Source organism: Bufo bufo, chromosome 6 (genome assembly GCF_905171765.1).
Source record: "Bufo bufo chromosome 6, aBufBuf1.1, whole genome shotgun sequence".
NCBI lineage: Eukaryota > Metazoa > Chordata > Amphibia > Anura > Bufonidae > Bufo > Bufo bufo.
The window spans coordinates 72,562,515-73,139,230 of record NC_053394.1 but is presented as its reverse complement, the minus strand read 5'-3'; the positions used below and the strand labels follow the sequence as shown (position 1 = coordinate 73,139,230).

The following is a 576,716-nucleotide window of genomic DNA, read 5'->3' as shown; positions in this document are numbered from 1 at the left end:
TTTAAACCTGGTGTGAGCGGGGAGAGGTCGCAGTTTGCGGCGCTGCAATCTGTGCCAGAAATATGCCTAATTTAGGCATATTTCTGTTTGAAAAATGACCCCCTCAGTCTCTTCTATATTCGTGTCCTCCTTTTAGGATCTGTTCCTGATTTTGGCTACAAGCGGTCTAAAATGGATCAGTTTTGCCCTAATGCATCCTGAATGGAAAAGGATCCGCTCAGAATGCATCAGTTTGCCTCCGATCAGTCACCCTTTCGCTCTGTAGGTGGACACCAAAACGCTGCCTGAAGACACAATCTGACCCAATAGAAAACGGATCCGTCCCCCATTGACTTTCAATAGTGTTCAAGACTGATCCTTCATGGCTATAGAAGACATAATACAACCGGATCCGTTCATGACGGATGCACACGGTTGCATTATGGTAACGGAAGCGTTTTTGCAGATCCATGACGGATCCGCAAAAACCGCTAGTGTGAAAGTAGCCTAAGGCGACCATCTCTGTAATTGGAAGACTAGAATGAGGGGCGGATTTGCCATAGACCCTACAGGGAAATTTCCCAGGGGGCCCTCCTCACAGCCAGCCAGTGGAAGTTTTTGGGGATGTATTTTGTGCTGCTGTGGCATTTGGCACTGTTGGGGTGGTCTAATGTGCCACAATATGGTATTTCCGGCTCTGTCTTCCATCAATTTGGACCTGACTATTTTTTCCATCGAAACCTTAAGTTCCCAGTCTGCCCCTGACTAGAATATTATCACCAAGTGTTATTAGTGGCACAGTCGCTTGTTTAAAAGCCCATTTGCATGGGACAATTTTCGGGGAAACAGGCTGCTTATTCCCAATAATTGACCAGTGTAAATGTGCTGTCGATCACCCAGTGAACCTGCAAACGCTTGTTCATCGGGTGAAAGCTTCATTGATGTGGCCCCCAAATTTATTGTTTGTGAGCATCAGATCATGCTGTGTCAACAGGGCTCTACTGCCTATAAATCTGTATTGACGAGCGATCACAGTAGAAATCACTCATCCCCATACAGCAGAGGTGATTGCTGCATGTAAATGCAGCTCTCTGCTCCTCTAATGAGCAGGCAATTATCGGCAACGAATGGTTCATTCATTGCCAAGGCATCAGCAGGTATAAAGGGGCCTTTAGGGTCCTTTTACATAGGCATGTGCCAGTTGATGATAACAGCATGTCAACTGGCGCTCGTTACCTGCCTTTATATGCAGCAATTATAATTAGAATGGGGATAAACGATCGGTAAAACGATTGTTCCTCCCCACACCGTTTTGATTTGTTGGCAGCCTCTTTACATGGGGAGATGTGCTGCCGACCAGCGGTATAAAAGATGTGATCAAGCAACAAATATCAGCCAAAATAACAGGCCCCTAAGAACAGGAGAACATGGGTTTTCTGTTCTTATGCGAATAAAGTTTAATAACTTTGTAATGCAAACTTCTGCAACATTCTAATATAATTTGTGCTTCAGTTCCTCATTTTCAAGATCACTTCTTGCTGCATTTATACTTTTTTCTTAACAGTTTTTTATTTTAAAGGGAATCTATCACCAGCGACCTCCTGATACAGCTGTTTGCATAGACACATAGCTATGGTCCACCTGATTAAAACACTGTTTTTCTTTTTTTGATCTAAGTCCCTGTTCTCGAATTATGATACTTTTTTTGAATATGCTGATTAGGCCTTTGGCGCAATGAGGGTCAGTTTCCAGATGGGTATCCCTTGTTGTGGTAACTACAGGGACGTAGTTATAGGGGAAACAGGGGAAGCTGCTGCTTTGGGGCCCGAACACAGAAGGGGCCCACCAGAAGGAAGACTAAAAGATTTTGTCAGGGTCCCCTCAACAGTGTTAAACAATGACATTATATACAGTAACACTGTAGGATGTGCCTGCTGGGCCTCATCTGACTAGCCATAGAAGTGGGATTTGAAAATTTGTTGGGGGAGGGGGCATTCAAAAATTTGCTGTGGGACCCAGTCATTTCTAGTTACGCCACTGGGTGGCTACTCTGTGCCTAGGCCCATTAGGTCTTACATAGTCCCCCTGACAGGGTATCCTAGGGATAGAGACTATGTCTCACGCGTATACTGTGACCCCTGATAGGCTGCAGATCCGGATACTTAGGGCACTCCACCACAACCACGGGAGGCGGAAGGACAAGATTGATTTACATTGTGCTCTCCGCATCCGCATTTCTGGAGCGTGTTCCCGATCTTCCAGTCCGCAATTGCGGACAAGAATAGGCATTTCTATGGGGGTGCCGGCCGGGTGTATTGCGCAACGCACTACGGACGTGTGAATGGGCCCTTTAGTTATGGCCAATTTTAGAGCTCCCAAAGAGCTTTTCCAGAATCATTCAGCCTCCACATCTTTTCTATCACTGCAAGACTAGTTAGATTTACATTTTGGGTGAGCTGGATGGCAACCCCTGTAACGGGGCCGGATTGGCCATAGACCTTACAGGGAAATTTACCGGTGGGCCAATGCCCAGGGGGCCGCCTGGGTCTTCCTCATGGCTGGTACAGTAGTTATTTCTACTGTAAAAAAACACTTGGAACTGAACCAGTGTTCGGTAAAAGTTTTTTTTACAGTAGAAATTAATTTTTTAAGTTATTACACGAAGTCTCGTGAGAATTCGCGAAGTAAGAACTTCGGCTCATTGGAGCCAATACATTCTGATACATCCGAATTTAATTCGCTCATCCCTAGTTGCAATATATAGACCTAGGAATGGTTCAATAGATGTGTTACCACTCTGCTTCTATAGCAGAGAATAAATCTGAGACAGGGCGTTATAGTACATAGTACAGATGCACACGGACTCTCTCGGCATGTATGCAGTAGGCAGTCTTCTGGGCAGAGGACTGTTAATAATCCGTCTCATCTGTTACTGGTTTCTGTTAGGACGTTATAGAGTCAGGTTGTAGGTTTGTATATACAAAGGTTTCTTCACGCTGGCACTGCAGATCCTGACTCATCACGACGAGTATCCCTCCCTCTATTGCTCTGCCAGTTGCACACTCATTTAGTAACCGCAAAGCTCAATTCCGACTTCCAGCTTTGGACATAATTCCAGCAAATCTGTATGAAAACTGAATGGGCCCCGAGCTGGAGAGTCCTGATCAGCATGCTCCATACAAGGGCAGGAAAGTGATCTGAATCCTCCTCAAGTATGAGTCACCGGGACAGCACCATTTAGTGTCCTATCATCCTTTCAATTAACTCAATAGATACATGACTAGTTGGAAATGCGGCAGTGCTGAATTTATCATTTAACTCTTTGGAGACATATTTTTAGCGGTTTAACTACAGTCCTATGTAAAAAAAAAAAAAAAATCACTAGGCATCATTATTGCATAATGAGGGGTTTTCTGGGATTTTTTAGCTGATAATCTATCCTCTGCATAGGTCATCAGTATTTGATTGGTGGGGGTCTGACACCAGGGACCCCTGCCGATCATCTGTTTGAGAAGACAACGGCGCTCGCAGTAGCGTCGCAAAGTTTTTGCAGTTTAGCCTTGCCCAAGTGATGTCACATTTATCAGTCACAGCTGGCACAGCTCAGCCCTGTTGATGTGAATGCGGCTGAACTGTGATACCTAGCACGGCCACTGCACAATGTACAGCGCCGGGCATAGTGAGCTGAGAGAAAGCCACGGCAAAAAGCTGATCGTCAGGGGTCCAGGGTGTTGGCCCCCTACCGATCAGAGGATAGTCAGTTAAAACAAAAATCCCCTTTATCTGCAGTCCTATGTAAAAACGCACTTTGCACATCATTCTACATAATGATTTATGCCAAATGACAAGCTCAGCCCTGCAACATCTGGTAAACCTGCCTTCTCCATATCTGACAAACTCAGTTCTGCAACATCTCATGAACCTGGCTTCTCCAAATTCAGCTCTGCTGCTTCTGGAAATCCTTTACAAGCACAGCTTTACGTGGGGATTGCCACACTCTTATCTTGCATAGCTCCCCTCTCGTAATGGGATATTGTATAAGTTGACCGTACAGTTGTGTGCGTACAGAAGTGCCCACCATGCTTATGGCAGCTGCCCATGATAAGTAATCTTTTGTCTGTTTGGTTCTACCAACTTGAACGGCACCTGCTATGATCAGTCTCATTGGCAGAAGACCTGACAGTGGTTTCTTTATGGTGTCAGTCGCTCTTGCTAGCCTTCAGCTGTTCACCAGCATAGCGGCACTACCAGCCTCTGCTTTCTTAGTTGGATCTTCCTTTATACAATGTTATAAATCAGCAAAGACAACTCAAAGCAGAGTACCCAAATGGCGCTGCAGCGTCTTGTTCAGCTGATTTCTGGAACCCTGCGTGTGCAGTTTGGCAGTAGTAGTCACAAACAGGGTGATAACATAGACATAGATCAAGAGGATTAGAGGAATGGTCCCCCTAATTACACTGAACATTAAAGAGAACCTGTCATCAACTTTATGCTGACCTCACTGAGAGAAATGCTGATTTCAGCCATGTGTCCCACATCCGCTAAAAGTTAGTGGTTGCCGAGAACCAGCATCATAATCATTGCAGCACAGGCCTTGAAAAGAGTCACGGCCACCAGAGAAGAGTCCTGGTCATTCATGAATTCCTGCTCTCCTGCCCACCTGCTGATGGCTGACAATCTTCTACCTAGTTTTCTCTCTTTCTCTCTAGGAGAGAGCTGCCAATCATCAGCAGATGGTCGGGAAGACCAGGAGATTATGAATAACCATGACTCTTCTCAGGTAGATTTGACTCTTTTCAAGGCCTGTGCTGTAATGATTATGATACTGGTTCTCGGCAACTACTTACTTTTAGCTCATGAGTGACACACGGCTGAAATCGGTATTTCTGTCACTACTTTATGCTGATCGTACTGAGGGCAGTATAAAGTTGATGACAGGTTCCCTTTAACATTAATTTCTCAATTGTATCATTTTTCAAAAATGCTTTTGTGCCTCCTTTTGAATAAAAAAAAAATTCTATCCACCTAGTGTGTCAAGTGCTGGTGGACACACGTGCCCAGTGGCTCAGTCCCGCTGCCTGTTTTGCAGACCAGATCATTAAAAATAGTACTGCTGATATGGAATCTTCTCACCAGTTCTGGACACATTAGGTGAATGTTCTGAGAAGGTAATTAAAAGAACACGAGGGGGTGCCATAATAAGCATGTGACATCAATGTGGACACAGATTGCAATGCACAGAAGACAATAAAGGAGACACTCCTCTGGCATCTATCCGGCTGATAATTGTAGTGAGGACCGGGTTTGAAGGATCTGGACTGTATATAGCCTTAAATGGGTTTTCAGATTTTACAATGAAATTTATTTGATCTGCCCAGAGTACCCCAAACACTGCATATTTTTGCCCCATATTCCTGTTTTTCATGTCAGCGCTTTCCTCCCCCTGTTCTCAGCATCACTGCATCCTGGCAGGATATTTACATGCAGAACTTCCTGTTTTCAGCAGCTTCCTGTAGGGTTTTCTAACCAAACCCAGCATGTTGGCTCTGTAATGTTTCACAGTGCTTGCTCCACCTTCCATACTGTTCTCTATGCAGTAATTGCTCCCGCTTCACCTCTTCTTTCCATGTTAGGTAGGTAGAACAAGCCATAAAATGTTAGCAAGACTGGTTGCCACCACATGCAGAGCTGCCTAGGGGGATGAGGGAGCAGGGCCTACGATATACCATCATGGCTGAGCAGCCTGGCAGCAAAACTCACCAATATGTAGTATATGCAAGTGACAAAGTGTAGTGTGTAGTCAGGCTCTGCCTCCTCAACCTTCAGGCAGGTCTGTAAGTGGTGGCAACCAGTTCTGCTCATATATCAGGACAGAATGATGGTGGCCATTTTAAATAATTCCCAAGAACCCCTTTAAGTTTCTTCTGAAACGACTTTTTAATGGTGAAAATTATGGCAGCAAAATAAGGAAAATAGGAATTACCAAATTCATATTTACCTCAATTGCGCAAAGATTTCCAGTGAAAAATATCTGAACTTTATGTTCTTGCCCAAGCCAGACTCCTGTAAACATCTTCTTTGCCAAATTTTTTTGTAATTAACACATCTCGCATTGTGTATTGTTTTGTTTGCAAGGGGCTAGCATCTTTTTCTGGAATCTATATGTCACACGTGTCAATGATGAATCTTTTTTTCATCCCCTTTTAACACTGGGAACAATTTATGTAGAAGTTTTTAAAAGGAAATCCAAATGCAAACCAGATGTGGCAGCATGGCAAGAACACTTGCGAAATTGTTTTTTTCCCTATTTTTTTTCTTTTTACCTTGGTTTGGGCCCACCAAAGAGATTTTCTAGAGATGGTTTTCATTTACTAGGTCACCATTTCAATGGGTGTACTGCTCACACACCTATTTTTTACTTTAGCTTAATGCACACCATATGTTAAGAAATGCATATTCCATGGACAGTCCTCTTTATGTACAGATGACCTATGAAGCCTGAGACCTAGCAAATTAACAGTGTCAAGAAGCTTAATTATATGTGTCACTCTAAGACTTTAAGTTCTACAACAACTGACTTGATCTTACTCTTTGCTACAGCCAGTAAACGTGTTTAAAAGATTATCTCAGTTGGCCAAAATTGGCCAAGGGGGAGAAATGATATAAAATACAGAAATTTACATAAACATATAAAAGAGACCACTGAGGCCGGGAATAGGCATCAGCAGTCACGTGCGTATAGAAGCATGTCACCACTGTACCCAAGTAAACGGAGAACAGCAGGGAGGACCGGAGTGGCGGTGGAGGAATAAATATCTAAATAATGTTTATTTTTTTGTTTCATAATATAAACCCATGTTCAGTTTTTGCTAAACTTGGACAAATCCTTGATGACTTACCCATTGGGATGGACCGTTAATGTTTGGTCATTGGAGTCAGGCCTCCTGCTGCTTCCCTTATACTGTGAAGCCACCAATGGGGGGAGCTCAGTGCATAGGGATTTATACAGTTATCATTGACTGCAATGGAAGCTGTAAAAATCTCCAGTTGTTAACTGCATGGCCCAATAGCAATCACATAATCTGCATCCATGAAAGGTATGCCACTGGTCCACTATACTCCAGTGAGTTCCATGGCTCAATTTATTACGCAGGCGTAACAGCTTATCCATATGCGTGTCCGTTTCTTGTACTGCAGCTTAATGGTGCTTTAAAACAAATAATAATAAGACTAATAATAACGGGAATACCAATGGTCCCGTAAAAGGAACTCTGTAGCCTCTCACAAATTGTATTTTGGGCTTAGGTTTGCCCAAGGGATATTTTAGGTGGTGTGCTTGTGGCAACCTGGGCCTATGGCCTCATGCTTTAGTTGTTCCCAGAAGTCAAGACCTCCGCCACAGTCTGACAGTGAGGGAGGTCAATTATTTATACTGACACTTTTATGGTTTAAGCGAATGCTTTTTTTAAAAAAAAATTATATATTTTTTTATTTTGGGGGAAGTGTGGTCATTTAATTAATACTAGCCTTGGATGGCCGCAAAGAAATACTAATTACTGTACTGAGCCAAAAAGTTACTTTTGTGGCTGATTATTTTGTACAAAAGATATTTGATCTATTTCATTGTGTAGATGAGTTTTCCCAACTGGACAACCCCTTTACAGACTGTAGGAGGCCTTGAAATCTGCTCAGGGAAGATGCTAGCAGCCACACATTTCTCCTGCTCAAGTATGCTCAAGCTCTCCTTTAGCATATGACCCCATGGTGCCAATGGCCACGTGATTTTACTGCATAATTGTGGGCCCATTATTTCCCAGGAGTTGGCATGGCCTGGCTGTAGATTCTTAACTTTATAGTGGATCTCCGCTATAAGAGGGGGGTTCCAAGTGGGTCACTTTGCTCCCTTTTATCCTTAAAGGGGTTATCCAAGAATTTGTTATTGATGGCCTACCCTCAGGATAGGTCATCAATATCAGATTAGCGAGGGTCTGACTTCCATCACCCCTCCAATCAGCTGTTTGAAGAAGCAGCGGCGCTGTGTGAGCGCTTAGGCCTCTTCCTAGGCCAGTGAAGTTACCATACATCAGTTTCAAGCGAATGGGGATTAGCTGCAATACCAAGCACAGTAGGTATCCAATGGACGTCGCTGTGATAGGTAAGCAGTGGGGAGACAGCAGACTTCACTGGAGATTTCAAACAGCTGATCGGAAGGAGGTGCCAGGAGTCAGACCCCCACCAATCTGATTTTGATGATCTATCATGATTAAATTCCCAGATAACCCTTTTAAATCTACTTACCCTAGTAGGACATCTGGACAGGGGCGTACCCCAATGGGAAAACATCTAAAAGACAATGACAGGGCATCCAGGTCTCAATTTTACAATCTCTTGTAAGCAGGTTCCCTTATTAATAAATTAGATTTTAATTTATGCCGTTGCCTTTATATCAGACCAGTGTGATGGGTTTGAAGATCATCGGGGAGAATGTTATTTGCCAGATGTTATTCTTTACTGTACAGATTGTTTAACGCTCTTTTATTCATTTGTAATTCTTTTCTTGCTGCCTCTGGATACCTGAAGTCTGGATGTCCAGTTTGTGTGAGATTCCAAAGGCTGAACCCAAAGGTAGTACACGTCTGTGTGCTGTGTATACTGCTGTGTTACACATCTGTGTGCTGTGTATACTGCTGTGTTACACGTCTGTGCTTTGTAAAATTACTTTACAGATAGTGCTCAGTGCATGTGGACAACTACATAGGAGATGCATGATGTCACCACAGATGGAATTCTCCATGGCCTTCCACAGTAAAGGGAACCTGTCATCCAGATATTCAACATTTAACTGTGTATTACCTTATTATTTCAAGCATGTTGTCCCTGATGGTGCCGTTATTCTTCTTTTGTGTTTTATGGTTCCAGAGAAAATGAACTTTATTCCATGCTCCCGCAACCATGAAGCACAAAAGCAGAATAACGACAGCATTGGAGACAACATGCTTGAAATAATAAGGTTGTATTGTGTGCATAGTTACATGTTGAATATCTGGATGACAGATTCCCTTGAACAACTCTATTAAATTATATTGGTTTAGACATAAGGCACGACACAGTGGTACGACACAGGGAGCCATTCAGATGTTATACATGGACTTGTTAAGTCCTCCATATTCAGCTGCTCCTCACTCTGGCTCCTAGAAAGGGGTACCAAGCAGAAAGCACCTCTCAATATAGGGCATATAGACGAGAGTGGTCCTGGGTATCCTATAGCTTGTCTTTTCATACAATATAATAACTGTATGATACTGTAACAAAGCATGCATGCTCTTCTAGATGTCCACTATATGTGTGTGGAATATCCATTTTACACCTTTGGACTAATTGCATTGTGATTTTGCAGTCCTAGTCGTATGCTGGAATTTCTGCCGTACCATTTTACAAAAATAAAATGATGCTCCTTTTTGTGACATCATTTCCATTTTGTATCACAAAATCCGTGAAACGTGTTTGGCTTCAATGCATGGTGTGAGAAAGTTACCATTGAGCAGAACATTGTGACATAACATAGCATTGTGTCACAAATTTTCACACTTTTATCCAAAACTTATGATACAAATAATGGAGGAGATTTACTTAGGCTACTTTCACATTAGCAGCAGCCTTCTCTGGCGGCCGGAATAAAACTACGACATGTCGTAGTTTTATTACGGCCGCCTCTCGGCATGTGAATGGGGCTGGAGCGGACTCCCGGCGGCATGCGTGCACTAGCGGCAGCACGGGTCTGGCAGGCTGTTCACCCTCCGGACCTGCCTGCCGGAGAAGGCTGCCGCTAATGTGAAAGTAGCCTTATCGAAATGTGAAAGAGTTCTGCTGCAATTTCCAACCACTAATCTGACACACATCCCCTGCACCACATTTTTTTTTTTAGACCTTTTTATTCGCTCCTCTAACAAGGAGACCTTATTTAGCCAGAAAGGTGCGTTGCTTGCTGGAAAGAGGCAAACCTTAGCATGTGACTGCACATTTTGGCTAAAAATTCTGGCACAAAGTAACTGCCAACTAATAGGTGGCATAAACTTCTATCATCAGCCATTGCCATAAAAATAGTGTATCTTTAGACTTACAGGGGCAGATTTATTAAGACCGATGTTTTAGATGCTGGTCTTAATAAAGGTCCATAGCTGGTCATGGTTCCGCCGAAGTTTTGAAGAGGTGCCGGCCTCTCCAAAACTTCAGCGCATCCAGCACCAATTCTTCCATGCTGTCCTACATTTAGACCATTTTCTACGCCTAAAACAGGCGTAGAAAATGGTGAATGAGACGGGCCTGACGGGCCTGTCCCCTTCCCCGACCACGCCCACAATATTAGACCTGGCGTGAGCGGGGCAAAGTCGCAGATAGCGGCGCCTGAAATACGCCTAGAATTTAAAATAGTAAATGACTAAATATTAGACCGGATTAGTAAATAGGCCTTCTTGTGGGGAATTTATCATGAGTCAAATATTTCAAGTAAGTATTTCTTGAGTCTGTGTTGCTGTTATTTGCACAAAATTTGCCTCTTTAAATCCGAAGAGGTATCTCCCAAGAAAGAGAATCATCTCGCCAGCACCACCTATTGAAGGTGGCTCCCTATGTGGCTCTGACTTTCCAAAAGCCTTGGGCTTTGACAAAGAAATGTAGCTAAGCCAGATATCCATCTGTACACAGCTGTTTCAGGGTGAAGTCTCCATACCATGGAGTACTTCCAGTAAGACTCCATACAGTACTGGTCTCTTTAAGGAAACTTAGCACCGGGAGCCTAGGGAGCATCTTTAAGCAACAATTTTGTCTAGAGATGTTACTCTAGTTTTTTTATATGCTATCCCCTACTGGAGTAAGATTGCGACTTTTCTGGTGCCATTTTAGTTCCAGCTAATAAATCTGGCATGCACCTAATCCTCAAATCTATCCACGTTCCACTTTTTCAAAGTGCCAAGGGCGGCATAAAATTGCAAAAAGTCACAAGATTATGCTTCATGATGGCATGGGCCAAAATTGGCAACCTTTTTCTGCCAGAATTCTGCCACAAAGGAAATGATAAATGTCCACCATTATGTGTAAAACAGCAACACATTAAGGCAAATACTAATAGCACTTGTCCTCTCCTGTCTCCTAATCAAAATGGATATCATGCCTGCTACTCCAAGTGCTTTCTGAGTTTCCCAGACTCCCGAATGGCAAAGCTTCTTAGGTCTCAGGTATTTAACACTCTCATTATATATTTTGATACCCGATTATTTGGGGTTCATATGAATATTCCTAACATTGATTTTTGTACCAGATGGAAATTAGGAGAAATGTGATGGTCCCTTCGCGTTGGGGATTTTTCTAAATGTAACCCCAGAAGATGTATAATCACGCAAAAAAATAACAGCCTGATAGGTATGAAAATTACTGATCCTTTCAATTGTTATCCTAAGCTTTCAGTGGAAATGACTTGGTCCAGTTTTCAGCTCAATACTGAATATTGCATTTGCATCAGAAATTAAAATGACTTGTTTGTGGAAGGATGATTCCTGCATTAGGGACCAATTACAGTTGCAAGAAAAAGTATGTGAACCCTTTGGAATGATATGGATTTCTGCACAAATTGGTCATAAAATGTGATCTGATCTTCATCTAAGTCACAACAATAGACAATCCCAGTCTGTTTAAACTAATAACACACAAAGAATTAAATGTTACCATGTTTTTATTGAACACACCATGTAAACATTCACAGTGCAGGTGGAAAAAGTATGTGAACCCCTAGACTAATGACATCTCCAAGAGCTAATTGGAGTGAGGTGTCAGCCAACTGGAGTCCAATCAATGAGATGAGATTGGAGGTGTTGGTTACAGCTGCCCTGCCCTATAAAAAACACACACCAGTTCTGGGTTTGCTTTTCACAAGAAGCATTGCCTGATGTGAATGATGCCTCGCACAAAAGAGCTCTCAGAAGACCTACGATTAAGAATTGTTGACTTGCATAAAGCTGGAAAGGGTTATAAAAGTATCTCCAAAAGCCTTGCTGTTCATCAGTCCATGGTAAGACAAATTGTCTATAGATGGAGAAAGTTCAGCACTGCTGCTACTCTCCCTAGGAGTGGCCGTCCTGTAAAGATGACTGCAAGAGCACAGCGCAGACTGCTCAATGAGGTGAAGAAGAATCCTAGAGTGTCAGCTAAAGACTTACAAAAGTCTCTGGCATTTAAAAACATGGTAACATTTAATTCTTTGTGTGTTATTAGTTTAAGCAGACTGTGATTGTCTATTGTTGTGTCTTAGATGAAAATCAGATCACATTTTATGACCAATTTGTGCAGAAATCCATATCATTCCAAAGGGTTCACATACTTTTTCTTGCAACTGTATGCCCATTACCTGATATAGGACTGTGTAATGGATAATCCAACTCTGGCTACCATCCATCATTGGTGGTGAATGAACATAGCAAGGGTCCACTGGTTGTAATCTGCAGTTGGAGGACTAGCGGCGTTAGAATCCGGCAGGCAGTTCTGGCAATCCGTATACAAGCCTTTTTTTCCGGATCAGTTTCATCCAGTATCATCCAGAATAACTGATCCGGTATTTAAATTTTTTTCAAAGATCAAAAGAGAAACCCGCCCCTCCTCTATCTTGGTGCATGCGCAGACCGGAAATTTCTGGAACACTTGGTACCGGATCCGGCAAGTGCTGTATTGTTCTGAGATTTTAGCTGGAAAATATTTTGTCTGGTCAAGTACCATACAAGGGACGGAACGTAAGACATCCTGATGCATACTGAACGGATTGCTTTCCATTCAGACTGCATTAGGACAAAACTGATGCGTTTTTTCCGGTATTGAGACCCTTTACCGGATTTCAATACTGGAAAAGAATAACGCTAGTGTGAAGGTACTCTAAGTGTATTGCCTATAGCACCATAAAGCTCTGAAATCTGTTCATAATTTACTTGGGATGGTGAGAACACATAAAACCATCTTCTTCCACATAAACATACATATTAGTTCAGGCATTGCAGATGCCTGTTGTAAGAACGCTGAGTTTCTACACCCAGCAGCAAGAATACCTTATAAACAGGCCCCGTAAATGTAAACCACAGAGAAAATTACATTTTCTAAAACAAACAAAAAAACACATAAATGATTTTCCAGTATCCTCAGTTGCTATGTGGCCCATCACAATGTTCTGCTTTTCGATTGTCTCTGCTTTCTAATGGGTGGCCGTAGAGCTTGCAATAAAAATCATGGGATCATGCACTCTGGGAATACGGATATAAAAAAGTTTTTATAATGTGTTTTTAAAAGAGTTTTGTGGGAGTTCAATATTGATGGCCTATCCTCAGGACAGGTCATCAATATCTGCTTTGGAGAAAGTCCAATTCCAGGCAGCTTATCCCCTTTAAAACAATTGTGCAGGGGTTTTATATTGATGACCTCTCCTCAGGATAGGTAATCAATATCTGATCAGCGGGGATCCAACACCCGGCACCCCTGGCAATTAGCTGTTTGAATAGGAGGCAGATCTCCATGCGAGTGCTGCTTCCTCTTCATTTCACTGCGCGTGGTCTCCCCTGCAGCGGAGGCGTAGTGTCATTACAAGTACTCGCTCTATTCAAGTGAATGGAGCGAGAACTTGTGAATACACTCGCTTCTGAGACGACGGACTGTGTAAGGAAGAGGGAGTAGCGCTCACACGGAGGGGGGATTTTTCAAGATGTGATTTTTTTTATTTATTTTTTGCATAAGCAAAATTCCAAAAATCAAATATGTACCCATATATCCCCATTCTTTTTCCAGTGGCATTCGTATGACCTCAAGTACCTACAGTCACATGCTTGCATCGTCTCTGGCTCCGGGCAGATGTCAGGAGCTGAATTGTGACTGTAGATGTCATTTTATTTTTTTTCTACAAGATAATTTCTCAGAAAAGCCACAGCAAATTATGATAATTGTTGATGACATCATGATTGACAGGAACTCCCAGCCACCCAGCCTGCTGATGCTCTTTAAAAAGCCTTGCAGAAAGTCTTATTTTTCCATAGATTTAAGATTTATTTTCTTCTCTTACTGCTCCTGCTATTACTACTATGAAAGATTCCCATCCTTATCGGCAGGGGCGTAACTACCATAGCGGCAGACCATGCGACTGCTATGGGGCCCAGGGCAAGAGGGGGCCCAGTCTTAGTTGAGATGATCGCCTCTTCCAAAGGAGGTGAAAACTTGGTCAGGACTCTACCCTCTAAAGCAGGCATCCTCAAACTGCGGCCCTCCAGCTGTTGCAAAACTACAACTCCCAGCATGCCCGAACAGCCTACAGGTATCAGCCTACAGCAGGGCATTGTGGGAGTTGTAGTTTTACAACAGCTGGAGGGCCGCAGTTTGAGGATGCCTGCTCTAAAGAAACAACTTTTAGCAAACGAGGCAGTGGAAAAAATGGCACACGGTTCATTGAAAAGGGTTTAGGCAGAAACCCTTCTGTCCTGTGTGGGGGGGGGGTCTGGTTTGATCCTTGCTATGGGGCCCTTACTTCTCTATGTACGCCACTGCTTATCGGAATGCAATTTTAGTACAGAGTGGGATCACTTCTCATCTGAAGATCTTGCTGTTCATTACCAGCTTATATGGCTAGGTTTAGAGACGCCCAAATGTCCCATCTATTTGTCTTTTCTGAAGATCTATACAATCTCATGGGCATTAACATGAAGTTAGTGCTGTTATTCAGCCACAAGAGCAATATAAGGATGGGTCAATATGTCTTGCCTCACTATGGGTGTCTGAGTTGATCCCAAAGTTGTCAGACTCAGGAATATTCAGGCTAGTTAAGGCTTTTACAAGAGAATCTCATCATTCATTTTCATGGTGGAATCCAACATGCTTGATCCTTCCCCCCCCCCCCCCCCCGATGCATTCGTCCTACAAATGTCATAGTTGCCAACAGTCCTAAATGTGCATGGGCTGTCCCTAATTTTCAGAGATCATTGTGGCAAATTCCAGGAGCGAAGCTTTACAGTACATGTCCCGAATTTATCAACTACAATGCTGCTAACTATGCAGTCTACACATAATATAGTTGGCCAGTCCTACTGGCATTTGGCATATCCTGTCACTATACCACATACATATCATGGTAAAACTCATCTGCTGCCGTCCTCTTATTCCGAAAATAAATGGCACATAAGGCTACTTTCACACTGGCGTTTTGTTTTCCTTTTGTGAGATCCGTTCAGGGCTCTCAGGAGTGGTCCAAAACGGATCAGTTTTGCCCTAATGCATTCTGAATGGATAAGGATCCGCTCAGAATGCACCAGTTTGGCTCCGTTTGCCTCCGATCAGTCTCCATTGCAGCGTTTTGGTGTCCATCTGACGAAACTGAGCCAAACGGATCCATCCTGGCACACAATGTAAGTCAATGGGGACGGATCAGTTTTCTATGACACAATATGACACAATAGAAAACGGATCCGTCCCCCATTGACTTTCAATAGTGTTCAAGACGGATCAGTTTTGTTTATGTTAAAGATAATACAAACTGATCCGTTCTGAGCGGATGCATGCGGTTGTATTATCTGAACAGATCCGTCTGTGCAGATCCATGACGGATCCGCACCAAACGCCAGTGTGAAAGTAGCCTTACAGCTCTGGGCCACATAAGATTGAAAACTGACCTCTATTTTGTATGGGCATCAGAGCCTCAAAAAGATGATCCTAAAAAGATTATCCCACCACAAACATTATCGGTTAACAGAACTTCTAGGACCTCCGCCAATCACTAAAATGGGTGTTCTGAGGTCCCTACTCTAGAGGCCAGTGTCGGACTGAGGTGCCTAGGGCCCACCATTAAAATTCATTCTGGGGGTCCACTATACAGCTACATGCAAATGCTACCTGCTCACATAGTGGTCGGCAGCAATAAGATTCTCGGGATAATTTATTATTGTGGTCCCTTCAACAACTTTGAGAAGGTAAATTGCTGGGGTAAGAAGATACAAGTTGGCCTGGTTCTGTATCTAGAAGTCTCCGCCACCTGATGCAATATAATAATAAACTCTGTCGTTTTTAATTATTCTACCCAATTTGTTATATGGATATAGGCTGGTTAAGATACCTAAAGGACTTTGGGTCCATCTTTGTCAGGGGCCCATCGGGGGATTCACCTATAAGTCTGAGCCTGCTAGAGGCACTGAAAAGGAGCTGCCGTTTTGCGTTCCATTCAAAGTCTATGGGACTGACAGAGATAGCAAAGTACTGCACCAGTCCAGTCAGCCCCATAGACATTGAATGGAGCAGCAGGGCGTACGGGTGACAACCACTCCATTCAAATGCTCTAGAATTTAGGGACTTAGGAGCCCCTTTATAGTGATCGGTGGGGGTCCCAGTGGTTGGACCAGTCATACATTTTATTGGCTGTGTAGGTGATAAATGTTGGATAATACCTTTAATAGGTGAAATAAACTTCTAGGTAATTAATATTTCAGTTATTAATTCTGTTGCTGGAAGCACTATTAAATATGCAGATGGCTTATTATTTGGCTAAGGGATTAAAATAAGAAAGGATGAAGTACTGCTGCAGAATATATATATATATATAAATGGAAAATCCTCTGGCACTGTGATTTTTTTACGTCTGCTGCTTGAAGTAAACAGTGTGCAGGCCTTCTCCTCCTTCCTTTCTCTTGGTTCCCCTCCTCCTAGCTACTCCCTCCTCTCCCTCCCTCCCTACTCAGTTTTACTCATGTGTTTCTGTTTAAGAACTCCAGTGCAAATGAATATGATTGGCGTCTACAGTCCCCTCTTGACTTCCAGCTGGAGTCATAAGAGAAAGCACTTTTCCTTGCAGAGTAGAGCCGTTTACTTTCTCTATTAGCTGACATGGGGTCTTAGCTGCAATTCCACTCGTCATTTTCCTTTTTTTTTTTTCTTTTTTCTTCTTAATTTCTTAGTCATTTCTTCTCATACAATGAAGATTTGAACCAGATCTGACATGAAGCCCTGTGATTGATTAGCCCAGCTCTCTCCACCAACGTTTCTTTTTTCATCTTCTCCTTTTCCATCCAATGTTCCTCCTTGCTCCTTTTTCAAGGGCCAGAAAGGGAGACATCTATATGGCCAGCCCTTTGGACCTATGCTGCAAGCCACGATTGTGTTCTGATTGGCTAAAATCTCTCGACAAGTTGGCCTATCATGAATCGGATGGACGTGGGTCGCTCTCGAGGAGCGATGTCTGGAAGATGGCTGACAGCTTGCTTTCTCCCATCCCCAGGTGCTGATGCCAACTCTGAATCCATGATCCTGGAACAATACGTTGTGGTGTCCAACTACGAGAAGCAAGAAAACTCCGAGATCAGTCTGAAAACTGGGGAGCTCGTGGACGTCATAGAGAAAAATGAAAGCGGTAAGAGGTCTTTATATATGTATGTATTTTTGTAATTTTTTTGGTCTCCATTCTTACAAGTTTGGTGCTCCCCTCCCATCCGCAGGGCTGTGCATTAACTACATCTAGTACTGAACTTGGCTCAGGAGGTAAAATGTTTCCCCAGTTGATTTGGGCTCCGAGCCAGAAATATTGCCTTGCTCTGTAGGAATGTCTCCTATGCCTTATGTATGGATTAGTAATATTGCATCACTGTTTTAACTATAGGGGCACCACCTACTTGTTTGTATGGGTGTTGCTTGCCAATGGAGACCGCTGTAATAGTTTTATCCATTGTCGATTAGTTAATAGTTAACAATGTAGCAGTTTTTTTTTTTTTTTCCCTTATGCAAGCAACCTAAAAGCCAGACGTTGTGTGACAGTTTCTGAACTGTGCAGCCATACGTTGTAGGATCCTCCAGCTCCGTGTATTGGATGGGAGGCTGTGTAAAGCCAAAGGGGATAGCTGTCATATTTGGCAGGCACCATGCAAGTTTATATTGCGTTCAAGGCCTGCAAAACGAATTTATACATTAGGCTGTGTTTTATTACTCGTCTATTGTTATGACACAGCTCCTGGTAAATGAAAGACTAAGGTTCGCAACGATTGGAGGATACTGTGTAGTTCCAACCATAGTGACATAAGCAAACAGAGCAGTTGTTCCGGCTGAGGGTTTAGTTAATACCATGTGTGTTTACCTTCTGCTTGGTTTTATAGCTCTGCAAGTATCCCGTAACACTTTATGCCGTGGATCATACGCTTGCATTGGGCTTTGTTGCTGCATGCTGCTGAGCTGCCTCATTGTGCACGGGCTGCTTCCCAGAACTCCTGTAAATGTGGCAGTCTGTCTGGGAGATCATTTCAACCATCAGTTTTTCTTTTTGCGGTTGGGATAGAAGCTGTGGGTGGAGACCTGAAATCAAAGTGTCAGCAAACGTTTTTGCTGTCTGGGTTAGAAAAAAATATATTTTAGGAAGAAGGGATTGGCAGTTTGTTCCATACAGCGTGAGCCAGTAATGTTTCAAATTTTGCTACCGCAATGGAGAATTCCAGAAATCATGCTAGCGTGGAAGCTGTGCCGCTGAGCCTATGAGAGCCCATCGTGCCCATCGTGCTTCTGTCACGTTGTTACCGCTTATAGTTGTGCTTCGCGGACGGCCATGCAATTGTTGGGCGACAGTATGAAGATTTTCTGTTAGCAAATGGGTTTATAAAAAAAATAATGCTATACTTATAGAGCTCATGTAATATATGTATTACTCCATGGATGTGGTGTCATGTTGGCCTAGTGGGTCTAAGTAAACAAGGCTCCCCATGCAACCTTAGGCACTAGGGAACCAAATTGGAGCATAGTCTGTATTAGAGCGCCCTGCTATTACTTCATCTGAAAACCAAAGTCAACTCTTTTTTTTATATTTTGGCACCATCATTTTTGTGGACTTTTTGGACAATTTTGTTTTAATTTTCCATGTCACTATTTATATTCTAACAAACAAAGGATCCACCATTCACAATAGGTGATATCACAGCTTATCAGCTCCCCCCTTACCTCAGGACAGGTCACAGAGCATGCCTAGAAAACTCCACCCTCCTGTCCATTGTGTCTATAGATCTTGTGGCTGCTCTCAAAAAACAGGAAGTCTTGACATAGTCCCATAGGCCTAGTGGACACTGTGAAAACTGCAGATGTTTAGGATTAAAAAATAAAAAAATTATATATATATATATGTATGTGTGTGTGTGTATATTTATATATATATATATATATATATATATATATATATATATATATATATATAGTGGTATGAAAAATAAATAAAAAATCGCCATAAAAAAAAATGGACATAAAAAATTGATTTAAACAATACTTTTTTTTTCTGATTACAAATTCCTTTTAAACACTCCTTTATCATACTTGATCTTACCACTTATACAGGACTACATGAGCATACCAAAGGCCAGTTTCTGGAGTAAATATTTATGAATGAGCCTGGGCCAATGACCCCACCAACACCCAGTCCTCACCATGCCCCCTTTTTGGAAGCCTAGCTAGGGCGGCGTAAAATTCTAGTTGACACTTAAAAAGTTGCAAAAGTGGGGTTTTGAATTTTTTTTAAGCCAAAAACATGCATACAGGGAATGATTAATTTTTACCAAAATCTTTAGGGTGATTGCTTGTTACAATATGCCAATGCCATACAAAGCTCTTTCAAAACTCAGTTTCCTGAAAGCCATGTATTCCTGAGGCCTATGTGTCGGGCAGATGTGTACCTCTTTGATGCAGAGGTAGCAGTTACTAACAGACCCTGGTGTCTGAAGGGCTCAATTCTTCATATGACACAGACACCACTACAATAAATAGCACATGATTTTGTGGGATCCAAAAACTTTAGGTGATGCCTGTGGAGCATGAATTGATGGGATCATCCTACTTGTGGGCCTTGGTTAAAGTTGATTGCCTACAGTAACTGATCAATCCAAATGTTCTCCAGGGTTCCCAAGAGTGTGTCATGTGTGAGATTTCAACATTTTTAGTTAAAGGGAACCTGTCACCAGGATTTTGTGCATAGAGCTGGGGACATGGGCTGCTAGATGGCCGCTAGCACATCTGCAATACCCAGTCCCCACAGCTCTCTGCGCTTTTATTGTGTTAAAAAAACGTTTTGATCAATATGCAAATGAACCTGATATGTGTCCTGTGTCCGGAGATGAGTCCAGCGGAAAGGAGCCCAGCACCGCCCCGCGTCCTCCGAATCTCCTCCTTGCTGGCTGACGTCACAGAGCTGGAGCGCCGAAATCTCGCGATGCGCGAGCTAGCGCATGCGCAGTGTCGGCATCAAGTTCATTCCCTGTGCTGGCATCAGCACAGGGAACGAACTACGCAGGGGACTGGGTATTGCAGATGAGCTAGTGGCCATCTAGCAGCCCATGTCCCCAGCTCTATGCACAAAATCCTGGTGACAGGTTTCCTTTAATGATGTTAGAGGGATCTCTTCTGATACAAGAAGAATATGTAACTTCCTGTTCCTGTGCTAATCTATGTAGGAAAATGTCTTCTAAAAGTGAAACAGTCTGTGATGCATAATACAGACAATTGCACTAAGCATCAACAAGACGAGTTACAGACTGTTACAGAAGGAGAGAGGGCCCAAGATCTACATGGTATGGGAGAAGGACACAGTAGGAGAGGGTAAAGTTGGTCATGGCGGTATAGAGGCAGCAGGGTCACTGGTTGTAGGCTTGTCTGAAGAGGTGGGTTTTTAGGTTTCTTTTGAAGGAATAGATAGATAGATCATAGATCATATGATAGATCACTTCTTGAAGGACAATTGGGAGACATCCCAAACCTGGTCTGGAACCGGGTGGCACTTCACCAATGAGGCCCACGAAGCAATGATTATTTGTGAAACAATTCATAGACTCTAGGGGTGAGTGATATGCCTCAAAGTCCGCTTCAAAGGAGGTTGTCTTCTACTGGCATTCATAGATGCTGCCAGGTTAAGGCTGCATAGTTTACAGGTTCCATACTAATGGTGGTCATAGCTGAGTTAAGTCTCAAGTTTTTGTATAGGGCCAATGGTTACCTGTTAATACTATCAAAAGTCAACGTTCTAAAGTCATAGAAGTGACAACATTCACAAGTGGCTCCTTTGTAAGGTTTTTGTAGAAATAAGATTTTGCATTATAATAGCATTAAGCTTATACAGAATCAGTCGCACTTAGAGTTCATTTGGAGGGCATATGCAGATAGTGCTCCAATTAGCAGTAGTAGCTAATGATCTTGTGCCCCTACGCAACTTCACTAGAGTCTGCTTTTGTTCACCTGTGACACCTAGTGCTAGGTCAACTCAAAGGGCTGTGACTTAAGGACACGCTCCTTGTTGTAGCTAGGCAACTACATTGTAGTGGGATAATGCCTGTTGCGCCACCTTCCTGACAATACACAGAAGGTAAACCAGCACACAATGGATTGACATGTTTTTACTGGCTCCTCCATTATATCTACAGACGGGGCACATTCCTCACGGTTTAGTGGCCCGTTGGCTGAATCTTTATGTTTCCCAGCTCCGGCGTTGATTGCTACACTTGGTGTGCTAGTAGATGTTCAGGACTTGGTAGTCTAAACAAGACTGAAGCCAGAAATGATATCACTTTTCTGCACAGACTCCCCAGTCTGAAGACATGCATTTTTGTGGTGGTCTTCATAACTTACGAATGGCACTGTCACCGTATCTGTTTTGAAAGGCCTCATCCAGATTTATTGTGTCAGATTTTCGCTCTGGAAGACCCGTGCTCCATGTTTATGCTATGCATTTAACCAGGAGGCCAATGACCGTACAGCAGAAACTCTGTTTTAAACAAAGGCCATCGCGTGGAAAGTTGAAAATGACAAGGATTTGCTCAGCGGCGGATTCTTCCGAATAACTCTAGAAATCAAACTCTTCTTTGTTAAGTAAACTCCTGGCAGATGTGCAGCATTCTGAAAGATAAAGTCAAAGAAAGTAGGCCAAGTGAAAAACCACAGGGTCCACCCAAAGAAAATACAAATGCATGTTACAGTCCTAAAACTAGTGGTCTCTCAGAGCTGGAATGCTGCACTAGGAAAACCTTACCCACTATATAATTAAATCCTTTTTACTTAACCTCTTCCACCCTGATAACTAGTAGTTACATGTTCAGCATTATTGTCCTCGACGGTTAATACTTGTATTTGATGGGAAATCTTGGGAGGAAAGTTCCAGCCGTAGAGCATCTGCAGTAATGTCATATTCTCACTTTCTGACATGTAGAGGGAGCTGTAAAGTCCTTTTGATCTCTGTACAGGAGTACAGCTGTGGAGGGTGCAGGGGTTAGGGTTATACCTGGGCCTTGGCCAAAAGGTTCCTCTGCACCATCTTCAGCCATGGTTCCAGATGGTTATAATAAGGCCACATTTGGTCTCCTCAATCTAGTGATCCAAATTCAGTTCAGTAGAACTATGGTAGGTTCAGGTATTGTGGCCATAAACATCCTAAGATGCCTCAGTGATAAAGTCTGAGGCTAGCAAAACACTTTAGATAGATGACAGTAGAACATAATTTGGTTGAGAGCTATCTCTTTTGATCCCCCCCCCCCCCTTCACACATATGTTCTGAATAGGAAGAGGGGAGAAACCCGCTAATAGATACATCTCCCTTAAGGGCTAAATGATTGGGCATATTGAAATTCAACAGCCTGATCCTTTTCTCGACTGACACATGCCGTCAGGCAAGAGTTGGGAGACATCCATACACAGTAGATGGTGACTGATCTCTATGAAATTGGATGGATTTGTCCAAGTTAATCTTGTATTCATGGCCAACTTAAAGGGGTTCTCCAGGAATTAAGAAAATGAGAAACATCATTTTATAATTAATATATTCCCCAATACCTTTCATTAGTTATAATGGCTTGTTATGTCTGGGGAGCAATCATCAGGAAAAATAAAATGGCCGCTGTCCTTTTAGTACACACAAAACCTGTCCTAATCACTCAGCAGGACAAGTCCTTCAGAACACTGAGTTAAAGAGCTGCCTCATCCTCCTCTCTGCTCTGCTTGTCAGGGATTATGATCCGGAATACAGCTGATAAGATCTTCAGCTGAATCTCTGTAAAAATGGAGTTCATAAGGAGACATGAAGTACTGAGAGGATGGACAGAAGAGCCTGTGGTAATGGAAACTGCATACAAGTGGTGCTGCTCATTATCCACATCCCGACCTCCTCTCTGTACTTCATGTCTCCTCATGAACTCCATTCCTACAGAGATTTAGCTGAAGATCTTATCTGTATTTATGTGTCACGGATGGTGTACAGGGAAACAAGACAATACAATATAATCTATGAGTCACTGGATCCACAACTAAGGAGCAAAAGGGAGACCCCTGCATGAGACCTGCCACTCTCCCTGACTTCTCAGCCTATGCGAACACCCCAAAGGTGGATGGGCGCATATCCACGTACCTCGACTATCTTACAGCTGAAGACCCTACAATAGTGAGGGGACAAGACCACCGGCCCCCTACACAGACACGGAGGGAGCCAGGGTCACCTGGATCCAGCTAACAGAAAATCACAAATATATAAACAGTACTTATCTTGCAGACGACTGGGAACTAGGAAAGGCATGCACACACACTCCAGGAAGTTGTATAAGCCGCAACCTAATGCATCATGGGGAGGAACTTAAAGGGAAGCAATCAGTCCAACTGCATGACAGCTGAGATAGGCTAACGAGATGAGGAACTGAAATCAAAACAAAGAAACTCAAGGAGGAGGTTCTGGACAGCTCCTGTCAGAGCTTCTCAGCTGTCTGGTTGTGACAGTACCCCTCCCTCTACGAGTGGACTCCGGACACTCAGAGCCCACCTTCTCAGGATGGGACCTATGGAAAGCCCTGATGAGACGAGTGGCCTTAATGTCCGTCACTGGGACCCACATCCTCTCCTCAGGACCATAACCCTCCCAATGAACGAGGTACTGGAGGGAACCGTGGACAAGACGAGAATCCACAATCCTAGAGACCTGAAATTCAAGATTTCCATCAACCATAATCGGAGGAGGAGGCAAAGGCGAGGGTACAATAGGTTGAACATAAGGTTTCAATAAGGACTTATGAAAAACATTATGGATCTTCCAAGTCTGAGGAAGATCAAGACGGTAGGCAACAGGATTGATGACAGACAGGATCTTGTAAGGCCCAATAAAACTAGGACCCAACTTCCAGGAGGGAACCTTCAATTTGATATTCTTGGTAGACAACCACACCAGATCACCAACATTCAGGTCCGGACCAGGCACACGTCTCTTATCCGCCACACGCTTATATCTCTCACTCATGCTCTTTAGATTATCCTGAATCTTTTGCCAAATAGATGACAAAGACGAGGAGAATCTGTCCTCATCAGGTAAACCAGAAGACCCCTCTCCCGAGAAAGTCCCAAACTGCGGATGAATCCCATATGCACCAAAAAATGGTGACTTATCAGAGAACTCCTGACGACGGTTATTTAAAGCAAACTCAGCAAGGGACAAAAACAAACACCAATCCTCCTGATTCTCCTCCACAAAACAGCGCAGATATGTCTCCAGATTCTGATTGACGCGCTCCGTCTGGCCATTCGACTGCGGGTGGAAAGCAGAAGAGAATGACAACCGAACCCCCAAGCGAGAACAGAAAGCCTTCCAGAATCTGGAAACAAACTGCGTGCCCCTATCAGAGACTATGTCTGAAGGGATACCATGCAATTTGACAATGTGGTCAATAAATGCCTGCGCCAGCGTCTTAGCATTGGGCAAACCAGGAAAAGGGATAAAATGCACCATTTTGCTAAAACGGGAAGGAATGGGTAAGGGAAGGAGAGGACCTGATGGCCGTGAATGAGGGACTTTGGCACGAGCGCAAGTCTCGCAGGCTGCCACAAAACCTTCAACCGACTTACGAAGCGCAGGCCACCAGAATCTCCGAGCGATGAGATCCAGTGTGGCTCTTGCCCCCGGGTGCCCAGCAAGGAGCGTATCGTGGTGTTCCTTAAAAATCTTGTGTCTTAAAGTGAGAGGCACAAACAACCTCCCAGGAGGACAAAGATCAGGAGCCTCCGACTGGGCTGCTTGCACCTCTGCCTCCAATTCAGGAAAAAGAGCAGAGACCACCACACCTTCAGCCAAAATGGGACCCGGGTCTTCAAAATTCCCACCTCCCGGAAAACAACGTGACAGGGCATCTGCCTTCACATTCTTAACCCCAGGGCGGAACGTGACAACAAAATTAAACCTTGAAAAGAACAAAGACCATCTGGCCTGTCTCGGGTTTAGACGCTTGGCTGACTCCAAGTAGGCCAGATTCTTATGGTCAGTAAACACGGTAATAGGGTGTCTGGCTCCCTCTAGCCAATGGCGCCATTCCTCAAAAGCTAACTTGATGGCCAACAGCTCCCTATCTCCCACATCGTAATTTCTCTCTGCGGAGGAGAGTTTCTTCGAGAAAAAGGCACACGGTCGCCATTTGGCAGGAGAGGAACCCTGAGACAAGACTGCACCCACACCCACCTCAGAAGCATCAACCTCAACTATGAAGGGTAAAGAAATATCAGGTTGTACCAGGATGGGAGCGGAAGCGAAACTCTCCTTGATATTAGAAAAGGCCTTACCCGCCTCTACCGACCAGGAAGAAAAATCTACCCCCTTTCTGGTCATATCAGTGAGTGGTTTAACAACAGAGGAATAATTCAAAATAAATTTCCTGTAATATTTGGCAAAGCCCAAAAAACGCATCAGCGCCTTCTGATTCTCAGGAAGCTCCCACTCAAGCACAGCGCGGACCTTCTCGGGGTCCATGCGAAAACCAGAAGCGGAGAGAAGAAACCCCAGAAATTGAATTTCTGGAACCGCAAACACACATTTTTCCAGTTTCGCGTATAATTTATTCTCCCGCAGGATGAGCAAGACCTGACGTAAGTGTTCCTTATGAGTCTTGAAATCAGGAGAAAAAATCAAAATGTCATCCAAATACACTAATACAAATTTTCCCATTAAATTATAAAAAATGCTGTTCACGAAATGCTGAAAAACGGCTGGGGCATTCATCAAACCAAAAGGCATAACCAAATTCTCAAAATGGCCCTCAGGGGTATTGAAAGCCGTCTTCCATTCGTCTCCTTCTCTGACCCTGACCAGGTTGTATGCCCCTCTTAGGTCTAATTTGGAAAAGACTTTAGCCCCAACAACCTGGTTAAACAGGTCCGGAATCAGAGGAAGCGGATAAGGGTCACGAATAGTGATACTGTTCAGCTCCCTGAAATCCAGACAAGGTCTTAAAGAACCATCTTTTTTCTTAACAAAGAAAAAACCAGCGGCAACAGGTGACTTCGAGGGTCGTATGTGTCCTTTTCTCAGACTCTCAGAGATATAAGCACGCATAGCGACCCTCTCAGGTTGGGAAAGATTGTATAAACGAGATTTAGGCAGCTTGGCGCCTGGGATGAGATTAATAGGGCAATCGTACTCCCTGTGCGGAGGCAAATCCTGAACTCCACTCTCAGAGAAGACATCCGAAAATTCAGAGAGGAAAGGTGGAACAGTCTTAGTAGAAACCTCAGAAACAGATGTCATGAGGCAATTCTCTCTGCAAAAGTCACTCCAACCATTTATTTGCCTCGCTTGCCAATCAATGGTGGGGTTATGTTTAGTGAGCCAGGGTAGCCCCAACACTAGAGGAGTAGGCAAACCGCTAAGGACAAAACATGACACATCCTCAACATGAGCATCGCTCACAATTAAATGGATATTGTGAACTATGCCCTTTAATGATTTCTGAGAAAGTGGAGCGGAATCAATAGCAAAAACAGGAATATCCTTTCCAAAAGTGCATACCTGGAAACCATAAGTTATTGCAAATTGATGATCAATGAGATTGACAGCTGCTCCACTATCCACAAAAATCTCACAAAAAATGCTCTTGCTCTCTAGCGCCACCCTAGCAGGCAGGACAAAACGGGAACTACAAGCAAACGGAAAACCTTTAATTTCCGCCTCAACCCTGCCAATAGTAACAGACGGAACATTTTTAAAAGATTTTTTCCTTTTTGTTTCTTTATTACTCTCAGAAAACTGCCTGAATCTCCTAGAGGGACACACATTTGCCAAATGATTTATACCTCCACAACAAAAACAAACCCTCCCATGCGGGCTGAATCTTCTATTGTCAGAGGCAATCAACCCCAGCTGCATGGGCTCCTGCTCAGAAGGGGCTGACAGCGACTGATACCCCTGCGCACAGAATGGGACCGCTGCACTGTCCCGGGACTGAGCATGACAGGAAGGAGAGATCTCTCCTTTCTCTCTAAGACGCCTGTCAATACGAATGGCCTGAGACATAGCAGAATCCAAGGAGGTAGGTCTCTCATGAAAGGCAAATGCATCTTTCAATCCTTCTGAAAGACCATGGCAAAATTGACTTCTTAGTGCAGCATCATTCCAACCAGTATCAGCTGCCCATCTCCGAAATTCTGAGCAGTATATCTCTGCGGATTGTTTACCCTGGCATAACAGACGTAGTCTAGACTCAGCCAGAGCAATACGATCCGGATCATCATATATCTGACCCAGGGCTAAAAAGAATTCATCCACTGAACGGAGGGGCTGTGCCCCCTCCGGCAGCGAAAAGACCCAGGACTGAGCGTTACCCCTGAGCAGCGATATAATGATCCCCACCCTCCGTTCCTCATCACCAGAGGAATGGGGAAGAAGGCGAAAATGGAGTTTGCAAGCCTCTCTAAAACGCACAAAATTCTCACTACCCCCGGAGAACGTATCCGGGAGCGAGATCTTAGGCTCAGAACAAACTCCATGAACGCAAGCTGAACCGGTCACTTGAAACTGAGAAAAAGTCTTACGGAGATCAGCTACCTCCAATGAAAGACCCTGGAAGCGTTCAGCCAAAAGTGAAACCGGATCCATGCTTGAGACGGTTTTGGGCGGCTTATAATGTCACGGATGGTGTACAGGGAAACAAGACAATACAATATAATCTATGAGTCACTGGATCCACAACTAAGGAACAAAAGGGAGACCCCTGCATGAGACCTGCCACTCTCCCTGACTGCTCAGCCTATGCGAACACCCCAAAGGTGGATGGGCGCATATCCATGTACCTCGACTATCTTACAGCTGAAGACCCTACAATAGTGAGGAGACAAGACCACCGGCCCCCTACACAGACACGGAGGGAGCCAGGGTCACCTGGATCCAGCAAACAGAAAATCACAAATACATAAACAGTACTTATCTTGCAGACGACTGGGAACTAGGAAAGGCATGCACACACACTCCAGGAAGTTGTATAAGCCGCAACCTAATGCATCATGGGGAGGAACTTAAAGGGAAGCAATCAGTCCAACTGCATGACAGCTGAGATAGGCTAACGAGATGAGGAACTGAAATCAAAACAAAGAAACTCAAGGAGGAGGTTCTGGACAGCTCCTGTCAGAGCTTCTCAGCTGTCTGGTTGTGACATTATGATCATAATCCCTGACAAGTAGAGCATAGTGGAGGATGAGGCCGCTCTGTAGGTCAGTGTTCTGAAGTAACTTGTTATCCTGAGTGATTAGGACAAGTTTTGTGTGTACTAATAGGATTGCGGCCATTTATTTCTCCTGATGATGTCTCCCCAGACAAAACGAGCCATTATAAGTAATGAAAGGTGTTGGGGAATATATTTATAATAAAGTAATATTTAAGAATTTTTAGTAATTATATTTTCTTATTTCCCGGAGAACCCCTTTAAGATTAAGGGATTTTTGCACTAAAATTTATACTTATAGCGGGTCATTTACAAAAGACTGGCATTTCACAAGCCAGTCTTGGTAAACAGCCCAATGGTAAAAGATTTGGCCAATTTATTAAGAGGTGCATACCTCTTTATTAATTAGTTGCGTCTGTGATATTGGTGTGCCGGAAACTCAAACCTATCCCAGCTCCTGCCAAGAGCAGCATAAAATATTCACATTTGCCCAAAATTTGATTTTGTGACTTTTTTATTCCAAAAACTTTGCATAAAGCCTTTGTAAATGGTCCTCTTTAGGTGTCGTGATGAAAAAACATTCATTTCAGATCTGGGAACATTCCTTAGAAAACTGACCTGAGTGCCCGAAGTTTATTGCTGTTTCGACAGTCGTATAAGTTGTTTTGCATTTCTGGATTTATTTGCAGGCCTCTCACTCAGAAAAGTTCATTGCACTCTATGTCTTCGCCATTAACCAGTTGGCCAATCCATGTTACACAGTCCAAGCAGAAAATACTTTTGGTAGTAGTACTTAGATTTGTGTTACTTGTACAGATATGAGCCACACTGTGTTTAATCCAATAGGTTTGAGTGTGACAGTTTTTTATATTTTGTTTTTTACATCTTGGAGGATTTTGTTGACATACTGAAGCTGAATAATGCCCTGCATTCCAGTGTTTTGCAATAGTCATGTGCTGGATTGCATATTTTCTGTCTGACCAAAGCAGGAGAAAATAAATTAGGAACATGTTTCTTTTATTCTTTGCCCTTTTTATTTATTAAAGAATAACTGTTACATTTAGACCCTAATTTCAATTTTCATATATGAAGTTACTAATAACATGATATTCCAGAATCAGTTACTATTAGACTGACTTACCCCATATTTAATAAGATTCAGCCCTTAGCAACCAGTCTGCATAAAACTGCAATTTCACTATTCAGTTAAGATGGCCGCCACTGCCCTCACCCTGAGGCTAATCCCGCCTGCCCTCACTAGCCAGTAACAATAGCTCCCCAAAAGTGTCAGTGACCAGAGCCCTCCCCCTAAAGGGTTAATCTCCTGCAGCACAAAGGGGTCCTCTTACCACATGTTGCTTTCATTTATACACTGAGCAGATGGCAGATCTCCCTTCCCTGTTGTGCGCTGCTCCAACTCTGCATTCTCCAGCTCTGCTGAGTGAGGGAGCGTCTGCCAAGTGCAGGGACAGGGAGAAGTGCACACAGCCCAGGCACTGTTATCAGCTGCTGGGGAGGACCTGGCTTTAATCATTTACCTACAGTCCCTGGCTGTCAACAGATAGACGGACCATGCCTAGCAACCCTATTTTAAGCACAGGTAAAAGTAGGCAGTACAGGGAACAAAAATGTGGAATTAAGGGGTAATTGAATACACAGTGAAAACTTGAAATAGGGCCACCAAGGTGATATTAATCACCACAATCCAATACTCAAAAAAATAATATTACGACAGTTATCCTTTAAAACGTTACAGTGCCTTGCAAAAGTATTCACCCCCCTTGACTTTTTTCGTATTTTGGTGCCTCACAACCTGGAATTAACAATGGATTGTTTGAGGATTTGCATCATTTAATTTACAGAACATGCCCACAACTTTGAAGATTTTTTATTTTTTATTGTGAAGCAAACAACAAATAGGACATAATAACAGAAAACGTCAATGTGCATAACTATTCACCCCCTAAAGTCAATACTTTGTAGAGCCACCTTTTGCGGTAATCACAGCTCCAAGTCGCTTTGGATAAGTCTCTATGAGTTTGCCACATCTTACCACTGGGATTTTTGCCGTTTCCTCCTTGCAAAACTGCTCCAGCTCCTTCAGGTTGGATGGTTTGCGCTTGTGAACAGCAATCTTTAAGTCTGACCACAGATTTTCTATTGGATTGAGATCTGGGCTTTGACTAGGCCATTCCAACACATTTACATGTTTCCCCTTAACTTAAGTGTTGCTTTATCAGTGTGTTTGGGGTCATTGTCCTGCTGGAAGGTAAACCTCCGTCCTAGCCTCAAATCATGCACAGAGTGGGACAGGTTTTTCTCAAGAATATCCCTGTATTTAGCACCATCCATCTTTGCCTCAACTCTGACCAGTTTCCCAGTCCCGGCTGCTGAAAAACATCCCCACAGCATGATGCTGCCATTACCATGTCTCCCTGTGGGGATGGTGTTCTTTGGGTGATGTGTTGGGTTTGCGCCAGACATAGCGTTTTCTTTGATGGCTGAAAAGTAAAATTTTAGAAGTGAAGCCCGTGCCCGTGCTTCAGACAGCAAATTGCGGTCCGCAATGCACGGGCACCGACCGTGGCCCAGCCGCATGGGGATCGTGGATCCATTCACTTTAATGGGTCCGCGATCCCTCCTTTCCGCAAAAAGATAGAGCATGTTCTATCTTTTTACCATGCGGAGGCACGGAACGGAACCCCAGAAAACACTCCGTAGTGCTTTTGTAGTGTTCCATTCCATGCTTCCATTCCACACCTTTCCACATCTCCGGATTTGCGGACCCATTGAAGTGAACGGTGTCCATGTATTGCGGATCTGCAAATGTGGTCCGCAATACGGCAACGGGCAGCACACGTTCATGTGAACGAGCCCTTAGTCTCATCAGCCCAGAGCACCTTCCTCCATACATTTTGGGAGTCTCCCACAGGCCTTTTCGCAAACTCTCAACGTCCCTTTTTGTTTTTAGCGGAAAGTAATGGCTTTCTTCTGGCCACTCTGCCATAAAGCCTAACTCTATGGAGCGTACGGCTTATTGTCGTCCTATGTACAGATACTCTAGTCTCTGCTGTGGAACTCACTCTGGAACCTTAGGTCTCTGTGCTGCCTCTCTGATTATGCCCTCCTTGCCCGGTCCATGAGTTTTGGTGGCTAGCCATCTCTTGGCAGGTTTGCTGTTGTGCCATTTTCTTTCCATTTGGTTATGATAGATTTGATGGTGCTCCTGGGGATCATCAAAGATTTGGGTATTTTTTATTTTAACCTAACCCTGACTTGTACTTCTCAACAACTGTCCTTACTTGTTTGGAGAGTTCCTTGGTCTTCATGGCAGTGTTTGGTTAGTGATGCCTCTTGCTTAGGTGTTGCAGTCTCTGGGGCCTTTAAAAAAAGGTGTGTATATGTAATGACAGATCATGTGACACTTAGATTGCACACAGGTGGATATCATTTCACTAATTATGTGACTTCTGAAGGTAATTGGTTGCGCCAGAGCTTTTTATGGGCTTCCTAACAAAGGGGGTGAATGCATACACACATGCCAATTTTCTGTTTTCTATTTCTATAGTTTTATTTATATATTTTTTTCATTTCATTCACTAACTTAGACTATTGTGTTCTGATCCATCACATAACAAAACATTGAACTTAATGCTGTAATGTAACAAAATACGAAACAAGTCAAGGGGGTGAATACTTTTACAAGGCACTGTAGTTGTTTGAACAGACTGTTCATAACTACAGCCTCCCTGCTCCAGCGTTACCTGTCAAGAATGGAAAAAGCTACCATCACTTACAAAAAGCAGCTGCAGAGCCCATCGCTTGAAACTTCTAGTTATTATCCATAGGTTTCCGAAGAACATAGTAACTACAGATGCATCATTCACTAATTTTCACCAATTGAATGAGATGACAAATGCAATAAATGTTTCCGGTAGTTTGTTCTGATTATAGCATAATGATTATGATAAATACAATAATTACAGTATTTAATGCTGCATGGGACCCGGAATATAATTGTCCAATCCTATACATATGAGGAGGCAATTTTTATTCAAAATGAGGAAAACTGGCAATGCAGATTGTCCGGATTGCCCATTTATTGCCCCAGGACCATCTCTAACCCCCTTATGAACCCTGTAAATGATACCAGAGGAACAGAATTCCATAAATTGGAAGACTAGCATGATAAATTAGGAAGGCAGAAGCTTTATGGTCTCATTTGTGAGTCCAAGGCACCACCAAATGCCATTTAGAGCACAAAAGCCAGTGACGACAATGTTTTGGCACGTATGCCTTTCCGAACTAGTCCCTTCCCTTCCTTCTTGTTCTAGGTTTACTCACAGCTGGACCAAGAGGTTGCTGCACCCTTCAAGCCATTATTAGCACGGTGTTGCTGTCTGTACTTAAAGGGGTATTGCCATCTCTCTTCTTACTGGAAGACTGGTCGCGGCCCACCTTTTGAGACCCTAACTGGTCCTGAGAATGAAAGAGCCATTTCACTTTTTTCCCTGAGCAGTGGAGTTCCCGGCTGCCCATTCTGTAAGGGAGCTGCAGCACATCTCTATTTTCATGAATGGGGGTAAAGCAGTTCCCAACACAGCCAAGTGGGAAAACTTAGAGGACAGCTTAGAAAAAAAAACTGTGAAGGGGTCACAGCCTCCCCTTTAATTTCAGGATTGGGAGACAGGGAGGAGGCATGTCTTAGATATCCCATCACTTTATGAAATGGAAATAACCCTTTAATACAACCTGTACTGTTGAGCATATTCGGTACTTTTTAGTTCACCATAGTTGTTTTATGTAGCGTAGGTTTTATAAGCTCAGACTTGAATTACTGGTTGTGAAAACCTCACTGTCCATTAACATCACATATTGTGGTACTTGCCAATAGTTACTTAACACCAACTACCAGTCCTCCCTTCCTGTGCCCTGGAAAATTGGCTCAGACCGATTCTACCATAGTGAATGCACAACGTGCCCATTACTATGGCATCAATAAGCAGATTGAGGGCTGCCAGTTATAACACTACTCTGGAAGTTGGGAACATGATGATGTCTTGCCTGGAGTTATTGAAGAACCCATTGTACTTGGGCATCCTCCCATTCCCCTGTTAATTCATGTTGTAAAACACAATGCATTTTCTTAATGGAAATACTGCTGAATAAGAAACGGCAGAGAACAATCCAGGCTTTATGAAATATTTGGCAATTACTGTTAAAGAAACTGTTTACCCTGGAGTCGGGCTTCTTTGCCGCCTTTTATGTTGACAACTTAAAAGTGATGTTTTTGCAAGACCTTGAATAGGCTCAATGACATTCGAGGCTTGATCTGCACAAGTGACTTTTCAGTTTCACTGTTTTGTTTCTTTATTGCTTTTTGCCTTTTTTTTCTTCCTGGTTCATAGATTTTCAAAAAAAAACGTTGCTGTGAATTTTTTTAATTTGGTTTATAAAATTAATTGTGGAGTATGGAGACTGGAGTATGATTAGAATGGAGCTGGGAGAGTTGCTGCAGTAGGTGGTGAAGCCTTCTACACATATGTGGAAGCCAGGGTGGCATTGAGGTGTGTAGATGTGGAGGAGATGGAGTGAAGGGGTCTGAGGAGCATATCATACATACAAATACTAATGATGGGAGAATAAGGGGCAGTTAAAGGGTTATCTCATGATTACTGTAGACAAATGAAAATCAGACATCATACAGTACATGACAATCTCTTTCTGACAAATCTAGAACCAGCCCTGTACCTCACATGGATCCAGAGATCTCCCCATTCATTGCAGTAATTGCCTTGCTAGATTTTTTTCAGGGGGTGTGTCCTTTTTCAGGGGCGTGTATTTTGTGATGCAGCTTTCTTGCATATTTATTTAAGTGGGCATGTTCCTTTTGCTACAGATTTCTCAGGGGGATGCGTCTTTTGTGATGCAGCTTTCTCCCTGTCACAGTTTGGCGACGTGTCCTTTCTGTTGCAGATCTCTCCCTCTTACAGCTCAGTGGGTGTCTGCTCAGCTCTCTCGCCGTCACTGTCACAGCTTCTATCAGTAGATATGGCTGCTGGCAGTTGAAGGACGGAACTGAGCATGTGCGTCCAACTTGGCAATGTTAGTGAGGTGGACAGAGAAATAAGGAAAAGAACAAACAGTAGATTGCGCTATGGAGATACCTATTATTGAACATCTCAGTGACTGTACTAATGTCTTAATTATATGCAATTACAAAAGTATTCAGATCCAGGTGCTGCTTTGAAAAAACATAAAATGTCATGATAAAGCCTCTTTAGTCATTGTGCATACGATAGCTATCATGCTGAACGTCAGGGCCTTAGAGTGAAGAGGAAGTATTCTGCATCCCCTGCCTTTGACACCAGGAGAACTTGCCCCATGCTTGCTTGCAAGGTGGGCACATTTATGTAAGCTCAATAAATAGTGTTGCAGAGAATGCTAGTTTGTCTGCTCATCAGAAGGCAAACCTGGCAATTACACATAATCCACCTAATTGCCCTGACCATTGTTCCCGACTTGCGTTGAAACATGAACATCTGCTGAGAAATTGCAATAAATCCTGTGTTGTCTGGAAATGTCTGTGTGACGCACGAGTCTTCCTAGTACTATACCTTTACATGATGGATTTTTCCCTTTTGTGGCTTGTTTTGTTATATTTTAGCTGTGTACAGTTTTCTTCTGCCATTTTTCAAAATCTGACGGAGAAAATGACTTTGCTGTTAGCCATCATGGGAGTATAAATACCAGACATTTGTCAAGAGTTGTCCATAAGGAGAACAGACACTCCACGATGTACAGTTAGACCGTGTCTGAACTTTTGCTCTCCAGAGAACTGCTCTTTTGATAAGTAAATGAAAGATTGAGGCAAAAAGAATTGAAAAAATGTACTATGGTTTCGTGACCTTGGAGCTGTTTAAGGACTGAGGGCTCCAAGCTGCAGAGATCTCCAACAGAGTTCATATCAGGCCAATACGTGTCTTGAGCAGATTGTTCTAAGCTCTTCTTAATAGATGGTGGGAGCTGGTATTTTTGAGAAGACAAGATAGAAATGCATGTCTGTAGTTTAGCATGGCTATTTAGTATGCTTTATGCAATTTTGAGTACCTCATGTCTGATTCACTTGCTTTCCTTTTTTTTCTTGGATAATGTGATAAAATATGTGGTTTCTGTTCTCTTTCTATTGACACTAATTGTCAGCCCCAGATTTTATCTTTTTCAAGGGGTAGAGCCGATACACATACCTAGATTTCGGCCACATGGGCATTTAATCAATGCCTATCTCTCTCCACTCCCCCATAATTATGTACATGACCAGTAGGGAGATTAGCTGGTGGCAGGCACCTCACATCACTTATGGTTGAAACCACACTGAGAGAATATTTGGATAGCTCATTACACTGTGTAGACCATCAGCTGATTCCAACTGGTTAAAGAGGTTCTCCAGGCTTTCACATATCCTCATGATAGGTCATCAATATCAGATTGGTCCAACGCCCGGCACCCTCGCCGATCAGCTGTTTGAGGAGACAACGTGGACAGTGTGCACGTGCCGTTTCCTTTCTCTCTTCCTGTCCGCTGCTGCTGTCCCGTAGACATACAGCAGCAGTGGACAGGAAGAGAGAAGGGAGATGGCACATGCGCACTGTCTCCTCAAACAGCTGATCGGCGGGGGTGCAGGGTGACGGACCCCTGCCAATCTGATATTAATGACCTATCCTGAGGATAGGTCATTAATATGAAAAAGCCCGGAGAACCCCTTTAAGCTAACATCTGTTTAATATGATGAAAAATTATGGAGCCCTATATTATTTTCTTTTACTTGAATTAATATATGGCTCTATCTTTTCTCTAGTTTAAGCCCAGCTCATTTTCATCTCACTATCTGTAAGTGGTATCATAGGGGAGTAAAATAGAAATAGATCTATAAGAATAGTAATATGGCTGAATGTTGGTCTATTGTGTATTTTCTTCAGAAAGGTCACGCATGTTGGATTTCAACATGCTTAATCTTTTTGTTCTCAAGGGAGATAAGCCACTGCCAGAAGTGTTTGGCTGTGCCTTATTCTCCTTTACCCATTGAAACACATGTAGACTCCGCCAACCATCCTAAGGAGATAATGGCCCAGATTTACTAAGCTTGTAGATGGCATAAACCGTCTAGACCGGCACCATTTATTACAGGGGCTCAGGCTGGAGGATACATCTGGTGCAGGAATAGACACTTTTCTCTTAATCTATACCAACCATTGGTTGGCTTACTTTGAGACCAGAATTGCCATAAACTTTTGGGTGAAAAATGGTGCATCTGAGAGTCTGCCCCCTTTCCAGTGAAGCTACACCAACTTCTCGCCAAGCGCTACCCTCTTATCTAGCATGTTGGAAAAAAGTGTAGAAACCCTAGATGCACTAATTTGCTCCATTTCTTCGGACAGATTTTTGGCGCAGACACGTTAATAAATCTGGGCCAACGGCGCCAGGTGATACATGTAAGATTCTTCAATAGACTCCTAAATACTTTTGTAAAGTTCACTGAGACAGTAGTAAAGAGTTATGCGGTAATAGACAACGAGAGAAGGGATGTTACTGTAATGGTGCACAAGTTCTTTTTTTAACTATTTACTTCTGAAAAAAAATAATTGTCCTTTAAGTCTAAATGGGGAAAATGATGAGAAATTGTGTATGAAAATATTATAGCAAAGGCTCCAGCATGATTATTTGTTTATACACATTAGATTAAAAGGGTTCTCTGGGATTTACATATCGATGCCCTAAATATGAGATAGGCAGGGGGCCAACACCTGGCACCCTCGGCGATCAGCTTTATGAAGGAAAGGGAGAGCAACCTTCCATTGTTTGTTTACCTGCTTGCCGTCGACATCGCAGCCGCAAGCAGGTGTAATTACAAGCTGTCCCATTCACTTCAATGGGGCGGCTTCTTCCTATCCAAGTGCCGATCATCTGTTGGAGAAAGCCTAGTGATGACTGCAGCCTCCTCGCAGCTTCCCACCCACAACTCTGTCCATTTGATAGCAGCTAGGCTTGGTATGGCATGTCAGCCCCATTCACATGAATGGGGCTGAGCTGTGCTTAGGCTGTATGACCGATGAACGTGACGTCGCATGGCCTAGGAAGAAGCCTAAATCTGCACACAGCGCCGGGGCCTCTTCATGCAGCTGATCAACAGGGGTCCTCGGTGTGAGATAGGCCATCAATATGTAAATCCCTTTCATTTCGGGAATGCCCCAAGTTTCCCCCTGTAGTAGATGGAAAAAAAAAACAACGATATGACCTTGGATCTCAACATGATCCTTGTCTTCTCAGGGAAGACCAGCTTTTGGCCAGACACCTCTTATTTCCCTTTCCCCTTTAAGAACAAATGCAAGATGAACGTGCATGTCTATGGGAAGGGGGGGATAGCTGTCAACCAAACCAGCGTTCAGCTATAGTATATAAAGTGTATGGTCAGCCTAAGGATTAAGATGGTTTTCACTGAGCAGTTTCTAGATAATAGAGAAATTATTAGAAGGAAAGCTGTCGGATTTGTACAGTAAATCTTGATGCTTTTCTGACGTTATTACACAACGTTCAGCAAGACAATTTTATAAAGCCCTTTTATTATTTAGCTCTTTTTACTGATGTCAGTAAAGTTTGGCTAATCCTAAAACCAGATGTCCCCTGCTGACTGCTGGATGCATTAAGTCTAGCGCTAATAATGCTGGAGCCGGCTTGTTTCCCACTGGTACTCAGAAGAAAGCAACGGCTCTAGAGGGTAAATTACTGCAACACAGACTTTATGCTCCACGTGACCATCTCATCTGGAGCTTCAGATAGCTGGGAGGTATTTTTTTTTTGCAGCCTGTAAGCAAATACGACCTCACATCTGTTGAACAGGCTTTCTCAGGTTAGGAAACAGAGTAAAAATAGGTCTTGGTCCCAACTTAATATGGGAATGTATTGGGCAGGATTGGAGACGTGCTGGGAGCTGTTGTTTAGGAAGCACTAATCCAACATGGTTAGACCCATCAACAAACCACTGCAAGATACCAAGTTATTTTGGATGACTTGGACATGATGAGAGGAGTAGTTCAGCTCTGTATATGTTAGATGTTAAAACCTAAAAGCCTGTTGGTAAACCCCGGGGGAGTAGATGTGTAGGAAAGAATGAATGCATCTGGTATTAAACATACAGTTTGGATTTTATTACCTAAAATATCCAGATCAAACGGTCTACCTTAAAGTTGAATATAAATTGCGGAGCCCAGCTGAATACACAGACCTGGGTTTAGCTGTACATCCGTCTGACATACTATATTACCTTGCTTCAAGGCAAAAACCTGTAGATTGTAATCATATTGCATTTCAAAAGCTCTTCTTATGCTTGAAGTAGTCATCATTTAAGGAGGATAAGCTGCTTTTGAAGAAGTCCAGGTCAAGGCCATTGTGAACCCGGACAAAGATTTTGTGAATGGTTTTGAAAATGTGAAAGAAAACAGTCTGGACAGTATGTGGTTATGTTATATTTAATTTTTCATCACTATATTTACATAAATATCCTAAAAATTGTCAGTTTTCGCTCTGGCCACTAAAACTAATAATGGTGTCCACTTCTTGGTTTGTTCAGATCACTTTCAGCAGTCATCTCATTATCACCGACAGGATTAGGCCAGTTTCACACTCCGTACTACCATTTTGCACACATCTGCTGCCGGAAGTCCGCCCAGCTCCATTCACTATAATGAGGACCGGCCAGAAATCTGGCAAATATGCTGAGAGGCAGCCGGACAAAAACATGCAGCGTGCAGCGGTTTTTGTCTTGCCGCCTCTCGGCATATATGCCATGCTGTAGCTGGATCTCTAGCTGGTTCCTATTATAGAGAATGGGGCCAGGGCGGACTTCCGGCAGCACATGTGTGCAAACGGTAGTACGGATCCGGCAGGCCGGAAAAGCATAACGTCAGTGTGAAAACTGACCTTAGAATGACAGATATCACCTATACATAGATAGCACAGGATCTACCATTCACGATAGGTGATATCACAGCTTATCTACTCCCTCCTGACCTCTTCACCGGTCACATAGCATGTCTACAAAACTCTACACTATAAGCCATTTAGTCCCCTCCAGTCTATTGTGTCTGTGGCCCATGGTGGCTGCTGTAAAGTATATCTATAAATGCTATTAAGAACAGCTCAGGCAAGATGGCTGATTCATAAAAAAAAAAACTCTAATCCAAAAATAACAGATTAGAATGAAATGATATGTGTCACTATCTGGTTTTAACTGGCAGAAAAAAAAATTCTAGGACACCCACTCCATTTAAGGGTACTTTCACACTTGCGGCAGGACAGATCCGACAGGCTGTTCACCATGTCGGATCCGTCCTGGGGCTATTTCGCCGTGCCGCCGGACCGCCGCTCCGTCCCCATTGACTATAATAGGGACGGGGGCGGAGCTCCGGCGCAGCACGGCGGTGCACGGCGAAAGGCCGCCGGACTAAAATTACTGCATGTCAGGCTTTTTAGTCCGGCGGCTTTCGCCGTGCTGCGCCGGAGCGAAAAAAAAGGAAGACTTGGCTGAATGCCGGATCTGCCATTTTTTTTCCATAGGAATGTATTAGTGCCGGATCCGGCATTCAAAATACCGGTCTGTGCATGTGCAGACCTTTAAAAACGAGAAGAAAATAAATACCGGATCCGTTTTGCCTGATGACACCGAAAAAACGGATCCGGTATTGCAATGCATTTTTCTGACTGATCAGGCATTTTTCAGACTGATCAGTCAGAAAAATGACATGCGTTTGCATACAGTTTGCCTGATCAGGCAGGCAGTTCAGGCAACGGAACTGCCTGCCGGAATCAAACAACGCAAGTGTGAAAGTACCCTTAGGAATTTTTATCGTGAATATCGGCACTTCGAGAATTCGCAAATATTTAGAATATAGTGCTATATATTCGTAATGGCGAATATTCATTTTTTTTTATTTTTTTTTTAACACCGTACACATCAGGTGATCATCCCTCCCTTCTTCTAGCTTGTGGGCCAATGAGAAGGCTTTGTCACAGCTTGGCAACATCCCTAGCAACCAATAGAAAAGTTGCTTACCCCTTCACTATATAAATGAAGACATTTTGTGGAGTTTCATGTGAGAGAGAGAGGAGCCTGAATACTGTGCTGTGCTTTTTCAAATTACATTCCAAATCGCATCTAAATATTCCAGATAGTTAGTGTTAGATAGTCATAGGGAATTGTGTAGCTGAATAGCAGTGTAGGTTATAGAGATAGTTAGCTGAAATATATAATCCATATAGTTAGTGCTAGATAGTATAGGTTATAGTGTGTGGCAGGAAAATAAATGTGCAATGTGCATGTGAGATTTCTCTGCTGTCCATACATACATGCTACAGACATAGTGCTGTGATGTCACAACAATACTAAGTTCAACAATCAGTATTATGTTGTCAGACTTCATTAAAGGTGAAGTTGTATGTATTGCGCTAAAACATTCGAATCAATAGTGGCGATTTGCGCGATCTGCATATAAAGCTATTGTTATGACATGCATGGGATTTTTATCTAAAACAGTGCTGTAATGTACAATTACTTACCGTGATCAGGAGTTCTTCCTCACTATCTCGAAAGTTGCTGCCAACCATTTTCATCACTTATGTAGCTAATAGTGCGTGCGTGCGTATAATAGCGCAAGCCTAAATATTGGTGATATATCGCGAATTCGAATATTGCCCCTGCCGTTCTTCACTATTTCTAACATGGGTCACCATTTACCACTTTTATCTTTCTCACATGCTAATTAACGGGGTTGTCTCACTTCAGCAAGTGGCATTTATCACGAAGAGAAAGTTAATACAATCCACTTAATAATGTATTGTTATTATCCATATTGCCTCCTTTGCTGGCTTTATTCATTTTCCTACCACATTATACACTGTTCGTTTCCATGGTTACGTCCACCCTGCAGTCCATCAGTGGTGGTCATGCTTGCACACTATAGGAAAAAAGCGTCGGCCTCTCTGATGACCAGGACTATAGGAGTGAATATAGCCTAGTGCTTTTTCCTTTAGTGCAAGCACGACCACCGCTGCTGGATTGAAGGGTGGTCGTAACCATGGAAACGAGCAGCGTCTAATATGATGGAAAGATGAATCCAGCTAGGAAAGGAAGCAATACGGGCAATCGCAATACATTAGTGAGTGGTTTGTATTAATTTTCTCTACATAATAAATGCTATTTACTGAAGTAAAACAACCCCTTTCACCTCTTAAGATACCCTGCCAAGGGGCATGTTGGCTCCACACTGGGAACCCAGGACATGCTCCACACGTCATCCTTACAAATGGAGATACTCCTTAATCATGTGACTTTAAAGAAGAGAATGTCCAACACAGGAATAAAATCTTGAGCTTTATTGTAGGATTAAGATCGTTCTGATTGAAACGCGTTGGGTGTAAATTATCCTTTTACTGTGGAGATGGAATTTTAATAAATCCTACAATAAAGCTCAAGATTGTATTCCTGGGCTGGACATTCTCTTCTTCAAAGTTGTATTCACAAGCTAGAATGGGTCCGCACACGAAGAACAATTCAGATAGTGCTGGCGTAAGTTTCACTTTCCCCAAACATGTGGCCTTCATGGAAGACTAGTTGTTTGTAAGCATTTTGTTGTCAGTGAACTGTCAGATCGTTAGACATTTTCACTTTCTCCTGTGACTTTAGTTGGTGATGCACATTAGATGTGGCAATTTTGGTGGGATGAGCTGACCATCTAATGTGCATGGGGACCTCCCAACTTTCCCTCAAAGGCTGTGCATTTCGGGTTACAACCTTTTGTTTGCCGCTATTAGAGGTGTCTGGCACCAGCTTACTACCCTCTCCACATAACCAACACATGCATGCTCAGCCAATCTTCAACATGCATGTGCATGAGTGCATCTGGAGAGAGAGCTGTCAGTGTAACGAGCGTTCACTGACAGTTCTCTAATATATATATGTGTACACACACAGTATTTTTGCTCCATAAGACACACCTAGGATATAGAGGAAGAAAATAAAAAATAATATATTTTTTCCCTCAGATCTGACCCTCAAGCTCCATCAGACCTCAGATCAGACTCCCAATCTCCATCAGACGCCTGTATCAGACCCATATTTCTCCTCAGACCTCAAATCAGACCCCCATGAGACCCTCCCATTTCTCCTCAGGCGTCAGATCAGACCCCCATTCCTCCTCAGATCAAACTCCCAAAGCTCCATCAGACAAAAGAAAAAGAACTTACTTCTCCTTCTCTGGACCGTGCTAACACTCAACTGTTCTTCTGTCAGCCTAGCGATGAGTACAGCCAGTGCAGCTCTACACTCTCCACTCCCCGCACCTCCTGCACACTGATGACCGTTTCCATAATGGTAGTGTCATTAGTATTTGCTCTATAAGACGCACTGCCATTTTCCTCTCGCTTTTAGGGGGGAAAGTGTGTCCTATGGTGCGAAAAATCGTGTATCGATCTACTCTGTATGCCTCATTGTTCTAGAAAATAGTTTTCCACTCTGTCTCTCTTTTTCTTTCCCCCTTTAGCCCACTCTCTTTTTCTATTTACAGGGGCACATTAAGCTGCCACTTTTTGGAATGGGGAGCTGCATTTAATTTCGTAATACACATGTACTGTCTGAGATAAATTATTTTCGATAGGGGAAAAACATTAAGGGAGCACAATAATATACAGTGCGTGTTGTGTCAAATGAGGACAGTATTATTAGCATGCTGAGGCAGTAGTTTTCCCTCAGCCATACAGAAAATAAGCAGTTCCAGTCATTTTTGGCAGCCAGTTAGCGGCCATAATCACTATCAGGCAAGGTACTGCAAATAAAGTGGTGATATTTGAGAATTCGGGGATTTTTTTTTCTTCTAGCTGGCCTCTTATTGAGAATCTTCTGCATAGCGCACGGCTTTGGCACCAGCTCTAAGTATTAATTCTTTGTTCCATAAAATAATTGTGTAAACTTAACAGACATTTCAAATGGGCATCTACTCACCAGCCCCACTCCAGGAAAATGCTGGAAGATGCCACAGCTGGCTATAGGTTGGAGTACACTGTAGTATCAGAATTCTAGGAAAGCCTGGCGCACAAAGCGTTTTATGGGCTCAATGGATAGAAATACTTTTCCTGACCCAACGATGAGGTCTGTTGTAGGGTTGGGCTTGCATTTCAGTTTCTGCTCCAAGACCTGGAGCTAGATTCATTTTTTTCCCTCCCTGCTGTTCTAACAGCTCAGCACAGCTGGACTTGGGCTCTCCTAAGTAACCTGAAGCCGCGTTAGGCAACGTTCATTCTTGCGAAGTTTACTGTACTATCACTCTCATGCATCCCACTCTGGAGCTGATTCTTGAATTCAGTTTTTAATTGCAACCACCAGAAGGTTCCTAACCATAACCTATGAGAGTTTACCTCTGAGACATACTTGCATCCAAAATTGTATACTTGGATGCAGTCCACGCTGCTGTAATACACCACTTTTTTTTCGGGGTTTGTGGGTCTAGACAATTGAACTTAGATTGTCCTAGGGTCCTAAAGTGATGTAGGTCTGGTCAGTCTGCCAATGGTCCTGTTGTTATAATACAGATGCTGAAATGGGTCCGTGTTACACCCTTCTGAAACTGGAAATATTCACAGCAACGTGGGAGACATAACAGTTATTGTTTTCTAAAATTGCTATCCATAATGGTGGTCAGTTTTTCCCCCCCAAGGCCTGGTTCTCTGGAAAGACTCAAGGTGGTGTTTCTTAAACCACTTTATAAGCATTTGTAGATATTCTTGTCCCATCTTCAGGATAGATCACCAATATAAGATACTGTAGGTGGCTGTCTGACATTCTGCCCCCCGCCAATCGTCTGTTTTCGTGAGCCGCCGTTGTTGGGTCCTAGCCTGAGGATGGGTCATCAGTATATCGAAACTAGAAAATTCCTTTAAGAATCATGCACTTGGCAATATTACTTCACCATTTTTTAATTGGTCTGCCATTGAGGTGTGCGACCCTCTACTATACTGTATGCCTCACAGGTCATGTGTAGACATTCGTGTTTTCTGTCTGCTTCTGTAGAAATCCAACAGCACCAAAAACCGTGGCATGCTCTGCATCTTTGGCGGTATTCTTTGAAGATGTAATGCTTCTACGGAACATGTCTGTACACACACAGGGTCTAACAGAGCCCGCGTGACCGTACATGGAGGCTGTCTGGCTATATACTAATGATCTGAGGGATATTATTTCTCCTTGTGGAGAGCACCTAGTAGGCATAAGGTGTCTTATAGGCCATGCAGTGCTCCTCTAGGAAAAATGTATGCCGATTTAGCTTTCTGTCCAATAAGAAAAGAAAGCTGAGTCACTGAGGCCCTTGTGTAAGGCTACTTTCACACTAGCGTTTTTGCCTGATACGGCAGGGATCAGCAAAAACACTTCCGTTACTGATAATACAACCATCTGCATCCGTTCTGAACGGATCCGGTTGTATTATCTTTAACGTAGCCAAGACGGATCAGTCATAAACTCCATTGAAAGTCAATGGGGGACGGATCCGTTTTCTATTATGTCAGATAGTGTCAGAGTAAAACGGATCTGTCCCCATTGACTTGCATTGTGGGTCAGGCTGCGGTTTGCTCTCCGTTATGAGAACGGAACGGAATGCATTTTGGAGCATTCCGTTCTGTTCAGTTATGTTTTCTCCCCATTGACAATGAATGGGGATAAAATGGAAGAGTTTTTTTTTTGGGGTATTGAGATCCTATGACGGATCTCAATACGCTAGTGTGAAAGTAGCCTTAGGTAGCTATGCTAGTAGGTCAATGCTCAACCTTTTAAACAGGCCTTAAAACAGGGTGATTGATTGCCTCTCATCAGTGCAGAGCAGAGAACTGGCTTAACTGTGAGGTGAGGGGCCATTGTTAGGATTCAGGGGGGGGGCTTTCTCTTTGAGGAGACACCTGCAGCACATCAGAACAGGTAAATATTGTAATGTTGTATTGTTAAGTAAAATGTTCTGATTTACTGTATCTGGAAACCTAATAGCATTGCATGGACAGCTAAGGGTTAAGACCTTGGCTCATCCCCTCAGGATGCCAGGAGATGAACCTGGGTCCACCTCTGGTTAGTTAGTCAGTTCTGTGCTTAGCTGAGAAAGAGAGAGGACCTGCATGTGTGAGCTCCTCAGAACTAGGCCTGAGCTCAGAGAACCTTTTGTTTCTGAGACAATCTACAGCCAAGGAAGCATCTGCTACATAAAAATGCTTTAGAGAAATAGCAATCAGAAGGTCCAGAATCTACAAGGCCATCCATTGGGGTCAGTTAGCAAGGCTTTGTGCACGTTAATGGCACAAATATTTTGCTGCTGTGAGAGGGAACATTACTATCATGCCCTTCCACACTTGGAGAAATGTTTACCAAGAACCTCATTGCCAGCCTAAGGTTCTGCAGAGAGACATTGCTGTTGTTCATATGTTACTATTGAGAAAGGATTTGCGCTGTGTTCTAACTGTGCCTTGTTACTGTTGGATGTACTACAGTACTACTCCTGTTGTGCACTTTAGTAAAGAGAGGCTTGTTTATTTAAACCAACTGGCCTGGTCACTGATTCCAGTACCATTCACCAGCCATTGCACCTGCACTTAGCCTTGCACCCAGAACATCACTTAACACCAAGGGCACCCCAACTACCACCATGCAGGAACCCCAACATCAGGGTGTGCCCTGAAGGAAAAGAGGGTGCACCATTCAGTCACTGAATGGCCCCAGGGAGAGCCATAGGGAAAATTGCCACTTTGATCTGTGAGCAACCACCCACCTGGCCACAACCACCGCTCCCATCCTCCACTTCCCTCTCCTGGGCTGTCTGCGACACATCTAGTGTTATAGGCTAGTCAATATTTCCCTACTGTGCTCCATACTATAGAAATACTAAATAAGCTGTACATCCTCCGTGTGGTACAAGCCCAGCTCAGAGCTCTGCCATGTGCAAGAGCTGTTACAGAAGAGTTGTCAGCTCTCCTGCCCTGTTTTAACAGTTCTGGGGCTTTATTTTTTCTAAGTATTTGTCATGCTGTTCCTCTGTTATTCTTCCCAGAAACTTCTGAATACATTTCCAACTATGCCCAATGTGTTCTTACACAGTCTGACACGATTGGACAGTGTGAGACCAACTGCAATGAGACACCCCCTACTAGTAACGCCCGATTGTCAATTTATTAATACATTTCTAGGAAAAATAACAGAGGAATGGTACAACGGAAATTCATAAGAAAAAAAATCATCCAAAATTGTCATTTTATAGACAAGTAGGTAGAGGGAGATGACAGGGCCTAGTGCAAGTAGGTAGAGATGAGATTACATAAAGGTGCTGCTGATGTTAGGCTGCCTGCCGATCTCGACAGACATTTCTTAAAGGGGTTGTCCGGGATCAAAGTAATTTTTAAAAACGTTAATAATCACCTTGATATTACGCAGTAAAGTCATTCTGATGCTCTGTGTATTTTTTTTTTCATCCTCTTTGCTCCTATGAGTCTCTAATACTGCTGTCAGTATTGTTTACATAGCAGCTCCTGTGCTATGTCATTTCCGGCCACACTGGCTTATGGGTCCCACAAGGCTGCTTGACTCTGCAGCTGGATCTTACAAGCCTTTCCACTCCCCCTAATCAGTATTCCGCCTCCTGCCACTCATACTCCTCATCAGTATTCCTCCCCTAAAACCACCTTTTTCTAAGCCTACAAACTGAATCCCTCCCTGCTTCCATGTATCTGCTCTCTGCTAGCATCGCATAAAAGACAATAGTGGCAGGGAGCTGTAGCACATCCCATTCATTGCAACTGACCATGGGAGGCGTGCACTATGCTAAATAGCATAGCTTGCTGCCTCCAATAGAGCCTCCTTCTACTCCTAATAACACTCCTCTATGGCCGGTGACATCATCGGCAGAGGGGGGCGTTCCTTAGTGAGGCGAGTTCCCTCCTCCAATACTGCCTCCTTCCTCCCAGACTAACGCCCTCTGTGCCCGGTGATGTCACAGAGGGGCGTGGTTTAGCTCCGACATTTCCCTCCTACTGACAGCCTCCTTGCTGGCTGCAGAATGATCCTGTGTGCTGGTGACGTCACCGGGCTCCTTGCTAAGCGGAAGGAAGAGGCTTAGCACACCAGTAAGGAGTCGGTACGTCACTGAATCTTTGAAAATCTGAACTTCCGGCTGAGAATTTATGAAAGAAATACAGGGCATCAGAAAACTCTGGCAAAGGTAGGACAGGAATGTATGTAATATTTATGTGCTTGTTGTACCCTTACAACAATGTCCCCAATCCCGGACAACCCCTTTAAGTTAATAATCTGTGAGTCCATTTTTCTATAACAGTAGGCTGTTCTTGGACACTGACAAATGAATGCAAGTTCACAGTTTAGTTTCCCACAACTAATGGAAGCCATTTTCTCTGTGTGATGTCATTGTTTTGATCTGTCATCTTGAAGCACGCACGGTACAAATGACTTCAGACAAACTCAAGATAACTATGGGAGAATAAGCGTATAGGTCTGCAAATATTTTTTCTTGTGAAATGAACATGATATTTTTGTACATAATCCAGGGATGCTGGTTTGCGGCAAGAGAAATTCATGTCAGATGACCTTTAACACCTTCACAAATGACAGTCAGTTTCCTTTCCATTTTCTTGCATTACATCATTCTAGACCCAATCAGTTCCACTCTTTGCACTTCTCCTATAGGGAGTTCATTATTATTTTTTTTGTACATATTCTTAACCAATTCTGTTTAACGAAAGTTTTATGTCTTAAAGAAAAAAATTTGATTGAGTAGAGCTTTTATTCCCACTTGGTCATCATGTATGACCGTGTACCCCAACTGCAGGAGCTCATCAAGGGAAATTTACTGAAGCATTCAGTTATTGCTCAATTTTTGACTAATGTTCGCATTATCATCTGACTATTCCTGATTAAACACAAAGTGAAAAAAGCTATTCTATTTCATGTCTTTTCACTCATCAGTGGTAAAGTAAATAGTCATAAATTATAATGAAGCAAGTCAACAATTACTACTCTCCTGGAAGCATTTAAGTATCATGAATAGTAGCTTCAAAGCAAGTCTTTATCTCTGGAGGACTCAACACATCTATGCATTACCCCATTGTGGGTACAGGGTAACACTATTTTTTCCCTGTGGTGGTGCTGTAGGAGAATCAAAGACCTTCAATAAAAGGCATCTCAGGACCTTTTGATCATCTTTTTTATTGGTAAAGAATGATTGTCTACACCAGGCAACCCCATCGATCAACTGTTTGGAAGACAAATGGATGCACAACAACGCACATGAACTATAACTATGGTATTGTGAACTGTACAGCTACTGATAGTTGACCATGTTGAAATACTAATGAGATCATCCATGGATTACAGTACAGTATTCCCTCAAGATACAATATTAATTGGTTCCAGGACGTCCATTGTATGTTGAAACCATTGTAAGTTGAGTAATCGGTTCCAAGGCCTCAAAATGTCATCCAAGATAAGAGAAAATTAAGATTTTAGAAAAATAAGCAGATAACTAAGAGAGAAAAAGCAAGTCCTTACATATAACAGTCAGGAATAGCTGATAACTAGCAACTAATCCATCTATTATACCGGAGAAGTGACCTTGATTGGTTGGCTATGAATCTGAGAAATTGTATGTTGAGTCTGGTTTCAACTTACGATGGGTCAGAAAAGACCATTGTATGTTGAAAATATTGTATACTGAGGCCGTTGTATCTTGAGGGATCACTGTATTGACATTAGACTATTGATTTCAGCCTTCACTGTGTCATACTACTTTTCCCCTGTGGTGGTGCTGTAGGAGATAAACCACCTACAATAAAGGCTGATCTCCAGGGATCTGAGCACCTTTTGATCATCTTTTTTATTGGGACTCTTTAATAAAGAATGATTGTCTACATAAGGCAACCCTATGTATCAAATGTTGGGAATGCAAATGGGTGCACAATAGCGCAAATGGGCATAAACTATAAAAGTGTAAACAGTATGGCTACAGATAGTAGAACAGATTGGAATACTGGTGAGATTTGGGCAAATTATCCCAACTTTTTCTTTAGAAACTCTATTCTGCCCTGTTTGACCTACAGATGAATACATTGAGGACTCCTAACAGATGATTGGACCTTGTGAAACTCTTCTTTTCCATACACATTCCAATAGGAAAAGTGGCACTGGAGCTTCATATATATGGCCATAGTGGTTAATCATTGATAAATCTGCCCCACTGAGTATTAGAGTGTTGAAGAACAAAATAGTTCTCTTTTTGGGCAAATTTGATCAGGGACTTTACATTGATGTCCTTAGGTTGTTCACCTGACATTGGAGCACAACGGATTCTGCTTTGCTCATTATGATGATTACCTCATGCAGTCTGTTCACATCCATGCCAAGAAATGGGAAGGGAGTGAAATTGACATTACTGAACCGGCAACTGACTTGCCAGCAACAGAGAGCCAAACTTAGTACATGGGCATTTGCCAAACCCATTTAAGTGGATATATATTTTATTTGTTAGAGGGGTTGTCTCACCTCAGACATTGATGGCAAAGCACTAGGATATGCCATCAACGTCAGATAGGTATGGGTCTCACCTCTGGGACGCACTCCTGCCTCCAGAACAGGACCCCCGAACGGAGAACAGCTGCACATGCGTGGTCACCCTCCATTTCTATGGAAGTTCCAAATATAGATGAGCACTGGCTCAGCTATTTCCTTTGGGCTTCGGGGTTCCGTGCCTCCTCTCCGCACCGTAGTTTCGGATTGCGGACCCTTTTAAGTGAATGGGTCCGCATCCGTGATGCGGTGAGCACACGACCGGTGCCCCCATATTGCAGACCCGCTGTTTGCAGGCTGCAATAAGGGCCACGGCCGACAACGGCCGTGTGCATGAGGCCCAAGGCTTATTTTCTGAAGGCATACAGTTTACTAGTCTTCTGTTCTCAAATAAAGATGACCCAGTCATTTCCTCTGATTTATCAATAACAAGTATCGCCCTAAGGTTCAGGATGTCCCAGATATTCAGTAGAAATATAGATTAATTCAACCAAGATTATCGAATGATCTGTTTGATTAAACCCTTTGTTAACAGTTATTAAAGGGGTTCAAAGCTGAACCCGGACTTATCCCCATTTTCACCCAGGCAGCCCCCCTGACTTGAGTATCAGAGCAGTTAATGCTAAATCGCGCAGGGCAAAGGCATTTTCTAGAGTTCCGGGGACGAACTGGGCTCTGCATAGGGTTGGCAGGCGGAGGCTCCCGCCCAGCAGTGAACACAGTCACGTCACCGGCACTGATGGGCGGGCTTTAGCTCTAAAGCCCGCCCATCAGAGCCAGTGACGTCACCGAACACACTGCTGGGCGGAAGCCTCTGCCCGGCAGTGTGTTATTGTAAATAAAAGAGCCCGTGCCCTGCGCGATCCAGCGCAGGGAAAGGGAGAGCATTGGAGCATGAAATGCTCCGATGCTAACATCAGGGGGGCTGCCTGGGTGAAATTATAGGTATGTCCGGGTTCAGCTCTGAGCCTGGACAACCCCTTTAACTGGTCAGTAAAACTGGCTACACAGAACCTCTATGCCTCTAAAGTCCTTTTCCTTCGTATTCACGTTCAGGCAGATTTCTTCTAGTTACTACTACGGTACATGGGGCATCAGAGCTCTGTACAAGGTGAACAGAGCTTCAGCCCTTGGTAGTATATATTAAGAAAAGCTGCATTTGGCTACTTTCACATCTGCATTTTTCCTTTCTGGTATTGAGATTGGTCAGAGGATCTCAATACTGAAGGAAAACTCTTCAGTTTTGTCCTCATTTATTGTCAGTGCGAACAAAACTGAACAGAATGGAGTACACCAGAATGCTTTCCGTTACATTTGGTTGCATTCCAATGCCGGACAGAAAAGTTGCATTTTTAAGTGCGTCATGGGATGCGGAGACAGATGTCATGAAAGACAATGTAAGTCAATGGTGCCGTATCTGTTTTCTCGGACACAAAAAAACCCGTCTTGGTCATTTTAGAGATAATACTACCGGATCTGTTTGTAACGGATGCAGCCGGTTGTATTATCATGACTGAAGCAGATGTGAAAGTTGCCTTATCTGCCTCGTCTGCCACATGTATATTTTATGACATTTCAAACTAGTTTTATTTTGTATCGCTATGACTAAGAATGCATGTAGCGTTTTGAGACGTGTAAGCGTTTTTTATGGGGTTGGTGTAATTTGTGTCATTATGTTTTTTAATATTTTTGGATGGCAATAAAAACAAGCATCGTTTCAACATTTGCTGGATCTCCTTTCAAACATTGAAACTTGTTTCTTGTCTGAGAATCACCGGAGCCGATTGTGAGGTTGAGGGACCTTTGGTGGTTGGGGTGCCTGGACCATTGTCCCTTTTTTGTCTTTTTTCTTTTCAAAATCAGTTTACGGTTTTCAAAGTAAGGTAGAATAAACCGTACAACAGAGGAAATAAACTCATGGTGTCCGTGCATAAGGTCATCACGGTAGAATAAAACTGAAAATGGTACAAATTGGTACATTAATTGTTACAATGCTCAATTAAAGTAAGCGGAGTTCCGGAAATTTCATTGTAACATCTTCTGACCCTGGACGTTAAGCCTAACCATGTTTTCACTAAAGCCTCAGCCCCTCTTGTCCCATCGTTTCTGTATTTATAGAGAGTATAATGAAGTGCAGGATAATCTTGGGACTTTATCAGTCAGAAGCAGTGGCGACTCTAGGAACAATATATAGGGGGGCACATAAGAAACCACAGTCAAAAATGGGGGGGCGCTAATAAGACCTCAGAAGACCTCAACAGACTTATTACTGTACAATCTATTTTAAAGGGGTTTTCCAGGATTTCGATATTGATGACCTATCTTCCTCTAAGACTATCAATCCATAACTTTCTATATATTTCATTTAGTAAATCAGCGTTTTATAAGATTCCCATTAAATAAAAAAAAAAACTAAGCTGCCAATTTGTAGGTAATGACACACGAGTATCAGGCCAGCGATCTAATAGTCCCAGCTAATAGTAATCTCCCAGGATTGGAAAACGGTAAACCTCTGGCATTTGCAGCGCTGTTACTAGACACTGGCAAGGATGAAACCCTTCGCTCCAAGTTTCAAGTGAGAGTTTCATATTAACTGAAGTCATATGTTATGAAACCGTAAATCCTATTCTAACGATTCAAGGGGAATACATTTTACGGTCCCCGGCAGGCTGGAGAGCAGGGTAGTCAGACTAAGTTGGATTGTAAAAACGATGATTGCTGAGTAAGATCATTGGGGTAGACCGTATAAAGCTAATCGTTTCTAGTATTTGCAAAGGAAAGGGTGTAATCTTATGCCGAAATAACAAAGGATGCCTGGGGCTGCTGAAAGGGTTCAGCGTGCTTTTTGCTACTGTTGAAAAAGCGACTCCGGTCACAACTGATACTAACATCACCGTGTTAAAGGGGCGGTCTCACTTCAGCAAATGGCATTTATCATGTAGAGAAAGTTAATACAAGGCACTTACTAATGTATTGTGATTGTCCATATTACCTCCTTTGCTGGCTGGATACGTTTTTCCATCACGTTATACTCTGCTCCTATTCAGGAGTTACGACCATCCTGAAATCAAGCAGCGGTGGTCATGCTTGCACACTACGGGGAAAAAACACCATCCTCTCTGGTGGCTGGGAACATGGGAGTGCGCATAGGTCGGTGCCTTTTCCTGTTGTGTTCAAGCACGGCCACCACTGCTGGATTACAGGGTGGATGGAAAAATGAATGAAGCCGGCATAGAAGGCAATATGGATAATCACAATATGTTAGTAAGTGTGTCTACATGATAAATGTCATTTGCTAAAGTGAGACAACCCCTTTAAATAAAATTCATTAAAAAATGCTTTACCATTTGAAATTCAAGTTGTCTTAAAAAATGAAGTGCTTTGGTTAAAAATTCAGTTTTTTTCCCCTGAAACAGCGCCACTCTGGTTCATTGGCTATGTCTGGTATTGCAGCTTACATCTGTTTCAAGTGAATAGTGCTAAACTGCAATACCAGACACCTCTCATTATTTTCCTGTAATCCCAGATAATGCATAAAGTTTTTTTTTCCCAGGATTACTTTTTTTTATTTTTATAATAACAGATATGATCATGTAGTGTCCATCTTTCCCATGCTTTTTTTTTTTTATCCTCTTGACCCATTTTCACCATGTAAACTGATCCATCTGGTTTGCGTCCATCCTGTATGTAGCACTTCCTGTATCCAACCAAACCCATGATGCACTTCTCTGCCACAGCTCCAGCACCGCCCCTAACAACTCCCATCTAGTTTATAGCTCCTCCCACCCAGCTATTTACATAGACACTCCCCTATCACTGCCCCGCCCATGGACATAACATCACAGGAAATAAGAAAGCATGGACATGGTCATGTGACCACAGCCCAGAACGGGAGATAGGAGCAATAAAAGTAAAATAAATACATTACAAAATTACAGCTACCTTCATAAATGATTATTTTGGATGATGTTGATGCAATCCAGAAAACCCCATTAATTGTTACTTTATTGACTCTTTAGTGATGGCTGCCTTTCTGCTTTTTAAGCTCTGTCTTATCAGGATAGAGCCATGATCCATGCTCCAGCAATGTTTAAAGGCAGTGTAAGGTAGTCAAAAATCAATTTACTGCCTAATCAGAGGTTCAGGCTGCTGTGTCTCCTCCATGCTTTACACTACAGTTATGCTTGTCATTAGCTGCTGTAACACAAGTTCTTTTTAGCCTAGTCAGTGCTATCCTACTGACTGATGTACTCAGGATGACCTGCAATAAGGAGCGAGAGGGGAAGTGGCCACTGTTTTGAGAACATTTCTATGTCAGCAAACTGGTCGTCACTTTTTTGGATCTGAACTGTCAAAACCTTGCTGAAGTTGTTCTCTATCATTTTGTGTTCAGACAACTAGACTTTGTGATCATTTAACTGATTTTAATGTTATATTTCCAATCATTTTTCCTCTTTACTACCGGCCATTGGTAAAACTCGTTAAAGCTGGTCATACACTTAGGGCTCATTCACACAACCATTGTTCTGGTCCGCATCCGAGCCGCATTTTTTTGCGGCTCGGGTGCAGACCCATTCACTTCAATGGGGCCGCAAAAGATGCGGACAGTACTCTGTGTGCTGTCCGCATCTGTTGCTGGGTCCGGGGCCCCGCAAAAATTATGAGGCATGTCCTACTCTTGTCCATTTTGTGGACAAGAATAGGCATTTCTGTTCCGTTCTGCAAATTGCGGAAGGCACACGGGCTGCATCCGTGTTTTGCAATTTGCGGACCGCAAAACACGGAACGGTTGTGGGAACAAGCCCTTAGGCAAGCATTCACCTGGCCATATCAGTTTTGTTTTCCACCTGCAAAACATGGATACTGGCCATGTGCATCCTGCACTTTCTGTGCACCTTAGGCCTCGTGCACACGACCGTTGTTGTGTTCCGTTCTGCAAAATAAGGTTCCGTTGTTCCGTGATCCGTTTCCGTGCGTCTTCCTTTATTTTTGGGGGACCACCAGACATAAAGGAAAGTAAAAAAAAGTCTAAGACAGGTTTGCCATGCAAATGATAGGAAAAAAACGGACGCGGATGACAATCTTGTGTGCGTTTTTTTGTGGTCCCATTGATTTGAATGGGTCTGTGAACCGTTTTCCGCGAAAATAATAGGACAGGTTATATTTTTTTGACGGACTGGAACCACGGATCACGGACGTGGATGGCAAACGGTGCATTAGCCGAGTTTTCAACGGACCCATTGAAAATCACTGGGTCCGCAGAAAATCACGATAAACGGCGCAACGGACACGGAATAAAACAACGGTCGTGTGCATGAGGCCATATTGTCACAAAACGGACAAGAATAGGACGTGTTCTCTAATCTGCAGCACAGCCTTACCTATGTGGACAGCACATGGATGAAATCAGCGTTTTTTTTGCAGCCCTGTAGAAATGAATGGGTCTGCGTGTGATCGGCACAAAATGCAGATCGGATGCAGACTGAAAATAAAGTTATGTGAATGCTCCCTAAGATAGCTGAGCTTTACACCCATTCCTCCTGACTCCCCCATCCACGTACATGCTCAGCATGCATGTGTTCCCATTGGGAATCTTCTCAATAGCTGGGTGCAGGCATCAACAAAGGTAGTAGTAATCCTCCCTGTCTCTCTCTAAGTTCACTTTTTAATCTTCCCAAATAAGCACAGGAGTGCAATTCTGTTCTCATTAACACTTTCTGCAGTTCCCAGGCTGTGCAGATCTTAGATCCTGATGATGGCCAGTCCATCTCAAAATGTGGTGGGTGCCGAAGCAATATACCCAAACCACAAGCAGTAAAGTCTTATTGCCATAAATGAGCGATACCTTCTTGTCTTTCCAGGCATGGCCTCTGAAGAGATTCTAAACCTTCAATATGAAACGTTCTTTGTCTCAAAGGGTAGTCTTTTTGTTAAGTTGCTTTTCTCAGCTCTTCCAATTTCAGGAATGATGTTTTCCTGGATGCTGCTTCTCTCCAGGCCTACGTCTCGGGAGCTCACACAGACAGGTGTTCCTCTGCCTCCTGTCATCCTAACTAGGACTTCCAGTGTTACCTATGTTTTGCCCATACATAACCATTTGGGATACATAGTGCATATAAAAGAGGACTTTAACAACAAATCACAACATTTAACTCTTGGCATTTAATTAACCCTTTGCAATGATCCACTCCGTCACTGAACTTAGTGCATTGAAATCTATGTCTACAAGACTGGTCTCTCAAGCTGTGGTAAAGCCAAAATTCCCAGCATGCCCTGCTACCCTGTGCCTTTCAGAGCATGCTTGTAGGGTTGCCACCGGTTGTAAACTACGAGTCTACCCCTCATGACAGCAACCAATGGAAGGCTGAACTGTTCTGATATTGCGTTGTATATTGCCTCAGTAGAGTAACCTTTTTCTCCCCATATACTGCTTAGTATATATAGACTACTGTCTTTCAAAGGGGCTGTGTAATATTTTTTAAATAATATTTAAATAAGTCTATTTTCCCCTTTCGGAAATGTTGCCACTTGTCTGGAATTGCAGTTCAGTTCTATTAAAGTAAATGGGGCTAAGTTCATACAGGTGAAACTCGAACAATTAGAATATTGTGCAAAAGTTCATTTATTTCAGTAATGCAAATTAAAAGGAATTGCATTAATGCAGCTTAAAATTAGAATATTGTGAAAAGGTTCAATATTCTAGGATCAAAGTGTCACCCTCTAGTCAGCTAATTAATCCATACCCCCTGAGCAAACGGGACCTGAGATTGTGACTTTGGGGTCTCATAAGCTGTAAGCCATAATCATCCAAATTATACCAAATAAAGGCTTGAAATATCTCACTTTGCATGTAATGAGTCTATTTCATATGTTAGTTTCACCTTTTAAGTTGCATTACTGAAATAAATGAACTTTGCACAATATTCTAATTTTTCGAGTTTCACCTGTAAATATTTCTTATCTCAGACAAGCTTCTTAAAGCTCTGAACCCGGACATATCTTCTTTTTCACCCAGGCAGCCCCTCTGATATGAGCGATGCTCTCCCTTTCCCTGCGCATGGGAAGGGCTTTTTTTTTTATTAGGTCCAGTGATGTACTGGGTCTCTGAATGGGAATGCTAGGCAGAGTTCTCCACCTAGCAGTGAGCCCGATGACGTCACCGGGACTAGTAGGCAGGCTTTAGCGCTGCCCCAGCCTGTAAAACAGTGTAGGGTAGTGCTAAAGCGCGCCCATTAGCGCCAGTGACATCAGCAGCAAAACTGCTAGGTGGAAGCCTCAGTCTAGCAGTGTAAAATATGTAAACAAACAGCCCTTGCCCTGCGCGATACAGCACAAGGCAAGGGAGAGCATCGGAGCACGAGATGCTCATATCAGAGGGGCTGAGTGGGAGAAGAAGGGGATTTGTCCAGGTTCAGCTCTGAACCCAGAGAACCCCTTTAACCATGAAATCCTCCATACACTGCATATGACAAATATTCTCAATGCACAGGAAATAGTCAGTTGGAGACTTTTTGGGGGGAGGTTTTGCTGGTTTGCGTCTTTCACATACTGTATGTTATAGACATTTAGATTAGTCCATGACTGCTCTTTGTTCTTGAGCTATTGCATGACTTGTCCTGCTTTTTATCAAACTCTCTGGCTGCCCACCTGACGTGAAGCTTATTTTCCTGGTTGGAATATGTGACCTTTTCATTGTCATATTTGCAGATGGAAAATATTTTTAACGTCTTATGAACAAAAAATGCTTTTTATAGTCTAAAGATATCATCTGTCAAAGGCTATGCACACCTGAAGAACTGAACATACCTGTGTAATGTGCACGTTGTACAAAGGAACACGTATGATACGATTAGTAATATCTGTATAGCTGTGCAGAAGAAGGAACAAACTGGGAAAGTCATGCAGTGAGGTCGTGAGTTCTACCCGTACCCAGCTGGGACGTTTGGGATGCTTGGTTGTAGGTCACTACATGCAGATGCTTGGGATGTAATAATCTCACTGTGTCTTTTATGGATTAATACAATTGCTCTATTCTACCATGTTAGACAATACAAATATTCAAGAGATAACTATATGCAGTGAACTGGTTTGACTCGTGTGTCACGGCAATTTGTAGCTGCCAAGAGGCTTTCCAGCCAACGGAGATGTGTCCAAGCTAAATACATGAAATGAGACAATCTCCAGAAGATTAGATTACCCTCCTTGCAGATGGTTTATATATTTTCCATGTATGCATGCAGAAAAAAAAAGCCCTTTTTAAATTTAACAGTAATAGGTTGCCTAGGAATTAGGTTCCTGCTGGATTAGAAATTCCATCAGGATCAACATGGTGGTGTCTCATGGTAGGCTTGATGTGGAGACAGGGGTTTTGGTGGAGATTTTAATGTCCCCATGGCACCTAATACTTACCCGTGTTATTAGTTTGACATTACTATGTAGTTGGAGAACAGTTTCTAAATGATATATGTAATATTTGACCCAATTCATTGTTTAAGAAACTTATCTTCATCTCGTCTATCTGTTTGTCTACAGTATTTGTCTATTTATCATCTGTCTTGCATGTATCTGTCTATCCTATCCTTTCGTCTTCCTGCATATCTAGCTTTATATAGGTCATATTATTCGGGGTAGATTATTGTTATCAATCTTGGACCAGCACCAGGCAAAAGAGTAACTTGGCCTCTTCTCTGCATGTCTTACTAGGGTTGGGCTCTAGCGGTCACCTTTTCTACTCAGAAGAATGAGAGTATTACATCAACAGATATGGGGATACTGGGGAATAGGTGTAGCACTACAAACCACTCCCTATTACTAATGACCGTATACTAAAATGTGTTGTACATCTGGAAAAATAGTTATTACTATAGCTGCCATTGAAATCTTAAAGATTTTTATTTATTTGACATATTCTTCAGCGCTTTACAGACATTATCATCACTTGCTGTCCCCAGTGGAGCTCACAATCTTAAAGGGAACCTGTCATGTGGATATTTGATTATAATCTAACTAATTATATACAATCATTAACTACTAAAAAGTGCCTTAGATGTATTCACTTACTGGTGTGACAGATGGTTACCTCATAATATACACACAAAGATGCCGCATGCTAATGAGCTGATTTGAGTCCAGCGTGATGTCATTGAGTCCAGCGTATATTTAATTCATAGCCACTCCCCTGCCCACCTGCTGCTGATTCATATGGAAAATAACTGTCAATCAGCAGCAGGTGGGCGGGGATAGTCAGGAGCTCATGAATATTCAGGACTCATCATTATCAGCTGGAGCTTTTCAATACAAGATGTTGGCAGATTGACTGGGTCAATTAAAGAAAGTGACCCAGCATTGTGCTCAGAGAATCAGTCACTTATTTATGTTGCCCTTAGTTAGGACACCATAAAACTGGTGACAGGTTCCCTTTAAAGGGATTATCCAATTTCACCCAACAGACCCCCCCCATGTGCCGGGCCCCTTCACAGGTAATATACTTACCTTACTCCCCGCTTCCTGCGGCGCTGCTGCTTCTCCCTGTACACGGATGAAAACACCCGGTGTCAGGGGGAGGGCGGGGTTGAAACAGCCAATGACAGGCAGGGATGAGGACTAGCCTCCCTAACGTCCCCGTCCCCGCCTGTCATTGGCTGCTCCCCTCCAACACCGGATGTTTTCATCCGTGTACAGGAAGAAGCAGCGGCGGTGCAGGGACCGGGAGCAGGGTAAGTATATTACTTGTGAGGGGCCCGGCACATTGGGGGGGGGGGGGGGGGGGGCTGTTTGAGAAATTGGATAACCCTTTTAAGTTCCCTACCAGTATGTCTTTGGCATGTGGGGGGAAACCGGAGCACCTGGAGGAAACCCACACAAATACAGGGAAAAATAACTCCATACAGTTGCATATGTCAAGCTATAATCCTGGCGGGTTCGCCAAATGTGCACAGCAAGCAGTGTGAATAGAACCATAGAACCAACACACGGGTTTCAAGGAATGAGTGATATAGCTGATAAAACAAGTTGTTTGCCCCTCCAGCAGCAATCCTTTAGCGTTGCCATTCTGCTTTTAGCAATGTAGTGCAGTGAAGGTCATATAATTGTTTTTAGAACCCAACCATATAGATTCTAATGGAATAGCTGTTACAATGGGTCTGCAAGTGATTTGTGCAATATCATTTCATACATGTGATAAGATAGACATACTGCATAATGTCCTCTACATCCTGTGACCATTCGGACAGTCAATGATGAGAGTTGTAGTTTTTAAACACACACACAAAGCCACAGGTTGAAGAACGCCATATACAATACGTCTTTTATTGTTCTGTTCTGTACTGTTGATTGTTGTGGTTACTGTTATCATTATTAATTGTTGTGTTTGTTAAGATTCTTCAGTTTGAAATTATACCCGACCTGGTGGTTAGGGGAAGGGCAAAGGGGATATCTTACCGCCGTTAACCCAATGCATAGTGATTTTGAGATTGACCTTTACAGATATTAGATATAACCCATCTTAGGCTACATGCACGTGAACGTTGTTTGTTTCTGTGTACGTTCCGTTTTTTTTTGCGGATAGGATGCGGACCCATTCATTTCAATGGGTCCGCAAAAAATACGGACAGCACACCGTTGGCTGTCCGCATCAGTATGTCCTTTCCGTAGCCCCGCAAAAAAAATAGAACATGTCCTATTCTTGTCCGTTTTAGGCATTGTTCTAATGGATCCGCAAAAAAAAACGGATGGCCTACGGATCACAAAACAATAACAAACACAGGTGCACTCTGCAGTATTACTAAATCCTCAAACTGATTTTAAAATTGAGAGATTAGTCAACATGTCCTACGGTGTAGAACATGTCTAAGCCCGGACACCGCGACAAGGTTTCTCAAGTAGCCCGGGACCCTACACTCTCCAACCTGAGCCGTTGGGCGATACCAGGAGCCAGTGGGCAAATTACAGGAGCATAAGGCCGACTCACAAACAACTCACCAGTTACCTCCAGCATGTGGCCATGCCTGCAATGGGAGGAGGGAGGAGTCTGTGAGTCCCACTCAAGACTTGCTGATATGTCCCAGGCCTCACAGGTGCACCTTAATGTGACCTGTAGATGGAAAACAGGCACATTTAAATTGGAGTTTATACACCTCCAGAAATCTATATATACAAACTAAGAAGACAGGTTGGCATTAGCAGGAGGTGCTTCAAACCCACATGCAGTTGTGCATATATATAGGGGAGCAAATCCTGCACTTGTGGCCCGTTGCTATTGGCAATCCCCAGCAAAATGCATACAATGGAGGATGCCCGCGGCGAACCACAAGTACCACAATAGACATCCTACACAAGGTAACAAGTGCGGATGTAATAATTAATATAACAATATAACAAAACAATAACAAACACAGGTGCACTCTGCGGTAATACTAAATCCTCAAACTGATTTTAAAATTGAGAGATTAGTCAACATGTCCTACGGTGTAGAACATGTCTAAGCCCGGACACCGCGACAAGGTTTCTCAAGTAGCCCGGGACCCTACACTCTCCAACCTGAGCCGGATCACACCTACGGTCGAGTGCATGTAGCCTTAGGGCTCATTCACACGACCGTATATTTATTCCGTTTCCGTTCCGGTACTCCGTGAGCATTCCGTGTCCGTATGCCCCTATTTCCGTTCCGAAAAAAGATAGAACATGTCCTATTATTGTCCGCATTACGGACAAGGATAGCACTGTTCTATGAACGGCCAGCTGTTCCGTTCCACAAAATACGAAATGCACACAGATGTCATCCGTATTTTTTGCTGATCCGTTTTTGCGGACCACAAAATACATACGGTCGTGTGAACAAGCCCTTTGATGTTTTGGTGTAAACCTTAATATAATGTAGTGTCGTTTTCCAGTGAAACATAAGAGAAATTAATGGATGTAACAGAATTAAACATTTAGCTCTCAGTTATCAAGTGCTAAATATATAAGCCGTTTTGGATTTCAGTGGGTGTCGGGGGGGATATCTAGTTTTCCTCTTTCTTCCAGATTTTAAGATTAATGATGCAGAATATATCCAGGTATGTAGTCTTTCCATTCTGCAGTCCCACTGATAGAGGAAATACTGACATAATACAGTGACGCCTTACAGACATCTCGATGTAGCGGTCTAACATGCTAATTTCCTTACTGGCAAATGCCTGGGGGGGGGTCATCTGTGAATAAAATACTATGCGCCAACCAAACTACATCAAGCAGCCCAGAAAATGTCAGTAGAGTCGTATGGTATTTGAGGGACCCATGTTGGTCCAAAGTATAAGGCGTACAGTAGGGTACTTATGCATTGCTGACCCCCATTTGAGAACACTCTTCATTGCTTTAATGGGACATTGTATACAGGTAGATACGTATGTCCCTTCTATTGTGTCTTCTATCCTTAAAGAGCCTCATGCTGATGCCTTATTTATCTTTGTACGTTGCAGTGTTGTGGGGATATGAGGATTTTTATTTTAATGCAAATCAGGCAGTTGTAGCACCAAGGGGCAGGCTATAGAGCTTTGAGCACCGCTACAGCTATTTCCCTAGTGCTCATTACATTCCCCCCCCCCCCTGTGATTGACAGGACTAGCACCTCTATCTAATGGTGGCTGCGCTGTGACTCATTAATAATTATCTTTGCTATTCCAGCGTTAATTCCTAGGAAAGCTTGATTTTGATAATGTGCTACGGATTATATCTATGCAGTCATGGGTGGCAGTGGAGCCTCTGCGGAGGGGAGGGAGCACTGTGCGAGGAGGAGAGAATACAACTAGTGATGATCAGTTCGCAGTGTTCGCCAGCTAACACATGCGGGCTGCCATCTTTAGTAAGGTAGACTCACCCGTCCGGTGATGCACAGGAAAGCCCTTACCTGTGTCTGTGCCGGGAGCCGGTCTGAAATCAAATGCAGTCACCGGGAGCACATCGGGCTGTTCTTGGAACTTCCTGCTCCCGGTGACTGCATTTGATTTCAGACCGGCTCCCGGCACAGGTAAGCTGTTACCTGTGCATTGCCGGACGGGTAAGTCTACCTTACTAAAGATGGCAGCCCGCATGTGTTCGCTGGCGAACACTGGGAACTGACCATCACTGAATACAACCCTCCCAAGATGACGGTGTGTAATGAAGAGGAAACAGCGCTCGCACGTAGCACCGCCTCCTCTTCAAACAGCTGATTGACAGGGGTGCAGGGTGTCGGACCCCCGCCGATCTGATATTGGTGACCTATCCTGACAATAGGTCATCAATATAAACGGGCTGCACAACCCCTTTAATAAAGCAAAGCGTCTGGATTGCATTTGCGTCACGTCAGAAAGCCTCCTTGTGTGATCCCATGATCCTCATTAAGGAGGCTCTAGATATGCTAGTTATGTACTGTACTGTGTGTCCACAATTAGGTCAGTGTAAATCGATATGATTTCATTCTTTGGCTCACTTAATTCCATCATTCAAGCAGCACATTGAGCTGTATACGCCTTAGGTCATTGGAATCCTCTGAAACCTCAGCTGACCATGAGAGCCAGATCATGGAGCCGCCTTGTATTAGACTTCATTAGAACCTTTTCCTCTGCTCCAAAACTGCTTGGGGAGAGATACAGCCCGGCAGTTCAGCTACGTTCAGTAATATATACCATTATGTATGCCTGTAAATTATTACATTCTTAGAATTTGTTCGTCAGCAAGGCTGGCAAGTCTTCGAAGTGGTTTTCAATGTGCAGCCTGTTGATAAGTGCGTCTATTGATTTCTTATTTGTTGGTTTTCTGTACAGGGTAGAAAAGTTCAAGATGTTGCTCTTTGTGTAACTCCCAAAAGCCGTAGATCTTGACTAATAGTAGAGATGTGTCAAAATGTGTCTTTCGCTCTGGAGGACTTGACGAGTCTGGGCTTTATCTAGACAATCCATTGATTTCTGTGTAATGCTTCATGTCTCCTGTGTTGGCGCTGTAGGGAGACTGAACACTTGATAACAAGTTTCAAAGTAGATTGCAGCTGATCGCTAAGGATGCAAACAGGACACCCTGTAGTCAGTATATTCTTAGGGCATCTTTAAAAGGGATTCTCCAAATTGGACAATCTCTTTAAGGGCTCATTCAGACGGCCATATGCTGTCCACAAAAATACTGAATGCTATCCGTTTTTTCGCGGATCCGCAAAAAAAATGAAACATGTCCTATACTTGTCCGTGAAAATCAGGACATGGCCTCATTGAAGTCTATGGGTCCGCAAAAATACTGAATGCTATCCGTTTTTTTGCAGATCCGTTTTTTGCGGATCCGCAAAAAAACGGATAGCATTCAGTATTTTTGCGGACAGCATACGGCCGTCTGAATGAGCCCTAAATCTAATATTAAAGAGGTTGTCCAGCCATATATATATATATATATATATATATATATATATATATATATATATATATATAAATACCGGAAAAACGAGCGGCACTCCGTTGGATAAAGAAAAGTGAACCTTTAATCACCCAGAGGTGCCATATATATAAGGAGTCAGGACCAATCTTCAGGATAGGTCCTCAATATCTGATCGGCGGGGGTGAGGAGCCGGCGCTCCATGCGAGCACGGCTTCTTGTTCATTCCCCTGCACTTAGTTTTGGAAGGGCAATGTAAACAAGGACTCGCTCCACTCAAGTGAACAGCGCGAGTTCTTGTAATCGCACTACGCCGCCGCTCCACTGGAGATGACGCGTAGTGTAAAGACCTGGAATCGTAAAGCACCACCTCCTCATCAAACAGCAGATCGGTGGGGGTGCCAGGTGTCGGACCCATCACCGATCTGATACCGATGACCTATCCTGACAATAGGTCATCAATATATATGGCCGGACAAGCCCTTTAAGGAGCATTGTTCTGTTGCATCTGTCTCATTATTTGGACACTTCAGTGTATATATTAGGGCCCATTCAGACGGCGGAATCAAAATTCCGGAGTTTTAGCACTGCAGTTCATGGGCTGGTAGTTTAAAGCCATGAAGGGACATGAGGTCACCTGAAGCTGATGTCCTAATCTCGCTTGTGGCCGCGGCCGGTGTCCTCTTGTGGTTTAGCTCCATTCAATGGTGCTAAGCCATGAGTGTGCCCGCAACATTCAAAGTGAACAACCATGCCGGATTTTGACGCTGTTAAAATCCGCAGTGTCAACGAGCCCTTATATGTTAGTTAATGTTTATACTCTTTATTATATATTGCAGTTGTGCGCAAGGCATTTACTATGACTATAATATCGGGTATATATCGACTATCCAGTGTGCAAAAGAAAGAAAGAAATCAGACTGAGCTGTTCATCGTGTGTATTTATGTAACCGGAAGGATAACGGCCCTGTGATTCCAGTCAGCTGAGTGTCATCCTGTGTCCCAGTTTTCAATTCGCAATTATAAATCCATGTCTAAGGGTACTTTCACACTAGCATTTTTGTTTTCCGGTATTGAGTTCCGTCACAGGAGCTCAATGCCGAAAAAAAACTGATCAGTTTTATCCTAATGCATTCTGTTCAGGATGCATCAGTTCAGTCCCTTTTACTTTTCTTTGGACAAAGAAAATACCGCGGCATGCTGCAGTTTTATCTCCGGCCAAAAATACTGAACACTTGCCGGAATGCCGGATCCGGCATTAATTTACATTGAAGTGTATTAGGTCTCGATCCGGCATTAAGTGTTCTGGCAAAACGGATCCGGCTTTAAAAATGTGCAGACCTTTAAAAAATGCCCCAAAAAATTAATACCGGATCCGTTTTTCCGGATGACACCGGAGAGACGGATCCGGTATTTCAATGCATTTGTCAGGCGGATCCGCATCCGGATCCGTCTGAAAAATGCCATCAGTTTGCTTCCGGATTGCCGGATCTGGCAGGCAGTTCCAGCGACGGAACTGCCTGTCGGAATCCTCTGCCGCAAGTGTGAAAGTACCCTAACAATATGCGAATCGTTTGCTGCAGATCTGTTTTCAATAACTGGAATCTGGCATTCCTTCCACGCCAGCTTTTTCCCAAATGGTTTGCAGACAAGTGAAACAAATCCTTTCTATGTAACAGATAAACATGAAACAGCACATTCTGGCAATTCTGTTGCCTAGTTAAGAACCGGCTTATTTGGTGATGGTGACCACCTGTGGAAGTGGCTTTTTAGGATTGCACTGCATGAGAAGGATGGTTTGCAGGGGTTGTCTGCTTTGGACAACTGATTTTGTAAGAAGGCTTCCCTGGCAATAAGCTGATCCCAAAGTGCTCTGCCGCTACGTTCCCCAGCGATCATCTGTAATCTCTGGGAGATCTGGTACCAACCTTTGAGTTCCGATACAGTGTCAACGCAGGGGACATGAAACATGGCACCAGTGGCGTACCTTCAATAGAGGAAAACCACACGACTGCTATGGGGCCCGGCCAGCCTCCTTCCTTCCCAACGTGAAATGACCGCATTTTAAAGCAGCTACCACTAGAGGGAGCTCAGGTCAAAGAGATTATTACAGTCACAATATACATTCATATGCACTGAGCTCCCCCTAGTGGTGGCTGCAGACAGACAGTTTTGTGAATGGAAGCAGTGATTTAGAGCGTATGGGGAAGATGAAGCAATGTATGCCAGTTGTCTGGTGTGATGTGATTATTACATTTAAAGATATGATGTTCAGAATGAGTGCCATATTTTTAAAACACCTTTTCCACTTTTTCCAACATAGAAGTCTGATAGAAGTGGATAAGGCCGAGGACAACCTCTGTTTATTACAAATGTGTTAATTAAAATTTCTTCGGCTAAAAAAAAATAAAAAAGTGAAACAAAACAAATTACTCCTAAATCTGGGGAATTTCGCCTTGTGTTCAGTGTTGCCTGGGAGTGTTTGACTCCTGCCTGCTGGGAACCTTGGTGGTGCAGGGGAGCCCATACTAAATTTTGGAGCCCTATGAGGTTGGTGTACACCTCTGCATGGCAAAGATCCAAATGAAATCAATGGGCTGTCATGGTAATGCATTGATAAGCTGGGACCTTTAAGAGACCTTCCATTTAGCTGCTGTCTTGCAATTAGGTGATGGTCCTAAAATGGGAAATGTATGAATCTGGTGTAAAGTAGAACTGGCTTGTTGTCCATATCAACCAATCAGATTCCACCTTTCATTTTTCAGAGCTTCTTTGGAAAATGAGATGTGGAATCTGATTGGTCGCTATGGGGAACTAAGTCAGTTCTACTTTGCACCAGTTTGATAAATCTCCCCCTAAGTTCTCAAACTGCATTAATTTGGTAGCTTGACTTAAAATATTTATATTATTCCACCCTTTTGCCAGTGTACAGAATAGTTGCTGCTGCACGTGTGTGTGTTTCTGCATCATGTTCCTCTAGAGCTGTCGAGGTAGAAATGTCTCACACCTGAGGTGAAGAGTTGTAGAAATACCATAAGATACAGATAACCCAAGAGGAGTGGCACAAGGAGACCAGCTGTGGAAATAAAAGCCGGCCACTCGTCTCAGAATCTCTTCAGGACACATCTGTAGGTTTAGTAGACCTCCATATGGTAGACACTGACCTATGTTATGTTTCTTTTAGGCTGGTGGTTTGTAAGCACGGCAGAGGAGCAAGGTTGGGTTCCTGCCACTTACTTGGATTGTCAGAGTGGTACCAAAGATGATTCTGAAATCAACAACTCGAAATCTGGAGATGGTAAGTTTGATGCATATGTGATCAGAAGTGAGTTCTCTCCTTTTTGGTTTTGCAAGTTTGTTTGTTTGTTTTTATGCAAAATGCTATATTTCTCGCAGCAAAGGGACTGAATGACTAAAGGTCCCTTTGCGTGGGACAATATTACAGCAGATAGCCGGGAAGGGTTCTTTCAAAGGAGCAATGTTCATGTCTGGATACTGTCCATGTGTAAATAAGCCCCAAGGGTTAACGGGAAATAGAGCATCACTCAACCACCTATTTTGAATTACAGGCATGCCGTGCTGTTGATTTCATTAATCTGAGGCTGACCTATTGGAATACACTATGTTCCTTCAAATTCGTCATGGATCACAATCTATCCACCTCATTATTTCAGCTTTGATGCTTTCTTGGCTATTTGTATTTCTACCAACTGGTCCATGACCAAGTGTAAGGGTCCATTCACACGTCCGTTGTTTCTTTCCTGATCTGTTCCGTTTTTTGCGGAACAGATCTGTACCAGATCTGGACCCATTCATTTTCAATGGGTCCTGAAAAAAAACGGACAGCTCAATGTCTGATTTTTTTTCAGGACCCATTGAAAATGAATGGGTCCAGATCTGTTCCGCAAAAAACGGAACAGATCAGGAAAGAAACAACGGACGTGTGAATGGACCCTAATAAGTTTCGAAGGATAGTTCTCATTTGCCAGTAGCCTTAGGCATCATGCACACGACCGTTGCGTTTTTTGCGGTCCGCAAACCGCAGATCCGCAAAAAAAAGGAAGCCGTCTGTGTGCCTTCTGCAATTTGCGGAACGGAACGGGCGGCCCATTGTAGAATTGCCTATTCTTGTCTGCAAAACGGACAAGAATAGGACATGTTATATTTTTTGGGCGGGGCCACGGAACGGAGCAACGGATGCGAACAGCACACAGAGTGCTGTCCGCATCTTTTGCGGCCCCATTAAAGTGAATGGGTCCGCATCCGATCGCAAAAACTGCGGCTCGGATGCGGACCAGAACAACGGTCGTGTGCATGAGGCCTTACTCTGACGTTGTCATTCTTGTAGAGCTGCACGCTTGTTGCTTTTACTGCCCTTCCCAGCTGAAAGTCCAGAGGTTTGCATCTTCTTTGAAGGTCTTCAGCATCCAGCTTTTCATTAATGGAGTCCGAGTTAGAGCCACACTCTCATTTTCCAGTCTGCCTTCCTCATCAGTTAGGCCTGGTTCACGCTTGCGTTGTTGTTTTCTGGTACTGAGATCCGACAGAGGATCTAAATATCTGGAAAAAAAAAAAAGTTTCCATTTAGTCCTCATGCGTTCTGAGTGGAAAGGGATCCGTTCAGGAGGCATCAGGACGTCTTCCGTTCCAGCAGCATTCCGTTTTGTGACCGGACACAAAACCGCTGCACGCTGCGGTTTTGTGTCCAGTCATAGAAACGGAAAAAAACGGTTCAGGCACAATGTAAGTCAATGGTGACTGATCAGTTTTTAGGAGCCTTAAAAAAAACTGATCTGTCACTCATGGACTTTCAATGTATTTAGTGACGGATCCGTTTTTTTTTTTTTCGTTTTGATTTCACAGAACCACATCCTAATGGAACGGATGCGTCCTGATGTGTAACATCAAAACGGATCTGTTTGATTCCGGTATTCAGATCCTCTGCCGGATCTAAATACCAGAATTAACAAGGCAAGTGTGAAAGTAGCCCCAAAACTTGTATGCTGCTGCTTCCTGCTGCACGTTATGATCATTTCTGAATCTGTGTGGTTGAGATTATACAATAATGTACAGATTCAGATAGATCTGGTTGGCTGGCAGTTGTTACGAGAGCACAGTATTGTATATGCACAGACAATCAGCAAAATATATTTAAAATGACTGGCTGTGCAAGTTGCAATGTCAGATTTTTTTTTTTAATGATAATACGAATCTAATGTATCCTCAAGTATTATTTAATAATAGGGGTATTATCAATATCACAATGGAGATCGTAGTAAACATCATATAATTACAATACAGTAAAACCTAAGACGAATGTGATCCTGGTCCAATCAGCTGCCAGTGCGGGGCCCATGTACTCTATGATGCTAAGGGCTTTGTCTAATTCCGGGATGCCCAACCTGCGGTCCTCCAGCTGTTGTAAAACTACAACTCCCACCGTGCCCAGCTGTAGTCTGTCTGGACATGCTGGGAGTTGTAGTTTTGCAACAGCTGGAGGGTCACAGCTTGGGCATCCCTGGTCTAACTGATAACTGGCATAGTACAATATATCCAATACAATGAACATTTCATCCAGTATTGAATAGTCGATCGCATTTCGTTTTTTTTCTCTTAGGCCTCCTGCACACGAACGTGGTTGTGCTGCGGGCCGCAATGCATGAACACCGTCCATGGGGCAGCCGCAGCGGATCGCAGACCCATTCACTTTAATGGGTCCGCAATCCGGCCGTTCTGCAAAAAGATAGGGCATGTTCTATCTTTTTGCGGGACGGAAGTACGGGACGAAACCCCACGGAAGCACTCCATAGTACTCCCATAGGGTTCCATTCCGCACCATTCCGCATCTCCGGATTTTTGCGGACCCATTGAAGGAAATGGGTCTGCATCCGTGATGCGGAATGGCTATGGAACGGCGCCCGTGTATTGCAAATGCGGTCCGCAATATGGCAACGGGAAGCACACGTTCGTGTGCAGGAGGCCTTACTGTGTAGTAACATCTCCACGTATTAGCAGTCCATTTAGTATTAAGGCCCCTTTGCACTGCCTGAACATCAGGCAGATTATCACTAATAAGCGTTCGTACGAATGCTCGTTAGCGATTATCTGCCAGTATAAAGGTGCCGCCGATTACCCGATGAACAAGTGAAACGCTTGTTCATTGGGTAATGGGATCATTGGTGCGGACACCGAAATCATGATTTGCCGGCAGCAGATCATGGTGTCTACACAGCCTCTACATCCAAGTTAGGCTACTTTCACACTGGCGTTTTGGCTTTCCGTTTGTGAGATCCGTTCAGGGCTCTCAGAAGCGGTCCAAAACGGATCAGTTGTTGCCCTAATGCATTCTGAATGGAAAAGGATCCGCTCAGAATGCATCAGTTTGCCTCCGTTCCGTCTCCATTCCGCTTTGGAGGCGAACACCAATGGTGTCCGTCCGACGAAACTGAGCCAAACAATGTTTTCTATGACACAATCTGGCACAATAGAATACGGACCCGTCCTCCATTGACTTTCATTGGTGTTCATGATGTATCCGTCTTGGCTTAAAGATAATACAAGCGGATCCGTTCTGAACGGATGCAGACGGTTGTAGTATCTGAATGGATCCGTCCATGACAGATCCGCGCAAAACGCGAGTGTGAAAGTAGCCTTAGGAAGAAACAGCAGAGCACTTGCCTTGGGACACATCCACATTCTTTTATTTGCTCCACAGCGGGTACATATCATGGGTATAACGTGATATACACAAAGCACCCTCCGGCCGCTTATATCATCCCTGTTATTGTCCAAATGGACTACAGGTGTGCATCATGCAATACCATATACATACATAAACTGGATATTATTATATAAAAACCACATTAAAAAATTCATTTTTTATTTTTTTTAATAAAAAAAGTGGATAGGTAATTTCTATCATTTAAACCTAATGGCTCCCGTTTTCAGAATGCACAAAGCTTCTTGCTGGAGTAGCCCAGTGTGACTACCCATTCCATAGTTTGGGGAAAACACCCTTTGTATGCCTGCAAATCCTGACCAGAGACGTCTCCCCCATGTACGTCTCTCATGTGTTGGATAAATCTACGGGGGGGAACCTTTTCCGCTTTTCACCGAATAAAAATGTTCCCTTATACATTTACACAAAAGACGCATTGTTTTGCCTACGTAAAAACAATTGCACGTACATAAAATAGCGTAGACCACCAAGTCCGAACGGCAGGTCATGAGTTGACGTGCCGTGAATGGAATATTACCCATTTAGATTACCTTGTCCATGCATACATGTTTACAATAGGAGCAATGACCGCATTTGTAGTTCCCCTTGGAATCTCCCCCGCTCCAACACATTGCGCAAATTCTTGCCTCTTCTAAATGATATAAGGGGGGCCTCCATAGTAAGATTATTTCCAGATGCCACTACTCCCTGATAGTGCTCTTCTTCACATCAGCCATGGGACTAAAGGAGAATGCAAACCTTTTATTTTTCCTTTTTGCAGCCTCTGCTGCCGTCAATGATTCTGTATGTGGATGAGCGATGGCATTAGTGATCACTTCTCCCCATATTGTGGAAGAGATCGCTGCCTGTAAATGCGGAGGTCTCCTTCACTGACAAGCAGGCGCTTCCTTTCCAGCAGTTGTCTGCTCAGTTGAGCAGTGTAAAGGAGCATTTAATCCTAAATTATAAATCTGTTCACAAGCCGCACATACAGATGGGCCAATATCAATCCAGCGCTGATGACAGAATCTGTCCACAATAGAGATTAGTGGCTGTTAGTTTCTAATCATAGCCACCCTCCGTATCGTCATTCCACAACCCTTATATGCAAATAGATTTCCAGTCCACAGGAACTAAAAGCTTCCAAATAAAGTTATCTCTATAATAAATACTTATAATTCTGGTCTAATCATAGCCACGGTATCATCCAGCAATTCTTTCAAAGGGTTAATATCTGATGGTTAGACGCATTGTTGTGATTACTCGTGCTCTAGGGCGCCCCAGCCTAGTGTCAGCGGTCGACTATTCACTACTGCAGGGATGGCCAACCTGCGGCCCTCCAGCTGTTGCAAAACTACAACTCCCAGTATGCCCAGACTGCCTACAGCTATCAACCTACAGCAGGGCATGGTCGGAGTTGTAGTTTTACAACAGCTGGAGGGCCGCAGGTTGGCCATGCCTGCACTACAGGATGAAGTGTTCATTGTATTGGATTTATTGTATCAGTTATCAATTAGACAAGGCCCTGATTTTAATTCATCTTAGGAGTATATCAGCAGCCAGAACACACATGGGCCCCACAGTAGCAGCTGATTGGACCAGGATCACATTAGTCTTACTGTAGGTTTTATATTATTGTATTATTATTTCATGATTTTTTATTATGATTTTTATTGTGAAATGTTGATACATTTGTTTATTATTTAATATTTTTATTTATTTATTGTATATTAGTTATTTGTCATATACTAAACAATACTTGGAGATGTATTAAAGAGGACCTATCACCGCTCCTGACATGTCTGTTTTAATAGCTTCATGCATTCCCCATGTAATAACAATTCTGGAGCATCTATTCTGATGGCTCTATGTTGTGCCAATCCTGTATTATTTCTACTAGAAGTTATGAATGAATTGCTAGCAGTCTGCAGTAAGGGCACAGAGGGGCGGTAACCAGTTGGGGGTGTGTCCCTGCACAGTCTGACAGTGGCAGCACTGATTGGATAACATGAGACTGTGCAGGGACACACCCCCAACTTGTTAACGCCCCTCTATTCCCTTACTGCAGACTGCTAGCTGTTCATTCCTAACATAATAAAGGAATGGCACAACATAGAGCCATCAGAATAGATGCTCCAGAACAGTTATTACCTGGGGAATGCACGAAGCTATTAAAACAGACATGTCAGGAGTGGTGAAAGGTCCTCTTTTAAGATAGCCTATTATATAAAAAAAATAATTCAGTCACTGTTACTTGTAGGACCAATTATTTTAAATGTGCATAACTGCACAGAATTATCCATTCGATGTAGGCATTGAATACCCCGAATATATTATATGGGTCATGTCAAAAGTGGTGGCGTTGTGTATATAATGTGTATAATAGGTTATTTATGTTCTTTGTGATATTGACATGTTCACACGTACACAGCAATGTTTCATCTGAACATGTATGGGGATATCATGCTAACACGTTTTTGGTGAGACAAGATTCTGTGCATCCATCCTCATTGAGAACACTTTTAGCTCATGTTTCTTGCATCTCGAGGCTAATAGGGACATTAACCCTCAAGGCAAGCAATGCAATCCCTAATTTTCTTCTCATGTCTGTGCCTCTTTCCCCATTTTATTTTAATGCACCCTCTTAATCAGTTGGGTGGCCCTCATGTGTGCGATCCTTTGGGAGATGGCTTCATAGGGTGCAGGATATGGTCAGGGATGAGCTCTCCTCTATACTGATGGCGTGCCCACCCCTAGTCTTTCCTGTATTATGCGGCTGTACACATGGTCTGTGTTCTCCCCAGATGTTGTTTTTTTTTTTTTTTTTGGCCAAAAACATTTGACGAAAACCTGTTCTTAGTATAATATTTTGAAAAACACAAGTATGACTGTGTGCATACCCACTATTCCAGGCTGGATAAATAGGATGTGTGGGTCCATTTTGGGTCTCCATCATGTATTAGGTAGACCACCCCCGCTTTACAGTCAACATGAATCTGATGACAACCAAAATGCGTTGTGAAACTGCCACTTCAGATTTGATGGAAAACGTAACTTTTAGGCCTTGGAGCATTAAATGCTGTACAATTTGGAAAGTGAGATGTCATCAATATTTTACTGTGCCTGAAACACATTTCCTGCACTGCTGAGTCCACTACCGTAGATACGTGCTAATGCCAAAATATAGATGTGTGGATGGCACATGTATTATTGACGTGTTTCCATTTCTGCCTGGATATCTTACATATATTTTATATTTCAGAAACGGCTAACTATATCCAAAATGTTCAATAACCAGCCCTATTAGCAAGAAATGACATGTCAACATTTCATAGTTGAGGATCGAGGTCCCGGGCCCTTAAAGGGATTTTCTGAGATTTTCGAACTGATCCTCCAGATAGGTCATCAGTATCTGATCTGCGGAGGTCCAACACCCGGGACCCTCCGCTGATCAGCTGTAAGAGAAGGCAGCTTCTGTTCAGCAAGCACATCACCGTCCATTTCATAATGGCTGACCTTGGTATCACAGCTCATCCCCATTCACTTTAATGACCCATGAGCGTGATGTCACAGGGCCTTGGGAAATCTGCGCGAAGACCACCGCGCTACTGCCTTCTCAGACAGCTGATCGGCAAGAGTCCAAGGTGTGGGACCCTCTCCGATCAGATACTGAAGACCTATTTAGAGGATAGGTTATCAGTAAAAATATCTTTGGAAAACCCTTTTAATGATAGCTTGGTGTTGACCCTGGTCGTTTTTTTTTTTGAGTCCCCTTGGAGAGCTGTGGAAAGCAGTGTACTGGTTCATGGAAAGTCCCTAGTCTGTACATGGCTAACCTGACTGCGCAGTTCTACTTCTTAAAGGGGTATTCCTGAATTTTAATATTAAAGGCCTATCCTCAATATCCCGTACCTTATCAATATCTGATGAGATGGGGATCCAACACTCTGCAACCACTATCGATCACCTGATGTGAATGAATGGAAACACTACACAATGGATGGAGCTCAGTAGTTCTGGGGCTGGAGCCTCTCGGGAACAGATGATCGGTGGGGGCGCTGATCTGTCCTGAGTATAGACCATCAGAGTAAAAGATCTGAAAAATCTTTTTAATTTTCCCAGTTAGTGGAGTCACAGTATCTGGGGAGCAGGATGAAAAGTTTTATTTAATGGTTTTGTGTAGGGGGAGGGGGAACTGCAAGCGAGAGCAAGAAGAAATCACAGCCGGTCAGTGACATCTCTCCCGTGTGGCCCTCCGGTGACCTCGGAGGTGTGATACTTATGAGCTCAATACATCTGAATTTTTATTTTTTAGAGTTGTTGTGCATCTAAGATTCTGGCACGAATGTGTGCTGCCCGTGCTGCGGACCGCAAATTACGGTACTCAATGCACGGACATTGACCGTGGGCCAGCCGCATGCGGATCGCGACCCCATTCATTTGAATGGGGTCCGCGATCCGTCCTTTCCGCAAAAAGTTCAGTCTTTTTGCGGAACGGAAGGGCACAATGGAACCCGTAGTGCTTCCGTTCTGTTCCGCACCGGATTTGCGGACCCATTCAAGTGAATGGCTCCGCCTCTGTGATGCGTAATGCACACGGCCGGTACCCCGTGTATTGCGGACCCGTGTGCAAGAGGCCTCAGGCTTTTAGCCACAAATGTTGCATGTCTTTAAGGCAAAATTGTATGAAGGTGTCCTTCAGTGTAAAGTTTTCGGTGGGAATTTCACAATGTGCCAGGTGTTTACTGTCAGAAGCCGTATGGGTATGGGGGTATATTATGATTTTTTGTATATTTTTTTAAGTTGAGGTTATGTGTCAAAAATGTGACAGGTCACTCGGTGACTATGGGTCAAAATGTTGCCAAATGTTAATGTTTTTGCAAGTCTATGATTATGCTGTTCACTGGGTTGTCCCGGATCATAAAAACATTGCTGCTTCCTTCCAAAAACAGCACCACACCTGTCCGCAGGTTGTGTGTTTACTGCAGCTCAGCTACATTTACTGCGGTACCAGATACAACCCAGGAGCCAAGGTTTTTAATTCTGTTCATCCGATTCAAATATTCAAGATGATTATAAGTGCAGTAACATTTCTGTGGTTCCCCCTAATTTTAATGGACTTTACAGGGGTTTTCTGAGACTTTTTCTCTGAGACCTATTCTCTGGACAGGTCATCAGTATCATATGCTCGGCTTGGGTCCAACACCCGGGACCCCTGAAGTTTGAGAAGGCACTGGCGCTCGCAGTAGCTTCGCGGTCTTCTCTCTGCTCACCGATCAGAGGATCGACCGCCAGTATAAAAGTCTCAGAAAACCACTTTAACTCGATAAACTAGATGTCAGTAATTTTGTTTAATAAATCCTATTGAAGCGATTGCAAGTCACGGATGATCAAAATATGGACAGAAATATGAGACCATACTGGGACGTTGATGGCGAGCTTTAACACTGGTGCCTTATGTGGCGGAGGGGCCTGCGTATACCCCTCCATCCCCATTGCTGCATTTTTGCATTCATTCAAAACTACAAGCCATGTATTTGTGGTACAAAACACATGTGCCTTCACCGAAACGTTGACTCCTCTCTCTCTATAGTGTCCAGTAACTCCATTAAGTGTCAGCCATCTTCTCATCTCCAGTGTTATAATGTCTCCTTCACCATTTTAACCAGTTTCTATATTTTACGTTTAACATTTTTTTAATAGTTCATGTAATTTTTGGTTTCTTTTATGTTTTATTCACCTCCTTCTGTCATGTTTTTTTTTTTTTTTTTTTCTCTTTATTTGTCTCCTGATGTTTACATCCATCTGCATTAGTAACTAAGAGGCGCAAGGCTCATCTACGGCGCTTGGACCGGCGTTGGACGCTGGGCGGCATAGTCAACAGGCAACAAAGCCGAGGTGAATAGAAACTGTTAAAGAGTGCTGCTTGTGCTTTCATATACTTACACCATCAGCTGTTTCCAAAGGGTTGGTCTTTTTTACATGCATGTTGATGCTGTTGCTGTTCTTTTTATCACTCATGGCTAGAACTAACCATTTCATGCATCCTACCACGTGAAGCTCTTCCCTATACCTTATTGCTATGCTCTTCTGTATATGATTTTCTTCTAACATTTATTGGTTTTCCAATGGCATATCGCTGGAATATTTTCCCTATTTTTTCCTACCCGGTTTCTTCCACAGAGGCACCCCAGGAATCCGCCGCAGGGCCCTGTTCAAATAAATGGGGAGTGCAGGAAAAATAGTAGGAAACAAGACTGTAGCCCGTTCATTCTGAGAATCAGAGGTCAGACCCTCACTGATCTTAAAGTGGCAAATATACCATCCCCTATAACAGTGATGGCTAACCTCCGGTAGTCCAGCTGTGATGAAACTACGACTCCCAGCATGCTCCATTCATTTCTATGGAGTTCTGAGAACAGCCAAGCAAGTGTACATCTTGGGAGTCGTAGTTTTACCGCAGCTGGAGTGCCGGAGGTTAGCCATCACAGGCCTATAAGATGGGAATAACTCTTTAATTCCGCTCTAACGTAAGCGCTTAAAGCATAGATGTCTTTGCTCACCATAGTGTAATGTGGAGCTGCCTTCACACTTTAGGCTTCCACGCTAACATCTCTCAGCATTCCTTGCTGCCTTCAAATCTGTACAGAGATGGTTATGCTGATGTAACTTTTGTGAAGCATAGTCTTGATGCCAGGCACTGTATGCGTATATATGTGTCCTATCAAAAGGAGCCACATTTTTTGTTATTGTAAATGACAGGAATAGGAAGATGTTAAAAGAAACCAGCAAATTTCCAATATTTACTTGTATCAGAATTGTTCTCTTTACAAACAGGAGCATTCTAATCTAAAGCTTGCAAATAAAGCAAGAAATTAAAAGGACAAACACAAGCTTTCATAAAACAGAAGCTGTATGAAGTGTAAAATCCTGAAAAGATTTCTGTATCATTTTTGGAGGTAGGATAGCAGATGAATGTATGATCATTAGGACCTTAACACTGGGACCTGTGCGATCACAAGAATTGGGGGTCCCAAGTTCCCCATTCTAAAGTGCTTTGAATGGGTTGGTGGTAACGCATGCGCCATGCCTCCCCATTGTGGGTCTAGGTAATCAGCAGGGACCCTGATGATCAGCTGTTCGGGTATAGCGCCGTCCCTGGATGTCAGTGACAGAACTACACAGCGCCATCAGCTTGTTACCACAGCACTGCTCCCATTGAAGTCAAGTTTTGTCCACAGTTGACCAAGCTCTGACTTCTAGCGATGAAGCTTCACCCGAACAGCTGATAGATGGGGGTGTGGGATGTCAGACCCCCGCTGATCAGCTTACCAGTGAATACTGAACTTAAAGTTTTCCATAAAAGGGTCACTGAATTATCGTAACACTTTTGATATGTCATCTCATAAGTTGTGATCGGTGGGGGTCTGAGTGCTGAGACCCCCCACGATCCCTATAATAAGGAGAGAGCCAGCATATAGCGCTCTCTTTCTCCTCCCTGCAGAGGACGGAATCAAGATGTCAAGATGGCCCATAGACTTTCTTTTGCGTCCATCTCGCTTCCTCCCCTGTAGCGATCTGCGCTAGCGCTTGTCTCTCCTCGTTGTAGCAATGGGTGGGGGTCTCAGCACTCAGACCCCCCACTGTTCAAAACTTTTCATATGTCTCTTTACAACATATCAAAGGTTTTATGAAGACTCAGTGACCCTTTAATCCTGTAAATGTATTTAATATATGTGTTATAGCGTATACTAATTGCCGTATATGTTAATAGACAATTATATACTGCACGTGTTGAATATTCCAGCAAGTATCGTGCAATCCTGAATATACATGAAGCTGTCACCAAGAGATGTGGAGCACATACGGTTCCTATATTGAACATGAGCTCCAGTCTTTCCACAGCTCCTCCGCTCCACCCACGTCCCAGTCATAGCAAACACACCGTTTCCTGATTAACTATTCCGCGCTCCTCTTTGTTTTTCAAAAGGGAGAAATAAAAATATGCAAAAAACCCGCAGCCTCCATCAGCTGTGTATAGATTCAGCTCCCTCCGGAGCAGGGGCCTAAAGACTAGAGGAGATTACTGCCTGGTGGAAGGTATTTCAGAATAAAGTCTCGCTGCCGTCTTGAGGACAACGCACAGTTTTTTGTTAAAACATTTATAATATTCATCTTCTTAAAGTCAGATCAAAGTCTAGTTGGGTTTCTGCTCCGTTTGTGTAACTTGTGGCCGTGCATCTTCTTTTGAGAAGGTTCAGAAATTTGTCACCATGTTCTCTGGACATTGAAAACAGATTTACCCTTTCCTGATCTCTAATAGTTCAGGGCCTTAAAGGAAATGTGTCCCCGATATTTTTGTAACAATTTGCAATTGATACATTTTTCTAATCTGATTTTATGTTCCGATTTTTTTTTTTATAGTAAGATCTGTACATGACTATGGGGGGTGGCCATCTTGCTTGAGCTGCATTCGGGATGTGCTTTATAGCGGCCACAAAAACCATAGGAGACGATAGACAGCAGACCTGCTCTATGACCTGTGCAAAGGTCATGTATCTATCTATCTATCTATCTTTAATCTATCTATTCATACATACATACATACAATGATGTACATAGAGAAGTAAGCGCCCAATAGTAAGGATCAAACCAGGCCCCCCAACACAGGACAGAAGGGTTTCTGCCTAAACCCCTTTCAATGACCCTTGGGCCATTTTTCCTCATTTGCTAAAAGTTGTTCCTTTAGAGGTTAGAGTCCTGACCAACTTTTCACCCCCAGTAGAAGAGGGGATGATGCCAGTCTGTCACTATGGTAGTTACGCCCCTACATACATACATACATACATACATACATACATACATACATACGCTGTTGTAATCCTGCCTGTGATTGGTAATGAAATGAGCACAAAGTGAACTTCACAGAAAAAGCATCAGCATATCAATAGGATTGGGTGACCTTTACCGTATCCGGCATAGCTGGTTGGGGATGTACACCGCTGGATGGAGCCTTGACAACAGTGGGATTCAGCTGAAATTCGACATTCATGCCAGAAAGCGGCCAAAGTCCTGTTGGATCCCTTTGTAGTTAATGGGGATCTGGCGGTGCGCAGCTGTGTCTGGGTGTGCCAGATATGGTAAATTCTGGCAGTCTGCTCCTCTGCCAGATCCGGCTGCCTTGTATAGTTAGCCTTAGTGACCAGTGTATGAACTTTAGGCTTTTAGCATTTTTTTTTTTTTTATACATTTGGAAAATTAATAACCCCACCAAAAACTCTTTAAAAAATATGCTTAACATAAAAAATTATTTAAACAATAGTTCATTTTCTGAGGACACCTTCCCTTTAAGTGTCAACACTACCTTGCAGCCACTACAGGGGAGATATAGCGCTATCCAATAATCCACCATGTTGGCTGGCTTTAAGAGCTCATGCACACAAACGTATTTTCTTTCTGTGTCCGTTCCGTTTTTTTTTTTGGCGGAACCATTTATTTCAATAACGGAAGTTACTCCGTGTGCATTCCATTTATGTATGTCCGTTCCGCACAGGATTAGAACGTGTCCTATTATTGTTCGCATTACGGACAAGGATAGGACTGTTCTATTAGGGGCCAGCTGTTGCATTTTACAAAAAATGGAATGCACACGGACGTCATCCGTATTTTTTGCGGACTGTGTGTATGAGCCCTAACCGTGGCTTTTTGGTAAGCGCTCCTGAGTGCCCTCTTCCTTTGCAACTTATTAGGCATATGAACAGGGATTTTAATATTCATCACTGGTTTACATGCTGGGACCAGTCCAACTGCACCACCTGGGACTGGAAAACTCCCTCATAAGAAGTAGGGTTGTATCGGAGGTGGAATCTGAGCCCACAAATCTGCTTACATATAGCGGGTGACATGATCCCCCTGCTCCATTTGGTGAAACTAGTTGGTATTTGTTAAAACCCACCACTGTGGGGAACATTAAAGTGTTTCTCGATAGAAACTGTGTGCTGTGTTCTCTGTCTGAGAATCCAAAGCCAATTTCATAAGAGCCTAAGTGTTTCCAAATGACCGGGACCACATTGAGTCTGTTTATAGATGGGTTCTGTGTTTACCTCCTTGGCTTTTATTATTTTTTTGTAATGAATTTTAATGTGGATCTAAGCAAAAGACACATTCTTAATAAATAGTGTGCTTCCCAACAATGGATAACAACCATGGAATATGTTTGCCACATGCTGAACCTTCCAAGTATGTCCTTGATGCTGTTCCACACCAATAATTACTGCAGATTCTGTGGTTGTTCTATCACGAGTAGCCCGTCCTGTCTTGCCATCCATGTTTTGCTAAATATCTATTGCTCTTCAGAGCGCATTCAGCCAATGTACAGAGGACTGCACTTATGGAAATAATATTATGTAGTGTCCTCTCAAGATAATTTCTATAAATTATAACCATGTGCATGCAGCACATTGCAGAATACACACACGTCTGATGTAAGCAAAGAACTTAAAGGGGTTGTCTCAATTAAGCAAATGGCATTTATCAAGTTAATGCGAGGCACTTACTAATGTATTGCCTAATTTGCTGGCTGGATTCATTTTTTCATCACATTATAGACTTCTCGTTTCCAGGGATTATGACCACCCTGTAATCCAGCAGTGGTGGCCGTGCTTGTGCACTAAAGGAGATTCCCACACTCCAGCTACAAGAGAGGCCGGAGCTTTTTCCTATAGTGTGCAAGCACGGTCACCACCGCTGGATTACATGGTGGTCATAACCCCTGGATACGAGCAGTTTATAATGTGATGGAAAAATGAATCCAGCCAGCAAAGAAGACAATATGGACAATCACAATACATTAGTAAGTGCCTTGTGTTGTCTACATCATAAACACCATTTTGTTGCAGTGTTTAAACACCATTTTGTTGCAGGAAACTGAGAAATTGGAGTTGGAAAGTTATATCCAGCCAATGCTGTAAATGTGTACCTGCCTTATTAGTCCCTATGGCACGTACTCTGGGATGACAATTGGTCTTTCTTTGGTAATTAGTCTAGGCTTCACACCTTGGGACCAAAAATGGTGTTGCTTCTTAAAGGGGTTGTGTCATGAAAAATATTCTACATTTTTCAAACCAGCACCTGGATCGGAATACTTTCGTAATTGCATGTAATTAAAAATATAGTATAACTTGTGAGCCATTCACTAAAATGTATCTGTATAGCGCCACCTAATGTTATTTTCCTAATTCCTCCACCCACCTCACTGAGGTTCACGCTCAGTTTCAGTCTTCAGCTGTCATCAGCCGTATCTTCTGTTAGAAGCTGTGGCAGTTACAGGGACAGAGCTACAGCAGAAAGGACACGTCCCCTGAGAAAGGACAATGGGAGCAATGAATGGGGAGCTCTCTAGTTCCCTGTGAGGTACAGGGCCGGTTGTAGAATTGTTAGAAAGAGATTGTCATGTACTATATGATGTGCAATATGTCATATGATTTCCATTTTTTACATCGTGGCATAGCCCCTTTAAGTAACTCCTTCCACGCTTAAAACACTAGAATTTACCCAACTAGTATGTAGTTCATTGTGTGAGTGCATTGGGTCAGAGCCAGTCATTGGCAAAAATTTCCAAGTAAAATTTAACCACAAGGAGTTTTCTAGCTATTGCAAAGTTCCTTCCAACAAGTAACCTAGGCGGGAGGAATATACAATATTTGAATAGTTATCTGTGTTCACAGATAAAAAGGCCAGTCCAATATGAGAATGTTCTTCTACCTACGTAAACAAAATAAAACTATTTTTAAAAGGGCCACAGAGGTTTTCAAACCAGTGGAATCAGGGTCCATTGGTAATAGACGGCACGCATATAAACTATTAATCTATCTGCAATCACATAATTTACCAGAGCAGAAATTGCAGATTTTTCCTTTGCTCTTAACTACCGGTACTTTGCCCCATTTTGTCCAAGTTGCTTTTGTGCTCCCTTGCCTTTTGCACTAGATTTCTGACCAGCACGTGCTCCGCACTCTTGCTGTATCATTGCTTACATTACGTTGGGTAAATACAAACTGCTTACATTTATTCTATGTAAACACTTTTAGTTTGTGCTTATTATACATTAAAAAAAACTGTCAACATGCTAAAAATAATTAAAGCACGAAGAAGCAGCAGTAAAAGACAGCCGGTGTAAATGCTGCTGCTGTATATGCAATCATATTTAAAGGGGTTGTCTAAGATTATTACAAATCTCAGACAAGCTCTACAATAGGTTAAAGTAAAAAAAAAAATGATTATCCCTTTCATCAGCGCCATTCACGGCAGCACTGGTCTGGTCGTCCTGCCGGCGCTTGTTTGCAGACTGCACTTTGAAAAAAGCTTTTGAGATGGCATATTGACATATTAAAGGTTTTGATGAGTGGGTGTCTGATCTCTTAGACCCCCGTGATCACGAGACTGAGGAGAATGAAGCACTCGTATAGCTTTCTCTCTGCAGAATACAGAATTGAGATGGGCCTATAGATTTTCTATTGAGTCGATCCCCTGCAGCGAGTAGAGACAACGCGCTCCTGTTCTAGCGATTGGTGGATGTCTCAGCACTAAGACCTCCACTATTGAAAACCTTTGATACGTCACTATGACATAACATAAAGTTTTTTCCAAGTATAGTGACACTTTTAGGTAAGTAGAGCTTGTCTGAGATTTTAATTATTTCAGATAAGTAAAAAAAATAAAAGTTAAAAGGTAGAGAAAGAGGTACAAGAAATGTGCCCTCTTTTTATTGATGGTAGGTGCTGGCAAATCTGGCATACTATGATGAGGTATATACATGGAGGAATTGAACCCACACAGTGCTCATGATATACTGGAGGAAATAATGGCCCACTGACAATAGAATATGAGAAGTAGAAAATGTTTCAGTTGGTTTCTGTCATATGCGTTCACTTAGTCGCCTTTCGACCCCTATGTGCTTATAGCCAGATGCTTGTATTATATGATGCACTAAAATTTCATACATGGATTTTCTGCTTTGGATGATCCCATTTGTTCTTAGAAGGGCGCTCTAATGATAACCTGAACGTGGAGTGTCCCATTGATTGGACCACAAGTGATCACCTCTAATCCGTGGACAAACTTGGCAGCAAGTGGTCAGATTTCCTGCAGTGCCACCACTGGAGAAGTTGAGCATTACACAGTTCCTATTGAAATCAGTGGGCTGTCCAAGTAATGTATGGTGGAGGAAGAGACAAAAATACCCTTTAAAGCTTCTGTATGCTCAGTGCTAGGTTTATCGTATGCGAAGTACGTGAAGGTTTCAGCACATCGTGTAATCGTTAATCCCGCTGTTCTTTTACCTTTAACATGTCACTAATGAGGTTCTTTTCTTGTCATTAGAAGAAAAATATGTTACCACACAATCCTACACTAGCCAATCAAAAGATGAAATTGGATTTGAGAAAGGCGTCACCGTGGAGGTCATCCAAAAGAACCTGGAGGGCTGGTGGTACATAAGGTAAGAGAAGTGATAGTGCTATAACATTAAAGAACAATGTCTCCTGCAGGAGTTGCATATACTATGTTGAAACTCAATTTCGGCCATTTATTATTGTCACCTACCGGGGACTAGACCAGCCCACTGCATCACGTGACAAGTGTTGCCCAAGCCCTTCAGGCCGATTCACCTCACGCCCTCATACGCTGTTATGCCCTGCACCAGGCCGTAATTCGAGCATAAATCGCTAACTGAAGCCTGCAAGCACACCCACGCAATAACACAAAACATTTGCAGGGATCTCAAGTCTCCCGGACGTTCAGGGAGTCTCCCGCTATTAGATAGCGGCTCTCTGACACGTGAGATATATCCCGGAAAGGTTCACTGATAGCAGAGCAGAGAGATAAGAGAAGTGACAGGACAGAGTTTAGATTACAGGTTGAATTAACCCTTTAGGGTCAAATTGGCTTCTCAAGGAGATATATATGTTAAAGGCATCCCTTCTTCTGTCTCATTCAGTAGCTATAGAACTATTGAGAGAGATGTATTTTTTTTAAATACATTTACACATTTAACCCTCCATTTTAATTATATTATTTACCCCAGTGTTAAATTCACCCCCCCCCCCCCTGGATGCTTGATTATTTCCTACAGTGGGGTAGATAATTACACACAGGGTTTTAAAGAATAAACTTCCTGAGTCAGCAAGTGACCAAGAGCCGACTCAGCGAGTCAGCAAGTGAATCGAAGCATCCGCGCATGCGCATTGCGCAACCTAAGCTTCGGTTCACTTGCTTCTTGTCAGCTCAGCGAATGAACCGAAGATTCCGGCAACCTGTAGCTGTGTCCCCTTCTCGGCGCGTGCGCACAGTGCAAGAAGAGGCCGATGCCAGCAGTCCGCAACGGCGCATCAGGCTGAGCCTGTGCGCACGCGCGGGATCTCAAAGCGGGAGGAGGGGGAGGGAGAGGCGGCACTGAGGAGTAGAAGGCGGCGCTGGGCACGAACGGCGATGCGTGCGGCCGGGCACCATGCACCCACAGACCTCCTGCTTGGGCACCTTAATTCAATGATTGACAGGTTAGTAAAACGTGTTTTTCCACAGAATAAAGCCACAAATAGCTTTTATAAGGCCACCTTAGAAATCAGAATGCTACCCTGGACAGGAGCATATGTTTAGCTCACAGGGCTTATAGGTGGTGACCGAATCCCATTAATCATATATATAAATATGATAATTTGGGGCAGGGTAATGAGCCCAGTCCTCCACACCATAGAGCAAAGTGTGCAGATACTGCATATGTTTGGAAAATGTAATAAAAAGTTTGTGAAAGAAAAAAAAAAGAAAACCTCCCTGAAATGAGAAGTGCACCTCCCTGAAATTAGTTTTTGAAGGTTGGGATGTCTGCTTTTGCCGCCACCACCTGCCCGTTATAAGGTCGACAGGACACCCCCGAGTGTTCCACTCGCAAGCAGACATACTCACGATAGTAAGCCTCACGGAACAACAACATACAGCCTCAGACTGCACACACACTCTTCATGGAGCTAACAGGTTCTTAAGGTTACAAGACAAACCATCAAACTTTTAGGTTTAATGTATGAAAAATGGACAGCAGTTGGTTACAAAAAATGATTAACCAGAGACATACATAAATGGCAAACAATTGTAAAATGAAAAGGAGAAAACATAGAAAGTTCTGATACTTAGCAGTTGCGTGGTAAAAGTCCTTTCCTCCCAGGAGATTTGGGCAGAGTAATGGTGCACAAACCAATTCGATTGAATCTCCCACTTTGTGACACCCAAATATCCCAGGGATTAAATTTTTCTGTCATTCCTCCAGGGGCAGGCCGGAGGGGGATTCTCCCTCACACCTTTGACTCAGCCCCTCTGGGCTGAGCTTCATTACACATGCAGCTGCTCCCCCCCCCCCCCCGGCCATCTAGGGAACAGGTGTGAACATATCCAAAAGATAGTTTCCCAGTTGCCCTGGTGAAGATACAGGCCCCAGCCCTTCTTCATAATTCATATCTCACCGTTCCGAGTCCTAGCACATCGCCCCCTCTTGAACAAGTTATGAAGGATTACAAATTATTGTTCATTCTCTGGTTAGGAAGCTGCTGACAGACGATGCCAGAGAGTCTGCAGTCCCCTGTCCTGAGATGTTACCAGCAAACGGGCCCATCCTCGTTAGCAGCTCTGTGCTAACTACATCCCGGGGACAATTTGGCTGTTTCCCAGGTCCGAGGCAGACAGCTCGACTCTCTCTTTATGCAGCCTTAAACCAGTTCATAAATGGCTGCTGGCCTTGTAATACAAATACATAAATACACACTGTACATATATGTATATGTATATATATATATATATATAATGTGAATCACACCGGAATATGTTACACTACGACATATAACCATAAAACATATAATATCACAGCAAACATTATAATAACTAGGGATAAGGCGGTCCTTATTCTTGACAATTATCAACTCATACTTACTTTTTAAGAGACTCACGTCTTCTCTATAGGAGGCTTGGATCTATAGTGACAATTACTTAGTGTACAATGTCAAGTTGTGACTGTTGTAAATCTCTGCGTTTTCACAAGAGCAATGGGGGGAGAGGGGTGAATGAAGTTAATGAACCAAACACAACAGGAACAAAAAAAGCCTAAGTATATCAAGAGAGCAAAACATTTATAGAAGGCTGGCACGGACTGTAAAACCTTACTTGGTCAATCCAAGAAGATGTTTGTAACGTTCCTGCCCTGGCTTTGTCCAGCACATTCTGTCTTGCTCTACTCTAAAGGAACAGTAATTGCTAGAGTTGAGCGAACCCGAACTGTAAAGGCAGCTTCAAGAAGTTCCCTGGCATGGCACTTTTTCACACAATGTGCTGACGACAAGACCTGAGTGGTTTGCACGCTGTGCCATCAGAGCCTGAAGCGAGGCATTAACGTTCTGAACCTTAGCACAACCTGCATGACCATCTACATGTGAGACACGGGCTGCAGTGGAGTAAGCACCTTCAAAACCAAGAAAGGGCTCAGGCCCCTCCTGCTCCCTCTTCTGCTGCTGTCTCGGCCTCTTCCTCCGCCTCTGGAGGAACGTTGGCACCTGCCGCCCAGCAAACAGAGGATGTGCCACCAACAACACCACCTCCGTCACCAAGCATCTCCACCATGTCACACGGAAGTGTTCAGCTCTCCATCTCACAAACCTTTGAGAGAAAGCGTAAATTCCCACCTAGCCACCCTCTATCCCTGGCCCTGAATGCCAGCATTTCTAAACTGCTGGCCTTTGAAATGCTGTCATTCAGGCTGGTGGAGACGGACAGCTTCAAACAGCTCATGTCGCTTGCTGTCCCACAGTACGTCGTTCCCAGCCGCCACTACTTCTCCAAGAGAGCCGTGCCCGCCCTGCACAACCAAGTATCGGATAAAATCAAGTGTGCACTGCGCAACGCCATCTGTGGCAAGGTCCACCTAACCACAGATACGTGGACCAGTAAGCACGCCAGGGACGCTATATCTCCCTAACTGCACACTGGGTAAATGTAGTGGCCTACTCGGCTTCCTCCTCCTCTTCTACCACCTCCTCATCCGGTCAGCGACAGACCTTCACCACCAACTTCAGCACAGCCAGGGGTAAACGTCAGCAGGCCGTTCTGAAACTGATGTGTTTGGGGGACAGGCCCCACACTGCGCAGGAGTTGTGGCGGGGTATAGAACAACAGACCGGCGAGTGGTTGCTGCCAGTGGGCCTCAAGCCCGGCCTGGTGGTGTGCGATAATGGGCGAAATCTTGTTGCAGCTCTGGGACTAGCCGGTTTGACGCACATCCCTTGCCTGGCGCATGTGCTGAATTTGGTGGTGCAGAAATTCATTCACAACTACCCCGACATGTCTGAGCTGCTGCAAAAAGTGCGGGCCGTCTGTGCGCACTTTCGGCATTCTCACCCTGCTGCTGCTCGCCTGTCAGCGCTGCAGCGTAACTTCGGCCTTCCCGCCCACCGCCTCATATGCGACGTGCCCACCAGGTGGAACTCCACCTTGCACATGCTGGAGAGACTGTGCGAGCAGCAGCAGGCCATAGTGGAGTTTCAGCTGCAGCACGCACGGGTGAGTCGCACTGCGGAACAGCACCACTTCACCACCAATGACTGGGCCTCCATGCGAGACCTGTGTGCCCTGTTGCGCTGTTTCGAGTACTCCACCAACATGGCTAGTGGCGATGACGCCGTTATCAGCGTTACTATCTCACTTCTATGCCTCCTTGAAAAAACACTTAGGGCGATGATGGAAGAGGATGTGGCCCAGGACGAGGAGGAGGAAGAGGGGTCATCTCTAACACTTTCAGGCCAGTCTTTTAGAAGTGGCTCAGAAAGAGGATTTTTGCAACAGCAGAGGCCAGGTACAAATTTGTCCAGGCAGGGCCCACTACTGGAGGACGAGGAGGATGAGGAGGAGGATGGGGATGAAGCATGTTCACAGCGGGGTGGCATCCAACGCAGCTCGGGCCCATCACTGGTGCGTGGCTGGGGGGATATGGAGGACGCAGACGATACGCCTCCCACAGAGGACGGCTTGTCCTTACCTCTGGGAAGCCTGGCACACATGAGCGACTACATGCTGCAGTGCCTGTGCAACGACTGCAGAGTTGCCCACATTTTAACGTGTGCGGACTACTGGGTGGCCACCCTGCTGGATCCCCGTTACAAAGACAATGTGCCGTCCTTAATTCCCTCACTGGAGCGTGATCGAAAGATGCGGGACTACAGGCGCACGCTGGTAGACGCGCTTCTGAGAGCATTCCCGACTGATGCCGGGGGACAAGTGGAAGCACAAGGCGAAGGCAGGGGAGGAGGAAGAGGTCGCCAACGCAGCTGTGTCAGCTCCAGCACCTCAGAAGGCAGGGTTAGCATGGCAGAGATGTGGAAAAGCTTTGTCGTCACCTCGCCGCAACAACCGGTTCCAACTGCTGATATGGAGCGTGTTAGCAGGAGGCACACGACTACACGTACTGACTGATGGTTCTGCCCCATTCAACTTCTGGGTCTCCAAATTGTCCACATGGCCAGAGCTTGCCCTGTATGCCTTGGAGGTGCTGGCCTGCCCTGCCGCCAGTGTACTCTCTGAACGTGTATTTAGCACGGCAGGAGGCGTCATTACAGACAGACGCAGCCGCCTGTCCACAGCCAACGTGGACAAGCTCACGTTCATTAAAATGAACCAGGCTTGGATCCCTCAGGACTTGTCTGTACCTTGTGCAGAATAGACATTTATATCACCATCAAACATACATTCTTGTACTCAAGTCAAGTGCAATGATTCTTTGTTTTCTTTTTTTTTTTTATTTGTCCCAATATTTTGGGGGTTACCTACCCCAATTTTTTTTTTAAAAAAAACATTGTTGGCTACCTGTTCCTCCTCCATTGCTGCCTCCACCTACAACACCACATTCACCGCCTCCTCAACCTCCAACTCCATATCCACCTCCTTCTCTGAGTTGCAGGTTAATCATTTGTAATTTTTAGTTATTTTATTTCATTTTAAGTTATTTCCCTATCCACATTTGTTTGCAGAGCAGTTGCCATGCTCTTAAGCACATTTTACTGCCTTTTACATCCCTCTAGCCTTTTCAAGGACTATTTTAGAGCCATTTTAATTTAAAAAAGTGGCAATTTTAGTGCCCTAAATTGAAAAAATTCTTATTTTCAATTGTCGGGTGACATTTTACCATTTTTGGCGTATACAAACCCCTGCTGTGCCTGGGTGACAGGGGCCTAAATCTCAAAATCCTCTGTTGTATTGCTGGGTGACATGAACCCCCTTTTGCCGTGAATGAACCCCTGCTGTGCCTGGGTGACAGGGGCCTAAATCTCTCAAAATCCTCTGTTCTATTGCTGGGTGACATGTACCCCCTTTTGCCGTGAATGAACCCCTGCTCTGCATTGCTGACAGTGGCCTAAATCTCTCAAAATCCTCTGTTCTATTGCTGGGTGACATGAACCCCCTTTTGCCGTGAATGAACCCCTGCTCTGCATTGCTGACAGGGAACTAAATTTAGTGAAAACATCTGTTACTGATCGGAAGATGCGCGACTACAAGCGCACGCTGATGATAGCATTCCCACCTGACAGCGGGGGCACGGTGGAAGCACAAGGCGAAAGCAGAGGAGGAGGAAGAGGTCGCCAACGCAGCTGGGGCACCGCCAGCACCTGAGAAGGCAGGGTTAGCATGGCCCAAATGTGGAAAAGCTTTGTCAGCCTTGGAGGTGCTGACCTGCCCTGCAGCCAGTGTATAGTGTGAACGTGTGTTTAGCACAGCAGGGAGCATTATCACAGGCCGCAGCCAATGTGGACAAGCTTACATTTATTAAAATGAACCAGGCATGGATCCCACAGAACTTGTCCGTACCTTGTGCAGAATAGACATTTATACCAGCCTCAACCATCCATTCTTGTACTCAAGTGCACTTATTCTTAGTTTTATTTTGTTATATGTCCCAATATTTTGGGGGATACCCCAATTTAAAAATAAAAAATAACACAAATCAGTGTTGGCTACCTATTCCTCCTTCACCGCCGCTTCCACCTACACCGCCACGTCAACCTACACCGCCACATCCACCCATCCACCGCCTCCTCAACCTCCTACTCCTAGATCCAGATTGTTATTTTAAATTTTTCTGTATTTTATGTTATTTTAAGTAATTTCCCTATCCACATTTGTTTGCAGAACAGTTGCCATGCTCTTAAGCACATTTTGATGCCTTTTGCAGCCCTCTAGCCCTTTCCAGGACTATTTTAGAGCCATTTTAGTGCCCAAAAGTTCGGGTCTCCATTGACTTCAATGGGGTTCGGGTTCGGGGTCAAGTTCGGGTCCCGAACCCGAACTTTTTTTTCAAGTTCGGCCGAAGCTGCCGAACCCGAACATCCAGGTGTCCGCTCAACTCTAGTAATTGCCTTTATGTTATAAATACATATATCCCCTGGTACAGAGGTATTTTAGGAGATTTTCCGGTTTTCTTACATCAGTTTGCAGATTTCCTATAAGATGTAGTATAAAAAAAAGCTTTGGAAAGCAAGCTTTTGGTTATTAAGTGCAATTCAGTGAGTTGAGCATCCAGTGATCCAACAATTCTTTTGGTTTGACATATTCCCAGAATGATTCCAAACCTAATTGTAACCTATAATCACTGAATGTAATTCGAAAGCTACAAATGTAATGGTATCTTCAGCAACTGTGCAACACTGTTGAAAGCACTGGCGTCTACCGGGAAAGAACGACAGGGGGTGTGGATCTGAAAGTCACATTATTATGTACTTGGATTACATTGTACAGCTGTAAGCTAAGGTGGATCTGGTATAATTCTTGGAGTACTGTTGTAGTTTTCATTACAGTTTTCTAAGCTGATTGGCATCTTCCTTACATGTGTTAAAGGGGTTACAGAAGATTAGAAAAACATGGCTACTTTCCATTAGAAACAGTGCCGCAACTACCCACGGGCGGTGTGTTGTATTGCAGCTCCACCCCATTCACTTCAGTGGAGCTGAATTGCACTGGTTCTCGAAAGGTCCTTTTACATGGACTGATCATTGGGTCAATTATGGAGGATGAACATTTGTAGAAACTTGTGTTCCTGATAATTGTCCAATGTAAAGGTGCTGGTGATCACAGGATGCATGAGCAAAGATCCTTTATCGGGTGATCGGATATTTCATTCAGAATATTTAAGTGCTGTGTAAACGGGGATCTGCTGTCCAGCAATAACGAACCTGTATGGGGATGAGTGATTGCAGTAACGATTGCTCGTCCTCATACAGAAGGAGTGATTGCTGCAAGTAAATGCGGCTATCACCTCCACTCACAATCGGGCAATTGTTGGGAACATTTGGTTTGTTTCCTGGTCATGCTGTGTAAAGGTGCTTTTTGCATGTACTATGTTATTAGTGTTTAGGCTTCCTATACAGCTTTTATGCAGGGTGACATGGTATTCCATGGTATTAGGGTAATATTCCCTATTTAGCCAAGGAATTCAGTCCTTATCCTCTAAGAATGTAAGGCTCTTGTTGAGCCTTTCATAGATTTGAATAAAAAAATTAAATAAAAAAACTTCCGGCTGTTACAGAAGATGATGTAGGGGTCCGGGCAGCTGGTCACATGACATAGCAACAGCCAGGAACGGGCTTTTTTTTATCCACCCACCGTAGAGAGGAGGAGAAGAGAGAGATAGAAAGGAGAAAAAAAGAGATTATTAAAATAACTAATCCACAACTGATCATCAGTAGAGCAGAGACTATTAGAATTAGACTTGGCCTCAAATTTTAATTTTATTTTTTTACCAATTGAATTATTCTAGAATTGTCATTTTACCACAAAAAAAAATCTATGTTTAATTTAAAACATTTTTAAGAAATTTAAAGTACATTGTAGGGATGGGGATGTTGGGTTATAGATGTTGATGACCTAACCTTCAGAAAGGTCATCAATATCAGATTGGTTGAAGTCTGATACCCGGACTCTCTCCAATTAGCTGTTTTGGGTTGCTGCTACATTGGGGCTATACTATGTATGGAGATGGAGGCAGATGGCTCCATATGCTGTGTAGTGGTCATGTCTCAGTAATCTAGCTCAGCTCCCATCTAAAGCGGTTGTCCCATGAAAAATATTTTTAAACCAGCACCTGGATCTGAATACTTTTCTAATTGCATATAATTAAAAATTTAGCATAGCCACTGAGTTATTCATTCAATAAAATCTATCTGTATAGCACCACCTGCTGTTTGTTTTTTATTTCTTTGTCCTGCTCACTGAGATGGCCGCACATGCTCAGTTTCATCCTTCAACTGCCTCCTGAGCTGTGATAGGGAGAGCATGGACACGCCCCCTGAGCTGTGATAGGGAGAGCATGGACACGCCCCCTGAGCTGCAGCAGAAAAGACACTCCCCTGAGCTGTCAGCTTGATATAAATCTAGCAGAGCAATGAATGGAGAGATCTCTGGATCCATGTGAGGTACAGGGCTGGTCCTAGCTTTGTTAGAAAGAGATTTTTCATGGCTATAGGATGTCTGATTAAAATTTTTGACATTCGTCATGGGATAACCCCTTTAATTAAAGCCGGCGCCAGAAACTACACAATGGATGGAGCCTTCTGCACCGTACACTGTTAGCTTCCAGCATTGCGGCAGCCGAAAACAGCTGATTGGTGGGGTTGACCTATTGATGACCTATCCAGAGGACAGATTGTGAATATCTGTAGTCCAGATGATCCCTTTAATACATCTATCCATTAACCTCTCATGGACAAGACCATGTCACATGCAGAAAGTCCGTCTCACTCGGTTCTTTTTTTGTGCATGAATAGATGACACACACCCCAATAAAATTGATTTAAATTTACATTGTATTGTTTTGTACCCTAAAGACACCATGAAGCAATATTGTATTATCCATTTCTCTCATTGAGCTACTGTATACAGTAATTGTTACAGTAGTCATTGGGCAAACTTATTTTTTAATTATTTTATTTGTTAAGGACCAAGGTTCTAGCGATCTAGTTACAGCATAATGTCTATCTACAGCTATTTCTGCCCAGTTCTAATAACCTGTATAATGTGTTAATCCACCTAAAGTATTATAACAAAATCCTCCTTAAATATGTATCTTTCCTAGCATTCCTGCGCATGTGTTGATCCTCATTTCCTGCCTCTTGCGCCTTGTATCCCCCTGGAGTTATTTCCAAGCTGGAGAGCAGATGTTGGAAGCTGGTCTTCCCAGACACACTTACACTCTGTATTTTTGGACATTCTTTTGATTCTTGTTACTCGGAATAATATTGCAATTAGCAAATTACACACACATGTCAGTTTACAACTTAATTATTATTTCCGCTCCAAAAAAACACATGCGACAAATAGTTCATTCTGTTTTTAATTAAAAATGTATTTAATGTATTCTAGGTACCAAGGTATAGAAGGCTGGGCTCCTGCATCATACTTAAAGAAGGCTAAAGATGACCTACCATGTCGAAAGAAAAATATTGCCGGGCCTGTGGAGATTATAGGGAATATCATGGAAATTAGTAATCTCCTCAATAAGAAATCCAACGAAAAGGAGGCTCAGGCAGGGAATGAAGCTGAAGAGCCTCATATCAGCAAGAAAGAGATTAGTCTGCCAATCCTCTGCAATGACTCTAACGGCAACTCAATGGTGACATCTGAGAAACCAACACCCAGAGCCACCCCGGGGTCTCCGGCAGTAGCAAGAATAGCTCCCCAGAGATCTGAAATAAGTACGTATAAAAATGTCATCTATTTATGTCATAACACTCTTGACACTGAAACTTGGTCCTCACTGACAAAATTGTGTAAGTGGACAGGTCACTGCCTCCAACAAGTCCCACACTCAGATTACAGTTGGCACATTCTTAAAGGGATATTCCATTTTATTTTTATTTTTTATAAATTTCCAACCCACCCAGCAGTACCTGTGGAAAAATCCATACTCCCCTGTTCCCCACCACTTCTATTCAGTGGCTGTCTTCTGGCCCCCATCTGATCCACAGAAAGAAGTTCAGAGAACGAAAGACACTCTGGCCGTTCTACCGATAACGCCATAGGAAGTTCCATACATAATCACTGCACCCAGCTCCTCCGCTTCTGCTGTCACTTCCAATCTCACCCTAGATACCTCTCAGGAACACAGATGGGGAGTTCCAATAGTGAAATATTGCAACCAAGGGGAAAGACTTTTAAAGTGCTCTATTATACTCGCAAACGTTAGTTTAAAATGTGCACATCATTAAAAGGCCTGCTGTATAGGCATGCCTGACCCAAGTTTCGCACTTGCTTCCTCATGGGCATTAACTATTTCAACATCGCTCAGTCCTTTAAATACCTCCCTTTCCATGTATCCAGCAAATCAAAAACTGCCGTTTACATATCAAAGTATAACTTTGTGAGCAATGACAAAAAAAAACACCCTGGCACTGGTCAAAAATGTGCATATCAAAGTACAGTGCTGAAAACCACTTCAGGGCCATTTAACAAGTCACATAAACACTCCCAGTCCAATCGCTGACGGGATTCCCATTCTCAAACACTCCCTCAGTTAACATAAAGGCAATCTGGAGCCTGCCCCCTCAGTACAGTTATAGACAGAAAAAGAACATTTGCAGAAATTTTGCAAGGAAGTAGAAGACCAAAAATGTGCAGGTTTTATCATGCACATATGGGTCATAGTTCTCATTTTGTTCTACTTTTATTGATTTACATTTGTAATTTTTTGTATTCTGTGTTGTTTTTTTTTACTGTTTTTCTGTGTCTAAGTGACTGTAGTTTACTTTTCTTTGGGCAAAGTATAACAGTGTGTATTTTATAAGATTTTGTACATTCTTTCAATTTATAACTTTCTCTTGTACTTGGCAGGCTCTCCAAACCTTAGAATGAAGCCACCACCCCGGAGAGAATCTAGCCTGGTTTGTTGCCCTTTATTTTATTTTCCTTTCTTGGGAATATGATCATTTTCTTTTTTGGGTTTAATTGAATTAATATCAGTAATGTCATTTAAATAATGCAAAGACTCATTATAGGACGTATAGTCAGTGATATGCCTGTAAGCACTGCTAGTTGTGGAAAAAAAAACTGATGAAACACAATAGGCCATTCTTGGCTGGAAGTCTGAAAGTAATTTATTGAAATTAAGATGTGGTGTGAGAATCCTACTGAGCAGTACAATGAAATGTCCAGCATTTCCATACAAACTATACATCTAGTTTGTATCTAACAACTAACATATTGAAACATAGGTCCTTGTTAGGAATTGCCATTGGCCTAAGTGACGTACAGATGTGACGGGACCAATAGAGATTGTAATTTGCAGGTTAACAAATGGGAACATAAGACATTGAATGGTAGATGTTGCTTATAAAGTGATGGCATTACTTTGTGATCAATGAGGGTCAAACTTGTAGGATCCCCACAAGGCCTGAGAATGAAAAGACCATGGCACTGGTTTTCTCAGCAAATTTAGCTTCCAACGTCCACCCAGCTGTGCAGGGAACTGCGTCATGGTCCTAGTTCTCTTGAGTGAAGAGGACACTGTGCTACGTCACCACTATATGGCCTCTTTATTCCCAGGATCCGCATGTGTCCGGGTGGACCCCCACAATTATAAAGTGATGGTGTATCCTAGAGATATGCTATCACATTTAGAAATGAGAATAACCCTGTAAAAGGATATACCCATCTTAGGCGTTTATAGCATAAGAACACTGACAGCGATATCTACAGACCTCCAATAGGCGACGGTTCCACAATTAGCATCTCTACATTTAACACAAACAGTTGGGCTACCTAGATTCTCACAAAAGGTCAAGACTAGGAAGACACTAAGGGTACTTTCACACTAGCGTTATTCTTTTCCAGCACTGAGTTCCGTCCTAGGGGCTCAATACCGGAAAATAACTAATCAGTTTTATCCTAATGCATTCTGAATGGAGAGCATCCCGTTCAGGATGCATCCGTTCAGTCCCTCTTACGTTTTTTGGACGGAGAAAATACCGCAGCATGCTGCAGTTTTCTCTCCGGCCAAAAATACTGATCACTTGCCGGCATTAATTTACATTGAAGTGTATTAGTGCTGGATCCGGCATTAAGTGTTCCGGCAAAACGAATCTGGCTTTCCGGTCTGCGCATGCGCAGACCTTCAAAAATGCGCAAAAAAATTAATGCTGGATCCGTTTTTCCGGATGACACCGGAGAGACGGATCCGTTATTTCAATGCATTTGTCAGATGGATCCGAATCCGTCTGACAAATGCCATCAGTTTGCGTCCGGATTGCTGGAACTGCCTGCCGGAATCCTCTGCCACAAGTGTGAAAGTACCCTTAGAGAATGTACATTCCTAAGATATGTTTAAGACCAGCAGATCTATTGAATATTTATATGTCATATATATATGATAAATTTAAATTCAACCAATATTTGGTGTGACCACAATTTGCCTTCAAAACGGCATCAATTCTTCTTGGTACACTTGCACACAGTTTTTGAAAGAACCCAGCAAGGAGGTTGTTCCAAACATCTTGGAGAACTGACCACAGATCATCTGTGGATATAGGCTTGTTCAAATCCTTCTGTCTCTTTATGTAATCTCAGACAGGTTCCATGATATTGAGATCACGACTCTGTGGAGGCCATATCATCACTTCCTTGGCTCCTTGTTCTTATTGATGCTGAAGATAGTTTTTAATGACATTAGCTTTATGTTTGAGGTGCAGAATAGAGCCAGCCAGACGCTTCCTGACGGTATTGCATGATGTATCTACCTGTATTTCTCAGTATTGAGGACACCATTAATCCTGACCAAGTCCTCATCTCCATTTGCTGAAAAGACACATTTTCCTTGCAAATTTGGGTAAATGGAGTTGGAGATTTGGTCAGGATTAATGGTGTGCTCAATGCTAAGAAATCCAGGCAGATACTTATCCTTCATGCAATACCATGAGAGAACCGTCTGATTGGCTCCAAATGTATTCTGCAAACATACAGTCAATGTCATTAAGAATTATCTTCATTGTAAAGAAGAACAAGGAGTCCTGGAAGTGATTACCCCCACAGAGCCCTGATCTCAACATCATAGAGTCCGTCTGGGATTACATGAAGAGAAATAATTATTTGAGCAAGCCTACAAATACAGAAGATCTATGGTTATTCTCCAATATGTTTAGAACTACCTCCCTCCTGAGTTTCTTCAAAAACTCTGTACAAGTGTACCTAGAAGAACTGATGCTGTTTTTCAAGGCTGGTCATACGAAGTATTGATTAGATTTAGATTTTTCTTTTATTCACTCACTTTGCATTTTGTGAATTGATCAAAATAAACTATGAACACTATTTTTGAAATAATTTTTACTTTGAAGCATTTTTTCACACCCGGCTAACACTTTTGCACAGCACTGTATATATAATACGCATGTAGTAGAGTTAGGCTACTTTCACACTCGCGTTTGGTGCGGATCCGTCATGGATCTGCACAAACGCATCCGTTCAGATAATACAACCGTCTGCATCCGTTCTGATAATACAACCATCTGCATCCGTTCAGAACGGATCGGTTTGTATTATCTTTAACATAGTCAAAACAGATCCGTCTTGAACACCATTGAAAGTCAATGGGGGACGGATCCGTTTTCTATTGTGCTATATTGTGTCAGTGAAAACGGATCCGTCCCCATTGACTTACATTGTGTGTCAGGACGGATCCGTTTGGCTCAGTTTCGTCAGACGGACACCAAAACGCCGCAGGCAGCGTTTTGGTGTCTGCCTCCAAAGCGGAATGGAGGCGGAACGGATCCAAACCGAGCCAAATTGATGCATTTTGAGCGAATCCTTATCCATTCAGAATGCATTAAGGGCAATACTGATCCGTTTTGGACCGCTTGTGAGATCCCTGAACGGATCTCACAAACGGAAACCAAAACTCCAGTGTGAAAGTAGCCTAACACACATGCTTTATGAGACGTGTTCTCTAAACTAAATGCGCTAAGCAAACACCTTCAATGGCTTTTGTTTCAAGATAACACCATGAGTTAAGAAATTTGAGTAAACAGTTTGTGTGTTAACCCTTCTACATCTGTAAATATATAATGTCATGTCCAGTTTAACGCTTCATTGTTTTACATTTTTCTGCGTGTGAATACTTATAGTTGTGTCATTACTCATTATGTTTACAAGACCAGGTACTCACTTTCTAAAATGGAACCTAAAAACAAACCATTTGAAACCATATCCTTGTTGATTTATGTTCTCTAGGGATTTCAGTTGCCAAAACCTCCGGAGCCTCCATCAGTTGAAGTGGAGTATTACACAATTGCAGAGTTCCAGTCTTGCATATCTGACGGGATAAGTTTTCGAGGAGGTCAAAAGGCTGATGTAAGCAAAGATTTCTGTTCTTTGAAGCCTAGGATGTAATGAGTAACTCCATCTATTGAGAGGGCATGACCTCAAATATGTCTACAAACCATAGGTTGACATTTTTCAGGCCTGTGGTCATGCAGAATTGACATAGAAAAGAATAAATTAGCATACAGTCTATTATATATCTAATCAACTGATAACAGCCCCGTATAATTAGTGAAAATAATAAAAAAAATGCATAAGCATTATATTTAAAAAAATATATAATTAATCTATATAAATACGTTATTTTGGATATTTTTTTTAATAAACCATCTGTTTTAACGTGCTACAAAGATCATATGATCACTACATGGCAGCAACTTACAGTATCTTACTCATGTCTGTGAAGTGAAATATGAATGTCAAAGCCTTATTTCAGAAGATTAGTTTTTCAAGAACCAGGGCAATATTATGTGTAGAAATCAGGAAGCTGCCAAAGAATTATTAAATCTTAAAATTGGTTATTTTGATGTTTTTACAGGTCATTGAAAAGAATTCTGGTGGATGGTGGTATGTCCAGATTGGAGAAAAGGAAGGATGGGCCCCATGTTCATATATTGATAAAAGAAAGAAACCAAACCTAAACCGTAGGACAAGCACATTAACAAGACCAAAGGTCCCCCCACCTGCACCACCTACAAAACCTAAAGATGCAGAAGAAGTGTCAGCCACTCGTCATAGCTGCACTATGGACTCCAAAGATTCACCAGTAAATCAAATATATGAGGAGCCAGAATATGATGTCCCAGCTTTTGGCTGTGATCCAGAATCTGATGCAAATGACTCCTTTTCTCAGAGCAATTTTGCTGATGAAATTGTAGAAAGTATGTTCCAGCCTTCCAAACCTTCTCCTGTTTCTACTCTCCAAAGAGCAAAATTTCAAGTTGGAGAATCCTGTGAAAATGTCAGCAATGAAGAAGAGACTATCTATGAAAATGATGGTTTCAGACCATATGTGGATGACACAGCATCAAACAAAGAGTCAAGCGGAGATTCTGATTCTCTGAAGAGTTCATCATTGGTGCCAAGAAACTCTCCATCTGGAACCCTTTCTAAACCACCACTTTTAAAAAATAAATCAGAAAGAAATGTCCAGCAGGAAACCACTAAAAATGTTTCCTTCTCAACGAATGAACAGAAAAAACCCAGGTCTGTATCTGATGTTGGTTTGCGATCCGTGCCAAAGGTTGGAGCAAAGAAGGATTCTGAGCAAAAACCTGGAGTCATTCCTTCAACCAAAGCAAAGCCATCAGTTAGACCAAAACCCTTCATAAGTAAAACTGATGGTCAAAGCCAGGAAAAAATGGACATTAGCACTTTGCGAAGACAACTAAGGCCAACGGGACAGCTTCGAAGTGGACTTAAAGGTTCTAAAAGTGAAGAATCAGAAAATATTCCGAAGAGTGCATCAGAGGATATTGAAAGTCCACCAAGAAGAAGCTCCGTGGATAATCCTTCAAGTTCTTCACAATCATTTATATGTCCAAGTGATAAAGACAAATCTGAGGATAGTAATGAGAAAATATTTTGTACTGCCACAAGCACCTATCAAAAAGTTCTGGATACGGAAATTAGCTTTCCAGCAGGAGCAAAAGTAGAAGTCGTGGAGAAACTCGAAAGTGGTTGGTGGTATATAAGATACAAAGATTCAGAAGGTTGGGCACCATCACATTACTTAGACCAAGTAGATAATAAGCAATGGGAAACCTCAGCACCTGAGCCTGAATCTATGAAATGTAAAAAGAGTGAAAATAAATCAAACAGCCTGGAAAAGATAGAAAAAAGAGTGCAAGCATTAAATACTATTAACCAAAGCAAAAGAACAACACCTCCAGTTCCCTCAAGGCCGCCTGTAGGATTCTTGAAACCTACAGGGCAAAGTAGTAACGTTGTAAAGTTAAGAAATGGAATAAAACAAATTGCGGTAAGACCCCAGTCTGTATTCGTTTCCCCACCACCCAAGGAAAACAACATTGCTTGTCATCTGCGTAGAAATGAATCGCTGTCTGCTACAGATAATATGAGGTCTGTTCGAAGAAATTCTTCCTTTAACACTGTCCGCTCTCAGGTAAATGAGTCAAAATTCAAACCTACTGATAAAACAGAAGCGGATACAACTCAGATGGAAACATCTTTAAGATCTCCTCAAAGAAATGGGATCCCAGTGTCTACTGTTCGACCAAAACCCATTGAGAAGTCCCAGTTTATCCACAACAACCTTAAAGATATATACGTCTCTATTGCGGACTATGACGGAGATGATGAAACTGTTGGATTTCAAGAAGGGGTTTCTATGGAAGTGTTGGAGAAAAACCCTAATGGCTGGTGGTATTGCCATATTCTTGATAGCGCGAAACCATTTAAAGGATGGGTGCCTTCAAATTATTTAGAGAAAAAGAACTGAGATAAAAATATGACATAGACACCCTTGAGATATTTTCTTAATTTAAAGATTAGACTGAGCGTCCCTCTACTTGGAAAGCCAGCAATATGATCCTCCAAGTGGGGGGGACGCAATCTTCCTGTTTCTATAAAACAGGTATTAAAGAAGAAATTTTCCCTGTGAAAAAAATGTTTGGAAATAACACAGGGCATTATATTATGATCAAACAGTTAAAAATGAAAACCACATTTGTGTGCCTTCACTTCATTATCTGGAACACGAGAAATGTCCCCAAAAATCCAGGGAACTCCTATTGGCACGATCTGCAGAATGCTATGTCTGGGCTGCTTTTCCCTGAGGTCTTGTCTGTTTGCCAACAAGAATAGACACTTATTTTGTGTCTGAAAAAAAATGTGTAACTCAAACAAGGAATGCTAGACGTTGTAATTAATCGTTTCTATCTGGTTTTTGACTTTATATCCCATGTTCTAATTTGTGTCCAATTTTGCCTTTTGCATGTTTATCTGTGAATGTTCAAATTCGTAAAATTGTGTAGAAAACCGAACCCTAGTTTTTTTTTTTTTACTTTCTATTCATTGACTATTTATATAGCCGTTAGATTTTCTCCTCTTAAGTTTCAATACATTCAGTGAAATGGAATAGTATTTGGTGTGCAAGATTCACAGTGAATGCTTTATATGGACCCAAGTACGCAATCCACAAAAGCAAAAATAATCGGCAAGGTTAAAAGGGTCCTATACCTAGTTAACTGCACTGAGTGTTGTATCTACAACCTTGTGGGTGAGATGTATGTGAACACCCATAGCCGTAGTTAATGAGACCAGCACTCCAATGCCAATTTTAATACAATGTATATTATTTAAAGGGATTGTTCTAAAAAAATAAAAACAGCACCACATCTGCCCATCCGCTATATCTGGTACTGCAACTTATCCTTATTGAAGTGAGTGGGACTGTACTGCAATACCACATACAACCCAAGGACAGATGTGGCGTTGTTTCTGGGGGGGGGGGGGGGGAACGGATCTTTTTTTCTAATCCTAAAAAAACTGGACATGGTCTGTTCATTTAGGCCTATTTACAAGAAGGTATAGAGCCCTTTTAAATAACCACTAAACCTAAAATATAAATGATTTTTACACCTTTGAGGCATTTTTTTAAATATTGCATTGTACTTATTTTTTTACTTAAAAGCCTTTTTCCGCTTCTGACTCTGCAGCTCTGAGTCAGTGAAATTTGAGTGTTACAGAGAAGCGAAGTTTGAATTATATATTTTTTTTAAGACCAATTCAAAAATTTGTTTTAGCCCTAAATGAGCACAATGCAGTAATAAATAAATTCCCTGAAATTGCCCATGGCCTTTCAAGTAAGGCTTCTTTCACAGTAACTTTATTAGTTTCGACAGGCTGTTCTGGCAGAGAACAACCTACCAGAGCTCTCTGGATCCGGCATTGCCGTGTGTTACCGCAATGCCCGCTGACCCCATTGACTATAATGGGAACCAGCGGAGATATGGCTAATGTCCGGATTCAGCCAGACAAAAACCTCTGCATGAACTAATAACGCTAGTGTAAAACAAGCCTAATGGTTGATATTGTACATATGTTAAATGATGGGTATGGGATTGAATGTCAAGATTAGGCAAGATATGTTCTTCAATAATCCTATTGAAAGATATTGCAGCCAGCCACTTTTGCATTTCAAGTTCTTGGAAACTATTGGAACTTTGAATGTAATGAGTCCTTTTTGTGACATGATGTGTAGCTTGAGCTTAGTGGCCCTTTTAAGTGAGATATATATTTTTGTGCTTCTTTTGGCATGTAGATAATCTATACACTAATGTGCCATGTTGTGAACACTAGTTGAAAATGTATTGATCTGCAGTGATTCGCCCTTTGGCCTCAGACGCATTGTTTACATAACAACCGATTCAGACTCTGCAGTTTTACCGTTGTATATATTGTCTTTTTATAATAATTATTTTTAAAGTAGTATTTTTTTTATTATTATTATATTATAATCGGTTACACGTGACTGAAACGTGGTAAGAAAAAACAAAACAAAAGCAGAACAATGCAAGGAATATACATAGATGGGAGATTTGTGGAGGGCGGGCAACCTGTGTATTATTGTCAACATTCCATAAGTAATAGGACACTCCAATCTAGTACCTCCTATTGTGGCATTATAGGAATGCCCACCATGAGGAGGAGGAGCAATTGGCTGTGCCAGTGATGGAGAACATCCCCTCAAAACCTCTCTGACACCATACCCCAGAGACAACTAGCCAATTTTAGCATGCACTTGAAAGTAAATACGTCATTGCAGAGATATTATGGGTTCTAATATTGTATTTGTGTTTACTGTACCCCTTAGTGGGTTTCTGGCCTTTGTAAACCCGTTTTTTTTGTGACCAGATCAGCAGCCTACCCTGCCATATACTGTATGCCATGCATAGTGATGCAGTGTCTGTACTACCTGTACTACTCTTGTGTTTTACTACAAGTGCTACTTCAATAGAGGTCTCTAGTGTAGTAAACATATAAAATAATTGAACAACACAGAAACCTTGTAATCCATTTTTGTAAGATTTGTAGCCATATGAAACATTAGTTCATAAAGGAAAATATATTTAATTATATAGGTAACTCAGATAAATAGCAGCCCAGAAAAGGTATTGTACCTTTAATTTAAAGGGGAGTTCCATGTGAGTTATACATGGAAATTAAAGTGAGTTTCCACCTGCATTTTTCAGATTGAATATCATGTAACATGGAAACTGTCCACTACCATTTTATATACTTTTTTTTTGGCCAAATAAAAACCTTTCCTCAGAGACACTTTTGATATGTGAGGTCTACTGGGTTCTACCTAATGTTTTGGTTACAGTTACAAATTCCTGGAGGAGGTGTTCTCCCCTTAATATCCTGAATACTTTCAGGTAGGTAAAAAATAAATAAAAAAAAGGCCTCATTTACATGTCAGTGTTCGTGATGACATCAGTGACAAGATGGTCAGTGGTTCATCCTTGAAGATGTCCGTGAAGGATCCGTGTTTGGTCTGTGTGTCTTCCGTATTCCACGTCTGAAAATGAATTTCCAGAGTGGTTATTATTGACCTATAGACTATAATGTGCATGAGGGATCCGTACTCACGGACACATGGTGTCACCAGGTACCCCCGGTCCGTGGAAAACCACTGATGTGTGAATACACAATCAGTAGATACAGCACGTCTATGATTCACTGACGTGTAAAAGAGGCCTAAGGTGTCATCTGTCTTTGTACATAACCTGCCTAACTGGTGTTACGAATGTGAGGCTTTTATTTTACATTTTTTTTTGTAGAAGCTCTATATAGTTCTGCTGGACAGTATTACATAGAATATACATAGATTACCTGCTTGACTGCAGTACTAATAATAGCAATGATTTTAGTGATTATTAATATTATAACAATGATTATCTTTTATCAATAAGGATAAAGAAGTGGTTCATTATTGGAAACAGATGCACTTTAACAGTAACGTGTTTTACATTTCGGTGCATTATGGAAAAGTGCAGGCCATACAGAACATACGTCAACACATTAATTTATATATATATAAGAAGAGGTTATTTATAATTATTTATAGATATTCACAACTGTTAAGCCAATATTAATAAAGAACTATGTGGCTTTGCAAATTTAGTTTGATATTACAAGGAACCCAAAGGATTTGTATACAGCTTTAAAGTTTACCTGATACAGATGCAGCCGAGCTAAAATTGACTCTGATAACACGTCACAGTGTTATCTCGTTCCATATTTTGACAAAAGACATTGAAATACATTGAAAGAGTTACTTAACCTTTTTGTGCCGTTTTTTTTTCTTAATGCGTTAACCATCAAGTTTAGCTCAGCTGCATCTGTACCTTCTCAGAGGTGGCAGCCATTTGCGGGCTAACTTCGTCTTCATGTAGTTGGAATCCCAAAGACGGGATTAAAGCATCCCTCCAATCAGGAGCTCAAAACTTCTATTTACGTCAGTACCTAGCAAGGTGGATTACCTGCCATTTATTTTTCTCAGATCCTGCCCCTTGGCTGCTGTTTATCTCCGCTCCATTAGGACAGAGCAGTGATCTATGACTGCAGTCTAGCTACAATGCCTCCACAGAGAGAGGTGGTCTGAGACACACCCACTGCTCTTCTACAGCCTGAACCAATGATGATACAGGGTGTGTGTCTTAGACTACCTTAGACTCTCTGTAGGCACTATAGTCAAAGATCAGATCTTGGATCAGATAATGGAGCCAATCTAAACAGCAAAATCCTCTGTAGGAAACGACCTATATATCATATTTGAGCTCCTGACTGGAGGGTGGCTTTAATTGCCATATATCAAATTATTGTTTACTCAAACGACTGTTCTCACAGAATTTGCAGGCCCTTTCAACAATAATAGGTTACCCCTTTTTATTTTACAGTTGCTCTGTAGAGGAGATTAAAGCCCTAAAATCTGTCTTTTTTCCCACTGCAAATTATACTCGAAAGAGTCAGAGGTTGTACATAGAAATATTAAAATGGGCTTCCATTATGGTACTGGTCTTTGCTAACCAAGACAGATGGGTCTGGTGGTTGCTTCCTCCTCCATATATTCTCCATGACCCTTTGGCCAGTTCCCTACTTCTTTGCTACCAATGCAGATCCCCTAGAGCAGGGATGCTCAACCGGCGGCCCTCCAGCTGTTACAAAACTACAACTCCCAGGTTGAGCATCCCTGCCCTAGAGAGAGGCAACTTGCACATTACCACCTAACAGCAAAGGGAATGGGACCAAACAAAACTGGGCCTCTCTTTTTTCCGTAGCCCCATAGTAGACTCTATGGTATTTAAGATCTTGGCAACTTTGGTAGAAGGAAAGGTTTTAACTCTTTGATCTCCCCCATAGAGCAATTGATAATATTAGCACCTGTACATTCATGGGAGAAATAGTGGTGATTTGAAGCAGTATCAGTAGTTGAGATGTGCAAGTTTCTGTAAATTTGATTACTGTTTGATTCAACCAAATTGAGTGCCCAATTCAGACCCAAATTGATTTTACCCAAAGTGCTTACATTTTTGGGGGGAAAACTGTGGAAGACATTCTAGTCTCTCTGATTCTGTAGAATTGATTCGCACATGTCTGCTTTGTAGCCTGAAGATTAAATGACAGCATCCTCTTATGCCCCAGTTACAAAAGGTGGTGGTGCCATATGGTGAGAGAACCATCAGACTGCGGCTGATTGCGCAGCAGAAGTTGCACCAGGAGCGGTGTAGCAGAAGTTGCCCCAGACGTGATGTGCAGCAGAAGTTGCTCCAGAAGTTATCTTACAACAAGGGCCTTATCATAAATTTGTTGTTGGAAGTTCACAATGCTTTTCATAGAATGAACTATTGCAACTTCGACACCCACGTTCCCCAAAACTAGTTTAGCCACAGAAATGCTTGAAACGATAGAAACGAAATCTTATCCCACGTTATAAAACGCGTACAACACTCTGTTAATAATGCGCTATGTCTGCAGCATCATGGCCAGTCTGAGCTGTCTTTGAGTTATTGTCCTCACATTCATTGAGCCAAAAATATCAGATTGAGTAACATTGGGCAATAAGCTTCAGTCTGTTTATAGATGACTCTGTAAATTGAAATACGATTAGATTAGAGCGAATCTATTTGTAAAAATGTATTAATCTCGTCAAGCAGAGTTCTGCACGAAGCTGAGCACACTCGCCCTGCTGCTTGATTGACAGTGCCGAACATCTCGGCTGGCCCTGAAAATCTCACGCCTGCACCACTGCTTCGAGTACACTTCTGGCAGAATCGGAGCCTGTGCACTGAGATATCCAACTCTGTCATTCAAGCGGCAGGGGAAAGCGTCCTCGGCTTCGGGGATGCACTCTCATAGGTGCAGAACTATGCTTGATGAGACGAATAATTTACGAATGTATTTGCTCTTCTCACAATGTATTTTTTTTCTATTTTAGTAGAAATCCTGGTTGTAAAGTTTCTAAATCCCCGTGGTCTTATCATAAATGGGTACAGTTAGACCCAGTGCTTTGGAGGAAGCCCTCTAGTGGTTGCTCTCTGCAATTCAAAACAAAATAAGTCATATTTTTACTGTATACTGCAACTTTATTAATAATGAGCACTTCTGAGTTCGTTATTGACTGTTATAAAATGCCTGATTTAGCTTTTGGTTTCTATAGAAGATATATTGATTTTTTTTTTTTTTTTTTTTAATACTTCTGCATGAATTACACTTGTGGGCCGGATTACATTTTTTTCATGTTAGAGTTAGGTTACTGTTTTTTTCAAGTATTTGTATATGCATTTACTAGAGAAGGGATTTGGTGCTTATATTTTATCGTTGACACCTGTGTTCTATGTCTGAAATAAGGTAAATTAGGTTTATTGTGATGCAGGTAACTTTGGTTTCTTGGGTGAACGGAAGGTGTAGTATTTTCTGGACTTGGGAACATATGGTACAGTGGATTAGATGACATAGTTGTACATTCATTAGGATATTTGCTATCCATTGGGTGAAAGTTTCTTAGATTTAAAATATTTTGGGTACTACAGCCTATTTACCATGACAAAGACATCCTGAGGATGGTATTCTCATAGGCAGATTCTCATAGAATAAGGTTAAGGCTACACATGCAATTTGGTCATTGCAACCTATAGATCCCAGACATTAGTGCAGTGGTGCAATGTAACACCAGACTGCTAGATGATGATGGAAACGGATACATTAGTAAATATCAGTTAGCACAGTTCAGAGCCGTTTCAGGTCGGCTTCATCCACAGTCATTGCGCTCAGCATCGCTTCTTAGTAGATAGGAAACTTTTGCATTGAAGCCTAGGAGTTTCAAGTTAAGAACAAATGTCTTGCACTTCATTGGTATCATTCATGATATCTGTATCGGTGGCCACCCATGCACCATCATTTTAGATTTATAATCCACCATTGGTGTCATATATGGAATCTACCTATTGATGGCCACTCACACATGTCAACTTTCAGAACAACATTGATACCGTAATTACAAGTCCACCTAAGGCTGGGTTCACATCACCCATTGGAAAATCTGAAAGCTTGTTGCAGCAGAAGAGCAGACTACCGGAGTCACCGTATCCGGAATAGCCCCCATTCACTATAATGGGATCCTGCATGAATGCCATCTGCCAGAAAAATACCTCTACATTCAGTGGTATTTCTTTATCAGAAAGACTGTATTTATGGTTGAAACCCGCTGGATCCCAGTATAGTGAATGGGGTCCAGCAGTGCCTGGTGGTGTCCAGCTATGCCCGATGTAGCAGCTCCGGTAGTCTGCTCCTCTTCATCAGATTTACCAAATGGAGATGTGGACGAAGCCTAATGTACTACAGTGCATTCTTATTTCAGTTTTCTTTACAAATTTGAAAAAAAAACACAGCTACCTTAGTAGTCACATACTGCAGTTGTAGAAGGTGCCCACAGACCGAATAGTAACCTGGCTCTTACTATACTCTTACTATATTCACATCACCTTGTCTATTAGAAAGACGACGGCATTTTTATAACGTCCGAAATCACTTTTTGCAATTGTAGAGCTGCATATTTTTTTTAGTAAATTGTATATTTATATATATCTTATGCTTTAATAAAATAAAAAAAAACTATAAACTAGGCTATGGCTTTAATGATATATAACACACAAGGGAATTTGCAGGGCTTATATCAGCCATGTATGTATCTTTATGTAGTAACCAGTATTTCATTCTAGGTAGCCATTGTTAACATTTTATGTCCTGTGTTATTTGCTCTATGGTTTTTGTTAAGTCAGTGTTTAAAATTCGCTTCACTACAAACAAACAAAATCGATATAAAGGATATGTGCAATATATGGAATATGAGTACAGGCTTCTCATCCAGGACCTTTGTTGTTACTGAGGTTTTTGATGAAAGGAGGACTACCTGATGATCTATAACAAACCCCCATATCTGTGTTTTGAAAGATTATTCTTGTGTCTGGTTATATTTACTGGATCCCTGTGATAACAATTCCTGTCACTGGCCTTTGAAGGTCAGATGGATCCCAGTTGGAATCTAGCTTTATTTTTCCAAAAATAAAGGGAAAAAAGGCTGATTTGTCGCCGGTGTCCCTTGACTGTTGTTACTGAGATGTCACAGCTCAGGGCAGGAAGTGTTATTGGGATTCAAGCAGGGATGCCCAACCTGCGGCCCTCCAGCTGTTGTAAAACTACAACTCCCATAATGTCCTGCTGTAGACTGATAGCTGTATGCTGTCCAGGCATCCTGGGAGTTGTAGTTTTAAACATCTGGAGGGCCGCAGGTTGGTCATCCCTGAAGCAGAGGAATCACTTTCTTAAAGGGGCTGTCCGGTTTCAGAAGGAAAACTGACAATACAGAAGTGATCATTTCTTACCTGGCACATGGCACGCCACCGCTCCGGTTCTACCAGCCGTGATCTGTTTACTGGGCTGCAGCAGTGAAATCAGGTCTACAACGCATGACCACTGCAGCTAATTACTGCGCCAAAGAGGCCAATGGCTGGCTGCAGTGGTCACGTGATGTCACTGCTGAGGCCTTGTAAACAGATCCTGGCTGAGAGAACCGGCGTGGGATCTTCCAGGTAAGTAACAATCACTTTTTTATTACAGGTGGATCTCCTTTGTTTGGTTTCCTTCTGAAGTGGGACAACCCCTTTAACCTTAAACACCGGTATAAATCTATGGGGTATGTAGACATTCTGGTAATTCTTAGAGCAGAGAATATTCTTGTGGAGCATATCTTTCTAAAGTATGCTGCGAAGAGCATGCTCACTCCTTTTATCAACTTACCTCTTGGAGTGGTGTGCACAGTGTGAAATTACCATTGATACCATGCACTCAGGAAACGGTGAGCCAGACCAGTGTGTTTAACCCGGGTAGGTTTTCGGTGCTCAAAAACGTGGAAGAGACATTTGCATTGTATTTAGCCCCATCTTTTCAGAGGGGATCACAGTGCACAGTGCGACCTTCCAGTTGGTACTGTGTAAGTTATATTAGCTACTAAGTAAAAACTTATTTTGAGGTAGTAGCTTATTTTTTTCTTTTTTCTTATTTTTTTCTTTTTTAAAACATAGTTGCAGCGTTGCTACCTCAATTCAGGGAAAACGCTTTGCATGGAAATAAAATCTCAAGATAAAAAATTAGAGCATTATTATATTTATCAACTGGAGTTCTGCTGCTAGTCCTCTGATTTTTAAAAAAAAATCTTTTTAAATAAGGGATATTTCAATGCATTTAAAAAAAAAACTAAACTGATGAACTGTCAGGCAGCTGATGTTATTTTTATATATTGGTTGGTTATATTCAGAACATAGTTATGCATTTCTCCCTCATACAGACATTTTTTTTTTATATTGCTTTTTTTATGTGGCTGTTATATTAACGGCTATTCATGTTGTAAGTTTTTGTCATTTTTTTTTCAGCAGCACCTCCATATTTTTATTATAAAAATATGTTTTTTTTTTTTAAATATTTGTATTTTATACAGTGCATCACCTTTTCGGTTAATTTTTCGCCTAGAGGGAGACACAGAATTCAGCACCTCGTCTCTGTGTTTTAAGATTTTTCCCATTTAAATTTTTTTTTTTTTTTTTTAAGTCTTGCACTGGGCTGGTCCCAAATAATTTTTGTATTAATATCATAAGTGCAATCCAGTTAAGCAGGTTTTAATTTGAGTGCAGTTAATATTAGATTTTATGAATAGCTTCACACTGGCTTTAACAAATCTTATCTTAAACAGCTTCAGCCACCACTGTCCTGAGTTGAGCTTCCTGTTGCTTCCAAGCCGCGGTGATAACTATTCATACCTTTCCATGGTAAGATCAGATGTTATTGGACATCTGAATAAACTAATACTAGACAAATTGCTAAAGGAAGGGTATATCTAGTTATGACTGCGGCAGTGGAAATGCTAGTATTAACGGATATGAAAACCCTTTAACACTGCAAAAGTTTTTGAGAGCCTCAATATGACAAAAAAAATACCAAATTTCAACTAAAAAAACAAGGCTAAACTGGAATTATCTGAATAACTTTCCAAGAAATGACCATGTTTGGAGCATAGTAAAAGAGGACTCTGTTCAAAGGTATATTCAGTTTTGTGTGATAAGTTTATTGTTTGCAAAGTTTCTTAAACTTCTGGGAGGTCTCTAAAGCCCACCATACATCTTCAGATTTAGCCATCTTTGCAGTAATGTATGGTGGTCTCTCTAGAGGACTGAAGACTAAGAAAGTGGCAATGACTCCTCAATCCTGCTCCTTTTAAAACAAGCTTAGTAATGTCCTTTAAATGAATGCTTTGATTTAATTTGCCGTGAATTCTGCTTCATGTAATATGTAGTAATGCAATCTATAAGTGCACTGAAGAGGTGCAAGCATGTTGTGAATCAAAAGAGCAATCCTTTAAACTGGGAACGTAAAAGGTAGAATGAACTTGATCTTGAATGCTAATCTGTTTGTTTGCGTGGCCATATTTTAGAAAAGTGATATGCTTCATTAAATGGGGTGGTCAAGGGTTAGAGAAAAGGGTCTCCTTTTATTCCCCAGAAACAGCACCACTCTTGTCCATGGGCGGTGGATTTCCTTTCAGCCCTAGATAAGTGTGTGCAGCTGATTTGTAATACCAGGCAAAATCCAGGTACAAGAAGACCCTTATAGACTAATCCTGGGCAAGCCTTTCAACCAAACCCAACAGTTCTAGGCACTGGAGGACTAGCGCATCAACAACAATGCTTTAGCCTAAATGCAGACCAGATGTATTAAGCTGGATAAGTGCTAGGAGTAACTTCGTTCAAAGTGCAAGGGCAGTAAATACTTGGGGATTCACAATTACAATGGTCCAAAAGTACAATGCTGTAGTTTAGCTTTCCCTGGTCTAATAGACTCTTAAAAAATATATGCAAACTTTAAGTATTTTCATAAACCTTTTGATTTCTTTGTGTTGCACTTGCACTCTTGTTTGTGTTGCACAAGCGTTAATTATTCCATCCATAATGGGCATTCTCTGATGCAGTCATTTATGAGGAGAGTTTTTTTTTTTATAACTATATAAATTATTCCTTCAACAGACCAGTTACAGTTGGACTATCCTCTAATTGGTCTTCAATTGAACGCATTCATTTCATTGCTCTAGGGGGTGGTAAGAGCCATAACATGAAGAATTCCTTTACTTAAATGTAGTAATATGGCTTTACTGCTGAAAGAGAAGAGGGCTGGAGAGTTTATGGAAAGATGAAGAATGTTGAGTTGGTCAGTAAATTTTCTGTATGTGGTCGCGTGTTGCTGAGTGTTTCGTCCTATGGAGTGTTATATTGAGTGAATAACAGGACATTTGAGAAAAGGGGCTAGGAGAAGTTGATTGTGAAAGATTCAGAAGGAACATAGGAAAGTTGAAATGTAGGTTTAAAATTTTGGGAGAATTGTTTACCAGTTTAGCAAAAGAATTTAATGTTTTTCTCAAAAGAAGGAATGTCAGCTCTTGAGCATATATGACTGTGTACTGTGAAACACGTAAGATGTGGAGAAGGTTGGCCTTCTAGTGAAAGTGTTGAAGTGTTTAGATGTTTAGACTACTGTTTTTAGGTCGGTCTGGTCTGAATGTTCTTAACACAGGAACTAACAGATGGACCAACTGACCTTACAAACACTAGTAGACATGAGACTTTAGATCAGTGCTACCCAACCAAGATTCCTTGAAACCAAGGTGTTTTTAGAACCTGTTATGGGTTCCTCAGGAGAAGGAAACAGCTCTAACATTTCTTTAGGGGGAAAAAGGTTGAGAATTACTGTCTTAGATGTCAGTGTTACTCTTGTTGACAAGGATGATTAGAACATTGGAAATCTTCAACTAGGTAGAAATGTGACTAAATAGTTTAAAAAATTTTGGAATGTACCAACACAATATGTGACAACCATCTGTCAGCTTGATTATTGAAAGCATTACTAATAAGTGGTAATATGTGTTGCACTGGTATGTTACCTAAAGAGGACTCCTACTGCATTGCAGCAAAAATCTTTGCCCAATGGATGGTCTGATGATGAATATCGACTGAGATTGTTGCTTCTCCTCAGACTTTAGTATTCTTTTTGTTGCCTGAAAAATATCCCATTCATTTTGTAGGAATTACTTAAACATCAGGTATTTAAAATTGCCTGATTCCTCAAATACACACATGCAAGTTCTGAACACAAGGTGCCTTTATGAACTTAGGGAAGACAGTCAGGAATCCTCATTTGCGGGAATAGTTTAGAGCCTTCAAGAGGATGTCTGGGTTTGATAACGGTATTTGTTTTCATGGTCCCCAACAGTAACCTGATCGTAAGATGTCACACTGCTGAGACCACCAAATATTAGTAATTTATTGGCTTGAATGTGGAACTTCTGTTAAGTCAGAATTCTCTAATGGGTTATATGAAAATGGGGGTTCTAAACCAGACAGCCCATTTATCAGCTTAAATCTAAAAATGTTTTTTTTTTTAAAACCTGTTTTAATTATTCCTTCAACACTGGTCCATATTTTTTAAAAGTTCCCCACACTTTTAGTATAGCAGTTTAGCAGTTAGATCAGTATTTCATTTGATCTAAGGTCCTTTGTGTCCTATGCTGATATCCATCTGCAACGTTTAGTTGGTATAAAGGGAACAAATCAATTGAAATCTTTTATGGCTCATTTTACATGAGGAGATATATAGTTCTTGCATCGGGTAACTTTTTTTATCTGTATATTTATTGAAAAAAATCATCACGTGTGATCATCTCCCAGTTTAAGTATGCTTTAGACTAAGGAGGTGCTAATGATCTTATATATTGTACTATTTATATCTACATGTAAGCAGCTTAACATATATTCCATTTCCGGCAAAGAGAAAATAAGAAAATCCCAATTTTACTTAGGCATGTATGTATTTATTACTTTATGGTAATACATTGCCCTGCCAATTGTGGTCGTTATGAACCCTACGAATTAGAGAACTTGAAAACCGTAAGCTAGGATTTGTCTTTTATGTTTACATTGCATCTTTTATTTCTTTTTGAAAAATAAAAATTTAGATTTTTTTTTGAAACCCGTTTATGTTGTGAGTATATTCCTTAATCTTGTTCTAGAAAACTTTGAATAATTACTGTAAAGTGCATTCTTTTTTTTTTTTTTTAGCTGCTAAAACCTCTCCTGTCTGTTTTAGCAGCTACTTGTATTCCCCATTTAATAACAATTCTGGAGCATCTGTTCTTATGGCTCTATGATGTGCCATTTCTTTATTATTCCTGATAGAAGTTATAAATTAATTGCAGTTTGCAGTGGAGGTCCAGATGGGTTTTACCAGTTGGGGGAGTGTCCCTGCAGAGTCTGTCACTGGCAGCACTGATTGCATAATGTCCGACTATGCAAGGAGAAACCACTCAACTGGTAACACCCATCTGGATCTTCATTGCAAACTGCTAGTAATTCGTTCATAATGTCTAGCAGGTATAGCACGTCATAGAGTCACACAGTAAGAATAGATGCCCCAGAATTATTACATGGAAAATGCAAGTAGTTATTAAACCGGACATGTCAGGGGAGGTGACATGTCCTCTTTAATGACAGCACACAGTCTATTGATTTGGGGTTGTGCCACGCTCTAAAATTATCCCATATTCATAAGCAGGATAGAGCATAACAAGCTTATTATGGAAGTCCGATCATTGGGACCCCCACCAATCATGAGAACAGGGGTCCCTGTCCTCCAAAACGATGCATGACCACTGCAGCTTCTTTTATTCTCTATGGATCTGTCAGAAATAGCTGAGCAGCGATCATGTCCAAATTTCCACTCCATTTATACAGGGGAACAGGCCTACCATTTGCATGATAGTTGGGGGTCATAGCTGTGGAAAGGGAAAAACGTTAGAGCTTGCCACAATATTTGATGATAGTGGTTCTTCCCCAGTCAGCATCTACCTGGCCAGAAAAGGAACTCTAATCTTCTTTGCTCATTAGAAATACAGAGGATGTCGTAACTAACTGGTGCGTGAAAGGGAGTCTGATTCATCACTCTATTTCTATCATAAAGAAAAGCAAAGGAATTATATAGATGTTACTTATTGCTCATATATGGTTTGTTTCTTACACATTTTCTTAGCTGGGAACTAATGAAGATACCACCAACACTCGTATTTTTAATCCAGTATATAATTCTTTGGATATATTTTGTATATACAGATGCAGACAACTTGGCAGAGCAGTGTTTACGAGTCAGTATCTCAGGCAGTGTTGGACTGGGATGCTTAGGGCCCACTAGCAACATTTTTTGGGGGGCAACCTTAAGGATACATTCAAATTAGAGATTAGCAAATTTCATATTTTGAAATTCGTTTACTGGTAAAAGGTGAATTGCGTTATGGATTCTGTTTCCACGGACTATAACGCAATCCTATGACTGAATGCCTTTAGAGGCGGTCCATTATTCATTCCGTCATAACAGAAGTCTATGGGCTGCAAAATGGATCTGTTCTTTTTTCGTTATGCAGGGGGGTCCTCTCCTGCATAACGGAAACGGGCCAGATCCATTATGCAGCCCATAGACTTCTATTATGATTTAATGAATAAAGGAATGCCCCTAAAGGCATTGCGTTATGCATTCCGTCATAGAATTGGATTTTTGGTCCGAGGTAACGGAATCCAGAACGCAATTCACCTTTTACCAGTAAACGAATCATAAATTAATTTCATAACAGGAAATTCGCTCATCTCTAATTCAAATATTACCTGCTCACACAAGATGCTGCCAGATGATAGAATATGGGGGTCCCTGCAGCAGCTTTGAGAAGGTAGGTCCTGGGGAGAAGAGGACACTGGCAGCTTTCCTCTATACCTAGAAGTCTTCTCAGCTCTGATCGAGTCTATAATAATAAACTGGAGTTTCTTTAATAATCTATCAGTTTTTTTTATTTGAACACAGGCTGGTTGAGGTGCTGTACATTGAATATATGTATGTAGTGCAGTAAGTCTACTGCGTTATGTGCCACTTGTGCAGGGGCTGGGAGAGTAGGGGCCCACCTTGCTCAGGGGCCCACCGGGGATTCACCTGTACCAAGCCTGATCTCAGTAGTCACATGTGGCAACTCCTGAATCTCTTGCAGCCTAGGACTAGTAAGGGCATAGCATTACCTATTGGCTGTAAATTTGGATAAAAGTCATGTAATTTAGTCCAAACATAAATAGACTTTTTCCATTTGGATGCTCCGTGTAGCTCACCATCGATTGTTGCATTTGAAAGTTGCTATCCTCATTATAGGTCATTAATATCAGATTATCCGGGCTCCGACTCCCGGCAACCCCACCGATCAGCTGAAGATGCGCAGAAGCTCTGCATTCTCTTCACTGTTTACCTGCTCGCTGTCGACATTGCATCGGTGAGCAGTGTAATTACAGCTCCTCCGCCCCATTCACTTTAATGGGAAGGAGCAGTTGTAGTTACACTCGGTCAGGGGCGTAGCTAAAGGCTCATGGGCCCTGGTATAAGAGTTCAGCTTGGGCCCCCCTTCCCTCAGTGCTTTGTGGCCAGGGGCAGGGAAGGACATAGCCTTCGTCCTGCCTGAGGCAAAAATTAAGATGGCAGCCCCCCCATGCCAAATTCTTGACCTAACCCCTTCCCTCCAGCCAGAAGTGTAACTTGACCAGCATGCACTTTCTATAATACTGGTGTCTTCTTATGTGGCACAAGGGTCTTTGGGCCCCTCAGGCTCCTGGGCCTGGTAGCGACTGCTACTTCTGCACCCCCTATAGCTACGCCCCTGCACTTGGTCCTATTCAAGTGAATGGGACAGAAGAGCTGTAATCACACCTGCTCACTGATCCAGTGTCGACAACGAGCAGGGAAACAGTGAAAAGAATGCAGCTCTCGCACGCATCATGAAACAGCTGATTAGCAGGGGGTGCCGGGGGTCGGACCCTAATAAAATTAAAGCTCCCTCCCTTTCTGCCCCTTTATACTCGCCATCCTATGAAAAAGTTAGCTTCGTAGGCTTTGTCTTATTATAAAACATTTTTTCTTTAAAGCCATCTTGAAAGAAACTACCACACACTGCTCATGCACAAGATCTCTAGACTTATCTTGTGTTCACCATTTACTGGGATGGGAAGTAGTTGTCTACTGGCTACAGTTTTCAGCCATATTGGATTAATGTATTAAAATGCCCATACACATTAGAGTAATGTCAACGGAACCCAACAATACCATAATGTATATGGTGGGCCTCAGGGGCGTAGCTAGAAATGACTGGGCCCCATAGCAAAAAAAAATTATGGGCCCCCCTCCCGGATCTCCCACCCCCCACATACCTCTCGAACCTCGCCGCCACATCCGCAGCTCCTCATGCACTTGCGACGGTTACGCGTAGGACTGAGCACAGACAGTTGGTCACTGGCAACGCATTTGTGCCAGTGTAGGAAATGTATGAATCTAAATGTCTGTGTATTAAAGTAGGACTAGTCAGAACTGCCACCCAGACTGCGGGACCACTCCAGGGGTCAAGTCCTGGGACAAAAAGTGTGGGAACTCACCCAAGATCCACTGCCACCCCGACCACCCCCCCCCCACCCAAAAAAAAATAATAATATATATATTTCACAGAAAATTCAGTGCAACATAAAACATAAACAAAAACTGGAATTTGCGCTATATGTCTGTTCAGACATAGTTAGTCTCTTTCATATTATAAGCTCCCCTTATATATAATTTACTTACAGTTCTGAACACTCAGGGGTGCTGGCTTAGCCTCAGGGGTGCTGACAGGCTTGGCCTCAGGGGTGTTGGGTGGCTTGGCCTCAGGGGTGCTGGCAGGCTTGGCCAAGCCACCCAATCAGACCTCAGATAAGAGCCCCATGCCTCATAGCAGCCCCCAGTAGCCTCAAGGCAGCCCCCAGTAGCCTCTCCATCAGCCCCCAGTGTTTCTCACCAGCCCCCAGTGCCTCTCCATCAGCCCCCAGTGCCTCTCACCAGCCTCCAGTGCCTCTCCATCAGCCCCCAGTGCCTCTCCATCAGCCCCAGTGCCTCTCACCAGCCCATAGTGCCTCTCGACCAGCCCCCAGTGCCTCTCACCAGCCCATAGTGCCTCTCGACCAGCCCCCAGTGCCTCTCCACCAGCCCCCAGTGCCTCTCCATCAGCTCCCAGTGCCTCTCAATCAGCTCCCAGTGCCTCTCAATCAGCCCCCAGTGCCTCTCAATCAGCCCCCAGTGCGCCCTCCCCGGTATTAAAATCATTGGTGGGCAGTGCGCCCCCCCCCCCCCCCCCCCGGTATTAAAATAATTGGTTTAGTGCGCCCCCGGTTTTAAAATCATTAGTGTTCAGTGCACCCTCCCCTGTATTAAAATCATTGGCGTTCAGTGCACCCCCCCTTCCCCTGTATTAAAATCATTGGTGAGCAGTGCACCCCCCCAGTATTATAATCATTGGTGGGCAGTGCAAGCCCCCCCCCCCAGTTTCATAATCATTGGTGGGTAGTGCAAGCCCCACCCCAGTATTATAATCATTGGTGGGCAGTGCAAGCCCCCCCCCCCCAGTATTAAAATCATTAATGGGCAGTGCGCCCTCCCCCAACCCCCCACCCCCAACATTGATGGCAGCGGCAGTTCCAATCGGAGTCCCAGCAGTGTAATGCTGGGGCTCCGATCGGTTACCATGGCAGCCAGGATGCTACTGAAGTCCTGGCTGCCATGGTCAGTTAGTCAGCACAGCATACTTACATGCGCTGTGGCCGCCCGACGCTCCTTCTTCTTGTAACTCACAGGTCTGTGTGGCGCATTGCTTATGCTTATAGCAATGCGCTGCACAGACCTGTGACGAGTTACAAGAAGGAGGAGCGCCCGGCGGCCACAGCGCATGTAAGTATGCTGTGCTGACTAACTGACCATGGCAGCCAGGACTTCAGTAGCATCCTGGCTGCCATGGTAACCGATCGGAGCCCCAGCATTACACCGCTGCCACCAATGATTGGGGGGGGGGAGGCCGCCCCCTATCGTACACAGATGATTTATTTATTTATTTTAATTCTCAGCCGGCGGCCCGGGCCCCCAGTGGCGTAGGGCCCCATAGGCATTACTATGGCTGCTATAGCGATCCCTACGCCACTGGTGGGCCTCCTGGCTAGCTTCCGCAGCACATTTTGAGGAAATTGTGTATTAGAAGTGTTGGATTTCATCAACATCATCATTAATGTTTACAGGTAGGTTACTGGAGATAGGTGTCATGCAAATATTTTTATGTGTATAACCAGCTTAAGTAACCTTGGGAGTCATTCACCATAAAAAGACCTATCTATTTGTGTTATCACTGTATGCATATCAAGCTTTATAGGAATCCTATACACTCTGCACTCTACTGTATCAGTAACAAAATGTGTTCGTAAAGGATGTGTTGGGTTCCTTCTATTTGAAACCCCAATTGGCAGAGACGGAAATAACCATTTCCATGCCAACATATTCTACAGTGCTGTACAGAGATTGTCATCACTCACATTGTCATCTGTCCCCTTTGGAGCTCACAAATTCCAAATTAACCTATTAGTATGTTTTGGAGTGTGAGAAGAAACCGTAAAACCTGGAGGAAAACCATGCAAGGCTAGATAGATCATATAAACTCCATGCAGATGTTGCCATTGGTTGGATTTTAACCCTGGACCCCCGTGCTTTAACCCCTTAAGGACGCAGGGCGTATCGGTACGCCCTATTTCCCGAGTCCTTAAGGACTCAGGGCGTACCGGTACGTCCTAACTTGAAATCGGCATTCCGGCGCCCCAGGGGTTAATCGGAACGGGATTTCGGCTGAAATCATTCAGCCGGCATCCCGTAACAATGCAGGGGGGGGTCATTTGACCCCCCCGCATTGACGATCGCAGAAAACCGCAGGTCAATTCAGACCTGCGGTTTTCTGCGTTTCCGGTCCATTCGGGTGTCCTGTGACCCGATGAACCGGAAAAAGACTGCGATCGGTGGCGTAATTTTACACCACCTATCGCAGTCCGAGGATTTGGAGAGGCGGTGCTGGCCCTGGTGCTGAACGCCGCTGTCCAGGGTGCTGATTGGAGCAGGGGAGAGAGGCGCGAGATTCAAACTTCCTGCGCTCCTCTCTCCCCTCCTCTTCCTGTCCAGCACCCTGACCGTGCAGCACCGTCCAGAACGAGCTCCTGTGTCCCCACAATCGGCATCCATCACCCTCCTGCACCCATCGCCACCCAGGTAGGTTAGGGTCAGTGAGGGAGAGGCACCGTTAGGCAGGGAAAGAAGGGAAAAGTTAGTTAGAAAAAAAAACAAAAAACTTTTATTTCCAAACTTTCCAAACTTTCTTTGATCCATCCATCAGACCCCAGATCCCCCCCTGCCACTTGCCCCCCCCACCAGACCCCCCCACCACCAGACCCCCACCCCACCCCACCCCCCTTCCCCACCACCAGACCCCCACCACCAGCCCCCCCCCTCCCCTGACCACCAGCCCCCTTACCACCACTTTTTTTTTTTCTGCGTGCGCTGACTGGCCGGCACTTTTTAGCGTCCGTCCAGTGTTAGCGCATCGCCCGCCCCACCACCCCACCGACCGCTGATCAGCGTTGTACCGCTGATCAGCAAGTTTGAACTTTTTTTTTCCTAACACTTGCCCTTTCTTTTTTTGCCTTTTTTAGTACGCGAACACCCGTTGCCCCCACACACACGCACATATAATAAAGGTTTCCACACACGCACACATACACGCACACACACCCATGGCCCGCCGGATGTTCTCGGCCGAGGAGGCATACGCCCAGATTGCCTCCGACTCTGAGAGCCCCAGTGAGGATGAGGATGACCCCACGTTCCTTTTATCATCCGCATCCTCCTCATCATCATCTGATGACGATGAGCCACCAAGGCGGCGGAGACGCCGCCAGGCGGAGCCAGGGGCCCCACATGCTAGGGATCCTGTGGCCCACCCTAGTACGAGCCGCCCTGGGGTTCGTACTGGTTTCCCGGCCCACCAAATAAGTCCACCGGAGCCCCCTGCCGATGAACTTAGCTGGTGTCCCCCAGTGGACTTTGAGCCTGAGATTCCGGATTTTGCTGGCAATCCTGGAATCCAGATTCCCACAGTGGGGTTTACTGAAATAGACTATTTTAGTTTTTTTTTCAGTAACCCACTGGTGAATCTGATGGTGGAGCAGACGAATCTGTACGCCCAACAGTTCGTCGCTCAAAACCCAGGCTCATTTTTGGCTAGACCCGGTGGCTGGACGCCGGTCAGTGCAGCCGAGATGAGGACATTTTGGGGCCTCGTGCTGCATATGGGTCTAGTCCAAAAACCCAGTGTCAGGCAATACTGGAGTGGGGACGTCCTATACCAGACCCCACTGTACAGTATGGTCATGACACGTCCCCGGTTTGAGGCCATCCGGAAATGTCTGCATTATTCCGATAATGCAGCATGTCCCCCCCGAAGTGATCCTGCCTATGACCGGCTGTACAAGATACGGCCGGTCATCGATCACTTTGGGGCCACATTTCAGCAGGCCTACGTACCTGGAAGGGAGGTCGCGGTTGATGAGTCTCTCGTTGCGTTCAAGGGGAGACTCAGTTTCCGCCAATATATTTCCCACAAAGCGGGCGAGGTATGGCGTGAAGCTATACAAAATTTGTGAGAGTACCTCAGGGTACACTTACAAATTTCGTGTGTACGAGGGGCGAGATTCCCGGATTCAACCCCCAGAATGTCCCCCCACTCTGGGTGTTACCGGGAAACTCGTGTGGGACCTTATGTACCCACTGCTGGATAAGGGTTACCACTTGTACGTGGACAACTTTTATACCAGCATTCCCTTGTTCAGGTCCCTTGCCGCCAGATCCACGTTCGCTTGTGGGACCGTGCGGAAAAATCAACGCGGCCTCCCTGCCTACCCCCTCCAGGTACCTATCCCCAGGGGTGAGACCCGTGCACTTACCAGTGGAAACCTGTTGCTGGTCAGGTATAAGGACAAGAGGGATGTCCTTATGCTGTCCACAATCCACGGTAATGGCATCACCCCAGTCCCTGTGCGAGGTACCGCGGCAACGGTCCTCAAGCCCGATTGTATCGTCGCCTACAATCGGTATATGGGAGGAGTTGATCTCTCGGATCAAGTCCTCAAGCCATATAACGCCATGCGCAAAACCCGGGCATGGTACAAAAAAGTTGCGGTCTACTTGGTGCAGGTTGCCATGTACAACTCTTTTGTACTATCCCGAAGCGCTGGCAGCACAGGGACATTCCTCCAATTCTATGAGGCAGTCCTCAAGGACCTGATCTTTTCGGACCGGGAAAGAGCAGGCCGGAGTACCTCGGGAATTGGAGGCGCCCGGATCGTCCCTGGCCAACACTTTCCAGGTGTGGTCCCCCATACTGGAAAGAAGGGACGAACCCAAAAAAAGTGCAGAGTGTGTCGCAGGAGGGGGATACGGAAGGACACCACCACTCAGTGCGACACTTGCCCCGATCATCCGGGCCTCTGCGTTATCGATTGCTTCAGGGAGTATCACACTTCCATGGAGTACTAAATTTTTATAATCCCCAACAGTCCACTAGAGAACATAAAAAACTATGGCTCTCAGACTTTGGAGACACGGAAACATTTTTTTTTTCCCCAAAAAATATTAGTTTTAGTGCAGGCATCCTCAAACTGCGGCCCTCCAGATGTTGTAAAACTATAACTCCCAGCATGCCCAGACAACCTACAGCCATCAGCAGGGCATGGTGGGAATTGTAGTTTTACAACATCTGGAGGGCCGCAGTTTTTAGGATGCCTGCTTAGTGTCTCCAAAGTCTGAGAACCATACATATTGGGCATCGTCGCGTGCGTAAAAGTCGTCGCTATAAAAATAACTTTTGCCCAAACGCCTCGGATGAACGGTGTTAAAAATATAAAATAAAAACGGTGCCAAAACACTCATTTTTGGGCAAAATTTCCATTTGAATCCTTTTTGCCGGTAATAAAGCAAGGGTTAACCGCCAAACAAAACTCAATATTTATGGCCCTGATTCTGTAGTTTGCAGAAACACCCCATATGTGGTCGTAAATGGCTATATAGCCGCACGGCAGGGCATAGAACGAAGGGAACTCCATATGGTTTCTAGAAGGCAGATTTTGATGGACAGTTTTTTTTTTGACACCATGTCCCATTAGAAGCCCCCCCTGATGTAGCCTAGACTAGAAACTCCAAAAAAGTGACCCCATCTAAGAAACTACACCCCTCAAGGTATTCAAAAGTTACTTTACAAACTATGTTAACCCTTTAGGTGTTCCACAAAACTAAATAGCGAATGTAGAAACAATTTTAGAATTTTTTTTTGTTACATTGCCTCAAAAAAGAGTAATATAGAGCAACCAAAAATCATATTTACCCCTAAAATAGTCCCAAAACAACAACCACCTTATCCCGTAGTTTCCTAGATGGGGTCACTTTTGTGGAGTTTCTACTCTAGGGGTGCATCAGGGGGCTTGAAAGGGTACATGGTGTAAATAAACCAGTCCAGCAAAATCTGCCTTCCAAAAACCATATGACGTTCCCCTTCTTCTATGTCCTGCCGTTTAGCCAAATAGTAGTTTACGACCACATATGGGGTGTTTCTGCAAACTACAGAATCGGGGCAACCCATTTTGAGTTTTGTTTGGCAGTTAACCCTTGTTTTACTCCTGGAAAAAATTGATTATATTGGAAAATTTTCCAAAAAATAGAAATTTCAAAATTGTTTCTCCATCTGCCATCAACTCTTGTGGAACACCTAAAGGGTTAACAAAGTTTGTAAACCCAGTTTTGAATACCTTGAGGGGTGTACTTTCTTAGATGGAGTCACTTTTTTGAAATTTCTATTCTAGGGGTGCAACAGGGGGCTTCAAATGGGACATGGTATAAACAAAACCAGTCCTGCAAAATCTGCCTTCCAAAACCCATATGGTGTTCCCCTCCTTCTATGTGCTCCCGTTCGGCCAAACAGTAGTTTACGACCACATATGGGGTGTTTCTGCAAACTACAGAATCGGGGCAACCCATTTTGAGTTTTGTTTGGCAGTTAACCCTTGTTTTACTCCTGGAAAAAATTGATTATATTGGAAAATTTTCCAAAAAATAGAAATTTCAAAATTGTTTCTCCATCTGCCATCAACTCTTGTGGAACACCTAAAGGGTTAACAAAGTTTGTAAACCCAGTTTTGAATACCTTGAGGGGTGTACTTTCTTAGATGGAGTCACTTTTTTGAAATTTCTATTCTAGGGGTGCAACAGGGGGCTTCAAATGGGACATGGTATAAACAAAACCAGTCCTGCAAAATCTGCCTTCCAAAACCCATATGGTGTTCCCCTCCTTCTATGTGCTCCCGTTCGGCCAAACAGTAGTTTACGACCACATATGGGGTGTTTCTGCAAACTACAGAATCAGGGCAACCCATTTTGAGTTTTGTTTGGCAGTTAACCCTTGTTTTACTCCTGGAAAAAATTGATTATATTGGAAAATTTTCCAAAAAATAGAAATTTCAAAATTGTTTCTCCATCTGCCATCAACTCTTGTGGAACACCTAAAGGGTTAACAAAGTTTGTAAACCCAGTTTTGAATACCTTGAGGGGTGTACTTTCTTAGATGGAGTCACTTTTTTGAAATTTCTATTCTATGGGTGCAACAGGGGGCTTCAAATGGGACATGGTATAAACAAAACCAGTCCTGCAAAATCTGCCTTCCAAAACCCATATGGTGTTCCCCTCCTTCTATGTGCTCCCGTTCGGCCAAACAGTAGTTTACGACCACATATGGGGTGTTTCTGCAAACTACAGAATCGGGGCAACCCATTTTGAGTTTTGTTAGGCAGTTAACCCTTGTTTTACTACTGGAAAAAATTGATTATATTGGAAAATTTTCCAAAAAATATAAATTTCAAAATTGTTTCTCCATCTGCCATTAACTCTTGTGGAAGACCTAAAGGGTTAATAAAGTTTGAAAAAACAGTTTTGAATACCTTGAGGGGTGTAGTTTCTAGAATGGGGTCATTTTTGGGAGGTTTCTATTATCTAAGCCTCACAATATGACTTCAAACCTGAACTGGTCCATAAAAAGTGGGATTTTGAAGATTTCTGAAAATTTCAAAATTTGCTTCTAAACTTCTAAGCCTTGTAACATCCCCAAAAAATAAAATATCATTCCCAAAATGCTACAAACATGAAGTAGACATATGGGGAATGTAAAATCATCACAATTTTTGGGGGTATTACTATGTATTACAGAAGTAGAGAAACTGAAAGTTTGAAATTTGCTAATTTTTCAAAATTTTTGGTAAAAATTGTATTTTTTTATGCAAAAAAATTAACTTTTTTGACCCAATTTTAGCAGTGTCATGAAGTACAATATGTGACGAAAAAACAATCTCAGAACGGCCTGGGTAAGTCAAAGCGTTTTAAAGTTATCAGCACTTAAAGTGACAGTGGTCAGATTTGCAAAAAATGGCCAAGTCCTTAAGGTGAAATAGGGCCGAGTCCTTAAGGGGTTAATATATATCCATATACAGTAGCTGGCAGCTGGAAAATACTTTACCATGTGTAGAGTACTGACATTTCTTGTCTTACTGTGCAATATATCATTAACCTTCATCAACTCTTCCACATTTATAATAGTCTTTGATACAAAAATCATTGGCTGTGCTTTGGTTTATATGATGGTATTTACTACTAATAGCGCCATTTTGAAGCCAAGTAACCCACAATGAACACTTGGTTGACATAAACTCCCAGATGAGGACGTCCATTGTTAGGCTTAGGACGTTGATGTACCCTAGTGTAGATCCTTTCTATGAATGATCAGCCTGATAGGAGCGTTGTATACAGCCCGAAGCGGCACTAATCACCTCCCACTTATCTTTGATCAGCAGTGAATTGCTCCCAATGTTAAACAAGTCTTTTAAGAGTTGACCCTGTGCCCACTGTCTTTAAAGTTGATATGGTATAAAGTATGTTCTTTGATCTCCGGTTAAGATAGGTCTCCCACTCTTTTCTCTACAAAGTGCTAGCACTTCACATGGATTTCCTAAACTGACTTGAGACACAAGTATCCAATTCAGTTTGCTGCTGACTTGTATCTCACCCAAGACAAGAAGAAATTGCTCCTACATTATATACTATCCATAGTGTGACAGATATGGGTTATGGCGGCGATCCGTGGCCACTGCCATTCCACTCCTTTTGGTAAGCATGGCTGCCATCTTGCTCACCTGCTCCATCGCTCTAAGGCTCCAGTGGTCCGGTCCCACTGGCTTTCCTCTCTTCTTGCTGCCAGAGAAACTCTGCCCACCCGTACAGGCTGAGTGCCCATAGGGCACATGCTCTCTCTCTGGCTGTTAAAGAGTAAGCATGCACACCCTAATCTTCCTAAGCCAATGGCTACCTACACTGATTCCTCTAGGGCAGGGCTGACCAATCTGCGGCTCTCCAGCTGTTGTAAAACTACTACTCCCACCATGCCCTGCTGTAGGCTGATAGCTGTAGACAGACTGGGCATGCTGGGAGTTGTAGTTTTGCAACAGCTGGAGAGCCGCAGGTTGTCCATCCCTGCTCTAGGGGAAGAGGCCTGAGCAATAGGTTCTACCATGCAAGTTTCCTGCAAAGATGTGCCATTAGTTTGTTTGACCCTTCACTGCCTGTCTCGACCTCTGCTTGATCTCTATACTGACTTTGAACAGCCCCGATTTTGGACTGTTTATTGGATTGCACTATGCCTGCCCGGACCTTGGTCTGTCCCCGCTCTACCTTCTCTTTCCACAGTTCTCTATATGTCATTATCGTTCTGTCTCTATATGCCCTCTCATACATACTTACCATGTTCCATCATCTTCCTCAGTATTGATTGTCTTTGCTCTAGTAGTCACAGGTTCTTTTTTCATACAACATACTATGCAATATACTATATCATACTCATATTATTTAGACATATGTTCCCTTGTATTTCATTATTTCTGTACGTATTCACATATATCACACGTACATACACACATCACCCCATACGCACATAATACCTCACTACTTACACCTTCCTTCCCCTCTTTTCCCTATACGCCATTACTCTTGTACATATATCATACATGTATCCTACCGGGGCGGACACAGACAGCAGAGGGCCACTGTGCAAAGAATGTACCTGCCCCCCCAACCAAACATACAGATATAAACATATACGTGCAAATAAAAAAACATCTTGTTAATATGGGTCAATATGTTTACAATATGTATATATGTATAATTTTTATACTATCCCATGCCTCCAACTCTGCCCAAAGCATAACTATTCCCACCCAGTCCCATAAATACCCCCACATAGTAATTATTTCCCTTTTGTGCCAGCACACTGTAGTAATACCAACACTGTACCTTCTTCACAGCAGTTATGCTCAGAGATGCCCCCTTCACAGCACTTATGCCCAGATATGTGCCCCCTCCCAGTAGTTATGTCCAGATATGTGCCCCCTCACAGTAGTTATGCCCAGATATGTGCTCCCTCACAGTAGTTATGCCCAGATATGTGCCCCCTCACAGTAGTTATGTCCAGAAATGTGCCCCCTCACAGTAGTTATGTCCAGATGTGTGCCCCCTTACAGTAGTTATGCCCAGTTATGTGCCCCCTCACAGCACTTATGCCCAGATATGTGCCCCTCACAGTAGTTACGTCCAGATATGTGCCCCCTTCGCAGTGAAAGTTAAAAATAATAATACCTAGTTCCTCATGATCACAGTTCAGCCGCCGGTGCTCCACAGCAGTAGCACGATGTGTCACACATTGCTCTGCTGGTCGGTGTAGGAGGAGGAGCACAGCAAATTCCCAAACTGCACCGCTCCTCCTCCTACACAGACCAGCAGTGTCATATGAGACACTACATCCTGCTGCTGTTGTAGAGCCAGGGCTGTATTTAGATTTTATGCTGCCCTAGGCACTTTAGTGCCGGCTTCCTCCCCCCACTGAAGGCCATATTTTTTGGTTACCTGACAGTAAAATGCTCCCTAGGCCTTCAGCTATCACTCAGGACTCCCTCATATGCTTGCACAATTAAAGGGCTGACCTGTTACATGTGCGCTTGGCAGCTGAAGGCACCTGTGTTGATGAGAAAAGTTATGTTTTATTATATGCAAATGGAGGTATTGCCATTACACCTAGAGGCTCCGCTCTCTCTGGAATTGCCGCGCCCTCTGCACTTTGACATGGCCAGTAGTGATGACATTTTTACTACCAGGCCCCGTCAAAGTAGAGGGAGCCTCTAGGTGTAACGGCAACACCCCTATTGCTCCTAGAGGCTCATTTGCGTATAAAACAGCATTTGCAATGTGGGCACATATGAACATGGGACCAACACAGGTGCCTTTATCTGCCAAGTGCATATACAAGTCAGCCAGTGTCATAGGTACAAATCTGCCGATAGATGCCATTTAAAGCGGTTGTCTGGGTTCAGAGTTGAACCTGGACGTATCCCCTTCTCTTCCCACTCAGCCCCTCTGACATTTCATGCTCCGATTCTCTCCCAGCAAGGGTTGTTTTGTTTACATTTTTACACTGCTAGGCAGAGACTTCCGCCCAGCAGTGCTCCTGGTGACGTCACCAGAACTGATGGGCAGCTTTACAGGTTAGGGCAGCGCTAAAGCCTATCTATTAATGCCGGTGACATCTTCAGGCTCACTGCTAGAAGCCTCCCCCAATAGTACCCCCAGTGGCAGTGACGTACATAGAGAAGTAAGGGCCCCATAGCAAGAATCAAACCAGGCCCCACACACAGGACAGAAGGGTTTTCCCTTGGGCCATTTTTCCACTGCCTCATTTGCTAAAAGTTGTTCCTTTAGAAGGTAGAGTCCTGACCAAGCTTTCACTCCCAGTAGAAGGGATGATCCCAACTGGGCCCCCTCTTAACCCTAGGCCGCATAGCAGTGGCATGGTCTGCCCAGTGGTAATAAGGCTCCCTACATTGCCCTCAGTACTAATAAGGCCCTCCTATAGGGAACCCCTAATAGAAATAAGGCCAATCTATAAGGCACTCCTATGGAGCCGTCAGTAGTAGTAATGCCCCCGTCCCCCCACTGCCCACAGTATTTCTAATGTTCCCTGCAGGGCCCCCTGTAATTATAATACCTCCTGCCATACCCCTTGGAGTTATAATTTTCTCTGTAGTTCCCCCATAAATGATAATGCCTGTCCTCTCCCTACAGTCTTCTATACAATACAGTCCCATGTAAATGACATCACTTCTCTACCTACAGTCTTCTATACCATGCAGTCCCATGTAAATAACACCAGTCCTCTCCCATCAGTCTTTTATATAATACAGTCCCATGTAAATAACCTCTTTCCTTAGTCGTCTATAACATACAGTCCCATGTAATTAACTTAAATCCCCTTCTTCAGCCTGCTCCAACACAGTCCCATGTAAATAACATCACTCCTTACCCTCCAGTCTTCTATAATATCCAGTCCCATGTAAATAACACCAGTCATCTCCCCCCAAACTTCTATAGCATACAGTCCCATGTAAATAAAGGGCCCTCCCCTCCCTTCAACCCTTCTAGCATACAGTCACAGTTAAATAGCATTTTTCTAGCACTCACATTCATTCCATGGCACCACAGGTCTCTTCCACTTCTCTCCACTGCTGCACTGATCACATGACGGTGACCTCATCACAGGCCCTACCACCGCTTCCACTGTTGAAAAGAATCACATGACTATGATGTCATCGCAGGTCCTTCAGCTATGGAGTTTAGGCACAATGGGCAGCAGATTCACAGTAAGTCCTGATCAGGAATTATGTATAAACATTATTTGAAGAATTAAATAGATCGAAATTCATTTTGCGTGTGCACTGAATTTATGTAGAATACTGACCGGGTTGAAGAGCCTTTTTGGTGGCACTGCAGCAATATATAGTGTGCTATTCCAATACACATTCACTTGGTGTGTCCCTGACTATGGTTTTGCCTAATCCCTTGGTGGTCCGAACCAGTGTCTCTTGACTCCTGTTTTTCAGCAGTCACTTGAGCAGAGTACACTGAGAGGAAGTGGCCTGATGGTTCCCTGAAGTGGAGTCCAGATCCAAATATACAGGTTAAAGCATGAATACTAATACTATCTCCTTTGTGTGTGAACCGGCGCCATCCGTTACCTGCTGCTGACAGCGATTTAAATAACTAAACCGCGCATGCGACCTCATGATCACGTTGTCGAGGGTGGGAGAAGCGGGACTCCTTTTGGATGAGCACGACTGGGCTCCAGCACAGATGAGTACAGACCCTTGGACTCTTTTCAACTCATTTGCATAATTATAACAAGCTGTTTTTCGTGGCCAAGATAAGATTGATAAGCACATAAAGGAATATCTGTAAATGACATTAGGAGAGCTATAGAGACATCCCAAGCATTACAAACAGTCCTGGTTGGTGACAGACCCCCGTTAATGTTCATCTTGTTGCTATATCCACTGTGCAAAATCTAACTCTAATAGGTCGTAATTTGGAACTTCAGCTAGAAGTTTAAAGAAATGTGCAGGTGTCAAACTTTTGGGTTTCAAAGACATTTATTATATCCTGGAAAATATGACTTGACTTCAGAAACCAGCTATATATGCCATGTGCAGTGACCCATCATGCCACTGCTAATGATTGGGTTTTATATTTTACATGTTTTCCAATGTATTTTTAGGTGTTACACTGCTATGTGAATTGTAGGTAATTTCTGGCTGAATCATAGGGTTAATCGAAGGTCACTGCCAACCGTCTCCAGACTCTTTTCTGTGGAAGTACAGTGAGCCCCCTGGAGAGCCGGGGCAGAGGATGGGAGTGATAGTGGCCCCGATGAGATGTTGTGTTATAGTGTATTCCCTCTGGTCGTCACTCCCTGAGGATCAGTGCAGTGAAAAGATGGAACAACGAATCGTCTCTCTTTACTAAATGCAAAGGATAAGTTGTGGTACATCCAGCAGTAGTTTGTACAGAGTGCAGTTTCACTCCCCAGATGATGAAGTATGGTGGCAGAGTACAGCACTCTGAGTATACTAGCCGCCAAAATCTCCTGATTCTCTTGCTAACAGTAATAAGCTGGCACTTGTGGCTATAGGTGTCCACTTGTGAAATGCAGGCTTGTGAGTGTGCCTGTCCTGAACTGTGGTGCTGGGTGTCTTAACATGTTTCCCCTCACCTGGAGGCTGGCTTGAAATGTAGAAAAGTGTTATACAAGCAAGTGCATCTTAAAAGGGACCTAAAGATATTGACTTCAGAATTTTGCCTCCATTTTTATGTGGATGATTTAAAACTTGCTCTTTAGTAACGACTTCTGGTAAATTTTAACCTGCACCACCTCTAATCCTCATCTGCCTCCTGTTCTTTAACCACAATCTGACACCAAGGGCACCATACCTTCCACCGGACAGGAGGCCATACACCTATCATCTCGCGACTCCCGTGTTACTGTAACCTCTGGGAGAGGGAAATAGTCACTGTAGTAGTACTGCTGTTCTCTATGACAGTTTTGATTATAGTGTCTACTCCTGCCTAATAAGCGTTAATACATAGTCAGTGACGACACTAATTTGGTGAATACAGCCTGTGTCCACGCAGTGTAGTAAATAGGGTTACCTGATAGTTATGCACTGGAGGACACGCTCAAAGGTTCCCATGGCAACAGAATGTCATATCCGGTTCTCTGTCTCTGCGGGCTTGGATTGGGAGGGAGCACTAGCTCAGCTACATCTCCCCTTAACTGTGAAATACATGGGAGGAGGGGTAGATGATAGGAAAATGGAGACAGAGTAGCTAGGTCAGGGGGGTTCGCCCTTCTCAGGGTGAGTGCTCTGTCATTAGGCCAACAATTTAGGGTCTACGTGCATTTAATATAGAATAGGGACTAGTTGGCATATGTTAGGGAGCCTGTGATACCTGTGTATAGAAGGGACCCCCAACTGATTAAATCAGGGATGCAATAGAAGTCTGTGAGCTAGGAGTATTTTATCTCTGGACATTTTTGGTCGTTTTTCTTTAATAGAAGCAAATTAAAGCGACCGTATGTTTTATTAGCTGCAAATTTGCCAATGCCTTTTAAAAATGACACTGAAGCCCATTAAAAGCGGTAATGGTAAGCTCATGCTTATCTTGCAGTCATCCATTTTGTCTAAAAGTGACCTCTAGTGGTCACTACATAATATTCACCTGCAATAGGAGTGAGAGTGGCCCTTGTAATTAAAGGGAACCTGTGACGTTGGACACGGAGTCTTAGCTGGAGGCAGCATGTTATAGAGCAGATTGATATATAGTTTTATGGGAAAAGATTCAGTAAAACGTGTATTTCCTTCATTTTAACTCCTGCTCCTTCTGGGCTTTGAAGTCCAGGAGGCGGTCCTATCAGTGATTGACAGCCTGTCCTCTGACTGTGTATACAGAGAGAGCTGTCAATCACTGATAGAACCGCCTCCTGGACTTCAAAGCCCAGAATGAGCAGGAATTTAAATAAAGGAAATACACATTATACTGAATCTTTTCCTATAAAACCTGCTCTATAACATGCTGCCTGCAGATTACTTCGCATTTTCATGGTGACAGGTTCCCTTTAAAGGGGCTACACAGCTATTGCCCAGTATCCTGGCACAAGATCCCCCTCAATGATCTTGAAATTATATAATTTTTAAGACATTAAAGACTATGGACACCTTTGGGGGCATTTTTTTATCATTGCATTTTACTCATTTTGGACTAAAAATATATTTTTTTCAGTTAGTCTTTATAAACTTTTTTCAACATTTCTTCCTCTACAGCGTTCACTTTCACTATATCTACAGACTATTGCTTCCTGTCTTACACGGCTTCCATCAAGGAGCTGCTCTGTCAGCTGGATGGGTGGCCTTTATCTCTGAACCTCTGACAGCTCATAACCACTCATTTAAAGGGGTTGTCTGGGTTCAGAGCTGAACACGGAAATACCCATAATTTCACTCAGGCTGCCCCCCTGATGCTAGCATCGAAGCGTTTCATGCTCCGATGCTCTCCCTTGCCCTGCACAGGATCGCGCAGGGCAAGGGCTCTTTTATTTACAATAACGCACTGCCGGGCGGAGGCTTCGGCCCAGCAGTGTGTTCGGTGACGTCACTGGCTCTGATGGGCGGGCTTTAGCACCTTCATACCCGTTTTACAGGCTAGGACAGCACTAAAGCCCGCCCATCAGTGTCAGAGACGTCACCGGGCTTACTGCTGGGCGGAAGCCTCCGCCTGGCAGCCCTATGGAGAGCCCAGTTCGTCACAAGACCTTTTGTTCCTTATACAGCAGTAATTACAACAAAGGTTACTATTTTAATGTGTAAAATTCCTAAAGGTGTTGGGAGCCTTTCTGCCAGACGCTGCCATGTGGCCGCACCTGCAAAGGGACGCATACCTGCTCCATGCCGCAAAGTGCTGACTCATTTGGTCCTCGCTGCTGTTGCCTTACCCCAGTCTCCACATGTCTACTTCCTGTTTGACGCAGGTCAGGTGGCAGCTGCAGCCAATGACTGGCCAATGTGGTGATGTGTCACATGGTGCATAAGGGACACATCACTGCTGTAGCCAACCATTGGCTGCAGAGGCCATGTGACCCACATTAAAAACGGAGGTTGACATGCAGAGACCAGTGCGAGGCAGCAGCAGTGGACAACCAAAGGAGTTGTAGTCCAGTGGTGGGGGGCAGGTAAGCCTGCTTCTCTCAGCAGGTCTGGCCACGCAGTGGGGTCTGGCAGAAAAGCCCCAGAAGGTGGACAAACCCCTTAAATATAATTTTGATATAATGTATAAAAAAAAACTTTGATTTGCTTTCTGTTAACAAAATGCTTTGTCAGACATTATCTTTACTTCATTATAATAGCGCCCTCTGGTTTTTAATCTAATTAATAATGTACACATCCACCTACTGAGTTTGGTAATAAATGCTCAGTTCCATCCTTCAATTGCTACCAGCCATATTGATAAAGGGGAATTGGAGATTTATATCTAGCTCCGTATTCTGTCCCTTTTATTCTGCTCCTAAGCTGTTGTCTTTGTTTCCTATATAACCCACTTATTCTGTGTATTATATACACCCCTCCAGTCCTTCATACACCCCAGGAGTAACATATAACCCTCGCAGATACTTATACATTACATAGAATACACCACCACACACACAGCAAATGTGGCTAATAATGTGAATGTATATACAATATATCCAGAGTCTACCAATATACTGTCTACTGGATCTACACCTCTACTAAACTCACATCCAATACCTGACCGTTAGTACATGTACATATAGAGACTCCTGCATAAACAGCATATATAATCTACTGCTAATACAATCGCAGACTACAAATATCTATATGTACACATATAAAGTCTACTGGGATATTATATTTATATACATAAGCAGAAAGAAATAATATAACTCAGCTTGCTCCTGAAGTGCTGTTGGTCCAGGGGTGGCAGGAAGAGTGAGCATCTCCAAGTTTCACATAGCCTATATGTTCCTGTGTCCCAGCCGCCACCATGGACTATACCCTGTGACCACCCAAATATCTTCCCAATCTGTTGGCCAAGAGAATGTTGTCCAACTGCTTTTACAATGTGCCCTTCCTGCCTTCGATATGCTAACAAGGGACACCATGACCAAATGGCTTCTGGCCATACTGATATCACTCAATATATCAATATATCCAATTATTACGCATATTTGTGTGGTCGTCAGGCTGAGGTTCTGGCTGAGAGACATATTTTCCAGTAACACATATCTACTGTTGGAAGCTGTGACAGAGTTGTAGCAGAAAGTACATACCCCCTGAGTAAGTACATACCCCCTGAGGTGTGCCAGGTGTTTCTGAGCTGCCAGCCTGAAGAGAATTAATTAAGAATTTATTTATTTTAATTCAGTTCAAAAAGTGATTAATTACACAGAGTAATCTATTCCAAGTGTTTCTTTCAATGTTGATTGTGGCTTACAGCTAATGAAAACCCAAAAAGTTAGTATCTCAGAAATTTAGAATATTATATAAGACCAATTAAATTATTTGAATACAGAAATACTGCCCTAGTGAAAAGTATGTGCAGTATATGCATTCGGTACTTGGTCAGGGGCTCCTTTTGAATAAATTACTGCATCAGTACGGTGTGGCATGAAGGCCATGAGCCTGTGGCACTGCTGAGGTGTTGTTTTGATATCAGCCTTCAGCTCTTCTGCATTGTTGGGTCTGGTGGCTCTCATCTTCCTCTTGACAATAGCACATAGATTCTCTATACGGTTTTGATCAGTCAGGTAAGTTTGCTGGCCAATCAAGCACAGTGATGCTGTGGTTATTAAACCAGATATTGGTACTTTCGGCAGTGTAAGCAGGTGCTGGAAAATTCAATCGGCATCTCCAAAGCTTGTCAGCAGAGGGAATCATGAAGTGCCCTTCAATTTCATGGTGGACAGCTGCGCTGACTTTGAACTTGACATAACACAGTGGACCAACACCAGCAGATGACATGGCTCCCCAAACCATTGCTGACTGTGGAAACTTCACACTGGACCTCAAGTAACTTGGATTGTGTGCCTCTCCACTCTTCCTCCAGACCTTGATTTCCAAAAGAAAAGCAAAATTTACTTTTATCTGAAAACATGACTTTCGACCACTCAGCAACAGTCCAGTCATTTTTCTCCTTAGCCCAGGTAAGATGCTTCTGACGTTGTCTCTGGGTTATGAGTGGATTGACACAAGCAATACCATAGTTGTAGCCCATGTCCTGGATACCTCTGTGTGTGGTGGTTCTTGAAGCACTGACTCCAGCTGCAGTCCACTCTTTGTGAATCTCCCCCAAATTCTTGAATGGCCTTTCCTTGACAATCCTTTCAAAGCTGAGGTTATCCCTGTTGCTTGTGCATCTTATTTTTTTAACACACTTCTGGAAAACTGTCAAGTCAGCAATCTACCTCATGATTGTGTAGCCTACTGAAGTAGACCAAGAGACAACTTAAAGGATTAGGAAGCCCTTGCAGGTGTATTGTGGTGATTAGCTGATTAGAGTGTGACACCTTGAATCTACAATATTGAACTTTTTCACAATATTCTAATTTTCTAAGATCCTGAGGTTTGGGTTTTCATTAACTATAAGTAATAATCATCAACATTAAAAGAAATAAACGCTTGGTCACTCTGTGTGTAACGAATGTATAGAATGTATGAGTTTCGCTTTTTGAATTGAATTACTGAAATAAATTAACTTGTCGATGATATTCTAATTTATTGAAATGCGCTAGTAGTTTATTAAACATGTTATGACAACACGAGCTTGTCTTTTGCACATCCTATGTGCTTTTTGCTAACCCTAATTTTTAACTCACTCTACACTCACCTAAAGAATTATTAGGAACACCATACTAATACGGCGTTGGACCCCCTTTTGCCTTCAGAACTGCCTTAATTCTACGTGGCATAGATTCAACAAGGTGCTGATAGCATTCTTTAGAAATGTGGGCCCATATTGATAGGATAGCATCTTGCAGTTGATGGAGATTTGAGGGATGTATATCCAGGGCACGAAGCTCCCGTTCCACCACATCCCAAAGATGCTCTATTGGGTTGAGATCTGGTGACTGTGGGGGCCATTTTAGTACAGTGAACTCATTGTCATGTTCAAGAAACCAATTTGAAATGATTCGAGCTTTGTGACATGGTGCATTATCCTGCTGGAAGTAGCTATCAGTGGATGGATACATGTTCTCATTCTGTTTGTGCCAAATTCGGACTCTACCATTTGAATGTCTCAACAGAAATCGAGACTCATCAGGCCAGGCAACATTTTTCCAGTCTTCAACAGTCCAATTTTGGTGAGCTCGTGCAAATTGTAGCCTCTTTTTCCTATTTGTAGTGGAGATGAGTGGTACCCGGTGGGGTCTTCTGCTGTTGTAGCCCATCCACCTCAAGGTTGTGCGTGTTGTGGCTTCACAAATGCTTTGCTGCATACCTCGGTTGTAATGAGTGGTTATTCCAGTCAACGTTGCTCTTCTATCAGCTTGAATCAGTCGGCCCATTCTCCTCTGACCTCTAGCATCCACAAGGCATTTTCACCCACATACTGGATGTTTTTCCCTTTTCACACCATTCTTTGTAAACCCTAGAAATGGTTGTGCGTGAAAATCCCAGTAACTGAGCAGATTGTGAAATACTCAGACCAGCCCATCTGGCACCAACAACCATACCACGCTCAAAATTGCTTAAATCACCTTTCTTTCCCATTCTGACATTCAGTTTGGAGTTCAGGAGATTGTCTTGACCAGGACCACCCCCCTAAATGCATTGAAGCAACTGCCATGTGATTGGTTGACTAGATAATTGCATTAATGAGAAATAGGACAGGTGTTCCTAATAATTCTTTAGGTGAGTGTAAGTGGTCCTCCATGGCAGGATGGAAATTCAAGAGTCCTTCTTACCTTCATACAGTACTACATGGAAAGCCAGAAGATATGGATTTCTCACCTCTTTCATGCTCTTCATCCTATTAGTCCAGCTGCCTGTCCTACTCGCCATGCTCCCGCCTCTGTCTCTTTATGGCGGGCATGCCCATGTTCATCATCCTTCCCCAGCCAGTGGGTATTTAAGGCACCATCTCCAGGCAGCGGGTGCTTGAGCTTTAGGTTCCCTGATGACCAGCAAAGGTGTTCTGATAGTCTGGTGCTATAGTGATCTACCTGCATTTATCCTGCATGTGTTCCTGTGCTCCAGCTTGTTCCTGCTCTGCTTATGTGTTCCAGCAATTCCAGTTTCAGTTCTGTCTATATTAACCCCTTAAGGACACAGCCCTATTTCACCTTAAGGACCAGGCCATTTTTTGCAAATCTGACCAGTGTCACTTTAAGTGCTGATAACTTTAAAACGCTTTGACTTACCCAGGCCGTTCTGAGATTGTTTTTTTGTGACATATTGTACTTCATGACACTGCTAAAATTGGGTCAAAAAAGTTAATTTTTTTCCATAAAAAAATACCATATTTACCAAAAATTTTGAAAAATTTGCAAATTTCAAAGTTTCAGTTTCTCTACTTCTGTAATACATAGTAATACCCCCAAAAATTGTGATGACTTTACATTCCCCATATGTCTACTTCATGTTTGTAGCATTTTGGGAATGATATTTTATTTTTTGGGGATGTTACAAGGCTTAGAAGTTTAGAAGCAAATCTTGAAATCTTTCAGAAATTTACAAAAAAACTATTTTTGGGGACCACTACAGGTCTGAAGTCACTTTGCGAGGCTTACATAATAGAAACCGCCCAAAAATGACCCCATTCTATAAACTACACCCCTCAAGGTATTCAAAACTGATTTTACAAACTTCGTTAACCCTTTAGGTGTTGCACAAGAGTTATTGGCAAATGGGGATGAAATTTGGGAATTTAATTTTTTTGCCTAATTTTCCATTTTAACCCATTTTTTCCACTAGCAAAGCAAGGGTTAACAGCCAAACAAGACTGTATCTTTATTGCCCTGACTCTGCCGTTTACAGAAACACCCCAAATGTGGCCGTAAACTGCTGTACGGCCACACAGCGGGGCGTAGAATGAAAGGTGCGCCGTTTGGTTTTTGGAAGCCAGATTTTGCTGGACTGTTTTTTTTACACCATGTCCCATTTGAAGCCCCCCTGATGCACCCCTAGAGTAGAAACTCCATAAAAGTGACCCCATCTAAGAAACGACACCCCTCAAGGTATTCAAAACAGATTTTACAAACTTTGTTAACCCTTTAGGTGTTGCACAAGATTTAATGGAAAATAGAGATACAATTTCAAAATTTCCCATTTTTGGCAGATTTTCCATTTTAATATTTTTTTTCCAGTTACAAAGCAAGGGTTAACAGCCAAACAAAACTCAATATTTATGGCCTTGATTCTGTAGTTTACAGAAACACCCCATATGTGGTCGTAAACTGCTGTACGGGCACACGGCAGGGCGCAGAAGGAAAGGAATGCCATACGGTTTTTGGAAGGCAGATTTTGCTGGACTGTTTTTTTTGACACCATGTCCCATTTGAAGCCCCCCTGATGCACCCCTAGAGTCGAAAATCCCAAAAAGTGAATCCATTTTAGAAACTACGGGATAGGGTGGCAGTTTTGTTGGTACTAGTTTAGGGTACATATGATTTTTGGTTGCTCTATATTACACTTTTTTGTGCGGCAAGGTAACAAGAAATAGATTTTTTGGCACGTTTTTTTTTTGTTATTTACAACATTCATCTGACAGGTTAGATAATGTGGTCATTTTATAGAGCAGGTTGTCACGGACGCGGCGATACCTAATATGTATACAATTTTTTTTATTTATGTAAGTTTTACACAATGATTTCATTTTTAAAACAAAAAAAATGTTTTAGTGTCTCCATAGTCTGAGAGCCATAGTTTTTTCAGTTTTTGGGCGATTATCTTAAGTAGGGTCTAATTTTTTGCGGGATGAGATGACGGTTTGATTGGCGCTATTTTGGGGTGCATATGAATTTTTGATCGCTTGCGATTACACTTTTTGTGACTTAAGATGACAAAAAATAGCTTTTTTTACACAGTTTTTTTTTTTTTTTTTTACGGTGGTCACCTGAGGGGTTAGGTCATGTGATATTTTTATAGAGCCAGTCGATACGGACGCGGCGATACCTAATATGTATACTTTTTTTTATTTATTTAAGTTTTACACAATGATTTCATTTTTGAAACAAAAAAAAATCATGTTTTAGTGTCTCCATAGTCTGAGAGCCATAGTTTTTTCAGTTTTTGGGCGATTATCTTGGGTAGGGTATGATTTTGCGGGATAAGATGACAATTTGATTGGTACTATTTTTGCGTACATGCGACTTTTTTGATCACTTTTATTACCTTTTTTGGGAAGTAAGGTGGGCAAAATTTCAATTTTCTAATAGTTTTTATTTTTTTATTTTTATGACGTTCACCGTGCGTGGAAAGTAACATGACCATTTTATAGATCAGGTCGTTACGGACGCGGCGATACCAAACATGTGTAGGGAATTTTATTTTTTTTCATTTTTAATCAGTGATAAATGTGTTTTTTGATTTTTACTTTATTTTCACTTTTTTTCACTTTCTTTTTGACCCAGACCCACTTGGTTCTTGAAGATCCAGTGGGTCTGATGTCTGTATAATACAGTACAGTACAATATATATTGTACTGTACTGTATTTTACACTTTGTCTGAACAGATCTATGCCTTTTAGCACAGATCTGTTCAGCACCATGGACAGCAGGATGCCTGAGACGGCATCCTGTTGCCATGGGAAACTTCCCCGTCTGCTCAGTACTGGTCAGAACTTCGCAGACGGGGAAGGGTAAGGACGGGGCTGTCGGGGGGCTCTCTGGGGGCTCTCTCCCTCTCCCATCGGGGGGCTGCAAAGGCACAGCAGCCCCCCGATGGGAGAGGGAGGGAGCTCCCTGCGCTGTTAACCTTTTCCATACCGCGGTCCGTACGGACCGCGGTATGGAAAGGGTTAAACGGCTGACATCGCAGCACAGATGTCAGCCGTTTATACCAGGGTGCCAGCAATGTGCTGGCACCCTGGTATACCCACTAGCCACCAACGATTATTCAAGGGGAGGCGGGCGGGGGATCGCGATCCCGCCTGCCGCACCGCCCGCCTCCCGCACCGCCCGCAACCCTCCCCCTGCACCTCCCACCGGGCTAAAATCATGCAGGGGTGCAGGGGGAGGTGAAATATATATATTTTGGGCATTATAAAGTTTCTGATCAGAAACTGCAAAAAGCGCATCAAACCGCAGGTCTGAATTGACCTGCGGTTTGCGGCGATCGCCGATACGGGGGGGTCACATGACCCCCCCTGGCGTTGTGACAGGATGCCGGCTGAATGATTTCAGCCGGCATCCCGTTGCGATTAACCCCCGCGGCGCCGGAATCCCGATTTTAAGTTAGGACGTACCGGTACGTCCTGTGTCCTTAAGGACTCGGGAAGGAGGGCGTACCGGTACGCCCTGTCTCCTTAAGGGGTTAAAGAGTTTATCAAGGAATTGATAATGTTAACCTATCTCCAGGATAGGTAATCATTAGAAATGAGCAAATTTCTCAAAAATTCGATTCGGCGAATTTACCGAAAAGATTGCATTCGATCCGAATTTATTTGCGTCGAATCACGTTAAAAAACAGCTATTTCCTGGCTTCAGAAAGCCTATATAGTGGTGTAGAACACTGTACCTTTCAGTAACACGCATAGGAAGTCTGCTGTGAAATAATACTGTGAGTCAGTATGACATGCAGATGACAGGCGTCGCTCTTAAAATCACTGCACATTTCACTTATTTGGGCAGTTACGGGGCCAAAACTGACCAAATAACTCAAGAGTAAATTCAGCCTTACAGGTCGATGTTAGCGCCAGGTATAAAGAACCGTGCAGAGGCCCAAGATCCTACTGTGAACGCACTCCTTTTACACCGTTGCCAGCTGATTCCACATAGATGTCTACAGAACCTGTTCTATTAAACACTTATAAAAGTAGAGGTCCCCCCCAGACAGAGTGGAGAGGGTGTCAGCAGTAAGTTTGGGTTGACGTCACTGATTATTTTGCCCTTCCTCTGATCCGTCAGAATAATAACCCCCCAAAAAACTGATCCTGTCTGTTGAGCATTCGCCTTCAAAACAGGAGTGGATGTAAAACAGAGATGACGTGAATGGAATATTTGCATGTCTTCTGTGTTTTCTACCCACTCCTGCTTTTGGCTACCAAATCATAAGGCAATTCTGATGGGACCATACAGGCATTACAGCTACTACATAGACAGGATCCGTTGTGCATCTAATTTTTCCTTCCTTCTGACAGATTAGAAGAAGGCTCAAATAAATGATAACGTCAACCAGGCCAAAAAGACAAAATAGTGGCCCAGTCATGGAGTGGGGATGGTGGGAGAACAGCTTGAGAAGTCCACAGTGTGGCTCAATGACATAGTGTGGAGGTGGCAGCAGCAGCATGAGGAAGCCACAGAGTGGCCCAATGACAGTGTTGAGTTAGCAGCAGCATGAGGAGGCCAGAGACTGGGAAGGTGACAGTGTGGAGGTGGCAGCAGCAGCAGCATGAGGAGGCCACAGATTGGCACGGTGACATAGTGTGGAGGTGACAGCAGCAGCATGAGGAGACCTGAGTGGTGGGGTGGCAGCAGCATCAGGAGACCACAGAGTGACCCGGTGACAGAGGTGGGTGGCAATAACCGTACCTGCTGACGATGGTGGGTGTAAGAAGGAGCACTTGGCATCAGATGTGTGGCATCAGGCGGGTGGCAGCATCAGAATAGTAGCAGAGGCAGGTAGCCAGAAGAAACCGTTCTCTTTTGTCAAGGTTTGGGTGAGGCAGCATGGATGATCTAATCTAATGCATCAGGCATTGGTGGGTGGAAATCGTGGCTGATCCACACCTGATTCATCTTGACAAAGGTCAGTCTCTCCACATTTTGGGTGGACCGGCAATTTCTCCCTGGGGTAACTATGGCCCCGCCACACTAAACACTCGCTCTGATGCCACACTACTAGCCGGACAGGACAGCTTTTCCAGGGCAAACACAGCCAGTTGTGGACACAAATCCAGTTTGGCTGCCCAGTAGTCCAGCGGATCTTCAATGTGGGGTGACAGGGTGCTGTCCAAGTATGCCACAACCTGCTGGTTTAGGTTCTGCTCCAGGTCTAGCTGCTGCTGCTGGTGAGTAGTTTCTTCACTAGGCAGGTTAAGAAAGCTGCTCATCATCGACTTTGGACTCAAGCTGCTGCTGATGGAGCTGGTACTGCTCCTACCCCCCCACCCTGCCACAGCAGTGGAATGAGAGGGCAGAGAGCCTCCCTGGTCAGACCTGTGAGAGGATGGACAATGGCGCAGATAGGCAGCGGCCAACTGACTAAATAGAATGTCTCTATAGTACACTGCTCAAAAAAATAAAGGGAACACAAAAATAACACATCCTAGATCTGAATTAATTAAATATTCTTCTGAAATACTTTGTTCTTTACATAGTTGAATGTGCTGACAACAAAATCACACAAAAATAAAAAAATGGAAATCTAATTTTTCAACCCATGGAGGTCTGGATTTGGAGTCACACTCAAAATTAAAGTGGAAAAACACACTACAGGCTGATCCAACTTTGATGTAATGTCTTTAAAACAAGTCAAAATGAGGCTCAGTAGTGTGTGTGGCCTCCACGTGCCTGTATGACCTCCCTACAACGCCTGTGCATGCTCCTGATGAGGTGGCGGACGGTCTCCTGAGGGATCTCCTCCCAGACCTGGACTAAAGCATCTGCCAACTCCTGGACAGTCTGTGGTGCAACGTGACGGTGGATAGAGCGAGACATGATGTCGCAGATGTGCTCAATTGGATTCAGGTCTGGGGAACGGGCGGGCCAGTCCATAGCATCAATGCCTTCGTCTTGCAGGAACTGCTGACACACTCTAGCCACATGAGGTCTAGCATTGTCCTGCATTAGGAGGAACCCAGGGCCAACCGCACCAGCATATGGTCTCACAAGGGATCTGAGGATCTCATCTCAGTACCTAATGACAGTCAGGCTACCTCTGGCGAGCACATGGAGGGCTGTGCGGCCCTCCAAAGAAATGCCACCCCACACCATTACTGACCCAATGCCAAACTGGTCATGCTGGAGGATGTTGCAGGCAGCAGAACGTTCTCCACGGCGTCTCAAGACTCTGTCACGTCTGTCACATGTGCTCAGTGTGAACCTGCTTTCATCTGTGAAGAGCACAGGACGCCAGTGGCGAATTTGCCAATCTTGGTGTTCTCTGGCAAATGCCAAACGTCCTGCACGGTGTTGGGCTGTAAGCACAACCCCCACCTGTGGACGTCGGGCCCTCATATCACCCTCATGGAGTCTGTTTCTGACCGTTTAAGCAGACACATGCACATTTGTGGCCTGCTGGAGGTCATTTTGCAGGGCTCTGGCAGTGCTCCTCCTGTTCCTCCTTGCACAAAGGCGGAGGTAGCAGTCCTGCTCGCATTGATGTGCCATCCTGGATAAGCTGCACTACCTGAGCCACTTGTGTGGGTTGTAGACTCCGTCTCATGCTACCACTAGGGTGAAAGCACCACCAGCATTCAAAAGTGACCAAAACATCAGCCAGGAAGCATAGGAACTGAGAAGTGGTCTGTGGTCACCACCTGCAGAACCACTCCTTTATTGGGGTTTGTCTTGCTAATTGCCTATAATTTCCACCTGTTGTCTATCCCATTTGCACAACAGCATGTGAAATTGATTGTCACTCAGTGTTGCTTCCTAAGTGGACAGTTTAATTTCACAGAAGTGTGATTGACTTGGAGTTACATTATGTTGTTTAAGTGTTCCCTTTATTTTTTTGAGCAGTGTAGTTCAGTTTGTCCTCCCTCTCAGCGGGTGTAATAAAGGCCCCCATTTTGGACTGGTAGTGAGGGTCCAACAAGGTGGAGAACCAGAAGTCATCCCTCTGCCGAATGGTGGCAATTCGGCTGTCAATACCCAAGCAATTGAGCATGAAGCGGGCCATTTGCGCAAGTGACTCGGAGGGATTCCCTGCCTCCATCTCCACTGCATACTGCCACAGTGTGCCTGGGTCATCTGCCTCGTCTTCCTCATCTCCCTCTTGCTCCTCCGGCATCCTCAAAGGGCCTGAGAAAACGGCAGGTGTCACGCATGAGCTGCCACTGGCTGACATCGAAGTTACCCTGGGGAGTACTCCTGTCCACTTGGATCATCAAGAAATCATTTATGGCCTTTCTCTGTTCGTATAGTCAGTCCAACATATGGAGGGTGGAATTCCAACGGGTAAAAACGTCGCATATCAGCCTATGTTGGGGGGACGCTGTTCTGCTGCTGCAGCTCAAGGAGGGTGTGCTTGGCGGTGTACGAGTGGCTGCATGCAAAGTTTCCTAGCCTTTTTTAGGTTGTCTTGCAGATGGGTGGAAGACTTCAGAAACCGCATGACAACCAGATTGAACACATGCACCATGCAGGGCGCATGGCTCAGCCCTCCTTGTCGGTCACCAAGGTTCCGATTTTGAGTTGTTGCGGAGAAAGCCAGGATTCGATTTCTTGATGAAGGACACAGAGCAGTTCCTCCCCTGTGTTACTCCGTTTGCCCAGGCAAACAAGGTGTAGAACAGCGTGACGCCGCCGCGAATTGTCCCTGCAGAAGAGGCTGAGGACACGGTGGAGGATGAGGAGGCAGAGGCGGACATTGTTGCAGGAACAACGGCGTGAGAACGTGGAGGCGAAAGCGGCATCACCTGACCAAGGACTGGCCCACCTTCTGTTCTACATATTTGTGCAGGGCTGGTACTGCCTTTTTGGCAAAGAAATAATGGCTTGGGACTCTCCACCTCAGCTTGGCACAAGCCATAAATTCTCTAAAAGCTGCAGAGTCCACCACTTGGAAAGGGAGGGACTGCAGCACCAGCAACTTGGCCTGGAGCACGTTCAGCTTCTTCGCCGTTGGATGAGTGCACGCATACTGTTATCTCTTGGCAATCGCTTCAGTGATTGATTGCTGATGGAATGACTGACTAGGAGTAGGAGGGCGAGGAGCAGGAGCATCAAGACCAGTAGATGATGGGAAGGACAGACAGCTCCCTTCGGCTGAGGTGGTGGAGCCTTGACTGCCTGAAATCGTGTGCATCCCACTGGGTGATGCGGCAGGCTGGACCACCACATTAGAGCCACGGTTCTCCTAGGCCACTTTATGGTGACACAGCATATGTTGACGCAGGGCCGTGGTGCCAACATTGGCACCCTGGCCACGCTTCACCTTCTGCCCACAGATTCGGCAAATGGCCACGTTCACCTCCTCTGGCGGCTTAACAAAAATCTGACACACCGCCAAGTAGGTTATTTTACCCCAAACACTACGCACTGACTGGCTGCTACCACCACTGCCTCTGTGAACCCCTGCAGCACTACTTTCCGGGCAGGTAGGCTTCTGCAAAGCGGGAGGTCTACCCCAAGCATGTTTGGCTCCCGACCTTCCACTGCTGCCACCCTGCTGACCCCCGGCCATGCTACCGACTTGCTGGCTCCGCTGCTGCCTCACGCGCAAGCTGCCACCCTCTTCTCCTGATGATGATGAAGCCCCTTTATCACCCGGCTCCCAATTGCGATCGGCTACATCATCATTGAGTACTGTCTGCACGTCACTGATGTCCTCCTCAATGGTCTCTGAGCCAGGAGCCTGACTGCTCGCAACACCAGCTCCCACGCCACTCTCCTCATCACTACTTGCAAGCCTACCAGAGGAAGCGGCGGATGTATCCCCCAAATCTTGGCTGGGCAGTAGCTGCTGACTGTCCTCTAGTAGCTCGTCCTCGCTGTATAGTGGAGCTGAACCCACAGCATGTAATACTTCTCTGGCTGAGGGAACAGAAAAGGACAAAGGCAGGTTGAGGACAGGTGAGGGCTCAGGGCCTGCTCCCGGGCCATGCCACCTAAGGGTTGTGTCTGACGAACCCACCGACTCTTGGCTGGTGGTGTCTGATGTCACTTGGGACGAAGTGGATGACTGATTTAACCATTCAAGAACCGCTGGGTTGCTGGTCAAGACACAACCGCTAGATGACACCGGGAGCTCAGGCCTCTCACTGCGACTCCTGCTGCCACGCCCCGTTACTCTGCTGCGACCTGTGCCTGTGCCAGAAACATTTAGGCCTCTGCCACTCCTCTCTGCAGGGCCTGGCACTTCTCTGTCTGACATACTGTTAGATCAAATAAATAAATAAAAAACAAATGAATACACCCCAAAAAAGGGCTGTAATTTTGTCACTTCACCACACAACGGCTAATAAGCCCTTTTTTTCCCCACTAAGGCCCCTTTCACATGAGCGAGCTTTCCACGCGGGTGCAATGCGTGACATGAACGCATGGCACCCGCACTGAATCCTGATCCATTCATTTCAATGTGTCTGTGTACATGAGTTCTGCGTTGCGTGAAAAACGCAGCATGTTCTATATGCTATGTTTTTCACGCAGCCCTGGCCCCATAGAAGTGAATGGGGCTTCAGTGAAAAATCAGTTTTCACTGATGGTTGCTAATAGATGTTGTTTGTAAATCTTCCGTTTTTTATCACGTGCGTAAAAAAAAACACAATCGCAGACAAAACTGACTGAACTTGCTTGCAAAATGATGCAAGTTTCACTGAATGCACCCTGAACGCATCCGGATCCAATCCGTCACGCTCGTGTGAAAGAGGCCTTATACACGCCAAAAAAGGCTTTATAACTGCACCGCTGAACAGCAAATTAGCCCTTTTTTTCCCCACTTATACACGCCAAAAAAGGCTTTGGAACATATAACTGCACCTCACAACGGATGATAAGACGTACAAATATTCCCTAGTAATACACCCTGTTAATGGCTGTATCACACAGCACTTGCACCCCAATAAAGAGAATGGTTTGCTGGAATTACAGAGGTATCATCTATTGCAAACCTGAAAGCAACAGTATAATGGCAATTTGGATCCCTAGTCTGTGGATTGTTCCTATTACCCAGGCTGTAAACACCCCTACTGAACCCTGTTCTGTCAATACTGTGGAATAATTCCTCCCTCTCCTTTTCCTACACTTCTAATGATCTTTCCCTGAACTAATATTGAGCAAAATAAAAGTTTTCAAGTCTTTCCTAGCACTGTCCCTAGCGCCTGCTAACGTCTCTCCCTGCACTAAGTACACTGGAAAATGGCTGAATCCAATATGGCTCAGAGTCGCCGCATCCCCAACGATCAGCTGTTTCAGGCAGCTGCCACACTCACCGGAGCTCTGGAGTGGAGAGAGGTTTAGGTATTCACTTTATATCGTTCTGTATGCTTGTAAGAGCTCATGCACATGACCGTATGGGTATTTTGCAGTACACAAAACACTGCAAAAAATACGGATGACGTCCATCTGCATTCCGTATTTTGTGGAACGGAACAGCTGGCCCCTAATAGAACAGTCTTATCCTTGTCCGTAATGTGGACAATAATAGGACATGTTCTATTTTTTTGCAAAACGGACATACGGAAATGGAATACATGCGGAATAACTTCCATTTTTTTGCGGATCCATTGAAATGAATGGTTCCGCATACAGTTCGGAAAAAGGAACGGACTCGGAAAGAAAATAAGTTTGTGTGCATGAGCCCTAAAAGGCAGGTTGTACTGCTGAAACATTGCATTTTTGTTGGATGCACCTGCTCAAATAACCAGCTCTGATTTTTTTAAATTAACCTCTGCAATGCTGTGATCTAATTTCCTACCGTGGATTTCTGGCGGTCTGTTAATAACAAGCACAATGGGTCCTAATTCTGTTGCTGACCCTCACAATCTATTACTAATTGTTGGTATAGAGTTAGACAAAAGTGTCTATCCCTCCACCACATTTAACATCCAGCCTGAGCCTCTGTGATAAATCTGGTGTAGGTATAGATTAGACAGCCTAAATTTACGCCTTCTACAGCTTAGTAAATCTGCCCCAATGTGCCTGCCCAAAACCAGACTTCTAAGATTAAGTATCCTGCTTATATTCTTTTCCTTTGTCTTTTGAATGTAGTCATTACATAACATTAAGAGCTTTGTCCATCAATACAAACTCATAACTCTACATCATTGCCCCTGTTATTGCATCATTCAACCAGCAGAGGTCATAGTTTCATTAGAAACAATGTAATTCTTACACCAGGGAGAGAAATGGATAATTTTTATATAATTATGTAACTGTTTTATATTAACCTATTACAGTCTGATCGTATTTATAATATGTATGCCTGCATCAGTCTACCTCCCTTTATTTTTTTTTTTAATAAACGTTAAAGGGAACCTGTCACCTCCAAAACACATTTTAAACCGACATCATTACCTTGCCATAGCCCCCAGTGTGTTCCTAATCATGTTTTTCATTTATCCACTGGTTGTTGTATACTTTATAAAAACGCTGTTTTAATCCGTGTTTTTGCTATCCTCAGAGTCAGCTTGAAGTCAAGAGGGCAGCGACCTCCTTTCTTCAAGTCATGCTAAGCCCGCCCCTTACCCGTCCTCCCTTCACTGTGATCGACATCCTGCTGGGAGGCTGTGATCGTGCAGGTCTCGCGCATGCGCGGTGCGCTCCTTGTCACTGCGCGAGCCTGTCTCCAGCTCCCGCACTCAGCCGGCCGCTTTCCTCTCTCTCTGCGCATGCACCGGGTGGAAAAGTCCGGCGCATGTGCAGAGAGAGGAAAGCGGCTGGCTGAGTGCGGGAGTCAGAGACGGGATAGCGCAGTGACAAGGAGCGCACCGCGCATGCGCGAGACCTGCACGATCACAGCCTCCCAGCAGGATGTCAATCACAGTGAAGGGAGGACGGGTAAGGGGCGGGCTTAGCATGACTTGAAGAAAGGAGGTCGCTGCCCTTTTGACTTCAAGCTGACTCTGAGGATAGCAAAAACACAGATTAAAACAGCGTTTTTATAAAGTATACAACAACCAGTGGAGAAATGAAAAACATGATTAGGAACACACTGGGGGCTATGGCAAGGTAATGATGTCGGTTTAAAATGTGTTTTGGAGGTGACAGGTTCCCTTTAACATATCTGTATGTTAATAATAACAAGAGTCATAGACTGTAAACAGGAGTAAGTTACATGGTATATGATGCCACATAAGGATCTTGATATAATTATCAGTGTTGTCCAGACCTCATCGTTAGTACAATAAGGCCTTATGCACATGGCAGAGCAGCATGCACAGAGCCTGTACAGAATTTTGTGGAGCCCCCTGAAGCTCCATTCTATGGAGCCATAGAAACATATTGTACCTCTATTTTGGAAAATAACACAAAATTGATAACATTTGAGGGACACAAATGAGCATTTCAGTGCACCGAGGGTGGAACCAAGCTACTGTGTGCACCCTTACTCCTCCCCCCCTTCCTCTGCCATCTCCTCCCTTTCATTTAATGACAGGGCCAGGTTCCTGCAAAGTCATCCCACTTGGCCCTGTCAATCAAGAAGGAGTATTGTTGCCACCCGGCACTTATTTTAGTGGCATTCCGATGCCGGTAATTTTTTTCTACTGGCAATAATAAAGGTGTTCTCCGGGAATTAAGAAAATTAAAATACTTAAATATTACTTTATTGTAAATATATTCTCAAATACCTTTCATTATTTATAATGGCTCGTTTTATCTGGGGAGCAATCATCAGGGGAAACAAAATGGCCGCTGTCCCATTAGTTCACAGAAAACCTGTCCTGATCACACATGAGGACAAGTTACTATACAACACTGAGGTAAAAAGCTGCCTCCTCCTCCTCTCTACTTGTCAGAGATTATGATCCTAAATACAGATGATAAGAACTTTAGCTGAATCTCTGGGGAATTTAGTTCATGAGGAGACATGAATTACAGAGAGGACGGACAGGACAGACTGTGGTAATGTGTTGCTGCGGTAATGGTAATGGAGACTGTAAACAAGTGTTGCTGCTCATTAGCTACACCTCACCCTCCTCTCATGTCTCCTCATCATCTCTATTCCCATAGAGATTCACCTGTATTCAGGATCATGATTCCTGACAAGCAGAGCAGAGAGGTGAAGTAACTTGTGGTGAAGTAACTTGTCCTCCTGTGTGATTAGGACAGGTTTTGTGTGTACTGAAAGGATGGTGGCCATTTTGTTTCCCCAGAGAAAACGAGCCATTATAACTAATGAAAGACATTTGTGAATATATTTATTATAAAATAATATTTAATTATTTTCATTTTTTCAATTCCTGGAGAACCCCTTTAACTGCCGATAATTTTTCTACAAGGCCAGTTACTAATTAGAGCTTCCATTGCGGAGCACTCATTAAAGCCTTTACCTCCCCACACTTGTGTTAATAAAAAAAAAAAAAACTCACCTCATCTATTTGCTTGCGCTGTGGGGAACACTCGCTGATGACTGGAGGACAGGACCTGTGAGACGTCATCACGCTGGAGCACAGGTTCTTTCCTGAGCTTCCAGTCAGCAGTGAGCGTTCACCGCAATGTGAGTAAATGGAGGAGGTGGGCACAAGCAGAGAAGGTGGCACTAATGGGGGACATTATTCTTAAGGGGGGCACTAATGTGTGGCATTATACTTACGGAGGGGGAACTAATAGGGGCATTATTTTTACTGGGGGCACTAATGGGGGCATTATTCTTCCTGGTGGCACAAATGGGGTGCAATAATGGGGGACTTCTTACTGAGGGGTACTAATGGGGGCAATATTCTTACTGGGGGCACTAGTGGGGCCATTACTCTTACTGGGGGGCACTAATGGGGGCATTAATATTAATGGGGGCACCAATGGGGGCAATATTAATTCTGGGGGGCGCTAATGGGGGCATTAATATTACTGGGGGACATTAATATTATTGGGATTTACAGTATGACAGCAATTTAACACCCTGTGTTAAGCCACGCCCCCACAACCACACCCCCTCTGGGGTGTGGCTTAACTTGGCCGGTATTTTTTGTTGGAAAAGGTGGCAATCCTTAGAAGGAGAGGCAGGGGCTGGCAGTGTAAACCGGAGGAGCAAGGGTGCACATAGTTGCTTGGGCCCGCACTATCATTGCATTCAGCAGAGCTAGTCCTACAGGGCAGGACAGTAAAAAAACACAAAAAAAAAAAAAACAACAAACCGAAAATAACTAACCCTCTATGTATTCTTATAAAATCAGAGGCATACGTATGTAGGTACAGAAGGACTCCATAAAAGTCCATGGGCACCTTATTACGGCTATGTACACCTTAAAGTTATTTTCCTAACAACTCAACCAAAGGGAAGTCTGACCTTCACATGTCTTTACTACAGTGTGTAATGAGGGTACTTTTAGTCAGTGGCGTGCCTAAGGTGTTTGGCACCCTGGATGGGTCCTTTCTCTGGTAGTAATTGCAGTGTCCCACTCTGTGCTAGTCGTGGGGCCCTGTATAACTTTGGGCATATGCATTATACCATGTCAATGTATTTCTGTGTCAACAGTAATTCCTTATAACAGGCTGTTTTATTTGAACATGGCATTACATCTATTCACCCCTAGGTGGTGCTGGCACCACATATATATATCCTAGGCTACATGCACATGACAGTGAAAAAAAACGTCCGTTAAAAACAGACACACTGTCAGTTTTTCATGGCCATTTTGTATCAGTATGTGTATCAACTTTCTGGCCGTGTGTCTGTTTTTAATGTCCTTTAAAAACGAACATAAAAAATGGATGAATTTGATTGGCAGTTATTTCTAGACCCACCCTTCTGAGAACACCCACAGGATGGTAGGCCCCCAGCTAAAATAATGTCCCCCATAGTATAGAATTTTGTTTTATGCTGCCCCAGCTTTAATAATGCCCCCATGTAGGCCCCCAGCTAAAATCATTTCCCCCATAGTGTAAGTTTTTTTTTTTACTGCCCCTAGCTTTAATAATGCCCCCTATTTTGGCCCCAGCTAAAATAATGTCTTCCAAGGTGTAAATATTTTTTTTATAGTGCCCACAGCTTTAATAATACCCCCATGTAGGCCCCCAGCTAAGATAAAGTCCGCCGTAGTGTAGGATTTTTTTTTTTACTGTCCCCAGCTTTAATAATGTCCTCCATGTAGGCCCCCTGGTAAAATAATGTCCCCCATAGTGTATAATTGTTTACCGCCCCCAGCTTGAATAATGCCCCCAATGTAGGGCCCCATCTTAAATAATTTCCCCCATGGTTTAAATAATGCCCCCCATAATGGCCCACCACTTCCCTGGGGAAGGGGAAAACACCAGATACACACAAAAAAAATAAACAACAGTCTAGGCCTCTAAAGCTAAGGAAGAGGGATGGTGACCTCCTAGTAATCCCTAGGCCTTTCCCTAACTCCTGCCAGTATGAGCAGATCCTGATGGTGGAAATGTTCATACGCCGGATACCTATGCCCTGTTAAAACTGACGAGCCCTAGGATAGGTAAACGGAGACGAGAAAGCTGGTTCCTTCCCAGATGAAGAAACCTGCATCTCCCTGAAGCCTAGAACCAAAAGACACCAGAGAACAACAAACAGAACAGGTAACTTGTACTTAGCTTTGAGATGAATGGAGAAGCAGGAGATCCAAGACAAACAAGCTCTAGCAACTCCAAGAGGAAATATCAACCGCATGGTCAGCAGTGTGAGGCAGACCTAAGTAGAGCCTCATCACTGATAACAAGCAGAACCTGAGGAGAGGTGAGATCCTGCCAAACAACAACATGCTAAGAGGAAAACAGAGACCTGTCAGATAGCCTCAAGTGCAGCAAGTCTATCCGATCTTCTCACCTTTGTCACAGGAGGGACCGTGACGATTGCCTTATCCACTTGCTCTCGCTGCAGCAGTCTCTTCTCTCTTTACTGAACGGGACCTGCCGAAGGTGCTCGATGACATCACTGCGCTCTCCCTTGTGGTTACACGCATATTGCAGGTCCTTCAGCAGGTCCTGCTCAATGAAGAGAGAAGAGGCTGCCGCACCGCGAGCAAGTGGATGAGGTGAGTTGTTGTTTTTTAACCCCTCCTGGGTAAAGTGTACCCATTTTTAACGGCCGTTAGACGGGTTCACTCCTGTCAATCGGACGTTAAAAGCGGTCCCATTGATTTCAATGGGTCTGTCTGACCGTGAAAATGGCCAAAAATAGGACATGTCCTATTTTTGGACGGACTCTATTCACTGGCCGTTAATAGAACAGCCATGTGAATAGCCCCATAGACTTTCATTGGTGCTAAAAATGGCCGTGTGACGGCCTATTCACTGTCGTGTGCATGAGGCCTTATGGTGTGCCAAGGCAGGAGAAGGAAGTTAGTTGAGGAGAAGGGAGGAAGTTAGTGAAGGAGTGAGGAGCAGAACCAAATAAGTCCAATATGTAGCTGCTATTTTAGCCCCTTGGCCCTGGCCAAACTAAGGGAGTAGGGAGAGCATCCTTACATGTAGAGAAATTGCTTTTCCAGCTCACCATACCAGCTAAGGTGCACGAACTCGACCGGACCAGTCTTGATAGATGCAGTGAAAAGGAAACGTTCCAGCACACATGTAAATCCACACAGTTGTTCTTCAAAATAAAATCACGTACAGCATGTATCTACACCCACCACTGTGGACGGTTACCATGTTTCAGACCTTACATGGTCCTTAATCATAACCTGTTCAGAGTGAGTGTCCACAAGAGTATATATCTCCCCCTCCCCCTCATTGGATGGATAGGGTATAGAGGTTCCACCCCTCCTGGAGGCACACCCTTAAACACCTTCACCTGTCATAGAAAAGTAAGAAAGCTTGAACACATCAAAACCAACCTCACTCACAAGCCATATGTGTCTGTATAACACAGATGGAATGTTTGCAGAGGAACATATAATTAAAAATACCTATGAAAGAAACTACAGCATAATACCCAGCCTGGAAGAGCCACAATAAATCATGTGGACTAAAAAACGCACCATGTGAACAGGCTTAAAAAATAAAAAAAATAATTCTCCATACCACGTCCATGGGAATACGCAGGTACTTTCTATGAGCGTATGACATACAGTCAGGTCCATAAATATTGGGACATCAACACAATTCTAAAATTTTTGGCTCTATACACCACGACAATGGATTTGAAATGAAACAAACAAGATGTGCTTTAACTGCAGACTGTCAGCTTTAATTTAAGGCTATTTACATCCAAATCAGGTGAACGGTGTAGGAATTACAACAGTTTGCATATGTGCCTCCCAATTGTTAAGGAACCAAAAGTAATGGGACAATTGACTTCTCAGCTGTTCCATGGCCAGGTGTGTGTTATTCCCTCATTATCCCAATTACAATGAGCAGATAAAAGGTCCAGCGTTCATTTCAAGTGTGCTATTTGCATTTGGAATCTGTTGCTGTCAACTCTCAAGATGATATCCAAAGAGCTGTCACTATCAGTGAAGCAAGTCATCATTAGGCTGAAAAAACAAAACAAACCCATCAGAGAGATAGCAAAAACATTAGGCATGGCCAAAACAACTGTTTGCAACATTCTTAAAAAGAAGGAATGCACTGGTGAGCTCAGCAACACCAGAAGACCACAGAAAAAAACTGTGGTCGATGACGAAAGAATTCTTTCCCTGGTGAAGAAGACACCCTTCACAACAGTTGGCCACATCAAGAACACTCTCCACGAGATAGGTGTATGTGTGTCAAAGTCAACAATCAAGAGAAGACTTCACCAGAGTGAATACAGAGGGTTCACCACAAGATGTAAACCATTGGTGAGCCTCAAAAACAGGAAGGCCAGATTAGAGTTTGCCAAACGATATCTAAAAAAGCCTTCAAAGTTCTGGAACAACATCCTATGGACAGAGGAGACCAAGATCAACTTGTACCAGAGTGAAGGAAGAGAAGAGTATGGAGAAGGAAAGGAACTGCTCATGATCCTAAGCATACCACCTCATCAGTGAAGCATGGTGGTGGTAGTGTCATGGCGTGGGCATGTATAACTGCCAATGGAACTGGTTCTCTTGTGTTTTTTTTGATGATGTGACTGCTGATAAAAGCAGCAGAATGAATTCTGAAGTGTTTCGGGCAATATTATCTTCTCATATTCAGCCAAATGCTTCAGAACTCATTGGACAGCGCTTCACAGTGCAGATGGACAATGACCCAAAGCCTACTGCAAAAGCAACCAAAGAGTTTTTTAAGAGAAAGAAGTGGAATGTTATGCAATGGCCAAGTCAATCACCGAATCTGAATCCGATTGAGCATGCATTTCACTTGCTGAAGACAAAACTGAAGGGAAAATGCCCCAAGAACAAGCAGGAACTGAAGACAGTTGCAGTAGAGGCCTGGCAGAGCATCACCAGGGATGAAACCCAGCGTCTGGTGATGTCTATGTGTTCCAGACTTCAGGCCGTAATTGACTGCAAAGGATTTGCAACCAAGTATTAAAAAGTGAAAGTTTGATTTATGATTATTATTCTGTCCCATTACTTTTGGTTCCTTAACAAGTGGGAGGCACATATGCAAACCGTTGTAATTCCTATACCGTTCACCTGATTTGGATGTAAATACCCTCACATTAAAGCTGACAGTCTGCAGTTAAAGCACATCTTGTTCATTTCATTTCAAATCCATTGTGGTGGTTTATAGAGCCAAAAATTTTACAATTGTGTCGATGTCCCAATATTTATGGACCTGACTGTATATACAAATGGCCCGTACCGCAGTTGTTAGATACATATAATTTACATGACCACCATGCATTACATTAAATTGAATACCATTCCTGTAGAGATTCTTCAGAGATACATAGGATTTACAGGAAAAACACTACTGGTAATAATGCATTAATTCTCTCCTAAGGTTCAATCCCATCGGATGACATGTTTTTAGTCTAAACATCCAGAAAGCCTCCCGTAGAAGGATCTTATTTTTTGTGACCCCTGCTCTGGGAGAGGGTGTCACTTTTTCAATAGCATAAGCCCTGAAATTGTCTACTTTTCTGTTGTGTACCCTAATGAAGTGACTTGCTGCACTGGAGATCCCGGTAGCCAGGGGCTTGGAAATGTAATTAAGATGTTCCCGTAGTCTAACCTTAAGTTGCCTCCCAGTGCTGCCGACATACATAAGATCACAGCTAGTACATTTGATTATATAGATAACTCCCATACTGTTACTGTAACGGTCACGTTCACACACACACAGGGGGAAGGGTAGTGACCACTGCGCTCCACCCTCACCCCTGGCCCTGCCTACTTGCCTCACGAGTCCTGATGACAGGGGACAACTGGACGGCAATCCCTAACTTAGGATATGTGCAGGGAAGACAGACAAGACAAAATACGGAACATGAACGGACCGGGTCAGAACCAAGAGAGCTACGCAGTACAACGGATTAAGCAAAGAATGGTCAGGAGAAGCCGGGGTCAAATACCAGGAGAGAAGCGAAGTACAAGAGGAGTCCTAAGAGAGTAGTCAGGTGGGAGCCGAGGTCACAATACCAGGATGTATGCGCAGTACAGGAGGAGCAGGCAGAGGATCGTCAGGGAACAGGATCAGGTAAATATTCAGTAGTCCAACAAATAGCCAGGAGCCTAGAAATTAACGGGCAACCTGTAGCCAGCAGGCTGCCTGTATTTATAGTGGGGAGTGAGGGTCATGTGACGTGGCCAGCATCACATGACCGACAGACCAACCAGTCGAGCACCGAGTGATCAGCTCGGCGCTCAAGGCAGACTAGGAGCAGGGAGCCACCCAGCTAGTAAAGCCGCCCTGGGAATGAGGTCAAACACAGAACCTCATTCCAAAAGCTAAGCAACAGTTCTGCGGGCAATGGGGGACCGAGTGCACCTTCGGAACCCCGTGACAGTACCCCCCCTTTTACGAGGGGCCACCGGACCCAAGACTTCAGGCGATGGCTTTTCAGGGTGTTCTAAATGAAATTTACGAACCAGTCTAGGAGCATGAACCTCCCTGGCAGGTACCAAAGATCTTTCTTCAGGTCCATACCACTTCCAGTGAATCAGATACTGCAAGGAGTTACGCACCTTCCTGACATCCACTATTTTAAACACGACATACTCGACAGCATCATTAACAAGAACCGGCGGAGGCGAGGCTTTCGATGGTACTACCGGTTCAAAATATTTTTTAAGTAGAGATTTATGGAACACATTATGAATGTGGAATGACTCGGGCAGCTCCAACCTAAATGATACCGGGTTAATCACCTCCGTGATCTTATATGGACCAATAAAACGAGGAGCAAATTTTCTAGAAGCTACCTTGAGAGATAGATTCTTGGAGGACAACCATACTTTATCCCCAACCTGAAAGTTCACCCCCCTTTAACGTCTCCTATCGGCCTTGAGTTTTTGAGAACTTTGAGCCTTTTCTAGGTTCGATTGAACCCGGGCCCAAACTGTGCACAGTTCGGAGGAGAGTTTATCAGCTTCAGGGTTAGAGGAGGAGACGGACGACCCAGAATGAAAACGGGGATGAAAACCATGGTTACAAAAGAAAGGGGAGACCCCAGCAGAAGAATTGACACGGTTATTCAGAGAAAATTCAGCCAACGGAAGGAATTTGACCCATAATTGCTGGTCATCAGCAACATACAACCTCAGGAATTGTTCCACAGACTGATTAAGGCGTTCAGTCTGCCCATTACTCTCAGGATGGTAGGCGGAAGAAAAAGACAACGAAATTTTACATCTTTGACAGAAGGCCCTCCAGAATTTGGACACAAACTGCACACCCCTGTCCGAAACAATATTTTCCGGGATGCCATGTAAACGAACAACCTCTCTCACAAAAATAGACGCCAGGGTTTTAGCATTCGGAAGTTTAGACAGGGGAATGAAATGAACCATCTTGCTAAACCTATCGACCACTACCCAAACCACAGTCTTACCCTCCGCCAGCGGTAGGTCAGTTATAAAGTCCATCGAGATATGGGACCAGGGTCTACTGGGAATGGGTAGTCCCAGTAGACCCAGGGCGAGTCCTAGGTGTCTTAGACCTGGCACAAACCTCACAGGCTGACACGTAGGACTTGACATCCCTGGTCAGAGTGGGCCACCAATAAGATCTAGAAACCAGATCCTTAGTGCCCTCAATACCCGGATGTCCACAAAAGGCAGAATCGTGACACTCACCCAACAGCTGGAGACGAAATTGTACGGGAACAAACAACTTATCTGTTGGGGTGGATGCCGGTGCCAGATGTTGTTCAGCCTTAATGCGAGCCGAGATATCCTGGGTTAGAGCCGCTAAGAAGATGTTTGCTGGTGGGATGGATTCAGGCGGAGTCTCAGTGGGTTGAAAAGCATGGAAGCTCCGAGATAATGCGTCTGCCTTCACATTTTTACTTCCCGGCCTGAACGTAATGGAGAAATCAAAACGGGTAAAAAACAGAGCCCATCGGGCTTGTCGGGGATTCAACCTCTTAGCGGACTCGAGAAACATTAGGTTTTTATGGTCAGTGACAACAGTTACTCGATGCCTTGCCTATCACGGTCGGCGTGGCTATCACATACGTGACACAGAGGGAGGGAACGAGGAAGGCCCTGCCCAAGTGAGAGGGAAGGTGGTGACCCCTGACTCACCTTGCGGCTGGCACCTGGCTGCCCTGACGTCCCTAGACGGGTTCCTCACCCGTACGCCGATCACGTGCCTAAAGCCCTGGCTTTCCCTGAGCTGAGCCCTAGATAGTGAACAGGGCGGTGGGAACACTAGTCCGCACCACTAGCTCTAAGGGAAAACACCAAGGGGAGGACAGACAACACAGACTCAACATATAATCCCAGGTGGGCGACAACAGGAGACAACAATAAGCCCAACAGGGATCCGGAGGGTAGCACTCTGGAACGACAACCAGGATTCACAACTCCAGTGGGTCAGTATAGATGTCCAGGCAGGAAGCTCTATAACTGGCAACTAGAGAAGTGTGAGGGGAGAATATAAGGAGGTTGGGAGTGGCAGACAAGAAACAGCTGAGGAGGAGAAGCTACGGATCCCTGAGTGAGACAAAAAGGATAGCAAGGCAAACACAGAAAACAATCACTAAGAAACAACGTGATCTTTAGATATAGAGCGCGCAGCCACCCGCTGCGACTTCCTGACCCCGAGTATAACGGAGTCAGACGTGGCTCTTGATACCCTCGTGACATTGCCCCCTCCAAAAAATGTCTCCACTCCTCAAATGCCCATTTAATGGCCAACAGCTCCCTATTCCCTATGTCGTAGTTTCTCTCCTTGGGAGAGAATTTCTTAGAGAAGAAGGCACACGGTCTCAGGTTAGAGAGGCTAGCAGGACCTTGTGAAAGGACTGCTCCTGTGCCGTCCTCGGACGCATCCACCTCCACAATAAAGGGTCTCTCCTGATCAGGCTGGATCAGAATGGGAGCGCTACTAAATGCCTTTTTTAATGTTTCAAATGAAGAAATGGCCTTGGTAGACCAATTCTCCAAATCCGCCCCTTTCTTAGTAAGGTCGGTCAATGGCTTAGCAATTACAGAAAAATTCATGATAAATTTACGGTAGTAATTAGCGAAACCCAAAAACCGTTGTAAAGCCTTTAAGGATGTAGGCCTTACCCATTCCTTAATTGCTAAAACCTTACCAGGATCCATCTTAAAGGCGTGAGGAGTCAAAACATGCCCTAGAAACAGTATCTCCTGTACACCAAAGACACATTTCTCTTGCTTAGCGGATAGCTGGTTCTCCCTCAACACCTCTAATACTTGTTTGACATGGGACACATGAGATTCGAAATCAGGAGAGAATATCAAAATGTCGTCAAGATAGACAATAATAAATTTACCTAAGAACTCCCTAAGAATATCGTTCATTAAGTTTTGGAACACAGCTGGGGCATTGCTGAGTCCAAAAGGCATCACCTGATATTCAAAGTGTCCTATCGGAGTATTGAACGCTGTCTTCCATTCGTCTCCCTCCTTGATTCGGATTAGATTGTATGCCCCTTTCAGGTCAATCTTGGAAAACCAGGTTGCCCCCAAAACCTGGTTAAATAAATCCGGAATCAATGGGAGAGAGTATCTATTTTGGACAGTGATTTTATTTAATCTCCGGTAATCAATACAAGGCCTAAGACCACCATCCTTCTTTTTAACAAAGAAAAACCCTGCTCCCATAGGAGAGACTGAAGGTCTAATATGCCCTTTAGCAAGGCTCTCCTTAATATAATCCTCCATAGCCTTGCGTTCGGGCCCTGAAAGATTATAAATTCGACCTTTAGGAAATTCGGCACCCTCAATTAGCTCTATGGCGCAATCATAAGGTCTATGGGGGGGTAGAACCTCTGGAGTAAGGGACGAGAACACATCAGAATATTCCTTAATAACAGAGGGTAATGTATTAGACCTTACTGAAACCCCAGCCTGGACCACGGACAAGCATGAGTCACACTTAGGTCCCCATTTCACCAACTCTCCTTTGGACCAATCAATTGTGGGGTTATGTAAACGGAGCCAAGGCAACCCTAGTACAACCTCAACCGGTAGGTTCTCCAGGACTAGAAGAGAACATCTCTCAGAGTGGCACACACCCACGGACAGAGAAATTTCAGAGGTACATGACCTCACCGTACCACCAATCAGGGGAGTAGCATCAATAGCCATGACATGGATAGGTGTAGGTAAAGCAAACATTGGAATACCCAATTTACAAGCAAACTCAAAGTCAATAAAGCTGGCCGTTGAACCGGAGTCAATAAAGGCCTTACCCGGCCACTTATTAACCCCCAGAGAAATTGTTATGGGTACCAAAAGCTTACCTTTAGAAAAATCAGGGTGTACCTGGTCTTTAGGTTGTCTTGCCTTAGAAGACTTGTCAGAGAGGTCCCTCTTAGGACACTTGTTGATCCAATGGCCAGGATCTCCACAGTAGAAGCACTCTCCGCGTCTGCGACGAAGATTACCCCGGGTCATGCCAACCTGCATGGGTTCCTCGGTGGAGACCTCAGTGTTGTCCCTGGAAAAGGCCTCTGGCTGGACCACCATCTGAGAACTGAACTGTCGTTCTTGTCGTCTCTCTCTAACTCGTCTGTCAAGTCGGACAACTAGGGTCATCATCTCCTCTAAGGTCTCAGGAATTTGGTAATTGACCAAAAGATCTTTTAAATTATCAGATAGACCAGACCTAAACTGACTCTTCAGGGCTGGTTCATTCCATCCTGAGGGGACACACCACCGTCTGAATTGGGTGCAATACTCCTCCGCAGGGAGATGGCCCTGAACCAGTGCCCTAAGAGCTGTCTCGGCTACCAGGGCCCTGTCTGGTTCGTCATAGAGGGTACCCAGGGCCTGAAAAAAACCCTCCACAGAAGTTAGACAACTGGCCCCAGGAGGTAACGAAAATGCCCAGTCCTGGGGATCACCCTGTAGTAGAGAAATGATAATCCCCACGCGTTGGCTCTCGGGACCGGAGAACACGGGGCGCAAACGGAAGTAGAGTTTGCAATTCTCCTTAAAGGAGAGAAACCTCTTCCGGTCTCCAGAAAAGGGTTCTGGGAGCTTGATCTGGGATTCAAAATATGGACTGGAGGACAGAGGAGTGGAAGAACCTTGCCCTAACTCACAAGAACGGAGTTTCTCTCCTAGCTCCTGCACCCTCTGTGTCAAGTTAGAGACATGGTCAGTCAGGGTAGTAAGAGGATTCATGATACAGTGGTTATTGGGCCTGTTAATCTGTAACGGTCACGTCCACACACACACAGGGGGAAGGGTAGTGACCACTGCGCTCCACCCTCACCCCTGGCCCTGCCTACTTGCCTTACGAGTCCTGATGACAGGGGACAACTGGACGGCAATCCCTAACTTAGGATATGTGCAGGGAAGACAGACAAGACAAAATACGGAACATGAACGGACCGGGTCAGAACCAAGAGAGCTACGCAGTACAACGGATTAAGCAAAGAATGGTCAGGAGAAGCCGGGGCCAAATACCAGGAGAGTAGCGAAGTACAAGAGGAGTCCTAAGAGAGTAGTCAGGTGGGAGCCGAGGTCACAATACCAGGATGTATGCGCAGTACAGGAGGAGCAGGCAGAGGATCGTCAGGGAACAGGATCAGGTAAATATTCAGTAGTCCAACAAATAGCCAGGAGCCTAGAAATTAACAGGCAACCTGTAGCCAGCAGGCTGCCTGTATTTATAGTGGGGAGTGAGGGTCATGTGACGTGGCCAGCATCACATGACCGACAGACCAACCAGTCGAGCACCGAGTGATCAGCTCGGCGCTCAAGGCAGACTAGGAGCAGGGAGCCACCCAGCTAGTAAAGCCGCCCTGGGAATGAGGTCAAACACAGAACCTCATTCCAAAAGCTAAGCAACAGTTCTGCGGGCAATGGGGGTCCGAGTGCACCTTCGGAACCCCGTGACAGTTACAGTTTATATAGCTCTTAATAGAAAACTGTCCAGTATGCATGGAGTTATCAAAAGTGGTGGTTGGATATGCGTAATTGCAAATTTTACAGGGATGCCCTCCACACCTGCTAAAGCCCCGATACTACATTCACGTTGTCCTAGTCTGAACCCCAGACGGGGTAAACAAAGATGGAGACAGTACATTTGCTAAATTACTAGGGTGTCTGGAGACAATCCTACATCCATTTTTTAACAAGTTATAGCAAAGATGATCTTCATATCAGATCGGGAGGCACCTTTTGACAGCCTGTTCAATCTGAGGGAATTGTCTACTAAAGGTGAGAACCAGTGTCGGTTTGTCTGGGGCAATCAACTTCTTTTTGTGACCATATCCCCCATCATCCTTTTTTAATAACAATTCTGCTCTAGTTTTGTTTTTAACTATATTTAAAGCTCTGGTAAGCATCCAGTTTGCATAGCCACTTTGTTTTAAACGATCCCAAATCACCTCCCATTCCCTCCGGAAAGACACATCCGTACTACAATTCCTGCGGGCCCTCATGAATTCGCCCACCGGTATAGCTTTAACGGTATGACCCGGATGGTGACTATTAGCCTTTAATATCGAATTGCGGAAAGTCTCCGTCATTATAACTTGGCCAGGTACACCTGTTAATTTTAAATCCAAAAAAGGAATGGACAAAGCATGAAACTGGTGGGTGAATTTCAAATTATAGGGGTTATCATTGACGTATGCAATGAAGTCTGGTATGATAGACACATCGGCCCCCCAGATGAGGAGCAAATCATCCATGTATCTGCCATACCAGACCACAGAACCAGAGAAAGGGTTGTTCTCTTAGAACACAAACAGCTCTTCCCATACGCTCCCTTCACCTGTAAATTATTTTTTTTAAATTAAAGACTAAACAATTAGTAGTCATAAGTAGTGATGTAACTTCTACTATAAAATCTATAAATTCCGGTGAATGGGAGCTGTATCTGTGTAGGTGGTATTCCAGCGCTAACAGGGCTATATTGTGCGGTATCGAGAGGTACAAGGAGATCACATCTAATGTGAGCCAAGTGTATTCTTTTTTCCAAGGTTGATCAAAAAATGCCCTTAAAACATCAGAGGTATCTTTGACAAAACCAGGTAATCTCCTGACCAGAGGCTGGAGAATAGCATCCAGCCACTGTCCCAGCCTCTCAAACAGAGAACCAATGCCTGACACTATGGGACAGATGGGGGGGGGTGCCAGGGGCATAGCTATAAGGGGTGCAGAGGTAGCAGTCGCTTCCGGGCCCAGGAGCCTGAGGGGGCCCAAAAAGACTTGTGCCACATAAGAAGACACCAGTATTATAGAAAGTGCATGCTGGTCAAGTTACACCTCTGACTGGATGGAAGGGGTTAGGTCAAGAATTTGGCATGGGGGGTGGGGTGGCATTTCAATTTTTGCCTCAGGCAGCACGAAGCCTATATGCTTCCCTGCCCCTGGCCACTGAGGGAAGGGGGGCCCAAGCTGAACTCTTGCACCAGGGCCCATGAGCCTTTAGCTACGCCCCTGGGGTGAGGGTATATCTTTTTCTGTGTCTTTGGTAACGTATGTATGATAGGTGTGACGGGCTTGTCCACATACAGGAAATCGTACTCACTATTTTAGGAAAAAAAACCTGTCCCTCCCCTTATCTAGGAGGGATTTATACTTAAGAAGATATTTGGGCAGAGGGTCCTCCTCGAGTCCCCTGTATGTGGACACGTCCGACAGCACGTCCACCATCTGTTGTAGGTAGACATCCTTATCAATAACCACTACAGACCCCCCCTTATCTGCCATCTTGATTAAATCAGATCAGTCTCTAAGTTCCTTTAAGGCTCCCATCTGTTTTTTTGTAAGGTTATGTTGACCCTGAATACTATTATCCCGTGAACTGTAAATTTCCGTAAGCTCCCTCTCCAAGATCTCCTGGAAAGTATCCATGCCTGGAGCACGCGAGTTCACGGGATAATAGCCTGCATTTTTTATTTCAAATTTTTGACTATCCACTCTGGTTTCAAAACACTGGTTTTGTATTTGTAAATCATTCAAATAAACCAATGAATATTGTTCCGCGAAGGACAAACCGGTGAACTCATTATGTACACTCTTGAAAGATCCCGTTGTATCCCCACCCTGTTTGTCAGCAAAGTGCCGTCTTAGCGTCAGGTCACGGACAAATTTATTAATGTCCAGGATTGTGGTAAAAAGGTCAAAGTCAGTTGCAGGCACAAAGTTCAAGCCTAGCGACAATACCTCATATTGCTCTTTTGTTAATTCCGCTTGTGATAAATTAATAACTTCATGTGAGACAGGCCCATCTGAACACTCCCCTACACCTTGCGGTGTCTGGTTGACATTGCATGCAGTTTTCTTTTTATGTTTTCTGCCCGCCCTTCTTGCTCGTTTTTTGGAGGTGGACCCCCATGTTTTTGTTTGTTCTTAGACTTTTTGTAGTAAGAGAGTTTATTATGTGGCAGAGACTGTTCTTCTGGCTCCTTATCCGGATCCTCCATGGAATCCTGTGAATCACTTGTGAATTCTGAACCTTCTGGTTCGGATGAATTAAAACTTACTTTCCGGGTGGCCCTTGATTTTTGGTATCTTTTACCTGTAGATTTCGTTTTGAGTATAGATTTTGGGGTACGTGGATGATTCTCCCGTCTCCCCCACTCATATATTTGATCACTGTCATAATCAAAGAGGTCGCGTTGGAATTTGTTTTGTTTCACCTCCATTATGCCATCTTCTATTTTTTTTTTTATAAATCAGTTGTTTTTTTCCTCCAAAACCTAGACATGTTCTGAATTTTCATTTTTTTTTTTAAAGAAATACGGCATGCCTCTATTTCCTTCTAAATTGAAGCAAGTTTTTCACTCTCTTGGTCTATTATAAGAGCCATCAACTTTAGGGAACATTCAGACAAAATACTGTTCCATTGAGAAACAAATACCTCTGAAAACACTGTGGTCGGGATCTTTTTTATACGAAATCCTCTTGGTGTCATAGACCACTCCACATATTTAATCAAAGTGGTATGATCCCACCCTATTCTCATTTCTTGTACAAGAAGTTTCTCCAATTGTTGCATTTTAATTTGCATTTGTAGATGCTCCTGTGTGGATTGGTCATGTGTTGAAAATACACGATCAGCTTTCTGGCGGCGGTCGGATAGCGGTACAAAGGCCATTGTAGGTGGTAACGGGGTGGGTGTAGTAACTTGTATCATGCAAGACCTTCAATATGCAACCGTGCTATACATTTCAAGTTGTGGTGAGAAACACGGAACATCCTATAACAACTTAAATGTAGAGAAATTGCTTTTCCAGCTCACCATACCAGCTAAGGTGCACGGAACTCGACCGGACCAGTCTTGATAGATGCAGTGAAGAGGAAACGTTCCAGCACACAGGTAAATCTACACGGTTGTTCGTCTTTATTGGTCTTCAAAATAAAATCACGTACAGCATGTATCTACATCCACCACCGTGGACGGTTAACATGTTTCGGACCTTACATGGTCCTTAATCATAACCTGTTCAGAGTGAGTGTCCACAGGAGTATATCCTGATCAAAAGTTTAAGACCACTTGAAAAATGGCAAAAAAACATATTTAGCATGGCTGGATCTTAACAAGGTTCCAAGTAGAGCTTCAACATGCAACAAGAAGAAATGGGAGTGAGACAAAACATTTTTTGAGCATTCAATTTAATGAAAACAACGAATAAACTGAAACAGGCTGTTTTTCAGCTGATCGAAAGTTTAGGACCACACCTCCAAAAAAAAAATAAACCCCCCCCCCCAAAACAGAAATCCAACTTCCAAACAGGGAACTCAGTAATGAGTAGCTCCGCCGTTATTGTTGATGACTTCAAAAATTCGTTTCGGCATGCTTGATGCAAGCGTTTCCATGAGGTGAGTGGGAACATTTCTCCAAGTGGTGAAGACGGCCGCACGAAGGCCATCTACTGTCTGGTGTCCATTTTTGTAAACTTCCCTTGCCATCCATCCCCAAAGGTTCTCAATTGGATTTAGATCAGGGGAACACGCAGGATGGGCCAAAAGAGTGATGTTATTCTCCTGGAAGAAGTCCCTTGTCCTGCGGGCATTGTGTACTGTAGCGTTGTCCTGTTGAAAAACCTAGTCGTTACCACACAGACGAGGGCCCTCAGTCATGAGGAATGCTCTCTGCAACATCTGGACATAGCCAGCGGCCATTTGACGCCCCTGCACTTCCTGAAGCTCCATTGTTCCACTGAAGGAAAAAGCACCCCAGACCATTATGGCGCCCCCTCCACTGTGGCACGTAGAAAACATGTCAGGTGGGATCTGCTTGTCATGCCAGTAACGTTGGAAACCATCAGGACCATCAAGGTTAAATTTTTTCTCATCAGAGAATAAAACTTTCTTCCACCTTCGAATGTCCCATGTTTGGTGCTCTCTTGCAAAGTCCAAACGAGCAGTTCTTTGGCGTCCAAGGAGACGAGGTCTTTGAAGACGTTTTAAGTTTTTGAAGCCCTTCAGTCTCAGATGCCGTCTGATGGTTATGGGGCTGCAGTCAGCACCAGTAAGGGGCTTAATTTGGGTCGAGGATCGTCCAGTGTCTTGACGGACAGCCAATTGGCTCAGTGCTGATGGAATTTTTTTGGGTCTTCCACTTCACTTTTTTGTTCCATAACCCTCAGGATCATTTAAGAAATTCCAAATGACTGTCTTACTGCGTCCCACCTCAGCAGCGATGGCGCGCTGTGAGAGACCCTGCTTATGGAGTTCAACAACCCGACCACGTTCAAAAAGGGAGAGTTTTTTTTGCCTTTGCCATCACAACGTGTGACTACCTGACAGAAAATGACAATGAATCCACATCTTTGCACAGATTTGGCCTTTTAAAGGCATGTGGTCCTAAAATTTGGATCAGCTGAAAAACAGCCCGTTTCAGTTTAATCGTTATTTTCAATTAATTGAATGCTCAAAAAATGTTTTGGCTCACTCTCATTTCTTCTTGTTGCATGTTGAAGCTCTACTTGGAACCTTGTTAAGATCCAACAATGTAAAATATGATTTTTTTGCCATTTTTCAACTGGTCTTAAACTTTTGATCAGGACTGTATCTCCCCCCCCCCCCCCCCCCCCGCTCATTGGGTGGATGGGGTATAGAGGTTCCACCCCTCCTGGAGGCACACCCTTAAACACCTTCACCTGTCATAGAAAAGTAAGAAAGTTTGAACACATAAAAACCAACCTCACTCACAAGCCATATGTGTCTGTTTTTATGTGTTCAAACTTTCTTACTTTTCTATGACATGTGAAGGTGTTTAAGGGTGTTATCTAAGTGCCTCCTGGTCTTTACTCTTTAACACTTACAAGTCATCTGGATTCCGCTGCAGGAGGAACTTCCAGGCTACTACCTCTTGGAGTAGTCTCTGCTAAGTGACTGCTGACCCATGGAGGCAAGAGACACCAGTGTGGAGCACCAGGGGATCAGGCAAAGCCGTAGTTAGAAACAAGTCGAGGTCAAGGCAGGCAAAGTACATTCAATTGAAGAATCAGGTTGAGGCAGGCAGTACTGGAACAATACAAGAGTCAGGCAGCAAAGGGTCATATCTGGTAATCAAGCAGAGGTTGGGCATGGGATATCATAACATATATAGTGCACCTTTTTAGGGAACTTTCAAGCTAGAAACACTATTGCTCAGGTTCCTTTCCACAGGGGAAAGTGCCTCTAAATATTCTGGAGCAGATAGCCATAGACTGGGGAAGATTAGGGTGAGTGCACACTGGCCTTTCAGAACCAGACGAAGGGCATGGGAAGCCTACAGGCACAGAAGAGAGGTGCAGTCAGGAAGTAGGTCACAGCCTGCATGGAGTGGACAGAGCAGTACTACTTCAGCAGCCGGGAGTGCAGGAGTAGAGGGATGCCAGCAGATCTGGACCAGCGAAGACCTGGAGTAGGAGGATGGGAGAGTGTCTTCTCATGACTGTTTCCACAAGGAGCAGTGAAATATTGGTGGGCATGGACCACAGGTATAGCAATAATCCTCCTCATTTAGAGGACTAGCCATTAGGCCTCATTCACACACAGTGGAAATTTAGCTGTATAGCATACAAAAAAAAACATTTTTTGTAGAAGCAACATTTTGCACAAATGCAGGTTATTATTTTTATGCCTTTTCACCGCTTTTTTAAATAGTGTGCAAGGTTTAGCGGGTGGATGTCTTCCTGCAGCCCAACATTTTAATACTATAATTAATACCAGAAGCTGACCACTAACTCTTGATAATGTATATACACCTGAACAGAATTGTTGGTACCCTTCCGTTAAAGAAAGAGAAACCCACAATAGTCACTGAATTAACTTGAAACTGACAAAAATAATAATAAATAAAAATGTACTAAAAATCAGCTAATGACATTGCTTTTGAATTAAGGTTCAATAGAATAATTTAAAAAACAAACTAATGAAACTCGCCTGGACAAAAATGATGGTACCCTAGAAAATATTGAAAATAATTTCACCATAGGGTCTCCAAAGTATGGCGGGGACCTGAAGCAATCAACACTTTCCACATGCAATAAAGTATATTGCCATAAATGTGTGTTTCCCTTACTGCCTCAGCCCAGCACAGCCTTAAATTGGTCCTCAACCTTCTGTAAATACTCAGAGCTTTCTTTCCTCAGGGGATAATCCCTAGCAAAGTTGCTTTCTGGCAGTTTTCCAGGAATGGTGTTTTTCTGGATAAGGTTCTGTTTTGGCCTACCATTATTTTTTAAATGTATTGTTGTTTAGATTTCTATTAGACTTAACTGTTGTATAGCTTGACCTGGTGTCACCAGGCACATATGCTATAGGTTTTGACTGTATTGGGTGATTTTGTTAAAGCTGTTCTAGTAATGGTTTAAGAGAGTCTTTTTTGGTAATAACACATTGAACCTAGTGTTTGGTTTGAAGCAGTGCATTGCAGCTTGATGTATATGGGGCTGCTGCAGACCGGTCAGAGAGCCCCTGCTGACCCCTGTCCACTGCCATAAGTGTCTACAGTGATACATGATCACCTGAACTGAACCATGGAGCAATGGAAGAATGTGGTTTGGTCTGATGAATCCCATTTTCCTTTACATTATGTGGATGGCTAGGTGCATGTGCTATCTTACCTGCAGAAGCCATGGCATTGGAATGCACTATAGGGAGAGCGTAAACCGTTGGATGCAGTGTAATGTTCAAGGCAATGTTCTGCTGGGAAATCTTGGGTGCTGACATTCACATGGATGTTACTTTTACACATACCACCTACCTAAACCTTGCTGCAGACCAATTGACACCTTTATGACAATGGTATTCCCTAATGGCAGTGGCCTCTTTCAGCAGGCTAAAATTACCTTCCCCATGGTTTGAGGAACATGACAAAGAGTTCATGGAGTTGCACTGGTCTTCAAATATCCCAAATCTCAACCTGTTTTGGAAAAACAAGCCTAATCCTTGGAAATCCCACCTTATAAATTCAAGGATCTACTGCTAACAGCTTGGTGCCAGGCACCACAGGACACCTGAAAGGTTCTGTGGTGTCCATGCATTGATGGGTTGGAGCTTTTTTGGTACCATGTGGGGAAACCTACACAATATTAGACATTTGTATTTATACGGGTTGTCCAGGCTACAGATACTGATGACTTATTCTCAAAAAAGGTCATCAATATCAGATTGGAGGGTGTTCGACACCCGATCAGCTGAAGCACCGTAAGCTAGATGGTGTATGGAGCTGGAAGCAGACAACTCCATACACTGCGTAGTGGTCATTCGGCTCAACTGCCGAACTGCGGTTTGCCAGTGCCAGAAACTACACAATGTATGTAGCTGCGCTACAGCTGTGTGTATTTTATGCTTTTTTACACTTTCTTCATATCATTTCTCAGGCATTAGTTTTATTACATAACTTATACCGAAGCAATATTGATTTGGAAATAGACTGTTATAACAATTTTCAAGAAACCTACATAAAAAATGCATGCTTTATCCCCATTTTAGCTTTTCTGCTGATTGCTGTGCTGAGCTTGGCAGCTTGTAATTGGTGTGTGTGGGAGTAGATAGAGAGGACTGAAAGCTTCTCTTCCACCCACCTGCTCTTTACAGTCGCTCAACAAAATTAAACATATATATTTTATGAATGCAGCAACACAATGAGAAATCATATAGATAATGATCATCTTTCGCTTTTGTGGAGGTCTCCGGTCTGGTTTTCTGCAGTTGAGTCACGGCAGTCACGTATTCGATTGCAATGTGCAGGGAATGGCGTAGTTGACTGTTCACATGAATTCTAGTCTTTCAGTGCTTAAAGGGGTTTTCCAAGACTTCGATAGTGATGATCAATATCAGATCTGTGGGGATCCGACACCTGGCATCCCCACTGATCAGATTCTAGCAGGAGCCGCAGCCGTCAGAACTAACTGAAAGAAAAGCACCAGAAGGTGACAGCTCCATACTCTGTGTAGCAGCTCCTCCAGGATACGGCAGATAAGCCCCCATTATAATGAATGGGATCTGAGGTGGAGTAACCCAGCAAAGCAAATGCACAGTGTATGGAGCTGTCTGCTTCCAGCTCTGTGCACTATTACTTCCGGTGGCTGTGGCTCCTGCAGGCAGATGATCAGTAGAGATGCTGTGTGTCTGCTATGGAGGTCCTGAGAATAGGTTGTCAATATCATAGTTCTAAAAAAGTCCCTCAAGTATTATGGGACTGAAGATAGAAAAGGGTGATGAACACATTTGGTGAGACATTGTAGGTCCTCAGGATAGGTCATCAGTATCTGATCGGTGGGGGTCTGACAACCGTGACCCCCATGATCAGCTGTTGGAGAAGGCAACAGCACTCCTATGAGTGCCGTGTTCTTCTCACACCTTCTCCTCATACAGTGAGGACACTTTCATCAGTCATGTGGTCTAGGGGCAGCTCAGCCCCATTCAAGTGAATGAGGCTGAGCACGATACCAAGCACAGCCACTATACAATGTACGGTGCTGTGCTTGGTAAGCTGCGAGAAGGCTGCGGTGCTCACAGGAGTGCCAGTACCTTCTCAAACAGCTGATCGGCGGGGGTCCCGGGTGTCGGACCACCACCAATTAGATACTGATGACCTATACAGAGCACAGGTCATCAGTTATAAGATCCAGGAAAACCCTTTTAAGCCTTATTCAGACTGGAATATTGCACCGATGTATAAGGACCATTTATGGCATTTCATGGAGGCCGTATAACTCCCTAGTATGGAGCCATATGGAGTTTTTTGCACTATATAGGTCCTACCGTTCATTGACTTCACAAATCAATGTCAACATATCGTCTCTCTCAAGTATAGTTGAGAGGCCATCTACCGCACCAAAGCAAACTTCTCAGCAAATATGAAAGAATTTGTGTACAAAAATACAACTCTGTTTTAACCTCTTCATACTGAGAAAAGCTCTTACATACGTAGGTCATTACACATTCTATGTAAATAAACCTTAAAGAGGACCTTTTAATGTTTTTTTTGTTTTATTCTAGATAAATACCTTTACTTGCGGGGTACCCCACGCTGATGCTGCCACCCTGCCTGTTTTTTTTTTCAAATATCGCTCCTACGCCCCGCTGTGCCCCCTGTAGTTTTCACGCTCAGTATGTTAATACTGAGCATCGGTACAGGGAGGAGGAGACGCCAGGGTTTCTCAGTTGGCGTCACCTTCTCCCTGGCTGTGCCGCTATCCAATCACAGCGGAGAGCGTCACAGACAGGGAGGAAAAAAAAAACACCTTCCCCCTGGTGGTGACGCTCTCTGCCGTGATTGGATCGTGGCACAGCCAGAGAGAAGGAGATGCCCATTGAAAAACCCTGGTGTCTCCTCCTCCCTGTACCGATGCTCAGTATTAGCATACTGAGTGGGAAAACTACAGGGGGCACAGCGGGGCGTAGGAGCGATATTTAAAAAAAACAGGCAGGGTGGCAGCATCAGCGGGGGGTACCCCGCAAGTAAAGGTATTTATCTAGAATAAAAAAAAACATGAACGGTCCTCTTTAAAGTACACATTATATTTACTACTGTCTGTGACTTACTACGACAAAATATGCTCCAAAAAAATTAGAGCATGTTTAGAATTTTTACTTTTCCAATGGAATTAACCTGTTGTGTCTTGCTTTGGACAAAAAAATAAAAAACTACTGATTTGAATAACCACTGTGTAAAGCTTAATTTCCCCTGTGGTGGCGCTGTAGGGAAATTGAACACTTACTGCCAGGTTTCCCCACAGATTATGGCTGATCGCTCGAGACCCCAAGCACTTTGTGATAAATGAATCTTACTAGGAATTGTCCAAATCAGACATTCACTTTACCACTATAAAAAGCGTATTATAGTAAATCCCTCCAAAACAAACTACCACCTTTACTGAATGAATATTTATGATTGTTTGTGCCACTACTAGCTGCATCTCCTCCAGTGATATGAGGCTATTGTTTTGTATTTGTAGCCTTAAAGTGTAATTGCCGTTCTATTTTTATTTGTGTAATGTACAGGGGCAGTGATACTGACCATTTTTGTAATATACTTTAATGACTGAAATCATACTTTTTTTATTAGAAAAATAGTTCTAAAGTGGGCCATTTTGAGCCTTATCAACGCTCCTCTGTCTTCTGTTTACATAACAGTGGAGACTTGCTCAACACTGACTGTGTTATGTAAACAGAAGACAGAGGAGCGTCGCTAATGCTCAAAATGGGCCACTTGAGAGCTATTTTTCTAATAGAAATGTATGATTTTAGTAATTAAAGTATATTCCAAAAATGGTCAGTATCACTGCCTCTGTACATTACACAAATAAAAATAGAATGGCAGTTACACTTTAAAGTCCCTTTACATGGCACAATTTAGCAGGCGATTGTTGGGAAGGAACCGTTCCTTCCCGGTAAGAGCCTGCTCGGCATTGAATGCGACCACCGCATTTACATGCAGTGATCTCCTCCACAGTATGGTGGATCACTAATGCAATCGCTCTTCCACTTACAGAACCATTGTTTGCCAGCAGCAGAGGCTGTTTAGACGGCACAATCTGCCGCCGGCAAACGATGATTTAGGTGCCTGCACAAACAAGGCTATTACCCGAAGAACGAGTGTTTCACTCGTTCGTCGAGTAATTGGTGGCACTATTACACTGCCAGATAATCACTAACGAGCGTTCCTATGAATGCTCGTTAGCGATTATCTGGCGGATTCTTGGTTTTGTGTAAAGGGGCCTTCACTGTGCCCATGCACCATCAATAACTTTAGCTCAAACACTCATAGGGCTAAAATATCTCTCTCCCAACTCTCCCACATTCGATTCATTTGAGTGTTTATCTGTTTTCAATGGGGAGAGAGGAGAAAATCTCTCCCTACACCCCTGGTTGTGGCTTATCTCCTCGGGGAACCGAAGGGGATGGGCGCTGAAAATATTTGGGCGCTGACATAACATTTTGGGTAGCACTGGGTCGCTCCCCATAAACATTAGACTGTTGGCTGGTCCCACTGAAAATAGCAGGTTTGCCCGACAATAGACTTAGCTTGCTGGGAACACGTCACACCTCAATTTTGAGAACAAATTCACCCTAAAATAGCTACTTCTCCGCAGCATTTTGAAAATCTAAAATACAGAAACTTGGATTATTTAAATCATTTTTATTCACAATCACATTTTCATCTAAAACCATACAATGAATTATAATTCTTAAACAAAAAAAAAAGCACAAAAATAGTAATAAATAGATGGAACAATGTAAAAAGACATTCATATACATTTATTCAACAGGAACAGAAAGAAGGGTCGGGGGAGAGAGCATCTGCGATTATGGCTATAATCTGTATGCTTTAAGTACATCACACTAAAGAATGTCCAGTCCACACAGTAAAAGAGATCTGAACACTGGATATCCACTAAAGATTGGTCCACGGCTAGAAACGATATCGCAACGTATTTACATGAAATGATCAGATTTGCTATCCTTAAATCAAAGCATCCGCTGATTCGTCTTATATGACTGCCCATTTATTTATCCTATCCTATACCATCCCTTATAGATTAATGAACGATCCAGGGATTAGATCATTGACCAAAACATGCTGGATTTCATTAATGTTGACTTTCCATAATAAAGTTCCATTACAAAGTCACATGTTGGTTTAATGTACACTGCAATACATCACCTTGTGAAAATAAACCTCCGGCAGGAGCCGTAAAGCCTTGTTTTCATTGAACACATTTTTTATTCCATTTTTTTCCCAGTATGTGATTACTCAGATCTGTATTAATGAAATTCTACAGTACAAGTGGACCCAGATGTGAGAATGCTGTATGGCTGATAATTAAACCGAGTCAACTCTGGAAGTGATTGGCGACAACATAGGGTTACTGAGAAGCAGCAGGAACTCTTAATTTCTTATTATGTACTAGTAATTAAAATTTATTATGCGTTCATCTACAGTTGTTCTGCATGTTTTCCATTTTGTTGTATACAAATACTGATACCGTCTTGACTCGTATATCTGCCATATACCTTGCTAAACTTCCTTCCCCGTTACTTTCGAGGAGCTGGCATCAGGGGCAGACTGTGAACTTAAAGTGGCCCTTGAAAAAAATCTAAAAGTAACCAAATGTTATAGGTGGGTCCAAACTAAAAGTAGGTATGGCAATACAAGTAGGCAGGGACAACAGAAGTAGGTGGGGCCTGCAATACTATCAGCACAAAACACCGCCCCAGCAGAACCAAACACCACAGAGCAGCACAAAATACTGCTACCCCCGCTGCAGTGTTCAACTGTATCACCGTTATAAGGACTTGAATTCAGGTGGGCATCTGTGGCCCAGGCTCTAATACCATAGTGGGCCCAAGAGGTCCAGAAGAAATAATCTATTTGTCTGTCTTTGGAGCCAATCACTTACCACTAGGATCTATGTTGTTGATTAAAACCTGTTAGACTTCATTTATGATGTAGGGGTTGGTCCCTGAGAATAATTTCCTCTGGTAGGCCCAAGGAACCCCAGTCCGACAGTGTGTTCTTTAATCAGTGAATTTTCTTTTCTTGAATTGGGGGCTCACTTTAATTCAAGGATACCTAACATTGTATAGGGATACCAAGCAGTCAAAAGCAGGAGAGCAGGAAGACCTACCAGTTTAGCTAAGCCATAGAGCACAGAGGTTTAAGGGGGTTGTTCCCAGATCAATACTTATCACTTTGACTTTTAAAGGGTCACTAAGTTTTGAGAAAACTTTTGATATGTCATAGAGACATATCAAAAGTTTTGCTTGGATGGGTGGCTGAGTGAGGCTGAGACCTCCTCTGAACGCTAGAATGAGAAGAGATAGGTGCACGCATATCACGCTCTCTTTCCTGGCTGCAGGAAGACAGGCTCAATAGAAAGTCCATATGCCTGCCCAACTTCTGTCCCCTGCAGCGAGGAGAGAAACCACCACATGTAAGCACTTCTTTCTCCTCGTTCTAGTGATCTGTGGGGGTCTTGGTGCTCAGACCTCTACTGATCAAAGCTTTGAAAGCTTTTTTTCAAAACTCAGTAACTCCTTAAGTTACATTTCTATTCATTCATGTAATTATGTCTTATTATTTTTCTACAGCACCAAAAACTAGAACCAATAGATTGAAGTTAAACAACATTTGAGGAAGGGACATATCTTACGGGTATATTCTGCATGGCCCTCCATGTGGTTCTTAACATGACAATGAAACAAGTGTCCCATGCCTTAGAGATATCACTAGCTCGAAGAACCTTAGTGCAAAGCACTATCATGAATATTCATGTAGCATCCACACACGTGTGTTAGCCTACTTACAATGAGATGAATTGGATTAGAACACCATTGATAGTTCAATAAATCAAGTGAAATATGCTCATCAAGTCATGAAACCAGAACACCAATATCTAAACAATACTTGTACCTTGATAAAGTTTCCTATCTGTTGCATACACATACTGTACTTGGGCCTCATTCACACCTCCATCAAGGAGATCTGGCAGATTGTGTCGGCACAGAGCAGCCTTCACTGCCGGATCCCTATTAACTGCAATGAGGTCTGGCAGTAATCCAGCTGCTTTCTGGCATAAATGCCGGGTTTTGGCCAGATAAAAACAGTTGCATGCAATGGTTTTTTTTGGTGGGCCAACAGCTGGCATTTGTGCAGGATCTCCTTCACAGAGATGTGAACAAGGCTTTACAAGTAGATCTACATGCTCTTGGGGTTAATATCAATAAGGCCTTATGCACACAAGCATATTAAGGGTCCCCACAACTTGCACAATGTATGGACCTATATAGTTCTAGAAGACTGCACTATACCACTACATATTACTGAGCACGTCTTCCCCAGCATCATACAATGACATATAAAGTGTCTATGGCTGCTGCCGGGGTCTCTGTCTACCTCATGTCCTCTAGTCTTAGTTTATATAAACTCGCAAAGCCTCATTACTAGGAGTACCTTATTTTGGTTGGAAGTACTGGCCAACTATGGGCCTGTCTTAAAAAGTAAAAAGTCTTCATTCATGTTAAAATGACTAAAAGAATCATAATGAAATATTTGAGTACTATACAAATAAGAAAAGCGCACAAATATAGAAATCAATAAAATGAATCCAAAACTAATGGAAGAAATGACAAATTCATTGTTGGACAAAGAGGATGACTCAAAGGATAACACACAAAGAAAAAAAATCCTCAAAGCAAATATACAAAAATGGGTAACTGGATGGACCTATTGGTCACAATTCTGTTTTTATGAAAACGGCTATGAGACAAAGCAGAATTTGACCACTAAGTAAACCGCATCTTTGTCTCCTAAACTGCTGTTTTTACTATGTTTTGTAGTCCATCTCAAAGTTTACCATCTATCTTCACCTTATGTAAAAAGATATCTCCCAGAGAAAGAGGACGTCTCGCTAGTGCCACTTATTCAATGTGGCTCCATATGAGGCAATGTTTCATGTTTCAACAAGCCTTGGAACAGGACAAAGATACGACCAACTATTGGGGTGAGCTGATCAACATTCACCTGTGTGGATCATTAGATATCACTGAGATGACACGTCAGTGATGTCATCAGTGACATCACATTTATATGGATTACCCTGCAAAAATCATCCAAAGCTTAGGTGATAATTAACTAATCGCTGGGGAGCTGACTGCACGTGATGAGAATGATGGGTCCCAGAGTCCCCCTGAATGGAGCGGTAGTTCACACGCCGGCCAACCAGTCCATTCCCTTTCCTTGGGCTAGCAGAGCATTGTCTATGTTAACCTACTAGGACTAGGTAATAATCTTTTTCCTGGAATGAGACTTTTAAAACTTGATTATGCCATTTATAACACGTCATCAATTATGTCATTTGACTATAGTTTGCCTCAGTCATACTACTTGGACCTGGTGACATCAATGTGACATAGTGTCAATGATGTCACTAGTTCCAGGTGTATAGTACACCATAGGTTCTTAGGTGCACTGGGAGATTTTTTTTGAAACAAGCTACCTGTGTACCATAGTAAGTCTTACAAATAATACATTACAGTCATACTGTACTGCAAACCCCTTTCGGTTTTTCTAAAATTCAAAATGGCTTACAAACTTTTACTGGAACAGTCAGGTAATACAGAGGCCGCAACATGTATCCAATGTCTCTTTGTACTGTAGATTTATGTAAGGCCCAGGTAAGGCAATCCACCTTATCTTATGCTACTAGTTACTTAGTTGAGCACATTTCTAATGACAATTGTTTCTAACTACCTTTAAATGCTACATGAAAAAGAGGGATGTTCCACGACTAGGATATAGGATTTTCTGCTATTCAGATAAGTACTTTTATGGTCTGCAGAGCTTGCAGTTTGATATTATTCAGCAAATATCAGTGTGTGAAGGTCAGACCTATCATCTCCACTGCAATAAAGTCTATATAAAGTGGGTGGGATGATGCGTTTTACCCCAAAAGAATCCACTTTAATCCATAATGTTATACCCTTCCTACAGGTACTATCCAAACTGTAGCTCCCCAGCTGTTGTAAAAGGTCAACTGGCCAGCATACTTTACCATAGACAGTAGAAGACATTATTATAAACATGACCTGCCCATAGTGGAACCAGCCAATTTGTGAGCCAAGGCAATAGACTTGATTGGATTGTCGGCCAAACAATTTGGGTTAGGTTTACATCTCCGCTAGAATTTCTATTTTTCTGTTCCATCCCAGGAACAGAAAAACAAAAATAATGATACTGTCAGATCTGTCAAATGATAGGCACAAATGGTCCCTTTAAGTGCAATTGGGACTGTCGGGTTGCTGTCATTTTATAGGAAAAAAACCTGCTCAGCATGCTGCACTACTTTGTCTGGAGTTTTTGATGGAGCCTCCAAATCAGATATTATCCAAGCCTTAGTAAATAAATTACTGTTAGGTTCGTTCTCACATACGTCAAAGAAATCCGGCAGGTGCACCACATTGACTATAATGGAAAGTGGCAGAGATCTGCCCGCTACGCAGCATATAAGCCGGGATTCGACCTGACAAAAAACGTTGCATGGAGCAATTTTTGTCTGGCGAAATCCCCGCTGCATCCCATTATTGTCAATGGGGTCCAGTGGGCATGCAGCACTATCCAGCTTTGCCGGATTTGGAGAACTGTGTGAAAGTAGTCTTAGTCATTTTAATCAATAATTGCCCCAAAACATTGGTGACCAACATGATTTTTAGACATTGAGTACAATTGTCCATGTAAAATGTTTTTGATTTTACCCCTATCCTATGAGATTATGTTTGACTAAAGGTTTTTAAGAAAAAAGCCTTCTTATTTAGAAGTTATCGCCTCACATTATTCTTCACTAGTTACTATAAAGTCCTAGTCTAAGGTATTGTAGGGTTCTGGCTTATTTTCATGTATTCTGGGCATCAATTGGGCAATTCTTTTGAAATCTCAACTAGACCAGCTACATTTTTAAGATGCCTTCTTGCATGTTCAATAGTAAAGATGGAAAAGATTAAAATAATGGAGGCGATTGTCTGTTGAAACCCATGTGTACAGGAAGAAGGTTATCACTTTGAGACTGTTTCATAAGGAACCTTAGTGGAATCTGAGGGCAAGGAGTAGATAGTTCTGTTTGTGTTTGGTCATAATATTTGGATCTAAGTGTACCGGAATGAAACGGCACATTCACATTTTGCTTCTCTGAATGAATTTCTGAAGATAATAGTGAATGATGTCGGGGGTTAAAATAAGCCTTTTCGGAAAAGCAATCTGGGATGAAAACAGGCATACAATGCATTACAGTAACTACTCTGCTCAAGGCTATTGGCAAAATATCCTCCTTAGAGAACAAATAAACCCACAGATTTAAATAAAAAATACTCTTGAATGGTCTAGTAAAACCATTACACATTCCAGACTCATGGCTGTCTGGGATAACCATTGATGTCTTATTGCAGTAATATCCTTTTGTTTAACAATTATCAGAAGCGTAGTTAATAAAAAAAAAAATCTAAAAATGATGTCTGAATTAAAGTGTCTACATTTTTTTAAATCCTTTTTATACTTGTCTAGATATGGCTCCTTTCCTTTTACCAATTTTGAAAACCAGGAGACACCATTGAACCTTGCACAGGACTGTAACCACATGAAAGCCATGAACTACAGAAATGTAACAATGGGAGGGCTTTATCAATGCATAAAAGGGGCTTTCCAAAATTCTGATATTTGTGACCTATCCTTCAGATCGGTTTGAGGAGGCCGCAGAGCTCCAGTGAGTGCCGCGGCATCCTCACAGCCTACCAAGCACAGCTCCGTATGTTGGATATCGGCTGTGCTTGATATTGCAGCACAGCCACATTCACTTGAATGGGACTGAGCAGCGCCTTGGCCACATGACCGGCGAATGTGATGTCACCGACCTAGGCAGAAGCTTCGGCACTCACCAGACACTGTTCAAATAGTTGTTGGGAGTTGGCCCCCGCTGATCTGATATTGGTGACTTATCCTGAGGAAAACCCCTTTAATCTCAGCTTTATGGCATAAAGGTTCTTTATAGCCAAATGCCGTGCATCAAATTTACTAGTATTTTCTATCCCTTTCCTCACTACAAATATTTAGTACAAGGTGAAACCATATGAAGACATGTTAAGAAACACGAGACATTACTCTCACAGTGTGGTGCACCACTTGGACAGAGCACCAGTCTTAGCAAACATGCCCCAATGGGCAGGGACGGACTGGGAACTTAAAGAGGCCCTGGAAAAAAAAAAAGCAGCCCAACACAGAAGGTGGGTCAATACAAGTAGATAGGGCCAGCATAAGTAGGCAAGGACAACAGAAGTAGGCGGGCCAGCAATGCCATAGTGCAGCACACAATACTGTTGGCCTTGCCACAGTACTTAACTGTATGACTATCCTGAGCATGGCGGTACAGTTGAATTCAGAAGTGTACCCACAGCGGTTGGTCAAGTGCTCAAGTACTTGATGCTTCTACACTAATTAAAGGGGTATTCCCATCACAGACAATGTGGGAATATACCTCTGGGACCCACACCTACAATGAGAACGGGGCGGCTCGGCTATTTCCATCTGCCCCATAGAAATGAAAGGGAGCAGGGGCCGCGCGTGCGCTGTGCACTCCTATTCACTTCTATGGGAGCAGCGGGGAGTAGTGCTTGGTGGTGGATCGACCCCGGATTCCTCCAGCCACAGCTCTCCCTGCTCCGTTCTCATTGTAGGTGCGGGTCCCGCACCTATCAGACAATGGGGGCGTATCCTAGCGATATGCCCCCATTGTCTGCGATGGGAATACCCCTTTAAGTCTAAGAGAATTCGATCATTATGTACCCAGCCGTGAGATGGGCTCAGGCGGCCCTCTGGGCATCGGCCCACCGAAAAATTTCCCTGTAGGATCTATGGCCAACCTGCCCCTGCCAATGGGTCGCATGTATTTTCCTTGGTCCTCATAAAGGACATTCAATCCAAAAAAAACTTGATTCTACATTAATCAGGTTTTCAGAAAATCAATAACCACAGCCTTTAGGGTATGTCCCCACAGGATGGATTTGCATGCAGCACATCCACAGCTTTCTGCATGGATGCATAAATCGTCATGCAGTGCGGATTTTAAATCTTAGTATGTTAAATTATGCTGTGGATTTCCGCTGCAAATTTGAAAAGGATAAAATTTATGGCAACCCCGCAGCAAACTCTGCAGCAAATTCGCATGCAACAAATGCAGATTTTGCTACAGGTTTTTAAGGGGACAGTCTCGTGTGGCCATACACTTAAAATGTACATTACCACAATTTAACTTTAGGAATTAGTACTGCTCACCTTCTTTTTGTGATGGACTTATATATGTGACATTAAGAGGAACTTTTTGAAAATGTGTACTTGACACCTGCCCAACTTCCAGGCTGAGTTACTTAGTCATACATAAATTCATACACAGTGCCAACTCAAAAAATATATTATAAATTATACATCCACAGGTGAGCAGTATCAGCATACATCTGGCCTATCAATTACTGACTACGTTTTTGTCACATAATCACATCTATTCTGTAGTACAAAAAAAACAAAAACTAGAAAGTACAAAAAATTGATAAAAGACTCCATCCGCCATCCTCATACAGCAATTAAAACAGTTACTAATTAAAATGATTTGGTCAAAGTAATTTTTTGGGAAAAGTAGCTCGTGTTTTTCTGATTTCTATTTCGTATTAAAGGGGTTGTCCGGGACATAAATATCGATGTGTTACTGTATCCTAAGGATAGGTCATCAATATCAGATTGGTGAGGTTCCAACTCCTGGCACCATCACCAATCTGCTGTTGGCAGGGGCATTGATTGTCACATTCATCGGTCACATGACCTTACTGCACCTCAGTCCCATTCAAGTGAATGAGACTGAGCTACATTACCAACCATTGCCACTATACAATGGACGGTGCTTTTCTTGGTATACTATGAACAGCTTACAGAACTTGTCTGAGTGCATTAGTTGGTAAAAGCCCTGGTAAAAGGAGTCAGAGCCAGAACCGATCTGGCGTTGATGGCCTACACAGGGGAGAGGTCTTCAATGTTTAACTCTTGGAAAACCCCTTTAAATTCCCCAATTGTTTGGTTAGATTAGGAAAAACATCAGCACTTCAGGGATGATAAGTAACTTGGTGAAGTGGGACACAAAACATTTGTTTAGTCGCAATTACCCTATTGTTCATCTACCTTTTGCTGTTTATGAAAATGGATTGTACAAGTTACAAGAGCAGCACAATACACTTTGTAATAGAGCAAAGCTATCACATATTTAATCTAAATATGTACCACTATTAATTTTTGTTGACATAAAAAACATTGGTATACCCACTATGGCTCAAACCTCGCTACGCGGTAATTTTCAACACAAAAAGTTTCCATTATCTACACCTACACACCATGAAAATATCATTGTCTCTTCTGACAAACTTTTGAGAACGTCTGGTGGTATTGCTTAATATTCTTGGTTATAATAATTGGCCTCCAACTGGATCTCCAACTTCTTTCAATATGATTGCCAGATCTAAATTCAGATTATGAAAAAATCCAAAAGCTCCAGTGATCCATATCAAACTTCCATACAAAGTATTCAAAAGAATGATGGATGACCACAAGACTATGCTTCCCTGATATCTTGTTTTCCAGAATCGCTGACTTTAGTGTTTGAAACATTATGGACACTGTCAGATTTAAGTGCATTTGAATTCTTCAAGATTATCTTAAAAAATTGTAAAAGGTTGCTTTAGATGAAAACAGCTTCTTGATTGCCCTAACTGCTGCGATATGTCTTAATGATGTCTTTGATGATACGTCTGCAGATAGGACAACAGGCATTGTTCATCTTCTTAAGTTTCAGGCCACATGTGTAGCACAAACACATATGTCCACAAGAGTAGATGACCGTGTCCACCAGGTTTTCATAGCAGATGGTACACTCATCGCTCCAGGATCCTGAGACAGATGGTGAGATCGGTGACTCGGGCATGCTCACTGGGGAGTTTGGAGCTGTTCCTGTATGGGAATTTTGTAGAGAAACATTACAGAGGTTACTACTTCAGTCAATAGTACATTTCTCTAGTACTGCATGAATATATTAAACTACACCCTTAAGTCACAATTTCTCAGAAGCCATTAGAAGTCAAGTCTATTACATTCTTTAATTCAAAGTTATAGAGTTTCTTATCTTTAAGTTATGACTTATGAAATACATGAACATGTACATTGGTGAACTATCATATCATAGATGCCTTAACCTAAAAGGTTTAAACATTATTTTTATCTAAAAGGGGGAATACTGCATTGTATTGAAGGTAAATGAAACCACTTTTTTTATTTACATTTCATTCAATTCAGTGGAGAGAGAAGAGAAAGCCTCTGCCAGGCCCTTCTGGTGGTGGCTTATCTCCAGGGAGAACAAAAGGATTGGGCAACAATATTCATTCTCTTACCATCATCTATCAGGGAAGAGTCGAGAACTTCCAATACACATTGGATTGTCATCCAATACTCTAATGTGTATGGGGGCCTTAAGGGTCCTTTCCACGGGCCAAGAATCTGCCAGATAATCGCTAACAAGCATTCATAGGAATGCTGGTTAGCGAATTATCTAGCAGTGTAAGGGTGCCGCCGATTACCTGATGTACGAGCGAAACGCTTGTTCATCAGGTGATTGAATTGTTGGTGTAGGCACCTAAATTGCCATGGTGTCTAAAAACGCTCTGCTGCCGGCAAACAATGAGTCTGTATGGGCTAGAGCAATGGCTGGGAATGAATGGTTCCTTCCCGACAATTACCTGAAGAATTGTCCCGTCTAAAAGGACCTTTAGTCTCAAAGATAAATAAAAAGGTAAATAAAAACATATTAGCTTCCAAATTTTTTTAAAAACACTAAACTTGCTCATTAGGAGAGCTGTCCCTAGTATGCCCTAGCTGCAACCTACCTAGTTAGGGCATCCGCCCTGATAAGGGCAACCCGAACCTCTGTCCTTACCACACACACTTATCAGACCTACAGGGGTGATCTAAACATGGTGTATAGTTACATGTCATAGTTTTATTCCGTCCGCTCTCGGCATGTTTGCTGTGCTGCCGCCGGAACTCCCACGCGCCCCTATTATAGTCAATGGGGCCGGAGCGGTAGTCCGGGGGTACGCGTGCACTAGCGGCAGCGCGGATCCGACAGGCTGTTGACCCGCCGATACAGCCTGCCGGAGTTCCTTGCCGCTAGTGTGAAACTAGCCTAATACAGATGAAAAAGGACATAAGTCCATCAACTTTAACCAAGCGATTGGTGGGCATGTGAATTTTAGAAAAGGGGAGTGAGACCCTGACTTGCCAAACGTGTATGTGCAGTGGCATAACTACAAATGACTGGGCGGCCTCCCAGCAACTTCTTCACAACCCCCTTCCCCTTTGCAACCCCTACTCATGTGGCTAGTCAAGATCGCTCTCTCAGACCAGGCCCGGGAGCAGCTCCACCAGTTTCCAACACATATGTACTATATGTCACTGTATATACGGTCATTGTATATAATGGCATTGAGGGGGCCCTGAAAATAAAATCTTTTAGTCTTCCTCATGGGTGGACCCCTTCTGAGTTCGGGCCCCAAAGCGGCTGCTTCCCTTGCTTCCACTATAGCTACGCTCCTGAGTATGTGTACTCAATGGGGAGAGAGGAGTATACTGATACATGTATGGGAAAAAAAATATACAAATGGGTGAAATAATTAAAAGTTACGGATTGTTCAAGCAGCAGAATGTCCTAACACGTTTCTCCCATGATTGGTAGGTTCATTACCCAACACTATGCAGACCCAGATACACAAAACCAAACTGTCATAGCGCCATCTTAGCAAATGCTAGTTTCCAAGCAAAAGGGTATTTAAACAAATAAGAAGCAAAATATTTCTAGTTTATAGTCAGCACTCACCATTTATAGAGTTACACAGGCCTCCCGGGCCACTAGTGTTTAGCACCGGATCGGAGCTGCCACTGAACAGGGCTGTTGGGCTGTTTGGTACTGATGTTGGAGAGCTTGGAGTTGATGGCTCTCTGAGATCAGTTGCTAGTGTGGATCCTGAAAAGAAAAGCAGCAGATTTATTATTTAAATACTTTTTCAGCAAAAACCCTGTGGATATGCTATATTTTTGACGGGAATACCCATCAAAGTCAAAAATTCTAATTTCTTCAAGGGATCCTGTCAGGAGAAAACCCAACAGGCTCCCTCATTACAAACAGCTATGATGCAGCACTTCATTGGAAACATTTTAAAAATGAGCTGAGAATGGGGAAAAGCTCGCTTCTAGCTTTGTCTATAGGGAGAAACCTATCAAACTGAGCCAGGTGAGGAGAAGTCGGCAAGGCTCCATGACTCTTCTTCAAGTTCCAGTCTCATTTTTAAACTATGTTTTCTCTGAAATGTAGAGTAAAACACAGCAGGAGCATAGCTATAGGGGGTGCAGAGGTAGCAGGCGCTACCGGGCCCAGGAGCCTTGTGCGCATAAGAAGACACCAGTATCATAGAAAGTGCATGCTGGTCAAGTTACACCTCTGGCTGGAGGGAAGGGGTTAGGTCAAAAATGTGGCTGCAGGAAGGCTATGTGCTTCCCTGCCTTTTGGCCACAAAGCACAGAGGGAAGGGGGGCCCAAGCTGAACTCTTGCACCAGGGCCCATGAGTCTTTAGCTATGCCCCTGTGTCTAATGATGGAACCTGTCTAATGATGTTGCGTATGTTTCAGGTGGCATGGTTCTCCTGACAGGTTCCCTAAATTAATTCTAAAATCAAACTGGTATCGTAGCACCTTCTATATGAGCCTCTACACAGACATGGGAAACACCAAAAGGCACAGTACAATATACTATAGGTATATATTATAGGTTTTTGGACAATTGGCATTGGAGTCCAGCCTCAGATACTGTCTGCATTTATCAGCTAATATGATTTCATACATCCACTATAAACACCATAAAATAAGGTACTTTTATGCAGTATCATCACCTACGTATATAATTAATATAATATGTCATTTGTCATGTCACCCGCAAATCCTTCCAGTGGTGTTTCCAGTAGTTGACTGATATTCACGTGAAAAAAGCGTCTTTGTGAGTAATCCAAAGCGGCAACTGGTCCAATGAAAATGGAATCAGGACAGATGGATCATATTAGACATGGCTACACAGGCGGTGTCTGCCATATCCCAGTAATCAATCATTAACATGGGTAACACGTGCATACTGACAGACCATGACACGTATGTTCAGACCAATCTCATGCTTGTGTATGTTGTATGTTAGGCTGGTGACAATAATCGTATTTAAAAAAACGTCACGACTCAGGGTTGGTGCCTCCATTGTAACCACTGTGATAGTTTCCATATATATAAGAGGAAAACAGTAGAGTTTATAACATCTCTGACATTGGGGACAGGTGGGGACAGCTGCTGTTGCCCACAGGTACCACTCAGATTGCCCAAGCTACGTTCTTGTTACTCTTGGCAGCATCATTTTGTCCTTGCAGTAACGTTTACACCAGTTTATATAGATGTCAGTGAAAACTGTGAGATACTGGATCTTTGTTGTGGTCCTGGTGAGCGTGGTCACATCCTGTCTCATGCATGTCTCCTCCACAATATTGCACGCTAAATTATGCTTTTTCACATTTCTACCCCCCCAGCTCTCATTTTACGAGTTTTTGACCAGTATCGTGTTATCAGCCTTCATTATCATCCACTAATTCCTGTAACAGACCCTGTACATAATATAAGAAGGGGACTGCATTATTAAAGTGATGCTGCAGAGCTCTCGCATACTACTCACTGCTGCTTGTTGATAACATAGAAACATAGACTGTGTCGGCAGATAAGAACCATTTGGCCCATCTAGTCTGCCCCCAATATACTGAATACTATGGATAGCCCCCGGCCCTATCTTATATGAAGGATGGCCTTATGCCTATCCCATGCATGCTTAAACTCCTTCACTGTATTTGCAGCTACCACTTCTGCAGGAAGGCTATTCCATGCATCCACTACTCTCTCAGTAAAGTAATACTTCCTGATATTACTTTTAAACCTTTGCCCCTCTAATTTAAACCTATGTCCTCTTGTAGCAGTTTTTCTTCTTTTAAATATTCTCTCCTCTTTTACCTTGTTGATTCCCTTTATGTATTTAAAAGTTTCTCTCATCTCCCCTCTGTCTCTTCTTTCTTCCAAGCTGTACATGTTAAGGTCCTTTAATCTTTCCTGGTAAGTTTTATCCTGCAATCCATGTACCAGTTTAGTAGCTCTTCTCTGAACCCTCTCCAAAGTATCAATATCCTTCTGGAGATATGGTCTCCAGTACTGAGCACAATACTCCAGATGAGGTCTCACTAGTGCTCTGTAGAGCGGCATGAGCACCTCCCTCTTTCTACTGGTAATTCCTCTCCCTATACACCCAAGCATTCTGCTAGCATTTCCTGCTGCTCTGTGACATTGTCTGCCTACCTTTAAGTCTTCTGAAATAATGACCCCTAAATCCCTTTCCTCAGATACTGAGGTTAGGACTGTATCACTGATTTTATATTCTGCTCTTGGGTTTTTACGTCCCAGGTGCATTATCTTGCACTTATCAACATTACATTTTAGTTGCCAGATTTTTGAAGTTGCCAGATTTTTGACCATTCCTCTAGTTTTCCTAAGTGGCAGGGTTTTGTCTTTACTTACTGACATTTTGTCTTAAAGGGGTTGTCTCACCTCAGACATTGAGGTCATATCCTAGCCATATGCCCCCGATGTCCGATAGGTGCGGGTCCCACCTCTGGGATCCTCCCCTATTTTTTGAACGGAGCCTGCAATATCTGAGGTGAGACAACCCCTGTAAAGAGGTTGTGCAGTGGTGTAATATTGATGACCTATCCTCAATATTAGATCGGTGGGGATCAGCTGTTTGAAGGGTTAGCAGTCCTTGTGCTTTCTCTTTCAAGTTTACCTGCATGCTGTAGCTTTTTTACTTTATTTTTTGGCTCCCCCTTCTAGGGAGCTTGAACATTTAATCGTTTAAGTGCTTATACCATAGACTGCAACAAAATACTTTTGCAGCCTATGGAAAAAACTTACGTTTCCTTGTGTAAAAAAATTTGCAAACCCTGTGTTTCCGAGAAGTGCCATAGCAACGGGGGGGACAGTGCCGATACCCTCGGCATATTTATTTTTAATGCCAGTTTTCTGGCGTAAAAGAAAAACTGAAATCGACGGCAGCTCGGAGGTGCTGTAGATTTCAGTCTAGGCGCACGGACTGCCAGAGGATGCGCCTAATTTATGATGAGGCCTGTACCGGTCTATGATAAATATTTGGATGATGATCGAAGGACAAGTTTTCCTTTGCACTAGTTTTGATAAATCTTCCCCCTTGTTTTTCTGAACTAGAGACCAGGTCTTATTAGCAGGGGGCTTAGGGCAGGGCTTGTATAGATATTAGAGGGGATCAAAATAAATCTCTTACCCAGTATGCGTATCTGCATGATGGCTCCATGTAGACCAAAGAACATCCACAAAGGCTGTGAGCAGTCCACACAGACCTGCATTCCAGTACTGACACCATTATGACTCAAATGTAATTCTCCTTCTGTGTTTATCACAAACCCCAAGATGTCCCCGCTCTGAAGAGGAACCAGCACTCGACAGACGGCCCAGAACTCCTTTCTGTCGACCAATGACTCTGGATTATAGGGAAGGTCACTTGGTCTCAATGTGCTGGGATCACACGACGTCACCCCATAAGACAGATTACCGGACCTTGATGAATTTGATTTGTTTATCTTGACAAAAATGGTTTCATTTATTCTAAGTGATCTATTGGTAAACACTAAAGTCCGTTCCTCTCGGGAGTGCTCCAGCCTGGCCACGGTCTGGTCATCTAAAGTCTTGATATGGGCGCCTCGGAGCGGATGAAAGCGGAGATCACTCTCCAGCTGTGATGGAAGTAAGTGGGAATGCTGTGAGTTGAGAGAGTTCTGTGGAATAGGGCACATCGCTGTCATGGACTGAAAGTTTTCTTCCTGCAAATTCAGGTCACACAAGCTGATGGACAGGCGACTGTCTTCTGTTTCTCTTCTTAGGGATGGGCGGGGGATGGCAGTAAAAGACCTTGGCCGGACACAGTCAGGTGGGATGATGTCACTGTCTGTCAAAACAAAACAAAAATTGAAATGATCAAATTTGTTTTCCAAAAATGCACATATTGTAAAAGTTATGGATTTGTAGACATCTGTAGAGAAACTCAAAGACAAGTACTAGAGAGAGAACGTATGTAAAGCTTTGGAGCACCACGTGCAATTTATGTGACAGGTGAACGTCGGCTATGAAGGTGCGCTAGGGCAGAACGACGGGCTACAGTGGTGCAGCTCACCTCCAAAATCACCCAGGGGGCTATCAGACGTGTGTCTAAAACAACAGTTCAATGAACCCTACTGCGTATGGGGCCGAAGGATGTTTACTGCATTCTCTGGGCCCACTCATCCATGTGGAAGGAGCTCTCAACCGATTTGGATATAAATCCATCCTTGCAGATCACGCACACCCATACATGCTGATTGTCTTCCTTAGGATGGACGGGATATTCCAGCAAGACAATGCAACAAGTCACACAACTAGAAATGTCCGCCCCCTAATTCTCCAGACTTGAACCCAATTGAGCATCTGAGGGACCACTTCAATGGTCAATGCCTCTTAATAAATTAGGCGCATCTCTGCCCTGCCACATGCCAGAAACTGAAGTCTACAACTTTTGCCACTTTCTGGTGTCGAGAAGCCTAAAAATTCGCCAATTTTTATGCACAAATGACATTGTGCCATATTTATTTTATGATTAATACAAGTAATTACTGATATGTCAGCAGGCTTAGACTGGCCCACCAGAGTATCAGAGTATCCTCCGGTGGGCCCAGGCTCTGATCCCATAGTGGGCCCCAATGGCCCAGGAGAAAAAAAAACATGTTGAGCTGCCTTTGGAGCCAGTTACCCTTGCCACTAAGATCTGTTTCTTTGAATCAAAATCTAATAAACATTATTGATGATATAGGGATGGGGCTCTAAGAATAATTTCCTCCGGTGGGCCCCAGGAACCCCAGTCTGACACTGCCTGTCAGGAGAGCTGATGACTGAATTGTAGGACATTTTATACATTCACATACATACATTGGGGGAGATTTATCAAACTGGTGTAAAGTAGAACTGGCTTAGTTACCCCATAGCAACCAATCAGATTCCACGTTTCATTTTTCACAGCTCCTTTGGAAAATGAAAGGTGGAATCTAATTGGTTGCTATGTGCTATGGGTTACTATTTTACACCAGTTTGATAAATCTCCCACATTGTTTTCAGGAGCTTCTTCTAAAATGCTGATCGGTCTTGAATTCATCCGAAGTTACATTATTACCCTTGAAAAAAAAAAGGGAAATCAGTCAACTGAAATTGGAGACTAGAAGTTAGTCTCTTATAACGAGACGCTATCCAGATAAGAGCCAGGTATGTTACACGCTCAATTAAATGAAGTCTGTTTAATGTGGAACTGAACATGAGCCTCGCAGCTTGGATGTAAGAATGTTCCCAGAATGTAATCTTAAATCTCACAATGTTCTGTTTTATTAGTGCCTGGCAGGCTCCTCGCTTTGTCCCTGGGATCTCCTCATTGCTAAATTTTCAACTTGAGACCTCACATTTTTTCTGATGACTAAGGCCAGGTTCACATCAGCGTTATGTATTCTGTTATGGCTTTCCGTTATAACATAATTATAATGGAAAATAACAGAATCCATAAGACGGAAGTCAAAATGGAAGCCTTAAACAGGCATTCTGTTTTGATCCGTCATAATAGAAGTCTATGGGAATCATAAGGCTCCTTTCAGACGGGCGAGATTTCCGCGCGGGTGCGATGCATGATGTGAACGCATTGCACCCGCGGTGAATCCGGACCCATTCATTTCTATGGGGCTGTGCAGATGAGCGGTGATTTTCACGCATCACTGGTGCGTTGCGTGAAAATCGCAGCATGCTCCTCTTTGGGCGTTTTCCATGCAACGCAGGCCCCATAGAAGTGAATGGGGCTGCGTGAAAATCGAAAGCATCCGCAAGCAAGTGTGGATTCGGGGCGATTTTCACGCACGGTTGCTAGGAGACGATCGGGATATTGACCCGATCATTATTATTTTCCCTTATAACATGGTTATAAGGGAAAATAATAGCATTCTTAATACAGAATGCATAGTAAAATAGGGCTGGAGGGGTTAAAAAAAATAAAATTTTATTTAACTCACCTTAATCCACTTGTTCGCGCAGCCCGGCTTCTCTTCTGTCTTCATCTTTGCTGTGCACAGGAAAAGGACTTGTGGTGACGTCACTATGCTCATCACATGGTCCTTCACATGATCCATCACCATAGTAAAAGATCATGTGATGGACCATGTGATGAGCGCAGTGACGTCATCAAAGGTCCTATTCCTCAAAGAAGAAGACAGAAGAGAAGCCGGCTGCGCGATCAAGTGGATTAAGGTGAGTTAAATTATTTTTTATTTTTTTTAACCCCTCCAGCCCTATTGTACTATGCATTATTTTCCCTTACTACCATGTTATAAGGGAAAATAATACAATCTACACAACATCTAACCCATGGGTACCAAACATGCTGATTTTTCTTACGTGGGTGCAAAACGCATTACAATGTTTTGCACTGGCGTGAAAAAATCGTGCATTTTACCGCGACGCACCCGCATCTTATCCGAGCCAAAAACATGACGCCCGTGTGAAAGAGGCCTAACGGAGCCATCTGGTTCCCATTATGCAAGACGGAAAACAAAGTCCTGTGGACGGGACTTTTTTGTCCGTTCTGCATAACGGGAACCAGGACGGATCTGTTATGATTCCCATTGACTTCTATTATGACGAAAAGCAGAACGGAATGCCTTTTAAAGGCTTCCGTTTTGCATTCTGTCATAATACAAGTCTATGGGCAGCATAACGGATCCGTCCTGGTTTCCGTTATGCAGGACTGGACTCCTGCATAATGGATCCGTTATGCTGCTCATAGACTTGTATTATGAAGCATCAAAACGGAATGCCTCTTAAAGGTTAACTGTCACATTTAGATCCTAATTTCAATTTTCATATATGTAGTTACTAATAACATGATATTCCAGAATCAGTTACTATTAGACTGACTTACCCCATATTTAATAAGATTCAGCCCTTAGCAACCAGTCTGCATAAAACTGCAATCTCACTATTCAGTTAAGATGGCCGCCACTGCCCTCACCCTGAGGCTAATCCCGCCTGCCCTCACTACCCGCAATGCATTGAGCTCCTCACATGCACTAGCCAGTAACAATAGCCCCCCAAAAGTGTCAGTAACCAGAGCCCTCCCCCCTAAAGGGTTAATCTCCTGCAGCACAAAGGGGTCCACATGTTGCTTTCATTTATACACTGAGCAGATGGCAGATCTCCCTTCCCTGTTGTGCGCTGGTTCAACACTGCTTTCTCCAGCTCTGCTGAGTGAGGGAGCGTCTGCCAAGCGCAGGGACAGGGAGAAGTGCACACAGCCCAGGCACTGTTCTCAGCTGCTGGGGAGGACCTGGCTTTAATCATTTACTTACAGTCCCTGGCTGTCAGTAATGTGAGCCTGCACGCTGCGTGCTCCGTCTATCAACACATTGACAGACCATGCCTAGCAACCCTATTTTAAGCACAGGTAAAAGTAAGCAGTACAGGGAACAAAAATGTGGAATTAAGGGGTAATTGAATACACAGTGAAAACTTGAAATAGGGCCACCAAGGTGATGTTATAATGGAAAGCCATAACGGAATCCATAACGCTGATGTGAACCCACCCTAAGCAGTAAAGTGACTGCAACATAAACACACGGGGAAATGGAGAGTGTCCAGTTGCTGAACTACAACATCCATCATCTATAGGAGCCTGCAGCATAGACCGAAAAAGGGTTGTCCACCTCTGGACAAGCCATTGTCAATGTCCTTTGCAGGTATGTCCACCTAAAGAGGGAAACGTAGGAGTTATCTGTGTCTAAGACGGAAATAGGCAGTTTGTGGCCTTCCTCCTGCCATGAAATGACAACTCTCACCATGCTCTGGTGGAACAATTAGTCTCACAGCTCTATCATCACCTTTAGCCACCCCTTAAAGTTTTTCTTTTTAGTCACTTCATGTAGAGAAAGCTAATACAAGGCACTTACTAATGTATTGTCATTATTCATATTGCTTCCTTTGCTGGCTGGATTAAGTTTTCCATCAAATTATACACTGCTCGTTTCCATGGTTACAACCACCCTGTAATCCAGCAGTGGCGCCCGTGCTTGCATGCTTTAGCAAAATATGTCTGCCTCTCTGGTGGCCGGGACCGTGGGAGCTCACATAGGCCGGTGCTTTATTTTATAGCATGAAAGCACGGCCTGGTTTTCCACTTTAAAAATCAATTACCGAAGTTATTCAACAAAGTCACGCGCGACTTTGTGAACAACTGACTTCGGCTCATCGCAGCGCATACATTTTAATACTGTACCAATCTCTGTACAGTATTTTTCTGAAATTTTGAACGAAGCGACTTCGGATGACGCATCCAAAGCTAGCTTCGCTGGAGACTATTTAAAAATGTAGAGTTTTTTTTTGTGGGACAGCTCCTTTAAGAGAATATGTATGAAGAGGGCAATCACTGCATTGCAAGTGTTAAAAGGTAACCATATTCTACATGTTGAGAGTCTAGTCTATAATTTATTGGAGATCTACATCTGTTCTACCAAAGGCTGGAAGGATCAAGCCGTATAACAGATACCAAATGGTACTGAAATGTCTTGCTAATTTGTTTACTAGCTAGATTGAATGCAAACTCTAGTCATAGGGTCTATAAAAAGATCTCAGTCGGGGCCATTTAACTCCATTTAATCATGTAGTGTCTTCAAAGCCGAATAAAGAGGCTATTTATTACATGGAGCGGATCCATGGAGCTGTATTACTCTGAGCTGCTTCTATTCTTACCCATGAAATGTCAGACACCAGCCCCAGAAATACAGTGAGTGCAGCATTTCACCCTTTATTCTCTCTAGGAGGAAGGTCCTTCACTGCTTGGACAAGGAGACAAAGGTCGTGTGGACAATCCATCAACACCGCCGACTGCCATTTCAAACAGATCTGAGGTGCCTTCATATATTATTCACGGACACTAAGCTAACGCCAAAAATAATGATCTAAGTCTATACATCTGTCTTATATGAGAATTTGAACATTTAAAAGGGTTATCCCATGACTGATGTAAAAAATGAAAATGAGACATTATACAGGACACGACAACCTCTTTCTAAGAAAGCTAGAACCAGCCCTGGACCTCACATGGATCCAGAGATCTCCCCATTCATTGCTCCAATTGCTCTGCTAGCTTATCTTCAGCCTGGCAGCTCAGGGGTTGTGTCCTTTCTGCTACAGCCTTCTCCCTACAGCTTCTAACAAAACGTATGCCTGATGGCAGTTGAACTGAGCATGTGCGACCAGCTCAGTGAGACGGAAAAAACATAAGGAAAATAACAAACAGCAGGTAGCGCTATACAGGTACATTTTATTGAATTGCTCACTGGCTTATAAAATTTTTAATTGTACGCAATTATAAGTGTTCAGACTCAGGTGCTGGTTTGAAAAATGTAGAATATGTTTTGTGACACAACTGCTTGAACTAAGGAAATGAATTATTTGCTTCACCATGGCACCCAGCTTTCCTGATTTAAGGGGTTGTCCACTTTGCACAACCCTTTTTTTTTTTTTTTTTTTTTTTTTTTTTTTTTTTAGAAAGGATTCCCTTCCCACACAATAAAATCAGGGGGTGATCAGTGATCAGCTGTAATCTACTGCACAGGCCGGCAGCAAGTGTTTATTTGCAGCGACACCACAGGGGAAAGGGAGTATTGCACCCTGCTCAATTAAATCACTGGACTGTCCGTCCAATGCATGGACAAGTTGAGTCCTCCAGAGTGATAGCTACTCTTTGGGGAGATTTTATTATAAAAATAAAATTTAAAAATTTCACATTTTCTTGCTTGTATGTTGATGTACTTTGTGGCAAACTTATCTAATGTTGCGCATTGTTTGTTAAATTTGGTGCATCTGTAAACCTAACACTCTTTTCTAGAAATGCTACTCCACTTTTTTAACACCACCTCCCCCACTAGAATGAGTTTGCTCCTTCTATTCAGTGACTAATCTAGATTGAAATTATTTAACATACTGTAGCTAACCAGACCCACTTCTCCTCCCACATTTCAAAACTTATGCAAAATGTTGCAAAATTTTTGACCAAGTAAGGGTACTTTCACACTAGCGTTAAAGTTTTCCGGGGGCTCAATACCGGAAAAAAACGCTTCAGTTTTGTCCAAATGCATTCTGAATGGAAAGCAATCCATTCAGGATGCATCAAGATGTCTTCAGTTCAGTCCCTTTTACGGTATTTGGCCCGGAGAAAATACCGCAGCATGCTGCGGTATTTTCTCTGGCCAAAGTTCCAGAACACTTGCCGGATTGCTGGGTCTGGCATTAATTTCCATTGAAATATATTAATACCGGATTCGGTACAAAGTGTTCTGGAAAAACTGATCCGTTCGCCCGGTCTACGCATGAGCAGACCTTTAAATCTGTGAAAAATATGAATACCAGATCCGTTTTTCCAGATGACACCGGAGAGACGTATTGCAATGCATTTGTCACACGGATCCGCATACGGATCCGGAAACAATTGCTATCCGTTTGCATACGGATTTCCGGATCCGGCAGGCAGTTCCGGCAACGGAACTGCCTGCTGGAATCCAACAACGCAAGTGTGAAAGGGGCCTAAGCCCAACAAGTTTGAGAATTTTTGAAGCCAAAATTCTGGAGTGCAGGGGTGGATAGATTCCCTCCTTTGTAGCTGCTCTCTGCTCCGGCTTATATATGGGGTCATCAACAGGTAATAATGAGAATTTCATACCATGGTACTAAAATAGGTATTATAAACAAGACAATCCCTATAAGGTGAGCAAATATAACAAAACATGATTTTGCACAGTTAAGCCAGTCATCTAAATCTATTAAAATATAACATTCTTGTCTGAAGAAGTTGTCCAACATTTTGATATTGATGGTTTATCATCAGGATAGGTGGGGTTCGGACACCCACCACTGCCATTGATCCACTACTTGAAGCAGCCACCACCCTCCAGTCAGCGCTGCAGCGTCCAGTGCCATACATTGTAGAGTGGCTGTGCCCATGCCCATTCAACTGAATGGAAATAGAGCTGCAACTAGGCCATGTGACGTCATTGGCATAGGAAGAGGCTGCAGCGCTCACTGGGGTGCTATGACCTCCTCAAACAGCTGATCGGCAGGAGTCTTGAGGATAGGCCTTCAATATCAAAATCTCAGACAGCCCCTTTAATCTCACACCAACTACATACAAAGATATTTTACCAAAACTGTAGTGCTTTTCTCACTGAAATTGTTCCAAAGTTAGTCAAAATCCTCAAGATGTGTGCTGTCATCCTCTGTTTCACTAACCATAAATACAACAGTCACAATCTTGAATGATTTCCATCAGATCACTCTGACCAAAATCATATATATACTCTTAACATGCGGTGGCATGGTCTCCTAATCCTCCAAAGCCCAGTTTCAGATGGCTGTAATAAAGCTGCAGTTACACCACCATACACGTCTTCTCACTTTTTATATCAGCTTGGAATATCAAACTAAGGCTCGGACTGACAGTAAAATCCTTATTTCAAAATACTGTATGTGCCCATATACACACATACTGCACATACATATTTACTAAATATACATGCACGTGGCCTCACTACTACTAGAAATACATTTAGAACAATAGCAGAATGTCTTGCAGCTCATGGTTTCTGGCTCTCCACGGCTATTCTTATCTAGGAGTGTTTACATATAAACATGAGTCCTCTGTTGTTAGTGCCTGCTCTTAGGTAAGCTGCTGTGATATCACAAGTGTATTTCAGCCAGGTAAGCTCCTGTGTAGGGCCGCAGTAAACGATTATTTTAGTAATGGAGTATTCTACCAATAATTTTTTACGATTAATCGAGTAATCTAATAATAAAAAATGAATTAATAGACTGTTTTCCTTTATAAGAACTCATCAGACCCCCTGCCATCAGTCCCCAACACGCTTCGTTCCCCCGTGCGATCAGCCAAAATGTATCAGTTACCCCCAGTGCCATCATCTCCACTATCCCCCAGTGCCATCAGCTTCCTCCCCCCTGTGCCATCAGCTCGTTCCCCTAGTGCCATCAGCTCCACTATCCCCCAGTGCCATCAGCTCTCCCCCCTTGCCATCAGCTTCATTCCCTCCCCTAGTGCCTTCAGCTCTCCTCCACCCCAGTGCCTTCAGCTCTCCCCCATCCCAGTGCCATCAGTTCTCCCCGTGCCATCAGCTCGCCACCACCCCAGTGCCATAGGCTTGCAACCACCCCAGTGCCATCAGCTCGCCCCCTGAGTGACATCAGCTCGCCCCCCTGAGTGCCTTCAGCTCGCCCCCCTGAGTGCCTTCAGCTCGCCCCCCTGAGTGCCATCAGCTCGCACCCCTGAGTGCCATCAGCCCGCACCCCTGAGTGCCATCAGCTCGCTCCCCTGAGTGCCATCAGCTTGCCCCCCTGAGTGCCATCAGCTTGCCCCCCTGAGTGCCATCAGCTTGCCCCCCTGAGTGCCACCAGCTTGCCCCTCTAAGTGCCATCAGCTTTCCCCCCTAAGTGCCAGTACTTACCTTTCCTGTAGGGGCGCCGCTCCACAGCTCCTCCGCCTTCTCCCCGCGCCGTCCTGACGTCACACAGCGTCGGGTCATAATGCACGCATACATGCACTATGTCCGGACGATGTGTCAGGGCTGAAAGTGCAGCGTGGTGCGGGCCGGCGGGTGACCATGGAGCGGTGAGTTTTAGCAAGCATTTCACTCCCACTCTGTGGTCACATGACACAAGTGAATCCTCGATGCCCAAAATTTGCATCGAGGATTTTTTTGTGTCGAATTACTCGATTCAATCTAACTATAGGTCAGTAAGCCTGACATCAATAGTGGGGAAATTAATGGAAACCATACTTAAGGAGAGGATTGTGGAACATCTAAAATCCCATGGATTGAAATATGAAAAACAGCATGGGTTTACTTCAAGGAGATCATGTCAAACTAATCTTATTGATTTTTTTGATTGGGTGACTAAAATAATAGATGGCGGAGGTGCAGTAGACATCGCTTATCTGGACCTTAGTAAGGCTTTTGACACTGTCCCACATAGAAGGCTTATCAATAAATTGCAGTCTTTGGGCTTGGACTCCCATATTGTTGAATGGATTAGGCAGTGGCTGAGGGGCATACAACAGAGGGTTGTAGTCAATGGAGTATATTCAGACCATGGTCTTGTTACCAGTGGGGTACCTCAGGGATCTGTTCTGGGACCCATATTGTTTAATATCTTTATCAGCGAAATTGCAGAAGGCCTCGATGGTAAGGTGTGTCTTTTTGCTGATGACACAAATATTTGTAACAGGGTTGATGTTCCTGGAGGTATACACCAAATGGAAAAGGATTTAGGAAAATTAGAGGAATGGTCAAAAATCTGGCAACTAAAATTTAATGTTGATAAGTGCAAGATAATGCACCTGGGACGTAAAAACCCAAGAGCAGAATATAAAATCAGTGATACAGTCCTAACCTCAGTATCTGAGGAAAGGGATTTAGGGGTCATTATTTCAGAAGACTTAAAGGTAGGCAGACAATGTCATAGAGCAGCAGGAAATGCTAGCAGAATGCTTGGATGTATAGGGAGAGGCATTACCAGTAGAAAGAGGGAGGTGCTCATGCCGCTCTACAGAGCACTAGTGAGACCTCATTTGGAGTATTGTGCGCAGTACTGGAGACCATATCTCCAGAAGGATAATGATAATTTGGAGAGAGTTCAGAGAAGAGCTACTAAACTGGTACATGGATTGCAGGATAAAACTTACCAGGAAAGATTAAAGGACCTTAATATGTATAGCTTGGAAGAAAGACGAGACAGAGGGGATATGATAGGAACTTCTAACTACATAAAGGGAATCAACAAGGTAAAAGAGGAGAGAATATTTAAAAGAAGAAAAACTGCTACAAGAGGACATAGTTTTAAATTAGAGGGGCAAAGGTTTAAAAGTAATATCAGGAAGTATTACTTTACTGAGAGAGTAGTGGATGCATGGAATAGCCTTCCTGCAGAAGTGGTAGCTGCAAATACAGTGGAGGAGTTTAAGCATGCATGGGATAGGCATAAGGCTATCCTTCATATAAGATAGGGCCGGGGGCTATCCATAGTATTTAGTATATTGGGCAGACTAGATGGGCCAAATGGTTCTTATCTGCCGACACATTCTATGTTTCTATGTTCAGCCCTATTCCTTCCTGTGGCATCAAAACTGTGTTTCAGTCAGGATCAGGTCAAGATTTAAAGGGAGTGTGTCAGCACGTTTTCATTAATAGAAGTACCAGCAATACCCAACAATGCTAACAACATTCTAAACATACCTGTATTTCTTTTGTGATATATATATATAAAAATGTACAAAAAACTAATTTTAAAGGGTTTGTCTCACGTCAGCAAATGGCATTCATCAGGTAAAGAAAGTTAATAAAATACATTTACTAATGTATTGTGATTGTCTATATTGCCTCCTTTGCTGGCTGGATTCATTTTTCTATATCATTATACACTGCTCGTATCCAGGGGTTATGACCACCCTGCAATCCAGCAGCGGTGGTCGTGCTTGCACACTATAGGAACAAGTGCTCTCCTATGCGTACTCCTTCAGTCTTGGTAATCAGAGAAGCTGGCGCCTTTTCCTATAGTGTGCAAGCACGACCACCGCTGCTGGATTGCAGGGTGGTCGTAACCCCTGGATACGAGCAGTGTATAATGTGATAGAAAAATGAATCAAGCCAGCAAAAGAGGCAATATAGACAATCACAATACATTATTAAATGTCTTTTATTAACTTTCTCTACCTGATGAATGCCATTTGCTGACATTAGGCAACCCCTTTAACTTCTCATTGAAAATGGCTGCCAAGTGCCCAGCCGGGAAGACTTTGATTTTCAAAGTGTCCAAGTGCTCCTCCCCAGGCTTCTTCTCTTCTCTCTGACATCGCATCGATGCTACAACTCTCGCGCAGGCACCCTCTATTGTGCTCCCATCGCCTGTGCAGAACAGCTTCCTGATGTGATCGCCCACAGAAGGGAATGTACAGCCTCTATCCCCAGGTCGCTTTTCAGTAGAACACAAAAATTGGTTAAGCCTCAGCCATTCACTAGCAGCCTCAGCCATTCACCGCTGTGTTCTCTGCAGGATTGCTGTCAAGATTTTTTTTTGCATATTACAGAAACAGTGCGGCCAATTTTATTTTGTCTTTTTTTTTTCTCACGTATTTCAAGGTTTCGGGCCCAGTCAAGGAAATGGTTCCAATCACAAGAAGAGAAATTTAGTAGGAATGCAATGCTAAAGGTTTGCCAAACGTATATGTAATATAGCCTGTGGATATGCTTTAGGATTTGCCCACACCTTGAATTGAATATAACTGAATGTACAGTATGAACTGTTTGCTGTTTTTAGTGCATATCGTATGTTATCAGCAGTCGGAGCCGTGCACGTTCATGTTTTCAGCCCTTTTTATATATTTTTCCTGTTACTGGTCCAGTCATTATTAAATGTCCCTGCTTATAGGAAGAAACCAATTAGAATATAAAATGTTTCTTTGCAGATAATCCCCGCAATACAAATGATTTTCTGTTCATTGGAAACATCTGTTCTCCTCGCCAGTGTCCACACAAACAGAGAGAATGCTTTAAAGGAGAAGACAAAGGCTCAGCAGCTGAGGGTCGGGCCGGCAAGATAAACGTGTACCTTTTGTTGGCATTTTTGTGGTTTCTAGGAGACAGGCTCCCACCACCTTTGTCACTATGACACACACTCTTGGACGGCTGTTTCCATGGCTATGCACGTACTCGATGAGATTGAGGTTTTCATCCCTCCCATCTTGCCTTCTAAATTTTCCACTCTCGTTCTCCAGTGCCATGTGCTCGGTCTGCATGAAACGACTCTTTAATATCCACTCCTGTAGCATCTGCCGATTTTACTTAGTTATATTTACATAAAAACACACAATGGCACACACCCATGGCATTTAGGGGACCAAATAAATATTAGGTGGCCAATACCAGACACAGTGGTGAAAAGGATGACATCATCGTCAGATGGTAACACTCTCCTGTAGGAGCTATTCCCAACTAGGGGTTAAGTTTCCCCCAGAAGACCTATCCATTTTTACAGTAGGGATAGCAAACGGATTTAAATCTGCCCATATGCCAGAGAAGAGTCTGCCCACTCAAAGCAGACTTTCCATACTAGAAAACTGCAGAAGGTGGATGGGAGCTCATGAGTAAGCCAGACTCCTCCATGGTAGTGCTTGACTATTCTCCAGCGTGGGTTGCCAACATTATACAGTAAGTTCTGGGAAACCACTTTATAATAGGAGGTTAGTGACAAAACACTGAATTTAGCATATCTGTCACTACTTTATGCTGCACAACATCAACTGGATGACATGTTCCCATTAATGCCCATTGCATTAAGTAAACCATATGTAAAATTGGCACCTTTTCACATTTTGTTAGCATATGGGTAATTGTTGGCCACTATGTTAGGTACTGGTTCAAATAATAGACAATATGACCAGTAAAGATTCAATTGCGTCACCTAGAGTCAAAGGAGTTTTCCAGGCTACAGATATTGATCAGAATATCCTTAGGATAGGTCAGTATCAGACAAGGGGGGGGGGGGGGGTGTCACACACCTGTCTCTGTGGTCTTCTCATGCTGCTGCCACCTCTACACTGTCATTGTGCCATTCTGTGGTCTCCTGATGCTGCTGCCACCTCCACACTGTCATTGCCTCCTCCTGATGCTGCTGCAGCCACCACACTCTGTCATTGTGCCACTCTGTGGTCTCTTCCTGATGCTTCTGCTGCCACCTCCACACTGTCATTGTGCTACCTTGTGGCCTCCTCCTGATGCTGCTGCCGCCACATCCACACTCTGTCATTGTGTCACTCTGTGGCCTCCTGATGATGCTGCTGCCACCTCCACACTCTGCCATTGTGCCACCCTGTGGCCTCCTCCTGATGCTGCTGCCACCTCCACACTCTGTCATTGTGCCACTCTGTGGTCTCCTCCTGATGCTTCTCCTGCCACCTCCACACTGCCATTGTGCCACCCTGTGGCCTCCTCCTGATGCTGCTGCTGCCACCTCCACACTGCCATTGTGTCACTCTGTGGTCTCCTCCTGATGCTGCTGCTGCCACCTCCACACTGTCACTGTGCCACCCTGTGGCCTCCTCCTGATGATGCTCTTGCCGCCATCTCCACCCTCCCCACTTCATGACTGGGCCACTATTTTGCCTTTCGGCCCTGGATGACATCATCTTTTATTTGACCCTTCTTCTGATCTGTCACAAGGAAGGAAAAATGAGACGCACAATGAATCCTGTCTGTGTAACAGCTGTAAGGCCTGTATGACATGGTCCCTATTTTGCATCAGAATTGGCTTTTGACTTCATAGCCAAAAGCAGGAGTGGGTACAAAACACAGAAGACATGCAAATATTCCATTCACGTGTCATCTCTGTTTTGGATCCACTCCTGTTTTTTTGGGCTTAAGCAATACTGATGAATTACTGCCCAAATGCTGACCGAGTGAAGGCGGATGCTCCACAGACAGGAAGGGCAAAATAATCAGTGGCGTCAACACAAACTTACTGCTGACACCCTCTCCACTCTGTCTGGGGGGGGGGGGCTCTACTTGTATAAGTGTTTAATAGAACGGGTTCTGTAGACACCTACACTATGTGGAATCGGCTGACAATGGTGTAAAAGGAGGAGTGCGCTTCTTCTTGACGCGAACATTGACCTGTAAGCCTGAGTTCACACTTGAGTTATTTGGTCAGTTTTGGCCCTGTAACTGCTCAAATAAGTGAAGTGTGCAGTGATTCTAAGAGCGACACCTGTCATCTACATGTCATACTGACTCACAGTATTGTTTCACTACCACAGCAGACTCCCTATGCATGTTACTGCAAGGCATAGTGCTCTACACCACTATAAAGGCTCTCTACAGCCAGGAAATAGCTGTTTTTTAATGCGATTCACCACGAATAAATTTGAATCGAACCAAATTTTTTCGAAAAATTTGGTGAGCTGGCAGAATCGATTTTTTGAGAAATTCGCCCATCTCTAGTCTCTACATTTGGATGTAGTGGGACCAGGAACGGCCACGGGATTTTCAGATAGGGCAGAACACATTTCTTCTATGATTACATCCCTTAACTCTTCCCTAATAGAGGGAACCAAATCTTTTGCCATATTGGCAGTACATTTTTTGCAGAGCTTCATATTACAAGCCTCTGGCAATTTTACCGAACATATCACACACTTCCTAACTCTAGGATTTGCTTTAGCTCTCTGAGCGCTATCTTTATCGCTCTGCATGCACTCAAGGAGAGAAGAGGACAGAGGTAACAAGGGGGTTAGCATAGGTAAAACTATACAGCATCCCCCCAAGTTAGAGTAACTTACAACAGTAGGCACCAGAGAGGTCTCCATCTGGGTTGTCCCCAGTTCAGACATACTGCTAGGCCTCTGTAATACCTTAGTCCCTTTTAAATATTCCTTACCTGCAGACCTCAGATCAGAGCCTTGATCCTCGTGCCAAATTAAGCTCCGCCCCCTCCGTGCATGTCACGCATACCGGAAGTCTTTGCTGGAATGCATGTGGAATGCACCCAACTTCCTGTGAGGTCATCGCATGAGCCGAAAGTATCAGGTTGCAGCAGGGAGCGCGCACAAGACCGGAGAAACACACTGAGTGTCCGATCACCACATGGACCTCCACGCCCGACGCGCAGAGCGGGAGATAAGGAGCAGATGCCCGGTACTTTGCGGACCCCCCGACACCTCAGAAACCCAACTAGGGAACGGGTGCTGCCTGCTTCCCTCATGTTTCCAAGCAATAAAATGTAAAACAAAAAAAACTGCCGCCTCTGTCTGCCTCCATAGACCCGGACCCATAGTAGCTGCCATGAGGAATAACTCGTCTCCCACCTGGAAGGGACAGGAAGAGACTGAGGAGGAGCCGGAGGAGGGTCAAATTTATTCTTCCTGTCCCTACCTGGATGGAGGCGGGTCATCTCTCATGGTATGCCGTCATTGAGGATGAAAGGGAAAAACTTAATTACTGAGAATTGTTAAGGGGGTCCTGCAGTGAAGACATGCACCCATCAGCAGTCCTGTGTCATACATGCAGACATCGCCATTGAGGCCAGTGACTGGGTGGTGCACGTGTACAGCCAAGGTTGCCAGACATACAGATGTGTCCACCCTTGCCTAAATTGAAAATTGGGTAAAGGAGTTTTCCCGTTAAAGGGGTTGCCTGGGTTACAGATAGTGATGACTTTTCCTCAGGATAGGTGGAGGTTGAACACCTGGCACCCCCAATGATGCCGCTGCGCATGCACAAGCACTGCTACCACACCGTCTACTCTGCTGCTGTCTGAGCGGGCAGTAGAAATATTAACAATCTACGTTTCCTCGATCCGTCTTCCCCTCCCCCACCAGAATCATCCTACTATACTGATTTTACGTGCATCAGGAGGAGCTGTCCGCAGCGATTACCGACGACACTCACAGCTCCTGTGCTTTGTAACTAGAAAGCAAAGGATGAGTCCAGAGGGAGCAGGAAATGTTTTTACAACTACAATATTCTGCAAGTTGGGCGAGGAGCTCTTCAATTTTCTTTCATGTGAGGCTGGGGAATTGTGGGAGAGTGGTTCTGCGCTGCACCATGCACCACCTACTCATATTTCTATTGCAAATGTAGAATTGACAGGATTGCATGAGGTGACGCAGATAACTAAAAGAAAATGTATTCCTCCCAAAATCACCCCATTAGCAGCATTTTAAAAAGGAAACCACTTTAAAGACTCAAATTTCAAAACCCTTGACAGGCTGCAACTCGCAACACAACCCCTGGGTGGTCAGACATAGACACATATAGGATAGACATCTGGTGGCACACTATCGCTAAATCATGTTTTTGTTTTCTAGTTATCCCCTACCCCACATCTCAGGATCTGCTAAGTCAAAAGAAAAGGTAAGGAAGGACAATTCTGTTTTGTATAAACCATTTTATATAATTGCGTAATAAGGTACATAATTAAGTAGCAGGATTTTTTATATTTTATTGCTTATCAATCTTATTGGTAGTTTTGAGTGGCAGCCACCTATCGCTTATAGGGATTGTTGGTATTGGAAAAATAATATGGAATAAAGGAGATGTTTTTGTAAGACTAGTCATTTATCACTAACCTAATGCATGGGCTAGGAAACATGGGTCTGAGTGTATGCAGCTCAAACACAGACAGAAACAGTGTATCTCAGAGGAGACAAAAAAGACAACTCTGCACTTCATAGAGCAACACAATATAAAAGCGAAATAATAAATCTCCCCCATATAGTCTTACAGCATCATGTATGCTTACGTTAATGTAAGTTCGAGTTATTAAACTCAGTCGAGTCAGCAATTGTGGTTATAACATAAATGCTAAAATGCACCCACGTTACAGCTGTCTGAATGAGGTCTAATTGTCAGTTTTCCCTAAAGTAGTGGGTGGAAACTAGCTGCTGTGATGTCATATATATATATCCATATCCCCCTCTCTTTCTTTCTGTGTTTCTCTCTCTAATCTCTTTTCTATCTCCTCTTTTCTCTCTCTCCTTTCTCTCTCTCCTTTCTCTCTCTCTCCATCCCGTTCTCTCCTCCTCCTATCGCCATAGACTAAGTGCAGAAGCTGTAACCTGATTTCTCAGTAAAGATGAAAATCCATCTCATCTCTGACTTAACCCCTGTCCGAACATGGCGCCCGCTCGCACGTGCAGCGGGCGCTATGGCCGGCAATTCTCTGCTGTTTCAAACAGCAGAGACCTGCGGCTAATTTCCGTCACCGGCAATAATGCCGATTGCGGTAATTAAATGCTTTAGATGCCGTGACCAAGTGAGATCACAGCATCTAAATGCACAAAACCCTTCCTACCGATGCCCCATGTGGTCAATTGGGGCATCGGCAGTTGCGCTGAACACTCTCAGGGTTAACTGAGAGTGAGTGCTCACCACAGGAGTCTAGGGAAAAGAGGAGTCTAATATGGACAGAATGAGGTATTTTTGTAATAAGATATATTCTAAAGTTTCTTATCATCACTTTTAATATTTATTAATGGCGCTGAGTAGTGTAGCTGTAATTACAATTACAGTGCTAGAGTGATATGAACACATACCAGAAGCAGTATTTCTGTGTGCCTCTCTCTCTGCAGTTGCTTCCTCCTTCTCCTTCCTCCATAAACTTCTATGGGCAGACACTGGAATCTGATCTCTCAGTGATCTCTGTATAATTTTTTTCCTCTCTCAAGAGAGAAGTTTCCAAGTTTCTTATCTACATGTGTACTATTAATTAATGGGAAAAAACTGAAATAATGGTTCCTCTTAAAAGGGAGTCGGTCATTAATTTTGTCATATTATATTTCATTTGAACACTTTATCTGATAGCATATTTGATTGAACACTTATTTGATTTGGACTTTTATGCTGTGCTCCAGGGCAGACTGAAGCAGAGCATAATTGTTGAGTATGAGTCCGAATAACTTGAGTACAAAAGAGTCATTAAATAGTTAATGGACTTGGTATATAAACACAGACTTGGAAAATACTTTGTTGAAATCAATATACCGTGCCATGTAAGCAGTGTCCTATTGGATGCCAACCCCCACCCCCCTCCCGATACCAGATGTTGTCATCCGCGCAACGGGGAGATGCCGATCTGAGAAGCGATGCGGGTGCCAAGGAGCGAGGACCACAACACATAGAATCGTTCTTGTATGCCAATCCAATTGTAGGGCATTATTTAATTTAAAAAAAGCTGACAAGCTGATTGAGCTGCCTCGGGATGATGAGGGTGGGGGGCCTCACTACACACTACACTGTGGCACTTACATGTACTACATATTGAAGAATTTTTCTGTCAGGCTGCTCAGCCATGATGGCATATTGTAGGCAGGATCGCATCATCACCATCTATTGTCCCAGATTTGTCCCCTCACCCCTCCCTCTAGGCAGCCAGTCCTGCTCATATTCTGGGACAGGTTGCTGGCAGCCAATTGAAATCATTCCCGGAGAAGCACTTTAAATATGACTACTCCTTCATACCAAACAACATTACAACTGTATCATTAACAATAATTGAAAACTTACAAATCACTTGTCAGAATCAAGGGGAATCTAGATGCTAGCCCAACGGGGTACTGTCTCTAAAAAACCTGATATATGATTGACCATTCAATTAATTAGAACATGAATTCATTGATAAAAACTTGTTACAGCTGAGCATGCAATAAAATGTTAACAAAGTCAATTATCCAGAAATCATACTGTTCCTGGTACCCAATAAACCACGGAATTATCAGGACTCACAATCTTCCCACTGATCATCAAGAAAACACTTTTGACTTCAAACTAAGGCCTCCTGCACACGAAAGTTTTTTCCCCCCGTTTACGGGCCGTTTTTTGCGTTGCGTATACGGTCCGTATACGGAACCATTCATTTCAATGATTCCACAAAAAAATGGAATGTACTCCGTAAGCATTCCGTTTCCGTATTTCCGTTTTTCCGTTCCGTTGAAAGATAGAACATGTCCTATTATTGCCCGCAAATCACGTTACGTGGCTCCATTCAAGTCAATGGGTCCGCCAATAAAACGGAACACATACGGAAATGCATTCCGTTTTTTGCGGAACCATCTATTGAAAATGTTATGCCCAGCCCAATTTTTTTTATGTGATTACTGTATACTGTATATGCCATACGGAAAAACGGAAGAGTACCGGAAACAAAAAACGGAACAACGGATCCGTGAAAAACGGACCGCAAAACACTGAAAAAGCCATACGGTCGTGTGCAGGAGGCCTAAATGTCTTGTCGTGAAGTGAAAATTTGATCCCTGAGATGTTTGAAGTCTTTCTACTATCGGTGATCTACATAAGCAAATGGAACAAAATGTCACATTTAATAAAAGGAAAGGAAAGACCTGAATTATAATGTTCACATCAAACAGATTGTAAACGTAATCTGATTTCCTATAAATGGTTCTGCTGTGCACTTTATGCCATTTTTACAAGCCACAATCCCGTGTATTTGCCAGATCGGATTGTGTTCTCATGATTACAAGGGTTTGTTCTAGAACAAACACATTACTGGTTCTCAGCTATTATCATGGACCCCACCCTGGAACTCTGAGATAGGGACTATCCTGCAGAACGAGAGGACATCGACCTAACTACAGTCAGAGACAATTGTCTCCAATGGTCTCCAGGTCAGTATTCCATGAGACTCGGACCAGAATAGTCCCTAGGACAGTGGTGGCGAACCTATGGCACGGGTGCCAGAGGCGGCACTCAGAGCCCTCTCTGTAGGCACCCAAGCCCAGGAAAAGTCTATGGTGTACCAATATGCCTTAGACTTTTCCTGCCATTCATCAGCGCACTATGAACAGCACAGGCAACGCACTGAATGTAGGCAGGCTATTATAGCTAAGTGATAAAGTACATGGAATATATACTATATTGGACTGTAGTATTCAGGTTAAGTTGCCGCGTTGGCACTGTGAGATAAGTAAGTGGGTTTTAAGTTGCAGTTTGGGCACTTGGTCTCTAAAAGGTTCTCCATCACTGCCCTAGGACTTCAGACCCTAGATCCTTGTGAGAACAAAGGTGTGAAAACACTGGAGCACCACTTAATTTTATGGGTTTGTCTTCTTCTCAGTGACATAGAGATATCCAGAGCCAGGTCACAATCTGTAAAGGATTGTGGACAAAATATTGTGTGGTGCCACCACAAAACCAGCCTACAAGTGAAAGTGAAAATGACAATATATCAAACTATATACTAAGAAGCAGCCAACTCTCCTGACATCTCTGTTTTAAAAACTGCTTGCATCCCCCTTGTACGTGTCCTTGCACAGTCTGACACTATGCAATCAGTGCTGCTAGTGTCAGACTGTGCAGGGACACACGCTCAACTGGTAACAGCCATCGGAAACCTTCATTGCAAACTGTTATTAATTAATTCATAACTTAATAGGAATAATAAAGGAGTGACACATCATGGAGTCATAAGAATAGATGCTCCAGAACTGTTATTACGTTGGAAATGCAAGCAGTTCTTAAAACAGACATCAGGAGAGGTGATAGGTGCTCTTTAAGCTGCATGCAGTAGCGTAATCACAACAGCATGCATTACAGTACCATAAAATACACCCAAAATGTGACTACAATGCCGAAATAACAGAGCTATATAGTACCAAATTAAAATTCTCATAGGCGTCCTAAAATACTGTTAATGCAGTATAATTTCCAGTCTTAGGTGTTCAAGCCAAGCACTAGAGGCTGGCGGATAGACCCTTCTGGAAGTCATCCCGAGGAGGGGTGTGAAATCTCTGTAATAATTTTCCCTGAAAATACCTGAACTGCAAGAACAGGTTATGTAGCTCTGATTCTGTAGGCAGTATTGGGAAATAATAGGAGAGGCCACGTGTTTAAGCCTGCTTTTCCACAGTAGGCGATATATAAAATATGACAGTAAGTGGACTAGAACTCATGGCTATTCCTGAAGTTGGAGCATGAGGGGTACAGAGCATCACAAATGTATGCTACTTACATATTGGCCAGTGTAGGTACAATACATGTGCAGCATGTGACAATACAGTATGATGTGTGGCACTATACCATGTGGCATGTAGGTGTCTTGTGCCATGCGCCACTGCCGTGTAGTCACAATCTGTAACATCCCAGAGTTATGTTACGAAACTCTTTTACCCCGCTACAATCTCCTAAGTGTATCTGCATTGTCATCCTGTGTAATTTAACATCACATTCTCACAAATGTGCATATTCTAAGCCTGTTACATGTAATTTGCTATAATTTCCATGTACACCAGCAGGTGGCAGCAATGTGTTCAGCAGGGCTTTAGTAACAGTTTAGCATATCTAAACTGGAATAGTTAATTCCAGTTTAGCTCCCCCTCTTTGAGGAGGTGTGGAATGTTCCCACATCCTGCCTCATGGGGAGGAAAGGAAGTTAGAGTTAGTGTGCCAGCCACCCCGGCTAGGGGAAGGCTGTGCTGGTAGGAGCTCCCAGTTCTAGGGATCCCAACCCAAGATCGTGTCTCGGCTGAGACCAAAGATCTTCATTCCCAGCTTGAGCCTTCAGCCTCAACTGGTGACAAGCAAGCAGCAACCTCCAGAACTCCAGGAAGAACCATACCCTGTGAGCTAACTGTGAGTACCATCTAGAGACCAGGAGAAGCCAAATTCCTCCTCAGCTAGTCAGTCCCATACACAGCAGAAGATAGCGCAGAAGATATAGATTCCTGCCACATTTTAGAGCCATAAGCAGACGACTTATCCTGCAAGAGAGCTCCAGGCACATGATAGAAGCAGAAGACAGATTCCTGCCATACATTGCCAATACCTGCTGGGACTTCAGACTATTGCTGTACCTCCTATGGATTACTGCTGCACCAGAGTAAAGACAAGTTTGAATTATATTCCAAGTCTGGATCTCATTCATTGCTACCAAGTTCCTCAATTACTCTTACTAGCAACACTCATTTTATTGCAAGTGAGCCAGGATCCAGGAGTCCAGCCGTACCAAGGTAGGAGACACCGTTGACACTATTACTGCTATCACACAGAGACATTACGCCACTCTGGCAATCCTAACCTGGTACGTGAGTTGCAACACCTTAAAAGGGCCCTGTATTCGTACCCTGCGCACGCTGCAATTGGCGTCACGAACAAAAAACTATTAACTATCATTTACACCTGACCCAGTCATTGCATATTATAGCGTCAGTGTGCATTATTCCAATCCGGCTTACTGCAAATATATTACAACACGCTATCTGGCACTACAGATAATATTTAGATTTTAGATAAATTATGCAAATCTCTGCAGTAATTTCTCATGTTTAGTCAACACAGAATATATTTCAGAGTACCAATGGGGTTTCGGTTGTCTGCCTTGTGACCCACACTGGTTTGGCACAGTATTTTAGGTGAATGTTTAGTAAAGAAGGGTTTAAGAACATCATGTGAAATATTAAATGAAAACATCTTCTAATACATAAAGCTGAGTGTATGTGTGTGTGTATGTATGTCCACCAAAGGAATCCGCACCGTCGCATTTATAATCATGAAATTTTGCACACAGGTACATCAGGTGGTCGGGAAGGTTTTAGACCGGGTCTCAGCTCTCTAGCACATACCGTTCCTGAGATATTCCCCAAAAAAATGCTAATATGGCACATCACATGACTTACATAAGCCAATAGAAGCCTGCAGGTCTTTCTCCTCATATCCCAACAGCCATACACACAGTAACATGTCCCTAATCAGCCAATAGAAGCTCGCAGGTCCTTAGTCTCTACATACACACAGTTTTACTCCAGGTTTCCATAACAACCCAGCCTTTTTTCTTCACTGCTGTAGGTCAGCTTTAAAGGGAAAGGGCACTGTGGATGATGCTGTTAATTGAGTGGAGTGCTGTGGAGGTCACAGTTCAGGGGGCCATTCAGGCCAACCTCAAAAGACGGACTTAAAAACCCCACCCCCTCCTGCTAAACACGCCCCAATTTGGTTAGGCCACGCCCCTCCCATTCTGCAGGGATTGAAACAATTAAGGTAATAATCAACTTCTGTCAGCTGCAGACAGACCGGTCGGGCACTTCGGGCATGGTCCGAGGGCCCGGGCGGGATGGGGGCCCGCCGCAGAATAATATTATTTATTATCAGCAGCGCAGTGGAAGAGTCTCTCCCTCCTCCCTGTGCTGCTGCTGCCGCGGCCAATAAGAAGAGGGACAGGGGGAGGGGCTGTGGCCAATGAAGATAACTGAGCTGTTAATACAAATGCAGGAGGCGGGTGCCGGAATCAAATAGCGGCACCCGACCTCTATGACAGAGAGCTGCACCGGAGGGGTTAACTGCCGCTGATCGCAGCTCCCTGTCATAGAGGTCGGGTGCCGCTATTTGATTCCGGCACCCGCCTCCTGCATCTGTATTAACAGCTCAGTTATCTTCATTGGTGGCGCGCCCCCCCCCCCCAGTATAATAAACATTGAGTGCGCCCCCCCCCAGTATAATAAACATTGAGTGCGGCGCCCCCCCCCCCGTATAATAAACATTGAGTTCGCCCCCCCCAGTATAATAAACATTGAGTGCGCCCCCCCAGTATAATTAACATTGGTGGCGCAGTGGGAAGTGCCAATGAGGGTTAAAATAAATAAATAAAAATTAACTCACCTCCTCCAATTGGTCGCGTAGCTGCCGGTCTCCTGTTTTCTTCAGGACCTGTGGTGACGTCACTGAGCTCCATCACATGGTCCATTACCATGGTGATGGATCATGTGATGGATCATGTGATGAGCACAGTGATGTCACCACAGGTCCTGCGTCCTGAAGAAAGTACAGAAGACCGGCTGCTACGCGATCAATTGGAGGAGGTGAGTTAATTTTTATTTATTTTTTTAACCCTCATTGGCACTGCCCACCAATGTTTATATATTTATTATACTAGGAAGGGGGGGGGGGGGGGCGCACTGCCCACCAATGTTTATATATTATTTATACTAGGGAGGGGGGGGGCGCACTGCCCACCAATGTTTATATATTTATTATACTAGGGAGGGGGGGGGGCACACTGCCCATCAATGTTTATATGTTTATTATACTGGGGTGTTGGGGGGGGCGCACTGCGCCACCAATGTTTATATGTTTATTATACTAGGGAGGGGGGGCGCACTGCGCCACCAATGTTTATTATGTTGGGGGGGGACGCACTGCGCCACCAATGTTTATTATGTTGGGGGGGGACGCACTGCGCCACCAATGTTTATTATACTGGGGTGTTGGGGGGGGCGCACTGCGCCACCAATGTTTATATGTTTATTATACTAGGGAGGGGGGGGCGCACTGCGCCACCAATGTTTATTATGTTGGGGGGGGGACGCACTGCGCCACCAATGTGTATTATGTTGGGGGGGCCCCCCATGCGCCACCAATGTTTATTATACTGGGGTGTTGGGGGGGCGCACTGCGCCACCAATGTTTATATGTTTATTATACTAGGGAGGGGGGGCGCACTGCGCCACCAATGTTTATTATGTTGGGGGGGGGACGCACTGCGCCACCAATGTTTATATGTTTATTATACTAGGGAGTATGTTTATTATACTAGGGAGTATGTTTATATGTTTATTATATTGACCTTCTACTACGCATTCTGCATTAAAGAATGCTATTATTTTCCCTTATAACCATGTTGTTATAAGGGAAAGTAATACAGTGAATAGACTTTCATCCTAGCAACCATGCGTGAAAATCGCACGGTTCAACCGGAAGGATGGATCTGGCATTCAGGCAAATCTTCAGTTTTTTTCGCCAGAGATAAAACCGTAGCATGCTGCGGTTTTATCTTTTGCCTGATCAGTCAAAAAGACTGACCTGAAGACATCTTTTCCGGTATAGAGCCCCTGTGACGGAACTCTATGCCGGAAATGAAAAACGCTAGTGTGAAAGTACCCTAAAATATTAAGTTTAAATCCCCCCTTTCCCAATTTTACATATAAAATATATAAACAATGAATAAACATATTACATAGCGCTGCGTCCGAAAAGTCCAAACTATTAAATTATTAAAAAATATCTCCTATGCGGTGAGCATTCGCCATTTTTAGTCACCTTGTCACCCCAGAAAATAGGATAGGACTGTTCTATTACGGGCCGAACGTTTCATAAAATGCGAAATGCACGCAGCTTTTTTTGGTGTTTTTTTTTTGCACGGTATTGAGTATCGCAATACTTTTTTATGGTGACGAAAGCGAATCAAAACTTTGGTATCGAAACAACCCTACGCCAATCTGATCGGCGTAGCGTTGTCACGATACCAAAATTTTGATTCAGTTTTGATTTGGCGACTAAAAATGTAATTTGGCTCCTAAATTTTTCAGTTCAGGAGCCAATGGCTACTAGGTATTTTTTATAGTCTGGAGCACTGTGCCCAGCACCCCGATTCCGAATGTTCTGCTGGCCTGGTAATGGCAGCGGGGCCCGGTGCAGTCACTGTATTCTATTACACCGGGCCCCGCTCACTGTAATACTAATATTCATATGTGAACAACTTGAAATCCTCTGCGATCCTCTCCCTCTCTGTACTCACAAACTCAGTAGCAGGCCGGGCGGCAGCGGAACTCACTGACGTCACGCGCCTGCTCCTCCCACTTTATGAATGAAGCAGGAGGAGCAGGCGCGTGACGTCAGTGAGTTGCGCTGCCGCCCGGTCTGCCTGCTACTGAGTTTGTGAGTACAGAGAGGGAGAGGATCGCAGAGGATTTCAAGTTGTTCACATATGAATATTAGTATTACAGTGAGCGGGGCCCGGTGTAATAGAATACAGTGACTGCACCGGGCCCCGCTGCCATTTCAGCACCAGATGCCGGCCCCCAGACCCTGTATTGGGGATCATTCACTCACAGGGACACTGTTATGGGGGGATCTGTGGATGACACATATATAGCATAAGGTGCTATATATGTGTCACCCACAGATCCCCCCCCACAACAGTGCCACCCACAGAGCCCCCACAACAGTGCCACCCACAGAGCCCCCACAACAGTGCCATCCACAGAGCCCCCACAACAGTGCCACCCACAGAGCCCCCACAACAGTGCCACCCACAACAGTGCCACCCACAGAGCCCCCACAACAGTGCCACCCACAGAGCCCCCACAACAGTGCCACCCACAGAGCTCCCATAACAGTGCCATCCACAGAGCCCCCATAACAGTGCCATCCACAGAGCCCCCATAACAGTGCCATCCACAGAGCCCCCATAACACCTTTTGGTTCAAAATATTTTTTAATTTGGCTATTTCCCACCCCTCTTGTAATTGTTCCGCTACTTGTGGGCTGCGCGGGAATGAGTTCAGTCACTTCGGTGCGCAATCCCGTCCTGCAGCGCGTGATCCCGCAAGACCTGCCGCTGTAGGTCACGGGTCTCGAGGGATCACGCGCCGCAGGATGGGATTGCGCACCGAAGTGACTGACATTGAATCAATGCTTTCCTATAGGGGAAAAATCTGACCCTGGAGGTCATCATGCAGAGTGTGAGGACGTCCAGCGTCAGATACCAGACCAAAGGTCTGTTTTACTCCAGGAAGCCCTCAGGTGGCTGCCAGCTACTAGAGGCCGACTTATTGCTGGGACGTAAACAATGCAGCTTCTCTAGAACATTGCAGCTCGATTTGCAAAAGGGACACTGTACCCAGACCACGTCAATGAGCTGAAGTGGTCTGGGTGCCTTTTGTGTCGCTTTAACTTTGAAATCTTATTAAAGATTGTGTAGGGTGTGGCTGGAGGCGGGGCATGGAGGCGGGACAAGGGTGGGGCTTGCAGCAGAACATGGGTGGGGCCTGTAAGGGGGCCCTTGATTTATTTTGCCCGGGGGCCCTGAGGGTTCTCAGTCCGCCCCTGGCTGCAGGGGTGGGATGGACAGTGACTTTCTCCCTGCAGCTCTCGCTCAGACAGCACAGGGCTGCTATCTGAGAGTGAGCTGTTCAAAAGAACATCCCTGTGTCCATCCAGGCCCTGCGCCGGACGGAGGACAGGGAGTCTGAAAGCCAGACTGTCCAGCCTTAAACCGGAACTCTGGCCACCCTAGGGGAAGGTTGCTGTGGAGGTCACCAGGGGACGGTCCACTATGGAGGTCAGTGTTAAGGGGCAGATTGCTGTAGAGGCCACTGTTAAGAAGACGGGTGTTGAGGAAATCACTGTTAAGGAGATGGGGTACTGTGGAGGTCACTAATAAAGAAATGGGCTGCTGTGGAGGTCACTATTAAGGGGGCAGGATGCTGTGGAGGTCACTGATAAGGGGGCGGGATGCTGTTTAGGTTTCTGTTAAGGGGACAGTGAACTGTGGAGGTCACAGTTAAGGGGACGGTCCGCTATGGAGGTCAGTGTTAAGGGGCGGGGTGCTGTATAGATCACTGTTAAGGGGCAGGGTGTTGTGGAGGTCACATTTTAAGCGAACAGAGCTCTGTAGATGTCACTGTTAAGGGGGCGGGTTATTGTGGAAATCACTGTTAACGAGACGGGGTACTGTGGAGGTCACTAATAAAGGAGCGACCGCTGTGCAGGTCACTGTTAAAGGGGAAGGTGCTGTGGATGTTAATGTTAAGGAGGCAGGCCGCTGTGGAGGTCACTGTTAAAGGGGCGGGGTACTGTAGTTATAGTGTTATAGTGGATACTGTCGATATCTTTTAATGACACACACAAATATTAAATGAAATAGATGAAATATACCCGTGAGGAATAAAGCAGGGGCAGAATGTATTTGGCACAGGACCTGTTTGTTATAAGTTTCCATACACCCATAGTCTAATTCATTGTATCAACAAGGGCTATGAGTTCACTAGCAGAGAACCAGTACAATCTGCCGGCAGCATGTTATAGAGCAGGAGAACCTCAGCAGACTGATATATAGTTTTATAAGAAAAAATTCAACAAAACTTGTAATTTAAACATTTATATATCTGCACTTTCTGAGCTCAGTTGTACATGGGGGCATCAGTGACTGACAGCTCTCTGTATACACACAGAATGCTCTCAATCACTGTAATAGTCAAATATCAGTCTTATCGATGACTGATAATACTTACAATAGCATTACAGTGGCATAACTAGAACTGACTGCGCCCCACAGCAAATTATTGAATGGGCCCCCTCTTCCCCCACCCCCCAGCAATTTCTTCACAACCCCCACTCCTGCAGCTAGTCAAGATCACTCTCGCAGACCAGGCCCAGCAGCCGCTTTGTGCGTTTCCTACACGTGTATATACTGTATGTCATGTCACTGTATATACTATTGAAGGGGCCCTAACAATAAAATATCTTAGTCCTCCTCCTAGATGGGCCCCTTCTGAATTTGGGCTCTGTAGCACCTGCCTCCCCTGCTTCCACTGGCTGTCAGTCGCTGTTAACTAAGCTCAGAAAGAGCAGAGAATTAGAATGTATAAATTACAAGTTATGTTGAGTCTTTTCCATAAAACTAAACATCAATCTGCTCACCTCCTCCTCCTCTACAACACGCTGCCTGCAGATTGCACTGCCATTCATGGTGACAGGTTCTCTCTAACAACCAGTGACTGAGGGCAGGTGATGATATGGCTAAGAGATTTTATTAGAAACAATCAGAAATTCATTCAATAAATATAAGACTCAGGGCCGGCGTCAGCACCCGGCACACCCGGGCAAGTTCTGGGGCCCACTGTGCCTGCTCACTCCTACAGGTGTATCCTGGTCTTCATTAAACTGTCTGATCTGAATTCTAGGGCAGCTTACCCCAGCAATGCAGACAATTTTCGCCATGTGCACTGCTGGGGTGGGTGGCCCCAGGATCAGAACATGGTAGATGGAGTTTCCCACCGGGCTAAAGGACCTTCCTGATGTCATCCGCCCATGTGACCAGTGGGGGAGGAGCCGGAGGAGCAAGAGAGCTGTACTCATGTAAGGAGAAGAGCCAGGCTGGAATGTGGTGAGGCTTAGCTGTGTGTGTGTGCCCCTGTGTATGTGTCTGTCCCTGTGTGTGTGTCTCTGTGTATGTGTCTGTCCCTGTGTATGTGTCTGTCCCTGTGTGTGTGCCCCTGTGTGTGTGTGTGTGTGTATCTGTCCCTGTGTGTGTGTGTGTGTGTGTGTATCTGTCCCTGTGTGTGTGTGTGTCTGAGGCATTGCTTAGACTCCATACCACAGTCTAGCCAGTGCCTAATGGGTTACAGTTTAGACCACCTTCTGGTACATGTTAATGATTCCTTTTTAAACCCCAGTTCATGTCGCCTCAGTACTGGCTGGGAATCAGTGGGAGTCATATTAGAAGGTAACAAAAGGTTGGAGCATAACTAAAGGTGGAATTCCCTTTTAATGTCCCCTAAAGGTGGCCGTACACATTAGGTAGAAGTTGGTTGATGATCTCACCATCGCATAAGTGTCTGTCTATATGTATGTGTCTGTTCCTGTGTGTGTATGTTACTGTGTGTCCCTGTCCCTGTGTGTGTGTCCCTGTGTGTGTGTCTGTTCCTATGTGTGTGTCCCTGTGTGTGTGTCTGTCCCTGGGTGTGTGTCTGTTTGTGTGTCCCTGTGTGTATGTGTGTCCCTGTGCGTGTATCTGTCCCTGTGTGTGTCCGTGTCCCTGTGCGTGTGTGTCCGTGTGCGTGTGTGTCCCTGTGTGTGTGTGTCCCTGTGTGTGTGTCTGTTCCTATGTGTGTGTCCCTGTGTGTGTGTCTGTCCCTGGGTGTGTGTCTGTTTGTGTGTCCCTGTGTGTATGTGTGTCCCTGTGCGTGTATCTGTCCCTGTGTGTGTCCGTGTCCCTGTGCGTGTATCTGTCCCTGTGTGTGTGTGTGTGTGTGTCTCCCTGTGTCTGTCCCTGTGTGTGTGTCTGTCCCTCTGTGTGTGTTTCTGTCCCTGTTTCTGTGTGTCTGTGTGTGTCCCTGTGTGTGTATCTGTCCCTGTGTGTGTATCTGTGTGTGTGTGTCTGTCTGTTCCTAAGTGTGTGTCCCTGTGTGTATGTATGTACCATCCCTGTGTGTGTGTCTGTCTGTGTGTATGTATGTACCATCCCTGTGTGTGTGTCTGTCCCTGTGTGTGTGTCTGTCCCTGTGTGTGTGCATCCCTGTGTGTGTGTCCCTGTGTGTGTGTGTATCTGTCCCTGTGTGTATTTGACCGTCCCTGTGTGTGTATTTGACCGTCCTTGTGTGTGTGTCCCTGTGTGTGTCTGTCCCTGTGTGTGTGTGTCACCATCACCATGCCCACAGTGTTCCTATGTCTTGACGCAGCTGCATCAGGACATTCTTTGCTTTGCAAGAAGAAGAAGGAAGAGGAGGCAGCGGCGCCAGTATGGAGTCGGTGGGAGAGACACAGGGAGATACACTAAGGACTTTGGTAACACTACCACATGATCTACACTAGTGTTATCTGTGGTTTTACATAGGACTGCAGGTACCACTACCACATTATCAGCACTAGTGTTATCTGTGGTTTTTACATAGGACTGCAGGTAACACTACCACATTATCATCACTAGTGTTATCTGTGGTTTTTACATAGGACTGCAGGTAACACTACAACATTATTAGCACAAGTGTTATCTGTGGTTTTACATAGGACTGCAGGTAACACTAACACATTATTAGCACTAGTGTTATCTGTGGTTTTATATAGGACTGCAGGTAACACTACTACATTTTCTGTACTCAGATAGCCATCACTGTGTTATCTGTGTTGTTACATAGGACTGCAGGTGATATCTACTATATTATCTGTACTCAGAGAGTTATCACTGTGTTATCTGTGGTGTTACATAGGACTGCAGGTGATATCTACTATATTATCTGTACTCAGAGAGTTATCACTGTGTAAGGGGGCCCACTGAGACTTTATCGCCCAAGGACCCACATGAACCTGGAGCCGGCCCTGATAAGACTAATAATGAAGCCTGAACTAACAATATAAGAGAGACACAATACACATCTTGCAAATAAACAGCTACATTTTGGAAAACGCTACTCTTCATACAATAAATTATTCTGTACATACAGTCACTCTTAGGGTATGGTCACACATGTCAGATTTGCATTTTGCAAATTTGACACGTATTTTACGACAAGATTCAAGGCCCAGGGAAGGTATGGTTGGGTCATGCAGGTGGAGATGTTGCATAATCCACACCCAATCAAAGAAATAGTCAAACATAAAAACCTGGATGGGCCCAGTCCACCAGAGTGACAGCCAGACTGTTAGCAGATCTACGCTCTGGTTCACTCCTCCTTATTGTTCATATGCTCAATGGTAAATGGGTGTTTACGTTACTGTATATATGGGGCAACTGATTTGGGTGGTTAGGGTACCTGACCTTTAGTAAAAAAAATAAGGTACCTCTTTCAATTCTCCATGTAATTTATTGGCTGTGACATTCATGCCCTGCATTAAGTCCCCCATACACAGTAGTGTTTTGTCGGCCAAACCCGCTGAGAATGGTGGGTTTGATTGACAGTCGTGTGTGGAGAACTTCGGTGTGTGGAGAACTTCGAACTCTTCCTCGACAGGATGGAGAAAAGTTAATATTTCCCACCGGCCGATCCTTTTGTTCTCCTGGAAGATAAACCTCCACCAAAAGTGTCTGGCAGCGGCTTGGTCTTCTCTACTCACTGAATAAACATATACGTTCGGCCGAGCGGAACGTATGTGTATGGGGGAGTCAGAAGAGATAGTTGTCGGCCGAACAGCTATTGAATGAGTATGGCCGTCCTACATAGCATACTGAGGATGGCCACCATAGCAATCAGTCAGTGATCAGGTCCCTTCACTCTCTCTCTAGCAGTAACAGTGAACCCTCAAGGGGTTATTTACTAACAGAAATGCCTCTATATTAGGCGTATTTCTGGCGCAGATAGTGGTGCAAAGGTTCTTTGCGCTGCAATCTGCGATTTTTTTCCCGCTCAAGCCAGGTCTAAAAAAGTTGGGGTGGCTTGGGTGGGAAAGGCGACGGGCCGGTAGGCCCATCTCATTCATCACTTTCTACGCCAGTTTTAGGCAAGGGAGCTGGCGTAGATTTAGAAGCAGTGGTGGATCCGCCGAAGTTATGTAGAGGCCAGCGCCAGCTATAGGGGATATTAAGACTGGCGTCTAAAATGCCAGCCTTAATAAATAACCCCCTCACACTTTTACATCTGCTTTACTTATTCCCTTGATTTGTATTCTCTAAAGGTTTACTGTTCCTATTCTCTCGATTGGTGAGCGTCAAAGTAGGACCCCATTTATCAGAAATTCACGTCATTTCCCGGGCGCATTATTCTGGAGACTTTCCGGATGACGTACATTTCTACATTCGTTCCTTCTGACATTACGGCTTGCAAATGTCCATCCTTTGAAAAGGAAAGCTTGTTCCAGCACAAAGTATATCCATTCTGACCTATCAGGCAAGAGCCTCACTACCAGCTGTAGACTTTTATTTAAAAGCCAATTCATGTCTAATTTGGCAGCAAGACTCCAATTTGCGACTCGCTGCCATCACTCCTGACAACAAGAAGGTTAAGAAGCCAGCTCACGTCTGACTTGGCAGTAAAACAGCAGTTCAATCAAATAGAAGCCTGTATTTTCATGCACTGTTTGCTTAAAGATGAAGTCAAGGCTCCAGAGGAATAATAAAAATAGTCATTTTTACTGACAATTGAGCTGCTGAGAGGATGATTTATGGAATGTAACCAATTCTTCAGCACAGGAGTGTACATCAACGCTCAACATATGTATGACGCTGTTACCATGCCACTGAAGTACATCAGACACGAAGGATAGGAGATCTGGCTTCCAGAAAATCAGATTTTCTCATCTAGTTAACAGTCTTATTCCTCAGAACAAATCCTTAAGGTAAATTTATCATTTAAAAAAAAAAAAAAAACACTTAAAGTGACTCTTCAGGAAGGAGCTCAAAAATGATATGTAAGTCAGTACCTCCTGGGGATGATTGCCTGCTATGTATTTTCCCTCAGGTAGTTAAGCTTGGCTGCGCTTTACCTCATTTCCATGAGGGCTGTGACGTGATTGGTGACTACAGATTAGCTACAGTGCCTACAGGAAGTTTGAGGTAGTCTGAGACACACCCCCTGTCTCATCATTGGTTTAGGCTGCAGCCTATCACAGGCTCAGCAGGAAATCAGTGTCTCTAGAGCTGATTACCATTACAGAAAGAGCAGACTCATTATAAAGTACAGATTACTAAACCACTGGGGGAAAATGATGATTATCAGGTAGGTAATACTAAGTAAAGGGGAGCCCGGAGGATCACTTTAAAGGGGTTAGCCCATGACTAATGTAAAATATAAAAACCAAATAGTACAGGAATCCCTCTTTCTAACAAAGCTAGAACCAGCCCTGTACCTGACATGGATCCAGAGATCTCCCCATTCATTGCTCTGCTAGAGCTCCAGGGGAGTGTCTTTTCTTCTGCAGCTAAGGGGGCGTGTCCATGATCTCCCTATCACAGCTCAGGGGGCGTGTCCATGCTCTTCCTATCACAGCTCAGGAGGCATGAAACTGAACATGTGCGGCCATCTCAGTGAGCAGGTCAAAGAAATAGGAAAAAACAAACAGCAGGTGGCGCTATACAGATACATTTTTTTTAATAACTCAGTGGTTATGCCACATTTTAAATTACATGCAATTCCAAAAGTATTCAGATCCAGCTGCTGGTTTGAAAAGTGCAGAATATTTTTCCTGGGACAACCCCCTTTAAAGCAATTTTAACATCACATCCAACTACTGTAGCTGCATTGACTGATTTTTTTTTTATACTTCTTTTGATACAGAGCCCTACAACAAGGGGTTAAAGAGGCAACATCTACGGCAAATCCACTGCTAAATCAATATGCACATTTTGTAGTAGATTCTCCTGTACATTGTGGATTTTGTCCTTTGCGTTTCAAAGGCCTCATGCACACTACCGTTTTTCGGGTCAGCATCCGAGCCCCATTTTTTTTGCGGCTCGGGTGCGGACCCATTCACTTCAATGGGGCCACAAAAGATGCGGACAGCACTCCGTGTGCTGTCCGCATCCATTGCTCCGTTCCGAGGCCCCGCAAAAAAAATATTGCATGTCCTGATCTTGTCCGTTTTGCGGACAAGAATAGGCATGCCTACAATGGGCCGCCCGTTCCGTTCCACAAATTGCGGAAGGCACACGGGCGGCTTCCGTGTTTTGCGGATCTGCGGTTTGCGGCTGCAAAAAATGGCACGGTCGTGTGCATGTAGCCAAAGGCTGAAATCTGCTGTGAAAATCTGCAAAAGATCTGACTTGCTGCGGATTTAAAATCTGCACCGCATGTACATTTCTGCACAGATTTGTTTGGCAGATGTGTTAAAATCGGGTCTGCTTTATTTCTACTGTAATACCCTGTCGATTTTCTGCTTGCAAATTTGTTGGGAAAATTTGCCTCGCATTTGCTACGTGTGAACATACCCTTAATATACACAGACATAGAAAAATACATATGCATTCACAGATGCAAACATTCATACATACGTACGCAGTACACAGATATGTACTGTAAATACATACTGAAAGATATACAAGTAGACTCAGCTTGTGGCATAAATGTTTTTTAGCCAGTAGGGCCCCTCTTGATGGCTAACCTCATAGAAGTTCCCAAAGAAATAAATCCGCACCCGAATAAATGGATATCACAGGTATATTTGTAAAATGGTATAGGCAAGGATTTCACATGCAACAAGTCACATACAGTTGCAAGAAAAAGTATGTGAACCCTTTGGAATGATATGGATTTCTGCACAAATTAGTCATAAAATGTGATCTGATCTTCATCTAAGTCACAACAATAGACAATCACAGTCTGCTTAAACTAATAACACACAAAGAATTAAATGTTACCATGTTTTTATTGAACACACCATGTAAACATTCACAGTGCAGGTGGAAAAAGTATGTGAACCCTTGGATTTAATAACTGGTTGAACTTCAACCAAACGTTTCCTGTAGTTGCAGATCAGACGTGCACAACGGTCAGGAGTAATTCTTGACCATTCCTCTTTACAGAACAGTTTCAGTTCAGCAATATTCTTGGGATGTCTGGTGTGAATCGCTTTCTTGAGGTCATGCCACAGCATCTCAATCGGGTTGAGGTCAGGACTCTGACTGGGCCACTCCAGAAGGCGTATTTTCTTCTGTTTAAGCCATTCTGTTGTTGATTTACTTCTATGCTTTGGGCCGTTGTCCTGTTGCAACACCCATCTTCTGTTGAGCTTCAGCTGGTGGACAGATGGCTTTAAGTTCTCCTGCAAAATGTCTTGATAAACTTGGGAATTCATTTTTCCTTCGATGATAGCAATCCGTCCAGGTCCTGATGCAGAAAAGCAGCCCCAAACCATGATGCCCCCACCACCATAATTCATAGTTGGGATGAGGTTTTGATGTTGGTGTGCTGTGCCTCTTTCTCCACACATAGTGTTGTGTGTTTCTTCCAAACAACTCAACTTTGGTTTCATCTGTCCACGGAATATTTTGCCAGTACTGCTGTGGAACATCCAGGTGCTCTTGTGCAAACTGTAAACGTGCAGCAATGTTTTCTTTGGACAGCAGTGGCTTCCTCTGTGGTATCCTCCCATGAAATCCATTCTTGTTTAGTGTTTTACGTATCATAGATTCGCTAACAGGGATGTTAGCATATTCCAGAGACTTTTGTAAGTCTTTAGCTGACACTCTAGGATTCTTCTTCACCTCATTGAGTAGTCTGCGCTGTGCTCTTGCAGTCATCTTTACAGGACGGCCACTCCTAGGGAGAGTAGCAGCAGTGCTGAACTTTCTCCATTTATAGACAATTTGTCTTACCGTGGACTGATGAACAGCAAGGCTTTTGGAGATACTTTTATAACCCTTTCCAGCTTTATGCAAGTCAACAATTCTTAATCGTAGGTCTTCTGAGAGCTCTTTTGTGCGAGGCATCATTCACATCAGGCAATGCTTCTTGTGAAAAGCAAACCCACAACTGGTGTGTGTAAGACAAATTGTGTTTTTTATAGGGCAGGGCAACTGTAACCAATACCTCCAATCTCATCTCATTGATTGGACTCCAGTTGGCTGACACCTCACTCCAATTAGCTCTTGGAGATGTAATTAGTCTAGTGGTTCACATACTTTTTCCACCTGCACTGTAAATGTTTACATGGTGTGTTCAATAAAAACATGGTAACATTTAATTCTTTGTGTGTTATTAGTTTCAGCAGACTGTGATTGTCTATTGTTGTGACTTAGATGAAGATCAGATCACATTTTATGACCAATTTCTGGAGAAATCCATATCATTCCAAAGGGTTCACATACTTTTTCTTGCAACTGTATATGATTTTTCTATATTGATATCCTCTACTGCCAGAAGACACTTTGTATAGCCCATTTAAGGTTTTTCTAATCCGGTAGAGGGTCCCATTGTGTTTGGTTTTTTGCCGGCCACAAGCACCATAACGTAATTTTGGCACAAATGCCTTGGCTTCTGTGAGGGGCTGGTGGCTGTGCCCTTGGCTGCTCTGGGGCCATAGCAGGTGTTCTCAGTGAATAGTGTTCTCCCCATCGAGACACGATAAACAAAGAACTCTTATCTGTCCGAGTGACAAAAAATTCCATTAATTCAAGATTTGAGAGATGAGCAAGATAAAAATACGGTAATTTCTTAAACAATTTGTAACTTTAACCTCTTAATGACTGGTTTGGCTCAATTCTCCTAGTTTTGGGTTGCACTTTCCCAGTGAGTTAAATGGGTTGGCCAGTATCTATTACCAGCTGCACATTTACTGGGAACAGCACACGCATGCAGCTAGTGAGAAGTATTAGGCTACCATCACATCAGCGTTTTCCATTCCGTCATGGGATCTCAAAACCAGAGGAAAACACTTCCGTTTTATCCCCATTCGTTGTCAATGGGGACAAAATGGAACTGAATGTATTCCATTCCGTTTCATTGCGTTCTCATGCTGGACACAAAAGCGCAGCAAGCAGCGTTTTTGAGTGCGTCATGGCATGAAACACAATGTAAGTCAATGGTGCTGGATCCATTTTCTCGAACACTAAAGAAAACGGATCCGGCACCCATTGACTTACAATGGATTTAGTGCCGGATCCGTCTTGGTCATTTTAGAGATAATACCACCGGATCTGTTCATAATGCAGACGGCTGCATTATCAGAAGCGTTTTTGGTGATCCCTACCGGCTCCAGCAAAAACGCAGATGTGAAAGTAGCCTTAGTAAACTATCAGCACATATGTCCGATAATTTAATATGAATAATTCACATTTACATGCAGGTCGCTTTATCGACTTGCTGATGCTGCGCTCCTAAAATGGCTGAGGTTCCTATCCATCAGCGGCTTCCATTCATTCACACTGCGGATGGGACTGCACATGCTCTAAGTCCCCGGTCTGTCCCCAGTGTAAATGAATGGAGGCCATTGATGGACAGACATTGGTGCCGATTGTTTTATTAATGCTTATTCCCAGCGCATGCACAACCCATTTAATATTGTTTTCAAGAAAAAATCTAGAGGAGGGGGCTTCTAGCTGTATACCTGATAAAAGCATGTTATAATTGTATAATCAAGGCCAACAATGAAAAGTATAATAAAAAAAAAGTTGTGTTTTGTAAATAATTTACAGGAAAGAGGAGGATGCAGATGGACCTGATGGAAGATCTGCCATACTTGATAGTATCAGGTTCCACCATCGTCCTAATCTCCTCTTTACATTGATGCTTATGTGAACCAGTTTTGCATAAGCATTTGCGATGCTAGACCATTAGACTTCAGCCAGATGTCGGATTCTGTCTTCGTGTCCTGAATCGATCAGTGACTGTACTTTGACTTGTATGACAACCTGACCTTATGTCTTAAAAAAGATGCAAAAACATTTTCTGTCTGGTAGGAATACGCAGTTATTGGACTCGAATTAGACAACAAATTGATTTAAAAAACGTAATACTAATGAGAAGACAACTTAGGTCCCGTTCACATCTGCGTCAGGGGTTCCATCGTCAGTTTCATCACATCATGTGGGACTGTTATTGTCATCAAAATGATAGAATCTGCAACATAGTCCCAACAGATACCATTATAAGATAAGGGGGTCCATTGGGTTACCTTTGTTTAGTTGAACCATGGGCTCAGCACAGCATAATTGCTTCTGTCATGGATGGATACAGATGTGAACAGAGCCTTATTTGACAGAAGAGGAGGAAGATACAAGAACCTAGCAACAGTGACGTATGTTCCTCCATCTTTAACTCTCCCTACTCCTTCCTACTTGCACTATATTAGGTGAGGAACTTTCCCCTTTAACTTTAGTAAAGCTGAGGTACATTATGCGACATCTGTCCATATTTACTATCCTAATCCTTTATAATTATATTACTGAGCTAGACTGTTGAAACAAACAGGGATTTGCCCCAGATCCACCTGAATATAGAATCTATTAGCAGTGAATACATTTTAATCCTCTTAATAAAAGATGTAAGTTTACTTTTCAATTTGACTTAGATTATCTTTAGATGCCAGAATCAAAATAAGCAGGATACATGGTTTGTTTTCTGAATCTGAGCTTTCCTTTTAGCTAGTGGTAGTGACCTTAGATTATTACAATGTAAGTCCTCCATATACAATACCTCTGAATGCTATTTTTTGATTTACTCACTTACTGTATTTTCCGCTCTATAAGATGCAATTTTTGCACCAAAGGTGGGGGAAAAATGGCAGTGCGTCTATTAATGGAAGTGCTTACTAGTATGCAGGAGTCGTGGGGAGTGAGGCGCTGCTAGCGCTTGCTGTACTCAGGGGGGCATGATCTGATATGGGGGTCTGATCTGAGGTCTGACATGGGGGTCTGATCTGAGGTCTGACATGGGGGTCTGATTTGAGGTTTGGTATGGGGGTCAGATCTGAGGTCTGATATGAGGATCTAAACTGAAGTCTGATAATGGGGGGTCTGATCTGAGGTCTGATCTGGGAATCTGATCTGAGGTCTTATATGGGGGTCTGATCTGAGGTCTGATATGGGGGTTTAATCTGAAGTCTGATGAATATTGGGGGTCTTATTTGGGGGTCTGATGAAGATTGGGGGTCTGTTCTGAGGTCCGGTAAAAAAAAACAACACTTATTTTCCTTCTCTTAAATCTAGGTGTGTCTTATCATCAGGTGCATCTTATAAAGCGAAAAATAGAGTATATAGCACTGACATAATTCACAGCGCTTTACAGACATTATTATCAGATGTTACTATATCTGACTTTTCCTGAAAGAATAACGCAGTGGAATTAAGAGTTTTCATTCCTCCAGCACTTTTATCTGTCCAGAGGTCTATGAAGGACTGTAAATCTGGTGCCTGCTAAATATAAAGCCTTTGGAAATTCCTACAGGCTTGTGGCACATATTGTGCATCCAAGGTTACATACATTATATAAGAAAAAAACAGTGTGATAAGAAATGCGGATGTAGTTACTACATGCAAAATGATGATACAGGACAGTCTTCTACAACGCAAAACTATGCAGCATCCACAGCACCATAAACTGTACTTACCTAGTAACTCTACACCTCTTGTCAACCCATAAACATCGATCAAAGCCCAGAGTGGTTCTGTGGTCCTTACTCCACTGAAGAATAACATTGCACCAGAATCATTGACCCTGTAAAATACTCGGCCCTTCTTATCCACCCAGAAAGCTATGATGTTTCCTTCATTTGCAAAGTCTTCTGGTAATGCCTTGGCCCAAAACCCACTCTGAGACACAAGGTCGGGACAAGCATATTTGGGTAATGTATCAGGGTTAATCCTTGAAGGATCTTTGGATGTAAATCCAAGTCTGAGAGCTCCACTCCAGCAACATTGCTTCTTTGTGATCTGCAAAAAACATAACACCACTAATGAGCATATATGAAAATCCTGCATTATGTAGATGTTTCTTAAGAATATAGTCATCTGTATAGTAGAAGTTTCCAACTACGGGCTGTTTAAATCCATCCTTAGTAAGATATAGATGGATGTGTAACGCCCCAGAGTGGCATTACCACTACTGCACCCCGCTACTGTCTTTACTGGCTAATAAAGTGTCATCTTATGCATTTATTTCAGGCCCAAACACTGTGCATTTCTAATGTTGGTAACTGTTCTTGTTCATGTAATTTACCTGGTTCACTAGAAGGTGGCAGCAATCAGCAATCTACATTTATAGAGAGTGGAACTCTTCTTTCCATTCTAACAACCCCTCTGTGGTGTGGTGGGAGTGTCCCACTTGCTGCAGGGAGGGTGGAGTTCTAGTTAAAGTCAGTTCTAGTTTACCCCCTGCCAAGGGAGGGTGTGCAGCAGATGCGGCCCAAGCCAGCTAGAGCAACTTCAGCTCTGCTGGAGGTGGAGGCCACAGCTTGGAGCCTCTGAAGCCAGAAGGAGTTTTCCCTGGACAAATCTAGAGTCAGACTACAGAGAGAAGTTGCAGCAGACAGCTAAAGCAAAGTTATTCAGTAAGCCTGTCAACACAGCAGAGCCAGAGAGCGCCAGATGTAGCAGGGTTGGGTTTGTTCACCTGCCAAAGTTAATGCTAAAACCTGCTGGGAACCAAGACAAAGCCTGAAACAGTTGGAGAAACGTTTATGCAAAGTAAAGCTGTTATTTAACTTTATCACAAGGTCTGGACTCAATTTATTTCATCATCCCCTTCATCAACCCCCCCCCCCCCACCTTTCATTGCTTCAGGGCCAAAGCCTGGAGTCTAGCGTATCCAGGTAGGAGCACCGTGACACGTGCACCAACATTAAAGAACATTTAGGCAACCCTACCACTCTGGCATTCCTACACTTGGGTACGATCCACAGTATTACTAAAAGGGGGCCCTTGCTGCTTAATTGCTACTGGCGTTACGAAACAAGTACTAGGACTCTTAAAGGGCCCTGGGTGGAGATATTAGGTCTCTGGAAGAAATACATTTCTGAGATTCACATGGAATCCAACAGAAAAAAGAAAGTATGAAATTAAAAGCATAACAGGGAAAGCATAGAGTCTGTGGGTGCCCACTATACCACTGCTACAATCTAGACGGCATATAGGTAAATATTGAAAGGTGTTGTCCGGGCTCCCCCGCCGATGTCCTCTTCAAGGGGTTCTGCGGGCTTTTAATATTGATGACCTATCCTCATGATAGGTCATCAATATCAGATCGGCGGGAGTCTGACTCCGAGCCCCCCCACCAATCAGCTGTATAAAGGCAAGGTGTGCGCAGTGAGCACATGCCGTCTCCCTTTTCTCTTCCTGCTCACCATAGACATAAAAGCAGGAAGAGAGACAGGAGATGGTACATGCACATTCCCTTCATACTGCTGATCGGCGGGGGTGCCGGGTGTCGGACCCCCGCCGATCTGATAATGATGACCTATCCTGAGGATAGCAATTGTGGCAGAAAAGGGAGAGGCGCTCATAGGGTAATAGTTTTTGGGTTAAATAGTTGACCAGAAAAATAAGTTGTGCTCACCTTTTTGTGTTGTGCAAGCATAGGCACAACACTAGTGTAGGCGTGTGGTTAGATAGTGGTCGGTGCTGCCAGTATCAGTCGCTTCTCGCTTGTAGGGTTGCCAGTCCTCCAGAGGAGCGATGAAAAGACAATACAAGGGTGTGGAGTAGATGTGGTCCACCGTTTTTCAATATTTCTTGGCGCAAAGGTATGACCTCAGGTAGTTGTAGATGGTTCCTTTATTGTTTATATAGAGAGGTGACAACGCGTTTCGGAGTAGCGAACACTCCTTTTTCAAGTCTGAAGTTAAAAAAACAACGTCCTCTGTGCAGACAGCGCGTTTTTCTCCTAGAAAACGCACTGTCTGCACAGAGGACGTTGTTTTTTTTAACTTCAGACTTGAAAAAGGAGTGTTTGCTACTCCGAAACGCGTTGTCACCTCTCTATATAAACAATAAAGGAACCATCTACAACTAACTGAGGTCGTGTCTTTGCGCCAAGAAGTATTGAAAAACGGTGGACCACATCTACTCCACACCCTTGTATTATCCTGAGGATAGGTCATCAATATTAAAAGCCCGGAGAACTCCTTTAAGAGGATATCTGGCCCTCACCAATCTGATATTGATCACCTATCGTTTATGTAACTCCTATAGAAGTAAATGGGAGTTATGGAACCAGAATAACAAAGACTGCTCAGCTGTTCTGTCCGGCTACTTTCACATCTGCGTTTTTGCTGGATCCGTCATGGATCAGCAAAAATGCTTCTATTAGGATAATACAACCAGTTGCATCCGTTATGAACGGATCGGGTTGTATTATCCCTAAAATAGCCATGACGGATCCAACTCTAAAACCATTGTAAGTCAATGGGTGCTGAATCCGTTTACTTTTGGGTCAGAGAAAACGGATCCGGCACCATTGACTTACATTGTGTTTCATGCCGGATCCGTCTTGCTCCATATCCCATGATGCACTCAAAAACGCTGCTTGCGGAGCTTCTGTGTACCTCATGGGAACGCAACTGAACGGAATGCATTCTGGCGCACTCCGTTCCCTTCAGTTTTGTTCCCATTGACAATAAATGGGGACAGAACTGAGGCGTTTTCCTCCGGTTTTGAGATCCTATGACGGATATCAACACCGAAAAGGAAAACGCTGATGTGAAAGTAGCCTAACCCAGTTATGAATGGTGCAAAGGGAAACTGGCTTTGTTTCATTTTACAAAGGATCGCTGAAAAATGAAACGTGGAATCTGATTGGTTGTCATGGACAACTAAGCCACTTTTCCTTTACACCAGTTTTGATATATCACTCCCATTGGGGGAAATTTATCAAAACTGGTGCAAAGGGACACTGGTTTAGTTGCAACCAATCAGATTGATCCTTTCATTTTCCAAATGAGCTCTCAAAAATAAAAGGCGGATTCTGATTAGTTGCTATGGGCAAATAGGCCATTTTTTTTGTTACAACTAGCTTTGACAATTCTCCCCTAATATCTCTTAAATAAAAGTGAAATGTCTTATTATAATTTCTCTCCAAGAGACGACAGGTTATATGAGAGCGAAATAACCTTGACACGTACAAGGCACACGTATACTCTATGGATTCCTGTGAAAACAGTCCACGCCTGTGGTTTTTGCTCATATTACCAGATATTTTACAGCTGTGTAAGGTCCTCCTGCAACACGTTCTTCTATATGTTATAGAGAAAGGGCAAATATACATATAAAGTCAATCGACTGTATGCTTGGATTGTCACAAGCCATAAGATGTCACGTATAACAACACAGAGACATCCTCTACTTTTGAGATCCAGTTTATTTTTCTAGGATGGCCAGCCAAGACAAAGAGCTTGCGTGTAATCGGACTTGACAGACTATAGCCGCAGTCATCAAGGCTGGTCCAAATATGCTTGTTCGATACGTATCCTTTCCTTCCATTTAAATGAAGGAAGCCAGGCGTGACGTTTTTAGACCTGCGAGATGCCTAGGAGTGCGGTTCCTCTCACAAAATAAATTGTGTACACTGGTTTTCTCCTCACTTGCAGGTTTTAAAACCAGTAAAGGCCAGATATGTTTTCTTTCCTCATGCCAATTTAGCACGGAAAATTAACATATCCCAAACCCAACTGACAAGCGAAAGCTGCCAGAATATTTTTGCCGCAAATGGTAATTGACTTGGAGGCAGTGTAATGGTTTGACACCATGTCATTGCTAGACGAGGTGGAAAGGTGCATGTAAGGGGGAAATTATTCTTGGTAAGTTTTCTTCATACTTTGCTGACAAGTAACTAAAAACAATGTAAAGCCACAGACACCACCAGTGTCGGACTGGGGTTCCTGGGGTCCACCAGAGGAAACTGTTCTCAGGGCCCAACCCTTATTTCATCCATAATGTCTAATAGGTTTTGATTCAAAGAAATAGACCTTAGTGGCAAGTGACTGGCTCCAAAGACAGATCCAAATGGGATTATTTCTCCTGGACCTATGGGGCCCACTATTCCATGAGAACCTGGGCTCATCGGAGTATCCTCTGATGGCCCAGTCCAACCATGCACACCACAGATATCACACTCAAAGTCATATGGAAAGTTCTCTATTTAATATATTAAAGGGCATCTGTCACCCCACTAAAGCCTTTTTTTTTTTTGGCTACTTAAATTCCTTATACTGCGATATATCAATATATAATGCTCTTACTGATTTTCGTTCTGTATTTTCTTCAAAAAACTGACTTTTATAATATGTAAATGACCTCTCTAGCAGCAGGTAGGGCGGCTACTTGCTGGTAGCAGCCGCATCCTCCTTTCATAATGACGCCCCCTCCTCATGTTGATTGACAGGGCCAGCGAACGCGCTCGTCCTCTGACTGGCCCTGTCTGCGTTCAAAATTTCGCGCCTGCGCCGTACCGGTCTTCAGTCGGCGCAGGTGCACTGAGAGGAGGACGCTCGCTCGGCCGCTCCATCCTCAATGCGCCTGCGCCGATGACGTCACATCTACACCCGACGCAGGCGCACTGAGGGAGGAGCAGCCGAGCGAGCGTCCTCCTATCAGTGCGCCTGCGCCGACTGAAGACCGTTACGGCGCAGGCGCAAAATTTTGAACGCAGACAGGTTCAGTCAGAGGACGAGCGCGTTCGCTGGCCCTGTCAATCAACATGAGGAGGGGGCGTCATTATGAAAGGAGGATGCGGCTGCTACCAGCAAGTAGCCGCCCTACCTGCTGCTAGAGAGGTCATTTACTGTACATATTATAAAAGTCCGTTTTTTGAAGAAACTACAGAACGAAAATCAGTAAGAGCATTATATATTGATATATCGCAGTATAAGGAATTTAAGTAGCCAAAAAATATAAAAATGACTTTAGTGGGGTGACAGAAGCCCTTTAAAGGGGTTTTCAATATGGGCGACCTATCCAGTCAGGATAGGTCATCAATATCTGATCAGTGGGAGTCTGACTCCCGGGTCCCTCACCAATCAGCTGTTTGAAGAGCCCATGGCGTTCTGGTGAGCACAGTGGCCTCTTCTTTGGCCACTGAAGTCACATTCATTAGTCACAATTCAAGTGAATGGGGCCGAGCTGCAATACCAATGTACAGCGCTGTATTTGGTATGCTTGGTGGGCTGCGGGAAGTCGGACCTCCACTGATCAGATATTTAAGGCACGCCAGTCCGACATTGAACACATGCATACACATTACAAAGACAGACAGCCACACATGGGCCCCCTGGAAGCGTCGGGCCAGGGGCTACCGCCCCAAAGGCACATTAGAACGTTACATGACTTTTCAATATACAAAGGGGATTCCTCATTTTTAACAGGTTTTCCCACTAACTATATTTGTCACCTATGGCCAGAATAGGTGATAAGCGTTTGATAGCCTGGACCCTCACCGATCAATAGAACAGGGGTTCCTCTCTTCTCTGTATTCAAAGTTTATGGGATTGCTGGTGACACAAGCATATTCGCACTGCTGCTTCCAGAGTCCTCCTCAATGTGGTTGGGTGGGGGCACGTAAGCCACTAGTTGAGCATCGGTGCTTCATTGGGAGTCTCAGTCAGGACAAGAAAATGCTGTGAATATATCTCAGTTTGATAATCTGTGCCCGTACATTATCTAAATGTCGTATTATAAATCAAGCAGCAGGAATTCCACTTGATTCCCTCATTTTCAGCCATTCTGATTAGAGTCGTATGCTCTTTAGAGTCCGCACTTTTACATTGTGAACCTTCTGCTCAGGCTTGATTAATGTGTCTCTTACTAGGCTTCTAAAATAATAGGAGTCTGATAAATGCTGCAGGTTGCCAAACTACATATTGTGCGCATTTTTGCATGATAAATGACCTCACTGGCTTAGGAAAATCTAATACCAGTCTGGAGAACAGGTACAATGGGATGAGGCTAGGTGCACTGTACTATAGCCACCAGTCAGACATTTGCACTACACAGATCACTGGCCAAGTAATGTCCACCTACCTTAAGCCGCACTTGTTCATGTATGACCACTGCTCTGTTGCTGAAGGTGATGGCATTACAGAAACTAGCCTGCCTCTTTACTGCTTTCTGGGTGGTATCCATCATGATCTGGGATCCCTTGGCATGGGGATGGAAAAGGAGGGGGCTGATTACCAATCCCCCACATTGTGGCATGGGCATGCAGTGCTTCTGCTTGTGATGACATCGGTGAGAGGAGGCTGGAAATGTCCCACCTATAGAATCTGAAAAGAAAAAGGGTATAAGAAGGAGAACAATATCCAAATATTTTTCATACATTTAGTTCAAGCAATGTCTTCAATCAGTGTAGTACATAGAAGACAGGGGCCCCTGTACACATTAGATGGTCAGCCAGTCATGCCAAAATTTCTGAGTTCAGACAACGTTTACCTAATGGGTATGGCCGGACCTGTCACCTCTCCAGACATCTCCAGGAGCATCTATTCTTCTGACTCTATGTTGTTCCATTCCTTTGTCTTTTCTACTAAAAATTATGAAGGAATTGCTAGCAGTAAAGGTACAGATGGGTGTTACCAGATGGAGGGGTGCCCCTTCACAGTCTGAGGCCTGGACAGAGTCAGATACACCTGCTACTGGTGAAAGCCAGCAGTACCGTTACTGCAGACTGCTGGCAATTTATTTGTAAACTTCTAGCAGGAATAATAAAGGAATAGCACAACATAGGGTCATAATAATAGATGCTCCAGAATTGTTATTACATGGGGAATGCAAGTAGTTAGTAAAACTGACATTTCAGGAGAGGTGACAGGTCCTCTTTATGGGCCTCATAGGAGCTGGATGGGCTGCCTCTGCGGTGCATATGGCATTCTGTACAATTTCCCATCATGGTAAGTGATGGAATGTTGCTAGAATATCCAATCACGTCCTGATCGGTGGGGCCCTGCATTGTGATTGCCTGAAAGCATCGGATGTGCAAGAAAAAAATGTGAAGGAACCTCACACACATTCTAGTCTATGAGTCAGTGAAAACCATGGACACAACACAGATGTCATCCTCGTTTGGTCCGTGGTTTTCATAGATCGTTGCTAGAATATCCTCTGGAAACCAATTTTCAGCCTAGCATTGTCCGTACAGATGACACACAGAGGGCAAAAAACACGCCCAAGAACCAAACAGGGATTCTTCATGGACATCTTTACAGATGAATCATTGACCATCTTGACGTGGATATCATCATGGACGTGGAGGTGTAAGAGTCCTAAGGTACGTCCCTCAGCGGATGAGGTGCAGTGAACTATTCTTTTGGGCTTATGTGCATCATAAATATGTCTAAAATGAGATGAACCAATTTTGGCACAAATTTGTCAGAATTTAGGCGCAGCTACAATAGTGTATGTTGGCCATTGTATGTGTAATTTAAAAGTTTCAAAAGATGTACGTAGAGGAGAGAGTTCCATACAAATTTGTGTTTAGGAAGAAGTGCTCATGATCAGTTCTCCAGGTCATCAGTTACTGATGTCAGACATCTACTGATTGAGATTTTAAGGCCAGGGGTGTACATAAAGCCTGTGCCGCTACACAGCAACCCAGAAGGCGGGTGAGGCCCAGTCTAGTCACAGGGGGTTTAAAAGCAAGTAACCTGCTTCTACACTCCATGGGTCTCTCTTAGATCACACAAACATCGCCTGTCAGCCGATCACAAAGCCTTGTCTGAGCCATTTAGAGACACAGGGCCAGAATTACAAAGTCCAGTAGTTTTCAGCATAGGGAGTTAACCCCTTCACTGCCCTAGATGACCACTGATGCTATTATTACCTTGCTAGGTCACTTGAGCACCAGGGATGTTATCATTAACCCTAGTAATACTATCATTGGCCACATTCAAACCTGTAGCTCACTAGGGATGTACCATTAATCTTTTCCTCTCCTTGACCACCAATAATGTTACGGTTATCCCCTTCACTACCCTAGACCACTAGGTATTTAATAAAATAAAACCCATCACTGTTCTAGATCACCAGAAATGTTACCATTATCCTTTCACTAACTTAGACCTCCAGGGATAATACCAATTATTGTATGAGAAATTTACGATCATTATTTTAAAGGTGAGAAACTGCAAGTTGCAGGCATGATGGAGGAAAGGGGCCCACGTGCTGATTTTAGCCAGGGGCCCTCAGCTGTCTACTATCCTGGCAATACGCCATAAGATTCAGTCTTTGGTATGCACTTAAGCGGTCATTTATTGTAATAAAATACCCCTATATTAGGCGTATTTTAGGCGCAGATGGCGGTGCACCGCCATTTTTGGGGCTTATTAAGACTGTCATCTAAAACGCCGGTCTTAATAAATGTGCCCCTTAATTTTGCATCCCACAAAGACATGTTCCCATCCATATAAGAAAAAGACACCTTACTGATGTGATATAAATTTAATTAATTTAAATATGTTCATTCTATGTGCAATGCACAATATCGGAACATTGTATGGTCATATATAGGGAAAACAAAACCAAATTGTCTGACAGCCCTAAAAACTATGACACTGCATATTTATTGACAAAAAAAATTGATAGACAGCTAGATAGCCTCATATGATCCATCATAAGATGACAATAGCGGAGGAAAACGCTTCAGTTTTATCCCCATTTATTGTCAATGGGGACTAAACTGAACTGAAGGGAACAGAGTGCAACAGAATGTATTCTGTTCCGTTTCACTGTGTTCCCATGAACCCATGCAAGCAGCGTTTTTGAGTACGTACTGGGATGCGGAGCATGAAGGATCCGTCATGACTCACAATGTAAGGCGTCGTGCACACGGCCGTTGCGGTTCCGTTCCGTGCTTTGTGCGGTCCCCAATGCACGGGCAACGTCCTAGAAGCGGTCGGGACGGATCCAAACCTATTCAACTTGAATGGATCCGTGATCCATCCGTTCCGCAAAAAGATAGAACAAGTTCTATTTTTTTGAGGAATGGAAGCACGCATCGAAAAACCACGGAGTGTAGTGCTTCGTGCTTCCATTCCGCACCGCACCTCATTCAAGTGAACGGGTCCGCATCTGTGATGCGGAATGCACAAGACTGGTGCCTCGTGTATTGCGGAACAGCTGTATGCGGCCCCCAATACTGCCACGGGAGCACAACGGCCGTGTGCAAGAGGCCTAAGTCTATGGAGACGGATCAGTTTCCTCTGACACAATAGAAAACGGATCGGTCCCCCATTGACTTACAATGGTTTTAGAGACGGATCCGTCATGGCTATTTTAGACATAATACACCCGGATCTGTTCATGACATATGTAGACGATTGTATTATCAAGACTGAAGCGTTTTTGCTGATCCATGATGGATCCATCAAAAACACTGGTGTGAAAGTAGCCTTATACAGATTGTACTATGTAAACATTTCCTATATAGAATTTTACGATGATAATAATAATAAAAATAGCAACCGGCGAATTATTATTATTTTTTTTTTTCTTGGGATGTTTCTAGTTATCAACAGAGGGCCACTGCATGGGATCGAAACATTGCCATTGCAGGGTTGGTTTACAAGTTTTGCATGTGTAATGTACAGTATATAACTACTCTAATGGATACAACTACTTCAGGCAATCATATTCCAAGTATATAGTGGGCATCAAGTTACAACTCTAAATCACTCTAAATTGACTCTGCACCCAGCATTAAGGCTCCCACTGTGAGTAGAATAAGTTGTCAGGCAGCACGTTGTGTTCACATCTTTCTTCCAGATGGAAAGAGTTGTATCCAGGGACAGAACCTTTTAGAACCTAGCATGGTATCGCGGCCATGTCTAGCATGAGGTAACATGCAAGTTCTGTTATATCCCCAGCATGGTGTACAGAGTGCTCTACAGTAATAACTGCTACAGTATAGATTGTATATTGTAATTTACCATGTTGCTGCCCATATTTCTTTAGGGAACGTCATACCATGTAATCATACAAGGAAGAGTGTGCTACACTTACAATAATTCATTCCCATAGTTTGTACGGGTCTTAAAGGGACAGTGTCATCAGGCTCACGCGGGACCCCCTCCGCTTGCCAGAGTATACAGTTGTAAGAAAAAGTATGTGAACCCTTTGGAATAATATGGATTTCTGCATAAATTGGTCATAAAATGTGATCTGATCCTCATCTAAGTCACAACAATAGACAATCACAGTCTGCTTAAACTAATAACACACAAAGAATTAAATGTTACCATGTTTTTATTGAACACACCATGTAAACATTCACAGTGCAGGAGGAAAAAGTATGTGAACCCCTAGACTAATGACATCTCCAAGAGCTAATTGGAGTGAAGTGTCAGCCAACTGGAGTCCTATCAATGAGATGAGATTGGAGGTGTTGGTTACAGCTGTCCTGCCCTATAAAAAACACACACCAGTTCTGGGTTTTCTTTTCACAAGAAGCATTGCCTGATGTGAATGATGCCTCACACAAAAGAGCTCTCAGAAAACCTACGATTAAGAATTGTTGACTTGCATAAAGCTGGAAAGGGTTATAAAAGTATCTCCAAAAGCCTTGCTGTTCATCAGTCCACGGTAAGACAAATTGTCTATAAATGGAGAAAGTTCAGCACTGCTGCTACTCTCCCTAGGAGTGGCCGTCCTGTAAAGATGACTTCAAGAGCACAGCGCAGACTGCTCAATGAGGTGAAGAAGAATCCTAGAGTGTCAGCTAAAGACTTACAAAAGTCTCTGGCATATGCTAACATCCCTGTTAGCGAATCTACGATACGTAAAACACTAAATAAGAATGGATTTCATGGGAGGATACCACAGAGGAAGCTACTGCTGTCCAAAAAAAACATTGCTGCACGTTTACAGTTTGCACAAGAGCACCTGGATGTTCCACAGCAGTACTGGCAAAATATTCTGTGGACAGATGAAACCAAAGTTGAGTTGTTTGGAAGAAACACACAACACTATGTGTGGAGAAAAAGAGGCACAGCACACCAACATCAAAACCTCATCCCAACTGTGAAGTATGGTGGTGGGAGCATCATGGTTTGGGGCTGCTTTGCTGCGTCAGGGCCTGGGCGGATTGCTATCATTGAAGGAAAAATGAATTCCTAAGCTTATCAAGACATTTTGCAGGAGAACTTAAGGCCATCTGTTCACCAGCTGAAGCTCAACAGAAGATGGGTGTTGCAACAAGACAACGACCCAAAGCATAGAAGTAAATTAACAACAGAATGGCTTAAACCAAAGTAAATACGCCTTCTGGAGTGGCCCAGTCAGAGTCCTGACCTCAACCTGATTGAGATGCTGTGGCATGACCTCAAGAAAGCGATTCACACCAGACATCCCAAGAATATTGCTGAGCTGAAACTGTTCTGTAAAGAGGAATGGTCAAGAATTACTCCTGACCGTTGTGCACGTCTGATCTGCAACTACAGGAAACGTTTGGTTGAAGTTATTGCTGTCTAAGGAGGTTCAACCAGTTATTAAATCCAAGGGTTCACTTACTTTTTCCACCTGCACTGTGAATGTTTACATGGTGTGTTCAATAAAAACATGGTAACATTTAATTCTTTGTGTGTTATTAGTTTAGGCAGACTGTGATTGTCTATTGTTGTGACTTAGATGAAGATCAGATCACATTTTATGACCAATTTGTGCAGAAATCCATATCATTTCAAAGGGTTCACATACTTTTTCTTGCAACTGTATATGATGGATGCAGTCACTGAAATGTCTAGTGCCTAATACTCCAAATGTCTTGCTGGCTACGCCTGGTGATAAACCTATTGCCTAGAGCAGGGGTCAGCACCTTCCGGCCCTCCTGCTGTTGTGAAACTACTTCCCCAGCATGCACACTTGCTCTGCTGTTCTGAGCATTCGGGTAGTTGTAGTGTCACAACAGCTTGGGTGCCAGAGATTGCCGATGCCCGACTTAGGGTTTCCAAAGCTGAGCTTGAGGTGATCAGACGGTTGCTGCATCAGATTCATCTTGTAAAGGGGGTTGTCTTAACGAGGGTACCTGCTGCAGATGCTGTGCCACCCGTGAGGAGGAGATCCCCAACTCTCTGCCCCCTTCCCTACTGGTGGTGAAACCAACAAGAGTGGCTTTTCTCTCCAACATTGGAGGGTTTGTCCATGAGAACTTCTTCCTAAACACTTGAACTCATTTTTATGGAACTCGCTCTCCTCTTACATACTTCTTTTGAAACTTTTAAATGACACGTACAATTTGGGTTGGGGAGTGATAAAAAAAAGAGAGACGACAATGGAGGATGTCATGGTTTAATTATGTATTGTTATAATTTTGTGGTTTTCTAAATAAAAATTATAAAAAAAATTAAAAAAACATTACACATACAATGGTCAACATTTACTATTGTAGCTGCGCCTAAATTCGGACAAATTTTTGTCGAAATTGGTGCATCTCATTTTAGACATATTTATGATGCACATAAGCCCAAAAGAATAGTTCTCTGCACCTCATCTGAGGCACGTGCCTTAGGACTCTTACACGTTCATGTCCATGATAATATCCATGTCAAGACGGTCAATGATTCATGCGTAAAGATGTCCATGATTCTTCTCCCTGTTGGGTTCTTGGGCGTGATTTTTGCCCTCCGTGTGTCATCTGTACGGACAATGCTAGGCTGATAATTGGTTTTCAGAGACTTCTCTTAGCAACGATCCATAAAAACCACAGACCAAATGACATCTATGTTGTGTCCATGGTTTTCACGGACTCATAGACTATAATGTGTGTGAGGGATTTGTAATCATGGCAAAAATATAGCATGCTCCTGTAGTGTCACCACAGACCCATGGTTTGTGGAAAACCACCTATGTGTGAATACACGCATTAAAGTCAAGGGGTATGAGTGCTTCCCATGGAGACCATGGACTGCACACGTCTGTGATACACTGACACGTCAAAGAGACCTTAGTAGGAAAGGCCGTGGCTTACCATGAAAGTGGCATGACTTGAGATGTACCGTTTTGCACCAAAATTACAAAAATACAAAATAAACACAAGAAAAAGTAAATAAATACATATAAAGTTCAACCACAAACTAAGCCAACCAATGCCTGGTATAAAGTTAGACAAAAGTATCCAGCCATGCACCAAATTTCTCATCCAGCCTGAGCTCCTGTGATGAATCTGGCACATCTTTAGACTGCCTACATTTTAGACAGGATTAGTAAATCTGCCCTAATACATATCGCACTATTCTTAACTACAGCAAAAGATAGGCTGGCATTGTTCCCCTCCGGCATGGTAACTGACCCACAGCATACCAGGCGGACAGCAGGGAATTCAGGAGGTGTTCTTTTTTTTTTATATCGTGAGCAATGTCACAAGACAGGAGCTTTCTGCAATTACTTATCATATTCAGAAATCTTGGTCATCCTGGTTTTCCAATTTATATGTCAAAGCAGAGGAAACCCAACAATGCAGATCACTCCAAAATGCAAGTCATACAGTGTCTAGAAAAAAATGGAAAATTAATCTCCTGTGCTGTACTTTCTGAAAGAATGACAGGAAGATGCCTTCTCTTCCTCCAGATATGTTCTGTTCAGGTTTCCCCATCCGCACGCTCCTCGCTATGTAAATACTCCCTGCACACGCTTCTCATCTCCTTGTCTGCCTTCTATAGCCAACATTCTGCCAGTTTTAACCACACACATGACAGGGCTCGGACTGGGATACTCCACTCCATTTAATCACAGAATCAATAGAAAATAGATAAATAAAAGGGGTACTCCGGCTTTAATATATTGACCGGATAGGTCATCAACATCAGATCAGTGGGGGACGCCAACATCCCCCCCACTGAACAACTCTTTTCTATAACCAGAAGTAGAAGGCTCCATACATTGTGCTGCAGTTGTGCCAGCGTCCTGCAGCACAGAAGCTTCCAAAAAAAAAATTATCGCTGGGGGGGCACCCTGTGTCAGACCCAACTGATCAGATATTCATGACTCATCCGGAGGACAGGTCATCAATATCTAAAAGCAGGAGTATCCCTTTAAATTGGGTTTGAATACTACACATGCATATATAGGTTGCTAGCAAATATAACATTTTTGAACAGGACCACCCCCTCCCGTCGGTCCCCTTAATGCAGACCGCAGACCGTACCAAAAAAATAAAATACTCACCTCTCTTATCCTGCAAGCATCTCGGCTCTTCATGCAACACTGAATCTAGGCACTGACCTGACGATGCACAGCGCCAGGTCATAGTGCGCGCCTACGCACACTACGTCTTGCCCTGAAGCTGTGCGCTGCCAGGACTTAGTGCAAAACAGCCACCCAGAGAAGAAAACCAGGGAGAGGTCAGTAATACCAGCACTATATTCACCGCTTCCTGGACCTTGAGAATAACTTCATTTGTCCTCCTCCTGGGCTCCTTCCTGAGTTTGGGCCCCGTAGCAGCCGTTTCCCCTGCATTCATGGTAGCTATGACCCTGGATGGAACTGTATAGTTCTGGCGCCGTGGCTAAAGGTAACAGGTGATCTGCAGGGTATCAGATCCCCAATTATCAGATATTGCGGGTCTATCTTGAGGATAGACCATCAATGTAAGTATTCGAGAAAACCCCTTTATCTAGATCCCTGTATTCCAGTGGTGGATCCTTCAGTCACATAATCCCTATCCTGAGATCAGGAAGAAAGTGTTCCTTCAGAGAAAACCCCTTTAAAAAGGTCCTGCTCCTGCAATCTGGGAGAGGAGACAATTGAAATAGTTTCATCTCCTCTTTTGAAGTCTACGTAGTGTGTAATGAAGTGTATGTGGTGAATAGAGGCAGCGGCAATGTCACTGATCACCATCACCCAACATACGGATAGAGATGTATACCAATTATTTAAAAAAAAAGATGGCGGCGCAGCACAAAATTGGACCATGAATGAAAGGCTCATAGGTAATCTGATGGATCCCTAGGGCTACACTCCCACAACACATAGTAACACTGGCCAACAGTAACTAATACACACCACAATGTACAACATAAATCAGTGTATGTGTCTATAACCAGTGATGGAAGCATTGACAATGTAACTGTGTGTTCTGTCCACACCCGAACGCTGGGGTTTCCTTTTTTCTCTCTGTCCTTTCTGATGACATCCGTGACTTGTTTATGAATGCAAACTTCATGTAAACCTCACATGTTCTACAGAACTTCATGGAAAGATGATGCTGCTTCCCAAGAACAAATAAGGGAAGTTATTCATTATCATCATATCTTAAGCAAATTTTCCAGTGATGTCACTGGTGGGTATCAGCCAACGCTGGTTTTGTGTCCGGTGTACTGCAGAAGGCCCAGAGCTCTGTGACGGAGAACTGAGAAGATCTTTCCAGAGAAGAGCTGCTGTATGGATCTCATGACTCGTTATTTCTCAATGGACGTTCTTCTTGCAGCGCTGATGTTCTAATCCTCTGTCTGTGTTCTCTCACAGAAGATATTACACTTTACATGTGTAGAGAGGAGAGGAGAAGTACCACAGGCAAATCGGTGGGTCTAATAAGAAGGACCAATGTCAGATACTGTATTCCAGACAGGCTTGAATTCTGAGCAGCAGGCGTATCCCACATCACAACTCAATACACCATGTAGATATACCGTTTACTAGTCCTGCCAATGTCCACGCATATATGTATGTTAGGTAAGGTTCACCTATGGGGACCCCGTGCCACTGTTTGGAAGTCTATAGAAACCAAATGTACACCATAATAGTCAATGGGCACCATTAGTGTCTGCCATATGTCAGATGTGGCATTTTGTTTTTTGTTTGGAAAACGTGCCACGTATGTGAACCTAACTGTATAAGTAATTGTGATGCCATTGTCCCGGATTTTGATAGTGATGGCCTATCGTCAGGACCAATCATGAATGTCAGATTGGAATGGGTCTAAGTCCCAGCACCGATCAACTTTTTTTTTAAAGAGGCTGCGGCGCTCCGTAATCACTGTGACGTCACGTTCATTGGTCACGTGGCCCAGGTGCGGCTCAGTCCTATTCAGGTGAATAGGGCTTAGCTGTAATACCAAGCACTGCCACTATCTAATGGATGGCTCTGTGCTTGGTTTTCTGCCAGGAGGCCACAGTGCTCACAGCTGATCAACAGGGGTGCTGGGAGTCAGAGCCCCTCCAATCTGATAATGATGATCTGTCCTGAAGATATCAACATCAAAATCTCAGAAAACCCCTTTAAATTTACCCCCTGGACAAAAGATTAAGTGAAAATACGTCTTTTGCCCAAAATTTCACTTTGTTGTTCACTACATAGCCAGAAGTCCTCGGAAAGCCATCTTTCAGACCAGTCCTTTTCCTGTACAGGATTGTGGCCAGGTCAAGGCAACCGATGCAGAGATGTCTGTGTCAGCAAGGAAAAGGTAAGTGACAGTTTGCGCATGGGTCACTGCCTCCACACTGGGCCACAGCAGACGGGCCACAGGATTGATTTACTTTTTAAATTACACCCCTACCCTGCCAGACCCGTGAAGGGAAGGATGCTTACCTGTTCCCCACCGCTAGGTTCCGGCTCCGTTGGTCCCCATCTGTCTTCATTGCACTTTAGTCCCCACATGTCAACTTCCAACACCGGCTGGGTCACGTGTGCCACTTAAGCAATGATTGATTGTCTGCGACGAGGTGTCTCCAAGGGTCACTGCTGGATCATGTAGTGCTTGGGGACCACCACTGCTGAGACCAGAGATTGGCTGCAGCGGTGCACGTGACCCCATCTATGCCAGAAGTTTACAGGCGGAGAGCTGCAGAGACAGAACTGAGCTGTAAGTCCAGCGGGGTGGGGCTGTAATTTAGAAAGATAGTCAATCATGGACAACCCCTTTAAAAGGGTTGTTTCAAGGAAATAACCCACTTTTGTAAGGATGCTGGACTGATGATCAGCTAATCACCACTGGGCATTTCCCCTACAGCGGCTGCACATTATGATGACCACTCTCTGTCTTGTCTCATATACGGAGGATACCTAGTGGAGGACCACCTCCTCTATGATAATAATATGCCCTAATACAGCAGTGTGCCACTATCTAAGAATCGGAAGCTAAATAAGCCATAGGATCTTTAAAAAAAAATGTATATATATATATCTCTTAAATACCGATGCTAATATAAATATACAGTATATATATATATATATATATATTATCCATTAGTTGCAGTGTATGATCTGCAGCTCGTAAGTGTATCTTGGATACAAGTTCCATGTTCCTAAACACCAGGCCTAACCTTTCACGTACTACGTTGGTTGGAATGTGTACATATTGTTACCATCACTTTACACTGTGACTCTCCGCCGCGTGCTCCTAACATATAACATCTGCTCGTTTAATAGGTCTGTCCCTCATCCCTCTTTCCTACTGGAAGATGGTGCCGAAAACAGATAGTGATCAAGCAGTCTCTGGGGATCGCCTCCTGCTCATGACTGCCCAGAAAGTTACATTGGCCCAAATCTGTATGTATGCACCATGTGAGGCGGACAGATGGATCACTGTCACATATGGAACTAATAGCTGTGCTGATCATAATCAGAATATAATTAAAATCACATTATAGAGAATTAAACAGAAACAACTCGTAGAAAATTGAGCAGATACAACATGAGGTCTGGATTCATTCAAATGAAAGATATTTAAGGGGGACTCGAGCAGTAGCCTAATTCAGGATCCTCCAGGTAGGATTTTAGACTCCCTAGATGATGTATTTTCATGGCAATGATCAAATATGACAAGCCGCGATATTCACTGTTGGTTACCACACCAGCTGACACCCGCAAGCACTGGCGTGGGCCCGAGTCCTAAGCCAGCACCACTGAAATGACTTACCATTATGGCACAGAATGTTAACTCACTGCGCTCTGTGCTCTAATAGTAGAAATCACATTTGTCAGCAGTCATGTCATTATCATCACAGGAAGGATTACAATGGAAGATAAACTTTCTATATAGATAATACAGGATCACAGCATTCACAATAGCTCACCTCCTCGCCTATACATGCTCTGTGACCTCTGTACAGGTCACAGAGGATGTGTAGAACCCCAGCAGCTCAAACTGAGCCGAATCTTCACCATTAGGACCTCCACTGATCCCAAGAACGAGGGACACAGATTACCCCGAATAAATGGAGCTTCATGCCACCAATCTATTCATTCTCATGGAACTGCTGGAAACAGTCGACAGTTTCTCCATTCATTCGAGGGAATCTGTCACAGTCATTACTGCTGGCTGTGACCTTCTGTCTATGCTCTCGCTGCAGCTCCGTTCCTCTGTATTATTTGTGGTTCTGTATGGGTTAACTCCCCTGTATTCCTATTAGGAGTTAATCCTCTGTCTGCTCCATGGGTGTGGTCTCTCTGCTGCACCCATGGAACCTGTATATAAGGCTGAGGTTTCCTCAGTTCTGTGTCAGCTCTCCTGGTGTGTGTTGTCTTGTCCTGTCCTGCGCCTGGTTTGTACTTTCTCTCCCATGCTGCTGACCCATGGGATCTGTGTCTGTCTGTCTGTCTGTGCTCTGTGAGTTTCCCTACTTGTTCATTTGCGTCCTTTTTCCTGTCTTTCTGTTCTGCCAGTTATGTTTTAGTTACTTTGTGTTTATTCTGATGTCTGTGTTCAGCAAGCCTTTGCAGCAGAGTGGCATGACAAGGCCATGCAGATTACTACTGGTGGAGCAAGTCCTTCTCTGCTCATTGCCACTCCTGCTCCCTTGCATGAACTCCTGCTTGTATTATTTGCCCTGTTTTGTATTTACCTGTCTGTTATGTTTGCCTATGTGCCGTCGGTACCTTCTGGTACCTGTTGTCCATTCGCTCCTGCTGTCACTGTCTAGGTCACGCTCCAGAGTGGACCCTGGCAACTTTCTGCGGCTAAGTCTAACCCTACCATCTAGGGCTCTAGTGAAAACCAGGAGTTGCTTAGTTACGCCCCTCTGGAGTATTACTAGACAGTGGCGCAGTGGGGGTTTTCTCCCACTGTGCTGACGGTACATAGAGCTCATGTTTTGTCTGTGCTGCCTTCCATGTATGTTTGTGCAATAAACTCTTATGTGTCTGTACCTGATTTCCGTTTATTGCTTGACGACGCGGTGGTCTCTCCTGGGACCTCCAACTCGTGACAGAATCAAGACTCCCATTTTTGGGAAAGGTGGAGAACCCTTTGCTGGGACCTCTAGAGATCAGATGCCTATCCCCTATCCTGTGCATATTTTATCTGAATATTCATACTGACAGTTTAAAGATCCTTTTAGATACAGTACAGACCAAAAGTTTGGACACACCTTCTCATTCAAAGAGTTTTCTTTATTTTCATGACTATGAAAATTGTAGATTCACACTGAAGGCATCAAAACGATGAATTAACACATGTGGAATTATATACATAACAAACAAGTGTGAAACAACTGAAAATATGTCATATTCTAGGTTCTTCAAAGTAGCCACCTTTTGCTTTGATTACTGCTTTGCACACTCTTGGCATTCTCTTGATGAGCTTCAAGAGGTTTTCACTTCACAGGTGTGCCCTGTCAGGTTTAAGAAGTGTGATTTCTTGCCTTATAAATGGGGTTGGGACCATCAGTTGCGTTGAGGAGAAGTCAGGTGGATACACAGCTGATAGTCCTACTGAAAAGACTGTTAGAATTTGTATTATGGCAAGAAAAAGGCAGCTAAGTAAAGAAAAACGAGTGGCCATCATTACTTTAAGAAATCAAAGCAAAAGGTGGCTACTTTGAAGAACCTAGAATATGACATATTTTCAGTTGTTTCACACTTGTTTGTTATGTATATAATTCCACATGTGTTAATTCATAGTTTTGATGCCTTCATAGTCATGAAAATAAAGAAAACTCTTTGAATGAGAAGGTGTGTCCAAACTTTTGGTATTTACTGTACATCCTAGAGACAGTAATAAAAACCCTTCAAGCATATTACAACCACACATAGGCATTCTCTGAGATGAGATGTCTACTTCTTCTCAAGTCGTTTGGTCCTCATTAGGACTCCTCATTAAAGTTTTCACAAACTGCATAAAACTATCATTCCCAAGAAACAATTAACCTTGACAGAAACACTGGGTTGAACATTGGGACATACTTAGATCTATTGTAATCCAATATCTAATCAGCATTAATGTACGCCTGATTTATTGTCTGCCGATGTCATGGACCACCTGGAAGGTTCTATGCCTTGATCTCCATTACAACCCCTTCTATCTAGGGCTCTCTGCTCCAGTGCTGTCATCCGCAATGTGCCACTGGGGAGGATAATAAGAATACACAAAATAACAATGGTCATACGGAACATGTGGTCTTCAGGACAGATGCCCAAAAGTTAATCTCTTAAGTAGCCCTTAAAGGGGTTGTCTGATAGGACTTGGTCCAGAATGGGTTTTAAAAAATAATATAATAATTTCCTCACCGACTCCCCGCCGTTCTCACACTTACTGGGTGCCCTGTGCTCTCCGACTCCTGGTCCTGTCTCGACAGACAGGAAATGACAAGAAATGCAGTCTTAGCCAATCACTGACCGAGGCGGATCACTGCTCTGGAAAGTGACTGGCTGAGTGGGCATTTCCTGTCAAGTCTTTCGAGATCAGCTAGGGGTTACGGAAATAGTATAGCTTGCTGTGCTATGCTGTTTGCATAGGTCATATTCACTGCCATGGGAGATATGAAAACAGCGGAGCACTTCTAAGTTTCTGTCACTTCGGGCACCCCTGGCGGGGGCTTATTGTGTGTTATTCCCATCTCAGCCATTACAGGTTAAATTTAGGTTGCACAGGTTTTTTGTTAACCTTTAGCAATACAAATTTTACAGTTTATACAATACCACACAAATGGCGAATAAAGGGAATGTATCAGGAAATAACACATTAAATTGTTTAATATATTATTTTTCAGACTGTTCAGCCTTTTTTTTTTTTTTACTTGTTTGACTATCCACAAAATTTAAGTTTTCATAATAGCACATGGAGCAGAGACATTAGGCTGGGACTTTTAGTCTCGCTTGTCAGCTTTGCCGTATAGACTGGGTCAGAGTCAGCAGAGGGAAGGGATCTAACGATTGCTCTATTGTGGTGCTGGTGACCTAGATTAGACAGGATAGTAATACTAAGTACACAGATATGGCTCTCCATTCATGTACCCTGCTGCCCCCTGGTGTCGGGGGAGGAGCTGTACTCCATAGCTTCCTAGAGACTGTAATCATTTATGGCATATCTCTGTTAATAAACTTTTACTTATTGCAACAGGATTGATATACAAAGTGTTTCTTTTTTTTGTGGACAACTTATCAAAAAGTTACAGACTGAAAACATTTTTCACTGACGAATTGGGAAAACATAATAAATGATTTTAAAGTGTACCTAACCTTCTGAACAAGTTTATTAAAACCTATTCTAGATACTACAGGGCACATTTATTAAGACCGGAGTGTTAGACGCTGGTCTTAATAAACCCTTAAGCTGGCGGTGGTTCCGCAGAAGTTATGAAGAGCCTGCGTCCGCTTGCTCCTCTAAAAGCTCTACCTAGCACATCAGTGCAGGAGACCCTGTACCAATGTGTTACGCCAGGCAGTGTGGAGTGGGACAGGAAGGAACAGAGACGTCCTATGCAGAGTTCCTGCCTGTGCTCACCCCGCTTTGCTTAAGTCTTGCATAGCACAATGGTATAGGGCAGTGATGGCGAACCTATGGCACGGGTGCCAGAGGCGGCACTCAGAGCCCTCTCTGTGGGCACCCGCACTGTGAAAAAAGTCTGTGTTGTACCAATATGCCTTAGACTTTTCCTGCCATTCATCAGCGCAGGGTGCACTATGAACAGCACAGGCAGGGCACTGAATGGCAGGGCACATATTATAGCTAAATGATAAAGTACATGGAATATATACTATATTGAACTATAGTATTCAGGTTAAATTGCCGTGTTGGCAGTTTACGATAAACAAGTGGGTTTTGGGTTGCAGTTTGGGCACTCGGCCTCTAAAAGGTTTGACATCACTGCTATAGGGTCTCCTGCACCGATGTGCTATGGAGGAGTCAGCGGGAACAGGTGGGAGCTCTGCATAGCACATTGCTGCACCTGTCTGTGCCCACTCTGTTAAACCCTGGCATAGCACATTAGGTGTGTTATGCCAGAGCAGAGCGGACATTGCACAGGTAGGAGCAACGATGTGTGCTTCTGCCAGTACAGTGCTCACTGTGGCCCCTATGTCTGCAGTACAGTGGATGTCATACATCATTGACATACATTGTCATACATCATTGACATGTCAGCGTTGTACGAGTGTACGGATTCCAAAGCGCTACAGACGCCTGAACAGTAAAAAAAATAAAAATTACGTTTAATACAAAAATTAATGATATGGCATTTAGAATAGTTTTTAATTAACTTATTCAAAAGATTAGGTACACTTTAGGCCTAGAGCTCAATACAGTGTCACTGGGGTTCCTTGGGTCCACCAGAGGAAATTATTCTTGGGGCACAACACCTATATAATCAATAATGTTTAATAGGTTTTGAATCAATGAAATAAGCCCTAGTGGCAAGTGACTAGCTCCAAGGGCCTTCAAATGGGGTTTTCTCCTGTTTCTTTGGGACCTATTATGCTATTAGTGCCTGGGCCCACAGGAGGATCCTCTGGTACTCTGGTGGGCGGGTTCCTACCTCAATATACTAATAAGAACTCAATGCCATAATTACCAATGTTTAGGTTGATAAAATCGGGGCATACAAAACCCCACCACTGGGACAGCCCCACTACCACCCACTTATGGTGGGGTTATCGTTAGTCACACCCATTTTGGGGCACTGGACAGCCTGAATTTGTGAGGACTGTCTCTGAAAATTTGAGACAGTTGGCCACTATGCAAAACGAGTATTAACTGGGAACTGTAAAATAATAATTACCACCATTTTTAACCTACTCCAGTGCCACCAGCCTAAAATAAATTCCCTAACATGTCTCTAGTTTCTTTTTTATGGACACAGGAAAAAAAGTCCCCTATCTTTAAGGACCGTTCAGGAGTTTATGGATGGTTTGCAACCCTGCATTGCAGCTGCCCTAAAGCTCACACACTCTCTGCTGCACCATTTGTATTTGCATCCTTTTTGCCACAGATATATTTTTATTCTAATGCAATTTACAACAATTTTATCAAAAGGCACTTGTGTATGGTGGATGGTAACTCTGTCTCAAGTGTCTTCAGTTTGGGGTTTTTGGAAAAAGTAACCATTTTATTCCATCTCTCCTCTGGAGTAGCTAAAAAAAATTGAGACTAATTTTTTTTTTAACAATAGCACACAGAACTAAAAATGACAAAAGAGGCGCAAAACACTCTAAAACAAGTGCAAAATTCTTTATAAATGTGACAACTTTGGGGTTTCGCTCTGGTAGATAGGGTAAGCGGGAGCAGTACAGAGGCAAAATACAAGTTATTAACTCAAAACGTCAGTGTTTATTCACACTTGAGGCAATTACACAAAACAGCACGTAACTTTGCAGTCTTGGTGTTAATTCACACACAATGTAAAGTTCATATAACACAAGTCACCTTGCTGGCAGTTCTACCTCCAGTAGTCCACAGCAGGCTTTAGGGTGACTGTTTCCCCAGCATGCGACTCTCAGCCCTCCAGCACGGCACAAAGCCTCAGATCCCAAAAACAGAGACATCTCTGCTGAGCCCAGCTGCCTATTTAAGGACAGCCAGGTGCTGCAAAAACCCAGACCAGAGTTTAAGTGCCGGCCCGGGTTTTGGCAGCACCTGGCTGTCCTTAACCCCTTAAGGACTCAGCCCTATTTCACCTTAAGGACTTGGGCATTTTTTGCAAATCTGACCAGTGTCACTTTAAGTGCTGATCACTTTAAAACGCTTTGACTTATCCAGGCCATTCGGAGATTGTATTTTCGTCACATATTGTACTTCATGACACTGGTAAAATCATGTAAAAAAAAATCATTTTTATTTATAAAAAAATACCAAATTTACCAAAAATTTGAAAAAAATTGCAAATTTCCAAGTTTCAATTTCTCTACTTTTATAATACATAGTAATACCTCCAAAAATAGTTATTACTTTACATTTGGATCATTTTGGGAATAATATTTTATTTTTTGGGGATGTTACAAGGCTTAGAAGTTTAGAAGCAAATCTTGAAATTTTTCAGAAATTTTCAAAAACCCAATTTTTAGGGACCAGTTCAGGTCTGAAGTCACTTTGCGAGGCTTACATAATAGAAACCACCCAAAAATGACCCCATTCTAGAAACTACACCCCTCAAGGTATTCAAAACTGATTTTACAAACGTCGTTAACCCTTTAGGTGTTCCACAAGAATTAATGGAAAATAGAGATACAATTTAAAAATTTCACTTTTTTGGCAGATTTTCCATTTTAATATTTTTGTTCCAGTTACAAAGCAAGGGTTAACAGCCAAACCAAACTCAATATTTATGGCCCTGATTCTGTAGTTTACAGAAACACCCCATATGTGGTCGTAAACCGCTGTATGGGCACACGGCAGGGCGCAGAAGGAAAGGAATGCCATACGGTTTTTGGAAGGCAGGTTTTGCTGGACTGTTTTTTTTTACACCATATCCCATTTGAAGCCCCCCTGATGAACCCCTAGAGTAGAAACTCCATAAAAGTGACCCCATCTAAGAAACTACACCCCTCAAGGTATTCAAAACAGATTATACAAACGTTGTTAACCCTTTAGGTGTTCCACAAGAGTTATTGGCAAATGGAGATGAAATTTCAGAATTTCAATTTTTTGGCAAATTTTCCATTTTAATCCATTTTTCCCAGTAACAAAGCAAGGGTTAACAGCCAAACAAAACTCAATATTTATGGCCCTGATTCTGTAGTTTACAGAAACACCCCATATGTGGTCGTAAACCGCTGTACGGGCACACGGCAGGGCGCAGAAGGAAAGGAATGCCATACGGTTTTTGGAAGGCAGATTTTGCTGGACTGTTTTTTTTGACACCATGTCCCATTTGAAGCCCCCTGATGCACCCCTAGAGTAGAAACTCCAAAAAAGTGACCCAATTTTAGAAACTACGGGATAGGGTGGCAGTATTGTTGGTACTAGTTTAGGGTACATATGATTTTTGGTTGCTCTATATTACACTTTTTGTGAGGCAAGGTAACAAGAAATAGCTGTTTTGGCAGCGTTTTTATTTTTTGTTATTTACAACATTCATCTGACAGGTTAGATCATGTGATATTTTTATAGACCAGGTTGTCACGGATGCGGCGATACCTAATATGTATACTTTTTTATTTATTTATGTAAGTTTTACACAATGATTTCTTTTTTGAAACAAAAAGAATCATGTTTAAGTGTTTCCATAGTCTGAGAGCTATAATTTTTTCAGTTTTTAGGCGATTACCTTGGGTAGGGTATGATTTTTGCGGGATGAGATGACGGTTTTATTAGCACTATTTTGGGGTGCGTGTGACTTTTTTATCGCTTGCTATTACACTTTTTGTGATGTAAGGTGACAAAAAATAGCTTTTTTTACATCGTTTTTATTTTTATTTTTTTACGGTATTCATCTGAGGGGTTAGGTCATGTGATAATTTAATAGAGCAAGTTATTACGGATTCTGCGATACCTAATATGTATACTTTTTTTATTTATGTAAGTTTTACACAATGATTTCATTTTTGAAGCAAAAAATATCATGTTTTTAGTGTTTCCATAGTCTGAGAGCCATAATTTTTTCAGTTTTTGGGCGATTACTTTGGGTAGTGTATGATTTTTGCAGGATGAGATGACTGTTTTATTGGCACTATTTTGGGGTCCATATGACTTTTTGATCGCTTGCTATTACACTTTTTGTGATGTAAGGTGACAAAAAATGGTTTATTTAGCACAGTTTTTATTTTTTATTTTTTACGGTGTTTATCTGAGGGGTTAGGTCATGTGATATTTTTATAGAGCCGGTCGATACAGACGCGGCGATACCTAATATGTCTACTTTTTTTTTTCTTCCTATTTTTTACCTTTTTTTTTTTACTTTATTTGGGGAAAATGACGTTTTTGTTTATTTTTAATTGAAACTTTTAATATTTGGGGGGGAAACTTTATTTTTTTAACTTTTTTTTAGCTTTCTTTTATGTCCCACTTTGGGACTTCAACTTTTGGGGGTCTAATCTCTCGAGACCCCCCCCCCCCCCCTGGCTTTGTGACAGGATGCCCGCTGAATGATTTCAGCGGACATCCTGTTGCGATTAACCCCCGCCGCGCCGAAAATCGCGATTTAAACTTAGGACGTACCGGTACGTCCTGAGTCCTTAAGGACTCGGGAAACAGGGCATACCGGTACGTCCTAAGTCCTTAAGGGGTTAAATAGGCAGCTGGGCTCAGCAGAGATGTCTCTGTTTTTTATTTAACCTCACCTGACTGGAAACCAGCCCAGCCGCACATGCTGGGAGGAAAATACCTGCCTTGCCAGACACAACCCCTCACTGTGTCACACAATATTAATAAATCCCCCTATTATTTCTGTTTATTTAACCTAAATTTGTATAATCTATGTATAGCGCAGTGGAAAATGCTGGTGCTAAGCCAGGGGCGGACTGGGAACTTAAAGTGACCCGGTTTTTTAGTCTGGTCCAAACTGATGGAAGGCATGGCCAGCAATACTGTATTGTGGCACATTATACCACCCCAACAGAGCCAAATACTACAGTCCATCACAAAATACTGAGGCCAGCAGCACAAAATACATCCCCAAACACTTCCACTGGCTGGCTGTGAGGAGGGCTCAGGTGGCCCCCTGGGCATCGGCCCACCGGGAAATTTCCCTGTAAGGTCTATGGCCAATCCGCCCCTGTGCTAAGCAACTTGAAATAAATAGTGCATAGGGCCGATGTATGAAATGGTCTAAGATCACGGATCGGTCACGGATCAGCTTTTATTTTGAATTATAGGCTTGAAAAATGAAAGCTGTGCTGTGATTGGTTGGTATGGACAACTAAGGCAGTCTTTCCATCAGACAGCTTCAGCCATCGTCTCCTATATGTTTATGCACTCATAGTTTATTCAGGAACTTTACATGCCCTTAGCAGATACATCAATACAGACTAATGACAAACAAGTAAAATCCATCTAGAAAAATACTGAACACTCAATCACTCAGATAAAAGCATCATTTACAGCCTCCATTTCCCAGGGGGAAATACTATAGATTGAATATAATGTGCTAAAGCGTATAAGCCAGAACACAGAGAGCGCATAGTTCACAAACTTGTACAGTAACCACAGACTTAGAAATCATAAATTACCCCCTTTAAAGCCCTTGTCCCACGAAACATATTCTACATTTTTCAAACCATCACCTGGATCTGAATACTTTTATAATTGCATGTAATTAAAAATGTATTATTGCCAGTGAGCTATTCAATAAAATGTATCTGTATAGCGCCACCTGCTGTTTGTTTGTTTCCTTATTTTTTTGTCCGTCCCACTTTGCTGATCAAACATGCTCAGTTTAAGGCCTCATGCACACGACCGTTTTTTTTTTTTTAAGGTCCGCAAAAACGGGGTCCGTAGGTCCGTGATCCGTGTCTGTTTTTTCTTCCGTGGGTCTTCCTTGATTTTGGAGGATCCACGGACATAAGGAAAAAATCGTTTTGGTGTCCGCCTGGCCGTGCGGACCCAAACGGATCCGTCCTGACTTACAATGCAAGTCAATGGGGATGGCCCCCCCTCCCTCCCTCTAATATATTAATTTCATTGGTGGCCAGTGTGCGACCCCCCTGGCCCCCCCTCCCTCCCTCTATTGTATTATTTTCATTGGTGGCACAGTGTGCGGCCTCCCCTCTCCCCCCCCCCCGATCATTGGTGGCAGCGGAGAGTTACGATCGGAGTCGCAGTTTAATTGCTGGGGCTCCGATCAGTAACCATGGCAACCAGGACGCTACTGCAGTCCTGGTTGCCATGGTTACTTAGCAATATTAGAAGCATCATACTTACCTGCTGCGCTGTCTGTGACCGGCCGGGAGCTCCTCCTACTGGTAAGTGACAGGTCTGTGCGGCGCATTGCTTAATGATCTGTCACTTACCAGTAGGAGGAGCTCCCGGCCGGTCACAGACAGCGCAGCAGGTAAGTATGATGCTTCTAATATTGCTAAGTAACCATGGCAACCAGGACTGCAGTAGCGTCCTGGTTGCCATGGTTACCGATCGTAGCCCCAGCGATTAAACTAGGACTCCGATCAGAACTCTCCGCTGCCACCAATGATCGGGGGGGGGGGGGGAAATGGGGAGAGGGGAGGCCGCACACTGTGCCACCAATGAAAATAATAAAATAGAGGGAGGGAGGGGGGCCGGGGGGGCCGCATACTGTGCCACCAATGAAAATAATACAATAGAGGGAGGGAGGGGGGGCCGCACACTGTGCCACCAATGAAAATAATACAATTGAGGGAGGGAGGGGGGGCGGCCGCACACTGTGCCACCAATGAAAATAATAAAATAGAGGGAGGGAGGGGGGCCGGGGGGGGCCGCACACTGTGCCACCAATGAAAATAATACAATAGAGGGAGGGGGGGGCCGCACTGGCCACCAATGAAATTAAAACTGGGGAGGGAGGGGGGTCTGACACCTGCTGCCTGGCAGCCCCTGATCTCTTATAGGGGGCTATGATATGCACAATTAACCCCTCAGGTGCAGCACCTGAGGGGTTAATTGTGCGGATCACAGATCCCTGTAAGAGATCGGGTGCTGCCAGGCAGCAGGGGGCAGTCATGTACACAGTTCTTAGTATATTCTAACTAGAAGCATCCCCATCACTATGGGAACGCCTCTGTGTTAGAATATACTGTCGAAGTGAAAACTCAGCTGTGAAAAAGCTTTTATGCAGACGGATCTTCGGATCCGTCTGTATGAAAGTAACCTACGTCCACGGATCACGGACGCGGATGCCAATCTTGTGTGCATCCGTGTTCTTTCACGGACCCATTGACTTGAATGGGTCCGTGAACCGTTGTCGGTCAAAAAAATAGGACAGGTCCTATTTTTTTGACGGACAGGAAACACGGATCACGGATGCATTTTCCGATTTTTCCACGGACCCATTGAAAGTCAATGGGTCCGCGAAAAAAAAAAGGGAAAACGGCACAACGGCCACGAATGCACACAACGGTCGTGTGCATGAGGCCTAAATCTCAGTTTACACATAACAAATGTAGGGAGCTCACCAGAATAGTGCTTGGCCTGCTATAGCCACCTAGCTATAATTATAAATTATTCAAAACAATGGCTGATGATTTTAAGTATTTTTAGATAATATGAATTGTTTTTAATGTGATATTGAATTCTATATTGATTACTTAAGAGCTGGCCATTGGTTTGAATAAATCTTAGTTTAAACTGTATCCAGTCATATGTCAGCAGCTGTGTCAGTTACAGTGAGAGAGCTTCAGCAGAAAGGACACGCCCCCTGAGCTGCAACAGAAAGGACACGCCCCCTGAGCTGCAGCAGAAGGGACACACACCCTGAGCTGCCAGACTGAAGATAATCTAGCAGAACAATTGGAGCAGTAAATGGGGAGATCTCTGGATCCATGTGAGGTCCAGGGCTGGTTCTAGCTTTGTTAGAAAGAGATTGTCATGTACTATATGATGACATCAGTCATGGCATAACCACTTAAAGGAACATTGTCATCAATCTGGCTTAAAAGGGCTGTCCATTTTTAAAAGGGTTTCTGAGACTTTTATACTGATGATGACCTATCCTCTGGATAGATCATCGATATCCGATTGGTTGGGGTCAGACACCCGGGACCCGAGCCGATCAGCTGTTTGAGGAGGCACCAGCACTCACAGTACCACCACAGCCTTCTCGGAGCTTTGCCTTGGCCATAGGATGCAAATTCATCGGTCACGTGGCCTAGGCGCAGTTCAACCTCATAGATACCAAGGACAGCCGCTATACAATGTACGACTCTGTGCTTAGTGACCTGTGAGAAGGCCTTGCAGGATCGCCAGTGCCTTCTCAAACAGCTGATCGGTGGGGGTCCGACACCCAGGACCCCCATTGATCAGATACTGATGACCTAACCAGAGGACAGATCATCAGTAATAAAATCTCGGAAAACCCCTTTAAGCATGAATTCTACGTGGATTTCGCTCCTCTTAGTATAAGGCTACATGCACGCAAACGTTGTTTGTTTCCGTGTCTGTTCCGTTTTTTTTTGCCGATAGGATGCGGACTCATTAATTTCAATGGGTCAGTAACAAAATGAGGTCAGCACACCGTGTGCTGTCCGCATCAGTATGTCTATTCCGTAGCCCCGCAAAAAAAATAGGACATGTCCTATTCTTGTCCGTTTTAGGCATTGTTACAATTGATCCGCAAAAAAAACGGATGGCATACGGATTTCATCTGTGTTTTCTTGTAGATCCGCAATTTGCGGACCGCAAAACACATACGGTCGTGTGCATGTAGCCTAATGCATCCTGACGTCTGCCAGAGCAGCAGCAATTGCTAATTAGCCTCTCTCTGCTTTGACTCCTAGAGGATGACCCCTTTAATGTGTCTATTACATGCTGCTTAATGTCTTATTAGCCATAATGGAGGCAGACCAGTTTATTCCAGATCACACCACTAAGTTCTCTCCATCCCATGAAACAGACAGGGTCCGTTGTCTATGATGATAAATCCCTATCTCAGTTCTCTTAATAAAAATTAAAAAAAAACAACATAAATAATTTAACATGTGGAAAAAATAATCTTGAATTTAAACCTTTTACCGTGGTGAAATACATTACAGTGGCTCATCTGTTTTTCGGTACAGCTGTGTACATGAGATAATGTAATACACAATGTCAGGGCAGCTTTTCTTGCATATCTGAGATGTTTTTCCTCAGTCCAAGTACTTCCTTCCATCTGTTTTTGGATTTTCCCGAAACACAACATTACAATGTCTAGATTAGAAAATGAAAAAAAAAAAAAAAAGAAATACGTGTGGTGTGTCTAGTAAACACATGTAATTGCCGTGTGTCTAGTAAACACATGTAAATGGCCTCTCGCCCTGTCCAAAACATCACACTCTGCAGCTCCTGCACAATGTATACAGTTACGCCCTGTGTCCGTCGCCCGGGTCATGTGATCAGCAGGTAACGGGCAGTGTAAATAAACATTGAGAGCAGGGCAATATTTAGGAAACAAACCAAGATTATAATAGGGATAAAGGCTAAATAAAGTACAATGTAAACATCCCGACAAGGCGACACGTGAAGACTTGGAAGTCAAGGTTACTACAGTCCGAACTAATTTAGTTTATTTTGTGATAATGTGGGCCCATGACGTACGATGGTGGCCTGGTTTTTGATTACATGAATTACCATTTCTGCCCCAAAAAGCTTGAAATCTATGAATACAAATCTAGATTAAAGGGAACCTGTCATCACCTTTATGCTGTCCATACTAACGGCAGAATAAAGTAGAGACAGGTGAGTTGATTTCAGCGGTCTGTCATTTAAAAGTTAAAAGTAAGTGGTTGTCGAGAACCAACATCACAATCATTGCAGACTGGGCCTGGAAAAGAGTCACGGCCACCTGAGAAGAGTCCTGGTTATTCATGATTTCCTGCTCTCCTGCCCACCTGCTGATGACTGACAGTCTTCTACCTAGTTTTCTCCCTTTCTCTCTAGGAGAGAACTACCAATCATCAGCAGATGGGCGGGAGAGCAGGAGATTATAATAACCAGGACTATTCTCAGGTAGATTTGACTCTTTTCCAGGCCTGGGCTGCAATGATTATGATGCTGGTTCTCGGCAACCACTTACTATTAGTTCATGAGTGACACACCGCTAAAATCAGCATGTCTGTCACTATTTTATGCTGCCCTCAGAGAGGTCAGCATAAAGTTGATGACAGATTCCCTTTAACTAATCCATGATAGCTGATAGAATCTGTTAGGGCTCATGCACACAAGGAGTTTTCCAGGATTCCTATATTGAAGACCTCTCCTCAGGATAGATCATCAATAACTGATGGGGGGACCAGCGTTGTCAGAAGAGGCCGCAGCGCTCCATTGAATGCTGCAGCCTCTTCCTAGGCCGTCACATTCATCGGTCACATGGACTATGTACAGCTCAGTCCTATTCACGTGAATGGGCCTAGGCTGTACTATCAAGCTCAGATGCTTTGCAATGGACTGCGCTGTGCAGGCCACAGTGTTCACCAGACGACTGATCTGGGGCCAGGTGTCGGACCTCCACCGATCAGCTATTGCTGACCTATTCTGAGGATAGGTTATCATTATAGGTGCCCCGGAAACCTGCCTTTAAACTTGTGCGAGTTCTGTCAGTGAAAAACTGTCATCTTTCCCTCAATTTTGCCTCTGTGATTTCACAGATTCTGTTAAGTTCTTGTGTTTTTTCCACACAGATGTCATCAGTTTTTATGCGTTTTAAAAACAGAATAATGACACACAGCATCTCCTAGCCACCATCAGTGAAAAATGGACAGGCCTCCAGTGTGGTTCAGTTTTTTCACTAACCCGTTGACTTGAATTGGCAAGTCCTATGTAAAAAGTGCAATGCAATGCATGCTGTGTGTTTGGTGGTGTTTTAAATGTAGACCCACTCATTTCTAAGGGGTTCTTCTTGTGTAAAAAACACACAATATGTGCTCTCTGATTAACAGGGCCAGGTTCCTGCATAGTCATCTTGCTTTGCCCTACCAATAAAGAAGGAGAGGGAAAGGCTGGCAGAAGAGGCAGGAGGAATAGGGGTGCACAGTTTGGCTTGGGTCCGCCCTCGGTGCACTTAACTGCTCATCTCCTTATGGATTTAAAGCACATTTTTTTCAGAATGAAGCAACAGATCTCTAAGTGAAAGGTATCATTACTGTAGCTGGCCAGCTAAGACCTGTCCTAGGTTGCTAATATAGCTTATATGTTTATACAGCTAAACCTGCCAATAACCTTAATACAGTTCCTATGTTTGTGTGTTGAAGACAAAAGCAGAGTTATTTACAGTGACTTCATGTTTGGATGTCATAAAACTGTTATATATTGTATTCACAGAAGCAGAAAAGATAATATGCCTTTAAGATTCATTATATACTGTAAGGTAAGCTCAATGACACAGCAGAAACAACAGAAAACATAAAGTTAAACTGTTGTTGCTGGACAGGAGTTTTGACCAATCACAGCTAGCCTCACACACAGCCTGTGTGGGAAATTCCTCTAGCAGGAGCTGCTAGAAATCATTATTCGCCAGAGAGAGAAGCTGAACAAACATTCACTCCACTAAGAGCTGTGTTTTATGTAAGCAGAGAGACCAAAATAGGTATTTAAAACAGTTATATAATGTTCCTACTGTTAATATAGCGATTAGAACTGTATACTGAACCAGTTATATGTGTGTTTACTTACAGTTCCACCAATTGCAAACTACAAAGTTCACAATCCAAATTCAAATTCCATATTGCAATCCAAATTGCATACAACCATACCAGATTATACTCAACCAATCTGCCAATAGTTACTGCTAACTGCATACTGCAAATTGCGACCAAATTCAGCAAGTAGAACTATTAGTTAGACCTCAGATATACCTCTCAGAGAGATCATAAAGTGCTTAAATAACTTAAAGTGAGAGTACAGATACTGAAGAGAGAAATATATCCACCCTTTTATGTTGAATGACAGGATTGAACAGTTGAACATACCGCCATTTTGTGATATCTTTTCAACACGTGTTATGTACATGGACTATCTACTGCGGAGGCGGCAGTGTTATATATGAAGAGAAGTTGAAGTTAATAAAGAAGTTATTTCAAGCATTTGGTGTGCTCTTTAAACCTACTGTTTCCATAGAACGGCGCAAGAGTAATTACATAGTAATAGACAGTCTGGTTAGACTAAAAAGTCAGAGATATCAGAATTATTTTAATGCCACAGCGCAAAAGGCACTTCATAGTGCTGCGTCTGCCACAATTACACCCAGCTGAGCTAGCTCTACAAGGTACTGTACCTAGTTTAACTGTGAATTTTCAGATGATAGATTCTCTTTAAAGTGGTTAACAAGGTTCCCCTTCAATCTAAAAAAGAGCTCATCTGTCCTCTCAGCAAAGCCCTTGTCTGCTCAAAGTCAACATTCATACCTTGTGTCAGTACTTCTTGGGTTCCACAACTGCCTGGGGAAATTGGTGTATATAATACATCATCCCGCTTCTCAGTCATGACCAACTTGTAAAAATTCACATTGCATTGGGGATGGGGGGGGGGTCTCTTAAACTTAGTACACTAAATGTAAAAATGGTCCTCGATGTGGACCTGGTTAAAAGTACCTTACTTGTTCTAAAGTATCCATGTATAACGCACCCTTAAAGGTGTTATCCCAAAAACAGCCTTTATTACCTACCAGCGAGACAGGTGATATTTTTCTTATTTTACTCACTTATATAGCGTTGACATATTCCGCAGCTCTTTACAGACATTAGCATCAAGCTGTCCCCAATGGGTCTCACAATCTAAGGTCCCTATCACTATGTCTTTGAAGTGTGGAAGGAAACTGGAGCATCCTGAGGAAACCCACACAAACACAGGGAGAACATACAAACTCCATGCAGATGTTGTCCATGGTCATATTCAAACCCAGGACACGAGCGCTACAAGGCACCACCGTGCTGCCACTATGCTGCTCATATCAGATCCCCCAGGATCCAACCTCCCCAGAATGTGGATCCCAGAGTCTCCTCTCTAAATGATATGGAAGTTGGTCCACCTCCCTATTCACATCTATGAGACTGGAGGAGTACTGTCTACATCAGTTGCACAGAAATGAATGGAATGGTGAACCAACATGTGCACATGCAGACAGGGGACTTTGGTGCCTTCATTCTCTGGATTACAGGGGGTCCTACAGGTTGGACCCCCAACCATCTGACATTTTTCCACCTATCCTACCCCATTTAAAAGAACTGATAGATTGTGTTAGAACCAGTGCATGGCCAGATGGAGAGGTATATGACCTATGTTTTAGTGCTGTTTTTTAGTTTTTGTTTTTTGAGTCCTGTGCCCCCTCAAGTCTAGGTAATAAGTGCATCAATTTTTCCTTGGGTGTTCCTTTAAAAGGACTTTTTTTTCCCACCACATCCCAATGACTCAGGGGGATTACTTCTGTTTTGAAGGACACAGTTCTGAAGGCCAATCAATTTGGCCACCCGCTCTGTAGCCAAACTGAATATAAATCCTGTAGAGCCATTACAGTGTGCAAAAAGCCACCAGTAAAATATAACATTTACCTTTTCTTACGTATTGTTTATTCACAGAGGAGATTTTAGTTTACCTTAAGCAACACCCTAGACATGAAAGACAAATCGACATCACAATGTAATTTACACGTACAGGGATCGGTTTACATCTCCACGACGGTGAGGAGAACCCATTCAGCTCAAGGGCATTTCAAAGTCATTTTTTGATTTCTTTATACTACATGTAACAGTAGAAGATATTAAGTAGCAGCTCCATGTCAATTACATGAGGCCTCTGTAGAATCCGTGGCATTAAATACGTTTAGTCACGTTTATAAACACATTAAAAGGGTGGGGGATACACTAGACGCCAGGAGTGATGGTTAATGGGATTTTAGGAGTGGGAAGATGGTGGTCAGGCAGTTTCAAAGATATGGTTTTTAAGGTATTTTTGAACAGCAACGATCAATAAATGTACACACTGCCTCACTGAGAGTGTCTGCTATACACCCCAATTTTGGGGAGTGTTTCTTCCAACATGCCCCCCCCCCTTCCCCCTTCCCCCCAGATAGTAGGGTGGTTGGTTTAATTAATTTAATTAATTTTAACTTGTTAGTGTAAATACTAGCGATGACCTAAATGAGCTTCGTAACGTTTACTGACAGCAGCCCAAGCAACAAGCAGTCTGGTGTTGTCCTGCTGAAAAACATGGCTCCTGGGACATTTTGGAGAAATGGCATTACTACTACTTCTACAACCAAATCAATGTAACGCAGAGCTGTTTGACTTCGTATACCTGATATTAAGACTAGAAGGGTTTGTCTACCATACCTTATGCCACTCCCCACCATAATCCCAGGAGTAGGAACAGTGTGATGTTCCTTTGTGATCACTATGTGTCAATCTTCTAATCAGGAGATCCGTCCATGCAGAGACCTCTGTGCACCTCTTGCTTTCATCCCAATTCATCAATGTTCTTCCAACCACCGGAAAACACAACGTTGAACATCTCGGCCTAGGTGCATAGTGATCTGCCAGAGGTATAACCCAAGATCTATCAGTTCAAGCATTCGGTCCCTCTCCGTTTGCGACAAGTGGCTATAACTGGCACATGGATGAACAGGAGGCATCTCACAGTCATCCCACATGACTTGATCCAATTTTTGAGGCTTCATGTGGCTAAAAAACTTTGCTTTCAATCTTGCTTTTATGCCCCTCCTACATGCCACAGATTGGAGCTAGGTGCTTGATACTTTAATCATCTGCAGATCTTAGTGACACCTGCTATTCTTAGATTTGCATAACCTTGTCCTTTTGGTTTTGCATTTTCAATGTTGAGGAGTGTAGATTTGTGTATTGCAATGTATGGCATATGACTTCACTTTTACTTCCTTTATCAGTTTCTAATAAAATATTTTAAAAAATCAGCAGTTTCCATTCTTTCGCAGTCATATTATTACACAATATATTTTATTCACAGTACATGAGAGTTCCTTAAAAATTCAAAATAAAGGGGAGTGAAACTGCAGATGTGAATTTCATCAATATGAAACAGGATCTTTCAGTGACATGTCGTTTTAGTAAATACTTGCATTCCAAATAACAGAACAATGCTAATGCTGGAGCTTCTTTTCTTAGGTTACTTTCACACTAGCGTTTTTCTTTTCCGGCATAGAGTTCTGTCCTAGGGGCTCAATACCGGAAAAGAACTGATCAGGCATATCCCCAAGCATTCTGAATGGAGAGCAATCTGTTCAGGATGCATCAGGATGTCTTCAGTTTAGTCTTTTTGATGGAGATAATACCGCAGCATGCTACGGTTTTATTTCCGGCCACAAATCCGGAACACTTGCCTGAATGCCGGATCTGTCATTTTTTCCCCCTAGGAATGTATTAGTGCCGGATTCGGCATTCAAAATACCGCAATGCCGGATCCGTCCTTGCATGCGCACACTAGTAAAAATGTGAAATAAAATAGAAATGGGTCCGTATGACAAACGGACAGACGGATCCGTTTTTGCAATGCATTTGTGAGACCGATCCTCATCCGGATCCATTCAAATTGGTTTCTTGAACATGACAATGAGTTCACTGTACTAAAATGGCCCCCACAGTCACCAGATCTCAACCCAATAGAGCATCTTTGGGATGTGGTGGAACGGGAGCTTCGTGCCCTGGATGTGCATCCCTCAAATCTCCATCAACTGCAAGATGCTATCCTATCAATATGGGCCAACATTTCTAAAGAATGCTATCAGCACCTTGTGGAATCAATGCCACGTAGAATTAAGGCAGTTCTCAAGGCAAAAGGGGGTTTAACACCGTATTAGTATGGTGTTCCTAATAATTCTTTAGGTGAGTGCATATATATATATATATATATATATATATAAATATATATATACACTGCTCAAAAAAATAAAGGGAACACAAAAATAACACATCCTAGATCTGAATTAATTAAATATTCTTCTGAAATACTTTGTTCTTTACACAGTTGAATGTGCTGACAACAAAATCACACAAAAATAAAGAAATGGAAATCAAATTTTTCAACCCATGGAGGTCTGGATTTGGAGTCACACTCAAAATTAAAGTGGAAAAACACACTACAGGCTGATCCAACTTTGATGTAATGTCCTTAAAACAAGTCAAAATGAGGCTCAGTAGTGTGTGTGGCCTCCACGTGCCTGTATGACCTCCCTACAACACCTGTGCATGCTCCTGATGAGGTGGCGGATGGTCTCCTGAGGGATCTCCTCCCAGACCTGGACTAAAGCATCTGCCAACTCCTGGACAGTCTGTGGTGCAACGTGACGTTGGTGGATAGAGCGAGACATGATGTCCCATATTTGCTCAATTAGATTCAGGTCTGGGGAACGGGCGGGCCAGTCCATCCGTTTTTGCAATGCATTTGTGAGACCGATCCTCATCCGGATCAATCTACAAATGTTGTCCGTTTGCATGCAGATTGCCAGATCCGGCAGGCAGTTCCGCCGGATCACTCTGCCGCAAGTGTGAAAGTAGCCTTAGAACTTTACATTGTTCCATTCCTTTATTATTGATCCTAGAAATTTATGAATAGAATGACAACTGAGTGCCATCAGTAGGGGGTATGCTGACAATGTCAGATTGTGTAGGGACATACTACTTTGTAGGGGAATGGCAATGCCCACTTGAGAATTTTTCTTAAAGGGGTTAGTCCATAAATAATGTAATAAACATCATACAGTACACGATAATCTTCCTAACAAAGCTAGAACCAGCCCTGTACCTCACATGGATCCAGAGATCTCCACATTCATTGCTCTGCTAGATTTATATCAAGCTGACAGCTCAAGCGGAGTGTCTTTTCTGCTGCAGCTCAGGGGGCGTGTCCATGCTCTCCCTATCACAGCTCAGGGGGCGTGTCCATGCTCTCCCTATCACAGCTCAGGGGGCATGTCCATGCTCTCCCTATCACAGCTCAGGGGGCGTGTCCATGCTCTCCCTATCACAACTCCAGAGGCAGTTGAAAGATGAAACTGAGCATGTGCGGCCTTCTTAATGAGCCGGTCAAAGAAATAAGAAATTAAGTGGCACTATACAGATACATTTTATTGAATAACTCAGTAGCTATACAAATATTAATTACATGCAATTACAAAAGTCCTGTAGACGAAGTTGTGACCACAGCACTCGTCCGCTTATGGCTTTGGCGGGTGTCCATCTTTGAGTTGACTCCCTCCACCTCGGGGATCAGTGAATATCCTTTTCACAGTGTTCAAGACAGCACACCAAAATTAGCTTGTTTTATTAGTGCATTTCAACACCAGTGGTACGTATCGGTGCAACCCTATTAAGGTGCCCTTCTTCAGGCTGATAAAGAATGATAAAGAAAAAGTGATATAATAATAGACAAAGATGTATAATTAGAGTGGAAGTACATGATCACCAAAAAAATACATGATTACAATACAATACAATTACACAATTCTGGGAAAAGGGTTCCATGATTGTAGGATAAGTTAAATAGCATGATTCCAAAGAGAAAATGGTAGCCAAAATGTGCATGATCCTATTTGTATAATAATAGTATATAGAAAGTAATGTGGACACAACATGATTTTTCATATACAGAATATATATACACTCACCTAAAGAATTATTAGGAACACCTGTTCTATTTCTCATTAATGCAATTATCTAGTCAACCAATCACATGGCAGTTGCTTCAAAGCATTTAGGGATGTGGTCCTGGTCAAGACAATCTCCTGAACTCCAAACTGAATGTCAGAATGGGAAAGAAAGGTGATTTAAGCAATTTTGAGCGTGGCATGGTTGTTGGTGCCAGACGGGCCGGTCTGAGTATTTCACAATCTGCTCAGTTACTGGGATTTTCACGCACAACCATTTCTAGGGTTTACAAAGAATGGTGTGAAAAGGGAAAAACATCCAGTATGCGGCAGTCCTGTGGGCAAAAATGCCTTGTGGATGCTAGAGGTCAGAGGAGAATGGGCCGACTGATTCAAGCTGATAGAAGAGCAACGTTGACTGAAATAACCACTCGTTACAACCGAGGTATGCAGCAAAGCATTTGTGAAGCCACAACACGCACAACCTTGAGGCGGATGGGCTACAACAGCAGAAGACCCCACCGGGTACCACTCATCTCCACTACAAATAGGAAAAAGAGGCTACAATTTGCACGAGCTCACCAAAATTGGACTGTTGAAGACTGGAAATATGTTGCCTGGTCTGATGAGTCTCGATTTCTGTTGAGACATTCAAATGGTAGAGTCCGAATTTGGCGTAAACAGAATGAGAACATGTATCCATCCTCTGATGGCTACTTCCAGCAGGATAATGCACCATGTCACAAAGCTCGAATCATTTCAAATTGGTTTCTTGAACATGACAATGAGTTCACTGTACTAAAATGGCCCCCACAGTCACCAGATCTCAACCCAATAGAGCATCTTTGGGATGTGGTGGAACGGGAGCTTCATGCCCTGGATGTGCATCCCTCAAATCTCCATCAACTGCAAGATGCTATCCTATCAATATGGGCCAACATTTCTAAAGAATGCTATCAGCACCTTGTTGAATCAATGCCACGTAGAATTAAGGCAGTTCTGAAGGCAAAAGGGGGTTTAACACCGTATTAGTATGGTGTTCCTAATAATTCTTTAGGTGAGTGCATATATATATATATATATATATATATATAAATATATACACTGCTCAAAAAAATAAAGGGAACACAAAAATAACACATCCTAGATCTGAATTAATTAAATATTCTTCTGAAATACTTTGTTCTTTACATAGTTGAATGTGCTGACAACAAAATCACACAAAAATAAAGAAATGGAAATCAAATTTTTCAACCCATGGAGGTCTGGATTTGGAGTCACACTCAAAATTAAAGTGGAAAAACACACTACAGGCTGATCCAACTTTGATGTAATGTCCTTAAAACAAGTCAAAATGAGGCTCAGTAGTGTGTGTGGCCTCCACGTGCCTGTATGACCTCCCTACAACACCTGTGCATGCTCCTGATGAGGTGGCGGATGGTCTCCTGAGGGATCTCCTCCCAGACCTGGACTAAAGCATCTGCCAACTCCTGGACAGTCTGTGGTGCAACGTGACGTTGGTGGATAGAGCGAGACATGATGTCCCATATTTGCTCAATTAGATTCAGGTCTGGGGAACGGGCGGGCCAGTCCATAGCATCAATGCCTTTGTCTTGCAGGAACTGCTGACACACTCCAGCCACATGAGGTCTAGCATTGTCTTGCATTAGGAGGAACCCAGGGCCAACAGCACCAGCATATGGTCTCACAAGGGGTCTGAGGATCTCATCTCGGTACCTAATGGGAGTCAGGCTACCTCTGGCGAGCACATGAAGGGCTGTGCGGCCCTCCAAAGAAATGCCACCCCACACCATTACTGACCCAATGCCAAACCGGTCATGCTGGAGGATGTTGCAGGCAGCAGAATGTTCTCCACGGCGTCTCAAGACTCTGTCACGTCTGTCACATGTGCTCAGTGTGAACCTGCTTTCATCTGTGAAGAGCACAGGGCGCCAGTAGCGAATTTGCCAATCTTGGTGTTCTCTGGCAAATGCCAATCGTCCTGCACGGTGTTGGGCTGTAAGCTCAACCCCCACCTGTGGACGTTGGGCCCTCATATCACCCTCATGGAGTCTGTTTCTGACCGTTTGAGCAGACATATGCACATTTGTGGCCTGCTGGAGGTCATTTTGCAGGGCTCTGGCAGTGCTCCTCCTGTTCCTCCTTGCACAAAGGCGGAGGTAGCGATCCTGCTGCTGGGTTGTTGCCCTCCTACGGCCTCCTCCACGTCTCCCGATGTACTGGCCTGTCTCCTGGTAGCGCCTCCATGCTCTGGACACTACGCTGACAGACACAGCAAACCTTCTTGCCACAGCTCACATTGATGTGCCATCCTGGATAAGCTGCACTACCTGAGCCACTTGTGTGGGTTGTAGACTCCGTCTCATGCTACCACTAGAGTGAAACCACCGCCAGCATTCAAAAGTGACCAAAACATCAGCCAGGAAGCATAGGAACTGAGAAGTGGTCTGTGATCACCACCTGCAGAACCACTCCTTTATTGGGGGTGTCTTGCTAATTGCCTATAATTTCCACCTGTTGTCTATCCCATTTGCACAACAGCATGTGAAATTGATTGTCACTCAGTGTTGCTTCCTAAGTTTGATTTCACAGAAGAGTGATTGACTTGGAGTTACATTGTGTTGTTTAAGTGTTCCCTTTATTTTTTTGAGCAGTGTATATATATATATATGTGTATATGAATATATCTGTATATGAAAAATCATGTTGTTTCCACATTACTTTCTATATACTATAATTTACAAATAGGATCATGCATGTAATGTAATCATGTATTTTTTGGTGATCATGTACTTCTACTCTAATTATACATCTTTGTCTGTTATTATATCACTTTGTCTTTATCAGCCTGAAGAAGGGCACCTGAATAGGGCCAGAAACATTGCACTGATACGTACTACTGGTGTTAAAATGCACTAATAAAACAAGCAAAATTCTAAAAACTTATGTCATTGGTATGCTGTCTCAAACACTGTGAAAAGGATATGCAATTACAAAAGTATTCAGATCCAAGGGCTGGTTTGAAAACTGTAGAATATATTTTGTGGGACAACCCCTTTAAGTTATTCATGAAGAATAGAAGAGGGATGGCACAACACAGACTTTTCAGAAAAGGATGCTGAAGGGCAGTCATTTCTTGGGGAACAGGGGAGCAGAGTGGCATGGGCCCGTCCTCAGTGCCCTAAACGTCTCATTTGCATATGAATTAAAAGCCCTTTTTCTACAGAATGAAGGAATCCTCAGCGGAGCTAGCCCTACAACGTGTTATGCCTGGGAAAGGCTCCCTTTACGTGCACTTGCCTATAAGAGGTTTAGAAAGTGGGCACTTTCAGCACCCAAAATACAACCCCTCTAGCTAAAGCTCAGCAGGCAATTCAATACGTTTTCTAGACAACAGAATGTGGCCTCATGCATACAACCGCACTTATTTTTCAACCCACAAAACGTGGATCCACATAATACGGATGATGTCTGTGTGACGTTCGTGTTGCATCTGTTTTGCCTGCAGACACATTGGGGCACATTTATTAAGAATGGTGTTTTAGACGCCGATCTTAATAAAGCCCCATAGCTGGCGGTTGTTCCACCGAAGTCATGAAGAGACGGCGGCCTCTCCATAACTTCAGCGCATCCAGCGCCAGTTCTAAATGTAAGACAGCTTCCTTGCGGTCTTACATTTGTACCTTTTTCTACGCCTAAAACAGGCCTGCCTTCCCCATCCAGGATTTTAGACATGGCATGTGCAGGGTGAAGTCGCAGATAGCGGCATAACTAACCGTTGCACCATTTGCACCTAAAATATGCCTAATATAGGCGTATTTCTGAATAATAAATGACCCCCATAAACCTCACTGGGTCCATCAGGGACTGGATTTGGCGGCCAAGAATAGGACATGTCCACGGACCCACTGAAGTTAATGGGGTCGGAAAAAAACAAAACGCTGCAACATGGACGTCACACAGACGTCATCCGTATTTTGCGGATCAATGTTTTGAATGAGGCCTTAAGCCACTGCATTGTCCACCCTGGGGGAGCCATGTCTGTCAGCATTACAGGCCAATAAGCATCGGCAGTACTAGATTAACCCAGTATATTAACCCTTTACAATTAGTATGGATTTCATATGCAATCTTTCCTCCCTGCTGTCTTGTCTTTTTTTGCTATGTACAGTAAGAAAATAATGAAAAGTGTAAATAATTATAAGTAATAACTGGCTATGGATCAGCACCACGTATTCTATATCCAAACACCATTCCGGAGTACAGGGTGTAGTGGATAATACCCCGGACTCTGACGGCATATGATATGCTTCTAACCATACGTATATAATGACATATAAAATAATCGGTGCATGTACATATAGTATAATAAAGAGACAAAGAATATATCACAAGACTAAGACTCTGATCTCCAACTACAACCTTATCCTTACACTCCAGCCAAAGTGAGAGATGCTGGCGCTTTGCAGATTACGTAAAATCTGCCAAAGCCTCTGCATTGCAGGTAGCTCCAGTTCAGCCCGGATTTACCTTCAGGCCCACGAGCGTATTCATATAAATGAATGAAGCAAACCAAGGACAAGGAATCTGAAGGGAAAGGTCTGCATTACTCAACTTAAAGGGCAGTACAAAATAATCAAAATTAAAGGGGTTATCCCATCATAATGATCACTGTTAAATCTGTTAATGATTTGACAGTGATCATTTTTGTAAATACTGTATATTTGATTGACAAATTCCCACCGTTTAGGATAAAATTCCTCCCCACTTACTTCATTGTTGTCATTCGGTCTCCCCTGGTTACGGCCACCGCTCTTCTCCGGCTTGCGCAGAAGACTCCTTCATTTCTCCCGGCTGGGCCGCTCGCTGTCCTGAACACGCAAGCCGCTGCGCATGCGCGATGGTGACTTCTTCCTGGTCAGAACGCGCGCGCCGGCTCTGTACTATACTGGCCAGGAATAAGTCACGCATGCGCGTTCAGTCCAGCGCGCGGCCCGGCCGGGAGAAGACTTCAATCAAGATGAAGCCCGCCCCCAGCCAGAATCCAGGAGTGAACGGCGCGCTGGCAGCAGGTAAGTATGAAAAGGCGAAGTGGGATAATCCCTTTAAGCTTATAGTTCTTGATTTGTTGCTATTTCACAAATCTCTGCTGTAGACTCTGATTGGCTTCTTTATTCATTACTTCCAAGGCAGGAGAATCTGCCCTGTTTTTTTGCCCCAGTCACACAGATGGACAACCCCTTACAGTCACCTTACAATTACCCGTTCTCCGTCTTGTGATGGTCAGGTCAGATTCTCCTCCTCCAGAAGTAAGCAAGTTCTATTCAATGACTGAAAGCAAAGATCTTGGAAACTGCGTATAATTGAAACATAAAATATATTGGAAAAATTGCATTTTAACATTTTACAGTTGAATCTGAATTCATTTGCCCTGCTCAATGATAATCCTAAATTGCTGATCAATGTCACGTTGACTGCTAAGGCTACTTTCCCACTAGCGGCAGGACGGATCCGACAGGCTGTTCACCCTGTCGGATCCGTCCTGCCGCTATTTCGCCGTGCCGCCGGACCGCCGCTCCGTCCCCATTGACTATAATATCAGATCAGATATCACAGGCATGTCACAGACGGTGAACATCAATACAATATGTTGAAAGGATTATATTCAGTGCATGTAATCAGGTCCAAGTCTTCTTCTAAACCCAGATGACCATTTCCTGCACTGCGCTGCCATAATCATTACTAGAGAGACAGCTGTCCTGGTGCATTGTGATTTCTCACTGCGCGGCTGCGTTGGACGTCACTGCACATTCCCTTGATATGCCAAGTGCCCAAGTAGGTATGCAATCTGCCAGCGGCAATGACTGCTTGTCTGCTGGGTGAGTCAGGATGTGACAAATTTTTGCTAATTTTTTTTTCACTAAGAAGATTATGAAGGTGCTTGTAATTGTCTAATTTTTATCTTCTACATCTTTCCCTAATTGTCTCCCTTGATATCTTCCTAGACAGCGATAGATTGGAGTTACAACCTATTGATTATTACTTTAGTTTTTCTGGTATTCCATTTATCAGTATTGACAACATGATTTGATCAGATACAAGGTTTCCAATGTATGTGTATTTGACAGATTGTATGTCTGGTACACTTGTAAAGGTGACCATTGAAGGCATATATCTAAGATGTCAACGTCCAATTGGCGGTAGTCACTATTACCAAGACTCGCACTGACGGCTGAAATGAAGAGGCCAGGTGTCACATGGACAGCTCTTCACTAAAATAGGTCAACCACGTGGCCTCCAGAAAAAGCTAAGTAGGGCCAACAGTAGGCAACCATGATGTTTTCCTTGGGTATTTTGATGTTGAGATTGGCAAGGGTCACAGCGGCCATCAATGTCTCTCCAATTTCTTACTTCACCTAACATCTGAGAATTCAGAACTAACTATAATGACTGTAAAGACCAAATGGAGATGTCTTATGCTGAACTAGTGACCCATATACTGTTCTTGAATGGGGACTCCTGACCCCTGTGCCCATCCTTGATTAAAGAGGTTTTCTGGAAGTTTAAAATTGATGGCCTATCCTCAAGATAGGTCATCAATATCAGATCAGTAAGGGTCCGATTCCTGGTAATCCAAACTGATCAGCTGATTGAAGAGGCCGCAGCTCTCCAGTCAGCGCCACACACTCTTTCTAGGCCAGGGATGTCGTGTTCTTTGGTTACATGGCCTATTAAAAATGAATAGGTTTGGGATGCAATACCAAGCACAGCCACTATATGGCACTGTGCTTGGTAAGGCTTTGAGGAGGCTGCAGCGCTCACCAGAGTGAGACCTCCACCGATCAGATATTTGTGCCCTATCTTGAGGATAGTCTAGATGATACCACGGCATTCAATATAAATGCAAAATCATTAAAGGGATTCTGTCAGTTAGTTTGAGCCTATAGAGCTGAGGACATGCGCTGCTAGATCGCCACTAGCACGTCCACAATATACATCTCCCATAGCTCTGAGTGCTTTTATTCAATCAAAAAAAAGATTTTATATATATGCAAACGAGGCTAGTAAGGAGCCCAAAAGGCTGTTACCACGTTTCAGGAGCCCAGCTACGCCCACTGTGAAGGAGCCCAGCACCGCCCGCATCCTCCAAATCGCCTCCTTGCTCCTCTGATGTCACATAGTTGACGAGCCGTAATCTCGCGCATGGCAGCTAGCGCATGCACAGTTCATTCCCTGAGGCTGATGCCAGCACAGGGAAGGAACACTATACCAGCACTCACATGCGGCATACTCGTGCATGCGCGAGATTACAGCGCTTCAACTCTGTGTCGTCGGGGGAGCAGGAAGGAGATTCGGAGGATGCGGGGCGGTGCTGGGCTCCTTCACAGTGGGCATGGCTGGGCTCCTCATTTGCATATATATATAAAATAGTTTTTTTGATTGATTAAAAGCACTCAGAGCTATGGGAGATGTATATTGCGGACGTGCTAGCGGTGATCCAGCAGCGCATGTCCGCAGCTCTATAGGCTCAAACTAGCTGACAGAATCCCTTTAAATATGTTACAAAATTAAGGTGAGGCCAATGTTTCGGTCCACCAGGACCTTGTTCACGGCCTGTGAGCCAAAGAGAAGATGTGGGATGTCGGCACCTTGAACAAGTCACTGACCAAATGTATTAGATACTACTGAACGACTTGCCAGCAAAGATACCAATGTGTTAAAAAAGAGGGGTTTGGGGCACATGAGTTACATCCATCATGTGCGTGTAAAAATGCCCTACAAAAAACAGCTGCCCGGTGGCAGGGGCTGTTACACAATACATAAAAATTTTAGGACCCTTGCAGACGAGCGTGTCCGGATTAGGTCCGGATGTGTTGCGAATGCGCTCAGAGAAAAATGCGCGATTTCGCAGTCAAACTCATTAAGTTTTGCCTGCGATCGCGTTCAGCTCAGTTTTTATCGCGCGGGTGCAATGCGTTTTCACGCGTGTGATAAAAAACTGAATGTATACAAACAAAATCTCTTAGCACCCATCAGTGAAAAACGCATCGCATCCTCACTTGCTTGCGGATGCGATTTTCACGCAGCTACATTCACTTCTATGGTGCCAGAGTTGCGTTTAAAATCGCAGAATATAGAACATGCTGCGATTTTCACGCAACGCAGAAGTGATGCGTGAAAACCAACGCACATGTACACAGCCCCATTGAAATGAATGGGTCCGGATTCCGCGCGGGCACAATGCGTTCGCATCACACATTGCACCCGCGCTGAATACTCGCTTGTGTGAAAGGGGCCTTACAGTTGACATCAGCATTTATCGGAATCAACAATTATTTTGCATAAAAATCAGCAGAAAGAAAGAGACATGAGCACGCCATCTTTCTGACTTCCATGGGAAAAGAAAAAGCAAACTGTGCTCCTGGAACAGCACAAAGGCCACGCGAAACCCTTGTGATAGGAAATAAATTTAATAAGCTAGTGGAGGCGAATAGTCCTATATAGGTTATATGTGATTTCACTAGATTCATTATTTATTATGGACTTTATAGCCTTTTATGTTCTCTTGCCACAAGGGAGAAAGATATTACTATTTATTATTAAAGCTCCATTCATTTCATGTTAGTGGGCGTGCCCTCTGGGTGACAACAAAACCATTCAGATGATATGGCTGAAAATGATAGCTATCACAGATCAACCTTCTGGGCCAGAACTTTAAAGGTAATTACTATGTTTTTTAATAGATAAGTTTATGTAGTTGCTTACCTCATGTACATCTTCCCCATGCTTTTTTTTTTTTTTCAAATTTTGACTCTCCTGACCCATTTTCACCATGTAAACTGATCCCTCTGGTTTGTTTCCCTCCTGTATGTAGCACTTCCTGTTCCTGTATCCAACCAAACCCATGATGCACTTCTCCTTTCTCTGCCACAGCTCCAGCACTGCCCCTAACACCCAACTAGTTTATAGCTCCTCCCACACAGCTATTTACATAGACACTCCCCTATCACTGCCCCGCCCATGGACACACAAGAAATAAGTAAGAGCTGCATGGACATGGTCATCTGACCAAAGCCCAGAACGGGAGATAGGAGCAATAAAGGTAGAATAAATACATTACACAATGGCAGCTACCTTCATACATGATTATTTTAAAGGATGCAAAACAGAAAAACGTTTATAAACCAGTAGAAACACAACTAACTGAGCTGAAAGAAGACATACTGTGCATACAGTTACAAGAATAGATGAGCTAATCGATGTGTAAGAATCGATTTGTCTCATCAAGCAGAGTTCTGCACCTGTGACGGGGTGTCCCCAAAGTGGAGGACGCTCACCCTGCTGCTTGATTTACAGACCGGACATACTGGCTAGCCGTGACAATCTTGTGCCTGTGCTGTTACTTCGAGTAGCGTTAGTAGCTCAGAGGCTTTACTTCCGCTACAGCAGTGACTATTCGTGAGCTGCTACTCAGAAATGTAGCAGCACATGCACAGTTGCTACCCGGAGCTGTGGCACAGGCACGAGATTGTCAGTGCCGGCTTAGTTGTCCAGCCCTGCCAATTAAGAAGTCGGGGAAGCTTCCTCAACTTGGAGGACACCCCACCACAGGTGCAGAACTCTGCTTGATGTTCTCAACTCAAAAGTGAACCCTTTGGAATAACCTGGATTTATGCTTGATAAAACGTGGTCTGATTGTTAACTAAGGGCTCATTCTGATGAGCCATGTAATATCTATGTACCGTCCCCCCAAAAGTGATGATTTTCCATCTATGTCGAATCAGTTTTGTCACCGACTGCATCCCGTTTGTACATTTTTTCATCCATGCTTCATACGTTTTGTTTTTTCACGTCCGTAATGTCTCCTAGCAATTATCCATGAAAACGACCAAAATATGGATGTGCTGTCCATTTTTTTCATCTACCCACTGACTTGAAGGGGCAATTCCAGCGTGAACATTGGGCCAAAAAAGTGCATGCCGCCATCTGTTTAAGGTCTATGTTTGCACTTGTTTTATATGACCTGTGAAGTGGTGTTAGTGGTTTAGTCCTGACAGACTCCCTTTTATACTGTGCTAATGAAGAGCAAAAGCGCCATATAGTGTATTGTGTAATAGTGTTTGTCTTCCTGTATCATGTAAATAATAAAAATGTCTCACTTGCAGACTAAGTGCCAAATTAACATTCCCTTTTGCTCCTTCACATAAGTATTCCTAATGAATGAGACGCCTCTGCTGCAACAAAACAATTTGTTCAATGTGTGAGCAGCAGAACTTTTACAGAATAAAAACTGACATTCAATCAGATTAAAAGCAGCTTGTAGAAAGATGATCCCCGGCCTCGTGCTGGTGCCAAATTGTTGCCTTCGCTGTCAGTAGATCTTATTACTTCATTAGAACTGCACTAGGTGATTATTGAGTGACTGACCGAATAAGACCTTGCTATTCCCTTCAGCAACACATAATTCTATCTCTTCTCTACCTTTAAAGGGGTTGTCTTACTTCATCGAATGGCATTTATTAAGTAGAGAAAGTGAATAAGTAATCTCCTGTGACATCACAGCTTTATTTCAGACAGGGAAGCTCCTGTGGCATCAAAACTGTGTTTCAGTCAGGATCAGGTCAAGATTTAAAGAGAGTGTGTCAGCACATTTTCACTAATAGAAGTACCAGCAATACCCAACAATGCATGTTAACAGCATTCGAAACATACCTGTATGTTGTATCTTTTGTAGGGATGAGAGAACCCGTGGGACCCGAACTTGACCCCATTAAAGTCAATGGGGACTTGAACTTCACTTTATTATTTTCCGTTATAACATGGTTATAACGGAAAATAATAGCATTCTTAAGACAGAATGCTAAATAAAATGGCCATTGAGGGGTTAAAAATAATTAAAAAACCTCACCTCATCCACTTGATCACACAGCCGGTATCCTCTTCTTTCTTCAGGACCTGCAAAAGGACCTGTGATGACGTCACTGCACTCACCACGTGGTGAGCGCGGTGACGTCATAGCAGGTCCTTTTGCAGGTCCTGCAGAAAGAAGAGGATACCGGCTGCGCGATCAAGTGGATGAGGTGAGGTTTTTTTTTTTAACCCCTCAATGGCCATTTTATTTAGCATTCTGTCGTAAGAATGCTATTATTTTCCATTATAACCATGTTATAATGGAAAATAATAAAATCACCCGAACACCGAACCCGAACTTCAGTGAAAAAGTCCGGGTTCGGGTACGGGTACCCGAACTCGCAAAGTTCGGTACGAGCCCGAACTCTGCAGTTCGGGTTCGCTCAACCGTAGTCTTTTGTTATGTATGTAAATTTGCAGAAAAAAACAAACTTTAAAGGGGTTGTCTCACTTCAGCAAATGGCATGTGTTGTGATTGCCCATATTGCCTCCTTTGCTGCCTTGATTCATTTTTCCATCTCATTATGCACTGCTCATATCCAAGAGTTACGACCACCTTACAATCCAGCAGCGGTGGTCATGCTTGCACACTATAGGAAAAAATGTTGGCCTCTCTAAAGGCCGGGATTGTGGGAGTGCGCATAGGCACACCTGCGCAGCAGCTCCCATCCTAGCTACTGCGTATCTGTGCTGCAGCGGTGGCCATAACCGCTGGACACTAGCAGTGTATAATGTGATGGAAAAATGAATCCAGCCAGTGAAGGAGGCAATATGGCCAATTACAATACATTAGTAACTGCCGTGATTAGCGATGAATGCAGGGGTTCAAAGATGGGGCCGGCGCAATCGCAGTTCCCCGTCATTGCGCCCACTACATACAAAGGAATGCACTTCGTGATGAAGTAATTGGTCATGAATTGAATTTCTTTGTGAAATTCGGCAAAGCAGCCAAATTTTAATTTTCATAACTTCCCTCATCACTAGAGACTTGTTTACAGTACATAGGGCAATGAGCTATGCACATCCTTGATCATCGGCCTGAGTAAAAGTGCCCCTGGACTTCTCATTTACTCCCTACAGAAAGACACATGACTGCAGGATCAGACTACACAGAGTTTGTCTGTAGTCTGTACCTTGGAGATCTTGGTTTTCATAGGAGTTGCAAATACAAAATGGTAGGATATGGTTAATCCCAGTCTCTGTATCCTCTGTTGCACCACTACATGAAGATACTTCCACACTGGTTTCAGTTCTGCTTCAAAATTCCTAAGATCTACAGTTGCTAAGAATGTTGTACCCAACAAAGTCTTAACTAGGCAACTCATGGGAAACAATCAACATCTTCCAAAATATTACCTTTAGTTCAAGTTATTGAAGTTACAAACACAAAACAATTATTTCCATTGTGTTTGTGTAAACGTCCGGCCGGTTCTAACTGCATGTCTACAAGTCAGGTACCAGTGTGATCTGCCTCTTCTAAGTCAATGGAAACTTTGAACTTGTTTGATAACACACATGGTGACCATGTCCCACCTCATAACACACTATGACTGTGTACCCCTTGATCATACACAAGGTGACTATGTACCACCTGATAGCACAAATGGTGACTATGTACCACCTGACAGTACACATGGTCACAATGTACCACTAGATAGCACACATGATGACTATATACCACCTGATAAAACATATGATGACTATGTACCACCCAATAACACACATGGTGACTACTATGTACCACCTGATAGCACATATGATGACTATGTACCACCCGATAAAAGATATTATGACTATGTACCATCCAATAGCACACATGGTATCTACCACCTGATATCACACATGATGACTATGTATCCCCTGCCCCTATTTCTATATCTCTTGAAGTACTGTAGTTGAATTGCTAGAAATTTTATAGAATACAATTTTTGTGTGTGAACAGTCATCTGAGAAAGGCCTTGGTGAAAACAAAGGTTTTATTTCGTAAGATGAGCAAAGATTAAGGGTTGTTTTAGAAAAATATGTATTAGTGTAAATGGTCAACTCAGGTCAACCATCCAGATATTGTTCTGATCGCTGACTGATGACCAACATCTATACATGTAAATGTGTCAAACTTTTGGCATGCCACGGGGACGAATCAGAAGTTTTATTCATTGGGGGCCTGGGTGCTGAGACCTCCACAATTGATAAAAGGTAAGGGCAGAAGTGATCAGTTGAACATTGTGCTCCTTCATTCCTGGTGACCTCTTCTTGGAAAACAGGGCGAGCAGTGTAGAGGTTCATAGAGAGTCTACGAGGCCTCCAAAAAGAGCTAAGTACAGCCAATCAGTAACAAAGGAGAAAAGTGTTAAATTCAATTCAAGGCCAAGAAAGCTTGTGAGATGTCCATATTATTGGTCTACGGGTAATTTCTGGAGGGGATCCAATTGAGGTAACAACCAAGTAAAGCTAGAGGCTGATGTCACTATTGTGAGATTAATACGATGATGAAAGCTAAACCAGTCAATGAATCCAATATCCCATAAGACTCCAAAAAGTGTACTCTGAACCACCATGAAACGCTATGAAAACAACCTAATGACCTCAATCATTCTGGTCAGCCACATATACCAAATGACAATGGACACAAGTCATCATCATACCAACTGCATATACGGCAACATCTCAAGAACTGTGAAAACGTCCAAATCTTTGCCATGTCCAGGACCAGCTGCTCTTCTACAGGTCCGATAGTTGTTGTCGTTCTATTACCTATAGAACAAACCTCCATTGAATTAGAAGTTCATCCGAGTCTAAGAACAATGGCAAATTTATTACAGATAGTGGGAACTATTTGATTTCCTCACCTATCGCACAAAAGACTCTTTATGGATGTTTGCAATGCAAAACGGGATGCAGCTTCACAGCTAATTCCAGGGCCATTACATAACACTACATTTCTATGAATTTTGCCACTTCGCCCTTTATGATTCATGGTTCAAGGCCTAAACGTAGACATCAGTGACAGGGTTAAAGCAATCTGGTAATATTGAACACTGCTTTGCTGTCCCTCTACCAATCTAAATTAATGCTGTCTCTATATTCCAGCTAGCACAAAGCCCCCTGAGGAGATTTGCACATTTTAATCATTAATCTCTGCACGTCCTTACACAGGGTCCTCTCTCTCGTTCTTTCCTTCCCACATGAGATATGCATGTGACGGCTAGCCTCTCAGCCTAAGGAAACCTCTAACAGATCTGACTGTTGTATCGCCACACATGCCTGGATGCATAGATAGATCCATGATACATAATAAAGTAATTCTAATAATACGCAATTAAAGATGATAATGAGCATGGGTTTTAGGCTAGGTTCACATCTGCATTACTGGAGCAGAGCACCAGAATTACCGTACCATAGACGGACACCATTGTGACCCATCAGATCTCTATTCATTATAATGGGATCCGTCAGGTGTCCAGCAAGAATGACAACTTTCTGCTGCATGAAACTGTATTTTTCCAGCAGAAAGCCAACATTTATGCCGGAAACCTGACAGATCCCATTATAGTGAATGGGTATCCGGTGGGCCCTGGCGGTATTCAGCTATGCCTCATACAGTAATTTCGGTACTCTGCTCCTCTGCAGGAATACTGTAACGCTGATGTGAACCTAGCCTTACAAAAGATGACCGTCTATGAGGTGACCACTGAGAACAATTCGAGCACAGGAACATCAATTGCTAAACTCTATGGACCAACGATGATCGCATTCTCTGGTAATACATGGAAATCATAGCCATTCTTGATCTGGTCAGTCTGGATGTTTTAACATATTTCAATCATATAACTAGACTACAGCCATTGTCCATGCAGAGGCCGAAGCTCCTGGAACTAATTCTGGAACAAGGCCCCCATCTACCATGCATCATTTATAAGGCTACTTTCACACTAGCGTTCGGGTGTCCGCTCGTGCGCTCCGTTTGAAGGGGCTCACGAGCGGCCCCGAACGCATCCGTCTGGCCCCAATGCATTCTCAGTGGAGGCGGATCCGCTCAGAATACATCCGCCTGCCAGCGCTCAGCCTCCGCTCCGCTCAGCGAGCGGACACCTGAACGCTGCTTGCAGCGTTCGGGTGTCCGCCTGGCCGTGCGGAGGCGAGCGGATCCGTCCACACTTACAATGGAAGTCAATGGGGGCGGATCCGCTTGAAGATGACACTATATGGCTCAATCTTCAAGCGGATCCGTTCCCCATTGACTTTCAATGTAAAGTCTGAACGGATCCGCTCAGGCTACTTTCTGACTTAGAAAATTTTCTAAGTAATAATGCAGACGGATCCGTTCTGAACGGATGCAAACGTCTGCATTATCGGAGCGGATCCGTCTGATGAAACATCAGACGGATCCGCTCCGAACGCTAGTGTGAAAGTAGCCTCATACTGGTGTCTTCCCATGGGGCAGAGGTTCTCCAGGTTCCTCAGGCACCAGGGCCTGGGTGCAATTGTTACCTCTGCCCACCATATAGCTATAAATATTGGGGACTTTCCGTTCTCCTGCTCCGTTTAGGAAAGGACGGAAAAGGCACATAACTGACGCCAAATTGAGTCAAACGGAGCCCTTAGGACCCCATAGACTATAATGGGGTCCGTTATGTTTCCGCTCAGATTTTGGAGCGGAGACAAAAGTTGTGCATGCAGGACTTTTGTCTCCGCTTCAAAATCATCTTCTGAGCGGAAACATAACAGACCCCATTATATTCTATGGGGTCCTAAGGACTCCGTTTGGCTCAGTTATGTGCGTTCTCCTAAACGGAGCAGGAGAACGGAAAGGCTGAACGCTGATGTGAACGAAGCCTTAGGCCTCACTTTTGAAGTACCAGCAAATATGTTAGGGATTTGTAAAAACAGCTATTTCTTATATACAGTATAACGGAATTATATTTTCTACAGTTTCCCAGTTGGTTTGTCGGCAGACACAGGCTGCCACAAATGGCTGGAGATACAGATTAAATATTGGATGAACCTGCTCCGGTGCAGGATTACGGGGAGTCAGGGGATGGACATTATTACGACCACCTTTATTCTACTTATGGGAATTAAAGGTCAACTTAAATGTAAGCTTTTTCCTGGAACGTGTCCTCCCTCTACTCTCATAATGCATTTATTAGGAGATTGGATTGTTACTGATGCATTTTGTTATATTATCCTCTGGGTCCTTGCCAAATGATAAGATAAGCTTACAACCCTACAAGTTACAACTGAACTGACATCTGAGACCACAGAATGTCAAAAAATGACACCACAACAAAAAATTAAAGGCCCGATGAGCGCTATAAGTAACAAGATCCTTATGTCTTGTGACATCTGTGGTCTGGTGAGAGTCCGGAGGCCTCCATATATATTAGACGGTTGGATGGTCCCACCCAAATCGCCCAAAGGAAGCAGCACTGTTCATTCCATCAAGTGTTACTGCCTCCTGGACAGATATGAAACAGACATTTATAGCAACAGCCAAAACAGAATCTCAGAATGTGAAAATGGACACGAAACTGACCCCCAACTGGTTCCCAGCAATGAGATTGGTTCTGAAGTACTTTCATTTCCATTAAAACGGCATCATTTATTTCTAGGCAGGATCTCAGGATGAGGGCTCATGCACCCAGCCGTGAGGGTTTTGCAGTCCACAAAACACGGATCCCGGCCAAGTACATGCCCCTTCTGTAGAAATGTTCTATGCTTGTCCGCAAAATGGACAAGAATAGGACATGTTCTATTATTTTTGCAGCCTGTGGAATGTGCTGTCCGCATCTTTTGCAGCCCCATTGAAATGAATGCGGACAGAAACTACAGCTTGTGCAGGAGCCGTCATACAAATAACGATTAGAACTCCATGCATTGCATAATACCCGATAGCTATATACTCAGAAGCAGTAATGAGTTGGCTAAGGCCTCCTGCACACGAACGTGTGCGCCCCGTGGTCGTGCTGCAAAATGCGGGCCGCAATGCATGAACCCCGTCCGTGGGGCAGCCGCAGCGGATCGCGGACCCATTCACTTTGATGGGTCTGCGATCTGGCCGTTCCGCAAAAAGATAGGACATGTTCTATCTTTTTGCGCAACGGAAGTACGGGACAAAACCCCACGGAAGCTCTCCGCAGTGCTCCCGTAGGGTTCCGTTCCGCACCTCCAGATTTGCGGACCCATTGTAGTGAATGGGTCCGCATCCGTGATGCGGAATGCCCACAGAACGGTGCCCGCGTATTGCGGATCCGCAAAACGGCTACGGAGCGCACACACGTTCGTGTGCAGGAGGCCTAGGACTCACTGGAGGAGATGGAACAGCGTACTTTCAGAAGCCAGGTACCATATTACATGCAAGGCGACCAAAGAGCACCATGGAGCATCCGCCCGTAGAAACCCACTGCAAGGAAGAAGCGAGTGTTTGACGCCTGACCTCAGCGGACCTTCCTGTCCTATGACTACAGGTACAAAGCAGTCTGCGCTCTGCAGCACCTCTCCAGGTGACTAAACCTACCCATCAATGTAAGCATTGTCACTGAATGTGGCAGTGATCACATCATCTAGTGTGATACAATGATAAGACGAGATCATTTAAAATCCTTTAAACCACAGAAATGTTGTAAAAGTGTCATCCTGCATTCATGGTAATTGCATCCTAAACACTTCTGGAGACATTTTCAGTCTATGTCTCATCCTAATGGTCCTGTAATATATAAAAAAAAGGCTTGTGCAAAAATATAAGAGAAATCATTTATAACCAAAATGTGCAGCCCTTGCCATGCAGAATGCTTCTGGATCTCCTCCTCCCACATGTCTGACTCCTGGGAATAATCAATTATTTAAAGCACTTCAATGGTGAAATGCAGCCATCCAGGCAGAGCAGAGGCCAGGAGGAAGAGCACAGTGCATGGAATCAATAACACAGGGTATCTATGACAACCTACAAAGGACAGAAGGCAACAATGTATCATAGCACAAAGATGCTCCCCTTCACCTTCCCTCTACACATACAGTAGATCATGCATGGACAAGCAATGGCTCCCTGCAGCCCTGTGGCTCAGTCCTTACCATACAGTGTGCTCCTGGTGACCTGTCCTCCCATAGTGGCCGGAGCAGTGGGTGCTGCTGTCACATCACAGGGCAGGGGCACTGCACACACACAGCAGCTCGGGTCATGTTGTACATGGACATGCACCCAGCTGAGTAGTGATTACTAATAATACTCATACAAGCAGCGATGCTCCAAGGAGCTGACACCCACCCCAAGCCCCTCCCCTCCAGTCAGCAATGTCATGTATATTTACATAGGAGGGAGGGGCCTGCTGCCTGAAATAGCAGAGGACAGGCTTATAGTAATAGTGGGGATCTCCCAATGCTGCTCCTGCCCTAGAGAGCTGTGCTGAGCAATGCTGCTGTGTGCAGGGGAAATATAGTGAGGCTGTGATGTACATTGTCTGCAGTGTGATGTCACTATACTGTACTATATGTATAGGAAATATAGTGCTGTGTACTGTACATTGTGTGCAGTGTGATGTCACTATACTGTGCTATATGTATGTGAAATATAGTGATGTGTACTGTACATTGTATGCAGTGTGATGTCACTATACTGTACTATATGTATGTGAAATATAGTGCTGTGTACTGTACATTGTGTGCAGTGTGATGTCACTATACTGTACTATATGTATGTGAAATATAGTGCTGTGTACTGTACATTGTGTGCAGTGTGATGTCACTATACTGTGCTATATGTATGTGAAATATAGTGAGGCTGTAATGTACAATGTCTGCAGTATGATGTCACTATACTGTGCTATATGTATAGGAAATATAGTGCTGTGTACTGTACATTGTGTGCAGTGTGATGTCACTATACTGTGCTATATGTATGTGAAATATAGTGAGGCTGTAATGTACAATGTCTGCAGTATGATGTCACTATACTGTGCTATATGTATAGGAAATATAGTGCTGTGTACTGTACATTGTCTGCAGTGTGATGTCACTATACTGTACTATATGTATGTGAAATATAGTGCTGTGTACTGTACATTGTGTGCAGTGTGATGTCACTATACTGTACTATATGTATGTGAAATATAGTGAGGCTGTAATGTACAATGTCTGCAGTATGATGTCACTATACTGTGCTATATGTATAGGAAATATAGTGCTGTGTACTGTACATTGTCTGCAGTGTGATGTCACTATACTGTACTATATGTATGTGAAATATAGTGCTGTGTACTGTACATTGTGTGCAGTGTGATGTCACTATACTGTGCTATATGTATAGGAAATATAGTGCTGTGTACTGTACATTGTGTGCAGTGTGATGTCACTATACTGTACTATATGTATGTGAAATATAATGATGTGTACTGTACATTGTCTGCAGTGTGATGTCACTATACTGTACTATATGTATGTGAAATATAGTGAGGCTGTAATGTACAATGTCTGCAGTATGATGTCACTATACTGTGCTATATGTATAGGAAATATAGTGCTGTGTACTGTACATTGTCTGCAGTGTGATGTCACTATACTGTGCTATATGTATAGGAAATATAGTGCTGTGTACTGTACATTGTGTGCAGTGTGATGTCACTATACTGTACTATATGTATGTGAAATATAATGATGTGTACTGTACATTGTCTGCAGTGTGATGTCACTATACTGTACTATATCTATGTGAAATATAGTGATGTATATTGTCTGCAGTGTGATGTCACTATACTGTCCTATATGTATGTGAAATATAGTGAGGCTGTAATGTACATTGTTTGCAGTGTGATGTCACTATACTGTGCTATATGTATGTGAAATATAGTGATGTGTACTGTACATTGTCTGCAGTGTGATGTCACTATACTGTGCTATATGTATAGGAAATATAGTGCTGTGTACTGTACATTGCCTGCAGTGTGATGTCACTATACTGTACTATATGTATGTGAAATATAGTGATGTGTACTGTACATTGTCTGCAGTGTGATGTCACTATACTGTGCTATATGTATGGGAAATATAGGGAGGCTGTAATGTACATTGTCTGCAGTGTGATGTCACTATACTGTACTATATGTATAGGAAATATAATGATGTGTACTGTACATTGTCTGCAGTGTGATGTCACTATACTGTCCTATATGTATGTGAAATATAGTGAGGCTGTAATGTACATTGTTTGCAGTGTGATGTCACTATACTGTGCTATATGTATGTGAAATATAGTGATGTGTACTGTACATTGTCTGCAGTGTGATGTCACTATACTGTGCTATATGTATAGGAAATATAGTGCTGTGTACTGTACATTGTCTGCAGTGTGATGTCACTATACTGTACTATATGTATGTGAAATATAGTGATGTGTACTGTACATTGTCTGCAGTGTGATGTCACTATACTGTGCTATATGTATAGGAAATATAGTGCAGTGTGATGTCACTATACTGTACTATATGTATAGGAAATATAGTGATGTGTACTGTACATTGTCTGCAGTGTGATGTCACTATACTGTGCTATATGTATAGGAAATATAGTGATGTGTACTGTACATTGTCTGCAGTGTGATGTCACTATACTGTCCTATATGTGTGTGAAATATAGTGCTGTGTACTGTACATTGTGTGCAGTGTGATGTCACTATACTGTACTATATGTATAGGAAATATAGTGCTGTGTACTGTACATTGTTTGCAGTGTGATGTCACTATACTGTGCTATATGTATGTGAAATATAGTGCTGTGTACTGGACATTGTCTGCAGTGTGATGTCACTATACTGTGCTATATGTATAGGAAATATAGTGATGTGTACTGTACATTGTCTGCAGTGTGATGTCACTATACTGTGCTATATGTATAGGAAATATAGTGCTGTGTACTGTACATTGTTTGCAGTGTGATGTCACTATACTGTGCTATATGTATGTGAAATATAGTGCTGTGTACTGGACATTGTCTGCAGTGTGATGTCACTATACTGTACTATATGTATAGGAAATATAGTGATGTGTACTGTACATTGTCTGCAGTGTGATGTCACTATACTGTCCTATATGTGTGTGAAATATAGTGATGTGTACTGTACATTGTCTGCAGTGTGATGTCACTATACTGTGCTATATGTATAGGAAATATAGTGCTGTGTACTGTACATTGTCTGCAGTGTGATGTCACTATGCTGTGCTATATGTATAGGAAATATAGTGCTGTGTACTGTACATTGTGTGCAGTGTGATGTCACTATACTGTACTTTATGTATGTGAAATATAGTGAGGCTGTAATGTACATTGTGTGCAGTGTGATGTCACTATACTGTACTATATGTATGTGAAATATAATGATGTGTACTGTACATTGTCTGCAGTGTGATGTCACTATACTGTACTATATCTATGTGAAATATAGTGATGTATATTGTCTGCAGTGTGATGTCACTATACTGTCCTATATGTATGTGAAATATAGTGAGGCTGTAATGTACATTGTTTGCAGTGTGATGTCACTATACTGTGCTATATGTATGTGAAATATAGTGATGTGTACTGTACATTGTCTGCAGTGTGATGTCACTATACTGTGCTATATGTATAGGAAATATAGTGCTGTGTACTGTACATTGTCTGCAGTGTGATGTCACTATACTGTACTATATGTATGTGAAATATAGTGATGTGTACTGTACATTGTCTGCAGTGTGATGTCACTATACTGTGCTATATGTATAGGAAATATAGTGCAGTGTGATGTCACTATACTGTACTATATGTATAGGAAATATAGTGATGTGTACTGTACATTGTCTGCAGTGTGATGTCACTATACTGTGCTATATGTATAGGAAATATAGTGATGTGTACTGTACATTGTCTGCAGTGTGATGTCACTATACTGTCCTATATGTGTGTGAAATATAGTGCTGTGTACTGTACATTGTGTGCAGTGTGATGTCACTATACTGTACTATATGTATAGGAAATATAGTGCTGTGTACTGTACATTGTTTGCAGTGTGATGTCACTATACTGTGCTATATGTATGTGAAATATAGTGCTGTGTACTGGACATTGTCTGCAGTGTGATGTCACTATACTGTGCTATATGTATAGGAAATATAGTGCTGTGTACTGTACATTGTCTGCAGTGTGATGTCACTATACTGTGCTATATGTATAGGAAATATAGTGCTGTGTACTGTACATTGTTTGCAGTGTGATGTCACTATACTGTGCTATATGTATGTGAAATATAGTGCTGTGTACTGGACATTGTCTGCAGTGTGATGTCACTATACTGTACTATATGTATAGGAAATATAGTGATGTGTACTGTACATTGTCTGCAGTGTGATGTCACTATACTGTCCTATATGTGTGTGAAATATGGTGATGTGTACTGTACATTGTCTGCAGTGTGATGTCACTATACTGTGCTATATGTATAGGAAATATAGTGCTGTGTACTGGACATTGTCTGCAGTGTGATGTCACTATACTGTACTATATGTATGTGAAATATAGTGATGTGTACTGTACATTGTCTGCAGTGTGATGTCACTATACTGTACTATATGTATGTGAAATATAGTGCTGTGTACTGTACATTGTGTGCAGTGTGATGTCACTATACTGTACTATATGTATGTGAAATATAGTGCTGTGTACTGTACATTGTGTGCAGTGTGAAGTCACTATACTGTCCTATATGTGTGTGAAATATAGTGATGTGTACTGTACATTGTCTGCAGTGTGATGTCACTATACTGTGCTATATGTATAGGAAATATAGTGCTGTGTACTGTACATTGTGTGCAGTGTGATGTCACTATACTGTACTATATGTATGTGAAATATAGTGCTGTGTACTGTACATTGTGTGCAGTGTGATGTCACTATACTGTACTATATGTATGTGAAATATAGTGCTGTGTACTGTACATTGTGTGCAGTGTGATGTCACTATAATGTACTATATGTATGTGAAATATAGTGCTGTGTACTGTACATTGTGTGCAGTGTGAAGTCACTATACTGTCCTATATGTGTGTGAAATATAGTGATGTGTACTGTACATTGTCTGCAGTGTGATGTCACTATACTGTGCTATATGTATAGGAAATATAGTGCTGTGTACTGTACATTGTGTGCAGTGTGATGTCACTATACTGTACTATATGTATGTGAAATATAGTGCTGTGTACTGTACATTGTGTGCAGTGTGATGTCACTATACTGTACTATATGTATGTGAAATATAGTGCTGTGTACTGTACATTGTGTGCAGTGTGATGTCACTATACTGTGCTATATGTATAGGAAATATAGTGATGTGTACTGTACATTGTGTGCAGTATGATGTCACTATACTGTACTATATGTATAGGAAATATAGTGCTGTGTACTGTACATTGCAGTGTGATGTCACTATACTGTACAATATGTATGTGAAATATAGTGCTGTGTAATGTACATTGTTTGCAGTGTGATGTCACTATACTGTGCTATATGTATAGGAAATATAGTGCTGTGTACTGTACATTGCAGTGTGATGTCACTATACTGTACAATATGTATGTGAAATATAGTGCTGTGTACTGTACATTGTCTGCAGTGTGATGTCACTATACTGTGCTATATGTATAGGAAATATAGTGCTGTGTACTGTACATTGTGTGCAGTATGATGTCACTATACTGTACTATATGTATGTGAAATATAGTGATGCTGTACTGTACATTGCAGTGTGATGTCACTATACTGTACAATATGTATGTGAAATATAGTGATGTGTACTGTACATTGTGTGCAGTGTGATGTCACTATACTGTACTATATGTATGTGACATATAGTGCTGTGTACTGTACATTGTCTGCAGTGTGATGTCACTATACTGTACTTTATGTATAGGAAATATAATGATGTGTACTGTACATTGTCTGCAGTGTGATGTCACTATACTGTACTATATGTATGTGAAATATAGTGATGTGTACTGTACATTGTGTGCAGTATGATGTCACTATACTGTACTATATGTATGTGAAATATAGTGATGTGTACTGTACATTGTGTGCAGTATGATGTCACTATACTGTACTATATGTATAGGAAATATAGTGATGTGTACTGTACATTGTGTGCAGTGTGATGTCACTATACTGTACTATATGTATGTGACATATAGTGCTGTGTACTGTACATTGTGTGCAGTGTGATGTCACTATACTGTACTTTATGTATGTGAAATATAGTGCTGTGTACTGTACATTGTCTGCAGTGTGATGTCACTATACTGTACTATATGTATAGGAAATATAGTGATGTGTACTGTACATTGTGTGCAGTGTGATGTCACTATACTGTACTATATGTATGTGAAATATAGTGATGCTGTAATGTACATTGTGTGCAGTGTGATGTCACTATACTGTACTATATGTATAGGAAATATAGTGATGTGTACTGTACATTGTGTGCAGTATGATGTCACTATACTGTACTATATGTATGTGAAATATAGTGCTGTGTACTGTACATTGTGTGCAGTGTGATGTCACTATACTGTACTATATGTATAGGAAATATAGTGCTGTGTACTGTACATTGTGTGCAGTGTGATGTCACTATACTGTACTATATGTATAGGAAATATAGTGCTGTGTACTGTACATTGTGTGCAGTGTGATGTCACTATACTGTACTATATGTATGTGAAATATAGTGATGTGTACTGTACATTGCAGTGGGATGTCACTATACTGTACTATATGTATGTGAAATATAGTGATGTGTACTGTACATTGTCTGCAGTGTGATGTCACTATACTGTACTATATGTATGTGAAATATAGTGATGTGTACTGTACATTGTCTGCAGTGTGATGTCACTATACTGTACAATATGTATGTGAAATATAGTGCTGTGTACTGTACATTGCAGTGTGATGTCACTATACTGTACTATATGTATGTGAAATATAGTGATGTGTACTGTACATTGTGTGCAGTGTGATGTCACTATACTGTACTTTATGTATGTGAAATATAGTGCTGTGTACTGTACATTGTGTGCAGTGTGATGTCACTATACTGTACTTTATGTATGTGAAATATAGTGATGTGTACTGTACATTGTCTGCAGTGTGATGTCACTATACTGTACTATATGTATAGGAAATATAGTGCTGTGTACTGTACATTGCAGTGTGATGTCACTATACTGTACTATATGTTTGGGATGAGTGAATTTCATAAGTTCGTGTGCGGGTTGTTGTTGTGGTATTTACTGAATTGCGTTATGGATTCCGTTAACGCAATTTCATGACAGAATGCATAACGGAAAGTCTTTAGGGGCATTCCGTTATTCATTCCGTCATAATAAAAGTCTATGTCCTGCATAACGGATCCGCCTGGTTTACCTTATGCAGGAGAGGACTCCAGCATAGCAAAAACCGGACAGATCCGTTTTGCAGCCCATATACCACATCAAGAACCCGCACATGAACTTCAAAATATGAAATTCGCTCATCCCTAATTGTGAGGCTGTACTGTACATTGTCTGCAGTGCTGTGCTGCTATACTGTAATATATGTATCTAAAATATTTTGCTTCTGCACTGTATTGCACTGTATTATAACTATATTTGAAATGTTGTGGTTCTGCATTGTATTTTACATTATCTGCTCTGCTGCTACAGTGTATTGCTGGGGTGTATAGGGAACGTTTACTATACAGTCATGTGAAAAAATTAGGACACCCTTTGAAAGCATGTGGTTTTTTGTAACATTTTTAATAAATGGTTATTTCATCTCCGTTTCAACAATACAGAGAGATTAAAGTAATCCAACTAAACAAAGAAAACTGAAGAAAAGTCTTTTCAAGATCTTCTGTAAATGTCATTCTACAAAAATGCCTATTCTAACTGAGGAAAAAGATAGGACACCCTCACATGTATTCCCTCTTAAATTGGCTCAGATCTCACACCAGGTGCACATAATTAGTAGATCGTTACTCTGCATGTTGAATGAGGCTTGCCCTATTTAAACCTCAGACATTTAGTTTGGTGTGCTCCTGACTGTTGAAGTGAGAGTGAGCACCATGGTGAGAGCAAAAGAGCTGTCAGAGGACTTCAGAAAAAAGATTGTAGCAGCCTATGAGTCTGGGAAGGGATTTAAAAAGATCTCAAAAGATTTTGAAATCAGCCATTCCACTGTCCGGAAGATAGTCTACAAGTGGAGGGCTTTCAAAACAACTGCCAACATGCCCAGGACTGGTCGCCCCAGCAAGTTCACCCCAAGAGCAGACCGCAAGATGCTAAAAGAGGTCTCCAAAAACCCTAAAGTGTCATCTCGAGAACTACAGCAGGCTCTGGCTACTGTTGATGTAGAAGTACATGCCTCTACAATCAGAAAGAGACTGTACAAGTTTAACTTGCATGGGAGGTGTGCAAAGAGGAAACCTTTGCTTTCCAAGAGAAACATCGAGGCCAGACTGACATTTGCCAGAGATAAAGTTGACAAAGACCAGGACTTCTGGAATAATGTTCTTTGGACAGATGAGTCCAAAATTGAATTATTTGGACACAACAGCAGAGGACATGTTTGGCGTAAACCAAACACAGCATTCCAAGAAAAGAACCTCATACCAACTGTGAAGCATGGAGGTGGAAGTGTCATGGTTTGGGGCTGCTTTGCTGCAGCAGGACCTGGTCAGCTCACCATCATAGAATCCACGATGAATTCTACTGTGTATCAGAAGGTGCTTGAAGAACATGTGAGACCATCAGTTAGAAAATTAAAGCTGAAGCGGAACTGGACCATGCAACATGACAATGACCCAAAACATACTAGTAAATCAACCAAAGATTGGCTGAAAAAGAAGAAATGGAGAGTCCTGGAATGGCCAAGTCAAAGTCCAGATTTGAATCCCATTGAGATGCTGTGGGGTGACTTGAAAAGGGCTGTACGTGCAAGAAACCCCTCAAACATCTCACAGCTGAAAAAGTTCTGCATTGAGGAGTGGGGTAAAATTTCCTCAGACCGATGTCGAAGACTGGTAGATGGCTACAAGAACCGTCTCACTGCAGTTATTTCAGCCAAAGGAGGTAACACTCGCTATTAGGGGCAAGGGTGTCCTATCTTTTTCCTCAGTTAGAATAGGCATTTTTGTAGAATGACATTTACAGAAGATCTTGAAAAGACTTTTCTTCAGTTTTCTTTGTTTAGTTGGATTACTTTAATCTCTCTGTATTGTTGAAACGGAGATGAAATAACCATTTATTAAAAATGTTACAAAAAACCACATGCTTTCAAAGGGTGTCCTAATTTTTTCACATGACTGTATGTATCTGAATAGTGTATAATATGTATTTGAAATATTGTGATGCTGTACTGTACAGTATATTGTCTGCAGTGCATAACATAAAAACATGATTTAAACAATAGGTCATTTTCTGATGTCATATTCCATTTAAAGTGATCCCATAATTATTGCAAAAAGAGAAAACCAAACATCATACATGACAATCTTTTTCTAAGAAAGCTAAAACCAGCGCTATAACTTCACATGGATTTAAAGATCTCCACATTCATTGCTCTGCTAGATACTCAAGGGGAGTCTCTTTTCTGCTGCAGCTCAGGGGACGTGTTCATGCTCTCCCTATCACAGCTCAGGGGGCGTGTCCATGCTCTCCCTATTACAGCTCAGGGGGCGTGTTTATGCTCTCCCTATCACAGCTCTGGAGGCGTGTCCATGCTCTCCCTATCACAGCTCAGGAATCAGCTGAAGGATGAAACTGAGCATGTGCGGCCTCCTCAGTGAGCAGGGCAAAGAAATAAGAAAAAGAACAAACAGCACGTGGCGCTATACAGATTCATTTTGTTAAATAACTCAGTGGCTATAGTGAATTTTTAATTACATGCAATTACAAAAGTATTCAGATCTAGGTGCTGGTTTGAACACTGCTGAATATTTTCCATGGGACAACCGCTTTAAATAAACTCTCTGTCACCAGACAACCACAGCATTTGTGGGTCATTTACCCACTGATTAGCCCACAGTTCTTGAATGTATGCACTGTGTGTCTATTGTAGTCTATGACAATTAGCTGCAGGGATCTGCACACACCTTCCAGTGGAGTCCACCCGGCCACAAGGAGCAGACATGTGAGCTACAGTATGTCGTTTTCTTAGATTAGCTGAAAGAGCTTACAAAAAGTAATCAATTTGCGGCACATGCAGTCATCATCAGAGGATGGGGGCTGTTTAGTGGGTGTAGATGAGCGCACAAGCTCTTCTTAGAAACATAGAAACATAGAATGTGCCGGCAGATAAGAACCATTTGGCCCATCTAGTCTGCCCAATATACTGAGTACTATGAATAGCCCGCTGGCCCTATCTTATATGAAGGATGGCCTTATGCCTATCCCATGCATGCTTAAACTCCTTCACTGTATTTGCAGCTACCACTTCTGCAGGAAGGCTATTCCATGCATCCACTACTCTCTCAGTAAAGTAATACTTCCTGATATTACTTTTAAACCTTTGCCCCTCTAATTTAAAACTATGTCCTCTTGTAGCAGTTTTTCTTCTTTTAAATATTCTCTCCTATTTTACCTTGTTGATTCCCTTTATGTATTTAAAAGTTTCTCTCATCTCCCCTCTGTCTCGTCTTTCTTCCAAGCTATACATGTTAAGGTCCTTTAATCTTTCCTGGTAAGTTTTATCCTGCAATCCATGTACCAGTTTAGTAGCTCTTCTTTATAGTGGTATGTTATAGATTCCCTGAATAGAAGCAACTGGTGACTAACGCCCTTTAAAAATTATAGCGCAATATTATAAGAGTACTGAGCGCATCTCATCAGCTGTGTGTTTATTCAGTGTTGGATTTTCCCAGTATACTGAAATGACTGGTTCATATCACTGGAACATAATAGCCCTGAGCTACTTATTCACCCAACATCCTGTTAAATCCGTATCACCACATTACGAGACCTTTGTTGGAGAGCAAACAAAACTGATCACCTTTCCATGACAAGTAGCAGTGTTTTACCATAGCTATGGCACGGGGACACACATTGGAGCTGTAGTAACCACTTTGCAGATCAAGGACTATCAAGAGGACTATGCTTTTGTGTTCTCAGTTCCTTTTCAACTTCCAGTCACTTGAAACTGATGGGTAACCCTGTCCAGTGGTGCAGGTAAAGGCTCATGGGCCCTGGTGCAAGAATTCAGCTTGGGCCCCCCTTGTCACAAAGTACTGAGGGAAATGGGGCCCAAGCTGAATTCTTGCACCAGGGTCCACCAAGCCTTTCTGCTGCCTTAGGCAAAAATTGTAACGGCACCCCCCTACTATGCCAAATTCTTAACCTAACCCCTTCCCTCCAGCCCTGCTGTTAAAGACATACTTGGAAAACATTACATACAGCACTTCAAAAGATACAAGGTAATACAGCACCACATACCTTTTATATCCAGTGACGTCCTCTCTGATGTAGACCTTCTCTTTCCTCATCTCCTCCATTCAGACTAGACCGCCATGATGATTTCATTCAACCATTTCTTGTCTCTGGAGGGTTTGTCAGAAATCTTAGTTTCTTACTTTTCCATCATCCTCCCACCTTCTGAATAAACCATCCTGTCACCCCCAATACTACGCCCGTTGTGCTCCCAATACTATACCGCAGAAACAGTCCCCCTAAAAATAGTAGTACCACACAAATAGTGCCCCCTTCAATAATTATTGGTACAACGTGCCCTAAAAATAACTGCACCCAGCAAATACTGTCTCTGAAACTAATAGTGTTGTAAACATACTGTCCTCCAAAAATAATAGCACTAAGCTGATACTGTGCCCGAGTGCCCCTAACAGTAATAGTGCTCCCCAAATCCCACAAATAACAGTGCCTCCAATAGTAACAATGCCCCCATTGTGCCCAGACTAGAAATCATGTTCCCCATAGCCCCCCAGTACTAATACTTCTCTTTATAATGTGTCCCAGTAGAAAACTGTCATGAGCATGTTTGGTGTGACTGGTGTGAGGAAATCCTGTCTATGACTTCCTATTGTGACATGCTCCATCACATACTATATAATTACATGTTCTCCCTTAAAAAGAGTGTATAGCTATGTAATATGGAACTGTGTGCTGCTCAGATGACAAGGCTTAGCAGGTGCGCGAGTCTTTAATTTGTTACTTACTGGACAAAATTTAATGCTGGAGATTCAGAAATCAAAATATCAAAACTTATACAAAATGATACAATAAACTACAACATTACCAACAACAGCACAGTCACAACTACTGTATAGTCTTTCAAAACTGCCATAAGTGCACAAACCGCGTAAAAATAACACCACCATACAATGCACAAAATAGTGCCACCACATTGTCTAAATAACATAGATATTTAATGTCTCAATAATCATCATCATTATTATTATTATTATTATTAAAGCGCCACCCATTCCATGGCGCCGTACATATAATAGGTCCTGCCATATAGTGCACTAATAATACTGCCTAACCAACTAAGCCTACTTTCACACCTGCGTTTACATTTTCCTGTATTGAGCTCCGGCAGAGGATCTCAATACCGGAGAAAAACGCTTACGTTTTGTCCCCATTCATTGTCAATGGGGACAAAATTGAACAGAACGGAGTGCACCAGAATGCATTCCGTTGCATTTGGTTGAGTTCCCATACCGGAGAGCAAACTGCAGCCAGCTGCGATTTTCTTTCCGTCATGGGATGCGGAGCATGAACACCATTGAAAGTCAATGGGGGACGGATCCGTTTTCTCAGAGACAATAGAAACACAATAGAAATATGGATCCGTCCCCCATTGACTTTCAATAGAGTTCATGACTGATCCGTCTTGGCAATGTTAAAGATAATACAACCGGATCCGTTCATAATGGTTGCAGATGGTTGTATTATCAGTAACGGAAGCGTTTTTGCTGATTCCTGCAAAAACGCAAGTGTGAAAATAGCCTAAGCCCAGGTAACAGTGCTCTTGTCACTTGTAGATGCTGTGAGTCACCCTAGAAGTGGGGGGATGAAAGACCTGCGGTATTTACCCATTTTGCTTTGACTATACGCAAGTTCTAACTATAGCAACTCATACAATAGCCCCGCTCATGTCAATTAGCAAAGATAAATACATAAATAAATACATCAATCAAAAAAGTGATATTTTAGTATTTAAAGCTTGTCTTTAAAAAAAAAGTCAATTTTATTTTATTGAAAATATGTTATTGTGGATATCCAGTGTCAATCGCTTCGACCTGGGCATTGTACTAGGAAGCAGTGCCGTCTGACATATGCCATGTTTTAGAGATTATTGTGCTGTATCTGTTGGTAAAAGAGGAAGTCCATTTGAGGAACTCCACCATGACGCCTGTGTACACACCGTAGATAGCGGCTGCCATTTATCATACCCCCTGCCAGATGTTCTGTGTTTATGGGCAGCCTTTTACAATGTTTCCACAATACTGTGCAAAGGAGAAAGGACTTTGTTCCTACTGATAAGGTAAAATATTATACCCAGAGCTGAATGTATGGACTACGTACAGTTTCGTATATATTCAGAAGAAACAAGCTGACACGTGGTAGAACATCCCCTAATAAGTGACTGAAGCTGGTGATCAATTTAAATAAAACAGGTGAAATTATTAAAGGGGGTTTCCGAGATTGTAAAAAATTGGCAAAAGGAAGGCAATGACATAAAATAAATAAAGAACCAATAACTGCCTATCCAGCACAGCCACTTCTATGGTTCCCATTGGTCTTTGTTTACGTTGCTGCAGAAAAGACATGACCTTCTATCGATGTGACTGCTGCAGCCAATAGCTGGCCTCAGCGTCTCATGCTCCACCCACCAGAGGGGCAGGTGGTTACCAGGTAAGTATTTGATTTACATTTCCATTAAATTTTTTATGATCTGTCCTGGTTTTGGCTTCAAAAACTGCATCAAAACCTAAACGTGAGGTCGAACCCTTTACAATGGATGTAAATATTACTCTTAGATCTCTTCTCCATACACAGATGTAGTACTCTCTTACCAGTGATTCAGCCCTGCGCTAATTAGATCTTTGTTCTTAACATTTCCACACAGTAAAAACAGTAGACTGAAGAAACAATGTGGAAAACAGATGGACGTCACCTGTCGAATGCAAGTGAACCTGGTCACTGATTCAAACTCCAATCCACTGATGTCATGGGTTTCATAAGGGACCTCCACCATTGCTCTATGCAGGAGTGGACGTACCCAATGTGAAATCCGCACAGGGGTCTGGTAGGTAAGGGGGGCCAATTACACCCTAAAAGCATCTTCCTGCTTATGTTAGATTGGTTGAAAGGGACTGAATTAATAAGAAACAGGGAATGCTTTAAGAGAAACTATTGGAGATCAAAGATTCCATGTATGGTTGTTGCACAGGGGCCCCTGCTGGCTGTGTCCACCCCTGGGTCTACGCCTAAGCAATAATTTCCTTTTGGTTCTTGCACTTTGCTAAGGTGATCATCTGTTTTGGGATATCCTGACACTGACCAGACTTCATTCTCTGTCTGCCACCTGCCCTGACTATCCCCCTGAATACTGGTATGAAAGTACTCCACTTGCTCTGACCTTCACCAGCCTGACCACCATTGTTACCTACTGCCTATGCCATTCTGCCAAGGAACGCCCCACATATTACCCCACAACAACCATATTAAAGTGGTTTTCCAAGATTCTGATATTGATACCTAACACCCAGGACCCCTACTGAGACGGTGGTGGTCCGGTGAGCGCCGTGTCCTCTTCTTCAGGTCAGTGACATCACATTCATCGATCACGTGGCTAGGCACAGCTCAGTCCCTTCAAATGAATGGGTCTGAGCTGCAATATCAAGCATAGCTGCTGTCCAATAGATGGTGGTGTGCTTGGTAAGTTGTGAGGTGTGCCGCAGTCTACTGAAACCGCTGATCCGCAGGTCCCCCACAGATCTTAAATGGGGGACCTATCCTAAAGGGTAAGTCATCAATATCAGAATATCAGAAAACCCTTTTAATACCAAATTGACTTGCACCTGCCCCTTTTTGCTTTCCCTTTCATGGGAGAGTCCTGCAAAAACTGAAACTGCTGCTTATATGCCAGAGAATTGCATTTACGGCAATTTGCTAACCTACAGAATGTCATGGCAGCCGCGCCATGCTGCCCTGTATAGAGAGCACCAGCTCCTGCACATAGTGTCTTGCTCTATTATCAGAATTGTTCCTACTTGTAAACTGATGTTTTCTGATAACGGCCGTAGATTACAGACTTGTATATGAATAGGTTCACTAAAAGTAACATCTGACACAATGTGGAAAAATGAAAAATGGAATTCAAACTGGGTTCATACGGTGACTCATCTGCTGCAGAACAACAGGTTTCAATAAGAGATTTTCTGCAATATTGATTCAAATGTGAGATGAAATCAGAGCATAATAATCCCACGCGGTTAACAGTTTGTGCCTCGTGGACATATAGAGAGAAATGCATCACATACATGTATTGAATTATTTATTCACACAAATCAGGTATTACAGTGACTATGGTTAGGGGTTAATAAGGAGCGTGCTTATATCTATCTATCTATCTATCTATCTATGTATCTATCTATCACATAGCTTATTATACAATAGCTGTTCCTCCAGGTGAAATGTGTTGGTCTACTTTCTAGCTGTATTGGGTTTAATATTACCTTACAATGTGCCGCATTACATGGCTGTAGGGCGTATTGTAGGGGTAAGTAATCACTGAGAACAAACATTAAAGGGTTTTCCAAGACTGTCATATTGATGGCCTTTCTTTATGACGTTTATTCCTATTTTATAAAGTGATGGCACATCACTAGGATATGCTATCACTTTATGATACAAGATATAATATTAAAGGGGTATTCCTGTAGGTAAAAGGTATCCCCTGTCAACAGTATAAGTGACAACTATCAGATTGGTGGGGGTCCCACCCAACTATCAGATTGATGAGACCCCCACCGATCATGAGAACAGGCCCCCGAAATGATCAGAGCGCCAGGTCGCACATGTGCGCGGCCGCTCTATTCATTTCTATAAGAGTTCAATACTTTTCAGGGGAGAAGCAGGGGGTTCAGGGCCTGTGGGGCTCGTGATTGGTGGGGGACCCAGCGGCAGGATCCCCACTGATCTGATAGTTAACCCCTATCCTGTGGATAGGGGATAATTTTACCTACCGGAGTACCCCTTTTTTGGTGACAACTATTGGAAGTTGAAAATGTTGACTTGAGACCATGACTCTATTAAAAACTGCAGTATAAAGACCAGCACTCCGTAATTCAGATGATGAAAAGAAGTTTTCTTTTTATTCGTCACCCATGTGTGACGCGCGTTTCGACACTAATTTGTGTCTTTATCAAAGTACAGGTGATAACAGCTCATCATAGTTTACAAATGGCAACATTATATACAATTCAAATAACCCGCCTCTTGATCACGTAAGCAGTCACATGGCGAGGGGCGGGCCGAATCGTCCCCGGCCATGTGACCAGTCACGGGGTCAGTGCGTCATACTGCTAGGCAACCCAACCAAACAAACTAGTCAGGAGTGGAGTGCGATAAGATAAGTATCAAATCCATATATTATTATTTTATCAAGGCAATATTAGATCCCTTATATAACTCATATATATACTCCATGGATAACGATATATTATAATTAAAGCGCCACCCCCTCATACAAAAACAGATATATGAAAATGGAGACAATGATGTCAGTCACACGATACATCATGTGACATAACACCATTGTCTCAGCCACACAAAATGTTGTAAAGATATATTACATCTCACAGGGAAAAGGGCTGTCCTGCAGCATTCAAGGAGATTCATGTCAGGTTCAAACATCCATAGAGAACCAAGGTATCAATGTTTGATTATGAAACAATAGTATGCATGGATACAAAATAACAAACCACAGCTATCGCACATATGTAGGATCAAAGAAAGCAATTAAGTGAATATTCCTTATTTAAACCTTTGGGCGCAAGTGTCTCAAGTCGATGGATCCAATATGCTTCACGCTGGTGGAGCATCTGGATCCGATTTCCTCCACGTCGAGGTAAGGTCACTTCTTCTAAAATTTGAAAACGCAATTGTGAGATGCGGTGATTTTTTTCTTTAAAATGTTGGGGAACGGGTAACAAAATATTTTCTTTCCTAATTGTGGACTTATGTTTTGCTACCCGGTCCTTCATACGCATTGTCGTTTCTCCAACATAGCACAACCCACAGGGACATTTAAGTAGATAAATCACAAAACTGCTGTCACATGTGAAATGACCCCGAATGGGGATTTGTTGTCCTGTCTGTGGGTGTGCTATGTTGGAGCCTTTAATCACATTGGAGCAGTGAACACAGTTAAGACAGGGAAATGTTCCCTTCCTAACTGTAGAGAAAGTGAGCTGTCGCTGAGGCATCCTGTCACTCCCCACATCTGCTCGGACAATCATGTCCCTAATATTTTTGTTTCGCTTAAAGCACATCATGGGACGGTCCCTAAATTCCTGAATCTCAGGATATGATTTTTGTAAGATGTTCCAGTGTTTATAGATGACAGCCTTAACTCGGTCCATCCAGGGATGGTATTTCACCACTAACGGTATTCTTTGTCCTTTGTCTTTCCTTTCTATGGGATTTTTTACCTTATCCAGCTGCTGGTGTAATAGACGGGGCGGATAGCCTCTGTCTATAAATTTCTCAGTCATCTCCCGTAACCTAAGATCACGTGTGTCCTGATCCATGACAATATTGGCCACTCTTCTATATTGCGAGTATGGCAAAGATTTTTTTACAGTAGATGGGTGATTACTTTGGAATGACAAGAGACTATTTCTGTCAGTTTTTTTGACATACAAGTCAGTGGTAATTCTGTTGTCAGTTCCCCTAATCACCCATGTGTCAAGGAATGAAACACGTTGTGTATCTTGGTGCAGGGTAAATTTCAGCTCTGGTCTTACGTTATTAATATAGTCAACAAAGGTCATTAGGGTCTCAATGCTGCACCGCCATATGCAAAAAACGTCATCTATAAAGCGTTTCCAAAATATACAATAATTTTGATACAGCTCACTCGGGTAAATATATTCTCTCTCAAAGTGTGCCATATAGCAATTTGCATATGGCGGTGCAGCATTGGACCCCATCGCAGTCCCGCACCGCTGCTGGAAAAAAGTGTCCTGAAATAAAAAATAATTGCGATGTAAGACAATGGACAGTAAGGAAATAAAAAATTCTTTTTCATGTGCCGAGTACAGGCTGTCATCCAGTAACTTCTGGACAGATTCCAGACCCTTTTCATGCGTTATACTTGTATATAAACTGCAGACGTCTAGAGTGACCAGGATGCAATCATGCGACAGCTCAATTTCCCGTACTGCCTCCAAAAAATGTTGGGTATCCCTCAAATAGGAAGGGGCCTTTTTTGTGAGTGGAGTCAACACTTTGTCAAGAAATATTGCAGGGGGAGATAGGACTGAATCACTAGCTGCAACAATGGGACGACCCGGAGGCTTATCCAGGGATTTATGCACTTTTGGTAGTGTATAGAATACGGGTGTCACAGGGTGTTGGTTGATCAAAAACTCAGCTAATTTTTTATCAATAACATGGTGTAATACATTTTGATCAACCAAAGTCTGTAGCTCCCGTTTTATTGTCCAGACCGGATCCCCCTGCAATATTTCATAGACATTGTGGTCAGATAATTGTCCCTGAATCTCCCTGACATAATAGTCTTTATCCAGTATGACAAGGGCACCGCCTTTGTCCGCAGGCTTAAAGACCAGGGAGTCATCATCAGTCAGATGATTGACCACCTGCCTCTCCTCCGCGGACAAATTATGGTGGATATAATAATCACCTTTCTTAAAATTTGCAAGCAATGTGGCAATATCACGTTGTACAAGGTGTATATACGTTTCACTAGGGTGATAAACCTTTGGAGCGTGCACGTGCAGTCGAGCTCAAACGTACAGATGAGCACCTACGGCTATGATGAGGAGGAAGCTCGTGCAATAGTAGCACGAATTGATTCATCGGCAGAGTTCCTGAGAATACCCCCAGGTGAACTGAGAAGCCGTGATTTTGAGAGAACCTCCAAGCATCTGGTATCACTACAATTGCATGCCACCACACTAGCGGAGTATCACCGCTCTAAACGCATTCCACGTGGATTAAGGGTGAATCTCCGTCCAACTTTTTTTCGTGAAAACGTTGAATATTGTGCCCGCTTCGCCAGTATTTTAAACAAATGTTCCTTGGACATTATAGTCCTGACGATTGAACACCTGACCAGCGCTATTGCCGAGTGCCAAGAAGGCATCAGTACTATTGAGTCCCAACTAAAAGACTGTCTTAAAAAGGAGGACTTTGATATCCTGAAAGACAAGATTGAAAAGCAATGTGCCGAATTACAAAGCTCTATACAGAGTACAAAGCGCACAAAATACATCCGGGATATGGAAGACTACCAAAGAAATCAAGTCTACAGATGGCAGGACAAGGCCGGCACTGCTACATCCCAACCACCGCGTCGACCCGGCCGCAGAGCGGGTACAGCTTCATCCGACTCTGGGAGCGACTCCACAACAAGTCAGCGCAATTTTTTTAGGAGCACGCAGACGCCCAAGAAGGCCAACACCCGGCGCTCAGGTCGACACCATCATCGGGGACGCCGAAGCCCCACGTCTAACCCGGTCACAGGTACTCAGCCCACCTTAGTGTTAAATCTATCCTCCAAGAATCTCTCTCCACTCCAAATTGGACTTCTTGAAAAGGGACTATCCTTCAGTCCGACTACGAGTCTGGATACATTTGGACTGGACATGGATTTAAACCGTTTTTTTCGGAGTATACGGCTTAAAAGCCATTTTTCAAAAGTCCCTATGCATGATCCGGTCCCGTTTGTAAATTTACAACCTTCATTAAATTTGCAGCAATTTGGCTTAAGGCTTAAGAGCCATTATATGCCTCCAAAGGTTTATCACCCTAGTGAAACGTATATACACCTTGTACAACGTGATATTGCCACATTGCTTGCAAATTTTAAGAAAGGTGATTATTATATCCACCATAATTTGTCCGCGGAGGAGAGGCAGGTGGTCAATCATCTGACTGATGATGACTCCCTGGTCTTTAAGCCTGCGGACAAAGGCGGTGCCCTTGTCATACTGGATAAAGACTATTATGTCAGGGAGATTCAGGGACAATTATCTGACCACAATGTCTATGAAATATTGCAGGGGGATCCGGTCTGGACAATAAAACGGGAGCTACAGACTTTGGTTGATCAAAATGTATTACACCATGTTATTGATAAAAAATTAGCTGAGTTTTTGATCAACCAACACCCTGTGACACCCGTATTCTATACACTACCAAAAGTGCATAAATCCCTGGATAAGCCTCCGGGTCGTCCCATTGTTGCAGCTAGTGATTCAGTCCTATCTCCCCCTGCAATATTTCTTGACAAAGTGTTGACTCCACTCACAAAAAAGGCCCCTTCCTATTTGAGGGATACCCAACATTTTTTGGAGGCAGTACGGGAAATTGAGCTGTCGCATGATTGCATCCTGGTCACTCTAGACGTCTGCAGTTTATATACAAGTATAACGCATGAAAAGGGTCTGGAATCTGTCCAGAAGTTACTGGATGACAGCCTGTACTCGGCACATGAAAAAGAATTTTTTATTTCCTTACTGTCCATTGTCTTACATCGCAATTATTTTTTATTTCAGGACACTTTTTTCCAGCAGCGGTGCGGGACTGCGATGGGGTCCAATGCTGCACCGCCATATGCAAATTGCTATATGGCACACTTTGAGAGAGAATATATTTACCCGAGTGAGCTGTATCAAAATTATTGTATATTTTGGAAACGCTTTATAGATGACGTTTTTTGCATATGGCGGTGCAGCATTGAGACCCTAATGACCTTTGTTGACTATATTAATAACGTAAGACCAGAGCTGAAATTTACCCTGCACCAAGATACACAACGTGTTTCATTCCTTGACACATGGGTGATTAGGGGAACTGACAACAGAATTACCACTGACTTGTATGTCAAAAAAACTGACAGAAATAGTCTCTTGTCATTCCAAAGTAATCACCCATCTACTGTAAAAAAATCTTTGCCATACTCGCAATATAGAAGAGTGGCCAATATTGTCATGGATCAGGACACACGTGATCTTAGGTTACGGGAGATGACTGAGAAATTTATAGACAGAGGCTATCCGCCCCGTCTATTACACCAGCAGCTGGATAAGGTAAAAAATCCCATAGAAAGGAAAGACAAAGGACAAAGAATACCGTTAGTGGTGAAATACCATCCCTGGATGGACCGAGTTAAGGCTGTCATCTATAAACACTGGAACATCTTACAAAAATCATATCCTGAGATTCAGGAATTTAGGGACCGTCCCATGATGTGCTTTAAGCGAAACAAAAATATTAGGGACATGATTGTCCGAGCAGATGTGGGGAGTGACAGGATGCCTCAGCGACAGCTCACTTTCTCTACAGTTAGGAAGGGAACATTTCCCTGTCTTAACTGTGTTCACTGCTCCAATGTGATTAAAGGCTCCAACATAGCACACCCACAGACAGGACAACAAATCCCCATTCGGGGTCATTTCACATGTGACAGCAGTTTTGTGATTTATCTACTTAAATGTCCCTGTGGGTTGTGCTATGTTGGAGAAACGACAATGCGTATGAAGGACCGGGTAGCAAAACATAAGTCCACAATTAGGAAAGAAAATATTTTGTTACCCGTTCCCCAACATTTTAAAGAAAAAAATCACCGCATCTCACAATTGCGTTTTCAAATTTTAGAAGAAGTGACCTTACCTCGACGTGGAGGAAATCGGATCCAGATGCTCCACCAGCGTGAAGCATATTGGATCCATCGACTTGAGACACTTGCGCCCAAAGGTTTAAATAAGGAATATTCACTTAATTGCTTTCTTTGATCCTACATATGTGCGATAGCTGTGGTTTGTTATTTTGTATCCATGCATACTATTGTTTCATAATCAAACATTGATACCTTGGTTCTCTATGGATGTTTGAACCTGACATGAATCTCCTTGAATGCTGCAGGACAGCCCTTTTCCCTGTGAGATGTAATATATCTTTACAACATTTTGTGTGGCTGAGACAATGGTGTTATGTCACATGATGTATCGTGTGACTGACATCATTGTCTCCATTTTCATATATCTGTTTTTGTATGAGGGGGTGGCGCTTTAATTATAATATATCGTTATCCATGGAGTATATATATGAGTTATATAAGGGATCTAAAATTGCCTTGATAAAATAATAATATATGGATTTGATACTTATCTTATCGCACTCCACTCCTGACTAGTTTGTTTGGTTGGGTTGCCTAGCAGTATGACGCACTGACCCCGTGACTGGTCACATGGCCGGGGACGATTCGGCCCGCCCCTCGCCATGTGACTGCTTACGTGATCAAGAGGCGGGTTATTTGAATTGTATATAATGTTGCCATTTGTAAACTATGATGAGCTGTTATCACCTGTACTTTGATAAAGACACAAATTAGTGTCGAAACGCGCGTCACACATGGGTGACGAATAAAAAGAAAACTTCTTTTCATCATCTGAATTACGGAGTGCTGGTCTTTATACTGCTTATATTCAGGTATCTACCTCTTGACCGCGCACCTGGACTGCGACTGATGCGCAGTGCCGCCCATTCATTTATTTCATCTATTAAAAACTGGTTCCAAAGTACCAAAATGTCATCCCAAAATAAGATAAAATAAGGATTGAAGGCAGTTAGGAGGCTAACTACTTCAATTCAAGCAAGAAATAGTCAGGAATAGATGCTGGAAGCTGCATATCACTTCCAATGTTGACAGCAGGGGAAATGGACAGTGGGATTGGACCCACTGTGCCAACAAACCAGTTTGACTATTGGGTAAACCTAATAGCAGTTTATCCTCTAGCTTGTGGGGATTTAGGTGTGTCCTGGGTGTGGCCACTTGCTTGACTTTATCTGTGGCTTCCTGGCTGGGGGCAGTGGTACTCCAGCCTTGTTTGGTGTTGGTGCTCTGCTCCTTTCCTGGGTGATTCTGCCCAGTCCTTGAGGGCCACCTTGGACATAAATTGTCTTCCTTTTGTATGCTCCTTATACCCTACCTCACTTGTTGTATGTTAGGTGTGGGTTTATGTTCAGGGTGTGTTGTACGTCTAGATTGTTGTTACATGTCTGGGCTGTTGTTGGTGTTTGTCCCTGCATGTATGTAAGACGTTTTCCCTGTGTGTCGTGTCCTCTGGAAGGGGGTTGGTTTCCCAGAGGGGTGAACCACTAGCCTGTATGCAGCGCTGCCTGGGGCTGCCATGCACCTTGTGGCATGGGGTCCTGGCGGAGTGTGGTGTGCTGGATACCTGTGTAAGTTGCTGGTACGGTGTCCTGTTTGGTGTTAGGGCTCCTGTACGTATGCACGGGTTCCAGTTGTGAAGACTTCGCCAGGTAAGTATGTTGTCTTGTGTTCTTACCTGCTGATCCTCTTGCTGTGTATGGTCTCTCCTTTTCCCTGCTATTAGGTCTTTGGAGACTCTTGTTCATGCGTGTCTTGGATGAACAGGACGTCTCCCCCTGCTCCTATCTGAGGGATTATCAGGGCGACTCAGGGTCCCAGGTTTCCAGGGTATGAGCCGCCCTACCATCGGGCTCCGCTCATACGGTGAGGAGTTAGGGAGAGGATTAGGGACGCTATAGGAGGTGACCTGCTTCCCTTTTCCTGGCTTCTTGGCCTAGCAGCTATCTCTTATCATTTTACATTGTACGGTGGGGGGGGGGTTTCCCCCACTCCCCACCGTGTCAGTACATGAGTAATTCAGATAGCAATTCCGGTTCATGCAGTTGGCAAAAAGTAGAAACAGTAGTCAGGAAAGATATGGTACATGGGTAGTCAAACAGACAGACAGATCACACCTTCACTGGTTACTAGACACTAGAAAACCTCAATGCTCAGTTAAGGAGGTGGAACCATAGCCCAGCTAAATAGGAAGGCTGAGCAGCACCTTAGTCATAAGCTGGACAAAGAGCAAGAGAGAAGGATTAACTCCAGCAGCACTGTAAGGAAGTTCACCAAGCACTAGTCCCAATTCATACTGCCCGGGAAAGCAACGGCAGACACAGGCCCCCAACCTAACAGCAGGATATTCTTCAGAATCCTGTATAATACACAAAGTGTACCAGAAAAGTAAAATGGAGCCATGTTCACTGGGTGTCCAAATAAGCAGCACATCCTGGCACAGATAACGAGCAGTACAGTACATGTAGTACTATGCTTCATTGTGGAGAGGCGCTACTTTATAGTCAGTACAGGGTCTAACCAGTGAGATGGCCATGTTGATTGGTTGGATCGCCCAGGCAATCACACGTGCCACAGATCAGCAGAGTCTTTGACAGTGTCTGTTGAGTCTGGTTTCAGGTGATGATGCCCCAGGAGACCATTGTATGCTGAAAATATTGTATCGTGAGGCCATTGTGACTTGAGGGACCACTGGTCATACTAGTTTTGCACTACACAGTAGTGCCCCAGGCACACTTCAAGTGAACGGATCCCTGCACAGCTACATGGTTGCCGTGCAGGGTACTTAACTCTCAGGATCAGATAACCCTATAGTAAAATAATATAGCAGGCTTGATGTTTCTAATCTGCTGAAATCTACAATACCTGACATTTTCTATAACCTTTGCTATGACAGGCATAGCCTCTACGTATGGCATAAAAAAACAATGTAGCACTCGGCTATCTCCGGCAGACCCCTAGAGCTGAGTGGAGTGGTGGCATACCTGTGTCTCGTACTCTTTTCAAGTGGGGGAACACTAGGCCCTCCTTCTCATGACTAGTGAGAAATCAGACCACCCGATCAGACTAAGGCTCCTTGCACACGACCGTATACCCTCCGAGACATAAGGTCCGTGAGCGGACCATATGTCCCAGAGCGGCATACATTGTGCGCACGGGAGCGCACAGCATGATCTTATGAGTGCAGGACAATAGTCCCGCGGGCGGTCTGATGCTCACAGCATCATAGTAACCTATGATGCTGTGCGGTCCCGTGCGCATGATGTATGCCGCTCCGGGACATATATCCTGCTCACGGACCGTATGTCTCGGAGGACATACGGACATGTGCAAGGGGCCTAACTCTTATCCCTTGTGGACAGGGGATTTGTCATGGGACAACCTCTTTAAGTAGAGTCTTCCTAGCAGTGGTTACAGGTAACCAGCATCTTAACTATAAAGGGGTTTTCAGATCGGCGGGGGTCCAACACCTGGGACTTCTGTTGATCAGATGTTTGAAGAGAAGGCAATGTTCCAGTGAGCACCGCTGCCTCATCAGGGTTTACTAAGCACAGCACCATACATTGGATAGTGGCTGTGCTTGGTATCATGCTCATTCACTTGAATGGGACTGAGATGCGCCTAGGACCCGTGATAGATGAACGTGACATCACTGGCCTAGGGTTAGCCAGGGACAGACTGAGAACTTACAGAGGTCCTGGAGAAAAACTAAACACGCCCCCTGAGATAAGGTGGGTAAACACAAGCATAAGTAGGCAGGGGCAACAGAAGTAGGTGGGGCCAGCAATACTGCCCCAGCACCACAAAATACCTCCCCAGCAGAACCAAATACCACAGTATAGCACAGAATACTGCCTCAGCAGATACAAATACCATAGTGCACCACAAAATACTGTTGCCCTTGCCACAGAGTATGGTGGTACAGTTGAATTCAGAAGTGCACCCATGGCCGTTGGTCAAGTGCATTAGTACTTCATGCTCCTACATTAGTTAATGCTGAGAGCATCAGATGATTATGCACCCAGCCAGCGGCCGTGAGGAGGGCTCAGGTGGCCCTCTGGGCATCAGTCCACCAGGAAATTTCCCTGTAGCCTCTTACAATACAGTCTACAGAAAATGAAGATCCTATGCAGTGAACATGGTATCCTCTGTCAACATGTGGATAAAATACAGCAACAGTTCTGTTCCAGTAAGATCATCATGTTCTGCCGGGTTTTATACAAGAAAACATTACGTCTTTCAAATCACAAATGTAGACATGTATACACAATGACTGAAAACCAGTAAACCCAGGTGTACATATAAATATTCCCACATTTACTATATTTATAGGAAACAGGTTGTTAGTAATTTACACAAGCCAATCATACTGTAAAAGCTAAAGGAAAACAAGCCGAACGAGAAGAAAGCACGCACCACATGTTACTGCCGAATAGCTACATGCAAGTTCTTTATAGTCTCTGCTCACATCTCCGTTGGAGGCTCTTTTGCCGATTCAGTCAAAGAAGCCAGAGAAAATAGCACAACGTGTTCAGCATTTGCTGCAGATTCTTCCCATGTGGCTGTACCATAAAGAGGGATTTCATCCATAAAGACGTATCATCGGTCCACCGGACTTCACCAGCATGATCTTGTCTAGGGTTAGATAGAATTTACAAAAAAGTAAATATGCCTCCAGCGCTAATGTCCAGCACCACCTACGGGTGATCTATTGGCTTAGATAGAATTTAGACTCCTGTACTCCACTTGGTTTTCAAGAATAATGCTTTTATTAATGTGCGGTTCCAGTCAAAAAACGTTTTTTGGCTTATAGCCTTGGCATGGCGCCTTGGCATTCAGGCTACTGCCTCTCCACAACGCTCGCCACACAGGGCCACAGAGCCCCTTACTAACGCAGCTTCCTGCCACCCACTGAGGGGATACTACCTCAATGCTTTTTTCCTAACTTATGCGGCTCGATCCGGTTGTACTGAAGAAGGCTATAAGCCCAAAAATGTTTTTTGACTGGAACCGCACATTAATAAAAGCATTATTCTTGAAAACCAAGTGGAGTACAGGAGTCTAAATTCTATCATTATCTGGTTTGGGAACCATCTCCTAACACCCACGCAATCAAATTGGAGTACCATCCAACCTTATACTACTTGTCTAGGGTTAGGCTGGGGCTACATGGCGATCTCAGACATGACACCCATCGAGCAACCAAATATCGATGTGTAGTACGAAGCTCAGACTTAAGGAAGCAGTGGTTAAAGAGTTTGTCCCATTAATACAACTCATAACCCTATCCACAGAATAGAAAATAATGGGGTCGTTTACTAAAGTAGAACTGGCTTAGTTGACCATAGCAACCAATCAGATTCTACCTTTCATTTTCCAAAGGAGCTGTGAAAAATAAAAGCTGGAATCTGATTGGTTGCTATGGGCAACTAAGCCAGATCTACTTTACACAAGTTTGATAAATCTATAGATATGCAGATACGTTCACTGCTTCAATCAGCTCTGTGGGGCTGCTGAAGATAGCCAAGCGCTTGTATCTGCTAGACGCATGCGTGATTGCTGCACCATTCAAATGGAGTATAACTGGCCCCCATTTTCATGAACGTCAGGTTCCCCAGGTGTCAGACCCCTGCCGATCAGACACATATCCCCTACCTTAGGGATATGGGATACGTTGTCTTAATGGGACAACCCCTTTAAGCATATGCACTGTTGCTTCATACAAACTCTATGGGAGGAAAATAAAACAAGGAATTACAAAATTTAAAACAAAAGAAGGAAGGTATATGGAAGAAGATAAAGAACTAGCTGACTGCCTCAATGAATACTTCTGTTCAGTCTTTACGAAGGAAAATTAAGGAAAAGGACCTCAGTTGGGAAAGAAGACTAATGAATCTTTTGACGCATGTGTCTTTACAGAGGAAGAGGTTCTAAGTCAGCTGTCTAAAATCAATACAAATAAGTCACAGGGGCCTGATGGGATACACCCAAAGCTATTAAAAGAGCTTAGCGGTGAACTAGCAAAACCATTAACAGATTTATTTAACCAATCACTGGCAACAGGAGTCGACCCAGAAGATTGGAAATTAGCAAATGTTGTGCCCATTCACAAGAAAGGTAGTAGGGAGGAATCGGGCAACTATAGGCCAGTAAGCCTGACATCAATAGTGGGGAAATTAATGGAAACCATACTTAAGGAGAGGATTGTGGAACATCTAAAATCCCATGGATTGAAAGATGAAAAACAGCATGGGTTTACTTCAGGGAGATCATGTCAAACTAATCTTATTGATTTTTTTGATTGGGTGACTAAAACAATAGATGGCGGAGGTGCAGTAGACATCGCTTATCTAGACTTCAGTAAGGCTTTCGATACTGTCCCACACAGAAGGCTTATCAATAAATTGCAGTCTTTGGGCTTGGACTCCCATATTGTTGAATGGATTAGGCAGTGGCTGAGGGACAGGCAACAGAGGGTTGTAGTCAATGGAGTATATTCAGACCAAGGTCTTGTTACCAGTGGGGTACCTCAGGGATCTGTTCTGGGACCCATATTGTTTAATATCTTTATCAGCGAAATTGCAGAAGCCCTCGATGGTAAGGTATGTATTTTTGCTGATGACACAAAGATTTGTAACAGGGTTGATGTTCCTGGAGGGATACACCAAATGGAAAAGGATTTAGGAAAACTAGAGGAATGGTCAAAAATCTGGCAACTAAAATTTTATGTGGATAAGTGCAAAATAATGCACCTGGGGCGTAAAAACCCAGGAGCAGAATATAAAATCAGTGATACAGTCCTAACCTCAGTATCTGAGGAAAGGGATTTAGGGATCATTATTTCAGAAGACTTAAAGGTAGGCAGACAATGTCATAGAGCAGCAGGAAATGCTAGCAGAATGCTTGGGTGTATAGGGAGAGGCATTACTAGTAGAAAGAGGGAGGTGCTCATGCCGCTCTACAGAGCACTAGTGAGACCTCATTTGGAGTATTGTGCTCAGTACTGGAGACCATATCTCCAGAAGGATATTGATACTTTGGAGAGAGTTCAGAGAAGAGCTACTAAACTAGTACATGGATTGCAGGATAAAACTTACCAGGAAAGATTAAAGGACCTTAACATGTATAGCTTGGAAGAAAGACGAGACAGAGGGGATATGATAGAAACTTTTAAATACATAAAGGGAATCAACAAGGTAAAAGAGGAGAGAATATTTAAAAGAAGAAAAACTGCTTCAAGAGGACATAGTTTTAAATTAGAGGGGCAAAGGTTTAAAAGTAATATCAGGAAGTATTACTTTACTGAGAGAGTAGTGGATGCATGGAATAGCCTTCCTGCAGAAGTGGTAGCTGCAAATACAGTGAAGGAGTTTAAGCATGCATGGGATAGGCATAAGGCCATCCTTCATATAAGATAGGGCCAGGGGCTATCCATAGTACTATATTGGGCAGACTAGATGGGCCAAATGGTTCTTATCTGCCGACACATTCTATGAGTTAAAAGGGTTTTTCGAGATATTTTTACTCATGGCCTATCCTCAGGATAGGTCATCATTATCTGACTGTAGGCGTCTGACACCCGGGACGACTGCCGATCAGCTATTTGAGAAGGCATCATCCGTCCTGTGAGCCAGCCACAGAGTCGTCTATTGGATAGTACATGGCTTGGTATCGCAGCTCACCCCTATTCACTTCAATGGGGCTAAGCTGCACCTAGGCCATGTAACCCATGAGCGTGTCATCACATGGCTAGGGGAAGAACGCCGTGGCAGTACTGCGAGCGCCATTGCCTTCTCAAACAGCTCATGGGCAGGGGTCCTGGGTATCGGACCCCCTCCAGATCAGCAAAAATATCTTGGCAAACCCCTTTAAGGAAACATGTATAAAGCTCAAACAAGTGACAAAACTATGGAAGACCACAGCATCCAGAGGGTTTTATGTCCACTTTATTCTTCACTCATAAGTAGTGTTGAGCGAACCCGAACTGTAAAGTTCGGGTCCGTACCGAACTTTGCACGTTCGGGTACCCGGACCCAAACCTGAACTTTGCCGTAAAAGTTCGGGTTCGAGTTTGGTGTTTGGGCATTTAATAAAGCTTGTTGAAAGGCTGCGGGGCAGCCAATCAACAAGCCTTTAAGCTGTAGGCAGTTAGAAGCCATCAAAGCCATGCCTACTAATGGCATGGCTGTGATTGGCCGGGGCATCATGTGACCCAGCCTCTATAAAAGCTGGATCACGTGTAGCACCGCCCATCAGCTCTGGGTATTTCAGGGACAGGAAGCAGGCAGCTGAAGTGAGGGAGAGTGTTAGGAATCTGGCGATTTTTTTTGTGGGTGACCTCCAGTTTAAGGATTTCTTTGCACCCCTGACACAGAAATATAAAAAAAATCTGGCTGTTAATTCTGTGGGTGACCTATAGCGATCTTTTGTGGGTGCAATGCACCATCTTTGCACCCCTGACACAGAAATATAATGATTAATCTGGCTGTTAATTCTGTGGGTGACCTATAGAGATTTTTTTGTGGGTGCAGTCCACCATCTTTGTACCCCGACACAAAAATATAATAGTTAATCCGTCTGTTAGTTCGGTGGGTGAAATATACCTAATTTGTGTGAGAGGTACACCTGCATTGCATACGTGACAGTGAAATTGATATAGTTAATTCGTCTGTTAGTACGGTGGGTGACCTCAAAGAATGAGGAGAGCATCAAATAAAGGACGTGGCCCTGGTCGTGGTGCTGCTGGTGTTGGTGGAGCTCCTGTTGCAGGGAGAGGACGTGGTGTTTGATCTGTGCCAGCTACACGCCAAAATCCAACACCTTCGTTAGGTGCACGTAGACGACAAAAACTTCAGCGGCATTTTAAAATACCGGTGTACGAATGGGGAGGCCAGAACAAGTAGAGGCGGTAGTAGATTGGGTTGTTGACAGTGCCTCCAGTTCCTTCACATTGTCTCCTACCCAGTCCCCTGCTGAAAGCGCAGAGTTGACACCTGCAGCCCATGGACATCTGTCTTTCACCTCTCCCCCTTGTAAATCAGGCAAGCAGTCTGAGCCCCAAGTCATGCAGCAGTCTCTTATGCTTTTTGATGACTCTGCTGTCAGAGTTTCTGTGGGCCATCCACCTAGCCCTGCCCCAGAAGCGGAAGAGATTGAGTGCACCGATGCCCAACCACTTATGTTTCAGGATGTGGACATGGGAGGACCATCGCAGCACGTCTCGGATGATGACGAAACACAGGTGCCAACTGCTGCGGCTTTCTGCCATGTGCAGATCGGCAAGGAGGGCAGGGGTGAAGAGTGGGCGGAAGATGATGTTGAGGATGACGAGGTCCTAGACCCCACATGGAATCAAGGTCATGCGAGTGACGTGTGCAGTTCGGAGGAAGAGGTTGTGGTCACACAGCCACACAGCAAAAGAGGGCAGGGTGCAAAAGCAGAGTGGCCGTGCCCTAGCCAGTACGCCTTCTACTGCCCACCGGACCCAGGGACTGAGCACACCAAAGCCAGCTCCAAGGAGTTCCCTGGCATGGCATTTCTTCAGACAATGTGCTGACGACAAGATGCGAGTGGTTTGCACGCTGTGTAATCAGAGCCTGAAGCGAGGCATAAATGTTCTAAACCTGAGCACCACCTGCCTGACCAGGCATCTAAATGCAAAGCACGAGCTGCAGTGAAGTAAACATCTCAAAAACCACAAAAGATCTCAGGCTCCTCTTGCTCCCTCTTCTGCTGCAGTCTCGGCCTCTTCATCCACCTCTGGAGTGACAGTGGTACCTGCCACCCAGCAAACAGAGGATGTGGCAGCAACGCCACCACCTCCGTCACCATCACCAAGCATCTCCACACTGTCCCATGGAAGCGTTCAGCTGTCCATCTCCAAAACAGTGGAGAGAAAGATGAAGTATGCCCCTACCCACCCGCGATCCCTGGCCCTGAAGGCCAGCATTTCAAAATTCCTGGCCTTTGAAATGCTGTCATTCCATCTGGTGGAGACAGAGACTTTTAAAAACCTTATGGTGGTGGCTGTCCCACAGTACGTGGTTCCCAGCCACCACTACTTTTCCAGGTGAGCCATCCCTGCCCTGCACAACCAAGTGGCGGTCAAAATTTGGTGTGCACTGCGCAACGCCATCTGTGGCAAGATTCACATAACCACCAATACGTGGACCAGTAAGCACGGGCAGGGAAAGTATATCTCCCTAACTGCGCATTGGGTAAATGCAGTGGCGGGTGGGCCTGAGGCGGGTGGCAGTTTGCCGCATGTCCTTCCGCCACCGAGGATTGCAGGACGTTTCTCTTTGCCTCCTGTTGCCTCCTCCTCCTACTCCACTTCCTCCTCTACCAACTCCTCATCCTGTCAGCGTAACACCGTCACCGCCAACTTCAGCACAGCCAGGGGGAAACGACAGCCGGCTGTTTTGAAACGTATCTGTTTGGGGGGAAAAACCCACACTGCGCAGGGGCATGGAACAACAGACGATGAGTGGTTGGTGCCACTGAGCCTCAAGCCCGGACTGGTGGTGTGCGATAACGGGTTAAATCTCGTAGCAGCTCTGGGACTAGCCTGTTTGACGCACATCCCTTGCCTGGCGCATGTGCTGAATTTGGTGGTGCAGAGGTTCATGAAAAATTACCCCGATATGTCAGAGCTGCTGCAGAAAGTGCGAGACGTCTCTGCGCGCTTTCGGCGTTCTCACCCTGCTGCTGCTTGCCCTTCAGCGCTGCAGCGTAACTTCGGCCTTCCCGCTCACCGCCTCATATGTGACGTACCCACAAGGTGGAACTCCACCTTGCACATGCTGGGGAGACTGTGCGAGCAGCAGCAGGTGATGGTGGAGTTTCAGTTGCAGCACGCACGGGTGAGTCGCACTGCGGAACAGCACCACTTCACCACCAATGACTGGGCCTCCATGCAGGACGTGTGTGCGGTGTTGCGCTGTTTTGAGTACTCCACCAACATGGCCAGTGCTGATGACCCCATTTTCAGCATTACTATCCCACTTCTATGTCTACTTGAAAAAACACTTTGGGCGATGATGGAAGAGGATGTGGCATAGGAGGAAGAGGAGGAGGAAGAGGGATCATTTCCACGGTTATCAGGTCAGTCATTTACAAGTGGCTCGGAGGGTGGGTTCCTGCACCAACAGAGGCCAGGTACACAACTGTCCAGCCAGGGCACAGTTCTGAAGGATGTGGAGGAGGATGATGATGAGGAGGAGGAACCGTATTCACAGCAGGGTGGCACCCAAAGTGGCTGGGGGATACAGATGATACACTTCCCACAGAGGACAGCTGGTCGTTGCTTCTGGGCAGCCTGGCACACATGAGCGACTACATGCTGCAGTGCCTGCGCAACGACCGCCAAGTTGCCCACATTTTAAACAGTGCTGATTACTGGGTGGCCACCCTGCTGGATCCCCGCTACAAGGACAACATGCCATCCTTAATTCCGTCACTGGAGCGTGATAGGAAGATGCGCGAGTACAAGCGCACGTTGGTAGACGCGTTGCTGATGGCATTCCCACCTGACAGCGGGGGCTCAGTGGAAGCACAGGGGGAAGGCATCGGAGAAGGAAGAAGTCGCCAACGCAGCTGGGGGATGGCCAGCACCTCAGAAAGGAGGGTTAGCATGGCTGAAATGTGAAAATGCTTTGTCAGCCCACCACAACAACCAGCACCACCAGCTGATACGGAACGTCTTAGCAGGAGGCAGCATTTCAGCAACATGTGGTAGAACAGTACGTGTGCACACGCCTACACGTACTGACTAATGGGTCTGCCCCATTCAACTTCTGGGTCTCCAAATTGTGTACATGGCCTGAGCTTGCCCTTTACGCCTTGGAGGTGCTGGCCTGCCCTGCGGCCAGTGTATTATCTGAACGTGTGTTTAACATGGCAGGGGGCATCATCACAGACAAGCGCAGCCGCCTGTCCACAGCCAACGTGGACAAGCTCACGTTCATTAAAATGAACCAGGCATGGATCCCACAAGACTTGTTCGTACCTTGTGCTGAGTAGACAAGTATACCGGCACAAGGTATACTTATACTCCAGAGCACTTTCTCTTTGCATTCTCTTTTCTAGTTCCCAATGTTTTGGTGTCTTTCCAAATTTATAAAAAATAAATAAAATTTAATTTAAAAAAATAAAGAAAAAAACAAACAAACAAACAACAAAAACAGTGTTGGCTACCTCCCTCTCCTCCACCGACGCTTCCACCTACACCGCCTCCTCCTCCTCCTACTCCACTTTGACCTCCGCCTCCTAGTTCAAGAGTTTTTTTTTTTTTTCTATTCTTTGTTATTTTAAGTCATTTCCCTATCCACATTTGTTTGCAGGGCAACTGTCCTGCTCTTACCCCCATTTTGCTTCCTTTTGCAGCCCTCTAGCCCTTACTATATTTATTTTACACGCATTTTAGTGCCCTAAAGTTCGGGTCCCCATTGACTTCAATGGGGTTCGGGTTCAGGGTCAAGTTCGAGTCCCGAACCCAAACTTTGAGCCGAAGTTCGGCCGAACCCGGCGAACCCTAACTTCCAGGTGTTCGCTCAACCCTACTCATAAGTACAGTGTGAGAGATGCCCTGAAAAATAGCGCCGAACCCCTTTAACCGGCACCAAAATAAATTCTTATGCCGATAAAGGCAAAATTGTTATTGCAACAAAACAGATACAACTGTAAAAGTAAAACATGTGAAAAGCAAATCATTAAATGCCCATAAAGTTGAGAACTCGTCCTGCCTGCGAGATCCCAGACATTTCTTTGTGAAGACGCTTCGTCATCCTGCATTAATGAGGGCAGCAGACACTTTCATTTCCATGGAAATGTATGACATTATCCCTCAGCAATAATAACGGATATTAAACTGAAAGCATTAACGATAATTAAAATGTCATTGCGGATGGCTGGAACGCAGGAGCGAGCTAATTGCTCCAAACAGCAGCTCATAAATGGAAACCTTCCCTGGTCAAGTGGCTGTGAATATTGCATCCAGTACCACGGTGAAGTTGCACAACTCGAGCTCGAAACATTTTGCTCTGTTCTTGTTTTATGAATGCACAATGGGCCAGGATTGATTAACACAATTGTTTAGCTGCTGTACAATTTATTAGAGGTTTGGCTCCGTAATAACTGTTCTTAGCAACCCAGGGATTTACATAAAATGAAGGCTGACCATTCGAGATGACAGCTGCTTTAAGCTGTGACCTCTCAACAATCCTCCCCTGGTATGTGATGGAAGGGGGTCTGTAGAGCAGAAATCCCAGTCATTTTCCCTGCCTCAATGCAATTGTACAGTAAGCTTTAATAGTGCACAGAATTTCGCTGGTTAGAAACCCTCTAAACTGGTATCCATTGTTTGCCCTTGATATCACATGGTGCGTCATATAGTACATGAAAATCTCTTTCTAACAAAGCTAGAACCAGCCCTGTACCTCACATGGGTCCAGAGATCTCCCCATTCATTGCTCTGCTAGATTTATATCAGGCTGGCAGCTCATGGGAGTGTCCTTTCTGCTGCAGCTCATGGGAGTGTCCTTTCTGCTGCAGCTCAGGGGAGTGTCCTTTCTGCTGCAGCTCAGGGGAGTGTCCTTTCTGCTGCAGCTCAGGGGATGTGTTCTTTCTGCAGCACAGCTGAAGAGGAAGGTGAAGGATGAAACTGAGCATGTGCGGCCACCTGAGTGAGCAAGGACAAACAAATAAGAACAAAAACATACAGCGGGTGGTGCAGTTAAAAATTATTTAGATCCAGGTGCTGGTTTGAAAGGTGTAGAATATTTTAAGCGGAACAACTCCTTTAGAGGAAACCATTGGAGCCACTAAATCACCAGCATGTCGTTATACAGCTTGGGTTTACCTATATCTAAACATGCCACTTTCAAAACTGTTCGTTTCATCATTAGGTATTGAAAGAACTTGACCAGAAAGGAGTCCAGAGATGAGTCTGGCAGCATGCGCATTGAGCAGACTCCAGACTTTTTTCTGGTAATTTCTAAGTTCTTTTAATACCTAATGCTGAAATGGACAGTTTAAAGGGGCATGCTTAGAAAACTAAACTCCAGCTGTATAATGTATAATGACCTGGTGGTGATATAGGGGCCCCACAAGCACCACAGTTATTGGCTCTTCTCAATGTTCTGGCGCAGACCCATAGAAGGTTCTGTTGGGCTTTCCCATCTCTGGGTTTTCCTTTGCTCTTACAGTACTTTATTTTATGTGAATATATGAGACCTATGGGCATTTATTACTTAGAAGAAGAACTGAGCAGCCCCAGGAGACCACCAAGACCTTGCAAATAGGATCTTCAACCAAGACCATAAAATGAAACCATTTTATTTTGTTTTCTTTTATTAATATGTTAGGACTGTGGTTATTAAAGCGAATCTGACACTTTAAGCGCGCAGGCAACATATTACTGGGCAGTATAGTGTGTAATTTATTTATTATCAGAGAATTAAGTAATGTCATAGCCAGACCCTTATTTCTGATATTTGAAGGGGTTCTCCGGGAATTAAGAAAATGAAAATACAGAAATATTACTTTATTATAAATATATTCTCAAATACATTTCATTAGTTATAATGGCTCGATTTGTCTTGGGAGCAATCATCAGGGGAAACAAAATGGCGAATGTCCCATTAGTTCACACAAAACCTGTCCTGATAACACATGAGGAAAAGTTACTTTACAACACTGAGGCAAAGAGCTGGATAGATTGGAGGCTTGGGCAGATAAGTGGCAGGTGAGGTTTAACACTGACAAATGTAAGGTTATGCACATGGGAAGGAATAATGCAAGTCACCCGTACATACTAAATGGTAAAACACTCGGTAACACTGACATGGAAAAGGACCTAGGAATTTTAGTGAACAGCAAACTAAGGTGCAAAAAACAGTGTCAGGCAGCTGCTGCCAAGGCTAATAAGATAATGAGTTGCATTAAAAGGGGCATAGATGCATGTGATGAGAACATATTCCTACCACTTTACAAATCACTAGTCAGACCACACATGGAGTACTGTGTACAGTTCTGGGCTCCTGTGAACAAGGCAGACATAGCAGAGCTGGAGAGGGTTCAGAGGAGGGCAACTAAAGTAATACCTGGAATGGGGCAACTACAGTACCCTGAAAGATTATCAAAATTAGGGTTATTCACGTTAGAAAAAAGACGACTGAGGGGAGATCTAATTACTATGTATAAATATATCAGGGGTCAGTACAGAGATCTCTCCCATCATCTATTTATCCCCAGGACTGTGACTGTGACGAGGGGACATCCTCTGCGTCTGGAGGAAAGAAGGTTTGTACACAAACATAGAAGAGGATTCTTTACGGTAAGAGCAGTGAGACTATGGAACTCTCTGCCTGAGGAGGTGGTGATGGTGAGTACAATAAAGGAATTCAAGAGGGGCCTGGATGTATTTCTGGAGTGTAATAATATTACAGGCTATAGCTACTAGAGAGGGGTCGTTGATCCAGGGAGTTATTCTGATTGCCTGATTGGAGTCGGGAAGGAATTTTTCCCGTAAAGTGAGGAAAATTGGCTTCTACCTCACAGGTTTTTTTTTTCCCTCTGGATCAACTTGTAGGATAACAGGCCGAACTGGATGGACAAATGTCTTTTTTCAGCCTTATAAACTATGTTACTATGTTACTATGTTATTCAATCTCTGCTCTTTTTGAGCTGAGGAGTCCACTCAGTGTCACACACAGGGAAGGAGCTCAGCCAATGATAGGACCGCCCAATGGACTCCTAAGCATAGAGTGAGCAGAGATTTAAACTACTAAATAGAAGTTATATTGAATCCTTTATAATAAAACTATCAATGAGCTCAGCTCCTCCTGCTCTATATAACATGCTGCCTGCAGATTGCACTTTTCAATTTGACTGGTTCTGTTTAAAGGGAATCTGTCAGCAGTTTTGTACCTATGACACTGGCGGACCTGTTACATGTGCTCTTGGCAGCTGAAGACATCTGTGTTGGTCCCATGTTCATCTGTGTCCGCATTGCTGAGAAAATGATGTTTTAATATAAGTGAATGAGCCTCTAGGAGCAACGGGGGCGTTGCTGTTACATTTAGAGGCTCAGCTCTCTCTGCAACTGCCGCACACTCTGCACTTTGATTGACAGGACTAGGTGTGAGGAGGTTTTCACTGCCTGGCTCAGTCAATCAAAATGCAGAGGGTGCAGCAGTTACAGAGAGAGCACAGCCTCCAGGTGTAACGACAACTCCCCCGTTGCTCCTAGAGGCTCATTTGCATATATTAAAACATAATTTTTCAGAGTAATGCGGGCACATATGAACATGGGACCAACACAGATGTCTTCAGCTTCCAAGTGCCCATGTAACAGGTCAGCCAGTGTCATAGGTACAAATCTGCTGACAGATGCCCTTTAAGCATTATCAGGTCCGTTGAGTTATAGGCAAATCCAGATCATGTCTTAGGGTTGCTAAAGCCATGTTTATCTCAACATTTGCTAGATTTTTAGGAAAGGTGAAGGCTGCTTCTCTCTAGCCAATATTACAACAATTATCTACAAACTCCGAAGTCCCCAAAGAATAGAGATGATGTATCAGGCCATTAAATATCTGGGATGACAATAAACAGTAACGTTAAGTAGATTAATATATATGAGATGAGCGTGGAATGTGCCAGCTGCCATACCGCATGGGGGGGGAGCACATTCTAGAATTCTATTCATTGGGCAATTCTGAAACAAGTGGTAACATTAAAGACATTGCAGGGAAAGAATATGAAGTCATTCTGAACGACCACTGCTGCTTGTGGACATTAGAGGTGTAGATTTAATTACGGTAGATCGCTCACAACTGATGTAGATTCTATGCAATGTTTTATTTATTAATTTTTCAAATATTTTAAGAAATACAAACAATGGAATACAGGGACAAAACATCACGTATCATTAACAATGCAAACAGTAAATGAAAACATAATTGTAAACAAATATTGGAACTGGATCAATAAAGCTGATGACTCGTTTTCTGATAAAGCAGACCGTGACATTGGAGAGAAAAATACACACATAAAGGAGAAAGGGGAAGGGAGGGAGGGAACAGAGGAACAAAGAACAAATTCGAGGGTGTGAACCCAACATAATAGAGTCGATGCAGAATTCGCCTTTAAATCTGTGAAGAGTAGTGTTTACTGTTACGCCATACATCCCATCTAGAATGAAAAATGTTGAGTTTGTCCTGGACCCTTGCGATGGAGTGTTCAAAGGAACAAGTTGTATTAATTGATTGCCACACTTCTTTAATGTGGGGAACTGATGTAGATTCTAGACACTTTTCAGTTCCCACTATTTTAACATTAATATTTTATGAATGTTCTTGGCAGAGACATACACATATCTCATAGGGCCCAATAGTAAAACTTAGCATGGGCTCTTGCTGCCCCACCAAGCTGCTCACGTGAGTCAAATAATCCCAGGTAATGGGGAACACAAAGTGTGACCCCCCCCTCAGATTTCTGATGAATTTACAGGTTTTAAAAAAAAAAATTTTTTTATTAACCACTTAAGGACCACAGGTTTATACCCCCCTAAAGACCAGGCCCTTTTTTACAAATCGGCACTACACTACTTTCACCGTTTATTGCTCGGTCATGCAACTTACCACCCAAATGAATTTTACCTCCTTTTCTTCTCACTAATAGAGCTTTCATTTGGTGGTATTTCATTGCTGCTGACATTTTTACTTTTTTTGTTATTAATCGAAATTTAACGATTTTTTTTGCAAAAAAATGACATTTTTCACTTTCAGTTGTAAAATTTTGCAAAAAAAAACGAGATCCATATAGAAATTTTGCTCTAAATTTATAGTTCTACATGTCTTTGATAAAAAAAAAATGTTTGGGTAAAAAAAAAATGGTTTGGGTAAAAGTTATAGCGTTTACAAACTATGGTACAAAAATGTGAATTTCCGCTTTTTGAAGCAGCTCTGACTTTCTGAGCACCTGTCATGTTTCCTGAGGTTCTACAATGCCCTGACAGTACAAACACCCCACAAATGACCCCATTTCAGAAAGTACACACCCTAAGGTATTCGCTGATGGGCATAGTGAGTTCATAGAACTTTTTATTTTTTGTCACAAGTTAGCGGAAAATGATGATTTTTTATTTTTTTTTTTCTTACAAAGTCTCATATTTCACTAACTTGTGACAAAAAATAAAAACTTCTATGAACTCACTATGCCCATCACGAAATACCTTGGGGTCTCTTCTTTCCAAAATGGGGTCACTTGTGGGGTAGTTATACTGCCCTGGCATTCTAGGGGCCCAAATGTGTGGTAAGGAGTTTGAAATCAAATTCTGTAAAAAATGACGAGTGAAATCCGAAAGGTGCTCTTTGGAATATGGGCCTCTTTGCCCACCTAGGCTGCAAAAAAGTGTCACACATCTGGTATCTCTGTATTCAGGAGAAGTTGAGGAATGTGTTTTGGGGTGTCTTTTTACATATACCCATGCTGGGTGAGATAAATATCTTGGTCAAATGCCAACTTTGTATAAAAAAATGGGAAAAGTTGTCTTTTGCCAAGATATTTCTCTCACCCAGCATGGGTATATGTAAAATGACACCCCAAAACACATTCCCCAACTTCTACTGAATACGGAGATACCAGATGTGTGACACTTTTTTGCAGCCTAGGTGGGCAAAGGGGCCCATATTCCAAAGAGCACCTTTCGGATTTCACAGGTCATTTTTTACAGAATTTGATTTCAAACTCCTTACCACACATTCGGGCCCCTAGAATGCCAGGGCAGTATAACTACCCCACAAGTGACCCCATTTTGGAAAGAAGACACCCCAAGGTATTCCGTGAGGGGCATGGCAAGTTCCTAGAATTTTTTATTTTTTGTCACAAGTTAGTGGAAAATGCTGATTTTTTTTTTTTTTTTTTTTTTCATACAAAGTCTCATATTCCACTAACTTGTGACAAAAAATAAAAACTTCCATGAACTCACTATGCCCATCAGCGAATACCTTGGGGTCTCTTCTTTCCAAAATGGGGTCACTTGTGGGGTAGTTATACTGCCCTGGCATTCTAGGGGCCCGAATGTGTGGTAAGGAGTTTGAAATCAAATTCTGTAAAAAATGACCTGTGAAATCCGAAAGGTGCTCTTTGGAATATGGGCCCCTTTGCCCACCTAGGCTGCAAAAAAGTGTCACACATCTGGTATCTCTGTATTCAGGAGAAGTTGAGGAATGTGTTTTGGGGTGTCATTTTACATATACCAATGCTGGGTGAGAGAAATATCTTGGTCAAATGCCAACTTTGTATAAAAAAATGGAAAAGTTGTCTTTTGCCAAGATATTTCTCTCACCCAGCAGGGGTATATGTAAAATGACACCCCAAAACACATTCCCCACCTTCTCCTGAGTACGGGGATACCAGATGTGTGACACTTTTTTGCAGCCTAGGTGGGCAAAGGGGCCCATATTCCAAAGAGCACCTTTCGGATTTCACAGGTCATTTTTTACAGAATTTGATTTCAAACTCCTTACCACACATTTGGGCCCCTAGAATGCCAGGGCAGTATAACTACCCCACAAGTGACCCCATTTTGGAAAGAAGACACCCCAAGGTATTCGCTGATGGGCATAGTGAGTTCATGGAAGTTTTTATTTTTTGTCACAAGTTAGTGGAATATGAGACTTTGTATGAAAAAAAAAAAAAAAAAAAAAAAAATCATTTTCCACTAACTTGTGACAAAAAATAAAAAATTCTAGGAACTCGCCATGCCCCTCACGGAATACCTTGGGGTGTCTTCTTTCCAAAATGGGGTCACTTGTGGGGTAGTTATACTGCCCTGGCATTTTCCAGGGGCCCTAATGTGTGGTAAGTAGGTAAATGACCTGTGAAATCCTAAAGGTGCTCTTTGGAATATGGGCCCCTTTGCCCACCTAGGCTGCAAAAAAGTGTCACACATGTGGTATCGCCGTATTCAGGAGAAGTTGGGGAATGTGTTTTGGGGTGTCATTTTACATATACCCTTGCTGGGTGAGAGAAATATCTTGGCAAAAGACAACTTTTCCCATTTTTTTATACAAAGTTGGCATTTGACCAAGATATTTCTCTCACCCAGCATGGGTATATGTAAAATGACACCCCAAAACACATTCCCCAACTTCTCCTGAGTACGGCGATACCAGATGTGTGACACTTTTTTGCAGCCTAGATGCGCAAAGGTGCCCAAATTCCTTTTAGGAGGGCATTTTTAGACATTTGGATACCAGACTTCTTCTCACGCTTTGGGGCCCCTAGAATGCCAGGGCAGTATAAATACCCCACATGTGACCCCATTTTGGAAAGAAGACACCCCAAGGTATTCAATGAGGGGCATGGCGAGTTCATAGAAATTTTTTTTTTTTGGCACAAGTTAGCGGAAATTGATATTTTTAATTTTTTTCTCACAAAGTCTTCCGTTCCGCTAACTTGGGACAAAAATTTCAATCTTTTATGGACTCAATATGCCCCTCACGGAATACCTGGGGGTGTCTTCTTTCCGAAATGGGGTCACATGTGGGGTATTTATACTGCCCTGGCATTCTAGGGGCCCTAAAGCGTGAGAAGAAGTCTGGAATATAAATGTCTAAAAAATTTTACGCATTTGGTTTCCGTGAGGGGTATGGTGAGTTCATGTGAGATTTTATTTTTTGACACAAGTTAGTGGAATATGAGACTTTGTAAGAAAAAAAAAATAATAATTCCGCTAACTTGGGCCAAAAAAATGTCTGAATGGAGCCTTACAGAGGGGTGATCAATGACAGGGGGGTGATCAATGACAGGGGGGTGATCAATGACAGGGGGGTGATCAATGACAGGGGGGTGATCAGGGAGTCTATATGGGGTGATAACCACAGTCATTGATCACGCCCGTGTAAGGCTTCATTCAGACGTCCGTATGCGTTTTGCGGATCCGATCCATCTATCAGTGCATCCGTAAAAATCATGCGGACGTCTGAATGGAGCTTTACAGGGGGGTAATCAATGACAGGGGGGTGATCAGGGAGTCTATATGGGGTGATCACCACAGTCATTGATCACGCCCGTGTAAGGCTTCATTCAGACGTCCGTATGCGTTTTGCGGATCCGATCCATTTATCAGTGCATCCGTAAAAATCATGCGGACATCTGAATGGAGCTTTACAGGGGGGTAATCAATGACAGGGGGGTGATCAGGGAGTCTATATGGGGTGATCACCACAGTCATTGATCATGCCCCTGTAAGGCTTCATTCAGACGTCCGGATGCGTTTTGCGGATCCGATCCATCTATCAGTGGATCCGTAAAAATCATGCGGACGTCTGAATGGAGCTTTACAGGGGGGTAATCAATGACAGGGGGGTGATCAGGGAGTCTATATGGGGTGATCACCACAGTCATTGATCACGCCCCTGTAAGGCTTCATTCAGACGTCCGGATGCGTTTTGCGGATCCGATCCATCTATCAGTGGATCCGTAAAAATCATGCGGACGTCTGAATGGAGCTTTACAGGGGGGTAATCAATGACAGGGGGGTGATCAGGGAGTCTATATGGGGTGATCACCACAGTCATTGATCATGCCCCTGTAAGGCTTCATTCAGACGTCCGGATGCGTTTTGCGGATCCGATCCATCTATCAGTGCATCCGTAAAAATCATGCGGACATCTGAATGGAGCTTTACAGGGGGGTGATCAGGGAGTCTATATGGGGTGATCACCACAGTCATTGATCATGCCCCTGTAAGGCTTCATTCAGACGTCCGGATGCGTTTTGCGGATCCGATCCATCTATCAGTGCATCCGTAAAAATCATGCGGACATCTGAATGGAGCTTTACAGGGGGGTGATCAGGGAGTCTATATGGGGTGATCACCACAGTCATTGATCATGCCCCTGTAAGGCTTCATTCAGACGTCCGGATGCGTTTTGCGGATCCGATCCATCTATCAGTGCATCCGTAAAAATCATGCGGACATCTGAATGGAGCTTTACAGGGGGGTGATCAGGGAGTCTATATGGGGTGATCACCACAGTCATTGATCATGCCCCTGTAAGGCTTCATTCAGACGTCCGGATGCGTTTTGCGGATCCGATCCATCTATCAGTGGATCCGTAAAAATCATGCGGACGTCTGAATGGAGCTTTACAGGGGGGTAATCAATGACAGGGGGGTAATCAATGACAGGGGGGTGATCAGGGAGTCTAAATGGGGTGATCAGGGGCTACTAAGGGGTTAATAAGTGACGGGGGGGGGGTGTAGTGTAGTGTAGTGGTGCTTGGTGGGACTTTACTGAGCTACCTGTGTCCTCTGGTGGTCGATCCAAACAAAGGGGACCACCAGAGGACCAGGTAGCAGGTATATTAGACGCTGTTATCAAAACAGCGTCTAATATACCTGTTAGGGGTTAAAAAAAACACATCTCCAGCCTGCCAGCGAACGATCGCCGCTGGCAGGCTGGAGATCAACTCTCTTACCTTCCGTTCCTGTGAGCGCGCGCGCCTGTGTGCGCGCGTTCACAGGAAATCTCGGCTCACGCGAGATGACGCCTATTGGCGTTAGCGTAGCCTGGGGGAGCCGCCGCGATGACGCCTTTCGGCGTTACAGTTGCGGCAAGTGGTTAAACCTCAGATCAGACCCCCAGTCTTCATCAGTCTTTATTAGACCTTATATCAGACCCCAAATCTGTATCAGACCTCAGATCAGACGCCACAATTAGACCCCCCAATCCGTATAGGATCTCATATCAGACCCCCAATATGTATCAGACTCCCCTATCAGACCCCCAAACTTTACCAGACCTCAGATCAGACCCCACAATTAAACCCCTAATCTGTATCAGACCTCAGATCAGACCCCCAATCCTCATCAGACCTGAGATAAGAATTAAAATAAATAAATTAACTTGCCTCTCCACGGTGTGTTCTTCTTGCACTCACCGCCCCCTGATCTTCTTCAAGGCCCCATGCTGCACTGTGAACTGGCCCCATACAGCGTCAGGTGATAGTGCACGCTTATGTACACTATGTCCTGATGCTACTAGAAGTCAGGACACAGTATAGCACGGGGCCCAGAGGAAGACTGGGGAGAGGTGAGTACAGTCAGCGGCAACAGCGCTACAGTCACCGCTCCCATGCCTCTTGAATACTAATGAGTGCTTCCATATTGGAGGTGCTCATTAGTATGTACTGTCATTTTCCCCCACTTTTGGGCAAAAAGTGTATCTTATAAAATTGGTAGAAATAAAAAAAGAAAAAACATAAAAGTTGTCCTCCATCTTATTTAACTTCTGTGTTAGAAAAAGTGGAACAAGTGCTTCATTCATGGAACTCATTCTGAACATATTTATTTATTATTTATTTATTATACTAACTTATATATCTCTGACATATTCCTCAGCGCTTTACAGACATTAGCATCTGGATGTCCCCAATAGGGCTCACAATCTAAGTTCCCTATCAGTATGTCTTTGGAGTGTGAGAGGAAACCGGAGTATCCAGAGGAAACCCACGCAAACATGGGGAGAACATATTTATTTCTCAATATACACCACACAACTGGCATAAATACATTGATAAATCTCCCTATACAGCTCTATGTCTGCTCCTTCTGTCACGGTGTATTATAAAACCATCTGCCTGAAGCCACCACTAGGGGGAGCTCAGTGCCTAGGAAAGCATACAGCTACCATTGACTCTTTGTATTGAATTCCCCCTAGTGGTCGCTGCTTGAAAATGCAGGTTTTCATGTCAGGAACAGAAGAAGCGGTTTAGAATCTGTCCCCCCGTACCCCCAGACCTGATAGCAGTGGCATGGTCTGTCTCCAGGGTACAGATGCCATTGGTTCTTGGTGAAAGGTTCTCTTTAAATATGCCATGACATTGGAAAAGCAACAATCCCATCCCAGCCTCACTATAGTCTCACCATAGCATATTTAATGTATACTTTAGGTTCCCATATACCTTCAATAGCTGTCCGCAAATGCTTATTAGGCTTTCTCTTCCAACTCGCTCATAGATATACATGCTCTGTTCAGCTGAGCGTCTATGTGTGTTCAATGGAGAGAATGTAAAAATTCAACATGTCCAATCCTTCTCTCCCCAACATCATCTGACAGAGGAGGTTTTGGAGCTCCCAGTGCACTTTATACTGACGGCTCTGCCGTAAAGGGTGGGTTTGGACAACATTGGTTTTAGGCCTCTTTCACACTTGCGTTGTCCGGATCCGGCGTGTACTCCACTTGCCGGAATTACACTCCGGATCCGGAAAAACGCAAGTGTACTGAAAGCATTTGAAGACGGAACCGTCTTCCAAATGCGTTCAGTGTTACTATGGCAGCCAGGACGCTATTAAAGTCCTGGTTGCCATACTAGGAGCGGGGAGCGGGGGAGCGGTATACTTACAGTCCGTGCGGCTCCCGGGGCGCTCCAGAATGATGTCAGAGCGCCCCATGCGCATGGATGACGTGATCCATGCGATCACATGATCCATGTGCTTGGGGCGCCCTGACGTCACTCTGGAGCGCCCCGGGAGCCGCACGGACGGTAAGTATACTGCTCCCCCGCTCCCCGCTACACTTTACCATGGCTGCCAGGACTTTAGCGTCCCGGTAGCCATGGTAACCACTCTGAAAACGCTAAATGTCGGGTCCGGCAATGCGCCGAAACGACGTTTAGCTTAAGGCCGGATCCGGATTGATGCCTTTCAATGGGCATTAATTCCGGATACGGCCTTGCGGCAAGTGTTCCGGATTTTTGGCCGGAGCAAAAAGCGCAGCATGCTGCGGTATTTTCTCCGGCCAAAAAACGTTCCGTTCCGGAACTGAAGACATCCTGATGCATCCTGAACGGATTTCTCTCCATTCAGAACGCATTGGGATAAAACTGATCAGGATTCTTCCGGCATAGAGCCCCGACGACGGAACTCTATGCCGGAAGACAAGAACGCAGGTGTGAAAGAGCCCTAACCCTTACATGCACTATGACGGTCTATAGGACAAGCAATCAGAAAATTGTAAGTTCAAGTCCCCAAAGCTGACAAAGAATTACAGTAAAAAAAATAAAGGGGTATTCCCATCACAAACAATGGGGGCATATTGCTAGGATGTGCCCCCATTGTCTGATAGGTGCGGGTCCCACCTCTGGGACCCACACGTACGCTGAGAATGGAGTGCGGAGAGTGGTGGCTGGAGGACCCTGGGTTTCCCAGGGTCCGGCCACTGCCAAGCTCTCTCCCCATACAAGTGAATGGGAGCGCACCAAGCTTGCGCGGCCACTGCTCCCAATCCTTTTTATGGGGCCGACGGAAATAGCCGAGCCAGTGCTCGGCTATTTTCGGTGGCCTCATAGAAAGGAATGGAGGGCGGCTTCTCATGCGCAGTGCGCCCTCCACCACCTTTCCCTACTCCGTTCTCAGTATAGGTGCGGGTCCCAGAGGTTGGACCCGCACCTATCAGACAAAGGGGGCATATCCTAACGATAGGCCCCCATTGGCTGTGATGGGAAATCCCCTTTAAGACAGATTCAAATCAACCAATTTTACATATAAAAATAAATAAACAATAAAAAAGTAAACATAACAGATATCGCCACATTCGAAAATGTACAAAATATTACATTTTTAAAATATTTTCCTTTGCAGTGTAAACCATAACAGAAAAAAAATAAAAATCGATAATTTTGTTATCTTTTCATCATCTTGCCCTTGCCTCCCCCCCAAGAAAATTGAATAAAAAAGGGATAAAAAATAATATGGTACGTCAGAGATGAGTGAAAAGATTCTGCAGAATCAGCAGGACTGTTAGAATCGATTTGTCCAATCAGCAGGGCTTCTTCATTTGTATGAGCCCTGCTGATTGGACAAATCGATTCTAACAGTGCTGTTGATTGGACAAATCGATCCTGTAGAATCTTTTCTAAACCATTAAAAACTACAGTTACAAGAAAACAAGCCCCTCACAAAGCTCTTTAGACACAAATATCAATAAGTTATGGGCGTCAGAATAAGGCAATGCCAAGAAAAAAGTAAAAGTAGTGAAACACAATAACCACCATAAATTTGGTATTGCCGTAACCGTACTGACCTGCAGAATAAGGTTGTCGTGTCATTTTCAGTGCACAATGAATGTTGTAAAAACAAAACAAAACCTTGGCGGATTGACATTTTATTTTACAATTTCACTTGTGTCGCAAAAAAACATGTGAAAAGAAAATGGGAAAAAATTATGGTTTTGGAAAGGGAGAAATGAAAATGGAAAAATAAAAATAGGCTGTATCCTAAAAGAGTTAGGCCTCTTTCACACTACCGTTTTTTTCTTCCGTTTTGTGGGCCGTTTTTTGTGTTCCGTATACGGAACCATTCATTTCAATGGGTCCGCAAAAAAACGGAATGTACTCCGTTTGCATTCCGTTTCCGCGTTTCCGTTCTGTTGAAAGATAGAACATGTCCTATTATTGCCCGCAAATGACGTTCCGTGGCTCCATTCAAGTCAATGGGTCCGCAAAAAAAAAATGGAACACATACGGAAATGCATCTGTATGTCTTCCGTATCCGTTCCATTTTTGCGGAACCTTCTATTGAAAATTGTATGCCCAGCCCAATTTTTTCTATGTAATTACTGTATATGCCATACGGAAAAACGGAACGGAAAGACAACGGAAACAAAAAAAACGGAACGGATCCGTGAAAAACGGACCGCAAAACACTTAAATGGCCATACAGTCGTGTGATAGAGGCCTTACATGTGATTTTCAAGCAGAAACTTGTTTTACTCCAGGGAGGGAGAGGAGGGGTCACAATAACAGATAAGAGATGATATAATTCATATAATCCAAGTCAGGCCTCTTCTGGAAGCTCGGAAGTATTACTCAGTGTGGGCAGTACATATCCACGGCTAATAAAAAGCAGGATTAATGGTTGAGAGTCATACAATTTACAATGTTATTGTACCATATTTATCAGGTTAGCCTGTACCTCAAGCAGATCTCTATCTTCGCACAATTCATGTTAATGGGACTGCATTATATGAGCCTTCTTTGCAAGGAGCTCTGCTATAAAATATTCTGCAAGAGGACAAGCGGCTATTCATGAAGTAATTGGACCAGCTTCCTCCATGCCATGTGTGAAAAATTACAGAGTAATACTATAATGTAAGTGTAAACACGCTGGATATACAGTGGAGATTGGAACAATATGGATTGGATCCCACAGAAGTGTACGTTGAGCGTGTGAGTGGCATGTGTGTACAGTGTGACTGCAGTGGACCGCAAGTCTAGGCATTACTAACTGCACATGAGAAAACTTAAAGGGAATTTTATTAATTAAAACCAATCCCCAAAAAAATCTTTAAATATATAAATGCTAAAAAACCAAGGTCTGAGCAGGTATGCATAGGTCATTGTACAGAGAGGGGTAGTAGATAAGGCTACTTTCAGACTGGCGTTTCTGGGTCCGCTTGTGAGATCCGTTTCAAGGCTCTCACAAGCGGCCCAAAATGGATCAGTTCAGCCCCAATGCATTCTGAATGGATAAGGATCCGTTCAGAATGCATCAGTTTGGCTGCATTTGGTCTCCGTTGTTTTTTTTAGACGGTCACTAAAACGCAGCTTGCAGCGTTTTGGTGACCGTCTGACGATGCGGAGCCAAACGGATCCGTCCTGACTTACCATGTAAGTCAATGGGGACGGATCCGTTTTTCGCTGACACAATATGATGCAATTGAAAACGGATCCGTCCCCTTTGACTTTCAATGTAAGTCAAGATGGATCCGTTTTGACTTAGACTTTTTTCTGAATGAATAGTGAAAACGGATCCGTTATTAACAGATACAAGCGTTTGCATTATTCGTGCGGATCCGTCTGTGCAGATACAAGATGGATCCACACCGAACGCAGGTGTGAAAGTAGCCTAAGCTGTGACATCACCTATAAGAGGCTAGGGCTACAAGGTGACAGCTGTCGCTGCCAGGATTGCTGAGTAGTGGTGATCCCATAGTAACGCATGGGATCACCGCAGCAGTCACAAGAAATCCAACACGGCTACCCAGCAATCCTCACCGCGTAGCCCTAGCCTTATGATCCCAGTAGCTACACCTGGGATCTTTTTAGGCTAGCGGGAATAGCCATACTGGAACAAGGGTGTGGACTGGTAGGTCCCACGCAAACTATGTTAAGATAACATAACTTTCTATATTCTCTTATCTCACCCAGCTGAGTACTCTGGATGAAATATATACCCCTTCCAGCACTTTACCATACACTTTGTTACTATATATATAAATATATATATTTATATATACATTGAAAATAAAATAAAAAAATCACCAAAATGTTGAAAATAAATATGTTTAACATAAAAACTTCTGGCAAAAAGGTATGATAATCAATGGGAACAAGAAAAATGCAACAACAATTGACAAGCTGCAGATTTCAAAATCCACACAGCAGGTCTATTTCCGCACCTAACAAAAAAATAAAATAAAGTGTACAACAGATTTGTCTGATCTCATATACTTTGCTGGTACTATATAACGCAGCGTTTTTTCTGCATGAAATCTCTGTACAGCCATCCTAAGGGGGTTTTCCAGTATGTTCATATTGATTGCCTAACCCCAGATCAGGCAATGGATATCAGATTAGTGGGGGTCTGACGCCTGCATCCCATTCAATCCATGTTCAGGAGTAGGTCTGGTGCCAGAAGTCCATGCTGGAAATACACAGCTCTGTCCATTGCGTAGCAGACGGAGCTGGTTACTGCAGCGCTGCACCCATTCACTTCAATGGGACCGGCTTTGCAGTAAACAGCTCCGTCCACTATGCAGCGAATGGCGCCAAAGATACACCCGAACAATTGATTTGTGTCGGGGTGCTGGGTGTGAGGATAGACAATCAATAACACAATACTGGAAAACCCCTTTAAAGGGGTTGTCCCATGAAAAATAGTCTACAGTTTTCAAACCAGCACCTGGATCTGAATACTTTTGCAATTGCATGTAATTAAAAATTTTGTGTAGCCACTGAGTGTAGTGTTGAATGTATCTTTATAGTGCCACTTAATTTCTTATTTCTTTGTCCTGCTCACTGAGATGGCCGCACATGCTCAGTTTCATCCTTCAACTGCCTCCTGAGCTGTGATAGGGAGAGCTGAGACACGCCCCCTGAGCTGTGATAGGGAGAGCTGAGACACACCTCCTGAGCTGCAGCAGAAAAGACACTCCTCTTGAGAAGTCAGCTTGATATAAATCTAGCAGAAAAATGAATGGGGAGATCTCTGGACCCATGTGAGGTACAGGGCTGGTTCTAGCTTTGTTAGAAAGAGATTGTCATGTACAGTCGTGGCCAAAAGTTTTGAGAATGACACAAATATTAGTTTTCACAAAGTTTGCTGCTAAACTGCTTTTAGATCTTTGTTTCAGTTGTTTCTGTGATGTAGTGAAATATAATTACACGCACTTCATACGTTTCAAAGAGTAGTATTTGTAGTATATTAGTGCAAAGAGTCAGTATTTGCAGTGTTGGCCCTTCTTTTTCAGGACCTCTGCAATTTGACTGGGCATACTCTCAATCAACTTCTGGCCCAATTCCTGACTGATAGCAACCCATTCTTTCATAATCACTTCTTGGAGTTTGTCAGAATTAGAGGGTTTTTGTTTGTCCACCCGCCTCTTGAGGATTGACCACAAGTTCTCAATGGGATTCAGATCTAGGGAGTTTCCAGGCCATGGACCCAAAATGTCAAAGTTTTGGTCCCCGAGCCACTTAGTTATCACTTTTGCCTTATGGCACGGTGCTCCATCGTGCTGGAAAATGCATTGTTCTTCACCAAACTGTTGTTGGATTGTTGGAAGAAGTTGCTGTTGGAGGGTGTTTTGGTACCATTTTTTATTCATGGCTGTGTTTTTGGGCAAAATTGTGAGTGAGCCCACTCCCTTGGATGAGAAGCAACCCCACACATGAATGGTCTCAGGATGCTTTACTGTTGGCATGACACAGGACTGATGGTAGCGCTCACCTTTTCTTCTCCGGACAAGCCTTTTTCCAGATGCCCCAAACAATCGGAAAGAGGCTTCATCGGAGAATATGACTATGCCCCAGTCCTCAGCAGTCCATTCACCATACTTTCTGCAGAAGATCAATCTGTCCCTGATTGTTTTTTTTGGATAGAAGTGGCTTCTTTGCTGCCCTTCTTGACACCAGGCCATCTTCCAAAAGTCTTCGCCTCACTGTGCGTGCAGATGCGCTCACACCTGCCTGCTGCCATTCCTGAGCAAGCTCTGCACTGGTGGCACTCCGATCCCGCAGCTGAATCCTCTTTATGGGACGATCCTGGCGCTTGCTGGACTTTCTTGGATGCCCTGAAGCCTTCTTAACAGGAATTGAACCTCTTTCCTTGAAGTTCTTGATGATCCTATAAATTGTTGATTGAGGTGCAATCTTAGCAGCCACAATATCCTTGCCTGTGAAGCCATTTTTATGCAACGCAATGATGGCTGCACGCGTTTCTTTGCAGGTCACCATGGTTAACAATGGAAGAACAATGATTTCAAGCATCACCCTCCTTTTAACATGTCATGTCTGCCATTTTAACCCAATCAGCCTGACATAATGATCTCCAGCCTTGTGCTTGTCAACATTCTCACCTGAGTTAACAAGACGATTACTGAAATGATCTCAGCAGGTCCTTTAATGACAGCAATGAAATGCAGTGGAAAGGTTTTTTTTGGGATTAAGTTCATTTTCATGGCAAAGAAGGACTATGCAATTCATCTGATCACTCTTCATAACATTCTGGAGTATATGCAAATTGCTATTATAAAAACTTAAGCAGCAACTTTTCCAATTTCCAATATTTATGTAATTCTCAAAACTTTTGGCCACGACTGTACTATATGATGTCTGATTTTCATGTTTTACATTATTCATGGGATAACGCCTTTAAGGTTCCCCAAGTCCATTGTCACTAATATTGCCTTTCTCTGTTTCCGGCTTCATGGGATCCTTCTTGAAAAATAGTGCCTAGAAGTTAGAACCAAACATATTTCCACAGGTTAAGGGCTCATGCACACAGTCGTTGCCCGTCCATGCCCGTATTGCAGCCTGCAACTAGCGGGTCCTCAATACGCAATATGCGGGCATATTTTTTTGCGGTGTGGACAGAATGTGGCCTCCAATGCATGGAACTGCCGAACAACGGACGTGTGAATGAGTCTGCTCATTGCCATGGGCTGTGGTGGAACACAAATTTTAATATTCCACTGCTCAAACTCCTGATCAGGCGTCGCTTGCGCGGCTCGCTTTGATGTTTGTCGCGGAGAACGAATGATATTTGATTGCTTCACAGATGAAATGTTACTAATTATTTTACAATGCAAATATATTCTTGGTAAAACGTGTGCATGTGTTCTTTCTGAATCCAGTGCTGCATACAATACATGTCAGAGCTGCCAAGAGCATTCCATTTGTTTATCTGGATTTCATTTGAATTCCTAATGGATATATCCTTAGCAGAACCTAACTTGGAATTTATTAAATCTTCCATGAGTGCAGGACTACGCTGATTTTTCATCAGCTGTTCTTGTTATAAATTCAGTAGGAAATCATTTTCTAATTTACCATTGAGGGTCTGAAATCGTACAGGCTGTGGATAAAAGAGCTGTGGAGAGGTACGTCTCTAGGGTAGAACGGGTCCCTTTCAGCTAATGGCAGATATTGCGTTATAATGAAGAAGGAGGTAAGCAATGATTGTGTAAGCACAAGCCAAGCTGGGGAGAGAGAACAGACTTTTCGGCAGTATGGAAATTCTATGCCATTTTTTTAAACTTGGTGATATATGGCCTGTCGGTAGAAGCACAGAGAGTTCCAGGTAACAACATGATACAATATTTGCTTGTATGTCGCCAAAGGTAAAATTTATATTATTCTAATTTTTTCTGTACAAAAAAATAATTTGTGGCATATTGTTTGTGGCATATTGTTTTTTAACGATTTTCTGCAGTGCCTAAAATATGTCCTTAAAATGTGTCTTACACATATTACAACGAACATTATCTATAGTAAAATTAACAAAATCGTAGAGCTATAAAAAACAAAAACTATGTATCTAATAACTTCACCTCTAGCAGTGGGGTCTGCGACATACAATAGGCAGAAGTTCTCTAGATTAGAGGTGAGCACACTGGTTTCCCCAAAACTTGGTGACCCAGCATAGTCACATTCGCGTTATAAAAACAGAGTTATAACGGAATTTTAGAACGGAAAGCAAAACGGAAACCTTTAAGTGGCATTCCGTTTTACTACGTCCTAATACATGTCTGTGGGAACATACACTGAACAAAAATATAAACGCAACACTTTCGGTTTTGCTCCCACTTTCCATGAGCTGAACTCAAAGATCTGAAACATTTTCTACATACACAAAAGACCCATTACTCTCAATTATTGTTTACAAATCTGTCTAAATCTCTGTTAGTGAGCACTTCTCCTTTGCCGAGATAATCCATCCCACCTCACAGGTGTGGCATATCAAGGTGCTGATTAGACAGCATGAATATTGCACAGGTGTGCCTTAGACTGCCCACAATAAAAGACCACTCTGAAATGTGCAGTTTGATCACACAGCACAATACCACAGATGCGGCAACATTTGAGGGAGCGTGCAATTGGCATGCTGGCGGCAGGAATGTCTACCAGAGCTGTTGCACGTACAATGAATGTTAATTTCTCACCCATAAGCCGTCTTCAAAGGCATTTCAGAGAATTTGTCAGTACATCCAACCGGCCTCACAACCGCAGACCACGTGTAACCACACCAGCCCAGGACCTCCACATCCAGCATGTTCACCTCCATGATCGTCTGAGATCAGCCACCCGGACAGCTGCAGCAACAATCGGTTTGCATAACCAAAGAATTTCTGCACAAACTGTCAGAAACCATCTGTAACGGGGAGCCGGCGACGTGATCTTCCCCTGTAGTGCCGTCGGCATCACGCTAGTGATGGTGACAAGGGGGCGGGGAGGACACGGCCGCGCACGATTCCTCAGCGTGGCCGGCGTCCTCCATCTCCTAGACAACGAGCAGCTGGGGAACTGAGCGCTGATATTAATGAATCAGCACTCAGCTGTACTGAGATGCAGGACATGGGTCATGTGACGCTGACCACGTCACATGACCCATCTAGAGGACCTATTTAAATAGGTAACCTGCTCGCCACAGGTTGCCTGTGATTGGTCTTACTTCATATCTGGTGATTCCTGTGTGTGCGACTTCTACCTTTTGACCTCAGCTTGTATTTGACTCTGACTTGTGTGGAGTTTCGCTCTGGTAGACAGGATTAGCGGACGCAGTATAGAGGCAACAACAAGTTCTTTGGATCAAACAGTTCAGTGTTTTATTCACACTTTAGGCAAGTGACAAAACAAGCAGTCATAATCAAACAAAAAGTCACAGCGGTGTTGGTGGTAATTCAAACCATGCGGCAATTCTACCTCAAAGAGTCCTTGACGATAGCAGCACCAACCTGTTTTCACACCAAACAGGTAGCAAGCCTTCATCCAGACACAAGGCTCCCAGATCCTAACACAGAGACCTGGCTTCTGAGCCCAGCTGCCTATTTAAGGACAGCCAGGTGCTGCCAAAACCCGGACCAGCACTTAAAATCAGGTCCGGTATTTGACCTCACCTGGCTGTAAATCAGCCCAGCTGCACATGCTGGGAGGAAAATGCCTGTTTTCCCAGACAAAACCTCTCACTGTGTCACATACCCCCCCTTTGTTCAACCCTGAGGGGGTGATCACACGCCGTGACAGGGCATCCGCGTTTCCCTGTAACCGGCCAGCTCTGTGTTCCACCGAAAACCTAAAGTTTTGTAGGGAGTGAAATAATTGGGTGACCTGGGCATTTCTGTCCTTGGCCTGGCTCATCCACTTGAGAGGGGAGTGGTCAGTCACCAGGCAGAATTTTCTCCCCAACAAATAATAGCGGAGAGATTCTAGTGTCCACTTGATAGCCAGGCACTCTCTCTCCACTATACTATACCGGGTCTCGGCTGGGGTGAGCTTACGGCTGAGGAAGACAACGGGATGCTCCTCCCCGTTGACTTCCTGAGACAGTACAGCTCTGAGGCCTACTTCGGAGGCATCAGTCTGTACTATAAACTCCCTTTTAAAGTCGGGTGTCACCAAAAACAGGGACCCGCACAGGGCCGACTTCAAAGCGGAGAAAGCCTCTTCCGCCCGATCATCCCAGCGAACCATCATTGACTTGCGTCCCTTCAAGAGTCCTGTCAAGGGCACGGCTAGAGTAGCTAAGTGGGGAACAAACCTCATGTAATAGCCCACCATTCCCAGGAATGACTTTATTTGCCTAGTGGTGACAGGTCGGGGCCAATTCCGTATCGCCTCTATTTAGTTCACTTGGGGCTTGATGACTCCGCGCCCAGTGACATACCCCAGGTACTTAATCTCTTCTAACCCTATCACACATTTTTTGGGGTTAGCGGTTAGGCCAGCTTTACTAAGGGAGTCCACTACAGCTTGCACTTTGGGTAGGTGACTTTCCCAGTCGGTACTGTGGATGATAATATCCTCCAGGTAAGCCGAAGTGTACCGACGATGTGGACGAAGTCCATTAGTCGCTGAAAAGTGGCGGGGGTGCCATGCAGACTAAAGGGTAAGACCTTATATTGATACAGCCCCTCAGGCATGATGAAGGCAGCTTTCTCTTTGGCAGCCTCTGTTAAGGGCACCTGCCAGTACCCTTTCGTTAGGTCCAAAACAGAAAAATACCGGGCTTGTCTTAACCTCTCGATGAGCTCATCCACCCGGGGCATGGGATATGCATCGAATTTGAAAACCTCGTTTAATTTTTTGAAAGTCCGGCTTGGGTATCAATACTATAGGACTGGCCCACTCACTATTTGACTCCTCAATGACGTCTAGCTGCAACATTAGCTGCACCTCCTTCGATATGGCTTGTCGCCGAAGCCTCAGGTACCCGGTATGGTTTTAATAAGACTTTTGCCTGAGGCTCAGTGACAATGTCATGCTGTATTATGGAAGTGTGTCCAGGGAGGTCCGAGAACACATCCGTGTTCCGACTAACGAACTCCCTGGCCTCCTGAGTCTCTTTAGAGGAGAGGCTGTCAGCAATTTTTACTGTGGCAGCCGCCTCTCTGGCATCAGACAGAGGGGCCGGTACCTCTTCTCCTAGAAAACCCGACCACGGGTTGTCTTCTGTACAGGTTTCCCTATCTTTCCACAGTTTGAGTAAATTCACATGGTAAACCTGCTCCGGCTTTCACCGCCATGGCTGGTGTACCTTGTAGTTTAAATCTCCAATTTTCTTGAATACCTCGTTGGACCCCTGCGTGACACAAATGGTGGCCATTACAATCAGTAATATGTAGTCAGACCTGCTAAAATGTGAAGTTGCAAGTATTGCGCCAAAATATGCGCATCATGAATTGACGATTTTGCGCAATCGCAAATATATTGGAGCACGCTATCTGCATATAAAGCTATTGTAATGTTCAGCCGTGCCAACCATTTTCTCCAGACTCAGGAAACTTCTAGCAGCTTGAAAAATGTAGCAACAGTGACCCAATTACATTGCCGATTTTCGCAATCAAGAAAATAATATATGATAATATATGACGAATATTCGCCCAAATATTCGCAAAATATTGCAAATTTGAATATTGCCCCTGCCGGTCATCACTAATCGGCACCTTGATATGCCACACCTGTGAGGTGGGATGGATTATCTCAGCAAAGGAGAAGTGCTCACTAACACAGATTTAGGCCTCATGCACACAACCGTTCAGTTTTTTGCGGTCCGCAAATTGCGGATCCGCAAAACACAAAAGCCGCCCGTGTGCCTTCCGCAATTTGCTCAACGGAACAGGCGGCCATTGTAGAAATGCCTATTCTTGTCTGCAAAACAGACAAGAATAAGACGTTATATTTTTTTTGTGGGGCCACAGAATGGAGCAACGGATGCGGACAGCACACGGAGTGCTGTCCGCATCTTTTGCAGTCCTATTGAGGTGAATAGGTCCGCACCCGAGCCGCAAAAACTGCAGCTCGGATGCGGACCAGAACAACGGTTGTGTGCATGAGGCCTTAGACAGATTTGTGAACAATATTTGAGAGTAATGGGTCTTTTGTGTATGTAGAAAATGTTTCAGATCTTTGAGCTCAGCTCATGCAAAGTGGGAGCAAAACCGAAAGTGTTGCGTTTATATTTTTGTTCAGTGTATACCGGTTCTGTTTTTTTGTCCGTTATTCATGACGGAAAAAAAAAGTCCTGTCGATAAAAATCTAAATAAATGAAAAAACTAACAAAGATCATAGGCACCACCGTGTCCAAAAATGCCTGTGCTATTAAAATATAAATGTATATATCCCATATGGTGAATTTCCTGTTTTTTTCAATGCTTCATCTCCCAAAAGTAAAAAGTGGTCAAAAAGTCATACACACTCCAAAATTTAATATTTTAAAAACTACAGTTTGCCTCTCAAAAAAATGAACCCTCACTCTCAGTTCAGTATATGTAACTATAAAAAATGTATGGGGTCAAAATATGGTGATAAATAAATAAATAAATCATTTTTCTGTGTTAAAACACAAGAAAAGCCTTATAAGGCTACATGCACACGACCGTATGTGTTTTGCGGTCCGCAAATTGCGGATCCGCAAAAAAAAACGGATGACGTTCCGTTTTTTTTTGCGGATCCTTGTCCGCAAACTAGAAAAAAATAGGACATGCACTATTTTGCTTGCGGAGCAACGGAACGGACATACTGATGCGGACAGCACACGGTGTGCTGTCCGCGTTTTTTGCGGACCCACTGAAATGAATGGGTCCGCATCCTATCCGCAAAAAAAACGGATCGGACACGGAAACAAAATACGGTCGTGTGCATGAGGCCTAAATGTGGTATTGCTGTAATTGTACTGACCCAGAGAAAGAAGGGAACAGGTCAGTTATACCGCATACAGAACACTGTAAAAACAAAACCTATAAACCTGCAGTGGAATTGCATTTCTTTTGTCCAGTTCCACCCCATTTAAATTATTTTCCATCTTCCCACTACATCACATGCCATATTAAATGGTACCATTAAAAAATAAAACATGTCCCACAAACAACAAGCCCTAACATGGCTATGGGAACAGAAAATGAAAAAGTTATGGCCCTGGGAAGGCAGGGAGTAAAAAGCAAAAATGGAAAAATGGAAAACCATGTCAGGAAGAGGTTGAACCTTGTCCAGCAGCTGATAAAAAGAATGATGTTAAAAATTGGAAACCTAATAAAACCATTAAAGGGGATTTCCAGGAGTTCAATATTGATGACATCCTTAAAGATTTCACCGCTCCTGACATGTCTGTTTTAATAGCTTCATGTATTCCCCATGTAATAACAATTCTGGAGCATCTATTCTGATGGCTCTATGTTGTGCCATTCCTTTATTATTTCTACAAGAAGTTATGACTGAATTTCTAGCAGTCTGCAGTAAGGGCACAGAGGGGAGGTAACCAGTTGGGGTGTGTACCTGCACAGTCTGACAATGGCAGCACTGATTAGATAGAGTCAGACTGTGCAGGGACACACCCTTCCCCAACTAGTTACCACCCCTCTGTACCCTTACTGCAGACTGCTAGCAATTCATTCATAACTTCTAGTAGAAATAATAAAGGAATGGCACAACATAGAGCCATAAGAATAGATGCTCCAGAATTGTTATTACATGGGGAATGCATGAAGCTATTAAAACAGGCATGTCAGGAGCGGTGACAGGTTCTCTTTAAGATTAGGTCATCAGTATCTGATCAGGTTCCAATTCCCGGCAACCCTGCTTATCAGCTGTTTGAAGAGACCGTTGAGTGATGCGGCCTCTTCCTAGGCAGGGGATGTCATAGTCATTGGTCACATGGCCTACGTGCAGCCCAGCCCTGGGCTGCAATACTATGAACAGCCATAATACTATGTATGGCGCTGTGCTTGGTAAGCTGCTTTGGCCGCAGCTTGTTCAAACAGCTGATCGGCGGGGGTGCCGAGAGTAGGACCTCCACTGATCAGATATTTATGACCTTCTACTGAAAATAGGTTATCAATATTGAACTCCCAGAAATCCCTTCTAAAATCATTGGAATCCATCATATCCATCCTAAATTGTATAAAAACAAAACCCATGATGTAACTGTGAACAGTCCTATCATCGGACAACTGGTATGATATTTCATAGTATATATATAGCACTACAACTAGTGGTGCCGGAAAAAATGGCTGCTAGCTGCTCTTTGTTTCACATTAGATGACAATCCATATAAATCCTCCCCGTCCCATGTTTATAAAAATTTGATTTTTTTCGGCTTCTGTTAGATAAATTGTATACGGCAGCTTGGAAGTGGGATTACAGTATTGTGAATGATGCATCTTTCTTTGGAAATGTTACATTTTCTTTGATCTCATGTTTAGTGAAAGACAAATCTTTGAGCCAAGGAATGACACAGACTGAAAAATCCATGAAGGCGCATCAAGTATGTCCTGGATTTCCCAGTTAGTAATCTGCATTGGAGGCTTGTGACTCTGTTAAATATATTAGAGAAAAGATGGCCTCAGGTCTACCCGGATTCAATATGTAGAACACACAAACAAGTACGGATAGCAATTAGTCAATATATGCAACCCCCCCATAGATCTGTGGATCTCCTTCCAAGAAACTTGCTGAAACAGCAAGGAAGATTGTTGTGCTGGTATACAAAACTGAATTTTGCAAACTATTTGGGTTTTGCTTATTACTCTTTGGGAGTCATTTAAAAGATTTTATTTGCCCAGAATATCGCATCCATGGATCACGTCCAAGTTTGGTATTTTTGAAAGAGCAGAAATGATGATAAGCATATTGATACATTGTTCTTTCCAAACTCTTCTGAATGTAAATCCCTCATTATAAAGATCTCCCTCCAACAAAGAAATTAATACACAGAATTAGAGAGAGAATTTGCCTGCACATTGCATATGGCGTTTGTACAGTATATGGATGTAAATGTATGTTGTTATAGAGAGAGGGCATTGTTCATGCTATACTATTAAGACCACCAGTTCTGTCCCCGGACATCTACACTGCGTGCAGAATTATTAGGCAAATGAGTATTTTGACCACATCATCCTCTTTATGCATGTTGTCTTACTCCAAGCTGTATAGGCTCGAAAGCCTACTACCAATTAAGCATATTAGGTGATGTGCATCTCTGTAATGAGAAGGGGTGTGGTCTATCGACATCAACACCCTATATTAGGTGTGCATAATTATTAGGCAACTTCCTTTCCTTTGGCAAAATGGGTCAAAAGAAGGACTTGACAGGCTCAGAAAAGTCAAAAATAGTGAGATATCTTGCAGAGGGATGCAGCACTCTTAAAATTGCAAAGCTTCTGAAGCGTGATCATCGAACAATCAATCATTCAAAATAGTCAACAGGGTCGCAAGAAGCGTGTGGAAAAACCAAAGCGCAAAATAACTGCCCATGAACTGAGAAAAGTCAAGCGTGCAGCTGCCAAGATGCCACTTGCCACCAGTTTGGCCATATTTCAGAGCTGCAACATCACTGGAGTGCCCAAAAGCACAAGGTGTGCAATACTCAGAGACATGGCCTAGGTAAGAAAGGCTGAAAGACGACCACCACTGAACAAGACACACAAGCTGAAACGTCAAGACTGGGCCAAGAAATATCTCAAGACTGATTTTTCTAAGGTTTTATGGACTGATGAAATGAGAGTGAGTCTTGATGGGCCAGATGGATGGGCCCGTGGCTGGATTGGTAAAGGGCAGAGAGCTCCAGTCCGACTCAGACGCCAGCAAGGTGGAGGTGGAGTACTGGTTTGGGCTGGTATCATCAAAGATGAGCTTGTGGGACCTTTTCAGGTTGAGGATGGAGTCAAGCTCAACTCCCAGTCCTACTGCCAGTTTCTGGAAGACACCTTCTTCAAGCAGTGGTACAGGAAGAAGTCTACATCCTTCAAGAAAAACATGATTTTCATGCAGGACAATGCTCCATCACACACGTCCAAGTACTCCACAGCGTGGCTGGCAAGAAAGGGTATAAAAGAAGAAAATCTAATGACATGGCCTCCTTGTTTACCTGATCTGAACCCCATTGAGAACCTGTGGTCCATCATCAAATGTGAGATTTACAAGGAGGGAAAACAGTACACCTCTCTGAACAGTGTCTGGGAGGCTGTGGTTGCTGCTGCACGCAATGTTGATGGTGAACAGATCAAAACACTGACAGAATCCATGGATGGCAGGCTTTTGAGTGTCCTTGCAAAGAAAGGTGGCTATATTGGTCACTGATTTGTTTTTGTTTTGTTTTTGAATGTCAGAAATGTATATTTGTGAATGTTGAGATGTTATATTGGTTTCACTGGTAAAAATAAATAATTGAAATGGGTATATATTTGTTTTTTGTTAAGTTGCCTAATAATTATGCACAGTAATAGTCACCTGCACACACAGATATCCCCCTAAAATAGCTAAAACTAAAAACAAACTAAAAACTACTTCCAAAAATATTCAGCTTTGATATTAATGAGTTTTTTGGGTTCATTGAGAACATGGTTGTTGTTCAATAATAAAATTAATCCTCAAAAATACAACTTGCCTAATAATTCTGCACTTCCTGTATATATGCCTGCTGCTACTGATGATACCTTTTTATATTTTGATTGTGTGTAATTTTGGATTAATAAAGTGTTACTATTTTTCATACTCTGATTCTGTGTATTGATTTCTTTCCTGGGGGGCATTTGATTCACAGGCATTACTTTGTTTTGGAGCCATATTTTTTGATCGGTGATATCTCTTTATTAAGAGTTGGACGTTGCCAGGTTTGTACAGTCTAGATTAGGTAAATTTCCACAGCTTGTTTCCATAGATTTATGCCTTGGCAAGAAATCATGTATTGGGGTAATTTTTTTTAGATGTGGATTACTTTGAAATTGTTCAGTTTCCCCTCTTTTTAAATTGGGTTATTGACACCTACATTTAATACGGTCCAGAATCACATAGTATCATGTAGATAAATAGAAATGTAAATCTCTCCCTAGTTCTTCTTAAACTGAAATTTTCACATTGATCACGGTGCCCTATCGGCAAGCAACATGTAATAGCCATAAGGAGCAGATCAGATTGATATATTATTTTGTGGGAGAAAAGACTTGCATTACATAGCAACATAGTTTATAAGGCTGAAAAAAGACATCTGTCCATCCAGTTCAGCCTGTTATCCTGCAAGTTGATCCAGAGAAAGGCAAAAAAAAATAACTGTCAGGTAGAAGCCAATTTTCCTCACTTTAGGGGAAAAAATTCCTTCCCGACTCCAATCAGGCAAACAGAATAACTCCCTGGATCAACGACCCCTCTCTAGTAGCTATAGCCTGTAATATTATTACACTCCAGAAATACATCCAGGCCCCTCTTGAACTCTTTTAGTGAACTCACCATCACCACCTCCTCAGGCAGAGAGTTCCATAGTCTCACTGCTCTAAGGGCTCTTTCACACTTGCGTTGTTGTGTTCCGGCATAGAGTTCCGTCGTCGGGGCTTTATGCCAGAAGAATCCTGATCAGGATTATCCCCATGCATTCTGAATGGAGAGAAATCCGTTCAGGATGCATCAGGATGTCTTCAGTTCCGGAACGGAACGTTTTTTGGCAGGAGAAAATACCGCAGCATGCTGCGCTTTTTGCTCCGGTCAAAAATCCTAAACACTTGACGCAAGGCATCCGGTAATGCGCCGGCCTTAAGCTAAACGTCGTTTCGGCGCATTACCGGATCCGACGTTTAGCTTTTTCTGAATGGTTACCATGGCTGCCGGGACGCTAAAGTCCTGTTTGCCATGGTAAAGTGTAGTGGGGAGCGGGGGAGCAGTATACTTACCGTCCGTGCGGCTCCCGGGGCGCTTCAGAGTGACGTCAGGGCGCCCCACGCGCATGGGTGACGTGATCACATGGATCCCGTCATCCATGCGCATGGGGCGCTCTGACGTCATTCTGGAGCGCCCCGAGAGCCGCACGGACTGTAAGTATACTGCTTCCCCGCTTCCCACTACTACTACGGCAACCAGGACTTTAATAGCGTCCTGGCTGCCATAGTAACACTGAACGCATTTTGAAGACGGATCCGTCTTCAAATGCTTTCAGTTCACTTGCGGTGTTACGGATCCGGCGGGCACCTCCGGCAAATGGAGTGCACGACAGATCCGGACAACGCAAGTGTGAAAGAGGCCTTACACTAAAATTCCTAGATCCTTTTCCATGTCAGTGTTACCCAGTGTTTTACCATTTAGTATGTACTGGTGACTTGCATTATTCCTTCCCATGTGCATAACCTGACATTTGTCAGTGTTAAATCTCATCTGCTACTTCTCTGCCCAAGCCTCCAATCTATCCAGATCCCTCTGTAGCAGTATACTGTCCTCTTCAGTGTAAATTACTTTACATAGTTTAGTGTCATCTGCAAAAAATTATATTTTACTGTGCAAGCCTTCTACAAGATCATTAATAAATATATTGAAGAGAATAGGGCCCAATACTGACTCCTGTGGTACCCCACTAGTGAGGGTGACCCAATCTGAGTGTGTACCGTTAATAACCACCCTCTGTTTTCTATCACTGAGCCAGTTACTTACCCACATACAGATATTTTCCCCCAGTCCAATCATTCTTATGCTGCCGTAGTCCGGCTGCCTCTCGTCGTGCACTGCCTTGCCGCCGCCGGAACTCCGCCCCGCCCTCCATTATAGTCAATGGGGACGTAGAGCAGTCCAGGGGCTCACGTGAACTAGTGGCAGGACGGATCCGACAGGCTGTTCAGCTGCCGGAATAGCCTGCCGGAATCCCCTGCCGCTAATGTGAAAGTACCCTAATATGGCATTATTTGCTTATTTGTCAGTTTACCCATCTGTCAGTTTACCCATGACAGATGTTAGACTTACTGGCCTATAGTTTTCCCGGGCTCTGTTTTTGGACCCTTTTTTGAATATTAGCACCACATTTGCTATGTGCCAATTCTGTGGAACACTCCCTGTCAGTATAGAGCCATTAAATATCAGAAATTAGGGTCTGGCTATGACATTACTTAATTCTCTTAAGATACGGGGGTGTATGCCATCTGGTCCTGGCGATTTGTCTATTTTAATCTTTTTAAGACGTCGCTGTACTTCTTTCTGGGTCAGACAGGGCACTTTTAATGGGAAATTTACTTTTACATTCTGCATTTCATCTGACAGTTTTTTTCTTCAGTGAATACAGTGGATAAAAAAAATATTTTATAGCTTTGCTTTCTCCTCATTGTTCTCTGCAACTCCCCCCTCATTTTTCAGTTGAGGGCCGGCACCTTCAGATTTATACGTTTTACCATTTGTATAAATGAATTTAAATCTCTGTTCATTGTCTGTGTAGGAGTCCAGAGAGTGGCCTTATCGGCGATTGACAGTCTTCGCTGTATGTACACTTAAAGAGGACCTGTCACCTCTCCTGACATGTCTTTTTTAGCAACTACTTGCATCCCCCATGTAATAACAATCCCGGATCATCTATTCTTATGGCTTTATGATACACCATTCGTTTATTATTCCCGCCTGAAGTTATGAATGAATTACCAGCAGTCTATATTAAAGGTCCAGCCGGGTGTTACAAGTTGGATGTGTGTGTGTGGGGTGTTCCTGCACAAACTGATACTGGCAGAACTGACTGGATAGTGTCAGACTGTGTATGTACACACCCCCAACTGGTAACATCCATCTGCGCCATCACTAGCTAGCAATTCATTCACAACTTCCAGCAGGAATAATAAAGGAGTGATACAACATAGAGTCAAAAGAATAGTTGCTCTAGAATTGCTATTGTAGGAGCAAAAACAGTCACAAAAACAGACATGTCACAATAGCAGACAGTGGGTGTGAAACACTATGCAAACTAATGCTAACTAACTGGTTTGACTTTGGCCTACATCTAGAAGCTTGGTGCAGGTTTCGACACCCAGAGAGGGACTTCAACTCTAAGGGCATTATCCTGGTGGTCCCCTGGTATTCACCCTTTAACCCCTAAACAGAAATCTAGTCTTTGCTGCAGGGGAGCCACCAAGCTGCTTTTTCTTGGAATAGTGTAAGTAGCAGCTGACCCATGGGGGTCAGATACACTAGTGCAAAGCTCCAAGGGAACACCCAATACTCATAGTCAGGGCAGGCAGAGTTCATGCACATCCAAAACACAAGTGCAAGGTCAGGGCAGGCAGCTGAGGGTCAATAAGGTAAACATGCAGAGTACGGTACAAACAGGCAAACAGAAAAGCACACCTTTACTAAGCTCAGGCACCTCTCCCCTGGGAAAGATGCCTTAAGTAACCACAGGCATCCAGCCATTGACTGGTGGAGATTGGAGTAATTGTGTACTGAGCCTTTAAGAGTTGAGCCATGCATTTGCGTGTCCTACAGGAGACAGGAAGAGACCTAGCAGCTTGGCGCAGGTTCTGACCCCAGAGAGGGACTTAGGACTTTGACCACAGGCCCCTCTGCTGGAGGGCAAAGAAAGGCCAGTGGGTCACTTGTCCCTTGCTCCTTCAGCATGGCAGAGTTGCTGGGTCTTAATAAAGCCCAATCAGTTCTGCCAGTGACTAATTTCATGACGGGGGTTGTTTGCCTTGTAAGTGGGGCTCCTATGGATTGTGATAAAAGTGCTACATACAATCTGATGGAGAGCTAATACAGCATAAAGTACTGAGGGATGAAAGGTAATAACCAAAAGGAGTCAATATTTGGTATGTTTTTATTGTTTTTATTCCTGTACAATTGACTATAGTTCAGTCCTCTAACTATATCACTACTGAATAGGTTGTATTTTTATCCTACTATATTTTATATCTACAACACTGGGCTCCTTTGTGTTACTGTCGGCTGATTTCCCTGTACAGATAATCTCCTAGGAAAGATTTCTCCGGGGACATGTAATCTCCAGATATTCAATTTAACAGTGAATAAGCCATTAGCAAACTCATTCATGCAAACGGGTGACGACCACCGCGCAAGGCACTCAGTGGCTGCAAGGCTTTGTTGTGTAATCATGTCCTTATACATCTATTGAGTGATTGATATATAGCCGTAGTTCATATGGAATAAAAGGCTTCCAGGTTATTCAGGTCTAGGCTAATAGGTTCATTATTGGAGCTTGGAGCTTCTCCACCGGGATATGAAGGCTCTTGTTAGAAATGTTTCACCTTTCTGGATCTTGACATCTCTGCAGGGACAATACTGCATGACTCAAACCCTTTGAGACCCATTTTACATTACAACCTGAGCTGAATTTCTATTCCGCTGCACTTTTAAAGAGGACCCATCACCAGAAAATGGATGATGATGCCCTCTTACTTCTGGCGGGGCCCAGCTTATTTCTTTCTCCCCCCTGTAACTATAAGCAATCAATTTATTCCGTAGCTGGTCTTTTACAGCACCTTCTAGTGAGCGAGTTCGTCTTCTGCAGCAGGAATTTCACAGTCAACCTCCAGTGGGTCAGTCAGGGGCAACAAAATATAGTCCATTCAGTGACAGCAAGCAGAATGGTTTTAGGTGCCAGTAACAGTCTGCATTTGCAGCATACAGGTGGCACACTCTCAAGCTCCAGCTAATATCAAGCAGTTAGTAACTCAACCCAACAACTGTTTCACTTTTTGCAGCCATGCACAATAAAAGTTCTCAGTAAAGCACAAAGGATTGATCCTGTTGGTGTCACCATGTTTGGTATGCAGCAGCCTGCAGGGGAGGCATGAGGCAGAGAGGATGGGAGTGGTAGCCGCGATGAGGATGGTGGCAATAACAATCATTGTGGCAATCCCTCTCCAGCAATTCCTGGGTTGGTGCACGGTGATGGGAGCAGTGCGCTCTTTCTTCCCCTCGGGGCACACCCTGGTCTGGGGTATCCTGCCTAGTGGCGGTTGGATCCCAAGAAGGTAGCAAAGTATAATGCTGTGGTAATGCTGGTGTTAGTTCATGCAATGACAAGGCCGATTTTGGAGGTAACAGATGAACCAACTTACTAGCAACTTCGGCAGTTCATGCTGGCAGAGGTAGGCACAGTTCTTATCATACACGTTGTATACATGGTGTATAGGGAACATAAACAGTATAAAAGCCCCCTCTAAGTTTCTCTCTAGATAACCTCCACAATCTTCTCAATTTGGCCAAGGGGTGCAGCCTTTCTCTCTCGCTCTCTATCAGTATTTATTACAGTACCTTCAGTTGGGGTGCAGTTCTCTGACAGATGGCCAGTCTGTGTCTTTAATATGTTGAGGAACCTGAGGTTTATCACCCCAACCAAAATGCAGGAAAGTCTACAGTCAAAGTACATGCATTACCTTCCCTGACATCCATTCAGCACTTTTCCTTGTATGGCCACTAAACCTTCTGTTCTTTCTCTCAGGGCTGGCACATATACCATCACTTTGCTGGATGCTGTAGGTTAACAGATCTGGAGTCCTTGTAGTCTACACACACACTTCCACCAAGAAGCTTCTAACTCCAAAGGGGTTGGGTCCATCCCACACCTGGCAACTATCTTTAGAGCCAAGTAATTAGCCTCTTAATCCTGTATACCACCTTTGGGAAAGAAATTCATAAGCCAAGCACATAACCCCTAATGCAGTGTGATGCTGGCACACTGCAATTTGTTTATGCAAATGTGTAGAACTCCTTATATCTGACATATGACAGTCTAACCTGAATTTAAACCACTGCCATAGCCATCTTAAAAAAATGAAATTGGCATTGCTCCTTATAGCCATATGTAGGATATTATGAATGCAGTAAAGCAGCTCCATAAATACAAAGCAGCATTTGTAGAGAAATACATTGGATTGCCGTTAAGCAGTCCAGTGCCAAAAACCAATCATTTCTGTAATTTATAGTAAATAACATGGAAAGTTTCCTTCATTTCCATGGCTGTCAAATAAAGTCATTTTTTTCCATAAGAATTTCAAACTATTCATTAAATGTTTATGCATTAACTTGCTGAACTTTCACTGAACTCTTTGTACAATTAGCGACTCTCCAGCTGTTAAACTACAAGATCCAGCATGCTCTATGGCAGTACATAGTGTCCAACTTGAAGCTCACCGGCAGATGCAAAACTACAATTCCCAGTGTGTCCCAATAGCTGCAGGCTGGGAGTTGTAGTTTTGCAACAACTGGAGACAGGTGTGTACACAGATCTCATAGGATCCTATAGCAAAACTTAATATGGGCCCCCTGCCCCACTTTACCAGTATGCGTGTGTCAATCACTCTTAGAAATGCAGAATGATAGCCCAATGCCCCAGATTTCCAATATATTTATGTATTTTTTTTAATTAGACAAAATATTACTTAATAAAATTGTAATAAAAAGTCACCCCTGGTCTCACCTACTTTATCCGACTTCTATGCCAGTAAAGTGAAATAGGTGCTTTATACATATGGGACTCATTCTGATCACTATTTTGATAAATCTCCTGCTTCACATCCATTACAAAGCTGGCTGCCTGCAGCCACCACTAGGGGGAGCTCAATACACAGGAGTGTGTGCAGTTACGATTGACTGAAATGGAAACTGCAATAATCTGTTTGCACTGACCTCCCCCTAATGGTGACTCCATGAAAATGTAATGTATTCACATCAGAAAGAGGAGTACAGCACCGGGCCCAGTGGCAGTTGCAAGGTCGAACTCCATTGAAGGTATGCCACCGACTGGAGACCCATAGATTGGAGATCATCGGGTTGCTAGCATTTCAGCTGGTAATTACACTAGAAAACCTGGAACGTCACAGTTTATCCGCTGATTTTCTATGAATTCTATACTGATTTCTACAATAAAGGATGAATAGTACACATGATATTAAAGGGGTTGTCTCATCACAGGCAATGTGGGCATATCGCTAGGATATGCCCCCATTGTCTTATAGGTGCCGGTCCCACTGCTGGTACCCGCTCCCATATCAAGAATTTTGCCCCTGTGCTTGCGCAGCTGCCCTCCATTAATTTTCTATGGGGCCGATGAAAATAGCCGAGCCCTGGCCGTTCATGCGCTGTGAGCTCCCATTCACTTCCCTATAAGACAATGGGGGCAAATCCTAGTGATATGCCCCCATTGTCTGTATTGAGACAACCCTTTAAGTTGACATTGGCCATTTTTATCTCTCACCCCAGTTCCCCTGATTTGCATCTACAAACCAGGCATGCAACGCCTAGAGAAGGCTCCTCCTGGAGTCGTCTCCCTTCTGAGCAAGCTAAAGACATGTTCTCATGCTGGCATTTTGGCTTTTTTTTGCCACAATTTATGCAAAAATATAGCAAAAATTCTGTGTTTTCCCAAAGCCAGGACGAAAAAATTGTTGTTTTCCCAAATTGCCATAAATGCCAAATAGAGATGAGCGAAGTATTGAAAAATTCGATTCGGCTGCTTCACAGAATTGTACACAAAAATTTGCTTTGTGACGAATTACTTTGTGACAAAGCGCATTTCTTTGTAAGTAGTGGGTGCAACGCCAGGGAGCGGAGATTGTGCAGTTCACGATTTTTGTACCCCTCAGATGCAGCGTTCATAGCTGATCGCGGCATCTGACAGCAATAATACAGTGTAAAATGTTTAAAAAAATGTAATATCATACTTACTTTCTCCGTTTGAAGAGGCGAAGAGCCAGCCGCCTCCATCTTGATTGAAGATCTAGCTCTCACGTGACGTCATGCATCACCGCACACAGGATTTTGTGCAAGATCTTCAATCAAGATGGCAGAGGCCGGCTTTTCTCGCTCACATGGAGAAGGTAAGTGTGATTTTTTTTTTTTTTACCGCCATTCAGGGAAAATAGATTCGCTACCACGAAGCATAAGGAATTTTGGCTTTGCGGACTATAAATTGCTCAACACTAGTTCCAAACAATAAACTGATCACAGGACGTCCTGCTGCTATGACCCCTTGCGATCAGCTGTAATCTATGGGGGCACCAAGGGGCAATTGTACAATTATACTGCAGCTCCCACTGATATCAATGGGACACGATAGCTCCTTTACAATGAGAAATACTCTTTATAACCACCCTGGCTAATTGACAAGGTCCGTTTTTAGGAAGAACCCCCTCTGTGAATTCTGTTATAGGACCATTGAAAATGGGTTTTATGAACCAAAGAGAATGTCTTCACATTCTTTACATTCATAGATCTGGAGAACAGTTTACGTTTCACTCATTAAATGATGAAAATTTGATTAGTACAAAACAATGGAGGACGTTTATTAAACCAGATACGTCAGGTTTTTGATGTAAAAATGTTGCATGACATCCCAATTACGACTTTTTTGGTGGTCTATGTTTAACGCAGAAAAGTGAGATTAGACCTGGATTTATTATCTGTGACGCTTGAAATGCTGAAGTAAAGTCGTATCCTACGCCAGGCAGCCCCCTGGTGTATTTTTTAAGACTAAGTCATACAACACAATGCAGTTGCACACAATACATGAAAACTGCACCATTTTATAAATTTGGTGCAACCCCACAATGCAAAACCAGACCTAAAAACCTAAAAAAAATCTCAAATGATAGATGTCCCCCAATGTGACTACTATATAGAAACCTAAGTAGTGATAGTTTAGGCTTCTCTGGTAAAGGCTCGAAACAAAATTCCATTGTCTCCCTGCAAAGAATGTAAGATAGTCTTTTGAGATGGTTAATCTCTTAAACTCCTCAGATTTCTTGTACTTTTCCATTACACCTGAACACAGGTTGTCCATGGTCCTTGCTGAAAAGAATGCAGTCCCAAAGCCTAAGGCTTGGGGTCAGCTGAGGACCACCTGGAAGATGTCTGGACTTACAACATATATCAGTCAAGCTTTGAAGTTCATTCTTAGGGTACGGCCACATGTTCAGTTTTTTTTTTTAATGCAGTTTTTAAAGTCAAAGCCAGGACCGGATTAAAAAAGAGAAGTAGTAACTCTAGTAAGGGCTCGTGCACACGTGCGTGCTCCGTGCTGTGGACTGAAAATTGAGGTCCGCAGTGCACGGGCACCATTCGTGTGCACGCTATTTGCTCCCATGGAAGCGATCTGATCTGTGCCTCCACTCCACATCTTGCAGATTGCAGACCCATTCAAATCAATGGGTCCGCATCCGTGATAGAGAACGCTGTTAAAATATATCCCACAAAAATTATGTTAAAATTGCAGTTTTTTTAATCTCTCCCGTAATAAATAAAACAATGAAAGTTATTTAATATACTATATGTATCCCAAAGTGGCTAAAATCTAAAAATAAAAAAACACTACAACTCGTCCTGCAAAATTCAAGGTCTCATATACTGTAGGTAAATTGATGAAAAAATGTAAAAGTTATGACTGCTGAAACATAGAGGGTGAGAAATGTTACTGGTTTCTGCTAAACTTACCGTAGTTATGTCACTAATGGGTCACCTGAGTTGTATGCCAACTATATTTACTTCAGACATCATTTTAAAATCTACAATAAAAGAGTTACATTTTCAGGAGCAAAGCGGGCGCCATAACCGCCAGATACCTGCTGTTTTCCACAGCAGACACCCGGAGCTAATATTTGTGATCAGCCATAACGCCAATAGCAGACATGTAACCCCTCAGATTCCATGGTCAATTGGGACCACAGCATTTGAGAGACTTTTCCCGGGACCACTGCGCTCCTGGAACCTGAACTTCTCCCCTTCGCGACAATCGTGGAAGCTGTTCATTCTCTCTGGTAGCTTCTGTCCTTCTGAAGGATTCATGGCTACCACAGGAGTGGTTCCTATGGAAGCCTGCCTGTGACAGAGCTCCATAGTAACATAGCGACTCTCCCATACACTTCAATGTTAATTCATTGCAGTCTATGGGAGAAGCAATCTCATGATTGCATGTTCAAGTCCCTTGGGGTGATGTAAAAAAAAAAAGTAAAAACTAAAAATTTTTGCTGACATTTTTTTTTTTAGATTAAAAATCATATTACTGCCATTTCCCCATTTTAAAAATAAAAATAAACAATGAAAAAATAAAGATCATTCGCATCACCTTGTTCCAAAACACCAGTACTATTCAAATATAAATGCATCTATCCCGAATAGTGAACGCCTTAACGAAAGAAACATAAACTGGTAGATTTAGCATTTTTTTTGCCATTTCACCACTCCCAAACACATAGTTGATCAAAACATCATACACACTCCGAAAGGGTATCAATAAAAACTATAGATTTCCCCACAAAAAATTTGCCCTCAAACAGCTCCATAGACATAAATATAAAAAAGTTCTGGGGGTCAGAAAATGGTGATACAAATAAAGAATTTTTTTTCAAAGTTTTTATTTTTTTTAAGTATTAAAACACAATAAAATGTATAAAAGTGTGGTATCACTGTAATCATACTGACCAGTAGAATGGAGTGAATATATTATTTTTGCTGCATAGGGAACACCATAAAAACAAAACCCAGAAAACAAGCCCCCATACGTCTATGTGAATTAAAAAATAAAAAAATAAAAAAAAGCTATAGCTCTGGGAAGGCAGGAAGTGAAAAAAATGAATTGCAATTTTTCCTGTGTCTTTTGTGGAACGACAGAGCTTCTGTTGACACTTCAATTACATTAATTGTGATAGTTTTTCGCAACAACTGGTGCAGGTCATTGCATGCCTGGTCCATGTGGCCGAGACGTGTGCTGCTTATGTACACATGGATACCGTACACGGAGAGAGCCTTTCACGATCACATCCCATGTGTGACAGATGGCTGCGCGAGCCCCACCATGTGTGGCTTAAATAGAAAATACAGAATACAAATACCTAATCCTCTTCTGTGAGAGGTTGTAGTTCTGTACGGGAGATTAACTCTTTATTCTATGAATCTGATGTAATAGAATTCGGAGTCGATCATAACAGATTGCAACATTTGTTTCTGAAACCTACGGCTTTGAAAATATTTACAGAAATATCTATAGATACAATCTGTGACACGTGACCATCATTAAAGGGATACTACCATTAATTTCTTATTTTTTTTACGGCCGATATGTGAATAACCTCAAATTTTTTTTAACAAAAAGGGTAGTAATATTAATAATTATAATAATCTTTATTGAGTAATCTTCTAGATAGAATTTTTTGAAGTCACTCCATGTATTCTACTTCCTGCCCTGACTCTTTAGCTTCTTCCTTTTTTGGACTTTTAGAATGGAAAACAGCCTGGCTTAGGCTACTTACACACTAGCTGTAAAGTTTTCCGGTATTGAGTTTGTTTCATAGGGGCTCAATACCGGAAAAAATGCTTCAGTTTTGTCCTAATGCATTCTGAATGGAAAGCAATCCATTCAGTATGCATCAGGATGTCTTCCGTTCTGTCCCTTTTAAGGTATTTGGCTGGAGAAAATGCTGCTTTCTTTTCTCCGGCCAAAATCCCGGAACACTTGTCGGACTGCCGGATCCGGCATTAATTTCCATTGAAATGTATTAATGCCGGATCTGGTACCAAGTGTTCAGGAAATTGCCGCATTGACGGTTCCGGTTTTCCGGTCTGCGCATGCGCAGGCCTTTAAAAATGTGAAAAAAATTAATACCAGATCGTTTTTCCGGATGACACCGGAGAGACGGATCCGGGATTTCAATGCATTTGCCAGACGGATCCGCATTCGGATCCGGAAACAAATGATATCCGTTTACATACGGATTTCCGGATCCGGCAGGCAGTTCCATTGCCAGAACTGCCTGCCGGATTTTTCTAACGCTAGTGTGAAAGTACTCTTAACTCTCTCAGTCAGACCATTCAGTGCGACCAGAAAGGGAAGGGTGGGTAAGTCACTCAATTAGAGCATCACACATTACACTGATAAGGGCAGTGTTCTTCTGTGGGTATCTTTATCTAGGCCTCTTAAGAGAACACGAGAGGAACCATACTGTTATCCTAATTCTACTAATTTACTGTTTTACTAACAGGTATTTCCCTCACAGTGGCAATAAACTAAACTTAGGTTACAGTTTCATCTTTCAGTGCTGACTGCTACAGAAGGACATTATTTTGTATTTCATTTTCAGTGGTATAGCACTGCTGAAATGAAAAACAGCTAAAAATTCTTTAAAAATTGTTTTGTATGAATATCGAGTTTTACAAAAATTACCCATTTTTGACAGAAGTGTCTCTTTAAATGAATTTCGTGGACATCCCATTCCAAAATTGTGAGAGATAATGGGGAGTTGGGCCACCTTTTGTGACTTCAACAGCTTCCACTCTTCTGGGAAGGCTTCAAAGTTTATCTGTGGAATGTGTGCCCATTCAGCAAAAAGAGCATTTGTGAGGTCAGACATAGATGTTGGATGAGAAGATTTGGCTCGCCATTTGTGTTCGAATTCACTCCAAAGGTGTTCAGTGGGGTTGAGGTCAGGGCACTATGCAGCTACTTGAGTTCCTCCACACTACACTTGTCAAACCATATTTTAATGGGCTTTGTGTTCTGAATAGGTACATAGTTTTGCTGATATAAAGGCCTTCGCAAAAATGTTTGAAGCATACAATTGTTCAAAAAATATTTTTGTATTGTGTAGCATTAACTATTATCCTTCACTACAAATAAGGCGCCCAGTCGAAGATCTGAGAAACAATTTCATGCCATCTCACCAAATGCTACAGTAGACACTATACATTCCATTAGGAAGCTTTCGCCAGGCATCCGCCAAACCCCCTGATTCCTCCATTACACTGTCAGATACTGAAACATGATTGATCACTCCAGTGTCCACTGCTCCATAGTCCAGTGGCAGCGTACTTGACATCACTCCAGCAAACAGCTGGCCTTGCATATAATGATCTTTGGCTTGTGTGCATCTTCTTGACCATCAAAACCCATTTCATAAAGCTCCTGAAGCCCAGTTATTGTTCTGGTGTCACCTTCAGGATCAATATTAAACACTATAGTGAGTGATGATGCAGAAAATACGTAGTGTGGCTACTTCCCAAATATAGCATTAACAGTTGACAGATCTAGCAGATAAGACATTTCACAAACTGATGATGGTGCCTTGCCTGGTTTTTTTTCCTGGCAGTCCCCTGGTTTTTACCCTTTACCCCTTACAAAGGGATCTAGCCTTTGCTGCAGGGGAGCCAACAGGCCACTACCTCTAGGAAAAGTCCCGGTGTGGTTGGCTGCTGAGCCAAGGAGGTCAGAGACACTGGTGAGAAGCACCGAAGGATGAAGCAAAGCTTTTGGTCAGTGGCAGGCCAAGTTCAGGACAGGCAAAGTCCATGTAAATCCAAAAATTAGTCCAAAAGTCAGGGCAGTCAGCGGATAAATCATATCAAGTGGCAGAAATTCAGAATACGGGAATCAGGCAAAGGTCAGTACACAGACAGACAAACAGATTATGGCAAACAAACAAGCTAGAGAAACCTTTTGCTCAGACACCTCTCCCTTGGGAAAGGCTTCTCACAGGTATAGAGCCATTAGCTAGTGAAGATTGGTATGCAGGTGCACTGGCCCTTTGAAAGCCAGGAAGCAAGCATGTGCAGACCCTACAGGTCAGGGAAAGAGGTCTAGCAGCTAAGCACAAGCTGCGGCCTCCAATGAAGGGTTACAGAACTCCAGGGGCTGGCCCTGCTACTGAAAGACAGGGAAGGATGAGTGGGTACAGTCACAGGGCAGTGGCATGGTGAGTGATGCAGCGCCCCTGTCCACCATTTGTTGGCGGACAACGGCGGGCATGGAGCACTGCTATAGCACTCTTCAGTATGACCCATTTTATAAGAAATGTTTTTCTATGGAGATAGCATGGCTGTGTGCTTGCCTTTATAAATCTTTTTGCAATTGGAGTGGTTTAAAGACCTGAACTAAACAATTAACATTTTGGGGAAATCTTTCCAATAATAGAAAAGAGCATGTAGACTTTACAATTAAGTTTAGAAAGGCCAAAAAAATGAAAATCAAGCAGGACTGATAGATGTTTGGGTCCACTAAACATTTTGACTGATGAGCTGGATTTCTGATCTGTTGGAGGACATAATTTTGTCACCAGTGACCCTGATTATGACTGTGACCACTCACTGGATTAGGTGAGTTATGGCTTCTTTAATATTTGAAGTTCACCTTGACAAGATTTATTGGCCATTTAACCTTCCTCTACAGGCTTTTCATAGCACAAGGGCTCTTTTCAGCCACCAATACACCTTACGCTAATGTTTTCATTCAACCTCATCTTTTATGCATTTGCCAGCTGTCCCTGTACTAATGATCATGCATGAGCAAAAGAGGGGACTAAATCTGATATTGCTAAATCTGATATTGCTAAAGGGCAGACATCAAAAAAGGGATCACATAAGATCCTGGGTGAAAAGTTCTGCCCCTTCTATCACTGTAAAAAGGGTGAGAAAACACGCTGGGGCCTACTCTTATAAGACATGCATTTCTATATTTTGTATGATGTTTGTATTAATTTTACTGACATTGGAGCCAGTAGTTTTGCCTCTGTTACCCCCTTTCACATAAGCACGCCATGAGGTACCTTATTCTCTAAGGTCAATCTATGTGATGATTAATCTTGTCACAAAATTTATAGAAAATCTATAAAGTAAGAAAGAATCCTCCTCGTGCCTCCATAAAATCAGAGGCACACAGAGGTATAGTGGGCGAGTAGGGCCATATTACAGATCCATATCTGGTGGCACATCGTGAGCGCTCCTGCTCATGGAAGACACGGTAGCTGGACACAGCAAGGAGTTGGGGGTGTCAGAGGCTACTTAGGTCTATGGGCGCAGAGATGATAGGTAGCAAGGTGAGGGCAAAAGGAGCTTATTACTGGCAGAAGAAAGCGGAACCATCAGTAGGGCCAATTCAGAGTGGCAGTGAGAGTAACAGTTCACCGGTCTGCCCCCATTTATAATATGACATGTAATTTAGGGTGGGATGTCAATCAGGACAGCACCGAGCAGCAAGCAACTTGTGAAGCTGCAACTGGTTGACTAAAATTATTTTTGGTATTTATTTGTGCACTTATATAGAGCTACTATATTTCACAACGCTTTACATTAGCATCAGGATGAAGCTGTCCCTCCTGGGGCTCACAATCTAAGTTCCCTATCAGTTTGTCTTCAGAGTGTCAGAGGAAACCCACGGAAACACCATACAAACTCCATGCAGATGTTGTCCTCTGTTGGATTCAAACCTAGAACCCCAGTGCTGCAAGGCACCAGTGCTAACCACTGAGCCACCATGCTGCCCATATGAAGGAACAATGGGGCAGATATATAATAGCACATGCATCTAGAATTGTTGACCATTGCACCAGTTTCTCTGGCACACGTCCCTTGCATGCCATATATTATAGGGGTTATCCAGCTCATTATCAATTTTTAAACCCCCCCCCCCACACTACGGGACCTGTCAGTTGAAGTATACTTTCCTTCTCCCTGAAGCTTGGTTCTGTTTCCTAGGGTCCAACTCTTCAGACTTTCTGCGCCACAGGTAAACATTGGGTATGAACCAGGGTCACATTGGCTGCAGTGGCACATGACAGGCTGCCGCGGTGATGTGTCCCCACTGCGGTATACCACTGGGTCTGCCAAAGACAGAGGTGGACCCTATTAGATGAAAGTGAGCATCAAGGAGCAGGTCAGAATGCTTCTCCTGAGAGGTCCTAAAGGGTGAGGGGGTTAAAATTGATATGGGGGCTGAACAACCTCTTTAAATTGCTGTGCCTAAAAGAGTTAAAAAGTTTTTTGTGTCATTTTTTTCTGACACTTAATTTGCACCTTATCATGTGCCATATTGTGTATCATCTTGTCTGAAAGTACACCAGCATTAAGGTGGACCAAAAGGGAGTGGATAGCTTAGGCTACTTTCACACCTGCGTTCGGGTGTCCGCTCGTGCGCTCCGTTTGAAGGGGCTCACAAGCGGCCCTGAACGCATCCGTCCAGCCCTAATGCATTCTCAGTGGAGGCGGATCCGCTCAGAATGCATCAGTCTGGCGGCGTTCTGCCTCCCCTCCGCTCAGTGAGCGGACACCCGAACGCTGCTTGCAGCGTTCGGGTGTCCGCCTGGCCGTGCGGAGGCGAGCGGATCCGTCCAGACTTACAATGGAAGTCAATGGGGACGGATTCGCTTGAAGATGACACCATATGGCTCAATCTTCAAGCGGATCCGTTCCCCATTGACTTTCAATGTAAAGTCTGAACGGATCCGCTCAGGCTACTTTCAGACTTAGAAATTTTTCTAAGTTATAATGCAGACGGATCCGTTCTGAACGGATGCAAACGTCTGCATTATCGGAGCGGATCCGTCTGATGAAACATCAGACGGATCCGCTCCGAACGCTAGTGTGAAAGTAGCCTTACAAATACAACCACCAGCAAGACAATTCCCTTCACAGTAATTTACATCATGTACCCATCTAATGAGCCATAAAATAAAATAAATAAAATATCTTATTTTCTCCCTTTTTCACTAACAAAGCTTGGAGACTAATTACTGTTTATATGATTTTCTTATTTTTCTTACCATTGAGAAAGGTCAGAATGGGACAGAAACATTTAGTACGGTAAGCATATCATTACATCGTTTAGGACGGCCATACTATCGTGGTTTGTCTTTGGCTTCTTTACTAATCTCTCCTTTAAAAACTAATATTGAAAGAGCAACTTTTTGTGAAATGCCATTGATTCTCCATCTAAATAAAAAAAAAGGTGGACGTGCTTCTTTAAAGAGTCACGGCACTTTCACACAATTTAATTTCATTTAAAGAGAATGGTGTAATTATCAAATTTCTAAATCACTTAATTTAAAAAATCTGCCTGAATCCACATCAAAAAAAGCTGTAAAGTCATGGCCACTAGGGGTCTCACTTTCACCTAAGATGTAGTCTACTGACTGTTGTCAGGTAACACAGAAGATGGCTTAGAGGAAGTGGGGGCGTATCAGAGCTAGCTGAGATGTGAGTCTAACAAAACAACAGTTTCTACACAGCTTCAGAACATCAGAGGAGCCCCCTGTCTTTCAGTAAGAGTGATTTATTCCTCCTTATCAGCTTAATGAGCTCCCTAGAAGAAAACAAACAGTGGAAAGTAAGGGAAAGGATGACACAGCAGTACAGTGTTGGCCGACTTGCATAGAAGGGATATGCCCCCTGCTTGTGAGAGAAATGCATCTAGCTGTGCAGCTGAAAATTGGAATAATATGTTCGGGAAGCCCAAACATAACTGCTCCTTCACAGTTATGATCGAAAAAATAAGCACAGCCATCATGCAAACGTTTTTTTTAAACTCCGGTATGCTGTAAAGTTGTTATTTTTCTTTCCCCTGGTCAGCAACGAATGATGAACAGAGTAAATGATTTTTATATAGAATTTAGTTTGTGTTACTAAGCACATATTTTTTGCACCTTTACCTTTCCATTGCCTCTAGTTGCTATGAAGCTGGTGAGGCACTAGACTAGCATATGGCTGCCTAAAATCACATACAATCCCTAAAGCCCTAGTCTGGCACAGTCTCTAGTATTAACAGTTTGCGACTGTCAAACACTTTTCTCTCACTTGAGGAGCCCTTTGAAATCTCCGAGCAGCTGTTCCTTGAGTTGGGGTGTCATGGGGTGTGGTTAATTAACAACACACGACACAGGGCGCTCATTAATGAAACTGAAGATATACACAACCCCACATAATCATCCAGGAAAAAAGGATTTGCTCTCGGACGGATTGAAAACAATGAATGTTATTCCTAAAAAGGAAGTTTATTGCTCAGTTTCTTGAGCTGCTTGGTTTGGACTGTTTTATGTTAGTAGGACAAAGACTAAACAGACCTTCATATTTTCAGTATTAACTACTAAAAATGAAAAATTGATTGTTTACTCTCCTAGAGGAGGGAGAGGTCTCTGAAATACAGCAGCTTCTGGAGGATGGAGCAAACCAATGCTATAGTTCTTTATTCTATTGTATGGATGTAGATAGATGTCTCTTTCCAGCTTGTACGCTTGTAATCTCTATTCTTGCAGCACATGGACTGCCGCTGAACCCTTTTTTTTGTGTTCTTTCTTTAAATTGACTGGCTAGTTAGCTGAGAGACTGCTTAGTAGTTTGAGATAGATAGATAGATAGATAGATAGATACAGTACATGTAAATTATGTATACTGTATGTTGTATTGGCTGCTCATGCCTTGCAGGTTGTCTGGATGATATGTCACAATATGACATTGGTTGGCTGTGGTAATGATGGTCTTTTTCGCTGCCTGCCACAAGGGTGGGAAGTATGGATGGGGCATAGGCCAGGGAAGAATCTGGTCCTAATGAGGAAGATGTGCATGATGCTGAGAGGAGTAGAGAGGTAAGTGACCTCCACAGTACACTCAGGTTTATATATTAGACAAGCCTTACTGCTGAGGGTACATTGTCTCAGATGCCAGCCATGCATTTACCATGGATTAGTTTTTCACTGGGGGATCTACACCCCCCTGTGGGAATTGTAGTACATATTGCGAATGTGCATCCCTTTGGTCGATCTGGAAAGTAACTTTTGTATCGGATAAAGAGAGAGACTCAGAGTCAGCAATCTTACTGCTGGTTATCCCATGATCAGCTTTGGAAGTATTGTGTATTCTGGAGCGTCTGACCTGAAGGCTACCAGTGTCTGGGTTTATTTACTGCCTAAACTACCTCAGTAAAGGACACTGGATTTGTTTCCCCTACAATGCCCAATTATTGCCTTCCATCACTGCCATTATCTGGTCCTGCACCTGACATCTTGCCTTGCACACTGCTAACTGTTCACCATCAAGGGCACCCCAACTACGACCACAGGGGAGCCCCCAAAAAGGTGTGCCCAGAGGTAAGAAAGGGTGTGCTCTCCATTCACTGCTGCCGAGCCCCAGAGAGCACCAGAGTGAGTACAGCCATTGTGAACTAAGGTTGGGCGATATACCGGTATTAACGATATACCGTGGTATTAAGAAACGGCCATATGGCGATAACGCCATTTATTAATTACTGTAGTATTTTAGTGACATCATAGGGGCAGATGCACTTCAGTGCTGACTGCCTCTAAAACGTCCGGAGAACATTACAACAGGCACAGTGGAGAAGGAGAGAGTCCCTCTCTCCCCACTGTGATGCGGCTGCCGCTGCGCCACCATTGAGAAGTGAAGAGAGGAGTAGGGGAGGGGCTGTAGCCGCTGCGCCACTAATTAATTTAATTAACCTCTTAATACAAATATAGACTGTGGGTGTCAACGGTATCACATACCCGGCACCTGGTCTTAATAACAGGAAGCGGCGATCCCGTGAACCGGGGCAATTACCCCTCAGGTGCGGCACCTGACGGGTTAATTGCGGCGGTTCGGCGGGATCCCTGTCATTGAGGCCGGGTGCCGGCTGTGTGATATGGCCGACATCCGCAGTTTATATTTGTATTAAGAGGTTAATTAGATTCATTGGTGGCGCACGCCCCCAATATTATAAACATTGGTGGCGCAGTGCGACCTCCCCCAACCCCTCAGTATTATAAACATTGGTGGCGCAGTGCGCCCCCCCCCAGTATTATAATTATTGGTGGCAGTGGCCACAGGGTCCCCTCCTCCTCATTGGTGGTGCAGCGGTAGCTTCTGATCGGAGCTCCAGCAGTGAAATAGCGGGGCTCTGATCGATTACCATGGCAGCCAGGATGCTACTGAAGCCCTGGCTGCCATGGTGAGCTCCCTGCTGCTGTGTGTACTATGCACAGGATTATTGCTCCTGATGAAGGGGATTTTATGACTTCCCCGAAACGCGTTGAGTCGCATATTACTTGAAATAAAGAGATTGACTACGAGTTGCTGATCCGTGTGCTGTATACCATCTTTACCACACCACTGGAACGCAGACAGCCATCTCTAATACACTACAGGCGATCCCGGGGGGGGGGGGGGGTTGTCCCAGGTGTCTTGAGCTTTATCCTGGTGGCAACCCCCCAGCGAAGTGAGTTTACTGGAGTTTTCTCTCCGTATATACTTTTAAAATATTTTATGGTGTCTGTGTTATATGTTGTTTGTATTAATACCAATGTGGCACCCCCAACCCATCTCATTATTTAAACAATTCAATATCTCACTCCTTTATCTATACCACCACCACTAATTTACTCCTTTAGGCTCCATTCACACGTCCGCAAATGGGTCCGCATTTGTTCCGCAATTTTGCGGAACGGGTGCGGACCCATTCATTTTCTATGGGGATGGAATGGATGCGGACAGCACACAGTGTGCTATCCGCATCCGCATTTGTGGAGCGCGGCCCCGATCTTTAGGTCCGCAGCTCCACAAAAGATAGAACATGTCCTATTCTTGTCCGCAGCTTGCGGACAAGAATAGGCATTTGTATAGGGGTGCTGGGCGGGTGTGTTGTGGATCCGCAATTTGCGGGTCCGCAACACACCACGGACGTGTGAATTGAGCCTTACGGGGATTTACCACTCCCAACGTTATTGTGCACCCTGCTCTCCAGGGACTCCATAGAAGGTTTTTCCTCGGGTGTACGTATGAGTGGCGCTGTTTTCTCCTCTTTGGCCAGTCGGTAGGCGTCATTTGTTACGCCTTTTTCTGACTACCAAGTCACAAGTACTCATTTGATCACCAAGTGTGTAGCTGTCGCTAACACTATCTACAGCTGCCTTCTTTAACACCTGATACACCCTGTCTTTTTTCTTCTCTTTATATACTGTATAGTCCCATCACCTTTGGCGCCCCTGGTTTAACAATACCTTTGGGTCTTCACTAACCCAAGAAACATTTGTTAACCTCCTCCCTTTTCCTTTTTTTCTCCCTTATGTGTGCACTATGCACAGGGCAGCAGGGAGAGTGTGAAGTCCTATTCACCCTAATAGAGCACTATCAGGGTGAATAGGACAAAGGATTAAGAGATCCCAGGTTCAAACTTCTAAGGGGGCTAATATAAAACAGATTTTTTTTTTTTTAAAACACGCAGTTAGCCATTTTTGTAGTCACCTTATCCCCTCAAAAATTGGATAGGACTGTTCTATTATTGGCCGGACCTACCATAAAATGCAGAATGCACGCTGCTTTTTTGGGGTTTTATTTTTCTTTTGCATGGTATCGAGTATTGCAATACTTTTTTATGGGACCAAAATTAAATCAAAATTTTGATATTATGACAACCCTAGTCACAGGATCATAACGTCATCTCAGGTCCATTAGGTCACAAAGAAATGGCATCTAGCGGTAGTGATGAGCGGCAGGGGTCATATTCGAATTTGTGATATTTCGCTAATATTTTGTAGAATATTCTTCGAAAATGTTTTTTTCCATCTGAAGTCATGATTCCTCCCTGCTTAAGTTGCTTGTGGGACAATGACTCATTGGGCCACAAGCAAGAAGCAGGGAGGAATCTTGTGTTCAGATGGAAAAAATGACGAATATTCTAAAAACGAATATATAACACTATATTCGAAATATTCGTGAATTCTCGAAGTGCCAATATTCACGATTAAAATTTGTAAATCGAATATTCGCGCTCAACACTATCTAGCGGCTTTAAACCCCCGGAGCCAGGAGACCAGCACTGTATAATAGTCACTGTGCTCTGGGGTTGCGGTAATATGGCTGCAGTGTGTAGGGACTAAGACCCATATGGGAAGCGCCGGTCTTTAGTATATGACCCCCAATGTTTTATTTGGCTGAAAGGCACGTTTATGACGCCAGTGTGCCCTTTCTGACAATGTGCACCTATGGTGGGCACACTCTGAACAACCCATTTATCAGGGTTTTTTCCCATTTTCTGTGGGAGAGCCGAAGATGGCTGATCGCTGTTATCTCCAGGACTCCCATAGAGAATGAATGGAGCAGCAGGGCGCACGCCCAACCGGCCGCTCCATCAGATTGGTGGGAATGGTGACCCTGTTCTTGGTGGGGCTACTAAGAGATATTACTGTATGGGGGCAACAAGGAAACATGAGTACAGGTTTTGAGTGTTTTTTATTCTAAATGGGCATTTATCGCAATATATCGCGATAAATTTCTTAATATCGTGGGAATATTTTTGATATCGCCCAACCTTATTGTGAACCACTACCACTCTTTCAGTGCCACAGCTAACACTCCCATCCTCCTCACAGCACTCTTGCATGTGGGCTGCCTGCTACCTCTACACCTGCATTCTCCAATCTTAGAGATCAGAACAGAATAAACGTGCATGATTTTTTAAGTTAAATTTGAATATGTATTTAATATACAAAATAACTCATTGACTTCTGAGGGAGAGTGTTGTGGGCATGCTTTGTGACAAATGCAATAGTCCCTGTGCAGGGAGGGGGAAGAGGGAGGGGGAGCTGAGCTGTCTTCATAAACCATTGACAATGGTGTGATCCTATGTTCTCTTTCTCCAGATTAAAAAACCCACGTAATTCCTCCTGCTGACCATGTCCCCAGTGCACACAGAACAAGCTGAAAAGTCAAATACACAAAACAGAATTGAAAATTTGCACTTTGAAAATGGCCTTCAAGTCTGCAGCAAAATCCTGATAAAATAGGCAATAGGACACACAAAATTGTGAATGGGGTTTTGTAAAGCTGCAATGTACTTTTTTTTTACAGTTTTTCTGTGCGTCACCAGATCACATTGAAAATCTTTAAAAAATACTCCCCCTAGCTTATTGTGATGCTCAGTGGCCATTGTGACAATTTCAGGATTAATTTTAGCATAAATAGTGACATGGAAAAGTAAAAATACCAGAAATGTTTTTTTTTTAAATGCTTAAAATAAAAACTTTTTTTTATGTCCTTTAATATTACTTGTGCAGCCAAAATGTTATTTAACCATCATAACATTTCAGGAAAATCATAATGTAAAATAAATCATTAGTACAAAACAAGTATAAAAGTATGAATGCATGTTTCATTATGTAAACATCAGTATATTTAATCTGGAAATAAAAAAACAACTAAAATGCAACCTATGTACTTACCACATTCTACCTCTAGGTGGCACAAAAGCTAATAAGAATGAACGCATGGATAGTATTGGTAATGGTGCAGTCACAATACTAACCATTGATTTCCCAGTGAGAATCAGTGCTAATAATATACAGTGAAATTACTAACGTCATGTAGATTTTTAAAGAAAATACAGTGAAATACTAAAAACTGGGTCATCCTGCTGCTGTGATAGGAATTGCAAAGGTCTGTAATTATACATTTACATTAGTACGATCCGTGGAGATCAAAATCATTTTATTGTGTTGTAAATATCCAATCACAGCATATAAAAAATTTAATTAAAGGTACTCTGTCGGCCTATTTTAACCTATTAAACGACTTACCGTATTTTATGCTTATAAAGCGACTACTAATGTGCACTTCCTTATGGAAGCGCTCATTAGTACCGGAGGACCGAGTAGCGGTGAAGGCTCTGTACTCACCACTTCCTGGTCCTTGGCTGTCGGCTGTGCTGTGGCTGCACACAGTGTGAGGGCGCTCCGTGACCTCATGCTGTGTGCGTCAGGTCACTGCACAGCCACAGCAGGAAGAAGACAGAGCGCGCTGGAGGTGAGGAGAAGCGGCGTCCAGGAGCAGGAGAGGTAAGTGTTTTTTTAATTTTATTTGTCTGTGGCATGGGGGCTAATAAATGGCACTGGGGGCTCATAATGGGGGCTAATAAATGGCATTTGGGCTCATAATGGGGGCTAATAAATGGCATTGGGGCTCATAATGGGGGCTAATAAATGGCACTGGAGCTGATAAATGGCATGGGGGCTCATAATGGGGGCCAATAAATGGCACTGGGGCTGATAAATGGCATGGGGCTCATAATGGGGGCTAATAAATGGCACAGGGGCTGACAAATGGCATGGGGGCTCATAATGGAGGCTCATAGATAGCATGGAGGCTCATAGTGGGGGCTGATAAATGGCATGGAGGGCTGATAAATGGCATGGGGGGCTAATAAATGGCATGGGGGCTAATAAATGGCATGGGGGGCTGATCTGAGGCATGGGGGGGCTGATCTGAGGCATGGTGGGGCTGATCTGAGGCATGGTGGGGCTGATCTGAGGCATGGGAGGCTGATCTGAGGTCTTACTGGGGTCTTATTAACATTGGGGATCTGATCTGAGGTCTGATCGAGGGCCTTCTTAACATTGGGGGTCTGATTGGAACTGTCAGATGAGGTCTGATTAACATTGGGTGCCTGATTGCTGGCCTGATCTGAGGTCTAATGAAAAAAAAATAATATCTTATTGTCCTCCTCTAAATCCTAGGTGCGTCTTATCATCGGGTGCGTCTTATAAAGCGAAAAATACTGTATATGTTTAATAGTTATATGTTTTCTTTTCTCCTATATTAGGCGTATTTCTGGCACAAATTGCGGCGCAAACCTTTTTTGCACCGCAATCTGTGACTTTTTCCCGCTCACGCCAGTTCTAAAAAAGTGGGCAGAGAAGGAGACAGGTCGTCAGGTCTGTCTCATTCATCATTTTCTACGCCTGTTTTAGGAGTAGAAAATTGTCTAAATGTAAGCCAGCAAGAAAGCTGTCTTACATTTAGAAAGCTGTCTACATAACTTTGGCAGATCCACCGCCAGCGCAGGGTCTAAAACGCTGGTCTTATTTAATGACCCCCATAAATCCATGCATCCACAAAACATTGTTCCAGGTCTATCTTGCTTTTCCAGGTGATCTTTAGCAAACTGCAGACGGGCAGCAATGTTCTTTTTGTCATGCAGCGACTTCTGCCATGCACACCATTGTTGGTCATTGTCCTCCTGATGGTGGACTCATGAACATTAACATTAGATAATGTGAGCAAGGTAATTTTTTGTGAATCGGATGCAGACCAATTCATTTTAATGGGGCCACAAAAGTTGCAGACAGCACACCGTGCGCTGTCCGTATCACCGCAAAAAAGATATAACATGTCCTATTCTTCTTGGCTGTTTTGCGGGCAAGAATAGGACATTTCGAACACTTCTGGGAAGGATAATAATTAATAAACATGTGTTACCTTGGAACCGAACCAGAGTTCAGTACAAAGGTTTTTTACAGTAGAAATTAATTTACAAAGACTTTGCGAAGTAATAATTTCGGATCATCGGAGCCAATACATTCTAATACTGTACAGAGTGCTCGCTACGTACAGTATTCTAACAAAGTTTTATGCGAATTGACTTCGGATGAAGCATCCGAAGTCGATTCACTCATCCCTAGTAATAATGGTCTTGAACTTCCTCCATGTATACACAATCTGTCTGACTGTGGATTGGTTTAGTCAAAACTCTTCAGAGATGGTTTTGTAACCTTTTCCAGCCTGATGAGCATCAACAACTCTTCATCTAAGTTCCTCAGAAATCTCCTCTGTTGAATAGCCTGATGAAGGTGACGGATCATCACTGAAACGCATAGCTTTGTTCTTATTTTATTGTTTTTTAATGTTAATTATTATCTTTTAGTGGAATCCCTAAGGTGCTTTATTTTTTTTCTTCCTTCTTGAGCAAACTTGTCTTTCACATGGTTATTCCGGCGTCCTGAGAGGACCGTCTGCCAGAGGACCGTCTGCCAGAGGACCGTCCGCCAGAGGAGCGCAGCAGCCTTCCTCTAGTGTTGTGCCTAGGATGCCTATCCACACACTAAATTATTACACCAGTATATACTTTTCTTTTATAATATGCAATAATGTACACAGTGATGTCACAATATGCAAATACAAATACAGTGATGTCACAATATGGAAATAATGTACACAGTCATATCACAATATGGGAATAATGTATACAGTGATATCACAAAATGGAAATAAAGTATAGTGATGACAGTATATCAATAATGCACAGCTTTATGCTGTAATTTCTGATTCACATCTTGCAATTAAAATGCATTTTTTTCTGTTTTCCCCATTATCTACAATCATAGATTACTCCCCATAGTTTAGGGAATGGCATAGACTGGGGTTAAATTCAGCTGGACACCCTAAAACCTGACTCTCTACCTTAATTAATCTGGGTCTAAAATCGCAGAACCATAAAAAGTGTAACCATAACCATAAAAAACATCTACAGCTTAGAGGATCCACAAAGTACAGCTATGTAACTTGTGAGATGTACATTACGTAAGCCCCTTACATATTTGCATTACTGTTTATTTTTCTTATTGTGGAGCCGTCTCGCCACTAGAGATGGAGGCGAGGGACTCCTAGCGTTTACTCTGCACAGTATGTAACTAATTGCGAAATAGATAGATGAGAATATTAATTATTTATTGTTCTGCTCGCTGTGAGTCAGATTCTGGAATTCCTTTATCACTCTGCAGATTGCTGTCGAGAGAGCAGTAACATAGGACAGCCAGTATAAACACGGGCAGTTTATTATTTCCAAATGATGATGATAAATGATTACAGACGGGAAGCTTCTGCAGTCCCAAAAACTTGTACAAGTAGATAATACCAGGTGTAAGAACTCATGTTAGTAAAGAGTCGGTAGTAAATTGGTTCCCCCGGTAAGGCTACTTTCACACTAGCGCTAAAATGATCTGGCAAGCTGTTACGGAAGAGGAACAGCCTGCTGGAGATCATCGCATCCGGTATAGCTGGAAGGGTCCTCCTGATAATGGGACCTGGCGGGGGTCCTGCCTGTTTCCGGCATTAGTGCCGAGATTCAACCAAATATCGCTGCAGCATCATTTTGTGTCAGACTGAATCCCGGCACTAATGCCGGAAACAAACCGGATCCCTGGTGGGTCCCATTATAGTCATTGGGCCCCGACGGGGAAAGGTAGAATCTGGCAATGTCGGATACAATGAACTTTGGCAAGCTGTTCCTCTACCGGAACTTCCGCCGGATCATTTTAGAGCTAGTGTGAAACTAGCCTAACAGAGTGGACTGGGCTCAAAAATACTGGATAACCCCTTTGCAGTCCTGATGCCTGCAGTGATCTTAAGGGCTTCCTTGGACAGAGTCCCGTATAAGTGCCTATATTACAGTAGTGTATGCAAGTGTCTAAGAAACTACTAGCTACTCTCAAGTTGGAAAGCTCAGAGGCATCTGCTGTAGTTTATTTGTGGACCTTATATGCAAATCACTACAATATCTTCAATAAATTCCAATTATCCCTAAATATGCTTAGGGATAGGATATTACAACCATAGTGAGTGAACGCATAGCGCTAGGATATATCATCACTTGAGGATTGTTTGGAGTACAGGGGTACTCACTGATTACCAAGTGGAGGGAGGGGAAGGCATTTCGTAGAGCACTGCAACTCAGCTCTATTTCAGTGGCTGAGTTCCAGTACCTGCAGATGTATAAGAGTTAACACTCAAACTATTAATTCAAATTTCTTAACTTATATGGATATCCTGTAACAAAAGCCATTGAAAAGCGACCGAAGGTGTCAGCTTAACACAACTAGTTTAGATAAGGCATCTACATGTAGTTAAGTATGTGTGTTGACTCTACTATATCTGCACATTATCTGGATGGTTGTGTCAATGTGCAGACATGTTGCTCCTGCAGTGAACCAGTGGTTCACTGCTAAAGGGTTAATACTGTGATTTATTATTAAATAGTTAATACTCAGGTTCGCCACTATTTAATGTTTATTGTGATGATGATTTTTGCACAGTGAATCCCAAAAAGTAATACAAAGGTGGGAAATAGTTAACCTGGCAGTCTTAGCTTAATTGCCAGGAAACAGGCTGGACCTGCTGGGATGTCTACAGAGTCTACTAGTGAACAGTCAAGAGTCAATACCTATGTATGTGTGCTGCTATGAAATAGGCCTAAAGAGAAGCTTTATCCAGGAACAGCACATTAGTGAGAGTGGAGAACCGCCAGAAACTAAATTTATTAAGGATTGCTCCCAAAGAGAAAGAAAGCATTGCACATACATACAGAATGTTGAGAACCATGTTAAGATCATGCTGGACTGAGACAGTAAGGTAAATGCAAATTTATGGTAATAGACTTTACTGCTTGTGCTAAAGATTATATGCTTCAGACACCTGCTACTCTTCTGAGATGGACTATCTACCCAATCTAAGACTGCATCCTGCAGACTGGGGACTGCCGAATGTATATAGAGGGTGTGCACATCTGTGGTTAATTTGGGAAGATTGCATAGTGTACCATCATCGCGACCTCCTATATACAACCTTTGGGAGACTCCTGCTCTTTTGTAAACCTCAGAACTGTGCCTGCCACGTTCATTTCTAGGTAACTCCCATCATCTATTCGGTAAAAGAGAGACTATTTATTATAACCATCAAATGCTGGGCCCTCCATCTGCCCTCCTGCCATGCACCCATCTACCTAACATTAAGGGCACCCCAGTCCCCACCAGGCAGGATGCCCCAAAAGCTCAGGGTATGCCTTGAGGGGAGAAAGGGTGTGCACTTCCATCTTTGCACGGCCCAGGGAGCATCAGGGTGAGGACCGTGAGTACATACCACTGAAACCACTCCCATCCTCCCTGCTCTTTCCTTCTGTCACCTCCCCTTGCAGGCTCAATGCACTACACATACTACTGCATTCCCTTACCTCTAGTCTGAATGCTAAGACTGTCACTGATCAGTAAGTGACAACTTATCCTACCTACAGTATATGCCATCGCTTGCTATGGTCACAATACACCCTTTAGCACATTCGGTGGGGCAGGCTTATCAATAGCTGGAGTTAAAAGGTCCTAAATTTTGTTTTTGGTGACTATTTTTGAGATTTTGATATTGATGGCCTGATGATTTGCAGGGGTCTGCAGTACTGCAGTTACCAGCTCCATCCACTCCACAATGGACGCAGCTGTATGGTTACTGTGTAGTAGCTTACAAGGTAACAGGAGGTGCAGGGTGCTGGACACCTGTCGATCTGATACTTTCTTGGGGATAGGACATCAATATCAAAATCCTGGACAACCCTCGAAAAAAAAAAAACTGTGCCATAAACTACTTTTTACTCTAAAGTGTATTTTCATCCATTACTCTAGCTCTCATTCCTGCTTGATTTCTTTTTCAAATTGACCTCATTTGCAGTTTTCTCCTACCCCCCATGCTTGAATCCTGCTTCCTGAATTGTCATGTATCTGCTGTCCTGTCAAGCACTAGGGCAGTGAGCTGTCCTGACATCAGCAGATCATGTGACACTAACCACACCCCTTGTTCTTACCAATGCCACATTGTAAGGCTCCAATGCAGGACGTAACCTACAGCAACTACATATCAAAACAGGTTCGCCACAGGGTGCACTGGTAGGCTAATAACTAGAATAAGACAGTTTTGATAAATGGTGGTATTTGAGGACAGGCAGGCTACATTTATATTAGTGGCACAACCCCTTTAAGACACTCCAGAATTTTCGTACCTTGGAACCGAACCCAAGTTCGGTACCAAGATTTTTACAGTAATAATTAATTTATTACACAAAGTCTCGCACAACTTCACGAAGTAATAACTTCGGCTCATCGGAGCCAATACATTCTAATACTGTATGGAGCAGGAACTCCGTACAGTATTAAAGCAAAGTTTTTTTCAAATCGACTTTAGATGTACCATCCAAAGTCAATTCGCTCATCCCTAATCAGGAGCAATAGATGATATTGAAGTTGATGGAAAGAAAGACAGCTTCCTTCTGCTGACGTTGATGAGCCCTAACTGCTGGAGAAGGGGTATGGACTATTGGGAGATGCAGCGGTTGCTGCATCAGGCTGTAAGACTCAATGAATGGCACAGTTTTCCCACACCACTTTATGCTGACATTCCATGCGTTGACGCAGGGCCGTCGTGCTAACATTAGCCATGCCTCACCTTCTGTCCACACATCCTGTATAGCGCCACGCTAACACCCCCTAGTGACTGTGTGAAATATTCCCACACTGACGAGTATCGCAGTTTCCCTCCACCACTGTGTGATGCCTGCTTGCCGCTGCTTTTATGAACTCGTGCTAGTGTGCAGCGTTCCTCACAGGTGACCAGATCTCCCACTTCTGCATCATCGGTAGTTGCACGCCTAAAGGAGTCCGCAGCGGACCTCCCCTCTAAGTCTGGGCTGGCCTGTAACTGCTGACTGTCCTCACAAAGGTCATCATCACTGTAAAGCAGAGCCGGCGGCATACTTTACTTGGCTAACAGATGAAGGAGCAAAAGCAAGAGGCATGTTCAGGACAGGTGATGGCACAGAGGCAGTTCCTGGGCCATGCCAACTAAGCGTGATGTCAGAGGAGCCCACTGATTCCTGGCTGTGTGTATCTGTTGTAACTTGAGATGAATGTGAAGAGCGAGTCAACCATTCCAGTACAGCTGGATTGTTGGTCAAAACACGACCAATGGATGACAGTGGCAGCTCTGGCTTGTTGTAGCGGCTGCTTCTACCACCCCTTCTTCTGCTGCTACTTGTGCCAGCAGCAGCATCATTTCTGCCACTGCCCATTCCTTTGGAGGGCCCAGGCAACTGTCTGTTGGCCATAGTGTATAACAACTATATCACTAACAGAACAAATTAGCTATGAATTTTGGTACACTGCACAGTTATGTACACGGCGGTAAAATAGACCTGTCAGTAACAGTGACCTGTAATACTGACACACAGTAACTCCAAAGCTAACACAATGGATTAGCTATGAATATGGGTGGACTTCACACTTATGTACACTTACTATAGTTGCCGGGGACAATGGCCTGTAATACTGATGCACAGTAGCTCTACAGCCAATTGAACAGATTAGCTATGAATCTTGGTGCACTGCACAGTTATGTACACAGCGATAAATTAGACCTGCTGGTATCAATGACCTGTAATACTGACACACAGTAACTCTACAGCTAACATAACGGATTAGCTATGAATCTTGGTGCACTGCACAGTTATGTACACAGCGATAAATTAGACCTGCCTATAATACGGACGGCACAGTAACTCTACAGCTAACAGATTGGATTAGTATGAGTGGTTTCAGAACCAATTATGAAAGTTTGTTATTAGTGTTGAGAGAATCGAACTAGAATTAGAATTTCAGGGAAAATTTGATTTGCGGTGAAGCCGAATTTCCTCGTGCTAATCCATTTTCCCTGAAATTGTGTAAAAAAAATAAAAAATAAAAATCATACTTACCTTACCTACCTCCATTTGAGTGCGAAGAGCCGGCTGCCGCCATCTTGATTGCAGGTCTTGTACAAAATCCTGTGTGCGGTGAAGTATGACATCACCACGCCAGCCAACGTGGTGACATCATCACGGGCCGTGCAAGATTTTGCGCTAGATTTTCAATCAAGATGGCGGCGGCCGGCTCTTTGCATGCAAATGGATGAGGGTAAGTATGATTTTATTAATTATTTTTATTTTACACCAGATTATTGCTATCAGATGCCGCAATCATGTATGAACGCGGCATGAATGCCGCTCCCTGTCATTGCACCCACTACTTTCAAAGAAATGCGCTACGTGACAAAGTAATTTGTCACAAAGCAATTTTATTTAATTTTTTTATTCCGTGAAGCAGCCAAATCGAATTTTCCAATAGTTCGCTCATCTCTATTTGTAATGTATGATGAAAAAAGGTTACATCTGATTCGTTCATACTACCATAAAAATGGTCACAATCCACATGGATCCACTAACATACCTAAGAAAATTCTCTCCTTGGGCTAAGCTGAAGGACACGTTTAAATACATTGTTGCTGACATACAAAGTACCGGAAATAATATACAGATAAGATAAGGCTGAATACATTCCAAACTAATTATTTTTTGCTGAAACTTCGATGAAGCGTGCTGGCGATTATCCAAATGTCATAGTAGGTTGCATGACTGAGGTGATCTCCAGCCCCATGATAACAATAATTACATTTTAGAGAAATACCCTCTAAGATTGCGATGTGGAATATCATTCAATCATTTACACTGGTCTCATAGGAAAACTGGATGTGATTGACGTTGTTAATCAACACCTTGGATCCACCCAGGCTGCAAACTTGTGTCTGGAAACAGCTTTGAAGAACTTTCCTACTAAATTCGCTTGTTCTTTTTTTGTATGGAGGGTGTACCAAAATATGCCAATCTTAGGAGATCAATTTTAGCCTTTCAGCAAACTGCATCCTCCTTTATCCAGATCAATACGTTAGAAGTAGCCTGCTGGACAAGAGATGTCATTTATCATCATTAGAGAACTTGTGTCAGCAAGAAAAGGTTCTTCTTGAGGTCTTGAGCTGCTAGACAGCACCATGTCACTAGTGATGGCCTTGCGGTTCGCCCGGCGGTTGATTCGCGGCAAACTTTGCACGTTCGCGATTCGCCGAACATGCGAACATATGGCGATATTCGTGCCCTCCATATCCTTTTACATTGTGAAGAACTTTGACCCATGACACATCCATCAGGTGGTACAGGACAGCCAATTGAGACATTTCAGCACCCCCTACCTTATAAATAGACCCGATCTGGCCTCCATTTTACTTTCAGTCTTTTGCCAGTGTAGGGAGAGGTTGCTGTGTGGAGCAGGGACAGACTGTTAGGGACAAAAACGCTAGCTAATAGGGCCACAAAAGTCCTTTTTAGGACTGGTATAGGTGTGCTATCGATAGGTGTGATACACAGAGGGGTGTGATATACTTATAATATACTTTCTAACATAGAAAGCATGTTATAGTGGATTTGTATTGTGCAGCAGTGGTGGTGACTGGTGATCGGTTCTGCAGCGATACTGCAGCTACAAAGAGTGACAAACGCAATTAGAAAAAATTATTATAACTGGTGTGATATATCAGACGCCCCCCAAAAAACGGATAGAAGCAGGGTGTTATATACCAATAATCTACTTTCTTTATAGTGTATTTGGGTACTGCAGCATTTGTTTGCGGTTTTGCTGCGTTCCCTCTGCTACACACAGTGAGAAACCGTATTGGAAAAAATTATTATAACTGGTGTGCGCATGCGCGTACGCGAAAATTATATTGCCGATATTTCGCATTGAAAAAAATAATGAATGGAGATTGCAAATTCGAATAATTTATCTGGTATGTCACTGTTCATGTTGTGGGACTATTTGTGCACTTCTAGTAATTATTTCTTGGCTGAAAATATGAGCTGAATGTTTTTCAGGTTCGCCTGCCATTAAAATGAATGGGACCAGCCGCGAACTTGCGGTTCGCGAACATTTGATCGCGTTCGCGCGATCGCGTTCACGTACCATCCCGGCAGATGTTCGTCCATCACTACATGTCACCATTTTAACACTAATGCCTTTTTAACACAGACGTATACATTATTGGTCCAAGAGTTATTATTAGTTGTATCAGCATTTGGATCAATAAGAAATTATCAGATGTCACTTAAAGTGGTTATCCAAGAGCAATTCAGACCTTCCAGAGTGGCCGACCTGCGGTGAAGTCTAGATCATACTTACCTGGTCCCCGCTGCTGGGTTTGGTGTCTGATGCTCCCTGGATGGCTATTTCTCTCTCTGCATGCTGAGATCAACATCTGTCAATGGGGAGACACAATTTTTCACACAATTTGGACTTTTCTCACCAGTTTTTAACATGTAAACCAATCAGTCTATCCAATAAAAAAGAGAAGGGTCCAGCTTCCAAATAACGTGGAATCTTTTAATAATTCAGTGCAATAAAACCATGTACATCCAGGTCTACGCGTTTCGGATCTTTAACAATCTAGATCTATATGGTTAAAGATCCGTAGACCTGGATGTACATGGTTTTATTGCACTGAATTATTAAAAGATTCCACGTTATTTGGAAGCTGGACCCTTGTCTCTTTTATTAGATATATACCTTCATGCCAAGGTTTCTGGCTTGGTCCGTGCATCCTCTATTTGCCTCAGGTGAGCGCACCATTTTTGCTTCTTTCCAAACCAATCCCTCTGGTTTGTTTCCCTACTGTATGTAGCACTTCCTGTTGCTGTATCCAACCAAACCCATGATGCACCTCCTTCTCTGCCTCAGTTTTAGCACCGCCCCTAACAACGCCCAGCTAGTTTATAGCTCCTCCCACCCAGCTAGTTACATAGACACTCCCCTATCACTGCCCCGCCCATGGACATAACATCACAGGAAATAAGAAAGAGCTGTTCTTTAGGTAACAAGTATGAACGGCAAAAATTAAACCCCCTATGGCTTAAAGCTACTGTAAAAACGGCAGTAAAATACAAAAAAAAGGGCATTTAAAAAATACAAATCTGAGGGGTCAGCTGTATCGTTTGAAGTTTACAAAGGGCTTAATAAAATCTGTAAAAAGGAGATAAAATTAGCAAAATTACAAAACAAACAGCAGGTGGCAAAAAAGAGCAAAACAAATCCCCCAAAATTCTTTAAATATATAATTGCTAAAAAAAAAAATAGGTCTGAGCAGGTAGGTCCACTAAATAATGGTAAAGGGGGGTTAGTCACTTAAGATAAGGAAAAGGCAGAGTTACTAAATGTTTTTTTAGCTTTGTATATACAAAAGAAGAGAAAGGAGCTGATATCTGTGGTGCTGGGGCTGTTAGTACATCCAGTAATATACTCAATTGGCTAACTGTAGATATGGTCCAAGACAAGTTAAATAAGGTAAATGTGAACAAGGCTCCGGGACCAGATGGATTACACTCAAGAGTGCTTAAAGAGCTCAGTTCAGTCATTGCTATGCCCCTGTTTATAATTTTTAAAGATTCTCTAGGTACTGGCACTGTGCCAAGTGATTGGCGTAAGGCAAATGTGGTGCCCATATTCAAAAAGAATCTAGGTCCTCCACAGGTAATTATAGACCAGTTATTTTAACTTCTGTTGTGGGAAAACTGTTGGTTGAACTTGATGTCTTTTTTCAACCGTATTAAGGCCACATACACACAACAGTATGTATTTTACGGTCCGCAAAAAATAAGGATAAAGTCCGTGTGCATTCCGTATTTTGGGGAACGGAACAGCTTGCCCCTAATAGAACAGTACTATTCATGTCCGTAATGCGGACAATAATAGGACATGTTCTATTTTTTGCGGAACGGAAATACGGATGTACGGAAACTAAATTCACACGGAGTAACTTCAGTTTTTTTTGCGGACCCATTGAAATTAATGGTTCCGTATGCGGTCTGCAAAAAAACGGAACAGACACAGAAAGAAAATACGTTTGTGTGCATGAGGCTTAACTATGTAACTATGTGACCACAGCCCAGAACTGGAGATAGGAAAAATAAAGGTAAAAAAATACATTACAAAATTACAGTTACCTTCATAAATGATAATATTAAAGCAGTGGCGTGCCTGGGCGGCGGTCCACCATGGGTGGTAGGAGGGGGGTGCTGCCTGAGCAGCAGGGCCCGGCCCAATGTCTCTGCAAGGAAGGAGAGCTGTTATTCTCTTAGGAGAAAGGACCTTTGATGACATCATCACCATGTGACCAGTAACCTAGCAATATTACTGGTCACATGGCTATGAGGTAATCAAAGGTCCTTTCTACCAGGAGTGTTGCTGCAGGAGAAGTTTGCCTTTACTGTGGAGCTTTTTTTGTGAAGATTACATCAGTAAAAGGTGACAGGGGCTGTTATACTAATATACTGTAAGCTACTGTATAGTGTGGGGTGCTGTATACTGTATAGCAGGGGTCAGCAACCTCCGGCACTCCAGCTGTTGCGAAACTACAATTCCCAGCATGCTCCATTCATTTCTGTGAGAGTTCTGAGAAGAGCAGAGGAAGTATGCATGCTGGGAGTTGTAGTTTTACAACATCTGGAGTGCCGGAGGTTGCCTACCCCTGCTGTATAGTATGGGGTGCTGTATAGTGTGGGGTGCTGTATACTATATATTGGGGGGTGCTGTATAGTGTGGGGTGCTGTACTGCTCTGCAGTATACTGTGGGGTGCTGTATACTGTGGGGTGCTGTATACTGTGGGGTGGTGTATACTGTATACTGTGGGGTGCTGTATACTGTGGGGTGCTGTATACTGTGAGGTACTGTATACTGTGGGGTGCTGTATACTGTGAGGTACTGTATACTGTGGGGTGCTGTATACTGTGGGGTGCTATATACTGTGGGGTACTGTATACTGTGGGGTGCTGTATACTGTGGGGTGGTGTATACTGTATACTGTGGGGTGCTGTATGCTGTGAGGTGGTGTATACTGTATACTGTGGGGTGTTGTATACTGTGGAGTTCTGTATGCTGTATACTGTTAGGTACTGTATACTGTGGAGTGCTGTATACTGTGGGGTGATGTATACTGTGGGGTGCTATACCGCTTTACTTTATACTGTGGGGTGCTATACTGTATGCTAGAGGATGCTATACTGCATACAGTGGGGTGTTATACTATGTATTGCATACTGTGGGGTACTATATACTGTGGGTTGTTGTATACTGTGGGGTGCTATACTATATATTGCATACTGTGGGGTACTGTATACTATAGGTGTATACTATAGGTCACCCACAGAATTAACAGCCAGATTAATCATTATATTTCTGTGTCAGGGGTGCAAAGATGGTGCATTGCACCCACAAAAGATCGCTATAGGTCACCCACAGAATTAAAAGCCAGATTTTTTTATATTTCTGTGTCAGGGGTGCAAAGCTGGTGTATTGCACCCACAAGAAATCATTAAACTGGAGGTCAACCACAAAAAAAATCGCCAGATTCCTAACACTCTCCCTCACTTCAGCTGCCTGCTTCCTGTCCCTGAAATACTCAGAGCTGATGGGCGGTGCTACACGTGATCCAGCTTTTATAGAGGCTGGGTCACATGATGCACCGGCCAATCACAGCCATGCCATTAGTAGGCATGGCTGTGATGGCTTCTAACTGCCTACAGCTTAAAAGCTTGTTGATTGGCTGCCCCGCAGCCTTTCAACAAGCTTTATTAAATGCCCTGTATACTATAGGGTGCTATACTGCATACTTTGGGGTGCTGTATACTATATTTGTGGTCGTGGCTACCAAGAGAATGCACCCTATCCCACCTGAAACTACCTTACGCCTAAGCGGTTAGAGTTGTGCCGCAACCGCGATGTAGCAGGGACACCAGAAAGAGTGCAAAAGGCATACAGAGTAGGAAGAGTAATTTATTACAACATAATCACAAGACCAAACTTTGGAAAGCCAATGACATCTCAGTTTTGGGATGAGGAATGTAGCGACTAAAGCAGGAGGAGCGCCAGCGACCCAACCTCTGGATAACGTGCGCTGGCACCTGATTTTTGGAGGCCGCGGGCGCCGCTCCTATACGGAACGAATGACCTGAAACCGAAGCGGGGTCGCCGCCCAGATTCACAACTAAGGAGTGTATGTGAGACACAAACTGGCGAGTACTAAGTGGCGACACCCCAAAAGGCCACAGTGGACTATCTGGCCTGTGACCTACTAAGGCTGCCTGCAACTGCTGAAGAACTCTGACAGGGCACCATCGGTGAGATGTGGGGAAGTAGGACACTGGGATCGGAGGACCCGTCTGAGAGGTCTTGGACGTCCTCAGTAGTAACGTGAAACCGTCAAGATGCAGAACCAGTTGGCTAACTGTGACAAACTTACTGCTATTGGGGGGACAAGTAAACTCACCAGGCCTCAAGAAACCCTAAAAAGCTAAATAAATATCAGCTTTAAGCACCAAGCTGGGCAAAACTCAGAAAGGACTCTTATCCAGAACGTCAGACAGGTTATGGAATAGCCTACCAGTAACGGCTTGTCTGCGTACCTGACCTCCTAGGCCACATCTGCTTAACCCCCTCAGCGTTGCTTTGACTGCGTGAACAGAAAACAACGAACCCCGTTCTGGATGACTAATGGAAAGGAAATGCTGCACCCCTGACAGGTAGGATTTCACTGTGTTGTGTGACAGCTTAAGTTCCGAGTGGCAGTAACCTATAAAAGCAAGGATGTACTCGATGAAGCTAGACTCTCCTTGAGGGCATTTCTCCAGGAATTTGCAATATACGGCCCACCCAGTGGGGTAAGCCCTAGCCGTGTTCGGAGAAAGTGACTTGGCTAGCAAGGTATGGGCTGTGGCCAGATGACTAGTCAAACCACTATTAGCGACTCGTGGGGAGGGACAGCAGCAACCGTAACATCCGCCTCTGGCATGACCTGCGAAAAAAGGGGAAAATTAGCCCTCGATAAGGCGTCAGCTGCCACATTTTGAGAACCTGGTACATGCGTACTAGTAATACAGAAATGATGTTGCAACGAGAGTTGAACTAAAAATATAAAAGCTGTGCAAAAACAGCAGTTTTTCCTTTACCTTCCTTCACAAAATGTGTAATACCAAGCTTACGTTGTATTTTTATAGTGACAGATTCCCTTAAAATTTTCATTTACCAGCAATTTTACGTTTAAGTTTACTAGCGATAATTTTTTTTATTTCAAACAAAATTAATATTTCAGGATATTTAAATGTAAAAATAAAGTTTCTTATGGTTTCGGCGGGGAAAATGGAGGTGCCAGAGAAAGTACCCGCCCCGGATGCCAAATACCCTAGGCACGCCACTGTATCAAGGGTGCTAATGTAAACTGGAAACACCCTTTAAGGTCTATAACAGGGATCACGCAACCTCCGCACTTCAGCTGTTCTTAAACTATAACTCCCAGAATCCTCCTTTCACTTCTATGGTAGTTACAAGAATTGCTGAGTAAGGCCTCTTTCACACGACCGTATGGCTTTTTCAGTGTTTTGCGGTCCGTTTTGCACGAATCCGTTGTTCCGTTTTTTGTTTCTGTTGTGTTTCCGTGGTTCCGTTTTTCCATGTGGCATATACAGTATACAGTAATTACATAGAAAAATTGGGCTGGGCATAAAATTTTCAATAGATGGTTCCGCAAAAACTGAACGGATACGGAAGACATACGGATGCATTTCCGTATGTGTTTTGTTTTTTTTGCGGACCCATTGACTTGAATGGAGCCACGGAACTTGATTTGCGGGCAATAATAGGACATGTTCTATCTTTCAACGGAAGGGAAAAACGGAAATATACGGAAACGGAATTCATATGGGGTACATTCAGTTTTTTTTTGCAAAACCATTGAAATGAATGGTTCCATATATACGGAACGCAAAAAAAAAAGCCCGTAAACGGAAAAAATAAATTGTGTGAAAGAGGCCTAAGTGTGCATGCTGGGAGTTGTAGTTTCACAGCAGCGGGGGTTCCGAAGGTTGCTGATCCTTGGTCTATAAACTGATATCCCACAGTTCACTTGAACTCCTACAGTTGAAAGCACAGAACACCCCAGTCTCCACTACTCTGCACAATCTCCATGGTGTGGATAAATTATATGGAGTATCAGCTGAGAATATAAGATGCTACACCATAAGAGTTTAAAAATGTAGTTCACACAAGGCAGCAAAAATTTCTATACATTACAGTTTTCCACACTTTTTACCTATTGACTTCAGCTGGATAACCACTGCATTAAAAATTGTGTGTGATCATACAGTGCTACTACATGGTTCTCCATAGATATATCTCTAAGAGCATTTGTCTCAGTCATGATCCCAGAACACCATAGCAGACTGCTTGCATTTGGGTATCTTTAAAGGGGTTGTCTCATTATGGACAATGGGGGCATATCGCTAGGATATGCCCCCATTGTGTTATAGGTGCAGGTCCTACCGCTGGGACCCGCACCTATATCGAGAACGGAGCCCCACAATCAGTGGCATACATAGCAAAGTAAAGGCCCCATAGCAAGGATCAAACCAGGCCCCCACACAGGACAGAAGGGTTTCAATGACCCTTGGGCCATTATTCCACTGCTTCATTTGCTAAAAGTTGTTGCTTTAGAGGGTAGAGTCCTGTTTTATCTCCAGTAGAAGAGGAGATAATCCCAACTAAGACTGGGTCCCCTCTTGCCCTAGGCCCCATAGCAGTTGCATGGTCTCCCTCTATGGTAGTTACGCCCCCTGCCCTTAAGTGAAGGAGGGCGCACTGGCTCGGCTATTTCCGTCGGCCCCATAGAAAGGAATGGGAGCGGGGTCCCCGCATACGCGGTACGCTCACATTCACTTCTATGGGGAGCCGGCTCCATTCCCGATATCGGTGCAGGTACCAGCAGTGGGACCCGCACCTATAAGACAATGGGGGCATATCCTAGCGATATGCCCCCATTGTCCATTATGAAACAACCCCTTTAAGTAATCCATTAGGGGCGCTGCCACCATTCAGAGAAAGCATAGTTATTAAATGAAAAACTAAAGAAGTAAGTCTTGGAGTCAATTCAAACTGAGCACTGCACCACCCAAAGAGATCAGTCTGTTCTCGAAGAGTCAGTCAAATAATTAAAGCCAGGTATGCACTGCTCCAATACTTTAGCAAACACAGTCAAAAGAGAACTGGTAAAGAAAAGTCTCACTTTCAGATATCCTTAGATGGTTCTCAAATCATTGAGGCGATGTGGTTATTTATCATTGCTGCAGAGAGTTTACAAACTTCTTTTCTGGCTTTGTCATTCCAAAAATCCCTACATGAAGGTAATAGGATGGCAACCCAAAATAGTGAAGTAATGCCGTTTTATAGGCTCAACTCGCGGAATTTATTATATTCACAAAAATAGAATTAAAATTGCACATCACAATAAAACACAACTCGAATTTCACTACTGGTTCTTCCAAGGCTTCAGAAGAAGTCTTTAATTATTTCATAGTTAAATAAATGAATTGGTTACAGGGAGAAGGACTTGCTGTGTGCTTGACTTGACTGACAGTCTGATAGCTTTCTCTATATGTCTAGATTCCTCTTCTCCCCGTTTCTTGTCTCTTCTCCCCGTGACTGGACTCTTTTCCTGGACTCTTCTCCTCATTCCTGGACCCTTCTCTTCATGCTTGGACTCTTTTCCCTGTGCCTGCACTCCCCTCAACCTGCCTGGACTCTTCTCTCCATGACAGGACTCCTCTCCTCGTGGCTGGATTCTTCTCGCTATGCCTGGACTCTTCTCCCTGTCACTGGACTCTTCTCTCTGTTCCATGATTCTTCTCCACATACCTGGACTCTTCCTCTCATGCCTGGATTCCTCTCCCCATGTCTCAACTCTTCTCCTATTGCTTGGACTCTTCACCCCATGCCTGGACTCTTCTCCCCATACCTGGACTCTTCTCCCCATACCTGGACTCTTCTCCCCATACCTGGACTCTTCTCCCCATACCTGGACTCTCCTCCCCATATCTGGACTCCTCTGCCTATCCTTGCACTCTTCTCCCTGTGCCCGATTTGCTTTTAAAACTATATTTTTCTGAAACTCTACAGCCTTTCAGTGTAATATGGCTCTCTGGAACTGCAGTTTAGTATTGTTTCTAAATGCAGGAATATTCTGCTTCTCCACTGACTGTTGCATACTGTAACAGTCCACACAAACAAAAGCACACCCCATGGCTTCTTTTTACTTCAGTAATAGATCGGGGCAAAAGATGAAATGCAAAAAATGCACTTTAAAGTGCCAATTCCACCTTATTCTCCAATTATATTCCTAATCAGCGACTCGCCGTATGAAAGGAAGCTGTAATTGGCACTTATTGTAATCTCCCTCCACCTGTAATATGGGCTTTTTATCCCAAACCTCTGGGATGCGTTGCCAGGGAAACTGTATGCATTCTGCAGACTGTTGTCACGGCAACCGGGACAAATTAGATGCATTGCTATTGGGCTCTGCTATAAAATTTGCATTTCTTAGGAAATAAGATTATTACAGATCCCAAAAATAAAGTCGTTGAAGTCGTACATCAGAGAATAATACTTGGCAGTTTTATTTTGCAGCCAACACTTATCCATGTTATTAGACGGAGCGTAATGCATACGGCTGCTCATTTAGTTAATTTAATTTGCGTTTGATTATTTTTTTTCCTTTTTTTTTTTACATTGCTCAGATGTTCACATGTTGTTGAGTGACGACTGGGAGCTAATTAAAAAAAAATGCATCCGTCTCCGATAGAAAGTAAATTGACTGGATGTCATCTAGGATCAACAGTGTGATAAGAACATAAAGAGGAGAATTAAGAAAGGACGCAGCAGGTACGAGTTGCCTCGAGATGTCGGGAGAAGATAGTTCCAAGATTGTCACAGGTGCCAGTCATCCAAAGCAAACACAACCCGGGCGGATGATCTGGTAAATAATAATTTATCAAAGCAAATTGCCGCTGTACCAGTGACTCATCTGAGATGTATGAGATCACTGCCGCTTCAATTAGAGGCTCGACGGGGATTTTGTTTGTGGAATTACCTTGCGTTACCATCCAAGAACTCTAAAATAGCAAAAGCAGATACAAAGGCAGTAAAATTCTGATGCAACGGGGAAGATTTATCAAAATGGCGCAGCTGTAAAACTGAATTGTGTGCAGAACCTCATATTCTCCTATGGACTAGTAATAGACATCTGCTGCATTTCTTGCGACCAAAAAAACCCATGAAAGGGGCTAGTTCACACGAAGCTTCCAAGATATATAGAGCCATAACATGGCACCCCCTCTATGGAGCCCTACTGTATCTCCAGTTGCCTTGGACTCTTATGAAGAAGAAAATCATGGCATGCTCCTTCAGACGCCTAATACGGTGATAGACGGAGAACCATACTGTCACGGCCTATGGTGTGTGCTGTGACACTGTTGCTACACTTGCGGTTGCCTGCGGCAACGTGTTACTGTGTGTGCATGCGGTGGCAGTGTCTCTGCCTTCTGGGTGATTGCCGTGACATGGTTGCCACGCATGTTGTTGCCTGCGGCAACGTGTAGCTTTCTATGCTTGTGTGTGCACTTCCCCTTTAAGTGGCTTCCTTCCCTTGTCTGGTGTTAGAAGGGTTAACTCCCTTCCTAGTGTTTTGTTAACACTGGGTTTATGTGTGTGCGGCTGCTTGGGCTATTTAGCCTCTGCTGGATGCATGAAGCTGGGGGGTACTCCAGCCTTGGTGTATGCTGGAGCTATCCTCCTGGCTTGTTCCATCTTTCCAGTGAGGGCCACCCTTGTCGTCATAGATGTTCTTATGGTGTCTCATGTTTATTGCAGCTATGTGTGTCCTGGGTTCCTGTGTGGTTTGTGGTGTGTGCTGTGTCCTTTTAATGTCGGTGTGGACACCAGCACTTGTGCACAGGTTCCAATCAGTGCGTCTGTGACAGGTAAGTGTGTTACTGGTCTCGCTTACCTGCCATCTCTATAGCTGTATGTGTTCCCCTCTCCTTGCAGCCTGGCCTCAGATAGAGACTCCTGTTGTCACGGCGGACGTGCACAGTTAATAGATAACACACCAACCAGGCTCTGGACGAGAGACAGGGAAAGGGTCACCTCCTAATTTATCCCTGACCTCTTTCCCTACAATGCTCAGCCCACAGACAAATCTTGATGGTAGATTTGCTGTGTCCACCAGCCTATACTAACAGAACCCTGAACTCCCTGAGATGGTGAAGTGGGGAGAAAGGAGCTGCCAGCTCGCACAGAACCTGGACGGGTAAGATGACATAAACAACCAAACAAGAAAAGACACTTATCTGCTGAGAGCAGGAACAAACAGCCAACCTTCCTTCCTAGCTTCCAAGACCACAATGATGAGTATAATCCGCTCAGAGCACTTTAGCTGGAGACTATTTAAACTAATGACTCCACCCAGTGCACCTGATGCGAGGCGGATCCAGTACAGCATCAAAACAAATACTAGACTCGTGCTGCAATCCTGGCTGACCTCAGCACATCATCAGAGTGGGGCATGACACCTGTTCCTCCATGACTGGGATGAACAGGTCGTCTCTTCCCTGCTCCTTGGTGAGGGATTACCAGGGCGATTTAGGGTCTCTAGGAATCCCGAGTATGAGTCGTCCTACCATCGGGGTCCGCTCATACAGTGAGGAGTCAGGGAGAGGATTAGGGACGCGGTAGGAGGTGACCTGCTCCCTTATTACTCCTTTTGGCCAGGCTGATCCCCTTTGACACCGCACGGTGGGGGGTTTCCCCCACTCCCCGTCGTGACACATACATCAACTCATAAAGAAGCTACGGCTCATTAGTACAGGACCACGGGGACTCCACGTACCTCATATACCCTGCTACACTCTGCTCTGCCTTGTGAAAAAGGCCTAAAGCAGTTTCCTCTGAAAAGTTTAAAATATAAAGGGAAAACTAAGGATTGTGTTACACTGCCTGATGATAACACATCCATCGGTGCTCATTTGCACTGGCCGGATGACACAGCCTGATGCAAACTTAATGTGGAAGTAAAGATGAGCAAGTCGATTCGCTCATCAAACAGAGTTCTTGAGCAGCGATGGGCTCATGAGGCTTACCTCCTCCCCCCGCTTGATTGACCAGGCTGGACAGTTTGCCCGGCACTGTCGTCTTGCCCCTGAGCTGCTGCTCTGAGTAGTGGCACAAGTACAGAGGAGCTACTGTGACCAGTGGTGTGCCAAGGGGTAGGGGAGGGGTTTGCAGTCTGATCTGGGTCCGTATCAGGGCGGTGCCAGATGGAAGCGCTCATTTCTTGAGTGCCAGGGAGCTTCGGTCATTTCACTCACTGACCCTTCAGATCCACGTGCTCCTTCCCTCCTGCAGACACAGATCACGCTGGCGGCCTGTGTAGAAGGAGCCTGCAGGCCTGGGAATCTGCCTGTGCTCCTCCCACACAGTGCCGCCGAGTGGTTTGTACCTGCAGGGGAGTGCGGGATCTGATCAGGAACGAGACAAGGTAAGTAATTACAGTTTATTTTATTTTATTAACACTGAGGGGGCACAGAGAGGACATATCTACTGTGAAGCGGGCACAGAGGGCATTACTACTGTGAAGGGGGCACAGAGGGCATAACTACTGTGAAGGGGGCACAGAGGGCATAACTACTGTGAAGGGGGCACAGAGGGCATAACTACTGTGAAGGGGGGCACAGAGGGCATAACTACTGTGAAGGGAGCACAGAGGGCATAACTACTGTGAAGGGGGCACAGAGGGCATAACTACTGTGAAGGGGGCACAGAGAGGGCATTACTACTGTGAAATGGGCACAGAGAAGGCATATCTACTGTGAGGGGGGACACAGTTAGGGCATAACTACTCTGAAGGGGGCACAGGCATTACTACTGTGAAGGGGACACAGATAGGGCATTAATACTGTGAAAGGGGCACAGAGAGGGCATAGCTACTTTGACAGGGAAAATTGACGTTTGGTTTATCGGTTGATTGGCTGCCCGATTTTAATGGCCAATTATTGGGAACAAGCAGGAACACTTTGTTTCCAATAACTGGTCGGAAATTTGTGCGGTCTAATAAATCCTTAAATTTGTCCATACACTTAAAGGGGTTGTACCACTTCATTAAACAGGGTTACATTAATTAATTGCCCCCCACTGAACATTTCTTATAATACATCTAATTAAAAAAAACATAGCATTCAGCCTAAAAACGCTCCTTTCACTTGCCTTTGTTTGTGCTGGTATCCCATGGATACGGCCACATCTTGCCGGCCGCATACATGCCGCACCTGCGCACTGGTATCTATTGCGATCCTGCAGCCGGCCTCTCACTCACACTGTGAGCGCGCACGTCGCATAGTTTTGCGCATGCGCGGGCGCCCAATCATAGCAATGTATTACTGTTTTCTGGCAGCAGGAGGGAGCGCACGGCGTCATAGCAACCGAGGACGCCGTGCTCTCTGGTGCCCAGAAGGAGTCCAGGCGGCAATCCACAGATGCCCCCCACCCCATAAGTGCCATCCACAGATGCTCCCCCCCATAAGTGCCATCCACAGATGCCCCCCCATAAGTGCCATCCACAGATGCTCCCCCCCATAAGTGCCATCCACAGATGCTCCCCCCATAAGTGCCATCCACAGATGCCCCCCCCATAAGTGCCATCCACAGATGCCCCCCCATAAGTGCCATCCACAGATGCCCCCCCATAAGTGCCATCCACAGATGCCCCCCCATAAGTGCTATCCACAGATGCCCCCCCATTAAGTGCCATCCACAGATGCTCCCCCCCATAAGTGCCATCCACAGATGCTCCCCCCCATAAGTACCATCCACAGATGCTCCCCCCCATAAGTGCCATCCACAGATGACCCCCCCCCCCCCCCCATAAGCTGGGTAATAGGTCAGTGATAATATCAGACACCGGGAAAGCTGGGTAATAAGTCTATAAGACTTATTACCCAGCTTTCCCGGTGTACAATATTATTACAGACTTATTACCCAGCTTTCCCGGTATCAGATATTATCACTGACTTATTACCCAGCTTTCCCGGTATCAGATATTATCACTGACTTATTACCCAGCTTTCCCGGTGTCTGATATTATCACTGACTTATTACCCAGCTTTCCCGGTGTCTGATATTATCACTGACTTATTACCCAGCTTTCCCGGTATCAGATATTATCACTGACTTATTACCCAGCTTTCCCGGTGTACAATATTATTACAGACTTAGGCCTCTTTCACACTTGCGTTGTTGGGATCCGGCGTGCACTTCCGTTGCCGGAGGTGCCCGCCGGATCCGTAACACCGCAAGTGTACTGAAAGCATTTGAAGACGGAACCGTCTTCCAAATGCGTTCAGTGTTACTATGGCACCCAGGACGCTATTAAAGTCCTGGTTGCCATAGTAGGAGCGGGAAGCGGGGGAGCGGTATACTTACAGTCAGTGCGGCTCCTGGGGCGCTCCAGAATGACGTCAGAGCGCCCCATGCGCATGGATGACGTGATCCATGCGATCACATGATCCATGCGCTTGGGGCGCCCTGACGTCACTCTGGAGCGCCCGGGGAGCCGCACGGACGGTAAGTACACTGCTCCCCCGCTCCCCGCTACACTTTACCATGGCTGCCAGGACTTTAGCGTCCCGGCAGCCATGGTAACCATTCAGAAAAGGCTAAATGTCGGCTCCGGCAATGCGCTGAAACGACGTTTAGCTTAAGGCCGGATCCAGATCAATGCCTTCCAATGGGCATTAATTCCGGATCCGGCCTTGCGGCAAGTGTTCCGGATTTTTGGCCGGAGCAAAAAGCGCAGCATGCTGCGGTATTTTCTCCGGCCAAAAAACGTTCCGTTCCGGAACTGAAGACATCCTGATGCATCCTGAACGGATTTCTCTCCATTCAGAATACATTAGGATAATCCTGATCAGGATTCTTCCGGCATAGAGCCCCGACGACGGAACTCTATGCCGGAAGACAAGAACGCAAGTGTGAAAGAGCCCTTATTACCCAGCTTTCCCGGTATCAGATATTATCACTGACTTATTATCCAGCTTTCCCGGTATCAGATATTATCACTGACTTATTATCCAGCTTTCCCGGTATCAGATATTATCACTGACCTATTACCCAGCTTTCCCGGTATCAGATATTATCACTGACTTATTACCCAGCTTTCCCGGTATCAGATATTATCACTGACTTATTACCCAGCTTTCCCGGTGTGCTGGGTAATAAGTCAGTGATAATATTGTACACCGGGAAAGCTGGGTAATAAGTCTGTAATAATATTGTACATCGGGTAAGCTGGGTAATAAGTCAGTGATAATATCTGATACCGGGAAAGCTGGGTAATAAGTCAGTGATAATATCTGATACCGGGAAAGCTGGGTAATAAGTCTGTAATAATATTGTACACCGGGAAAGCTGGGTAATAAGTCAGTGATAATATCTGATACCGGGAAAGCTGGGTAATAGGTCAGTGATAATATCAGACACCGGGAAAGCTGGGTAATAAGTCAGTGATAATATCAGACACCGGGAAAGCTGGGTAATAAGTCTGTAATAATATTGTACACTGGGTAAGCTGGGTAATAAGTCAGTGATAATATCAGACACCGGGAAAGCTGGGTAATAAGTCTGTAATAATATTGTACACTGGGAAAGCTGGGTAATAAGTCAGTGATAATATTGTACAGCGGGAAAGCTGGGTAATAAGTCAGTGATAATATCTGATACCGGGAAAGCTGGGTAATAGGTCAGTGATAATATCTGATACCGGGAAAGCTGGGTAATAAGTCTGTAATAATATTGTACACTGGGAAAGCTGGGTAATAAGTCAGTGATAATATTGTACAGCGGGAAAGCTGGGTAATAAGTCAGTGATAATATCTGATACCGGGAAAGCTGGGTAATAGGTCAGTGATAATATCAGACACCAGGAAAGCTGGGTAATAAGTCAGTGATAATATTGTACACCGGGAAAGCTGGGTAATAAGTCAGTGATAATATCTGATACCGGGAAAGCTGGGTAATAAGTCTGTAATAATATTGTACACCGGGAAAGCTGGGTAATAAGTCAGTGATAATATCTGATACCGGGAAAGCTGGGTAATAGGTCAGTGATAATATCAGACACCGGGAAAGCTGGGTAATAAGTCAGTGATAATATCAGACATCGGGAAAGCTGGGTAATAAGTCAGTGAATATATCTATCTATATTTAGCACAGATCATATGGCTACTAGCTAACATGCATTTGGGCTGTAGTGATTTATTGTTTTTGCTGCACAGAATGGGTTTGTAACACAGGTTTTATGTGTAAAAGTGTATTAGAATGCAGGACAGCCACAAGTTACTACATTAGTTCACTAGCATTGGTCAGTGGTCACTGAGTGATTCCCCAGCAGGGGGATGGGCTTTACATACTCTGCAGGCTCCAGAAAGATGACTCATCCACATGAACGAGCAGCAAGGACTGAGCTCTCAGGGTGAGTCATGAGGAGGCGTGGCCTTCACTCAACTGCCTGAGCCAAACCAGGAAGTTATCAGGACATTTACTGCTCGTAAGATTGAAAAAGCAAAGTGGGACAACCCCTTTAAAGAGTCACTGTACTTTGACACAAGTTAATTCCATTTAATAGAGAATGATGTAATTAGCAAATTTCTAAATAAATTCATTTAAAAAATATGCTTGCATGAAAAAAGCTGTGAAGTCATGGCCGCTAGGGGTCTCACTTTTACCTAACATGCAGTCCACTGTCTGTCTGTCTTGTCAGGCAAGATCCATCCCTGGTAACAGAGACTGAGAACACGGCTCACAGAAAATGGGGGCATGTCAGAGCTAGCTGAGTTACTGGGCCTGATGAAATAACTGCTTCTACACAGCTTTTAAGCATCACAGGAGCCGCCTGTCTTTCTGTAAGTCTAATTTCCCCCTCCTTATCTGTTCTGTGAGCTCCGGAGCTGAAAACAAACATAGTGGGAAGTAAGGGAAAGGATTTTGCAGCAGTACAGTGCTGGCAGATTCCACAGAAAGGAGACACTTCCTGCTTCTGAGTGAAATGCATCAAGCTGTGCCGACAAAACGGAATATTATGGCTGAAAGAGACATTAGTGAAGTCCAAAAAACCTTTTTCCTTCACAGTTATAATTGTACAAAGAAGCATAGCCATTATGCAAACTTTTTTTGAAAACTCAGGTCCACCTACGCATTTGATAATCGTACAGCCCCACCGACTTTCAAAGGAACTGTGAAAAATAAAAGTTGGAATCTGATTGGTTGCTATGGGCAATTTTCCTTTACACCAGTTTGATAAATCCCCCAATATTTTTTTTCACAGATAAAAATAGTGAAAAGTCCTGCATGCAGGACATTTTCTCCACTAAAAAAGTGTTCTTTCAAGCACTGAATGGATCCCATTATAGTCAGTGGGATCTGTTTGGCTCCGTTCCTGTCAGTTGTTTTAAATCCGGCATTTTCATTGTTCTGCTCCTATAACAAAGCAGAAAAACGGAAATAAAGAATAGTGGTGTGAAAGAGCCCTTATGTTTGTGACCAGTTTTAGGTTAGTGCTGCACAGCCCTATCTATCTATCTATCTATCTATCTATCTATCTATCTATCTATCTATCTATCTATCTATCTCTGTCTGCCTGTCTATCTATATTCTATGTCTTTCTGTCAAGGCTCATTCACATGACCATATGAATGGGTTTGCATCTATACCGCAATTTTGCAGAACGGGTGCGGACCCATTCATTTCAATGGGGCCACAAAAAAAAAGTGTGCTGTCCGCATCCGTTGATCCATTCCGTTGCCCCCGCAAAAATACAGAGCATGTCTTATTCTTGTCTGCAAATTGCGGACAAAAATAGGCATTTTTATAATGGGCCGCCCGTTCCATTCTGCAAATTGCGGGCAGTATCCGTGTTTTGCGGATCCGCAATTTGCAGACTGCAAAACGCTGCACGGTCGTGTGAATGCACCCTTAGTACACTGTCCTTCTTATGCATTTTTTAAAAAATAAGTGTGACTAAGGCCCCTTTCACACAGGTGAGTATTCCGCGCGGATGCGATGCGTGAGTTGAACGCATTGCACCCGCACTGAATACCGACCCATTCATTTCTATGGGGCTGTTCACATGAGCGGTGATTTTCACACATCACTTGTGGGTTGCGTGAAAATCGCAGCAAGCTCTATATTGTGCGTTTTTCACGCAAAGCAGGCCCCATAGAAGTGAATGGGGTTGCGTGAAAATCGCAAGCATCCGTAAGCAAGTGCGGATGCGGTGCGATTTTCACGCACTGTTGCTAGGAGACGATCGGGATGGAGACCCGATCATTATTATTTTCCCTTATAACATGGTTATAAGGGAAAATAATAGCATTCTGAATACAGAATGCATAGTAAAATAGCGCTGGAGGGGTTAAAAAAATAAATAAAAATAATTTAACTCACCTTAATCCACTTGCTCACGCTGCCGGCATCTCGTCTGTCTCCTTCTTTGCTGAACAGGACCTGTGGTGACGTCACTCCGGTCATCACATGATCCATCACATGATCTTTTACCATGGTGATGGATCATGTGATGGATCATGTGATGACCGGAGTGACATCACCACAGGTCCTGTTCCTGCAATGAATGCTCACCACAGGTCCTGTTCAGCAAAGGAGACAGAAGGAGATGGCGGGCTGCGCGATCAAGTGGACTAAGGTGAGTTAAATTATTATTTATTTATTTTTTAACCCCTCCAGTGCTATTTTACTATGCATTCTGTATTCAGAATGCTATTATTTTCCCTTATAACCATGTTATAAGGGAAAATAATACAATCTACACAACCCCGATCCCAAGCCCGAACTTCTGTGAAGAAGTGCAAAACGCATTACAATGTTTTGCACTCGCGCTGAAAAATCACGCGTGTTCCCGCAACGCACCGGCACTTTTTCCCGCAACGCCCGTCTGAAAGAGGCCTAAATATTCAATATACAAGAAAAAAAAAGAAAACTATTTTATGCAGTACTGCATTGGACAGACTAAATGTGTGCGTATCTTGAGAATGACCTCCCGAAAGGGCATATATTGCAGGACATTTTGCTCAGCACAAAATTATTCAGGGACTGTCAGACAAAATTACTTTCTCAAGCTTTAGATGCTCTATAAAGGAAGCCCTATCCAAGTTTAGAAGGGATGATTTAGGAGGGAGACGTGTGGGCACTACTGTCGCAGTGGTGGAGAACCAGTTTCTCTTTATTCATAAAACAGTTTTCCAGGGATGTTATTAATGCCTCTTATTTGTTTCAGTACTGTGTTTGCGCATACATAGGCTCTCTGTACAGACATAAGCAAAATCCACAGACTTGCATCCCCCTCATAGACTTCCTGTATGCACTCCTGGAGTGTACAAACACGCAAATCTACAGTGTGGCCCCTGAGATCCCGTTTTGGGGATCCCATTGGTGTAGAAGGAAATATATAATCATTGAAGTAAATACATAGATTTTTATGCTGCATAGAGCTCAGTATTTTATGGGCCTGTGCACCAAACCTCTGTATAATTATGCAGCGCCATATGTAATTTACAGAACATTTTGGAACCTTGCTTCACTTGAAAATACAGGTGAATTATCAGTTGTCACAGTGTAACAGGGTCTCATGGACAAGACCATAGAGGTCTCTACTGTTCAGCCTGCTATGGCTCCATACTGTAACTGTATCTTGATTTTAATGTTGCGCAACACAAACTAGAAAAGAGCAAAATTAATCATAGCCAGGAAGTTCAAAAAAATGTCCACCTTTCACTGTCACATCTCTAAAAAGCTCTTCGGAAAGTGTCCCCATAAATAACCCACTCAGAGCTGGTCCTGTTGCTGGGACCCCCAATGATCAGCAGTACAATATATACAGTATAGGCGATTTCTGAAACAATTGCAATGTGCCGCCCCCCATGGCCGATCGTGTCCCAGGTTTATAAGAATGCCGAGTGGTGTGGTGCGGCCTTAATAATTTCTTTGTGTGTCATGGTGCTCCTACCTGGAAACAGTCGATCCCCAGGCTTAAACTCTGAAGCAATAAAGGGGAAAGTTGTTAGAAAATAAGTCAAGTTCAGACTTGGGGAAAGTTCAACAGCTGTACTTGAATAAACTTGCATCCTGACAATATTCAGTCTTTCTCTTGGTTCCAGCAGGTTTTGGGATAAGCTGGCAGGCAAAGTAGAATATTTTACTTTTTCTCTGCTTTGCTAAACTCAGGCTTCAGTCTGATTACTGGACTCTGTAGAGGTTCTGGAACCTATGGAGTGGGGTGCCTTTGACTGTTGACCCCCTTGTGATACTCTGTCTCTTAATCTGTAAGGAGTCATGATGCTCTATGAGCTGCTTCCCTGGGAGACTCCTGCTGCAGGGGGGACCCTTCCCCTGTCACGAGGGTATCAAGAGCCACGTCTGACTCCGTTATACCCGGGGTCAGGAAGTCGCAGCGGGTGGCTGCGCGCTCTATATCTAAAGATCACGTTGTTTCTTAGTGATTGTTTTCTGTGTTTGCCTTGCTATCCTTTTTGTCTCACTCAGGGATCCGTAGCTTCTCCTCCTCAGCTGTTTCTTGTCTGCCACTCCCAACCTCCTTATATTCTCCCCTCACACTTCTCTAGTTGCCAGTTATAGAGCTTCCTGCCTGGACATCTATACTGACCCACTGGAGTTGTGAATCCTGGTTGTCGTTCCAGAGTGCTACCCTCCGGATCCCTATTGGGCTTATTGTTGTCTCCTGTTGTCGCCCACCTGGGATTATATGTTGAGTCTGTGTTGTCTGTCCTCCCCTTGGTGTTTTCCCTTAGAGCTAGTGGTGCGGACTAGTGTTCCCACCGCCCTGTTCACTATCTAGGGCTCAGCTCAGGGAAAGCCAGGGCTTTAGGCACGTGATCGGCGTATGGGTGAGGAACCCCTCTAGGGACGTCAGGGCAGCCAGGTGCCAGCCGCAAGGTGAGTCAGGGGTCACCACCTTCCCTCTCACTTGGGCAGGGCCTTCCTCGTTCCCTCCCTCTGTGTCACGTATGTGATAGTCACGCCGACCGTGATATCCCCTTACTGCTCCATCTTTCATGTCTTTTCAGCTCCACTGTCGAATCCAAAACTCGAATAAACTAGAACTAACTAGAACTTCATGCAGCCCCTCCCTTGTTAGGAAGCAGAACTAGCCCACTTCTGCCCAACACGGGGGGAATAGAATGGTAAGTTCCATTCTATCTAAAGATCTGTCCCTGCCAGATACACATGCCATCTGCTGGTGAACCAGGCACATTACATGAACATAACAGTTTCATAGCAATAATAGGAATGCACAGTGTAGAAGGAACTGAAATAAATACACAAATGACACAGTTGGTTAGCCCTTAGCGACAGTAGCAAGGTGCATGAATGGTAGTACCAATCTGGGGTACTACACAAGCGCTACTTTTGGAAATCAATACGCTCGACGTATAGTGATCCTATAGAGATAGAGGCATTGTCACTCCCTGCTCCAGCAAATTCATGAAGGTACTATACATTAGAGACTGTTTTCTATTAACTCAGAATGTCCTAATAGAGTACGGTATATGAAAATGAGTTCCTAAACTCCAGAATCTCTGCAAATAAACATTAATATTTTCCATGCTGTAGACTGTAGATTTAGTAATGTTCTTTTACAGACCTGATCTTATTGGTAAAGTCTACCTAGAACTGTCTGGAAACGGTTGTATGTCGGAGCTCTATATAAGTAACTTGTTGGAAGGTAAATGGTAAATGGACACATTGGCCCAGATTTACTAATCTTATAATTAACTAGAACTGACTGGGACCCACAGCAAATTTTTGAATGCCCCTCCTCCCAGCAAAATCTTTGCAACCCCCTCCTACCATGCAACTCCTACTACTGCAGCTAGTCGAGATCACTCTTTCAGACAAGGCTGAGAAGCCGCTCTCTCCGTTTCCCATACTTATATACTGTACGTCATGTCACTGTATAGCTTTCAGTCCTCCTCCTCCTTCTGAGTTTGGGCCCCATAGCAGCTGCTTCCCCTGCTTCCCCTATAGCTATGCCCCTGCTATAAATGGCATAAATCTAGACAGGCTGTGTAGACCTGCACCAGATTTATCACAGTGCCTAAGGCTGGATGATAAATGTGGTGCAGAGGTAGACACTTTTGTCTAACACTACACCAACTATTGGTTGGCTTACTCTGAGACAGCTCATTTTTGGAGATGTCCCTTTCCGAAGAAGCTCCACCTTTCCCACTACGCCCCACTCCTTTTGAGCAAGAGAGAAAAAAAGTGTAGAAACCCTAGTTGCTGAGAGATTTTAATCACAGTTATATTAGTAAATCTGGTCCGCTGCATACTGATAAGTGATCTTACTAAGAGATAAAGGAGGTGATAAACAGAGGTGCAGTTTTATGCACACGTTTTTCTTAGTTTAAGCAATTTACACTGGTAACTGTAGTTTCACAAATGTGATGTCTGTTTTGGAAGAAACAGCATCATGGCAACATAATTATACATACAATAAGCAACTTACAGAAATTATCCATTAAAAGTCACCATAGCAAAGACACAAAGATCACATCAGCCTCAAGGTCTTGACACATCACTTGTGAAAGGCAATAGATGCCTTAAGCAAAAGGTTAAATTCCGTTTCCTTGTCACCTGTCTTTTCTGAAGACATCATGTATACGAGCCGTAGAAATTCTTTCATACCAAATAAAATATATACAGTATACAGTACATGAATGTTACTTCAAGCTTTTTACAACTGCCCCCTGAGCCATCCTCTAGTGGCCATATACATCAGCTAAATATTGTACAAATCTGTTTATTTAGACTATTTCCCTTAACTATCGACATTAATTTGCACACCACCAATTTCTCAAAATTTGTCAAAATGTTGATCTTTCATGTTGAATATTTTTGACTGGCAGAGGTAAGGAAGTATACAAAGGACACCTACTAAGGCCATCACTAGCAAATTGTTAATCTACTCCCTATCCGTCTTTGCCACTCCAGTTAGTAAATCTGAGGGTACTCCTAGGTCAGTGATGGCGGACCTATGGCACAGGTGCCAGAGGCGGCACTCAGAGCCTTCTCTGTGGCACCCACACCATGGAAACAGTCTATGGTGTACCAATATGCCTCAGACTTTTGCTGCCATTCATCAGCGCAGGGCGCACTATGAATGGCACAGGCAGCACATTGAATGTAGAAAAACCAATGCACAGATCATCTCTCTTTGGTGGAACAGCTTGTTCATGCATTGCACAGCCATGCAAAACGCACTGATGTTATAAGTACTCCTCTGCAGCTTCCCTCAATTTTAACAGGGCATGAGTCACTGGCAACAGAACACAACCAACCCCCACCCGAAATCAGCCCCTTGGAGTGACAAAATTGGGGATTTATATTGAAATGATTCTCTAAGTTCAAGCTAAAAACAAACCAGCACTTTAAAATGTTTTTCTACAACGAATAAGAATTTCACTATGGACACAAAAAAGAAGAGTACATCTCAGGTTAGTCCTCGGGGAGCCGCTAATAGACCTGTTCTGTGTTCCTTTGGAAGCTGAAAAGTATTAATCAAAGCACAGACGTACAATTACAGCTCAGACTGACCTCTGTTACTGAAGGTAATGATGTAATAATAGTAATTTTAGGACTTTTTTTAATTATATTTATGGTTATAATATAAAGTAGACATTTATCAGATGATTTCTATTGAAGTCAATAATAAAGCTTAATTTATTTTACATTTGGTCATTCCAATGTCTATTCTCTGTTTTAGATGGATTTGTCAAGTTTGGAGAACCTCTTTTGAAATATCATGGCCCCCCTGAGACAAGAGTATGGCGGGACGCCCCATATGATCAGCTGCTGTCACCAGGGGAACACCAATGTTCATACTCGTTTTCCTTTTTAATGAAGCCCAAGCCTCCATAGCCAAGTGCCAGTCTTGGTGCATCTCTAAGGCTCTAGCTAGCTCTTCAGATTGTAGGGGCTAGACCTTTCCTTAGGAAAGCCATCCGTATTAGATCATAGGGCTTTGAATCTTGGCAACCCCATTGATCATCTGGTTGAAGGGCACCCCCTATATTGTTTACCAGTGGCTGTGCTTGGTATTACAAATAACTTCATCCCATCTAAATGAATGGGTCTGAGCTGTAACACCAGGCGTGACCATTACTAAAAATATGGAGCTGTGCTGTAAGGGGCAATGTAAACAACGAAGGGACGTGGTGCTCACCAGCAAGCCGCAGTCTGTTCAGGCAGCTGATTGGCGGGGTGCCAAGAGTTGGACGACATATCTACTGCTTATTAAACTTGGAGCTTCACTTTAAAGAGGACCTTTCACCACTCCTGACCTGCCTATTTTAATAGCTACATGCATTCCCCATGTAATAACAATTCTGGAGCATCTATTCTGATGTCTCTATGATGTGCCATGATGTGCCATGATGTGAGGGGGGGGGGGGGGGGGGGTGTGTGTGTGTACCTGCACAGTCTGACAATGGCAGCACTGATTGGATAGAGTGAGACTGTGCAGGTACACCCCCCAACTGGTTACCTCCCCTCTGTGCCCTTACTGCAGACTGCTAGCAATTCATACATAACTTCTAGTGCAAATAATAAAGGAATGGCACAACATAGAGCCATAAGAATAGATGCTCCAGAATTGTTATTACATGGGGAATACATGAATCTATTAAAACAGGAATGTGAGGAGTGGTGACAGGTCTTCTTTAAATTGTAAAATAAATTATATCTGCAGGTGACTTTTCTTCTACAATTTACTTGTTTTTACACATACAAGCTATTCCCGTTGTAATTTGACAGAAAACAGCACAAATTCCCTAATCTAATGGGATACAAAAGAAACCCAATAAAGCACCATTGAGAATAGTGGTCTGCTTACTCATTCCACAAAACAGCATTTTAATTAAATTTAATGCATTATTAGCTCTAAAATACAATTGTGTTTCCAGTGTTCAGAATCAACTGAAACAAAAGAAAATCCAGGCCGCGCAAACAGTGAAAACAAAAAAAGGAAATGCTACAAGGAACAAAATGTTACAGTAAAAAATAAAAATAAAAATTAAATTATATATACAGTACAGACCAAAAGTTTGGACACAGCTTCTCATTCAAAGAGTTTTCTTGAAGGCATCAAAACTATGAATTAACACATGTGGAATTATATACATAACAAACAAGTGTGAAACAACTGAAAATATGTCATATTCTTGGTTCTTCAAAGTAGCCACCTTTTGCTTTGATTACTGCTTTGCACACTCTTGGCATTCTCTTGATGAGCTTCAAGAGGTAGTCCCCTGAAATGGTCTTCCAACAGTCTTGAAGGAGTTCCCAGAGATGCTTAGCACTTGTTGGCCCTTTTGCCTTCACTCTGCGGTCCAGCTCACCCCAAACCATCTCGATTGGGTTCAGGTCCGGTGACTGTGGAGGCCAGGTCATCTGGTGCAGCACCCCATCACTCTCCTTCATGGTCAAATAGCCCTTACTTTCAAAGTTTTCCCAATTTTTCGGCTGACTGACTGACCTTCATTTCTTAAAGTAACGATGGCCACTCGTTTTTCTTTACTTAGCTGCTTTTTTCTTGCCATAATACAAATTCTAACAGTCTATTCAATAGGACTATCAGCTGTGTATCCACCTGACTTCTCCTCAACGCAACTGATGGTCCCAACCCCATTTATAAGGCAAGAAATCCCACTTATTAAACCTGACAGGGCACACCTGTGAAGTGAAAACCATTTCAGGGGACTACCTCTTGAAGCTCATCAAGAGAATGCCAAGAGTGTGCAAAGCAGTAATCAAAGCAAAAGGTGGCTACTTTGAAGAACCTAGAATATGACATATTTTCAGTTGTTTCACACTTGTTTGTTATGTATATAATTCTACATGTGTTAATTCATAGTTTTGATGCCTTCAGTGTGAATCTACAATTTTCATAGTCATGAAAATAAAGAAAACTCTTTGAATGAGAAGGTGTGTCCAAACTTTTGGTCTGTACTGTATATATATATATATATATATATACAGTATATATTAGCAGAAGGACCTGGCTTCGCATGGGTATATTTCATCTATTTCATTTAATGTTTGTGTGTGTCATTAAAAGATATCGACAGTATCCCCATAACAGTGACCTCTACAGTACCCTGCCCCCTTAACAGTGAACTCCACAGCCCCTCACCCTTTAACACTGACCCCCCACTGTGCCCCCCCTCCTTAAAATGGGACCTCCACAGCAGCCCATGCCCTTAACTTTGACCTTCACAGCAGCCTGCCCCTTTAACAGTGAGTTTCACAGCACCCCACTCCCTTAACATTGACCTAAACAGCACACCGCCCCTTAACACTAACCTCCATAGGGGACCGTCCCCTTATCTGTGACCTCCACTGTTCCCTGCCCCCTTAACAGAGACCTCCACAGTACCCTGTTCCCTTAACAGTGACCTCCACAGTACCCTACTTATCAGTGACCTCTACAGCAGCCCCAGGGTTTCTATCACCTGAAAAATGGGTATTAAGCTGGCTGACATTAGCGATGTGCTAATGTCAGCTGAACATAACTATATTAGTGCCATCTCACTGCCTGAAGCCATATAAAAAACTTTTATAATATGCTAATTAGCCTCTAGGAGCGGGGGGGGGGGGGGGGGTGGCGTTGCACCTACTCCTAGAGTATCTGTATATATATCCTGTATGTACGAGCCTGTAGAAAGTATATAAACAGTCCTCTCTAATGAGCCGCGGACTCTGAGATCAGAAATGACAGAACCAAATTTAAACAGTATATAATCCTTTTTTGTTACTTTAATGCATAGAAAATAAATCATGAAGAACTTTTTTTTAAACAATTAAAACAACATCCACAGGTTAAGGGATATGTCGTACCTAGGACTTGGGGGTACTACAAATTTGTAAATAGTTTTATATAATTTTATATTGTCATGTTATATATTTTGTATTGTATTATATAACTATCAGAAGGAATGGATGGCAAGGGTTAACAAGGCTAACAACCCTGCTCCTCCCCTCTTCATAGGAAAGGGCTGGTCCTGCTTCCTGCCAGAAGGGGGAGTTACTGCTGAGACAGGGGAAGGAGAGGAAGCAAAAGCCTTAGCTACTGCTCCAAAAGAGGATTCTCCAGAGAGATCACTTCTTCTTTTGCTTCAAGAATTGAGAAGTTTGACAGCAGAGTGAATGAACTGCTTTAACCAGCATCTACAGACACTGCTGCGTGGAGAGGGACTACGGCTAAGACACCCATCACCCAAAACATCATTAGGCCAGTAGGACCTAAGTGCTAAATTGCCACCATCCAACTTGCCTCCATAATCCTTACTGGTGCCAGAGAGGTTTTGCACTTGAAATCTGCTGCTATTGGATATATTTAGAGTTCTGTTCTTCATTGCACCTAGTAAAAAGTACTGTTATATGTTTAATTCCGGCCTCATTCTTCAATACTGCATTTCACACCGTGTCACAAAACTTCGGCAGGGCCAGTACCACTCTCATCCTCTGCACCAGCTCCTCTGGGCTTGCTGCAGATACATGTCTCATCGTTGTCTGGGGCCCCCAACAATCACGAGAACGGGTCAATGCTCCCCAGTTTCAATAGACCAGCGGTCGCACATTCGATCTGCCATTCCATTCAGTGCTTTAGGGCTGTCGGAGATAGATAAGCTCTTGTATCTCCAGCAATCCCATAGAGTTGAATGGAGCAGCAGACAAGCATTCGTGTCTGCCGCTCCATTGATTTGAAGGGCACGGGTGGGTCAGACAGAGAAAAGGGAATTAGACATGACTGCCAGATCAATCTGTAACCAAGAAGACCCTTAGATTTGTATAGGAGTTTTGCACACAAAATAGTAAAATATTTGTATGTTGATTATTTTGAATGCATAATAGAAATTGGTGCATAATAGAAATTGTTGCCAAGGTAACAGGAAATGAGTGATACACTGTAATAATTTTGGTAATGCTGTATATTTATTACTTATCTTCCCAGTTAAAACCATTCAGGGAAGAGCCTAAATGCTAAATGAATGAAACAATTGCAAGCAAAAAAAAGTGCACGATTAAGGGTACTTTCACACTAGCATTATTCTTTTCCAGTATTGAAATCCGGTAAAGGGTCTCAATACCGGAAAAAAACGTATCAGTTTTGCCCTAATGCATTCTGAATGGAAAGTAATCCGTCCAGTATGCATCAGGATTTCTTCCGTTCCGTCCCTTGTACGGTATTTGACCGGACAAAATACCGCAGCGTTCTGCTGTATTTTTTCCGGACAAAATCCCAAAACACTTCCGCACTTGCCGGATTGAAATGTATTAATGCCGGTTTTCTGGTCTGTGCATGCGCAGTTCTTTCTAGCTTAGAAAAAATTAAATACCAGATCCATTATTCAGGATGATACCGGAAAGACGGATCCGGTATTTTAATGAATAAGTCTAACGGATCCGGAAAAAAAAGATATACGGATATACGGATTTCCAGATCCGGCAGGCAGTTCTGGCAACGGAACTGTCTGCCGGATTCTAACAACGCTAGTGTGAAAGTACCCTAATAACTACTCCAACTGTTGTTTTATTTGATCATGAGGCTCCTGCAAATATAAAGTGATGTCAGCTGCTAGAATAAGAAAAACCCAGATTAAAATGACATAATGCCAAATTAATCAGATTTCCCCAAGCTTTGAAGCGATCTTGGGATAGTGTTGGAATGTAGAATGTAAGGAGGGCATGACTTCACAGCAGATGTACCAACTAAAGGTTGGGTCAGAAATCAGGACATCAGCATACCAAGCTATAGGTGATCTGGAATGCCAGGTTCATAAACCTGATAATGTAGCATGAAGATGTATAAAATGAGTCAGGTGCAGACGATGACATCTGAGGAAGTCAAGACAAATTAGAAGGGATTACTGTAACGTGATCAGCCTGCTCTTACGGGGTCACTGTGTCCAAGTCCGAAGCTAGAAGTTGAGACTAAGGGCTGAGGCTGCCAATGACAACTTGTATGGACATTCATAAAAGGTGGTTAGATGATAAAGATAATTTAAAATTAAAGATCAGATTAAACCATACCTATTCTTTCAGATAACTTTTCAGAATAAGCTCCCAGATGCATATTCATGAGTGATTGTAACTGGCATTTTAGCAGTTGTCTCCTTTGTATGAAACATCTATAATTCTCAATTGTCTCTGAGCTGGTTGGCGGAGACTAGTTGTTCATCATGTCTGCCCACAGAATACACATGGAGGCAGCAGATCCTCTCTCTTACTCACTCAGAATCAGTCATAAGCAGTGTTTTGGACATTACAGATAAGTACTGAGCAGTATAGATGTGAATAAAACACTTGGGATGAGATATAACACTATTAGCTGCTGAGTCTACTGATTCATTTCTTTTCTGTCTGATCTTTCTGAACTTCCTTAATCTTTCCCCATTTCCCCTCTCAATAGACTTCTATAGGATGATGTAATCTGATCCTTCAGTAAGAAGACAACTCGTCTTGGGCTCACAAGATACCTTTCTCACAAACTTAAGAGAGAGAAAGTTAGTTTAGAATAGGGGGAGGGTCAAAACAGCTGCTAACTGGAGAACACTGCCCCATGTTCATATGTGCCCACATTACTAAGAAAAAATGATGCTTTAATATATGCAAATGACCGTCTAGAAGCAATGGGGGCGTTGCCGTTACACCTAGAGGTTCTGCTCTCTCTGCAACTGCAGTGCCCTCTCCACTTTGATTGACAGGGCCAAATGTGATGATGTTTTCACTGCCTGTCAATTAAAGTGCAAGGGCGCAGCTGTTGCAGAGAGAGAGAGAGCAAAACCTCTAGGTCTAACATCAATGCTCCCATTGCTCCTAGAGGCTCATTTGCATATAGTAAAACTTAATTTTTCTCAGTAATGCGGGCACATATGAACATGGGACCAACACAGACGCCTTCAGCTGCCAAGCGCACATGTAACAGGTCAGCCAGTGTCATAGGTACAAATCCGCTGACAGATGCCCTTTAAGGGGTTGAAGTGCTGTCCGTGTGCAGTCTGCTGTGTACACATATGACACATGGATGGAAGATATGCCTGTCTGAATCAGGTCTTATGCAGAATAGAATAGAAAGTACAGTTTCTAGGAGTTGCATTTATTAGTTTCTCTGACTCATACTTGCTCCTGAGTATCTTCCTCCTACATCTGCCCTAATATGTGAGGCAGGGTAGATATGATGTAGGAGGATGCTATCCTAGAGAAAGCATGAGTCAGATATTGCCTCTAATATCATTTTCATATAATCCACAAAGATATTTCATGTTTTCTCCTGACGATAGCAGTAGGAGAATTTATACCAGTAATTAGTCAGAAAGTAGAAAACGCAGGAGTAAAACTTATGCTTTCATCTATAAAATAAACAATGCCATAATAAAACTCAGGAGGAAGGGTCTGTATGCAGTGACCTGAAACGCGTAGACGCTTTTGTCTGTGTGTATAGCTTTTTATCTTTTTACATAAATAAACTAAGGATTTTTATGGAAGCTGGATTTCTCCATATTTTTGTGTTAGGATTGGTTCACCCATTCCAGGAGTTATCTATGCTTCCAGGAATTACCCACAGGTGATCTGGACAATTCAGAGGTCAACCACGTCGCTCCTGTCCTGCTTAAAGGGGTATTCCCATCACAATGATCACTGTTAAATCTGTTAATGATTTGACAGTGATCATTTTTCTAAATACATTTTATTACCCAATTCCCACTCTTTTTGAGAAAATAAGTCCCCTCTTACCTGATTGTTGTCTTTCGTCTCCCCTGGTTACGGCCACCTCTCCTGTCTAATCCCGCCGGGCCGCGCTTGAGCAGAAGACTGAAGATTCTCTCCCGGCCGGGCAGCGCAATGTCCTGAATGCGCACGCCAACCGCGCATGCGCCATGATGACTTCTTCCTGGCCAGTATAGTACAGAGCCGCGAACGTGCACGCCGCCTCTGTACTATACAGGCCAGGAATAAGTCACCATAGCGCATGCGCGGTGGTGTGCGCGTTTACGACATTGCGCGGCCCGGCCGGGAGAAAAACTTCAGTCTTCTGCGCAAGCGCGGCCCGGCCGGGAGAAGACGTCAATCAAGCACCGCCGAATCCAGGAAGTGAACGTCGCGCTGGAGGAAGGTAAGTAATGCATAATAAAATATGAATCTAGACCCTAAACTGGTCTTTGGGTAGCATCGTTTTGGTACCTAAATCTCTAGCACATCTTTTGTAAATTCTGGCAGAAAATGGACTTTGATGACACTTCGAATAACACCTCCACACCTCCACCAGTCTAGTGAGTGGAAGTACGAGGTGCCATGAATATGTTTGGCCAACTCTCCCCTGCTTATACTTTTCTTTGCTTCTGGATTCAGGAACAACAGGGGTCACAAGGGCTCACCCCTTTTCTCTCCCTGCAGAGAACACGAGTGGCTACTATAGATGGGGATTCCCCTGGTAAAAACAGCTGATTGCCAGGGATCACTGAATGCATTTTAAAATGCGGTTGTCTTCCTATTATTAAAGGGGTTATTAAAGACCTATAATGCCCCCCCATATGCCTGAGCCCAGGCATACTGGGTGGCATTATAGGTCTTGGATAACCCCTTTAATGCAGAATATGGGTATTCAGACACAGGTTGTGTCGGATTTATTTTTTATGCGTATTAGTGGACATCTTTTTAAATAATATGTTCATGCATAGTCTGGCCATAGTATCACTGGGGCTTTACACTTATGTGGATTCTCTTATCATGGTTTACCTGTCACGGAACCATGAACCAGACGTACAACCAGAGATAAGTGAAAATAAGAAGACTTTATTGAAAATAAAGCTGTAAAGCAAAAGTCCAAACGGATGGTGAAACCGAAGCAGAGCCTTTGAGAGGCCAGAGGTCAGGAACCAGAAGGGTAGTCAGACGGAGCCAGGATCAGGAACCAGCAGGGTAGTCAGACGAAGCCAGGATCAGGAACCAGCAGGGTAGTCAGACGAAACCAGGATCAGGAACCAGAAGCAGCAGCAGTCTTAGAAGCATGTGAACACAGGAGGACCAAGCAAGGAACTGAAGCCACAGACCTCCTATATATATGAGCTAGGCATCCAGCTCCTCCCAGTGGGAAGGAGGAGCCGCCGGGTGGAAGGCTACAAGAAACCCAGAAACCAAGATGGCCGCCAGCACATGTCAAACGAAGGAGAACAGCAAGAAGGTAAGACCATGACATTACCACATGGCCTTTTTTTCTATATACAGATTTTTGTTGACATTTTTAACTTTGATTAAAATAATGTGCCATTTTAATTCTTTATTGTATGGATGTATGCTTCAAGCCGCCCTTCTTTTAGCTGTCTTCGAGATTTCCTATCGACATAAGCAAACCAATTTATTTTACTGGTTATGTTTTTTTTTCACTGATGGGTCAATGCTCTTTAGGCCTCATTCAGTGGTCATCCTGATCTATGTCTTCCAAAAAATCCACGTATGTCAAGTCAACCCATGTGTGCGTCTGTTATTCTTTTATATTCTATATTTATTCTATAATTATAGGTCTTGGATAACCCCTTTAATGCAGAATATGGGTATCTAGACACAGATACAAGTTTCTGCTATTTATACGCCAGGCTGTGTATCAGTATCTAATCCTCTTCAGTCCTCACTGACGGAGCTTACCACCTTGTCTAATTCTTTTAAGAGCAAGTAATGAAAAACGACATATGATTCAACTAAATCGACTGTGCCCTAAATCCTAAATACACCAGTCAGACACTGCTAAAGATCAGCTAGGGTTACCCAGCATCCATAGAGCACTTAGTATGACCGTCTGGGATTCCTTGATGACTTGTGTGCTTTCTGGTAAGAACAATATGTGCGGCAATGAGCACGTATCCGTCCATCAATGTAGGTTTTTCATATTTCCATAGATTCCAATTAAGCCAAATTAAACTAATCAAATGTATAGCCATACAGTACAGTATGAAAGGGATTAATAGCTATATTTGATATCTCCATAATTTATCCTATCGTTGACTGTTCGTTGGTTTTAGAGAAATACTATCATTGATCGGCGCCTGGTTTCACAGGGATCTCAGCATTGATTTTCCCCTGGATTCAGAAAGATACCATTATTGATTAGCTTCTAGAAATCAGTGTTCATCAGATCCACTGCGCAGGCACAGAATCACTGAGCCCATTTGGCGCTTGTGCTATGGATCTTCTGCTGCTTCCCAAGCTCAGGAAGCAGCATCCGATCCACTGAGCCTTAGTGCTGGCGCGAGAACACAGGGCTAGACGAGATGTCTAATGTTGAGCGAACTTGTGTTTTCAAGTTCGGCGTACAAGGTTCGGGTATCTAAGAACTCTGTTATGGATTCCCCTACCGCGGACCATAAGTTATGGTCCGTGGTAGGGGAGTCCATAATGGAGTTCTTAGATAACCCAAACCTTGTACACCGAACTTGAAAACATAAGTTCGCTCATCCCTAGATACAGTCAGGTCTATAAATATTGGGACATAGACACAATTCTAACATTTTTGGCTCTATACACCACCACAATGGATTTGAAATTAAACAAACAAGATGTGCTTTAACTGCAGACTGTCTGCTTTAATTTGAGGGTATTTACATCCAAATCAGGTGAACGGTGTAGGAATTACAACAGTTTGCATATGTGCTCCCACTTGTTAAGGGACCAGAAGTAATAGGACAGAATAATAATCATAAATCAAACTTTCACTTTTTAATACTTGGTTGCAAATCCTTTGCAGTCAATTACAGCCTGAAGTCTGGAATGCATAGACATCACCAGACGCTGGGTTTCATCCCTGTTGATGCTCTGCCAGGCCACTACTGCCACTGTCTTCAGTTCCTGCTTGTTCTTGAGGCATTTTCCCTTCAGTTTTGTCTTCAGCAAGTGAAATGCATGCTCAATCGGATTCAGGTCAGGTGATTGACTTGGCCATTGCATAACATTCCACTTCTTTCCCTTAAAAAACTCTTTGGTTGCTTTTGCAGTATGCTTTGGGTCATTGTCCATCTGCACTGTGAAGCGCCGTCCAATGAGTTCTGAAGCATTTGGCTGAATATGAGCAGATAATATTGCCCGAAACACTTCAGAATTCATCCTGCTGCTTTTGTCAGCAGTCACATCGTCAATAAATACAAGAGAACCAGTTCCATTGGTAGCGATACATGCCCATGCCATGACACTACCACCACCATGCTTCACTGATGAGGTGGTATGCTTAGGATCATGAGCAGTTCCTTTCCTTCTCCATACTCTTCTCTTCCCATGACTCTGGTACAAGTTGATCTTGGTCTCATCTGTCCATAGGATGTTGTTCCAGAACTGTGAAGGCTTTTTTAGATGTCGTTTGGCAAACTCTATCCTGGCCTTCCTGTTTTTGAGGCTCACCAATGGTTTACATCTTGTGGTGAACCCTCTGTATTCACTCTGGTGAAGTCTTCTCTTGATTGTTGACTTTGACACACATACACCTACCTCCTGGAGAGTGTTCTTGATCTGGCCAACTGTTGTGAAGGGTGTTTTCTTCACCAGGGAAAGAATTCTTGGGTCATCCACCACAGTTGTTTTCCGTGGTCTTCCGGGTCTTTTGGTGTTGCTGAACTCACCGTTGCGTTCCTTCTTTTTAAGAATGTTCCAAACAGTAGTTTTGGCCGCGCCTAATGTTTTTGCTATCTCTCTAATGGGTTTATTTTGTTTTTTCAGCCTAATGATGACTTGCTTCACTGATAGTGACAGCTCTTTGGATCTCATCTTGAGAGTTGACAGCAACAGATTCCAAATGCAAATAGCAGACTGGAAATGACCTCTGGACCTTTTATCTGCTCATTGTAATTGGGATAATGAGGGAATAACACACACACCTGGCCATGGAACAGCTGAGAAGCCAATTGTCCCATTACTTTTGGTTCCTTAACAAGTGGGAGGCACATATGCAAACTGTTGTAATTCCTACACCGTTCACCTGATTTGGATGTAAATCCCCTCAAATTAAAGCTGACAGTCTGCAGTTAAAGCACATATTGTTCGTTTCATTTCAAATCCATTCTGGTGGTGTATAGAGCCAAAAATGTTAGAATTGTGTCGATGTCCCAATATTTATGGACCTGACTGTATGTTTAGTTCTTTAACTCAAACGGGAGGGGGTAGTACAGAAAGCACAGAGGGCATTGTGCTAGTGGTGCTCCTAGTGCTCTGGCCAGCCCCTTGATGCTCCAAATAGGTAATTTACATAAATATAAGTATACAAATTATATATCTCAGCTACATTTAATCCTATAGTGAAAAGAAAGATATTGTTTCATTAAGCATGATGAACCCTACCATTACCCTGACATACCTGGTTTGATAGGGTTGATCATGCTGACAGATGCTCTTTAAGCACTCTTTGCTGGAGTAAGTTGTGCACTGTTTGAAATAATTAGGATGGTGCCCCCGTGCGTGGTTATTGCTGGCAGCCTCAATTGACCTTGATCCAGCCTTGATGATTACAAAACTGGAAACATTCTGTACTCAGAAGGCAGAACAAGGTACGGTTTGTTCATTCTTTTTTGCAAACAACAGGTATTCAGGTTGTTAAACATTGACCCCCATAAATGTGCTGCCCAGGGGAAGGTTATGCAAATATTCAGCATTTGTATTCATTGAAAATTATCAAAAAACACAGATAATTCAATCCTGTTTAGCTCACCATTAGTGTTGATCGAGCACCAAAGTGCTCGGGTGCTCTGGTGCTCGAGTAGAACACTTTGGGATGCTCAGGTGCTCTACAGAGCACCCGAGCACAATGGAAGTCAATGGAAGAACCAGAGCATTAAACCAGGCACCCCCTGCTCTGAGGAGGGGAGGGTGTCTCGTTCACAGGAAAAGGTCAGAAATTGATGGAAACATCACTGAAATGGTTCGGGAACAGCATGGGGAGGATTTCTGGATGCATCTTGGACTCCCAGGTCGCTGCTGGGAACGATGTTGTCCGAGTAGTACGGCACTTTTACAGACTGACAATAATACGTACAAATCCGAAAATAAAATCGATTTTAGAGGAAAAATTGTTAGAAAACATTCTTTCCTGTATATTTACTTGTATATAAAGTGCAAGAACTGCCAAAAATTACAAGGAAGAGGCACTCCGATACAACCTGTATATCACATAAAGGAGGGCCTCATTCACATTGTGGTACAATTGTTCAGGTAGTGGGACTCCTACACTCATAAAGCTTATGCACAAAGGGAAAGGGCTGCCAAAAATGACAAGGAACCAGCGCTCCAATACACCCTTTATTACACATAAAGGAGGGCATCATACACACCCTTGAAAGATTATTATTGATGGCCTGCTGGTGACCCTCTAAAACATTAGGGGCGAGGGCCTGCTGCTGATCTGACCATCTAAAACATTAGGGGTGAGGGTTTGCTGCTGAGCTGACCCTCTAAAACATTAGGGGCGAGGGCCTGCTGCTGATCTGACCATCTAAAACATTAGGGGTGAGGGTTTGCTGCTGAGCTGACCCTCTAAAACATTAGGGGCGAGGGCCTGCTGCTGATCTGACCATCTAAAACATTAGGGGTGAGGGTCTGCTGTTGGTGACCCTCTAAAGTATTAGAGGTGAGGGTCTGCTGCTGAGCTGACCCTCTAAAACATTAGGAGCAAGGGCAGCCTAATAAGCATGTTGATATGATGGAGGAGGACGAGAAAAGGAAGATTGAACCATATACCCTTTTTTTGTGGTGGAAGGGGTGCATGGGAGTACAGTGCATTCAATACACCATAAAAGCCACATTTAAAGTGCCTTTATGTTCAGACGCTTTTCTCTGGTGGAGTAGAGAAGTCAGGGGCAATCCAGGCCTTGTTCATTTTGATAAGAGTCAACCTGTCAGCATTTTCAGTTGACAGGCGGATGCGCTTATCAGTTATTATGCCCCCAGCAGCACTAAATACCCGCTCTGACAAAACGCTGGCGTCATGGCAGGCCACCTCCTCCAAGGCGTAGAGTGCCAGTTCGTGCCACGTGTCCAGCTTGGACACTCAATAGTTGTAAGGCACAGAGGGATCAATGAGGATGCTGACACGGTCTGCTGCGTACTCCTTCACCATCTTCCAAAACGTTTCCGTCCTTGGGACACTAGGCCGCGCATCAGGGTGAGGGTGCTGGAGGGGTGTCATGAGACTGTCCCAGGCCTTGGAGAGTGTTGCCCTGCCTCTGTTGGAACTGCTGTGTATTCCCCTCGTCTCCCCTCCTCGGTTGCCCAAGGAACTACGTACTCTGCCGCCAGCGTAGTCAGCTGGAAATTTTTGGAGCAATTTTTCCACAAGGACCTTCTGGTATTGCACCATTTTGCTAGTCCTCTCCACCATAGGAATGAGAGATGAAAAGCACCAGTAATCGGTGTTGGCCAAAATGGGTATAACGCGAGGGTCACGGGAAAGGCATCCTAACATAAAGTCAGCCATGTGTGCCAGAGTCCCAACAGACAAGACTTCGCTGTCCTCATCAGGAGATTGACTCTCAATCTCCTCATCCTCTTCGGCCCATCCACGCTGAACAGATGAAATAAACCTGCTATGGGTACTACCCTCTGTAGCGGAGGCAACCGTCTCCTGCTCCTCCTCCTCATCATCATCCAATTTGCGCTGAGAAGACGAACTGAGGGTGGTCTGGCTATCACCCTGTGTACTGTCTTCCCCCATTTCCACTCTTTCACATGCAAAGCATCCGCCTTCATTGTGAGCAGCGAGCGTTTCAGTAGACACAGAAGTGGGATGGTTACACTGATAATAGCGGCATCGCCGCTCACCATCTGTGTTGATTCCTCAAAGTTGCATAAAACCTCACAGAGGTCAGACATCCATGCCCACTCCTCGCTTGTGAAGAGCAGAAGCTGACTGGAAAGGCGATGACCATGTTGCAGCTGGTATTCTACAACTGCCCTCTGCTGCTCACAAAGCCTGGCCAACATGTGGAACGTGGAGTTCCAGCGCGTGCTCATGTCGCACAACAGTAGGTGAGCTGGCAATTGCAAGCTCTGCTGCAGCGTTGCCAGACCGGAGGCAGCTGTAGATGACTTTTGGAAATGGGCACAGACGCGGCGCACCTTCACCAGTAGCTCAGGCAAATTGGGGTAACATAGAAACATAGAATGTGTCGGCAGATAAGAACCATTTGGCCCATCTAGTCTGCCCAATATACTGAATACTATGAATAGCCCCTGGCCCTATCTTATATAATAGATGGCCTTATGCCTATCCCATGCATGCTTAACCACTTCCCATCTGGGCCCTTTGCCCCCTTCCTGACCAGGCCAAATTTTGCAAAACTGACATATCTCACTTTATGTGGTAATAACTTTGGAACGCCTTTATTTATCCAAGTCATTCAGAGATTGTTTTCTCGTGACACATTGTACTTCATGATAGTCATAAATTTGAGTCAAAATATTTCACCTTTATTTATGAAAAAATCCCAAATTTACCCAAAAATTTGAAAAATTCGCAATTTTCTAAATTTCAATTTCTCTGCTTTTAAAACAGAAAGTGATACCTCATAAAATATTTATTATTTAACATTCCCCATATGTCTACTTTATGTTGGCATCATTTTGGAAATGTCATTTTATTTTTTTAGGACGTTAGAAGGCTTAGAAGTTTAGAAGGAATTCTTCAAATTTTTAAGAAAATTGCCAAAATCCACTTTATAAGGACCAGTTCAGGTCTGAAGTCACTTTGTGGGGCCTACATAGTGGATACCCCCATAAATGACCCCATTGTAGAAACTACACCCCTCAAGGTATTTAAAACCGATTTTACAAACTTTGTTAACCCTTTAGGCGTTCCACAAGAATTAAAGGAAAATGGAGATCAAATTTTAAAATTTCACTTTTTTGGCAGATTTTCCATTTTAATCAATTTTTTTCTTTAACACATCGATGGTTAACAGCCAAACAAAACTCAATATTTATTACCCAGATTCTGTGGTTTACAGAAACACCCCACATGTGGTCATAAACTGCTGTATGGGCACACGGCAGGGCGCAGAAGAAAAGGAACTCCACATGGTTTTTAGATGCCATGTCCCATTTGAAGCCCCCTGATGCACCCTTACAGTAGAAACTCCCAAGAAGTGACCCCATTTTGGAAACTAGGGGATAAGGTGCCAGTTTTATTAGTACTATTTTTGGGTACATATGATTTTTTGATCATTCATTATAACACTTTATGGGGCAAGGTGACCAAAAAATTGGTTGTTTTAGCACAGTTTCTATTTATTTATTTTTACAGCGTTCACCTGAGGGGTTCAGTCAAGTGACATTTTTATAGAGCAGATTGTTACGGACGTGGCGATACCTAATATGTATACTTTTTCTCATTTATTAAAGTTTTACACAATAACAGCATTTTTGAAACCAAAAAATTATGTTTTAATGTGTCCATGTTCTGAGAGCTATAGTTTTTTTATTTTTTGAGAGATTTTCTTATGTAGGGGCTCATTTTTGCGGGATGAGGTGACGGTTTTATTGGTACTATTTTGTGGGACATACGCGTTTTTGATCACTTGGTGTTGCACCTTTTGTGATGCAAGGTGACAAAAATTGCTTGTTTTGACAGTTTTTTTTTTTTTTTTTTTTACGGTGTTCACCCGAGGGGTTAGGTCATGTGATACTTTTATAGAGCTGGTTTTTACGGACGCGGCGATACCTAATATGTCTATTTTATTTTAATTTTTCTATTTTTAATTTTTTTTTTTTTTATTCCTTACTTGGGAACTTTTTTTTTTTACATGTGAAACTTTATTTTATTTTTTCAACCATTTTTTTTTTTAATTTTTTTTTTACACTTTTCGTCCCCCATAAGGTCATACAAGACCTCTGGGGGACATTTACTTCACTTTTGATTTTTTTTTTCACAGTTGATTTCTCCTGTAACTGGGGCTGACATAGTAGCCCCAGTTACAGAACAAATGCACCCCTATAGAGGCTGTACAGCAGCAATCCAGCGCTGTACAGCCTCAGAGCAGGGCTGATCGAGGTCTCTGAGAGACCTCACACAGCTCCTGCACACTCCGGTCACGGCGGTCACATGACCGCCGGGCCGGAACAGGAAGCGCTGTGCGCTTCCTTCTCTGCAGACACAGCGCTCGGTGAGCGCTGTGTCTGCAGCGATCGTGGAGGCAGGGACACCTGGGCACTGTCCCTGCCTCCTCTCTGGGTTGCCCTGCTGTCACTGACAGCGGGCAACCCGATCAGCAGCTGCACGATTAGCGTGCAGCTGCTATTTCTGACAGGACGTTTTAAAATGTGCTGTCAGAAATAGACGTCCACCCATAGGACGTTTATATCCTATGGGCGGACGTGAGGCGGTTAAACTCCTTCACAGTATTTGCAGCTACCACTTCTGCAGGAAGGCTATTCCATGCATCCACTACTCTCTCAGTAAAGTAATACTTCCTGATATTACTTTTAAACCTTTGCCCCAATAATTAAAAACGATGTCCTCTTGTAGCAGTTTTTCTTCTTTTAAATATTCTCTCCTCTTTTACCTTGTTGATTCCCTTTATGTATTTAAAAGTTTCTATCATATCCCCTCTGTCTCGTCTTTCTTCCAAGCTATACATGTTAAGGTCCTTTAACCTTTCCTGGTAAGTTTTATCCTGCAATCCATGTACTAGTTTAGTAGCTCTTCTCTGAACTCTCTCCAAAGTATCACTATCCTTCTGGAGATATGGTCTCCAGTACTGCGCACAATACTCCAAATGCCTCCCTCTTTCTACTAGTAATGCTTCTCCCTATACTCCCAAGCATTCTGCTAGCATTTCCTGCTGCTCTATGACATTGTCTGCCTACCTTTAAGTCTTCTGAAATAATGATCCCTAAATCCCTTTCCTGCAGATACTGAGGTTAGGACTGTATCACTGATTTTATATTCTGGTCTTGGGTTTATACGCCCCAGGTGCATTATCTTGCACTTATCAACATTAAATTTTAGTTGCCAGATTTTTGACCATTCCTCTAGTTTTCCTAAATCCTTTTCGATTTGGTGTATGCCTCCAGGAACATCAACCCTATTACAAATCTTTGTGTCATCAGCAAAAAGACACACCTTACCATCGAGGCCTTCTGCAATTTCGCTGATAAAGATATTAAACAATATGGGTCCCAGAACAGATCCCTGAGGTACCCCACTGGTAACAAGACCTTGGTCTGAATATACTCCATTGACTACAACCCTCTGTTGCCTGTCCCTCAGCCACTGCCTAATCCATTCAACAATATGGGAGTCCAAGCCCAAAGACTGCAATTTATTGATAAGCCTTCTATGTGGGACAGTATCAAAAGCCTTACTAAAGTCTAGATAAGCGATGTCTACTGCGCCTCCTCCATCTATTATTTTAGTCACCCAATCAAAAAAATCAATAAGATTAGTTTGAAATGATCTCCCTGAAGTAAACCCATGCTGTTTTTCTTTTTTCAATCCATGGGATTTTAGATGTTCCACAATCCTCTCCTTAAGTATGGTTTCCATTAATTTCCCCACTATTGATGTCAGGCTTACTGGCCTATAGTTTCCCGATTCCTCCCTACTACCTTTCTTGTGAATGGGCACAACATTTGCTAATTTCCAATCTTCTGGGACGACTCCTGTTGCCAGTGATTGGTTAAATAAATCTGTTAATGGTTTTGCTAGTTCACCTCTGAGCTCTTTTAATAGCTTTGGGTAGGTTTTGAGAAACCACTGAACCACTTAATTGAACACGTGGGCTAGGCATGGGATGTGTGTGAGCTTGCCGAGCTCCAAAGCCGTCACCAAGTTACGGCCATAATCAGACACAACCATGCCTGGTTGTAGGTTGAGTGGCAAGAGCCACAGCTCACTCTGGTCCCTTATACCCTGCCACAGCTCTGTCGCGGTGTGCTGTTTGTTACCTAAGCAAATTACAATTTTTCGCCCTATAAGACGCACCTAGGTTTTAGAGGAGGACAATAATAATAAAAAAAAAATTTCATTACACCTCTGGTCAGACAACCAATCAGACCCCCAATGTTAATCAGACCTCAGCTGACAGCCCCAATCAGACCCCCCAATGTTAATAAGACCCTAATAAAACCTCAGATCAGACCCCCAATCAGATCTCAGTTCAGACCCCAAAGTGTACGACCCCCAATCAGACCTCAGATAAGAGCCCCAATATAAATGAGACCCCCATTCAGACCTCAGATCAGCCCCCAGCAGCCTCTTATCATCAGCCCCTTCTTATCAGCCTCTTATCATAAGCCCCTTCTTATCAGCCTCTTATCATATCCCCTTCTTATCAGCCTCTTATCATCAGCCCCTTTGTATCAGCCTCTTATCATCAGCCCCTTCTTATCAGCCTCTTATCATCAGCCTCCTCTTATCAGCCCCTTATCATCAGCCCCTTCTTATCAGCCCCCTAGCCTCTCATCAGCCCCTTCTTATCAGCCCCCTAGCCTCTCATCAGCCCCCCAGCCTTTCATCAGCCCTCATACCTTGTACACAGGAGCAGGAAGTGTGAAGACTTAGAGGCCGAGCAGGCATGTGTGGCAGGAAAGCCTGCTCTGCGCCTCATCTGCCTGCTCCCGCGCTCCCACCAACGTTCTCACTGCCAGCCGGTCCCTATCAACCAGCCCCAGACAGGGCCGGCCGGTCTCTCAATCACCCAGCGCACACTGCAGCAGACCTTTCCCTACCACCCAGTGCACGCCGTGGCCGGTCCCCATCAGCGAGCATGTGCTGCAGCCACCGGGCTCTCCCTCTTCAGGTAATTTAAATGTTTGGTACATCGCAGACTGCTGTTCCTATGCAGCGCAGCCTGCGATATACCAAGCATAATCAATGCGCCGCACATTTTATATGTCTTTGCCCTGTATTCACCTCATAAGACACCCATTTTAGGGGGGGGGGAGTGCGTCTTAGGGGGCAAAAAATAGTGTAGTTTAAGCTCGGCCTGTTGCCGCTTCCCCACTGCAGTGCTACACTGCTTCCAGCTACTGACTGATGGCTGACTGGTGCTGCAAGATGAGAATTCAGAGGTGGAAGTGGAGGAGGAGGACGAGAAGGGGGGTTGCAGCCACTAATGTAGGTGGTGGCGGAAGTCCTGATGGAAGTAGGACCCGTAATCCTTGGCGTCGGTGCCATCCCAGGGTACGACTCGCTTTAGCCCTCCACAACGTTCTCAGTCGTTAAGTGGACCTTCCCAATAACTGCGTTGGTCAGGGCACGGGTGATGTTACGGGACACATGATGGTGTAAGGCAGGGACGGCACACCAGGAAAAATAGTGGCGGCTGGGGACTAAGTAATGAGGGACCGCCGCCGCCATCAGGCTGCGGAAAGCCTCAGTGTCCAGAAGCCTAAATGGCAACATTTCCAGGGCCAGCAATTTGGAAAGGTGCGCATTTAGTGCTATGACCTGTGGGTGGGTGGCTGGGTATTTGCGCTTTCGTTCAAAGGCCTGGGGTATAGACATCTGTATGCTGCGCTGGGACACAGAAGTGGATGTGCTAGCTGATGGTGCTTGCGAAGGTCCAGGTGCAGGGCGGGAGGCATCCGGGTCTGCATCTTGGACAGGGGATTGGCCAGCACGTAACACAGGGGAAGAGGAGGCAGTGGTGTGACCTGCAGACACTGATCCCAGGCATTCGCCCACCTTTGATGCCATGAGGCAGATCATGCTAATGGTGGTGATGTTTCTTGTGTTCATGCCCCTGCTCATTTTGGTACGGCACAGGTTGCAAATGACAATTCTTTTATCGTCCGCACTTTCCTCAAAAAAGCGCCAGACTGCGGAACACCTACTCCTTGGCAAGGGAGATTGCCGCAAGAGGGTGCTCCGGGGAACAGTTGCAGGCCTGTTTGGTGTGGCCCGCCTTCTCCCTTTTGCCACCCCACTGCCTCTTCCAGCCTGTTGCGGTGCTGCAGATCACCCCCCTCTGTACTGCTGTCCTCGCTCGGCTTGCCACCTTCCCAGGTTGGGTGAGTGATTTCTTCGTCCACCCCCTCCTCTTCCACTTCCTCACTCTGGTCATCCTCCTGACTTGTTGACCTAGTAAGAACCTCACTTATTGACAACTGTGTCTCATCCTCATCATCAACCTCTTGAGACACTAATTGCCATTGACTTATTTGCAACTGTGTCTCATCATGATCATCCACCTTGTGAAACACTAATTACAGTTCCCCACCGTCATATTCTTCTGACTGTGGATGCTCAACAGTTTGGGAATCAGTGCACAAGATCTCCTCATGTCCCTCATCAAGCGGGCTTGGTGAGAGACCCAAATCAAGGAATGGCGCTGAAAAGATCTCCTCGGAATATTCGAGTGTGGGATCACTTGTTTGCCAAGACTCTCCATGGTGGGAGGAAGGAGGATCAGGGTGAGGATTGTGTTGACCAGACTCTTGGCTACTGAGACTGGACTTTGTGGAAGACAGGGTGGTGCTTAACCGACTGGAAGCATTATCTGCGGCAATCCAACTGACCTCCTGGACGCACTGGTGTGACTTCGAGAGTGGTGTCCTGTGCCGCCCTGAAAACTGGGACATGAAGCTAGGTATCGTGGATGAGTGTGTTTCTTGTGCTCTGACAGCAGGCACCGTTTCACCGCGCCCAGGGCCATGACCTCTGCATGCACCATCAGCAGCACAGCCACTTGCCTGTCCCTTACTGCTTGCCTTGAGCATATTAAATGGTATATATGCTTGCAAGTATGTCACACGTACAGTAGCGCAGGTTTTGTAAGTGTATGCGCAAATAAATTACACTAAATGTCACAGATATTTAAGATGCGCAAACGTTATACAGGAGATATAGCGCAGGTAATGTCGCTGTCACCAGCGGTGAAAAAGTTACACTTAATGTCACAGATGTTTAGGATGCGCAACTGTTATACAGGAGATGTAGCGCAGGTAATGGCGCTGTTAGCAACGGCGAAACAATTGCGCTGAATGTCACAGATATTTAGGATGTGCAAATGTAACACAACAGATGTAGCAGAGGTTGGTTCACTGTCAGCAGCGGCCAAACAATTGCTTGCAATTTAGCGCAGGTTGCGCTAATAATATATATTGCAGCCAAACAATAGTCCTTAAAAGGACTTTCGGGTCTCTAACACCTTTCCACAGTAAACCCTGCCTGAAGAAAAAAACAATTCCTGTCCCTACATTATCTGTCCCTTCTGCTGCAGCTTTCCCTGACTAAAACTGAGCTGAACCACGTGATGAGGTGTTCCGGCCAGCCAATCACTGTAATGCCAGTAACCAACATGGCTACGGCATTGCAGTGAGTGCCAGTACCCTCCCGCATGTTTCTTGGCTGCGTAGCAGCGAACAAACGTGCGGGGAGGAGACTCTAGCATCGCGCTGGAGCACACGCGGTGTTCGGCTGAACACTGCGATGTGCCAAGCATCGCGATGCTCGAGTCAAAATGGTGTTCGGCCGAGCATGCTCGCCCAACACTACTCACCATGCATCTTAGATAGCGCTCACCGGACAGCTATCTCTCGTGGTACTTCCATACACATACATGCTGGGCTCAGCCAAGTGCGCATGTGTTCTGAATGAGAAGAGGGGAAACAGCTGCAGCCAGACACCTCTGGAAGAGGCTTATTTCTGCAAGAACAAAAGACATGCTGGAATCCAACAGCCCGATCTTCATCTCAAAGATTTTCTGTTGGCAGATAGTCGGGCGGCCCCCATACACATTAGAAGGATGGTGGGTTCAGCCAACATTAATCTAATGTGTACGGCCAGCTTTATAGTATGGTAAGAGCAGTTTTCATCATGAGTGTAGAGCTTAAAGGGGTTGTGCACTTGGGGGATGGGGGGTGGCAAACAGCCCCTCTTGGGCAGAACTGTGAAGGGAAGCCTACTTACTTGCTTCCTGGCACTAGCTCCCCACCCTTTTTCTCCACAGTCTTGGCTGCTCTGCTGTTCCTAGGATTTCAATTCCCATTTTCACACTGTTGCTGCAGGCAATTGTTGGCTGCAGCAGTGACCTGCTGCCCTTGTGCTACTTGACCCTTTGTCATGACGCAAGTCTAGCAGGTGTAGCAGGAGTTGAGATCCTGTGAGCACAGCAGAGCAGCCAAGGCCGGGGAGAGAAGGAGCAGGGAGCTAGCGCTGAGAAGCAGTTAGGCTTCCCTTCGTAGGTTTGCCCATGAAGAAGGGTTTGCTAAAAATCCTCTCCAAAGGTGCACAACCTCTTTAATTACAGGGGTTATTACAATAACAGCAACGGTGAGATGAATATCAGATATCTATAGTCAAACTGCACATGCATGAGATTATGGGATCAGGCATTGTAACTGTGATGATGCCTGGCCCTGTCAATCAGTGGGAGAGAGTGAGTAAAGATGAAAGGAGGAGGTGACTTGGTGCTCCGAGGGGCTAGACCCCTTGGTGCTCCATGTACCTCATTAGTATAACAATAAAAGTAGTATTTACCCAAAAACAATGGATCGAAATGCTACAAGAAGGGGGTCGTTGCACTCAGCACGATCAACCCTATGAGGCAGCATGCCCTGTTTACTAGGGTTGATCATGCTGACAGATGCTCTCTAAACAGGTAAGCCGCATAAGATGACAGGCGCACAAGCATTATTCAGTTATTACGGATATGTGGAACACATGAAGAACGTCAGGTACATATGTCTATAGAGTAGTATTGGCTATTCAGCAGGGAACACATGCTAACAAGCCCGGGCTCCTCTACTCATGTCACATTTAGAACTTTATTTTGATACTAATTGAAGTTCATGGATAGGCCTGTATAACGGTAGGGCTACGCTATAAAGTGATGTCTAAGAGATTTCCCCCGCTTAGGAAGTCCTTGCAGAGTGCATAGTTTGCGGTGGAGGTCAGAAGACGTGTGTTTACATTCCTCTGTGACATCATGCAGCCCGCTATCCCGTGTCATAATGTAATTCATGTGTGCAATGTATCCTAATCCACATACTCCATGTTAATTAAACCACGTATAATATACTCTTAGCAGGGAGCATTTTCCTGCTTGCCTTGTGGAAATACATTTTGACATTCACAAAACCCCTTCTCGCTTTGTAACGGTTCCAGCTTAATATAAGACAATCTCTGCTTTCCATTACCACCGCCGTTTAGGCTGATTTTAATACCGAACTAAAGCAATACTCCATTATTGTCACATCTATACATTCAACCTATTAAGCCCGCTGCAGGCTGTGCTGTCAACCATGAACACTTCATCCAGGATATCGTTCTGAGCACTCATCACGCTCTAATCACAGTGTATCTAAATTTGTGATTCTAGTCATTCTCAACCAACTAAAACAAGTCAGTTCTAGAATTTCACTTACACTCATTAGAGCTGGCAGGCAGCGCCCGGTAAACATGAGCTGTGAGTCACGACTGGTAATGATTTTATTCATAGCCGACATTCTGCCACTTCTTCTTTCCCATTCATTGTGCCAGTTTGGTCTCTCCATGCCTGACTTGCCTTTCTTGGTCTTCATGATTGTGATTGCTTCTTCCTACTGGTCTAGACCATGTACCTTCTTTTCAGTTCCTGAAGATGGTTTGCGAAAACTAAAATTTTGAAGACCCATCCTAAGGATAAGTCATCAATATCAGATGGGTGGGGGTCCAACAGTTGTTTTGGGCAGCCGCCGATGCCAGAAACTATACAGTGGACAGAAGGCTCTGTCCATTATGCAGTTTACAGTGCCGGCATACTGGAGATCGCTTCCAATTCACACGCATAGGAGAACCCCAGCACGGCCACTACGTGGTGGACAGAACCTTGTGCTTCTGGTTACATTTATTTTATAGTTTCTGGAGGCTGCATGGTGGGGGTGTGGGTGTCAGACCCCCACTCATTTGATATTGATGACCTATCCTGAGAATAGGCCTTCAATATCTTGATCCCAGAAAAGGAGTTTTAGGCTCATTCAGACTGCCGCATGAATGAGTCCGCATCCATTCCGCAATTTTGCAGAACGGGTGCAGACCCATTTATTTCTACGGGGCCTCAAAAGATGCGGATAAAGCATGTCCTATTCTTGTCCAGAATCGCGGACAAGAATAGGTATTTTCCATTATGGCAAATTGCGGAACGCACACGTCTGGTATCCGTGTTTTGTGGATCTGCAAAACACTATGGCTGTCTAAATGCGCCCTAAGGGAGTTTTATCCATCTCATAAAGTGATGGCATATACCTTTTTGATCTACTGTATGGGGTCTGAAGGTCTGACCTCTAAGATCACTTCCTGATACAACCCTTGTGTAGCTCTATGTCTCCTGCAGTGTTTGTTCAGTGGAAAGGGCAGGCTGCAGTTATGGCTAGGAAAAACTGCCAGGAAAAACTGGGCATGCAGCACTACATCCCCTTCATTCTCAGGATCAACGCCATTCTCAGATGTCGGACCCTCACAGATCATAAGAAAGATCATAAGAGATAAGAAAACACCTATAAAAGCCTCCTTGGCACTTGTCTTTTCCAATGACATCACTATCTTTTGACTATCTAGATCCCCTCCCTGCAGTGGCGTAACTAGAAATGACCGGGCCCCACAGCACATTGTTGAATGGGCTCCTCTCCACCAGCAACTTCTTCACAACTCCTGACTCCTGTGCAACCCCCTCTCCTGAGGCTAGTCAAAATCACACTTTCAGACTTGGCCTGGCAGATGCCCCGTCCATTTCCTATAGTGTCTCTGTATATAATGTCATTTAGTAATACTGTTGAGGGGGCCCTGACAATAAAATCTTTTAGTCCTCCTTCTGGGTGGGCCCCTTCTGAGTTCAGGCCCCAAAGCAGCCGCATCCCCTGCTTCCCCTATAGCTACGCCCCGCCTCCCTGTAAAGTCAGGGACTGTCTGGTTTATCAGAGGACTAAGGCCCCCTGTGGAAGGGTGGTCTTAAAATTCCAGCTGCAGACAACAAATAAAGTACTTGACCTTGCCAATGATATGTGTGTGCAATGATAACAAAGATCACAATTAAATTAGCAGTGTGCACATATTCTGTATAGAGAGAGGATAGGACGCAGGCTCAAGGATACCCAGTCTGACGCAGGTCCCTGGTTAGTCCTTGTTTGGCCTTTATAAGTTATTTGCATTGCTATTATTTTACCAGTCCACGTCTAGTGATTTCCCAGTTTTGTCCATTAGTCGCTATGTTTTTGGAGGTCATTTCCCTGTTCTCTCCAAATACTATGTTTAGTTTTTACTTTTATTTTTTTCTGATTTATGTTTCTTGACTGTATTGCACTCTCTAACACTATTTCTATACCTGCCTTCACTATTTGCCAGTCTAGCTATATAGTCAATCTCCGGCATTTTTTAATAGCGGACTTGCATCTGCCTTATACAAGTTTTCCATATTCATTAAGAATGGGATGTCAGAGCGGCTGGATTATCAGGGTACAGCCACACGTCAGGTTTCTGCTTCGAAAGTCAAAAACAGGAGTGGATCATAAAAGAAGCGAAAATATCCAGAACAGATACAGTACAAGTTATTTTCTTTTCTTATTCTTTTTTTTTTTATTCAATCCTGGTTTTGGCTGCCACAACTCCATGCAGAAACCTGACCATGCGGCCGTACCCTCATACTGAGTACCTTTAAGACTAGAGTTTAAGATAATATAGCCTTCTAACACTTTTTTTTCATTCATTTTTATCTTTGCACTCTCTTCTGCTGTTTGCTTTGTAAGATTCCTGATTTTCCACCAGAATTTAAAGAGAAATTATTAATAATATAGTAAGAAGTCCATATGTAACATCAGACCAACAGAGATGGAGATATGGACCTACTGGGTCACCAATGGATCTGGCTTAAGGCTAAACCACGGAGCAGGAGTCTAAGGGATTGTGAGTTCTTCACCCTTGACCTCCATGAGAGGGTATGAACTATCCCATAGGGACCCCCCAGGTCACTAGAGGAAAGACATGTCTGCCAAGGACAGCGGCAGCTCGGGAGAGAACACTGTGCATGAATACTGGTGAGAAGAGCTGGGATACAGTCATCCAGATCACCCTTACAAGGATAAGCCCATGAATAAATAATGTAACAGCATCACAACTCCCCATGAATACTACTTACTGTACTGGCTCTTTAGTGATATGGAAGCTTTCACCATTTTCCAAATTTTACAAGCATTGAGAATGCTATGTCAGGAAATTCCCATCACCACGACCTTACGAGGAGCACCAGGGGCTAGTAAAGTGTTCGGGAGATTTTACTTTATACATTACTTCATATTTGCTTGTATTATCAGAGGATCACAGTCAGCAGAAATAATCAGTCACCTTTTTTCCCCTTGTATGTAAAGGTATCAAATTACCATCAAGGTGAAAGAGGACGCTCTACATGAGCAGTACTCCACAACGTGCCAAGATCCATCACAGGGAAAGAAATACTCAAGAAATATTGCCATAGTCTTCATTTACATAAGTGTAGTATATTGTCCATTATGTCCTACTCTACCCAAAATGACAACAGGTCCCAGGAAAGGAAACAAGGAAAACATTCCCAACGGAAAGGTTTTTCTTTTGAAATTCTTGGTTGAACTTCTTGAACTTCTAGAGCCAACAGCTACCTATATAGAGGAGAAGATGAAGAAAGAGACTGTACTGGACTAGGTTGAAACATAGAAGACGACATGAGTGGGTGGGGTGGCTCGCCAATGGCTTTTGTCAGGCATTGCAGCTGATCCCTAATTTAAGACTGAGCTGTTACTACCAGACATAGCCCATGCCCTCCAGCAATGAGCACTTCTATCTGTATTGATGGATGTGCACATAGCAGCCGGCCCAGCACCCCCCTGAGAGCTGGCACCCGGGGTAGACTGACCCCCCCCCCTGCACGCCACTACGCAGTGGACCCCCCAGGAGCAGTGGGCCTTGGCAATTGCCCAGGTATGCCGGGCGCTGACGCCAGCCCTGGCAACAATGATGGTGGTTATAGTACACCTTGCAGTCTCTCAGCAGAACCACAGACATGCGATAAGGTTCTTGTTAAATCCTTCTGCAATTTCCAGGCTGAGGAGTGCAGAACTGAGATACCGGTGGCCAATCTTACTTAGTAGATAGGATATTTTAGCAATATTCCCTTCCACAGCAGCAAAGACTTTCTGCCTTAAAGAGAATGTGTCATCAGAAAATGACCTATTGTTTAAATCACGTTATTATGTCTAACACATTTTTAAAGAATTTTTGGTGATGTTACTTTTAATTTTCCATGTTAGTATCTACAGTATATTTAAAGAAAAAACATAAAATCCTGCTGTTTTCGCACTGGCCACTAAGCCTAATGATAGTCACCACTTCTTGGTCTTTACAGATCACTTTACTGTAGTTATCTGATTATCTGTCATTCTAATCCTGCCTGTAATGATATCACCTCTGTGTACAGATAAGACAGGATCCTCCATTCACAATAGGTGATTGTCGGAGGTTATCTATTCTTTCCTTGTACAATGACCTCTGCACAGGTCACAGAGCAGCCTAGAAAACTCTCCCATAGAAGTCACTGAGGTCCCCTGCTGACCATTATGTCTATGGACCATGGGGCTGCCGTAAAGCAGTTTTCTTAATGCTTTCTAAATGCTGTTAAGAACAACTCAGGCCTCAGGCAAGATGGCCGCCCCAATAATCATGTTCAGGAAATAGAATAAAGAAATCTGCAATTAGAAAATAAAAAAACTGATTAGAAAAAAGGATATGTGTTACTGTCTGGTTTTAACTGTCAGATAAATATTTTGGTGACACATTTCTATATCGTCTTTCCTACATTAGTAGTATGGTTGCTTTCTGGGCAGTTGTTGGGTCAGAGATTAGGGTTCTCTGAACTTGGGCTTAGCTGTGCAGGAGGTTGAACAGACACAAATTCCCTTCAGGCTACTTCAGATTAGACTCCCTCAACACTAACCAGTCAGGGGTGAACCTAGTCCATCTCTTGGCAACCTAGCAGAATTTGGTAAGTTTTTAACCATATGTTGTCAATACAATGCCATTAAGTGCATGTACATAACAAAGTCATTGGTGATTAACCCTTTGCAGTGGGTCTGTAAACTAGGATTCCCACCAGTTACTGCAATGCAAGCTCCATGATGGTAACATACAGAAGCCTCTCGGACATTGATCAGGAATCTTTAAAGAGAACCTGTCAGTGGGATCAACCCCATTAAACCAGGCATACTGCCCTACAGGATTGAACCTGTGATGTTCTCTGCATGGACTGATGGTGGGTTAGTTGGCTGTTGACTATACCGTGTCAAGGTTCAGGCTGTGTACTGTCTGTTCTACACTTCGACAGCACAGACGTGAACATTGCTTGTGTGAATAAGCCCTAATCCAACACTAGTTTTGGGTCCACAAACTAGGGCTCCCACCAGTTGCCAAAGTGAAAACTCCATGATCATAATACACAGAAGCCCTCAGCCACAGATCAGGGATCTTTAAAGAGCACTTGTTGGCAGGATCTACCCTATTAAACCAGACATGGTTGATCCTGATGATTAAATTGATTTCATGAAAATAATTTTTGCCATTCCTGCCCAAAAAAAGGATTTTATTCTTTATGCAAATGAGGGATTCAGTGCATTGAGGCGCGGGCCTAGCCCCTTGGTTCACCTCAGCTTTTCAGTGCTTACCCCTTTGGTGCTCTAAAGCCCTCGTTTACATAAAAAACAAAACTCTTTTTTTAGTTCTTTATGTAAGAACACAGATTTTCACAAGGTATCATTTTAATCAGCCAGATTAACCCTTCCAGGCTGTATAGCGGGTTTACTAGGGTTGATCCTGCTGGCAGGTGCTCTTTAACACCAAATTACCATTTGATGACATCCGCATTGGGCTGTTTTGTGTTGGAAACTGAAACATTAAGTAAAACTGTAAAATCCCTTTTAAAGAATTAAAGCAATAAGCAACCAAGACACATCTCCCTAAAGCGTACCTCGAAGGAGTAAAGGCCTCAGACCTCATCAAGAAGACAAAGCAGTGAAGGACATTTTAGCTTTACCATTGTTTATTCACAGAAAGAAAGGAGATGGGCAGCGTAAGTCGGCAAACAGAGGCAAATACAAGGAGGACCCTTAGTATTATATGTCCCCATCTGCTACAAGCTATCACCCTAACTGGCCATAGCTGAATGATCTGTGATGTCACAAAGTAGATATTAGGGCCCATTCAGACGGCCGTATGTGTTTTGCAGTTCGCAATTTGCGGATCCGCAAATCACGGATACCGGCCTGTGTGCTTTTCGCAAAAGGCCAGTCCTATGATAGAAATGCCTATTCTCGCCCGCAATTGCAGACAAGAATAGGACATGCTCTATCATTTTTGCAGGGCACATGATGTGCTGTCCGCATCTTATGCTATATGTGTCATCCACAGATCTCCCCCATAACAGTGCATAGATCCCCCTCCCATAACAGTGCACAGATCCCCCTCCCCATAACAGTGCACAGATCCCCCTCCCATAACAGTGCCATCCACAGATCCCCCTCCCCTTAACAGTGCCATCCACAGATCCCCCTCCCCATAACAGTGCACAGATCCCCCTCCCCATAACAGTGCACAGATCCCCCTCCCCAAAACAGTGCCATCCACAGATCCCTCTCCCCATAACAGTACACAGATCCCCCTCCCCATAACAGTGCCATCCACAGATCCCCCTCCCCATAACAGTGCACAGATCCCCCTCCCCATAACAGTGCACAGATCCCCCTCCCCATAACAGTGCACAGATCCCCCTCCCCATAACAGTGCACAGATCCCCCTCCCCATAACAGTGCCATCCACAGATCCCCCTCCCCATAACAGTGCCATCCACAGATCCCCCTCCCCATAACAGTGCACAGATCCCCCTCCCCATAACAGTGCACAGATCCCCCTCCCCAAAACAGCGCAATCCACAGATCCCCCTCCCATAACAGTGCACAGATCCCCCTCCCCATAACAGTGCCATCCACAGATTCCCCTCCCCATAACAGTGCACAGATCCCCCTCCCCATAACAGTGCCATCCACAAATCCCCCTCCCCATAACAGTGCACAGATCCCCCTCCCCATAACAGTGCGATCCACAGATCCCCCTCCCCATAACAGTGCACAGATCCCCCTCCCCATAACAGTGCACAGATCCCCCTCCCCATAACAGTGCACAGATCCCCCTCCCCATAACAGTGCCATCCACAGATCCCCCTCCCCATAACAGTGCAATCCACAGATCCCCCTCCCCATAACAGTGCACAGATCCCCCTCCCCATAACAGTGCACAGATCCCCCTCCCCAAAACAGCGCAATCCACAGATCCCCCTCCCATAACAGTGCACAGATCCCCCTCCCCATAACAGTGCCATCCACAGATTCCCCTCCCCATAACAGTGCACAGATCCCCCTCCCCATAACAGTGCACAGATCCCCCTCCCATAACAGTGCCATCCACAAATCCCCCTCCCCATAACAGTGCACAGATCCCCCTCCCCATAACAGTGCGATCCACAGATCCCCCTCCCCATAACAGTGCACAGATCCCCCTCCCCATAACAGTGCACAGATCCCCCTCCCCATAACAGTGCACAGATCCCCCTCCCCATAACAGTGCACAGATCCCCCTCCCCATAACAGTGCACAGATCCCCCTCCCCATAACAGTGCACAGATCCCCCTCCCCATAACAGTGCACAGATCCCCCTCCCCATAACAGTGCACAGAGCCCTTAGGACAATTTCCTAACCTTTTGCTATTTGCTAATAATGCAGTTCTTTATGAGAGGGAAGTCATAAATAGCGTCGTACCCTCTAATAGCACTAGGATTTGGACGGGGCCCATTTTCTTCATCGCAGCAGCAGTTGAATACGTTAGGCATAATACAATACTAATTCTCATCCTTGCTATGAGTGTGCAGATGTATGGCCTGCTGCCCTACCATTACCATGTCACAGTGACAGAAGCCTCGAGTTGACATAAATGCAGAAACGTTTAAGAAGAGTTAGAGTCTAACGAAGATGATGTCAGCGAGCTAAATCTGTAGGATGCGCGTCACTACCAACCTTTACATCCCACATATTCCTCGTCTTAAGAGGTAACAAGTGGAAGACTACGACTCCTCACTGTGAATAAACCATTAGTGACGCTGCACAATACAGTAACGGAACATAACTGCCTCTGCGATTATCTGATATATTGTATGATATCACCCAGAGGGCGCAGGGGCCTCTCCACTCTGCCCCAGCTTGGATTTCTGCATTCCCAATCCTTTTTTCTCAAGGAGATAAGCAGCCGCCATTTAAAATACATGCCCGTTCAGCCAAGCATGCATGTTCATGGGCTGCTCATCCGACAGCATTTCACTTTATGGTACCAAAGCATGGACCTTACCTATAGCCCCAGCAGCAGAGACTAAGGGAGCCCTATTGTTCCTTTTTGCAGGGCACAGATGCAGTGGTAGCTATTCAGGACTATGCATTACCGTTAGGGGATGTTCACACGACAGATTTTGAAAACGCTGAAAAACTTTGCGCTGATTTTCTGCACGGTTTTGGTGCGTTTTTTGGCACCATTTTTTCCCACTTCCCATTCAATCGGAGAATCGGTGCTGATTTCGGTCCAAGATAGAGCATGCTGCTTCTTTTTTCCATGAAAAAGCAAGTTCCGCCTCCTATTAAAATGAATGGGAAGCTTTTTAGAGGCGCTTTTTTGGCGCAGATTCCATGCGGAAAACACATGAAAAACAGCACCAAAAACGTTGTGTGAACGGGCACTTAAGGTACATATGGCAACCCGGTCAGGTTTCTTGATGCAGTTTTGAAATCCAAAACTAGGAGTGAATTCAAAAAAGAGGAGATGTCATATGTGGCCTTTATATTTTTTCTCCTTTCAGGATCTACTCCTGATTTTGGTTTTCAAAACTGTGTGCAGAAACCTGACCGTGTGGTCGTACCCTTATCCACCATTACTATTAGGGATGAGCGAATCAACTTCGGATGAAACATCCAAAGTTGATTCGCATAAAACTTAGTTAGAATACTGTACGGATTAAGTGTGTGACGTCAGCGCAGGTCCTGCTGAATGAAAATAGAAGGATCTTCTATCTTCATTCAGCAGGACCTGCGCTGACGTCACCAAGTGTTGAGCGCGATTACGTCAAAGGTCCTTTTGCAGGTCCTGAAAGAAGAATAAAGAAGATGATGCCGGCTGCGCGATCAAGTGGATGAGGTGAGTTAATTTTTATTTTTTAACCCCTCAAGGCACATTTTAGTTAGCATTCTGTATTAAGAATGCTATTATTTTCCTTTATAACCATGTTATAAGGGGAAATAATAAAATGAATAGAACACCTAACCTAAACCTGAACTTCAGTGAAGAAGTCCAGGTTCGGGTCTGGGTACCACATTCCGTTTTTTCTCACGTGCGTGCAAAACGCATTGTACTCGCGCAGAAAAAACTGAACATCGGAACGCAATCGCAGTCAAAACTGACTGCAATTGCATGCCTACTCGCGTGTTTTTCCCGCAATGCACACGCGACGCATCCAGAGCAAATCCGGGACGCCCGTGTGAAAGAGGTCTTACAGATCCTAAAACTGGTCATATGCATTCAATAGGTGTCAGCCGAACGATTGCTTGACCTCCCCCATAGTATACACATACAGTTCCACCAAGCGTTTATGTGAGAAGAGAGGAGAAAGTCGCTATCAGGCACTTCTGGTGGAGGATTATCTCATAGAAGAACAAAACGATAAGGCCCCTTTCACACGGGCGTTGCGGGAAAATGTGCGGGTGCGTCGCGATTTTTCCGCGCGAGTGCAAAACATTGTTTGGTACCCAAACCCAAACTTCTTCACAGAAGTTCGGGCTTGGGATCGGTGTTCTGTAGATTGTATTATTTTCCCTTATAACATGGTTATAAGGGAAAATAGTAGCATTCTGAATACAGAATGCATAGTACAATAGCATTGGAGGGGTTAAAAAAATAAAATAAAAATTTAACTCACCTTAGTCCACTTGATCGCGCTGCCCGGCTTCTCGTCTGTATCCTTTGTTGAACAGGACCTGTGGTGAGCATTCATTACAGGAACAGGACCTGTGGTGACGTCACTCCGGTCATCACATGATCCATCACCATGGTAAAAGGGAAAATAATAATGATCGGGTCTCCATCCCGATCGTCTCCTAGCAACCGTGCGTGAAAATCGCACCGCATCCGCACTTGCTTGCGGATGCTTGCGATTTTCACGCAACCCCATTCACTTCTATGGGGCCTGCGTTGCGTGAAAAACGCACAAAGAGGAGCATGCTGCGATTTTCACGCAACGCACAAGTGATGCGTGAAAATCACCGCTCATGTGAACAGCCCCATAGAAATTAATGGGTCGGTATTCAGTGCGGGTGCAATGCGTTCATCTCACGCATCGCACCCGCGCGGAAAACTCGCCCGTGTGAAAGGGCCCTAAGGCCCCTTTCACAGGAGCGAGTTTTCCGTGCGGGTACAATGCGTGACGTGAACGCATAGCACCCGCACTGAATCCTGACCCATTCATTTCAATGGGTCTGTGTACATGAGCATTTTTTTTCACGCATCACTTCTGCATTGCGTGAAAATCGCAGCATGTTCTATATTCTGCGTTTTTCACGCAGCCCTGGCCCCATAGAAGTGAACGGGGCTTCAGTGAAAAATGCATTGGATCCGCAAGCAGGTGCGGATGTGATGCGTTTTTCACTGATGGTTGCTAAGAGATGTTGTTTGTAAACATTCAATTTTTTATCACGCGCGTGAAAAATGCATCAAAACGCATTGCACCCGCATGGAAAAAACTCAAAAACTGAACACAATTGCAGACAAAACTGACTGAACTTGCTTGCAAAATGGTGCGAGTTTCACTGAACGCATCCGGACCTAAGGCTACTTTCACACTGGCGTTTTGGCTTTCCGTTTGTGAGATCCGTTCAGGGCTCTCACAAGTGGTCCAAAACGGATCAGTTTTGTCCTAATGAATTCTGAATGGAAAAGGATCCGCTCAGAATGCATCAGTTTGCCTCCGATCATTCTCCATTCCGCTCCGGAGGCGGACACAAAAACGCTGCCTGCAGTGTTTGGTGTCTGCCTGACGATGCGGAGGCAAACGGATCCGTCCTGACACACAATGTAAGTCAATGGGGACGGATCTGTTTTCACTGACACAATCTGGCACAATAGAAAACGGATCCGTCCCCCATTGACTTTCAATGGTGTTCAAGACGGATCCGTTTTGGCAATGTTAAAGATAATACAAACGGATCAGTTCTGAACGGATGCATGCGGTTGTATTATCGGTGCGTATCCATCTGTGCAGATCCATGACAGATCCGCACCGACTGTGAAAGTAGCCTAATCCGTATCGTTCGTGTGAAAGAGGCCTAAGGAGATTATATTTATCATCTCTAGGGGGATAGTTGGGAGCTCCCCATACACAGTAGACCCTCGGAAGAACCTGTCAGAGGCGGCAGGTTGGGCCAACAATACACTAATATGTACGGGAACTTTTATGCCTTCAAGGCCAAATGACAAAAACATAATCAATTCTGAGTAAAGAAAATTTTAACGAGACGCAGTCCGATCACACATTTCCTTTATGCTAATCCTTTGTTTTAATGGAAAAGTAAATGAACCTTGAAAACACAACATCTTGAGACAAACGATTTAGCTTATGTGATCCATACACATTTAGGCTGCAGTTTTGTTGTGGATTCTGCATTAAAAAAATTTTTGGTCAAAATTGTGAGATAAGTAGTATAAATAGGCCGAATTATTTTAACCGCCTCACGTCCGCCCATAGGATATAAACGTCCTATGGGTGGACGTCTATTTCTGACAGCACGTTTTAGAACGTCCTGTCAGAAATAGCAGCTGCACGCTAATCGTGCAGCTGCTGATCGGGTTGCCCGCTGTCAGTGACAGCAGGGCAACCCTAAGACAAGGCAGGGACAGTGCCCAGGTGTCCCTGCCTTCACGATCGCTGCAGACACAGCGCTCACCGAGTGCTGTGTCTGCAGAGAAGGAAGCGCACAGCGCTTCCTGTTCCGGCCCGGCGGTCATGTGACCGCCGTGACCGGAGTGTGCAGGAGCTGTGTGAGGTCTCTCAGAGACCTCGATCAGCCCTGCTGTGAGGCTGTACAGCGCAGGATTGCTGCTGTACAGCCTCTATAGGGGTGCATTTCTTCTGTAACTGGGGCTACTGTGTCAGCCCCAGTTACAGGAGAAATCAACTGTGAAAAAAAAAAGAAAAAGTGAAGCAAATGTCCCCCAGAGGTCTTGTATGACCTTATGAGGGACGAAAAGTGTAAAAAAAAAAAAAAAAAATAAAGGGTTGAAAAAATAAAATAAAATAAAGTTTCACATGTAAAAAAAAAAAGTTCCCAAGTAAGGAATAAAAAAATAAAATTAAAAATAGAAAAAATAAAATAAAATAGACATATTAGGTATCGCCGCGTCCGTAAAAACCAGCTCTATAAAAGTATCACATGACCTAACCCCTCGGGTGAACACCGTAAAAAAAAAAAAAAAAAAACTGTGTCAAAACAAGCAATTTTTGTCACCTTGCATCACAAAAGGTGCAACACCAAGTGATCAAAAATGCGTATGTCCCACAAAATAGTACCAATAAAACCATCACCTCATCCCGCAAAAAATGAGCCCCTACATAAGAAAATCTCTTAAAAAATAAAAAAACTATAGCTCTTAGAACATGGAGACACTAAAACATAATTTTTTTGGTTTCAAAAATGCTATTATTGTGTTAAAGTGAAACAAATAAAAAAAAGTATACATATTAGGTATCGCTGCGTCCGTAAAAACCAGCTCTATAAAAATATCAGATGACCTAACCCCTCGGGTGAACACCGTAAAAAAAAAAAAAAAAAACTGTGTCAAAACAAGCAATTTTTGTCACCTTGCATCACAAAAGGTGCAATACCAAGTGATCAAAAATGCGTATGTCCCACAAAATAGTACCAATAAAACCGTCACCTCATCCCGCAAAAAATGAGCCCCTACATAAGAAAATCTCTCAAAAAATAAAAAAACTATAGCTCTCAGAACATGGACACATTAAAACAATTTTTTTGTTTCAAAAATGCTATTATTGTGTAAAACTTTAATAAATGAGAAAAAGTATACATATTAGGTATCGCCACGTCCGTAACAATCTGCTCTATAAAAATGTCACTTGACTGAACCCCTCAGGTGAACGCTGCAAAAATAAATAAATAGAAACTGTGCTAAAACAACCAATTTTTTTGTCACCTTGCCCCATAAAGTGTTATAATGAATGATCAAAAAATCATATGTACCCAAAAATAGTACTAATAAAACTGGCACCTTATCCCCTAGTTTCCAAAATGGGGTCACTTCTTGGGAGTTTCTACTGTAAGGGTGCATCAGGGGGCTTCAAATGGGACATGGCATCTAAAAACCATGTGGAGTTCCTTTTCTTCTGCGCCCTGCCGTGTGCCCATACAGCAGTTTATGACCACATGTGGGGTGTTTCTGTAAACCGCAGAATCTGGGTAATAAATATTGAGTTTTGTTTGGCTGTTAACCATCGATGTGTTAAAGAAAAAAATTGATTAAAATGGAAAATCTGCCAAAAAAGTGAAATTTAAAAATTTGATCTCCATTTTCCTTTAATTCTTGTGGAACGCCTAAAGGGTTAACAAAGTTTGTAAAATCTGTTTTGAATACCTTGAGGGGTGTAGTTTCTACAATGGGGTCATTTATGGGGGTATCCACTATGTAGGCCCCACAAAGTGACCTCAGACCTGAACTGGTCCTTAAAAAGTGGATTTTGGCAATTTTCTTAAAAATTTGAAGAATTCCTTCTAAACTTCTAAGCCTTCTAACGTCCTAAAAAAATAAAATGACATTTCCAAAATGATGCCAACATAAAGTAGACATATGGGGAATGTTAAATAATAAATATTTTATGAGGTATCACTTTCTGTTTTAAAAGCAGAGAAATTGAAATTTAGAAAATTGCAAATTTTTCAAATTTTTGGGTAAATTTGGGATTTTTTCATAAATAAAGGTGAAATATTTTGACTCAAATTTATGACTATCATGAAGTACAATGTGTCACGAGAAAACAATCTCTGAATGACTTGGATAAATAAAGGCGTTCCAAAGTTCTTACCACATAAAGTGAGATATGTCAGTTTTGCAAAATTTGGCCTGGTCAGGAAGGGGGCAAAGGGCCCAGATGGGAAGTGGTTAATAAAAACATTTAGGATACTAGAACGTAAATCGGCAGTACAAATAAAATGGGGATCGCGCATTGTCAGTTTATGCATATTTACTATGTTCCATATGTAGCAGTGTTGTGTTTTTTCTGATATGTTTCATGTTAATGATATGATGGTAGTCTTCTTGCAGTCAATATCAGGAGTCAGTGTGAGGTTTCTTCGTTCCAGACAGAAGAACCATTCAGTAAGCTGATGGACAAATGACGTCACCCCCAGATAATTAGGAAGGAACTTAACTAAGCTGCAAATGGCATTTGGAAGTAAATGCTGTTTCTAAGCCTACCATCTGCCTCACTATCTGTCTGGGAATGATAGATAGATAGATAGATAGATAGATAGATAGATAGATAGATAGATAGATAGATAGATAGATAGGAGATAGATAGATACATAGATAGATAGATAATAGATACATTGATAGATAATAGACAGATAGATTGATAGATAAAACTAAAGTTTCACTGATAGGAGGTGTTATAATACAAGAAAATGAGATTTTACTAGAAAGGAGCCATATAGAAGTGCTAGCTAGTCAAAAGGTTAAGTGGCTACAGTTTAAAGGGCTTATCCCATGACTAATGTAAACAATGAAAATCAGACATCATATAGGACATGACAATCTCTTTCTAACAAAGCTAGAACCAGCCCTGTACCTCACATGGATCCAGAGATCTCCACATTCATTGCTCTGCTAGATTTATATCAAGCTGACAGCTCAGGGGAGTGTCTTTTCTGCTGCAGGTAAGTGGGCGTGTCCATATTCTCCCTCTCACAGCTCAGGGGGCATGTCCATGCTCTCCCTATCACAGCTCAGGGCGTGTGTCCATGCTCTCCCTATCACAGCTCAGGGGGCGTGTCCATATTCTCCCTCTCACAGCTCAGGGGGCGTGTCCATGCTCTCCCTATCACAGCTCAGAGGGGGTGTCCATGCTCTCCCTATCACAGCTCAGGGGGCGTGTCCATGTTCTCCCTATCACAGCTCAGGAGGCAGTTAAAGGATAGAACTGAGCATGTGCGGCCATCTTAGTGAGCAGGTCAAAGAAATAAGAAAAAAAAAACTGCAGGTGGCGCTATACAGATATGTTTTATTGAACTCAGTGGCTATGCTAAATTTTTTATTACATGCACTTACAAAAGAATTCAGATCCAGGTGCTGGTTTGAAAACTGTAGAATATTTATCGTGGGACAACTCCTTTACTATCACCCAGTCAGTGTATGATCAGTGATTTCCATCAGTGATTGTGAGCCCAAACCAGGAGTGGAGCCTACACAGAGATAAGGTATAAGAGAAAGATCTGCACCTGTTCTGTATTTTAGACTCGCATCTGGTTTTGGCTCATAATCACTGATGAAAATCATTGACCAAACACTGACTGTGTAGACGACGCCAAGATGTATAGATGAAGGCGTCCTTGACTGCAGAGAGGTGCGGCAAAGGGTTAAAGAAGAAGGTTGGCAGCCTGGTTAGAGTGGTGCAGCCCGCAGGGGTGTTTGTTGGCAGGATGTTCAGGTCAAAAGGAGGCATCCCCCAGTCATCAAGACTTCCCTACCCCTAAATCCTGGTTGGCTAAAGGAGTTGGTAGTGGCCATATGAATAAACAGAGGTGCAAGGCCTGAGGACGGCCTCGTTCTCCGGCACCTCACTGAAAGCTTATCAGGGCTGCAGCAGGTATGGCTGACGAAAGAGCACTTATGGCTGCTATCGCATCTCACTTGCAAAATGAAGGGCCGGCTTTTCTATCTTGCCTGCTGGCAGGATTACAAGCCCCTTCCTTATCCACCCTCACTCCGTCTGCTCCCTCTAAAGGTCCTCTGTATGCAGCGGGTGTCAGGCGGACTTATCGTAATATCCGCCCACCCGCTCGTCTCAGTCCCTCTCCCCCCCCCCTACCTGTGTGTTCCTCCACTGGATGCAGGAGACTAGGGAGGGCAGACCAAAAGTTGCCCACGCTATAGGTAATTGGTTGCAAGTCTTTTCGGTATTGAGATATATTATGGCCCTCCGCCACCCTGAACGGTCGGCGTAACGTTTCGTATATATATGGATTCCATCTATAGCGCATATAAGTCTCATGGAGGCTCCGCATGGTGGCGTTATGATGAGGAGTTCCGTTGGCATTTAGCGCTGCATCCGGAGATAGGCTGGGGATTAAGGCGACTGACCTATGGCTCCACCTTATGATGGCACAAAAAGTGCATCCCTTTCCTTCCGTGGCCGCTGGCTCCTCCTCTAATGCACAGACCTGCAGCATGCGGGCTTTACAACGAGGGACATTGCAAATTTTTAGCATTGTGTAAATACAAGCATAAGTGTTCGATCTGCGGCTGATCTCATGCCGTGGTCCGTTGCTCTCGCAACCCCTTCCCCCGTGTCCAAGCCCCCAGTCCCCACTAGTGGGAAAGACTCTGGTAAGCCGCGATGTCCTGTGGTTAGATCTGTACCTGAATAAGGAAGCCGTGGGCCAAATCTGATGTGGGGTTTCTTTTGGTTTTTTCATCCCATTCTATTTTTCACGTTCCCCTACATACGCTAGCAATTTAAAGTCTTCTAGGGACAACCCTGATTTTTTGTGGGGAAAATATTTTATAAAGAAGTTTCCTTAGGCAGGATTGTAGGCCCATTTTCACCCCCCCCCCCCTTTTTATAACATCCGCGTCTCGCCATTGGGCCTTATTCCCAAAAGGGAACCTGGCAAGTTCTGACTGATCCACAACTTGTCTTTCCCTGGGAGCACATCAGTTAACGACGGCATTCCTAGGGATGACGCTTCGGTTTCTTATGTGCCTTTTGATAGGGCGGTGGTCCTGGTCAGAGCGGCAGGACAAGGAGCCTTGCTGGCTAAGTCGGACATCGAAGCAGCTTTTCGCCTGCTTCCGGTGCACCCAGATTGTTATCATCTTCTGGGTTGTTTAGTGGACAATTTGTACTTTTATGACACTTGCTTGCCGATGGGGTGTTCCATCTCCTGCTATTTTTTCGAATTGTTCAGTACTTTTTCTAGAATGGGTTATTATTTGGATGATTTTCTTTTTGTCTCCCCAGGGGATTCCCCTCAATGTCAATTTCTGCTGGAGACCTTTCGTTTTTTCATGCCCCATTTCGGCGTTTCCCTGCCAGAGGATAAGACGTTTGGCCCTACCACGACCATCACATTTTTAGGTATCGAAACCGATACCTCCCTGATGCTTTTTCCGTCTACTTCAGGATAAGTTAGATAAATTATTAAGTTTGATCGAGGGGTTTTGCTCAGTCACATTGCGCCAAATGCAGGGTTTGCTGGACCTTTTAGTGTTTGCCTGTCGAATAATGCCCATGGGTTGGGTTTTTTCGCGCCGCCTTTCTCTGGGCATTAAAAAACCTGAGCACCACATACGTTTGACCACACGCCTTTATCTAGATTTACTGGTTTGGAGGGAATTTTTGCGTTGTTACAACGGCCATACATGTTACCAAAGTGCGGAAGTGTCCTCTGTAGATCTGTCCCTCTTTACCGACGCAACGGGATCTACCAGTTTTGGGGCCATATTCAGTTCCGAGTGGCGTGCTGCCCCATGGCCAGATGTTTGGCGCTCCAATGTTACATTCCTGGAGCTTTTTCCCATCATCATTGCTATTAATTTATGGGGTCATGAACTTCGGAACAAATGTTTTCTGGACGGACAACATGTCGGTGGTCTACTGTATTAATAGGTTGACATCTTTGTCGCCTCCTGTGTTGTCACTGCTCTGACATCTGTAGATCTTCGATGTTTGGAGATCAACATTTGGTTTCGCGCTCGCCATGTCCCTGGCGTACACAATGCTGCTGATGCTCTTTCCCGTTTTCATTGGCAGGAATTCCGGAACTTCTTGCCGGGGGTGGACCAGGAAGGCCTTCCATGCCCGCAGCAGCTATGGGATTTGCTGATCACCGCATGATGTCACTAGTGAGAACGTCGGTAACACCCGCGACTTGGACTGCACATGGTAAAGCTACTTTCACACTGGCGTTTTTGGGTTCGATTGTGAGACCAGTTTCAGGGCTCTCACAAGCGGCCCAAAACGGATCAGTTCAGCCCCAATGCATTCTGAATGGATAAGGATTCGATCAGAATGCATCAGTTTGGCTCCGTTCCGCCTGCATTCCGCTCTGGAGGCGGACAACAAAACGTGTCCGCCTGACGATGCCTGAAAATGCCTGACGGAGCCAAACGGATCCGTCCTGACACACAATGTAAGTCAATGGGGACGGATCAGTTTTCACTGACACAATATGGGGCAATTGAAAACGGATCCGTCCCCATTTACTTTCAATATAAGTCAGGACGGATCCGTTTTGACTTAGACTTTTTTTTGAAAGAATAATGCAAACGGATCCGTTCTGAACGGATACAAGCGTTTGCATTATCGGTGCGGATCCGTCTGTGCAGATACCAGACGGATCCGTACCTAACGCAGGTGTGAAAGTAGCCTAAGGCGTGAGCTATTATGGCTGAGGGACCAATGAGTTTCTGCTATCGTAGCGCAGTGTAGGCTTTCGAGCTTTATTTTCTATTTTAAATTGCGTGGCTGGCCCGACATCACCAAACATTTCATCATCCGCCAAGCCCTTAAAGGGATTCTGTCTCCTCGTTTTAAGTTATAGAGATGCGGACATGCACGGCTAGATCGCCGCTAGCATGTCCGCAATATATCTGTCCTATAGGGCTGTGTGCTTATTTTATAGATATGTAAATGAGTCCTGTAAGGAGCCCACGGGGCTGTACTAACCTTCCTGGTGCCCAGCCACGCCCGCCTGTGAAGGAGCCAAGCACCGCCAATGTCCTCCGAATCTACTACTTTCGACACAGTTAGATTGCCGTACTCTCGCGATGCGCAGTGCCGGTATAGTGTTCCTTCCCTGTGCTGGCAACAGCCTCAGGGAAGGAACTGCGCATGCGCAAGCTCGCGCATCGCGAGATTACGGCAATCTAAGTGTGTCGAAAGGAGGAGATTCGGAGGACATAGGCGGTGCTGGGCTCCTTCACAGGGGGGCGTGGCTGGGCACCAGGAAGGTTCGTACAGCCCCTTGGGCACCTTACCAGGCTCATTTACATATCTCTAAAATTATTTTTTAAACTAAATAAAAGCACACAGCCCTATAGGACTGGTACAGTATATTGCGGACATGCTAGCGGCGATCTAGCCGTGCATGTCCGCATCTTTATAACCGAAAACGAGGTGACAGAATCCCTTTAAGGGCTGGCGCAAGGAATATGTTCGTTGTGAGCATAGGCGCCCGGTATCTTATTCTCTATTAACTAGTTTTGTCTTCTGTATGCTCCTCTTTGTCGGAAGTTGTGCCGTTCTGTGCGGCTTTTTGCTTAGCATTTTTTGCAGCCCTTAGGATTGGGGAGCTGGTTTCTCAATCGCGCCTTCGGCCGGGTGGTCTACTGTTTGATGATGTAGTTCTCAGTGATTCCTCCCTCCGTATATTCATCCGCCGCTCCAAATCGGACATTTTTACGCGGGGCGCTTGGCTCCCCTTGTATAAGGTAGAGGGCCCAGTATGCCCCTATGCGGTGGTGTCGGAATTATTGTCGTCCCATCCCCAGGGTGCCCCCCTTTTGCTGCACGCTGACGGCACTCCACTCACCCATTGGACAATTCACCCAAAATGTGGGATACAAAAAGATGGAACGGAATGTCAGACAACTGTAAATTCACACTGGTGTAATAAGGGCAAAGAGATTAGGATAAATTCACATGTGGCAGCTGCAGAGTTTTTCGCTTCAGTCTGACAGGTTTGCTGCTACCAGTGGACCAGGGTAGGATTCATGCTGCCATATAGAGGGCTGACTGTAGTACATTGTGTAAGCTGTAGGTACACAATTATGGCCGCCCTTACAAATAAAATTATCATTTGTCTCCACTGTCACGTGGGGGTGGATCTTGATTAGGGATGAGCGAATCAACTTCGGATGAAACATCCGAAGTCGATTTGCATAAAACTTAATTTCAATACTATAGAGCGCTCCGTACAGTATTAAAATGTATTGGTTCCGATGAGCCAAAGTTATAACTTTGCGAAGTCTTGCGAGACTTCGCATAATAACTTCAGACATTGATTTATACTGTAAAAAAAAACATTTCCCGAACTCAGGTTCGGTTCCAAGTGGTAGACGAAGGGCTCATGCAAACGAATGTGTGCCGGCCGGGACTGTATTGCAGCCTGCAAACAGTGGGTCCGCAATATGAATGGGTCTGCAATCCGGAAGGTGCGGTATGGAACGGAGGCACGGAGCCCCCCGAAAGCAGTACAGAGTGTTTCCGTGGGGCTCCTCTCTGTGCCTCCGCACCGCAAAAAAAAAAAATCTATTTTTTTGCAGTTCGGACAGATCTCGGACCCATTCAAGTTGAATGGGTCTGCATCCGTTTGCGGAAACCGCGCGGATGGTGCCCATGCATTAGGGGGCCGCAAATTGCGGTCCCTAATGCACAGAACGGCCGGCACACATTCGTGTGCATGAGAAGATGGGAAGGAGATGATAAAATGGTGATATCATCTTGCAGTTTCTATGATTCATGCTCCAGTTTTGAAGAGGATGGCTAAACAGTGACTACTCATCGATGACTGTTTGGCTACATGTGTCAGGAGCAAAGCGCTAATATAAAAGGATGGGAACAAGCAGGAAACCGTGGGATGTTCACTGGGACTCCACTGATGCTGCTAGGGGCTGAGATTCTTCTCAGTATAATGCAGAGCCCATTCTGCTAGAACAGTGTCAGTGAATAGGGATGCTGAGGATTGCAGCACTGAGTCACCATGAGAACAATACTAACGCTGACAATAAAGGAAAGTGGCAGACAGCCTCATTGAGTAATATATAAATCATATGCCACTTGTGTTCCCTTTCTACAGAGTAATTTGGAAATTCAGTAGATACAATTATACAGTTAGTATCCCATTAAAATTTTACTTACACAGGAAAAAAAGACATTTAAAGTGAGTCCCCATATTTTATCATCAGGTCTACATAGACGTAGAGATAAATGATATAATTCTGGATGTCTGTAGACACCACTAGGGGGAGCTAGAACACTTGCTGTGAGAAAAAAAAAACACATGGAAATTGACCTGCAGAGAGGATTTTATACCCATAGCTTGTCAATTTGCAACTTAGATTTTGCATAGCAAATTTCTTGACATTTTTTTCCATTGAAATGATATTCCATGTGGATGCAGCCTTAGGGTGAATTCGCGTACACAAAACCATGTGCCTTCTAGAATCACATGAATGGAACTGATCTTCAGTCACAAACATTTCTGCGACAAATCTGTCGTGTGATAATTCAACCTTAAAGGGAAGCTGTCAGCACATTCATGCCGCTCTGACTATAGGTGGCATAAAATAGCAAAAGGCTCCCTCACTGCAAATCACTGTGTTTTACTGTGAAATGCTATAGCATTTAAAGGGGTTATCCCATGAAAAACATTATAGGGGCATTTCAAATTAAAGTAGCACTCCCACAAAAATGTTTATTCTCTGACCTGTTACAAAGGTGCATAATGTAATCTCTAGTGAAGGTAATTTTCTTACCAGTGACTGTATTTGTGAGTTATAACCTCCCTTCTGATCCTCAGCTGTGTCATGTGACCAGCATTCTGATCTCCAACTGACACAGGACAGGAAGTCAGTTACTTCTCTGTTCATTCCTATGAGACTGACATTGAGTATCCCATAGAAATACATAGAGAAACTGTATTCCTGTCCACACATAAGATGCTGTGTCAGTTGGAAATCAGAGTGCTGGTCACATGACACAGCTGAGAAGCAGAAGGGAGGTTATAACTCACAAATACAGTCACCAGTAATATGATTACATTCACTTCAATTTACATCATGTACCTTTAGAGAATAATTTTTTTTCTGGGAGTGCTACTTTAAGTAGGTTCTTGATGTACATCACATTTTTCTCTCTGGTAGCGCCCCCTGCTGTTTATCCTTCTTGTCCACCTTCTGCATTCAGAGGTGGACTAATATGCTCAGTACCTTCTCTGCTCTCTTCCCCTCCCCTCAGTGCTGGTGTACTGATCTCATTGTGAAGCAGGTGAAGCGTTCCAGACACCATTCATTCATTCCTACTTCTAAATTCATAGAAGCAGATGGCTATATCTTCTCTCTAGACAGGGGAGAATAAAATTGTGGAGGCCTTACATACCATATGCATCTTTGGGGCTATACTTCAGACGCTATTTTCGATGCAGGAGAAAAAGAGGTAATTGCATCCTGGGAAATGCAGGAGCTGTATTCTCTCATGTGAGCTGCTGCCCACACATAGAAAGAGAAGTCCTGAAGATAAGTGAGTAAAAAAATAAATAAAATTTAACTCGTGGATTAACCCTTTTAAGAATAACTGGCCACATGGAAATGTATCCACCAGGTGGCTCACCTCCAGTCTCTGCACACCCAACTTAACTCGATTGACAGATCTCTCCCTATATGGAAAATGGAGAAACCAGAGGAAACATTTCCTTGTGTCGGGCTCTTTTTTAAACTATTTCAAAAGCATTTCAGAGTAAGTTGTGTCTGCATTTCATGTTGCCTGTGGTTAGAACAGCATGAATCTGCTGACAGGTTCCCATCAAAGCATTAATATATTAAATATTAGATATTATTGTTCTCTTTACAATCAGTAGTGATCTAATAACACAGCAGAGAAGATTGAATCATCTCATGTGGCTTCCCAGCCAGCCCAAAAGGCCTCTTTCCATCAGCGTGTGGCTGCTCTGTCATATGGAGGGCAATGGTGAAATGTGAAATCCCCATATAGTCCTTAGAGACATCTGAGATCTTATTATCAGCTAGAAATCTGGAGAACGGAGTAACGACAGGCTCAGCATTGCAATGCCTTATTATTCTGCACTAGTGCTACAAGACTGCAGTGTGACAATGTGGTTTTCCATTTTAGATGGGTTCTGAATTGGAGGACAACCCCCCCCCCCCCCCCCCAACATGCGCAGCGAGCCCACAGGGGACAGCCAGAGGAGGGGAGTGGTAGTTGTGGCACTAATGGTGGTGATTCACGTTGGCTGTCCTCTCTCCAAAGCTCACTGGGTCCGAGCAGTGAATTGAGGGACGCAACCCTTCTTTCCCTCAAGGCACACCCTGGTATTAGAGCTCCTGCCTAAGGCCTCATGCACACGAACGCCGCATTTTTTGTGGCTCGGATGCGGACCCATTCATTTTTAATGGGGCCACAAAAGATGTGGACAGATGTGGACTCCGTGTGTTGTCTGCATCCATTGCTCAGTTCCGTGGCCCCGCAAAAAAAATAGAACATGTTCTAGTCTTGTCCGTTTTGCGGATGAGAATAGGCATTTCTATTATGGGCGGCCCGTTCCGTTCCGTAATTTGCGGACCACAAAACACAGCGCAGTCGTGTGCATAAGGCCTAATGGTGGTTGGGGTGCCCTTGATGTTAGGTGAGTGTGATGGTGGTATGTAAGGCAGGAGGGCAGGTACAGACCCAGTGGAAGGATGATAGAGTCAAAGACCAGGCCCGTTTGGTTCAATAAAAAAGTCTCTCTTCTCTGGTAGTTTTCAGTCTCAGGGGTGAAGATTCCGTGGACCAGGCTTCTCTTCAGGCCTACTTCTTAGGAGCTCACACATGCAGGTATTGCCTCTAGCTCTGATGACTAGACACTTCCAGTACTACAAGCCAGGAGGGACAGGTCCAGCCGGTCTCTGGGAAACCTAATTAGGACTGCCAGTGTTAACTATTTACTGCCCATACATAGCCATTAGGGATACACAGTGCATAGAAAAGAGTACCATAACAACAAATCACAACATTTAACTCCTTAGCATTAAATTAACCCTTTTGTAGTGATCAACTGGGTCACGGAAGACATCCGTTTCCCTTTCCTTTTACAAACTTTACATTTTTAAAAGGAATATTAAAAATAACCTGTCACTTCTCTTGACATGTCTGTTTTGGTAACCACTTGCGTTCTCCATGTAATAGTCTAATGACCCAGAGTGCTATTACCACTTCTGCACCCTGCTACTGTCTCCTATGGGCTAACATCTTATGCATTTATTTCAGTCCACTACAATGTGTATTTCCAATTCTGTAACTGTTATTGTTCATGTAATGTACCTGGTTCACCAGTAGGTGGCAGCAAGCATGGCTACAGTTAGAGAGAATGGAACCCTTCTTTCCATTCTAACTCTCCCTCTAAGGAAGCGTGGAGATTAGTTAGAGTTCAGTTCCAGCTTACCCCTGCTAGGGGAAGGAAGCAGGGCCACGTCCCTGTTGGACATGTCTTGCCTAAGCCAGCCAGAGCACCCTAAGCTCTGCTGGATGTGGAGGCCACAGCTTGGACCCTTTGAAGCCAGGAGGTATAGATTCCCTTGTATTAATCTAGAGACAGACTACAGAGAGAAGTTGCAGCATAAAGAAAGGAGCAAAGTTATACAGTAGGCTTGTCAGCACAGCAGAGCCAGAGAGCAACAGATGTAGCAGGATTGAGTTTGTTTGCCTGCCAGAGTGGGAACCAAGACAAAGCCTGAAACTGTTTTAGAAACATTTATTCAAGTAAAGCTTCAAGTAACTTCATTACAAGGTCTGGACTCAATTTATTTCTTCAAATCCCTCAATTATTCACCCTATTTGCTCTGCTTCGGGCGACAAGGCCTGGGATTTAGAGTATCCAGGTAGGAGCACCGTGACACGTGCACAAAACATTAAGGGACATTATAGGCTACCCTACACTATTCTGGCATTCCTACACCTGGGTACCATCTACCACAGTATCACTAAAAAGGGGCCCTGTGCCCTTGTTGCTTCACTGCAATTGGCGTCACGAAAAATATTTACTTTAAGGGACCCATTGGCGTTGCCGTGCGTCGCATTAGCAATTCTGAAGAATCTAGTCTTATAATTCTATGTGCCTTTTCTTTATTATTCCTGCTAGAAGTTATGAATGCATTACTGGCAGTTTGCAATGAAGGTCCAGATGGGTGTTACCAGCTGGAGGTGTGTCTCTACACAATTTGACATTGAGCACTGATTGGATAGTGTCAGACTGTGCAGGGACATGCCCCCAACACCCATTTGGACCTTCATTGCAAAAGCTAGTAGTTCATTTTTAGCAGGAATAATAAAGGAATGGCACAACATAGAGTGATATGAATAGAGGCTTCAGTGCCATTACAAGGGCAGTGCAAGTAGTTACTAAAACAGAGGTCAGGGGAGGTTACAGGTGTTCTTTAAAGGAACGCCAGTCTTTTCCATGGCTGTGCTTAGTACTGAAGCTTATGCCAATTTTTTTTAAATAACATAATGCTAATTTAAACTCCTGTAATCAGGAGACGTCAGGGACTGCCATGCTGCTATATTTTTAGGATCTCAGATCAATACAGCACGATAAAGAAAGTAATAATGTCTTATTCTCAGTTTTATTGCTCTATTACATCTATGGACTATCTCACTATTACATTCTCTATCAGATTTTATATTCATGATAAAAGCTGTAGAGATAAATTGAAGCCATTGTGCCTTTAGCAGATCTCAAAAGAAGTTACCAACATGCATTGAGGGAGAGCTTAATATGATCGGTGCCTTTGTACACTCTAAAGTAGCCTAGGGCAAGGGAAAAAAAGATTCCTCCGCTTATACTGCAAGGCAGTTACACAATCAGGGGAGAAATACGGTAAATGCCTTGTAATATCTGATACAGTAAAGTTCCACCTTGGAGCTACATTAGGGAATTGCATCTGTAGCAATCCAAATAATATATCTCATATCATAAGTGGTCCCATTACAGGTGGTAGAGTTCTCCGTTGTAATAAATATACATTTTAGAAGTGTTAGATCTCCTATCTAAAACTCTACTAGTACCTGCAGTTTTTGTCCGGCCGCCTCTCCGCATGTTTGCCGTTCTGTGGCCGGACTTACCGCAGCACACGTGGGCAAACGTTAGTACAGATCCCCTGCCAGAACAGCCTGCCGGGCAATCCAGTGTGAAAGAAGCCTAACTGCACTGTGGTAGAAACACTATTCAGTACCCAAAAACTCTGGTGCAATCAGCTGTAAATGAGGGCATTTTGTTTTAACTCTTTATGGACATCTGATAGATGCCCAATGTCTCATGGTAGTGCTATGGAGTTCTGAGAACATCCAGTGTAGATCTTGGGAGTTCTACTTTTTCCACAGCTGGAGTTCCGGAGGTTAGCCATCACAGCCATAGGGGTAGCTCTGTCTTTTTACACATTTACAGGGCTTTAGTGGACAGTAAAAACTGCTGGGGGAGATTTTCATCTCAATAGGACACCGTATTTGATAACATACATGTATTTTATTATAAAGTAAAGGACAGAAAGTACGACTGCAAAATCTGACTACACAGAATTTTTGGTTGTCTGTCACCTTGGAGACACATAGGTCTGTATAGAAGCTGTAGAAACAAAATAATAGAACATTTTTAGCTATTGAAAAGTTGTTACATTTTTTACATGCATTGGGACAATAATAAATGTTGGTTGTGAAGGAGCAGGCACCGGAGTACAAGTTGGACATAACTGAACTAGAGCGGATGCAGAGGAGGGTGACCAACGTAATTAAGCATGGATTGGAGTACCAAGATTGGTTTATCAAACTTTGGGGGAAAAAAAGACTGTTTAGGTCTAATTATAATGTACAAATAAATGAATGGACAGTACAGACATCGGTCTATTGATCTTTTTACACCTAGATCTGTGACCATGAAAAGGGGGCACATTCTACATCTAGAGAAAAGAATATTTCATCATCATCATAGATGGAGATTCTTTACTGTGAGAGCAGTGAGACTCTGGAAGTCTCTGCCAGAGAAGGTCGTGATGGTCGGCTCACTGAACATCTTCAAGAGCCGCCTGAATGCCTTTCCTGAAAGTATAAAAATTGCAGGTTATGGGTACTACATTTCTGGAGATGGGTGTTCATTTTGTTAAATTTGTAGTCGGTAAGAAATTTTTCCTGAAATAATTCACAATTCACAACCACCTCATAGGGGCTTTTTGCCTTCCTCTGGATCAACATACACACCAGAATGGATAAGATGGACCTTTGTCTTTTTTCAACCTACCAACTACACTATGTAATTATGTAACCATTAGAAATCCAGCAAACATATTTTTCTTGTTCAGTGCCTGTGTTTGGGGTGACCCCAACTCTACACTGGGTCCTTCGTACACTGCTGAGGTGTCAATATGTGTTGCTGCTCTCTGGAAGGGATGGTAAGGCGTGGTGCACCCCAATGGGAAATACTGTAAGTCTGAATAGTCAGGGTTTGCAGTAAACCAGTGTGCTTCTTTACTGGAGGAACTGAAGTGCAAAACAATACAGACAAGGCACTGAGCTGGCTTTTTCAGTCTCCTCCTGGGCAGAAGGGTTTGATGCTGGGGAAAGGCCTGAGCTAGCTGTCCCTCTCTCTCTCAGAAAGCGGGTAACCTGGCCAAAGTCTGGTGGCCCAGGGTCTGTGGTTTAGTTGTCTGGATGGCTACCTAGCCAATGAGCTGACAACCTGAGTCTTCTTCTGCAGTCTCTCCTACTACACACTGCTCCATATCTGCAGAAAACTAAGGACTCTAACTGCTCCCCTTATATACAGTTTCTAGCCAAACTAGAACTTTCTAGTGGGAGGAGTGAAGTGGAGAAGCACAGACTAAACAGAAACATTGTTACAATTTTTGTCTGTCATAGACCTTTATACAGCCTCCATGCAAGTATATGAGAATGACTAAAGCTACTTTCACTTTAGCGTTTTCAATTCCGCTATTGAGATCCATCATAGGATCTCAATAGCGGAAGAAAACGCTTGTTTTGTCCCCATTCATTGTCAATGGGGACAAAGCTGAACTAAACGGAATGCACCAAAATGCATTCCATTCCGTTTGGTTGCGTCCCCATCTCGGACAGAAAAATGCTGCACAATAGAAAACGGATCTGTCCCCCATTGACTTTCAATCGTGTTCAAGGCGGATCCATCCTGGCTATATAAGACATAATACAACCGGATCTGTTCATGATGGATGCATGCGGTTGTATTATTGTACCGGAAGCGTTTTTGCAGATCCATGACGGATCCGCAAAATCGCTAATGTGAAAGTAGCCTAAGCAGCTTTTTCAGACATAAACAAGTCTTCAAATATAAAAAACTGAGATAAACCAGACAGTCAGAAGGTTGGTGTGTCTGTTTTTTGCATAGGTAGAAAGTCATAAAGTCTCTCAGTATAAAGCTCGTTTCACACTAGCAGTACATTTTTCTGGCAGGTTGTTCCAGCAGAGGAACATCGTATCCGGCAAAGCCAGATACCACCTGACCCTGCCGGAGCCCATCGAACTATAATGGGACTCGGCAGTAGGGGTGGCCAGGTGTCCGGTTTTAGGCCAGACAGTCCGGTTTTCAGACTCCTGGTTCTCTGTCCGGTGCAAGGCCAGGACGGATGGCTAGAAGTCCTCCTTTTTAGAGGCTACAGGGTCCTTTTAAGTATCTCCATAGCAGGGGGCAGGCAGCTCGTCCGCACAGTATGCTACATTGATATGCTGTCACAACATCATGTAATCTATTTGCAGCAGTATAAGGCTACTTTCACACTACCGTTTTTTGCAGATCCGTTATGGATCTGCAAAAACGCTTCCGTTACAATAATACAACCGCATGCATCCGTCATGAACGGATCCAGTTGTATTTTGTCTCCTATAGCTATAACAGATCCATCTTGAACACCATTGAAAGTCAATCTATTGTGCCAGATTGTGTCAGAGAAAACAGATCCGTCCCCATTAACTTGCATTGTGTGCCAGGACGGATCCGTTTGGCTCAGTTTCGTCAGTCCGACAGCAAAACGCTGCAGGCAGTGTTTTGTTGTCCGCCTCCAGAGCGGAATGGTGACTGAACGGAGGCAAACTGATGCATTCTGAGCGGATCTTTTTCCATTCAAAATGCATTAGGGCAAAACTGATCCGTTTTGGACCACTTTTGAGAGCCCATGACGGATCTCAGAAACGGAAAGCCAAAACGCCAGTGTGAAAGTAGCCTTAGTCTGACCGAATCCCGGCACTGTCGGAAACAGGCTGGATCCCGGATGAGTCCCATTATAGTCAATAGGGCCTGGAAGCACTCCAGCCTTGTCCGGCTATGCCGGATATGATGTCTTCTTACAGGATGTTCTTCTGTCAGAAGAATTTACCACTAGTGTGAAACTAGCCTTGGCTGGCTGTGCATGAATGCTTTCCATAGTGCAGCGCAGCTATAGTGTAATAACAGTGCAAATAAACAGGATATATTACAATAAACATATAAATGTGCAATGTCCTTATACCGGCTTCTGGGGTATCCCTTACCCCTTAGGAGGTTTTTATGATATATGTCCCTCTTACAGAGCAAGTAAGCGTGACGCAAGTTGCAGTTAAGCAACGAGGACATGGAGTCCACTTTGTAGATGGTGTTGGTACCCAGAAGCAGCATTGCCCAGAGTGGTGTAGAGTGACCTACAATCTCTCTGAAGGTGTTGTATGCACGTGTCACGGTGCTCCTACATGGATATCCTTGGATGCCAGACGTGGTTGGACAAAGCAGTGAATACAAGGGGTGATTAACTTGGATGATGAAGGAAGTAGAATAAATGGAGTCCAGACTTGTAGTAACATTGAACACAGCTTTACTTGGCATAAACTTGCATCAAGGAACAATCTTACAACTTTATCTTGGTCATCAGCAGGTTTTGGCATTAGTTTTGGCACTCACTCTCAGCTCTGCTACATCTTCACTCTCTCAACATTGCTATGTCGGCTGGTTTAAATAGGAACTTTTCCTCTTCTGTTGGAACTCAGCTTAGCTGTCTGTAGTCTGTCTCTGACTGTAATCCTAGGAACTTTTTCCTGGCTTCAAGCTTACTTAGCTTGGCTTTAGGCAATGCAAGCCCAGGAGGGGACATGCAACCATGTAGAACTCACCAGGCAGGGCCTGTCCGGCAGGGACGAGGCCTGCTGCTTCTCCAAGCAGGGGTAAAGCTAGACACACAACCTCTCCCCAGAAGGGGAAGGCTAGACTGACTTCTGCAAGCTCGTCCAGGAGGGATAAGGACCTGCTGCTTCCCCATCCAGGGGCTACTCTGAACTGGCTCACTAACTAATACTCCTCCCTCTCTAGAGAGGGCTGGAAAGAACTAGAAGCTTCCTTTCCAGGGAAACTAGATCTGCCAAGATTGACGCCATCTGCTGGTGAACCAGACACATTACATGTTAACAGTAGTTTATAAGGAAATATACATACACATTTTGTAGGACATGGCAATAAATACATATGATGACACATGATGCACTAATAAAGATAGTGGGGGCCCCAAAAGAGGTGGTAATGGCACTCTGGGGTATTACAAATGCAATTTATAAGTATAAGTGCACACAAAACCATAAATCACAGGGCAAGTTAACCCTTCAAAGTGCAATAAAGTAGGGAGTTGATGGCTTTGCATAGTAGCAATAAGGGCAAGTGTCCACAAATGTCCATAGTCGAGGGGTCGGCAACCTCCGGCACTCCAGCTGTAGTGAAACTACGACTCCCAGCATGCTCCAATAACTTCTATGGGAGTTCTAAGAACAGCCAAGAAAGTGTGCATCCTGGGAGTAGTAGTTTCACCACAGCTGGAGTGCCGGAGGTTTCTGTTCCCTGTCATAGTCCAAAGTACCCTTGCTCCAGGGCACTATATTTGTCTAAGGCCTCTTGTCCACGAATGTAAGGGCTCCGTGCCCGTGCTGTGGACCGCAAATTGTGGTCCGCAATGCACGGGCACGACCGTGGGGCAGCCGCATGCGGATCGCAGACCCATTCACTTGAATGGGGTCCGCGATCCATCCGTTCCGCAAAAAGATAGAACAAGTTCTATCTTTTTGCAGAACGGAAGCATGGAACGGAACACCACGGAAGCACTCTGTAGTGTTTCCGTGGGGTTCCGTTCCGTGCTTCTGTTCCGTACCGCATCTCCGGATTTGCGGACCCATTCACACAGCTGGTGACCCGTGTATTGCGGAACCGCCGTATGCAGTCCGCACCACGGGCACGGAGCCCTTACATTCGTGGGCAAGAGGCCTAAAAGATGGATGTTCATGGGATACTGGCTGCTGGCTCTCTACATAATCTCTACATCATCGATGAGTCAGCAACACAAAAACCCAATAAAATGAGCAGTCTGGTAGATGGTTGAAATCAGAGTAGGTGAGAAAAGAGAGCAAATTCTCGACTAGACACAAGCATATTCGTATTACAACTACTGTATGTCACTGACTGATTTCCTCACTGTAAGGGTCCATTCACACGTCCGTAGTGTATTGCGGATCCGCAATACACCCGGCCGGCACCCCCATAGAACTGCCTATTCTTGTCCGCAATTGCCGACAAGAATAGGACATGTTCTATTTTTTTCCGGAGCCGTGGACCGGAAGTTCGGGGCCGCGCTCCGGAAATGCGGGTGCATAATTGCGGAACGGGTGCGGACACATTCTACGGACGTGTGAATGGACCCTTAGGGCTCATTCAGACGGCGATATGCTGTCCGCATTTTTGCGGACATCATACGCCCATCTGAATGAGCCCTTACACAGGGTAGATGCACCCATGACGGTAAGCAGAAATGTTTTGTGTGGATCATTAGGGTTCACTACAGCACTCTATTTTTTTAAATGGCAGCCTTTATCCTTGAAATTCATGCTTTCATATTCCGCCGCTAAACCTAAGGAAACCTGTCAGATCTTATCAGCCTTGTTTATTTCCCATGTAAATGTAAAACCTCAGGCATCAGCGGGCACCAGAAACTAAGGGGTGGAACGTGGAAGACGGTGACACTGTAATGATCACTCCTAGTATCCACTGCATAGACCTACTGATTACAACTACTGCTGCAGAACTTCTTGTGAACCTAAGTTGACAACCTTCCTTCTGTCTCCAGAAATCCTCTTATTGTTAGATTACATTACAGCTTTTCTTTTGTACAAGGAAAGTCGACCTGACTTCCTTGTACAGGTCACTATAACGGTACAAATAATGGAAAGCTGGCCATATGCTGTAGATGGCTGTTGACTCACCACCTGATATACATAAACACCCTGCCCAGCCGAGCATGCAGGTGTTACTGAGGACAGTAGTTTATTCCCCTGGCCGATGAAATTCAACATGCCCAACCCTTTTTCCTCCGACACTTGTCCACAAGGGAAGAACAGGACACCAAACACACATTAAATCAGCAGGTTTCTACTGTGTATTACCCCTGGGGTCCGTGATCTGCGGTCCACACCGCAAAAAAGTAGTGCATGAATATGGAAATACATGCAGCCTGTTAGCTGTGTTTTGGAAACAGCGGCATCTTGTGGCCAAACAGCAGAATGTCAGTCCAGATGATTTAATTGAATCTATAAAGTGTTCAGACAATGAGAGCTGTTTCCCCATCTCACAGGTGCACGAGTTTGACACAAGTCTTTGGTTGTTGTGGGTGAGCGTGGCTTGGCATTGTGCCTTTATAACTCTGCATTGTGTCCTTTCTCCGTTATTCCTCCTAGAAATTGATGAATACATTGACAACTGCGTGTTACCATTCCCCTTTTCAAGAGTGTTTCTTAGGGCGCCTTCACAAGTGGCAGCGACTAAAAATCTGTTCCATTCATTTAAATGGGGCAGCAAGCACATGGAACTGATTTTCAGTCACAGAATTTTGTGAAGGCGCCCTTACATCGACTAGACAGTGACAGAGAATGAAGTGAGAGGCCCCTAACTGATAACACAAAATTGTCAATTTATTCATATATTTCCAGGAGGAATATCAGAGGAACAGCACAACACAGAGCTCTAAGAAAGAGATGTAGATGTTCCAGTTCTGTTATTTTATGGAGAATACAAGTATCTGCTAACACCGGCCTCAGGAGAGATCCCCTTTATACAGTAGACAGTATATTTCTTCTTTCCACATTTCACTCTGTTCTCAGGATTTATGTTTCAGATCCATAAACAGGAATATAATCTGGATCGTTGCGTATAGAAGGAACTACTGCTAATGCAGAATTAGCATTCCCTAGACAGGAGAAAATCATAAATATTCTCCAAATCACAGCTCTGACATGGCGTCTGTCTTTCAGAAGGAAAATTTTATTGGTGAGGCGACTTCTGCTCCCGTCAAGCTTGACTTACTGTAAATCTCGTCAGGATTTTCATCCTGTGGGTCTTTAATTCCGCGCATGCAGCAGTCATTCGCCAGACCGACAGGAATTTCTAAACAACGCACATAAAACACATTTCATATCCCAAGTCATTTCATGTAAAAATCATACATGGATCGGAGCAATTCAACAGTAAATTCAATTCTCTTCAGTATTAGGTCTCAAGTAGAGATGGGCGAATCGAATCCCACAAAGTGGAATTCCATCAGAATTTCAGGAAAAAGTCGATTCGCCTCGAAGCCGAATTTCCTTGTGCTTCGTGTTAGCGAATCGATTTAACCTGAGATAGTGTAAAAAACAAAAAAATTATACTCGTCTCCTCCACTTGCTCGTGACGGGCCACCAGCCGCCGTCTTGATTGAAGATCTCGGGCGAAATCCCGTGCGTGGTGACATATGACGCACAGGATTTCCAGATCTTCAAGCAAGATAGTGGCGGCCGGCCCGTCGCGAGCAAATGGAGGCGGTAGGTTTGAATTACTTTTTTTTAATGTTAATTTCACACTGTTTTTACCCTCTACTTACAAAAAAATGCGCTTTGTGACGTGGGGCCACGTCCTGATTTTCACTGACAAGAATAGGACGTGTTTTATTTGTTTTCCAGAGCCGTGGAACGGAAGAAAAGAGGCGGACATCGGTCCCCATCTTTTGGGGCATCATAGAAGTGAATGGGTCCGCATCTAATCCGTAAAATTGCAGATCAGATGCGGAAATCAACATAGGGCCGTCTAAATGAGCCCTTACTCTGAAAGGACCCCTAGATAGTGCTTATATCCTGTTCTCGGATATCGCAGACAGGATCGCTTGAACTCTAGTCTGTAAGAAATGATTAAATAACCTGTATGATAAATACTTGACAACGCCTTAAAGGGGTTGTCCCATCATAAGAACCTATCCCCCATCCACAGGATCAGTGGGGGACGGAGATAGCAGTCCCACAGGGTTTAATGAAGCGGTACAGCGTATGCGTGACCACCGCTCCATTCACTCATTGGTCCCTGGTACCTCATTAATGTGATCGGCGTAGTCCCAGCAGTCAGATCCCTCACTGATCAGATACTTGTCCCCTATCCCCTGGATAGGGAATAAGTAGTTATGGCCAGCCTATTACACGTAGTAGCACCCTGTACTTTTGCAATGCAGTTTTCAGCCCCTTGGCGTATACAGGTGAAGTACATTGTTTGCAAACTGTGGCAGTTGGTAGTAAAACCTCACATGGTACAATACCGCACCCCAGCCGCAGCATGTAATAGCATTGTGATGTCAGGTGCCTCCAATAAGGTATTTTGACTAAAATGAGATCCGTCTGCTCCCCAGCTGTCACGGAACCATGAACCAGACGTACAACAAGGGATAAGTGAAAATAAGAAGGCTTTATTGAAAATAAAGCTGTAAAGCAAAAGTCCAAACGGATGGCGAAACCGAAGCAGAGTCTTTGCGAAGCCAGAGGTCAGGAACCAGAAGGGTAGTCAGACGAAGCCAGGATCAGGAACCAGCAGGGTAGTCAGACGAAGCCAGGATCAGGAACCAGCAGGGTAGTCGGACGAAACCAGGATCAGGAACCAGCAGGGTAGTCGGACGAAACCAGGATCAGGAACCAGAAGCAGCAGCAGTCTAGAAGCATGTGAACACAGGAGGACCAAGCAAGGAACTGAAGCCACAGACCTCCTATATATATGAGCTAGGCATCCAGCTCCTCCCAGTGGGAAGGAGGAGCCGCAGGGTGGGAGGCTACAAGAAACCCAGAAACCAAGATGGCCGCCAGCACATGTCAAACGAAGGAGAACAGCAAGAAGGTAAGACCATGACAGTACTTCCCCCTCAAGGGCCCCTCCTCCGCGGAGTAAAGAACGGTCTCTGAGGGAAGCGTGCGTGGAAGGCTCGGAGCAAGGCAGGAGCATGGACATCTACGGAGGGAACCCAGGAACGCTCCTCTGGACCATAACCACGCCAATGGACCAAAAACTGCACCCGACCGCGGACCAGGCGTGAGTCCAGGATATTGCTCACCTCATACTCCTCACGATTACCCACTTGGACCGGACGAGGCCGAGGAACCGAGGAAGTGAAACGATTACACACCAGTGGCTTCAACAGGGAGACATGAAACACGTTGGAGATCCGCATGCCAGGAGGAAGCGCAAGGGCATAGGCTACCGGGTTTACCCTGCGAAGCACTCGGAAGGGACCAACAAAGCGAGGCGCCAGCTTGGGAGTGGGCACTCGAAGGTTGAGGTTGCGGGTGGACAACCATACACGGTCTCCGACCTGGTAGGAAGGAGCAGGCGCTCGTCTGCGATCAGCCTGGAGTCTCTGGCGCTGCGCAGAGACCTCAAGGGACTTCTGGATCAGTACCCAAGAAGCACGTAGGACGGAAAGGTGATCCTCCACAGCCGGAATATCCTGGGGAGAGAATACCTCCGGTAACACGGCAGGTTGGAACCCATAATTGGCCATGAAGGGAGACGTCCCAGAGGAAGAGTTCACCGCCGTGTTCCTGGCAAACTCAGCCCAAGGCAGGAGGTCAACCCAATTGTCTTGGTGATCGGAGACATAGCAACGAAGGAATTGCTCCAAGGCCTGATTGGATCGTTCTGCGGCCCCATTGGACTGAGGGTGGTAGGCCGAGGAGAAGGAGAGATGAATCCCCAACTGGGAGCAAAAGGCGCGCCAGAACCTGGACACAAACTGACTCCCCCGATCCGACACAATCTCCTTGGGCAAACCGTGCAACCGGAAGACCTCCCTGGCAAAAATCGTGGCCAACTCTTGTGCAGAGGGTAACTTCTTGAGAGGAACACAGTGGCACATTTTGGAAAACCGATCCACAATCATGAGAATGACCGTATGGCCTCGGGATGCAGGGAGGTCCACAATGAAATCCATCCCCAGGTGTGACCATGGGCGCTCCCCGGTGGCTATGGGTTGCAGAAGGCCCAACGGAAGGTGCCGAGGGGACTTACTCTGGGCACAAACGGAGCATGCCGCTACATATGCGGCGATGTCGGAACGTAGGGAAGGCCACCAGAACAGACGTGAAAAAGCCCAGGACAGCTGATTCTTTCCAGGATGCCCCGCAGTCTTGGAGTTATGGTAGGTTCGCAACAACCGAGTGCGCAACTCCTCAGGCACAAAACATCTGCCGTTGGGTCTCCCAGAGGGAGCACCAGATTGAGCCGCCAAAATCTGCTCACCCAGGGGAGAGGTCAGGCTGGTGCGAATGGCGGCCAAGATCTGATTCGGAGGTATGACCGAAGTCGGAATCGACTCCTTCCTGGACAGCTCGGAGTACTGCCGTGATAAGGCATCCGCCCTGATGTTCTTGGAACCGGGTAGGTAGGAGACCACGTAATTAAAACGTGACAAGAACAGAGCCCATCTGGCCTGACGTGGTGTCAATCTCTTGGCCTCAGAAAGGTAGGTCAGATTCTTGTGGTCCGTCAGGATGAGGACCGGAACCACCGAACCCTCGAGCAAGTGCCTCCATTCTTTAAGGGCCTGCACGATGGCCAATAACTCCCTGTCACCAATCTGATAGTTGCACTCCGCGGAAGACAGTTTCCGGGAGTAAAACCCACAAGGAAGCAGAGGACCCTCTGGTGTTCTACGCTGAGACAGAAGGGCGCCTACTCCCGTCTCAGACGCGTCCACCTCGAGGACAAAGGGCAACCCAGGGTTGGGATGCGACAGAATCGGAGCCGACACAAAGGCGGACTTTAGAGCCTCAAAAGCTCGGATGGCCTCGAGCGGCCAGACCTGGGAATTACTGCCCTTCCTGGTCAGATCCGTGAGAGCCTTGGCTAGCATGGAAAAGTCCCTGATGAACTTCCGATAATAATTGGCGAAGCCCAAAAAGCGCTGCAGGGAACGAAGACCACTGGGCTGGGGCCACTGTAAGACAGCCGAAACCTTCTCAGGATCCATGGAGAACCCCTCAGCGGAAATGATGTAACCTAAGAAGGTTACCTGGGATCGGTGAAATTCGCATTTCTCAAGCTTACCGAACAGCTTGTTCTCTCGTAACCGTTGCAACACTCGTCTGACATCCAGAATGTGGGCCTCCATGGATTCAGAATATACCAAGATGTCATCCAAATAGACCACCACACACTGCTGCAACAGGTCACGGAAAACATCGTTGATGAATTCCTGAAAGACTGCGGGCGCATTGCACAACCCAAAGGGCATAACCAAGGATTCATAATGACCGGTCCTGGTGTTAAACGCGGTCTTCCACTCATCGCCCGCCTTGATCCTTACCAGGTTATATGCCGCCCTCAGGTCGAGTTTGGTAAAGACCGTGGCCCCTTTAAGGCGATCGAACAGCTCGGAAATCAAGGGTATCGGGTAAGCGTTCTTGATCGTGATGCGATTGAGACCCCTGTAATCGATGCAAGGCCTCAACTCACCGCCCTTCTTTTTCACAAAGAAAAATCCAGCCCCTGCCGGGGACGAGGATTTGCGAATGTGTCCGCGTGAAAGCGCCTCCCTCACGTACTCCTCCATGGCCTCATTCTCCGCTACCGACAGTGGATAGACTTTGCCACGAGGAGGAACGGCACCAGATTGTAACTCTATGGCACAATCGTATGGGCGGTGCGGAGGTAGGGCAACCGCGCGCACCTTATCGAATACATCCCGGTACTCCTCGTATTCAGGAGGCAACAGAGAGTCCGAGGAAGTACACAGCAACTTGACAGACCCATGGATGCAACTAGCCCCACACTGCGGTGACCACGAGAGGATCTCGGCCGATCTCCAATCGAAAGTCGGATTATGCTTCCGGAGCCAGGGGTACCCCAAGACCACCGAGTAGTGTGGAGACGAAATAACCTGGAGGCAGACCGACTCTCTGTGAACGGCACCAATGGCTATCCCCACTGGAAGGGTCTCATGAGTCACGTGTGGCGGCAGAAGGGGTCTGCCGTCTATCGCCTCAAGAGCCAGTGGGGAACCTCGAGCCTGCAGAGGAATGGAATTGGCGGCAGCGAACACATTATCAATGAACAAACCACCGGCACCAGAGTCCACCAACGCCTGGGTCGTCACCGAGCCCCCGACCCAGGAGAGGACAACAGTGATCAGTGGTTTGTCAACACGGGAAACCGGGGACGAGGAGACTCCACCCAAGATCTGCCCCCGACAGGATCTCAGGTGCGAGCGTTTCCCGGACGGTTCGGACATGCCAACCGAAAATGCCCACCGAGACCACAGTACATGCATCGGCCCTCGCGTCTCCGGAGTACCCTCTCCCCCTCGGACAGGCGAGCAAACCCCAGCTGCATGGGTTCACCCCCAGACAAGTCATCCCCAGGAGGCGTGGGAGGAGAGGGAGGCATGGGTGGGACAACAAACGTAGGCGCCAATCTGTTAGAAAACCTCCGCAGGCTCTCCTTAAAGGAAGGTCTCTCCCTGAGTCTGGTGTCAATCAAAATCAGGAAAGAAATAAGAGACTCGAGCTCCACTGGTAGGTCCTTAGCTGCAACCTCATCCTTCAAGGCATCCGAGAGACCATGAGAGAAAGCAGCGACCAGAGCCTCATTATTCCAGCCCACCTCTGCTGCCAGGGTACGAAACTCAATGGCGTATTCAGCTACGGATCGTGAACCCTGTCTGATGGACATAAGGAGATTCGCAGCAGAGGCAGCACGAGCCGGCACATCGAATACCTTCCGAAGAGAAGCAACAAAACCGGAAAACTCGGCAACCACCGGATTGTTGTTCTCCCATAAAGGGCTGGCCCAGGCCAAGGCCTTGTCCGAGAGCAGCGAGATCAAGAAGCCCACCTTTGATCTCTCAGTGGGAAAGGCATGTGGCAGCAACTCGAAATAAATGCCCACCTGGTTAAGGAAACCTCGGCACTGAGTTGGCTCTCCCCCAAAGCGCTGTGGAAGAGGAGCAGAACCGGTCATACCCCGAAACACCGCAGGTGCAACAACAGGTGTCGGGGTAGACTCTGGCGCAACAATCGGAGCGGCAGTAGGAGCGGACCCAGGAGCGACAACCGACCCATCGGCAACGGGAGCGAAATGAGCCGTGCGTTCAAGCAGGGTTTGCAACGCCACAGCAAACCGACCCAACAGGTGATCCTGCTGATCAAGTCTGGCAACCAGCGTGGGTAGCGAGGATGGCCCTGTACCGTCAGAATTCATGGCTTGGTCCTAATGTCACGGAACCATGAACCAGACGTACAACAAGGGATAAGTGAAAATAAGAAGGCTTTATTGAAAATAAAGCTGTAAAGCAAAAGTCCAAACGGATGGCGAAACCGAAGCAGAGTCTTTGCGAAGCCAGAGGTCAGGAACCAGAAGGGTAGTCAGACGAAGCCAGGATCAGGAACCAGCAGGGTAGTCAGACCAAGCCAGGATCAGGAACCAGCAGGGTAGTCGGACGAAACTAGGATCAGGAACCAGCAGGGTAGTCGGACGAAACCAGGATCAGGAACCAGAAGCAGCAGCAGTCTAGAAGCATGTGAACACAGGAGGACCAAGCAAGGAACTGAAGCCACAGACCTCCTATATATATGAGCTAGGCATCCAGCTCCTCCCAGTGGGAAGGAGGAGCCGCAGGGTGGGAGGCTACAAGAAACCCAGAAACCAAGATGGCCGCCAGCACATGTCAAACGAAGGAGAACAGCAAGAAGGTAAGACCATGACACCAGCATAAATGCAGTCAGTGTGCGGCACTATCTGGCTATGCCGGATCCAGAGAACTCTGGCAAGCTGTTTTCTGCCGGAATATTTTGCCAGATTAGCTTTCCACAAGAGAGAAAAGCTAAGCTGGCAAGCTGTTCTGGCATAGAATTACGGGAATCAGCCGGACAAAACCCACTGCGGGCACTGCGGTAGCATCCAGAAATGCCAGATCCAGAGAACTGCTGTAGGCTTTTCTCTGCAGGAACAGCCTGCCGGGATTTGTGCCGCAGATGTCAAACTAGCCTAACCTGTGAGGAGCAGCTGTATCATGGTTCTGGCGCTGTAAAGGGCTCCCATAGAGGTGCAATAGTCCTCAACCATACCTCCGTATGTCTCTAGGGGAGAACAGCGGCATACGTGTGGCATCCCGTTTTATGAATTGTTCAACTACATGTTGCACGTAGACAACTACAACCCCCAAGAAGATATGGGATCGATTTATTGACCATGTCTAATAGACAGTGAACATAGTGTAAATCTAAACTTATCACAATGAATCACGTTGTATAATAAAACCTTACAAAATGTCAACACTTTCGTCTATGTTCACACCACCTCTTGGTTTGCTTACTTTGTGGCAAAATTTTGGCACATGTTGTTACATTTTATGCCATGTCTACACTAAGACATGGCCCTTGTCAAGTAAGGTGCGAAACGTATTGAAGACACATAATACATGTGCCGCAAGTCATGTACGGCAGTATCCCAGGCACAAATTGAACCAGAATTGTCGTTTATTTAGCGTAGTAAATCTCCCCCATTCTACCTATGAAAGAATATCTCTGTACAAACTGCATGGTATGGTGGCACATAGACTATGCTATACTATACAAAGACATCCAGTAAAAAAATGGCACCACGCCATATACGGATGTAGTAGAGTTAACATTCATGATCTATGAGACGTGTTATCTAAACTAAATGTGTTACGCAAACACCTTCAATGGCTTTTCAATGGCTTTTGTCTCAAGATAACGGGATGAGTTAAGAAATTTGAGTTAAGAGCGGGAGTGCTAACCATGGTACATCTGTATGTTCTTATTTTAAAGGGGTTCTGCACTTTGTTTTAACTGATGATCTATCCTCTGGATAGATCATCAGCATCTGATCGGCGGAGGTCCGACACCCGGGACCCCCGCCGATCAGCTGTTTGAGAAGGCAGCGGCGCTCCAGCAGCGCTGCGGGCTTCTCACTGTTTACCGCTGGCCCAGTGACGTCACGACTTGTATCACTGGCCTGGGCGCGGCTAGGCTCTGTTCCCTTGAATGGAGCTTTGCCTGGCCCACGCTAGTTGATACTAGTCGTGACGTCACTGGGCCGGCGGTAAACAGTGAGAAGGCCGCGGCGCTGCTGGAGCGCCGCTGCCTTCCCAAACAGCTGATCGGCGGGGGTCCCGGGTGTCGAACCTCCGCCGATCAGATGCTGATGATCTATCCAGAGGATAGATCATCAGTTAAAACAAAGTGCAGAACCCCTTTAACATGGGAGCCTGTATGGTGGCGGTATTCATCGGAGGTAAATATATAACTCCAGCTAACGCTGCAAACACAGTGCGACTGCACCTGTAGTATTCAAAACATCAATATTACTAAATCAAATAGCATAGGCTATGAGGTTCTGTTTTTGGCCTGTTTGTTCTTCGTTTAATATATAATTTTTTTATATATTTTTTATAAAATATTCAAAAAAGAAATATGTGTAATTATTTACAAGAAAGCCTTACGTGATACTAAAAACCAAAGAGCATCTGTGTTTTATTTTTTATTTTGCTGAATATCATCCATAGCGGGTCCTGGACTTAATTTTATGTGAGAGCAATAAGATGTGTTATGTCTTTTCAAATTGCTTGTTTAATTTACACACATTAAATGTTGCCACCTGGTTTCAGGGAGAGAATTGCTTCCTAGAGTCCCCTTGTTAATAACAACCGTATCTATTATAGGAGTGTTACATATAAGTTAACAGAGATCGTTTTCCACAATCTAAATAGCAATCTTCAACTGTCCCTTACTACCAGATACTAAACCACTGAAATTGCCCTAAAAAGGCTCACCGCTAGATTTATTGTCCTCAAAGGGATATCATGTCTTTTTCTATCTCTATAAGCAATACCTAGGGCTACGTCTGCAGTATGGCCCCCTAGATTAATCACAATTGCTCTTTTCTAAAACCTAACTAGTGCTCCCACAGCATGTTTCGACACTGCTGTGGAGTCTTCAGGGGTTTTGAGCATCTAACACGAATGAGAGTAATCCCTCCTCCTACCTTCTTATCTATCTGGAGCGCTTTTGGGTAGCCCTAGGTATTGCTCATAGAGATAGAAAAAGACATGATATCCCTTTGAGGACAATAAATCTAGCGGTGAGCCTCTTTAGGGCAATTTCAGTTGTTTAGTATCTGGTAGTAAGGAACAATTGAACATTGCTATTTAGGCCTCATGCACACGACCGTTGTGTGTTTTGCGGTCCGCAAACCGCGGATCCTCAAAACACGGATGGCGTCCGTGTGTGTTCCGCAATTTGCTATTAATATAACTGCCTATTCTTGTCCGCAAAACTCGGACAAGAATAGAACAGGTTATATTTTTTTTTTGCGGACCACGGAACGGAGCAACGAATGCGGACAGCACACGGAGTGCTGTCCGCATCTTTTGCGGCCCCATTGAAGTGAATGGGTCCGCATCCGAGCCGCCAAAACTGCGGCTCGGATGCGGACCAAAACAACGGCCGTGTGCATGAGGCCTTAGATTGTGGAAAATGATCTCTGTTAACTTATAAGTAACACTCCTATAATAGATACAGTTGTTATTAACAAGGGGACTCTAGGAGGCAATTCTCTCCCTGAAACCAGGTGGCAACATTTAATGTGTGTAAATTAAACAAGCAATTTGAAAAGACAATTTGATATTTAGTATATCAGAGCAAAGATAGTGTAAAAAACAACACATCTTATTGCTCTCACATAAAATTAAGTCCAGGCCCCACTATGGATGATATATACAGCAAAATAAAAAATAAAACACAGATGCTCTTTGGTTTTTAGTATCACATAAGGCATTTTTGTAAATAATAACACACATTTCTTTTTTGAATATTTTATCTAAATAAAAATAAAAGTTATATTTTAAACAAAAAACAAACAGGACAAAAACAGAACCTCATAGCCTACGCTCTTTGATTTAGTAATATTTATAAACATGTTCTGGGCCAAAAAGGGTCATCGTTTCTAAATATATTCAAAGCATCAAAACACTGAATCAAGGAATTTTTGCACTAAGAATAAAAATACTAAAACTCATCCATCAAAAGATCACAGCCATTTCAAGATGATGCCAACATGCATGTGATTGTTTCAGAAGCCTTGACAAAAAAAAATACTAAATTGGGGTACAGGTCCGGTGTCCTGATGCAGTTTTGGAAAGCCAAATCAAAGAGAATTCAAAAAAGAGGAGAAGTCATATCTGTCCTGTATACTTTATCTCCTTTTATGACCCACTCCTGACTTTGGCTTCCAAAACTGCATCAGGAAACCTGACCGTGTGGCCGTACCCTTAATAAAATTGACTCCATGTAACAAACAGGAAGTTGTCCATGCGAGCATAGTAAATACGGTAATATATATATATATATATATATATATATATATACACACACACACAGAGTTTATCCAAGATTATGCAAAGTATCTCAAGAAGTCTCAGCCCATTTTAGCCTCTGTACGCACTATATTTATAGACAAAGAAATTCATATAGTGGCAGAAGAGGGAAGCGGCTGCTCCGGTGGAAACATCTGGAGAGAACACCTGTAGGGCTCCATTGATGTGAGCAGCGAAAGGGTGTGTGGAAGCGTGCATCTAGACATGCTGAGTTTATCATCAACCACAGGTCACTGTGCTATTCTAGTGTTCTCTGTGGCATCACATAGATAAACCCAGCAGTTATCACAGGACAAAGGATTTTGATCATCAGTCTTATGACCTACCTTTAAGGTGGTGCGGCTGATGGACCCTGTGGAGTCTGGTCTGGCTTCCTCTGGGAATTGTAGGGATGCTGCTGGACAAACTGTTACCCATGGCATCCAAATGCAGAACAGGAGCTCAGAGAGGGAGCAACGTGCCCAGGGAAAGACAGATCTGCTGCTGGCAATCTGTTTGTAGCTCCTTGTATCGTCTAATATCGCCTTTTCTGCCACAGAGGGACTTGACACCTCACTCCCCCTCCCCTTTGACTGCTATTGCTAGCTGCTGTTTCTCCTCTGTGATTTGCTTTAGATCCTTCGTCTTTTATCACTTGCATGTCCCTCATGAAAAGGGCTGAGGGGATGTCTCCACCATGCTGGCTGCCCTGTGCTCTCACCTAGCAGTGCGGCTTTCTACGGTTGGCATCTCTGCCTCTGCCGGCTACCTGGCATTGTCTGAGCTCCCTATGAATAAAGAAGACGTAATCTGGCCAATCCATCGTCTGTACCCGCCCATCTCTCTGGGCTTCAAACTTTAAGCTTCCAAAATCCTGAATATGCTTTCATCATGCCAATTACCAAACCATCGTCCCCATCGGCATACTGGAGGACACCCTGTAAAGCTCTTCTATGGATCAGAAGGCATTACACCGTTTTCTTTAATTCAAGAGGTTCTGCAAGCGAAGCCTTAAGTAGGCACAAAGAATTTCCACTGATCTGACTTTATTTTGTTTCTGATTATATTGGAACATTACCACTGTTTGCGTCATGATCTATAGGACAGAAAAGACAGAAACGTTATCCCCTACCCACAGGACAGGGATTAATAACAGATAGGTGCAGGTCCGATCCACCAATCCCGGGGGTCCAGTTCTCCATCCTGATGACGTGCCAGGTTAAAGAAGTTGTGCAGGCTGTACATATTGATGACCTATGCTCAGGATAATTGGTGGGGGTTCAACACTACAACACATTACACTGCCAGTCATCTCAGAATTTTCGGCAGTGCAGTCTAATGACAAGTACTAGCTCCAATCACTTGAACGGAGCGACTACTTGTCATTACACTGCGCCGCTGCTGCAAAAGAAACGACGCAATAGAGGCGATAGGTCATCAATGTATACAGCCTGCACAACCCCTTTAAGCCTGTCGCTGTACTCAGCTACCATCAGCAGTCCAATAGAGAATGAATGGAGTAGCAGAACGCATGCTTGACCTGCTGCTTCATCAGGATGGGTGAACTGGACCTTCATTCTCAGGATCACTGGGGTTCCCAGCAGTTAGACCCTCACCAATGAAATAATTATCCCTTATGCATATGTAGTACCCCAGACCTGAGGGTACTACAATTTGTATTATTATGTTATGTATTTTACTGTTTGTTTCCTGGCTGTTACTACTAGCAAGAAATGATGGCAAAGGTTGGCAGGAGCAGGGTTAACCACCCTGTTCCTCCCCTCTTGGTAGGAGTGGTTGTGGCAGGTGCAGCCCTATGAAGTGCCTTTTGCACTGTGGCATTAGAAGAATTCTGATATCTCTGACTTTTTAGTCCAGACTGTCTATTACTCTGTAATTCCTCTAGCGCCGTTCTACGGAAACAGTAGGTTTAAAGAGCACACCAAATGCTTGAAATAACTTCTTTATTAACTTCAACTTTTCTTCATATATAAAACTTCCGCCTCCGAAGCAGATAGTCCATGAACAAAACACGTGTTGAATAAAGTATCAAAAATGGTGGTATGCATAAGATGGTGGTTCAACTGTTCAATCTTGTCATTCAACATAAAATGGTGGATATATTTCTCTCTTTAGTATCTGTACTCTCACTTTAAGTTATTTAAGCACTTTATGATCTCTCTGAGAGGTATATCTGAGGTTAACCAATAGTTCTACTTGCTCTACTTGGTTTGCAGTTTACTCTATACATTTGCTTTGAGCAGTTTGCTTTTATGGCTCAGTAAGATCTGGAATGAGCAGTTCATAATTTTCAATTTGTATGGATTATATGATTGTATGGCTCAGTAGTTCATTTGTATGGTTTGTTTGTATAGTATTTGAATGGTTGCAATTGATGGAACTGTAAGTAAACACACATATAACTGGTTCAGTATATAGTTCTAATCACTATATTAACAGTAGAAACATTATATAACTGTTTTAAATACCTATTTTGGCCTCTCTGCTTCCATAAAACACAGCTCTAAGTGGCGTGAATGTCTGTTCAGCTTCTCTCCTCTGGTGTAATGATCCTAGCAGCTCCTGCTAGGGGAATTTCCCACTCAGGCTGTGTGTGAGGCTGGCTGTGATTGGTCAAAACTCTTGCTCTTTGTGAGGCTGGCTGTGATTGGTCAAGACTCCTGCCCAGCAACAACAGTTTAACTTTATGCTTTCTGTTGTTTCTGCTGTGTCATTGAGCTTACCTTACATTATATAATGAATCTTAAAGGCATATTATCTTTTCTGCTTCTGTGAACACAATATATAACAGTTATATGACATCCAAACATGAAGTCACTGTAAATAACTCTGCTTTTGTCTTTAACACACAAACATAGGAACTGTATTAAAGTTATTGGCAGGTTTAGCCGTATAAACATATAAGCTATATTAGCAACCTAGGACAGGTCTTAGCTGGCCAGCTACAGTGAGCTGGTCCTGCTTCCTGCCAGGAGACGGAGTTCCTGTCTAGCTACAGAGTGGCGAGGAAGCAATCTGCAGTGCTCCTGTTACTTAATCTCTATTGGAAACCAACTCAAATTGTCCTCAAGTAAAGTCTTCAGAGTACTTTTTGTATTTAAGGTACTTTTGCATGTAAAAAAAAAACCTCTAATAAACAAATCTGATTTTTGAAAAAAAGTCTTCAGAGTCCAGACAGCCTCTATAGACACTGTTGTGAAGTGAGGGAATACAGCCAAGCCACCCATTACCAAATAACCCCTAGGCCAATATCACCTAAGTGCTGAATTGCTACCAACCAACCTACCACCATACCTCCTCAGCTTGTGCCAGAGAAGAATTGTACTTAAATCCTGCTACTACTTTATGTATTTCAAGTTCTGCGTTACACTTAGACTTTGTTACGTTTAACTCTGTCCTCATTCTTCAATCCTATATTTCTACTACACCAACCCTCAGGGAGCAATGGTCTGAGGGAGTACACCATGACACAGCCCTTCATTAGGGCCACTACCACTCCTATTCTCTACACCGGCTCCTCAGGGGGTCGCGGCACATATATTTTAATCATGGCACACAAAAATGCAAAAACATATATAATAGTAAAATGTATGCCAAAAGGGGGACTCTGGTGTTTTGTCAGATCCTCAGTAAGCTACTGTGATATTTTCAAGAATGTTTTGATCTGATAGGTTGATGTGACATCACAAATGTGTTTTTGTTAGGTGAGCTACTGTGGCATCACATATCCTGCTGTGACCTCACAGCTGTGTGCAAGTCAAGTAAATGGCTGCCAAAATTTGGCAAACTACAGTGATATCACAGATGGGTTCCAGACAGGTAACGTGCTGTGATATCACAGATGTATATCACTCAGGTAAGCAGTTGTGGCAACTAGTTTTAACAATGTAAACTCAGGGGGAAACATCTACACAGTATGTACCATCAAATTAGCAAGTGAAAATCTGGGAGCCCATATAGTGTTCCTGGACAGGGACCTTCTGAACCTTCTGTTCTGCCCTTCTGTGTTACTTCTTAGGCCAGATTCACACACAGCATTTTGCAGTATTTTTTATGTTGTTTTTGCTTTTCACAGCATGTTTCTTAGAAAAAAAATTGCATTCATATGTTACTTTACAGTCTATAGAAAATTTAATTTATAGCAAGTCAACAGCTAAAGAGTGGGGAAGGGCCAAGCCTGAACCTTTGATGGTATGGAAATAAGGCAGAGGCACTATGGTTCAGCTTCTACTTCCCCGGCTGCAGAGGCCACTGTAAAAAGGCTTCTCCAGTGTGCATTCCCATCAAGGGGATCTGTCATGCTCCTGGCCCTAATGAGCAACTTCAGCATTAAAGGGGTTCTCTCATGAGTAATGTAAAAAATTAAAATCATATAGTACATGACAGTCTCTTTATAACCAGCCCTGTACCTCTCATGGATCCAGAGATCTCCTCATCTATTGCTCTACTAGATTTATATTAAGCTGACAGCTCAGGGAGATTGTCTTTTCTGCTGCAGCTAAGGGGGTGTGTCTCAGCTCTCCCTATCACAGCTCAGGGGGTGTGTCCATGTTATCACAACTCAGGAAGCAGTTGAAGGATGAAACTGAGCATGTGCGACCTTCTCAGTGAGCCAGACAAAGAAATTAGAAAAAACTAACAGCAGGTGGTGCTATACAGATACATTTTATTGAATATCTCAGTGGCTATGCTAATTTTTTTAATAACATGCAATTACAAAAGTATTCAGATCTAGGTGCTGGTTTGAAAGCAGTGGAATATTTTTCATGGGGCAACCCCTTTAACATGTCACCACAACTTCCAGCAGAACTTCTACTAGTGGAGGAAGACTCCCTCTTCTCCTGCAGGCTCTGCCCTTTGTGCTTTTGCTGCAGCAAGCCTTTCCTAGTGCTCACTTTCATCAGGGGTGAATTCACAGCGCCCTTCCTTCCGCCCCTTCTGAGTGGTGATGTGCTGGCCTGCATCACTGTTCATCATGGCCAAAGGGTCCAGCACTTCTCCTAGTCCGTGCTGCCACTGAAGCTGCTGTAGTGTTTGTGTATCATCCTTCATACTATGCAAAATGTAGAGTGGGGAAGATCTAGGCCCACCACACCAGCAAGAACTTTACATAGCACAGAAATAAGTCTGGCATAAACACATACATTTTTGCACTGAACACAAAAATACCGTAAACAATTACAAGCTGATCTCTCTATAGGAGGACAAAGTATTCCAAAAAGTTGCATCAAACATATTCAAAAGTCTCTCAATCTGAGGGTACAAACTCACAGTGGTTACTGTTAGTGTTGGTCGAGCACCAAAGTGCTTGGGTGCTCGAGTAGAACACCTTGGGATGCTAGGGTGCTCTACGGAAGTCAATTAGAGAACCCTAGCATTAAACCAGGCCCCCCTGCTCTGAAGATGGGAGGGTGTCTGGTTCATAGGAAAAGGTCAGAAATTGATGGAACCACCACTGAAATGGTTTGGAAACAGCATGGGGAGGATGCCTGGATGCATCTTGGACTCCCAGGTCGCTGCTGGGAACGATGTTGTCCGAGTAGTACGCCACTGTTACAGACTGACAATAATACCCACAAAACCGAAGATAAAATCGATTTTAGAAGAAAATTTGTTAGGAAACATTCTTGTTATTTTATATAAAGTGCAAGTGATGCCAAAAATTACAAGGAAGAGGCACTCCGATACAACCTGTATATCACACAAAGGAGGGCCTCATTCACATTGTGGTACAATTGTTCAGGTAGTGGGACTCCTACACTCATAAAGCCTATGCACTAAGGGAAAGGGCTGCCAAAAATTACAAGGAACCAGCACTCCAATAAAACCTTTATTACACATAAAGGAGGGCATCATACACACCCTTGAAAAATTATAATTGATGGCCTGCTGGTGACCCTCAAAAACATTAGGAGCCAGAGCAGCCTAATAACTATGTTGATATGATGGAGGAGGAGGACAAGAAAAGGGAGATTAAACCATATACCTTTTTTAGTGGTGAAAGGGGTGCATGGGAATACAGTGTATTCAATACACCATAAAAGCCACATTTAGAGTGCCTTTATGTTCAGCCGCTTTCCTCTGGTGGAGTAGAGAAGTCAGGGGCATTCCAGGTCTTGTTCATTTTTATAAGAGTTAAACAGTCAGCATTTTCAGTTGACAGGCGGATGCGCTTATCAGTTATTATGCCCCCAGCAACACTAAATACACGCTCTGACAAAACGCTGGCAGCAGGGCAGGCCAGCATCTCCAAGGCGTAGAGTGCCAATTCGTGCCACGTGTCCAGCTTGGACACCCAATAGTTGTAAGGCACACAGGGATCACTGAGGACTCTGACACGGTCTTCTACGTACTCCTTCACCATCTTCCAAAATTTTTCCCTCCTTGTGACACTAGGCCGCGCATCAGGTTGAGGGTGCTGGCGGGGTGTCATAAAACTGTCCCAGGCCTTGGACAGTGTTGCCCTGCCTCTGTTGGAACTGCTGTGTGTTCCCCTTGTCTCCCCTCCTCGGTTGGCCAAGGAACTACGTACTCTGCAGCCAGCCGTTGTCAGCTGGAAATTTTTGGAGCAATTTTTCCACAAGGGCCTTCTGGTATTGCACCATTTTGCTCATCCTCTCCATCATAGGAATGAGAGATGAGAAGTTTTCTTTGTAGTGGGGGTCGAGAAGGGTGAACAACCAGTAATCGGTGTTGGCCAAAATGTGTACAACGCGAGGGTCACGGGAAAGGCAGCCTAACATAAAGTCAGCCATGTGTGCCAAAGTCCCAACAGACAAGACTTTGCTGTCCTCATCAGGAGTATGACTCTCAATCCTCCTCATCCTCTTCTACCCATCCACGCTGAAGAGATGGAATAAAAATTCCATGGGTACTACCCTCTGTAGCGGAGGTAACTGTCTCCTGCTCCTCCTCCTCCTCCTCCTCCTCATCATCATCCAATTCACGCTGAGAAGACGAACTGAGGGTGGTCTGGTTATCACCCTGTGTAATGTCTTCCCCCATTTCCACCTCTTCCACATGCAAAGCGTCCGCCTTAATTATGAGCAGCTAGTGTTTGAGTAGACACAGAAGTGGGATGGTTACGCTGATAATAGTGTTATCGTCGCTCACCATCTGTGTTGATTCCTCAAAGTTGTGTAAATTCTCACAGAGGTCAGACATCAATGCCCACTCATCGCTTGTGAAGAGCGGAAGCTGACTGGAAAGGCGACGACCATGTTGCAGCTGGTATTCTACTACTGCCCTCTGCTGCTCACAAAGCCGGGACAACATGTGGAACGTGGAGTTCCAGCACGTGCTCACGTCGCACAACAGTCGGTGAGCTGGCAATTGCAAGCGCTGCTGCAGCGTTGCAGACCGGTGGAAGCTGTCGATGACTTGCGGAAATGGGCACAGACGCGGCGCACCTTCACCAGTAGCTCAGACAAATTGTGGTAGGTTTTGAGAAACCGCTGAACCACTAGGTTGAGCACGTGGGCTAGGCATGGTATGTGTGTGAGCTTTCCGATCTCCAAAGCCGCCACCAAGTTACAGGCATTATCAGACACAACCATACCTTGTTTTTAGGTTGAGTGGCGAGAGCCACAGCTCAGTCTGGTCCCTTATCTCCTGCCACAGCTCTGCGGCGGTGTGCTGTTTCTAACCTAAGCAGATTAGTTTAAGCATGGCCTGTTGCCGCTTCCCCACTGCTTCCAGCTACTGACTGATGGCTGACTGGTGCTGCAAGATGATAATTCAGAGGTGGAAGTGGAGGAGGACGCGGAGGAGGAGAAGGAGGGTTGCAGCCACTAACGTAGGTGGTGGCAGAAACCCTGATGGAAGCAGGGCCTGCAATCCTTGGCGTCGGTAGCACCTGTGCCATCCCAGGGTACGACTCGCTCCCAGCCTCCACAACGTTCACCCAGTGTGCCGTCAGGAAAATGTAGCGTCCCTGACCAAAAGCACTTGTACATGTGTCAGTCGTTATGTGGACCTTCCCAATAACTGCATAGGTCAGGGCATGGCTGATGTTAAGGGATACATGCTGGTGTAAGGCTGGGACTGCTCACCGTGAAAAATATTGGCGGCTGGGGACAGAGTACCGCGGGACAGCCGCCGCCATCAGGCTGGGGAAAGCCTCAGTGTCCACAAGCCTAAATGGCAACATTTCCAGGGCCAGCAATTTGCGCTTTCGTTCAAAGACCTGGGGTATAGACATCTGTACGCTGCGCTGGGACACAGAAGTGGATGTGCTAGCTGATGGTGCTTGCGAAGGTCCAGGGGCTGTGTAGCAGCCAACAAACATGCAGGGAGGAGACTCGAGCACACGCGGTATTCTGCCGAACATCGCGATGCTCGAGTAAAATTAGTGTTCGGCCGAGCATGCTCGCCCAACACTAGTTACTGTTAAAGGCACATCAATTGGTAGTTATTCTCTCATTCTAAAAGTACTACATTTTAAGTTTCTCAACATATGTACAGTACATATTTACAGTAACTAGAACCAAGGACACCTCCCTGATCCAAGGGCAATGTTCAGGCTTCTATGTCTCATGTAAATTAGCTTGGGTCTCCTCTCTCCTTGCAGCTTTTCACATTTACCTGGGGCATCCATCTTCTTGCTGCTCCAGTGTTCCCATTTCAGGTCCGGCATCACTAACTCTGCCCTTAGCTACTTCTTCCTATGGACCCAGCTTCTCAGCTAGCACTATGCTGGATCTCCAGCAGCCTTCCTTATCACAGCTGCCCAGCCACTTCAGTCCATCTTCATTACATGCTTGGGAAGGGAGACTCCCTGTCCTCCCATGCTCTATTGGGTCACTACCGCCCTATGCGGCCATCTTTTGGTCACTGCTCCTAGTCCCCAGAGAAAAAAGACAATGCAACAGCACTCTGCAAACCAGATAAAGTACAATAATGCCATAGTCACAAAAAAACATTCAAGTACTAATGCTACGCTTATTTATAAAGTGAGATGCTTGGCAAATGCATTTTGTACAAAACCATTTGAGCCCGTCTGCCGAACGTCAAGGCGATCTCTGTAAGATGTGAACCTAACACTAAATACTACCTGTTATGCGCCATAATGGCCGCCATAAAGTTCAGGAAGTGTTGGTTCGACATGCATGCTGGGTCCATCTGCCTTTTACCATTTTTGGTGCCATAAAGGCTTCCATTACTTCCAGGGGATGCAGGTACCAACATGCATGCCGAGCCCACTCCATACCTCTTCTGGTGCTAGACAGCTTCCAATGAATGTAGTGAAAGCAGGCCACAGCTTTATACTGAAACTAATTAAAATCAGCCTATGGGGCAATGTTCTGTCCGCAGGTGCAAATCCAGTTGTTTCTGTGTGTTTATCAGTTTTGACATTGCAATTTACTTGTACAGTATTTCATCTGCATTATTGTAATGGTCATGTACACACACACACAGGGGGGAGGATAGTGACCACTGCGCTCAACCCTCACCCCTGGCCCTGCCTACTTGACTTGCAAGTCCTGTTGACAGGGGACAACTGGACGGCAGTCCCTAGCTTAGAATACGTGCTGGGAGGACAGACAAGACAAATAATGGATAGTGAACGGACTGGGTCAATACCAAGAGAGCAACGCAATACAAAAGGATAAAGCAGAGAATAGTCAGGAGAAGTCGGGGTCAAATACCAGGAGAGTAAAGAAGTACCACAGGAGTCCGCAAAGAATTGTCAGGTGGAATCCGGGGTCAGAATACCAGGAGAGTAGCGCAGTACAGGAGGAACAGGCAGAGGATCATCAGGGAACACAGGAACAGGTAAGTATGCCAGGAAACAAAATCTCCAAGAACCTAATTAACAGGCAAACTGTAGCCAGCAGACTGCCTGTTAAATACTGACTAGCTGGGGTCATGTGACGTGGCCAGCGCCACATGACCCACACTAGTAAATACAGCTGAGCACCGAGTGCCCAGCTCGGTGCTCAGACCTCCCCTGGTTGCCGGGGAAACTGAGGACGCCGGCCGCGCGTCCTCGCTCCTGCACAGAGACGGGACGCCGACGGCGCTGAGGAGAGCGAGCGCCTAGGCGTCCCGTGACAATTATATTGTATGGTAACAGCACCATCTATTGGTGGGTTTAGTGTATTTTGTCTAGCCTGTTTTTCTATGCATTATGGGAGTCCAAGGGCATTGTTGATGGTTCCTGGTTCTTTGTAGTCGTGTGCTTGTATTAGAAGCAGTAGCCATCTTATGTCTGTGTGAGAAGCCACTCTCTCACTCGTTCTTCTGCTCCATGATTTCTTATACAGCCTGTTTCAAGCATAGTCGGTAAGGACACTATCTATGTGACATTACACTGTAGTTTGTTGTATGTTTCTTGTATTTGATAGCTCATTATCATTGTATTACCTCATGTACTGTATGTATAGCAGATATTCTTTATTCATGCCATGTACTATGGATATTTACTACTGTTTTATTCTGTAGTTTCATCTTTCCTGTTACAGTCTACTAGCAATAAAGAGAAGGTTAAAGCTGAACAGTCTATTTTTCTCAAGACGACAGGGGGTTTAGCTACATGTCAGATCACACACACCGTGCTAACGTGTATGAGGACAGTATAGGCAGACCGGCTAATCAGGAGTGAATGACTCGCTGGAGTGCCACACTTCCAGCACTGTAAATCTGCAACAACAAAAAAGGGGGTTAGTCAGCACATCCCAATGCGCAGGTGCGCGCTGCCATGGCTAGAAACATAAAGAAAAAAGACAATGCAACAGCACTCTGCAAACCAGATAAAGTACAATAATGCCATAGTCGCCAAAAACATTCATGTGCTAATGCTACGCTTATTTATGACGTGAGATGCTTGGCAAATGCATTTTGTACAAAACCATTTGAGCCCGTCTGCCAAACGTCAAGGCGATCTCTGTAAAACGGGAACCTAACACTGAATACTACCTGTTATGCTCCATAATGGCCGCCATAAAGTTCAGGAAGTGTTGGTTCCACATGCATGCTGGGTCCACTCTGCCTTTTACCATTTTTGTTGCATTGTCTTTTTTCTCTATGGCACATAGCAGGTAGTATTTAGTGTTAGGTTCCCGTCTTACAGAGATCCCCTTGACGTTTGGCAGATGGGCTCAAATGGTTTTGTACAAAATGTATTTGCCAAGCATCTCACTTTATAAATAAGCGTAGCATTAGCACAAGAATGTTTTTGGCGACTATGGCATTATTGTACTTTATCTGGTTTGCAGAGTGCTGTTGCATTGTCTTTTTTCTCTATGTTTCTAGCCATGGCAGCGTGCACCTGCGCATTGGGATGTGCTGACTAACCCCCTTTTTTTTGCTCCTAGTCCCTAGCCAGGGATTGCCATTCAGCTTCTGCTGCTGCAGGCATTTCTAATGTGCATCTCCAAGAGGAGAATGTGCTATTCTTCTGTTGCTACTGCCCCACTTCAGCCACTGCACAAACAGGATGGAGAATCCCTCTTCTCCAACCACCACCCCTAACAGCAGACCCTTCTCAGGAGGGAAACTCCCCCTTCTAATGCAGACTCTGCTTTTTGTTCATATGTTTTACCAGCTGCTGCAACAGGTCTTTTCTAGTGCTCACCCCTAACAGAGAGGTGACACACACAACACACTGTTCAAGATGATGCTCCATCCAATGTCTATAACAGGTTCTCTTCTTCCTTCTTCTCATGGCAACATGATCTGGAGTTCCTACATTTCTTACACAGTCTCTATGCACAGGCAACATGTCAATTCTGATGAACCCTGTGGGGACGGACCTCACAATTTTTCCCACTTCAGTGCCAGAATAGAAGAGCCACCCAGCAATACATGGGATCAGTCGTGTCTGATTGGCTTTGCCGCCTAAAATCACACTCCTCCCAATAATGCAAAGAAAAAAGAAGGACAGCACTACCTGTTGAGATGTTCTCACTCAGTCCATTCAGTTGCGGTGCCAGTGGTGTCGGATTCTGACCTTGGGTCCCCAAAGTACAAAAATTTAAGAAAAAAATGTAGCACTCCAACTTCTCAATGTAATATCTGTGTTCATTCCTCACCCAACATGCAACGTTTCGACTCCAGTGAGTCTTTATCAAGCACAGTGCAATACAACAAATTACCCAAATATATACACATATCACCTAAAGCTTATTGGGTGGGTGGTCCATCCTTAGAGTGCCAACCCCTCCCCCCATTGCTTATTTGCCATCTTACTAAAAAAGGGGGTGTATAGCCGCGTCTGGCGTGCTGATCGGCGTCCGCACTCCACGTGCATCCACGTGGTTACAGTTTCCGGCACCAGCGCTGCAGATACTTCCAGTAACAGCGCTGAAGAACTTCCGGTCACATGGTACATACTGTGTACCGGTGCCTGGCAATTCTATCCTCCTATGCAAGAATGTACTGGCTATCGGGAGGTACGGCAAGAACAGGCCAGATATCGACCTGTATCAGCTATATACCATCAAAGTGCTTTTTGTATACATCTCCCACTAAGTAATAAGAAAGCCATTTGTTCATAAGAGACTATCACTGATGACTGATCAATCGCTGCATAACAGTGAAAATAGCTATTCCATAGATGAAGTGAGAGTGGTATTCCGTAAGTAACATTAAAAATAACGTAATTCTATATAAGGAAGCAGGGCTGGAGACTGCTGAGGGGTACCAATCAGAAAGAGGGATACCATGGTCATTGTGACAACCCTACCATTCACACAAGGGAACCGTATATACAAGCAACATCACACCATGACTTCAGTCCTGGATGTTGGGGCCATCAGTTCCTATATCATTCATTCAAGGGTAATGTGGGTCGGGAAAACCTCTATTCCCATCCCTTGAGAGAGGTCCATCACCATTCACATCCCTGTTTTTAGTGGATACATTTCCACAGCCTCGTAGGCATGGGTGTCATGAACATAACCTTCAACACAATCCCACAGGGGAGTGTTCAGAGTGACTCCTCAGCAGAATCTAAAGTCCCAGACACTTCAGCAAAAAAAGGAAAAGCCCTTAAAATACTTCATCATTGCATATTGGTAGCAGTCTCACTTGTCCAGTCGTCAAAGAGTGATAGTCAATTGTAGATTTCTACGTTGGTGTGAGTATCCATGTGTGATAAAAAGCAGGTCCATGTATGCATCTCCTTCAGCCCCAGTGCCCCCCTTATGTGTGAAGTGTGAAAAAAACTATGGAATTAAAATCACGACAATCATCATAGGTTACAGTGTATCCAAGCATATCCTGCATGGGGAAGAAATGTTTTTAAAAAAGAGGGAACCCACTTTAAATTCCCGGTTCAATCCCCTGGGTTCCATAGTGTCCAACTCAAAGATCCACCTTTCTAACCTCTTTAGGGCTTGTTCCTGGTCTCCACCTCTTTTCAAAGGAGGGACACTATCAATGACCCTAAACCTTAACTGGGCAACACGGTGTTGGGATTTCAAAAAATGTTCAGGTACTGGTTTCTCATTTTCACTCTCACTGTCTGTTTTACTCTGTTTTTTGGTCAAAATCTTGCGTATTAAGTATCAATGTTGATTGATCCTATTTTTACATTGTTGCATGGTTTCTCCCACATATAATAACCCACAAGGGCACTGCAGTGTGTAAATCACATACTCGGATGAGCATGTGTAAAAGTCCTTTATCTTATACTGCTTGCCCGTTCTCGAGTGAGAGAAAGAATTACCCTTAATGAGGGCATTGCAGTTACAATTAAGACAAGGGTAACATTCAGTCCTATTATGTAATTTTGCCCCTTGGTCCATCACGTCTGCATGTACCAAGTTGTCACCCGGGTTCCTGCCTCTCTTATAGGACATGAGTGGAGGAGACTGAAACTCTGCTATATTGGGAAAGAATTGTGTCAAGATACGCCAATTGCGTCTCAGAATTCCAGTAATTCGTCCACTCATCTCAGTGTACGTTGAGACAAATGGAATTCTACTCTCTGCTTGTTTCTTTTCTTGGACTGTCAATAGTTCCTTCCGTTCCAGTTGTTTATCTCTCTCCAAATGCCTGCTTTCCACCTTCCTAGGATATTTTCTATCTATAATTTTTTTTTCCATGGTATGTAGTCTTTTGTCAACCCGTCCCTCATCGGACACTATACATTTGGTTCTAAGTTGTTGACTATATCAGAGTGCGTCAAGCATGTTTTTAGGGTGTGCGCTGTCAAATTTCAAGACATTGTTACGGTCCGTGGGTTTGACATATAAGTTTGTTTTCAGTTTCCAGTCTTCCACATAAACCAATGTATCCAAAAATTGTAGGGACTGCCTACCTAGAGTGTACTTTGGTAATTATCAACTGTGCATACGCTTCATTAAGGGAACTGTGGAACTGATCAAGCTCACTCTCAGTACCCTTCCAGATCGGAAAAATGTCATCAATATACCTCATCCACCTTCTTACTAGACTGTAGAGGGTGGATTGGTATACATGTGCTTCTTCAAAGCAAGTCATGTAAATATTTGCATACGCCAGGGCCACTTTTGACCCCACCGCGGTCCCCCAACGCTGTACATAAAAGTGGTCTCCAAAACGAAAATAATTGCAGGTCAAAAGAATTTCCAAAAGGGCCAATATAAACTCACGTGATTCCAAAGTGTGCTCTGTGTGGTCTAATGCCCACCTGATTGCCTCTAATCCCAAGTCATGATCAATACTTGTATACAGACTAGTGACATCGAAGGATACTAAGGTGTCACCTGTCTCAAACTCAACGTTGTCTAATTTATTAAGGAAATCAGTGGTATCCCTAACGTATGAGTTGGCTCCTACAGCGTAGGGTCTAAGCATCCTATCCAGGAAGACTGCTGCAGGCGCAAATATTGAATCTATCCCTGAGACTATAGGTCGTCCCGGGGAATTCTGTAAATCTTTGTATATCTTAGGCAGAATGTATAGAAGGGGAGTCACAGGATGTTGCTGGATAAGATATGTATATAGTTGTTCATCAATTACATCATTGGCATATGCATTGTTAGCTAACAGCTTAGGCTACTTTCACACTGGCGTTTCTATGTCCGCTTGTGAGATCCATTTCAGGGATCTCACAAGCGGCCCAAAACGGATCAGTTCAGCCCCAATGCATTCTGAATGGATAAGGATCCGTTCAGAATGCATCAGTTTGGCTGCGTTTGGTCTCCGTTCCGCTTTTGAGGCGGACACCAAAACGCTGCTTGCAGCGTTTTGGTGTCCACCTGATGATGCGGAGCCAAACGGATCCGTCCTGACTTACAATGTAAGTCAATAGGGACGGATCCGTTTTCACTGACACAATATGGTGCAATTGAAAACGGATCCGTCCCCCCTTGACTTTCAATGTAAGTGAAGATGGATCCGTTTTGACTTAGACTTTTTTTTAAAAGAATAATGCAAACGGATCCGTTCTGAACGGATACAAGCGTTTGCCTTATCGGTGCGGATCCGTCTGTGCAGATACAAGACGGATCCGCACTAAACGTGAGTGTGAAAGTGGCCTTAATTTTGCGCATGAAATCAAACTTGGGGTTATTCTCAAGTAGTTCATAGACATCCCCATCTTGTAACTGCCTACTGATCTCAGCTATATATTTATCTGTGTCCATTATTACAATGGCACCCCCCTTGTCCGCTGCCTTGATAGTTATTTCCTTCCTCTGCTTTAATGAATTAAGAGCTTCCCTTTCTTCCTTGGTCAGATTGGAGCCATAGTGATCCACTGGCATCTTCCTTAATTCCATGATTTCCGATCTGACCAGGGAAATGTATGTATCAACAGCTTTATGATTTAACGGTGGTTGGAAATCACTCTTGAGATAAAGACCATTTCTGGCTGAGGATTTTGAACTATTTTCTGATCTTTAAAAAACACTTTAAGTTTGATGCGTCTAAAAAATGGTATCAAGTCTATCTCATTTTGAAACCAGTACACTTCTAATCGTGGGCAAAACGTCAACCCTTTACCCGAGACCTGTAGTTCCCCCTAAGATAGTTTGTGTGAGGAAATATAAAGAAGAGTCGCTTCATCTATGGAATAATAGCTATTTTCACTGTTATGCAGCAATTGATCAGTCATCAGTGAACAAATTTCTTCCTTCTTACTTAGTGGGAGATGTATACAAAAAGCACTTTGATGGTATATAGCTGATACAGGTCGATATCTGGCCTCCTCTAGGATAGAATTGCCAGGCAACGGTGCACAGTATGTACCATGTGACCGGAAGTTCTTCAGCGCTGTTACCGTAAGTATCTGCAGCGCTGGTGCCGGAAACTGTAACCACGTGGAGCGCGGACGCCGATCAGCACGCCAGACGCGGCTATGAGCCGCACACAAGCAGGTCTCTGTGTGGTCCCCTTCAGTTTCATGTAAGTGGAGGATTACATCACTGTAGTAATAAGTATTAACATATCTGTTTATTGTGTTACACCCCCTTTTTTGGTAAGATGGCAAATCAGCAATGGGGGGAGGGGTTGGCACTCTAAGAATGGACCACCCACCCAATAAGCTTTAGGTGATATGTGTATATATTTGGGTAATTTGTTGTATTGCACTGTGCTTGATAAAGACTCACTGGAGTCGAAACGTTGCAAGTTGGGTGCGCAATAAACACAGATATTACATTGAGAAGTTGGAGTGCTATGTTTTAAAAAAAAAACATTTTTACTCCTCCCAATAAGTTACACCAACTTTTTGGAACTTTTGTTTAGCACAGCATTAACAGTGAACATTTTTTGCAACTTCTGACTTTTGGCTAATTTTTCTGTTCAAAATTGCAGCTTTTTAAGGCTACTTTCACACTCGCGTTTTTGGGCGGATCCGTCATGGATCTGCAAAAAATGATCTGTTACAACAATACAACCGCATGCATCCGTCATGAACGGATCCGTTTGTATCATCTGTAACGTAGCCAAGACAGATCCGTCATAAACTCCATTGAAAGACAATGGGAGACTGATCCGTTTTTTATTGTGTCAGAGAAAACGGATCCGTCCCCTTTGACTTACACTGTGTGCCAGGACAGATCCGTTTGACTCAGTTTCGTCAAGCGGACAGCAAAACGCTGCAGCAGCTTTTTGGTGTCCGCCTCCATAGTGGAATGGTGACTGAACGGAGGAAAACTGATGCATTCTTAGCGGATCCTTTTCATTCAGAATGCATTAGGGCAAAACCGTTTTGGACCGCTTGTGAGAGCCCATGATGGATCTCACAAACGGAAAGCCAAAACGAGAGTGTGAAAGTAGCCTCAAACAAAAGCAAAAAAACTGCTGCAAAGCTGTTAAAAATTCCACTTATTGACTTCTACGTAGAGTGCACAGTCTGTGACCTGCAAAAAGGTCATTGTACAGGGAGAGGAAAGAAGCTGTGACCATTGCCTTTTAAGAATAGTCTATTTTGTGTTATTTGCCTCCATCTTGCCTGTGATGATGTTGAGATGACTGCTGAGAAGTGATCAGAGACCCCTCATGTCAGCTCCATTCTTGATTTATAGTAAATGACTATATATCATAAGTAATAGAGTCCATTAGAGGACTCAGAGTTCAAAGTGTGACATATCCAGCACAGCATTGTGGTTTATCTTATAAACGGAAGCCACAGTACTGATGTGAACAGAGCCTAAAACAGAAGGTACCAGCACTGCTCTCTCCATACATTAAAAAGAAGGCACAATAAGTGATAATCATCTGATTGTTAGGGTCCCTACACCTGGGACACCCACTGATCACAATTTTGGAGGCTCTGTCTACTGAGTTTGAATAGAGTGCCCATTGGGTTTGTGTGCTGCTCCATTCAAACTCTTTGGGGCTAACTGAAGTAGCCGACTGCTGTACTTAGTTATCCCCGTCAGCCCCATAGACTTTCAATGGAACATCCGCTCATATGCCCAATCGCCGCAGAAAGTTGTTCAAACCTGCCAAATGCAGCGAAAATCTATGGGGGTGTCCCAACAACTCCCCACCCAACTCCAAGTGCCATTATTGAGCGTCATTTATTCTTGTATTTTTTTTTTCCACATCATGAACTTACATTTCATTGTATCCTACTCTGTGAATCTTTGGCCTCATGCACATGACCGTATTTTTTATCTGTGTGCTATCTGCATTTTCTAGAGAGCACACTGGCCTATTCACTTCTATGGGGCCATGCACACATCCGTATTTTTTGTGGATCCATGCGGCTGTTATATAGCAGAAAAGAATAGTCCTTTCTATTTGTGGGCAAGCTCGGACTGGCCCACAGGGGTAGAAGTGAATCCCCCGGTGGGCCCCTGAGCAAGGTGGGCCCCTACTCTCCCACCCCCTGCACAAGTGGCACATAACGCAGTAGACTTACTGCACTACATACATATATTCAATGTACAGCACCTCAACCAGCCTGTGTTCATATAAAAAACTTGATAAATTATTATAGAAACTCCCCAGTTTATTATTATAGACACGATCAGAGATGAGATGACTTCTAGGTATAGAGGAAAGCTGCCAGTGTCCTCTTCTCCCAGGACCTACCTTCTCAAAGCTGCTGCAGTGACCCCCATATTCCATCATCTGGTAGCATCTTGCTGCTGTGTGAGCAGGTAATATTTGAATGTATCCGTACGGTGGACCCCCAAAATACATTTTACTACTAGGCGCCCCAGTCCGACACTGTTTATGGGAGTGAGAAAAATGTGGCGTGCACATAGAAGGCCTGAAATACGGAAACACCTATGTGCATGAAGCCTTGGGGCACTGTCCTAGTGGCTGAATGTTCAGTCCACCCCTGGCCAACTCTAGCAACCAACACTGGGTTCAAAAATGCAGACATTAGATGTAAAGTGTAAAAACTAGCCCAAAAAAATAAAAATTCTAATGGAGTATAAATTTGGCAGAATCCTGCGCATGATAAAGCTCTCCCATAGTCTTCATTCTAATCTTCATTAGCGCTGACCCTGAGCTAACCTGTTTACATTCACATTACTCACAAGTGAAACAGTTAATAAGAGTGAATGAGAAGTGGGTAGAAAGGAATCTGTCCGTGGAAGCGAGAAAGCCCCAGAGTTTAGATGTTTACACTGTATAAATGAATCTAGTAGTGTATGTGGCCTCACTATGATTGCTACAGAATGTACCCATGGCTCCCATACGCAATATTTATTCTCATAACATAAAGGGTTTATTATGTGGAAATGAACATTCATTATATTAGACAAATGCTCAGAGGACTTTTCTTAAATTCTATCTTAATTCGAATCTGATGTTTGCATACAGCGAGCGGCACGTTGAACTAGCTGCATGTCAATAAGGAACTGTACAAACTGGAGGCTCTGTAAGTCATGTGCAATGGATTACGAAACCGCAATAGCCCTCATGTCATCACATGCTATTAGCTGAATGTTGTAGGAGACCTGGACGTCATTCCAAGGTCTTATGGATACCCAGTGAACTGGTGTCTGTGGGGTTATTGCTGACATCCGCTGGATATGGAGCAAGTAAAATTCTGTAGGGAGCTGGGGAAATTGCTGCTTGTCTTATTGGTAATTTCTGGAACGTACATATTATTGTCCTGTGCTATTTACTAAAGGGGAAGCAGGATGGTTGCAGCACTATGGTACTTCTATATGGGTGTACTGTATATCCTGAGGATTTTTTTTTACGGATTTTGGGCTACAAATGATTTTTTTCAATTGGTCTTTAATGAAAATATTCAGCCACTTTTGTCCTAAAAGGTTAAAGGGCTTGTCTGGGTTCAGAACTCAACCCAGATATACCCCTATCTTCATCCCTCCGGCCCCCCTGATATGAGCATCAGAGCATTTCATGCGCTGTATATCGCAGGTCAAGGGCTTTTTTTGTTTATGTTTTTAACACTACTAGGCTCGGATGGGGGGGCTTTAGCACTGCCCTTGCCGTTTTACAGGCTGGGGCAGCGCTAAAGCCCGCCCATTAGTGCCGATGACGTCACCGGGCTCAGTGTTGCCCGGAAGCCTCCAAGCAGTCCCTATGGAGAGCCTGGTACGTCATCGAATCTTCTAACAAAGCCTTTGCTCCGATGCTCATAATAGGGGCGCTGCCTTGCCGAAAACGGGGGTATGTCAAGGTTCAGCTCTGAACCCCTTTAACTCTTTGACTAGCTGTGAGCATCTTACTTTCACTTTGAGCCGTTATCTGCCGTCTATGCATTTCCATTATCTTTGGACTACTAATAGCTCATACACTTATTATGCCATATTCTTATCAGTAACATAAGAATCGAGCTATAATGAGTGTTTATGAGGTCAGTAGATCAGAGATAAGGAGTTGTCATTTGAACTGCCTGCCGGGAAACGGTATAAACACAGAGCCAGGTACTAGAAAATCTCAAGGCTGTACAGAGACAGGGGCTAAACATTTTTAATAAAGATCAATTGAAAAAAAATATTTTTAGCTCAAAATGAGTACAATGCAATAATAATAAAAGTGCCCCCAAAGGTGTCCATGTCATCCACAAACCTTTTAAAAAATCTGCACAGATTTTAAATATACAGAATGTCAATTGATACTGCATAACTGCAGCTTTCCAAAGCACTGATATTACTCTTTGCAATGTAATACGTAAAATCTGTGTCACATCCACAGGACAATCTGTGAGAATTCCACAAGTAACTGCGGAGCTTGTCACAGATTTTGATGCAGATCCACAGCATTATCCAGTGTGGATTTTTCCACTGCAGATTATGTCCCCTTGTAAAAATCCCCACACAGTGTGATGCACTTACCTGTTGCAGCTATGTAATCAATTTACAGAAGATATAAGAAGCCTTCTTCATGGACTATAGGGGCAGGAGAAAACAAAGGAAAGATAACAGAAACATTCCAATACATAGCATAAGTACAGGATTTAGGCCTGTTTCACACTGTCGGCAGAAGTTACGGCAGGCTGTCCTGGCAGAGAACAGTCTCTCTGGATCTGGTGTTGCCAGATGTTGCATGCAATGGTTTTTGTCCGGCCAGGTAGTGGCTGGATCAAAGGGACCAATGGTATTCCAGTCACATCTGGCAATGATGGATCCAGAGAGCACTGACAGGCTGTTCTCTGGCGGGACAGCCTGCCGGAACTACTGCCGGCAGTGTGAAACATGCCTTACATCTCAGTAGCCTATAGGCACACAATGTTCTTTGGTTATATACTAATCAATGTAGCAGAGATCAGGACAGCACATGGATAGATACATGTCTAAAAAGGAGTATTCAGTGAAGACTACTGTACCATCTCAAAGAAGCAGATAACTTTTAGCTCTGTGCTCCCTTTGCCGAATGGAAAATCCAGAACATATCAGTTGCTATTACCAGTGACATATAGATAAGTTTTAGAAACTGTATTTTCATTGATCAATTTAATACAATGGATTTAAATATCACATGCGAGCTGAAAATGTAAGTTTCCTTCATGCAATGTCTCGGTAGGTGGTAATTGTTAAAGTAACAACCACAAGAATGTCAGGACCCAAGGTTTCCCAGGAGAACATTTCCCAGAGCCTCGTCCTTCCTCCACAGGCTTTCGTTCTTTCCATAGACTATTCTGGTGCCATTAGTCTTTATACAAAAGGTGGTCGCGCTGCCAGGTATATGTCTCAATTCACAAGCTCAAGAGAAGCCGCAATCTTCTTTGACACATATCAGGCAGGACTCAAGTGTGTTGGTTGTGTCAAAGAAGATTTCCGCTTCTCTTGAGCTTGTGAATTGAGACGTAAACCTAGCAGCGCGACCACCTTTTGTATAACGACTGATCCATTGTGATCTTAACCCACATCACACGGAGGTCAGCGAAGCCGATCCGACATCAAGAAACGCAATGGTGATTTTTTGGGGTTTTTATTATTTTAAATTTATTCTGGTGCCATATCTTCCAAGGTAAATGACACATGTGCACCCCAATGAACACATAATTTAAAAGAAAACATGACTCATTAGACCAGGCCATCTTTCATTGTTTAATGGTCCAATTCAGATACTCAGGTGCCCACTGGAGGTAGCATGATCTCCCTGACCAGTCTGCAGCTACGGCTCAATACCGGAAAAGAACTGATCAGTTTTATCCTAATGCATTCTGAATGAAGAGCAATCCGTTCAGGATGCACCAGGATGTCTTCAGTTCATTCTTTTTGCCTTTTCAGGACGGAGATAATACCGCAGCATGCTACGGTTTTATCTCCGTCCAAACTTCCGCCATTTTTTCTATTGAAATGCATTAATGCCGGATCTGGCCCCGAGTGTTCTAGCAAAACGGATCAGTTTTTGCGGTCTGCGCATGCTCAGACTGCAAAAAATTTGAAAAAAATAAATGCCGGATCCGTTTTTCCAGATGACACCGAAGAGGCGGATCCGGCATTTCAATGCATTTGTCAGACGGATCAGGATCCTGATCCGTCTGACAAATGCCCTCAGTTTGCATACGTTTTGACGGATCCGTCAGGCAGTTCCGATGACCGTATGTGTTTTGCGGTCTGCAAATTGTGGATCCGCAAAAAAAACGGATGACGTTCCATATGTCATCCGTTTTTTTTTGCAGATCCGTTTTTGTGTGTGGATCCATTGTAATAATGCCTATCCTTGTCCGCAAACTAGAAAAAAATAGGACATGCACAATTTATTTAGCGGGGCAACGGAACGGACATACTGATGCGGACAGCACACGGTGTGCTGTCGGCATTTTTTGCGGACCCATTGAAATGAATAGGTATACATCCTATCCGCAAAAAAAACGGAACGGACACGGAAACAAACAACGTTCGTGTGCATGAGGCCTAACACAGTTATGTCACAGAAACTATCCACTGTTTATGTGACCGAAACACTTGTGATTTTACAATAAACACCTGATACAAACCGAGTTATGATGTACCTTACCTGACAGAAACCTGCTTGTGATGTCATAATTGCTACCTGACTGAGAACCACTTGTGATGTCACAATAGGTGAGGAAGGAGACAGACCGTCTCTGAAACATGTCATATCTGCCCAATAGCAACTAACATGACAGAAACCCAGTTGTGATGTCACTATAGCTTACCTGACCAAAATCCACTTGTGATGTCACTATAGCTTAGCTATACAGAATTAAAAAACTGATTAATCTTCTTCTTTATTCTATATTTTATATTTTTTCTTTATTCATCTTGATGTGGATCTGAAGCTCGGGACCAAACAGAGGGAGCAGCAGTTGTTACTCCGGACATTTGACACTCTGGTTTTCCAACAGCACAATCCAGTGTATTTTCATTGTTCATTCCAGTGAGCATAGAGTATTGTACCTCAGAAATTTTGTCTGGGTCTGACACTATGGAGCACCCTTTTATTTCACAAAAGCTTACCTGACAGAAACCCAATTGTGATGTCACAGCAGCCTCTCTGACTGAAACCCTGTTGTGGGGTCAAATTAAATTACCTGACTAAAATCCACTTGTAATGTCACAATAAGTTACCTGACTAAATCCTACTTGTGATGTCACAATAGCTGACCTGACAGAAACCCACTTGTGATGTCACAATAAGTTACCTGACTAAATCCTACTTGTAATGTCACAATAGCTGACCTGACAGAAACCCACTTGTGATGTCACAATACACTGTGTACAGAATTATTAGGCAAATGAGTATTTTGACCACATCATCCTCTTTATGCATGTTGTCTTACTCCAAGCTGTATAGGCTCGAAAGCCTACTACCAATTAAGCATATTAGGTGATGTGCATCTCTGTAATGAGAAGGGGTGTGGTCTAATGCCATCAACACTCTATATCAGGTGTGCATAATTATTAGGCAACTTCCTTTCCTTTGGCAAAATGGGTCAAAAGAAGGACTTGACAGGCTCAGAAAAGTCAAAAATAGTGAGATATCTTGCAGAGGGATGCAGCACTCTTAAAATTGCAAAGCTTCTGAAGCGTGATCATCGAACAATCAAGCGTTTCATTCAAAATAGTCAACAGGGTCGCAAGAAGCGTGTGGAAAAACCAAGGCGCAAAATAACTGCCCATGAACTGAGAAAAGTCAAGCGTGCAGCTGCCAAGATGCCACTTGCCACCAGTTTGGCCATATTTCAGAGCTGCAACATCACTGGAGTGCCCAAAAGCACAAGGTGTGCAATACTCAGAAACATGGCCAAGGTAAGAAAGGCTGAAAGACGACCACCACTGAACAAGACACACAAGCTGAAACGTCAAGACTGGGCCAAGAAATATCTCAAGACTGATTTTTCTAAGGTTTTATGGACTGATGAAATGAGAGTGAGTCTTGATGGGCCAGATGGATGGGCCCGTGGCTGGATTGGTAAAGGGCAGAGAGCTCCAGTCCGACTCAGACGCCAGCAAGGTGGAGGTGGAGTACTGGTTTGGGCTGGTATCATCAAAGATGAGCTTGTGGGGCCTTTTCGGGTTGAGGATGGAGTCAAGCTCAACTCCCAGTCCTACTGCCAGTTTCTGGAAGACACCTTCTTCAAGCAGTGGTACAGGAAGAAGTCTGCATCCTTCAAGAAAAACATGATTTTCATGCAGGACAATGCTCCATCACACGCGTCCAAGTACTCCACAGCGTGGCTGGCAAGAAAGGGTATAAAAGAAGAAAATCTAATGACATGGCCTCCTTGTTCACCTGATCTGAACCCCATTGAGAACCTGTGGTCCATCATCAAATGTGAGATTTACAAGGAGGGAAAACAGTACACCTCTCTGAACAGTGTCTGGGAGGCTGTGGTTGCTGCTGCACGCAATGTTGATGGTGAACAGATCAAAACACTGACAGAATCCATGGATGGCAGGCTTTTGAGTGTCCTTGCAAAGAAAGGTGGCTATATTGGTCACTGATTTGTTTTTGTTTTGTTTTTGAATGTCAGAAATGTATATTTGTGAATGTTGAGATGTTATATTGGTTTCACTGGTAAAAATAAATAATTGAAATGGGTATATATTTGTTTTTTGTTAAGTTGCCTAATAATTATGCACAGTAATAGTCACCTGCACACACAGATATCCCCCTAAAATAGCTAAAACTAAAAACAAACTAAAAACTACTTCCAAAAATATTCAGCTTTGATATTAATGAGTTTTTTGGGTTCATTGAGAACATGGTTGTTGTTCAATAATAAAATGAATCCTCAAAAATACAACTTGCCTAATAATTCTGCACTCCCTGTAAGTTACCTGACTGAAACACACATGTGATGTCACAATAACTTACCTGACAGAAAGCCAATTGTGATAATTCCCTGTTGTGAGGCCACAATAAATTACCTGACTAAAATCTACTTGTGATGCCATAATAACTTGCCTGAGAAACACCCAGTTGCGGTGTCACAGGGCTTATTGCCTGCCTAAAACACAGTATTGAGGTCACAGTAGCTGTATAGCAGAACTAAAAGAAGGATGTGCAGATGTGTAAGGCCTATTGCCCACGAACGTAAGGGCTCTGTGGGGTTCGCGATCCATCCGTTCCTCAAAAAGATAGAACAAGTTCTTTTTTTTTTTGCACAACGGAAGCACGGAATGGAACACCACGAAAGCACTCCGTAGTGCTTCCGTAGGGTTCCGCTCCGTGCTTCCGTTCCGCACCGCATCTATGGATTTGCGGATGCATTCAAATGAATGGGTCCGCATCCGTGATGCAGAATGCACACGGCTGGTAACCCGTGTATTGTGGAACCGCCGTATGTGGTCCACAGCACAGGCACGGAGCCCTTACGTTCGTGGGCAAGAGGCCTAACATGTTTAGTTCATGGCAAGTGGTAGGCAATTGAGAGTGCCGCATTTGTGTGAGGGGAGGCGGGGAGTTCACTATTTAAACCTGGCCCTCCTGCCCCCACTTGTCGGTTCAAACGATTTTGAATCGGCTTGTGGGTTGGTGCCAGAGAAGTACATGCGTCACTGGAGGATCGGGGGATCGGCTGCGTCGGGCTCGTCGCTACGGTGATTAGGTAGGCAGGGTGGCTTGCACACCCGTCCCGCTTTGTATAACATGTGGGGCTGCCGAGCGTGCCGCCGGTCCCCAGATGCGCTGGAGACTGCCCGCACTCCCGATCGCTTCCGGCACCCCGATCCGCTCCAGGCCCTGCGCCAAGCACCCCCGCTCCCACATGCAGCGTCCCCCAGGCGGGCACCCCTCACCTGTGGCTCAGCAGCGACGGGTCACAACGTCCACTCGCATACCCTGAGCATCGGTCACGCCGGCCGTCGGCTCCACGACGCAGCGTTATATATCACTCACTCCCGTATCAGAACATAAACATTCATTCCGCCGTAGAGGAAAACGCCGTCCGCGCACACAGGGATCTTTTCATTAGCTGCAATCAGCAAGCGCAGGTCCAGCTGCAGGATCAGGGGGCGGAACCCAAAACCTATAGGCGATTAATACGCCGCGGCTTTCCCTGTACAAATAGTCGATAGCGGTGGGCACGGGATGCAATGTTCCACATGGCGGAGCGCAAATCCCTCACAGCCGCTCCTGATGCACGGTCTCCTGGTAATTACAATTAGCGAGGCAGTGAAGGTGTACATGCTTATGTGACTTTCAGTCATGTCTAGGAATCCGCTGCAGAACAAACTCGTCTTTTTTACTGCGCCAAACTCAGGCAAGACAAAATAAGCAGATACTCAGACATGTTCACTGTATAACTAGTTATGATTTCAATGGTTAATTCTAACCTAGAAGGGAATCACTGGCTTGCTGCGCTCCAGCAGGTCCTGGCTTGATAGAGGGCGACACCTACAGGCCCATACTGGTACTGCAATCCAGGTGCAGGGCTCCTTGCTCAGGCACAGGGGCTAGGTACTAAGGCAGGAGTAAAAAAAAATAAAAAAAAAAATAATATATAAATAAATTTGGAATATGTTTAAGGATCAAATATAAAGAGGGCTTCAAGGAGGGGGGCTGGCCGCGTCACTTTGCGCACGCAGCCGGGCCGCCCGTAAGCCCATACGGTGAGTCAGGGGGTTGGTTCGGGCGCAGTCACAATAATCCGGTGGTTAGCTAGGGAGCGGTGGCATGAGTGAAGGGTCACCCAGCCGGCGTGCGCTCACTCACACGTCTGTCCTTGGTTATTCAGGTCCACAGGTGGTTGGCTAACTTACGATACTGTGGGGTTCGTGACTGTCATGGCCGCCAGGTGAGTCAGGGGTGGTGCATGCGGGGGCCAACCCCCTCTTTTTCTCCTGCATAGGCTTGGGGGATGGTGGACTATTATGTCCAGGCCTCTGGCGCATCTCTTACAGGGTGGCGCCTACAGTCGTGGCCTTTGGTGGGGGGGGGAAGAAAAAATAAATAAATAAATAAAAAATGGTATAGATAGGAATGTTGCTTTGCCAGGTCTGTCACGACTACAGACTCCTTATAAAGCCCTGCCACGACTGCAGGCATTAGTCTGTCACGACTACAGACCCGCTCTAAAGCCCTGCCACGACTGCAGGCAACAGTCTGTCACGACTACAGACCCGTTATAAAGTCCTGCCACGACTGCAGGCATCAGTCTGTCACGACTACAGACCCGCTCTAAAGCCCTGCCACGACTGCAGGCACAAATCCGTCGCGACTACAGACTCATTATTAAGGCCAGCCACGACTGCAGGCATTAGTCTCATGTCAACAGACTCGTGAGGTAATACTACCACGTCTACAGGCGATGGTCCGTTACCGCTACTCTCGATGTAGGGTCCCCTCACGACTACAGGGGCTAGTCGGTCACATCCACAGACTCGGTCACACTCCCGTTAACTACAGGCACTGGGTGGGCATCTACGGGTAGTTGCGTCACGACTACGCACGTGGGTCAGCCACGGCCTGGGAGGTCAGCCTTCACGGTCACAGGTAGGTCCAGTTAGGCTTCAGTCTCCCAGCGGGTTCCAGTCACAATAACCAGCCCCTAGGTGGGGGGGGGCACTCCCGCACCGGCGGCGCACAATGCCAGGGAGCTGTGCGGCTCCTCACGCGGCACACGGTTCAAACCAGCGGGGGCCGGGGCCCACGGTAAAGGAAGGGCTCCCTCTGATCTGGTGCACATTGCCAGGGAGTGGCGCTGCTCCCCACGCGGTACGAGTGTCCAGCCGGCGGTGGGTCGGCCCTAGCTGAGGAGGGGGCCCCCCCCCGCACTGGTGCATTCTGCCAGGGAGCAGCGTGAGCTCCCCACGCGGCTGGGGGGTAAGGCTCCTCATCTTCAATAAAGTCTGGCACGGGCCGCCGTGCCGTTAGGTAGGCAGGGATCAGGGGAAGGAGTACTAGGCTCGGTCAGGGGGAGCAGATCATAGGCGGTGGCCGGCTTCCTGCTGCCGGCCGTACATAAGGTTCCAAGGGGGTTATTTAGGCACAGGATGTTAGTTAGTCTGTGCAGGTGATCTGCGTTATACCATGCTCTTCATGCTCGTACTCAGAGCTGTGCCCATACGGGAGCTGCTTAAGTGGTTGATAGTGAAAAAAAAATATATAAATAAATAAATTTTGAGTCTCTCACGCATGGCTTCTCCGTTTTAGGTTTACACATATGACTCCGCCATCTGAGTCTCTCACGCATGGCTTCTCCGTTTTAGGTTTACACATATGACTCCGCTATCTGAGTCTCTCACGCATGGCTTCTCCGTGTTAGTTTTACACAAACGAATCCGCCATTAGAGTCTCTCACGCATGGCTTCTCCGTTTTAGGTGTACACATATGACTCCGCCATTAGAGTCTCTCACGCATGGCTTCTCCGTGTGAGTTTTACACATACGACTCCGCCATTAGTCTCTCACGCCTGGCTTCTCCGTTTTAGGTTGGCACATATGAATCCGCCATTAGACTCTCTCACGCATGGCTTCTCCATTTTAGGTTTACACATATGACTCCGCCATTAGAGTCTCTCACGCATGGCTTCTCCGTTTTAGGTTTACACATATGACTCCGCCATTAGAGTCTCTCACGCATGGCTTCTCCGTTTTAGGTTACACATATGACTCCGCCATCTGAGTCTCTCACGCATGGCTTCTCCGTTTTAGTTTTACACATATGACTCCGCCATTAGAGTCTCTCACGCATGGCTCTGCCATTAGTCTCTCGCGCATGGCTTCTCCGCTTTAGGTTTACACACAGGACTCCGCCATTAGAGTCTCTCACGCATGGCTTCTCCGTTTTAGGTGTACACATATGACTCCGCCATTAGAGTCTCTCACGCATGGCTTCTCCGTGTGAGTTTTACACATATGACTCCGCCATTAGTCTCTCACGCCTGGCTTCTCCGTTTTAGGTTGGCACATATGAATCCGCCATTAGACTCTCTCACGCATGGCTTCTCCGTTTTAGGTTTACACATATGACTCCGCCATTAGAGTCTCTCACGCCTGACTTCTCCGTTTTAGGTTTGCCCATATGACTCCGCCATTAGAGTCTCTCACGCATGGCTTCTCCGTTTTAGGTTACACATATGACTCTGCCATTAGAGTCTCTCACGCATGGCTTCTCCGTTTTAGGTTTACACATATGACTCCGCCATTAGAGTCTCTCACGCATGGCTTCTCCGTTTTAGGTTACACATATGACTCCGCCATCTGAGTCTCTCACGCATGGCTTCTCCGTTTTAGTTTTACACATATGACTCCGCCATTAGAGTCTCTCACGCATGGCTCCGCCATTAGTCTCTCGCGCATGGCTTCTCCGCTTTAGGTTTACACACAGGACTCCGCCATTAGAGTCTCTCACGCATGGAAAAAAAAAAAAAAAAAGAAAGATTCCTCACCAGGCCCAGCTGCGCTGGGACTTGTCTCCCATCTCACCATAGCTAAGAGACTGATGGCCAATTCCTTGGCCAGTAATACTCTGAGGGATTACAAGACAGCTTGGCGCCTGTTTTAGAGATATGAGAACACCTACCCGGCCGCTGGCCGGGGGCCTATCACTCACCTATTGGGCTTTGTCTGGGTTTTTGCCACTCTCAATTAAACCTGTCCTATAGCATTGTTAACTATACATGGCAGGTATTCAGCACCATTGGTACAGGCTACATCCGGACCTACCGTCACTCTTCTCCGCCCACCCGACCAAAGCGACGTTGAAGGGTTTGCGCAAGATGTCTGTTGTGAAACGACATGGGCGTCAGCCATTTACCGGTAGCTTGTTCAGGCCGTGACAGGCAAACTACAAGGGCAAACCGTTCGGGCCGCAGGTTAGCGCTCTGGTAGAAACAGCCTTGTACCTGGCCTTCCATGGATTCCTCAGGTCAGGCGAGCTCATGGGCACCAATACGCTGGCTGGGTGCTTGCGGAAAGGTCAGCTCATCCGGCGCGGGTCCATCTATGTCCTCACCTTGGCCTCGTCCAAGACGTCACGGCCGGGGCAATCAGTGGCGGTCAGATACTTTCCCACGGACAGCAGATGGTGTCCGGTGAAGGCCTTGGAGGCTTGGCTGCGTAGTATTTAGTCCAAGCAGTATGTTCTCCCATACTCGAACTAGGCAATGCCCGGCTAACCACCGCGGCCTTTCTTACATACATTCAGGTTTAGTTGACAGGTTCAGGGGTCGGTCCTCGCTGGATCACAGGACATTCCTTCCGCATGGGCGCGGCAGCAGCGGCCTCCATGCATAATGTGCCAGTACATGTCATCAAACGGTTGGGTCGTCGCAGTTCCGCGTGTTCCATACGTAAGATCCCGGATCCTTATACGAAATATCACTGGCTTTCGAGTTTTGGTCTGTAGTTTCTGTTATCAAGTTTTCAAACTCCTATGCATGGTTCTTTTGGCCCCTTTAGGCTACCCTTCAATAAGCAGTTCTGGCATAACTCTGCTGCTTCTAGGTTGGGGTTGTGGAGTATAGGCTTAGGTAGGGTACCCTCTCAGCATGAGCCGATCCGAGCACAAGTGGTAGGCAATTGAGAGTGCCGCATTTGTGTGAGGGGAGTTCACTATTTAAACCTGGCCCTCCTGCCCCCACTTGTCGGTTCAAATGATTTCAACCCACCCAAGAGCCCTCCCTTCTTTCAGGTCTCAACATTGGGGTAGCCCCCTTTAAGCTACCCTTCAATAAGCAGTTCTGGCATAACTCTGCTGCTTCTAGGTTGGGGTTGTGGAGTATAGGCTTAGGTAGGGTACCCTCTCAGCATGAGCCGATCCGAGCACAAATAAAGTTATAGAAAAAACCTGATGTCTGAAATACAAATCCAATGCCGCCTGTCATTTGGGGTTACTGTACGAATGGTGTTGCATGTGGCTGAATATAAAATCACTGTACCTCGTATAAATTACAGGGCACAAATCAGCAGTTATTTTACGGGTAGATTATATAATCCAGATTTGTAGCATTTTCAGTTAGATCCGGGCTTTATCAACACATTGGATTCCTTATAATTTTCACCTAGGTCTTGTCAACCTGACGAATTACAAATGTAATGATCCCACGGTAACTCCTGTAGACCTATATGCAGTCACACGTTTGGTTATCACAGTAGTAAATGTGTAACCGGTTCACAGACATTCTACAAGGGCATTCATCACAGTCACTAAGACATTTTGCATCAATAACTTCCCACAGTCACCTCGGCATTAGATTTTTTCCCATGTTATTCCTTTTTTTCAATGTCCTCTGCAATTCATTCATATCAAATATACAAGTAACAAAAAAGATTTGTAATAAAGGACTGCACTTCATATCAGAGAAATCTAAGATGGCTGCTGCCCCCTGCTGGCCAAGAATCAGACATTTCAAAAACTCATTATTCAGTATCGTCAAACAAAGTCTATTCATTGCAAAATTGTGTGCCGCGAACAGGGGTCCCATTCTGGAGATAGAAGCTGGTCCCATAATGGGACAACAAAACAGCCTCCCATTCATTTTATTGGGAAACAGTTTTGTCTTTCCCATGTGGAAAAAAGATCTGCGCCAAAAACCACAAGCTGCAAATGCAGTTTTTGTTATTAACCACTTAAGGACCACAGGTTTATACCCCCCTAAAGACCAGGCCCTTTTTTACAAATCGGCACTCCACAACTTTAGCGGTTTATTGCTCGGTCATGCAACTTACCACCCAAATGAATTTTACCTCCTTTTCTTCTCACTAATAGAGCTTTCATTTGGTGGTATTTCATTGCTGCTGACATTTTTTGTTATTAATCGAAATTTAACGATTTTTTTGCAAAAAAATGACATTTTTCACTTTCAGTTGTAAAATTTTGCAAAAAAAAACGACATCCATATATAAATTTTGCTCTAAATTTATTGTTCTACATGTCTTTGATAAAAAAAAAAATGGTTTGGGTAAAAGTTATAGCGTTTACAACTATGGTACAAAAATGTGAATTTCCGCTTTTTGAAGCAGCTCTGACTTTCTGAGCACCTGTCATGTTTCCTGAGGTTCTACAATGCCCAGACAGTACAAACACCCCACAAATGACCCCATTTCGGAAAGTAGACACCCTAAGGTATTCGCTGATGGGCATAGTGAGTTCATAGAACTTTTTATTTTTTGTCACAAGTTAGTGGAAAATGATGATTTTTTTGGGGGGATTTTTTTTTCTTACAAAGTCTCATATTCCACTAACTTGTGACAAAAAATAAAAAATTCGATGAACTCACTATGCCCATCAGCGAATACCTTGGGGTGTCTTCTTTCCAAAATGGGGTCACTTGTGGGGTAGTTATACTGCCCTGGCATTTTAGGGGCCCTAATGTGTGGTAAGTAGTTTGAAATCAAAATGTGTAAAAAATGAAATCCGAAAGGTGCTCTTTGGAATGTGGGCCCCTTTGCCCACCTAGGCTGCAAAAAAGTGTCACACATGTGGTATCTCCGTACTCAGGAGAAGTTGGGGAATGTGTTTTGGGGTGTCATTTTACATATACCCATGCTGGGTGAGATAAATATCTTGGTCAAATGCCAACTTTGTATAAAAAAATGGGAAAAGTTGTCTTTTGCCAAGATATTTCTCTCACCCAGCATGGGTATATGTAAAATGACACCCCAAAACACATTCCCCAACTTCTCCTGAGTACGGAGATACCACATGTGTGACACTTTTTTGCAGCCTAGGTGGGCAAAGGGGCCCATATTCCAAAGAGCACCTTTCGGATTTCACCGGTCATTTTTTACACATTTTGATTTCAAACTTCTTACCACACATTTGGGCCCCTAGAATGCCAGGGCAGTATAACTACCCCACAAGTGACCCCATTTTGGAAAGAAGACACCCCAAGGTATTCAGTGATGGGCATAGTGAGTTCATGGAAGTTTTTATTTTTTGTCACAAGTTAGTGGAATATGAGACTTTGTAAGGAAAAAAATAAATAAAAAATAAATCATCATTTTCCGCTAACTTGTGACAAAAAATATAAAATTCTAGGAACTCGCCATGCCCCTCACGGAATACCTTGGGGTGTCTTCTTTCCAAAATGGGGTCACTTGTGGGGTAGTTATACTGCCCTGGCATTTTCCAGGGGCCCTAATGTGTGGTAAGTAGGTAAATGACCTGTGAAATCCTAAAGGTGCTCTTTGGAATGTGGGCCCCTTTGCCCACCTAGGCTGCAAAAAAGTGTCACACATGTGGTATCGCCGTATTCAGGAGAAGTTGGGCAATGTGTTTTGGGGTGTCTTTTTACATATACTCATGCTGGGTGAGAGAAATATCTCAGCAAAAGACAACTTTTCCCATTTTTTTATACAAAGTTGGCATTTGACCAAGATATTTATCTCACCCAGCATGGGTATATGTAAAATGACACCCCAAAACACATTGCCCAACTTCTTCTGAGTACGGCGATACCAGATGTGTGACACTTTTTTGCAGCCTAGATGCGCAAAGGGGCCCACATTCCTTTTATGAGGGCATTTTTAGACATTTGGATCCCAGACTTCTTCTCACGCTTTAGGGCCCCTAAAATGCCAGGGCAGTATAAATACCCCACATGTGACCCCATTTTGGAAAGAAGACACCCAAAGGTATTCAATGAGGGGCATGGCGAGTTCATAGAATTTTTTTTTTTTTGGCACAAGTTAGCGGAAATTGATTTTATTTATTTTGTTCTCACAAAGTCTCCCTTTCCGCTAACTTGGGACAAAAATTTTAATCTTTCATGGACTCAATATGCCCCTCACGGAATACCTGGTGGTGTCTTCTTTCCGAAATGGGGTCACATGTGGGGTATTTATACTGCCCTGGCATTCTAGGGGCCCTAAAGCGTGAGAAGAAGTCTGGAATATAAATGTCTAAAAAATTTTACGCATTTGGATTCCGTGAGGGGTATGGTAAGTTCATGTGAGATTTAATTTTTGGACACAAGTTAGTGGAATATGAGACTTTGTAAGAAAAAAATAATAATTTCCGCTAACTTGGGCCAAAAAAATGTCTGAATGGAGCCTTACAGAGTGGTGATCAATGACAGGGGGGGGATCAATGACAGGGGGGTGATCAATGACAGGGGGGTGATCAGGGAGTCTATATGGGGTGATCACCCCCCTGTCATTGATCACCCCCCTATAAGGCTCCATTCAGATGTCCGTATGTGTTTTGCGGATCCGATCCATGTATCCGTGGATCCGTAAAAATCATACAGACATCTGAATGCAGCCTGACAGGGGGGGTGATCAATGACAGGGGGGGTGATCAATGACAAGGGGGTGATCAGGGAGTCTATATGGGGTGATCACCCCCCCTGGAAGGCTCCAGGGAGATGCCTGTATGTGTTTTGCGGATCCGATCCATCTATCAGTCGATCCGTAAAAATCATGCGGACGTCTGAATGGAGCTTTACAGGGGGGTGATCAATGACAGGGGGGTAATCAATGACAGGGGGGTGATCAGGGAGTCTATATGGGGTGATCACCACAGTCATTGATCACGCCCCTGTAAGGCTCCATTCAGACGTCCGTATGCGTTTTGCGGATCCGATCCATCTATCAGTGGATCCGTAAAAATCATGCAGACATCTGAATGGAGCTTTACAGGGGGGTGATCAATGACAGGGGGGTAATCAATGACAGGGGGGTGATCAGGGAGTCTATATGGGGTGATCAGGGGCTAATAAGGGGTTAATAAGTGACGGGGGGGGTGTAGTGTAGTGTAGTGGTGCTTGGTGCTACTTTACTGAGCTACCTGTGTCCTCTGGTGGTCGATCCAAACAAAGGGGACCACCAGAGGACCAGGTAGCAGGTATATTAGACGCTGTTATCAAAACAGTGTCTAATATACCTGTTAGGGGTTAATAAAATCACATCTCCAGCCTGCCAGCGAACGATCGCCGCTGGCAGGCTGGAGATCCACTCTCTTACCTTCCGTTCCTGTGAGCGCGCGCGCCTGTGTGCGCGCGTTCAGAGGAAATCTCGGCTCACGCGAGATGACGCCAATCGGCGTTAGCGTAGCCTGGGAGCGCCGCAGAGATGACGCCTTTCGGCGTTAGCTTAGCGGTAAGTGGTTAAAGTAAACACCTGTTGGTTTAAAAAAATAAAAAATAAAAAATTCCTGAAGGTGGTTTATTTAAAATTCATCATGTGAATATACCCTTAGGTTAGTTTAATACCGGCAGAAGAGAACCGGATCTGATACTGTCGCACTATATGACTATAATGGGGTCTGGCAGAGATCCGGCCGCCACCTGGCAAATATTCCGAGAATTGGCAGGACAGAAACTGCTATGTGCAGCAATTTTTGTCTGGCTGATTGCCTGCATTGTCTGTGAAACTTGCCGGCTGAAACACCCGGCCGCAGGAGTGAAAGTAGCCTTAGGTCTCTTTCCCACTCGCTCGTGTGAAAGGGGCCTTAGTCCATTTAAAATCAAACATAGGCTATAAATTTGTTTGTTGTAATTAAAGATGATCGAAGTATTGGGAAATTCAATTTGGCTGCTAAAAAGATGAATTTTGCTAAAAAAATTTGCTTTGTGACGAATTACTTTGTCACGAAGCGCATTTCTTTGTAAGTAGTGGGTGCAATAACAGGGAACGGCGATTGCGCTGCTTCCCATCATTGTACTCCTCAGAAGCCACTTTCATACACGATTGCGGCATCTGATATACATAATACGGTGTAAAATTAAACGTCACCGCGCACGGGATTTCGGTTCTTCAAGCAAGATGGTGGCGGCCAGCCTGTTGCAAGCAAATGAAGCAGGTAAGGCTTCTTTCACACTTGCGTTTCTGCAGGGTTCAGCAAAAACGCTTCCATTACTGATAATACAACCGTCTGCATCCGTTATGAACAGATCCGGTTGTATTATCTGTAACATGGCCAAGACGGATCCGTCATGAACACCATTGAAAGTCAATGGGGGACAGGTCCGTTTTCTATTGTGGCAGATTGTGCCAGAGAAAATGGATCCGTCACCATTGACTTGAATTGGGGGTCATGACGGATCTGTTTTGCTCTGCATCCCCAGGACGGAAAGCAAACTACAACATGTTGCGGTTTGCTCTCCGGTCTGGGAACTCAACTAAATTGAACGGAATGCATTTTGGAGCACTCCGTTCTGTTCAGTTCAGTTTTGTCCTCATTGACGATGAATGGGGACAAAACGGAGGCGTTTTTTTCCGGTATTGAGCCTCTATGACGGAACTCAATACCGGAAAACTTTAACGCTAGTGTGAAAGTAGCCTTAGTATGATTTTTTGTTGTTGTTGTTTTTTGCACTATTTCAGGTTAAATCGATTCGCTACCACGAAGCACGAGGAAATTCTGCTTCGCTGCGAATTAAATTTATCCTAAGATTCGCTCCACACTAGTAATACTTCCTGGTGAGCAGGGAAGCTGTACATACCTAAAACACAACGTGAAGACTGCCGGCTATAGTAGATCCATCTACACATCTTCAGGGTAATGGCTCTCTGGTGCTGATTTATAACATTTACATTCACACATACACAATGTTTATTTTTTAAATTCAGGATAAAATTCTAGATTTGTTCTCTATAACAGTTTGTTTTTCCTTTGGGTTAGGTTATTAGGACGTGCTGACATTTTCAGGCGCCTTGCTTTCCGCAGCTTATTGCATTCAACACACCAGTTAGTGAAAACTGAATATTATCTGAATTGTAAAGCGCTGTGGGAGGTGGTGATGCTATATAAATAAAGATTATTATTATTATAATTATTAAAGGGGTTGTCCAGGAGTAAAAAAAAAAACTTTTCACTTTCGTCCAAAAGCAGCACCCCTTCTGTCCATGGGTTGTGTCTGGTATTTCAGCTCAATCTCATTCACTTCAATGGAGCTGAGATGCAATACCAGAAAAGAAAGGTAGCACCCACGTTGCAAAAATCCTTCATTGGGAAAGAACCATTTGTTCTCAGTCATTGCCCTGTGCATCAGTCCATGTGAAAGTGCCCTTAGCCCCCTTTCACACGGGCGAGTTTTCCGCTCGGGTGCGTTGCGTGAGGTGAACGCATTGCACCCGCACTGAATCCGGACCCATTCATTTCTATGGGGCTGTGCACATGAGCGGTGATTTTCACGCATCACTTGTGCATTGCGTGAAAATCGCAGCATGCTCCTCTTTGGGTGTTTTCCACGCAACGCAGGCCCCATAGAAGTGATGGGGGCTGCGTGAAAATCGCAAGCATTCGCAAGCAAGTGCGGATGCGGTGCGATTTTCACGCACGGTTGCTAGGAGACGATCGGGATGGGGACCCGATCATTATTATTTTCCCTTATAACATGGTTATAAGGGAAAATAATAGCATTCTTAATACAGAATGCATAGTACAATAGCGCTGGAGGGGTTCAAAAAAATAAAAAAATTATTTAACTCACCTTAATCCACTTGTACGCGCAGCCCGGCTTCTCTTCTGTCTTCATCTTTGCTGTGCAAAGGAAAAGGACCTGTGGTGACATCACTGCGGTCATCACATGGTCCGTCACATGATCCATCACCATGGTAAAAGATCATGTGATGGACCATGTGATGAGCGCAGTGACGTCATCAAAGGTCCTATTCCTCAAAGATGAAGACAGAAGAGAAGCCGGGCTGCGCGAGCAAGTGGATTAAGGTGAGTTAAATTATTATTTATTTTTTTTTAACCCCTCCAGCCCTATTGTACTATGCATTCTGTATTCAGAATGCTATTATTTTCCCTTATAACTATGTTATAAGGGAAAATAATACAATCTACACAACACCTAACCCAAACCCGAACTTCTGTGAAGAAGTCCGGGTTCGGGTCTGGGTACCAAACATGCCTATTTTTCTCACGTGCGTGCAAAACGCATTACAATGTTTTGCACTCGCGCGGAAAAATTGCACATTTTCCCGCAACGCACCCGCATCTTATCCGGGCCAAAAACATGACGCCCGTGTGAAAGAGGCCTTAGGGTGCCTTCACACGCAGCAGATTTTGGGGCAGAAAATTCTGCGACTGAAAACCAGTTCCATTCATTTGAATAGGGCGGCAAGCACATGGATTTCTGCAAGCTCCATTAAGGCCGCATGCACATGGCCGTTCCGTGCATTGGGGGCCGCAATTGCGGTCCCCAATGCACGGGCAACATCCGTGCAGCGGGTTGGACCCATTCAACTTGAATGGGTCCGTGGTCTTTCTGCACCGCAAAACAATAGGACATGTCATATTTATTTGTTGTGCGGACCAATGGAAAGAAACACCACGGAAGCACTCCGTAGTGCTTCCGGTGTTCCGTTCCACATCTCCGGAAGTGAATGGGTTCGCATCTGTGATGCGGGGTTCACACGGCTGGTGGCCGTGGATTGCCTACTCGCCGTTTGTGGGCCGCAATACGGCCACGGCCGCCCAATGACCGTGTGCATGAGGCCTAAGGTGAATGGAACAGATTTTCAGTCGCAGAATTTTCTGCCACAAAATCTGCCGCGTGTGAAGGTGCCCTTAGTTGCCAAGACTTTCTGTAAAATCTTCTTAAACAGCTATGTAAAAATTTGGGAGAAAAAGGAAGCTGACACACGTTCAGGTTTTTTTATGCAGTTTTTGAAGTCAAAACCAGGCGTGGATTGAAAAAAGTGGAGAAGTAGTACTATCTCTCCTATTATCATCCACGCCTGATTTTGGCTTTAAAAACTGCATCAAAAAGCCTGAACGTGTCAGCTGAGCTGGGATCAGATTTTACCTAAATAGTCAAATCCAGGTCTCCACTGCAAATGGGGAGGGGGATGGTTTCTACTACAGCAAGCTGCCACTATTCCCTCTCACTTCCCTAAATCCATTATTTCATAGGAGACAAAATGGATTTTTAACACTCTCAGAGATTTTTTTTTTACCCTCTAAGATCACAATAAGGAAAAAACAGCTTTAAAAAGATGAAGATATTGTGTTATAGGGGTTGTCCCACAAAAAATATTCTACGGTTTTCAAACCAGCACCTGGATCTGAATACTTTTGTAACTACATGCAATTAAAACATGATTAAAACTGAGTTATTCAATAAAATATATCTGTATAGTACCACCTGCTGTTTGTTTGTTTTCTTATTTCTTTGTCCAGCTCACAATGGTCACACATGCTCAGTTCCTGGGAGACAGCTACAGCAGAAAGGACACACACCCTGAGTTGCAGCAGAGAGGACACTCCCCCTGAGCTGCTAACTGGATATAAATCTAGCAGAGCAATGAATGGGGAGATCTCTGGATCCATGTGAGGTACAGGGCTGGTTCTAGTTGTGTTAGAAGGATACTATCATGTACTATATGATGCCTGATTTTCATTTTTGAAAATAATCATGGGATAACCCCTTTAACGAAGAACTAGACTCTATCTCTTTCTAGCTCATTTGCTTGTCTAGTGTCTGAAAATTAGCTGTTTAGCAACTGACATCACAAACAGTGAGTGACTGTCCTGGATCTCTATCACCTCTGAGATGAAGGTAGGCACCTCTTAAACTGGTGATGTATAAGTATACTTCTGTCCTTCTCCTAGGTATACAGATGACTGTATTAGGCCGCATGCACACAACCGTGGTGTGTTTTGCGGTCCAAAAATCACGGATGGCGTCCGTGCGCGTTCCGCACGGACAGCCTTTACATATAACTGCCTATTCTTGTCCGCAAAGCGCGGACAAGACTAGGACATGTTATATTTTTTTTGCGGGGCCACTGAACGGAGCAACAGATGCAGACAGCACACGGAGTGCTGTCCGCATCTTTTGCAACCCCGTTGAAGTGAATGGGTCTAAAACGGTGGCTCGGATGCGGACCAAAACAACGGCCGTGTGCATGAAGTCTTATAAATATATATCTCTTATATTATAAAAATGAGTTTCTGTCTGTCCCGACGTCTGTCTGTCTGTTCTTTATGCGCGACCAAATGACTAAACCGATCTTCACAAAATTTAGCACACAGGTACATCAGGTGTCCGGGAAGGTTTTAGACAGAGTCTCAGCTCTCTAGGACTTACCGTTCCTGAGATATTCCCAAAAAATTACCTGCATTAGCCAATACAAGTCTTTTTCTTCATATCCCATATTTTTTACATGAGTCATAGGATAACTTCTTTAACTGTATTTTTTATTTTTGTGTTATTTTACTTAATTATCCTTTTAACTAGAATTATATTTAAGCCAGCTTGGCACTGATATCTGCACTGAAACCTAACTTCATTAACAAATCAAGTCCTATCCTCCTCCCGCAGATAACATATTCGTATTTCACTTTTTATTCTGCCTTAATTAATAAGTTCCTCTATAATTGGGCCCCAGAGTACGATCCGCTGGAGAACTGCCCTGCTAACAGTGCCTTGATCTTCTCTCCTAACACAGTTTATATGACCTGTAAGTATGAGGTAGCACTGAAAATCCACCCAAGGTTATCACTGCACTATTACCATTCATAAATCACCTTCGGCTTCCCACGGGAAAGAGCTTTTTTTTCCAGTTATAAATTATATTTTACAAAAAAAAATCCGGCTCATTACAGACAACAGAACTGGTGCAAACATACTGCTGTGTTTACCAATGCAAAAGACTCAGCACAAAGTGAAAGAAATCATACGGATTTTAAATTTTTTGATGGAGAAGGTGTAGTGTCAGGAGGAGCTGTTGCAGTGCTGGGAAAGCCTGCTGCACAGGAGGAGGGGGTCAGCCAAAGTCTGGGGAAGAAGAAGAGTGAAATGCCAAGGATCCAGAGCAGCGTCCGTTACCAGAGCTCAGGGGTGGTGTGCTGCAGCCACCCAAGTAGAGAAGTGCAGCCCAGACAGGCACAGGAGAGGCTGCAGCAGGGACATGCAAAAAAAAATAAAAAATGAAGAGAAAGAATAAAGAAAAAGAATGAACAATATAATAAATTGTTAAAACTACAAATATGGGTATGATCAGTTTCATGTATTTGTTAGACATGTAAGGGCCCATTCACACAACCGTATGTACAGATCCGTACCCGTTCCGCATCCGTTATTCCGTACTGCGGGTCCGCAAAAATAAACTTCAATGTCCTATGCGTGTCCGCAAGGATAGGTCATGGTGCGAAGTTGCTGAAATCCTTATGCCAGACGAGTGGGCAAAGGGAGATGCCAAAGTCCATAAAAGGATTAGTAAGTAAACTTATATTTTAATATTTCTAGATTCATTTTTATTTGAAATGAAATTGGGTTTAGGTTTTCTAGCATGTGCAGTATGCTCAGAGAAGTTTGCAAACTTCTCTGAGCATCCTGCACTTATTTTCTAAGTGCACGAGCATGATGTCAGTTTGATCTAGTCTACATGCATGTAGTATATAGGATGTGCAGCATGCTCAGAGAAGTTTGCAAACGTCTTGGAGCATGCTGCACGTGCTAGACACTACATGCATGTACACTAGATAAAACTGACATCCTCTTATATATTTTTTCTCCTAACCAAAAAAAAAAACATTTTTTAATTATTTTTTATTTAAATCACAGTAAAAAATCTTAAGACCCGATTGCATTCCTGCCGGGATCAATTCCGGCGTGAAGTAACAGCACGTAAAGGCAAAAGTGGCGATAACGGTGGAAAGAAAAAGAAGCCCTATTTCTACACACAGCAACTACTATTTTTGAAGCCGATCTTTGAGATGAGACCGTAAGTTGGAATATTGTCGATTTTTGGGATTATACATTTACTAATTGCCAATCCACATAAATATATTTCTATTATTTTTATTCTCTTATAAAGGACCGTCGACAGCCTCGAAGATGAGCCCGCAGCAAGCCAACAGTCTGCAGAAAGCACTCTAGTGATGTCACCACAGGAGCCCTCCTCTCCAGCTCACACTCCACCAATGGCTGTGACACCACCACCAGAGATCCTAACACCCGAGGTCCCGCATCCACAGGCAGACATTATGTCAAGGATGAGATTTGCAGATAGCTGGAACTTATAAATAAACGAGCGACTGGCTTGAACCCAAACTAAGGAGCTATTAGGTGAGCCCTATAAAACCCTAAGAGCTCTCCCTGACTGCTATGCACATACAAGGGTCTCCATGGTAGACGATTGCATGGCCACGTACCTAAGCCTGTGTGACACCTGAAAACCCTATAATAGTGAGGGGACACGACCACCGGCTCCCTGCACTTAATACAGAGGGAGTCAGGGTCACCTAGAATCAAGCCAGCAAGCAAACACAATAAAGTAAAGGACTTATCTGAGAAAACAGCAGACGCAGCCTCCAGCAGTGAACACTTCATCCAGGAAGTAGTATAAACCGCAAAGTGAGGCAGTATGGGAGGGAATATAAAGGAAGATGATTATGTCTAAATAAGTGACACCTGGCAGAAGGAAAGGAGATGAGAAAGTGAAACCAAAACAAAGAACATCATACAAGAGGTAGAGAAGAACGTCTGCCAGACCTTCTCACAGAAGTGGCGGTGACAGTACCCCTCCCTCTACGGGTGAACTCTGGACACCTTCTCAGGATGAGACCTATGGAAAGCCCTGATGAGACGAGTGGCCTTAATGTCCGCCACTGGGACCCACATCCTCTCCTCAGGACCATAACCCTCCCAATGAACGAGGTACTGGAGAGAACCGCGGATAATGCAAGAATCCACAATCCTAGAGACCTGAAATTCAAGATTACCATCAACAATAATCGGAGGAGGAGGCAAAGAGGAGGGTACAGTGGGTTGGACATAAGGTTTTAATAGGGACTTGTGAAAAACATTATGGATCTTCCAAGTCTGAGGAAGATCAAGACGGAAGGCAACGGGATTGATGACAGACCAGATCACCCACATTCAGGTCCGGACCAGGCACACGTCTCTTATCCTCCACACGCTTATATCTCTCACTCATGCTCTTCAGATTACCCTGAATATTTTGCCAAATAAAGGACAAAGACAAGTAAAATCTCTCCTCATCAGGTAAACCAGAAGACCTCTCTCCAGAGAATGTCCCAAACTGCGGATGAAACCCATATGCACCAAAAAATGGTGACTTATCAGAGGACTCCTGGCGACGGTTATTTAAAGCAAACTCAGCAAGGGACAAAAAAGAATACCAATCCTCCTGATTCTCCGCCACAAAACAGTGCAGATATGTCTCCAGATTCTGATTGACACGTTCGGTCTGACCATTCGACTGCGGGTGAAAAGCAGAAGAGAACGACAACCGAACCCTCAAGCGAGAACAGAAGGCCTTCCAGAATCTGGAAACAAATTGCGTGCCCCTATCAGAAACGATGTCTGAAGGGATGCCATGCAATTTAACAATATGATCAACAAACGCTTGCGCCAGCGTCTTAGCATTGGGTAACCCAGGAAAGGGAATAAAATGTGCCATTTTGCTAAAACGGTCCACTACCACCAGAATCACAGTCTTCCCCGAGGAACGAGGCAGGTCCGTAATGAAGTCCATGGACAGATGCGTCCAAGGACGGGAAGGAATGGGTAACGGGAGGAGAGAACCCGATGGCTGTGAATGAGGGACCTTGGCACGAGCGCAGGTCTCGCAGGCTGCCACAAAAGCCTCAACCATCTTACGAAGAGCTGGCCACCAGAATCTCCGAGCAATGAGATCCACTGTGGCTTTACTTCCCGGGTGCCCAGCAAGGACAGTATCATGGTGCTCCTTAAAAACCTTGTGTCGTAAAGCGAGAGGCACAAACAACCTCCCAGGAGGACAAAGATCAGAAGCCTCTGCCTGGGCTGCCTTAACCTCTGCCTCCAAATCAGGATAAAGAGCAGAGACGACCACCCCTTCAGCCAAAATGGGACCCAGGTCTTCAAAGTTCCCCCCTCCCGGAAAACAACGTGACAGGGCATCCGCCTTCACATTTTTAACCCCAGGGCGGAACGTAACCACAAAATTAAACCTAGAAAAGAACAAAGACCATCTGGCCTGTCTCGGGTTCAGACGCTTGGCCGATTCGAAGTAGGCCAGATTCTTATGGTCGGTAAACACGGTAATAGGGTGTCTGGCTCCCTCTAACCAATGGCGCCATTCCTCAAAAGCTAATTTGATGGCCAACAACTCCCCATCTCCTACATCGTAATTTCTCTCTGCAGATGATAGTTTCCTTGAGAAAAAGGCACACGGTCGCCATTTGGCAGGAGAGGGACCCTGAGACAAGATCGCACCCACACCCACCTCAGAAGCATCTACCTCAACAATAAAAGGTAGAGAGACATCAGGTTGTACCAAAATGGGAGCAGAAGCAAAACTCTCTTTAATAGTAGAAAAGGCTTTAAGCGCATCTACCGACCACGAGGAAAAATCCACCCCCTTTTTAGTCATATCAGTGAGTGGCTTAACAACAGAGGAATAATTCAAAATTAACTTTCTGTAATAATTGGCAAAACCCAAAAACCGCATCAGCGCCTTCTGATTCTCTGGAAGCTCCCAATCAAGCACAGCGCGGACCTTCTCAGGGTCTATCCGAAAACCAGAAGCGGAGAGAAGAAAACCAAGAAATTGAATCTCCGGAACCACAAACACACATTTTTCCAGTTTAGCGTACAATTTATTCTCCCGCAGAATCAGCAAGACCTGACATAGGTGGTCCCGATGAGTCTTGAAATCAGGAGAAAAAAATCAAAATGTCATCTAGATACACCAGTACAAATTTCCCCATTAAATGATAAAAAATGCTGTTCACAAAATGTTGGAAGACGGCCGGAGCATTCATCAAACCAAAGGGCATAACCAAATTTTTGAAATGACCCTCAAGGGTATTGAAGGCAGTCTTCCATTTGTCCCCTTGCCTGACCCTGACTAGGTTGTATGCCCCTGTTAAATCCAACTTAGAAAAAACTTTAGCCCCAGCAATCTGGTTAAACAGGTCCGGGATCAGAGGAAGTGGATATGGGTCACGAATCGTGATACGGTTTAGCTCCCTGAAATCCAGACAAGGTGATAAAGAAACATCTTTTTTCTTAAAAAAAAAATAAAACTGCGGCAACAGGTGACTTCGAGGGTCGGATGTGTCCCTTTCTCAGGCTCTCAGAGATATAAGTACGCATAGCGACCCTTTCAGGTTGGGAGAGATTGTATAGACGTGATTTTGGCAGCTTGGCGCCTGGGATGAGATTAATAGGGCCACTCTCGGAAAACACATCCGAAAATTCAGAGAGAAAAGATGGTACAGTCTTGATAGAAACCTGTGAAAGAGATGGAACATGGTTATAAGGGAAAATAATAGCATTCTTAATGCAGAATTCTTAGTACAATAGGGCTGGAGGGGTTAAAAAAAAAAAAAAAAAAAAAAAATTTAACTCTCACCTTAATCCACTTGTTCGCGTAGCCGGGCTTCTCTTCTGTCTTCATCTTTGCTGTGCACAGGAATAGGACCTTTGATGATGTCACTGCGCTCATCACATGGTCCATCACCATGGTGATGGATCATGTGATGGACCATGTGATGAGCGCAGTGATGTCATCAAAGGTCCTTTACCAGGTCCTGAAGAAAGAAGAGAAGCCGGGCTGTGTGAACAAGTGGATGAGGTGAGTTAAATTATTTTTTATTTATTTTTTAACCCCTCCAGCCCTAGTTTACTATGCATTCTGTATTAAGAATGCTATTATTTTCCCTTATAACCATGTTATAAGGGAAAATAATAATAATCGGGTTCCCATCCCAATCGTCTCCTAGCAACCGTGCGTAAAAAAAGCACCGCATCCACACTTGCTTGCGGATGCTTGCGATTTTCACGCAGCCTTATTCACTTCTATGGGGCCTGCGTTGCGTGAAAAACGCACAAAATAGAGCATGCTGCGATTTTCACGCAACGCACAAGTGATGTGTGAAAATCACCGCTCATGTGCACAGCCCCATATAAATGAATGGGTCCGGATTCAGTGCGGGTGCAATGCGTTCACCTCACGCATTGCACCCGCGCGGAAATCTCGCCCGTGTGAAAGGGGCCTTAGAATAGCACAGTGGTGGAAAACCTATGGCACGGGTGCCAGAGGTGGCACTCAGCTCACTCTGTGGGCACCCACACCCGTGGAAACAAAGTCTATGGTGTGCCAATATGCCTTAGGACTTTTTCTGCCATTTATCAGCACAGGGCACATTATGAACAGCAGAACTAGCAGTAGGCTGCCTATTGTAGCTAAATGATAAAGTACATGGATGATATACTATATTGGTATTCTGTTTAAATTGCCGTGTTAGTACCTTGTAATTAAAAAAAAAGGTGGGTTTTGTGTTTGCAATTTGTGTGTATATATATATATATATGTATATATATATATATTATATATACATACAATGTATTTTTCTAATGAGGTATTAGTCAGTTTAAAAAAAAAACATTAAATTAAAAATGTAATGTTTTTCTAAAAAACCTTAGCTCGCAAGCCCACGTCAAGGGTCCTCATTCTCTTGCGAGTCCCTAATCTAATCTAACAATATGGGAACTAACTAAAAATTTAAATTTAAATAAATTTTGATAAGCATAACCGAAGTTTTATCTACGACTACCACGAATGCTGTTCAGCTGCCATGATAATGCACCCTCTCTACTGATGAAGTAATCCGCAAACAGTTCTCGAACTGCTAGTCCAGCAGATCCAGGTATTCTATGCGGATTAGGGTCTAATCCAACAGATGTGATTGTCGGAGAAGGGGCCACTTCAGGTTCGGAGGGTGCATCATGAATCCTGGTGAATATGTGTAAATCACACAAGCCTGTATCACCAGGGTGGCATTTTGCGGACTCATTTGCAAGGATGACATGAACACTCTCCATTTATTGGACAGTATTCCAAAAGCACATTCAACATATCGACGTGCATGAGACAGACGATAATTGAATACGCGCTTTCGGTCATCCAAATCGTGTCTAGGAAAAAGTTGCATTACATGTGGAGATAATGCAAACCCTTTGTCTGCCACGATTACAAATGGAGCAGCGCAAGCAGAAGATCCGGGTAGTCATTTGGGCTCTGGCAAGGCAAGTTGGTTGGCGCGAAGCCGTTCACCCATTTTAGAAGAACAGAAGATGCGGGCGTCTTCCAACAATAATAAATCTATAATTACTGTCAACTAAGGCCAACAGCCCTATAGAAAAATATTGTTTGAAATTAAAATATTAGGACCCTGAGTGAGGCGGTTTCCTAACACGTACAGTACAGACCAAAAGTTTGGACACACCTTCTCATTCAAAGAGTATTCTTTATTTTCATGACTATGAAAATTGTAGATTCACACTGAAGGCATCAAAACTATGAATTAACACATGTGGAATTATATACATAACAAACAAGTGTGAAACAACTGAAAATATGTCATATTCTAGGTTCTTCAAAGTAGCCACCTTTTGCTTTGATTACTGCTTTGCACACTCTTGGCATTCTCTTGATGAGCTTCAAGAGGTAGTCCCCTGAAATGGTTTTCACTTCACAGGTGTGCCCTGTCAGGTTTAATAAGTGGGATTTCTTGCCTTATAAATGGGGTTGGGACCATCAGTTGCAATGAGGAGAAGTCAGGTGGATACACAGCTGATAGTCCTACTGAATAGACTGTTAGAATTTGTATTATGGCAAGAAAAAAGCAGCTAAGTAAAGAAAAACTAGTGGCCATCATTACTTTAAGAAATGAAGGTCAGTCAGTCAGCTGAAAAATTGGGAAAACTTTGGAAGTAAGGGCTATTTGACTATGAAGGAGAGTGATAGGGTGCTGCGCCAGGTGACCTGGCCTCTACAGTCACCGGACCTGAACCCAATCGAGATGGTTTGGGGTGAGCTGGACCGCAGAGTGAAGGCAAAAGGGCCAACAAGTGCTAAGCATCTCTGGGAACTCCTTCAAGACTGTTGGAAGACCATTTCAGGGGACTACCTCTTGAAGCTCATCAAGAGAATGCCAAGAGTGTGCAAAGCAGTAATCAAAGCAAAAGATGGCTACTTTGAAGAACCTAGAATATGACATATTTTCAGTTGTTTCACACTTGTTTGTTATGTATATAATTCCACATGTGTTAATTCATAGTTTTGATGCCTTCATAGTCATGAAAATAAAGAAAACTCTTTGAATGAGAAGGTGTGTCCAAACTTTTGGACTGTACTGTATGTGTTTGCCATCCAATGCCCCTATGCAGTTTGGAAACTGCGCAGATTGATAAACCCCATCAGCAATTCTAAGTCAATCTTCTGCCTTGGGTTGGGGCATCACCGCATCTCTGAGTAGCTGCCAGATAAGTTGACATGTGTGACAGACGATCCCAGATATAGTTGAGATTCCCAGCTGATACTCATAATGCAAGGAAGCAAAAGAGTTCCCAGCTGCAAGGAACCTGTGAAGAGAAAAAATACATTTATAAGTTCCCATTTATTAAATCTAAATATTTTACAGTTATAATTAACGATAGACTAATAAACTTACCGAACCGTGACTAGAAGTCTTTCTTCAGGTGAAATGCTGCGCCTCATGTTAGTGTCCAGGAAAGTCAGTCCAGAATGGATAGACATATTAAAAGTAGCTACTGTCATACGGCAATAACCCTGAAATTTATCAGGGTGCTGCCGCAAGTCGAAGTACAAGGTGTGAAAGTGGCCTTTCTGTAGGCGCTGGGAGACAATGGGATAAACCCACCGCCTCCTCCTTCTCGGTTCTTCAGACAGCATAGCTGGCTGCTGTCCAAATCTCTGAGAAACTAGCCAGTACAGAAAAACCTCTCGTTCATTAGCCATGATTCACAAGTAATATAGCCCAAAACCAATGCCAACCAAGCACAAGTTTCACACTAAGCCAGACAAAATGGCGCTAAAGCAATCTGACAGGATTATTTTATACACATTGTGGTCATGCAGGTGGAATACTGGTGGAAGGAAGGTATATTTCACCCAGATTTCTCACCTGGGTGAAGTAAGTGTAATCCAGGGAGTGCTGTGACCTGAACAAACTTAGCTGTTTAGGCAGGATTCTTTTTGGAAATACGTGGGGCCTGGATTATGCGGAACGGTTGTTAAGGTTGGCAGAGGGAGCAACCGTTCCCTTCCTTCCAGGCCAGTTTGTTGTTATGCTCTGAAACACCTTAAGGCAGTTAACCTCGTTAGATTACTATATACAGAGTGGTGTGGCTCACTTAGGTAGAAGCCTGCAAGGACAGCACACAGTGCTGTGAGTACTGAGGACCAGTGAGCAAACTACATGCTGTGTGAACGTCAGCCTACCAACTGTAGCCTAGGTGAGACAAACTCTTTGTGTTATTAGTTAGTGCCAGACGGGAAGGCTTTTGTTTTGTGATTTGTTACTGCTATACTCGAAACCCTGGGTTCCACTAAAAAGCATGTGTTGATGTAAACTTCCTGAAATCGGACCCTAAATAAAAAGTGACGTGAACTTTATATCATCTGTGCCTCCGTGAATGTCCATAACCGTACGCTGCCCCCCCCCCTCCTCCCCCTTGCAGGCTTACAACATTTTCACCTTTTTTTTTTATTCAACACTTAAATCTTTATATAAAATGTAAAATACAACTTCCGTTTTTTTGCGGATCCGCAAAGGAACATACTCAGTTTTTTACAGAAGAATGGATCCGCAAAGCCATACGGTCGTGTGAATGGGCCCTAATAAACACATATTCCACATATACAGGGGTATAGAGAATTCCCTGTGCTTCCTAGAGGGGAAAGAACAGGATATACAGTATGTGTCGTTTATAGTGGAAAGAACACATATTCCACGTATACAGGGGTATATATTGAAATTGCATTGCTTCTGGGACATGGAGTAAGCAGCATATATGTGTAGTTTGTAGCGTAAAGACATATTTCATAGAAGCAAATTATATTGTATTCCCTGTGCTTCTAATATAAGGATAAACTGAGGATCAGTACAGTCCATGGTGAATTACTTGTATGATATTGAATATACAGTATGTGTGTGTGTGTGTGTGTATATATATATATATATATATATATATATATAAATTTATGTAGCCTAAGGAGGAATCACTGTAATGTTTCTCTGTTTCTCTAGCTTAAATATATTGGTGCATAACTCGTTAGATGTTGAGTTAAAGGGGTCATCTCACTTCAGCAAGTGGCTTTTATCATATAGAAAAAGTCAATACAAAGCAAGGGGCGTACCTATAGGGGAAGCAGCTGCTTTGGGGCCCGAATTCAGAAGGGACCCACCCAAGAGGAGGACTAAAAGATTTTATTGTCAGGGCCCCCTTAACAGTATTATAAAAAGACATTATATACAGAGACACTATAGGAAATAGACGGAGCAGCTGCCAGGCCAAGTCTGAAAGCGCGATTTTTACTAGCCTTATGAGAGGGGGTTGCACAGGAGTTGTGAAGAAGTTGCTAATGGAGAGGAGCCCATTAAAAAATTTGCTGTGGGGCCCGGTCATTTCTAGTTTCGCCACTGCAGGGAGGGGATCTAGATAGTCAAAAGATAGTGATGTCATTGGAAAAGACAAGTGTGAAGGAGACTTTTATAGGTGTTTTCTTATCTCTTATGATCTTTCTTATAATCTGTGAGGGTCCGATATCTGAGAATGGGGTTGATCCTGAGAATATATATATATATATATATATATATATATATACAGTTGCAAGAAAAAGTATGTGAACCCTTTGGAATTATATGGATTTCTGCACAAATTGGTCATAAAATGTGATCTGATCTTCATTTAAGTCACAACAATAGACAATCACAGTCTGCTTAAACTAATAACACACACAGAATTAAAAAAATTTACCATGCTTTTATTGAACACACCATGTAAACATTCATAGTGCAGGTGGAAAAAGTATGTGAACCCCTAGACTAATGACCTCTCCAAGAGCTAATTGGAGTGAGGTGTCAACTGGAGTCCAATCAATGAGATGAGATTGGAGGTGTTGGTTACAGCTGCCCTGCCCTATAAAAAACACACACCAGTTCTGGGTTTGCTTTTCACAAGAAGCATTGCCTGATGTGAATGATGCCTCGCACAAAAAAGCTCTCAGAAGACCTACGATTAAGAGTTGTTGACTTGCATAAAGCTGGAAAGGGTTATAAAAGTATCTCCAAAAGCCTTGCTGTTCATCAGTCCACGGTAAGACAAATTGTCTATAAATGGAGAAAGTTCAGCACTGCTGCTACTCTCCCTAGGAGTGGCCGTCCTGTAAAGATGACTGCAAGAGCAAAGCGCAGACTGCTCAATGAGGTGAAGAAGAATCGTAGAGTGTCAGCTAAAGACTTACAAAAGTCTCTGATATAAGCTAACATCCCTGTTAGCGAATCTACGATACGTAAAACACTAAACAAGAATGGATTTCATGGGAGGATACCACAGAGGAATCCACTGCTGTCCAAAAAAAACATTGCTGCACGTTTACAGTTGAGTTGTTTGGAAGAAACACACTACACTATGTGTGGAGAAAAAGAGGCACAGCACACCAACATCAAAACCTCATCCCAACTGTGAAGTATGGTAGTGGGGGCATCATGGTTTGGGGCTGCTTTGCTGCATCAGGGCCTGGGCGGATTGCTATCATCGAATGAAAAATTAATTCCAAAGTTTATCAAGACGTTTTGCAGGAGAACTTAAGGCCATCTGTCCACCAGCTGAAGCTCAAGAGAAGATGGATGTTGCAACAGGACAACGACCCAAAGCATAGAAGTAAATCAACAACAGAATGGCTTAAATAGAAGAAAATACGCCTTCTGGAGTGGCCCAGTCAGAGTCCTGACCTCAACCCGATTGAGATGCTGTGGCATGACCTCAAGAAAGCGATTCACACCAGACATCCCAAGAATATTGCTGAACTGAAACAGTTCTATAAAGAGGAATGGTCAAGAATTACTCCTGACCGTTGTGCACGTCTGATCTGCAACTACAGGAAACTTTTGGTTGAAGTTGTTGCTGCCAAAGGAGGTTCAACCAGTTATTAACCACTTAAGGACCACAGGTTTATACCCCCCTAAAGACCAGGCCCTTTTTTACAAATCGGCACTACACTACTTTCACCGTTTATTGCTCGGTCATGCAACTTACCACCCAAATGAATTTTACCTCCTTTTCTTCTCACTAATAGAGCTTTCATTTGGTGGTATTTCATTGCTGCTGACATTTTTACTTTTTTTGTTATTAATCGAAATTTAACGATTTTTTTGCAAAAAAATGACATTTTTCACTTTCAGTTGTAAAATTTTGCAAAAAAAACGAGATCCATATAGAAATTTTGCTCTAAATTTATAGTTCTACATGTCTTTGATAAAAAAAAAATGTTTGGGTAAAAAAAAAATGGTTTGGGTAAAAGTTATAGCGTTTACAAACTATGGTACAAAAATGTGAATTTCCGCTTTTTGAAGCAGCTCTGACTTTCTGAGCATCTGTCATGTTTCCTGAGGTTCTACAATGGCCAGACAGTACAAACACCCCACAAATGACCCCATTTCGGAAAGTACACACCCTAAGGTATTCGCTGATGGGCATAGTGAGTTCATAGAACTTTTTATTTTTTGTCACAAGTTAGTGGAAAATGATGATTTATTTTTTTTCTTTTTTTTTTCTTACAAAGTCTCATATTCCACTAACTTGTGACAAAAAATAAAAACTTCCATGAACTCACTATGCCCATCACGAAATACCTTGGGGTCTCTTCTTTCCAAAATGGGGTCACTTGTGGGGTAGTTATACTGCCCTGGCATTCTAGGGGCCCAAATGTGTGGTAAGGAGTTTGAAATCAAATTCTGTAAAAAATGACCTGTGAAATCCGAAAGGTGCTCTTTGGAATATGGGCCCCTTTGCCCACCTAGGCTGCAAAAAAGTGTCACACATCTGGTATCTCTGTATTCAGGAGAAGTTGAGGAATGTGTTTTGGGGTGTCATTTTACATATACCCATGCTGGGTGAGATAAATATCTTGGTCAAATGCCAACTTTGTATAAAAAAATGGGAAAAGTTGTCTTTTGCCAAGATATTTCTCCCACCCAGCAGGGGTATATGTAAAATGACACCCCAAAACACATTCCCCAACTTCTCCTGAGTACGGAGATACCAGATGTGTGACACTTTTTTGCAACCTAGGTGGGCAAAGGGGCCCATATTCCAAAGAGCACCTTTCGGATTTCACAGGTCATTTTTTACAGAATTTGATTTCAAACTCCTTACCACACATTTGGGCCCCTAGAATGCCAGGGCAGTATAACTACCCCACAAGTGACCCCATTTTGGAAAGAAGAGACCCCAAGGTATTCGCTGATGGGCATAGTGAGTTCATGGAAGTTTTTATTTTTTGTCACAAGTTAGTGGAATATGAGACTTTGTATGAAAAAAAAAATAAATAAAAAAATCAGCATTTTCCACTAACTTGTGACAAAAAATAAAAAATTCTAGGAACTCGCCATGCCCCTCACGGAATACCTTGGGGTGTCTTATTTCCAAAATAAGGTCACTTGTGGGGTAGTTATACTGCCCTGGCATTTTCCAGGGGCCCTAATGTGTGGTAAGTAGGTAAATGACCTGTGAAATCCTAAAGGTGCTCTTTGGAATATGGGCCCCTTTGCCCACCTAGGCTGCAAAAAAGTGTCACACATGTGGTATCGCCGTATTCAGGAGAATTTGGGGAATGTGTTTTGGGGTGTCATTTTACATATACCCTTGCTGGGTGAGAGAAATATCTTGGCAAAAGACAACTTTTCCCATTTTTTTATACAAAGTTGGCATTTGACCAAGATATTTCTCTCACCCAGCATGGGTATATGTAAAATGACACCCCAAAACACATTCCCCAACTTCTCCTGAGTACGGCGATACCAGATGTGTGACACTTTTTTGCAGCCTAGATGCGCAAAGGTGCCCAAATTCCTTTTAGGAGGGCATTTTTAGACATTTGGATACCAGACTTCTTCTCACGCTTTGGGGCCCCTAGAATGCCAGGGCAGTATAAATACCCCACATGTGACCCCATTTTGGAAAGAAGACACCCCAAGGTATTCAATGAGGGGCATGGCGAGTTCATAGAAATTTTTTTTTTTTTGGCACAAGTTAGCGGAAATTGATATTTTTAATTTTTTTCTCACAAAGTCTCCCGTTCCGCTAACTTGGGACAAAAATTTCAATCTTTCATGGACTCAATATGCCCCTCACGGAATACCTGGGGGTGTCTTCTTTCCGAAATGGGGGTCACATGTGGGGTATTTATACTGCCCTGGCATTCTAGGGGCCCTAAAGCGTGAGAAGAAGTCTGGAATATAAATGTCTAAAAAATTTTACGCATTTGGATTCCGTGAGGGGTATGGTGAGTTCATGTGAGATTTTATTTTTTGACACAAGTTAGTGGAATATGAGACTTTGTAAGAAAAAAATAATAAAAATTCCGCTAACTTGGGCCAAAAAAATGTCTGAATGGAGCCTTACAGAGTGGTGATCAATGACAGGGGGGTGATCAATGACAGGGGGGTGATCAATGACAGGGGGGGTAATCAATGACAGGGGGGTAATCAATGACAGGGGGGTGATCAGGGAGTCTATATGGGGTGATCACCACAGTCATTGATCACGCCCCTGTAAGGCTTCATTCAGACGTCCGGATGCGTTTTGCGGATCCGATCCATCTATCAGTGCATCCGTAAAAATCATGCGGACATCTAAATGGAGCTTTACAGGGGGGTGATCAGGGAGTCTATATGAGGTGATCACCACAGTCATTGATCATGCCCCTGTAAGGCTTCATTCAGACGTCCGGATGCGTTTTGCGGATCCGATCCATCTATCAGTGCATCCGTAAAAATCATGCGGACATCTGAATGGAGCTTTACAGGGGGGGTGATCAGGGAGTCTATATGGGGTGATCACCACAGTCATTGATCATGCCCCTGTAAGGCTTCATTCAGACGTCCGGATGCGTTTTGCGGATCCGATCCATCTATCAGTGCATCCGTAAAAATCATGCGGACGTCTGAATGGAGCTTTACAGGGGGGTAATCAATGACAGGGGGGTAATCAATGACAGGGGGGTAATCAGGGAGTCTATATGGGGTGATCACCACAGTCATTGATCATGCCCCTGTAAGGCTTCATTCAGACGTCCGGATGCGTTTTGCGGATCCGATCCATCTATCAGTGGATCCGTAAAAATCATGCGGACGTCTGAATGTTGCTTTACAGGGGGGTGATCAATGACAGGGGGGTAATCAATGACAGGGGGGTGATCAGGGAGTCTATATGGGGTGATCAGGGGCTAATAAGGGGTTAATAAGTGACGGGGGGGGGTGTAGTGTAGTGTAGTGGTGCTTGGTGCTACTTTACTGAGCTACCTGTGTCCTCTGGTGGTCGATCCAAACAAAGGGGACCACCAGAGGACCAGGTAGCAGGTATATTAGACGCTGTTATCAAAACAGCGTCTAATATACCTGTTAGGGGTTAAAAAAAACACATCTCCAGCCTGCCAGCGAACGATCGCCGCTGGCAGGCTGGAGATCAACTCTCTTACCTTCCGTTCCTGTGAGCGCGCGCGCCTGTGTGCGCGCGTTCACAGGAAATCTCGGCTCACGCGAGATGACGCCTATTGGCGTTAGCGTAGCCTGGGGGAGCCGCCGCAATGACGCCTTTCGGCGTTACAGTTGCGGGAAGTGGTTAAATACAAGGGTTCACATACTTTTTCCACCTGCCCTGTGAATGTTTACATGGTGTGTTCAATAAAAACATGGTAACATTTAATTCTTTGTGTGTTATTAGTTTAAGCAGACTGTGATTGTCTATTGTTGTGACTTAGATGAAGATCAGATCACATTTTATGACCAATTTGTGCAGAAATCCATATCATTCCAAAGGGTTCACATACTTTTTATTGCAACTGTATATGTTTGAGCATATGCTGTTGCATATGGGGTAATGAGATAGATAGATAGATAGATATATATATATATATATATCTCTATCTATCTCTATGTTATATTGATTTTGTTTAATAAAACGGCTGCTATGGCCGATTTGATACAACTTTGTGTCTGTGTCTCTTTGGGTAGCATTGGATACCGTATTTTTCACCCTATAAGGCTACATGCACACGAACGTTGTTTGTTTCTGTGTCCGTTCCGGGTTTTTTGCGGCTAGGATGCCGACCCATTAATTTCAATGGGTCCGCATCAGTATGTCCGTTCCGTAGCCCCGCAAAAAAAATAGAACATGTCTTATTCTTGTCCGTTTTAGGCATTGTTACAATGGATCCGCAAAATAAAACCGATGGCATACGGATGTCATCAGTTTTTTTTGCGGACCGCAAAACACATACGGTCGTGTGCATCTAGCCTAAGGCCTATTTCGAATTTCCGTGTCAGAGTCACGTCTGTGAAAAAATCGTACGCGTTTTATCCGTGAAGATGTCCGTGGTTGGTCCGTGTGTACGTTTTTACCATTTGTGTGTCATCCACAATCCATTGATGTTGCTCAGCTGAAAATGAATTTCCAAAGAATCTCTAATTAGTCTTCATTAAAAAACAGACGCAACACGGACACAACACAGATGTGTCAGTGATTTTCACAGACCCATAAATTCAATGGGCGTACTTTGTATGCATAACGGATCAAAGTAGTGCATGTCACCGTGATTTTTTTTTAACCACCTCCCGTCACACTAACGCCGATAGGCGTCAGGACAGGGGTGGTGCTCTCAGGTCTCGATGACGCCAATAGGCGTCATCTCGTGAGACCCGAGATTTCCTGTGAACGCGCGCTCACAGGAGCGTGCGTTCACAGGATCGCGAGGTAAACAAGTTGATCTACAGCCATGCCAGCGCTGATCATTCGCTGGCAGGCTGTAGATGCGATTTTTTTTAACATCAGAAAGGTACAGTATATTAGACGCTGTTTTGTTAACAGCATTTGATATACCTGCTACCTGGTCCTCTGGTGGTCCCTTTTGCTTGGATCGACCACCAGAGGACACAGGCAGCTCTGTAAGTAGCACCAAGCACCACACTACACTACACCCCCCCCCCCTGTCACTTATTAACCCCTGATCACCCCATATAGACTCCCTGATCACCCCCCTGTCATTGATCACCCCCCTGTAAGGCTCCATTCAGACGTCCGTATGTGTTTTGCGGATCTGCAAAACACGGACACCGGCAATGTGCTTTCCGCATTTTGCAGATCCGCACATTGCCAGAACTATATAGAAAATGCCTTTTCTTGTCCACAAGAATAGGATATGTTCTATATTTTTGCGGAACGGAAGTGCGGACCCGGAAGTGCAGATCCGCAATTTCGGATCCGAGTGGGACAAAGTCTGTCCCCATAGAAATGAATGGGTCCGCAATTCCGTTCCGCAAAATGTAGAACAGAATTGCGGACGTGTGAATGGGGCCTAAGGGTCCCTTATCACCGCCAATTAGTTAGCTACTTGTTAGGTAGTTAGCGCCCACCGCGCCGCAGTCACTGATTAGTCGCTGATTTTTTCTGATCACTGCAAAAACGCCGTAAAATCGCTGCAGCGCTATAAAGATCACTTTTGAGCTTTTTGGATCTTTATTAGCGATCGCAGCTTCTTTTTTTCTGCACATTTTTTGGCAGAGATTTTTTCATGCACATTGATCGATGCGAATGAAGAAATCTGTGCCGTTCATTTTTTCTTTCAGCCCAGAGGCTGAACAGAAAAAAAAATCTCATTAGGCCTCATGCACACGACCGTTGTTGTGTTCCGTGTCCGTTGTGCCGTTTTTCGTGATTTTCTGCGGACCCATTGACTTTCAATGGGTCCGTTGAAAACTCGGCTAATGCACCGTTTGTCATCCGCGTCCGTGATCCGTGGTTCCAGTCCGTCAAAAAAATATAACCTGTCCTATTTTTTTCACGGAAAACGGTTCGCGGACCCATTCAAGTCAATGGGACCATGAAAAAACGCGGAGGCACACAAGATTGTCATCCGCGTCTCCGCGTCCGTTTTTTTCCTATCATTTGCATGGCAAACTTGACTTAGACTTTTTTTTACTTTCCTTTATGTCTGGTAATCCTCCAAAAATAAAGGAAGACACACGGAAACAAAAACGGATCACGTAACAACGGAACCCCATTTTGCGGAACGGAACACAACAACGGTCATGTGCATGAGACCTTACCCGTATGCTCAATATAAGGCCTCATGCACATGACCGTGCCGTTTTTTGCGGTCCGCAAACCGCGGATCCGCAAAAAACGGAAGGTGCCCGTGTTGACTTCCGCAATTTGCGGAACGGAACGAGTGCAGGCAATATAAATGCCTTTTCTTGTCTGCAAAGCGCGGACAAGACATGTTATATTTTTTTAGCGGGGCTGCGGAACGGAGCCACGGATGCGGACAGCACACTGAGTGCTGTCCGCATCTTTTGCGGCCCCATTGAAATGAATGGGTCCGCATCCGAGCCGCCAAAACGGCGGCTCGGATGCGAACCCAAACAACAGTCGTGTGCATGAGGCCTAAGGAGAATAGCAGAAACTCCTAATGCTGGCCATACGTGTAATGATTGCGGAGACCCTCAAATGCCAGGGCAGTACAAACACCCCACAAATGACCCCATTTTGGAAAGAAGACACCCCAAGGTATTCGCTGAGGGGCATATTGAGTCCATGAAAGATTGAACTTTTTGTTACAAGTTAGCGGAAAGGGAGACTTTGTGAGAAAAAAAAATTTAAAAATTTCCGCTAACTTGTGCCCAAAAAATAAAATTTTCTATGAACAAGCCATGCCCCTCATGGAATACCTTGGGGTGTCTTCTTTCCAAAATTGGGTCACTTGTGGGGTATTTATACTGCCCTGGCATTTTAGGGGCCCTAAAGCGTGATAAGAAGTCTGGAATCCAAATGCCTAAAAATGCCCTCCTAAAAGGTACTCGTTGGACTTTCGGCCCCTTTGCGCATCTTGGCTGCAAAAAAGTGTCACACATGTGGTATCACCGTACTCAAGTGAAGTAGGGAAATGTGTTTTGGGGTGTATTTTTACATATACCCATGCTGGGTGAGAGAAATATCTCTGTAAATTAAAAACTTTGTATAAAAAATTTGAAAAAGTTGTCATTTACAGAGATATTTCTCACACACAGTATGGGTATATGTAAAAATACACCCCAAAACACATTGCCCTACTTCTTCTGTGTACGGCGATACCACATGTGTGACACTTTTTTGCAGCCCATATTCCAATGAGTACCTTTAGGATTTCACAGGGCATTTTTACGCATTTGGATTCCAAACTACTTCTCACGCTTTAGGGCCCCTAAAATGCCAGGGCAGTATAAATACCCCACAAGTGACACCATTTTGGAAAGAAGACACCCTAAGGTATTCCGTGAGGGGCATGGCGAGTTCATGTAAAATTTAATTTTTTGTCACACGTTAGTGGAAAATGAGACTTTGTAAGAAAAAATAAAAAATAAAGAAAAATTTTTTTCGCTAACTTGTGACAAAAAAAAAAAAATCTTCTATGAACACGCCATGCCCCTCACGGAATACCTTGGGGTGTCTTCTTTCCAAAATGGGGTCACTTGTGGGGTATTTATACTGCCATGGCATTTTAGGGGCCCTAAAGCGTGAGAAGTAGTTTGGAATCCAAATGCGCAAAAATGCCCTGTGAAATCCTAAAGGTAGGCTGCAAAAAAGTGTCACACATGTGATATCACCGTACTCAGAAGAAGTAGGGCAATGTGTTTTGGGGTGTATTTTTACATATACCCATACTGTGTGTGAGAAATATCTCTGTAAATGACAACTTTTTAATTTTTTTTATACAAAGTTGTCAATTTACAGAGATATTTCTCTCACCCAGCATGGGTATATGTAAAAATACACCCCAAAAAACATTGCCCTACTTCTTCTGAGTACGGCGATACCACATGTGTGACACTTTTTTGCAGCCTAGGTGCGTAAAGGGGCCGAAAGTCCAACGAGTACCTTTAGGCTTTTGTCACGGATGGTGTTGCAGAAAACGGGAAGTTATAAATAAACATCCGACTGACTTGATCCCAAACTAAGGAACATATGGGTGAGCCCTATAAAACCCCTAGAGCTCTCCCTGACTGCTTTGCCCATGCAAAGATCTTTATGATAGATAATGGCATGCCCTCGTACCTAGACTGAGTGACACCTGAAAACCCTAAAATAGTGAGGGGACACGACCACCGGCTCCCTGCACTTAATACAGAGGGAGTCAGGGTCACCTAGAATCAAGCCAGCACGGAAACACAAATAAAGGAAAAGACTTATCTGAGGAACCAGCAGTTGCAGCCTCTTGCAGTGAACACAATCCAGGAAGTAGTATAAACCGCAAAGTGAGGCAGTATGGGAGGGAATATAAAGGGAGGCAATCAGTGTAAATAGATGACAGCTGGGAGAAGGAAAAGAGATGACAAAGTGAAACCAAAACAAAGAACATCATGCAAGAGGTACAGAAGAACGTCTGCACAGCTTCTCAGAGAGCTGGCGGTGACAGCTTTACAGGGTTGCTCACAATTTAGACCCGCCCAAAATGCCAGAACAGTAAACACACCCCACAAATGACCCCATTTTGGAAAGTAGACACCCCAAGGTATTCACTGAGGGGCATAGTGAGTCCGTGGGAGATTTTTATTTTTTTTGCCAGAAGTTAGCAGAAATGGAAACTTTATTTATTTTTTTCTTCCGAAAGTGTCATTTTCCGCTAACTTGTGAAAAAAAATTAAATCATACATGAACTCACCATGCCCCTCCGTGAATACTTTGGGGTGTCTTCTTTCTAAAATGGGGTTATTTGGGGGGTATTTATACTATCCTGGCATTCTAGCACCTAAAGAAACATGACAGGTGCTCAGAAAGTCAGAGCTGCTTCAAAATGCGGAAATTCCCATTTTTGTACCATAGTTTGTAAACGCTATAACTTTTGCGCAAACCAATAAATATACACTTATTGGATTTTATTTTTTTATCAAAGACATGTAGCACAATAAATTCTGACACAAACTTGTATAGAAATGTAATTATATTTGAACAATTTTACCAGAAAAAGTTAAAAATACACATTTTTTTTGAAAATTGCGGTCTATTTTAATTAATATCAGAAAAACGAAAAATGTCAGCAGCAATCAAATACCACCAAAAGAAAGCTGTATTAGTGAGAAGAAAAGGAGGTAAAATTCATTTGGGTGCCAAGTTGCATGACCGAGCAATAAACCGTTAAGGTTGTGAAGTGCCGATTTGTAAAAAAGGCCTGGTCACTAGGGGGGTATAAACCTGTGGTCCTTAAAGGGAACCTGTCACCGGGATTTCGTGTATAGAGCTGAGGACATGGGTTGCTAGATGGCCGCTAGCACATCCGCAATACCCAGTCCCCATAGCTCTGTGTGCTTTTATTGTGTAAAAAAAACGATTTGATACATATGCAAATTAACCTGAGAGGAGTCCTGTCCCTGATTCATCTCACGTACAGGACTCATCTCAGGGTAATTTGCATATGTATCAAATAGTTTTTTTTGCACAATAAAAGCACACAGAGCTAGCGGCCATCTAGCAACCCATGTCCTCAGCTCTATACATAAAAACCCGGTGACAGGTTCCCTTTAAGTGGTTAATAACCCACGGTCAGTAAAAAAAATACTGAAATGTGAACAGACACATTTAAATCAATGGGTACATGTGCTGTCCGCTGAAAATGCGGAGAGCACACGTCAGTGAAAAACGGCACCCAAAATGGGGGGAAAATGTCAGTGCGTCTTATGGGGTGAATAGTAATGAGCGCTTCCATTAGAACTGCTTATTAGTACAAGAGGACCAGAAAGCAGTGAACGCAGCACTCCCCGGGCTCTATACTCGCCACTTTCTGGTCCTCGGCCGCTCATTGTGATATGACCGCACACAGTGTGAGTACATTTGCGTGCTGTGACGTTATGTTGTGCTGTGAAGCGCACAGCGGGAGGTCGCAGCACGTCGACGTCCTTACGCTGTGCACAGTCATATCACAGTGAGTGGCCGTGGACCAGGAAGTAGTGAGTACAGAGCCCGGGAAGCGCTGCAGGAAGAAGAAGAGAGTTGGAACCAAGGAGCGGTGGCAGCGTTCGATGCAGGAGAGGTAAGTTTATTTATTTTTTTATTTGCTCTGAGCGTGGGGGCCTGGATTGAGGTTTGGGGGTCTAATTTGAGTTCTGAATTAGGAGGGGGAGGTCTTATTTTTATTGGGGCTTTTATCTGAGGTCTGGGGGTCATTCAAATTAGGAGTCTGATCTGAGGTTTGAATGAGGGGAGGGGGGTACTTATTCATATTGGGGATCTGATCTGAGGTCTGATTGGGGTTCATTCACATTAGGGTCACATCATCTCACAAAAAACAAGCCCTCACACAAGACCATAGCCACAAAAATGTAAAAAATATGGCTGTAAGAAAATGGCAACACAAACATTTTTTTTTTCTAAAAATGTTCTTATTGTGTAAAACGTAAAAAAAAAAAAATAGACATATTTAGTATTGTTGCATCTGTAACGGCTGGATCTATAAAAATATCACATGATCTACCCCATCAAGTGAACGGTGTAAAAAAATTTTTGACACCAAACTGCTTTTTTTGTGACTTCCCCTCCCAAAAAATGAGATTAAAAAGTGACCAGAAAGCCAAAAGTGGTGCCAATAAAAACTACAGCTTGTCCTGCACAAAATAAGCCCTCACGCAGCTCAGTCAACAACAAAATAAAAAAGTTATCGCTCTTAAAAACCATGACAGAAAATTTTATGTTAGAAACAACCCAAACAGGTTGAGATTGCCTTCCACGTGAATATAAAGGAAACAGGTTCTTGGCAATAACCAAAGACAATTACCATTCCCAACTGGTTTAGGACCCGACTAGAGGGATGGCCACACTGGACTTAGTATTAACCTATAGACCTGACAGAACAACAGATGTGTAGGTTGGGGGACACCTGGGAAATAGTGACCATACAGCAATAACCTTCCAATTGTTATTCAAAAGAGTGGTTCTTCAGGGAGGAACAAAAATACAAAACTTCAAAAAAGCTACATTTAGCCAACTAAGAAAGGCCATAGGCCGAACTAACTGGGAATAAGTCCTCAAAAACAAAAGTACAGCCACAAAATGGGATATTTTTAAAAGCATCCTAAAATCTAATTGTGAGAGGTACATACCTTATGGCAATAAAAGGGTAAAGAACAAGAAAAAAAAACAATGTGGATAAAAATAAATGTAAAGAAAGCAATAAATGACAAAAAGAAAGCATTTAAATCACTAAAACAGGAGGGTGGCGGGAAAGCATTGAAAAACAATAAGGAAAAAAATTGAATATGTAAAAGACAAATAAAAGCAGCCAAACTAGAGACCGAGAGATTAATTGCTAAAGAGAGTAAAACTAACCCTAAAATGTTCTTCAATGATATAAATGGTAAAAAGTATATATCTGAAGGTGTCGGCCCTCTACAGAGTAATGAGGGGTGAGTTGCAGAGAGCGATGAGTAGAAAGCAAAGCTATTAAATATTTTTTTCTCCACTGTATTTACTGAAGAAAATAAACTGTCAGATGAAATGCAGAATGTAAAAGTAAATTCCCCATTAAAAGTGCCCTGTCTGACCCGGGAAGAAGTACAGCGGCGTCTTAAAAAGATTAAAATAGACAAATCGCCGGACCCAGATGGCATACACCCCTGTATCCTAAGAGACTGAAGTAATGTCATAGCCAGATCCTTATTTCTGATATTTAAGGACTCTATACTGACAGGGAGTGTTTCACAGGATTGGCGCATAGCAAATGTAGTGCCAATATTCAAAAAGGGTCCAAAAACAGAGCCCGGTAAGTTTAACATCTGTCGTGGGTAAACTGTTTGAAGGTTTTCTAAGAGATGCTATATTGGAGTACCTCAAGAAAAATAAGCAAATAACGCCATATCAGCATGGCTTCATGAGGGATCAGTCATGTCAAACTAATTTTAGTTTCTATGAGGAGGTAAGTTCTAGACTTGACAGCGGCGAATCAATGGATGTCGTATATCTGGACTTCTCCAAAGCATTTGACACTGTACCACATAAAAGTTTAGTACCGCGTATTTTTCGCCCTAAAAGACTCACCGGCCTATAAGACGCACCTAGGTTTTTGAGGAGGAAAATAAGAAAAAAAAATATTTTTAACCAAAAGGTGTGCTTTTGATAGGTTTTGAATTAATGGTGGTCTGTGCATGACACTATTATGGGGGATCTGTGGATGACGCACAGTCATGTGGGGGATCTGTGGATGGCACTGTTATGGGGGACCTCTGGATGGCACTGTTATGGGGGACCTGTGGATGGCACTGTTATGGGGGACCTGTGGATGGCACTGTTATGGGGGACCTGTGGATGACGCTGTTATGGGGGACCTGTGGATGACGCTGTTATGGGGGACCTGTGGATGACGCTGTTATGGGGGACCTGTGGATGGCGCTGTTATGGGGGACCTGTGGATGGCGCTGTTATGGGGGACCTGTGGATGGCGCTGTTATGGGGGATCTGTGGATGGCGCTGTTATGGGGGATCTGTGAATGGCACTGTTATGGGGTGGGAGATCTGTGGATGGCATTGTTGTGGGGTGGGGGGATCTGTGGATGGCATTGTTATGGGGTGGGGGATCTGTGGATGGAACTGTTATGGGGGGATCTGTGGATGACACTGCTATATGTTATCCACAGATCCCCCAATACACCAGCCCTCCGCTCACCGAAGTATTTATAAACATGAATCCTTATCCTGTTATTAAGTTTAACTAACGCTGTGCTCTCCCATGTTCCCATGTTCCCCTGTATCCCCACAGCACTTATGAACAAGCTTTCATAGCAGGCAGAGCGGACGGCAGCAGTAACGTCACTCACTGACGTTGCGTGCCTGCTCCGTCTGCTTCATTCATAAAGTGGGCGGAGCAGGCGCTCGACGTCAGTGAGTGACGTTACTGCTGCCGTCCGCTCTGCCTGCTATGGAAGCTTGTTCATAAGTGCTGTGGGGATACAGGGGAACATGGGAGAGCGCAGCGTTAGTTAAACTTAATAACAGGATAAGGATTCATGTTTATAAATACTTCGGTGAGCGCGGGGCCCGGTGTAAGAGTACAGTGACTGCACCGGGCCCCGCCCCTAGTTCTGGACTCCAGCCCCTCCTCTCTCCCGGCTCATACATCGCAGTCTGCGATGCTACAGCATCGCAGACTGTGATGTAAAATGGAAGCATTCGCCCCATAAGGGGGAAGTGCGTCTTATGGGGCGAAAAATACGGTATATAAAATAAGAATTCTTGGACTGGGGGAAAATGTCTGTATGTGGGTAAGTAACTGGCTCAGTGATAGAAAATGATTAACGGTACACACTCAGATTGGGTCACTGTCACTAGTGGGGTACAACAGGGGTCAGTATTGGGGCCTATTCTCTTCAATATATTTATTAACAATCTTGTAGAAGGCTTGCACAGTAAAATATACATTTTTGCAGATGACCCTAAACTGTGTAAAGTAATTGACACATAAGAGGACAGTATGCTGCTACAGATGGATCTGGATAGATTGGAAGCTTGGGCAGAGAAGTGGCAGATGAGGTTTAGGGCTACGTCTACACGACGACATTTGTCGCGCGACAGATAGGGCACAACTACATTGCAACATTTGTAGCGCAACATTTTGTTGCACTAATGTCGAACGACAATTATTATAATGGCAGTCTATGGTGTCGCACTGCAACATGCAACATGCTGCGACTGCGACGAAACAGTCGCAGAAAAATCCATCTCGACTGGATTTTCTGCGACTGTTGCGTCGCAGTCGCAGCATGTTGCATGTTGCAGCGCGACACCATAGACTGCCATTATAAAAATGTTGTCGTGTAGACCTAGCCTAACACTGACAAATGTAAGGTTATGCACTTTGGAGAGAATAATGCAAGTCACCCGTACATACTAAATGGTAAAACACTGGGTAACACTGACATGGAAAAGGACCTAGGAGTTTTAGTGAACAGCAAACCAGTGTCAGGCAGCTGCTGCCAAGGCCAATAAGATAATGGGTTGCATCAAAAGGGGCATAGATGCACGTGATGAGAACATATTCCTACTACTTTACAAATCACTAGTCAGACCACACATGGAGTACTGTGTACAGTTCTGGGCTCCTGTGAACAAGGCAGACATAGCAGAGCTAGAGATGGTTCAGAGGAGGGCAACTAAAGTAATAACTGGAATGGGGCAACTAAAGTACCCAGAAAGATTATCAAAATTAGGGTTATTCCCTTTAGAAAATAGACGACTAAGGGTAGATCTAATAACTATGTATAAATATATCAGGGGGCAGTACAGAGATCTATCCCATCATCTATTTATCCCCGTGACTGTGACGAGGGGACATCCTCTGCGTCTGGAGGAAAGAAGGTTTGTACACAAACATAGAAGAGGATTCTTTACGGTAAGAGCAGTGAGACTATGGAACTCTCTGCCTGAGGAGGTGGTGATGGTGAGTTCACTAAAAGAGTTCAAGAGGGGCCTGGATGTATTTCTGGAGTGTAATAATATTACAGGCTATAGCTACTAGAGAGGGGTCGTTGATCCAGGGAGTTATTCTGATTGCCTGATTGGAATTGGGAAGAATTTTTTTCCTCTACACTGCGTGCAGAATTATTAGGCAAATGAGTATTTTGACCACATCATCCTCTTTATGCATGTTGTCTTACTCCAAGCTGTATAGGCTCGAAAGCCTACTACCAATTAAGCATATTAGGTGATGTGCATCTCTGTAATGAGAAGGGGTGTGGTCTAATGACATCAACACCCTATATTAGGTGTGCATAATTATTAGGCAACTTCCTTTCCTTTGGCAAAATGGGTCAAAAGAAGGACTTGACAGGCTCAGAAAAGTCAAAAATAGTGAGATATCTTGCAGAGGGATGCAGCACTCTTAAAATTGCAAAGCTTCTGAAGCGTGATCATCGAACAATCAAGCGTTTCATTCAAAATAGTCAACAGGGTCGCAAGAAGCGTGTGGAAAAACCAAGGCGCAAAATAACTGCCCATGAACTGAGAAAAGTCAAGCGTGCAGCTGCCAAGATGCCACTTGCCACCAGTTTGGCCATATTTCAGAGCTGCAACATCACTGGAGTGCCCAAAAGCACAAGGTGTGCAATACTCAGAGACATGGCCAAGGTAAGAAAGGCTAAAAGACGACCACCACTGAACAAGACACACAAGCTGAAACGTCAAGACTGGGCCAAGAAATATCTCAAGACTGATTTTTCTAAAGTTTTATGGACTGATGAAATGAGAGTGAGTCTTGATGGGCCAGATGGATGGGCCCGTGGCTGGATTGGTAAAGGGCAGAGAGCTCCAGTCCGACTCAGACGCCAGCAAGGTGGAGGTGGAGTACTGGTTTGGGCTGGTATCATCAAAGATGAGCTTGTGGGGCCTTTTCGGGTTGAGGATGGAGTCAAGCTCAACTCCCAGTCCTACTGCCAGTTTCTGGAAGACACCTTCTTCAAGCAGTGGTACAGGAAGAAGTCTACATCCTTCAAGAAAAACATGATTTTCATGCAGGACAATGCTCCATCACACGTGTCCAAGTACTCCACAGCGTGGCTGGCAAGAAAGGGTATAAAAGAAGAAAATCTAATGACATGGCCTCCTTGTTCACCTGATCTGAACCCCATTGAGAACCTGTGGTCCATCATCAAATGTGAGATTTACAAGGAGGGAAAACAGTACACCTCTCTGAACAGTGTCTGGGAGGCTGTGGTTGCTGCTGCACGCAATGTTGATGGTGAACAGATCAAAACACTGACAGAATCCATGGATGGCAGGCTTTTGAGTATCCTTGCAAAGAAAGGTGGCTATATTGGTCACTGATTTGTTTTTGTTCTGTTTTTGAATGTCAGAAATGTATATTTGTGAATGTTGAGATGTTATATTGGTTTCACTGGTAAAAATAAATAATTGAAATGGGTATATATTTGTTTTTTGTTAAGTTGCCTAATAATTATGCACAGTAATAGTCACCTGCACACACAGATATCCCCCTAAAATAGCTAAAACTAAAAACAAACTAAAAACTACTTCCAAAAATATTCAGCTTTGATATTAATGAGTTTTTTGGGTTCATTGAGAACATGGTTGTTGTTCAATAATAAAATTAATCCTCAAAAATACAACTTGCCTAATAATTCTGCACTCCCTGTAAAGTGGGTAAACCTCACAGGTTTTTGTTTTGCCTTCCTCTGGAACAACTTGCAGCAGTGGCGTACCGCCCATAGAGGCAGACCACGCCACTGAAATGGGGCCCGCGGCACTGGGGGGCCCGTATCGCAGAGAAGGCCCCGCCCACACTATTTGGCCCCGCCCACTCATGACATGCAGCCGGCTATGCGGCTGCTTTTCTCCAGCCCCAACTCATCTTCCACAATCGCCGCCAAGCCGAAGTGGGCCCCCCCCCCCCGTTTGACCTGATCCTGACCTGACCTCCTCCTGACCTGATCCTGACAGTCTGCTGACGCTGAATCAGGATCAAACCAGCCTGCATGTAGCGCTCGAGCCGCTGGCCAATCAGCACAAGGCAACTCTGTTGAGGCAGCTGCTGATTGGCCAGTGGCGCAAGGGGGCGGGAGAATCGGCTCGAACTTCGCCTTCGGCCGTCGCCAGAGTGCCTGAGCTGAGGGGACGAAGATGGAAGATTCTGAAGCACCGGCTGTGTCCCTGGCTGGCCTGAGAACAAGTACCGTTCGTTCGTCCTGCCGTGTCACTGCGTCTGCCTGCACTCCCTGCAGCAGTGCCTGGCCCGGCCGACTCTGACTATATGACTATATATTATGCTGCCTGAGGCCCGTGTTAGTTTACAAATCTCTGGGGGGCAGGGTGATATCTGTTACTTTACAATTGCCTGTCACTGCAGGGAGCTCGGCCCATATGCTGCATGTAGTACGCTATTACCCATGTGGAGAGTTCATGTATTAACTGTGCTCTTCAGATGAAACTCTCTAGTATTATATGACCACCAGATACCCACAGACCAAGAAATCCTTATATGATGTCCCAAGTGATAGAGCCCCCTAAATCAATAGACCTCCAGCAATTTTCATAAGACATTGGACCTCCAAATCAGAGATCCCCCAGGAGCTGTGGTATGAGAGAGAACATCCCTAAAAACAGAAAACCTCCAGCAGATGTTACCTGTAAGTAGGCACCAACAGAATAGGAACCTCTCAACAGATTTCTCATATGGCAGGTCATCTCCAGATCAGGAAACCCACACCAGATATAGTGGCCCAACCATCAGATGTCCCATGTGACAGGGTACCCCCAGGTCCAAAAATGTTTAACAGGGCTGTAGGTCATGTATAAATGTATTTAATGGGGGTGTGGCATGGGAGGAGCCAGGTCAGGAATTGGGAGGGGCCATGGTGGGTAGTGGGCGGGGTTAAGGGGCCCAATTCAGATTTTTGCTATGGGGCCCAGTGATTTCTATGTACGCCCCTGACTTGCAGGATAACAGGCCGAACTGGATGGACAGATGTCTTTTTTCAGCCTTATAAACTATGTTTCTATAAACTATGTTACTATGAGTGGGCCCAGAGAATGCCACAAAAACATTCCCCAGACCATTACTCTGCCAGGATTTATTGTTTCATGAAGGCAACACTCCCCATAGCTTGCAATGGCTACCTTTCCATTGTAGGTTATGGGAAGCATAGCCTCTGAGAGCCATAAAAGAGGGGCAGCTATACTTTCTGGGGACATAGTGCCATATATATGGGCATGATCAGGGGAGGACTGGCCATAGAATCTACAGGAAAACTTCCCAGTGGGCTGATGCTTAGGGGGTCTCTTGAGCCCTTCTCACCCCTGCCAGCCAGAGAAGTAATGGTCAACGCTCCCATTTTACATAATGCGGGAACACCTGAATTGAACTATATTACCGGGCCATTTCTTGGACCGGGCGGGCCGGGTGGCCGCCTGGGGCGCTGTCAGAAAGGGGGCGCCGGCAGGGCACAGCAGGAGATGAGCGCTGCGCTTCCATTGTGGAAGCGCTCACTCATCTCCATAGTCATCTGTATCACCGTCCTCAGGACGGTGATACAAATGTCTGTGCTGCGGCAGGGGAGGGAGAGGTGTGTCCCCTCCCTGTTCCTCTGATAGACTGCCAGCACTAGGCCGGCAGCCTATCAGAGGCCGGTACAGGCGGCGCAATGACGTAATTGCGCCGCTTGAGCAAGCGAGGGACACAGGCCCGAAGAGGCCTGCATCGCATCGCTGGAGGAGGTAAGTATAAGTTTTATATATATATATATATATATATATATATATATATATATATGTACAAATTACAATACTGGCACATAAGAGGGGGCTACTGGCACATAAGGGGGGACTACTGGCACATAAGGGGGGGCTACTGGCACATATGGGGGCTACTGGCACATATGGGGGCTACTGGCACATAGGGGGGCTACTGGCACATAGGGGGGCTACTGGCACATAGGGGGGCTACTGGCACATAGGGGGGGCTACTGGCACATCATAGGGGGGGCACTCTGGCTACTGCACATGATGGTGGGGGGCTCTTATTACTGGCACATGATTGGGGGCACATCTTACTGGCACATGATTGAGGGCATCTATTGGGGCACTTATTACTGGCACATTATTGGGTGGCACTATAGGGGCATCTACTGAGGCTAAAAAGAAGGGGTATTTTATATGGGGGGCTCTGTATAGCGGCATTTTATACTGGGACACATTATAGTGGGTACTATGGGGAAGGGAGGAGAGGAGCAATATGGGGTCATCTACGGGGGCACTGAGGAGGGCTATTTTATATTGGCACATTATGGGAACATTAGCTCAACTGGGGGCATTACAAGGGGGTATGTTTTGCACATTATAAGGAGAATTATTTCTACTGGGGGGGCATTATGGTGGGCTTTATTACTTCCCCATGGTATGAGCCCCCTAGTAGCAGCACCAGCCTCTCTGCTATCCCTCTGCCCCTTCTCCAAATCCTTATTATGAAATCTTTCTCATTAGGATAAAACACATCATCAGCTCCGCCGAGCCCCCGGCCAAATTTTACCTAGAAACTGCACTGTATATTACTATCCTAAGGCAACTGGAGTAGGAGGACGGAACATGGCAGCTGGCGCTGGCCACCACAGAGAAGCAGATGCTTGGGAGGTATTTGTGCTGCTGGGGCATTATTTTATGAGGTATTTAATATGGTATTTCTGGTCCCACCTACTTGTGTTGGCCCTGCCTTCTGTCAGTTGGGACGCACCTTCATCATGGGGCCACTTTTTTCAAGGATCCCAGTTTGCCCCAGCTCTGGTGGGGTCTGATCTGAGGCTGGGAAGTTTGATGAGAGTCTGATTTTAGGCTGGGGGGGTCTGATGGGAGGCTGGGGGTTTGATGAGGTATAATCCGAGGTTGGGGGTTCTGATCTAAGGCTGGGAGGTCTGATGGGGGTCTGATCTGAGGCTTGGGGTTCTGATCTGAGGCTGGGGGGTCTGATGGGGGCTGATCCTAGGCTGCGAGGTCTCATGAGAGTCAGATCTGAGACTGATGTAGGCTGGGGGGTCTGATGGTAGGCAGGGACAGCTGCAAAGGAAGAGGCAGGGACAGTGGCAGAGTGATGGCTGGGTGAACCCCTCTCTGGACCCCCCTGGGTTTAGCTTGGCTGCCATTAATGCCAAATAAAGAATTAAATACATAACATTCTGGACTTAAAAATTAGACTGCTATGTGTGGTCGAAATGGCGGCTGTACTATAAGTAATATATAGCGCAGGCACCATTTTGTGCTACAAAAATACAGCGCTCTCGATTTTTTTTTTTTTTTTTTTTTTTATAGAACCGCAATCTATGTATCTTACCCCCTAAGTCAATTATATGTTAGACCAAATATAGCAGTCACATTTTTAAGTTCAGAATTTTGTATGGTCCCTGAACGATGTTACAAATATCCAAATGGCCCTCGGCAGCAACAAAGGTTCCGCACCCCTGACCTATAGCAACAGATCCTTGGCTATGTAACATACAGTACATGCCACTAGAGGGCAGCGGCTACACGCATTTCTAAAAGTGATGCCCATGGTTTTCTTTCAGTATTAGGGCTCATGCACACGACCGTTGGATGTTTTGTGGTCCATAAACTGTGGATCTGCAAAACACAGAGTGTGCATTCCATATTTTACGGAACGGAACAACTGGCCCCTAATAGAACAGTTCTATCCTTGTCCGTAATGCAGACAATAATAGGACATGTTCTATTTTTTCCGGAACGGCCATGCGGACATACAGACAAGGAATGCACATGTTTTTTTTCTTTGCAGCCCCGATTAAAGTGAATGGTTCTGCATACTGGCCACAAAAAAAACGGACACGAAAAAAAGTGTTCATGTGCATGAGCCCTTATACTCATAATCTACGCAGCTTGCAGCTTTATATTGTCCTTAATTCATTAATCCAGCATGCAATGTAAGAGACTTTATATTTACAAAAGACAGATATTACACTAGACAGATAATGTAGTCTGAAGAAAATTTGATTCCATTTATTGATTTATTGTTAAAAGCAGCCTTCAATGCATTGCATCATTCCCATAAAAGTTATCTTTGTCAGTGAGGTTTACATCACTTCACCAGAGTATTACTGTGATTTGTTACTACTATACGACATTGGACGATATTTAAATTAGTGCCTGTGTTCACGCTGAATTTCTATAATTTTCTATTAAGTTAAGCCTGCCCATCTCCTCTTGAATGCCATCCTCCATCTGAGCCAGTGGACGAATTCTCGCGCCTGCGCCGTGCGCGTCTGTTTTCGGCGCAGGCGCAGTGAATGTCTGACCGCTCCCTGCACAGACATCTCCACTGCGCCTGCCCCGATGACCGAGATGTCTGTGCAGGCAGCGGTCAGACATTCACTGCACCTGCGCCGAGTACAGACGCGCACGGCGCAGGCGCGAGAATTCGTCCACTGGCTCAGATGGAGGATGGCATTCAAGAGGAGATGGGCGGGCTTAACGGACGAGCGGGGCGGCATACAATGTGAGTAGACCGAGCCTCTAGGTGCTGAAAAGACGCCCCCATAGCACCTAGAGGCTCATTAGCATATTAATAAAAGTTTGGTTTTTTGCAAAACGGATCCACACACAGGTCTGAGAATAGCATTGTTAGGTAGATCAGACACTAGCAGATCACTAGTGTCTGAGAGCTAATTAGGTCAAAATGAGGTGGTAGAAAAACCTTTAAAGGGGCCGTCCAAGATATATATATTTTCTTAAAACTGCCAGGCAACCTAATTAATACAGGACTACTGATCTGTCCTCCCTGTTGGTCTTATCCTGACTGCAGCAGTGACGTGACGTGCCCGTATACCGCACATGATGGCTGCAGTCAATCAGTGGTCTTGTGTTATATATATATGCAGAATATAGCACATTGTCGCTGCATCAAAAACAAAATGTCATGGCTGAAGCGGAGAGGAGTGGAGGAGGTTCAGTGAGGTAAGTATATAATTTTTTTATAATCTGGTTCACTGCCTGTTTAAAAATAAATAAATAGATAGATAGATAGATAGATAGATAGATACAGATATATCTTGGACAACCCTTTTAATAAATAAAAATATAGTAAATTTACATTTAAATTGAGCCTGCCGCACTTTTGACAATGCAAGCTTCTGTCAGCGCAAGGTAGGGACTGGGGAGAGCAGGACAAATATATTTTTTATAAATCTTTTATTATCAGGGGTAGTGTGAATATGAACTTTTATACTGCTGTAAGTGATCAGGAGGCGGAGCTTTACTGTGAAGTTCCCCCCTCTCTGCACTTAGCTGCTTCACAGCCCCTGCCCTCTGCTATGAGTGACAGCTATAGCAGTCTCCTGGCTGGATGTTGCATGTCACTTCGAGCGGAGGGATTGTGAAGCAGTTCAAAGCAGAGATCAAGAGGTTTTCGGGGCTACCAATATTGATGACCTGTCCTTAGGATAGGTTATCAATACTAGACTGGGTGGGGTTTAGGATCAGGGGGTGGTCCCAGAGTTCGGACCTCCACTGATCATAACGCAATACTTTGAAGCCAAAATCTGGAGTGGATCATAAAGAAATAAAATATAAAAGACAGATCCGACTATTCTTTTTAAATGTTATAAAACCAGTTATTCCAGTCGCAGTTCTAGGTGTGCTCTCAGGTGTCTACGTCCTTTTTCCTGTGCAAATTCAGAGAAACTTTTGAGAGCAGAATTTGCAAAAAAATTTTCCATGCACCACAGATCCACGTTTATAGGGTGATCGAACAGGATTAAAGAAAGTCTCCCAAGTTTTTCATCAATTTCTACAACTAGGTAAGTTCAACTTCTTGTTTCCAAGACATATAACATTAGTCGTCTGTATAAAAGAAGTAATCAGAAGAGGAGTGCATTGTACGGTACTGATGTATACACTATGTAATTATACAGAAACAGCATGGCACAGCAATTTACGCTCAGTGTTGTACTGGGGTACCTAGGGCCCAACAGTAAAATTTATTTTGGGGGCCCACCGTACAAATACATTCAAATATAATAAATATTTTAACAAGTTTTTATATGAACACAGTCTGGTTGAGGTGCTGTACATTGAATATATGTATGTAGTGCAGTAAGTCTACTGTGTAATGTGCCACTTGTACAGGGGGTGGGAGACTAGGTGCCCACCTTGCTCAGGGGTCCACTGGGGGATTCACCTGTACCCCTGTGGGCCAGTCCGAGCCTGTCTACGCTGTATCCTTAGCTTGGAGTCCCTACACAGTTTCTGGAGTTCCCATGCACGGCTGTTTCCCGGCCACCTGGTGGTTGGGGCTTAGTCCCATCTCTCCTTAGTAATGGTGAGATGAGACAACCCCTTTAATAGAAGGTATTTTGTAATAAAGGGACTGGTTACTCTGTCATATTAGTCTATGTACTGGACCATTATACACCGGACGTTTGACTAAAGAGTGCCATTTTGGCAAGTGACGGGCAGTATACATTGGCATATCTATTATTTTTTAACTTCATAGGAAAGTGCAGCCTGTGTTGTGTTGGTTGGGACCTGTGTTGTGTTGGTTGGCTGAATAAAAATACTTGCTCTACGGCCTCTGCATCTGAATCTTTTGGCCTGGTCACATGTATTCTCTGAATGGGACAGACGGGATGACATTTTCACTTTCTGGCCCTGTCAATCAAAGTGCAGAGGGCATGGCAATTTCAGAGAGAGCAGAGCCTCTAGGTGTAATGGTAACGCCCCCGTTGCTCCTAGAGTCTCATTTGCATATATTAAAACTTCATATTTCTCAACAATGCGGGCACATATGAACATGGGACCAACACAGATGTCTTCAGCTGTTAAGTGCACATGTAACAGGTCAGCCAGTGTCATAGGTACAAATCTGCTGACAGATTCCCTTTAAAGGGGTATTCCATCTAAGGCTACTTTCACACTTGTGGCAGCACAGATCCGGCAGGCTGTTCCCACGCCAGAACAACCTGCCAGGCTCTGCTGCCACAAGTGTAAAAGTATCCTAACTGTATAGTCATGTCAGATAATGCCACTGGTGGGGTCAATTTGCCAAATCCCCCATACCCCACAGAGTGCTTGCACCATTTTGGGGCCATTTCTAAGCCATGGAAACCTTAGACACAGTTTTGCATTAGCTGGAGTCAGACATCAGTGAATAGTTAACACGTGGCTTCATAAAGACATCAATACTGGTCAATGGTCCTATCAGAATGAATATAATAAGGATCATCTCCTTAATAATGGCATCTTATAAACCAGTCAGTGTCAGGGATGTAGGAAATAGGCCACCAGCTGAACCCAACTGCATGCTGTGGTAGCTACTCTTATATGGTACCAATGGCATGACGTCCTATCTGTCTATCTTGCAGACATGCAAAACACTCCTTGCTAGCAACAATAAAAGTAATCCTCTTTTATGTTTGTGTTGTAGAAACCATCATGGAAAGAGCTATAAAATACTTCAAGTCGGGATCAGAAGCCAAAGTGAATGGAGTTTGTGGGTTGATTATACTAATGAGTGTAATCGTTTACAAAATCTTTGAATTCAAGTGCCCATGCATACCAGGCTTCAACAAACCTTATGCTCTGATGGTCTTGCTGGCACCATCACTGATCTTTTTCTTTGTTGGGGTTCTTGCCAACCAGTTTTGTGGTTTGTTCACAATAGAGTATTCTAGACCTGAAGGTGGAAGAGCGAAAAACAAGAAAGTTTTAAAGTAAGTCTGAACATATGAAATAGTACTGTCAGGAGCTTTGATCTGTAATCTATGGAGCATCTGTTGTTTTGTGCATGTCTGCGAATACTGCTTCCAGATGGCGTACGTAGAAGACAGAGGTATCTGTAGCAAATATCAAAACTGGCCATCCATTACAGGTTTTAGTGCTCCCCTCTATGTTCTTTTCCATGATTCCTCACATCTTTGGTCACTAACCATGCAATTGGTTTTGGAACGGGGTGTCGGATATTGGTTCTCATCGCCCATGGGGATGGGACTGACCAGGCCAGGGCCACCTCTCTCCAAGGGTCTCATAGTGGCCTCAAGGCCTGCATCTGTGGTAGGCAGTTCTTTGTGATTCTATTAAAATTCTTCAAGGAAATACTCCAGGAAAACCTCAGAACATGTTAGAAAGCTGCCCTTCGTGATGCTAGCACAACTAAAAGTAAAATGGTCAGATTTGTGATTTAGTAGAATTTGTAAGTGACCCAGGGGTTGCCACTGCAATGCAGGAACTTGCTGGCTTATATACATATGATGGATCCAAATCCAGATAGTCTAAAAGGCTGGTAGTTTTATTGTATTGTTTTAAAAACAATGCGTTTCAGGGCTCAGGGGCTCCTTTTTTAAGTTACAAAAGAACTGTTATCAGTACTTTTGTAACTTGAAGATGGGGGCCTTGAGTCCTGAAAAGCGTTGTTCTGAAAAGACTAATATAAAACTACCAGCCTTTTAGACTATCTGAGTTTGGATCCATCATTCCTATCTGCACCAGATAGTTACTGCATTGCTGAGTTACTTGCAAATTCCACTTTGTCTCTTACCCGGACGTGGCCGGCAACCAGACCCAGGGTTTCAGGATATGGCAGCGATCGGCAGATGTTATGAGCTTACATTAGTGTTGTGCCTCATCTAGCAGAACCAAAAAAGTTGGGCCTTCTTATACCGCACTCTGTTACATACTCATCTTATGAATGCTTGTTTCCTTTGCTTAGATGTGTAATTTGTAACAGTTCCATGACTATTCCATGACCGTGCAGAGGTCATATAATGGTTCTGTAAGCAGGTGGCATACTTGCTTCCTTACAAGATAATAAAACCCACTTGGGCTACATTCACATCTGCGCTGGTGGCTCAGTTCGGGGCTTCCATCACAAAAGGTTGTCAAAAATAGCAGAGAGAAAAGTCCTGCACGAGGAAATTAATTTCTGCTAAGAAAAACATTCTTGTGAATGAAAACCTAATGGATCCCATTATAGTCAATTGGATCTGTTAGGCTCCGTTCGCTTCAGTTAAGTGCCAAATCCGGCTCTTCCGTTATTTTCATTCTTATATTTATTCCTACAACGGAGTAGAAAAATGGAAATAAATAGTGCTGATGTGAAAGCAGCCTTAGATCACAACTTAGGTAGAAAGACCTTTGCGAGTCCTTCTAGTGAGTCTAAAGCTTTTTCAAAGATCAAGGCTGCTCATGTGAATGGATTTGCTTGATATGTGATTACAGTGAGTCATTATGTGTATCTATCAGAGCATTAAATTCGTATCCATTAAAACCTCCCATGCAGGTCCACACACTAAGGACATTATGTGTCAAGGTTTTCATACCGTTGTCTTTGTGTTCTTCTAGTTCCTTTGCACAGCTGGGTACACTCAGTGCTTTAAAGGTAATAAATCTTCAAAGTAATAAATGGTATTATGCCATTGTCGTACTGATTGCATCCTCATATGACTGGCAACCTGTCTACTTGTCCTTGAGTCACTAGTATGTGTGCCTAAGGTGGTCTCACTTTCTGCTGGTTCCTCCTACCCTATCCAAAATTATGCAATCAGCCATCTCTGGTGCCAGTTTATGTGATAGAGGACAATTAAATTATCAGAAAAAAACTACTGCTATTTTCTGATGAAACCCATCAATCACTTTATAGCAGTCTAGTGCAATCCTGTGAAATGAGCCTCATGATGGCCACATAATTCCTGTTAGTGGTCCTGGTCATTGCCGTTCCGTATATGAGTAGCAACAGTACGGTTTCCCCAAAATGTATCCACATTAGCATTTACAGAGGTTACTCTCCTTACATTTTAGCCGATAGCAGGGAATCTTAATGTAGTATTCACATTTTGTGGTCCAATTTTGAGTTTTGCAACACCAGGGTCCTGGATACAAATCTGGCTAAGTACAGGATCTTCAGGAAAGATTTCCTCTCACAGTGAAAAAAATATATACTGAAAAGATAATTTGTGTCCAAGTAATGTGCCCTGTTGGGTGTATAGATTTAGGTTATTAGAACAACAGCTTATGTCTAATGACAATCTCTGTACAGTGCAATATGAAAACTATATCTGACCTTCTGCAATCCCTTGTTCTACAATGTAGTTTCAAACATCTGGACATAAAAATGAACATTTTATGCTGATTCATTTATTTACATGGGACAAGTGCCTAATTTTTCTTCACATTTCCTCTTCTGTGTGCTGTCTGATTTTAAACTCATACAAATTAAAGGGGCTATTCACACATCCTAGTTTTTTTAAGACATTCGAGAAACTCAGTGCATGTCCTATTCTAGTCCAACTTTGCAGTCATCCCTGTGCTATCAATTTTTCAGAGATCTGTTTTTTGCGTATGGAAAATTGGATGATAAAATTCTGGATGCCTGTAGCCCCCACTAGGGGGAGCTAAGTACTTTACTGTATACTTTTTGACTATGGAGTACAATGTCTAGGTTGTATGCAGTAAGCTGCTACTAATTCACCAAAATGTTATTTCAAGGGCTTTTATCTTCGACAATTATGGGACGACCAATGGATATTCCATCCCTGATCCCCATTCTACAAATTGAGTTGGTCACTTTCCTGAATATGATCACATTTCTGCATGACTGCAGTGGGAAGGAGTTGGCCTGCTATTCCATTCAAAGTTGTTTCACTAGGAGATGAGGATCCGCTATGACTACTTAACAGATTTGGCTTGGGGCTACTCCTAAGGGTGTTACCGTGGCAGCCTGGACTCCGCTGCAGGGGAGCCACCAGATCACTTCCTCCTGATGTAGTCTCTGTTCAGTAGACTGCTGACCACGGGAGTCAAGAGACACCGGTGCAAAACACAGAGGAGTCAAGCTAAACCATAGTGAGGGATAAGTGTAACATCCCAGAGTATGTCACTAAACTTCTGTTCCCCTGCTTCATAATGTCAAGTGTATGTATATTGTCATCTGGTATAAGGTTGCATCATTTTCCCCATCATGTGCATTTTCCAGGCTTGTTGCATTGTATTTATGCTGTAATATCCATGTACACCAGCAGGTGGCAGCAGTATGTAGCAGAACCAAGCCAGTTAGTATACCTAGACTGGAATAGACCATTCCAGGCTAGTTCCCCCTATCTGAGGAGGAGTGGAATGTTCCCACATCCTACTTCAGAGGGAGGATAGAATGTTTTAGGCAGTGTACCAGCCACCCCCTGTTGGGGTAGGCTGTGTGAATAGGAGCTCCCAGAAACAGGGATCCCAACCAAGGATTCAGGCCTTTGCTGAGGCCCAAAGCAATCTTCCCAGCCTGAGTTCCTTACCTCAGCTGGATGACAAAGAAAGCAGCAACTTCAGAACTATCAGATCTCCAGGAAGAAACCACCATTCCCTGCGAGCAGTCCTGTAAGTACAGATTCCAAACACAAGGAGAAGATAAGTACCTCCATAGCTAGTCAGGCCCAAACCAAGCAGATCATAGACAGAGCAGAAGACAGATACCTGCCAGATCCTTAAAGGCGTATGTACTAGATGCAGAATATATGAATATAGTTCCTGCCACATATTGCCAATACCTGCTGGGACCCTAGACTATTGCTGTAACATTGTATGGATCTAGAGCTGCATAAGATAACCTCAAGTAAAGACAAGTTGGACCCTATTCTCTGTGTGGAATTCCATCATTACTCCTATTTACAACACTCAATTTGTTGCATGTGAGCCAGGATACAGGAGTCCGGCCGTACTAAGGTAGGAGACACCGTTGACACAATACAGAGACAATATCCCCCTCTGGCATTCCTAACCTAGTACATGAGCTATATCATCTTAAAGGGCCCTGCTACAGTACCTGCGCAAGCTGCAACTGGCGTCACAAACTTAGTTACACCTAAATCTGACCCACTGCATAGCAGCCCCGATGACCCAGTGTCCTGCTCATTGCATCAGCTGAGGTCAGGGCAGGCAAAGTTTGTGCAATCGAAAGTGAGTCTGAGGGTCAAGTCAGGAAGCACAGGGTCAATACAGAGAAGATGCAGTGGTCAGGTAAGGGAGTGAAGAGTCTAATCCAAAGACAGGCAGAGGTCAATTCACAGGCAAAACAGCAATAGTGCACCTTAGCAGGAAACTAGACAACTAGAACATATTGTTCAGGCATCTTCCACAAGTGAATGTGCCTAATATACCTAAGGTAGACAGCAATTGGTTGGGCAAGACTTACAGTAGGTGCGGGGACACTGGTCCATTTAGAGCCAGATGAGGTCACGCAGGCATAGCAGGCATACAGCAGGCCTCAGCCTACATGGAGTCGATAGAGTTGTGCTGGTCCGGTGAACAAGCCTGCCAAGAAGAAGCACAGGCATTGACTGACGGATCACAGGAAGGAAGGTAAGTATTCTGGAGACCATACCTGCTGGAAGAAGAGAGGCAGTGGTGGCACGGACCACCAGCCTAAGAAAAGTCCATTAGACTGACAGCTGTTTCCGTCAGCCTCATAGACACTGAGAAGAGATGCTGGATGCATGCTCAACCAACACCTCATCCAAACTCCTCTTCACCAAAGTCATGAACCCTTGTCTAGTGATCGGTGGGACACTAAGCGATCAGACATTAATCACCTATCTTGTGGCTACAGTAAGTGACAAATGACCTTGTAGGACAACTCCATTAAGAAATATGAGCATATATCTTATTTCTGTCTAAGATCCGTTTTTTGACAGATCAGAAGAACGGAAAATGAAACGGAGATGTGAACTCTTAGAAGGATATGTGATGCTCCTAAAGTAATTTTATCAAGTCATATACAAAAAGTTAGGGATATTTGGCTTTCAGGTGAAATCGCTACTGTGATATTATATCATGAAAGTAGGGCATTTAAGTTAAAGCAGCAATGGTGATTTCCTCAACTCAATTTATTGAAACAAAAGCCAACACCAGTGGTGGGTATACCCCCACAAAAAATGTCAGTGTCTCAATAACTTGTTATGTGGCCTTGCGCATCAATTACAGCTTGACAACGTCTCATGCTGTTCACAAGTCGACTTATTGTCTGCCGAGGCATGACATCCCACTCTTCTTGAAGGGCAACCCTCAGGTTATTGGGGTTCTGGTTGAGGTTCTTGAACCAGAAAATTTATTGGGAGATTCATGGATCAAACACCTGTTGTGAATTTTGCCATTAAGCTCCTTGTTAGAGAACATCAAGTTGTGCAAAAAGTACTGAAAGATTGAACAGATGGACATGTGCATTCAAAAGTTTAGAGAACGTCACATTAAGTTCACTAAGTTCAGATTCATCCTGAAATTTCACCCACAAGCCAAATATCCTTTAACTTTTTGTGAGTTAACATCTATAATTACCCTGTTGTTGGCACAGAGGCAACTCTTGACACATGCCTGTGTGAGAAGGAGCAGTCTTTGATATGCCTATAGATCTATATATTGTTAAACATCCTTGTGAATGGGCTTAATGGGAGGACAAATTGGCCTTGTACCCAAGAAATATTTTGTTTACTTGACAATAAGAAAAATATACACAGACTGGAAACCACTAGTAAAGAACTGACTAGTATTCTCCCGTTTCAGGCAAATGTTCATGACCGTGATGACCAGAGCACTGGCAGCGCCAATTGTTTGGATCCTTATGTGTATTCTAGATGGACAGCTTATGGTTTGTGCGTTCAGTGAGACCCTTGACCCTGACCAGTTTGGGGGATTTGCAGATTTCCCTGAGTTTGACGCCTCATTCCTATTGGCTAAAGTGCCCTGCAAGAACTTTGACCTGCTCCGCAGATCCTCAACCAGGAAAGCAATATCCAGGTTTCTCAAATTTTTATCACAGGTAAAAGCACAAAGGGAGATGTGAAGTCATATGTTAATAGTAGGCAATAGCAAAATTACTAAATTATTACTCATTATCTCATATAAATAAAAGAAAACTCCTCCAACCTCCCCATAGATATGCATGTATGGCTCAGACAGGTATATAGGTTAATTTCATTAAAGGGGTTGTGCCACTAATATAAATGTATAGACATTGCTGTTATACCACTTTCCTCAAATACCACTATGTATCAATATTACTTTATTCTAAAGTTATTAACCTACCATTGCAGCCTATGGCAAATCTGTTCCGATTTTAGTTGCTGTAGGCGACGTCCTGTAGTGGAGCCTGGTAATACAGGACGCACATGCTTACAGCGCTTCTTTTCCTTCTCTCCAAAAACCACTCCTTTGTGTTCAGTGTCAGTTACAGTGTCAGCTATGGTTGGATGGTTGGAGGGATAGACAGGCAATAGACAGGTAGTTAGATACAAATAAGGATGAATTTTGCTCTAACAAGTGATGGATATTAGCACGAATTGTGATTGTTATAAATCCAGTTACACAAAGCATTTTGAATAGATAGAAAATAAACTGGTAAGGGTGGGTTCGCATTCGCGTTATGGAATTCCATTATAGGGTTCAGTTATAACAGAGTTATAACGGAATTTTAGGACGGAATACAAAACGGAAGCCTTTAAGAGGTCTATGGTCACAAATTCATGTAACGGTTCTGTTTTGTACTGTTATACATGACGGAAAAAATGGTCCTGTATTAGGACGGAGCAAAACGGAATGACTCTTAAAGGCTTCTGTTTTGTATTCCGTCCTAAAATTCCGTTATAACTCTGTTATAACGGAACCCTATAACGGAATTCCACAACGCGAATGCGAACCCGCCCTTAGTGTCACATTTCCTGCTGAAGCCAGGACACATCTCACCACCTTAAGGCATGACAGGACAGCAGTCACATGACAGGAAGTATGATTCAAACATGGGAGATAAGAGAAAACTGCAAATGAGGTAAAATGGAAAAAATAAAATCAAGCAGGAGTGGGAGTTAGAGTACTTGATGAAAATATGCTTTAGAGTGAAAAGTAGTTGTTTAATGGCTCAACCCCTTTAAGGGAAGATAAACAAGATAGTGCTGACATTTCTGACATTAGCTTATCTCCTGAATGTACAAAAGGAGTACCAAGCTCAACAAGTATGTCGACAACAGTGTAATGTGTAAGGTGATGTTGTATCAAGAGATAAGTCGCCGACCTCCAGAAGTGTCTGGCAATGGCTTTCTCCTGTCTCCCCACTGAATATACATACATGTACAGCCAAACCGAACATGTACAGTATGTGTGTGGGGAGAGGCAGTAGGAGGAGAACTGGGAGAGATAGCCGTCAACCAAGACACCTAATTAATATGTATGGACGGATTAAGCAAATTGGGTTTAAAGATCATATAAAATCAAGCCACTTTCAGGAGGCCCCATCCTCCTTACAGCAGGATGATGATTTATCAAACTGGTGTAAAGCAGAACTGGCTTAGTTGACCATAGCAACCAATCAGGTTCCACCTTTCATTTTTCACAGCTCCTTTGGAAAATGAAAGGTAGAATCTGATTGGTTGCTATGGGCAACTAAGCCAGTTCTACTTTACACCAGGTTGATAAATCTGTCCACTAATGTCTACAGACAGCTTATTTTTTTTAAGATATAGGCCTCATGCACACAGCCATTGGGCGGCCATGGCCGTATTCTGGCCCGCAAAAGGTGGGTCGGCAATCCAAGTCCGCCAGCCGCGTGCACCACGCATCACGGATGCGGACCCATTCACTTGAATTGGTCCGCAATTCCGGAGATGCAGAACGGAGTCACTGAACGGAACACCGGAAGCACTACGGAGTGTTCTGTGGTGTTTCTTTCCGTTGTTCCGCAGCGCAAATAAATATGACATGTCATTTTTTTTGCGGTGCGGACATACCTCGGACCCATTCAAGTTGAATGGGTCTGGCCCACTGCACAGATGTTGCCCGTGCATTGGGGACCACAATTGCAGTCCCCAATGCACAGAACGGCCGCACAACGGTCGTGTGCATGAGGCCCTATTCTGATGGGTTAAACCCTTATTTACGATGTGTAAGAAATAACTATTTATTGCACTCCCATCAATAAGCACATTGGTTACCATTAGCAAAGTCCAGTTTACTCCTTAAATTGATTAATTATTAGAGGTGATGGCATACAGCATTGCTAGCTATGCCATTGCTTCCTGATTGGGAACAACTGCAAGGACCTGTCGTCCTTGGGGCTCATGCACATGACTGTATGTATTTTGCGGTCCGCAAAAAATATAGATGATGTCCATGCGACGTCCGTATTTTGCAGAATGGAACAGCTGGCCCCTAATAGAACAGTCCTATCCTTGTCCGTAACGCGGACAATAATAATAGGACAAGTTCTATTTTTTGCGGAACTGACATACACATATATGGAAACGCAATGCACACGGAGTAACTTACATACGGTCTTCAAAAAAAATGGAGCGGACATGGAAAGAAAATAGGTTTGTGTGCATGAGCCCTTAGAATGAAGAGGCTGCAGAACTAATGAGAGAGTTATTCCAAGATAATAAAAAATGTGCCCAAAGCGAGGAATTGTAATACTATAACAAAATAATCTATACTAACCCTCCAGTCCTCCCTTCCAGGCATAGTTTACTTGGCTGCAGTAAAGACGGGCCGGCATACCCTTCGTGACCACTGCAATCTATCACAGGCTTAAGTCTAACTATAAAAGTATTTAGATTCAAGTGCTGCTTTGAAAAATCTAGATTATTTTTCGTTGCACAACCCCTTTAAGGGTTTAAAGGGTCCCTCCCAGATAATGGTAGATGTATAAATAGGAACTCTGTCCAGCTTCATCTCCTAAGAAAAATGGGAACGAGGTCCACTTTAGCATTTCTTCACACGCTGTGCAGGAAGCTATAACACAGCCCCATATAAGTGTATGAGCCTGTAATGCAGTTTATTTCATGCACTTATATAGCACTGCTATATTCCGCTGCGCTTTACAGACATTAGTATCAAGCTGTCCCCAATGGGGCTCACAACCTAAGTCTGTCTTTGGAGTGTAGAAGGAAACCGGAGTACCCATAGGAAACCCATGCAAACACGGGGAGAACATACAAACTCCATGCAGATCAAACCCAGGACCCCAGCGCTGCAAGGCAACAGTGGTAACCACTGAGCCACCGTGCTGCCCATGCAATTCCCTCCACAGTGGGTAAAGAGCTGTACTGTGTCGGGAAATATAAGAGGTGCTGCAGAACATAATCATAAGTGTGCCCAAAGCAAGGAATTGTGATAAAAGTGGCGACAACATCGTCACCACGTGAACGAAGGGTATGCCTAGTGTTGAGAGAATCAAAGCATCCGACGTGGAATTCAATTTGAAGTTTAGGAAACATACGATTCACCACCGAGTCTAATTTCCTCGCGCTTTGAGGTAACAAATTATTTTTCCTAAAATGGTGGCCAGTGTTTTCTTAGAAAGGACGAGGAAAAAAAATTACTCAGCTCATCCACTAGCTCGCACAGAGACAGTCTGCTCCTTGATTGAGTGGAAAAGACCTGCCGTAAGACCTTTGCTGAGCATGATGACATCACTGCGCGCTTCCAGCATGATTACGTGGTGACGATGTGCATACACTTAACCCCTTAAGTACTCAGCCCTATTTCACCTTAAGGACCAGGCCATTTTTTGCAAATCTGACCAGTGTCACTTTAAGTGCTGATAACTTTAAAACGCTTTGACTTATCCAGGCCATTCTGAGATAGTTTTTTCATCACATATTGTACTTCATGACACTGGTAAAATGAAGTCAAAAAAATTCATTTTTATATATAATTTTTTTTTATTTATTAAAAAAATACCAAATTTACCAAATTTCAATTTCTCTACTTCTATAATACATAGTAATAACTCCAAAAAATAGTTATTACTTTACATTCCCCATATGTCTACTTCATGTTTGGATCATTTTGGGAATGATATTTTTTTTTTTTGGGGATGTTACAAGGCTTAGAAGCAAATCTTAAAATTTTTCAGAAATGTTCAAAAACCCAATTTTTAGGGACCAGTTCAGGTCTGAAGTCACTTTGTGAGGCTTACATAATAGAAATCACCCAAAAATGACCCCATTCTATAAACTACACCCCTCAAGGTATTCAAAACTGATTTTACAAATGTTGTTAACCCTTTAGGTGTTCCACAAGAATTAATGGAAAATAGAGATACAATTTAAAAATTTCACTTTTTTGGCAGATTTTCAATTTTAATAATTTTTTTCCGGTTACAAAGCAAGGGTTAACAGCCAAACCAAACTCAATATTTATGGCCCTGATTCTGTAGAAACACCCCATATGTGGTCGTAAACAGCTGTACGGGCACACGGCAGGGCGCAGAAGGAAAGGAATGCAGATTTGGAAGGCAGATTTTGCTGGACTGTTTTTTTTGACACCATGTCCCATTTGAAGCCCCCCTGATGCACCCCTAGAGTAGAAACTCCAAAAAAGTGGCCCTATTTTAGAAACTACGGGATAGGGTGGCAGTATTGTTGGTACTAGTTTAGGGTACATATGATTTTTGGTTGCTCTATATTACACTTTTTGTGAGGCAAGATAACAAGAAATAGCTGTTTTGGCACAGTATTTATTTTTTGTTATTTACAACATTCATCTGACAGGTTAGATCATGTGATATTTTTATAGACCAGGTTGTCACGGATGCGGCAATACCTAATATGTATAATTTTTTTTTATTTATGTAAGTTTTACACAATGATTTCATTTTTGAAGCAAAAAAAATCATGTTTTAGTGTTTCCATAGTCTGAGAGCCATAATTTTTTCAGTTTTTTGGCGATTACCTTGGATAGGGTATGATTTTTGCGGGATGAGATGACGGTTTTATTGGCACTATTTTGGGGTGCGTGTGACTTTTTGATCGCTTGCTGTTGTACTTTTTGTGATGTAAGGTGACAAAAAATGGTTTGTTAAGCACAGTTTTTATTTGAAATTTTTTATGGTGTTCATCTAAGGGGTTAGGTCATGTGATATTTTTATAGAATCGGTCTATACGGACGCGGCAATACCTAATATGTATACTTTTTTTATTTATGTAAGTTTTACACAATAACAGCTTTTTAAAAAAAAAAAAATGATGTTTTTGTGTCTCCATATTCTGAGCCATAGTTTTTGGGCGATTGTCTCAGTTAGGGGCTCATTTTTTTCAGGATGAGGTGACGGTTAGATTGGTACTATTTTGGTGGTCAAACGCCTTTTTTATTGCTTGCTGAAGTACTTTTTGTGATGTAAGGTGACAAAAAAATTGTTCATTTAGCACAGTTTTTATTTTTTATTTTTTAAGGTGTTCATCTGAGAGGTTAGGTCATGTGATATGTTTATAGAGCCAGTCGATACGGACGCGGCGGTACCTAATATGTATACTTTTTTTCCCCCTATATTTTACCAATTTTTTTAACTTTATTTGGGGAAAATGCTGTTTTTGTTTGTTTTTATTTGAAACTTTTAATTTTTTGGGGGGAAAACTTTATTTTTCCAACTTTTTTTTTCACTTAATTTTTTGTCCCACTTTGGGACTTGAACTTTTGGGGGTATATTCCTTTACAATGCATTCCAATACTTCTGTATGAGTAATTGTCACGGATGGTGTTGCAGAAAGCTGGAACTTATAAATAAACATCCGACTGGCTTGATCACAAACTAAGGAGCATATGGGTGAGCCCTATAAAACCCCTAGAGCTCTCCCTGACTGCTATGCCCATGCAAAGGTCTTTATGGTAGATGACACCTGTGTGACACTTGAAAACCCTATAATAGTGAGGGGACACGACCACCGGCTCCCTGCACTTAATACGGACGGAGTCAGGGTCACCTAGAATCAAGCCAGCAAGGAAACACAAATAAAGGAAAAGGACTTATCTGAGGAATCAGCAGTAGCAGCCTCCAGCAGTGAACAACTCATCCAGGAAGAAGTATAAACCGCAAAGTGAGGCAGTATGGGAGGGAATATAAAGGGAAACAATTAGTGTAAATAGGTAACAGCTGGGAGAAGGAAAGGAGATGACAAAGTGAAACCAAAACAAAGAACCTCATGCAAGAGGTAGAGAAGAACGTCTAACAGACCTTCTCACAGAACTGGCGGTGACAGTAATAATGTGTGTATTACTCATACAGCTTCCGGGGCCTGTGAGATCCAGGGGGCTGGATCTCACAGGCTCTTCACCGGAAGGCAGCGCGCTGCTGTCACGGCTATGCTGTGGTCGTGACTCTTAGAGTCCGCATGCAGTTGTCAGCGGTCGCTTGGTTGTTCACCGCAGCTGTGAGTGTTTTGCCTCACGTGCGGTTGCCGCTGGCAACATGGTGTTCTTGGCAGTGTAGCAGCCTAAGCTTGTTGCTGGGCTGCTCACTGTCTATGCATGCGGTTGCCTATGGCAATTTGTGTTTATATGTGTGCACTTTTCCTGTTAGGTGTGCACAGGGTTTATGTGTGTCTGCACTTCCCCTTTAAGTGGCTTCACTACCCTGTTTGGTGATGGAAGGGTTAACTCCTTTCCTAGTGTGGGTGTGGCTGCTTGGCCTATTTAGTTCCTGCTGGAAGCCAGAGGTCTGAGGGGTACTCCAGGCATGTTGCTGGAGTCATCCTCCTGGTAGCCTTATGCCATCTCTCCAGTGAGGGCCACCCTTGCGGTCATAAAGAATGTCGTGGTGATGTTATGCTTTATGTTGGTGTTATTCTTACTGCAGTTATAGATCTGGGTTCCTGTGTGTTTAGGTGTGTGTGCTGTGTCCATTTATGTTTGGTGTGGACAGCAGCTTGTGAGCACGGGATCCAGTCAGTGTGTCTGTGGCAGCTGGGTGTGGAAGTAGTTTCACTCACCTGCCATATCTATATGCTGTATCTGTTCCCCATTCCTTGCAGCTCGGCCTGTGAGACTCCTGTTTCTCCGTATCTAGGAGGAACAGGTCGTCTTACCCTGCTCCTAGTTCAGGGCCACCCTAAGGGGTAGTAGGGACTCCAGGTTCTGGAGTATGAGCCCTCCGACCATCAAAGTTGGCTCATACAGCTAGGAGTCAGGGTCAGAGTTAGGGACGCTGTAGGAGGTGACCTGCTCCCTAATTCTGTTGTTCTGGCCAAGCAGCTTCATTTTCCTTTAATATCGCACGGTTGAGGGTTTTCCCCATCCTCAGCCGTGACAGCTGCCTTCCATGCCATCGGGTCCCCCCCACAGCCCCATGGAGACCCGATGGCGCTGCTGCTGCCGCCGCCGCCCGCACCATAAAAAGCCGCAAACCGTAGGTCTGAATTGAGCTGCGGTTTGCGGCGATCGCCGACACGGGGGGGTCACGGGACCACCCCGCGCATTTAGCCGAGGTGCCTGCTCAATGATTTGAGCAGGCACCTTGTTCCGATCAATTCAGACCTGCGGTTTGCAGCTTTACCTGCGGTTTTCGTCTGCTAGCGGCGGTGCCATCGGGTCCCCATGCAGCTGTAGGGGGGTCCCGATGGCATGGAAGGCAGAGCGATGCCTAAGGAAGGCATCGCGCTGCCTTCCGGTGACGAGCCTGTGAGATCCAGTATTACTCATACAGCCAATGCATTCCAATACAGAAGTATTGGAATGCATTGTAAAGGATTAGAGCCCCAAAAGTTCAAGTCCCAAAGTGGGACAAAAAAAATAAAGTGAAATAAAAAGTTGAAAAAATAAAGTTTTCCCCCCAAAAAATTTAAAGTTTCAAGTAAAAATAAACAAAACGTCATTTTCCCCAAATAAAGTAAAAACAAATTGGTAAAAAATAGGGGGGGGGGAGTATAGATATTAGGTATCGCCGCGTCGCGTCCTATATAAACATATCACATGACCTAACCGCTCAGATGAACGTAAAAAATAAAAACTGTGCTAAATAAACAATTTTTTTCTCACCTTACATCACAAATAGTACAACAGAAAGCAATCAAAAAGGCATTTGCCCACCAAAATAGTACCAATCTAACCGTCACCTCATCCTGCAAAAAATTAGCTCCTACCTGAGACAATCGCCCAAAAAATAAAAAAACTATGGCTCAGAATATGGAGACACTAAAACATCATTTCTTTTGTTTTAAAAAAGCTGTTATTGTGTAAAACTTACATCAATAAAAAAAAAAGTATACATATTAGGTATCGCCGTGTCCGTATCGACCGGCTCTATAAAAATATCACATGACCTAACCCCTCAGATGAACACCGTAAAAAATAAAAACTGTGCTAAATAAACCATTTTTTGTCACCTTACATCACAAAAAGTGTAATAGCAAGCGATCAAAAAGTCACACGCACCCCAAAATAGGGCCAATAAAACCGTCATCTCATCCCGCAAAAATCATACCCTACCCAAGGGAATCGCCCAAAAACTGAAAAAATGATGGCTCTCAGACTATGGAAACACTAAAACATTATTTTTTTTGCTTCAAAAATGAAATCATTGTGTAAAACTTACATAAATAAAAAAAAAGTATACATATTAGGTATCGCAGCGTCCGTAATAACTTGCTCTATAAAAATATTACATGATCTAACCTGTCAGATGAATGTTGTAAATAACAAAAAATAAAAACGGTGCCAAAACAGCTATTTCTTGTTACCTTGCCTCACAAAAACTGTAATATAGAGCAACCAAAAATCATATGTACCCTAAACTAGTACCAACAATACTGCCACCCTATCCTGTAGTTTCTAAAATGGGGTCACTTTTTTGGAGTTTCTACTCTAGGGGTGCATCAGGGGGGCTTCAAATGGGACATGGTGTAAAAAAAAAACAGTCCAGAAAAATCTGCCTTCCAAAAACCGTAAAAAGTGAAATTTTTAAATTGTGTCTCTATTTTCCAATAATCCTTGTGGGACACCTAAAGGATAATGACGTTTGTAAAATCAGTTTTGAATACCTTGAGGGGTGTAGTTTCTTAGATGGGGTCACTTTTATGGAGTTTCTACTCTAGGGGTGCATCAGGGGGGCTTCAAATGGGACATGGTGTCAAAAAAGCCAGTCTAGCAAAACCTGCCTTCCAAAAACCGTATGGCATTCCTTTCCTTCTGCGCCCTGCCGTGTGCCCATACAGTAGTTTACAACTACATATGGGGTGTTTCTGTAAACTACAGAATCAGGGCCATAAATATTGAGTTTGGTTTGGCTGTTAACCCTTGCTTTGTAACTGGAAAAAAATTATTAAAATGGAAAATCTGCCAAAAAAGTGAAATTTTGAAATTGTATCTCTATTTTCCATTAATTCTTGTGGAGCACCTAAAGGGTTAACAACGTTTGTAAAATCAGTTTTGAATACCTTGAGGGGTGTAGTTTATAGAATGGGGTAATTTTTGGGTGGTTTCTATTATGTAAGCCTCGCAAAGTGACTTCAGACCTGAACTGGTCCCTGAAAATTTCGGAAAAATGTCAAGATTTGCTTTTAAACTTCTAAGCCTTGTAACATCCCCAAAAAATAAAATATCATTCCCAAAATGATCCAAACATGAAGTAGACACATGGGGTATGTAAATTAATAACTATTTTTTGAGTTATTACTATGTATTGTAGAAGTAGAGAAACTGAAAATTAGAAATTTGCTAATTTTTCCGAAATTTTGGTAAATTTGGTATTTTTTTATAAATGAAAATGAATTTTTTTGACTCAATTTTACCAGTGTCATGAAGTACAATATGTGATGAAAAAACTATCTCAGAATGGCCTGGATAAGTCAAAGCTTTTTAAAGTTATCACCACATAAAGTGACACTGGTCAGATTAGCAAAAATGGCTTGGTCCTTAAGGTGAAATAAGGCCTGAAGCGGTTAAAGGGGTTGTGCAATAAAAAATAATCTAGATTTTTCAAAGCAGCACTTGGATCTGAATACTTTTGTAATTAGAAGTAATTAAAAATTTTGTATAGCCAGTGAGCTATTTAATAAAATGTATCTGTATAGCGCCACCTGCTGTTTGCTCTTTTCCTTATTTCTCTGCCCACCTCACTGAGGCGGTGGCACATGCTCAATTTAAATCTCCAACTGCCAGAAGCCATATCTTATGTTAGAAGCTCTGGCAGTTACAGGGAAAGAGCTTCAGCAGAAAGTACTCATTGAGGCCCCCTGAGAAAGGACACAACCCCCCCCAGGTTTTTAAATTTAAAGGGTTTTTCTTGGTACAGATAATGATTGCATATTTCTAGGTCTGATGAGCATGGGGCGACCTCAGTGAACCCACTGTTCACTAGTGTTGATCGCGAATATTCTAATTGCAAATTTTTAGCGCAAATATTGCCACTTCGAGAATTTGCGAATATCTAGAATATAGTGCTATAGCTTCATAATCGCGAATATTCTAGATTTTATTTTCAGCAGTACCCATGATCCCTCACTGCTTCTTGCTTGTGGCCCAATGAGAAGGCTGCAATATCTTTGACTTTAGGAGTAGTGTTGATCGGGAATTTTCGTATCGCAAATTTTTATTGCGAATTTTCCGATTTTCACTATCAAGAAAATAATGACTTGAGATCACAAATTCTCGATTTGCGAATATATGTTGAATATTTGCCCAAATATTCGCGAAATAGCGCGAATTCGAGTATTGCCCCTGCCGCTTATGACTGCTGTTCACTAGAAAGTTTTCTGCTATTTCATCTCCCATCACTGCAGTGCGCCCTTGTCTGGACGATTCCATTCACTGACAGTAAGAACAAAAAGTCTTACAATACAGAGAATTGAAACACAAAGTATAGTACCACATTGCATAACACTGTAATCTCTGGTCCTTATACTGTTCTAATGTCAGCAGATGCAGCAGAGATGACTTTGTCTTCTGTCTTAACAGGGTATTGGCTATATAGTAGTTCTTACAATTATCCTGATCGGTGCTTTAGCACGTTTTGTGCTTCCACTTTTCAACACACATGAAGCTCTGCAGTCCCGTTACTGGACCAAGTACTCGGACATGGAGGAGAAATGTTTTGAGGAGATGTGTATTCTGCACAATTATAAGGTTGCTGAGAAGTGTGTGAAGAGTTACTTTGAAGGGACGACAAAGGAAAGAAAAGAGGAAGTTTATTATGACAGAAGAAAAGTCCCTGATGCTCCAGTGGAGACGCTGGTGTATGTGGACCAATGGTACAACTGCCGCCCTCCCATACTTGGTGCAGATCTCCCAGATCCAAGCTAAACCTACCTGAAGATATACATTGGTCTATAAAGTAGAAGATATTTACATCTATGGAGTATGTTAACATCATTAGCCAAAAAACATAATGGCCCATATTTACTAAAACTGGTATCTTATATTCCTGTCTAAGGAAAGGGGACAGTTGGAGTCAAAGTTTAATTATAAAAAGCACAAACCTCTTAATAAATTTGGTGCATTTGTAGCAGTTTCTTTTCTTGCAGCAATGACATGAGATACATCCACGTGACCACTGCAGCTAAGGATATGCGTGCCGTACGTGGTGGTCACGTGGATGTACAGTGCGTCATCACTGCAGGAAAATAAACAAACAAGGAACGCCATCCGGGGGTGGACTAGCCATGGACCCTACAGGGAAATTTCACAGTGGGCAATGTCCAAGGGGCTGCCCGAGCCCTCTTCAAGGCCACTGGCCAGGTACATAACGATCTGATGCATTCAGCATTAATTAATACTAGTAGTATCAGGTACTTATGCACCTGGCTAGTGGTCCTGAGGACAGTGATAAAGTCAAATACTGCAGCGGGGGACAGCAATATTTTGTGCTGGGCTGAGGTATTTGGTTCTGCGGGGGCGGTATTTTGTGCTGCCCTACAGTGTTTCTTTCCTCAACTACTTCTGTTGTCCCTGCTTGCCTGTATTGCTCCCTCCTTATGTCAATTTGGATCCATCTACAACATGGGGCCACTTTTAGGTTGTTTTCCATGGTCACTTTAAGTTCCCAGTGCGCTCCTGATGCCATCTCTGGGGTGAAATGGGATTTAACAAGTGAGTATTTTTATAACAATTCCTGCTTTTAGGCTAATTTCTTAAGCTCATGTACAACCCTTATACACTGGGATAATCTTCCAGTCATACAGGGATTCCTAATGCGGACATCTAGGATGCTACTTTAGGGGTCTTCGTGTCCTCAGAAGAGATATGGAAGGATATTTTAATGGCAAGTAAGTTTAATTCCTTACCTAAGGGCTGTTTTACAGCGTTAGGGCTCGTTCACACGAACGTGTGCTGCCCGTTGCCGCATTGCGGACCGCATTTGCCGATCCGCAAAAACACGGGCACCGTTCCGCGTGCATTCCGCTTCACGGATGCGGACCCATTCACTTCAATGGGTCCGCAAATCCGGAGATACGGAACACTACAGAGTGCTTCCTGGGGTTCCGTTCCGTGCCTCCGTACCGCAAAAAGATAGAACATGCTCTATCTTTTTTGCGGAACAGAGGGATCGCGAACCCATTCAAGTGAATGGGTCCACGATCCCCTTGCGGCTGCCCCACGGACAGTGCTTGTGCATTGCGGACCGCAATTTGCGGTCCACGGCATGGGCACGGGCTTCACACATTCGTGTGAACGAGCCCTTAGAAAGATCGGAGCTTTGGTGCTATGACGGCAATGGTGAAGCCCTTGTTTCGCCAAACTGCTTATTTGCATATTAGATACTAGTGTTGAGCTAACTCGTGTTTCAAGTTCGGCGTACAAGGTTCGGGTTATCTAAGAATTCCATTATAGATTCCGCTACCACGGACTATAATTTGTGGTCTGTGGTAGCGGCATCCATAACGGGATTCTTCGATAACCCGAACCTGAACTTTGGATCCGGAACCTTAAAACACAAGTCCGCTAAACACAAGTTCGCTCAACACTACTCGAGAATGGAGCCTCAGATGAGGAAGCGGATAGAAACATTATATTCAAGTGACCAAACAGATTAATAGGGAGATCTGTTGTGAAAAACTCCCTTGTAATATTTATTTCTCCTCTGCTGCCATTGTCCTAATTGTCTTTTGGGTTGTGAGAGTATAAAAACAAAATAAAAACGGATTAAAGAATTGAAAGAAAAAGTTGCAGGGTATCTTTTATTGCTTCGGATTTTCGTATTCTCATGTGTCTATTCTATTCCCTTTCATGAGATCCGTCCATAATGCATTCATGAAAACAAACATTTGACTAGCTCATTTACCTACACAACCTCCGCAGTCCTCCTCACCACAGGCTACGAGAACATTCACTTAAGCTTCATCCTGTAGCCTGAACTTCTGCGGGAGGAGAACACATCTTCAAAATCCAGGCAATAAATACAACCCCAACATAGAAAAGCAGGACGGAGCTGCACGTTTACAGATTCCAGATATATTACTTTGGAACAGAGAACAAATCAGGACACCATGGATCGGTTCAAGATGGTATTACAGTACTTCCAATCCAACTCCGAGTCAGTCATGAATGGGATTTGTGGACTTTTAGCTTTGGCCAGTGTTAAAATCTACAGTTCTCTAGATTTTAATTGCCCATGCCTTCCCAGATACAACATGATATATGGCATGGGGATTATGTTTGTGCCTCCCGTTGCCCTTTTTCTTTGTGGTCTTATAGTGAACAGACAATCGGTAATCATGATGGAAGAGTGGATGAGACCGGCTGGCAGAAGAAAGAAAGACCTGGCAATTGTGAAGTAAGTGTGCATGTCAAACTGGGCGATCAATTGTTTGAGCTTTCCACGAGAAAAATAGCAGAACTTAAGAAATCTGTCACCGAAATTCCTGAAACAAACCTGCCACGTGCGAAGTCACCCTAAGGGCTCGTTCGCACGACCGTATGTGTTTTGCGGTCTGCAAATTGCCATGTGCGGGACGCACACAGCCAGCCCTATGATAAGAAATGCCTATTCCTGTCCACAATTGCGGATAAGAATAGGACATGCTCTCTCTTTTAAATACGGAGGCGGACAGCACACGGTGCACTGTCAGCATCATTTGCGGTCCCATTGGAATGAATGGGTCCGCATCCGTTCTGCAAAATGGTGGAAGGGATGCAGACACATAAATGCGGTCGTGTGAATGAGCCTTAAGGGTATGGATATGTGGTCAGGTTTCTGCATGCAGTTTTGAAAGCCAAAGCCAGGAGTCAATTAAAAAATAAAAAGGAGGAGACGTTGTATCTGTCCTTTATACTTTCTCCTTTTTTAATCCAGTCCTGATTTTGGCTTCCAAAACTGCATCAAGAAAGCTGACCATGTGGCCCTAGCCTCACCGTTTATCTTGTGTATCAATGGTAAATCCGTGTCTGTGATGTAATCCGTGATAAGATGGTCAGTGATTCATCCGCAAAGATGTCCGTGAAGGATCTGTGTTTGGTCCGTGTGTCAGTTTTTCTGCTCTCCGTGTGTCATCTGTGTTTCACAGACAGTGTACAATTCAAAATAAATTTTCATTGCATGTCCTCCTAATGGTCCGTGAGACATGAATGTGTCTGTGTTGCGTCCACGTTTTGTTTTTCACAGACCCATAGACTATAATGGGCAGGATGGATCCGTGAACATGGACAAAATAGAGCATGCAACAAAAAACATTCGCGTGCGAGAGGCCTAAAATGAATGGGTGTATGTGCTGTCAGTGGAGAACACGTACAGCACACGTCTGTGGAACACTGACGTGTCAATGAGGCTTAAATTGGATCAAAATTATTTCAAATAATTACTAGTGTGGTCATTCCATGAACTCCATTCATTCCTTTGACTTTCTGTATGCTCAAAAGTAAGACTGCAGACCTAGATGCAGCCATACTCTATCTAGTTGAAGTTTGATATTTCATTAGCTGTGACTAGCTGTGAACCCCTTATTCTTGGGACCAAAGCTATACACAGTTGAAGGGCTCATGCACACGACCGTATGTATTTTGCTGTCCGCAAAAAAAGGATCCGCTAAAAATACGGATGACGTCCGTGTGCATTCCATATTTTTTGGAACGGAACAGCTGGCCCCTAATAGAACAGTCCTATCCTTGTCCGTAATGTAGACAATAATAGGACATGTTCTATTTTTTTGCGGAACGGAAATAAAATACGGACATACGGAAACAGAATGCACATGGAGTAACTTCAGGTTTTTTTTGCGGACCCATTGAGATGAATAGCAAAGAAAAAGGGGGTCAGTCAGCACATCCCAATGCGCAGGGGCAGGTTGCTATGGCTGAAAACAACACTGTAAAACAAAACATGCAATGCAACAGCTCTCTGCAAACCAAATAAAGTACAAAAATGCATAATAATTGCTAGTGCTATACTTATAAATTAGAGATGCTTGGCAAATCATTTTGTACAAAATTATTTGAGCCCGTCTTCCGCACGTCAAGGCGATCTCTGTAAGACGGGTTCCTAACACTAAATTCTACCTGTTATGTGCCAGGACGGCTACCATACAATTCAGGGAGTGTAGGTTCCACATGCTGGGCCTGCTTTAATTTCTGTCATCTTTGGTGCCAAAATGGCCTCCATTATATCCAAGGAATGTAGTTACCAGCATGCACGCCGGACCCACTCCACACCACTCCTGGTGCCAAATGGCCACCAAAGAATGCAGTGAGAGTCCACACATTGAAATGAATAGTTCTGCATACAGTCCGCAAAAAAACGGAACAGACACGGAAAGAAAATACGTTTGTGTGCATGAGCCCTAAAAGATCAAAGGCTGCTAGTTTATGGTCATATTACAATTACAATTCATCTTCCCGCTCATGCACAGTATTTCAACTATTATTTAACAATATGTGCAAATTTATGAAGCAAGTGGGACATTTATCAAGACTGCCTTTTTCTTTTCCCGTCAGTCTTGATTCCCCCTGTGCCGCCGGAGGATGCAACAAAAGGGGTCAAAGGGACCCTTGTACTGCAGATAGGTGTGGGTACAAGAGGTGGGAACGACCTCTATCAGACATTTATGGGATATTCTTTCTTGCAAAGGACAAGACTTGATGTTCTATCTGAGGTTAAATTTTATGTTTTCAGTTTGTTAAGGTTGATGCAGGTCAAAGAGTAGGCTTAGTAGGCTTCGGTCTAGGAGGTTCAATTTGGGTGGGACACAGATTTGCCTGTAAAGGCTATGTACACCGTTGGGGATTACATTTTACTCATTTTGGGCTAAAAATCTTATTTTAATTGGTCTTAAAAAATGTTAAGCAGTTTTTATGACACATGCGGTTAAAAATCATTCTATTTGCAGACTGTCCCTCCGGAGCTCCATCACATAACGGTTCATGTGAAGGGTTATCGCTGATCCCCTGACCTCAAACACTCATTAAACTTATAGGAATATGACTTAGGCCTCCTGCAGACGGCAGTTTTTTTTTTCCCGTTTACTGGCCGTTTTTTGCGTTCCATATACGGTCCGTATACGGAACCATTCATTTCAATGGTACCGCAAAAAAAATGGAATGTACTCCGTATGCATTCCGTTTCCGTATTTCCGTTCCGTTTTAACATAGAACATGTCCTATTATTGCCCGCAAATCACGTTCCGTGGCTCCATTCAAGTCAAGGGGTCCGCAAAAAAAACGGAACACATACGGGAATGCATCCGTATGTCTTCTGTTTCCGTTCCGTTTTTTGCTGAACCATCTATTGAAAATGTTATGCCCAGCCCAATTTTATCTATGTAATTACTGTATACTGTGGATGCCGAACGGAAAAACGGAACGGAAAAACGGAATGGAAACGAAAACACAACGGAAACAAAAAAACGGAACAACGGATCCGTGAAAAACGGACCGCAAAACACTGAAAAAGCCATACGGTCGTGTGCAATAGGCCTTAAATGAGTGTTTTTTTTTAGGCCTCTTTCACACTATCGTTTTTTTTTTCCGTTTTGCGGTCCGTATACGGTCCGTATACGGAACCATTCATTTCAATGGTTCCGCAAAAAAAAACGGAATGTGTTCCGTATGCATTCCGTTTCCGTATTTCCGTTTTTCCGTTCCGTTGAAAGATAGAACATGTCCTATATTTGGCCGCAAATCACGTTCCGTGGCTCCATTAAAGTCAATGGGTTCGCAAAAAAACGGAACACATACGGAAATGCATCCGTTTCCGTTCCGTTTCCGTTCTGTTTTTTCTGAACCATCTATTGAAAATGTTATGCCCAGCCCAATTTTTTCAATGTAATTACTGTATACTGTATATGCCATACGGAAAAACGGAACGGAACGACGGAACGGAAACGGAAACACAACGGAACCAAAAAAACGGAACAACGGATCCGTTAAAAACGGAACGCAAAACACTGAAATGGACATACTGTAGTGTGAAAGAGGCCTTATGGTCAGGAGATAATAGACAGGGTTTCACATGAGAAGTCAGCTTAAGGCACTCAGGAGGGACAGTCTGCAAATTGACTGATTTTTAGGCCTCTTTCACACTACAGTATGTCCATTTCAGTGTTTTGCGTTCCGTTTTTAACGGATCCGTTGTTCCGTTTTTTTGGTTCCATTGTGTTTCCGTTTCCGTTCCGTCATTCCGTTCCGTTTTTCCGTATGGCATATACAGTATACAGTAATTACATTGAAAAAATTGGGCTGGCCATAACATTTTCAATAGATGGTTCAGAAAAAACGGAACGGAAACGGAAGACATACGGATGCATTTCCGTATGTGTTCCGTTTTTTTTGCGGACCCATTGACTTGAATGGAGCCACGGACCGTGATTTGCGGGCAATAATAGGACATGTTCTATCTTTCAACGGAACGGAAATACAGAAACGGAATGCATACGGAACACATTCCGTTTTTTTTGCAGAACCATTGAAATGAATGGTTCCGTATACGGACCGTATACGGAACGCAAAAACGGACCGCAAAACGGAAAAAAAAACGGTAGTGTGAAAGAGGCCTTAACTGCATGCATCGCAACATTTTTTTTTAATAAAGACCAATAAAAAATATATATTTTAGCCCAAAATGAGTAAAATGTTATCCTAAACAAATTACCCCGAAGGTGTCCATTGCCTTTACGTTTCTGTCCACATTCGATAACATGTATGTGCAGCAAAGCCAAGCATGCATGTTACAGTGTCACTGAAGATTGAGAGCTGTGTCCTGAAAGATTGTCCAACCAACACTTATCATACATACAGTAACTTTAGGGACTGGGGTGGCGGCAGATATTAAACCCATGAGAACTTGTCCCATCTCTAACTACAAAGCAGGTTTCGCTATAAGGAGCCTCAGCAGCAGTATAATTATACAGGACAACTACGAATTATTTCATGTGGCCACTTAATAAAGTTTACAGCAAGATGATATTCCTTATGACAGTGTAGGCTAAATCACAGCAAACTGCTTTGTAGACATCCGGTAAGCTGACCTGGCAAATAAGCAGTGAAATTTGTTTCAGGCCACAGGTCACAAAAATGTTGCCAAATATATTATGGGTAAATATGTCCGATAATATGCTTTGTACTTTCAGATATTTGTGTACCTCAGTCTTCACACGCGCCATGGTTGCTCCGGTGGTCTGGATTCTGACTACACTCTTGGATGGAAAATGTTTCGTCTGTGCGTTTAGTGGTTCTGTGGACCCAGACAAATTCCCAGGCTTTGCAAATAACACTTCATCAGAATTGCAAATCTTGCTCTATAAGGTATCCTGTAAGGATGACGTCATGATCAGGAACAACACTTCCAGAAAAGCTGTTTCAAGATACTTAAAATGCTGGTCACAGGTAAATTCTCCTCTGTCTAATGAATGTATTTGAAAGGGTTGTCTAGAATTAGAAAAACATGGCAGGTATTCTCCAAAACAGTGCCACGCCTGTCCATGGGATGTGAGTAGTATTGTAGCTCAGCCCCATTCTTATTAGCAATCAGCTAAAAGGGGTTTTCCCTGAAACCTCTGCTAATCAGAAGAATGAAGGAGCCCTTTCATTACCTACTACCTACCTACAGTAACTTGTCTGTGTGTGAGGCTGTGCCTGGTAAGTTAGCTCAGCTCTATTCTTGGGGTTCCAAGGTTCAGTCCACCCATCAAGTGTAGGTCTTGTACCAGACGTATCCCACAAAATGTTTCACAGTGTATTTCCTTGTACCATCTTTCTAGGCTTTAGGATGGAGTATCCTCTTGTGCCTTATTATCTTGGCATTCCTTGCCCGAACCCTCAAGCCCTGCTTTGATCAAACATCTTTTCTACAAACTCGCTATTGGAGTAACTACATTGACATTGAGCAGAAGATCTTTGATGAGACTTGCTGTGAACACGCAAGAGACTTTGCCCACAAATGCATTCTCCATTTCTTCCAAAGCATGCACGATGAGATGAAGACCGCTCACATGATAAAAAAGACTGAGGAGGAGGAGGAGGACAATCTTCGTGGAATCACTGACCATGAGCAAGTGAACAAACTCTTGAAGTCTTGGTATCAAAGTAGACCTCCATTGTCTTTAAATCTCCCTACACATCGACAACATGTAAAAGGAAAAAGCAATGGCTATTTGGATGGCAATAATGGCAAACAAACAGATGTATAAAGTGAATGCTAATCTAGAAATGCACAAACTCTGCACCCCAGTGCTCTGCTTCCATTTAGGGTAGGCTCACCTTTGAGCACCATTTTACAGTCTTTATATAGATCTCCTCAAAGGTTGAGTAGCATGCACAGATTTTGACTTACTGCCTGTATTACAGTTCAGAGCTGCATTCACAGATCTGCTAGTCAGCACTAGAGACAAGCCTGTATTCAGACACAACCTTAACCCCTTTGCAACATCCACCATACATGTATGGCACATGTAGTCTTTAAAAATGGCACCCATTTAGGAGCTGAGCAGGTGCTACAGCTGGCAGGTGCCTGCTGTTTCAAACAGCAGACACCTGCCAACAGAGTCTATGATTGGAGACAATTCCGATCATGGATTTTTAAACCCTCAAATACTGTGGTCGATTGTAACCACCTAATTTAAGCAGTCATTTAGCTAAAAATTCCCAACTCTGCCACAATTAGATTGCAA

General features: G+C 43.7%; 4 protein-coding genes across 5 annotated transcripts in view; 3 read left to right on the top strand and 1 right to left on the bottom strand.

Moving 5' to 3' along the window:
- SH3PXD2A (SH3 and PX domains 2A) overlaps positions 1-102,790 on the top strand; it is a 354,245-nt gene extending 251,455 nt beyond the window's left edge. Inside the window, exons 7-14 of the mRNA XM_040438015.1 lie at positions 17,261-17,392; positions 67,667-67,780; positions 77,015-77,098; positions 84,581-84,698; positions 94,640-94,971; positions 96,107-96,156; positions 99,494-99,613; positions 100,122-102,790. Coding sequence (XP_040293949.1) covers positions 17,261-17,392; positions 67,667-67,780; positions 77,015-77,098; positions 84,581-84,698; positions 94,640-94,971; positions 96,107-96,156; positions 99,494-99,613; positions 100,122-102,044 — 2,873 coding nt within the window. The 3' untranslated portion in view covers positions 102,045-102,790. The remainder of the gene's footprint in view (positions 1-17,260; positions 17,393-67,666; positions 67,781-77,014; positions 77,099-84,580; positions 84,699-94,639; positions 94,972-96,106; positions 96,157-99,493; positions 99,614-100,121) is intronic.
- An 80,234-nt stretch (positions 102,791-183,024) lies between these two features.
- NEURL1 (neuralized E3 ubiquitin protein ligase 1) lies at positions 183,025-474,858 on the bottom strand. 2 transcript variants are annotated; one of them, XM_040437455.1, is made up of 6 exons: positions 474,466-474,858; positions 236,870-237,111; positions 230,470-230,791; positions 190,578-191,258; positions 187,025-187,171; positions 183,025-185,106 (listed from the first exon to the last, which is right to left on the bottom strand). In XM_040437455.1, the coding sequence occupies exons 1-6, from the start codon at positions 474,554-474,556 to the stop codon at positions 184,865-184,867; spliced, it is 1,725 nt and encodes a 574-aa protein (XP_040293389.1). In that variant the 5' UTR covers positions 474,557-474,858; the 3' UTR covers positions 183,025-184,864. The 2 variants fall into 2 exon arrangements, with proteins under 2 accessions (XP_040293389.1, XP_040293390.1); XM_040437456.1 differs by lacking the exon at positions 474,466-474,858 and adding an exon at positions 288,199-288,330 and having other exon boundaries at positions 184,865-185,106.
- Positions 474,859-543,012: 68,154 nt separating this feature from the next.
- On the top strand, positions 543,013-567,924 carry LOC121005527 (calcium homeostasis modulator protein 3-like). The gene is made up of 5 exons (XM_040438299.1): positions 543,013-543,061; positions 550,313-550,598; positions 552,226-552,278; positions 556,497-556,681; positions 567,580-567,924. Exons 1-5 carry the CDS (start codon positions 543,013-543,015, stop codon positions 567,922-567,924), a joined length of 918 nt encoding a protein of 305 aa, XP_040294233.1.
- A 2,183-nt stretch (positions 567,925-570,107) lies between these two features.
- Positions 570,108-576,236, top strand: CALHM3 (calcium homeostasis modulator 3). Its single transcript, XM_040438298.1, has 3 exons — positions 570,108-570,394; positions 575,178-575,433; positions 575,808-576,236. The coding sequence occupies exons 1-3, from the start codon at positions 570,108-570,110 to the stop codon at positions 576,234-576,236; spliced, it is 972 nt and encodes a 323-aa protein (XP_040294232.1).
- The last annotated feature ends 480 nt before the right edge of the window (positions 576,237-576,716 follow it).

Excerpts from the sequence above, each read along its gene's own strand:
- NEURL1 (XM_040437455.1), bottom strand. The coding sequence starts at position 474,556 with ATGGGTAACAGTTTGTCCAGCAGCATCCCTACAATTCCCAGAGGAAGC. Across the intron at positions 191,259-230,469 it reads AAGAGGTGTAGAGTTACTAG|ACAGTGACATCATCCCACCT; the intron begins GTAAGTACAGTT and ends TTGTTTTGACAG. Across the intron at positions 187,172-190,577 it reads CATGCAGATACGCATACTGG|GATCCACACTAGCAACTGAT; the intron begins GTAAGAGATTTA and ends TTTTCTTTTCAG.
- LOC121005527 (XM_040438299.1), top strand. The coding sequence starts at position 543,013 with ATGGAAGATTCTGAAGCACCGGCTGTGTCCCTGGCTGGCCTGAGAACA. Across the intron at positions 543,062-550,312 it reads CCTGGCTGGCCTGAGAACAA|AAACCATCATGGAAAGAGCT; the intron begins GTACCGTTCGTT and ends TTTGTGTTGTAG. Across the intron at positions 556,682-567,579 it reads TTCTCAAATTTTTATCACAG|GGTATTGGCTATATAGTAGT; the intron begins GTAAAAGCACAA and ends CTGTCTTAACAG.
- CALHM3 (XM_040438298.1), top strand. The coding sequence starts at position 570,108 with ATGGATCGGTTCAAGATGGTATTACAGTACTTCCAATCCAACTCCGAG. Across the intron at positions 570,395-575,177 it reads AAAGACCTGGCAATTGTGAA|ATATTTGTGTACCTCAGTCT; the intron begins GTAAGTGTGCAT and ends TTGTACTTTCAG. Across the intron at positions 575,434-575,807 it reads ACTTAAAATGCTGGTCACAG|GCTTTAGGATGGAGTATCCT; the intron begins GTAAATTCTCCT and ends CCATCTTTCTAG.